Source organism: Schistocerca cancellata, chromosome 5, assembly GCF_023864275.1.
Source record: "Schistocerca cancellata isolate TAMUIC-IGC-003103 chromosome 5, iqSchCanc2.1, whole genome shotgun sequence".
NCBI lineage: Eukaryota > Metazoa > Arthropoda > Insecta > Orthoptera > Acrididae > Schistocerca > Schistocerca cancellata.
The window spans coordinates 356,189,100-356,751,130 of NC_064630.1; the positions used below are offsets into that span (position 1 = coordinate 356,189,100).

The following is a 562,031-nucleotide window of genomic DNA, read 5'->3' on the forward strand; positions in this document are numbered from 1 at the left end:
GGTGTGTGTGTGTTGTCCCTAGTGCAAGTCAGTTTAAGTTAGATTAAGTAGTGTGTGAGCTTAGGGACCGATAACCTCAGCAGTTTGGTCCCATAAGATTTTTAAAAAAAATCGTCTAGTAAAGTCATCATAAAATCAAAACGAACTACAAAAGAATGTAGACAAGATATCTGCATGGTACTAAAAGTGGCAGTTGACTCCGAGCAATAACACGAGATAGGTCCTCCACGCGAGTACCGAAAAAGTGCGTTACATTTCAATTACACGGTAATTAACTCAAATTTAATAGTCTTGGATTGAACTAAATGTCTAGTGATTACAACTGTAAACATCTTAAATTGCATACATCACACAATAAATTTTGTGGGGAAGGCGAAACAAAGACTTCTTACACTACGTTTTCTCGTTCTTGACTGCCGCGCGTGATGGGGTGGTTACTAGACAGGATTTATGGAGGACATCAAAAAGGCTCAAATGAGGGCCGATCGTCGTATGTTGTAACGATTAGGAACATGATAATTTCACGGATGTGATAAGCGAGTAGGGGTGGAAGTCATTGAAACAGAGGCGTTTTACGTTTTATCGCGACTTTTACATAAAATTACAATCAGCAACGTTCTCCTCAGAATGCCAGAATGTTTTGCTAATTCTCATCTACGAGGGGCGTTCAATAAATGCAACACTTCTTTTTTTGGCCAATTTCAGTTTAAAAAATGCAGAATTCGTTGCAGGGCATCATGGGATATTCCCATTGCAGCCTCTATAGTTTCATGATGTTCAGATAGGTGGCGATGTTGTATGCAGCCTTCAAAATGGCACTTATAACGGAGGTGCGTTCCAAGCAGAGAAATGTCATTGAGTTTCTTTTTTAGGCAAACCAGAACATCGCAGATATTCGTAGGCGCTTGCAGAATGTCTACAGAAACCTGGCAGAGAACAAAAGCACGCTGACTCGTTGTGCGAGGCGTCTATCATCTTCGCAACAAGGTCGCCCAATCCTTTTCTTTCTCAAGCTCCCCACATCCTGGCTCTTTCACCTTTCGACTTCCAAATGTTTGGCCCAATGAAAGATGAACTCCTTGGGAAGCAGTACTTGGATGATAAGGAAGTTACTGATGCAGCAAGACGTTGACTCTGAGCGTCGACCACTAGAGCAGTACCAGGCCCTCCCAGTAAGATGGCATAACGCCGTCGCTTTGGACGGAGATCATGTTGAAAAGTAGAGTTTTGTAGCCAAACGAGTGCGGAATAATACGGTGTATTGGAATCTTGAATAATACTAACCTGCTTTCAGAAAAAAAAAGTGTTGCATTGCTCATTGAATGCCCCCCGTATATTGAGAAATTCGATCGTGATAAAACCACCAGAAAAATGCTACTATCGGAGTAAAAAAAAGCTGGAATGTGTTTCTCTTTGAAAGACTCTGACAGAAAAGACGGAAACCAGCTGCCTCGATCCTCATTCTGCCTTCCTAACAAAAATTTTGGCATGGGTAGATATTCGCTCTATTTTAACACAGAACAGTTTAAATCCTTTCAAACAGTCTCTCTTTGTAGCTAAGTCTTCATATTCAGCATCTCCCTCGCAGTGTCACTGTTTATATGTGTCTCTCTCCCAATTTCTCCTTTTTCTCCCACAGGAACTTCCTACTGTTACACTGTCTTCACCACTTTCTCTCACGCTTCCCTACTCCTTCTCTGGCACTTTCACTGTCTCTCTGTGCCACTGCCTTTGTCTTTGTCCTATTCATTTTCTCTGCCATTGCCACTGTCTCTTTCTCGTTTACAGTTCACTAACTTTCTCCTCAACCATTAGTGTTGGCGTTTTGCTCCCTAGAACGGTAAATTTAACACACAGTTATAGGGTGTGGGAGAAAATTATTTAACACGTGGGTATAGGTTTTTGGAAGAAAACTGACAATAGTCGCCCTCCCCCGCCCGGCACCAACCCACTCGCCAGCAAACCGTGGACTGGTGAACAAGTAGGGTTCTCCCTTTTACTGCCACTGCTCGTACTTGATTCTTTCTCTCACAGTTTCGCTGTCTTCTCTCTAACACTGTCTCGTTTTCTTGTTCCTTTCCACTGCCACTGTCTCCACCATACCTCAGAAACTCAAAAATTCAGGGAGCTCCAACTTACTTTTTTCCCTGTACCCACATGTTTAAAATTTCGGTCCCTCCCTTACATGTTAGAGGTCGCCTGTCGGGAGAGTCCAAACCCTCTCCCTAGGCCTATGTACGGTAACCACTCACATCTCTTTTTTATTCCCATTACCTCCTCTCACTTTCGCTCCCACTACTACTATGTCCATCCGTGTGTTTTTCCTCTTTTACTGGCACTGTCTCTAACTGACTATCACTCTCTCTCCTGTTTTTGGTTCCCTCTGCTCTTGCCTTCATCCATCTCTTTCTTTGGCTTACACTTTTTCTAATCACCATCACAGTCTCGTCTCTCTTTCTCTCTCTCACTGGTACTGCCTCATCTCTCTTCCACCATCACTGTCTCTCTGCTACTCTCTTCCGCACGAAAAAGCGCGAATATTTTCTCATGACAAAATTTTTGGTGACGAAGGAGGTATGAAGATTGTGCCAGCTGATTCTCCACTTTTCTGTCAGAGTCTTCTAGAGAAAATCATGTTCATCTTTTTTGTGCTCCGAAAGGATCATATTTCAGCTGATTCCCTTCTTTTCCCTGTTACAGCGGGGTCTGCCCCTTATATAAAACGAATTCTGTAATGTTTTGATACTTTCTTTATATACTTAAACACTCTTGCATACTTTGACGCATATAAACAACAAATAAGAATGCATAGTTTTACATAATATTTGTCAGTCATTTCATGTTTTCTTCAGGCATGTTGAGACCCTTTTTACCCCATTTTTTGTCACTGTAGCACAACGATTGGTATATTTGAAATCCTGATAAATATGCTGTGACATAATATTGCTATGGGATCAAAATTTCGTGCAAAGATCGGCTTATCTACGCCCGTTATTACGGTTAAGGGCTTATCTGAAATACAAGCACACTGAAGCGCCAAAGAAACTGGTATAGATGTGCGTATTCAAATACAGAGATGAATAAACAGGCAAAATGCAGTGCTGCGGTCGGTTACGCCTATGGCATAAGACTACAAGTCAACACCGACACTGGTCTGTTGATGACTGGAAATAAGTTGCCTCGTCGGACGAGTCTCGTTTCACATTGTATAGAGCGGATGGACGTGTACGGGAATGGAGACAACCTCATGAATCTATGTACCCTGCATGTCAGCAACGAACTGTTCAGGCCGGTGGAAGCTCTGTAATGGTATGGGGCATGTGCAGTTGGAGTGATATGGGAGCCCTGATACATCTAGATACGACTCTAATAGGTGACACGTAAGTAAGCATCCTGTCTGACCACCTGCATGCATTCCTGTCCATTGTACATTCCGATGGACTTGGGCAATTCCAGCAGGACAATGCGACACCCCACACGTCCATAATTACTACAGAGTGACTCCAGGAGTACTGTTCTGAGTTTAAACACTTCCGCTGGCCACCAAACTCCCCATACATGAACATTGTTGAGCATATCTGGGATGTCTTACAACGTGCTGTTCAGAAGAGATCTCCACCCCCTCGTACTCCTACGGGTTTATGCACAGTCCTGCAGTATTCATGGTGTCAGTTCCCTCGAGCACCACTTCAGACGTTAGTGGAGTCCATGCCACGTCGTGCTGCGGCACTTTTGCGTGCTCGCGGGGGCTTTACACGATATTAGGCAGATGTAACAGTTTCTTTGGCTCTTCAGTGTATTACGTCATACCATTGGAAGTTAGGATCTGCTTTTCGTATAAGGTAGGAATATCGCTGAATAGAATGGCTCCATTACAGAACAAATTTTCCGCGGAGAAACTCGTGGAGCGCGGTGCAACCTAGGCGCCGCTGCCCGTCGCGTCATTAGTGCGGACTGCAGGCGCTTACGGTGGTAATTCCGGCGTTATGAGCGGAAGGACGGGGCCTTATTCGCTGCCGAGTGCACTGGAAACAGGCGGGAAAAAAGTTTCCGCTGTTCCTGCAAATGAAACTCGCCGGCAGGTGTTCATATTGCACTGCGCAGCGGGGTGGATGGCCCCGGACGACCCGCGCAGATCTCGCAGCCAGCTCCCGGGAAATGAGCATTCTTTTCCGAGGCGTGTCGTGCGGCGCACCCGCCTGTCCCGCCCCTCTAGCGCACGATGAATGTGTTACTACTGTGACCCACGGCAGCAGCGAGCGCGCGCTAAGTGACTGCGCACGGAACAAAATGTTAACGAAGTCCGCTTCCGCAGCTGAGCAGACCAGGTGTCTACTGCCATGCAGAGGACCCGGATAGAGTTCCCGGTACTTCCAGGGATGATAATTGGCAACCAGTGCTGTACAATCGCAATAAAGTCATGAGATGTTCAATTGACTCTTTTATTAGAAAATGTTACGAGTTTCGGGATTACACCCATCTTCAGACATCTGTTACAAAAAGTACAAAAACATAACTGAACAGCACGCTCAACAAGTCTCAGCGTTACAGAAAATGAGATCCGGTCATATGAGTTACATACCACAAACTTCAACTTCTTTCTAACCAACCAGGCGTACAGCCTTGACAACTCAAAGATACCTAGTTTAATAGTATGTATGGGAAAATTAAGTTCACAGTAGAGGTAAAAGTCGAAAATTCCCTCAGCTATCTCGACCTAAAAATTACTAAGAATAGGAATGGGCTTGAAATAGACATATTTCGGAAGCCAAAGACAACAGACATAATAATGGTGGTGGATTCATGCCACCCCCACCCCCTCCCCCGCACATAAAAGGGCGTTCTTTTCATCAATGTTCAACAGGTTATACAGATTTAATTTGAGCAAAGAAGCCACTGATAGGGAGATTGAAATGATTGTAAGGATAGGACGGGCTAACGGGTACTCGCAAAAATTTTACGAGAGTTTGGTGCTAAAAATCTTGGCAAGACGCGGTAGTCGGGCCGCGAAAAATTAAACAGTATGTTTGTGTCAATGGAATATGTTGGACCATGTTGCTAAAAAATAACTAGAGCCTTCAGGAAAGCTGGCGTTCGCGTAGGCTTCCGTGCAAGGAAGAAGTTGGGGGGAATACTACGACATAAGGGAGAAGGGAAAATAGATAAGTTTAAGCAATGCGGTGTATGCGAAATTAAGTGTGAAGGATGTGCTGAGACATACATTGACCAGACGGGTAGGGATTGTGCCATAATGTTTAGAGAACATAATTATAGTAATAATAGTGGGCTGGGGTGCCATATGAGGGAGGCTGGCCATAAGATGGCCCCGATAGAAGATAGCCTGAACCACGGGACTGCTACGGTCACAGGTTCGAATCCTGCCTCGGGCATGGGTGTGTGTGATGTCCTTAGGTTAGTTAGGTTTAAGTAGTTCTAAATTCTAGGGGACTTATGACCTAAGATGTTGAGTCCCATAGTGCTCAGAGCCATTTGAACCATTTTTGAAGATAGCCTAAGAATCCTGCATTTAGAACCAAACTGGAAGATTATAGATAACCTTGAAGAACTGAAGATCTACGCTCTTATACAGTACGCTGCCCACCTAGTCCTTAGTGAACAGGCTTCCGGTGGGAACAACTGGTTTTTTGGCTTGTTTGAACGGATACTATTTTGAACTTGGTGTCTATTATCCCGTCATAAGAAGTATGATAGTGTATTTTATAGGAGCTGGTCGTGTTCTGTGCACTTAACATTATGATAGGCTAGTTTTTTTGTGAGTAGTTGACTAGTTTAACGTCATACGGGGAAAGTTGGCATATACGGATTTGTTCACCACCGTACCCTTTGGGTGGTCCTTGGTGACGCAATGGTTTATTTTATTGATTTTAGACTTTAAAGTTTTAACACTTTTAGCGTTTTGTTTTTTAAAAATCTAGAGCTCTCCGGTATCCGGATAGCATAGGTACGACTCGGGCAATTGTCGTGCCACTAGTTTATATAAGGAATGTATCACGTATAACCCACGTGTGTGTTTTGGGATTTTTTGAAAATGCTCTTCCTCTCACCGTTAAACTTTTTCCATGTGGTAGAGGGGTGTTAGTTGTTGTTTGAAGGCTTCTATTTGGGCAGTCATGGCCCATGAATATCACTTGGCCGTAATTCGATAGACGGATGGCTGCCGCCGATGTGGTTGCGTTGGCTTTAACAGATAGCGCCTAAGACGTTTGCATACGCGAGCTGATCACAGGGTTCTAGTTTCTGACGGATAATGTTGGTTATATTTAATTTGGTGGTATTCTTTTAGTGATCTGAGAGGTTAAAAGGAACTCCCCCACTATTATTTATTTTATATTGACATATGATTTGAGTTGTGCTTAGTACCACTACTGGCTATAGGCATAGTATGGCAATGTAAAAAATATTTTGGAGCTTTTAAAATTTTTTAAAAAAATCCTTTAGTGTTAACGTGTACGGAAGTACTATCCCGATTGCTAGCCGTAATTACACCCTGTCAGATGTTATATGCTGAGTATATTATTATTAAATTACTTGTGAACGCATGGAGCACATGAAAATGCTGCGCCCCCTACCGAAGGCGCTTCGCTGCTAGTTGACTTGTTTAGCGTCAGTATACGCTCTGCTTCAAGACTGCTCGTGTGTCAGTCATATGTTAGTCGACACTTTCTTTGAGTTGTCAAGGCTGTACGCCTGGTTGGTTAGGAAGGATTTGAAGTTTGTGGTATGTAACTCATATGAACAGATCTCATTTTCTGTAACCTTGAGACGTATTGAGTGTGCTGTTAAATTACGTTTTGTACTTTTTTCTAACAGATGTCTGAAGATGGGGTGTAATCCAACAGATGTCTGAAGATCGGGTGTAATCCCGAAACGTGTAACAAGTTCTAATAGAAGAGTCAATTGAACATCTCATGACTTTATTGTGATTGTACAGCACTGGTTGCCAATTAATAACATGAAAATGTTCGCAGGCCTCAGACGGGATTTTATGTCATGTATATCACTTCCAGGGATGCCTCCTCGGTGATTGGACTAGCGCGGGGCAAACTCAGCCCCCTAAACCCGACTTACGATCTATTTATATGGCAAGTAGCGCCTTCAACGACTGTATGACTGTCCGTTTCATACCCAAAAGACACCATTACCAAAGGATATCACACGGCCGCACGGCAATGCAGAGTAGTCAAGGCCGCAGCAAGGAATTTGTGAAATGTTAACGAAACTTTTAAACTACTGATATCAGGCAACAATAAACAAACCTGTACATTCGATGGATATGCCGTTCACCTTTCCATTAGATAAAGAGAAAACAGAATCTTCGTGTTCCTACTTTAATGAGAGTTCTGTTTTATCATAGTGAAGGATTTTGCTTTGGTATCGAAATCTGGGCCTGTTATACGTGCTCTCCAATTTATCCAAAGGAAAGTTGAATTGTATATGCATCTAATATACAGCTTCTTTTCTGACTGTGAAGATGTTCGCTACGACCGAAGTCGGTGGAATATAAATGATACATTAGAACTGCTGATGGCAAACACGTAGTTCTTCATATTTCTGGCAGCTGTGTCGAGTCACCTCATTAAACTGTTAGTCCTTTTCGTCCTGATGTTGTCGGTCAAGCGTCTTGGTCTAGTCACCGCGACACTCCGACACCGCCGAGAGGGATTGGAGTCAGTGGGGACCCATACATCCTAATTGCCCACGACTCATTGAGACTGGATCGAAACCGAACACTGCAGCACAATATGTCTAATTTTCTCCGTATAGATTTTTCCACTAAGCCAACAGGGAATCTACTGTTGTACACAACACATGGACTATTTGTCTCCAGTGTTACGCAGCCTTCATGATTGAATGACACTTCTCATTTAAACTTGTGAGTTTTAATGTCATCGAGCCAGATTTCTAATTAGCTATGAATATAAGATGTCAACGTGTAGGCTACGGTGATTCCATTTACAATGATGACTCGGAGTTATACAACAGAAATATCTGTGAAAGGAGAGCACTGCAAGTGGAAGATGTTCGAAATTTTATAGAGAAGTCAGGACGTTGGAAAAAAAATCAGCAGGTGCTACATAGGAATTATCCTGAGGTTTCTACCTTGTCCTTCTACTTGTGCGATTGTGATTTGTAACTGAAGATAAGCATTTGTACGAATGTCAAAAGTTGAGTTGTCAGACCAGTACTAAGTAAAAAAAGGAAAATTTGATAGTTGGAAGGAAAATGTAGAAGACCTATAAAAAGAAAATTAACTTGAAAGCATTATTTTACAAAGGAAAGAGAAAAATAAACGAAGGAAAAAAATGTTCAGATGTGTGTGAATTCCTAAGGGACCAAACTGCTGAGCTCATCGGTCCCTAGATCAACACACTATGTAAACTAACTTATGCTAAGAACAACACACATACCCATGCGCGAGGGAGGGCTCGAACCTCCGGCGGTAGCGGCAGTGCAATCCGCGACATAACGTCTCAAACCACGCGGCCACTCCGCGCGGCAAAATGAAGATGAGAAGGTACAAATGACACAACGAGATGAATTTCATTGGGCCTTAAAGACCTAAGTCGAAACAAGGCCTCTGCAGTAGACTAAATTCCTTGTAAAATATTGAAATCCACGGTAGAGCCAGCCATGACAAAACTATTCCACTTTGTGTGCAGATATGTGACACAGATGAAATACATTCACGCTTCAAAACGAGTGTAACAACTGCAGCACTTACAAAGAGGGCAGGTTGACAGATGTGAACGCCGGCCGATGTGGCCGAGCGGCTCTAGGCGCTTCAGTCTGGAACCGCGTGACCGCTACGGTCGCAGGTTTGAATCCTGCCTCAGACATGGATGTGTGTGACGTCCTTAGGTTAGTTAGGTTTAAGTAGTTCTAAGTTCTAGGGGACTGATGACCTCAGATGTTAAGTCCCATAGTGCTCAGAGCCATTTGAACCATTTTGAACAGCTGTGAACATTACCGAAACAACATTATAATAAGTCATGGGTACAAATTGCTCCAATGAATCATTTACAGAAGAATGGAACGGTCGACGTCGGTGAAAAGCTCGGGTTCTAGAGGAATGCAGGAACACACGAGGCAATATTGACCCACCTTAGATGATAAGCTAAAAAAAGCAAACTTACGTCTGTGACATTTGTAGACTCACAGAATGCTTTTAACAATGTTGCCTGGGCTATAATCTCCGAAATTTAGATGGCAGTAGCGATAAAATGCGAGAATTGAACTTCAGGCAGACGGGGAAAAAAGTTTGTAGTAGGTAGTCTCTGACAGAGACGCCAAAAGACTTCAAAACTTAGTTAAAAGGAACGGATTATTTCTTCGGAAGTTATCAAATGAATATATGCAAAAGTAAAACAAGGATACTGGAGTGTGGTCAAATTAAATTAGGGATTGTTGAGGGGATTTGATAATGAAATGAGACATTAAAAGTAATTAACGAGATTTTCAGTTTGGGCAGCAAAAGAACTGACGATCACCAAACTAGAGGGGATATAAAATGGAAACTATCAATAGAAAGAAAAATATTTCTGAGAATGAGGGATTTATTAACATCGAGTATAAATTTAAGTGTTAAGAAATATTTTGTGAAAATATTTGTCTGATGTATAATACTGTATGGAAGCGAAACGAGCACAATAAGCAGTTCAGACTAGAACTGAATAGAAGCTTTAGAAATGCGGCGCTACAGAAGACTACTGAAAATTAGATAGGTAACTCGAATAAGTAATGAAGAAGTACTGAATCGAACTGTGACAACAACAACAAAAAATACGGCCACAGTTGCGCTCTAGAATAAATACTGTATGATCTTTTTGGTACAACATATAAATAACGTAGTAAATATTAGAAATGCCGGTGGTATTGGTACCTTTGGTAGGGAATGAAACATAAATGAGTGTGTGACAAAGAAACTGGGAGCCGACGCCTTCTCTTTGTTCTTTTGTTTGTTTAGCACATAATTTGCACCTCTCACCACTCAGTGTTAGTCCAATGTATATTAGGTATCCATACAAAATATAAATTGCACTTTATAAGTAATAAAACGTAGTTGATGGTTTAACGTTGGGCATTTATGTAATCAAAGCAATTACTTTTGATACATTTACAGTCTGCATTCACAAATACAAACAATCTGCATTATTATTGTCGTTTTTTGTACTCAATAGAACGTTCTTTACGATGAACAAATGCAAGAATTTCCTGTTATAACTGATAAGTGTGAAAGCTGCTTATGAATAACAGAAGCATGTTTTACATAAGCTCGACAAAATTTTGAAGTGATGTTCGATATATTTTTGTTTTGCCTTTTTTTAAATTTTATCGTTTTTCAGGAAACTGCGTTTACTAGTGCTATATGATAAATCTGTACTTTTTTGTATTTTTACTGCAGCAGCCCCCTGTTTCACGTTACAAATAAACAGTTTTGGAATAAACTTGAATATATACTGACAGTTTCAATTTGCCCATAAATACTGTTTATTTGTAGCTATGTACACTAAAAATGTTTCGTAGGTTATATGGCCCTTTGTATATCCTCTCTCAGTTTGTAGACAGCTCACCACTTCAGTATCTAGAAGAATCTAATAAGACACTGATCTCATACGGAAATAAAGCGCTTGAAATCTGGTAACGCCTGATAGGTATGCAATAGGCCTAACATACATGTAACGCGATTACGACCTTAACTGATTAGAGCTTCAAAAATGGCTCTGAGCACTATGCGACTTAACTTCTGAGGTCATCAGTCGCCTAGAACTTAGAACTAATTAAACCTAACTAACCTAAGGACATCACACACATCCATGCCCGAGGCAGAATTCGAACCTGCGACCGTGACGGTCGCTCGGTTCCAGACTGTAGCGCCTAGAACCGCGCGGCCACTCGGGCCGGCTGATTAGAGCTAATAGAAAAACTACCCTAATCTATGCTTACTTGAGTTAGTCTCTGCTAGTTTTGAAAGTATCCAACCCAAATAATATCCATTTATTCTGTGAAAGTATCAGTGATAAAACTGTTCTAAATTAATTATTCAGCAAACCTGCATCTGACTGCGTCTGTGAACTTGTTTCTTGCACTCCTCCATTTTGCCAGAAGTGCAACATGTATTTGACTCAGCAATCAAGTCTAAGAGAATAATGCCGTTTGTGTTAAGATGGTACTTGAAAATTAACTTTTGGCCCTGATGTTTACTTGGTTCTTTCATTGGTGGGTAACATCAGTTTACTACTCATTTTCATATTCAGCACAAGCAAAGGATGTGGATTATGATTCAGGCTGTTAGATTTAAACACAATGTTGATCTCAATATATATATTGTTAAATTTTTAAGTCATATACAAAACCTACTATTTCAAACATTTTCGTAGCACTCTTACAAAAAATTTTACAAAACGCTTACTGCGTCAAACCTTGGACATACAAATCCTAACTCTGAACATTATCTAACAAAATCCAATTTGAAATAATTATATATCTTCTCTCATTTACGTGCTAAAGGTTGGTCAGGGACAGCGACCTACCTTAACGCTGTCACCACACGTCTGCTTCCTCCGGGCACCTACCTGCGACTCCCCGGTTTTTTACTACGCGCGTCCGGCTCTCTTAACCATCAAAGATCCACCTACTCAAAGATATTGTACTTGTTCCACCTTGCGGTTGGCAACTACCGACTATTTTCTGGAGAGACCCTGATCAGACCCTAGCACATACCTTTCAGTTTTACATCTAGAATTATGGCACAGTTTGAATAAGAAAAGAGACTGGTTGACAGGAAACACCATGATGCATCAAGAAATCGTCAATTTGGCAGAGTACGGGAGTATGGGAGGTATATATTTTAGAGGGAAACCAAGTCTCGAATAGAGTAGACAGGCTCATATTGATGTGGGTTGCAGTAATTCAGGCGCCTATCGCTGGATAAACTAGCGTGGAGAGTTGCATCAAACCAGTCTTCGGACTGAATAGTAGAACAACAGCTGGGAGGTAGGCGGTCGGCCGGGAGAGGAGGGGGCGGCGTGGTGCGTCGCCTGGAACGGGCCTCTGCCTCTGCCTCTGCCGCTGCCGCTGCCGCTGCCGCTGCTGCCGCCGCCTGCAATCATTGATCGCCAGTGCGCGGACTACGGCCCACGGTCCACGGCCCGCTGCCTGCCACAGCCGCGAGTAGTCGCAGCCTCGCTGCCCACAGCGCCACACACACTTCACGGCCCGATGCCCACGCTCGCCCGAGTACAGTGGTTCACCTCTCCTACTGTTCTCACTGCGACATTCAAAAACAAATTTAGCGTTAGCTTCATACGCTGGTATGCAAGAGACAAGCACGAGCTACACTGAAGACCCAAAGAAACTGGTACACCTTGTAGGGCCCTCGCGAGGACGCGGAAGTGCCGCAATACAATGTGGCTTGGACTCGACTAATATCTGAAGTAGTGCTGGAGGGAACTGCCACCATGAATCCTGCAGAGCTGCACATAGATCGGTAAGAGTACGAGGGGGTGGAAATCCCCTCTGAACAGCACGTTGGAAGGCATCCCATTTATGCTCAATAATGTTTATGTCTGAGGAGTTTGGTGGCCAGCGGAAATGTTTAAACTCAGAATAGTATTCCTGGAGGCACTCTGTAGTAATTCTGGACGTGTGGGGTGTTGCATTGTCCTGCAGTAATTGCCCAAGCCCGTCGGAATGCACAATGGACATGAATGGATGCAGGTGATGAGACAGGATGCTTACGTACGTGTCACCTGTCAGAGTCGTATCTAGACGTATCAGGGGTCCCATATCTGTTGTCACCCGCACATCGGAGGCAACGTTTGCGATGGTGGGAGGAGCATAGGGACTGGACCAGAGAGGAGCGGGGTCGCGTGCTCCTGTCGGATGAGAGCTGATTCAGTCTGAGTAGTAATGTTAGACGTACCCTCATATGGCGGGAGATAGGAAACCCTAATGCACCCAGGAACAGTGTAGAACATTATTCTTTTGTGCTATGGCATGGGGAAGCATAATTTTGCCTGGACATGTTGAGTTCGAAATAAACTGTACACCACTGATAAACGATATTGTGACACTGTTCACCTTCCCCAACTATGCCTTTTCAGGGGTCCATTCAGCCGTCATTTGGATCACATAGCGAAATAGGGGAGAAATGATACAAGATTTGGGGTGGACATCATTAAAACAAAGGAGTTTTTCGTTGCTGCGGAATCTTCTGACGGAATCTCAATCACCGACTTTCTCTTCCGAATGTGAAAATAGTTTTTTGACGCCGACTTACATAGGGAGAAACGATCATCATAACAAAATAAGAGAAATCAGAGCTCGCATGGAAAGATATAGGTGTTCTCTTTTTCGCACGTTGTACGAGAATGGAATAATAGCCAGCTATTGTGAAGGTGATTCGATAAGCCCTCTGCCAGGCGCTTAAACGTGATTTGCGGAATATCCATGTAGATAATGTGCGACTGCATCGAACAACGCAGGTGTAGTAGCTCTTTGAACTAGAGCCAGATGTGATGTGTACAGACAATTGTTTTGACGATGCAACAACCTGTCACCACGCGTCAACAGACGGAAACTGGCTCTTTGTTGCAGTGTTAAGAGTCAATACAGAACAAAACAACGTCAGTTGCCCGTATAATCAATGTTGTTCATCCGTATCATCCTCAATGCAAAGTTAATTCACATTTAAAAAATTTCAGTAATAATGAGGATAGAACAACAACAAAGATTTAATCTTTACAAACTTCCAGAATGCTGGAGTAACTTGGGTCACCAACTTCTGTTAATCAATAGAACGAAAAACCAGTCCAGGATGCAAATACAAAGTCGAAACATAACATCTTCGGAAATGTCATTTTTCAACTTTGTTATGATGATTTTAAAATGGGTCTCGGCCCGAAACTAGTCATCGAATTGAAAATAAAACATTTGCAACTTGGATTGGTTTTCCATTCTATTGAATGAAACGTCGTTTATTACCACAATCAGCTTAAATATTCAGTAACGTCATATTCAGGAATTAAGAGAGGCTGATTGACGAGCGTTCAATAGTAATATACAATCAGGTAAATGCACTGAGCAAATATATAGCCTTGATTATAATCAGGTAAGTTAAAGATACGTACTAGGTCTTCATATTTCCGTTAAAAAACACTAATGAACGACAAATTAAGAGAAACAAGAGGAAAGTTAAAGTGTAAATATAGCTAACAACTGAATAATGATGAATGAAGTTATTTTACGATAGTCTTCCGCATATTTTCGCATACAAAAGTGTTTCACATTGCATATTTAAAGCCCTTTTAACTTGAACAGGTTTCTTCATTATGCAGATGTGACATAGCGTGTAACTGCAGAATAATAAAGGAGAATAAAATAACTGTTTAATCGCCCACGACACAGTTTAATTGTCAATAAGCAGATTTTCAAGTAGAAATCAAACCTCTACACCAAGTAGGGAATGATAGTATGAACTCAGACGTACGCATTGAAAAGTTTACATATTCATAATATGTGTCGTGAGACAAAACTTAAGCTAAGAGATGCCATGTAACAAATAGCAGGCATATAGAAATGTCAAGACAAAATAAATTAATTTTTATATACGTTTATCATTACTTAATCTGAATTGAATGAGAGTTTGCTTTTGTTTTTACATTTTATGTTGATTGTGCTCATAAGTAAATCTCGATGGACCATCGAATTCGATAAAGTATCGTCATCTTCACATATATTAATACCGTCGTGACTGATCGCAATCGACACCCTACTGATGTTTCTTGCGATCGTTGGCTGTAGAAATAGTAGTACTGGCTTCTTCTTGGATTACTCCTTCTCTATAATACGACGACGTTGACTCCGCCTTTGTCAGTTATTCAACGTCCACATCTGATCTTCAGCATTCATTTATAGCACCATATTTCAGAAGCCTCTATTCTATTCCTGTCTGGGCTTATCATCCACGATTCACTTACACATGAGAAAAGCCTTTCTAACATTTAAATCCATATCTGATATTCAAATATTTCTGTTTTTGAGGAAAGCTTCCCTTGCTACTGGCAGTCTAAATTTTATATCAACCGCCGTCGGTTACATTGCTGTAAAGTTAGCAAAACTCATCGACTGGTTTTAGTGCCTCATTTGGACAATGATTCCCTCAGTATTGCCTGATTAAGTTCAACTACAGCACATTACCCGGTGTCACTCGTCTTGAAAACTCTTTCAAAACACTGTACATATCGTTCGACTGATCTTCCGTATCCTTTGATGGCTCTGATAGAATCACGGTGCTATCTGAACATCTTGCAGTATTTTATTCGCTCTCTTTCTCTCTCTCCTTGAGCCACGTGGTTTGGGTCGTCTTGTCACGGTCCTCTGTCGGAGGTTCGAGTACTCCTTCGGGCATGCGCGTGTGTGTGTTGTCCTTAGCGTTAGTTAGTTTAAGTTACATTAAGTAGTTCGTAAGCTTAGGGACCGATGACCTCAGCAGTTTGGCAGTTTGGTCCTATTGCACCTTACCACAAATTTCAAAATTTTCCTTCCTTGAAATTTAATTCGATTCTCAAAGTTCCCCTTAATTTTCTTGACTTCTTGATTAATGTAGAGATTGAGTAAAGCAGGGGATAGGCTACAACCCTGCCTCACTCAGTTTTCAATCACTACTCCCCCCCCCCCCCACACACACACATACACTTCTCATAAGCTTCAATATGGTTTCTGTACAAGTTGTCAATATACCAAGGCGCTCTACATTAAATCGTACATGCCCGTTACACAGCGCCAGATTCATTAACGACTAAGATAATGAAGAGGCTGCTTCCTTAATTACTGTTGGCTGAAACATTCTTCAGCGGGTAGGACGCACTCGTGGCCGAGAGAGTGAGATCGCGTGTCATGAGACTAGCGGCGTGTGCTGCAGGGTAGCGGCGCTGCAGGAGATGGCCGCCCGCTGGTAGCAGCGAGGCGTGGCGGCTGCTGTGGCCATTAGTAGCACCCGGTGCCATGCTACCGTCTGCTGCCCTTCGCAGAAACCACACTCGCCCAGCCGCTCTCCAGCACGTTCTTTACACCAACAGCACTGGAGTTTAGGTCTACTACACTAAAATTCGTATTTGTGTATTTGTGAATTAAGCACACTACATCCTCAGTCCCATTAATTTCGTCAGGAGCAAAGGTATCGTTCGGCCTACCTCAACCTAGCGTTAGAAGGTGATTACTGCTTACGATATACGAGTTCATTGGTAGCTACTGGTCGGAATGCTTGCAGGGGTAAGCGCATTTTTACGTGGAGCTGCGGTGTGCTCCTTTTAATTGCAAGTTTCACAGCACAGTTTCTGGCAGACGTGCAATAAGAACGATAGTCTCACTTTAGTAATTGATTCGCTTCGGATTGATGAACGACTATGGAAGGGGACATCCAAAACACTTCCCGCGTGAAAAACTTCTGACGACTTGGTGGCTCCTTGTTGAGCTGTGCGTCATACAGTGATGTCACAGAAGTCACGGGATAGTGATATGCACATATATAGATGGCGGTAGTACGCGTACACAAGGTATAAAAGGCAGCGCATTGGCTGCGCTGTCATTCGTAATCGGGTGATGCATAGGAAAAAGTTTCTGACGTGATTATGGCCGCACAACGGGTATCAACAGACTGAAAACTGAATGATAGTTGGAGGTAGAAGCATGCGACATTCTGTTTCGGAAATCGTCAGGGAATTCAATATTTCGAAATCCACAGTGTCAAGAGAGTGCCGAGAATATCAGTTTTCAGGCTTACCTCTCACCACAGACAACGCAGTGGCCGACAGCCTTCACTTAACGACCGAGAGCAGCGGCATTTGCATAGAGTTATCAGTGCTAACAGACAAGCAACACTGCGTGAAATAACCGCTGAAATCAATGTGGAACGTATGATGAACGTATTCGTTAGGACAGTGCTGTGAAGTCTGATATTATGGGTTATGGCAACAGACGACCAATGCGAAGGCCTTTGCTAAGACCTCGCCACGCTTGAAGCGCTTCTCTTGGGCTCATGACCATATCAGTTGGACCCTACACTACTGGGAAACCGTGATATGGTCAGATGAGTCCCGATTTCATTTAGGATGGGGTAACGTTACGATCCAAATGTGGCACAGATCCTACGAAGCATGGAGCCGAGTCGTCAGCAAGTCACTGCACAGTAGACTGGTGGTGGCTCCAAAATGGTATTGGCTATGTTTACATAGAAGTGACTGGTTCCTCTGGTTCAGCTGAACGGATCTGTGAATGGAAATGGTAATGATCGGCTTTTGCAGCCATTCATGGACTTCATGTTTCCAAACAACGACATCATGTCAACGGGCCACAATTGTTCGCAATTGGTTTAAACAACATCCTGGACATTTCGAGCGAATGATATGACCACCCAGATATCCCGACATGAATCCCATCCACCATTTGTAGAACATAATCGAGAGGTCAGTTCGTGCACAACATCCTACACCGGCAACACTTTTGTAATTATGGACTGCTATAGAGGCAGCCTGGCTCAATATTTCTGTAGGGCACTTACAACGACTTGCTGAGTCCATGCCACATCGAGTTTCTGAAATACGCCGAACAAAAGGAGGTCCGACACGATATTAGGTGGTATTTCACGACTTTTTTCACGTCCGTGTATTTTCTTTACTGTGCTTCATGGACTCACACACTTCTCACCATGCGGTCCTCAAAAGTAAAATCGCAGGTATCTGCCATTCTTCATCCAACACAGAAAAGTGAACAATGAACTGGTCAATGAACAGTTGCGGGTGGAGATCGTGGCAGTCACGCGGTAGTTACGCTGCAGTCGCAGTTCACGTGTGGAGCACGGTCGCCATAGTAGTGACCAGGCTGGGAGGTTCAAATCCTATATTGCATTAAACAGCGGAAATCATGGGCTCTGAATGTCATGCGCCGACCTTACAATAATCCACCATAAATGGCGATCTTATGCACCTTGGATCCAGTTCTCAAAGTCACCCAGCTGTTGAAGGTCCTCCTGCAAATACTTCTCCCAGGGCTTCCTTGGTCTTCCAAATGGACGAGTACAATGCCCTCCTTCTTATGTGTGGCATTGCAGCGAGAAGGAAGCGACTCTGCCTTCCTTCTCTGGTTTCTTTATTACTCACCTGGTGTCTTGCTGCTTCGGTTGTCCCTCGTCGCAGTAGTGGCACTCAGGCGCCAGGTTCAATGTAGGTTTGGGCTCCTGATGAAATGGTGTGTGTCGGGATGCCATTTTTAAAGGTTAACAACGTTTTGTAATATAATCGTTTCAATGAAGACGTAATGACTGGGTGTTGTGTGATGTCCTTAGGTTAGTTAGGTTTAAGTAGTTCTAAGTTCTAGGGGACTGATGACCATAGATATTAAGTCCCATAGTGCTCAGAGCCATTTGAACCATTTAAATGAAGAAGACTTTAAAACACGCGTCGCAGACTTTCCAATATATCAGCTCTTCGCTGCGCCGTTACACTCAACACTTTACAACACGGTTATCACTTTCAATACTCGTTATAGATACTGCCTACGACATGTGGCTTTCACTGGTAATACCTTTCACTTTAACTTTATATCTTGTTTTTGTTTGTTGAGGTCAGTGGAGCATTCTGCTACTGCCACTGCCTACTCGCGACCGTCCTTTTGGAGCCGCCTCCGGTTACTCGACCGTACATTTTGAGTGGCGCCTTGCTACTAACTTCGAACCGTCTTCCCGACGCACAAGAGAGACCCCACCTTTCTCCCTCTACGCATATATATATATGCGTAGAGGGAGAAAGGTAGGGTCTCTCTTGTGCGTCGGGAAGACGGTTCGAAGTTAGTAGCAAGGCGCCACTCAAAATGTACGGTCGAGTAACCGGAGGCTATATATATATATATATATATATATCAAAACTCTCAGCCAATGGGCGTTCAGATCGTTGTTGCCAGGCGGATCCGACGTCACGTTTGTGGACAGTGTGACGAAAGTTTGTCTCGCAACACTTTCTCAAATTATAAGATCCTACTCCCGAATAGTCGGATTTTGTCCCTACTATGGCTGCACAAAGGTTCATAAATGTGCGTAATGATCAGCATAAACACGTGCAGGGAACGCACGTATGGATTACATGAGTACCCACAGAGTTTCCTGTAAGCACAGCTTTCGCCCCGCCAAGTGTCTGGCCTTCTGGAAACGTCCTCTGCCAGACTTCTCTACGCTTTAATTTTTTGTTTCTGTTTCATCAGGTCGTGTACTGCTTGGCTCATTCTACGTTTGCATTTGTTTAATTCGTGGGTTGGTCCAAAATCTTTCTCGTGATTTTCTGTTCAAGGATGAACAGCTTCTCTTCTTTTTTTTTGTGGTGCTTCAAGTTGCTGTCCCATATAGCAACACTGGTACAATCACAGTGTTATAAGCTTTAAGCTTGGTCTTAACTGACAGATTTTTTATGACATTATCTGCTTGAGACCGAAATCTCTTTCAGACCCATTGACAATATGCTGATTAATTTCTCGTTTTTGATTATTATGCCCGTTGAACCAGGTGCCTGAGTATTTAAAATTTGCCACTCTGGCTATTTTTCATATACACAGCTGTCGACAACCCCACGACGCTAACCGCAGTCCACTTCACACCTCAGCCGCCCCACACCGAACCGCTCTTTCAGGGTTATTGTGCAGTTCGGCCCCCGGTGCCCGCCCCCCCCCCCCCCACCCCTCCTCCGCAGTGAACGTCTCACACCAGACGTGTGTACTAATGGTGGTGTACGTTTACGTGGAGATCTTGGTTGCGCAGCTATCGCATAAGGTAGACCAGCCCGCATTCGCCGAGGCAGATGGAAAACCGTCTAAAAACCATCCACAGACTGGCCGGCTCACCGGACCTCGACGCAAGTCCGCCGGGATAATTCGTGCTGGGGACCAGGCGCTCCTTCACAGTCCGGAAAGCGTTAGACCGCACGGTTAACCGGGCGGGCAGAATCTGTCCACACTATCATAAGCCTTTAGAAACCCACAAATCAACTCTTAAATACCTCACCATTTTACACCATTACACTTTTTAGTTAAGCTGTAAAGCGATTTTCTGGCTTCGATGGAGCATTCCACCCGCTCCCAAACGGTCGGCAGGCACGCCTCGACAATGTATCAGTCCACACAGCTGATCAGAAGCCACCACGCGGAGCGCCCTATACCCGGAGCGAAATCGATATGTGCCGCGCAACGCGCACACAGGTAGCAGGTAGCAGCTGGCAGGGGCTGCCTTGTCATCTTGTCGGCCACACAATGCCCGGTGCGCTATCAGCCGGCTGCACGCTGGGTACGCCCGATACACACCGAACGGCAGCGGCTTTGGACTGCCTCTCACGTGGCATGTTAACCACCTCTCCGCTTCGCCGGTAACGATTCTCAGACAGGCGTCTCAGCGTACTGGCGTCTCGACATTGACCCCCACCAGTCTGCTCTCTCCTTGGGGTGGACGACAAAGTACAAATTGAAATACCATGAACTTACTAGGGATAAACGGCGTGCTGGGCTGAAGTAGTATACACTGACGTGACAAAAGCCATGCGATAGCTATTGCACATATACTACAGATGGCAGAAGTATCGCGTACACAAAGTATAAAAGGGGCTGTGATTTGCACTCAGTTGAGTCGAGTGGAAAGGTTTCCGACGACAGGAATTAACAGACTCTGAACGCGGAATGGTTGTTGGAGCTAGACGCATGGGACGTTCCATTTCTGAAATTGTTAGGGAATTCAATATTCCGAGATCCACAGTGTCAAAAGTGTGCCGAGAACATCACATTTCAGGCATTACCTCTCAACGAGGACGATGCAGCGGCCGGAGGCCTTCACTTAACGACCGACAGCAGCGACGTTTATGTAGATTTGTCAGTGCTAACAGAGAAGCAACAATATGTGAAATAACCACAGACATAAATGTGGGACGTACAACGAACGCATCCGTTAGGACAGTGCGAAGAAATTTGGCGTTATGGGTAATGGCAGCAGAAGACCAACGCAGGTGGCGTTGCTAACAATACGACATTGCCTACAGCACCACACTTTCGCTCTTGACCATATTGGTTCCACCGTAGACTACTGGAAAACAGTAGCCTGGTCAGATGATCCACGATTTCAGTAGGTAAGACCTGATCGTAGGGTTCGAGTATGGTGCAGACCCCACGAAGCCATGGGCACAAATTATCAACAAGGCACTGTGTAAGCTGGCGATGGCGCCACAGTGTTGTGGGGTGTGTTTGCATGAAATGGTCCTGGACGCTTGCGGCTACTTTGAGACCATTTGCACCCATTCATGGACTTTATACTCCCAAACAACAATAGAATATGACAATGCGCCATGACACCATGCCAGAGTTGTTCGCTATTGCTTTGAAGAATATTTTGTACAGTTTGAGCGAATGGTTTGGTCAACCAGATAGTCCGACTTGAATCCCATTGAACGTTTATGGACGTAACTGAGTGGTCATTTCGTGCATAAAATCCTGCACCGGCAACAACTTCGCAATTATGGGCGGCTATAAAGGCAGCATGGATCAATATTTCTACAGGGAACTTCCAGCGACTTGTTTAGTCCATGTGACGTCCAACTGCTGCAGTACAGCATGCAGTAGGAGGCCCGACACGATACTGGGTGGTACCCCCTGACTTTCGTCACGTCAGTGTACATGCAGGTTGCATTTTCATTACTAAGCCGAAGACAGCTTTGATTAGTAAATTTTTGCTCTGTTAATGTTTCAGGGCAAAATGGTAAACAACACCCAAACGATTTGACGTCTAGACAATTAACGACAACTGCCAATAGAAAAACAGTTTCCAAAACACAAGGTCACTTAAATATAATATCAGTTTACATGTAATACTTTGAACATGTAGCATAATAATCAAAAATTCTGTAAAATTTCTAGCTAAATAAAATTAATAAAATCTTTAAAAGCTCAAATTCTTGTAGGACTTTCAGTAATTCCAAAAATGACAGTCATGCTCTGACATCTCCATTGTGAGCTCCACGTAAACAAATATGAACAAAATCTTGTCACTGCCCATATACAGTGTACTGCCAAAGATGCTGATAAAACCTTCGACAGCGTTCTGTTTCCTTATTTGTCTGTAACAAAGGTAAAGCAGATTAACATTTATATGTCAGTCTGAAAATTAATTAGTACTTTATATTATTTTTAGTTTTCTACTTAGAATGATATACAAGTTTTCAGTTATCAGTCACTGTTTATTGACGTACGCAACACGTTTCGAAGATCTGAACCTGCATCATCATGTTGGTTTCTGTTGATTAATAAATCCTTTATCTGTTGTGAAGCGACTCTCTAGATACCTGTGACACTGTCTTCAGTAGTCACAGGCTCCTTTCCCCGTCTTGAAACTCATGATGGTGTATGTTTTATATCACGCAAGCGGTAGGAGCCTATGACCACTGGACACAGTGCCGTCTCGTAATTAATGACTGTGTTCGTGATGTATCGCGACAGTAAAAACAGTATCTGACCACTGCAGACAGTGCCACAGGCTACTCCAAGCTGTAACGCAACATTTACCTGTCATGTTAATCAACGTAAATCTACATGATGATGGAGGCCTAAACCTTAGAAATACATTGATGAAACAATTAAATAGTGTTTGGTAACAGAAACCTTCTTGTTTCCCTCGATATCAATTACTCACGGTAAAGCCTAACGAAAAGTGTTCACACATAAGGTTTTATACTTATTGTACTTGGTTAAGTCTCGGAAAAAACGGCAGTAATGACAGCCATTTACGTTTAATTATTAAATCAACGGAACGTAGCCCATTCTTTGTAACAGACAAAACATGTACAGATTAAACATACTGCCTTAGCGGAAGGTAGTGACGGAAATATTATTTATTTCAGTATCAGATCAAACAGTTGATGTAATAAGATAATCTGAATTCGTTACCTAGCAACTCGGCTAACTGTAAGTACAACTAAACAATTGCATTTTCATGAGATACCATGTATTCAAAGCCATGTGATGATGACTTGCAACGAAACCTATCGTGATACCATTTGTACGATCTGAGGCTGAAATAAAGAACAAAAAAAAGTTTTGTTTATAAAATCTGGTCTAAGTTAAGCAAGATCTGCTCATTTAGGTGAAGTTTTAAACGTTAATCTAGTGCTGTTATTTACACTACTGGACATTAAAATTGCTGCATCAACAATAAAACAATAAATGCAGATGATAAACGGGTGTTCATTGGAGAAATATATTATACTGGAAGTGACATGTGATTACTTTTTCACGCATTTCGGGTGCATAGATCCTGAGAAATCAGTACCCAGAACAACCACCTCTGGCCGTAATAACGGCCTTGATACGCCTGGGCATTGAGTCAAACAGAGCTTGGATGGCGTGTACAGGTATAGCTGCCCATGCAGCTTCAACAAGATACCACAATTCATCAAGAGTAGTGACTGGCGTATTGTGACGAGCCAGTTGCTCGGCCACCATTGACCAGAAGTTTTCAGTTGGTGAGAGATCTGGAGAATGTGCTGGCCAGGGCAGCAGTCGAACATTTGCTGTATCCAGAACGGCCCGAACAGGACCTGCAACATGCGATCGTGCGTTATCCTACTGAAATGTATGGTTTCGCAGAGATCGAATGAAGGGTAGGGCCACGGGTCGTAACACATCTGAAATGTAACGTCCACTGATCAAAGTGCTCTCAATGCGAACAAGAGGTGACCGAGACGTGTAACCAATGGCACCCCATACCATCACTCCGGGTGATACGCCAGTATGCCGATGACGAATACACGCTTCCAATGTGCATTCACCGCGATGTCGCCAAACACGGATGCGACCATCATGATGCTGTAAACAGAACCTGGACTCATCCGAAAAAATTACGTTTTGCCATTCGTGCACCCAGGTTCGTCGTTGAGTACACCATCGCAGGCGCTTCTGTCTGTGATGCAGCGTCAAGGGTAACCGCAGCCATGGTCTCCGAGCTGATAGTCCATTCTGCTGCAAACGTCGTCGAACTGTTCGTGCCGATGGTTGTTGTCTCGCAAACGTCCCCATCTGTTGACTCAGGGATCGAGACGTGGCTGCACGATCTATTACAGCCATGCGGATAAGATGCCTGTCATCTCGACTGCTAGTGGTACGAGGCAGTTGGGATCCAGCACAGAGTTCCGTATTACCATCCTAAACCCACCGATTCCATATTCTGCTAACAGTCATTGGATCTTGACCAACGGGAGCAGCAATGTCGCGATACGACAAACCGCAATCGCGATAGGCTACAATCCGACCTTTATCAAAGTCGGAAACGTGATGGTACGCATTTCTCCTCCTTACACGAGGCATCACAACAACGTTTCACCAGGCAACGTCGGTCAACTGCTGTTTGTGTATGAGAAATCGGTTGGAAACTTTCCTCATGCCAGCACGTTGTAGGTGTCGCCACCGGCGCCAACCTTGTGTGAATGCTCTGAAAAGCTAATCATTTGCATATCACAGCATCCTCTTCCAGTCGGTTAAATTTCGCATCTTTAGCACGTCATCTTCGTGGTGTAGCAATTTTAATGGCCAGTAGTGTACATTTCGTTGCATTAAAATCGTCTTTTTCGTCAATATCTCTTACTCGCACACACACACACACACACACACACACACACACACAGACAGAGAGAGAGAGAGAGAGAGAGAGAGAGAAACGCGATTTGTCTTCATCATTGTCCAAAGTTACTTAAACATGAGGGAAGAAGTCAATCGACGAGTTTAATTTCGTGGAAAAGAACAGCTCCGACCAACAAATCTATATTACTATACAGTTAAAGGGAAGTGCGGCTACCAAGGCCAGTTGCAGGTTGTCTATCTAGAGGCTTCCAGGGGTTACCAAAATGTTTGTTTTCAGTATTTGCACTCATTATTTGCTCATTAAGAGGTATAAATTTAATATAAAGGTTCAACACAATAGGAAAAGTGTTACTGTTTGAAACTGTGTTACGTCCTGAGACGGAGTAACCCACGGGCCGCAAATAACCCAGACTATATTCATCCAGTATTTGACAAAGAGGGCACTTAGCGACTTCCGACCAACTTTACCCGTAATTTCAAGCCTTCCCGAAGCGTTTGTTGGTCGACATCTTCAAATCCTCCGTTGCCCCTACACCCCTTCTACGTAGCGTACGAATGATAGAATCATTTGTTGCAAAATAATTTTTGATTTGATATCATCATCACTATTATAAAGAATGTAACAAGCGTAAAGTTATGACAGCATCAGATCTTGGCTAATATTGCAACGTTCATCTAGTGTAATAAGACTGGAGCACAAAATATCTAAGGACGCGTGAATTATGTTCGTACAATATTCAGTTATTTGACATATCAAGTCCTAACTCAGGCTAATGATGAACGTACAAATTTCTGTTTGTTGAAGTGTTCTGTAAGTAATCTTCACTTCTGTATGAAAGAAAGAGTGAATCCTTTATTGATAAGAAAAGTTATTAATGCTACAAGAGGTAACACAAATTATACAACATGGATCTAAATGCATTAAACATATTCACCCGGACCAAAAGCTGGCATCCACGGAACTAATGGAAAGGCAACAGACGGTTAGTAGCAGTTTGTCACTTTCCGCAAACTGTTTTCAATCCGGCGGCTGTGAGGTACGCTTCGGCGTGCAAGGCCGAAAATTCGTGAGCGTGGCGCACAAGAAGTTTCGCAGGTTCATTTCGTCTGTTGATTCTCCCGAGGCCAGATTTTGCCCGTCAGAGCAAATGCCTGAGCAAATGTTGACGTTCCCCTGCGGAAAACCGAGATTTTCTTGAGGCTGAGGTTTTCCTTTCGAGTTCTCATTATTTCTCTTTGCAGAGTCGTATTTCCTCTGCGGCGCCTTATTCCGCATTTAGCTGTAGAATCGGAAAAAGCCTTCGCCAGCGTAGAAGATGCAGTGGCGGGTTTCGTTGTCGATCTCGTTGCTGTCAGACGTGACTTTGGAGACCGTTAACGTGCTGAATACTTATAACAATAGCATTTTGTGTTCTGAAAAGATGTTAAGAGCAAAATTTAGAAATGTTTTTTATTATTTATACTGTACCCAAAACGTTCGCTATCAGTAACCTCCGATTGCGTAAAGAATCAAACTCCCACGAATAAAACAGCTTCAGACATCTGAGTACACCAGAAATAACTTAACGTGTTAACTATTCGACGTTAAGAATGTAAGGGAGAAGAAAGTTTCAAATTATGTTTAAGGTTTGTTGGAAGCCGCTAACTGCTCTCATTACCAAACACTTAATGAGTACGTTGTATGTAATACGCACTCCGCTTGAGCAAAAGCTAGTTTTTGACGCATCTCAGTGTTTATGACGTCATAGCTTCTATCTGTCATTAAATGATATAGTTTTACAGGCACTTCCAACTGTATATGTGGATACCGTCTGCAAAATGTGTTGCGAGTTGAATTAGTAATAAATAAAACGTTTTGCTTGATGCTGAATTTTACTGCCTGAACAGCAAAAATTTTATAAGTGATATTGTTTTTTCCTTTTGTGGGAGCTCTCAGCCATAAAATATTTCAGAATGATTTGAAATTAAGTGTAAAGTTTGTTGGATTTCGCTAAGTGCTCTCATTCTCAAATACTAGAAGAGCATAGTCTGCATAATTTGTGCACCATGATTAACGCTGCTGCAAGTCAAACACGGTACATAGTTTCTAACTTTAATACTTGACTTCTCGTGTCACAATTTTAACAGGATTATACCTCTTAAGGATTAGATTCTTACAACATTTCAAATTTTTAAGTGCGGTCAATAAGTATATGAAGTTCTGAAAATCAAATTTTGTTGCCCCTGGAAACCGTTAGATACACAACCTCTACCTGAGATCGTGTGGCTTTAGCCATTTAGTAATACACAGTAGCCTCTGGGGGACGCTCTTGGTTTCCCATCACAAATAATCCTTATTACACGTTTTTGCACTCGAAAAACTTTAGCTGCACTTCACGAGTAGCCATACAAAGTGATCCTGTATTACATTATGAAATGAAAGTCAGTGACCTATGCTACAACTTCTATTTTTGTGTAACCTATATCTGACAACACCAGCATTGCAAATAAAGATTTGTTTTGGCGCTTCAGCAGTTCTGTGCCATGCTCCTGCCAGTTGAATTTATTATCGAGCAGTAATACCAAGAATTTAACATTGTCAATCTGTCTATCTGTTTGTCGTCCTGTTTTGGGCTTGTATTGAGAGGAAACCTCTTATAAGTCCTGAACTGCGTATAGTGTTTTTCTCAAAGTTAAGCAACAAATAATAGGCTACGAACCATTTATGATTGACTGCGAAAATTTGAGTAACCGATTTTTATAAATTTATACTTGCTTCGTTCATCAGCAAATAAAACAAACTTTCCGTCTGGTAAAATACGGGCCCTAAGATGAAACCTTGTGGCACACCACATGTAATTAGTTCTCTGCCTCATAGCTTCATAAATGACTGTTTCCTACTGACACATTTTATTTCCTGCCAAAGAGATACAATTCGAACCATTTCGCAGCACTTACCTTTATACTTTAATATTGTAACATACTTAAAAGGATATTGTGATTTACACAATCAAATTCCCTTTTCAGATCGTAGAATATATCAGTAACCTACAAATTACTGTCTAATGAATTATGTACATTCTCGTTGTATGTATAAAGACCAGGTGTACAAGTATGGAAAAGGAATTTGGTTGCAATAATTACACACCTGTTGTTTGAAACTGAGAAACAATATTTTATTCAAAATAATCTCCATTGATATTTTTCCATTTCACCCACTTCTCCGACAGGCTATGAATGCCACGCCAAAAAATCAGTTCTTCTTTTGAAGCGAAGTAGTCAGCGATCCATTTTCGTACATTTTCATATGAATTGAAGCGTTGTTCGGCTAGAGCGTGTTCCAGTGATGCAAATAGATGATAATCGGATGGAGCCAAGTCTAGAAGTAACCCGCATGCCCTAGTATTTCCCAACTGAACGCCTCCATCGTTTCCCTGACCCGTTTTCCTGTGTGTGATCGGGCATTATCATGGAGCAATTTGACTTCGTGTTGCCTTTTTCCATATTCCGGTCGTTTTTCACGTGATACTCAATTTAAATCGATCATTTGCTGTTGGTAGCGATCAGTATTAACGGTTTCACCAGATTTTAATACCTCATAATAGATGACACCCTTCTGATCCCACCAAGCACAGAGCGTTGTCTTCTTTCAAAAGCGATTTGGTCTTACAGTGGATGTCGATGGTTTGCCTGGATCCACCCATGATTTACGACGCTTGGGAATCTCAAAATATATCCAGTTTTCATCACCTGTCACTATACGATGGAGAAACTACTTTCTTTTCGATCTGGCGAGCAGCATTTCACAAGTGGTCTTTCGATTTGCTTGCTGTCTTTCACTCAGTTCATGCGAAACCCATTTTCCCACTTTCTACATCTTTCCCATAGCTTTCAACCGAAGAGAAACAGCTTTCGGCGTCACAGTCAAGTGTTCCGCGAGTTTGTTTTGAGTTTGAGCATTATCCTCATCCAATAAAGCCTGCAATTCGTTAACCTCGAACGTTTTCGTTGGTTTCCGCGCAAGACGTTTCTCACGTCAAAATCACCACTTTCGAATTTTTTGAACCACTCAAAACTATTTTTTCCCAAGACCATGTTTGCCGAAAGCTTCGAGAAGCATTCGATGCGATTTAGCAGTTTTCTTAAAATGATAAGAAAAAAAACAATGCTGTCCGCAAATCGTAGTTTGTAGGCACAAAATTCGACATGTTTACGGGTTTGAAACAGATACCGATGTATGGAACTTTGGTTACTGTGTGTTGACATTCATCGTCAGCCATTACAAGAAGCAGATGGCGCTGCAGACGCGGCCTCACGGGTCCTGCACGGACGGCTAGCACCATCTATAGGGAAATTCCGGTTTCATACTTCTACTCCATACTTCTCAATATCAGAACCCTTTAGAAAGCTAAACTGTGACTTTCGCAATATATTAATTGTAATCAGATGGTTAATAAGCCAGTTGTATATTACCTTTTGTACAATTTTTGAGAATGCCACCATAATAAAAAATGGACTGAAATTTTACACTACTTCTTTTGTATCCTTTCCTATAAATACGCTTAACTTTGGCATATATTTCAGCCATTTGGGAAATGTTCCACTGATAAATGACTGTTACTAAACTCAGAAGAACACATTTAACTATAATTCTTTTACTATAAATATTTTGTGGTTTTCTACTGATGTAGTGAGGGACATATTCATATTACCGCAGGTCCATCTCTGGTTCCACCGGTTTTACTCCCTCACTACATTCCATGTTGTCCTTTTTTTTTTTTTTGGACCTGGTGTGACTATTTTCTCTCATAGTTTATTTTTTATACCTGCAGTACTATCTTTAATACATGATTTCATATTCTCCGATGAGCTACAGCATCAACATCAGAGCGGGCTGCTCGGGGTAGCCACTAGGTCTTAGGCACCTTGTCACGGTTCGCGCGGCTTATCCCCGTCAGAGATTCGAGTCCTCCCTCGGGCATTGGTGTGTGTTGTCCTTGGCGTAAGTTAGAGTAAGTAGTGAGTAAGCTTAGGGACCGATGACCTCAGCAGTTTGGTCCCAGAAGGTCTTACCACAAAATTCCAATTTCCATGAGAGCGGCGTCTGAAAGATACCGGTACCTTTTCGTCGTATAAGTTACGTTTATTGCTTGAGTAATCATTGGCACCTTATATGGGTTACTTCTGAGGCAAAATCGTTTTCAAACAAGTTAAGGACTTTACTGGTGACTTGAAATGTAGTTCCATGCAGTCGGTCGTTAGAAGTTGCAGGCGAACACACTTCGCCTGGTATGCAGGTTGCCTGTTCACCCGCCGTGCCTGGCGGGAAGTCTATCGTGTCAGGGTTGCCACCCAGAGTCACAACAACAAGGATAATTACTGTGGTACACTCGTGGCCAGATATAATCGCCGGCCGGAGTGGCCGAGCGGTTCTAGGCGCTTCAGTCTGGAACCGCGCGACTGCTACGGTCGCAGGTTCGAATCCTGCCTCGGGCATGGATGTGTGTGATGTCCTTAGGTTAGTTAGGTTTAAGTAGTTCTAAGTTCTAGGGGACTGATGACTTCCGCTGTTAAGTCCCATAGTGCTCAGAGCCATTTGAACCATTTTTGAACCAGATATAATCGAGATAACGTAAGGAACTGTGCTCTAAATAAACAATTCTTTACCAGTACATGTAAACGCGTATTGTAAATACGGTTCACTTTATTCCGAGTTGGTGGAGCTTGCTGTGACTTCACTGTGATACATGCATGAATGTATCGATAAATGATCATCACTGGTTCCTCATTATATCTGGATAATATTTCAATATGAATTTACCAAAATGGTTACCATTAGCATAACTTTTTTCAAGAAACATTATTCGCTGCAGTGATACATGTGTTTGGCAGAAGATTAAGAAAAAATCGAAAGGACAGACTTCTACTTGTCCAATTTAATTGTCTACGCCAACACCACTGCTTGACTTCTGGCGCTCTTGTAAGGTATTCAACATGCTCATAAGACAATAAACCTCGAATTCTCGAAATGCTTGAGAAACACATCATACTAGAACAGCAGAGTCGAAGACACATAGGTGTAATGCTTCCCAAGTGAACTACCGTGCCGCACTTAATAAACTGTATAAGATGGCCAAACTAAAACTGGCCTGGAAAATATTTCATACACCTTAAGACAAGTAACCCAATGTACATCACCCGCCCTGGGAGAAAATTATGTAAGTTGGGGTGCCTAATTTAAAATGTATGAAATATTTTGCACGACAGTTTTATTTTGGCCACTCTGTGTTACGAAGGTTTTCATAAAAAGTTATATTATTTGTTGTTTTAAGAGAGGAAATAATCTTTGGTGGGTGACAGCTTCGATGCATTCATAGCCTTAGCACAAATTATCATGCGCTGAATATCTTTAACAATAAACTTATCACTGTATCCACGGTATTGACCTCTCCGTATTGAAACTGCAGTCCGCGAGGGGCGTAGTTGGATGTTGGCGTATCGGAAAAGATCGCAAAGTTTTGTAATTGGCACTGACCTGATAGCTTCACTCCAAGTTGTTGCCCGCGCGTAGTGAAAGACGACGCGTTGGATCTTGAGCAGGTACTGTTGGATGAAATAAATTACTGCTTCATGTGACACGGCTCTTTAGGTACAGAATACTCTTAAAGTTGCGTAGTCGAGATTTCAAGAGGAATTGCAGTTATTTTACTTAATAAATGAATGTTGGTTAAAATAGCAATACCACAGTTAGTACAAACTAGTGTGTTTACATCGATAGGGGATCTACAGATCCACACGCAAAACAGTTCACACATGTAATAAACAGGCTTTTGATTGAAACTTCCTGGCAGATTAAAACTGTGTGCCCGACCGAGACTCGAACTCGGGACCTTTGCCTTTCGCGTGCAAGTGCTCTACCAACTGAGCTACCGATGCACACGACTCACTCCCGGTCTCACAGCTTTACTTCTGCCAGTATCTCGTCTCCTACCTTCCAAACTTTACAGAAGCTCTTCTGCGAACCTTGCAGAACTAGCACTCCTGAAAGAAAGGATATTGCGGAGACATGGCTTAGCCACAGCCTCGGGGATGTTTCCAGAATGAGATTTTCACTCTGCAGCGGAGTGTGCGCTGATATGAAACTTCCTGGCAGATTAAAACTGTGTGCCCGACCGAGACTCGAACTCGGGACCTTTGCCTTTCGCGGGCTTTCACAGTTTTAATCTGCCAGGAAGTTTCATATCAGCGCACACTCCGCTGCAGAGTGAAAATCTCATTCTGGAAACATCCCCGAGGCTGTGGCTAAGCCATGTCTCCGCAATATCCTTTCTTTCAGGAGTGCTAGTTCTGCAAGGTTCGCAGAAGAGCTTCTGTAAAGTTTGGAAGGTAGGAGACGAGATACTGGCAGAAGTAAAGCTGTGAGACCGGGCGTGAGTCGTGCATCGGTAGCTCAGTTGGTAGAGCACTTGCTCGCGAAAGGCAAAGGTCCTGAGTTCGAGTCTCGGTCGGGCACACAGTTTTAATCTGCCAGGAAGTTTCATATCAGCGCACACTCCGCTGCTGAGTGAAAATGTCATTCAGGCTTTTGATTCACTAATGAACAAAAGATTAAACCTTCCCTAGTATATAACCGCTGTGTTCTGTTACAGACTCAAGGATCCGTGTCCATCCCTATAAGTGATTTTTCCGACAGCAGGACAATACAACGTGACAGAGTTCACAGTATACGTGTGTGGTTCTAAGAGCACTAGGATGAGTTTATCGTCCCAACCTGGCGTAGATTTAAGGCCAGTGGAGAATCTGTGAGGACACCTCGATCGGGCTGCTCGTGTCAGCAGATCACGGCACTGGAGACAGCATGGCTCCACATCCCCGCCGGATCTTCACTGCCCTATCTTACTGTACATCTCGCACCGTCCCGCGCGGCAAAAGGTCTTATTCAGGCGTTTCACAGGTGGTCACATCAATGTGATTGGACAGTGTAATAAAGTAATGTGGCTGTAAGAGCAGTCAACGTTACAATATCTTGCATTTCCGTGCGAACATGATAAGCGAGAGACGACTTCGCCGAGCCGACAGGTTTTACGACCATGTACTGTAGACGCTTGTTGAGGCAGGAGAGGCCTTAGGGAAGACGACGCGGTCGGGCGCAGCCTGTGGAGGAGGCAGAGTTGCGTGCCACGCCTCCTCGCCACCGCGGCTGTCGGCGTTAATGAAGGCACCGGGGCGACGTTAACACGGCTACGCCCGGGCCAGCCCGTCTGCACAACCCCCAAAATGTGCGCACTGGGACAGAGGCAGGGAGCCGTTACAGGCTAGGCGGCCTCACTCGCCCTGTTTACTCCTCTTCAACACGTCGTCGGTTAGACTAGCTTGTTGCTTCGCTCACTTACACCCTCTTTTTATCCACATTCTCCCACAAGTTTTTAGTCCGCCGCTCGTGGTCTCGCGGTAGCGTTCTCGCTTCCCGGGCACGGGGTCCCGGGTTCGATTCCCGGCGGGGTCAGGGATTTTCACCTGCCTCGAGATGACTGGGTGTTTGTGTTGTCCTCATCATTTCATCATCATCCAGGAAAGTGGCGAAATTGGACTGAGCAAAGGTTGGGAAATTGTACGGGCGCTGATAACCACGCAGTTGAGCGCCCCACAAACCAAACATCATCATCATCATCACAAGTTTTTACTATTCCTCTCTGACTTAAGAGATAACTCTGAATCGACATCAATCACTTTCACAGACTCATACATACGCAACAGTCTCACAAGAAACATGTATAAAACTTACGTTAAAAAATGAACGACACAAAAAGACCTCTAAAAAATAAAAAGATAACATGTATTGCCTCTTTCAGTTTCATGTAGGAGTAATACACTGAAGAGCCGAGGGAACTAGTACACCTACCTAATATCGTGTAGGGCCTCCGCAAGCACGCAAAAGTGCTGCAACACGACGTGGCATGGACAAGTCGAATGTCTGAAGTAGTGCTGGATGGGACACCATGAATCCTGTAGGGCTGTCTATAAATCAGTAACAGTACGAGGGGGTGTAAATCTCTTTTGAACAGCACGTTGCAAGCCATTCCAGATGTGGTCAATAATGTTCATGTCTGAGGAAAGTGGTGGGCAGCGGAAGTGTTTAAACTCAGAAGAGTGTTCCTGGAGCCACTCTGTAGCAATTCTGGACGTGAGGGGTGTCGTATTGTCATGCTGGAATTGCCCAAGTCCACCGGAATGCACAATGGCCATGAATGGATTTAGATGGTCCGACAGGATGGTTACGTACGTGTCACAGGTCAGAGTCGTATCTACATGTATCAGCGGACCCATAGCACTTCAACTGTACACGCTCCACACCATTACAGAGCCTCCATCAGTTTGAACAGTGCTCTGTTGACATGTTGGGTCCATGGATTCATGGCGTTGTCTCCATACCCGTACACGTCCATCGGATCGATAAAGTTTGAAACGAGACTCGTCCGACCAGGCAATTGTTTCCAGTCATCAACAGTCCAATGTCGGTATTGGCGGTCCCAGGGAGGCGTAAAGCTTTGTGTCGTGCAGTATTCGAGGTAAGCAAGTGGGCCTTCGGCTCCGAAAGCCCATATCGATGGTGTTTCGTTGAATGCTTCGCACGCTCACTTGTTGATGGCCCAGCATTGAAATCTGCAGCAATTTGCGGAGGGGCTGCACTTCCGCCACGTTGATTGACTCAGTCGTCTTTGGTCCCGTTCTTGGAGGACCTTTTTCCGGCCGCAACGATGTCGGAGATCTGATTTTTTACCGGATTCCTGATATTCGTGCTACACTCGTGAAATGGTCGTACGGAAAAATCCCCATTTCATGGCTACCTCGGAGATGCTGTGTCCCATCGCTCGTGCCCCGACTATAACACCATAGTGACTTAAATCTTGATAACCTGCCATGGTAGCTGCAGTAACCGACCAGACACTTCTGGGCATATATAGGCGTTGCCGACCGTAGCGCCATATTCTGCCTGTTTACATATCTCTGTATTTGACTACGCATGTTTGTACCAGTTCCTTTGGCGCTTCAGTGTATTTTGAAGCAAGCGTCGTCGCATCGGTGACCGCTAAGTAAAGAAAAAATATAAGGAGGTAAGAACAGCTGTCCTTTCTAGAACAGCTTAGTTCCATTACAGCTGAGGATAAGCCTCCTCTGTTTGGCGTCATCTCTTCCACCTGCACTTCCCACGTGCAGACCTCAAAATATCTATTGAAGTTATAATCACTGGTTATATAAAATATGAAAACTAATCCGTCTTTAATGAGCCTATCATTGTTAAGGAACAGAGTTACCTACTTATATCCTATTCATACGTCATTACGTACCAACTTCGTTTCATGCACTAGTTTGTTTTACGAGGCTCACGTGCCGCAGTGGTTTGATGATAGCGTACTAACTCACGCCTCATTAGATTGCGAGCGTAAGTCCAGTGGCATGCGGTGCGCGGAGCCTGACCAAATGGGGCGACGTAATCCGGTTGTCGCGTGAGGGCAGGTGTCCTTGACAATTGTGTCTATATTGCAAAAATGGTTCAAATGGCTCTGAGCACTATGGGAATTAACATCTGAGATCATCAGTCCCCTAGAACTTAGAATTACTTAAACCTAACTAACCTAAGGACATCACACACATCCATACCCGAGGCAGGATTCGAACCTACTACCGTTGCAGCAGCGCGGTTCGGGACTGAACCGCCTTGAACCGCTCGACCACACCGGCCGGCGTATCGTTTTTAGATTTCTCCAGTTGTTATTTTATCTTCTTAGCGGTCCCCGACGCGACGACGCTTGGATCGAAATATTACTACTTATATCAAACCTAAAGGGGAAATACATAATTTTTTAAGGTTTTTGAGCAGTGGTAAAAATCGCTGTTTTGAATAGCGAGCCGCAGCGCGTAGTGTAAAGCAGTCGCCCTCCGTTTCTGGCGGTGGCGCCGCTGTGGCAATCGCAGCTTTGGTGTCTCCTTCTGGTGGGAAAGGGGAAAGGTAGCCTGTTCACGTGCATTTAAGGGGCACTATGAGCTCGCTAGGTGGTGAGTCTGGTGAGTTGGTCAGCCGGGTCAGTGTGAGGCAGTCAGTGTCTGTCTCTCGTCCGGAGTGCTAGTATGTGCTAGGCCGCCAGTCTGCTCGAGTTTGTTCAGGCAATGGTCATTGGCGGTTGGATCGATCGGTTGGTCGGTCGCGCACTGGGACACAAGATGACTTGTCCGTCTCGAGCGTTGGTGCATGTGAGGTCGTCACATGAGTCCAGTGGGCCGCGCCGTATAGCGAGGGGTAGTGGCTTCGCGGCCGACACGAGAGCAATAGGAGATCGGCGCGCCTTCCTGCGTCTGTTGAAGCGGCTCGCAACGGACGGTTCGGGAGAGCGTTTTGGGCGTGCTGCGTCAGGTCTTCGCCAGACATCCCAGTTTATTAAAAGTTAAGTGATTCGTGATATGTTGTTTCATTTACTTGTTAAATTCTACTTGTGTTCTTGGCCAGTCTCTCGTCCCCAGCTTGCTCGTCTGTCTCTCGTTCGCATTTGTTAGGCAGTTAGTGTCTATCTGTCTGTCTGTCGGTCTGCCGTACGTTAATAGCTGCCTTTTTCATGTTTCTCGGATTCGGTGTTAACGGATTTATTCCTTGAAGTGTAACGGCCGAATTTCTGAAATATTTTCTTATCTTATCATCTTGAGAGGCGGTATATGTGTAATGTAGAGCATGTTTGTATAATTTATGTAAGACTGCATTTCATGGGTTTTTTATTTAAATGGTCATTTTAGTATATAAAGTTGCCACCCTTCCCACCGTAAGAGTTTTTTTTAATCAAGTTGTACCTTGGGTGGCAAGTTAATTTTTTTTTTTAATGTTAGTGTTTTGTACCATTTCCACCCTCATACGGGGTGCATAGTTTATGTGCTTATGTGAGTTAAAATTTTTAGTTTAAAGTAATCTGGTGTGTTGCAGATTTGCACCAGTGTAGTCTTTCAGAGGTTGTTGTGAGCAGTCGTGACTACGGCCGTGTCAAAAGGGAGCGGCAAGGTTCTCAGCCCGAAAGCTCATACTGCCAAAATTTGTTCTTTCTGCCTCTGAATAAATTGTAACTTGATATTTAGAGGGTGCTTTCTGATTATAATTTTAAATCTGTTTCAAAAAAATGGGGGCCTTTAGGAATAAAATTTCCATTTGTTGAATGAAATTTAATTTGTTTTCATCAGTTAGCCACTGGAAACTACTTCCACGCTCACACAGTGTGATTATATGTGTTATTGTTCTTGATGAATCTAGTAAATAAAGTAAATTCATAAGAATAGTTTTGAAAGTAAATTCACGGGTCAGTTTTTGTCGGTTTTTTAAACTTTTAATTCAAATTTTTTTTCATGGTTTTTAAACTTCATGGTTTGCTAGTTAACACAGTACGATGGTCACTGTATCGCCAGAGTCACAGAAATAGTTTCCACGACGAAACACGAAATTGCGACCCAAGATCTTTTTCAAGACCTTTTTCACTTATGGGATTTACGTGTTTCTCTTTTTAGTTGGCACGTATATTCATTCACTATGTTTTAGTGTATATTTAGATAACGTAAGTAACATAAGCAGTGAACAGTGGCGATGATTCCAAATCAAGTAGGAAGAAAGCGGGCTACCATTGCTGCCACTTAAGCTATTAATACAAAATCATTTGATTTAGTAATGAACTGTAGACCTCAAAGAGAACTAAAAAATGTCTGCCAGAACATAAGTTTATTTTTTACAGTTGACTCACAATGATTCTTTTCCTGCTTTGTAGGTGTTGAAACGGGGACTACAGAAGACAAAAATCACCCTTGTTGTTCAACGGTAAAGGATAAACATATGTTCTCTCGGAGTTTTGTTTGGACGTTCATGAGTTCTGCGAAATGGTATTACGTAATTTGATGTAACTCTTATGCATTACGCAGCTTATATCAACAGATCTCGCTGGTAGGAAACATTTTTACTTTGCTTAGATGATGAAATTTAAACAGCTCAACTGACTTTCATAAGACATAACTAAGAACAATTCCGATTAAACCAGCTTTCAAATAAAAATATGTACTAAAATCGGACCTTTCGTTTGCAAGCTACAGTGCCACAGGCAGATTCACAGATACACACGTTAAACTTACAACAGCCCTCTATTTGCGTCGGGGTTTAAAAAAACGAAAACAATACTAATCATACAAAACACGTAAACACACAAAGAACGTGAGATACAGAAACATACGACGACGTTCATTAAGTAATGCAACACCTTTTTTTTCTGAAAGCAGGTTTATTTTATTTAGACTTCCAATACACCATATTATTACCTACTCTTTTGGCTGCAAAACCCTGTTTTTCAACACAATCTCCGTTCAGTAAGACGGACATACGCCACCTTACTGTGAGGGCCGGTATGCCCGCCTAATACCACTCTACTGGTCGACATCGGAGCCAACGTCTTGCTGCATCAACATCCTGCAAGTCGTCCAAATACTACTTGCCGTGCACTGCATCAATCATTGGCCCAAACAGATGGAAGTCGGAAAGGTACGAGACCCGTGCTGTGCACGTTGCAACACTGCAGGAGCCAAAGCTTTATGTGGCCGATCGGTAGGCAGGAAATCCGACAGGTTTGCGAGACCTTCTTGCCCCGCCCAAAGACTCACTGTGCTATTGTTCACTGCCATGTCTCCGTAGACATTTTGCAAGCGCCTACGAGTATCTGCTATGCTCTGCTTTTCCGCCAAAGGAAACTAAATTACAAGTCTCTTCTTATAACGCCATTTTGAAAGTTACGTATAGCGCTGCCACCTATCAGATTCTCATCAACCTATAATGTCTGAAGCGGGAATATTCCACGATGTACCACAACAAATTCTGCACTTTACCATCCAAAAGTATCCAAGAAAAAAATATATTGCTTTATTTGTCGGACGCCCCTTGTACAAAAACGCAAACCACACAAAATTACAAATACACATTAACAGAAACGCAAACACACATATACACAAAAATACATGCCTCACAAAACACACAAATATGCTAAAAACACACGTACAACCACAAACACACAACCACACAAAATATACGAAAAAGTAGGCACCGACATGCAAAAACACAAAAACAAAAACACACACACAAAGAAGATCAGCCCTCGGTCATTATTTTTAACAAATTAACCTGGTTTCGACACTGCTAGGAGTGTCTTCCTCAGAATATAAAACAAAGAATGATCTACATTCTATAACATGGTCACAGAGTTATGACTAAAATGTATGGTAGAGTATAAGTACGGAAAGACTGGCAGTACTTATATGTCATTTATAAAATAATAAATATGCCAGAAGGGCGTTGGTCACAAAGATATTTAAGATAAAGAAAACTGTGATGGCGAGCCACTAAGGGGTGCTCGTTACATGGCAAGCGATATTTTTTTAACTTGTAGACTGGACGAAATTCACCCGGAAATAAATTAAAACACCTCTGCCCCACTACCAAATTGCTGCATTTGCTGCATAACCGGCTGAAAAAAGATTTGGCTCTACAAAAGGTCACATCTCACAACTGCTCCTTGGAGTAGGAAATACAGAGTACAAGAAAAAGCAGTCTCATTTCAGGCTCCCACGACTTCATAGTCTGTAGTAATAAAGTTTAGTGGATACTAATAACCAAGTGGTTCGGCTTTTATTAACTCGTAATTGGCTATTGGCAGACTACGAGCTAAAATTTCTTTCCATACCGTGAATTCACGACAATGGTACAATAAAAATTTAAGAGTATGCAAATGTTATGTACTAACGGACAGGAACCGTCGAGTACTGTGGAGAGTGGTTGTAAAAAGTCGCCTAAAATCACCGGAAGAAACCAGTCGCGAGTTCCAAAATGTTAGTTAGCCCAATGACTGTGCGTAGAGAGTTTAAAAAAATGGGTCATTACGGTCGAGCAGCCATAGTCCTAAGCGACGCTTGAGGTGTCGTACGGAGCGACGACGCCGGACAGTGGGTAACGAGGAAAGGGTAGTAAGGAGCGATGTGTCACGCAAAGGTAAGAAACGTGGAAACCACAAAGTGCAGACGATCCTCACTGGCTTCAGCGATCTGAAAATCTCCTTCTTAGCCACCAAGAGAAATGGATTACGTATCGTCCTCTCAATTGCCTACGCCCTGTAAACAGAAGATGTAAGTCACGAATGTTGGACTGAAAAGAAGCACAGATTATCAATCACGTGCTCTTCCAGTGAAACGGGAAAGATTTACGACGGAAATGCTCTTCAAGTTTTCCGCATTTGGTCATCCATGGTTTAATCTTAAATATTCCTGTACATAGACATGTTTAATAACTGGATATGTTTACGTTATGTAACTTGTTTTTTTTTTTTAAATTATGAATTTGGCCAGCTATGGACCGCATACAACTTAAGACTTCTGGTGTTTCTTTTTCTTCCGTTCTTCCCAGTACTTCTTCATTTTCTCGCCAACTGCTCGTCTCTGCTCATCTGACCACACTCTCTTGGGTCGAGGTTTTGGCGCATCTTCTTCATAGTTTGCGTTTTCTATAAGTAGCCTAAAGTTATTCCTGTCACGTATTATTTCTTCTGTAACACCTGTTTTGTTGGCGTCTTTCTTTACTGCTTCTATCCATCCTACGGTGTTTTTCAGCTTACTAACGTAATTAAAAATTTTCTTTGTAATTCGTGTTTCTTCCATTCTTTTTAAATGTCCATAAAATTTTAGCCGTCTCTTCCTCATTGTATCTATGATCTTTTCTGTATTTTTGTATAGGTCTTCATTTCTCCTTTTAATCCACCTGTTTTCCTTGTTTTTCTCAGGACCTAGAATTTTTCTTAATATTTTTCTCTCTCTTTTTTCTAGTTCTCTTAATTCGCCTTTCTTATTCAATGTTAGGCACTCTGATCCATATGTTGCTTGTGTCCTAATAACTGAATTATAATGTTTAATCTTTGCTTGTATGGATATTGATTTCTTATTGTAGTATTTTTGTGTTAATTTATATGCAAATTCCAACTTTTTTATTCTTTCTTTATTTGTTGTGTTATCCAGTCCATTGGCTTGGATCCACTCCCCCAGGTATTTGAATCTATCAACTCTTTTAATTTTTCCATACTTTGTTTTCATAAACTTTTCTGTATTATGTTTGTGTTCTATATACTCGGTTTTTTCGTAGGATATTTTTAGCCCAGTCTTTTCAGCAATCTCGTGCAACATATCAAGCATAACTGTTGCGTCTATTCGGTTTTCAGTTATCAATGCCATATCATCCGCAAAGGCTAAACATTTTACTTCAAATTTGTTCTTTCCTTGGCCCATGCTTATACCCTTTGTGCCTCTGTTTTTAATGCGTTTTCCCATGTTTTTACTACTTTATCTAAAACCAAGTTAAAGAGAATTGGGGACAGTCCGTCACCTTGTCGAACTCCTGTTTTGATTTTGAATGGTTCAGAAATTTCGCCTTGAAACTTAATTCTTGATGTTGTATCTGTGAGCGTTTGTTCAACAAGTCTTCTGGTGTTTTCATCTATCCCTGATTCATAAAGTATCTGGAATAGTGTTTGTCTGTCAACTGAGTCGTAGGCCTTCTTGAAGTCTACGAAAGTAACTACTGTATTTTTATTTTGTATAGCTCTCACTCTCAAAATTGTTTTTAAATTAAGAATCTGTTCTGCACATGATCTACCTTTTCTAAATCCTGCTTGATAATCTCCTATATTAGGTCCTGCTTGTTCCTCTATTCTATTTAAAAGTGCTTTAGAAAGTATTTTGTATGTCACTGGTAACAAGGATATGCCCCTGTAGTTGTTGGTGTCTGTTTTATCTTCTTTTTTATGGAGAGGGCGGATCAATGCTTGTTTCCAGTCACTGGGTATGATTCCTTTTGTCCAAATGTCTTTAATTACTTTGTGAATTTTCTGACATGCGGATAAGCCCCCTAGTTTCCACATTTCTGCCACTATCCCATCCTCACCTGGTGCTTTGTTATTCTTCAATGCTTCGATAATCTTTTCTATTTCTTCTACTGCAGGTGGTTCAGACGGTGGATTTTCATGTTGTGGTTTTTGAAATTGTAACCTGTCATTAGGCTCCTCACAATTTAATAGATTTTCAAAGTATTCAGCTAAGATTTGGCAGTTCTCTTTATTGCTTAAAACCATTTTTCCATTTTTATCTTTAAAATGTAAACTTGGTGACTGGAATCCTGTTAAAACTTCTCTGAAAGTCTTATAGAAGTCTCTAGTGTTGTTCCTTTTGAAATCAGAATCCATTTCTTCTAATCTGTCTTTGTCATATTTTCTTTTCACTGATCTGATGATTTTTGCTGTCTTTTTCCTTTCTTCTTTAAACTCTTCCCAGTATTCGTGTTTCTTATTGCTCTTCCATTTTTTCCATGCCTTTAGTCGATTGTCAATTGCTTCATCACACAGCTCATTCCACCATCTGTGTTTTGGTATTCTTCGTGGCTGTCCCATTTCTTTAACTGACTCTATCATTGTTTCTTTAATTTCTTCCCAATTATCCATTTTTCTTGTGTTTAGTATATGACAGAATTTGTCCTGCTTTTGCAGGAGAAATTTAGTGTTTACTCTTGGAAATCTTCTTGGTTTTGGTTTAGGTTTGTTTGGTTGGAACATGGTCTTTATTTCTGTCAGATAATGATCTGAGTCTATGTTTAGGCCCTTCCTCACTCTGACATCCAAGATTTCCTTGTAGTTGCGAGTCGTTATTGCCACATGGTCCAACTGATATTCACCTTGATTTGGATTAGGTGATACCCACGTTTTTTTCTTTCTTGCAAGTTTCCTGAAACATGTCGACATTAATTTTAGATTAAACTGTCTACAAAAATCTATGAGTCTTTCCCCATTTCTGTTGGTTCTTGGATGTGCTGGATAATCTCCAACTACTGATTTAAATTTTATTTCTTTGCCAACTTGTGCATTAAAGTCTCCCACTAAAATTTTTATATGTTCTTTTGGTAATATGGATGTTTCGTGTTCAAGCATTTCCCAGAAATCTTCCACTTTGTCAACATTTGTTCTGTTATGTTGGTTAATAGGTGCATGTGCATTTATAATAGTGTAGCGTTTATTGCCTGACTTGAACGTCAGAAATGAAATTCGTTCTGATGGGGAGCTAAAATTAGTTATTGATTCCGTAAGTTGCTGTTTGACCATAAATGCGGTCCCTAATATAGTCGTATTATTGGAATTTTTAATGGCTGGTTTTCCTTTGTAGATCCTGTATCCACCTGATTCAAATGCATTTTCATCCAGATACCTTGTTTCTTGAAGAGCTAATATAAGTATGTTGCGTTGATTGAGAGCGTCCGTTAGTTGTTTTAGTTTTCCAACTTTCATAAGTGTGTTGATATTCAGAGTCCCCAGTAGATGTTTTTTCTTGGGTCTTATCTTTGAAGAAGTACTCGGAAGCTCCGACTCTTCCTTACATGATGTTCTAGGCTCTCCAGAATCCAAAGGCCTAGTTGCACCGCCATGAATAGCGATGGAAGATTGGTTACTTCCTGGAGTAGTTTCCATTTTGAAATTTACCATCATGTCTTAGGTTAAAGTTTGGTTTGGGGAAAGGTAGTTGAACGTTTCGATGATAAAAATTCAAGCATTTAGCTTAGAATTATAAGTGAGGCCGCCACTAACATGTGGGACAGACGCCTTTTGCAGCCGCCCACTGTGGGAACAGACGCTACAGTCTGGTGCTTTTATATAAAAGCCTGCCTCTTCCGCCAGTTCCGCCGTTCTGATGATCTTCATCGCCGCCTTCACTGCCGTTGAGGTCTTCACCGTTTCCCTGGCTAGGAACCCACACGAGGTACTATCACCCGGGCCAGGTGAACCAAGGTTTTTTAACGAGGTGTTACTCCTCCCCCTCCTCCTTTTTCAACCGGGCTTGGGACCGGCTTTGGCGGAGTTCTTGTTTTATGTATTATATATTTTTCTTTCCTTCTATTCACACTTTTAACAAGGAAAAAACTATAACAGACAGCACATACTTCTTATTGCAATGACGCAACAATCAAATGATATAACAATATCCCTTGAGACATAAAATGATGAGCAGTACAAAATAGCAACAATATTAGCAAATCAAGAAGAAAGGGTAAATAATTTTACGTAGCGTCGTTTACTTGTTTTAGGCCATGTTAGATAAACAAAAAGATAATGTTCCAATGTAAACATCAATCAGTGAAAGTCTGTAATACTAGAGTTGTACAATGAGGTGACAAAAGCCATGGGATACCTCCTAATATCGTGCAGGATCTCCTTTTACCCAGCGTCGTGCAGCAGTTCGACGTGACAGGGTCTCGACAAGTCACTTGAAGTCCCCTGCAGAAATATTGAGCCGTGCTGCCTCTGTAGCCGTCCATAATTGCGATAGGGTTATCGGTGCAGGATTTTGTGCACAAACTGATCTCTCGATTATTTCCCATTAATTTTCTATGGGATTAAAGTCTCACGACATTGTCTAGAATGTTCTTCAAACCAATCGGGAACAATTGTGGCCCAGTGACACGACGCATTGCCATCCACAAAAATTTCATTGTTGTTTGGCTGCAAATGATGTCCAAATAACCGAGCGTAACCATTTCCGGTCAATGATCGGTTCAGCTGGACCAGAGGACCCAGTCCATAACAAACAGAGTCCACACCATTATGGAGTCACCAACAGCTTACAGAGTGCATTGTTGGCAACTTGGGTCCATCGCTTCCTAGGGTCTGCGCCACACTCGAACCAACCGAAATCCGAAATCATCTGACCAGGCACTGTTTTCCACCAGTTTCCACCACAGTGTCCAAACGAATACCTTCGTCATACGCCCCGATTGATTTCTGCGGTTATGTTAGCCGGTCTTGCTTATCTCTCAGCACTGACAACTCTACACAAACGCCGCTGCGCTCGGTCGTTAAGTGAAGGCCGTCGGCCACTGCGTTGTCAGAGGTGGGAGGTGAATGCCTGAAATTTGGTATCCTATACACAATCATGACAATGTGGAGACCGGAAAACTGAATTCCCTAACGATTTCCGAAACTGAATGTCCCATCCTCTAGCTCCAATTACCATTACGCGTTCAGTGTCCGTTAATTCCCGTCGTGTGATCACAATCACGTCGGAAACCTTTTCACATGAATCACCTGAGTAAATATGATAGCTCCGCCAATGCACTGCCCTTTTATACCTTGTGTACGTGGTACCTCCGCGACTGATATGTGTACGTATCGATATCTCACGACTTTTGCTCACCTCAGTGTGCAATACTATTTATAATAACCACAGTTACGTCAATAAAACTACCAGAAGACTGAAATTAAAAAATTATTCATCGAGGTTTATTTTGTCGTATGTAGTTTACAATAAACGTTTTACTCTTGGCTACCAGAATGTAGACGTCTCCATGATGTGAATTCGCTGAAATGTTGTACATTAGTTAGCTTTCTGTTGTCTCATGTTGCTGTTCATATGTGCACCAAAATTCCCACGCTGATCATCACAAGAACCGCAAATGCTGCAACAAGTCATTCTATCAGCTTTCAAAAAATTCAAAATTGTAACATTTTCATTCGATAAAGTCTGCTTTGTTGACAGGCGGAACCAGACAGGGAGAGATGAGGAATCTTCGTGTTTACATGATTTGGATGTGGCTATTTTTCTGAGGTTTTATTTCTTCGTTTTGCGAAGTCCGGGATTGACTCTTATTCTCATTTTGTATGCCCTTACTCGTTTGACAATAGCCATATTCTTCTATTCCCCCTGTCCTCTGGAGTACATCTGTAAATATAACGTCTATCACACGTTTAAACTAATCAGTAATAATTTCATACACAATTCATTCCTGATGACTAATCTGTGACTTGTGGTGAACAACGAAGTAATTCGAGAGGGAGTAAATGCTGAAATGAAGAAAAATGATGGAGCAACCACCCACGACCTTCCTGAAGAAACACAGGAATTCAGTTTCAATGGTTTTGTTGACAGCATGGAAACTGAAATTATTATTTTGGAACATAGTTTCTCCAGAAGACGTCTTTAGACAAAAATGTTCGGTGGCAGAAGTACGTTTGCTCCTCATAGCCATCAGCATCACAAAAAATCTCACGGGGTTTGTTATATCATTCTCGACCCACTATCACCATCACCACCACCACCATTCCCAATAACATCATCAACATCACGACACTTCCTACACATTAGCCACTACTGCCTTTTCAGCTTATTTGACCCAACTTTTCAGCTTTTCCTTGATCATCTCACGCTAGTTTGTTACTCTGATGAATATCCGAGATCTGCTTCGGCAGATTGCCACCTTCCATTTTGTTTGCTCCTGCCTCCTTCACTATGGGCAATAGATGTCATTGCACAACCAGATGTTCTGTACAGGGTGGTCGGAAATTTTTACAGACTTTAGGACTTGTAGAGGGGAGTAAGTACATCGTATTATGAAGAGGAACCGGGATTCAAATCACCACCCACAACAAAAGCGAGGCGTCATAAAAACGTTGGCGGGGAGAGCAAGGAACATCTGCGAACCAGAGCTGCTTGACGTGAAATTAAAACACCTCATCAATGCATTGCTTAAGAAGGTTATTGGTCCGCTGTGATAAAAGGAGCGTTAAGGCTGCCGGGCAAAAATCATAGCGATGCACAAGCGTCTGTGAAATCGAAAGTTTTCCTGTCTTTCGTTATGGACATTACTTACGAGATAGGAAAAATTTTGGCAAAACGAAACACCGTAGTGGAAGATATAGGACCAACTACAATTGGCCAATGATCGCTCACAAACCGCTGGAAAAAAGTAGGAATTTATAGAGTTCTGCGCAGTTGTGGGGAGATGTACGTGTGTACTGCAAAAATGAACTGTCAAAAACGACTAGAATATTACGAGGGCAACTGTAGAAGGGGAGAGTTTGAGAGATCAGTTGTTGCGGGATATGCTTTGCAGCCAAGAGGCTGACGGGACTCAAGTACTAGCAGCCTCAAGCGAATACCGTGAAAGGCTACACAGAGAGGCCAAATATATTGTGAAATGAACCCATTAGTTTGAATAGGAAGGAGAAGGGTGTGAAATTCAATGACATCTGGATCCCGGTACTGAAGAATATGTGTACGTGTCTTCCACGATGGGGTGATAGCAACAGCGGACGACGGCAAACCACAACGGCCAATTGCATCCGAGTACTCAAAGCACGTGTCATCACCCCACTGCGCGGAAGCAAGCGTAAACGAAATTTTTCTGTAATCAGTATCGAGCCAGGGTGTGAATGGGACATTCAAAGAAGCTGCGATCCCCCGTTAAAATGTCCTCCGCAGATTGGGACGAAACCCTAGATGAGCCGTGACGAAATGGCGCCAGTGTTATTTTGTTCATATATCGTTGAGATCGAGTTATCTTTGCTTTTCGCGTGTCTTCTCTTCCGGGTTGGCGGGCGAAGCGAGTTGGTTGTGAGCCTTCGACGGGTAACCCTCGAGATCTCGTGACATTCGCTGGGAGACGAGTGTCAACGACTGCCGAACGAGCTTGATGACCGTTACATGTTGTGGTGTGAAATTGGTTGGGCGTTTTGCCGCCATGGGCAACTTGGAGATACAAGTTATGTGACTTCGCTGGGAACAAAATTTGAAGGGAATCACCCGCTCCCTCATATTGTGAACCTGATATGAAGTAAGTCGTCGTAATTGTGTTTGTTGGCCGACGCACTCAGAGCCATTTAAACTTTAATATTATGGTGAGACTTTCATAATCGAACCTTAAGACGGTGTGGAAGAGTTCAGTTGACCATGTTAAATGGTGGCCGTTATTTGAAAAGTTTTCTCAGACGTTTTACTAGTGCTTTGTGTCTCTTGAAATCAAATGATTTTGTGTTGCCGTTTTTAACGCCTGCACTCTACTAATACAGTTGTCCATGTGTAAGTGAGTCAAAGGCTCTGCCGAGTGTTTCTATGTTTCAGAGTTATTGGAATGTCTTTGTGATTCGGGCAGAAACTTTCGGTTGTGCCAGCGTCTTGACGGGGAGAGAAATGTCACCCGAGGTCTAGGCCTGGCAATGTCCAAGAACCTGGCCACTACCGGGAGTTGTTCGCACATCGCCTTCCAAAGTTTAGTATTTATCTTCCTTTCACCAAGGCGGTTTCAGCTGGTGGATGTATAAATACATATTGTATGTAACTTGTTCGTACATTAACTTGTTTCCTTAAATATTAGGGACTGGCAACTGGCAGAAACCTTAAACTCCATAGCATCGGCTGAGTTCCTTGTGCAGCCTTTTCTATTACTTTTTTTTATTAAGAGCACGTGAACGTTTACTTTTAAAGATCAGTGTTTCTGCTGTAGTTTTTTTTTTTATTTAAGTGGTCCAATAATGTTATGTAATTAGATCTTAGCTTGGCACTAGTGTTCAAGTATCATTGAGTCACCCTTTACTTGAAACTGTTTTATTATATGCATTTTCATGTAAATCCTACATTGGAGTTTGAATTTATGAAGTTTGACAGTAACTCTGTTTTCTTAATAAGCGACTTTTTGAGTACTGAGTACGTTGGGTTTCTAACTGTATTTGCAAAGCTACACTCCTGGAAATGGAAAAAGAACACATTGACACAGGTGTGTCAGATCCACCATACTTGCTCCGGACACTGCGAGAGGGCTGTACAAGCAATGATCACACGCACGGCACAGCGGACACGCCAGGAACCGCGGTGTTGGCCGTCGAATGGCGCTAGCTGCGCAGCATTTGTGCACCGCCGCCGTCAGTGTCAGCCAGTTTGCCGTGGCATACGGAGCTCCAGCGCAGTCTTTAACACTGGTAGCATGCCGCGACAGCGTGGACGTGAACCGTATGTGCAGTTGACGGACTTTGAGCGAGGGCGTATAGTGGGCATGCGGGAGGCCGGGTGGACGTACCGCCGAATTGCTCAACACGTGGGGCGTGAGGTCTCCACAGTACATCGATGTTGTCGCCAGTGGTCGGCGGAAGGTGCACGTGCCCGTCGACCTGGGACCGGACCGCAGCGACGCACGGATGCACGCCAAGACCGTAGGATCCTACGCAGTGCCGTAGGGGACCACACCGCCACTTCCCAGCAAATTAGGGACACTGTTGCTCCTGGGGTATCGGCGAGGACCATTCGCAACCGTCTCCATGAAGCTGGGCTACGGTCCCGCACACCGTTAGGCCGTCTTCCGCTCACGCCCCAACATCGTGCAGCCCGCCTCCAGTGGTGTCGCGACAGGCGTGAATGGAGGGACGAATGGAGACGTGTCGTCTTCAGCGATGAGAGTCGCTTCTGCCTTGGTGCCAATGATGGTCGTATGCGTGTTTGGCGCCGTGCAGGTGAGCGCCACAATCAGGACTGCATACGACCGAGGCACACAGGGCCAACACCCGGCATCATGGTGTGGGGAGCGATCTCCTACACTGGCCGTACACCACTGGTGATCGTCGAGGGGACACTGAATAGTGCACGGTACATCCAAACCGTCATCGAACCCATCGTTCTACCATTCCTAGACCGGCAAGGGAACTTGCTGTTCCAACAGGACAATGCACGTCCGCATGTATCCCGTGCCACCCAACGTGCTCTAGAAGGTGTAAGTCAACTACCCTGGCCAGCAAGATCTCCGGATCTGTCCCCCATTGAGCATGTTTGGGACTGGATGAAGCGTCGTCTCACGCGGTCTGCACGTCTAGCACGAACTCTGGTCCAACTGAGGCGCCAGGTGGAAATGGCATGGCAAGCCGTTCCACAGGACTACATCCAGCATCTCTACGATCGTCTCCATGGGAGAATAGCAGCCTGCATTGCTGCGAAAGGTGGATATACACTGTACTAGTGCCGACATTGTGCATGCTCTGTTGCCTGTGTCTATGTGCCTGTGGTTCTGTCAGTGTGATCATGTGATGTATCTGACCCCAGGAATGTGTCAATAAAGTTTCCCCTTCCTGGGACAATGAATTCACGGTGTTCTTATTTCAATTTCCAGGAGTGAATATCTAGTAGCTCGTCCACATTTTGTAATTCTCAATTTTTTAAGGCGTAATGTCAATAAATTGTCTTAATTAGGAAGTGTGACTGCCAACCATGATTCCATCCCGCTTCCTCTTTTATGGTATTTTAGATATGGTGTGTAAGTGTGGTACGATTAAGGAATCACGTATAACTGGGTTTTAATAGAAAATACATCCGACGACAGCATAATAGCCCGGAAGATTATTTTATTAATTGCGACTTTTCCAGCCGTGAAAGTTTACGTTTTACAAATTCGGAAACTTTTATCGAATGCCTCTGCAATTTTCTGTTAAAATTTTTATATTGGAACTGTCTTTGCTTTCCAAGCGATCTGATTTCTTTCTCTGCGTATCAACTGGCGAACGTTCATCAGAGCACATCGAACTAGCGTCTCGCCTGCACCTAGAAAACCCAAATCCACTCCACCAGTAGAGAGGTACGATTTTTCCAGTGTTTTGGAGGGGCACTGCAATGTTACTACAGGTGTCATGGTGTGGGGAATCATGGGGTATGACTTAAATTCACAGCTGGTAGTGATCGAGGGAACTTTGACAGCACGACGGTGCTTCACAGATATCCTGAGTTCTCATATGTTACCTCTCACGCATCAGTATCGTGGTGCCATTTTTCAACAGGACAACGCTCGTCCAAACACAGCCTGTCTCTGCGAACTGTTTGCATGACGTTGAGATATAAATGTGGCCATCAAGATCTCCAGATCTGTCCCCGATCGGACGTAGTATCCAGAATAGCAAGGACCACTTACAATTCTTGTGGGCCACCTTGCCTCACGAGAGGCTGCAACGGTTTTTTGGCATCTTTCTCAAGCGAATGAGTGTTTTCATCCACCCCAGACATGGTGCAACGTCATGTTAATGGTTCAAATGGCTCTAAGCTCTATGGGACTTAACATCTGAGGTCATCAGTCCCCTAGACTTAGTACTACTTAAAACTAACTAACCTAAGGACATCACACACATCCATACCCGAGGAAGGATTTGAACCTGCGACCGTGGCAGCAGCGCGGTTCCGGACTGAAGCGCATAGAACCGCTAGGCTACAGCGGACGGCTGTCATGTTAATAAGTGGGCTCATACTACCCAGTTCTTTGTCAGTTTGACTCGATAAATAACATCTCATACGATACCTTCTCAACTCATAAAGCTTTATTTCGTTTTCTCCTGCCCACCTGCTTTCATCACGTTTTTTGTCAGGCAGTGTACGTAAAGGGATTTAGCACAGGTCACATCGCTACAAGAAACTACGTAGCAGAACTCTGGTATTCCCCACAACTTTGCGTACTCCTAGTATGTCGTCCATCACTGTTATATTGTTAGAAACGTTAGGCTGAGTAAACACTTATAACGGGTTGAACTGTAAGCATACGAGGCATATGTTCTCACTGCCATCTTTTCAGTGCCATTACTTTCTTTCACACGACGTTATGTCTGTCTCTGTCACTCCGCACACAACTCACGTGAACCTTTCTAATGACTCCTCCGGCTGACATCCTATTCGATTTGTGGGCAGTGCTCCTCGGAGTTCTGCGTGCACCACGAGGCTCGTTATATGACCCCCGTCAAGGAAGGCAACAGGTGTCCCCTGGTTCTAAGAGTGCGCCAGCATGTCTTAGCGACGCCTCCCAATCTAAGCGTACGAACTCTGGTGGTTACCATGTGCACCTTATCAATTGTCCCTGTGACAATGTGTGTACGAAGCAGTGTTTGGCTCACTGGTAACAGAACGCATTCGTTTTAAGAGGGTCGCAGATTCGATTCCGCCCATTGGCAAATATTTTTGTGCTCCTTCTTCAAAATGCGGTAAACTGACAACAGATTTTTACAAAAAATATTTAACTGATGTGATGAAGCTCTACTTGCAAGAGAGTAAATGTCTTCTGTTGACTGACGCGTGGGGAGTGTAGTGTAACGACGTACGTTTTGTATGAATGATTTTCTTTTGACATATGACCATGTGCAGACTTCGTCACCTTCGTCAGTTACAACACACTTCAAAATTATTTAAATCGTTTTTTAAATTTGTCTCTGAATGGTTCTTGAACGAAACTGTAATTAAAACATCATCATTTGAGTTGTATGCGCAGAATTACGTCACTCAGTCCAATTGGTTTGCGCAAACTTTTTTCAAGTTAGATGTCGTTTGTTTCTCCTCAGAAATTATATTAATGCAAGTGATCTGCTTTAATAAATATTAGAACCACACTGAATAAACTTTCGAGATTCAAACTCGCGATGGACGTTGTCAAAAATTAATAATCTTGTCAAATAAAGTGCATAAATAAATTCTCGGAACACGTATTTAAACTTTAGTAGCATCCACTAGTTTATTATCTTCCTACATATAGACGTGAACCTGAGCCTTGACTAGACAGAACTGAACATTTACAACATGATTAAACTTTCTATGACGTCATTGTTGTAGAAACATTACAAATTCTTAATTTTCAATTTTTAGAAGCACGACGCAACAACTCGGTTTCAGGATCTTCTGTTGCTCTTTGGCTGTCGACCCGCGACGTATAGTGGCCAGCAATTTTCTCTCTGGTCCCGGCAGCGAAGATGCTGTCTCCGTTCGTTGCGCCGCCCTCTCCGTACATGAAACATAAAAAATAAATACAAAACTTTAGACAATTCACAAATATTACAAAAATACATAAACAAAAAACTAAATTAGACTTATATTCACCTGCAAACTGGGCTGACTCTGGTGGATGGGTGACGCTTCAATTTCGCGTCCCACTACAGGAGGACAAACAAATCCACAAATATACGACGAACTCTTCCAAGATGAAGACGGATTGCCAAAGTGCAGCATCAAAATAATTGCCCCCAAATGTACGCCACTAGTGCAACGCTGCGACGTATATTTTTATCGTCAGGAAAAAATCTGATAAAAAATGTCTAGACTGCACTTACCTCATCCAGAAAGAAGAAGAAGAAATCAATTCTCGAGAAGCTTGCATCAAACTACATTCCAATATACATCACCAGCTATCCTCGCTCATATTCAGCGACATGCTGCGTTACGCGTGGTTCGCTTCTGGACTGTGCGATGAAAGAAGCTATTTTCAGATTGTCAATCAAGTTTGTTTTTCTATGGAGACATTAAAAAAACCATGTCACTGAAAAAAGGCGGCGTTTATAACGTGCACAAGATGCGCTCAAAATTATTTCTTCCCGTTTCTTTCATGAATATCACCCCGGCACATGTAACGAAGTTTCCGTGTTCGTTAACTATAATCCCTATTTAAATGTTAGCATCCTATGCCTATATTTTTTGTGCTTGTGTAAATTAATAAAGCAACCTATATGATGTTTCGGTTAATCGAGATGTCAGTAGTGTACGCATTGCCAACGAGCACAAAAATATTTACCTCCGGGCGGAGTCGAACTTGCAACCCATATAATGCGAATCCGATCGCTTACCGCTTAGCCAAAACCCGCTTCCCAAACACACTGTCACAGGAACAACTGATAAGGTCCCCATGGTGATAGATTCGTATCAAACTTCCTTTTATTTCCTAAACGCTTGACCATCTTGAGTTCCCACTTGGGGCACTTTCTTGTCTCACAACGCCCTACATGTACCATAAATCTGGACGAATTCGGCGATGGAGCGCATACTACTAGGCATCTGACTCGAGGATGTCCTTGAAGTAAGCGACTTGTAACAGTTCGTTGAGTCACAGTGCCTTTAACAGCTGCTTCGATTGCTGCTGCAGATGCAGTACGATGCGTCAGAACATCACACCAAACACAATGGATTTCGCTCTCGACTGAGTGAGCCTCCTGACTGTTTGGAACAAGATCTTCTTGTGACCGTACAATCTCGTGACCACCGCTGCCAGCAATCATCTACAGTGGCTACATTCTTACCAAGCCTTTCTGCGGTACCGCAGGGAACATCCAGCTTCTCGTAGCTCTATTACGCAAGGTTGTTCAAACTCAGTAAGGTGTTGATAATGGCGTTTTTGTCGCCTTAAAGACATTCTTGAATAACATCAACTCACCACGTCCAAGGTAACTAACGCTCACGACCGTTACAGCGCATATTTAAATCAAACCTGATTTTCATCCTGATAGTGGCACTGCTAGCGGCACTCATGGGCGACTGGCGTGAAATTTGAGTAGACATCAGCTTACACTTGCAGAAACACGCCTACCAACTTTTGCTACTGTCGCTTAGTTCCTTCCTGGTGTTACGATTATTTCTTTCGTCAGTATATTTACTTTTGCATTTTCGTGGTAACTACAACCGAATACGATGTGTTAGCATTTCGCCTCATTAATATTAAGCCCAAAAAATTATGTTTTTAGTTTTTAATTTACAAGAATGTTAGCATTTTACCACAGTGACAAATCCTTAACCCGTCCCATGCTCTGTTATGCCAGTCCTGCCTGAGTATCCACCCCCCCCCCCCCGCCCACCACACCCCCAAATTCTGTAAGTCCCTCCAGATCATCGAGCGCCCTTTATTCCGCCTCGCCTTCCGTATACACCTCCCGTCCCCCACGCGGATCCTTTCCCCATCTGCTCCTTTCCCTCGAACATGTCCGCGTCCTCTACACCTCCCACCGACTTGATCCCCCTCGTCCCCTTGTTGCTCCTCTCCTCTCCAACTCCTGCCAACTACCACGCCTTCACCGTTGTGTCCCTCCTACCCTCTACCTCTACACCCTTCATCTCCTTCCCTGAGATGGCTTCCATCAACTCTCTCCCTCCCGGATGATGCCCTCTCTGCCTCCATTTATCCCTCCTATGACCCTCACCTCTTCCTCTCTCCCTCTGTCCTTTTCCCAGGCTCCCTCTCCTCCCCCCTTCCATCCTGTTTTTTCTCCACCTACCCACTCCGTTACTCCATTCCCTCCCCCTGAGTCCTTTTTCTTTCCCCTTCACTGTCTTCCCCACTCCTTTCTCGCGTCTGCCCTGCTCCTCCCCTTTTTCTGTGCCCTCTCCCTCCATCAGCTGCCCCCTTCCCCCCCCCCCATCCTCTGTCCGGGTCCTCCCCCCCCCCCCCATACCAATATACCCTTGTTCTCTATAGTGCAGTGTTTTCTGTGAGTGTTCAGTGTCATGCATCCCCTTTTTAGAGAGCTGCAAACAGAAACCAGACTGACACCCTGTTTTTAGTTGTGCCTGTCTATTTCCTAAGTGTTTTTAATCAGCGTCACTGACCTCTTTGTTTTTTTATGTTTTCTTCACAACTTTTTCGCCATGTATCAGTTTTAAAGTCACCGTTTTATCACATATTTTTATTGTTATGTCTCCTCATTATGTTTTTTAACTTTATATGTAGGCTGCAGAGCGGCGTACTACGCTGTTGCCCTCTGGGGGGGGGGGGGGGGGGGGGAATTGAAATACAATAAAAGAAAAAGAAAGAAAATAACACAATGACTGTCACCAGGTCACTTACAACTTCCCTTTATTTTGTTTCTATCACTGCACAATTTTAGCTGCGAAGCCCCCTTCAGATGTTTGCCTAGAATACATATCCCTGGAATATGTTTAAAACACGAAATAGCCACTGGTCCCACCCTGGAAAGAATTTGCAAACGACGAATTAACATAAGTACCACTTATCAAGATGGTCATACTTCGGCCAGAATCCAAGAACTCATCAAAGCAAACAAATGAAAATGTGAATTTAGCAAGATAGCAATAAAAGTGAACTCCTATGAAGTATAATTGTAAGAGTTGGGCTTACAGTGAAGGAGAAGGTCACATAATACGTCATACACCACCTCTAATCCATCCAACGTCGTAGGAGTTACTTTTGTGTTATAGTTTATATGAAATCCTCTTTAATTGTCCATTTGCTTGGCCACAATAATAAAAGTATTTAAAATTCCATCTATGCAAGTAGTTGTAGTATCACGGATCGTTTTTAAATACCTTTGGAAGTCTGCTTGTGCAGTGGAAAACACTTAAGTCAATATTCATACAGAATTCACTATTCACGGTTTTCCGTTGTCCGCCCCCGGTAGCTGAGTGGTCAGCGCGACGGATGGTCAATCCTAAGGGCTCGGGTTCGATTCTCGGCTGGGTCGGAGGTTTTCTCCGTTTAGGGACTGGATGTTGTGTTGTCCTCATCATCATCATTTCATCCCCATTGACGCGCAAGTCGCCGAAGTGGCGACAAATAGAAAGACTTGCACCCGGCTAACAGTCTACCCGACGGGAGGCCCCAGTCACAAGACATTTATTTTTTAGTATACATTCAGGAGACAGCGGAAGATTTTAAAGACACTTCTTCTTCTCTGGATTCATAATCACTCTGGACGCTTTCATGCAGCTTTCATGAGGAAACACAACAGATCACCACCCCACACTCAAATAAGCACTCCCTTGACACCATTGAAGTCGCAAACGGTAATGGTATGGGGTTAGCGGAATGCACGCTACAGGGCATCCGGCTCGGAGCTGTTCTTGGAGTAACGGATTTGTAACAGATAGCTGTCTCACTGTGGTGCCAACTGCTGCTCAAATTGTTGCTGTGGATGCAGTACAGCGCGCCAGAGCCGTAAGCAGAACGCAATGGTCTTCCCTAGGTAGAGCCGCGTGTCCGTCCGGTGCCCGGTGTTCTTGCGGCCGTACATTCCCTTGACTACAGTGGCTACAATCCTGTCGAGTCTTTCCGTAGTATCACAAAAGGAATATCAAGCTCCTCGTAGCCCTATTGCACGACATCGTTCAAACTCAGTGAGTTGTTGATAATGGCGTCTTTGTCGTCTAAAAGGATTCTTGACTAACATCAACTCACCACGTCAAATCTCAAACGCTACAACCGTTACAGCTTGTATTCAAGCTTGGTTTTCATTCTCACAGTGTCGCTACGAACGCCACTATTATGAGACTAGCACGAAATTTCAATAGGTGCTTATTTCGGATGTAGAAACACGCCTACCAGCCGGCCGGAGTGGCCGAGCGGTTCTAGGCGCTACAGTCTGGAGCCGCGCGACCACTACGGTCGAAGGTTCGAATCCTGCCACGGGCATGGATGTGTGTGTTGTCCTTAGGTTAGTTAGGTTTAAGTAGTTCTAAGTTCTCTGGGACTGATGATCTCAGCAGTTAAGTCCCATAGTGCTCAGAGCAATTTGAACCAACCAAACACGCCTACCAACTTTCGTTTATGTCACACAACTCCTTGGTTTTTAAATTTTTTCCGCCAGTAACAGAAACGTCAAAATACGGCAAAAATAGAATGTAAAGGAAAAGGCGTTGACAAAATAAGGTTAATTGGTACGCTATCAATTGTTCTTTGGCTCCACACGTTGTTCTCTCGTCCGCTGCCTACAACTTGGCACGGAGGCGCTGTGTCAACAACTGCGATCAACTGCAAAGTGTGGACGGTTCATTGCCATGTTCAGCCCCTTGAATCACATACATAGACGAAACGTTACTGAGATTTTTACGTAGAAATGTGACTTAAATGTCTCACAGAGTTTAGTTTAAGTTTGCATTAAGATCTTATGGGACCAAACTGCTGAGGTCATCGGTCCCTAAGCCTACACACTACTTAATCTAACGTACAGTGTGGACAACACACACACCCATTCCAGAGAGAGAACTCGAACCTCCGACGGGAGGAGCCACACTGACCGTGACAAGGCACCGCAGACCGCGCGGCTACCCCGCGCGGCTTGTCTTACACAAGCAGAAGACAGTCAGCTCTATCCACCTATTTGAAGTTCCCGTGTTTCCAGTAACACCGAAGACGTTGGGAGACTCTGCCTTCAGTGGCACGGAAATACCGCTCCATGCCTGACACCACTCGTGAAGCGCCGTTGAGGAGGCCTCGAGTGCGCAGGCAGTAAGTCGGCGGTCGGTGCGGCGAGCAACCTCCGGCAGGTGCAGGTGGTGAGCGGTGAGCGGTGAGCGGTGAGCGGGATGTCGGTCTGGCTGTTTGCCGGCTGTGCGCCGCGCGTGTTGACACAGCTCTCCGCGGCCGATGTCTCCACTGTGTGCCACACACACACACACACACACACACACACACACACACACACACAAACTCCAGCGTGCCACAGATCTACAGATACAGCCAAGCAGCGCAGACTGCGCTAACGAGGATTAACGGTGTTTGTGGGAGGTCAGTGCAACAGACTCCATTCCTATCTCGCATTCTCTTTCATCCCTAGCTGTGTGAATTGCCAGTAAAGTTATTTGTTTTACTTCTGCAGGAGATGTACTAAAAAAAATAAGTGTCGTGTGACTAGGGCCTCCCGTCGGGTAGACGGTTCGCCGGGTGCAAGTCTTTCGATTTGACGCCACTTGGGCGACTTGCACGTTGTTGGGGATGAAATGATGATGATTAGGACAACACAACACCCAGTCTCTGAGCGGAGAAAATCTCCGACCCATCCGGGAATCGAACCCGGACCCAGTGTTGACGTTCTGTTGCGCTGACCACTCAGCTATCAGGGGCGGACAGGAGAGCTACTGGTGGCTTTGTAGTAAATATACAGCATACAAATGCTGTTGGTCTCCAGTTGCAGACAGACAGGTAATGGTAATTCTGGTTGTTTCCAGACAACTATATGAGTTCAATAAGGGAGTGATGCTTCCTCATCTCTTTTTATCATGGATGATGTCAGGAATGAAGCAGAGCAACGATATGGACATCAGACGACAAGGAGAGGCTGGTCACCTGCAATGACCGTTTAGAAACACTCGGATTAACAATAAACGAAAAACGATTTCTATGTCAGTCAACGGGCAGAACAAGAAAGAAACAATACAGCTGGAAGACACACAGCTGTAAACAGAAGACCAGTACAATATCTTGGGTATGTTACTTGGCAGTTCATACCAAAACTATCAAGTAACCTATTTTTATAACGTAATATGCAGATCCCAAGAGTCAGTACATCACATTCATTAACGCTGTATGAAAATTACAGCTGAATAGTTGCCGGCACGGTAGCTCAGGTGTTCAGTCAGAGAGCTGGTTGGCATCTGTAATAAAAAAAACTGACTGGAAGGATCAGCAAAAGAACTTTAAAGGATGTCATGTGACGCCCGCAACGACCAAACACAACGATCAACAACGAACAAAATGTAAAAAAATATAAAAAATTTTAAAAAATGGTCAGCGTGACGGACTGCCGTCCTAAGGGGCCCGGGTTCGATTCCCGCCTGGGTCGGGGATTTTCTCCGCTAAGGGACTGGATGTTTTGTTGTCTTCATCATTTCATCCCCATCCGGCACGCAAGTCCCCCAATGTGACGTCGAATGTAATAAAACCTGCACCAAGGCGGCCAGACCTGCCCCGTAAGGGGCCTCCCGGCCAATGACGCCAAATGCTCATTTCCATATTTTACAGACTGTATTCATTACTGTTTATGGCTACACACGTAAGTACTTTTTCTTTTCCTTTCCCCTTAATATGGTGAGGGAGACATCCTTAGGGGCTTTTTTTTGCCGTGTCACCGCGGAAAAGTTAATTTAGAAGGAACAGAGTGCCATATGGTTGTTTGGTGCTGAAAATTGTATCCGTGCAGGTATAGAACAGGGAAATGGCAGTCTCCCATGTCTGCACAGCAGGAGCTCAGGAGAGGCCAGTCTACATCCCATAAAAGCTGCATTGTGCAAGATGCTAAAAGGAAACCTATTGGCTAGATAAGATCTGAACACCAGGTAGAAACACAGAGCTTCAGATCATAGAACCAGCCATTGGACGCTACAGTGTTGCACAGGAATATTTGTTCAAATCCATTAAACGGTTCCGTGATTGGTTCACAGTAATTATTTCGGTAGAAAGGGATATTTGCCAGAAGAGACTATGTGCAAGACATTTGGCTGGCTGTGGCCGGAAACCTGTTATGCAGATTTTCTGCCTTCTTTCCCATGCCATACCATTATTGGTTAACCAGACAAAATCCGTGAGAATAGAAAATTGTTAAATCTGTTTATAAATTATTTATTGGTCAGAATTTGTAAGGTCTCAGGTCTCCTGCAATTGACCGGCGAGATTCCATCAATGGCAGAACCTGCTAAGTTTCATAAAGTCAAAGAAGAGCTTGCTTCGGGGGTGCTGCAAAGGATGTACGTCACCTCAGAGAGAGATAGCTTAGAGCAAACTACAGAGGCTGAGCTGGATGCAGAATTTCCAGCCACTACTGCAGCCACCTTTCACACCCACATCATCGAAGAGTGATAACTGATAAGTATGTGTCCTCAGTGCATCCACCGAGGCAAGAGGAATGTGAAGCTAGTTAATTTGCACCAGAATTTCATTGCACAGATTTAACAATGACAACCAGCTACTTATACACTACATGCACTTTGGCGAATGCATTGGTGTTCATTCTTGCTTTTCTGAGGATCTTTTTTTAAATGGAAATCCATTTTCGCAGTCATTGTCCATATCCGCGATGTAGCTTCATATTATGCTTTCATATGTCATCTCACATGTGCCAAGTCCATAGTTTTTATTTGCAATATCTTGTCCACTTATTAAATATTTATATGCTATTTTTCAGTGGGTAAATCATTTTGTTTGGTGTCTTATGGCAATAATCCAAATTTTTATACTAATCGTGAGATTTCTTTTGTAGTTACATTAGGTATCGGCGTGAGGTGTTGTACGATACTTTTATGCTAAATTGGGCCAGCCCTTTTTCATTTAATAAGACATTTAATAAATTTGCATGATCTTATGGGCAGCTTCCCCTCCCCGTAGGTCACCGGGGATTGGATCAGCGCACCTTGAGGGTATGATAAACTGCTAAACTGACACCTCACAAGTACTTCATTTTAAGTGATAACAGGATACAACATGAGACCAGTAACCGTACATAAAAATCAGTTGAGCTCTACCATCAATCTAATCTGGAATCTACTCTGGAACTTACATGTCCCCTTAAGACAGTCATACTTTATCCCCGTAATAACGTATGTTCTAGAAACGGAGACGATAGTGAAACAGATCGACAACGAACTGCAAGCCCCAGAAATGAATTTCATATGAACTGTGGTCCAGAGGGTCAGGAAGCATAGGATAAGAGATGAAAAAATAAAAGAAGAAACTGGAGTGTATGCATCCTTGCAAGATAAATTGACAATGAACCCTTTGAAATGGTTTGACCATATCAAACGAATGAAAGTTGATAGGATAGCAAAACAATGGCTGCACGAAGATGCCATTTTTAAAAGATCTAGGAAGAGATGGCTGGCGTACGTGAGGGAGGATAGACCAAGAGGAGTCAGATGGAGTACAGCCCTGAGTGGAGAGCGGTACGTGGTCAGGCAGAGGTGGGCAGCGCTTGTAAACCACGCCTGGGAAACTGGAAGAAAACGATGATGATGCTGATGACAAAATTTGTGGTATAAGTATTCAGAGATAATAACCCTCATGCTGGCAACAAAACGTCAAGTATTTTTAACGATAATATATACACATAACAGAAAAATTAGGTCACTTATTTTCAGAATAAAAGTAAAGTCCATTTGACCTAATTTCTTTCCCGTCACATCCGTCGTAGTGTTATGCCCCTCCATGCCTCATTCAATGACGCCCTTGGCAGAGAACGACACAGCGGCACAAACACACAGATGCCCACACACATACCCGGTCAACGTAGTGAAATGTGAGGGATAACTAAAGATATGCTCTGTCACTGAATTCGCTGCCTAAGTCGCCCAAGGTTTTTTTCTTCCTTCTCAGTTTGGTAGCCATCAGTACTGTACAGCAACTTTTATTTGTAGTCTAAAATATTCACTGAAAATTAAACAAAAATTTTGGGATTACGAAGTAACATTACGATTATTAAAGTTTTAAATTTTGGTGCGACGAACTACAAAAATTCCGTGCATGAATAAGACATAGTTCATCATTTTTATAAGAAAAACCTCTTCTTTAATTAGATCACATACGAGACTGGCAAAATAAATCTGGCACGGGAAACACTTCATGCACCTTAAGATGGGCAACCCAAATTGCATCATCTGTTCTGGATTTGAGTAATGCAAGTAGCGCTGAATGTCTTCAGGTGCATGAAGTTTTTCCCTGCCGCCTTGCATGGGTGAAGTTGCCGGTCGTTTGTAGTACGTTCACTGTAAGTCGTCACTTCCTTAGTTCCTGTTTCTCAGCCTATCTAAAAAACGAATTAACCTGTTAATCCATCTCCCGTGTGAGACTAATCATAAATTTTTCCTATCTTTCTCTAGCAGTGGAAGACGGTTCAAATGGCTCTAAGCACTATGGGACTAAACATCTGAGGTCATCAGTCCCCTAGGCTTAGAACTACTTAAACCTAACTAACCTAAGGACATCACACACATCCATGCCCGAGGCAGGACTCAAACCTGTTCGCCAAGAACAGTTAAGTTTCGTCCTTCCCACGTTTATGATGTTGGTAGGTGAGTTTTGATATTAGGCTTTCCATTCCTTGGATAGATCTGAATTAAATTGTACACATGTAGATTATGTGGCGTTGCGATCCCATATACAATTGCCGTGAAGACCAGCCTCCGTTATCTGGTCAACCAAAGGCACTAATTGATATAATGTACTTAGGGATCTACTTCCCGGCCATTAATGTCTCCTTAAAATACAGTCATGAGCCAAAACATTATGACCACCTGTTTAACAGCTTGCTTGTCCATCTTTGGAACGAAATATTTCACTGATTCTGCGTATCAGGGATCCAACAGTTTGTTAGTAGGTTTGTGAAGGTGGGTGGCATTATATGTCTACACACGTGTCCAGTTGTTCGCGTAAATAACGGATCGCTGGTTTGTGTACGCTGTGCTGCCGGCCGACAGCGACCGTAATGGGTTCCATTCCTTTTACAGCAGGCGAATTTGGTTGACGAGAGATGAACGTGAGTTCACTATAATGCTCCTCAAACGAAAGTAGCACGGTTCTGGCTCCGAGACACGGACAAGATGAGATCGCCGTCGGGGATGCCATCAAGCATAATGGTATGCAGATGATTTGTAGCTGTAGGCGTGTCTTCGATTACTACCACAGATCCCACGCAAGCGCAGAAGAATGTCTCCCATAGCCTGACCCTCCCCCCACCAGCCTGCGTCCGTGCGCGCTGCACGTTTCGAGCCGCCGTCAATCTCCATGACGGCATTTCGACCAGCCACCTGGTGCAGCAAAAATGTGATTCACCCGAAGAGCCGATACTTTTCCATCGATCGTCGGTCGAATCCAGATGGTCCCGTTTCCACTGCAGTCGTAATTGACGATATCGTTGAGTCAACATGTGAACACGTAGTGGTGGTCTGCTGCGGAGCTCCATGTTTAACGATGAACGGTGTGCCCCGTTACACCTGTATGTCCACCAGCATTATGCTTTTCCGGCAGAGGTGTCAGAACACCATCTATCCTACTGTACAGAGCAGAAAAGCCCTGAACGCCACGTTTTCTGAAGAGTCGTGGGCGTCCACCCATTTATTGCCTAGTGGTAGTTTCACTGTCCTTCTACCTCTTTCCGTTGATGCTCACGATAGTAGACGCGAACATTCGACCAGACTCGTCTTTTTCGAGACTCGTTCATAGGCTCTGCGTAATAATAGTCTACTCTTTGTGAAAGTCGCTTATCTCAATGGTTTTCCCATTTTCAGCCCATATCTTTGCTGGGGTGATCCCTGGTCCGTGTATGCTCCGCTTGCTTACTTTTGTTACCGTGTCACGTGCCCGCGAAGCCACCACGCGGGGTAGCCGTACGCTCCGGGGCGTCTTGTAACGGTTCACGCGGATCCCCCCCCCCCCCCCCCCCCCCGTCACAGGTCGAGTCCTCCGTCGGGCATGACTGTGTGTTAAGTTAGTTTAAATTAGATGAAGTAGTGCGTAAGCCTAGGGACCGATGACCTCAGCAGTTTGGTCCCATAGTCCTTACCACAAATTTCCAATTTTTTCCACCACGCGGCATCCAACGTCTCGGTGGGCAGTGGTCATAATGTTTTGGCTTATCAGAGTATTTCCTCGCTTGCCCTCTTGAGGCTAAGTTGATCCCGTTCAGTTTTCGCAACAGGGAACATTCTCTTGTGGTATCGGCGGTGGATAGACGTCCACTAGTGCGGCGTGATACACTTAGCCTTGCTGGCAGACTTAAAGTAAGCTAGTTTCCGGTCAATATGGCAACAAATGTGGATAGATATGTCAAATTATTATGATGAATATGTTGCACCACGGAACTGTATGTTGTCTTGCATGAAAGAAGATACTAATCTTATACGTAAAGAAGATACGCAAGCTCATACGCTAATCTCCATATAACTTCCGGAAAATAAGAAGCACGCATGGCATCGATGGAAACAAAACTGTATGTCTGTAGAAGTACTACAGAAAAACACGCTTCAACAAAAGTTTGGAGTATTATAGAGTTTACTACAATGACTTCTTATAGTGCACCCATCGAGGTTTGTTCAGTACATTACTAACAAAGTAAATATAATTCCTTCATAAAATAAGAATGATTTTGGTTAGTTATAAAATATCTTAATGGGAGATTTCAATGCACAAATTGGCAGAGAGAAAGAACACCAAAAAACTGTAGGAAAATATCCAGCACACAGATTCACCAACAGAAACGGACTGAGATTTATTGAACTATGCCAACAAAATAATCTAAAAATAATGTCTACATCTTTGAGAAAAAAACCTAGAAAACAAAAGACCTGGAGGTCCCCCATACAAGAGATCGGCGAATATCAGATTGACCACATTGCCATCTCCTATTTCGTACAGAAAGAGATCCATGATGTCCAAGTCCGCAGAGGGGCGAACATTGACTCAGACCACTACTTAACACGCATTAAAGTGAAATTCACCCCAAAAAAATTATATCCGAAGAAAACACACATGATAAAATTTGACACACGAACAATCAAAGAAACCAATCTGAAGGAGGAGTGGGAAAAGGAACCAGCTGACTCTTGGGAAAAATTTCGAACAAAAATTACAAAAAAGGCAAAAGAACTGATCCCATTGAAAAAGAACACAAAACACCCCTGGTGGGACTCTGGATGTGAAAAAGCGCTGGAAGAAAGAAAGAAAGCCTTTCTGAAGTATAACAGTAAAAAATCCCCAGAAAATCTAGATCACTTCCACAACACCAGAAGACAAGTGGCAAAAACAATCAGACAAGTCAAGAGGAAGTACCTCAAGGAACAGTGTGAGTCTATTGAAGAAAATTTCCGTAACTATAATGTACGAGACTTCTATAAGACCTTTGCTGGGAGAATCAATGGATACGGCTCACGAAATCTATGTTTCAGAAAACCAGATGGAAAACTAGCGCTCACAAATCGGGAAAATTGTGAGGAGCTGGCAAGATACTTTTCCGGACTCCTCAATTGCCCTGAACCTTCTTCAAGATTCCCTCAAGAAACTGCTATCTACACAAATCCAGAATCCCCACCACCTACACTAGAGGAGATCCAAAGACATATTCATAGACTGAAAAACAACAAGGCATCCGGAGAAGATAATATCACTGCAGAACTACTTAAAAATCTTGGACCAAATTCCCTCAAAGAACTCACTCAAATCATCACAGACATTTGGCAGACAGAAAAACTACCAGAAGATTGGAAATGCGCCCTAATTCATCCACTGCAAAAAAGGGGGGACATGGCAGATATAAACAACTATCGAGGAATCTCCCTTCTCCAAGTCACTTATAAAATCCTCTCAGCTTGTCTTCTTCAACGAACACAAGAACAACTCGAACACAGTATTGGTGAATACCAAGCTGGCTTTCGCCCTCACCGATCCTGTGCAGAACAAATTTTCAATTTGAAGACAACACTAGAATACAAAGCAGTCAGAAACAGTCCGATCATTTGTTCCTTTGTTGATTTCGCAAAGGCTTATGATTCAATCGATAGGCAATCTCTCTTTATTATCCTTGACGAGCTAGGACTCGATCCGAAAACCCTAAACCTTATCAAAGAAACGCTCACAAACACAACTTCTAAGATAAAATTCCTGGGTGAAATATCAGAGCCCTTCCTGATCAAAACCGGCGTCAGACAAGGTGACGGCTTGTCTCCACTCCTCTTCAACCTTGTCTTAGACAAAGTCATCCGAGAATGGGAAAAATAACTGAAGAATCAAAATTACTGGAAGCCTATACAACTAGGAAGATCTAAAGATGGTATTAAAATTTCATGCTTGGCATTTGCAGATGACGTGGCCATTCTAGCAGAAAACGAGACCACAGCAATTAAACAGATAGACATTGTCAAAGAATGCGCCGAAAAAGTTGGGCTACAAATTTCCTTCCAAAAAACCAAATTCATCTGCTCAAAATTTGAAACTCAAAAACTGACTACAAAATATGGACAAATTGAGAGAGTTCCATTCTTTAAATACTTAGGCGAGGTCCTAGAACCCACAGGGGGAGAGAAAACTGCACAAAAAGTTCGACTGCAAAAACTGAAAAGAGCATACTGGAAAACCCACAACATCTACAATAAAAAGTGTCTCTCCATTCACTCAAAAATACGACACTACAATACAGTAATCACGCCCGAAGCACTATATGCCAGCGAAACACTCACACTCCATAGAAAAGGCGACCTGGAAGGCATCCTGAAAGAGGAACGCAAAATTATCAGAAAGATTCTTGGCCCAAAAAGAACGGAAGATGGATACAGGTTACAGTCTCGGAAAACTACAGAAAAATTATCTAACCTCGCCGCAGACATCCGGAAAAGAAGACTAAAATTTTACGGTCATATCCACAGACTCCCAACACCCAGACTCTCCCACAAAATTTTAATATACATTGAAAAATTGAAAACCATACCCTGGATACAAGAAACCAAAACAGATCTAGCAAATGCACAAATAAATTCTTCAGAAGTTATAAACAGAAATGTATACAGGCAAAAAATCAATAGTTGGAAAGTACAACCCGAGAATGAAGTTTGCAAGAGACAGGGGACAAAATGGACAGAGGAAAGAAAGAGAATTCATGGGGAAAGAATGAGAGAAGTTTGGAGAATTAAAAAATTGAATCGGAAAAGCTTTGCGTGATCCGTATGGGTCCAATCGCACATAATAATAATAATAATATCGTTACAAAAAAAAACTGGCTCTCTCCTAACTGTGCATCTTGAAAACAGAAACGGTGAAAATCTTTCTCATGAAGGTGATTATCACTCTTTAATAGCGAGTATGTCTGCCCCGCACACCGATGAGTTCTTCCACTCTGCGAGGAGTGCTCTGGATGAAACGATCAAGCTTATCTTGGGGTACGAGACCCCACGTCTCAATTGCAGATTCGGTGAGATCCTGAAGATTGTCAGGTAGACTCGGACGCTGTGCAATGACCACCTCCAACAGGTCCTATACATCCTCAGTTGCATTCATGTCTGGGGAATGTGATGGCCAACGCATTCGGTTAATGTTGCATCTTTGAAGATACCGAGACGCTTCTAGAGTACGGTGGGATCTTGCATTGTCATTGACTAGGGTGAAGTGGTCACAGAGTTGGAGGTAACGGGGACCAATCAAATTCCAGTAGGTTGGAATCAGAAGGGTCCGCCGTCCCATCGTTCTTACCGCCCAGAACATTACACTTCCACCTGCAAACTGATGGATTTCTTGAACATACCGACGTTTCTGGTGTCGTCCAGCGCTTCTCCAAATCCAAACACGGCAAGTGTCCGGTCGCAGACCAATCCTAGTCTCGTCAGCAAACGTCACATTACTCCATTCTGGAATGGTCTAATGTTGATGTGCAAGAACCCAGGTCCTTCGACTTCTCATTAGTCCTCTTGAATGAAGAACATCCGGATGCAGTTTTCTAGCACTGTTTGGTCTGTGATACGAATCCCTGTTTCCCGGGAACAGTCATTTCCAATATTTCTGGCAGCTAATGTTGGGCGAGTCGACAGTTTGGGGAAACAATACTGCATTGATGTTGTCATACGAGGACGACCGCTGAGAGGTCTATTGTTCACATTTCCCGCCTCTCTGTACTTTCTCTACACCTTAGGGGCACCACTTTGAGTGAAATGTAGTTGATCGGCAACATCTTACTTTGTATGACCTGCTGAAAGTAGAGCCATTGTCCTGACTCTTATCATAGTGTGGTATGTCTCTACGGGCATGTTGTAGCAGTGCTGAACAGAAACTGAATGAAGCTGTTGTTGATACAGAATTGCTCGCAGTGTGCCACTGTGACAGCGGTATGTTTACGTGGCTGTGAAACGGCCATGAAGCACGCCAGTAGTAAACACCGTCTAGTACATGAGCTCTAACTCAATAAGGCACGAAGTACCTAGGTCAGTCAGACCTCTAGCATCGTATGCTACGTTTTATGATAATATTCCAAATTTTGTTAGCAGTGTACATCAGCTGAACAACGGAGTTCACTGTGCGGTTGTACTGCCGACACCATGCAAGTGGTGGCCCACTTCTGCTGAAACAATTCACAAAGATACAGTCCTGTGTAAACATATTTGTAGTATTTTCACTGGAACTAAAATCAAAAGGCGTCTCTCTACATTGCACATCACATTAACGTGACATATTATCACGTACAATAATGAAAAGAATAATAAATTCGTGTGGCTCTATGGCTTGGTGCAAGTCTTTCAACCGGGCGCTGTTGTGGCCACTTGCGTGTCCGTAACCTACCCCGGTTATGCAACAGGGGATAAGGGACCTACAGTTCAACCTGGAATCCGAACCACATGTCTTTCATGACGACTCCTGACATCGTTGAGCCATGAAGGTTAAATTAAAGGCAGACTAAAAATTTTCGCGTTCTGAACAGGATTCCGTCACACGACCTCTTGGTTTCGAAGTATGCGGTCTCTTACGAGACCACCAGACATTATGACGTATGACAGGCACACACAACAATCGGAAAGACGCCCCTGTAACATCAGTTAGGTTAACGACCGTGTATAGAATCTACATGGGGTTTACCTTTCTTAATCTATCTTCTAAGATATCCTAAGACAAATAGTGTTTCATGAGTTCCTACATTTCTCCGGAACACAAACTGATCCCCCATGAGATCGATCTTTACCAAACTTTCCAGTCTTCTGTAACTAATTCCTGTCAGTTTTACAATCATGACTTACTAAACTAATTTGTTGATTTATCTCGGATACGGGACAGATATTTACGAAAAAAAATCACCAAAGAGCCGTATGTTTTCAGAAGTTGTTCTCTTATTTACACGCTCAGTTTCGGCATCTAATTAATGCCATCTTCAAGCCCCTATGCATTCCACATATAGAGAATCAGATACATCGACGCATGCATAACCGGAGCGATCAACGCCTGGATTAAGTGACTTTTCTGTGGATTATGTAGGTTCGTTGATTGGCTGATTTGAGAGGAGGGGACCAAACAACGAGGTCATCAGTCCCTTCAGATTAGGGAAGGATGAAGAAGGAAGTCGGCTGTGTCCTTTCGAAGAAGGAACCATCACGGAAAAGGTAAATCAGGATGGTCGGACGCGGGTTTGAAGCGTCGTCCTTCCGAACACAAGTCCAGTGAGTTAACCATTGGCCACCTCGCTCGATGGGGATTGTATACTTCGAAGATATGGCAACAGATGGCCTCGCAGTACCATATCTCACACAACATTTTCATCTCTCCCTCCTCCCTTTATATATTGCCTGTAAGTTCATTTCCCTTGTAGAGCTCCCTCTACATCTTCCTTCCACGTTTCAGTTTTGCTGTCGTTGCTTAGTACTGGCTTGTCATATGAGCTCTTGATATTCACAGACCGGCTTCTCTTTTCTTCAAACATTTATATAATCTTCCCACAGACGGTAGCTGTCTTTGCCCTTTCTACTTCTTGCAATTGGTTTTTTGACATTTGTATTCCCTTCCGCGTGCTTCATTTGCTGTATTTTTATATTTCCTCCTTTCACCAACTTCATCAGCTTCCGTAAATACGTCTGCATGTACATCACCCTCCTTTCACGCGATGACGAGACTGGCATTACCGAGGCAGAAGGCGGCCCTGGGCACGAGTGTTATATCCGGTTGCTGGGGCCGGCATCGGCGCTGTGTTTACGACGCAGGCGCCGTGCGACCACGCACCCCTCCTTCAGGCGCGCCACGCATTGCCGATATCGGAAACACGAACGCCGACCTGTGCCCTCCCCCGCAGGCTGCAGTGTGGCGCGCCACTACTCCCAAGTGATAACCAGCTTCTTCACTCGCTCAAAGCCACGCCTTTCATTAACACGGAACAGCAAAGAAACGTACCTATTCTGACGACGTCGCGAGAATTCCGCAGTGATTCTTTGTTAGGCTATACCGAGGAAGGACTACCATTGCCTTCCTTCGACCGTTGAATGACGTCTTATATGCGTGGCGTTCAATACATGATGCAACACTTTTTTTCCGCCAATTTCGAATGAAAAAGTGCCGAATTTGTTGCGAGACATCGCGGAATATCCCCGCTTCAGCCACTATAGTTTCATAAAGTTCCGATAGGTGGCGGGGCGCTACGTAGCCTTCAAAATGGCGTCTGTAACCGACGTGCGTTCCAAGCAGAGCCGTCAATGAGTTTCTTTTGGCGGAAAACCAGAGCACCGCAGATATTCATAGGCGATTTCAAAATGCCTACGGAGACCTGGCAGTGAACAAAAGGACGGTGAGTTGTTGAGCGAGGCTATGAAACACGGGTTAAACACTTCGAACAGTGTGTCTGCAGAGACCTGGCAGTGAACAAAAGCACGAAATACTCCTCTGTGATAGAGACAAGAGGGAGATTCACTCAATAATTAAATGGCTCTGAGCGCTATAGGACTTAACTTCTGAGGTCATCAGTCCCCTAGAACTTAGAACTACTTAAACCTAACTAACATCACACACATACATGCCCGAGGCAGGGTTCGAACCTGCGACCGTAGTGGTCACGCAGTTCCAGACTGAAGCGCCTAGAACGAAACGGCCACACCGGCCGGCAATAATTAAATCACTGAAGAATAATGACTCTCATGATTATGATGGAGTGTCTAGCAGAATATTAAAGTACTGTGCTCCAAATGTTAGACCTGTATTTAGCCATATTTGTGATTTTTCCTTTAGGAATGGTCAGTTTCCTCAGCGATTAAAGTACTCAGTAGTAAAGCCGCTTTATAAAATGGGAGAAAGGGATAATGTAGATAATTTTAGACCTGTTTCTATGCCGTCAGTGTTTGCAAAAGTTATTGAAAAGGCTGTGTATGTAAGGATAATTGATCATTTTATATCTTACGATTTTCCATAAAATGTACAGTTCGGCTTTAGAAGTCGTTTAACAACTGAAAATGCTATATTCTCTTTTCTCTGAGAGGTACTGGATGGGCTAAACAAAAAGATTCGAACGATTGGCGTATGTTTTGATTTAACTAAGGCATTTGATTGTGTTGATCACAAAATATTGCTCCAGAAGTTGGACCATTACGGAATACGGGGAGTAGCTCACAATTGGTTCACCTCTTACTTTAGCAACAGGCAGCAAAAGGTCGTTATTCACAATGTTGATAACGGCTGTGATGTGGTATCTGAGTGGGGTACTGTCAAGTGGGGAGTGCCCCAGGTAACAGTACTGGGGCCACTCCTGTTCCGTATTTATATAAATGATATGCCCTCTAATATTACGGGTAACTCTAGAATATTTCTGTTTGCTGATGACACTAGCTTGGTAGTAAAGGATGTTGTGTGCAACATTGACTCGGTTTCAAGTAGTCTTCTACATCTACATCTACATTTATACTCCGCAAGCCACCCAACGGTGTGTGGCGGAGGGCACTTTACGTGCCACTGTCATTACCTCCCTTTCCTGTTCCAGTCGCGTATGGTTCGCGGGAAGAACGACTGTCTGAAAGCCTCCGTGCGTGCACTAATCTCTCCAATTTTACATTTGTGATCTCCTCGGGAGGTATAAGTAGGGGGAAGCAATATATTCGATACCTCATCCAGAAACGCACCCCCTTGAAACCTGGCGAGCAAGCTACACCGCGATGCAGAGCGCCTCTCTTGCAGAGTCTGCCACTTGAGTTTGTTAAACATCTCCGTAACGCTATCACGGTTACCAAATAACCCTGTGACGAAACGCGCCGCTCTTCTTTGGATCTTCTCTATCTCCTCCGTCAACCCGATCTGGTACGGATCCCACACTGATGCGCAATACTCAATTATAGGTCGAACGAGTGTTTTGTAAGCCACCTCCTTTGTTGATGGACTAAATTTTCTAAGGACTCTCCCAATGAATCTCAACCTGGTACCCGCCTTACCAACAATTAATTTTATATTATCATTCCACTTCAAATCGTTCCGCACGCATACTCCCAGATATTTTACAGAAGTAACTGCTACCAGTGTTTGTTCTGCTGTCATATAATCATACAATAAAGGATCCTTCTTTCTATGTATTCGCAATACATTACATTTGTCTATGTTAAGGGTCAGTTGCCACTCCCTGCACCAAGTGCCTATCCGCTGCAGATCATCCTGCATTTCGCTACAATTTTCTAATGCTGCAACTTCTCTGTATACACTCCTGGAAATGGAAAAAAGAACACATTGACACCGGTGTGTCACACCCACCATACTTGCTCCGGACACTGCGAGAGGGCTGTACAAGCAATGATCACACGCACGGCACAGCGGACACACCAGGAACCGCGGTGTTGGCCGTCGAATGGCGCTAGCTGCGCAGCATTTGTGCACCGCCGCCGTCAGTGTCTGCCAGTTTGCCGTGGCATACGGAGCTCCATCGCAGTCTTTAACACTGGTAGCATGCCGCGACAGCGTGGACGTGAACCGTATGTGCAGTTGACGGACTTTGAGCGAGGGCGTATAGTGGGCATGCGGGAGGCCGGGTGGACGTACCGCCGAATTGCTCAACACGTGGGGCGTGAGGTCTCCACAGTACATCGATGTTGTCGCCAGTGGTCGGCGGAAGGTGCACGTGCCCGTCGACCTGGGACCGGACCGCAGCGACGCACGGATGCACGCCAAGACCGTAGGATCCTACGCAGTGCCGTAGGGGACCGCACCGCCACTTCCCAGCAAATTAGGGACACTGTTGCTCCTGGGGTATCGGCGAGGACCATTCGCAGCCGTCTCCATGAAGCTGGGCTACGGTCCCGCACACCGTTAGGCCGTCTTCCGCTCACGCCCCAACATCGTGCAGCCCACCTCCAGTGGTGTCGCGACAGACGTGAATGGAGGGACGAATGGAGACGTGTCGTCTTCAGCGATGAGAGTCGCTTCTGCCTTGGTGCCAATGATGGTCGTATGCGTGTTTGGCGCCGTGCAGGTGAGCGCCACAATCAGGACTGCATACGACCGAGGCACACAGGGCCAACACCCGGCATCATGGTGTGGGGAGCGATCTCCTACACTGGCCGTACACCACTGGTGATCGTCGAGGGGACACTGAATAGTGCACGGTACATCCAAACCGTCATCGAACCCATCGTTCTACCATTCCTAGACCGGCAAGGGAACTTGCTGTTCCAACAGGACAATGCACGTCCGCATGTATCCCGTGCCACCCAACGTGCTCTAGAAGGTGTAAGTCAACTACCCTGGCCAGCAAGATCTCCGGATCTGTCCCCCATTGAGCATGTTTGGGACTGGATGAAGCGTCGTCTCACGCGGTCTGCACGTCCAGCACGAACGCTGGTCCAACTGAGGCGCCAGGTGGAAATGGCATGGCAAGCCGTTCCACAGGACTACATCCAGCATCTCTACGATCGTCTCCATGGGAGAATAGCAGCCTGCATTGCTGCGAAAGGTGGATATACACTGTACTAGTGCCGACATTGTGCATGCTCTGTTGCCTGTGTCTATGTGCCTGTGGTTCTGTCGGTGTGATCATGTGATGTATCTGACCCCAGGAATGTGTCAATAAAGTTTCCCCTTCCTGGGACAATGAATTCACGGTGTTCTTATTTCAATTTCCAGGAGTGTATTACAGCATCATCCGCGAAAAGCCGCATTGCAGTACATGACCTCAGTTCATGGCTTGTAGAAAATAAACTAACGTTAAATCACAGTAAGACTCTGTTTTTACAGTTTCTAACACACAATTCAACAAAACCTGACGTTTTAATTTAATAGAACGGGCATATGTTTAGCGAAACTGAACAACTCTAATTTCTAGGTGTTCAGATAGACAGTAAGCTGTCGTGGAAAGCCCACGTTCAGGACCTTGTTCAAAGACTTAATACTGCCATTTTTACTATTCGAACGGTATCGGAAGTGAGTGATACTTCGACACGAAAATTAGTCTACTTTCTTATTTTCATTCGCTTATGTCGTATGGTATTATATTTTGGGGTAACTCTTCCCATTCTACAAGGATATTTTTGGCTCAGAAATGGGCAGTTCGGGCACTAAGTGGTGTGAGTTCACGAACCTCTTGTCGACTTCTGTTCACGAGTCTGGGTATTTTGACATTGGCCTCTCAATACGTATATTCCATATTGCCGTTTCTTGTTATCAATATTAGTTTATTCCCAAGAATAAGCAGCTTTCATTCGATTAATATTCGGCAGAAATCAAACCTGCAGTTGGATCGGACTTCCTTAACTCTAGTGCAAAAAGGTGTGCAGTATACTGCTGCATCCATGTTCAATAAGCTGCCACTCGAATTCAAAAACCTTAGCAGTAATCCACGCGCTTTCAAACTGATGAGTTTCCTCATTGGTCACTCCTTCTATTTTGTCGAGGAGTTCCTTGAAAAATTAAGCTGATTCTTATTGTGTTGCTGATAGCGTTTACTTAAACTTATGGACTGACTTTTTTCAGGTTCATGAACATTTATTTTTATCTGTTATTACTTTTATGTTGTAATTTCATGTACTGACACATTCCATGACCTTGGAGATTTACTCCTCAATTTGGTCCTACGGAACGTGACGTGTAAATAATAAAAATAATAAAAATAAAGGACTGAGGATGTTCTCCTTAGAATCGACTAAGAAAGGAACATTTGGAAACACTGACAAGAAGAAAGGACAGGATGACACGACATGTATCAAGACATCAATGAATACCTCCAGGGCAATAGAGGGAGCCGTGGAGGCTAAAATATCTAAAGAAAGCTACAGACTGGAATACATCCAACAAATGAATGAAATTAAATGAGCACGTAGGGTGCGCCCGCATCTCGTGGTCGTGCGGTAGCGTTCTCGCTTCCCACGCCCGGGTTCCCGGGTTCGATTCCCGGCGGGGTCAGGGATTTTCTCTGCCTCGTGATGGCTGGGTGTTGTGTGCTGTACTTAGGTTAGTTAGGTTTAAGTAGTTCTAAGTTCTAGGGGACTGATGACCATAGATGTTAAGTCCCATAGTGCTCAGAGCCATTTTTGAGCACGTAGGGTGCAATTACAACTCCGAGGTGACGGGGTTGCCACTGTGCAGGAACTCGTGTTAGGTCTCATCGAAACAGTCAGAAGATTCCTGACTCAAAATAGAAAAATTAAAAAACCTTAGGTAGATTGAATAGTTGTGAAATATGAGGAGGAGATTCGAAGAAGAGAAGCTCAGGTTGTTTTCTCTACAATTAGTGCGTGAGTGTTTGTTGTTTTCCACTAGTATAACGAAGCACTATCTGAAGAAAGCTTCACAAATACCGTTAAATCATCATACGGTTTCAAATTGAGTTAAGGATTGGCAACTAGCTTTGAATGTACAGAAATATAAAATTATGCACTTCATAAAACACAGATAATTATATATCCGTGATTATAATGTCAGTTACTCATAGTTGCAATCACCAACTCGTACAGGGGTAAAACAATTTCTATGAATGCCGACCGCGGTGGCCGTGCGGTTCTGGCGCTGCAGTCCGGAACCGTGGGACTGCTACGGTCGCAGGTTCGAATCCTGCCTCGGGCATGGATGTGTGTGATGTCCTTAGGTTAGTTAGGTTTAAGTAGTTCTAAGTTCTAGGGGACTTATGACCTAAGATGTTGAGTCCCATAGTGCTCGGAGCCATTTGAACCATTTTTTTTAATTTCTATGAATATGCAATGGAATGTTGACATGGGCTCACTCGTAGGTAAAGCAGGTAGCGGACTTCGAGTCATTGGTCGGATACAAATGAGACTGACAGCACACTGAAAGTGTTCAAGGAAGGGCAATTGTATGGCGAACGTGGGGGCTTCACGGAAAGGCTGTGAAACAAGAGTTGGCAGACAATTGAATACAGATGCCAACTATCCCGCGAAAGCCTATTTATAAAGTTTCAACAAGCAATACTGACACCCAAACCTCCACATGTCAGACACCCAAATTGTACCAGACGTTGATTGTAGATAGAGTATAAACCAAAACACCCTTTTCGTTCGTGCTATGCGCTGTCGCCCGATAGAACATGTGTAAATGGTAATTAAGAGTAACACCAAAACTACAGAGCACGAAAAAGGCGTATCTGTGAGTGGTAGTTTTGTAAATGTCGCGTGGGTGAGTTGGTAGAGCGTGAGGTAGTCGTACCAAAGGCCCCACATTCAAACCCCACTGATGGTAATCTAATTTAACTATTTATGAGAGAAAACTGTTATATGGGAGAACATTTTCCTGACATGTAAATGGAGTTTTCGGAGTTTGTAGCAGTTTTCTTTTGTAAGTCTGCTTTCACTTCGTTAGTTGAAAGTAGCAAACCTATAGAGTACATTTATTTGTACAGATAGTTGTAGTGTTCTGCCGGACATGAGCGGCAGGAGAGACACCACTAGTGACGAACAGCTAAATAAAGAAACAGTTGCGTCACCAGTGCCGAAGTATTAATAGTCCAATATAACACTTGCACGCATAATACAGTAAAAAAAATTGCCTTCATTGGGGTATGAACCCAGGACCATTGGTAGGACGAGTTAACGCTCTACCAACTTCCTCCTATTCACAGATACGCCTTTCCTGTGCTCCGTAGTTCTGGTGTTACTTTTAATTAACGTTTACGCCTGCTCTGATGAACGACAGCACACAGTAGGAACTAAATCAGTGTTTTGGTTGCTACACTGTCGACATACAACGTTTGGGACCAATCTGAGACTCTGACATATGGAGAACTGAGTGTGAGTGAAATACCTAGATGTGTTCTTCAGCCCCTAACGTATCGACCCCCTTGGGACTGTAGAAACAAGATTATATTAACTGTAGAGCGCTCACAGGCATTTAAGCAGTCGAATGCGCCTGGAGTGGGATAAAATCCTAATAAGGAGACTGGTGATAAGTAGCCTCCTGTGTGCACTTGACACGGGTACGCAGAGCATGTGTGTAAATATGTGGACATACAAGAGAGGGATAATATAACCAGCCTCGCAATATTTCACGCTCTTTAAGATAGGCAACCCAACTTACATCTTCCACCACAGGTACGCCAGTTTTACTTTGCATGCCACGTAGATTGATGGAGAAGTGTCATCGGTTCAATCAGGAGGTGAAATTAATCAGGTCGAGTTGGTAGAATCGTTGAGACGAATAGAAGGTGGCCAACGATCAACGTTAGTAACTAGATATACTGAAGTAATCCTTAAGCAGGACACTGAAACTTGTTGTTAACTGCATTACGACAGTCGATCCAGTGGACCAGAACTGGCAGGTATGCGGAAGATCTATGCTCAGATACCTGAGTTCTACGTCCAGGTCGTACAGACACTGGTTCTTGCGCGACTTGCTGCAAAGCGGCAGAAATAAAGTGTTAGTAGTACCAGCACCTTCTGTGTGCCTGTTGGAAAAGTTTTCTCGCTCCGCATCGCAGATATTCAGGGGCGGAGGTAGGCAGCCCGCGCAGCGGCTTCCCCGGGCGCAGCTGAGCCGAGCCGTGCAGGCGCAGAGCAGGCCAGGCCGGCGTGTCCGCCATTAGGAGCGAGCAAACGCGCAGCCGCCCAATTGGGCACGCAGCCCACAGCCGGGCATTAATATCGCATCGCATCGGGCTGGCCAGGCGAGGCTACTGCGCAGAATACCTTGCGTGCTGAGAAACTGCAGCGTCTACACACCCAGCCGCCGCAATGCTTCGGAGGTGCAACATAAGGTAGACGAAATAAAGGAGAAATCAGTCGACAACAGTATTGTAAGGAACACTATCGAAAATCATGTTGAACCACCTTTAGCTGCTACAGAAATGATTACCAATCATTCTCGGTAAATCTTATATCCTTTAGAATAAACATTCATGACAAGATACACTGAAGAGCCAAAGAAACTGGCACATATCGTGTAAGACCCCCGCGAGCACGCAGAAGTGCCGCAGCACGACGTGGCATGGACTCGACTAATGTATGAAATAGTCCTGGAGGGAATCGTTGCCATGAAACCTGCGCAGCTGACCACAAATTCGTAAGAGTATGAGGAGATGGACGTCTCTTCTGAACAGCACGTAGCAAGGCATCCCAGATATTCTCAATACTGTTCATGCCTGAGGTGCTTGGTGGCCATCAGGAGTGTTTAAACTCAGAAGAGCGTTCCTTTAGCCACTCTGTAACAATTCTGGACGTGTATAGTGTCGCATTGTCCTGCTGGAATTTCCCAAGTTCGTCGGAAGGCACAATGGACGTTAATAGACGCTGGTGATCAGACAGGATGCTTACGTACGTATGAACTGTCCCAGTCGTAGCTAGACGTGTCACGGGTCCCATTCACACCAACTGCACACGTCCCACACCATTACAGTGCCTCCACCAGATTCGACAGTCCCCTGTTGATATGAAGGGTCCATGGATTCATGTCTCCATTCCTGTACTGCCATCTCGATACAGTTTGAATCGAGACTCGTCCGGCCAGGCAACATGTTTCCAGTCATCAACAGTGCAATTTCGGGATTGACGGGCCCAGGGGAGGCGTAAAGCTTTGTGTCGTACAGTCATCAAAGATACACGAGTGGGCCATCGGCTCTGAAAGCCCATATCGATGAAGTTTCCTTGAATGATTCGCACCCTGATACTTGTTGATGCCCCAGCATTGAAATCTGCAGCAATTTTCGGAAGGGTTGCACATTCACGTTGATAGATTCTCTTCAGTCGTCGTTGATCCCGTTTTTGCAGGATCTTCTTCCGGCCGTAGCGATGTCGGAGGTTCGATGTTTCACTGGATTCCTGATATTTACGGTACATCCGTGAAATGATCGGACGGGAAAAACCCATTTCATCGCTACCTCGGAGATGTTGTGTCGCATCGCTCGTGCGCCGACTATAGCACCAGAGTCACTTAAATCTTGACAACCTGCCATTGTAACAGCAGCAATCGACCTAACAACTGCGCCAGACGCCTAGATAGGCGTTGTCGACCGCAGCGCCGTATTCTGCCTGTTTACGTATCTCATTATTTGAGAATGCATGCCTATACCAGTTTCTTTGCCGCTTCAGTATATTTCATCATCAGTAATAATAGAGCAGAAGAGGGGTTTGGGGGAGGGCGGGAAGTGGGAGGAACATGTAAAACTAATTGTTCGAAATTCCTATCTGTTCATATTGATCACAGATGGAATGGAATCTGACACTATGGATCGTCTCAAATGCTTGTGTTCAGCAGCATTTGCTCTATGTGAAATTGCTGATTCTGTCGATTAACGCATTAAGAATTAGCTTATTTTGCCTGTAAATCGATTAATTTCCTACAGAATAACCTTCTGAGGTCATGCCACATGCAGATACGAAACATGCCGTCTATCTTCGAATTTCATGTACTGTTTACAAAATTAGGCATGCTAACAACAGCGTGAAAAACGTTTACTGTTTTAGTCGTTGTGAAGAGGAATGTACAATTTCAAAATAATAGTAGCATTCATAAATGAAGAGGTTTGTGGCACAATGCTGTAACTCAATTTTTATTCATTTAAGTTTTATGAAAGATTACGCAGAAAAATCAGGAAAGCCGAATGGCAGTGTATATAAAAATACTGAGTCTAATAAGAGATATTATTAATGTTGGAGATTAAATTATTGGTAGAAATATTGATATATTCACCATACCATAGTTATTAAAATTCCACGAATTTCACTTTGATTTAACAACTTTACTTGGAATTAACAATACATGAGCACTATTAAGAGTCAGTAATATATTGTTTCATGGCAGTATGGTGCAAGTCAGACATATTTCAATTTTCCAGAATATGTATCATAAACACCATTTCACAGTAGAACTTGTGAAGCCATTTGTGGTGTTTTCGTATAAAGAAAGACGAAGATCACTATGCCCTGCAAGAGAGTGCAGTTTCTACTACGTAACATAGTACTTGACTCATTTTCGTCTAAATATGACTTGCATCGATGTCCCATAAACCCCTTCAAATACAGCACTAGGAACAAAGATAGGCTCCAGTATCCAAAACGAAAACTTACTGCCGTACGAAGTGACCTCGCGGTTTGAGGCGCCATATCATGGATTGCGCGGCCCCTCCCGCCGGAGGTTCGAGTCCTCCCTCTGGCATGGGTGTGTGTGTGTGTGTGTGTGCGCGTGTGTTGCTCTTAGCATAAGCAAGTTTAAGTAGTGTGTAACTCTAGAGACAGATGACCTCAACAGTTTGGTTCCTTAGGAATTCACACACATTTGAACATTTCGAAAACTTACTCTCGCACAGAAAGGAGCAGGTAATGCAACCATAAAAATGATTAATCGGCTCTCTTGTTTATTAAAGATGCTGCCACATAATGAAAGTTTTAGAACAAATTTTTATCACTGCTGTTTGACGACTGCCCCTTATCAACAGATGATCTACTGAATCAGTAGTAAATATAATTAGTTGGGTAAAATGTATCAAATTTTGTTATAAATTAAAGTTTTAAAAAACCTATATCCATGTTTTTGCAGAGAAAATGTACTGGGTGGTTATAATTAAATTGCAGCTACTCACGGAAGTCCACTGTGAGCTGTAATTATAGAAGCAAAGCTTGGTAGTTGTGCTAATGAGTTAATGCGGAACCGATATATATGGGCCACCACGTGCAAATCTGTCGCTATGATACAAGAAAGACGTATAGAAATATGTACATATGTAGTAGAGTAGGCAGAGAACACGGACAGTAAAGGTCAAACAAGTAAAAAAGGCATAGTGTTGATTTTATTATTAACTGCTGCTTACACAGTTTATTTCATACGAACACCGGAGATCTCAACGAGATGCTGCGTCCGTAAAACTACTTGATTAACAGTTTCTCGCAGCAGTTCCAGTCAAATCTGAGCAACTCGGCCCTCAGATTAGGTAGAGAACAAATGCGTCCCTGGTAAATGTGTTATTTCAGGTATTCCCAGATCCAAAAGTCAGATGGATTCAGATCCTGTGATCTTGCAGGCTATGCACGGTGGAGATAGCACGTCTGTGGAAGGTTGCATTAAGCAAATCTTTCACTGGGCGAGTGATATGAGGTGTTACCCCATTTTGCATGAAAACAGTGGTTTTCACACAGTTGCGCTCTTCGAAAGCAGGAATCACATGCTGTACAAGGAGGTCTCGGTAACATACAGAAATCAGGATGCAGCTGTCAGGCCATCCAGGTGTATTCTCTTCAAAGAAGAATGGATCAAGAGTAAATATGCTTGTGAATCCACGTTACATAGTCACGTATAGCGAGTTCAATGGCTCTTTGTAGACAACACGTGGTAACAATTCAGCAGCTCTGTGCATTCACTGCTCCCCGTAGTGTAAAATGTGTCTCGTCATTCCACATAACATTACCTGGCCAATAATAATGTTAAAACATTTAGTAACGAAATGCAAGAAATGACACTAGTTTACGGCCAATGTTTCTTATAGATACAATGCCATGAATTATCTGTTGGATAATATTGGCAGTTACTTGCGGATTAGGTACGCGGAGAGTATGCTAAGAGCCTCTAGTGATTCTGTAGGGTGTCCAGCCCTGCAATGTAGTAATTATTACTACAACAAGGGCGCAGATACTGTTCGTTTACCTGGACACGTCACTTGACTACCTTATTTGGTACCTACTTACCCTTTTCGTTAAGGTGTTTATTCTGTTCAAAACTATATCGAAAAACCGATTTTATGTCCTAAGTGTATCACCTCTTTCCTGTGTTTATGTCCCAACTGTCACTTTTCCGTCCAGCTAAAAGAAAAGTTTTCCTAGATCACATGCTTGGTGTATTGCAGCTGCGTTGGTTTACATATTTTCCTTTCAACTTTTGTGCAGATTATTTATATTTCGTGATATCATGTCCATGCCTACAGAATAAACAAAGAAAATATTAAGGCGGTACGTCAGAAACAGTACATGCAATTATATCCTCAGCGTATGACACCTACTAAGAGTTTATCTTTTTTATACTCATACATATAAAATATTAAATAAGACACACAGCTTCCTCTTTTACATGTTTTGACTAATATAACCCTTGCCTTTCAAAGCTTTAATTTGTACCAGTGTATCTACAATAATATTTATGAAATTAATACCTCTGCAAAAAATTTTAGGAGATATGAAGAATTTAAAACTATGTTTGCTTACCATATTCCATGCTGGTGAAAATTTTTAGCAAGTTATAAATTCTCTGTCGATTATCCGTTACGCGATTAGCTTTTGCAGGGGCACGAATATCTGGAACGCCGAGCAGCGAACTGAAAAATTATCGAAATTCCATTATTAATGGCGCGTAATAAAATGCCATTAATAAGTGATGAAAGTTCTGCAAACTGTTGGCGTGCTCACTGACGTAATCACCAACGCAAAACTGCGATTTTCACGCTCTAATTTGTAGGAACACTCAGCCACCAAACAAATTATTCCACTCCTTCCTGTATGTGGCAGACGTTATGGCGACCTACTCTAACGATTGCACACTTTGCATCATAAATTTTCAGTTGTCGATTCTAGACACCTACCAGTGTTCACCCTTCACCCTTCGCCTTTACGACTGCTTGAATTCTGCTGGAGGCACCTTCAGTCAGGTGTCTACATGTTTGTGGACGAATAGCAGCTGGGATCTAGAGCGAACTCGACATTCTAACTCATTCTAAAGATCCGACTCTTGATACGTCAGTCCATTTCCAGAATGTTATTATCCATAAACCACTCCCTCACAGATGCTGCTTTAAAACAGAGTGCATTGACAGGTTGATACAAACAATCATCGTCTCTGGATTGTTTCTCTAGTATGCACAGAACACTCTGCTGCCAAATCTGTTCATATACTTTCGCAGTTAGCGTTTTCTTAAGCCCGATAAGAGGACCACACCCTAACCATGACAAACAGTTCCATATCGTAACCTCACCTGCTCCATACTTCACTGTTGTCAATGTATATGATGGCAGGTAACATTCTCCATCTGTGTACTACACCCAAACTCTTCCACCAGATTACCTCATGTTATAGCGTGATTCATGACTCTCAGTCACTGGTTTTCACTGGTTTTCGGTCACCCACTGTCCAGTATTGCTTAGCTTTGGCTACAGAAATGTGTGTCTTACGAGGAGTTGCTCGAGCGTTGCAGTCCATTCTTTTTGACTCTCTCTTTCGCTCCTTTTTTTTTATTTTATTTTTTATTTTTTATTTTGTACAGTCACCTTCGACAATGCTTGATGGTCTAGTCAGCCAATGTATGAGACCTGGATGGTGTTGGTTTAGCTGTTGTTCCTTCAAGTTTCCACTTCACAATCACATCACAAACACTTGGCTTAGACAACTGTAGAATGGTTGGAATGTCCCTGATGTATTTGTTTGGTCAGGTGACATCTAATGGTTATGGCTAGCCCACACTGGAATTCTCTGTTACCGCTTCCCTATTGATAACAGAATACCTATTTATTTTTTCTGTTAGTTCATCTATCATACAAATCATATAATACACAAACCTGTACCAGTAAACAATTTTATATCCTTCCTTTCTAATCATTGTGTTTTCGATGTGGCTGATGGTGCATCCCATTTCGAAGGTAATCTTTTTGTTATGTTCCTTTTCATGTTGGCAGTAGTTTTGAAATCTGATTACTTTAGGGGTTTTCGTTATTGCTCTTACGTTTTCTTTGGGTAGTTTCTTACATACCAACAGATAATCTTCATTTGTTTTTGTTGTGCCTGTGTTGATTCAAGTGTCTACAGTCTCTATGTCAAAAGAAATGCGTGAAGCTGTTTGCGGAATCAGCACATTTTTTTTATTTGTGTTGTAAGTTCATTGCCGGCTGGAGTGGCCGAGAGGTTTTAGACGCTACAGTCTGGAGCTGCGCGACCGCTACGGTCGCAGGTTCGAATCCTGCCTCGGGCATGGATGTGTGTGATATCCTTAGGTTAGTTAGGTTTAAGTATTTCTAAGTTCTAGGGGACTGATGACCTCGGAAGTTAAGTCCCACAGTGGTCAGAGCCATTTTGTAAGTTCATTTGCGTTTTTCATTGTTCTGCTGTTCTTCATTTCATGGTGTTCTGTTATGGTTTTGTTTTATGGTTTTACACATCGCATGATAGTGCATTCATAAAATTTATGATAGGTCTCATGGAATTATTTGAAATATGGTTCAAATGGCTCTGAGGAGTATGGAACTTAACATCTGAGGTCATCAGTCCCCTAGACTTAGAATTACTTAAATCTAGCTAACCTAAGGACATCACACACATCCATGCCCGAGATAGGATTCGAACCTGCGAACGTAGCAGCAGCGCGGTTCCAGACTGAAGCGCCTAAATCCGCTCGGCTACTTCGGCCGGCGGAATTATTTAACTTGTGAAGTATATACTCTTAAATTAAAAGCTGTGGTGCTTTCTTAACAATTGTATTGGACTAATCAGCTGTGAAAGCACAACACGGTCAAGATTGTTTATTGTTGAAGCGTTGTTGGCACATCGGATGGGGACATTAAACTCAGTGGTCTGTTCGGTGCAGTTCGATGGGAATACGTTCCCCTCCAGTACTGGGTATTACCTTCTTCATTCTCTTATCATCATACAGCACAAATGTGACAATACTACACACCCATTGATTGCTGTCACGTGCTTTAAATCGATCTGCTTAAGACAGAACTCTGCACTCACCGATTAAATAAGCCATATATATGGAGGAAGAGAACTTCCCTCATTAGATAGCTAAACAGCCCCTCACGCTATAGTAGCCAATAGTTTGACAGGGCATCTTCTTACTTTTTTTCTCTCTCTCTCTCTCTCTCGAGAAGCACCAAGGTATCTTTGCCGGGAGAGTATTCCTCTAACCTGGAGGCGTGCGTAGGGGGTCCCCTTGGCGGCCAGGTGCGGTCCCAGCTGCTCAGCTCCCCGCAGTCTGAATAGAGGAGGACCAATACGGGCGGCGCGATATTGGCGCCCGCTGCCTCTGCCGGCGCTCGTATAACGTGCAGCCGGCAGGCAGATAGGCCGCCCTTTCAGAAACGCGTCGACGACGGTCCTTGAACCCTCCGTGCCCTCCAACGCCACCTGCCTCGCCTCCCCCTACCAGTGCAAACTCTCGAAATGCCGCCCGCTGCACCAAACGGAAGGATCGTGTCGTACGTGTCCTCCGGAGCAGCTCCACGGAAGTGTCCCACAGGTGGGGCAAATCTTCCAGACTAGAAGACAACTGTGTATAACTAAGCGTTTTGAGCATTTTTAAGCTCAGTGTTTATTGTTCTGTAAAGAATTTTGCGCAATACAGGATGTATCAAAAAAATCATCAGATTTGGACCGTCTATATCACAGAAAGCAATAAACATATGCAATGAATTTTATTTCTTGTTGAACTACAAACTCGAAAAGTTCTTTTCATATTCTTTTTCATACCTTTCATAGTTGTTCAATATGCGCCTCTTGAGATGCACAACATATGTCAATGCGGTATTCAAATTGCCCCACACTGCAACGAGCATGTCTCGAGTTACAGCTTCTACAGCCGCTGTTATGAGATGTCCCAGTTCGTTCATTGTTGTTGGTAACGGAGGCACATAGCCAGTCTTTTTTTTATAAACCCCCACAAGAAACAATCACATGCCGTCACGCCCGATGACCTTGGAGACCAGTAATGTAAGGCTGAATCATTTGGTCCAGTGCGACCGCTCCATCTTTCAGTAATCATTTGATTTCAAAAGTCCCACGCTTCCAGATGCCAGTGTGGTGGTGCCCCACCCTGTTGGTAAATGAAGTCGTTCGAATCTGTCTCCAATTGTGGGAAAAGAAAGTTCTCAAGCATATCGAGATATGTGCTTCCTGTAACAGTGTTCACGGCAAAGGAAAATGGACCATAGATCTTTTCCCCTCGAACTGCGTAAAACACATTAAATTTTGGAGAGTCCCCCTCATGTTGTACAACTTCACGTGGTTGTTCCGTGCCCCATATTATCACATTATGAGAGTTCACATTTCCATTTAAATGGAATTCTGACTCGTCACTAAACACTAAGCGAAAACTGACATCCTGCATCTTGCCAAAAACGAAATTACAGAACTCCACACGCTGTTTGTCACCTTCACGAAGAGCTTGTAGTAGCTGAATTTTGAATGGTTTCATGTGTCAACACCAACGCAACACACCCCATACGGATATCGGAGGCATTTCGAACCGTCGAGCTGCACGGCGAACGGATTTCTGCAGACTCCTTGTGAAACTATGACGGATGCGTTCGACGTCTGTGTCAGACACTCGGGGACGGCCGGGTGATTTGTCTTTACACAAACAACCCGTTTCTCGGAATTGTTCATGCCATCCTCTAATGCGCTGTTATGTACGAGAATACGGATCATACGTAGTACGAAAGTTACGCTGGACAGTTATTACTGACCCATACTGCCCCGACACTAGTTTTACTAGAACTGAAGTGGACGCACACTGCTGCTATCTAGCGGGAACCATGTAAAACTCAAGAGTTCGCTATTTCCAACAGTACGTTGTTCACGCACATACCTCAAATAACAAATTAGTTCTTTTTTTTTTTTAATCGGATTCTTCTTCTTGATACACATTGTATTGACTGCCTGAGAGCGGTATTGATGGTCTACGTCATATACTGAAAGAGATTCTAGAGCTTTAAAAATACTGACGCTCGCTCAGTATACTACGGAGTGTATTGTACCGCCTGCAGCCTCGTGATTTGCGGACTTGTAAACAAGTCATACAGCAACACCATATGAATATGAATACGTCAGGAAATGATAGGTGAAAGCAATCGTCTGCTGGAGTGCATTAATTGGAGAAGTTTCGTACATATTTAACACTTATTCATTTAGACAAAAATGCTTTAGTGCAGAGAAATAACACTGCAAATGCTTATTTGTTCATTTCAGAAGCTTTAATTATTTATTTTGAAGAAATACGTAACAGTACTACCTATCGGTTGTGTACAATAAAGTATTTCACTCTTTTCAGGTTTGTACGCGTAGATCACTTCCAGTACTGTGGAAAGTGAAATCCGATAAGTGTATGAACAGTATCTTTACCGTATGCATAAGGTGTAACGAGGTTCGCCAATTCGTTGAAAGATTCCTTGTCCATCCGTAAAAAATTCCGATAGTCATGTTGCTCTGCGGCAAGTTCTCTTACAACGGACCATACGAATTTTCCCTTAACGATTGTATTCATACTGACAGGATGTATAGGGCACGGTTACGACTTCAACATATGTAAACAGGTAGATGCAACTTACAACCGTTTTCGAGAAAATGGAGTTTGAAAAAAAAATGGTTCAAATGGCTCTGAGCACTATGGGACTCAACATCTTAGGTCATAAGTCCCCTAGAACTTAGAACTACTTAAACCTAACTAACCTAAGGACACCACACACACCCATGCCCGAGGCAGGATTCGAACCTGCGACCGCAGCAGTCCCGCGGTTCCGGACTGCAGCGCCAGAACCGCTAGACCACCGCGGCCGGCTGGAGTTTGAAGATTTTACACTTATTTATATGTAGCTATGGTAACTAGTACTCAAGAAGTCCGCAGCCGAGAGTGTTAAGCGGTTATATCAGGGGGCTGAGTACCAAGTGGATCGAATATCCCTGGCTGCACTTCTTTTTTTACTACCACTTAATTATTATGACTGTGCAAACTATCATTATAGAATGATTGATTTGTTATTTTCATAATTACTTAAAGACGTGGGGAGGGAAAAACATGTCGTGTGCAGAACTGCAGGGAAACAGTCTTGTGCGATCAGTGCCCAGGGAGACTGAGCAATACGACTGAACCGTGATTTATTTTCAAAGAATATTCTTAAGAATTTATTTTATTTACTAGCGATTCACCAAGAACATTAACACATTTAATCACACTATGTAAGTATGGAAGTGGTTGCCAGGGAGGGACTGATGAAATCATAACCAAATTCCTTTTAAAAAATGGGAAACTTATTCACTTTAATAGTGCCTAAAGCATTTTTTAAAAGAAAAAGATTTAAAATTATAATCAGAAAGCACCTTCTAAATATCAAAGTCACAATTTATTCAGAGGCAGAAAGAAACAAGTTTTGACTGTATGAGCTTTCGGGCAGAGAACCTTCCCGCTCCTTTTTGACACGGTGGTAGTTACGACCGCTCACAACAGCCTCTGAAAGACTACACTGGTGCAACAAATCTGCAACACACCAGATAATTTCAACTAAGAGTTTTAACAATTTACACAAGCACACAAACTATGCACACCCTCCCCCCGCGTCCCCTGTAGGAGGGATGGAAATGGTACAAAACACTAACAATTAAAATATTAACCTTGCCACCGAAGGTGCAACTTGACTTTAACTTCTAAGAAAATTCTTACTGTGAAAGGGTGGCAACTTTATCTTTATATACTAAAATTATCATTTAAATAAAAGCGTATCTCAGTGCGCGACCGACCAAGCGATCGATCTAGCCGCCAATGACCATTGCCTGAGCAAACTCGAGTAGACTGGCGGCCTAACACGCAGAAACAGGAACTAAGCCCCGACCGGGTGACCACTCGCTAAGTTCTCTTACTGGCGGAGTGGAAAGACTCTCATTTTGCCGGCTTTAAAGGTTGATCCGAACGACAGACAGACACTAACTGCCTAACAAATGCGGACGAGAGACAGACTAGCAAGCTGGGGACGAGAGATTGACCCAGACTGACCGACTGGCGAGCTCATAGCGCCCCTTAAATGCACGTGAACAGGCAACCTTTCCCCTTTCCCACCAGAGGGAGACACCAAAGCTGCGATTGTCCCTGCGACGCCACCGCCAGAAACGGAGGGCGACTGCTTCAGACTACACGCTGCGGCGCGCTCTTCAAAACAGCAATTTTTACCACGGTTCAACGACCACGATTCTTGACGTGCCTTTGTAACTTCAAATCTGCTAGTACCTCCCTGCTACAGTGCAGACCTCACAGAACCTCCCTCGCATACCTACACGCAATTTATATCTGCCAGAAAGTTTCAAACCAGGGCGCAAGTCGTTAGAGAGTGGAAGATTCGTTCTGGAAACCATCTCTAGGCTGTGGCTAGGCTAAATTCCCAAACATCCTTTCTTCCAAGAGAGGTACTCTAGGATGGTTCACAGAAGCACTTTCGTGAAGTATGGAAGGTGAGAGTTGAGCTACTGGCGGAAGTGAAAACATGAAATGAAGTGAATACAAGAAATGTATTCACAGTTGCGACTATGGACAACTATCAGATGTATAATGGATCGACGACAATGAAAATTTGTAGCGGACCGAGACTCGAACCTGGATTTGCAGCTTATCGCTAGCGGTGGCCTTACCATTTGGCTATCCGAGCTCGACTCACGCCCCCACCAAAACATCCATATGTTGTGAACCATGTGACTACAACCTGTACTCGTACATGCATTATGTATATTCCTGTACAGGGGAGATATTTTACTAAATCACTTCCCTGTGTCGGCAGATAAACACCGTACTGCAGTGCCTGTGTTATTCCGAATTCCCATGCAATGTTCCTTCGGACAAGCAGGCATTGCGGAGACTGCAGCCGTTGTGAAATATATGAAATGTATTCGCAGTTGCTAATGTGGACAACCAACAGCTGTATAATGGAATGACTACAATGAAAATTTGTGCCAAACATGCATATTGCATTGTAATTGAGAATAAGAGAGGCACTGCAATATCTTATGAACGTGTAAGACCGTGTCGCGACTGGTGCTTTCGTAGCTGAGTCGGTAAGAGCGTTTCCGGCGAAAAACTAGATTCCGCGTTCGATTCTTGGTCCGACATACAGTTTTAATCTATTAGCTTCAAAAAAAAAAACTCCATTGCACAGTGATGTATTCTATATATCAAACTAGTGGACAAAGGTTAGTATTCAGTGAACGAAGAAGCTGTAACGAAGCCTCGCAAGTCGAATGAACCAGAGTCGATGGGACAAGTTACCGTGGCCGTTCCCACTGAGTTTCAAAAAAAATAATTGTATTTTATTAACAGCAATTAAAATAACATTGAAACACACAGCAGTTCATTTTGTAACGCCAGAATGTGTGAATTGTTTTAAAAATTTTATTCATTTTGGAGGAGACTGCTTACATGTTGTGACTGTGGCGCAAGTAGCGCGGGTGGCGAGTGGCGTAGGCATATATTACTTGGCGCTTTGCCGTTAAGAAGTGTTGGCGTTCAGTCAAGTCGGAATAATTTCTTTCTTAGGAACATATGATCAAACAAAAAAAAAAGCACTGTATGTGTGAAACACGGTCCGATGTGGGAGAATGCCTGGGACGGCCATAACCAGATCAGGTTAAATAAATAGCAATGAATAAAATAAAGTGAAGTATGTCTTAACTGTGATTTCTTTTCACCCAACCACCTGTACACATTCTAGTAAATTGTGATTCAACTCAAAAACAGACACTGCAAAGTTGCAAACAACTAAACGTTGCAGCGTTCTTTACAGAGCCAAAAGTAAACAGTGACGTTTTATGTGAAGGTTCTGAAGCCAGCAGTGTCAGAAAGCGACGTACCGGCCCCTGCATCCGTTAACCAGAAAGACACCAAACGAGTTTAATGTGGGATTCGAAAAGAAATATCGATATATATTTACTAGAGTACAATTCAAAACATGTCAACGCTGCCTCAATGTCGTTTATATTTCATCGATTTTCTTTGAGAGCAGTTCCTTATTGCAAAGGAATAAGCGACTTTTTTTTTTTTTTGCTTCATTTCGTCGCTATTTAGTCTGGACAGTAATATAGCTTTCTTCATTAACCCTTGCTATATTGCACTATATTTCTTTAGCACGATATAGCAGACCGGATTTTCCGTACGTCGCTTGATGTAGTATCTACTGGCGAAATAGATGAAAGCTGCATCCCACATACTTGCATCGAGCTCTCTTTGAAGAAACTATCGGTAAAATTCCTTAGTCAGATAGCGCTCCTCTGAACCGGCTCCAGTCACAAAGCTGGGGAATTTCAATAAGGCTACCGTATTTCAGAAGGCAATTTGCAACGAAAGGAGAGCTCCTTTCTTCGCACGCTGCCGCGGCGAGGAGCAATTTGGCACCTTCCTCTCAACTACGCCTGACTTCACTGGAAGCGGAGGGAGATGCCGAACACTCTGCGAGGCCTGGCTCTATCTGAGTACCGGATTCTGGATGGAAATGCACATGAATCTCAGGGCAACAGTAGCGACATACAGGGTGACCCATAAATTTACGGCCAAAATTATATAAGTGCTAGAGGAACTTAAACTGAGCACTTCAAGGTAAGGAATTAACTCTCCCAAATAGCCCTATCTTCTGTGGCAAAATATACAGGGTGTTTTTATTTTAAAAATGTGTCCCATTTTTCCCGTGTTCTTGTTGGCGATAGTAATGGCCAAAACTAGAAAAAACACATATTTGGTAATAAATGCTTGCGATATGGGCCATTTGCTTGTTTCCAGTAACAGTCATTAGTGTAATCCGTCTTCCGGTTGACGCTCATTTCTCCTTTATTACTGTTTGTATTTGTACTTAGTCCAATGACTGTGACACTGCTGTGAGATAAAGTACTTACAGCTGCCTTCTAGGTCTTCCAGTCCGTAGGTACCGGTTTAAGGTTGTGCTCACATGGGAATAAGATTAGCGACTCTGGACAATTTAACAAGCGCTTTTTATCACAAATTTCTGACCAAAAAATTACCCGCGCTGTTGGGGAACGGGTTCAGGAAGTCAACGAATTTGGTTTACGCGCGACGGAGTACCATCCAATTTTATACACCTCATACGTCAATCAAAGCAGCCCCATGTTCAGGAAATTAGCATAGGAGAGCAGGTGCAGGAGTCCTGCATCGCTGTTCTAGCAAGGTCCTAGCGAAGGTGTTTGTCGTTGCCTTCTTCTAACCTGTTCTGAAGTGTCACGTGAGTGTCTGTGCCGTGTTGATGAAGGGAAGGGAAAGGGCGAAACCCAGTGCCGGCACATAGCCTAGTCTTCACAAAAAGCACCCCAAAGAGGCGGCCGAACTTGACGTCCCCATTCGATAGACGGATTAGATTAGATTAGATTAGATTTACTTTCATTCCAATTGATCCGCAGTGAGGAGCATAATCCCATATGACGTTTTGGAATGAAAGTAAGCATAGTACGCCAGCTTTTTCATTTTTATATCCCCTATGTCTGACACAATTCGCATTGCAGATAGAGATCTATTAAGACGCTTCGGCAGTTCTGTGGTGTGCTCCTCCCAGTTGAATTTATTATCAAGCTGTAATGCCAAGAATTTAACACTGTCCATTTCTAACTGCTTGTCATCGTATGTTAGGCATATACTCGTGGGACACCCCTTACAAGTTCTGAACTGCATGTAGTGTATTTTTTCAAAGTTTAGTGACAAAGAATTGGCTAGGAACCAGTAATTTGCCGGCCGCGGTGGTCTAGCGGTTCTAGGCGCTCAGTCCGGAACCGCGCGACTGCTACAGTCGCAGGTTCGAACCCTGCCTCGGGCATGGATATGTGTGATGTCCTTAGATTAGTTAGGTTTAAGTAGTTCTAAGTTCTAGGGTCTGATGACCACAGATGTTTAGTCCCATAGTGCTCAGAGCCATTTGAACCATTTGAACCAGTAATTAATGTCCACAAATATTTTATTAGCCGATTTTTCTAAGAGTACACTTGATTTGCTATTTATTGCCATGTTTGTATCATCGACAAACAAAACAAACTTGGCATCAAGTAATGTTACTGATGAAATGTCATTGATATACACAAGAAAAATTAAGTGCCCTAAGATGGAATCTTGTGGGGCCCCACATGTAATTAGTTGCCAGTTGGATGATGCCTGATAGCTTAATAGCGTCTCTTTCCTAATAACACCATCAACAGTGTCACGTGCTCTTATTTCATGAGACACTGCTGAGAGATTTGGCAGTGAAAAAAGCACGGTGAGTCATTGGGTGAGGCGTCCGTCACCATTGCAGCAAGGTCGTGTAGACCTGTCCGATCTCCCAAGTACCGGTGAGCCGCACACAGCTGTGACTCTTGCAGTGTTAGAAAGTGCGGATACTCTCACTCAAGTTAATCGATGGATCACGGTCTAACACCTCGCTGCACAACTGGACGTCTCTGTTGGTAGTGCAGACAATCACGGGAGAAGCTCAAAAAACTTCAGTGAACTGTTCGTCCTCATTCACCACACAGCGCGGATCTCACACCTTCCGGCTTCCATCTGTTGGGCCCAACGAAGGACGCACTTCATGGAAAACAGTACGTGGATGATGGGGAGGTCATTGATGCAGCAAGACATTGACTCCGATGTCGATCCGTAGACTATGACCATGTAGGCACACATGCCCTCACATTAAGGTGTTGTAAGGCCGTCGCATTGAACGGAGGTTATGTAAAAAAAAATTTTTAGAGCCAAAAGAGTGGTAAATAATTAGTGTTTTGGAATCCTGAATAAAACCTACCTGCTTCCAGAAAAAAATTTACTGCATTGCATATCGAACGCCCCTCGTATAATGAGCTATAAGGTATCTGGTTTTCCTGTCTGCTCTCTTTTCCCTGAATATAGTTGCAAGCGTATCCAAAGCCACATCATCTACAGCCTATTCCAGGTCTATAAAACGCATATATAGGCCTGTTCTCTTTCCAATAAACCTCTCTCCCTAAAATTCATAAGAGTCCTGTTGCATCTCGTGTGCCTGTATTCCGTCTAAAACATGATTGTTCTTCAGCTAGATTCTCTTCCCCTGCCTTTTCCACTCTTTCATTAATTATTCTTAACATAATTTTCGCTGCGTGTGAAGTGAGGCTGGCTGTCCTGTGCTCATTGCATTTCTTGGCAGTAATCATTTACGAGGGGCGTTCCATAAGTATTAGAACACATTTTTTTTTTCTCGGTCAGTTTCATTATGGGTGCTGCTTTTGTTGTGGGAAATCGTGGAATATTCCCGTTTCATCCGCTATAGTTTCGTGATGCTTCTATAGGAGGCGGCGCTAGACATGGCCTAGAAACTGGCGTCTGTAACGCAGGTTCGCTCCAAGCAGAGAGCTGTTACTTTTGGCGTTTGCAGAATTTCCGCGGACACCTGGTAGTAAGAAAAAGTACGGTGATTCGTTGGGCGAGGCGTCTGTCATCATCGGAACAGGATTGCACAAAGTTGTCCGATTTCCCGCGTGCCGACCGCATCGCAGAGCTGTGACTGCTGCAATGTTGGTACGTGTGGACGCTGTCATCGACGTGATCGACGGATCACAATCAAATGCCTCGATGGTCAAATGGACGTCTCTGTTTAGAGTGCTGACAAACTCGTCCACCAGTTAGGGTACCCAAAGGATTGCGCCCGCTGAGTTCCTCGCCGCTTACCAGAAAACTATAAAGAGCAATGAAGTACCGTCTTCGTGGAACTGCTTGCGCGTTAAGAGGCTGATGGTGACAATTTTTTGTCGAACGTCGTCACAGGTGATGAAACATGGGTTCATCACTTCAAACCGAAATGTCCGCAGTTCGTGGTGTCTGCCACTGGATCACGGGGTCCCGGGTTCGATTCCCGGCCGGGTCGGGGATTTTCTCCGCTCGGGGACTGGGTGTTTGTGTTATCCGCATCATTTCATCATCATTCATGAATTTGGTGGGTATGGACTGTGTAAAGATTGGAACTTTGTACGGACACTGATAACCGCACAGTTGAACGCCCCACAAACCAAATATGATCATCACCACCATCATCGTACCGGAAAAAACTGCAAAGCATGGCGTTCTTCCACATCCACCCTACATCCCGGATCTCGTACCTTCCGACTGCCATCTGTTTGCCCAAATGCAGAATCCCCTCCGCAGAAAGCAGTGTGTGCTGTATGTGGATGATGGAGGGGTGGTGGGGGTGGGGGTTATTGGTGCAACAAGACGCTGGCTCCTACGTCGATCAATAGAATGGTACCATGTCGTCATACAGGCCCTCCCAGTAAGGCAGCTTAAGGTCGTCCCATTGGAGATTATGTTGAAAAATAGGGTTTTCTAGCTAAAAGAGCGGGAAATAATATGATGTATTGGAATTCTGAATAAAACCAACATGATTTAGAAAATTAATGTCTTGAATTACTTACTGAATGACCCCCGCACATAACCGCCGATAGTGTGTACGTGTACGAAGTTACAATGACATCCGATCATTTCTTTTCGGCGCGTCATTATTTTTGTCAGGCAGAGTATATTGCTGGCCATTAGAACTGCAACACCAGGAAGGATAGCCAACAACGACAGTGCGTAAAATATTATATACCGTCCTTCGACCTCTGAACATCGATACGAAATGAGCTTCGATTAAAGATATGTGTACGTCATTCCATGCTGCTTCAACACTCTGTCACATTCATCAATCACTGAAGCTAGTGAATGGCGGCCTACCAGTCACTCGAAAATTCACTAGATGGTTTCAGTTCGTGAGAGGTCTGGAGAACGCGCTGGCTACATCCCTTGTACCGATACATGTCAGTCTAGCACGGGCAACATGCAGCCTTGTACTGTCTTGTGGTTATCAAAATGCCTTAGTTTGTAGTACTGTCACCAAAATGGCTCAAATGGCTCTGAGCACTATGGGACTTAACTTCTGCGGTCATCAGTCCCCTAGAACTTAGAACTACTTAAACCTAACTAACCTAAGGACATCACACACATCCATGCCCGAGGCAGGATTCGAACCTGCGACCGTAGTGGTCGCGCGGTTCCAGACTGTAGCGCCTAGAACCGCTCGGCTACTCGGACCGGCACTGTCACCAGATCTCGTAGAGTAAATAAGGATTGTGAACAGCATTAGACCAGGAATCACTGTGATCGACACAGAGACGTCATGTACTGGTATGAAACAACGTTATCAGCACCTGGCAGAGGGTGAAAGAGGCTTCACTGAAAGTCTCTATTTGGCCACCTGGTCGAGTAACGCAATATCGAGTTTTGTGTGGCATTCGGATCTGGGATGGTCCGATATTGGATTGCGTGGAAAGATATGGGTAGGCATTCTCATCGTTAAGTTTCCAGTCGACCACGTATGACCACTACAATGGAGGATCACCGTATTGTGCATCAAGCATACCACAACTGCTTCAGAACTCCACCCACCACCCGAGAAGAAGTAATGTAGTCTCTGCGACATTCTGTGTCACCTCGCACTATTTGCCGGAGACTATCATCAACTAGACTAGGGAAATACCGCCCCAGGCTTAGGCTGCCGTTAGCACCACAAACGGACGTGTTCGGAGTGATGCTGTGACCGTGAAGCATGGACTGCTGATTAATAGTATCGCATTGTGACTAGTCATAAATCGTGATTCTGCACCACTCCACACAACATCGTCGCTGAGTATTGAGGCGACCTGGATGGAGTCTCGTTCTTCCAATGGTTTGGAGAGGCATAGCGATGTTGGTCCTGCCATCATCGGCCGGCCGGTGTGGCAGAGCGGTTCTAGACCCTTCAGACTGGAACCGCGCCACCGCTACAGTCGCAGGTTCGAATCCTGCCTCGGGCATGGATGTGTGTGATGTCCTTAGGTTAGTTAGATTTAAGTAGTTCTAAGTTCTAGGAGACTGATGACCTCAGATGTTAAGTCCCACAGTGCTCAGAGGCATTTAAACCTGCCATCATCGTATGGGGATCCATTGGTTATGACTTCAGGTTAAAGGCTGGTTATGACTGAGATAAATCTGATGGTACAACGATATGTTACGGATAGCCTGCGTCCTCATTTGTTACCTCTCATCCAGCAGTATTGTGGTGCCATTTTTCAACAGGGCAATGCTCTTCCACGCATGACACTGCGCGTGATGACGAAGTAGTTCCGCGGACAGAAAGATACTCGGATCTCTTCCCGACAGAACATCTGTGAGGCCAGCCCGGACGTCAGCTCTGTACCATTACTAGTATCCAGGATATCAGGCACTAGTTACAACAGTTGCTGTCCAGTTTGCCTCAGTAGCGGATACGACGGGTTCATGACTGTCTTCCCAACCGAATCAGTTCATGCATCCAGACCAGAGAGGATGCAACGTTATACCGACAAGTGGGTTCACAATGCGAAGTTCTCTCTAAATCTATTTTGCAATCACCGAATTAATGCCACACCTCCTTTCAATTCATGTGAAGTTTCATTTCGTTTCCTCTTCCCGTTTTGGAAGTTTCATATCTTTAGGCAGTGTATATCGTAGCAGACGAGTAGCGACTCTGAATGTTTTCTTTGCCGGTGCCTCACCGCCAACACATTCCCCGCAGAGACAGGTGGCAATGTTGGGGGTTGGAGGCAGAGGAAGGGGTGGTACAGAGGATATTAGCTGCAGAGAGCCGGCAACACGTCACGGGTGGACTGCCGCTTTGGCCCGTTGGAGAGACATAGCGCGGAGCCAGCAGTTTCCCAGAGCTGCTAATGTCTGCGACTTCTTAATGTCGTCACGCTGCCGGTGGCGGATATAAGCCATTCCATTACGCCGAGCGCCGCTTCCTTATCTCTTCTGCTGCTTCGAGTTTCAGCCTTCTCATTTTCCCTTTCGCTTCTTTCCAATACCGGAGCTCGCGCGCTCGTTTCGCCGCGCATCATTAAGTTCAGCCTCCCTGCGAGAGGTCGGTCTTCCCCTCCCCCTACAAAGGCACGGCGCAATCCTCCTAATGCAGCCGACTCTTCGGCCGAGGCAGCCTTCGAAGGTCAAGACTAGTCAGGCGGAAGAAGGAAAAATAAAATAAAATAAACGCATTCAGGCTCCTCTCTTTCATTTACACCTCACTTAGTCCTCTTCTGTCCGGCAGTATAAAAGCGTAATAAAAAATGTGCTGTGTAACAGAAAACTATCATTCCATAAGCTGAACGATAAGAATGTTTCGACTAGGAGGTTGTCACGCTGTCCTCGAATGTGCTAATGTTTCATACGAACGTAGTGGCCAAGAGAAGTCTGCCAGTATCAAACATTGTTCTTAATTTCAGGAAGAAATGCACGAGAATGTACGTTTGGAACACAACATTGAATGGTGGAGAGACATGGGCTGTGGGAAAACCGTAAAAGAAGAGAATCGAAGCATTTGAGGTGTGGTTCTACAGAAGAAGGTCGAAAATTAGGAAAACTGGTACGGTTACGAATGAGGAGGCTGTCTGCAGAATCGACAAGGAAAGGAATATACGGAAAAAAACTGTCAATAGGAAGGTGCAGAATGTTAGGACATCTCTTAACCCTTCAGGAAGTAACTTCTATGGTACTAGAGGAAGTTGTACAGGTTAAAAGATGCAGCAGAAGACAGAGATTGGAATTCCATCTAGCAAATAATTGTGAACGAAGATTGTAATTGCTGCTCTGAGTTGAAAAGGTTGGCACACAAGAGGAATTCGTGGCGGGCCGCATCAAAGAAGGCTGAAAAGTGATGACTCAGAGGATTAAAAGGAAAGAAACGAACTTCAAAATAGGTTTGCTTGTGACGGGAAGATACTATAACTCAGAACAAACTACTCGAACATATTAAATCAGTCACAGATCTACATATCGTTATTTGGAATGGGCTATTTAGGGGAAGGAGTCGATGAAGACAATTGTGCTCCTATGAAAAATCACTGCATGATGTTGGAACTAAAAAATTTAAATTCATCTTTAAAATTCCTTACTTGAGATGGGTTTCGGTAAAAGCATGTGAGGGCGAATGACAGTTTGTTACGCATTAAGGTTACATTTCTCAGTTCTAACTTCCTATTATTTTTATTTTGTACTAGAGAACCTGGTAATGCTTCGCAGTTGCTAAACGTGTGTGGTAATTGTATATAAGTCCTAATCTCCTTATCCCATCTCTCTGCACACTTCCTCCTCTCCCTCTTTTTTCCATCTCCTCCTTTTCTCCCTCTCCCTCTCTTTCTCCAACTCCTCCCACTCCTCCTCTCACTGTCCATCTCCTCCCCCCCTCTAATCTCTTTCCATCTCCTCCTTACCTCTCTACCTATCCATCTCCTCCCTACCCCTCTCTCTATCCATTTTCTCCTCCTCTTTGTTCATATCTCTCCTCTTCCCATCTTCAGCATTTTTATTGTTATTGCAAAAGAAACCTCGATTGGAAAATGAAGTCACTTAAAAATGTCCAGACACTCTGTGACCAAAATGGTACTGAAACAGAGGATGACAGAGTAAAGGCCGAAATACTAAATGTCTTTTTCCAAAGCTGTTTCACAGAAGAAGACTGCACTGTAGTTCCTTCACTAGATTGTCGCACAGATGACAAAATGGTAGATATCGAAATAGACGACAGAGGGCTTGAGAAACAATTAAATTCGCTCAAAAGAGGAAAGGCCGCTGGACCTGATGGGATACCAGTTCGATTTTACACAGAGTACGCGAAGGAACTTGCCCCCCTTCTTGCAGCGGTGTACCGTAGGTCTCTAGAAGAGCGTAACGTTCCAAAGGATTGGAAAAGGGCACAGGTCATCCCCGTTTTCAAGAAGGGACGTCGAACAGATGTGCAGAACTATAAACCTATATCTCTAACGTCGATCAGTCGTAGAATTTTGGAACACGTATTGTGTTCGAGTATAATGACCTTTCTGGTGACTAGAAATCTACTCTGTAGGAATCAGCATGGGTTTCGAAAAAGACGGTCGTGTGAAACCCAGCTCGCGCTATTCGTCCACGAGACTCAGAGGACCATAGACACGGGTTCACAGGTAGATGCCGTGTTTCTTGACTTCCGCAAGGCGTTCGATACAGTTCTCCACAGTCGTTTAATGAACAAAGTAAGAGCATATGGACTATCAGACCAATTGTGTGATTGGATTGAAGAGTTCCTAGATAACAGAATGCAGCATGTCATTCTCAATGGAAAGAAGTCTTCCGAAGTAAGAGTGATTTCAGGTGTGCCGCAGGGGAGTGTCATAGGACTGTTGCTGTTCACAATATACATAAATGACCTGGTGGATGACATCGGAAGTTCACTGAGGCTTTTTGCAGATGATGCTGTGGTGTATCGAGAGGTTGTAACAATGGAAAATGTACTGAAATGCAGGAGGATCTGCAGCGAATTGACGCAAGGTGCAGGGAATGGCAACTGAATCTCAATGTAGACAAGTGTAATGTGCTGCGAATACACAGAAAGATAGATCCTTTATCATTTAGCTACAAAATAGCAGGTCAGCAACTGGAAGCAGCTAATTCCATAAATTATCTGGGAGTACGCATTAGGAGTGATTTAAAATGGAATGATCATATAAAGTTGATCGTCGGTAAAGCAGATGCCAGACTGAGATTCATTGGAAGAATCCTAAGGAAATGCAATCCGAAAACAAAGGAAGTAGGTTACAGTACGCTTGTTAGCCCACTGCTTGAATACTGCTCAGCAGTGTGGGATCCGTACCAGATAGGATTGATAGAAGAGATAGAGAAGATCCAACGGAGATGATAGATAAACTCCAGTGGAAGACTCTGCAGGAGAGACGCTCAGTAGCTCGGTACGGGCTTTTCTTAAAGTTTCGAGAACATTGCTTCAGCGAAGAGTCAAGCAGTATATTGCTCCCTCCTACGTATATCTCGCGAAGAGACCATGAGGATAAAATCAGAGAGATGAGAGCCCACACAAAAGCATACCGACAATCCTTCTTTCCACGAACAATACGAGACTGGAATAGAAGGGAGAACCGATAGAGGTACTCAGGGTACCCTCCGCCACACACCGTCAGGTGGCTTGCGGAGTATGGATGTAGATGTAGAACTACTTAAACCTAACTAACCTAAGTACATCACACACATCCATGCAAAAATTACTTTAAAAAAATTATTAATTAAAAAAATGATGGGTAAATCGGCTGGTATCATGAATAAAAAGGGAACAGGAGAGACCTTCCCAGCTGATAGGGCTGTAGGGATAGTAGCTTCAACGACAATATTTCTCACAATTTTAATGTGTGAACGAGTAGGACTGCAAAGTTTCGGATGATTCAGATTCGATACTATTAGTCTAATCGTAAGTTTATAATCCATGAATTCAACATTCCTCTTTTCCTCTTAAAACTGAAGGCGACGAAAGAACAAAACAGCACACTGTTTCGTATACAACTTTCATTTAATACTATATTCAAGGAGAAAGAGTATATTTCGAAGAAACCAGTTTGTCTAATGATGTAAGTGCCACGATATCTATGTTAATACAGACTACGAAAAAGAAAACGAAATCACATTTTCGTAGCACAGAATTTTCTCTCTCTCTGTCGGTTTTAAGAGAAAATCTGTACACTGATGTCTAAAAACATTTACAGCCTATTCCGTTTCAATGTTAGTAGAGTATCGTGTAAAATTTTAAGTAAAACAGTCAAGAACTTTTCGATATTTTTGCTAACTACGTGATCCCTTTATGTACTATACATATATTTATTCACCATACGTATATAAAAGTACGTAGCCTATATCCCTCTGAAGTTTTTCATAGTATTGTGTAACGAACAGGAAATGAATCGGTTAAGAACTACTCGATATTCGTACTGATAATTATTTCCCCGTTATGTACTGCATACATATTTATGTGCTTTATATATTAAAGAAATATGTAGCCCATATACGTCCGAACGTTCCAAGGGTCGAGTAAAAATTGGAAGTAAATCGGTCAAGAATTTTTTGAAGTTTTTACTAACAACGTTTTCGCTTTATCTGTTATATATATATATACCACATATATTGAAGAAATGTGTATCCTAAGTCCATCTGAAAGTATATTAATCACATAAAAATCTGAACTAAATCGGTCCAGAACTTCTCGAGCATTTCTTCCTTACGTATTATATACATATTTATATACCTTATATATTGAAAATATGTAGCCTGCGTCTTTCCGACCGTTTATTAGAGTGTAGTGTACGAATCTGAAGTAAATTGGTCAAGACCTTCACGAGATTTTTGGTAACAATGTTAAACTACAACTTGTCTTTTTTATTGTAATACAGATGTAGTACATACTAAAGATCCGTCCCGGTTTCGCACCGGTGCTGTAAGTATCTACGGCCGAATGACTTGTATGACGTACCGGTAATAAATTATATGCACTAACCCTTTGCGCGAATCAGTCTATTAATGACAACCGTATTAAATCGCTACAGTAGTTTCTAAAATTTGCCCTCACATAGACAGAATAATGTGGCAGGGGACTTTAATTTAAAATTGGTATAGGAGACAGAGCACAATTATCAGAAGTAAACCATTACGCTCCTTACATTTGAAAAAGTCTGAAATTAGCAGAATTTTGGAAAGTTATGATGAGTTCCTCGGAATAATTCGACAGAACGAAACTTCTTGAACCGGTTCGGCGATCATAGGTGGCAGTTCCACACAGAACTGTCTAGATCGTGCATACGTATTTATGAGTCGTTACTATTACGCGTTTCAACATCGCTCAACGTCAGATCAAAGGAAATACAAGGATGGATGCAACGTATACCATGAAATATTGTATTGTCCTGTCCCACGAATCATTGAGGTTCTTCTGCCGTGGAACAGTTGACAGAGACAACATGTTAGATGTGTTTTAGTGGAGAAAGACTGTTTAGTAAGTTTCGTTGCATTGTCCTAAACTTTAACATGTAAATAGGATAACTTTTGAGGGTCAGTATAACAGCTGTCAATGACATGATTTCGAATGTACTTTAGTGGGGGAAAAGCCTTAATGTAGTTCCGTTCCACTGAAACTGAAGATGGGAACCTGTTGTCTCGAAACACGTAGTTCGACCAGAAGAACAATACCGTACGGTTGAATGCCGTAATTCAAGACATCAGTAATGTCTAACAACCGTTACTTCATGTTTGCGAAACAGATAGTTTACGGGAAGACCTACACACAGATCAAGAACTAGATATTTATAATGTTTTGCTGCTTACAGTATTAATGGGGAAGAATGCGACGGGGTAACTTAGTCTGTTGCTATAGCATAATTACTGGAAAGAGAAAAAAAGGGCTGTATGGTTGCTTAAAAACAGTCGCTGGTTTTGTCTGAAATTGTTTATTAACTGCCATGACAAGTTTCAGGTTGAAACCATCATCTGATGACCTATTATAAACAGACAAAAGTATCAGATGTTAGTGTGCACGTTTTACAGAAACTCAAATTTCTTATAAAAGTCAGTTCTAAACAAACAATATTGAAGAACAAAATGCTTTTTGATGCAGAAATACTTACCGTTTTTATACAAACACCTGATACTTTGTTGTAGACGTCAAATACTCTCACCGCTATTCCGTAGAATAACAGGTAGCACCAGTAGTTGCACACATCGACCCTAACTGTGCTTGGAGGAGAGCTCGGTCACGCGAGTTGGCGAGACCGTGTCGATGCACGTTTAAACAATGCCACACAGATTCGAAGCCATTGTAAGTATTACACTTCAATTTTTAAGAAACAATTACCGAAAGTGGGTGTGAATATATGAAACCTTTAAAAATTGTTTGCTCACATACAGACAAAAATTCTGTCTTACTTATAAAAATTCTCGTGACATATTATTTTAATACCAGCGTACAAAATCTCTGCAAGGCTTTTTGTTTGCATGCATATGTAAAACTGTTGATATATGATCGAATGAAACATGTTGCAGTATAAATTGGCTATGTAACTTAGCACAAAAATAAATTTTCATTTGTATTACGAAGTAAAAGTTCTTGGGTCGTTGCTCATCCGACCGAGTGCAAATACGTACAACATTAGATAAAGTTAAAATTTCAAAAATGAAAGGTTACAGTTTCAATTTCACAACAGAACAAGTCAAAGTCAAATGTATTTGTACCTAAAAAAATGTATTTCTGTATCAAAAAGCGTTTTGTTCTTGAATATTGTTCGTTTGGATCTGACTTTTCCAAGAAATTTGTGTTTCTCTAAATTGTGTCACATGACAATGGCTCTGAGCACTATGGGACTTAATATCTATGGTCATCAGTCCCCTAGAACTTAGAACTACTTAAACCTAACTAACCTAAGGACATCACACAACACCCAGCCATCACGAGGCAGAGAAAATCCCTGACCCCGCCGGGAATCGAACCCGGGAACCCGGGCGTGGGAAGCGAGAACGCTACCGCACGACCACGAGATGCGGGCGTCACATGACATCTGTTACTTTCGTCTGTTTGTTTGTTTATAATAGGTCATCAAATGATAGGTTGAAACCGAAACGCGTCATGGTAGTTAATACACAAATTCACAGAAAACCAGCAACTGTTTTTAAGCAACCACACAGCCTTTTAAAAATACTTTCCAATAATTACATTCGTAATGGTTGCATGCTTCTGCAAAGACTTTCAGTCTCATTTAGGATTTGTTGCTGTTGTACCTCGGACTGCTACAACCAAAGCAGCCATAAAACATCCACACGTAACTCCGAATTCTCAATGTTGGTCGGTATAACTTACCTCGCCCCTTTGGTACGAATGCAGCTGATTAACAGAGCTTACTCGGCAGCTGTGGGTAATGCCTTCCGTACAAGCAGAGGCCCACGCGGAGGGTAAATCTGCCGGTGGCAAGTGCGCCTGCGCAGACAGTCGGCATGTACAGTAGTTCATCATAGCTTCGCCAACACGGCGACAGCGGGTGCGCAAGCCAAGGGCGGCACAGGGCAATTCGGTTAGCCACCTTGTCCCGCCTAATGGAAGCCCGCGTCCCCCGGGACCTACAGGTTCGCACGGGGTGGGGAGCGATTGGGGGGAGGGGGGGGGGAGCGAGGGTGGGATGGGTAGGGCTAATTGGGTCGAGGAGCCTACCAACGCCTTGGCGCCCTCATTACGTCATCGCTGTCGATCGATTTTCCACCCACAGATGACCCACTTTTCCACGTGGTTCACGTGACATACTGAAAGAATTTTTGTCATTTAATCTACAACGCTGCACACCGATACTGATTGTTTGTTAATCCTAGAACGCTACATACAGGTGTTGAGTGTCTGTCTGTGCGTGCGTGTTTGTGTGTGTGTGTGTGTGTGTGTGTGAGAGAGAGAGAGAGAGAGAGAGAGAGAGAGAGAGAGAGAGAGTGGATTTAGTGCGCTAAACAGAGGTGACTGGCACCATTGCTAAAATATTCCAAGATGAATGTGGTTAAGCAGCTAAAACTAAAAGCGCATAAAATTAAATTTCGCTTCAAATTGCTATTTCTGTGCCCCTCATTGTCTCTCTTATTTAGTTATCCAGTCATATCTTCTTATAAAGAATGTTAAACTGTCATCTTCGTCCATATTTAAAATAATGTGCCATTAAAATCCTGGCTGAATTATGGAGTAAAAGCTGAAAAGATAACTGAGGAAAGTGAGGCTGTCTCATCACTAACAAAAAAATAAATAAATAAAAGCTTATGCCAGCATCCCTGACAACACACGAAGACTTTCTCCCTGACAGTTTAGGGAGCAACTCAGACACTTTACAACAACTCAGAAGTCGTCCCCTTGCTGCCCATCGTTTGCTAAAAAAGACGACAGAGCAGCTGGTAACGAAATTATACCCTGTTGTCTGAATAGAAAATACATTCAGTTAATGTGCGCCATATGCACCACGCACTGGATGGTCCTCCCCCTGGAGCAGGAAGCCATGTGCCATCGGACTGTCTCCTATCCGAAATTGGATGGGGGAAGACATGCCATTGGTTAAGCATTTGGTTTCCTTAATCAAAGTTTATTCCCATTATTTTCAGCTACCCTCCCTCCCACCGACACAAGAGTCCCTACCTCAGCTGAGAGGACAACACACTGATCACCTTCCTTCGGCGCTGTTTCATCATCATCGTCTACCAGGCATTACGTTAACTGCTAACTGCATGTTTTGTATTAAAAGTTTATTGTTGAACCCATCTCATTTTGGTTTCTTCTTCCTCTCAGTCTGCATCTCAACAGTTGTCTCCTCTTCTCGCATGCTCATTCCACCTGTTTCTATTCACTGATAAGCCAAAACATTATGACTACGCCCACCGCAACGTTGGCTGCTGCTTGATGGCGCTGCGGGCGCGTGATGCCGCCTATGGGGAAATCCACTGAAATTCCAGAATGAGATTTTCACTCTGCAGCGGAGTGTGCGCTAATATGAAACTTCCTGGCAGATTAAAACTGTGTGTCCGACCGAGACTCGAACTCGGGACCTGCAGAGTGAAAATCTCATTCTAGAATCATCCGCAATATCCTTTCTTTCAGGAGTGCCAGTCCTGCAAGGTTCGCAGGAGAGCTTTTGTAAAGTTTGGAAGGTAGGAGACGAGATACATGCAGAAGTAAAGCTGTGAGGACCGGGCGTGAGTCGTGCTTCGGTAGCTCAGATGGTAGAGCACTTGCCCGCGAAAGGCAAAGGTCCCGAGTTCGAGTCTCGGTCGGGCACACAGTTTTAATCTGCCAGGAAGTTCCACTGAAATTGTTATTCCAGAGTCAAGGTAGCCCCTGAGGGCCGGCAACCCATAATACACCACAGAAGACGGGGTTGTTTATGTACAAGGCGTACCAAAAGCACCATGGTAAACACCGGCTATTTACATACAAGATAATGAAAACAGACATTCCGAGCAGTACTTCCTGCAGGGGGAGCTCGAGCCACGGCCTGCAGGATGTATCACTACGCCAAAACCAGACTGGCTGGAGACAGCTACACTACTGGCCATTAAAATTGCTACACCAAGAAGAAATGCAGATGATAAACGGGTATTCATTGAACAAACATATTATGCTACAACTGACATGTGATTGAAAGGCCCGTACAGGACCTTCAACATACGGTCGTGCATTATCCTGCTGAAATGTAGGGTTTCACAGGGATCGAATGAAGGGTAGAGCCACGGGTCGTAACACATTTGAAATGTAACGTCCACTGTTCAAAGTGCCGTCAATGTGAACAAGAGGTGACCGAGACGTGTAACCAATGGCACCCCATACCATCACGCCGGGTGATAAGCCAGTATGGCGATGACGAATACACGCTTCCAATGTGCGTTCACCGCGATGTCGCCAAACACGGATGCGACCATCATGATGCTGTAAACAGAACCTAGATTCCTCCAAAAAGAATGACGTTTTACCATTCGTGCACCCAGGTTCGTCGTTGAATACACCACAGCAGGTGCTCCTGTCTGTGATGCAGCGTCAAGGGTAACCGCAGCCATGGTCTCCGAGCTGATAGTCCATGCTGCTGCAAAAGTCGTCGACCAGTGATTGGATCTCGACCAACGCGAGCAGCAATGTCGCGATACGATAAACCACGTTAGGCTACAATCCGACCTTTATGAAAGTCGGAAACGTGATGGTACGCATTTCTCCTCATTACACGAGGCGTCACAACAACGTTTCACTAGGCAACGCCGGTCAGCTGTTGCTTGTGTATGAGAAATCGGTTGGAAACTTTCCTCATGTCAGCACGTTGTAGGTGTCGTCACCGGCGCCAACCTTGAGTGAATGCTCTGAAAAGCTAATTATTTGCCTATCACAGCATCTTCTTCCTGACGGTTAAATATCGCGTCTGTAGCACGTCATCTTCGTGGTGTAGCAATTTTAATGGCCAGTAGTGTATTTAGGGGCTAGAACCAGCCCCAAAGTGCAGTTCAGTCCGGATGCCGACCTCGTGTACTTCGATTGCTGACGACTGCGTCTTCGTCTCTGAATTGGACTTTTACTAGTGTGTGTGTGTGTGTTATCACGAACGTTTATGAAAAATTAGAAGAGAACTTTTTGTTTGGCTCAATTAGGAGACTTTTACTGGCATCGTTATTGTTACCTTTCGTTTGTTGTTCAGTCATCAACCTTGTGAACTATAATCAATAAAAGTTACGTTTGTGAAAAATTGCGAATTGTGAGTCACAACAAAAATAAGCGACGGATTATTATTACGCAGACCGTGTGGACTAGTATCTCGAAAACGGCGAAGCTGGTCGAATGTTCACGTACTACTATCGTGAACACCTACTGAAAGAGGTAAAACTACCACTAGGCGCTAAATGGTTGTTCGTCCACGAGTCTTCGCAGAACTTGGGGTTTGAAGGCTCGTCTGCTTTTTAATGTAGGGTAGATGGTGACCTGGGGAATCTCTGCTGAAAGAGCTCAATGCTGGAGCATGTACAAGTGTTTTGGAACACACCGTTCACCGTACAGCAACAACAGGAAGCTCCGCAGCTGACCACCCCTACGCGTTCGTATGTCGACCCAACGACATAGTCAGCTGCGACTGCATTGGCCACGGGACCGTCGGGATTCGACCGTGCATCAACAGAAACGTGTCGGATCTTTTTATGAGGACGCAGGCTGGTGGGATCAGTATTATGCTATGGTCGACATTCTCCTGTCCTTGCATGGGACCTGTGACAGTAATCGAAGACACACTGACATCTGCGAGCCACTTGCGTCCCTTCGTGCTTGATGTCTTCCCCGACAGCGATGTCATCTTTCAGCAGTATAATTGTCCGTGTCTCGGAGCCAGAACCGTGCTACAGTCGTTACAGAAGCACAGTGAACTCACGTTGATGTCTCAGTGAACATATTCGCCAGATATAAATCCTATGGAACCCATCTGGGTCGCTATCCGGTGGCTTCACCGCGTGCGCAAATCAGCGGACCGTTATTCATGCGTGGACATGTAATGTCACATAGCTTCAAAAAGCTGCCAAAAAACTGTCGGATTCCTGATACACAGAATCAGTGATGCACTTCGTTCCAAAGACGTACAAACAAGCTATTAAGCAGGTGGTCACAATGTTTTTCCTCATCAGTGTATATCTCTGTTGTGTTGTTTATCCCTAAAACACACATTCACGTCTTCTCCAATTTGTTTATTTCTAATCCGGTCTCGGTGTGTGCAACCTTGTATTATACTTAGACTCACACTTCAGCTGCTTGTAATTTTTTCTTATTCCTGTTTGTGAGAACCGAAGTTTCACTGCCGTACAGCACAAACGTCACAGCCATAGTTTTATAAAACTTTATTTTGACTTGCTTTCTACATTCTTTAAGATCCTATTACTAGTGCCATGTATATACAAGAATTGATGAAGGTTGTTGTTTTTATCGCTACTAGCTGTGTACCCTGTGTTGCCCAGGTATGTATCTATTCCAATCTTCTATTAGTCCATCTCCTCCTTCCTCCTTCTCCGTCCAGTTCCTCCACCCCCGCTCTCTGTCCCTCTGCCCACCTCCACAACACATAATTAATGTGATCAGCTCCTCCCCCTTTGTACATCTGCTCATTCCCCCCTCTGTCCATCTCCTCCTCTTTCCTTTCTGTGACCATACTCTTATTTTCCCTTTCTCTGTCCACCTCCTCCTTCCACCTTCTCTCTCCACGTTATACCTCAACACAAGCATACTAGTTATTACCACCACAGCCCTTCCATATAGTGTAAAATATGTTTACAAAGTTTGGCTGAAGTCAGTTTCAGGGCTTAGGAGGAGACTTTTACGTGCGTCTTTACCCACGACCACATAGGTCACATACACTCCTGGAAATTGAAATAAGAACACCGTGAATTCATTGTCCCAGGAAGGGGAAACTTTTTTGACACATTCCTGGGGTCAGATACATCACATAATCACACTGACAGAACCACAGGCACATAGACACAGGCAACAGAGCATGCACAATGTCGGCACTAGTACAGTGTATATCCACCTTTCGCAGCAATGCAGGCTGCTATTCTCCCATGGAGACGATCGTAGAGATGCTGGATGTAGTCCTGTGGAACGGCTTGCCATGCCATTTCCACCTGGCGCCTCAGTTGGACCAGCGTTCGTGCTGGACGTGCAGACCGCTTGAGACGACGCTTCATCCAGTCCCAAACATGCTCAATGGGGGACAGATCCGGAGATCTTGCTGGCCAGGGTAGTTGACTTACACCTTCTAGAGCACGTTGGGTGGCACGGGATACATGCGGACGTGCATTGTCCTGTTGGAACAGCAAGTTCCCTTGCCGGTCTAGGAATGGTAGAACGATGGGTTCGATGACGGTTTGGATGTACCGTGCACTATTCAGTGTCCCCTCGACGATCACCAGTGGTGTACGGCCAGTGTAGGAGATCGCTCCCCACACCATGATGCCGGGTGTTGGCCCTGTGTGCCTCGGTCGTATGCAGTCCTGATTGTGGCGCTCACCTGCACGGCGCCAAACACGCATACGACCATCATTGGCACCAAGGCAGAAGCGACTCTCATCGCTGAAGACGACACGTCTCCATTCGTCCCTCCATTCACGCCTGTCGCGACACCACTGGAGGCGGGCTGCACGATGTTGGGGCGTGAGCGGAAGACGGCCTAACAGTGTGCGGGACCGTAGCCCAGCTTCATGGAGACGGTTGCGAATGGTCCTCGCCGATACCCCAGGAGCAACAGTGTCCCTACTTTGCTGGGAAGTGGCGGTGCGGTCCCCTACGGCACTGCGTAGGATCCTACGGTCTTGGCGTGCATCCGTGCGTCGCTGCGGTCCGGTCCCAGGTCGACGGGCACGTGCACCTTCCGCCGACCACTGGCGACAACATCGATGTACCGTGGAGACCTCACGCCCCACGTGTTGAGCAATTCGGCGGTACGTCCACCCGGCCTCCCGCATGCCCACTATACGCCCACGCTCAAAGTCCGTCAACTGCACATACGGTTCACGTCCACGCTGTCGCGGCATGCTACCAGTGTTAAAGACTGCGATGGAGCTCCGTATGCCACGGCAAACTGGCTGACACTGACGGCGGCGGTGCACAAATGCTGCGCAGCTAGCGCCATTCGACGGCCAACACCGCGGTTCCTGGTGTGTCCGCTGTGCCGTGCGTGTGATCATTGCTTGTACAGCCCTCTCGCAGTGTCCGGAGCAAATATGGTGGGTCTGACACACCGGTGTCAATGTGTTCTTTTTTCCATTTCCAGGAGTGTATATTTAACATATTCATCGAAATAGCGAATTCCGACCTGCACTTTCGTTTTCACATAGCTCAATGTTTATGACGTCATATCTCATGAATTATGTGTCGTAAAATAATATAATTTTGAAAGCACATCCAGTGATGTGTGCGGTTATTGTTCGAAATGTGTTGCGAATGGAAACAGTAGTAAAGAAGTAATAAATTAAAACGTCATTGAATGATTCGGCAGCTTTGATCAGCGAAAATGAAGTATGCAATAACTTTTTTCCTTTCACCATTTTGTGGGGTGAGGGGGGGGGGGGGCGGGGGGGGGGGGAGGGAGAGAGAGAAAAGGGGTGTCAGGCGAAGAAGTAAAATTTTGAAATTATGTGTGAAGTCTGTGCAAGTGCTCTCATTGTCAAATATTGGACGAACATAGTCTATCTACTGGGCGTCGTGAGATACGCTTCGTTTTCATCTTCACCGGCATTCTTTTGAGAAGTACGTGTTTGTTACCCTCACAGTGATTCTTTCCAGACAGTAAGTGATATATGTACCAAATTTGGTTGGAATCGATGCAGTTGTTTCGGAGGAGATGTAGAACATACATACATATACCTGTTGGGTGTAACTAAATTCCGTTTACAGACTTTGAGGAGTTGTAGTGGAGGTGGCGTTAGGAAAAGTAAAGGGACGAGAGAGGCAATTCTGACGTTACGGCTAATAATGGAAGCAAGGCTAAAGAAAAATCAAGACACTTTCATAGGATTTGTCGACCTGGAAAAATCGTTCGACAATATAAAATGGTGCAAGCTGTTCGAGATTCTGAAAAAAGTAGGGGTAAGCTATAGGGAGAGACGGGTCATATACAATATGTACAACAACCAAGAGGGAATAATAAGAGTGGACGATCAAGAACGAAATGCTCGTATTAAGAAGGGTGTAAGACAAGGCCTTTTGCCCCTACTCTTCAACCTGTACATCGAGGAAGCAATGATGGAAATAAAAGAAAGGTTCAGGAGTGGAATTAAAATACAAGGTGAAAGGATATCAATGATACGATTCGCTGATGACATTGCTATCCTGAGTTAAAGTGAAGAAGAATTAAATGATCTGCTGAACGGAATGGACAGTCTAATGAGTACACAGTATGGTTTGAGAGTAAATCGGAGAAAGACGAAGGTAATGAGAAGTAGTAGAAATGAGAACAGCGAGAAACTTAACATCAGGATTGGTGGTCACGAAGTCAATGAAGTTAAGGAATTCTGCTACCTAGGCAGTAAAATAACCAATGACGGACGGAGCAAGGAGGACATCAAAAGCAGACTCGCTATGGCAAAAAAGGCATTTCTGGCCAAGAGAAGTCTACTAATATGAAATACCGGCCTTAATTTGAGGAAGAAATTTCTGAGGTTGTACGTCTGGAGTACAGCATTGTATGATGGTGAAACATGGACTGTGGGAAAACCGGAACAGAAGAGAATCGAAGCATATGATATGTGGTGCTATAGACGAATGTTGAAAATTAGGTGGACTGGTAAGGTAAGGAATGAGGAGGTTCTACGCAGAATCGGAGAGGAAAGGAATATGTGGAAAACATGATAAGGAGAAGGGACAGGATGATAGGACATCTGCTAAGACATGAGGGAATGACTTCCATGGTACTAGAGGGAGCTGTAGAGGGCAAAAACTGTAGAGGAAGACAGAGATTGGAATACGTCAAGCAAATAATTGAGGACGTAGGTTGCAAGTGCTACTCTGAGATGAAGAGGTTAGCACAGGAAAGGAATTCGTGGTGGGCCGCATCAAACCAGTCAGTAAACTGATGACCAAAAAAAAAAAAAAGTTGAGGTGAATATGATTAAGATTAGCATAGAAACTCATATCTGGAAACGTTCGGTTTTCACGCTACACGAAAAATACCATAAAACCCATTGCTCTCTGGCCCACGCTGCTTATCGTCTGGATGCAGTTAGAAGTAGGGCTCGATGTTTAAGTAGTTCTAAGTTCTAGGGGACTGATGTCCATAGATGTTAAGTCCCATAGTGCTCAGAGCCATTTTTTTGACTGTTCAGAGATGTCACTAAACCCGCCCAAAGATGTAAACAACCATCCATGAGAAGCGCCTATTAGACGGAGGGGGTCCGACAGCCGATCAGTTCCAGTCATTCCACCAGGAAGGAGGTACACGGCACGTGTTTTCCGAAGTTCAAGCATGCCTAGACGGTCAATATCCCGGTTCAATCGCGTCCGCTTTGTTACCTTGTGCCAGGAAGGGCTCTCAACAAGGGAAGGGTACAGGCGTTGTTCTTCGGACACGGAGTAGATACAAAAAGACAGAAATTGTCGATGATATGCCTCGCTCAGGCCGCCCAAGAACTACTACTGTAGTGGATGACCGCTACCCACGGATTGTGGCTCGGGGGAACCCTGACAGTAACGCCACCGTGTTGAATAGTGCTTTTCGTGCAGCCACAGGACGTCGTGTCGATTCAAACTGTGCGCAATAGGCTGCATGATGCGCAATTTCACTCCCGACGTCCATGGCGAGGTCCACCTTTGCAACGATGACTCCATGCAGCGTGGTACAGATGGGCCCAACAACATGCCGATGAGTGTCGCACATGCCTTAAACCAGACAATCGTCGGAGACGTGTTTGGAGGCAACCCGGTCAGGCTGAACACCTTAGACACATTGTTCAGCGAGTGCAGCAATGTGGAGGTTCCCTGATGTTTTGGGTGGCATTATGAGGGACCGACGTACGCCGCTGGTAGTCATGGAAGGCGCCGTAACGGCTGTACGATACGTTAATGCCACCCTCCGACCGACAGTGCAACAATATCGGCGGCATATTGGTGAGGCATTAATCTTCATGGACGACGTTTCGCGCCCCCATCGTGCACATCTTGTGAATGACTTGCTTCAGGATAACGACATCGCTCGACTAGAGTGGTCAGCATGTTTTCCAGACATGAACCCTATCGAACATGCCTGGGATGGATTGAAAAGGCCTGTTTATGGACGACGTGACCCACCAACCACTCTGAGGCATCTACGCCGAATCGCCGTTGAGGAGTGGGACAATCTGGACCAACAGTGCCTTGATGAACTTGTGGATAGTATGCCACGACAAATACAGGCATGTATCAATGCAAGAGGACGTGCTACTGGGTATTAGAGGTACCGGTGTGTACAGCAATCTGGACCACCATCTATGAATGTCTCGCTGTATGGTGGTACAACATCCAAGGCGTGGTTTTCATGAGCAATAAAATGGGCAAAAATGATGTTTGTGTTGATCTCTATTCCAATGTTCTGTACAGGTTCCGGAACTCTCGGAACCGTGGTGATGCAAAACTTTTTTGATGTGTGTATATGTGGCATAGCTCTTGATTGCATTGACTACAAGACTCAACTTTTTACACTGCCAATGGACCGCAGACATTTTATGTTTGACATAAAATTCCACTTGATATCTCTACCTGTTCCTGAGAAAAATGCGCTTACTAAACGTCTAGACAGGGCGGACAACAAATGACAAAAAATGTTTTTATTTGATATAATAATAAATTAACAATTTTCGGGTTGTTTCCTTTACTCGTACTGTGAAACCTTGTTCCTTCCCAAATTTAATGACTGCAGTTCAACGCCATGTGTCCCATAGGTTTTGATGAGTGAGTTCACAAGTATCAAAATATGGACATAAATGGCCTTACAATTTCTTACATGTCTAGGGACCGTAGACCTTAGTATTTGATATAAATTTCGACTGGATACTTTTAGCCATTCCGTCTTAACAGACGGACGGAAAGACAGTCGGAGTGATTCTATAAGCGTTCCGTTTTAACTGACTGAGGTACAGAACCCTAAAACTCACCAAAAAAACCGGTAGTAACAAAACTATTCCGATAAACAACATGACGCTCGGCTTACATCGGTGAGCAAGTTGCATCAGAATAACAAATGCGAAACATCGTTCATATCAACGTGCTTCACCGAGAAAGTTTCGCTTGCCCTCAGATCGCGTTCATTTTTCACAGTCTCCTCCTGGAGAGAGGCCGCGCCGATGCTGGTGGTTCCTCGGGCGGGCAGAGCCACGAGCAGCCTGCGGAACAGATGGCCACACTTGTCCCGAGCGACGGCGACCGCTTGAAGACGAAGCCGTTCGATGGCTGAGGGCGGTGGGAGGGGTCGTGAGCGATGATGTCCCGCCAGCAGCGGTGGCTTTTTCTCGCATCTGCATAGCAGCGCTGACAGGAAACACACGCCAGAAGTCACGATCGGGCACCTGTTGGCTGCAGCTGTCTGGACTGCGGCCAGCCGCCCCTTCGTTCAAACATCTGGACTCGCCTCTTTCTGCTGCTACCAGTAATCTTGCGCTACGACTCCGTTCGTGCACTGATGCACTGAAGCACCAAACAAACTTGTATAGGCATCCGAATTCAAATACAGAGATATGTAAACAGGCAGAATACGGCGCTGTGGTCGGCAACGCCTGTATAAGACAAAAATTGTCTGGCGCAGTTGTTAGATGGGTTAATGTTGCTACAAAGGCAGGTTATTATGATTTAAGTGAGTTTGAACGTGGTGTTATAGTCGTCGCACGAGCTTTGCCACACAGCGTCTCCGAGGTAGCGGTGAAGTGGTTATTTTCCTGTACGACCATTTCATGAATGAACCATGAATATCAGGGATCTGGTAAAACATCAAATCTCCGACATTGCTGCGGCCAGAGAAAGATCCTGCGAGAACGAGACCAACGATGACTGAAGAGGATCGTTCAACGTGACAGAAGTGCAAGCCTTCCGCAAATTGCTGTAGATTTCAATTCTGGGATATCCACAAGTGTCAGCGTGCGAACTATTCATCGAAACATCATCGATACGGGCTTTCGGAGACGAAGACACACTCGTGTGCCCTTGATGACTGCACGACACAAAGCTCTAGGCCTCTCCTGGGCCCGCCAACACCGACACTGGACTGTTGATGACTGGAAATATGTTGCCTGGTCGGACGAGTCTCGATTCAAATCGTATCGAGCGTATGGACGTGTACAGGTATGGAGACAACCTCATTAATCCATGGATCCTGCGTATCAGCAGAGGACTGCTCAAGCTGGTGGAGGCTCTGTAATGGTGTGAGATGTGATATGGGTGTGATACGGGACCCCTGATAAGTCTAGATACGACTCTAAGACATGATACGTACGTAAGCATCCTGTCTAATCATCTGCATCCATTCATGTCCATTGTGCATTCCGAAGGAAGTGGGCAATTCCAGCAGGCCAATGCCACACATCACACGTTCAGAATGGCTACTGAGTGTTTCCAGAAACACTCTTCTGAGTTTAAAGCTGGCTACAGAATGATTCCACTACCACCAACATAAATTTTGCGTAAGGACGACGATGATCAGATACGTGAAATTAGGGCTGATACGGAGGCATACAGAGAGTCTTTTCCCCTCGCTCTTTTCGCGGGTGGAACAGGAAAGAAAATGACTGTCAGTGGTACAGGGTACCCACTACCATGCACCGTACGCTGGTTTACAGACTATGTATGTAGATGTAGATATCCCTATTTACTTTAGTTGCGGTACGTGTATTTGTGTGTGAATTCCTACTGCTGAAGTCATGGTTCCCTAGATTTACGCATTACTTAAACTAACTTGTGCTAAGAACTACACACACATGCACGAGGGAGGACTCGAACCGCCGACGGGAGATGCCGCGCAATCCGTGATATGGCGCCTCAAACCGCGCGGTAGTTAAGGTACCTACGAATAACCAAGGGGAAGTAAACCAGATGTGTCATTTTCTAGAGGTCCACTCAGAGGCTTGCCGTAACCGATGTACAAAATTCACAGAAATATACCTGTAGCAACGAAACTACGACAGCAGTCGTTATTTACGCTTCTTTCTATACATCGTGAAATTAAAACGCAAATCGACCTATACAAAGGAAATTTTTTAATCACACTTACTGAAGTAAAACATTGACACTATGGACTATCACTCGACAACACAAATTCCACATTTTCTGTTTCATTTCTTTATTTTTATTAACTAAAATGAAAATATCAGGGATAAAATACAGGGACCGAAAGGTTATTTACAACTTGCACAAATTCCAGACTGCAGTTATAAGAGTCGAAGGATGTGAAAGGGAAGCCGTAACTGAAAAAAGAGTAAAGTGGTTGGAGCCTATCACGGATGTTATTCATATTTTTTCACTGATCAGGCTTTGAAGGAAACCAACGATATATTTGGAATCGAAATTAGTGTTCTGGGAGAAGAAATAAAAACATTCAGGTTTGTAGATCACATTGCAGTTCTGTCACAGACCGCAAAAGTCTGATGATCAGTTGAAGAGAATGGATATTTCTTTAAAAGGGATTATAAGATGAACATAAACAAAAGAAGAAGGGTAATGAAATGTAGGCGAAAGAAATCAGTCGATGCTGAGAGAACTGGATTAGGAAATGAGACGTTACAAATAGTAGATGGGCTCTGCTATTTGGAAAGCAAAATAACGGATGACTGAGGATGTAAACTGCAGAAGGGTTGTAGCATGAAAATAATTTGTGGAAAAGTGAAATTTGTTAATATCTAATATAAATTTAAGTGTTAGGAACCCTTTTTGAAGGGTTGTCTGGGTTGTAAACTTGTAAACTTATATGGCAGCGAAACGTTGACGGTAAGCAGTTAAGGCAAAAAGAAAGTGTAAGCTTTTGAAATGTAGTGCTACAGAGGAATTTTGAGGATATATGGGCAGATTAAATAAGTAGTGAGGAGGTACTGAACCGGGAAAAATGAATTTTACATCGCTACACGATTAGCATAAAGGATCGGTTGACAGGGCGTATCCTGAAGCATGAAGGATTCATCAGTTTGTAATGGAGGAAGTGTGGGGGTTTATACTGTAGGAGGAGACCAAGGTTTGAATACAGTAAGCAGCTTCAGATGGATGTAGGTTGCGGTGCTTATTCAGGTATATTCAGACTTGAACAGGAGAACTGCTTCAGACCATTCTTCGGACTGAAGATATCAACAACACAATGTGACGTCTTAAAAGGAAAGGATCTAAAATTATTACAACAGCAAATTCGAACTGATATGCGACTGAAGATTTCCTAGCAAACATAACTCAATACGTTGCAGGCACTCACCCAAACTAGGGGCGGCGGGTCGTGCGGGAGTATGCACATGGTAAATGGAGATCATAATTCCTGACCTACTCAAAACGATAAATCTTAGTAAAATCATTCAAATTTTTAGATACGAGCATATAAATTTCCTAAATTCTCAGCTGTTTCGGAGAAAAAAAGTAGCATTAAAAGTGAGATTTTCGAAAATGGTGTGTTATTCTGCAAATTGCAAGCTGTGTTTAACACAAAAAACTTTTCAGTTGCTATCCGGAGGGCTAGCCCAGATGGATGGGCTTGAGGAAAAGGCACAAATTCATAGGCCAAGTGGACCTGCTGTCAACAACAAATCCGCCGCTATTTGTGACCCTACAGGTAGGACCACTAGACTGAGTAAGGCAAGACAGAAAAGGAAGAGACCTACCACTAAGAAAAAGCAAAAACAGCTATGCTGACTTCGCAAACTTTTGTGGAAAGGACTGAAAGAAACACAATTCCACACATTTACAAGTTTGGAGATCAGTGTTTACAGTCGCAGTCCTAAGTGAAGTACTGCCAAGTTATGAACAACTTGTGTGTGAAATCTTATGGGACTTAACTGCTAAGGTCATCAGTCCCTAAGCTTACACACTACTTAACCTAAATTATCCTAAGGACAAACACACACGCCCATGCCCGAGGGAGGACTCGAACCTCCGCTGGGATCATCCGCACAGTCCATGACTGCAGCGCCTCAGACTGCTTGGCTAATCCCGCGCGGCAGTTATGAACACACACAACGATTTTATATAATACAAAAACTAACATTGCCAAAGATGTGAGACTTTGTTGCTATTAGACTTCTTAAATCAACTCATGACACACGTACGTCTCAAATTTTTGAACAAATACGCACCTTTCGATTCCGCATTTCTATAAATGGAATTTCTTCGAAATTATCATAAAGCTACGCCCAAAATACTCTTGTGAGCAAATTATTATTATTATTATTATTTTTATATTAAAACATATTACATACTATGTCGATGGCTGCGGTTGTGTAGCGAGTAGATCAACAGTCTGTTGCCATGGCGGTCCTGGGTTCGGTCCTAGATAGCGGCGACAAACTATCCCCCTTCCAGGCCCTCCAGGACGGTCCTATGTCCGCCCAGTCTGCTGTCAAATGAGTATCAACGATCTCTGTCGAGCACAAAAGGCGGCCAGTACGATGGCGTCCACCCACCCCCTCCTAGCGCTACGGCGAAGGAATGCTGCAGTCTGCCTGCAGCCCTGCCATAGGCTTTGCCTTTTATACACCGAGGTGACAATAGTCATGGGATACCTCCTAATATCGTGTCGGACATCCTTTTGCCCGGAATAGTGCAACAACTCGACGTGGCATAGATTCAACAAGTCTCTGGATTTCACCTGCAGAAATATTGAGCCATGTTGTGTCTATAGCCGTCCATAGTTTCGAAAGTGTTGCCGTCACAGGAGTTTGTACACGAACTGACCTCTCGATTATGTACGTAAATATTAAATGGGATTCATGTCAGGTGGTCTGGGAGGCCAAATCATATTCTCAAATTGTCCACATTGCTTTTCAAACCAACTGCAAACAACTGTGGCTCAGTGTAAAAATTCCACCGTTATTTGGGGATATGAAGTTCATGAATGGGTGCAAATGGTCTCGAAGTTGCCGAACACAACCATTTCCAGTCAGTGATCGGTTCACTTGGCCCAGAATCCCCAGTCCATTCCATGGAAACACAGCCCACACCACTATGGAGCCACCAGCGGTTTGCACAATGCCTTGTCGACAACTTGGTTCCTTGGCTTCGTGGAGCCTGTGCCACACTCGAACCCTACCATCACCTCTCATCAGCTGAAATCGGGACTCATCATACCAAGCCACAGTTTTCCAGTAGTCTAAGGTCGAATGGATATGGTCACGAGCCCAGCAGAGGTGCTGTTGGCGATGTCGTGCTGTTAGCAAAGGCACTCGCATGTGCGTCTGCTGCCATAGCCCATTAACGTCACATTTCTCCGCACTGTCCTAAAGGATACGTTTTCGTACGTCCAACATTGATGTATGCGGTTATTTCAAGTATTGTTGCTCTAAGAACACTAAATTCCCTAACGATTTCTTAGATGGAATCTCCCATGAGTCTAATACAATTACCATTTCGCGTTCGAAGTCTGTTAATTCCCGTCGTGCAGCCATAATCAGGTCGGACAGCTTTTCACGTGAATCAGCTGAGTAGAAACGACAGCTCCGCCAGTGTACTGTCCTTTCATACTTTGTGTACGTGATGCTACTTTCGTCTGTATATGTGCATATCGCTGTCCCCTGTTTTTTGTCACTTCAGAGTATGTGTTTTACTGTAAAAAAGCAATTTATAATCATTATATTAAAACATTTTATTTTTAATGTTAGTTAATGTAATAAATTCATAGGTACTGTGACATTGCGACATGTTTCTCTTAATTTTTGTGCAGATATTTTTATATTGTCACGCAAACATAGAAGAAACGAAGTAAATGTGGGAAATTGCTATCGGTTGGTGGTAAAATGCTCTACAGTACTTAGATGTGACTGCTTTACAAACAACGATTTTTAATTCTGAGTGCAATTTAAAGGAACAGATATTATAATAACAGCAACAGTATATTCTACAACTTCATAATGCTCTCGTTTCAGATGCACTCAGCGTAATATAAGATACTGGCGGGTCTGACTCTCGTGGCATCAGGTGGTCACTTTCACATGACACAGAGACGTCCAAATACTTCTTTGGTCAGCTAAGATCTGACCGTGTTACCCGTATGATAGGTGTATTGCATACCTATTGGGCGTTATGTCATTTCGATCCCTTTGTCTGTGTATGAGAGCAGTCTCTTACCACGTTCCCCTAGAAACAGGATGCACCGAACCCTATAGGAACTGAGTGAGTATATATAAATGACGATGTAACCCACAGAACGTTTTTGTTCTGTACAGCTATCCTTTTGCCTGTTACTTAAAAATGAACAGTATTAATAGTAAAATTGAAATTTTAAATCTTTAATTCTGGCTTTATTCGAAAATTTTTCATATGTAACGTGAAACAGAGGGACGTTGTAGTAGTAAAAATTTAAAAATACATATTTATCATATAGCGCTAGATAATGCAATTTCCTCAAAAGAAAAGACAAAATTTAAAAAAAAAACGCAAAACCAAAACTTGTCAAACATTGTTTCGATCCTTCTTCGAGTTTATATAAAAGAAGTTTGCGTCATCCATAAATAGCATTCGCACTAACAGGAAACTCTTGTCTTTGATCGTGATGAAGAACGTCCAGTTGAGTACAAAATAACAATAACAATTCTATAGACTTTTTTAAATTTGTATATGTACACTGTACTTTTATCGAAAGTAATTGCTTTGCTTACATAAGAGCTGTCAACTAACTTTTATTAGTTGCAAAATGCAAGTAATAACAATAATAACAGGAAACTCTTTCCTTTGATGATGATGATGATTGTTCAGCTGAGTACGAAATAACAATAACAGTTCTATAGACGTTTTATATTTGTGTATGTACGGTGTACTTGTATCAAAAGTAATTGCTTTGCTCACATATGAGCTATGAGCTAACTTTTATTACTTGCAAAATGCAATTGATATTTTGTGAGTATATAAAATATTCGGTGGACTAGCACTGTACGATATGCGGTTCTGTTTAAGTCCAAAACAAACAAACAAAAAACGAAGAGAAGCCGTCGGTTCCTAGTTTCTCTGCCACAGACTCATTTTTGTTTCTTTCCCTACGAATGCTACCAATTCTTCCGCTAATCCAACCATTTACTACGTCATTTATATTTTGACCATGGCTGAACAGCAGCAACGTTTACAGAACGGCAGGTGTAAAAGGCAGCTAACAAGTTGCAGTGAATGATGGTTATCAAATAATCTTTACCATGGTTTCGACGGACTTAAGCCCGTCATCTTCAGAAGGACAAACAAACTTCACATTAGCAACTGATTCAATAAAATCTGTCTCTACATGTAGTTACGAACACGGTCTGTTAGTTTAAGTGATTGGTTTTACTGATATTACAATGTCCTCTGAGGCATTGTAGTGAGAAGGAAGCGACTCTGCCTTACCTCTCTGGTTTCTGTATGAGTAACCTGGAGTCTTGCTGCTTCGGTTGTCCTTCGTCGCACAGTAGTAGCGCTCAGGCGCCAGGTTCAATGTAGGTTTGTGATCCTGCTGAAGTGCAGTGTTTCGGGATGCCAGTTGTTAAATGTCAACAACGTTTTGTACTATACTCGTTTTAATAAAGAAAATATTTTGACACACACGTCACAGAATTTGCAATATGGCGGCTCTGGGCTACGCCGTTATATTCAACCCTTTACAACACATTAACACATTTCTCACTTACCATACTCATGATATACGTTGCCCACGACACGTGGCGTTCACTGATAACCAACCTTCACTTTATATCTTGTTTAACAGCTGGAATATTTACTCGCGACCGTTCTTTCAGAGCCGCCCTGGTTACTCGACCGTGCGTTTTGAGCGGCGCCTCGCTACCAACTCGCCCTGTCTTTGCGAAGGACAAGAGACACCCTACCTTTCTCCCTCAGCCAATAAGGTCACTTCATTCGTCTATCTCCAATGGGCGTTCAGATCGCTGTTGCTAGACGGATCTGACGTCACGTTTGCGGATGTTGTGACGGAAGTTTGTCTCAGACTGTAAGATCCTACTCCAAAATAGTCGTATCTTGTCCCTGTTGTATCCACGGACCCAACCAAGCAACCAACTCGCGCACGCGCCCCCTGACCGTGACATCGCGGCCGTCGGCGTCTCAGAGCGTTACCGCCGACGGCAGAGGTCGCGCCATGGCTGAGCTCGGGTCCGCAGCGCCCTCTGCCTTTTGCATATAAGGAGGAGCGCTGGCCCTGAGACGGACAGTCTGTTGTCGATTGTCTATTACTAGCCTTTCGTGGAGTTGATAGCGGAGCCATTGCAGTGTGATATTTGCTATTGCATTCGACTAGGATCAGTACACGGATTACTCTTGGATATTACTTGGACTTGTATTGGTGGTGCACGTTTCGTCAGAAATAAATTATCTCTTCATTCTAGCTGGCGCAATTCTTGTCATTAATTATTTTTCGGCCAACAGACATAGCTACATCCTGGTCACTACCCACGCTTTATATAATTTGTGGTGGCTGCCCCAAAAGTACCGCCGAGGACCTTGGGTTAGGGAGCCGTCACAAAAGTCCCTACTAAGGTTGCACAACATTGCCTCCTATGATATTATGCATGTACGCATTACAATATGACAAGTTCTTCATTCTAGGGGCATTAATTTTTACATAAGGACATACAGACAGTTGTCCGCAGCTCGTGGTCGTGCCGTAGCGTTCTCGCTTCCCACGCCCGGGTTCCCGGGTTCGATTCCCGGCGGGGTCAGGGGTTTTCTCTGCCTCGTGATGACTGGGTGTTGTGTGCTGTCCTTAGGTTAGTTAGGTTTAAGTAGTTCTAAGTTCTAGGGGACTGATGACCATAGATGTTAAGTCTCATAGTGCTCAGAGCCATTTGAACCAAACCATACAGACAGTTGCCGATATATGTGATGTGGAGACAGCTTTTACTGAATGAATTACTAATGTGAAGTTAGTTTGTCCTTCTGAAGGAGACGGGTTAAAATCCGTTGAAACCACGTAGAGTTTATTTGAAAACCACCATTTACTGCAACTGGTTGACTGTCTTTTATACCTGCTCTACGTCATCTGTGTTCTATACCAAGACTACCGAACCGTAGTTATCGTGAAGCGGAAGTCTATATACACTACTGGCCATTAAAATTGCTACACCAAGAAGAAATGCAGATGATAAACGGGTATTCATTGGATAAATATATTATACTAGAACTGACACGTGATTACCTTTTCACGCAATTTGCGTCGATAGATCCTGAGAAATCAGTACCCAGAACAACCACCTCTGGCCGTAATAACGGTCTTGATACGCCTGGTCATTCAGTCAAACAGAGCTTTGATGGCGTGTACAGGTACAGCTGCCCATGTAGCTTCAACACGATACCACAGTTCATCAAGAGCAGTCACTGGCGTATTGTGACGAGCCAGTTGCTCGGCCACCATTGACCAGAAGTTTTCAGTTGGTGAGAGATCTGGAGAATGTGGTGGCCAGGGCAGAAGTCGAACATTTTCTGTATCCAGAAAGGCCCGTGCAAGACGTGCAACATGCGGTCGTGCATTATCCTGCTGAAATGTAGGCTTCGCAGGGATCGAATGAAGGTTAGAGCCACGGGTCGTAACACATCTGAAATGTAACGTCCACTGTTGAAAGTGCCGTCAATGCGAACAAGAAGTGACCGAGACGTGTAACCAGTGGCACCCTATACCATCACGCCGGGTGATACGCCAGTATGGCGATGAAGAATACACGCTTCCAATGTGCGTTCACCGCGATGTCGCCAAGCACGGATGCGACCATCACGATGCTGTAAACAGAACCTGGATTCATCCGAAAAAATGACGTTTTGCCATTCGTGCACCCAGGTTCGTCGTTGAGTACACCATCGGAGGCGCTCCTGTCTGTGATGCAGCGTCAAGGGTAACCGCAGCCATGGTCTCCGAACTGATAGTCCATGCTACAGCAAACGTCGTCGAACTGTTCGTGCAGATGGATGCAAACGTCCCCATCTGTTGACTCAGGGATCGAGACGTGGCTGCACGATCCGTTACAGCCATGCGAATAAGATGCCTGTCATCTCGACTGCTAGTGATACGAGGCCGTTGGGATCCAGGACGGCGTTCCGTATTACCCTCCTGAACCCAGCGTTTCCATATTCTGCTAACAGTCATTGGATCTCGACCAACGCGAGCTGCAATGTCGCGATACTTTAAACCGCAATCACGATAGGCTACAATCCGACCATTATCAAAGTCGGAAACGTGATGGTACGCATTTCTCCTCATTACACGAGGCATCACAACAACGTTTCATCAGGCAACGCCGGTCAACTGCTGTTTGTGTACGAGAAATCGGTTGGAAACTTTCCTCATGTCAGCACGTTTTAGGTGTCGCCACCGGCGCCAACCTTGTGTGAATGCTCTGAAAAGCTAATCATTTGATTATCACATCATCTTCTTCCTGTCGTTTAAATTTCGCGTTTGTAGCACGTCATCTTAGTGGTGTAGCAGTTTTAATGGCCAGTAGTGTACGTATTTTGTGGAGCGTAGCTGAGTATGCGTACTTGTAGTTTCGGGCGCATAGCTACGCCCATGTGGCTAAGCTGTACCGCGCGGACCGCAGATGATATGTGTCCGGTGGTGGTCGGTTGCAGGCGGATGGCGGCGCCCAGGTGACGGGGCGATGGGCGGCCGGGCGAGCCGGCGCCGGCGGTGTCGGCGCGCGCGGCAGCGGCTCGGGCAGGGGCACGGCCGTCGCCATGGTGACGCTGACTGAGCTGCTGCAGGGGCCCTCCACGCTGGACGCGCTCGCGCACGCCGCGCTCATCTTCACCGCCGGCGTCGCCATCATCGTCACCAACGTGCTCATCATCGCCACCTTCCTCAACCTGCGCGGTGAGTCCGCCACTCTCACAAACTTATAAAGGCCTTAAAAAAAAATAAAAAAATAAAAATAAACTGAATCAGATTATTTGACTTGTCGCTCTAACGAAGTAGGCGAGTGTCACTAATATGTCCCGTGGTCTTGTCGTGGAGTGTTTATCTTCGGCCGTTAGGTCAGACGATAGAAATGCCACTTGCACGCTTAGAGTAGCAGATTGACGGTGACCAACTTTAAACAGAACTTGATTAATTTTCACACATATTTATTAAAAATAATAACAAGTATAAAAATTACTTAACTTGGCTCTGGATGCTATTTATAATTGACAATCTGAAGTTCCTTTGGTACTGGTACGTTAATCTTATTCTCACATATATCTCTGATACTAGAATGAAATTTTCACTCTACAGCGGAGTGTGCGCTGATATGAAACTTCCTGGCAGATTAAAACTGTGTTCCGGACCGAGACTCGAACTCAGGACCTTTGCCTTTTGCGGGCAAGTGCTCTACCAACTTTTTTTTTTTTTTAATCTCATTTTTTTCGCTTGTGTTCGTTGTATCTGCTCTGAGCGGACGTCGTAAGACATCCGTTTAAGTTCGTTGTTGATCGATTAACTCAGTTTTTTTTATTACAGAGGGCGACTAACCCTCTGACCGAACACGCTGAGCTACCGTGTTGGCATCAACTGAGCTACCCAAGCACGACTCACGCCCCGTCCTCACAACATTACTTCTGCCAGTAACTCGTCTCCTACCTTCCAAACTTAACAGAAGCTCTCCTGCGAACCTGCAGAACTAGCACTCCTGAAAGAAAGGATAATGCGGAGACATGGCTTAGCCACAGCCTGGGGGATGTTTCTAGAATGAAATTTTCACTCTACTCCGGCACACAGCTTTAATCTGCCAGGAAGTTTCATATCAGCGCACACTCCGCTGTAGAGTGAAAATTTCATTCTAGAAACATCCCCCAGGCTGTGGCTAAGCCATGTCTCCACATTATCCTTTCTTTCAGGAGTGCTAGTTCTGCAGGTTCGCAGGAGAGCTTCTGTTAACTTTGGAAGGTAGGAGACGAGGTACTGGCAGAAGTAAAGCTGTGAGGACGGGGCGTGAGTCGTGCTTGGGTAGCTCAGTTGGTAGAGCACTTGCCCGTGAAAGGCAAAGGTCCCGAGTTTGGGTCTCGGTCCGGCACACAGTTTTAATCTGCCAGGAAGTTTCATATCTCTGATACTTGCCAAAAGTGTCTATACATTTATCATCATGGCTATGTACAGGAATATGGTAATCTTATTAGGTGCAGGCTGAAACTTGACTATAGACTGGTACAGACAAATGTAGAACTCGCACAGACTGGTACAGACTAATGCTGACTGGTAATCGGAGGTCTGTACACTTGTTATAATACCTCGCTCGTTCGTGTATCACTGCGCGAGTGTGATCCGCGAGGAGAGAAGGTTCTACGTAAGCAGCAATCTCATTGGATGCGTTACATATTAATACGCGGATCGCCAGAAGCAGAATTTGGTCCGTCTCTATAGCAGCGCCATCTAGTAGTGCGGAGACGGACGAGCGCTGCGCCTGCGCTGATGTGCTTAGCGGGGCGCGCTCTAGTGGGAAATTTGTGTACGCGCTGACTACGCGGAACTACGTACAAAACACTAAACAAGACATTTCTCACCCTCACGAAACATCACTCTAAAGCCTAGTTTACACATCGTCACTAGGTTGCACGCAACTGCGCTGCCGGCCACTGAGCATGTGCGCCATGTGTTTGCGCAACTCGTTGGTGAAACTAAACACTTTCGGCGTCTTCCAGCTTTGGCGACACTAGTAGCATGAGTTTTGAGGTTATATGTGTTCGTAGAGTCTAGATAAATTGAAATATGAAGTGGTGAGCGGAGAATAATGTTCGCTTTTTAAATATCTATGCTTCTATGCTTTGCATAAGTGTTTGCGGGATTTCAGTGATGCTGGTTACAAAAATAAGCAACAAATTGCTGCCGCTGAGACCGTCATGTTCGATCATAACATAGATGGTTTGACAATATCTGAGCTGCAGGGCAAAATTTATTGAGTTAGGAGCACATATACAACTGAATTAAGAAAAATACAAACAAGTGTAATTCTCACCAACTGCGACATAATCGCGTGTACAAACAGTGTTCCAATACTGTAAAATGCTTTTTTATTCCAGTCTATGATCACAAATGAATTCGTTAGGTGATGACCGGTTTCAGTTTGCAATGACCATCTTCAGAAAAGATCTGAAGATGGTCATTACAGACTGAAACCGGTCATCATCTAAAGAATTCATTTGTGATCAGAGACTGGAATAAAAAAGCATTTTAAGTGTAACTCTAGCTGTGGCAATGCTCTCGTCTGTTGTTGTTGTTGTTGTTGTGGTCTTCAGTCCTGAGACTGGTTTGATGCAGCTCTCCATGCTACTCTATCCTGTGCAAGCTTCTTCATCTCCCAGTACCTACTGCAACCTACATCCTTCAGAATCTGCTTAGTGTATTGATCTCTTGGTCTCCCTCTACGATTTTTACCCTCCACGCTGCCCTCCAATGCTAAATTTGTGATCCCTCGATGCCTCAGAACATGTCCTACCAACCGATCCCTTCTTCTGGTCAAGTTGTGCCACAAACTTCTCTTCTCCCCAATCCTATTCAATACCTCCTCATTAGTTACGTGATCTACCCACCTTATCTTCAGCATTCTTCTGTAGCACCACATTTCGAAAGCTTCTATTCTCTTCTTGTCCAAACTAGTTATCGTCCATGTCTCACTTCCATACATGGCTACACTCCATATAAATACTTTCAGAAACGACTTCCTGACACTTAAATCTATATTCGATGTTACCAAATTTCTCTTCTTGAGAAACGCTTTCCTTGCCATTGCCAGTCTACATTTTATATCCTCTCTACTTCGACCATCATCGGTTATTTTACTCCCTAAATAGCAAAACTCCTTTACTACTTTAAGTGTCTCATTTCCTAATCTAATTCCCTCAGCATCACCCGACTTAATTTGACTACATTCCATTATCCTCGTTTTGCTTTTGTTGATGTTCATCTTATATCCTCCTTTCAAGACACTGTCCATTCCATTCAACTGCTCTTCCAAGTCCTTTGCTGTCTCTGACAGAATTACAATGTCATCGGCGAACCTCAAAGTTTTTACTTCTTCTCCATGAATTTTAATACCTACTCCGAATTTTTCTTTTGTTTCCTTTACTGCTTGCTCAATATACAGATTGAATAACATCGGGGAGAGGCTACAACCCTGTCTCACTCCTTTCCCAACCACTGCCTCCCTTTCATGCCCCTCGACTCTTATAACTGCCATCTGGTTTCTGTACAAATTATAAATAGCCTTTCGCTCCCTGTATTTTACCCCTGCCACCTTCAGAATTTGAAAGAGAGTATTCCAGTCAACATTGTCAAAAGCTTTCTCTAAGTCTACAAATGCTAGAAACGTAGGTTTGCCTTTTCTTAATCTTTCTTCTAAGATAAGTCGTAAGGTCAGTATTGCCTCACGTGTTCCAACATTTCTACGGAATCCAAACTGATCTTCCCCGAGGTCGGCTTCTACCAGTTTTTCCATTCGTCTGTAAAGCATTCGCGTTAGTATTTTGCAGCTGTGACTTATTAAACTGATAGTTCGGTAACTTTCACATCTGTCAACACCTGCTTTCTTTGGGATTGGAATTATTATATTCTTCTTAAAGTCTGAAGGTATTTCGCCTGTCTCATACATCGTGCTCACCAGATGGTAGAGTTTTGTCATGACTGGCTCTCCTGAGGCCATCAGTAGTTCTAATGGAATGTTGTCTACTCCCGGGGCCTTGTTTTGACTCAGGTCTTTTAGTGCTCTGTCAAACTCTTCACGCAGTATCTTATCTCCCATTTCATCTTCATCTACATCCTCTTCCATTTCCATAATATTGTCCTCAAGTACATCGCCCTTGTATAAACCCTCTATATACTCCTTCCACCTTTCTGCTTTCCCTTCTTTGCTTAGAACTGGGTTGCCATCTGAGCTCTTGATATTCATACAAGTGGTTCTCTTCTCTCCAAAGGTCTCTTTAATTTTCCTGTAGGCAGTATCTAACTTACCCTTAGTGAGACAAGCCTCTACATCCTTACTTTTGTCCTGTAGCCATCCCTGCTTAGCCATTTTGCACTTCCTGTCGATTTCATTTTTGAGACGTTTGTATTCCTTTTTGCCTGCTTCATTTACTGCATTTTTATATTTTCTCCTTTCATCAATTAAATTCAATATTTCTTCTGTTACCCAAGGATTTCTATTAGCCCGCGTCTTTTTACCTACTTGATCGTCTGCTGCCTTCACCACTTCATCCCTCAGAGCTACCCATTCTTCTTCTACTGTATTTCTTTCCCCCATTCCTGTCAATTGTTCCCTTATGCTCTCCCTGAAACTCTCTACAACCTCTGGTTCTTTCAGTTTATCCAGGTCCCATCTCCTTAAATTCCCACCTTTTTGCAGTTTCTTCAGTTTCAATCTGCAGTTCATAACCAATAGATTGTGGTCAGAATCCACATCTGCCCCAGGAAATGTCTTACAATTTAAAACCTGGTTCCTAAATCTCTGTCTTACCATTATATAATCTATCTGATACCTACTAGTATCTCCAGGATTCTTCCAGGTATACAACCTTCTTTTATGATTCTTGAACCAAGTGTTGGCTATGATTAAGTTATGCTCTGTGCAAAATTCTACAAGGCGGCTTCCTCTTTCATTCCTTCCCCCCAATCCATATTCACCTACTATGTTTCCTTCTCTCCCTTTTCCTACTGACGAATTCCAGTCACCCATGACTATTAAATTTTCGTCTCCTTTCACTACCTGAATAATTTCTTTTATCTCGTCATACATTTCATCTATTTCTTCATCATCTGCAGAGGTAGTTGGCATATAAACTTGTACTACTGTAGTAGGCATGGGCTTTGTGTCTATCTTGGCCACAATAATGCGTTCACTATGCTGTTCGTAGTAGCTAACCCGCACTCCTATTTTTTTATTCATTATTAAACCTACTCCTGCATTACCCCTATTTGATTTTGTATTTATAACCCTGTAATCACCTGACCAAAAGTCTTGTTCTTCCTGCCACCGAACTTCACTAATTCCCACTATATCTAACTTTAACCTATCCATTTCCCTTTTTAAATTTTCTAACCTACCTGCCCGATTAAGGGATCTGACATTCCACGCTCCCCTCCGTAGAACGCCAGTTTTCTTTCTCCTGATAACGACGTCCTCCTGAGTAGTCCCCGCCCGGAGATCCGAATGGGGGACTATTTTACCTCCGGAATATTTTACCCAAGAGGACGCCATCATCATTTAATCATACAGTACAGCTGCATGTCCTCGGGAAAAATTACGGCTGTAGTTTCCCCTTGCTTTCAGCCGTTCGCAGTACCAGCACAGCAAGGCCGTTTTGGTTAATGTTACAAGGCCAGATCAGTCAATCATCCAGACTGTTGCCCCTGCAACTACTGAAAAGGCTGCTGCCCCTCTTCAGGAACCACATGTTTGTCTGGCCTCTCAACAGATACCCCTCCGTTGTGGTTGCACCTACGGTACGGCCATCTGTATCGCTGAGGCACGCAAGCCTCCCCACCAACGGCAAGGTCCATGGTTCATGGGGGGGGGGGCTCTCGTCTACAAGACTAAAATCTCATCGTTCCAGTTCGCCAACTCTTTGTTAAGGAATATTGTTGACAGGTTGGAAGGCCATACAAATTCAAGAAGCTGCATTCTTTATTAGATATTCATCTATTAAAAACGTCGCTGCAGTGTTCCCCATTCATATATGTTAGAAATTTGAAATATTGCCACTGTACAGATCTAGCTTCAAGAGAGTAGTATGCAAACCATTCTCTTCATAATGCGGCCTGCTTCGAATAATTACTGTTGTTAATGTTAATAATTATTACTGTTAATAAGTATTGGTGTTAATGTAAAAGCGTCATCACCAACTAAAACCGCATCTTATAGCATGCCGAGTGTTCACGATTGTAATGCATGCAATGTCATATGTAATTTCAGTTCTGGCGACAGTGCTTCATGCATTACAATATTTTTATTCCTTATCATATAATTAACTCTATTTAGAAGAAACGGTAACAGTTCTGGTGACGTTCTAAGACAATTAAAAGAACTTCTTGGATATACCGTTATAAATTATTTCAGCAAGGATGCTGAGCAACCGAGCTGACGTCTTTTCTTCATCCAGTCACCAATCTAAACACGTTTCTTAATGTTTTATTATACAGCGATTCCACGCAACAATCTTTAACTCCATCACAAGTCGTGTGACTTGCAGCTGCTAAAACTTTCATTTCAGACACGATTCAGGAACCACAAAACGACTAAATGAAGTGTATACTGGTTTCGCCATGTCTACAGTAAAATATGAAACCATTTGCGTGCAACTCATTCCGCGCAGCGAACGGTGCAACCCAATGTCGTCGTGTAAACTAGGCTTAATACACAGCCTCTTGCCTTGATAGTGGCCTCACTTCTAGTACAAATTGCCTCAGGTATGCCATATCTTGCTGAAGACATTCATTAGATTTAAAAAGTTGGGACTTCTCTGAAACAACAGAGTGAGACATTCCTGATTTCGCAGTTGTATGGAGGGCGATTCAGCTGCCCGTACCTATGGGTTTTACGCAACCTGCAACGTCTTCAAAAACCACACGCGAGATTTTCATATTCTTTCGCTCGCTATGCACAAACTGTTAATGCTACAGAAAAAATTAACAGGACCCTTTTGTAGGAAATGTAATGCAGTTATTTTGTACTGGGATACGTTTCTGCTACAAGCCATAGTTTTCGAATTATTCGAGAAAAATGTGCAAAAGTGATTGTCAAACGCGTTTTTCTTGAATAGCTCAGAAATCGTGGCCTCCAGAGAAAACGTACACCAGAGAAAATTTACTCCATTCGAACAGGCCTTGGAAGGGCCAACGGTACCGACCGGCCGCAGTGTCATTTTCAGCCCACAGGCGTCGCTAGATGCAGATATGGAGGAGCATGTGGCAAGCACACCGCTCTCCCGGCCGTATGCCAGTTTACGAGACCGGACCCGCCACTTCTCAATCAAGTAGCTCCTCAGTTTGCCTCTCAAGGACTGAGTGCACCCCGTTTGCCAACAGCGCTGGGCAGACCGGATGGTGACCCATCCAAGTGCTAGCCCAGATCGACAGTGCTTGGTGATCTGACGGGAACCGGTGTTACCACTGCGGCAAGGCCGATGGCAGACAAAATTCAACTGCATTAAATTTCCTACAAAAAAAAGTCACATTCATCTATTTTGAAATACTAATAGTTTGTGCTTAGGAATCATAGCAAACTAGATAATATGAAAATCATGCACATGGTTTCTGAAAGGGTTGTAGGTTGCATAAAATCGATAGGTAGGTGCAGCGACTCACGCTGTATATATCTGATAAAAGAGAAATACCAACGTAATCAACAAAAAGGTGTTGAAATAATTCAGAGGTGACAAGGGAAAATTTGTGCTTGTCAAGGACTCGAACCCATATTTCCTACTTTACACAAGGTGCCACCTTAACTGCTATGGATATCTGGGCACACTTTCCGTCCAACCCCAATACTTAATTTTACTTCCATAGTGTGTGTATACGGCTGCGGAATCATGAATGTGTGGTGTCTGTTCTTTTGCAGACACCTATAAGCACATACGTAGTAGTAATATATACGCCTTGACGACATTTCATGATATCTCAGCGCGGATGCACCCTAGGTCCGATCTCTTGCGAGAATCACGTTAAATACTGCAAGCAACGAGGAGGTGGATAGGGGGCGCTACGGATGTTGTTTGCGAAAAGTTGGAAACTTGGTGCGGACGTGGAGCATGTTCTGATAGCCAGAGAGGTTAAGGCAACTGCTGACATAAAGTGGCAATTTCGGGTTCGAATCCCGGTCTGGCCCAAATTTTCACTTGTCGCCGTTGAATTATCTCAATGTCCTCATACGGCTGACGTCGATAGCTCTCTTCCATCGTGTAAAAAGGTTTAAACTAGTGGACGTAGAAGTTTCACATAAGATTGCCCTGACTGAAGATGCCCACTTTACTGCCTCAGTAGTGACCCAAAAAATAATATCATGGCTCAATGTTACTGCTCTTCAGGAATAACACGGTACAGATACGCATACTATGTGCAACAGATATATTTTCGCATCTGAAGCGGTTCAATGCTGTTTAATGGGCAAACTTCTCATCATTGAATCAAACATTTGATTACATGAACATTTTATAGATTACACCAAATTGCAAAAAATGTACTACTATCAGGCTGTCGAATATAATACGGGGTACTCTGCCATAAAGAATTGGTAATTCGGCATTACCATACAACATTGTATGAACACATGGAGGAACAACAGCTAATCCGAAATTTACGAAACTAACTTACCTTCTCTGACCTGAAAACAATCAATGTGAATAATTCTAATGGCTTTACTCTTTCGTAACTGTTTGTGCAAAGTGAGAAATGGATCTCATAGAAGTAACTACCGTGCCAAGGGCACGAGCCTATCCTCCTTTGTCGTTGTTATACGAGACACCAATACGCGTGTAGAGGTATAAATGTATGTGTAATTTCATTTATTTTGATGGGAGAAGAAAGGGTATCTGAAGACTGAAGATTTGGTTTTAATCACTGATTATTAAAGTCGGAGAATGCAGGTGGTTCACATACAACATCAAAATTGGTGTTACATGAACCACGAGGTGCTTACGCCAGTATCAGACTAACACTTCGTTTACAAATTATTCTTGAAACGATCAAAAATCAGAAAATCCTAGACAAATGAGTTCGCTACTCATTTCGGTTACGAATCAATGTACCGTATAGAAAACCATAGACTGGCCCACATGAATCGAAAACTGAAAGATTCGCACTACGTCATCATGGCTCGCAAGAAGACAAACACATTTAAAGCATGATTCGCCAACTTAGCAAGCTGCTGTAGTATTCTCTGGTTTATGCCTCTCATCTTCGGAGAAAATACATTTCGCAACTCTCCTATTGTTATCACTGATACAAACGCTGGCTGTAGCCACACATCGCTCTGTTTCCTTCTCAGTACGTCTCATAAGAGCCTCCTACCTTACTACATCGCAGAACAGAACCAGCAAGAAGGAATAAGGAAATCATGGTCACTTCAAAATTGCAGGCAACGCTGTCTCTACAGCAGCCTTGCAATTCCATTGACTGAGCCGCGATTCGTTAACAGACCTTAGTTAAGATAACCAGCGTACTAGAACAGTAGTGACCAGACAGAAAATCGATTAGTGGGCGCGAATATAACAACAGAAGTGTGCTGACGAATAACAGACGCGTAAAACTTAAATCATGATAGCTGTCAATGTAACAAACAACTTTCAATACGTATTTTTCATCCTAAAAGATCCAAAATGGATTCTCCAATATATAGAACATCACAAAATATAAAAATACACGATAAATGTTTACAAAAAAACGTTTCTCAAAACACGTAAATGTTCAATACGCTGTGATGCACATGATAACACTTAGGTAGCTGTAACCGCGCATCGTCATATTACAATACTTCCGGTGAGGCTGCGGGAATTAGATTAGGAAATGAGATGCTTAAAGTAGTAAATGAGTTTTGCTATTTGGGGAGCAAAATAACTGATGATGGTCGAAGTAGAGAGGATATAAAATGTAGACTGGCAATGGCAAGGAAAGTGTTTCTGAAGAAGATAAATTTGTTAACATCGAGTATAGATTTAAGTGTCAGGATGCCGTTTCTGAAAGTATTTGTGTGGAGTGTAGCCATGTATGGAAGTGAAACGTGGACGATAAATAATTTAGACAAGAAGAGAATAGAAGCTTTCGAAATGTGGTGCTACAGAACAATGCTAAAGGGTAGATGGGTAGATCACATAACTAATGAGGAGGTACTGAACAGAATTGGAGAGAGGAGAAATTTGTGGCACAACTTGACTAGAAGAAGGGATCGGTTGGTAGGGAATATTCTGAGGCATCAAGGAATCATCAGTTTAGTATTGGAGGGCAGCGTGGAGGGTAAAAATCGTAGAGGGAGACCAAGAGATGAATACACTAAACAGATTCAGAAGGATGTAGGTTGCAGCAGGTACTGGGTGATGTAGAGGCTTGCACAGGATAGAGTAGCATGGAGTGCTTCATCAAATAAGTCTCTGGGCTGAAGACCACAACAACAACATACATTGATAGCAGTACTGCAACCTCCCAGGGTAGCCGAGAGCGCTAACGCGCTGCTTCCTGGACTCGGGTAGACGCGCCGACCTCTAATCGAATCTACCTGGTGGACTAACGCCGAGGGCCGGTGTGCTGGCCACCCTGGATGTGGTTTTTAGGCGGTTTTCCACATCCCACTAGGAGAATACCGGACTGGCCCCACGTTCCGCCTCAGTTACACGACTCGCGGACATTTACAGACGCTCGCACTATTTCATGGCTTACACTCTACGCACACAGCTGGGGTACACTCATTCCGTCCCGGGGGGCACGGGGTGGCGACAGGAGGGGCATCCAGCCACCCCCTCACATTAACATGCCGCGTCCGTTTAACCAAAACAGCAGACCCCGCAACGTCAGGATTAATGCTTGGAAAGAGAGATTAGTAGCAGTAATGCACTGAAGTTTTACGTAAGTCAGATTCTATATATTGCTCGCATTGTCTGATACACTGAAGTCACAGCGATTTAGATGGTCCCCTGTACATTACAATAGGCGGGATATGGTTCTTAACATAATGTGTGATCACTACATACGGCAATGCTTGCTCTGCAGCGTATTACTAAACTGGCAACAAATTTGGTGAGGGATTCTAGTGTTAGGGCGTTCAATTCCTCCATAAGCGCTGTTTACAAGGGATGGGATATCGTTTTTGTATGTGGACGTCTCCTAACCGCATCCCACACGTGCTCGATGACATTTAAGTATGGGGAACACTCGCCAAATATCCTCTCGTTCCAAGAGCTCCTCCACCTCCGCTGTTTGATGCGGCCCCTCGTTGTCATGGATAAAAATGTGTCAGGGCGTGATGCACCCGTGAAAAGACGCACATGGGCAAGGAGTACAGTGTCACTAAAACGTTGGCAAATGAGTGTATCGCGTTCAAGGATCTGGAGGTCAATACGCCCATGCAACATTATGCCTCCCCACTACATTACACATGGGCCATCAAAATGGTCGTGCTCGACAATGTTCCTGTATGCATTATGTATCCCCACCTCTCGGCGTATGAGCGCACATCCAGCATTGTCGGACATGATCTAACACCGCGATTGGGGTGGTCTGTCCTTCTCCACGACTAGCGACTTAAATCCCAAAGCGCACGCGTGGAACGCCTTGGGAGGCGTATTACAACGCTTCCACATCCACCAACGACCATCAGCAGTTGTTACCCGCGCCCCTGGAGGAATGGAACGTTTTACGAAAAGAATTCCTCAAGAACCATAAGGTCAGCATGGGAGCATTGCTATCTGTGGTGATCACGTTCTTCCTTTTTTTTTCTTCTGACTGGTTTGATGCGGCCCACCACGAATTTCTCTCATGCGCCAATCTCTTCATCTCAGAGTAGCACTTGCAACCTACGTTCTCAGTTATCTGCTGAATATATTCCAATCTAAGTCTTCCTCTACAGTTTTTGCCCGCTACAGCTCCTAGTCTCATGTAAGTAATTCCCTCATGTCTTAACAGATGTCTTATCATCCTTCTCCTTGTCAGTGTTTTCCACATATTCCTTTCCGCTCCGATTATCCACACAACCTCCTCATTCCTTACCTTGTCAGTCCACCTAATTTTCAACTTCGTCTGTAGTACCACATCTCAAATGCTTCGATTCACTTCTCTTCCGGTTTTCCCACAGTCCATGTTTCACTATCATAAAATATTGTGGTCCAGACGTATATTCTGAAAAATTTCCCGCTCAGATTAAGGCCTATGTTTGATACTTGTAGACTTCTCTTGGCCAGGAATCCCTTTTCGCCAGTACTACTCTGCTTTTGATGTCCTCCTTGCTCGGTCAGTCATTGGTTATTTTGCTGCCTAGCTTGCAGACTTCCTTAACTTCATCTTCTCCGTGACCTTCAATCCTGATGTTAACTTTCTCACTGTTCTCATTTCTGCTACTTATTATTTTCGCCTTTCTTCGATTTACTCTCAATGTATATTCTGTACTCATTAGACTGTCCATTCCATTCAGCAGATGCTTCTTCACTTTCACTCATGATAGCAATGTTATCAGCAAATCGTATCATTAATACCCATTAACGTTGAATTTTAATTCCACTCCTGAACCTTTCTTTTATTTCCATCATTGCTTCGTCAGTGTAGTGACCATCCGGTCTGCCGAGCTCTGTTAGCAATCGAGGTGCACTCAGACCTTGTGAGGCAAACTGAGGAGCTACTTTGTTGAGAAGTAGCGGCTACCGTCTCGTAACTGACATACGGTCGAGAGAGCGGCGTGCTGACCACATGCCCCCCATATCCTCATCCAGTGACGCCTGTGGGCTGAGGATGACGCGACGGCCGGTCGGTATCGTTAGCCTTCCTGGCCTTCGGGTGTAGTTTACTTCAATAGTTCCTGAACAGCAAGGAGGAAATACTACATCCCTGTCTTACCCCTTTTTAGTTCAAATGGTTCAAATGGCTCTGAGCACTATGGGACTTAACATCTGTGGTCATCAGTCCCCTAGAACTTAGAACTACTTAAACCTAACTAACCTAAGGACATCACACACATCCATGCCCGAGGCAGGATTAGAACCTTCGACCGTAGCGGTCACGCGGTGCCAGACTGAAGCGCCTAGAACCGCACGGCCACACCGGCCGGCCCCTTTTTAGTCCGAGCATTTCGTTCTTGGTTGTCCACTCTTATTACTCCCTCTTGGTTCTTGTACATAGTGTTTATTACCCGTCTCTCCCTATAGCTTACCACTATTTTTCTCATAATTTCAAATAACTTGCACCATTTTACATTGTCGACAAATCCTAAGAACGTGTCTTGATTTTTCTTTTTGTCTTGCTTCCATTATCAACTGCAACATCAGATTTGACTTTCTGGTGCCTTTACCTTTTTAAAGCCAAACTGATCGTCATCTAACACATCCTCAGTTTTCTTTTCCATTCTTCTGTATATTTGTCAGCAACTTGGATACATGAGGTGTTAAGCTGATAGTGCGATAATTCTCGCACTTTTCAGCTCTTGGAGTCTTCGGAATTGTGTGGGTGATATTTTTCCGAAATTCAGACAGCGTATTGCCAGACTCATACATTCTACACACCAGCGTGAATAGTCATTTTGTTGCCACTTCACCCAATTCTGATGGAATGTAATTCATCCCTTCTGCCGTACTTGGTCTTAAGTCCTCCAAAGCTCTCTCAAATTCTAATTCTAATACTGGCTACCCTACCTCTTCTAAATCGACTCCCGTCTCTTCTTCTATCACATCATTCAAAGCTTCCCCCTCACAGAGGCTTTCAATGTACTCTTTCCACATATCCGCTCTCTCCTCTGAATTTAACACTGGGTTTCCGGTTGCACTATTAATGTTACCGCCCTTGCTTTTAACGTCACCGAAGGCTGTTTTGACTTTATTATAAGCTGTGTCAGTCCTTCCGACTATCATTCCTTTTTCGATTTATTCACATTCTTCAAGCGGCCATTTCGTCTTAACTTCTCTGCATCTTCTATTCATTTTATTCCTCTGCGACTTGTATTTATGAATTCCTGAATTTCCCTGAACATTTTTGTTCTTCCTTCTTTCATTGATCAGCTGAAGTATTTCTTCTGTTACCCATGGTTTCTTTATAGTTACCTTCTTTGTACCTGCGTTTTTCTTTCCAGCGTGTGTGATTGCCCTGTTCCAGAGATGTCCATTCCTCTTCAACTGTACTGCTTAGTGGACTATTATTTATTGCTGCACCTACAGCCTACTTAAGCATATCTCGTCATCCCACTTCTTTGAGTATTGATCTTCCTGACTACTTCAGCCTACTCTTCATCACAACTACATTGTGATCTGAGTCTTATATCTGCTCTTGGGCACGCCATACAATCCAGAATCTGATTTCGGAATCTCTGTCTGACCATGATGTAATCTAACTGAAATCGTCCTGTATCATTCGGCCTTTCCAAGTATATCTTCTCCTCTTGTGATTCTTTAACAAAGTATTCACTGTTAGTAGCTGAAATTTATCAAAGGACTCAATTAGTCTTTCTCTGTCCCTAGCCCATATTCTCCTATAACCTTTTCTTCTACTCCGTCCCCTGCAACTGCATTCCATTTCCCCATGACATTTTAGATTTTCATCTCCCTTTGCAAATCTTATTACCCTTTCAATATACTCATATACTTTCTCTATCGCTTCATCTTCAGCTTGCGACGTCGGCATGTATACTTGAACTGTCGTTGTCGGTTTGCTGTCGATTCTGATAAGAATAACCCTGTCACTGAACTGTTCACAGTAACGCATTACCTGCCCTACCTTCCTATTCATAACGAATCCTACTACCTTTTACCACTTTCTGCTGCTGTTGATATTACCCTATAATCATCTAACCAGAAATCCTGGTCTTCTTTCCATTTTACTTCACTGACGCCTACTACACTCCTGGAAATGGAAAAAAGAACACATTGACACCGGTGTGTCAGACCCACCATACTTGCTCCGGACACTGCGAGAGGGCTGTACAAGCAATGATCACACGCACGGCACAGCGGACACACCAGGAACCGCGGTGTTGGCCGTCGAATGGCGCTAGCTGCGCAGCATTTGTGCACCGCCGCCGTCAGTGTCAGCCAGTTTGCCGTGGCATACGGAGCTCCATCGCAGTCTTTAACACTGGTAGCATGCCGCGACAGCGTGGACGTGAACCGTATGTGCAGTTGACGAACTTTGAGCGAGGGCGTATAGTGGGCATGCGGGAGGCCGGGTGGACGTACCGCCGAATTGCTCAACACGTGGGGCGTGAGGTCTCCACAGTACATCGATGTTGTCGCCAGTGGTCGGCGGAAGGTGCACGTGCCCGTCGACCTGGGACCGGACCGCAGCGACGCACGTATGCACGCCAAGACCGTAGGATCCTACGCAGTGCCGTAGGGGACCGCACCGCCACTTCCCAGCAAATTAGGGACACTGTTGCTCCTGGGGTATCGGCGAGGACCATTCGCAACCGTCTCCATGAAGCTGGGCTACGGTCCCGCACACCGTTAGGCCGTCTTCCGCTCACGCCCCAACATCGTGCAGCTCGCCTCCAGTGGTGTCGCGACAGGCGTGAATGGAGGGACGAATGGAGACGTGTCGTCTTCAGCGATGAGAGTCGCTTCTGCCTCGGTGCCAATGATGGTCGTATGCGTGTTTGGCGCCGTGCAGGTGAGCGCCACAATCAGGACTGCATACGACCGAGGCACACAGGGCCAACACCCGGCATCATGGTGTGGGGAGCGATCTCCTACACTGGCCGTACACCACTGGTGATCGTCGAGGGGACACTGAATAGTGCACGGTACATCCAAACCGTCATCGAACCCATCGTTCTACCATTCCTAGACCGGCAAGGGAACTTGCTGTTCCAACAGGACAATGCACGTCCGCATGTATCCCGTGCCACCCAACGTGCTCTAGAAGGTGTAAGTCAACTACCCTGGCCAGCAATATCTCCGGATCTGTCCCCCATTGAGCATGTTTGGGACTGGATGAAGCGTCGTCTCACGCGGTCTGCACGTCCAGCACGAACGCTGGTCCAACTGAGGCGCCAGGTGGAAATGGCATGGCAAGCCGTTCCACAGGACTACATCCAGCATCTCTACGATCGTCTCCATGGGAGAATAGCAGCCTGCATTGCTGCGAAAGGTGGATATACACTGTACTAGTGCCGACATTGTGCATGCTCTGTTGCCTGTGTCTATGTGCCTGTGGTTCTGTCAGTGTGATCATGTGATGTATCTGACCCCAGGAATGTGTCAATAAAGTTTCCCCTTCCTGGGACAATGAATTCAAGGTGTTCTTATTTCAATTTCCAGGAGTGTATATGTAGATTGAGCATTTGCATTTCCTTTTTCAGATTTTCTAGTTTCCCTACCACATTCAAGCTTCTGATATTCCACGTCTCGACTCGTAGAACGTTATCCTTTCGTTGATTATTCAATCTTTTTCTCGTGGACACCTTCCCCTCGGCAGTCCTCTCCAGTAGATCCGAATGGATGACTATTCTGGAATCTTTTGCCAATGTAGAGATCAGCATAGCACTTTTTCAATTACATGCTCATGTCCGGTCGATACACGTTGTGTCGTTAATGCAGTGGTTTCCATTGCCTTCTGCATCCTCATGCCGTTGATCATTGCCGATTCTTCCGCCTTTAGGGACAGTTTCCCACCGCAGGGACAATAGAGTGCCCTGCACCTCTGTCCGCTCTTGAAAAGGTCGTTGACAGAATGCGGCTGACTTATTACGCCGGAAGACTTCCGCTGCCAGCGCTGATTATTAATCAAAATTTGAGCGGTGGCGGGTTTCGAACCAGGGACTCAGGACGTTTCGATTTTTATTTTATTTTTTTTCATTTTGTTCGTTATTGATCGTTGTGTTTGGTCGTTGCGGACGTCGCAAGACATCCTGTTCAAGTTCGGTGGTTGATCGTTCCACTCAGTTTTTTATTACAGAGGGCTGCTAACCCTCTGACCGAACACGCTGAGCTACCGTGCCGGCAGTTATGAATCAAAGACGCTACCCATAGATCACGGGTTACATATGGGGGGGGGGTCACATACTGTGTTAAAAACGGTGTCTCGACTTTTGTAATCTCCAAGGGACTATCATAAATCGCGGTGACGTCAGATTAATTATTATCTTTGAATACGTGTCATTGCTGTGTGTCTCACATAATATTTCATTTACCTTTTGGATAGTACTGCAGAAGTTCTTTCTGTGTATGGTCCAAGTATCATCCAGCTCTGTCACTCGGCAGTGACACATCATGTGAAAGTAACTTTCGTCCTTAATTTTTGCAGACCAGCGTACAACTCTCATCGTCGCTACGTGTCCCTCCACCCTACTCATTTGATAAGCTGAATGGCGATGCAAGCAAACAACTACCTGCTATTGAACAACAGATTCATCCGATAGCTTTGTTGACAAAACCGCAAATTATAGATTGAAAACTCTCTCATAATGGAACTGATCAAGAGCTAATCTATCATACGATGTTCAGTGTAACAGCTGATCGATGATCAATAGGCATTCCTAGCAATAATGACAACCATCTCACAAATAGTCATATGCTAATAGTATTAGATGGCAGTCGTAAACCATCCCCGAGTCGTGCCTAGAAGCTCAATTCGGGTTCGAACACTGCCTAGCACATCTTATTTAATTTCTGCTGAAGAAATGGTGATAAGTTTATCTGGAGAAAGGTTCGAGTTTCGGTCTCAAAAACATAATAACACTGAACTGTGTACATTCAAAATTTCTTAATCAGTTTGTCTCATTCTCCATCATGAATTTTTCCGCCAGAGGTTCAATCAAGCAGGATGAGCACTGGCGAAAATCGAACCTCTGCTTACCAGGACCGTTCCGTGTGACGACAGCCTTGTGTAAAATATTCTCTTAGTTGATGGTGTTTCGCAGGTTTTTTACGTGCTTCAGGCGTTATATGACGTCAATTCTACGACTTGTGTAAAATGTACTCGGTTATCCTGCCTCGTTCGCTAAGGGTAGTTCGTTCCTTTTCGTGAGAATAAGTCTAGCAAAATAGGATGAGCCGTGGGAGGAGAAGACATAACATAAAGCCGATCGCTCAAGAAGATGAAAAAGATGTAGCGGCCGTTAAGGACAATCTTGTTCTCAAGGTCCACGGAGTTTGCATTCCTTGTCAATTCGGAAGCAACTATATTGGCCACTCAATCCGTACAGTTATCAAACGTTGTGCAGAACATAACAACGCATTAGGAAGTCGTGATATAGGAATCGGTGGTTGGTAAACACAGCTTCAAGAAAACACATAAAATTACGTCTTTATGAAACATAAATCATGAATATGCATCAGGCTAGTGGAGTTGCCATGAGACTGGTCGTAGAGACCATAACGTGCAATAATAAGTTTTATCGAGTCAGCAGCTTTAATTTTAATGGTACTTAGCGGGCTCTCGACGACAAGAGTTTGCAGAAAAATTCGCCGCCCTGTTCCCCGACATCGACAAGACCTCTCACAGCATGACGACAGTCGGCTATTACAGACAAAGACGATGAAGGTCGTAGGCTCGAGTGTATCTTCCGACTCGAAGCGGTAGTAATATCAGAATATGTCATGCAGCATTTTTCTCTCTTTCATATATGAGCAAGTATCAGTCTTCTTTCCTATCCTTTTAACCGTCATGCCTTCTACTTCTTATGGGCGATGTAGAACGATTCTACTCCCGCGTAGGTACATTTCACGTAAGGACAGCGAAGACAAGCAAGAATAATTAGGGCTCGTACCGAGGAGTATAGATAGTCGTTTTACCATAGCTCCGTTCCCCAGTGGAACGACCGCAGCTCGTGGTCGTGCGGTAGCGTTCTCGCTTCCCACGCCCGGGCTCCCGGGTTCGATTCCCGGCGTGGTCAGGGATTTTCTCTGCCTCGTGATGACTGGGTGTTGTGTGCTGTCCTTAGGTTAGTTAGGTTTAAGTAGTTCTAAGTTCTGGGGGACTGATGACCATAGATGTTAAGTCTCATAGTGCTCAGAGTCATTTGAACCATTTGAACCCAGTGGAACGAATGACTATGTCCCACTATGCCCACTATGGTGGCTCGCGGTGTATGTATGGAGATTTAGGTGCATAAGTAGATGTAGCTATTGATATTTGCATCTTTGCATTGTCTATTCGAGAGGGCTAGTGTCTTTCATGTAAGCAGCAGTCAAATGAAAACGAGACAGATGAAAAAGAAGTAAGTTAATTATTTATTGTTTCAAAAGCAATCGCCATAATTTTTAATACTATTAACCCACTTTGAGAGAAGACGCTCATTGCCTTCATAGAAAAATGTTTACAATTTCCTATGGAACCACAAAGCAAATCGACGGCCAGGAATGTCTTTCTCCATATGCTGCCAAGGTTGTTTCGAGTATGTTGCAGAAGTTTCACCGGGAAGCCCTTATGCACAGTCCCTATCTCCCCCCACACGATTTCCATATTTTAAGAGCTCTGAAGAATTCATGGCCGTCAGTTTCCTTCATACGAATATGTGAACGCCTGGCAACAATCATGGTTCCATAGGCAACCTCAAACATTTTTCCATGAAGCCATTGACCGTCTTGTCTCAGAGTGGAGTAAATGTATTTGCAGTTATGGCGATTACTTTTGAAATAATGAACAATTTACTTACTTTATTTCCATCAGTTTCGTTTTGATTTGGCTGCTACTTACAACAATCTGAAGTTCATTAGAAAATGTTGAGGACGAAACCCTACAGCTCTGGTTGAGATGTTTCCTATGAGCGGCCAAATCTGATACAGAGACGGCGTAATACCGCTGCCGTTCCGTCTGCTCTTAGAATGCGATCCACACGAAAATTGAAAGTTCCACAGCTGCTGCCTACCGACGCCTGCAGACTACCTCCTGACGGCCTATCGCTTACCCGTGCATCGACTGCCTCTAACTCTCCTCTGACTACCTCTGCTTCTTTTTCTCGGAGCGTCCTGCTGCGGAGTTTTTGTATCATTTTCCTCTTCGACCCCGCCGGCTATTGCCATGACGTAACGTCGAGGGCTACTTACCTTCTTATTGTCTGGCATTGTGCAGTATTCTTCAGTCTTCAGTAGTTTTTCAGAGGCTGTTTATAGGGGTAGAGACACCTCTCTTAATATGGTCATACACGGCGTCCTAAGCCCTGTATTGGATCCTCATGACGTAGTGCTGTCCTCACCAGAAGGCCATCTCTCTTTCTCCCTCTCGTCCCACGCTCTCTCTCTAACCAGAAGTGTTATAAACTTACTAACCTTAATTCCAAGCCTTATCACGGATCCTGTTGTCAACAAACACAGAGCCCTCTTTGTCTGTTAATAGCATGTCCGCCCATCTCCTGGCGTCGGTCACCCATCCCGCTTCCGGGTCTGTGACTCCTCTCGCTATGCCTACTACTTTGCTATTCTCTGTTTTACAGTTTCCTCTTTCTGTTATGAAATGCCTTGACATTTCCCTGCTTGTTATGAATAACGCAACTCAGACTTGGCTTTACTCATGGATATGACAATATGGCTTTGATGCACTGTATGTCAGAGGTTTGTATAAAGGCATGGTATCACGCTGATATGACTGAACAAACTCTTCTTGAGCTGCCATCAGTATCAAGTAACTACACGGGGTGGGAAAAATAAAACTGGCCCACAAAACACACTCCAAGACGAAAAGAAACGACGCACCACGAAGAAGAAATGGGACGGAAATCGATAGATGTGATGTACATGTACAGACAAGCACATTACAATTTCAGAAAAACTGGATAATTTACTCAAGAGAAAGATCTTCTCAAACTGAGCATGCCAATAACGCATTGGTCCACCTCTGGCTATTATGCAATCCAGTCATTCGGCTTAACATTGATTGTCAGAATTGTTTGATGTCCTCCTGAGCGATATCGTCCAATTAGCGCTTTAGATCGTCAAACGTCCGAGCTAGTTGGAGAATCCCGCTCACAATACTCCAAACGTTCTCAACTGGAGAGAAATACAGCGACCGTACATGCCAAGGTAGGGTTTTGCAATCACAGAAACAAGCAGCAGGAACTCTTGCCGTGAGCGGGTGGGCGTTACCTTGCTGAAATGCAAGGCCAAAATGGCTTGCCATGAAGGACACACAGAGAGGGGGTGCAGAATATCGTCGACGTACCGCTGTGTTGTAAGGGTGTCGCTGATGACAACCGAAGGTGTCCTGATATGAAATGAAATGGCACCTCAGGCCGTGACTCCTAGCTATTGGGCCGTATGGCGGGCGACAATCAGATTGGTATCTCACCGCTGTCTGGGGCGCCTTCAGAGACGTCTTCGCTGCTCATCTGGGCTCAGTTCGAAGCTGAACTTATCACTGAAGTCAATTCTAGTCCAGTCAAAGAGATTCCAGACGGAATGTGCCCGACACCACTGCAAACGGACTTGTTGATGTACAGAGATCAGTGATAGTCGGCGCTAGAGACGCCGTGAGCTCAGGCCCCTGTGCGCCGCCCGTTAATGGCCCTTGTGGTCTTTCCAAGTACCAGCTGCACGTCGGATCAGTGACTCCGGGGCTCTGAGTGAATTGTTCATTCCTCTCGTTCTGCCGTCTCTCTCAGTCGACCACTTCCTTCTTGACGCTGTGTTTGGCCGTGGTTTACCCATTCCTGCCAACTTTGTCTAATGGTGACATCGCTTCTAATCGAACGACGAGCGATTCGCCGATTACAACAACCGGCTTCTTTGAGCCTATCTATACGGCCTCTCGCAAATGTTGGCGTTTGCATATATTGTTCACGTGGCTGTCTGTGAGTTATAGTTACTTCAGAGTACACGGAATGGAATTCATAAACACTCTATGCCCTAGTATCGGCACGTCCTCTGTTTACTACTCTTGCTACTTACACTGTGAAATTGCACTGCACCGTCACAAATTCATCCATCGGCCGCCACAGTTTACAATTTTGCATTTTCCGCCGATATCTGTACGAATACCCTCGCTGTGCGTCTTCTTCCTTTTTTAGCACATTTCATGCACCTTGAAGTAGGCAACCGAACTTACTTCGCTGCCCCAGATGTAGATGTAAGTTGGGTTGCCTGTCTTAAGGTGCTTGAAATTTTTTGTGGGTCAGTTTTTTTTGACCAAGGTGTACATCTACGACTTTCGATTAAGTTCTCCTTGGTCATTGTCAAGTGGTATCTGATGCAGTGTGAATGAACCCCTTTTTTTTATACAGCTGTGGCACAGGCTGTAACAACGCAGATTCTCAGTCAATCGACGTTTAAGTCTTTGTTCCCGTCCCACTTCTGTCGCGCCTACTGTAGCGATGGCCGGATTACGTTCTGTGTTCAACTGCTAACCACCGCCTTTGTCGATCATACTATCAGATATTTCTGTGTCCATACCTTCTTAATTGCGCTATCTCAGGATATCCCAGGATTCATTTGACTGAGCTGTTTTTGATTACAATACATGTTCGGCTACGGCCGAATGTTCCGGATAGCGTACTCGCAGATGTGTGTCATGTTGAATCTGGTAAAGTTTTATCGTGAACACAGTCTGACAGACGTACCACTGTTGACACTCAAACGGTATTGTATAAACACCAGGACTTCTGAGGCCTGCTCTTTTGTAGACCTCATGAGGTGTCATATTTTAAGTGGGGACCCGTATACCTCAGGAGCCGACTAATTTTACCTACCGCTCGGCAGCTGAATAACATAATAGAAGGTTTCCACTCTCCTCCTGGGTGGTGTGGATATCAACTGAAATTTGGCCATCACCGCCTCACCCGGAAGTGCACTCTTCTAGGGATCTTTGTTCAACGAGTGGAAACCATCTTAGACGTCGAAAACGTGCCGTAAGAACTGAGCCATCTAAGAAACGTTTTCCACGAGAATAATTACAGTAATAGACGAACAGCGTTAGCAATTTCATGAGGTGTCCTCCTGAAGCGGATAGAAGCAATTGAATATTTCATCCGAGAGATTCTTTCTTTTTTTTCTTTTTTTTTACTTTCTTGGATCTCTTATTAGTTATATTTTTAATTCTGTCTGTACTGTGACCGTAATTTTCGATGAATAGAAAACAATGGGGTGAATAAGAGCGAAATTTCCGAAAAAGCTGTCGTTTCGGAAGAAAATAAGCATATCATTCAAAGGTTTGTTTGTATAGATTGGTACTGAGCCAATCTAACACGGACAATATGAATTGCAAAGTTGACAAACCTGACAGTTCACGTTTCCTTCACTCTGTCACAAACGTCGAATGTGATGCTGAATTTGCTTATTTCAAACTGTATTTGTAAGTATCTCTAAATTGTGTGGTTTTAATTTCAGTAAACGGTAATCAAATTTACGGCCCCTTTGCACTAACAAAATGTTCAGTTTCGGAGCACACTTTAATCTGACTTGTATTTCAGCTAGCTGAAAATGTAGGGTTGTGTTGCCGGAATTTGTGTGGTGAGTGGAAACCGAAATCTTAAGAGTTTCTTCGGAAGACAACAAAGAATCTGACTTACATGAAAAACCACTTGGCACTGATCTCAACCTAGAGTATGCTGTGATCAAATTAAGTGTAAAAAGTAAGCAAAATTTGATATAGAGAAGGCAAAGATTATGATGATTTTTAAAGAAGAAAACAAGACTACTTAATTCAACAGATGAGGAGTCATATTTTAGTGAGAAACATATTCAAATACGGCACTTTTAAACAATATGTCAGTGACTTAATGCGATTACAAACAAAGCAAGTTCATCAGTTTAATGTTAAAATAAAGTAATTAGTAATACAATAATTTTTATTTGGAAGCAGATTAAGAAACCAAAAAATATGCATTATTTTTAGTTTTTGTATTGAATAGAACCTTCTTTGAACAAGATAAATTTGTTTCTTATTTTCATAGATCCAAATCAAATCTTAATATGTCCCCGTTAGCCTCAAAGACCAATAGAAAAAAATAATAAGGTTTACACTGCTGTTATTATTCCCGCTCACTGTACGATGAGTAGAACCACCAGATCTTTATTTCTTTTTTACGTAATAAAAGCGTGAGCTAAATCCCAAACCTAATTTTAGGTTTAAAGTTTTACATATGTCCTATAATCCCATACAATTTTGATGCTCATATTTCCTTTTAAAATTATCTTTTTTTTTTCTTTTGAAGTTAAAAAATGTTTGTATTCACCCCATTTTACGGTACTTATCTTTTCTATCACTTCTTTGCTTTTTGTTTTTATTTCTTTCCGCTTATCATTCTAGCTCCCCCCTTCCTCCACGCCTTCAGTCCACCCTCTGCACGCTCATGCCTAGTTAGATGATGCTCCACTAAACGGCCTTGTCAATGCAGTATTCACTCCACCAAGGCGCCCACACGACACCGCCAGGCTTCCGCGAGTAAATTACGCCGGCCCCGTCGGCTTCCTTGCGCGGGCGACCTCGTTTCGGCCCGCAGAGAGGGTCCCCGGGCTCCAGAATGTTATCCCAGCGCCGGCGCCCTAGCCAGAGACGCGAGCGGTCGCTTTGCATAGCCGTAGTTCCCCCTGTCCCCCCTTCGTTCGCCGCTGCTCTCGTAGCGGCCATTTATCGAACAGCAACTCCACCAGCCGCGACCGGGAATTTCCCCAGCGACGTTTCCCGCCAGTGGACAGATCGCTCAATTTTCCCCAGCAGAAAATAGCCTCCAGCGCACTCCGCGGAGGCGGCTTCCGTCTTACGATGTCGGGCGACGAGCGTGGCCCAGTACCGGCGGCCCTGATGAACGTCGCGTGGCTCGGTCCCCGACACTCCCAAGAAGATTGCTTCATTCCCTTTTCTCTTGACGCCGGCATCGTCCTACTATTAGAGGTAGCTCCGGACATTATGCAGAATCGTGTACTGAAGCAAGCACCATAGCTGTCTAGCAACAGTAACACGTTAGCGGGAGAGAGACTCCAAGGTCACACCAAGTGCGCTTCTGCGCGGTTTAGAGACACGGAACGTGTGTTTCACGTCAAAAACGAGACGGCCATAAATGACCACATCCGCGCTCTAGGACACACTACAGTGATGACGCGGAATATGACGGCCCGACATGTTGCACCAATGGAAATCCACTGCCAATAAGTACACTCTTGGAAATTTAAATAAGAACACCGTGAATTCATTGTCCCAGGAAGGGGAAACTTTATTGACACATTCCTGGGGTCAGATACATCACATGATCACACTGACAGAACCACAGGCACATAGACACAGGCAACAGAGCATGCACAATGTCGGCACTAGTACAGTGTATATCCACCTTTCGCAGCAATGCAGGCTGCTATTCTCCCATGGAGACGATCGTAGAGATGCTGGATGTAGTCCTGTGGAACGACTTGCCATGCCATTTCCACCTGGCGCCTCAGTTGGACCAGCGTTCGTGCTGGACGTGCAGACCGCGTGAGACGACGCTTCGTCCAGTCCCAAACATGCTCAATGGGGGACAGATCCGGAGATCTTGCTGGCCAGGGTAGTTGACTTACACCTTCTAGAGCACGTTGGGTGGCACGGGATACATGCGGACGTGCATTGTCCTGTTGGAACAGCAAGTTCCCTTGCCGGTCTAGGAATGGTAGAACGATGGGTTCGATGACGGTTTGGATGTACCGTGCACTATTCAGTGTCCCCTCGACGATCACCAGAGACGGTTGCGAATGGTCCTCGCCGATACCCCAGGAGCAACAGTGTCCCTAATTTGCTGGGAAGTGGCGGTGCGGTCCCCTACGACACTGCGTAGGATCCTACGGTCTTGGCGTGCATCCGTGCGTCGCTGCGGTCCGGTCCCAGGTCGACGGGCACGTGCACCTTCCGCCGACCACTGGCGACAACATCGATGTACTGTGGAGACCTCACGCCCCACGTGTTGAGCAATTCGGCGGTACGTCCACCCGGCCTCCCGCATGCCCACTATACGCCCTCGCTCAAAGTCCGTCAACTGCACATACGGTTCACGTCCACGCTGTCGCGGCATGCTACCAGTGTTAAAGACTGCGATGGAGCTCCGTATGCCACGGCAAACTGGCTGACACTGACGGCGGCGGTGCACAAATGCTGCGCAGCTAGCGCCATTCGACGGCCAACACCGCGGTTCCTGGTGTGTCCGCTGTGCCGTGCGTGTGATCATTGCTTGTACAGCCCTCTCGCAGTGTCCGGAGCAAGTATGGTGGGTCTGACACACCGGTGTCAATGTGTTCTTTTTTCCATTTCCAGGAGTGTAGTATACTGCTTAGATAATCCCTGGTCTACACCCACTCCTCCACATTTTTGATCCATTCTTTAAGAATTAGAATTTAAAAAAATAAAAGTGCTTATGATGGCAACACAGATTCAGGGAAATCATTCTTGCGGAAACACAGCTTGCTTTATTCAAATCCCAAATTTTGAAAACAGTAGATGCATGAGAAAACTGACATTTCGTCCAATGTAGTCTGCACCATGCACTGTGCAGTAGCTTGCGGAGTATACGTGTGATACAGACGTCATTGCTGAAACAAGTTTGGGTATAACAAACAAAAATGTTTACATGAAGACAGACTCACAAATCCAACGTTATCTTACCTTTATCATACCCGAGCTCCAGTTCCGTTTCAAATGACCATTACGTCGACAGCACGTTAATCCTTAATCTTGCAACTTCCTTTCTAAACCCGCATTTTCACACTGTACTATAGGTACCAATCTTCTTCTCCTCTTATTCACAGCGAGCCATCACGAAAGTTCGTCCGGGCCACGTTTCACGCATTCCGGGCATTTGTGACACACGCACGAAATTGCGTCTGTGTCGCCGAAATAATAGTTTGCAGAGGCCTCGGATGCCGTCTATACGCAACTGTATTAGAATTTAAACCACGAAACAAGGTTAAAAGATCACAACTCGGACACTGCAGATCTCTGCCTTGCAACAATTTCATTTAGATGAATTTAAACGTGTAACCACGTTACTGGAAATATACAATACTAGCCATCTCCATTTGGTTTGCAACTGGCTCTTTACAACGTCTTAGTAGTCTCGGTCTTAGCAGTCTCGGTCTTAACCTGCCTCGTGATGAAACTTCAAAAATGTGGATGTCATAAGGCACTAAAATACCAAAAACCTCAGATCTCTTGGCTTTCTCAGCGTGACTGATTGATGTAGTGATCTGCCGAGTCGTTTCCATTTCGACATTCGGCCCAGCCGTCTTCTAGAGATGCTGCAAGTTTTTCTGTTACGTGTACTCTGTGACAGGACTCCAGTCAGACTGTGAGTTGTCGGTCTTGCACCACTACTTATATCTGAGTTCGGTTCCCGGCGCCCACTACACCCTACGATGCTCTTTTGTTTTATAGAGCCCGCAATTATATTACGTGAAACGCGAATTCTATCATCGTTTCTCTGCTCTGGTAGAAGTGATGGCTGGCTAGATATTAATAAATTGAGTGCCGAACAGCAAGCCTTTTTAAAGTGAAACCTTAAAGTCTCTCTATTAAGTTTTCGATTATATTTATTTAGACATACTACTTAATTGACACAAAAATTTGGCGTTCCCATCACGATACCGGTCTCATCGTATTTCATTTCAAGACTGTTTTTGAGGCATTGCATGGCGATAGCGGATTCTGGTGCTTGTTTTAGTCGGAATTTCGCTGTATTCCTAATATTTCCCTTTGACATGCCACATCCACGTGGAATGCGATAAGCACCAGACGTTCGGAGACCTGCACCGCCTTCAACGTCACAAAGAAGGATTTTCGTCTTAGGTGGAGAGAGAGAGATGCTTTGGATGCCATGTTTCGGGCACTCAGTTTATTAAGATATCGCGAGCCATCACTTCCAGCAGAGCCGTGCAGCGTTGGTAGAATTTACGTTCCACAGAATATCACTGCGGACTCTAAAAAAAACGTATGAGCATCAAAGGGCATACCGGGCGTTGAAAATCGAACTCATTTATAAATAGCGGCACAAGACCAGCGATAGTTCACAGTCTGGCTGGAGTCGCGGCGGTGCGCACACGTAGCGGCAAAATTCGCAGCATATGAAAGACACGGCAGGTTCGATTTTCGAAGTATTGTGCTTCAAATGGAAAAAAGAACTCAGTAGAACACCCGATGCCTCACTTAATCAAACACTTCAGTTTCCATAGACATAATACAGTTTATTACAATATTAATGAACCTTGTGAGATCTGATCCGTCGTCGACTACACCACCTACAACTAAACATATTAACATAATATAACACCTTGCTGCCATCGAATAAAAACCACCGTTTGGACTAAATTTCCGTAAAATTGTCGCAGCTCTCGCTCAACTATTGCTACAGTGAACTGCCACAATAAAACCACGTGGACTCTCGGGCAAAAGACAACAATCGTCTATTGCAACTCGAAATCTGCCGATAACACTCTTCGTCCTTTCCATTTCAAATATTTTCGTTCACGAGTTGCCTAGTCTTTTCATTCGGAAACGCTACGTGATTGGATATTGTTCTGAGTTGCGCTTAAGTCGTGTTTTGACTGCACGAGCGATACTGATGTCGGTCGATGCCTTTGAAGATATTTCACGTGGATCATAACTCGCAAAATTTGACAGATTACGTTGCATATTTTGTAACATAAAAGTTTCCGCGCGAAATTAAATACTCACTTACTTGAAATGTTTCTACACTTGACAGTTTCTTTCCTTGCACCTTCAACTTCTATAGTCCTGTCATATTCCTGTACATTGATAATCATCACTTTGGGACCGTCTAATCACAACTGTATAAAACACCATTTCTGTGCCATAAGTGCTTTGTCTTTGCTATTTTTAAGACATGTGCAGTGGCCTGAAATATGTAGATATTTTTGTTCTAAGACCTCTTCTTTCGTATGATGTAGTAATAATTTGAAATTCCGCGTACTTCATGGGTGGAGACCTACGTGTTTTCTTTTTCCTGTGTTGCAACTATTCTTCTGCTTACTACCACTTCAAATTTCATTTCACAGCACTAGAGACTGAACACTCGTTTTGATGTTAAGTTTTGGATGATGCTGCCAATTGTCGAATTTTGTTGCCAACTACTGTGTGTGTGTGTGTGTGTGTGTGTGTGTGTGTGTGTTTTCTTTTAATATGATTTTGTATTTTGTGTACATATGGAATTTTTTATCTACTCATTTCTGTTATTAAATTTAGAGTGTATTGATGTGTGTCTAGTCGTTTATCACTTGTCTGTTCTCAGCAATGGCTTTCGGGATATGATAGTTTTCCTACATTGTTGTTGTTGTTGTTGTTGTTGTGGTCTTCAGTCCTGAGACTGGTTTGATGCAGCTCTCCAAGCTACTCTATCCTGTGCAAGCTTCTTCATCTCCCAGTACTTACTGCAACCTACATCCTTCTGAATCTGCTTAGTGTATTCATCTCTTGGTCTCCCCCTACGATTTTTACCCTCCACGCTGCCCTCCAATACTAAATTGGTGATCCCTTGATGCCTCATAACATGTCCTACCAACCGATCCCTTCTTCTGGTCAAGTTGTGCCACAAACTTCTCTTCTCCCCAATCCTATTCAATACTTCCTCATTAGTTATGTGATCTACCCATCTAATCTTCAGCATTCTTCTGTAGCACCACATTTCGAAAGCTTCTATTCTCTTCTTGTCCAAACTATTTACCGTCCATGTTTCACTTCCATACATGGCTACACTCCATACAAATACTTTCAGAAATGACTTCCTGGCACTTAAATCTATACTCGATGTTAACAAATTTCTCTTCTTCAGAAACGCTTTCCTTGCCATTGCCAGTCTGCATTTTATATCCTCTCTACTTCGACCATCATCAGTTATTTACATTGTTACAGAGCATATATTTTAGTTGTTTTTCCCGATTACTCGTATTTTCATACATTTTTCCATGCTTGTAGCATTGTAATTGTGATTTTTGAAGTGTTCTGTAAAGGTGAAATGATTTTTTATACTTCTAACACTTTATGTGTTCTTTGTATCGAGTTTTCAAATGCCTTTATCTTATGCCTGTGTGTACTGCATCACAACTTCGACATTCAAGTGCGAATATTCATAATCGTTCAAATTGTCTCTGTTGTTTGTTGAGTGGCTCAAGCTTGTTTGGAGGGTTTGCACAGTTTTACATACAGTACGGGGGGCCTTTTTCTTTAGTATATTTGCCAGTCTGCGTGTTAGTTTATTTGTGTAAGTCATAGTGACAATATGCTTCTTTTCTGTGTGGTGTTGTCACTGTGTATGTGTGTGTATCTGTCGATTTGGAGCTTGTGAGTTTTCCTACCATCTGGATGTTTTGCATGCACTGTGTCTGTTTCGTATTTTGTTCTGGTTTTTTGACTGAGGCTATGTTGTACTCACTATACCTAACTATTTCTTTTTCATGACTTCTCTTGTTGAGTGCAATCTTGTTTATGCTATATAACATGTGTCTTAGTGCTGCTGGCTTCTGGTTGTTGGGATGATTTGATGTGGAATGTATTATTTGTCTGTGGCTATCGGATTTCTGAAAATGTTAAAGAAATTTCTGCAATTTTTTTATTATTGCTATGCCAAGGAAATTTATTTGCTCTTCTGTTTCTTTATCAAGCGTGAACTTTCTGTTCTCATGTAATTTATTGATTTCGGAGTGGAGCTCGTCTATATTTTTATTTGGCTCATCTACCAGACTAATAATGTCATCCACATATGTGTACTAATATGTGATTTTGAATCTTTCATCATTGTCTATCTATTCAAATATCTAGTTTCCTAAATTACTGATAAAATCTTGGCTAAGACTCTTGATTTTGGGATACTACAGGAAGTCCATTTCTCTGCATATAATATTCATCCTCAGACTGGAAGAAATTTTGTTTAGTATTCTGTTTGAGCATACATTTCGTTTCTGTTATTGATTCTGTAGTGAGGTTGCTGTGGGATGTGAGACTTTTTCGGGTAGATGAACCAAACAAAAATATAGATGAACTCTATTCTGTAATCAACAAAGCATATCAGAACACAAAGTTCACAATTGATGAAGAAACAGATGACCAAATAAATTTTCTTGGCATAACAATAATAAAAGAAAATGGCAAACATTCCTTTAACACTTTTAGATATCTGATGGTCACAGACACAATAATACAGTCTACATCATATCATCCACACAACAAGATGCTAGTAGCTGAGACACATGTTATATAGAATAAACAAGAAGGATCATTAAAAACAAATATGTACAATAATGCAAGTAGTAAGGCATGGTGATAATTCCACAACCCTGCGTCTACTGGTCTCTGATTGGTGATGTGGGCAGACACAGAATGTTACAGGTTTGGCAGGCACAGATGTGAAGAGGTTATGATGTGCTTGGTGCGGTCATCACTTGTGGTGATTATACATCTTCGACAGGTATGCTGACGACGAATACGTCTGCTTTGGAGTTCCTACGCAGTCCATCATTGGGCCACTGTCGGATTGGAATGTCCCTCAGGTCAGGATATTGCACGATATGACAATCTGGCCAAATGGAGACTCACAATGAGACCCTTTTCACACTCTTTGGGGGCTGATAACACTTTCTCACATCTCCATGTCTTTAACAGTAATCACTCAGCATCTGATGCTGTTCATGCCACTTATACACCCTACCATACCTGATGTATGCAAAAGTCTCCAAGCCTGTAAAATTTTTTTATTGGCTTCTTATTTACTATGTGGTATTGAAATTTCAGTTCCTGAGTTTTATATTCTAGTTCCACTCCTTCGTGTGATAAAAATAATAACTAGCAAAATCTTCCACAGGTCTACAACAGTATTGCGGCAAGGGGGTTTCTGAGCAACACTGCATTGTTGCCAGATGTATCCCAGATGGCGGCGATGACGTCATCCACGATGGTGGCGTGTAGACTTAGCAACAATGCAGAGTGGCTCAGAAACCCCCTTGCCCCAATACTCAAAATCCTTTCTTGTTCAGTATTGCCTCATACTATTTACTTCTGCTGCGTTTCCTTCCAGTTTTATGCAATCACAATGGAGGGAATGACTAAATACATCTCTTCAGTACTTCGAAGAAGAAATTTGATGGTGGTATATCACTTGATGAGTGTGGCTCAGACGCTCAAGCTACTAGTGATCTTAGGTTTATTAATTTGAAGAGAAAATCCAATATGTTTGTGTTCACTGTGGTGCAATAACTCTGAAGTTATATGACAAAGAACACACCCATTTGCGACAATTGTCATTCAGACACAGCTCTTAGAACTTCAGCCTCAAGTAACTGGAGACATGAAGGAAATTTGCGTGTATAATATGGTATAAGATGTTAAGGCATAGGCAGAAAATGCACATGCTACAACTAACGCTATGTTCACTAATAGAAATCAAGAACTTCTAAATGCTCTCCAGAAGGAAGTGGAAGAAAACTTAAAATTCTGTGCACAGCAAGCAGTGTAGATAAAAAGTGATATGAATGCAGAAGCAGGTAATGCACTGGACACTAGTTCACACAGATAAGTTAAGGCCTAATACGAGCACGTTGAACACTTTGATTCAGGTTTTCCATAACTTATATTTTAGAAACATGATGTACCTTTTCCTCGCAAGCCCCTACGTTAACCTAAATTTGGCTAGCAACCAGTCAATACTGTAGTGGAGCATTCTGTGAAAACGATTTTCATTTAATACAATAGTAATGCATTTATGTACGAGAAAATCTCTATAATTTGGTCTATTTTTTTCACAGATATTTGGAGAGGTGTAAAAGCTCAGGACAAGAGGCTATCAGAATTCTGTTCCACAGATATTTGTAATTATGGTATATTAAACATTCTACAAAGCTGCATTAATTTCGTTCTGATAGATTTTTCGTAAAAGGAATATTTCCACTTACTTTCGTAAACAAAATTCAATTGTATAACGTCAATAAACATCAAAACCTATGTGTGTATGCATTTAACACTCCTTAACAACTTTGTTAAATTCAGTTTTCTTGCGAATTTTTGACTTTTTAACGTTTTTTTTTTCAAAGTACTGCAATCTCTCATACGTCCTTAAACAAGGACAATACTAATGATCTCTGGTAACCATTCTGTCACAAAAAATTGCAACTTTATCCATTTATATACCAGCTGATGGTGTTTATGTGTACGATTCTACTTTCACATCCGACCATGTCTTTTGGGTGGTTCACATTTTTTGTCAGGCAGAGTATATCTGAGCATATTATGTAACATTGTAGAGCATCCATAATTATTTTACAATTTTTATTCAGTTCTCTTGAAGCTTTTTCGCGGTATACGTAGCGCTTCATCAACAACCAGAATTCAGTCTCCTCATTTCACGACAAAGAACATAAATTAATTTGAAGTCTATGATATTCATCTAAGTTGGGCGAACAAACAGGATCGATCATATAAATAACAAATTTATCTGTTAGCATCTGAAATGTATTGATCTCAATCTGCCTTATGAACAAGAGTAGGCAGGACTGATTTTATCCCCCTTTTTAGCAACTGCTTGCTTTCCCGTGCAAAGTATTTCCTCTTGCCCATGCCAATCGAACCCTTTGTGTTTCCGCCTCAGCTGCAGGCCTCGTCCCTCAGCTGCTGGTAAGGCATTACAGCTTTCAGGATCAGATGCGTGTCCCTGACGACTGCTGCCGTCCAATTACCGGCGGAGCAGTTTTTTTCCGGCATCGCGGTACATCAGCTGCCCCGTTTACGAGGGATCCTGACTTGGGCTGTCCGCCACAGCCCTCCGGGTTAAACACGGCGCTCCGATTGGCCGCCTGGACATCGATTGTAATCCGCTTTCACTCGACCGCGAGCCGATAGTCATTTGTTCGTCACCGGCCCCCCTAAACTCCACTGACCCCGTTCGGCATCGCGTCGGCTTCACTCACAACGTTTGGACACGCTGCACAGCGAATTGCCTTTTCCTAAATACCATTACTTAATCGTATTTACATAACATACCTTTATCAACAGTTCTGTAACGAGGCCTTCATCAACAGTTCTGTAACGAGGATAAAAGGCCGTTCGTTTACTCATTTAATGCGATGCTCATTTGTGCTTTCGATAGTAAACTACGCTCTAGCTACTATTATCCTGCAATATTACAGTTAGCCTTTCCACGGTCAGCTTCATAAGGGGTAGGATTATTCCATGCCGATATGAACTCTCCATTTTAATTCTGCGTCAATGTACGTATCTGTACCTACTGTGCTACAATGGAATCAGTGTTTCTTTTAATTACATTTGTGATGTGAGTTAATAATTTAGAGAAAAGTCTAAAATTTTCACTTTGGTTGTCTTAATCAGTGCATAATTTTACTTATACCAAGGAATTAACACCGCCAGCCATCTCTGTGTGAGATGCGGTACTATTTTCAGCTACTTTAACTTCGAGTCTTGTGTGTTTCGCACTAATAAATATTAATGACAATGTATGTGAATCCATACATCACCTTTGATTACTACAACAGAATTGTCCTTTGGAATTTTACTGACAAATCAGGTACTAAATTATATCACTTCAAGCAGTTTCAGCAAGTTTTAAAAAATAGGTAATTTTTATGCATTCATTCTTGGCTATGAATAACGATTTTTCCAGTAAGAAGAGAACCAGTTCATTCAGTATTCTCTCATATCTTGCTCTACTAAGAAAATTTGTGTTCATATAAAATTTCTGTATTTGCTCAAAGGTCTAAAGACAAATAACACTCGAGTCTCCTATGTAGAATGACCTCTTAAGGGAATAGTCTGGTAAAAAATGAAACTTTTTCTGTAACTAAGTAGTTGGTCTCAAACTTTAAACATACAGTTTCTGCATATTACTAAATGTAACTACAGAGTTACAACTCGATCTCTCCAACAGTTCTTGAGAAATTATTATATTTTATTTTCAAAGGTTTTTCGAAAATCTTACTTTACGAGGTAAAATTCCTTTAATGTGATTGAAAAACTGAAGAATGTATTTGATAATGTAGACAGTTTTGGGAAAGGTCTTTTGGATATCTCTTATGGTGACTTTAAATTAATTTTCGAAGTTACGATTCTTTTTTAAAAATAATCAGCACCTTCACAAATCAGTATTTCCTTTCCTAATATTTTTTTCAAAAAACTCAGCACTGACACTAAGATTTTCTTCTAAAAATTTCATCCAATTTAGGGAATCTTTACTATGAAAAAGTCGTACTTGAATGTTCAGTTACACAGATTAGAGATAAAAGCAATCAAAGTCACACAATAGAATCACTCCCTGGTCCTTGCTCTAAAATTCACCTGCACCTTAACTTGTTCTTTCTACTCTCTTCTGAGCTTTCTCAGCTTGTATGGCGTCAATATGCAAGCATGTCGTCTTCTTTTTTCAAAATCTAGTCACCGTTTGGCCTTTTGCTTTCTTCTTCGCTCGTCTCTAACTTTGCTTCTTCACGTCTTTGTTGTTCTTGTTGCTTCTGTCAGGTAGCACCCATGATCGAGCTGTGAAACATCTTTTCCCACAGCAACTTCTACTTTCCTTTTGGATACAAATACATCCTTTGGGCACTTTGATCAGATTATACCATGTAGACATTCATTTGCATTTTGAGTCTCTCTAGCAGTGCATCTGGAGAGAATTGTATCAGATGCCGCTGATAAAAAAAACGTAATTCTAATAACAACAGATAGTCTTACGTGATTCTCACCTTTTAGACACTTCTTGTATTGCAGTTTCTCATCAGTACTCATGTAGCGGTAAGGTGTTCCATATATTGCACTCTTCATAGCCGTAATATCTGGAGCATTGTCAACAATGGCTCTTCTATTATAATGAGACAGTTACACAGTTTCTTCTACATTCAAACTTCCATTTGCTTTCCCACCGAGAGGCAAGTTTCGTCCCAACTTTCCTTCACCACATTTCTCAATCCTGACCCAAGTTGTTTCGCAATTTGATTCATACACTCTTCCTTCACAGTTTCTGTGCTCCCACAGACAGTCAGTTGATTTTTTTTTTCTGCATTTGTCTTTCGATTTTGACAAAATTCTTTCGTATTATAACAGTGCATCATCATCATCATTTAAGACTGATTATGCCTTTCAGCGTTCAGTCTGGAGCATAGCCCCCCTTATACAGTTCCTCCATGATCCCCTATTCAGTGCTAACATTGGTGCCTCTTCTGATGTTAAACCTATTACTTCAAAATCATTCTTAACCGAATCCAGGTACCTTCTCCTCGGTCTGCCCCGACTCCTCCTACCTTCTACTGCTGAATCCATGAGTCTCTTGGGTAACCTTGCTTCTCCCATGCGTGTAACATGACCCCACCATCTAAGCCTGTTCGCCCTGACTGCTACATCTATAGAGTTCATTCCCAGTTTTTCTTTGATTTCTTCATTGTGGACACCCTCCTGCCATTGTTCCCATCTACTAGTACCTGCAATCATCCTAGCTACTTTCATATCCGTAACCTCAACCTTGTTGATAAGGTAGCCTGAATCCACCCAGCTTTCGCTCCCATACAACAAAGTTGGTCGAAAGATTGAACGGTGCACAGATAACTTAGTCTTGGTACTGACTTCCTTCTTGCAGAAGAGAGTAGATCGTAGCTGAGCGCTCACTGCATTAGCTTTGCTACACCTTGCTTCCAGTTCTTTCACTATGTTGCCATCCTGTGAGAATATGCATCCTAAGTACTTGAAACCGTCCACCTGTTCTAACTTTGTTCCTCCTATTTGGCACTCCATCCGTTTATATTTCTTTCCCACAGACATTACTTTCGTTTTGGAGATGCTAATCTTCATACCATAGTCCTTACATTTCTGATCTAGCTCTGAAATATTACTTTGCAAACTTTCAATCGAATCTGCCATCACAACTAAGTCATCCGCATATGCAAGACTGCTTATTTTGTGTTCACATATCTTAATCTCACCCCGCCAGTCTATTGTTTTCAACATATGATCCATAAATAATATGAACAACAGTGGAGACAGGTTGCAGCCTTGTCTTACCCCTGAAACTACTCTGAACCATGAACTCAATTTACCGTCAACTCTAACTGCTGCCTGACTATCCATGTAAAGACCTTTAATTGCTTGCAAAAGTTTGCCTCCTATTCCATAATCTTGTAGAACAGACAATAACTTCCTCCTAGGAACCCGGTCATATGCCTTTTCTAGATCTATAAAGCATAGATACAATTCCCTGTTCCACTCATAACACTTCTCCATTATTTGCCGTAAGCTAAAGATCTGGTCCTGACAACCTCTAAGAGGCCTAAACCCACACTGATTTTCATCCAATTGGTCCTCAACTAATACTCGCACTTTCCTTTCAACAATACCTGAGAAGATTTTACCCACAACGCTGATTAAAGAGATACCTCTGTAGTTGTTACAATCTTTTCTGTTTGCATGTTTAAAGATTGGTGTGATTACTGCTTTTGTCCAGTCTGATGGAACCTGTCCCGACTCCCAGGCCATTTCAATTATCCTGTGTAGCCATTTAAGACCTGACATTCCACTGTATTTGATGAGTTCCGACTTAATTTCATCCACCCCAGCCGCTTTATTGCACTGCAATCTATTGACCATTTTTTCCACTTCCTCAAATGTGATCCTATTTCCATCATCATTCCTATCCCATTCTACCTCGAAATCTGAAACATTACTGATCGCATTTTCACCTACATTGAGCAACTCTTCAAAATATTCCCTCCATCTTCCCAAGGCATCCACAGGATTCACCAGCAGTTTTCCTGACCTGTCCAAAATACTTGTCATTTCCTTCTTACCACCCTTTCGAAGACTGCTAATTACACTCCAGAATGGTTTTCCAGCAGCTTGACCCATAGTCTCCAACCTGTTTCCAAAGTCTTCCCACGATTTCTTCTTGGATGCTGCAATTATCTGTTTGGCTTTGTTTCTTTCTTCAACATAACTTTCTCTGTCTACCTGGGTTCTGGTATGTAGCCATTTTTGATACGCCTTCTTTTTCCTTTTACAGGCTGCCTTGACTGTATCATTCCACCAAGCTGTTTGCTTCATTCTACCTTTACACACTACTGTTCCAAGACATTCTTTAGCCACTTCTAGTACTGTGTCCCTGTACCTTGTCCATTCCTTTTCCAATGACTGTAATTGACTGCATTCAACTAACTGGTACCTTTCTGAGATCGCTGTTATGTACTTGTGCCTGATTTCCTTATCCTGAAGTTTCTCCACTCTTATCCTCCTATATATGGACCTGACCTCCTGCACTTTCGGCCTCACAATCCCAATTTCACTGCAGATTAAATAATGATCAGTGTCATCAAAGAATCCCCTGAATACACGTGTGTCCCTCACAGCCTTCCTGTGCATGGACCAAAAATCTTTTTTACAAAAATTCAGTATTTTCTTGCCACACAATCCCTTTAATATAATTCTTCTCGGACCAGAAACCAGTTTTGAAGGAGTGGCGGTTAATGGTTAGAATACTGAGTAACTGCCACTTCTCTTACTTTCTGTAATTTCCATTTGAGAGCACCAATTCAGAACGAGAATATCTTTACAATCTGTCGACAATCTGTCATTGCCATCAAAGGGATCTGTGCAATTCGCTAACCTGTTAACAAACACAAGTCCAAAGACACACACTTATTGTAGAACGGGCACTATGTGGGAAGAGTAGAGTATCATTTTCCAATAAAACAGCTCTAAATATTATTTTGCTGATATACTTTGTATTACTGGTAACTTACAGCATGAAACGAATATAGAAAGTATATCCAAAAATTAAAATTAAAGGAAGTATACTTCAACTATCGTTGATGTTTTGTAATTTGCACTAGTTGTATAATGCTGGAGGGCACAATTTCTTTCATTGATGTACCTAAACAAGAAATGAGTCATTATGTTTTCACTGTCCTCAAGCCATCAAGCGATAAAAACTGAAAATATTTGTGAAGATAGTTTAATTTGTATCTAAATCTAGGGATGAAATGTGCATATGTTTCCCTCAGTTTTATTAAAAAGAAAGAGAAAACCAAACGTATCTCTAAGCTGCCTTCTATCACTGAACGACTCGCTTGCATGCATGAGCTATGTCACCAAAGCAAAGACTGCTGAGCTACTTGTACAATGAGCATGCAGAAAAGCAAAGTAAGGAAGGTAATCAAACATTAGTAATTAACACCTGGAAAATAATTAAACTGGAACTATGGTACTTGGTGACGCTGGTAGTCCGCCTCTACATATTTTTCCCAACGTTGATTAAGTTGGAGATCTTGGTTGTAGAAGTCAGCATTTTGGCTGTTCAGGAAACCTTCTACCTCTAAAATCAGCTCGTTGTCATTCCGGAAATGACTTCCTTGCAATGGCTTCTTCATCTGAGGAAGCATGAAGAAACCATTGGTTGAGATGTCAGAAGAATAAGGAGGAGACGCAAAATTTGGTAGCCCTTAGAAACAGCATTTTTGACTGTGTTCTAAGCAAAATGAGCTAAAATTCTGTTATGCATCACAGACAGCCTCCTCGACACTTCTTTTTGCCAGCTTCCTATAACGTCTGCTAGTTATTTTAGATAACGTTTCTGCAATGTAGTGTAACGAAATTTTAAATTATGAACTATAATACGAAACCAAATTATGAAACTACACGTCCTGAATTGTATAATACGTTTAATTACTGTAAGCTACACCCTCAAACTTTCCTTGCTAGAAACTGAACCATGCTCGGTAGCCCTAATCAGTGTTCCGGGCAAGGGAATCTCTGAGTAATCTGCTATGGAACTAGACGTCTCATTCTGCAGCGAACTTATCTCTTAAGCTGGAAGAAAAAGCGTTCACATTGATTCTTGCAGCAAGCAAAAGTGGGGTTGAACACATACTTAAGTTTTTAAAAAGTTATTCATCAATTGTAATTACTATAAGCACCTAGAAAATAAAAAGAAGGTAAAATGTAAAGATGTAATCGAATTACTGTATTATTAGTTCGTACTGTGAGATATGTATATTACTACTGGTGAATCTTGTACATAGTTAGTTGACAGTTATAGTATAGCTAATTAACTACACCCCTTACTGAATATGTATTTTATTGTATAAGAGCTGTTAAGGTTTATGAATTGGTAAACACCAATTTGTCCTTTTAATTGTGCAACGATTTTAATTTGTGTTTGACCTAATTTGACAGCAAAAGGTAGTGGTACTGAAGGAGTCTGTGACATGTAATATGTATACTTCAGCAATGACTTCCACAAAACGTACGTTAAAAGTGTGTTGTGACCCTCTTCTATACTTGAACGGAGTAGTTAAGTAGTAAACTATTATTCTTGCTTTTCGGCACCAACTGCTAATATATAAACTCTCTACAATCTTCAATATTTTTCGATGTAAAGGAGAAAAATAAACTGCAGGTGCATCCGTGTCGGAAACCTTCATCCAGCACGGCAACAGTGCATTGCATTCATAGGAGACAAGGCCTTCCTATGCAGTAGCTAGCTCTGTCTTCTTCACTGTCAATCGTAGCCATCAGTCACGATCACTGAATAACAAGCAACATTGCGAGACGTTCCGCCTACAGTCCGTCGACGTACGAAGTCAGCTTTGCTGCTGAAAGGATGGCCTAGTTGCAGGTGCCTATAACTTCTGCGTTCTGTAGCGTCGTTGGATCAAGTTTACAGATACGAGTTCTAATCCTCGATTTGTTCCTCGAGACACTCTCTACAACCCTTAGAAGTTTACCGCAATGTTTCTAGAGTACCATGTATATCCTGTGGTCTGTTAAGCCATATTTGGCCCGTCGTGCACCATCTTGTCTCTTGAAACAAGTTTTCTAGCATGGAACATGTGACATTTGTACACAAAATGACTTTGCTTAGTGACTTAACAATTTTACCTGACTTAAAAATTAAAAGTTTTGTTCAGTTTTCAATAACTTCTATTTTAAAAATGTAGTTTACTTGTAACTGCTTTTCCCTAATACAGTGCCTCTACTTAATTTTATTTCTTTTATTGATTATTGGCGTGCAGAACAGTAATAACATAACAGATAAACTATTAAACATTTTCTCGGTTGAAATATATTTAATTGTCACTAGAGTACTTGTTCCGAGGTACATAATCGTGTTGTACCTACGTAACTTTTATGTATAAATTGCTAAAGCCACAGTATTTCTAGCCGGCCGGAGTGGCCGTGCGGTTCTAGGCGCTACAGTCTGGAACCGAGCGACCGCTGCGGTCGCAGGTTCGAATCCTGCCTCGGGCATGGATGTGTGTGATGTCCTTAGGTTAGTTAGGTTTAATTTGTTCTAAGTTCTAGGCGACTGATGACCTCAGAAGTTAACTCGCATAGTGCTCAGAGCCATTTGAGCCACAGTATTTCTCATTAGGTTCGGCAGTACTAAATCTGCGATTTAGTATTAACACATATATTAGCCTATCTCAATTTTCCGTCGGTACTTGAAAGAAAAGATAATAATATCAAAGGTTAAAATACTTACTAATGTTCTGCAGAATTATATGTAGTTGGTCATGAGCCGGCTTTCTCCTCCTCAGGCCATCTTCAGGTGACAACTGAATGTCGCAGTAGCAGATAAACGTGATGTGCGACTTACACAGATATTATTTGCACAGAAGATACAAAAATGACAAAATGTTTACACAGGAAAACATTAAAATAATTACATTAACTAAATAAGACGTAAACTAAGTTTTGTGTGGAGATGTATTCAACAAATGATGAGAAATAGGATGAATTTACAGTCTGAATCTATTATTTGTAAAGGAAACTTGATTTAACAAAGGGGAAAATAGAAACGGAGTCTTATCATTTAATACCTGCTTGGCATTCTGTGTCACGTGTTTGTTGATTTCCGGTATTTCCAGTAGGGTCATCTTTCTGCTTTTATTGATAAAACTTCAAACGTCACAGTCTGCGTTAAATGAATAGTTTTCTGCTAAAAGATGGTCAGCAAAAGACGAATCTTTCTTCCTTAATCGACAGCTTCTCTCATTTTGACGTAGCCTAAATGCCACATCTCTTCCTAAGTCACCAATATAAACTTTTTCACACTGCTTTCCGGTGATTTTGTATACACCATTCTTTGCCAAGGGTTCCAATTTATCTCTAGTTGTGAATAAAAATATTGATATGTTATTGGTATTGCAAAATATAGGTCTGTAGTTGGGAGACTTTAACTCTTTTGCAAGATTGTCTGAAATGTTGCCAATATATGGAATTTTGCATCCAGCCTTGTAACTTTTGAGTGACTGGTGTTGGCCAGTGTACAGGAGTGGCATAATTTTACTCGTTTCCTTTTTTCGTAGAATATTACCAATCAGGAAAGAGTTGTCGCGATTGATGCGAGCGATTTGTTTGCTGGTTTGTAGCTCTGTCTGAAAGCATTCTGTCAAGAAACTTCCTGGCAGATTAAAACTGTGTGCCCGACCGAGACGCGAACTCGGGACCTTTGCCTTTCGCGGGCAAGTGCTCTATCATCTGAGCTACCGAAGCACGACTCACGCCCGGTCCTCACAACTTTACTTCTGCCAGTATCTCGTCTCCTACCTTGGAAGGTAGAGCACTTGCCCGCGAAAGGCAAAGGTCCCGAGTTCGAGTCTCGGTCGGGCACACAGTTTTAATCTGCCAGGAAGTTTCATATCAGCGCACACTCCGCTGCAGAGTGAAAATCTCATTCTGGAAACATCCCCCAGGCTGTGGCTAAGCCATGTCTGCGCAATATCCTTTCTTTCAGAAGTGCTAGTTCTGCAAGGTTCGCAGGAGAATTTCTGTAAAGTTTGGAAGTTGGAAGGTAGGAGACGAGATACTGGCAGAAGTAAAGCTGTGAGGACCGGGCGTGAGTCGTGCTTCGGTAGCTCAGATGGTAGAGCACTTGCCCGCGAAAGGCAAAGGTCCCGAGTTCGAGTCTCGGTCGGGCACACAGTTTTAATCTGCCAGGAAGTTTAATATCAGCGCACACTCCGCTGCAGAGTGAAAATCTCATTCTGGATTCTGTCAAGAAATGCAGAAATATAACCCTACTGGAAATACTGTTAATCAATATGCACATGACACAGCATGACAGACTAGCGTTAAATGATCAGACTAAGTTTCCATTTTCCCCTTTGTTAAATTAAGTTTTCATTACAAATACTAGATTCAAATTATAAAGTCATCCTGTATCTCATCATTTGTTAAATGTATCTCCATATAAAACTTTATTTAACAATATTATGAGAAGGAAAGTTGCTGCTCACCGTACGGTGGAGACACTGAGTCACAGATAGACACAACAGTGTCTATTGTTGACGAAGGTCAACGGCTGAAAGCCTTAATTGTGAAAGTCTTTTTGTTGTGCCTATCTGCGACTCAGCATCTCAACTATATGGTGAGTAGCAACTTTCCTTCTCATAATATTGTTATATTCCATGCCGGATTTTCCATTGTTCAATTAAAACTTTACTTATACCTTTTTAATTAATGTAATTGCTGTAAACTTTTCCCGTATAAACACCATGTCATTTTTGTATAATCTGTAGAAACAATATCTGTGTAAGTTGCATACAATGTTTATCTGTGTTTCCAATATTCATTTGTCACCTGAAAAAGGCATGAGAAGCTGAAAGCCGGTTGGTGAGCAAATAAATACAATTCTACAGAATATTAGGAAATTTTTTCCTTTTCAAAACGATCACATACAATAATTTTCGTAAATGTATGAGTATTCTATAATGAATAAAATGTCTATACCCGAAATTCCAGGCGGTGGCAAGTTCAAGTCAGAATTGATTGTTGCTGCGTTGTCCTCCTGAAATGCAGATACAACTACCACATAGTATCCAGTTAGCTACATCATTTTGTCTTGACTGTTCTAATGGTGTGCTAATGTACTGCGGCTCTAGTATTTCACTGTACACCAGGACAGCAGACATGTACCTGCAAACAAAGGAAGTATCTTTTTCGATAAGGATAGAAACTGAAGGAATAAATTAAAATTTATGCCACAGCCAGAAATTGAACCAGCTCTGCTGCTTACTAGGTACATGTGCTAACTACTACACTACCGTAGTGTTGTGACTTCGACATCTGCACAGAGTACACTAGTCCAGTGCCCTAACTAACACAAACTTCACTCCACACCTTCAGTCCATTTTCCCCGTCTTAAATAGTTCAAATTGCCGATGTTCTCCGACACTGGAAGAGCACTCCAACTTTTCACGTAATGGGGAAATCTATCGTTATTGAAGTTAAAGTTCAGACTCATAAGTCACCAGGAAAAAGTAATCCCATGAGATCAACAAAATATTTGTTCTTACATAATTCCTTTTTACCAGTTGATAATTAAAAAGCCGGCCGGAGTGGCCGAGCGGTTCTAGGCGCTACAGTCTGGAACCGCGCGGCCGCTACGGTCGCAGGATCGAATCCTGCCTCGGGCATGGGTGTGTGTGATGTCCTTAGGTTAGGTTTAAGTAGTTCTAAGTTCTAGGGGACTGATGACCTCAGAAGTTAAGTCCCATAATGATCAGAGCCATTTGATAATTAAAACTTTATGATTGTCTCTTGTACAGGAAAAGAAATCGAAGAGCGAACAGAGAAAATTGAAAGAACTGATAGAGGATATTGGTTGAAGATATACAATTTATACATGTTATAGTATCTTTAATTTGGAGCCAAATTTTCCTTCCTCTCTCATTGGTTTAGATGATACGTTGTGCTCTCAATGCACTCTAAGCTACAGAACCTTTGACAAATACAACGTTTCGCTTACCAGGCTGAGAATCATTACATCTGAATGTTGTAAACTATTTTCGGAGAACTCTTTCACAATTTATTTACTACCGATCTACTTTTGTTTCCTTTGCTTTTCTCCGTTTATCCCTGTTAACATATACATCTCATTTCACAGCCAGCAGGTATTACAATTTTCGCACTGTAACAAAGTTTTCATCTCACAGATGTTCTCATCACAAAAAGTTTTACCAGTGAAGTTATGTCACAGAAGCTCGAGCATCTAATTTCAGGTTTTGTACGTTTCCCCATCCAGCACCAACTCCGTTGGAGAATTTTTTTTACGCCTGCACCTAGTCCACTGCTCGTAACTGGAGACAAGATAAATTCCAAGAGAGGCTGACGTCTGCTTTTTCAGGCAAAGTTTATGGCTCTCGGCAGCTGCAGTTAGGAAGTGCTTTAAAGTTGGTGGTTATTAGGCATCGCTCCTCAGCCTTAATCATTCTTAATCTAGAGCGTTTCGAATTGCGTCCCTTCTTATTTTACATTATTTATTCTCTCTTACAAGTACTATATTTCAGTTAATTTCTTCAATTTTCTACATAACAATAATTTTTAAATAAAGTAATTATAGGCTGTGTACTACATTAGCAGTAGAGCTCTTATTGTTAAAGTTATTATTGTACGCTCAAATCACATTTTAGTACACTACTGGCCATTAAAATTGCTACACGACGAAGATGACGTGCTACAGACGCGAAATTTGACCGACAGGAAGAAGATGCTGTGATATGCAAATGATTAGCTTTTCAGAGCATTCACACAAGATTGGCGCCGGTGGTGACACCTATAACGTGCTGACATGACGAAAGTTTCCAACCGATTTCTCATACACAAACAGCAGTTGACTGCCGTTGCCTGCTGAAACGTTGTTGTGATGCCTCGTGTAAGAAGGAGAAACGCGTATCATCACGTTTCCAAGTTTGATAAAGGTCGAATTGTAGCCTACCACGATTGCGGTTTATCGTATCGCGACATTGCTGCTCGCGTTGGTCGAGGTCCAATGACTGTTAGCAGAATATAGGATCGATGGGTTCAGAAGGGTAATACGGAACGCCATGCTGGATCCCAACGGCCTCGTATCACTAGCAGCTGAGATGACAGGCATCTTATTCGCATGGCTGTAACGGATCGTGCAGCCACGTCTCTATCCCTGAGTCAACAGATGGGGACGTTTGCAAGACAACAACCATCTGTACGAACAGCTCGAAGACGTTTGCAGCAGCATGGACTATCAGCTCGGAGACCATGGCTGCGGTTACCCTTGACGCTGCATCACAGACAGGAGCGCCTGCGATGGTGTACTCAACGACGAACCTGGGTGCACGAATGACAAAACGTGGTTCAAAATGGCTCTGAGCACTATGGGACTCAACGTCTGAGGTCATTAGCCCCCCAGAACTTAGAACTAGTTAAACCTAACTAACCTAAGGACATCACAAACATCCATGCGCGAGGCAGGATTCGAACCTGCGACCGTAGCGGTCTTGCGGTTCCAGACTACAGAGCCTTTAACCGCACGGCTACTTCGGCCGGCTGACAAAACGTCATTTTTTCGGATGAATCCAGGTTCTGTTTACAGCATCATGATGGTCGCATCCGTGTTTGGCTATATCGCGGTGAACGCACATTGGAAGCGTGTATTCGTCATCGGCATACTGGCGTATCACCCCGCGTGATGGTATGGGGTGCCATTTTTTACAGGTGAACGCACATTGGAAGCGTGTGTTCGTCATCGGCATAATGGCGTATCACCCAGCGTGATGATATGGGGTGCCATTTTTTACACTTGTCAGTCACCTCTTGTTCGCATTGACGGCACTTTGAACAGTGGACGTTACATTTCAGATGTGTTACGACCGTGGCTCTACCCTTCATTCGATCCCTGCGCAACCGTAAATTACAGCAAGATAATGCACGACCGCATGTTGCAGGTCCTGTACGGGCCTTTCTGGATACAGAAAATGTTCTACTGCCCCCCTGACCAGCACATTCTCCAGATGTCTCATCAATTGAAAACGTCTGGTCAATGGTGGCGGAGCAACTGGCTCATCGCAATATGCCAGTCACTACTCTTCATGAACTGTGGTATCGCGTTGAAGCTGCATGGGCAGTTGTACCTGTACACGCCATCCAAGCTCTGTTTGACTCAATGCCCACGCGTATCAAGGCCGTTATTACGGCCACAGGTGGTTGTTCTGGGTACTGATTTCTCAGGATCTATGCACCCATATTGCGTGAAAATGTAATCACATGTCAGTTTTAGTATAATATATTTGTCCAATGAATACTGGTTTATCATCTGCATTTCTTCTTCGTGTAGCAATTTTAATGACCAGTAGTGTAGTTGTGACTAACTGTCATTGTAGTATATGGTATTACTGAAATGAAGCTCGTTTATCGTGTTTTATTAATAGAACGTATGTTCCGTCTCGTTTAGTGAACGGCGGACCATTAAGTTCTTGCAGAAAATAAAAAAAAACTGTTTGGATTACGAAACCCTGCTTATATTGTTGAACTATACAGGGTGAATCACCTAAAACGTGCACCGCAAATATTGTGGAAATGGAAATTCTGCTGATGTGCGGTTTTCGCAGGATGAACTGGTAGTCAGGGTGTCGTATAATTAGCCAATATACAGATCGTAATAATAATTAAGAAGTGTATTTTTTGTGCCAGATACAATTTTTTAATTGAGCAAGCATATTGATGTTAAAGAAATAAAGGTAGTATAAACTAGAATGTCAGTCATGTTTGCTGCAGAAGTCCACTGCGTATCGTTTACTAGATATCGTATTTTGGAAAGTTTCAAGGCCGACACTTTTTCTGCCATTCAGCCAGCGTAGTTGCTAGGTATGATGTTGTTTTATTTCCTTACAGTTTGGTTGCTTGTTCCTTGATTGCATTGCGACTTGCTCGTCAGTTAGAGTGTGACAGTCCAAGCATTAGGTCGTGAGTGGACTATGGGATTTACCAGTGCAGAAAAAGCCGGTATGCTCATGGTGTGTGGAGAGTGTAGGAAAAAAGCTGTTTGCTCTTTTGTGGTGTAAGCGGCAAGGTACCCCAACTATCTCGGCAACTGTTCATCAGCTTTTTCAATCAGTTACGTAAAAGTTGTAGTGTCGCACCTACACAACGTAACAAGGAAACAAGTGAGGACAGAAGAGAGGCAATTAACGTTCTTACTTCTGTTGATCTCCACGTTAGCTACAGCGCACGAGGAAGTGGCATGAGCCAGGCAAGTGTCGAACGCATTCTCCTTCAACATGAGTTCCATCTCTATCACATCTCTCTCCATCAAGAGCTGCATCGAAATGATTGTGAGAATCGTGTTAACTTCTGTTCATGGGCATTACGACAGGATACTCCGAAGCTACATTTACCAATCATGGGCAGGTAAACTACCGAAACATGGACTATTGGTCTGCTGACAATCCCCGTTGGCTTCTTCAGGTGGATCGTCAGCGTCTATGGGGTGTTAACGTGTGGTGTGGGACATTGAACCATCAGTTCATAGGCCCGTTTTCACAGACGGAACACTGAACGCGCACAAATATTGCAGCCTCCTAATAGATCATCTTCCACGGATGATAGAAGACGTTCCTCTGCAGACTATGACGAACCTGTGGTACCAACATAATGTCTGTCCAGCCCATAGCGCAAGAAGTACTACCGCATGTCTTCACGAACTGTTTCCAAATCGTTGGATTGGACGCGGACCTGCACCTTGGCCGGCCCGTTCGCCGGATTTGACTCCTGTGGACCTTTTTCTGAGGGGAAGGCTGACAGACACTGTCTACAAATACACACGACGACATCCAACGACGAATTACTACAGCCTGCTAGTAGATCTCCGGTGAAATGCTAGAATCTGTGCAGCAGTCGTTCCATACCAAACTCGAAGCTTGATTTACCGCTACCGGTGTCCGTTTTGTGCACAATCTATGATGGTCAGTTCTCTCGTTAGGGGTCAAAATCCACTTAACTAGTGTATAAACTTGTATTGTTCTTTAGTGTGTGGTACCACAGTTATTATTCGTGTGTCGGTGAGGGAACTTTCCGGAATACGATATCTCGTAAACGACTCGCACTAGAATTTTGCAACAAACGCAACTAACGTTATAATTCACACTACTTTTAGTTTGTTAGTGTCAATAGTCGTTGTTCTGTTTAAAAAGTATATGTTTGCAGAAAAAATACACTTCCTAAGTATTATTACAATCTGTTGTTGTTTAACAAAATGGTTCGAATGGCACGAAGCATTATGGGACTTAACATCTGAGGTCATCAGTGCTCTAGACTTAGAACTAATTAAACCTAACTAACCTAAGGACATCACACACATCCGAACCTGCGACCGTAGCAGGCGCGCGGTTCCAAGCTGAAGCACCTAGAACCACTCGGCCACAGCGGCCGGCGATTGGTTAACAATAAGTAACCCTGGCTACAAGGCCATCCTTTGAAAACCGCACATCAGTAGCACTTTCCATTTCCGCAATATTTTCCGTTAAAGGTTTAGGTGATTCACCCTGTAAACAAACCAAGACTCTAACCTTGTATCTATCTATGTTGCAAGGGCCTGATAGGCGCTGCGTATTACTATGCAAATCTTATTGTCCACGTTCTGTGTAATGACCTGTCTACAGGAGGTGCCGGTTTATGTGAAATCGTAATAAGCAGTGTCATATCCAACAGCAATGCCATTGCAACAGCTGTAATATTCACAGTGAAACGCTCTCAAGTTCTTCACAGGTTTCTAAACGCGGTTGACTGTCGGCGAAAATGTTTTCAAAATCGTTGATAGCCCTGTGCTTTACTAGCTACTACTTTCTCCCGATACACATAAACTCAGCGTGTGAGCAATTATCTATTTAGACGAAGTACTTGACTTTTCCTTCGTATGAAGTATTTATGCGTCTTGTGTTCTCGAGCAAAGACAACATTCGCTGTATCCCACTGGACTTTGTAAACAAAGATCCAAGTATACCAAATAGATCTTGAAGTATAGCTCTAGCTAGAATACTTTTTACGTAATAGAACGTAGTACATTGTGAGTGTTCCTCAGCGAGAACAGTAAAGTCAGAAGTACACCAGCGAAGTGTCACAGAATCGCTCGTGTTACCCATTTACATAAGCTACCTTTCGGAGAGGATGGGCAGAAATGTGCTGCTGTTTACTGCTTAGTCTGTAGTGTACGGCAAAGTGTTGTCGGTAACTGTAGTGTGAATGAGATTGAGATGGACGGAATTTTTATTTAGCGCTATGAATGATAGATTACTATAAATGTAGGTTAATACAGGTGGAGGGAAGAACATTTCTGTAATTTTCGAATAAAATATGCCGTGGCGTTCAGTCACGACATTTAAATGTATGCGACGGCTGTTCGGAAATCATACCTGCCGTTTTCTCAGTGTATAACTGCAATCACAGACGCAATGAAACTCCGAACGTTTCTTGTTTCGAGACAGTAAGGCCTCGAGAGAATTTTTCCAAACAAGCGACTTTTCATTTGGCGACCAGCCCTCCCCCCTCCCTCCTTTTCCCTTGCATATTTTCACTCGTGTCGGTTGTCTCTGCTATTGCGATACGTACTGTATTCAAATATTATACTTGGGCGCCCCTGGGGGCCTCGCAGCTTGGCGCTCCAAGTGGCTGCTTCTGTCACGTGGGCCTCAAACCGGTTCTGCAAGACAGTTCCGCATAAAATACTGTTACTGCTGCTGTACATTTGTCTTATACACCAGTGCATAAGGAATTTCTGCATGTTTCAACTTCACATGAGTAAGTAAATGTGTTATTTCAGCCTGGGTTTCCATTGAAAAACCAGCTCCTGGCGAAGAAATGGGTTATTTCAGTAACATGAGAATATTGGTTACCGACAACATACTCGCAATTGTTCTTCACTTTATAAAGCCAAATTTATTTGTGAAGGACAAAAGCCAATGTACACCGATGTGATGTATCCTGCCTACTCATCAAATATGGAGTGCATAGGAAACCTGCTTTCTCGGGTCGCTAGACAACAATTCAATCAAATCCTATTAAAGAGTTTTATTACAAAATGAATAAATGGCAATACTTAACTTTGAGAAATTCATACACTCCTGGAAATTGAAATAAGAACACCGTGAATTCATTGTCCCAGGAAGGGGAAACTTTATTGACACATTCCTGGGGTCAGATACATCACATGATCACACTGACAGAACCACAGGCACATAGACACAGGCAACAGAACATGCACAATGTCGGCACTAGTACAGTGTATATCCACCTTTCACAGCAATGCAGGCTGCTATTCTCCCATGGAGACGATCGTAGAGATGCTGGATGTAGTCCTGTGGAACGGCTTGCCATGCCATTTCCACCTGGCGCCTCAGTTGGACCAGCGTTCGTGCTGGACGTGCAGACCGCGTGAGGCGACGCTTCATCCAGTCCCAAACATGCTCAATGGCGGACAGATCCGGAGATCTTGCTGGCCAGGGTAGTTGACTTACACCTTCTAGAGCACGTTGGTTGGCACGGGATACATGCGGACGTGCATTGTCCTGTTGGAACAGCAAGTTCCCTTGCCGGTCTAGGAATGGTAGAACGATGGGTTCGATGACGGTTTGGATGTACCGTGCACTATTCAGTGTCCCCTCGACGATCACCAGTGGTGTACGGCCAGTGTAGGAGATCGCTCCCCACACCATGATGCCGGGTGTTGGCCCTGTGTGCCTCGGTCGTATGCAGTCCTGATTGTGGCGCTCACCTGCACGGCGCCAAACACGCATACGACCATCATTGGCACCAAGGCAGAAGCGACTCTCATCGCTGAAGACGACACGTCTCCATTCGTCCCTCCATTCACGCCTGTCGCGACACCACTGGAGGCGGGCTGCACGATGTTGGGGCGTGAGCGGAAGACGGCCTAACGGTGTGCGGGACCGTAGCCCAGCTTCATGGAGACGGTTGCGAATGGTCCTCGCCGATACCCCAGGAGCAACAGTGTCCCTAATTTGCTGGGAAGTGGCGGTGCGGTCCCCTACGGCACTGCGTAGAATCCTACGGTCTTGGCGTGCATCCGTGCGTCGCTGCGGTCCGGTCCCAGGTCGACGGGCACGTGCACCTTCCGCCGACCACTGGCGACAACATCGATGTACTGTGGAGACCTCACGCCCCACGTGTTGAGCAATTCGGCAGTACGTCCACCCGGCCTCCCGCATGCCCACTATACGCCCTCGCTCAAAGTCCATCAACTGCACATACGGTTCACGTCCATGCTGTCGCGGCATGCTACCAGTGTTAAAGACTGCGATGGAGCTCCGTATGCCACGGCAAACTGGCTGACACTGACGGCGGCGGTGCACAAATGCTGCGCAGCTAGCGCCATTCGACGGCCAACACCGCGGTTCCTGGTGTGTCCGCTGTGCCGTGCGTGTGATCATTGCTTGTACAGCCCTCTCGCAGTGTCCGGAGCAAGTATGGTGGGTCTGACACACCGGTGTCAATGTGTTCTTTTTTCCATTTCCAGGAGTGTAGATGTGTTGCAAGCAAAGGGCAACATCCAATGTAATCAATGTCCTTCAGTATAACGATTCCAATACAAATGAAGGAATACAGTGGATGCTTCTGTCCAGGACGCTGGTCTTGACGCTTCTATAGAAGTGGGCTACAGTCAGTTGGGTGCATTGGTTATATTCTCTTCGCCTAGAGGCCGCTGCTGTCGCGTTGTTGTCCTGGAGAAGGTCAGCCATCATGCAACTGGCTGACGTTATCTCGCAGCCCTCTCTGCTCTAACGTTCCCGACTGGCCTGCCGGCGCTTGACTGTACGTCAGAGCACAATGGACGAAACATCATGACCAGCTGTTTAATAGCGTGTTGTTTCACTTCCCAAACGCAATACAAGAAAGATTCTGCTTGGCATGGATTCTACAGGTTCTTGACTGGATTCCAGAAGTACGTGGCACCACATGTCTATGAACAGGTCAAGCAGTTCCCGCAAATTACTGGATGGCGGTATACAGCTGGCGCCCGATATATGTTCCAGTGGGTACAGATCAAGCACACCTGCTAGATGAGACATCAATGTGAGTTCACCATAATGTCCCTCAACCATTGTACCAAGATTCTGATTCTGCAACACACAGTTACCTGCCCTGCGGGAAGACGTCACCAACGCAGGGAAAGACTTGAAGCAGGAAGCGATGCTGACGGTTCGCAATATATCCACGTAGTTCTCTGCTGTCACGATGCCTTCGATTACCATCACAGATCGCATGGAAGCTCAACTGAGTGTATCACATAGCGTAATTGTGCCCTCATTGACCTGCATCTGTGGTGTAGTGCATGTTTGATGCAGCCATTCGCCTGGATGACGTCGTGTAGGGACCCATCCACCGGCATGATGTAACAAGAAATGCGATTAATTCGACAGGCAACATGTTTCTATTGGTCCATGGTAAAAACTCGGTGATGCTCTGCTCAGTGCGATCGCAACTGACGCTATTGTTTGGTCGACAAAGGAATGTGCAGGGATAGCGTGATGTGGAGCTCCTTGTCCAATGGGGTTTGAACGGTGTGCTCAGAAACACTTGTGCCTGCACCAGCATTGTACTCTGTCGTCAGATCTGCCACAGATAACTGCCTGTCCTGGACTGCACAATGGGGAGTCTTCCGAACCTCTTCGTTTTGTGATGAGACGTAGTGTCCTACAATACCATAAGGCCTACTCTTTATTTCATTGTCCTTCAGCCACTTGTGCTCACGACAGTAGTACGCCAACAGCGACCAGCTTCGTCTTTTCGGAGATTCTAGTTTCTATCCGCTGCGCCACAAAACATGCCCTTTATCACAACGGTTCATATCAGTGGATTTTCGCAATTGCGGCCCGTATCTTCCTTATAATGACTGCCCATTCGTCACTCTTCCGGTTGCCGCGCGGGATTGATGCAGCTCTCCATGCTACTCTATCCTGTGCAAGCTTCTTCATCTCCCAGTACCTGCTGCAAGCCGAGCGGTCTAGGGCGCTGCAGTCATGGACTGTGCGGCTGGTCCCGGCGAAGGTTCGAGTCCTCCCTCTGGCATGGGTGTGTGTGTTTGTCCTTAGGATAATTTAGGTTAATTAGTGTGTAAGCTTAGGGACTAATGACCTTAGCAGTTAAGTCCCATAAGATTTCACACACATTTGAACATCTCTCGTTCGCTTACATTATTTTCTTACTGCGTCACTCGCCCGCAACACCACCAGGAGGCATTCAACTTGCATTGGGCAGTAGTCATAATGTTTTGGCTCATCTGTGTAAGACCATACTATGCCTCGTGACCGTGTCTTATTGTAAATGGCGCTTTACTGACCGCCTGGGCAACAGCATTTATGTGAAAGATGTTGACACCGCCGAGAGACGATTTATGTAAAGTGTTCGTGCGCTATACTCAGAGGTATTATTGTTTCTGGCTATAATTTATAAACGCTAACGGTTGATAGTTATTTCCTAATGTCCTTACAGGCTATCGTGAACCGCGCCTGTTTCTTCCTACACAAATAGGGCGGCGGGTTGTTTGGTTTGTTTCACTCTGGTCGCGGTGTTGCCTCTCTGTGGTATTTTCTTTGGTACTATCAGTAGCAGAGTGCTTCCTGAACCCAGACGGGAAGGGCAGAAGATGTTTATTTTTTACGTGAAACGCTGTTCATGAAGCATACACAATTAGCATTTGAGGAACACTAAGGAAGGATTCTTCTACCACCGATATTCATCTCACGTAAGGATCATGAATGCCTCCTACTTGTTTTTACGTATCTTGTACGACTTCGTTGTAAATGTCGTCTCTTATATAAAACCACGAAAGAAAGCTAGTGCCATCTGACAGGCAACAGACTGATATACGTAGAATTGGGAAAGATCTTCTGTAGCGCATATATGTAGAAGTAGGAAAGATCTTCTGTAGCGCAACGAGTTATTTATGGAAAAGTAGTGCAATATGGCTGTTACTAGCCTGATTTACTTAGAAGTAGGAAAGACCTTGCGTAACGCAGTGAGTGATGTAAAGGGGCACTTGAACATATATTGAAGTGAATGCAGCATTATAATCAATACACTCTAATCTCCTGATACGATCTGCAAGTACATTTGTACCGATTCTTGTAGAAAGGATATGTGCAATGAGGATGTAAAACCTCGTTTTTCATGGTCGGACACCTATCACAATGAAGAGCAAGTTCAATAGTCACTCGGAACATATCCATACTGGCAAGGATTTCACGAAGTTCTCAGCAATACATATCTGTTTTATATGTGTTGTAAAATGCTTCTATTTTTTAAAAAAAATAAGTTTCTGGTAGCAGCTTATGTGAAAAACGATGTGTCAACTGAATTTTGCTCGCATTAGCTATTAACTAAGTAAGAATACACTGATCAGCTGGGACATCACAACCACCTACCTACTGTTGATATAAACCCGTGCAGGCGATAGTAGCGTCACCTGGTGAAGAATGACTGCCAGACAGACGCATGCATGGTGTATGTGGTATCAGTGAACGTGCTGTCCACGTGTAAACCGAGAGCAAATTGTGGGTCTAAGGCGCTGCAGTCATGGACTGAGCGGCTGATCCCGGCGGAGGTTAGAGTCCTCCCTCGGGCATGGGTGTGTGTGATTGTCCTTAGGATAATTTAGGTTAAGAAGTGTGTAAGCTTAAGCACTGATGACCTTAGCAGTTAAGTCCCATAAGATTTCACACACATTTGAACATTTTTTTGGCAAATTGTGATGGCCCTGAGACTCGGCAGGAGCATTTCGTAAACTGCGGGTCTTGTCGGGTGTTTGAAGAGTGCTGTGGTGAGCGTTTTCAACGTGTTTTCAAAACCAAGGTGAAACCACGTCCTGACGTCGTCGGGTTGGGCAGCCACCCGTCGTTACAGACGTCGGACGTACAAGTGTGTCTGAACACACAGTGCACCGAACGTCCCTAACGATGGGCCTCCACAGCCGGAGACCCATGCATGTGACAATGTTAACACCACGGCATCGGCAAATACGACTGAAATGGGCACGTGACCATCGGCACTGAACGTTAGGGCAGTAGCAGACTGTTGCCTGGTCTTATGAATCCCGATACCTCCTTCTCCATGCCGATGGGAGGGCGCGAATCCGTCGTCTTCCAGGGGAACATCTCCTTGACACCTGCACCATGGGACGGAGACGAGCTGGCGGCGGCTGCATTATGCTCTGGCGAACATTCACTTGAGCGGCCATGGGTCAAGTACAGCTCTTGCAAGGCACCATGACGGCCAAGGAGTATAGTACACTGCTTGCAGATCACGTACTCCCCTTCATGACGATCATGTTTCCTGGTGGGAGTGGGATTTGTCGACAACGTAGTGCGCCGTGTCACAAGGCCAGAAGTATGATGGAGTCGTTAAAGGAACACAGCGAAGAGTTGCAATTGATGTGCTGACCCTCCAACTCGCCAGATCTGAACTCTCTCGAACACATCTGAGATGTGATTGAACGTGGCGTCAGAGGTCATCGCCTCCCCTTTCTTTCCCAGGAATTTATGGGAAGTAGATCACTTGTGTGTGAAGATGGTGCTAACTTCCTCCAGCGAATTATCAAGGCCTCATTGCTTCCATGCCACAATCCATCGCTCCAGTTATCCGTGCCAAAGTTGGACATACTGGCTATAGGTAGGTGATCATAATGTTCTGGCTAATCCGTGTATGTGAGCACATGGGAACATCCCAGAAAAATATGATAATTTTTTAGAAATGGCTATGAGATCGAAATAACTGGAAAGAAATGTAGAGCTATGATTATTGAGCAAACAAGTGACAATTTGCCGTAGCAAGTTTACATTTGCCCCCTAATGGACCACGTGGAGAACAATTCCACTAAACCTTTCAGTTAGTAAAAAAGGCAACACCATACAATCATAAATTCACGTAATGATAATGACTAACTAGGATAGCACTGTGTGAATGGACTGGATCAATAAATGAATTACCGTTATTGATTCTTGAACATGAAACTCACTTTAAAAAATGGATTTAACTTTGGTGACACAGACAGTGAAGGACGGTGAAGCTGACGGGCTTTGTCGGCTTTTACATTATTGATAAGGAAGTTATATATAGAGTGATACGTAGATCGAATTACTTGACTTACAAATAACGTATTCCTTTATTTTTATTAAAGACTATCGGTCAGTGATTGCCAATACATGAAATACTTCTAGGAGTTTTATTAATTGATAATAACGTTTGGCTGGGCTGGCAGTTTTACAGAGAGGCAGCGGATGAAAACGGGCCGAAGGGCACCATTAACTTAATGCAGGTCGTAAAAGATGGCGTCAAAGTCAAGACGGACACCGTTCGCTGAAGGTTGTTACGTGTATTGGACACGATAATAGGACACCGTCACGCGCCGACACAATGCGGACAGCAGGTGACACAACTACCGTGCGGATGACCGTAGAGGAGTCGCTGAAATTCTGTAGGAGATGACCGCCATTCCCACGTTCCTAAAGCGCTTTTCTGCGACGATAACGTCGTAAAGTACGGTAAAGGTCGTGGAAGGTAAGCAAAAATGAACCTTGGACAGAGAATGCAGAAACGACGGCGCCAGTCTGCCGACAGGGCAGCAATATCCCGGTGGTCACTATGCAGGCTCTGTACAAGGTACAGGTATTTATGCTCTTGGTAGAACACATCAGGCAAAGTGTGAGGATTCTATAAGTGTGAGACTGCAAATTCCTAGTCCCAAAAATACTTTTAGCTGTCTCCTCATATATATATAACTGATAAGAATCTTATCTTCAGATTAAAACTGAAGAAACTGCAAAAATGTGGGAATTTAAGGAGATGGGACCTGGATTATCTGACTAAACCAGAGGTTGTACAGAGATTCAGGGAGAGAATAAGGGAACAATTGACAGGAATGGGGGAAATAAATACAGTACAAGAAGAATGGGTAGCTTTCAGGGATGAAGTAGTGAAGGCAGCAGAGGATTAAGTAGATAAAAAGTCGAGGGCTCGTAGAAATCCTTGGGTAACAGAAGAAATATTGAATTTAATTGATGAGGGGAGAAAATATAAAAATGCAGTAAATGAAGCAGGCAGAAAGGAATACAAACGTCTCAAAAATGAGATCGACATGAAGTGTAAAATGGCTAAGCAGGGATGGCTAGAGGTCAAATGAAAGGATGTAGAGGCTTATCTCACTAGGAGCAAGACAGATACTGCCTACAGGAAAATTAAAGAGACCTTTGGAGAAAACAGAACCACTTGTATGAATATCAAGAGCTCAGATGGAAACCCAGTTCTAAGCAAAGAAGGGAAAGCAGAAAGGCGGAAGGAGTATATAGAGGGACTACAGAAGGGCGATGTACTTGAGGACAATATTATGGAAATGGAAGAGAATGTAGATGAAGATGAAATGGGAGACATGATACTGCGTGAAGAGTTTGACAGAGTACTGAAAGACCTAAGCCGAAACAAGGCCCGGGAATAAACGACATTCCATTAGAACTACTGATAGCCTTGGGAGAGCCAGTCCTGACAAAAAACTCTACCATCTGGTGAACAAGATGTATGAAACAGGCGAAATACCCTCAGACTTCAAGAAGAATATAATAATTCCAATCCCAAAGAAAGCAGGTGTTGACAGATGTGAAAATTACCGATCAGTTTAATAAGCCATGGCTGCAAAATACTAACACGAATTCTTTACAGATGAATGGAAAAAGTGGTAGCAGCCGACCTCGGGAGAGATCAGTTTGGATTCCGTAGAAATGTTGGAACACGTGAGGCAATATTGACCCTACGACTTATCTCAGAAAATAGATTAAGGAAAGGTAAACCTACGTTTCTAGCACTTGTACACTTAGGGAAAGCTTTTGACAATGTTGACTGGAATACTCTCTTTCAAATTCTGAATGTGGCAGGGGTAAAATACAGGGAGCGAAGGGCTATTTACGATTTGTGCAGAAACCAGATGGCAGTTATAAGAGTCGAGGGGCATGAAAGGGAAGCAGTGGTTGAGAAGGGAGTCAGACAGGGTTGTAGCCTCTCCCCGATGTTATTCAATCTGTATATTGAGCAAGCAGTGAATGAAACAAAAGAAAAATTCGGAGTAGGTGTTAAAATCCATGGAGAAAAAATAAAAACTTTGAGGTTTGCCGATGACATTGTAATACTGTCAGAGACAGCAACGGACTTGGAAGAGCAGTTGAACGGAATGGACAAGGTCTTGAAATGAGGATATAAGATGAACATCAATAAAAGCAAAACGACGATAATGGAATGTAGTCAAACTAAATCGGGCGATGCTGAGGGTATTAGATTAGGAAATGAGACACTTAAAGTAGTAAATGAGTTTTGCTATTTGGGGAGTAAGTAGAGAGGATATGTAGACTGGCGATGTCAAGGAAAGCGTTTCTGAAGAAGAGAAATTTGTTAACATCGAGAATAGATTTAAGTGTCAGAAAGTCGTTTCTGAAGGTATTTGTATGGAGTGTAGCCATGTATGGAAGTGAAACATGGACGATAAATAGTTTGGACAAGAAGAGAATAGAAGCTTTCGAAATGTGGTGTTACCGAAGAATGCTGAAGATTAGATAGGTAGATCACATAACTAATGAGGAGGTATTGAATAGAATTGGGGAGAAGAGGAGTTTGTGGCACAACGTGACTAGAAGAAGGGATCGATTGGTAGGACATGTTCGGAGGCATCAAGGGATCACCAATTTAGTATTGGAGGGCAGCGTGGAGGGTAAAAATCGTAGGGGGAGACCAAGAGATGAATACACTAAGCAGATTCAGAAGGATGTAGGTTGCAGTAGGTACTGGGAGATGAAGAAGCTTGCACAGGATAGAGTAGCATGGAGAGCTGCATCAAACCAGTCTCAGGACTGAAGACCACACAACAACAAGAATCTTAGGAGGGTCACAGAAAACAACATACTGTAACACAATAACACGATCGTTTCAGGCACTGACAGGACAAACAAAACAAATTCCTTTCTTTAGCTGTAGGCTCTGGGCGCAAAAACGTGGGAATTGCATTTGGTCAGTCTGGTGTGACGTAGTAGTTTCGGAAAATCATTGAGAAGTGGGAGGATGCTCCAAGACAATTGTCACTTGTTATTGGATGACTGCTCGTGAGAGGCTAGGATTGGCTCTCAAAGATGGGAAAAATGTTATGAGGTAAGATAGAAGGAACGACATACTTTATCCACTGCTACTGAGAGAAATACTTCGAATTCTGCTGACAGAATTTGGTGTGAGAAGTAGTCACTTCACTTTGCTGCTCCAGCTCGAGCATGACGTAAAGTTTGCGTCAAATCGCGTTTCGGGAATCACAGGCATCGTGCACAGTGAACGCCAACAACAGCACTGCCGGACAAGACAATGACGCAGTTAAAAAGAATGGTAACATCTGCAATCGGCTTCTGCGTGTATAGGTCGCAATGTACTCAGTAAATGGTAGTGTGTTAATGAGTAGAAGGAAGGCGCCCTCCTCGCATGCATTATTTTACAAACTCAAATTTTGACAGTCACTGTCATCAGATCGTGGAAATAGATCAGTGTGCTGACAGAGTATTAAAGTACCTAGCGGTTCCTTGTCTTAAATCTCCACCAACCGTAGTTACTTTTAACTGTTTCATGTTCTTACGATAATTTGTTAGTGAATAGCAAGTTATTAAACTAGTTCGTGTTATTGTTCTGTGCAACTACTGCACTCGTTTTGTTTGGGAACTTACAATTGACAATAGAACTTTCATCATATGTATCTCACCTGGCCACAAAATTAAATTACAATATCACTATTCCACCCCCTCTGGAAGTCTACAGGCCCATAATTTAGCCTTAATTAAAATCCTTGTGTAACAAACATCGGGCATCTACTTACTGATACAGGCTAATTACCTAAAAGCGTAGGTGTTGAGGTAGTATACCAGTACATCTTTTTCTTTTCCTTTTCTTTGTCATCAGTCTTCTGACTGGTTTGATGCGGTCCACCACGAATTCCTCTCCTGTGTCAACCGCTTCATCTCAGAGTACCACTTGCAGCCTACGTCCTCGATTATTTGCTGCATGTATTCCAATATCTGCTTCCTCTACAGTTTTTGCCCTCTGTAGCGTGCTCTACTACCATGGAAGTCATTCCCTGATGTCTTAACGGGTGTGCTATAACACTGTCTCTTCTCCTTGTCAGTGTTTTCCACATATTCCTTTCCTCTGCGATACTGCGCAGAACTTCCTCATTCCTTACCTTATCAGTCCACCTAATTTTCAACATTCGTCAGTAGCACTACATCTCAAATGCTTCGATTCTTTTCTGGTTTTTCCACAACCCATGTTTCACTACCGTACAATGCTGTGCTGCAGAGGTACATCTCAGAAATTGCTTCCTCAAATCAAGACCTATGTTTGCTACTAGTAGACTTGTCTTGGCCAGGAATGCCCTTTCTGCCATTGGTACTCTGCTTCTGATGTCCTCCTTGCTCCGTCCGTTACTGGTTATTTTACTGCCTAGGTTGCAGAATCCCTTCGTAACCATCAATACTGATGTTAAATTCCTCGCTGTTCTCATTTCTGCTACTTCCCATTACTTCTGTCTTTTTTCGATTTACTCTCTCTACATATTCGTACTCATTAGACTGTCCATTTCGTTCAGCAGATCATGTAATTCTTCTTCACTCTCGTCCGCAACTCGTGGTCTCGCCGTAGCGTTCTCTCTTCCCGAGCACGTGGTCCCGGGTTCGATTTAGGGCGGGGTCAGGGATTTTCACCTGCCTCGAGATGACTGGGTGTTATTGTGTCGTTTTCATCATCATCATTTATCCCCTTTACGGTCGGAGGAAGGCAATGGTACCCCACCTCCACTAGGACCTTGCCTAGTACGGCGGTGCGGGTCTCCGCATCGTTCCCCTACGCTCGGGGATGATGATGTTTGGTTTGTGGGGCGCTCAACTGCGTGGTTATCAGCGCCCGTACAATTTCCCAACCTTTGCTCAGTCCAATTTCGCCACTTTCCTGGATGATGATGAAATGATAAGGACAACACAAACACCCAATCATCTCGAGGCAGGTGAAAATCCCTGACCCCGCCGGGAATCGAACCCGGGACCCCGTGCTCGGGAAGCGAGAACGCTACCGCGAGACCACGAGCGGCGGACCCCCTACGCTCTGTGAGGGAGTATGGGACTTCATCATCATCTTCACTCTCACTCAGGATAGCAAAGACATTAGCGAATAGTATCATTCGTATCTTTCACCTTGAATTTTAAATTCCAGTCCTAAACTTTTCTTATATTTCCATCATTGCAATAGGGGTGAAAGACAAAATCCCTGTGTCACACCCTTTTTAATCCGAGCACTTCGTTCTTGGCCGTCCACTCTTATTATTCCCTCTTGGCTCTTGTACATATTGTATACTACCCGTCTCTCCCTATAGCTTACCCGTATTTTTCTCAGAATTTCGGACATATAGCACCACTTTACATTGTCGAATGCTTTTTCCATGTCGACAAATCCTATGAACGTGTCTTGATTTTTCTTTAGTCTTGAGTTCAATTATCAACCACAACGTCAGCATTGCCTCTCTGGTGCCTTTACCTTTCCTAAAGCCAAACTGATCGTCCTCTAACACACTCAATTTTCTTTTCCATTCTGTATATTATTCTTGTGAGCAACTTGGACGCATGACCTGTTAAGGTGATTGTCCGTTAATTCCCGCACTTGTCGGATCATGAAGTCTTCGGAACGGTGTGGATGATATTTTTCCGAAAGCCAGGTGGTATGTCACCAGACTCATACATTCTACTCACCAACGTGAATAGCCATTTTGTCGCCACTTTCACCAATGATTTTCCAATTCTGATGGATCTCTTCTAAATCGACTCCTGTTTCTTCTTCTATCAAATCAAACTAATCTCCCCCCCCCCCCCCCCCATACAGGCTTTCAATTTACTGTTGCCACCTACCCTGTATGCTGAGTCGGTCCTTCCGACAGCTATTTCTGTTTCGATTTCTTCACATTTTTCTTGCAGCCATTTTTTCTTAACTTCCCTGCACTTCCTGTTTACTTTGTACCTCAGCGACTTGCATTTCTGTATTCCTGAATTTCCCTTAACATTTTTGTACTTCCTTCTTTCACCTATCAACTGAAGTTTTCTTCTGTTGCTCTCTTTGTACCTATGTTTTCCTTTCCAACTACTATGATTGCCCTTTTCAATGGAAAGACATAGTTGTCCGTTCTTCCCCCGCGCTATACGAGACAATGAATAATAGAGAATTGTGAAGATGGTTCGATGAACCCTCTGCCAGGCACTTAAAGGTGATTTGCAGAGTATCCATGTAGATGTAGATGTAGATGCCGTTTGAGTGAAGACGTTCCCCTATTGCCGCCTCACCTTACAAAAACGGGTACTCATCTTACAGTTTCCTATCCTGACCGCGATAGTCCCGTACTGAGGGAGTAACCATCCTCAGCCTCGCCCTTCATCGGGGTAGTTATCATCAAATTGCTAGGAGATATTAAAAACCAAAATAGGGGAGATTAGAAACCTACGGGAATAAGAGCACGTAGACTGGTTGAAGCGAACAGATATATCGAGTAAAAATACTTCGGATACACAAGAAACCAACTTGATCAATTAATGTGATAGCACTGAAATGAGTGGCAAAGTGTGCATAAATTGTTCGGCTTTTACGTGTTACACGAAAACAGAAGATAATCACACATAATAAATGCTGAAAAATACGAGAAAAAAAGGTAAAAGACATTGTGCCAGATGATGCTATGGCGGACGTAACCTGAGTGGCTACATGGATGATCTCGGGGTTTCGTTGCGGACGTACTTTCGAGGTATCATCATCGTACCTAGCAGTCGAGATGTTGCGAGTAGCGAGCAGCAAGATGTTTATGCGGTGTGTTCGTTGACAGCCGGCATTAATTTATAAAAGACTGAATTTTCGACACTCAGCAAAATTGATTCACCATGGTTCCTAAAAGATGCAGGGGTATGACAAGCTTCATTGTCATGTTTGACACAGTCATAGTGTCCGAACCGTTCCTCTACTATTCGCAGCACACAATGTTTTCATATTCTTCCGTATTTAGAGTTTTTTTAAGCGCAAAGACTGGACCGCACCCTAACCACGAAAAACCCTCCCACATCGTAACACCGCCTCCTCCATATTTCAATGTTGGCATTACACATGATATAAGGAAGGACAGGCACATAGCAATCAGTCGCAATCTCATTGGGTTTTTTTTCTTGCATATCCAGATTTTAGCTATAAATAGCCATCTTCATTGCTAAAAAACAAGGTAATTATAGAATTAGAACTGTTAAGCAAAACACCAGGTTATCCAATTGAAATGATTCATTTTGGTCAACATACCAATTGAGTAAGCTACAATCCAACAAACTCCCAGCAGTACATGTCCCCGGCTTTATCGGCGTACACGGCTAAACTAAACCTTGCTGTTTACAAGCAGCCCCAGTTGCGTCATGTAGTGCAAGTAATGCCCTCCCAAAAACTAGATAATCCAGTTCCTTTCCGATGTTTAAAACATATTTTTTATCAATAAGATCAGCGAGTATATTTGCTTAGCACCTTTAAAATACATCAAGAAGCGCCGATTTACAGAGTGTTTATTCATACACGTATGTCAGTGGTGAGCGATCCTCCAAAGCATTAAATGTTTGATGGAACTGTCACCTACAGAATTTTTACATGACATTCGAAATAAAAAAACAAAGTTTTTTGAAGATCGTCTTGATAAAATATAGCTCCATAGCAACTGGAATTCGTCAAAAGCTAAAATCTGATGTGGTCACTAGTATCATAGTCGTTAAGTGATCAGCCAAATAATTAATTTAAAACAAATATAAATTTTATACAAATTGATTTTTGAGGATCTATTAACGTCATTGTAAAGTACTGAAGATCAACATGACAAGGCTATTTCAACTAGGTGTAATTAATAAAATCTTACTAACATCCTCCACTGACGTAAATTTCTTACGCAAGGTATGGTGCAGCCCCATTTATGATGCGCTTCTTGCAAAGAACAATATAACACATTGCCCTATACTTAGCCGCTAAGGCTAACAGTTCAGTGGTATTTTACTTGTCTGATGGTAAAACCGGTATAGCATTTGATAATACCAACAAAATGGAAGTAAAATGAAAGACAATCCGATTCACTGATGATAATCAGTTATTTTCTGACGTACTACCTTGCCTGTTGTCATATCTAAGGCTGGCCAACATTTCGGCATTTGAGACAACTTAACACCCGACATTAGAGAGGGGAGGGTGTGTCCACTGTCAACCAAGAGGGTAGTACAGTTGGACCTCTCAGCTACATACCGCCTATCCAAAGCAACATGCTCACCAAACCCGATCTCAGGTCTTCTACCTGTCTGCCCCACGTAACAGGCACGACAGTCTTGATATTCTATTCTGTACATACCTGATTCGTGGTGAACATTTCTTTTATCAATTCCAATAGCCATGGTATGCCAAGGCTGCTTTTGGTTGAAAAGGAAATCTTTATGTTTCATTTTTTGAAAACCGATCCTATAGTTGTGCTAAAGATGTCATAGCATGGCAAGCAAATGTATTTTCTTTTTCTGTCTTCAGTTCTGTCGTTAACTAAAGGTCCTTTCATATTGTGGTATTTTTTCAATCTTTTTGTAAATTGTATCTACCTAATGAGAGGGGCAGTTTTTCACTCTGGCAATGTGTTGAATGGTGCCAAATTCCTTATCCGGTTCAGCTGGAGAAAGAGAGAATTTAAGAGGATGGTTAATAGAAAAATAATAAAAGGCATTCTTATGCTGATTTGGGTGACCTGAATGCTAGTTAACAATAATACCAGTGAAAGTATTTTTTTCTGAAAATCGCAAATCCGTTTTTCCCACCATCATTTCTGATATTCAAGTCAACAAATTGATGGAACCGTTGGGTCCCATTTCGCAGGTAAATTTGATTTTTTGATGTAATCCAGTGAACTCATCCACAGTTGTATGGGCTACGTCATCATTGCCATTAACCAACACCAGAGTGTAGTCAACATACCAAAAGCATTACACTATCTCTACTGCTACATCTGGATTTTCAATGAAAAAAAACTCGTTTTCAATAAAGTTCATGAATGTGTCGTCTAAAACCTTGATATGGAGCTTCCCATGCTAAGCCCATCATTTTGATGATCCATTTCTCCGTTAAACTTAAAGTAACTATACTTCAGAATTAGTGGTACCAGATCAATGAATTTGTTTGTTTCATCGTTAGACAGCCTACTTTGACCGCACAAGTTTTTCTTAATAATTCCAATTATGCTCGTAACTGGTAATTTGTTCAAGGATACAAATTTCATACCCCTCCATGAATGATTGGTCTTATCGTCGAACAATCCTTATGGACTTTAATCTGCGTCCTAAGATTGGAGGTGTGTAGTTTCACTACCTTCAGCGGTTGTAACCCCATGGACGAAAAGATTTCTTTATATGTTTCTAACTTTTCATTTAGTTTTTTATGTGCTTCTGATGTTGAATCTCTATATCGTTCTTTGCAAGAAGCGCACTACAATTCGAGGTACGCCATGCATTACGAAAGAAATTTAATAGGGGGCGTTAGTATGCTTTCATTAATTGTACCTGGTTAAAATAGCCTTGTCATGTTGATTATCATGATTTTAACACATCTTAAAAAAACGATTTGTATGGACCTTGATATTTCTTTTAAATTAATTATTTAGTGGATCACTTAATCGCTATGATACTAGTGACTACGCTAGATTTTAGGATTTGACTAATTCCAATGTTAAACCATTATATCGGAAAGAAGCTGTGTTACCTAGCTTTTGGACTATAGAGAGCATTACTTACACTACATGACCCAAACTGAGGCTGCTGTACTTGTAACAACATCCTTAGTCTCGGCCTGCCTGTACACCAATCAAGTCGTATGGTGATACGTACTGCAGGGAGTTTGTTGGATTACAGCTCGCTCAGATGGTATGTTGACTAAAATGAATCATTTCAATAGGATAACGTCGTGTTTTACTTACTCTTTTATTAAATCAGTTTTAATCAGTTCTGACTCTGTAATTTCCTTGTATTTTAGCAGTGAAGATGGCTATTTATAGCTGAAATCTGGATATGCAAGAATAATAAGAAAACAATGGAATTGCGACTGATTGTTGCGTTCCTGTCTTTCCTGATATTAATATCCAGTCGCTGTGCACAGTGGCTCCGTATGGGGTCAAAGTTGGTGATTACATATGACAGCAGGTAACATTCTCCCTTCTATCGGATTGTCACAGGGTACAGCGTAGTTCATCACTCCCAATCACTCATTTGCAGTCATCCACTGCCCAGTGGCACCGCTCTTCAGATCACCTCAAGGATCGCTTATTATTGACTGAAGAAACGCGCGGCTTATGAGGAGCTGCTTGACCACTGCATCCCTCCTTAACTACCTTCGCACAGCCATTGTGTTTGCTAGACTGCTGGTAGCACGCACGACGGTCCCTATTCGTCAGTACATGAGGTCTGCCTGGTCTTGATTTAGCTGTGATTGTTCCTTTACGTTTCGACTGTGGCAGCTTTAGAAGGGCTGAAATGTCAGGTGAAATCCAATGATTAGTCAACGTTCGAAGACACTGAGCTCTCTTGACCAACCGATTCCGCTGTTACTTGTTCTCTACTGACGACACAGTGTTCCCCGCCTCCTTTATACTGATGATGTGGCCTCTCGTGGCACCTAGAGGTCAATTCCTTACTACGTAGCGGTGGCCGAATACTACTGATGAGACAGCATACTTATCGTAGAAGGGTGTTGTATCTCTGTTTTTTTCTGCCTGAAACATAGCAATAAATTATATCGCTATCCAAATATTAAATGAGACGCGATCAATATCTTTGGGAAGGGAGATGACGATACAAGCTTGAGTGCTTCCAAAACTGCCACAGTCCCCGCCATAAAAACAGACTCGCTGTTAAGCAGTTTGAAGGCTTTTCGGACTTAGAGCCGACGGCATAGAAAATCACATCCATTACACTATTCTTTTGAAATTTTGAAGCCATCGGTATCGGCCTAAATACACACATCAAAAAAGTTTTGCATCCCAGAACTCCTTAAGATAGACGTTGACTGTGGATATTTTTCACAGATACGGTCTCTTTGACTGTGCGAAGATGACACTAAACCCGCCCAAAAATGTAAACAAACATGCATGAGCAGCGCCGATTAGACGGAGGGGGTCCGACAGCCGATAAGTTCCAGTCATTCCACCAGGTAGGAGGTACACGGCTCGTGTTGTCTGTAGTTCAACCATGCCTAGACGATCAACACCGCTGTTCGAACGCGTTCGCATTGTTACTTTGTGTGAGGAAGGGCTCTCAACAAGGGAAAGGTCCAGGCGTCTCGGAGTGTACCAAAGCGATGTTGTTCGGACATGGAGGACATACAGAGAGACAGTAATTATCAATGACATGCCTCGCCTAGGCCGCTCAAGGGCTACTACTGCAGTGGATGACCGCTACCTACGGATGATGGCTCGGAGGAACCCTGACAGCAACGCCACCAGGTTGAATAATGCTTTTCGTGGAGCCACAGGACGTCGTGTTACGACTCAAACTATGCGCAACAGGCTGCATTATACGGAACTTCACTCCCGACGTCCATGGCAAGGTCCATCTTTTCAACCACAACACCATGCAGGGCGGTACAGATGGACCCAACAACATGCCGAATGGACCGCTCAGGATTGGCATCACGTTCTGTTCACCGATGAATGTCGCATATGCCTTCAATCAGACAATCGTCGGAGACGTGTTTGGAGGCAACCCGGTCAGGGTGAACGCCTTAGACATACTGTCCAGCAAGTGTAGCAACGTGGAGGTCGCCTGCTGTTTTGGGGCGGCATTATGTGGGGCCGACTTATGACGCTGGTGGTCATGGAAACGGCTGTACGATAAGTGAATGCCATCCTCCGACCGATAGTGCAACCATATCAGCAGCATATTGGCGAGGCATTCGTCTTCATGGACGACAATTCGCGCCCCCATCGTGCACATCTTGTGAATGACTTCCTTCAGGATAACAACATCGCTCGACTAGAGTAGCCAGCATGTTCTCCAGACATGAACCCTATCGAACAGGCCTGGGATGAATTGAAAAAGGCTGTTTATGGACGACGTGACCCACTAACCACTCTGAGGAGTCTACGCCGAATCGCCGTTGAGAAGTGGGACAATCTGGACCAAGCCTTGATACACTTGTGGATAGTATGCCACGACGAATACAGGCATGCATCAATGCAAGAGGGCGTGGTACTGGATATTAGAGGTACTAGTGTGTACAGCAATCTGGATCACCACCTCTGAAGGTCTCGCTGTATGGTGGTACAACATGCAATGTTTGGTTTTCATGAGCAATAAAGAGAGCGGAAACGATGTTTATGTTGGCCTCTATTCCAATTTTCTGTACAGGTCCCGGAACTCCTGGTACCGAGGTGCTGCAAAACTTTTTTTGATATGTGTACATGGATGATAACCAGGCCACTGAGCTGCAACTAGGCGACTAAAGCTGCAATTGACGTCAACACTGTGCGAACTGGTCGTATGAAAATAATAGACGGGAATCTGGCAGCTTAGTGTGTCGACAACAAATTAAAATAAATACAAATTTGAAGGACACCGAATAGAGCGTACGCTAGGAGACCAAGCATCAGATCTGATACAGACGGCTGGAAGTTTTTTTTTTTTCTGTAGGAGGCAGTCTATAATCGGTAAAAGCTGTCTTGACTTCTACAGACAGAACTGTCCATGAAGGCCACTCCTTGAATGTAAAATTTGTCTGACAATATCTAGCGTCTAATGCTCACGTAATCTTCCCTGCCTCCACAAGGAGGGCCGGCCGCGGTGGTCTCGCGGTTCTAGGCGCGCAGTCCGGAACCGCGCGACTGCTACGGTCGCAGGTTCGAATCCTGCCTCGGGCATGGGTGTGTGTGATGTTCTTAGGTTAGTTCGGTTTAAGTAGTTCTAAGTTCTAGGGGACTGATGACCACGGCTGTTAAGTCCCATAGTGCTCAGAGCCATTTGAACCATTTGAAACCCCAAGGAGGGTATTTTAGGGCGTCGGACGCATGGCTCCAAGACAGGTACGAATGGCCCTGTACTGAAAGGCAACTAATTTGGAGAGGTAAACATTAGGTGAATTGTGCTACAGTAGACAGCCGTAATTCAGAAGAGACCGGATAATCCTTTCGTTACATGGTGACTAAGGCACTCTGATGCGCTCCCCACCAAACAAGGATGAGTGAGCGAATTACTTTTAAACCTTCTTCACACAGTCTCAGTAGACTGAATGTGAGGCGCCCAGTTTAACCAAGAGTCAAATATCATTCCTAGGAATGGAGCATAAGATTTTATCTGGTCAATTTTTGACAGTGTGCAAAATGCCGAATTGCATCGTGGTTTGAAGTCCAAATCGAACTAACGGTCTGCGAACAAGTGGGTAAAGGAAGGCAAGGGCAGACTACCTCCAACACGACCGTGTCTAGTAAAGCCCTTGGTGTTCAATCCAACATTCAGGTGGATGAGAGCTTCATCTTATCCTTCACCTAAGTGTCATCATTACACCACTTGACTAACAGAAGTGAGACAGCCAGAGCGAGAGGAGGAAATGGGCTAAAACGTCACGGTATGAGAATGTATGGATGTTATTTTACTGATTACAAACTCGAATCAAATTTACAAAGAACATAGCAGTAAGCACCCACTTATCAGAATGGCGTTGCACCCCGTCTGCACCGGATGCATGGACTGATTCTGTTGGGAAAGGTATCATAAGGCCGCCGTATCCTTTCAAGAATCATAAAAGAAGGTTGTATACCTGGAAGAATCCTGGAGATACTAGTAGGTATCAGATAGATTATATAATGGTAAGACAGAGATTTAGGAACCAGGTTTTAAATTGTAAGACATTTCCTGGGGCAGATGTGGATTCTGACCACAATCTATTGGTTATGAACTGCAGATTGAAACTGAAGAAACTGCAAAAAGGTGGGAATTTAAGGAGATGGGACCTGGATAAACTGAAAGAACCAGAGGTTTTAGAGAGTTTCAGGGAGAGCATAAGGGAACAATTGACAGGAATGGGGGAAATAAATACAGTACAAGAAGAATGGGTAGCTCTGAGGGATGAAGTAGTGAAGGCAGCAGAGGATCAAGTAGGTAAAAAGACAAGGGCTAATAGAAATCCTTGGGTAACAGAAGAAATATTGAATTTAATTGATGAAAGGAGAAAATACAAAAATGCAGTAAATGAAGCAGGCAAAAAGGAATACAGACGTCTCAAAAATGATATCGACAGGAAGTGCAAAATGGCTAAGCAGGGATGGCTAGAGGACAAATGTAAGGATGTAGAGGCTTGTCTCACTAGGGGTAAGATAGATACTGCCTACAGGAAAATTAAAGAGACCTTTGGAGAGAAGAGAACCACTTGTATGAATATCAAGAGCTCAGATGGCAACCCAGTTCTAAGCAAAGAAGGGAAGGCAGAAAGGTGGAAGGAGTATATAGAGGGTTTATACAAGGGCGATGTACTGGAGGACAATATTATGGAAATGGAAGAGGATGTAGATGAAGACGAAATGGGAGATAAGATACTGCGTGAAGAGTTTGACAGAGCACTGAAAGACCTGAGTCGAAACAAGGCCCCGGGAGTAGACAACATTCCATTTGAACTACTGATGGCCTCGGGAGAGCCAGTCATGACAAAACTCTACCATCTGGTGAGCACGATGTATGAGACAGGCGAAATACCCTCAGACTTCAAGAAGAATATAATAATTCCAATCCCAAAGAAAGCAGGTGTTGACAGATGTGAAAATTACCGAACTATCAGTTTAATAAGTCACAGCTGCAAAATACTAACGCGAATTCTTTACAGACGAATGGAAAAACTGGTAGAAGCCGACCTCGGGGAAAATCAGTTTGGATTCCGTAGAAATGTTGGAACACGTGAGGCAATACTGACCTTACGACTTATCTTAGAAGAAAGATTAAGAAAAGGCAAACCTACGTTTCTAGCATTTGTAGACTTAGAGAAAGCTTTTGACAATGTTAACTGGAATACTCTCTTTCAAATTCTGAAGGTGGCAGGGGTAAAATACAGGGAGCGAAAGGCTATTTACAGTTTGTACAGAAACCAGATGGCAGTTATAAGAGTCGAGGGGCATGAAAGGGAAGCAGTGGTTGGGAAAGGAGTAAGACAGGGTTGTAGCCTCTCCCCGATGTTATTCAATCTGTATATTGAGCAAGCAGTAAAGGAAACAAAAGAAAATTTCGGAGTAGGTATTAAAATTCATGGAGAAAAAATAAAAACTTTGAGGTTTGCCGATGACATTGTAATTCTGTCAGAGACAGCAAAGGACTTGGAAGAGCAGTTGAACGGAATGGACAGTGCCTTGAAAGGAGGATATAAGATGAACATCAACAAAAGCAAAACGAGTATAATGGAATGTAGTCAAATTAAGTCGGGTGATGCTGAGGGAATTAGATTAGGAAATGAGACACTTAAAGTAGTAAAGGAGTTTTGCTATTTAGGGAGTAAAATAACCGATGATGGTCGAAGTAGAGAGGATATAAAATGTAGACTGGCAATGGCAAGGAAAGCGTTTCTCAAGAAGAGGAATTTGTTAACATCGAGTATAGATTTAAGTGTCAGGAAGTCGTTTCTGAAAGTATTTGTATGGAGTGTAGCCATGTATGGAAGTGAAACATGGACGATAACTAGTTTGGACAAGAAGAGAATAGAAGCTTTCGAAATGTGGTGCTACAGAGGAATGCTGAAGATAAGGTGGGTAGATCACGTAACTAATGAGGAGGTATTGAATAGAATTGGGGAGAAGAGAAGTTTGTGGCACAACTTGACTAGAAGAAGGGATCGGTTGGTAGGACATGTTTTGAGGCATCAAGGGATCACAAATTTAGCATTGGAGGGCAGTGTGGAGGGTAAAAATCGTAGAGGGAGACCAAGAGATGAATACACTAAGCAGATTCAGAAGGATGTAGGTTGCAGTAGATACTGGGAGATGAAGAAGCTTGCACAGGATAGAGTAGCATGGAGAGCTGCATCAAACCAGTCTCAGGACTGAAGACCACAACAACAACAACATCCTTTCTCGGGTAAAATGTCCCAAAATTGGATACCTTTGTACTTGGAATCACGAATACTGGCACTGGGACGGAGTTGGAGTCCCAACTGTTCCGAAACATGTTGTATTGGGGACCCATCTTGGTATCTTGCTGACCAATGGAGGACTGAACATGAAACAAGACAGTTCATGTAGATACCTACCGTGTGTAGACGTCATTATCATGTTGAAAAATAGCCCCATGGTACTGTCAAATGAGAGGTAACACAAGAGAATGCAGGAGGTCGTGATGTCACAGTTCCTTCAATAACTACCAGCCGTGATGTGAAGTCATTGCCGACGGCTCCCCACGCCTCGACGATAGAAGTAACATCTCTGAGCCCCTCAAAAGCAATTAAATAATAAGAACTCTCCCAAGGTCGCGGCCAAATTAGCGAATGATTGTCGTCCGGGATTGTGCAGAACCGTGATTCAAAGATGAACACAATCCGCTGTCACTGATCAGATGTCCAGGCTCTCTGGTCACTGACCGAGCAAGGTAGCGCAGTGGTTAGCAAACTAAACTCGCATTTGGCAGGACGACGGTTCAAATTCCCGTGCGATTGGGATGGTTTCTTTGAAGATGGCATGATCGGATTCCGCTCCCATATTTTCGTAATTGGAATTTGTGCTCCGTCTCTATTGACGGCGCTGTTGACAGATCCTTAAACACGTATCTTCCTTCTTTTTTTCCCCGGTCATATCACCATTCCAAACGCTGCCGTTTGTAAGACGGTGCATGGAACGGTAATTCCCCAGCCTGATAGCTGCTGTCCTCCAACCACTGGTGCGTAATGACACAGAATGTCGCAGGGAGTCCATTACTTGTCCTCGGACGGCAGACGGAGATGCGAAATGGTTGTCACGTGCTTGATGCACAATACGGCGATCCTCCTCTGTGGTGGGCTCACTCGGTCAACCCGAACGTTGACGACGAGCATGCCTGTTCTCAAATTCCCATGCTGTCCAACATCAGGCTACTGTCACATCCACATGACCCACAAATCCGGATATTTGATGAGTCGACCAGCCGGTCAAATGGAGACCCTAAATGAGGCTCCTTTCATGCTCCGTCAGGTTCTGATAACGCTGTTCACACGAGTAAGTGCCATTTCCGTGTCGTTCACAGTGATTGCTCAATATCTGACGCTCCTTATATACCGTACCAGGCCTGGTAACAACAATAATGCAGTCCGGTGACCATTCTACCTGTAACATAGAAATGGAACTCTGCACAAACAAGCCAATGATGCGTACGTTTTTTATTGACATTGGACTACATCTTCTCGGTGCTTCACTATCTTTTATCGGGGATGTACATTTATCATCCGTCTGCCGCCTTCGCAGCTCACATAAAATTTGTCCACCCATTAATCTGAACACACCACGCACCACGAATGAAGTACCTGAATGGAACGAAAATCTGTAGAAGTCATGTACTTGTACAGACAAACAAAATACTAGAATTTCATAAATATTGGATGAATTATTCAAGACAATGGGCTTCAAAAATTGAGCAAGTCGATAACGCCTTGGTCCGCCTCTCGCCCTTATGCAAGCAGTTATTCGGGTTGGCATTTACAGAGTTGGTAGATATCCTCCAGTACAAGAGGGAGAGTCTTCTTCCTTTCTGCTCGCTTCCTCCTCAGCTCGGTAACAAAAACACATTTACATTTTAGATTCCCCCACATTCGCAAAAGCCAATCACGAGCTGGAGCCTGGCATTCTTAGCTGGGAGAGCGGCCTTTGTTCTGCAAACACCGATTTGATCAATCAGAGACTTTAAAGTTAATTGCAAGAAAAAGGAAAAAAGATTGAGCTTTGCAGCACCTTTCCCACGTGTTTCTCGTGTCTTTTTGCTAACAAAATGCTCCGGATGGAAGCACAGCCCTCCATAAACAGCTTGTTATCTCCCCTGTTGCGTCCATTTCAAAGTTTCCAAAGAACGGCCATAAACTCGCTAAAGGCCTCGTGCTTTCACGAATATGTTTTGAAACAGAGTCTGAACGTCTGGGCGGCAGTCGCCCTGACCCACGGAAATTCGCAGAACGTTCACAGTTCTTTCGTCGGCTTCCTCCCTAACAAGGGCCCATCCTCTGCTTTATTGCTGGTCTATAATGCGCTGGCCAGTACAGTGGCGACTTCTCGGTGCTAGTCTGTATACCTGGACGCGCCTGCCTCCCGTCTGGCGCCAACTATTCTTCACAATGAGACTGCGGAACTCGGCAGTCCGGAAATGTCTCCACGCGCTCCGCAGAAAAAACGCGCTTTGCTGGGTCCACCATTACCGTAGCTTTTACTGCAGACGTTTAAATCGGAACCCTATTCCTTTGAACGCAGGTAAAGCTTATCGTCATTCCTTACCTAGAGCACGCCAACAAGACCGTTAACTACTGCCCACCATTTCATCATAATGTATGAAGTCAAATCACAGTGAAGATCATATTCCGTAAGAACATGAAGCGGCATAAGACTGCATCAGAAGTGAGAGTGGCCTGCAATCTCTCAGCTCATCACTCAAGATAATTCTACTCCAGTCAATGAAATTCTAGGCCGAAGACGGTTCTGGAGGCGCCCCAAACAGCAATGGGATACCAGCATAACTGTCGTCCACCACACGGCACAACAACCAGAGGTGCCATTTCTTATCATAGCGCGATCCCTTTGATTGTCATCCGAGGCACCCTCACAGCACAGCGGTACGTCGACCATATTCCAAGTCCCGTTTTGTCGCCCATCGTGGCAAGCCTTCCTGGGCTTACACTTCAGCAAGATAATGCCCGCCCGCACACGGCGAGAGTTTCTTTTTATCCTCTTCGTTCTTGCTAAAGCTTCCCTTGGCCAGCAAGGTCGCTGGCTCTCTCTCCAACTGAGAACTTTTGGAGCATTATGGGCAGCCCCCTCTAACTAGCTCGGAATTCTGATGACCTAACACGGCATTTGGGCAGAATTTGGCACGATATCCCTCAGGAGGACGTCAAAAACACTATCAATACCAAGCCGAATAACTGCTTGCGTAAGGGCTGCAATGTGTTATTGTCTTTGTGAAACTCTTTCTCTGGAATAAACTATGCAGTATCTCTGAAATTCTAATCAGCCGCCTGCCTGTATCTGCTCATCGCATTTACCGATTTCCGTTCCATTCGGCTATTACCTTCGTGGTGGGTTGGCCGTTTTTTTCTTAGAGTGTTATAGCAACATGTTATCACAATACATTCCAATTTTTTTTTTTTAAAGAAAATTCCGCACTGGCTGTATGAATGATTTTTGTTGAATCTGCGACCAGTTACGCACCACTAATCGGTGCATCCTCAGGCAATCTGTACAAAAAATAATATAATAAGAGCTCATATAAACTATTCGATCCCACAATTCTGAGGAGTAAATTAAACTTTTAAATAGCCAGTTTTTTTAATGAAACAAGAAAGTACTCATATACACTATTTATAACATAGTGACGTTGAACATTGCGCTGTAGCCACTCCCCACCATTCACGTCCAATATACCGTCATCTGGTGAAAGCGGTAGTTAAAATTTAAAAATCTGCCCCTATAGATTACTTGTTAGTAGGTTCTGTTCAATATATTTTTATGCGTACTCCGGGCCTTGCGCATTCAGAACCACCACATTTATTATTGTTGTGCCCATTTTTTAGATTGACCACCTAGTACGGTATTAGACTTTTTTTTTAAAAAACAGACATAAGCAATTGTTTATCAAATGTTCAGCACCCCACAATCGTCACACCTTGTACACGTCATCCGGCCTCTGGCGATTCTGGCGCCACTGCGTGAGAGCTTTCCAGGTTTCGGCCGATCAGTCAGGCCGTGTCCGCTGCCGCGCGGCTCCTCTCAACTTGCACGGTATGTTCTGATATGTTTACATGGCCCTAATTCCGCCGTTTGTTCATGCTAATGCACCGCTCTTTGTCGTTCGTGTTTTATTTTTTAGGTCATTGCCGCTCCTATCACTTTCAGAAAATTTTTTTGAAAAAGAATTTTAAATTTTAACTACTGCTTTCACCAGATGACGGTACATTGGACGTGAATGGTGGAGAGTGGCTACAGGGCAATGTTCGACGTTACTATGTTATATATAGCGTGAGTACTTTGTTGTCGCGAAGACGTGGGCGTCGGAATCTGTCGTAGCGTCGATGTGCTTGCTACGTCTGCCCTGGTCGCCAGTTAGTACTTTTTGCTTTGAGTCTTCTTAATACATTCAATGCCGGGTCTCAAGCCTTACTGAGATTCTGAGGCGCGGGCGCGGACGGCGAAGAGAGCGGCCCGCAGTGTGAGGGAATTGAAATCGGGCGCCCGCCCTCAGGAGCTCAGTGCGTCAGCGCACCTGACGATGACGACATGTCTGATCGCCGAAACATTGTGCCCGTTGGACACTATGAACCGGCAGTAAACCCGTGGACTGTTCGATCTTATTATATTATTTTTTGTACATATTGCCTGAGGATGCACCGATAAGTGGTGCGTAACCGGTCGCAGATTTAATAAAAATCGCCGGCCGGGTGGCCGAGCGGTTCTACGCGCTACAGTCTGGAACCGCGCGACCGCTACGGTCGCAGATTCGAATCCTGCTTCGGGCATGGACGTTTGTGATGTCCTTAGGTTATTTAGGTTTAAGTAGTTCTAGGTTCTAGGGGACTGATGACCTCAGAAGTTAAGTCCAACAGTGCTCAGAGCCATTTTTTTTAAATAAAAATCATTCATACAGCCAGCGCAAATTTTTCTTTGAAAAAATGTCGAAGTTTGACTGTGGTTGCCCGTCCTACAAAACAACATCTCAATGTGACATCTGATACAGTGAGATACAGATCGTGCAGCACGTTCACATACGTCATACCAGTCTGGATTGGCCCAGTCTCTCACGGGTGTAGCAGTGCTCACAAACTTCAACATACGCAGACGTGGCTGACAAACTATAGCCTGTAGCGTGCTCGACCCAGACACATTGCCATTCTCACGGAGGAAGAGGGCGCAGAGCCTGGCAGTGACCAGAGAGCGGCCGAGGTAATTAGTGCCAGACGTGGGCCGCTGACGCTAAATGTTGCGCGCTGCGCGCCGGGTCGCCATTACGCTGCGGCCCGAGCCACGGCGGGCCGGCCGCTGTGATTCGCGCCAGAAATTGCATCGGGCGGCCTAATTAGCACAATTCAAGGCGCCATTCCCCGCCCCCCCACCGGTGGACTTAATTACGAGAGCCGCCCGCCGCTTCGCCGCTTGTTAGCTAATTGAGCGATTGGTGACGCCTAATCAACGGCGCGGCGATGACAGGCGGCGGCCAGGCGGCGGCGCTGTCCGCCAGGTAATTGCCTACAACTCTGCTCTGCCTGTGGGGGCGGCGTGACCGACAGGTGGCACTCGCCGGGGTCCGCCGCCTCCCACCACCCATCACAGTTCGGCAGCACGCCGTCACCAGGACGTTGTCTCCCTCCTCAACTCCGCAGGTCTGAACTACAGATGGAAAACTACCGTAGGCTATGATAGACTACCATACGTAAGCGGAGACTAAGGTACGAGGGTCACTCCAAAAGAAATGCACACTATTTTTGTAAAAATGTGTGAAAGTTTTACAGTGTGTAGATACATCCTTCCCCCTTGTTTTCAAACTTAGTTCAACCTGTTCCCGTGAGTGGCGACGTCACAGCATGTCTTCTAGATAGCTGCTACACTTGACGTTCGTCAGAAACAACGTGCTGTCGTAGAATTACTGCGCTGTGAAAACGAGACAGTGGGAAACATCCACAAGAGGTTCAAAAAGGTGAATGGAGATGCTGCTGTCGATTGCAGTACAGTTAGTCGGTGGGCAAGCAGGTTACGTGATGAAAGTGGGCACGGCAATATTGAGGATTGTCCTCTCAGCGGCAGGCCTCGTACTGCACACACTTCAGACAATGCTGCAGAGAGTTAACGAATTGGTGACTGCTGACAGACGCATCACAGTGAACGAATTGTCACGCCACGTTGGGATAGGGGAGGGAAGTGTTTGCAGACTACTGAAAGTGTTGGCGTTAAAAAGGTTTTGTGCCAGGTGGGTTCCCAGGATGCTGACAGTGGCTCACAAAGAAACAAGAAAAACGGTATGCTGCGAACTTTTGGAACTGTACGAGAATGGTGGATATGAATTTCTTGGAAGAATTGTGACAGGTTATGAAACACGGCTCCATCATTTTTCACCAGAGACGAAGAGGCAATCAGTGGAGAGGCATCATGCAAATTCACCCAAGAAAAAAAAAATTCAAAACCACACCCTCTGCTGGAAAAGTTATGCCTACGGTGTTTTTCGATTCTGAAGGATCTTGCTTGTGGACATCGTGCCAAGTGGAACCACCATAAATTCTGATGCATATGTGACGATACTGAAGAAACTTCAAGCTCGACTAAGTCGTGTTCGACCACATCGGCAAAAGCAGGATGTTTTGCTGTTGCACGACAATGCACGGCCACATGTCAGTGAAAAAAATCATAGAAGCGATCACAAAACTCGGATGGGCAACACTGAAACACCCACCTTACAGCACTGACTTGGCTCCATGTGACTATCATCTCTTTGGGAAACTGGAAGACTTCGTGGAACAAGGTTTGAAGATGATGACTACCTTGTGCAAGCTGCCAAACAGTGGCTCCAACAGGTTGGTCCAGAATTTTACCGTGCGGGTATACAAGCGCTGGTTCCAAGATGGCGTAAGGCAGTTGAGAGGGATGGAAATTATGTGGAGAAATGAAAATATTGTTCCTAAAGGATGTATCTACACATTGTAAAACTTTCAAACATGTACAATAAAAGATGTGTTTAAAAAAAAATAGTGTGCATTTCTTTTGGAGTGACCCTCGTAGATTTCCCAGTAGCTTCGATCAGTTAAGGTTGTACCCTCGTTATCTGTACTTTGTGTCTGTTGCATATCTGTCGGACGTTCCCTAAAAATGATCGCTTTCTTTGCGTATGCGGTCAGGACTTACTAGACACCCCTAAAAACTGGAAGCAGTGAACCTTCTAGGAACTGAGGGTGGATATACACTGGTGGGAAAAAATGTTAACATCTAAAAATAAATAATGCACTGAAATGAAATTTCGAGAATATGTATGTCTAGGTAACTCATTTAACTGATTAACATTGCAAGATCACACGTTAATGTAAGTGCGGGATAAGCCACTGCAAATGTGAAATGCTTATACATTAATAACCGATGTCACCGCCAAAATATTGAATATAAGTATGCAAACGTGCATGCATTGTGTCGTGTAGGTGCCGGATGTCAGTTTGTGGGATGGAGTTCCATGCCCATTTCACTTGTTTGGTCAATACAGGGACGGTTAATGCTCTTTGTGGATGACGCTGGAGTTGTCGTCCGATGATGACCCCTAGGTGCGCGACTACACATCTGGTGATCGAGTAGGCCAAGGCAACATGTCGACACTCTGTAGAGCGTACTGGGCTGCAATAGCGATAGATGTGCGGTCGTTATCCCGTTGGAAAACACCCCCTGGAATACAGTTCATTAATTGCAGCTTAACTGGTCGAATCACTAGATCGGCATATAAACTTGTGGAGTCAGGGTGCTTGGGATAAGCACCAGAGCCCTCCGGCTGTCATACGAAATCGCACCCCAGATCATAGCTTCAGGTGCAGATCCAGTGTGTCTAGCACGCAGACAGGTTCCAGAATGAGATTTTCACTCTGCAGCGGAGTTTGCGCTGATATTAAACTTCCTGGCAGATTAAAACTGTGTGCCGGACCGAGACTCGAACTCGGGACCTCTGCCTTTCGCGGGCAAGTGCTCTACCATCTGAGCTACCCAAGCACGACTCACGCCCCGTCCTCACAGCTTTACTTCTGCCAGTACATCGTCTCCTACCTTCCAAACTTTGCAGAAGCTCTCCTGCGAACCTTTCTTTCAGGAGTGCTATTCCTACAAGGTTCGCAGGATTCTGCAAAGTTTGGAAGGTAGGAGACGATGTACTGGCAGAAGTAAAGCTGTGAGGACGGGGCGTGAGTCGTGCTTGGGTAGCTCAGATGGTAGAGCACTTGCCCGCGAAAGGCAGAGGTCCCGAGTTCGAGTCTCGGTCCGGCACACAGTTTTAATCTGCCAGGAAGTTTCACGCAGACAGGTTGCCTGCAGCCTCTCCAACTGGCCTTCTTCTAACCAACCGAGACAGAACGAGTTTTCATCAGAAAACAGAGCAGACCTCCACCCTGTCCTCCACTCAACTCATGCTTGACACCACTGAAGTCACGAATGGCGTTGGTTTGAGGCCAGTGGAAAGCACGCCACGGGGCGTCTGGTTCGGATTTGTCCTTGAAGTAAGCAATTTTTAACACTTCTTTGGGTGACTGTGGTTCCAACTGCTGCTCAAATTCCTGCTTCAGATGCAGTACATTCTTGCCAAGTCTTTCTGCAATATCACAGAAGGAACACTGAGCTTCTTGTAGCTCTATTACATGGCCTCGTTCAAACTCAGTGGAATGTTGATAATGGCGTCTTTGTCACCTTAAAGACATTCAACTCATCATGTCCAATCTCAAACCTACCAAACCCTCACGACCGTTACAGCGTGTATTTAAAGCGAGCTTGATTTGCGTCCTCATAGTAGCGCCACTCTTACGCTACTGGCGCGGAACTGGGACAGACATCATCTTTCAGATATAGAAACACGCCTAGTAACTGTGGTATAACTCCTTCTTGGTGTTGCGAATTTTTTTCCGTTGTCGATAAAGGGCCAGGTAACCTAATGAACACTTTTATTTATTTATAGCAAAAAAGAAATTGTCAATGTTTATTTCGGGTTTTATTCGAAAATTGTTGATTTGTAACTTGAAACAGTGTGATGTTGTGGTAAAAATAAACAAAACAATACAGATTTATCATATAAAGATAGAAAACACAATTTCCTCAAGAAAAAGGTAAAATAAAAGAAACACAAAACAAAAATGTGTCATACATCGCTTCAGTACTTCATCTAACTTATATAAAGCATGCTTCTATTATTCATATATAATTACGTGACAAAACAAACAACCAAAGAAACAAAACAAAAAAAAGAAGAGAACTGGTCGGCTACCAGTTCGTCTCTTTCACATTCATTTATGTTTCTTTCCCTACCAATTCTTCCAGCACTACCGATAAGCCTATCATTTATCACGTCATTTATCTATTCTACCAAAACTACCGAATCGTAGTTTTGGTAGATCGCAACTCAAATCTGAACATAAGAGCGGGCAACGCTTGTGCTGGGGGAGTGATATTTTCCAGAAGAATATTGCAATGAAGGTGATATCGTAACGTGTGGCCATGGAAGCATGTGACTATTCTATTTCCAGGAGTGAATCAAGCAGGCACTTGGGATGTTGACGGGAACGTATGTGAACAGGAAGGGCAGTACCACAATTATAACAATGGAAAGAGCCCAAATTCGGCTCCATACTTGAGATCAGGGAGTGGACAGCAATATGGAAACGCCAAAAGCACAAGATATTACCATGCCCAATACGAGGGAGGAAACCCATGGGTATTCATTAGACTTGGAATGCATAAATACAAGTCCTGTATGGTTTTGAAGGGAATATTACGCCACTCTTCCTGCAAAATAGTGGGAAGTTCACGTAACGATGGCGGAGAAAGTTAGAGATCATGCACACTTCTCTCAAGGTAGACCACATTGGCTCGGCAATATTGATATTCGGTGACAGTGGAGGCCAGGACAGATGTTGAGGTTCAACTACGAGCTCAAAAAATCAGTCGTGGACGATGCGAGGTTTGTGAACAGCAGCTCCTATCGTCTTCAAACTCAGTATCACCAATGAGGAACAAATTATAATGGGATTGGTTAGATCGCCCAAATTGGTCACATAATCCTTAGCAGTAGTGCGAGTTTGCAGAGTAAACGTGCTGCGCATGGAATATCACGATGTGGCTGTCCAAATCATCATCGAGCATCCAGTAAGTGTCACTCCTGGCAGCAAGCAGTCTGCGTCGTAGGCTTGGTACGGCGTACGTCAGACAAACTCGACCAGAGGTTGGAAACAGTCTTAAGCAGGAGTCATCCGACCAAACGACTTTTTTTCATTTGTGCATCGCCAACGTTTCATGGCTTGGGCACTTCATTTTCCTGTTACGGGTATTTGCATCACTGACGACAGATTTTGGAATTCGAGCACGCCCTGCAATTCCCAGATTACGGACCTCGCTTCATATTGTTTTGGTGCTGATATGGTTCCATAGTGCGGCATTCAGTTCTGCAGTGAATTTTTCAACTGTCGTCCACTTATTTTGGCGACTGTCCTCTTCAACGACCGTCTGTCACGATCCCTAAACACACACTTTCGTCGGCATTGTGACTTAGCGGATTACGTTTTCCCGCTTTCCCTGTATGCGATATACACGTTGTCGCCCTTGGTTGTGGAAGCGCCCACTATACGAGCACCAACAAGTTGTTCACGTTCGAATTCACTCAGCTCCGGCATAATGCGCTCACAACGACATAGAACACTGCTCTGACCACGATTGACGTTTGCAACGTACTGAGGGCATTGCGCAGGCGTCTTTCACATCATATGCAACTGCGCAACCTGCAGGTTTGGCTAGCACCCGCATTCACGTTCAAGCAAGCGTTTCTCACAGTGTTTACATACTTTTCTTCAACCTCTGCACATTTTGCATTTCCGATTTAGAGAGTAACGTAAAACGAATATTAACAATTGAAATCTGGAGGAAACCATCTTTAAAATCAACAAGTGTTTAATATCACGCTGACAGGTTGTGGAGCAGCAATTAGAATAAAAGAAACAAAATTGAAATCAATGAAGCCGCTATAAGGTTGAGACAAGCAAAAGAGAGAAATGCCAGTAATGAGGAGCAACAGTAGAATATGACGGCGCACTACCAAGCGTGTAGGCTGTAGCATCTCGCCCTGTAGTGCGAACGGCGGCTTGGGAGTCAGCTACGAGGTCTAAGTGATGGAGCCAGACGCTTCGTGTTGTCTGCACAAGGACACAGACAAAAGTGAGGATGAGGGACGCTGCTGGGTCCTGCTTAAGAACTCGGTCCTAGCAACCGGACAGCAGACTGTCAGGGTAGGCTCTATTCTTGTTCCTAACAGCCAATTCAAATGGTTCAAATGCTTCAAATGGTTTTAAGCACTATGAGACTTAACATCTGAGGTCATCAGTCCCCTAGACTCAGAACTACTTAAATCTATCTAACAATAAAATTAAGATTTAAAACAGTCTTGATCGCAGTCTTGTTAAAATAATTATTTTTTTTGGAGCGAGTGACCGGTTTCGACTCTATGAAAGAGTCATCTTCAGACTCCATAGCAGTGCATAGACACTGCTCTGGAGTCTGAAGATGACTCTTTCATAGAGTCGAAACACGTCGCTCACTCCAATAAAAAAAATATTTTAACAAGACCGCGATCAAGACTGTTTTAAATTTTAGTTTTAACAAATTTTAAGATCGCTGCTATGTTTTCAAAAATTTCAAAAAATTTAAACCTAACTAACCTAAGGACATCACAGACATCCATGCCCTAGGCAGGATTCGAACCTGCAACCGTAGCAGCAGCGTGGTTCCAGACTGGAGCGCCTAGAACAGGTCGGCCACAGTGGCCGGCAATTTCAAATGGTTCAAATGGCTCTAAGCACTATGGAACTCAACATCTGAGGTCATCAGTTCCTTGACATAGAACTACTTAATCCTAACCAAGCTAAGGACATCACACACATCCATGCCCGAGGCAGGATTCGAACCTGCGACCGTAGCAGCAGCGCGGTTCCAGACTGGAGCGCCTAGAACCCCTCGGCCACAGCTGCCGACCAGCCAATTTCATCCCAGGAATGTGTCCCTACGATCCTGGCGTCCTTCTTAAAAACCAAGAATCGCCTATGACGGTCAACATCTTTGTCGGCACTATAGTTTCAAAGGCGTTGCCTTGAAACTAAACTGTCCCAAATTGACTCCTATATAGAAGTAATAATGTTAAGTATTATCCGTCTCTTTCTCGCTTGGAGGACACACACAAAATCGCGAAGTAAGGTTTTGTTGCCCTTCATCTACTATCTTAATTGGCTAATAAAACAGTCTCAGAAACTGCGTTAAGGAAGTAACTGTGCGATTATAGCGATCTACCTGCGCTTTTTTTATTTTCTCGTTTAAAATAATAATGCTAGGTGGATACCGTAAACATGTTTGCTGAGTAATGAAACTAGCGCTGCAAATTAGGGATAATCATTTTATTAAATGTTTTGGAAATCTGTTTCATGTTAAGGAAGAAATCTCCACGCAGTATTTCAACCCACAAGGAGATGGAGTACGTGGTCAGAGGATTTGTGAGCCGCGAGGTATTGCAGTAATGACTTGGGCAGTGCAGAACTAGCAGCAGCCCGCAGCTCGTGGTCGTGCGGTAGCATTCTCGCTTCCCACGCCCGGATTCCCGGGTTCGATTCCCGGCGGGGTCAGGGATTTTCTCTGCCTCGTGATGGCTGGGTGTTGTGTGATGTCCTTAGGTTAGTTCGGTTTAAGTAGTTCTAAGTTCTAGGGGACTGATGAGCATAGATGTTAAGTCCCATAGTGCTCAGAGCCATTTGAACCATTTGAACTAGCAGCAGCTATCGACGAGTTAACCATGATCTGCATTACAAACCGGCTAACACAGTTCATGGTTGATGATGCACAGTCCAAGTTACAGACTGCTAATGGCTTCCAGCGGCAACAACAATTTGATATTCAGTAATTCATATAATTATTGACTTAATTTAAAGTGCCGTCATAATATAGTCACTGAGAGGTATAATCTTACGTTAACGGTTTAACGCAGTAAAACAAGTATTAAGGCAAGAAGCTGGGCTTGAAGCAGCGTAAATCAGGTCGCATAAATTACCTAGACTATATTCAGCCAGTGTTTCAGAATTAGATCACTTGACGACTTAACACATAATATCAAACGTTTTAGAAACTCTTTCACGCTGACACTCCCTAAAAAAATGACGAAAGAAAAAAAAGTAAATCGGTTGCTGCATTTTCGTTGTTCATGCAGCGAAGTTTTAGCATCAGGCATGACGTGTTCTTTAATATCAACTCTATTCACAGCACATTTTCAGAAAGTATCGAGATGTAACTCTGAATATGCTTCCAAAGTATAACGTTGTGCGGCACATATTTCAGGAGACACTGTTGTAAACACTGAGGTGCTTTTGCTTAAAATGGAGCGAAAATTACGCAGACTATATTCACCCAATGTTTGATAGTGATAGGACATAGTTATTTCCAGTTAACTTTAAACGTAATTTCAGACCTTTTGTAAACTTTTTCTCCCTTACATGCTTAACCTCAAATATTTACCACATTCATTTGTAAAGTATTCAGACGTCTAAAGCTATTTTATACATGGGAGTTAGATTCTTTAAAGGATCGGGGGTGGAGTTACTAGTTCTCTAATAATTTGCAACTCGATGTTTGTTTCACTTCCGTAAAGGATAACTGGGTATGCCGAGGCGCAGTACGTGCAAATCTTTTTCTTTTTCTTTTCTTTCAAATTATAGTCTAGATGAGTTTATTTAGCAACTCACTGTTTTTATTTTGTATCATGATGAGAGTATTTGAGTGACAATGTGGTAACTTCCCGTTCTATTTAATATGTTACAGTGCAACTTAAAGCTTCATGTGATTTAAACCTTAATGTGTGTTGTAGGGAGAGATAATTATTTGACTTGTTATTGGTCTCAAACGGCGGAAATTTGGCTGTTGCAGGAATTACGAGTGTTCAGGCAGTCAGATGCGTGTTTAGGGCCCCAAGAAGACTTTAAGTACTTATACTTTCGAGTAATCGGAGATATTTGTGTTAGGCCCCGTTTTATGGATGTTTTAGACGAACCACATTAGCGTAATTCGTATTTAGCTGGAAGTAACTACTCGGGAGCTGGTGGGTGGATAGACATGAATGCAACCAATCCTTCGGGCCATTAAATACGAGAATCTTTGCAAGTATACGACAAAATTTTGTACCGTCTGTAATCGATACTGTCGAGGCACAGAACCATTACGAAATTACTCGTTGCTTTCGCTACCGAAAGCCATTAGGGATAAATCCTTCTTTTTGGCTTGTTGTGGATATTTTGACTGTCGACACAAATCACAATTTTATTTCTTTTCTGGCTCAAACTAGCAAAATAACACTTACTTCTTTTTCGCTACATGACAGTTACTTTAAATTCATTTGAATTTAGTCTACGTAAAACACAACTAATCTCTCCATTCAGCTCATAGCACAATTGGATTTTGCAACAGAACCGAGCACTTTTCAAGAAACGTAGAGAGGTCAAACTACACCGCTAGACAAATAAAGTTGAGTACCCAAAAGTGGAGGAGGACATGAAGTGAAACTTAACCGGTCGAGAGAGTGAGTGATGTTATTTAAGTGACTAACATCGTGTTCTAAGCAAACAAGGGGAAGCAGAAAGGTGGAAAGAGTATATAGAGGGTCTATACAAGGGCGATGTACTTGAGGACAATATTGTGGAAATGGAAGAGGATGTAGATGAAGATGAAATGGGAGATATGATACTGCGTGAAGAGTTTGACAGAGTACTGAAAGACCTGAGTCGAAACAAGGCGCCCGGAGTAGACAACATCCCAATAGAACTACTGACAGCCTTGGGAGAATCAGTCCTGACAAAACTCTACCATCTGGTGAGCAAGATGTATGAGACAGGCGAAATACACTCAGACTTCAAGAAGAATATAATAATTCCAATCCCAAAGACAGCAGGTGTTGACAGATGTGAAAATTACCGAACTATCAGTTTAATAAGTCACAGCTGCAAAATGCTAAAAAATCGTTCAAATGGCTCTGAGCACTATGGGACTTAACATCTGTGGTCATCAGTCCCCTAGAACTTAGAACTACTTAAACCTAACTAATCTAAGAACATCACACACATCCATGCCCGAGGCAGGATTCGAACCTGCGACCGTAGCGGTCACGCGGTTCCAGACTGAAGCGACTAGAACCGCACAGCCACACCGGCCGGCTGCAAAATACTAACGCGAATTCTTTACAGACGAATGGAAAAACTAATAGAAGCCGACCTCTGGGAAGATCAGTTTGGATTCCGTAGAAATGTTGGAACACGTGAGGCAATACTGACCCTACGACTTATCTTAGAAGAAAGATTAAGGAAAGACAAACCTACGATTCTAGCATTTGTAAACTTAGAGAAAGCTTTTGACAATGTTGATTCAAATACTTCCTTTCAAATTCTGAGAGTGGCAGGGGTAAAATAAAGGGAGCGAAAGGCTATTTACAATTTGTACAGAAAGCAGATGGCAGTTATAAGAGTCGAGGGGTATGAAAGGGAAGCAGTGGTTGGGAAGGGAGTGAGACAGGGTTGTAGCCTATCCCCGATGTTATTCAATCTGTATATTGAGCAAGCAATAAAGGAGACAAAAGATAAGTTCGGAGTAGGTATTAAAATCCATGGAGAAGAAATAAAAACTTCGAGGTTCGCCGATGACATTGTAATTCTGTCAGAGACAGCAAAGGACTTGGAAGAGGACCTGAAAGGAATGGACAGTGTCTTGAAAGGAGGGTATAAGATGAACATCAACAAAAGCAAAACGAGGATAATGGAATGTAGTCGAATTAAGTTGGGTGATGCTGAGGGAATTAGATTAGGAAATGAGGCACCTAAAGTAGTAAAGGAATTTTGCTATTTGGGGAGCAAAATAACTTATGATGGTCGAAGCAGAGAGGATATAAAATGTAGACTGGCAATGGCAAGGAAAGCGCTTCTGAAGAAGAAAAATTTGTTAACATCGAGTATAGATTTAAATATCAGGAAGTCGCTTCTGAAAGTATTTGTATGGAGTGTAGCCATGTATGGAAGTGAAACGTGGACGATCAGCAGTTTAGACAAGAAGAGAATAGAAGCCTTCGAAATGTGGTGCTACAGAAGAACGCTGAAGATTAGATGGGTAGATCACATAACTAATGAGGAGGTATTGAATAGAATTGGGGAGAAGAGTAGCTTATGGCACAACTTGACTAGAAGAAGGGATCGGTTGGTAGGACATGTTCTGAGACATCGAGGGATCACAGTTTAGTATTGGAGGGCAGAGAGGAGGGTAAAAATCGTAGAGGGAGACCAAGAGATGAATACACTAAGCAGATTCAGAAGGATGTAGGCTGCAGTAGGTACTGGGAGATGAAGAAGCTTGTACAGGATAGAGTAGCATGGAGAAGTGCATCAAACCAATCTCAGGACTGAAGACCACAACAACAACAAATATCGACTCAGTTTTACAAAGTAATTGGCAATTTGAGCCCACTTATCAGTAGGGGGCTACCTCTAGCCTGGACTCATGCACTGATACGGTTGGGAAGTGTGCCATAAAGTCGTTGTATCCTTTCTTGAGGCGAGCTGGCCAGAGCTGTTGTAACGGATCCTTCATATCCTAGGGCGGCGCTACACTGGTCCCAGACATCTCCTACCGGAAACAGAACTGTGGATTCTGCTGGACACTTGTTTAACTTAACATTACGCAGATACTTCACAGAGACAGGTGCTAAGTGTGGATGAGCATTGTCCTCTTGAAAAGTGGCACGACGATAAAATCGCATGAAAGATGACACTCGGGGATATACGACGTCAGATTTCACTCAGTCACTGTTAGCCTTACCTGAAGTCATACCCGATGGCTCCTCACACAATAACGTTAGGAGTAACATCAAAGCATTGGAAGAATGACATATTTCCGAGGTTGCTCCCATACTAGCCCAAGCTGGTCGTCCGGGAAAGGACAGAATAACAACCCACCACTGAACACAATGCTGCGCCAGTCATCAGGAGTCCGTGTTTTCCGGACACGGCACCACCCCAGACGCAGCCGTTACCTGTTCACTCTTAAATATACAAACAGTCTGAATCCACCATAGCTAAGGTTTTTTTATCTCGGCATCGTATTCTTCATCCCAGAGCGTTCAAAAAGTAAGGAAACCTTACGGAAAAGTGAATACCAATGAGATGCCAGACAGTGTGACTCATCGATTTCGCCCAACACCCTAGACGCAGCCCACTTAAAGTAACTCCAGGGAAAATATTTACACCACCACATCTGCATCTACATACATATTCCACAAGTCACCGTATGGTACGTGGTGGAGGGCACCCTGAACCATTCTACTTATTTCCTTTCCTTTTCCACTCGCAAATAGGAAAAACCGACTATCTATACGTTTCCGTACGAGCCCTAATCTCTCCAATATTATCATCTTTGGCGATAATAGAATCGTTCTGTTCTCAGCCCCAAAAGCCGGTTCCTTAAATTTGCCCAATAGCTCTCCTCGAAAAAACCGTCGCCTTCCCTCCATTGATTCCCCGAAGCATCTCCGTAACACTTGCGTGTTGTTCGAACCTATAGGTAGCAAACCTAGCAGCCCGCCTCTGAATTGCTTCGATGCCTTCCTTTAATCCGACCTGGTGCGGATCTCAAACACTCGAGCAGTACTCAACAAGGGGTCACACTATTGCCGTATATGTGGTCTTTTTTACAGATGAAGCACACTTTGCCTAAATTCTCCCAAGAAATCGCATAGATGCTCCTTCCATTTCATGTCGCTTTGCAACGTTATGCCTAAATATTTAACAGTCGTGACTGCGTTAGACAACTCACTATTGATGCTGTATTCGAACATTATGGGTTTGCTTTTCTTACTTATCTGCTCTGACTTACATTTTTCTACATTTGGAGCTAGCTGCTATTCATCACACAAACTAGAAATTTTGACTAAGTCGCCTTGTATCCTCCTACAGTCACTCAGTACGGACACCTTCCCGTACACCATAGCATCATCAGCAAAAAATCGCAGATTGTTGCTCACTCTTCCCGCCTGATCATTTATGTACACAGAAAACATCAGTGGTTCTATCACACTTCCCTAGGGCAATCCTCACGATACCCTTCTCTCTGATTAACAAAAAGGTTCAAATGGCTCTGAGCACTATGGGACTCAACATCTGAGTTCATCAGTCCCCTAGAACTTAGAATTATATCTACATCTACATGATTACTCTGCAATTTACATTTAAGTGCTTGGCAGAGGGTTGATCGAACCACAATCATACTATCTCTCTACCATTCCACTCCCGAACAGCGCGCGGGAAAAACGAACACCTAAACCTTTCTGTTCGAGCTCTGATTTCTCTTATTTTCTTTTGATGATCATTCCTACCTATGTAGGTTGGGTTCAACAAAATATTTTCGCATTCGGAAGAGAAAGTTGGAGACTGAAATTTCGTAAATAGATCTCGCCGCGCCGAAAAACGTCTTTGCTTTAATGACTTCCATCCCAACTCGCGTATCATATCTGCCACACTCTGTCCCCTATTACGTGATAATACAAAACGAGCTGCCCTTTTTTTGCACCCTTTCGATGTCCTCCGTCAGTCCCACCTGGTAAGGATCCCACACCACGCAGCAATATTCTAACAGAGGACGAACGAGTGTAGTGTAAGCTGTCTCTTTAGTGGACTTGTTGCATCTTCTAAGTGTCCTGCCAATGAAACGCAACCTTTGGCTCGCCTTCCTCACAATATTATCTATGTGGACTTTCCAACTGAAGTGGTTCGTGATTTTAACACCCAGGTACTTAGTTGAATTGACAGCCTTGAGAATTGTACTATTTATCGAGTAATCGAATTCCAACGGATTTCTTTTGGAACTCACACTTTTCGTTATTTAGCGTCAACTTCCACCTGCCACACCATACAGCAATCTTTTCTAAATCGCTTTGGAACAGATACTGGTCTTCGGATGACCTTACTAGACGGTAAATTACAGCATCATCTGCGAACAACCTAAGAGAACTGCTCAGATTGTCACCCATGTCATTTATATAGATCAGGAACAGCAGAGGTCCCAGGACGCTTCCCTGGGGAACACCTGATATCACTTCAATTTTACTCGATGATTTGCCGTCTATTACTACGAACTGCAACCTTCCTGACAGGAAATCACGAATCCAGTCGCACAACTGAGACGATACCCCATAGGCTCGCAGCTTGATTAGAGGTCGCTTGTGAGGAACGGTGTCAAAAGCTATCCGGAAATCTAGAAATACGGAATCAACTTGAGATCCCCTGTCGATAGCGGCCATCACTTCGTGCGAATAAAGAGCTAGCTGCGTTGCACAAGAACGATGTTTTCTGAAACCATGCTGATTACGTATCAATAGATCGTTCCCTTCGAGGTGATTCATAATGTTTGAATACAGTATATACTCCAAAACCCTACTGCAATCCGACGTCAATGATGTGTAGTTAGATGGATTACTCCTACTACCCTTCCTAAGCACTGGTGCGACCTGCACAATTTTCCAATCTGTAGGTACAGATTTATCGGTGAGCGAGCGGTTGTATATGATTGATAAGTAGGGAGCTGATGTATCAGCATAATCTGAAAGGAACCTAATCGGAATACAATCTGGACCTGAAGACTTGCCCGAATCAAGCGATTTGAGTTGCTTCGTAACCCCTAAGGTATCTACTTCCAAGAAACTACTAACTAACTAACACACATCCATGCCTGAGGCAGGATTCGAACCTGCGACCGTAGCAGTCGCGCGGTTCCGGACTGAAGTGCCTAGTACCGCTCGACCACGGCGGCCGGCTCTGATTAACACTTGCCGTCGAGGACAATATACTGGGTTCTGTTACTTAAGAAGTCTTTGAGCCACTCACATACATGGGAACCTATTGCGTATGCTTGCAGCTTCGTTAACAGTCGGCAATGTCAAATGCTATACGGAAATATATGAATATGGGATTCGCAAGATATTATGTGAGAAAAGGGCAAGCTGAGTTTCGCTTAAGCAATGCTTTCTAAAACCGAGCCGATTTTTGGACAGAGGCTTGTCCCTCTCAAGCAAATTTATTGCATTCAAACCGAGAATATGTTCAAGGATTCTGCAGCAAACCAGTGTTAAGGATATGCCTGTAACTATGTGGTCGTTCTTTTATCCTGAATCTTCCATGCTTCTTCCAGTCGCTTAGTGCTGGGTGAGAGAATTTTCGAAAAAGTGAAATCAAGGCTCATGAGGCAGTATCCGCTTCTGACTTGATGAAATCATTACAACACGTGTAGATAAGGAAATCTGATTACACACCCCATGCCCACAAACTAATGCTTAGCGAGAACTAAAGGAATTTGTGATTTCCATCGGTTGTATATATATATATTTAGCGCGCTAGAAATTTTGCGACCAACGTCGGGGTTGTAGATAGATTCTTGAGGAACAAATTGAGGGTAGGAACCCGTGTCCGGAAACGTCATCCACTGAGACGACAGAACATCGCATTCATAGGAGACAAGGCCTTTCTACGCAGCAACTAGCTCCATCTTCTTCACTGGCGATCGTGGAAATCAGTTGCGATTACTGAATAACAAACAGCATTGCGAGGAAGTCCGTCAGCGTACGAAGTCACGTTTGCTGACGAAGGGGTGATCTAGTAGTAGGTGCTGGCACCCATAATTTCGATGCTCTGTAGTGTCGTTGGATGATGTTCCCAGACAAGGGTTCCTACCCTTGATTTGTTCCTCAAGACATGCTCCAGAACCCCTAGACTTTTGTCGCAACATTTCTGGTACAACCTTCCCCCTCATACAGGGGGTTAGAGGTGTAAGTGCAGATTTTTTTATTGCTGACTGAGGAAACTGCACTGTACAACGTTACATCAGTATTTATTTTATTTGCAGGCTAATAATTATAACTGCAGGTGTAGTATTTTTTTTAAGTTGGTTAGTACATCCAAATACATATATAGTGCAGAGAAGATAAGTTTTATAAGAGGACTAATTTGCTCACAAGTTTTGAGCCTTATTTCGGCCTCTTCCAAGCCTGTTATCGTGCTGTTATTCATGTTAATGGTGTCACGCAATCTGTGATATAACATTTGCACACTTTCTGTTTAATTTCCGTCTACACTTAATCATAGCAGATCATCCGTTTTGTTTCACGGTAATAATCCCACATAACTTGTTTCATTCTACGACAAAAGCTCAATTTTCATTGTCAAATTCTTCCCAGGAATTAGCCAGGTAATTTTCATGGCAGGTTCTTTGCTGGTATAAACTTAGAAACAAACCCGTAATTTTCAATATGCAGAGTTATAAAAATGAAATAAATTTTCATTTTTTGAAGTCACTTGTAGAGGACGTGATCATGCAGCGTTAGTTGTGTGAGGAGAAGTTGTATGAGGAGAAGTTGTGTGATGCTTATGTGAACTATATACGTGAATGTTCCCAGCCCTCTAGCTAGTATGGCAAAGCATTTTATTTTCGTTACACGTTAAGTATGTTGATCCATGGGTATGGACCACATTTTATTTTATACTTGTTTTAAAATATATCCCTTACATTCATTATACGGTCAAATGGTTCAAATGGGTCTGAGCACTATGGGACATAATTTCTGAGGTCATCAGTCCCCTAGAACTTAGAACTACTTAAACCTAACTAACCTAAGGACATCACACACATCCATGCCCGAGGCAGGATTCGAACCTGCGACCGTAGCAGTCGCGCGTTTTCCAGACTGTAGCGCCTAGAACCGCTCGGCCACTCCGGCCGGCTTACATGGTCAAACAGAAGCGATACGTTTCTGAAATTTTGTGTTTCTGATTTGGTTTTTATGTTTTCCTTTGTATTTCTGAAGGCCCAGTCACAAGCATAAAATCTCTGATTGTGTCAGACAAAAATTAAATAAATTATGATCACTTCCCATTGTCAAAATTTTGGGATTGCTGTTCTTGTACGATCATCTCCAATCCTCTTCTTCAGTACAAGACGTAAATGCTGAAGACTCTTCTACCTGCCGGGCAAGTAATGGAATTCGGACAGGGGGTTTCGTGGAATTTTCCTCGACTTGTCCTGGGTGCAAATTTAACGGGGTGCAAATTTCATTGGGCACAGTTCACGGGACACCGACACTGAGATCCAGGCAATAATGGTTCAAGTTAGGATGGGCCAGATGACGAATTTATAGGTGAGAATAAAGACTGCCGTATGGTTGCTGCCCTCGATTTTATATGGCAGTGGTACTGTCAGTTACGTAACCAGTGTTCTTGTCAGTCCATCACCATATAAAGCAACGTTTCTAAACCTTACCTCACGTGCCCGCTTTAATTTGACATTGACCAGATTCCAGGCTACTCTCAAATGCAAGATACCGTCTTTATTTGTGGTGTTATCAGTTATTTTTATCTGTATAGCTTCTTCTATTAGGCTACAGTTTCCATGTCTTAGGTACATCACTAAAACTACAGTAAGTTCCCTTGAAAATTCCACTAGGGAATTACTTACAGTGCCCGACGTGAGCCAGGAAGAAACGTTCCACCTCTGGCATCACCGATACCGATGCGACGCAAAAAAGACGCGACGCCGCAATGTCGCTTGTCTTGGGCTGTTAAGGAAAATCACTGCGGCAAACAGGATCGGGTAGCCCGCTAAGAGTGTCCGGGAGAGGTCACGTGGCCGCCGTACGGCTTCCCCTCCGGCTTAGCGGAAGCCCCGGATTAGGGAGCGCCTGTTGTCGTTCAGGAACTTGGCCCCTGACTCGCTAACCACTAAGCGGTTGACCCCGCACCGGATCCGCTCGCGCTACAGCCCGCATGTGGGGGCCGACACAGCACGGAGGAACTGCGTCTCCGTCCTTTCTCCCGTCTGTTGACGATCCAACAGCAACGAGAACATTAGTTTAGCGGCTGATCTCCTTGGATGTGGCTTAAATTCCTTCAAGAAGTGCAGCAACCAGCCACTTCACTACGTATTATAAACTAGCATAGCGCCCACTACTTCGCTCGCTTGTATTACCTTGTGCAAACCAATTAACCTACTGTCTACAGTATAGTTAGTGGCCGTTTATATGCGGCTTAACTTTACTTCGTATAGCGAGAGGTAATAATAAGAGTGGAAGACCATGAATGAAGTCGTCGGATTAAAAAGTGTTTTAGACAGTGATGTAGTCTTCCGTCCTTACTGTTCAGTCTCTACAGGAGTGGAACTGAAGTTCAAGGTGAAAAGATATCAGTGATAAGATTCGATGACGACATTTCTAGCCTCAGTGAAAGTGAAGAAGAATTACGGGATCTCCTGAATGGAATGAACAGTCTAATGAATACAGAGTACGGACTGAGAGTAAATCGACGAAAGATGAAAGTAGTGCGAAACAGCAGAAATGAGAACAGCGAGAAACTTAACGTCAGGATTGATGGTCACAAAGTAGATGAAGTTAAGGAATTCTACCCATGATGGACGGAGCAAGGAGGGCATCAAAAGCAGACTAGCACTGGCAGAAAGGGCATTCCTGACCAAGAAAAGTCTACTAGTAGCAAACACAAGCCTTAATTTGAGGAAGCAACTTCTGAGGACGTACGTTTGAAGCACAGCATTATATGCTAGTGAGACTTGGACTGCGGGAAAACTAGGGCAAAACAGAATCGAAGGATTTGAAACGTGGGGCTATAGACGAATGTTAAAAATTATGTAGACTGATAAGGTAAGGAATGAGGAGGTTCTGCGCAGAATGAGAGAGACGAGGAATATATGGAAAACACTGACAAAAAGGAGCGACAGGATGATATGTCATCTGTTAAGATATCAGCGAATAACTTTCATGGTACTAGAGGGAGCTGTAGAGGGTAAAAACTGAAGAGGAAGGCAGAGATCGGAAAACATCCAGCAGATAACTGAGGATGTAATTTGTAAGTGATACTCTGAGATGAGGATGGTGCAGGAGAGGAATTCATGGCGGGGCGCATCAAGCCAGCAGAAGACTGACGCCTCAAAAAAAAGGTCGAGCGAAAAATAAAAAGATGCAAATAGGGTAATTGTTTCTGCTGTTATCAGCGACAGTCTTACAAGCAGTATTGAACTCTCATCTCAAATTGATATTCTCGTACATGGAATCACATTTGCCCGTGGTTTCTATTTTGTCACCAATAATGACTAGTTTTCGCAGAAATCAAAACGAAAATAATTTTATGAACATATGTCAGGCCTACTGAAAAATTTCTACTCAGTTCTGACCCAGTCTTTTTGTCGTAGTGACTTAGACAGCTTTTTTTGATTTAGTTCACGAACTGCAATACCTTCTAAACTTTTCAAGTTAATTAAGTCCATAGCAGCACGGTCTTTTCCGAATGTACTTCAGACCAAAAGGGATTCTGGTATCTGTAGTCGGAGGTTTGTGTTGAGTTCTTGTGGTGGTATTTCCATAAAAATTTCCATCTGCTGACACATATTTCTTTATTTCTAGCAAAGAAGTCGAATAACAGTTTTCATAGATTTAGCTTTAAAAAAGTTTTCAAGTAACGAAATATTTTCATAATAACTTCCATCGTCTATTGCACCTCCTTAGGGGTGAATTTCCAAAAAAACTGAAACACCTAGTTTATTATTTCCAACCGAGAAACCGACACAAATTTTCATATATTTAGTTTTAAAATGCTTTGCTTTTTATATACAGGCCTAGGGAAGAATAAAGTCTATTGCCGCGTTTTTCAATCTGTATGTGAAGGGCTATCTCAGGAACTGCTGTAGGGAGTTTGATACCGTTTTGACTAAAAGACTGACTTAAGTGGAAGGTTTGCGAACATGTAATTTATTACCAGTTCGATAGACAAATTGTCCGGCCATAGACATTTAACGCTACCCGTGCAAAGCTGGGGCGGTTCGCGAGGTTTATATAACTTTATTTATTCCAAGACACGATACGGACTTGCATATTTCGTCTGGGATTATGTTACGTCAACAAATTTGCTTCCACCGTTTTTTCTCGAGGTTCGAGGTTTTACTGTGAAAACCTGAAAAAATTACGATTCATAGTATTGTCCATCGCTGGCCGCTACTTTCTCCAATCTTTCGGGCATCATACGAATGCCGCGTCGTTTTTTGAAGAGATCCATTTACACCTCATCATATGATCGCAGGTGCTGGTCAGCCAGGCAGTGTGCCACTGATCGAGAAAGGTGGCAGTCAGATGGAGCAATGTCTGGAGAGTACGTTTCCAACTATGTTTTGATGGGTACTGTGCTCTGAGGTCGAGCCCTGTCATTCTCCAAAATCATCTTTTCATGTCTGTCACTGTGTTGTGGCCGTTTGTCTTTCAGTGCTCGGCTCAAACGCATCAGCTGGTTCTCATGACGACCAGCTGCGATTGTTTCCGTCTGTTTCAGTGGCTTCGAGAACCTCTCTTCCACCGCCATGCCGTTCTTCTAAGTCAAAACCAGCTTCCTTGAAGCGTTGAAACCATTATCTGCGCGTTCTTCACTAATAGGTGCCTCACCATAGGTCTTACCCAGCGTTTTATGAGTCTTAGGCGCAGATTTCTTCATATTAAATCAGAAAATTAAAACTTCCCGCAAACGACGAGAACTGGTCTCGTAAGTTGATATAGTCAATCGAGAATAACCTTATGATCGACTTATATTTCGATGGCGTCATGTTTATAAATTCCTCAGTTTATTGTATGACACTAACTACCACCCTCACCACTATTTTCTGCTACTGTCGTCTATTGTAAAACGGCTGAAGAGGAGTTGTACATGTCAGACACTTATATTTTCATCAATACACCGTTTTTCTTGACTACTTTTAGAGCGCTGTAGTTGCCGTTTAATGTGTAGCTCTTAGGTCCTCATTTTCCATTTATGCCGATGAACAAAGGCATTATGACGACTGGCCGCCACGAGGCTGATGAACGTCACCTGGGGGCGTAGCGGGCATGTGACGCGGTGAGGAAAGTATGCAGGGTGATCCTGTGATGATGTTACAAACTTTGGAGAATGGTAAATGTATCAGTTGGAGGCAAGGCACAACGGTCCGGAAACAACCGAGTCGAAAGCTATAAGAGAAAATCTTTCTGATATCTCTATTGATGGAGTACAATTACTGGCACTGTTGTTGCTAAGATTCTAGGTTGGGCAATCCTGACGAGCACTTGTTATTTGTCAGCGGATGAACTTCCAACATGACGGAGCCCCACATCACACTGGATTGAGGGATCGTGAACACCTGCGTCAGACATTCATTGAAAGTGGATAGGGAGAGGAGGTTCTGTTTCGTGGCCAACACATTCACCTGATCTCGCCACGATTGGTTTCTTCCTCTGGGCCACATGAAATTTTTATAACTAGGTGCCTGTCGAGACTGAACAGAGGCATGGTTCAGTTGACACTGTAGATGTTAGAACGGGTACGACAGGACTTCGTGCGACGATGCCACGCCTGCGTTAACATTGGGGACACGAATTTAACCAACTTTTGTAAATGGAGCAGCTTATGAAACTTATGTAGGTAAATTTATTCATAGTTACTGTACCATAGACTTAGGATTTTCAGTCTCTCCGACATCATGTTACTTGCTCGTTAGTAGTCAATCAACAGCGGTCGTTTCCAGACTAGACTCCCTTACCTCGGAGTGATACATTTACCCTTCTTCATCATCCCTAAAAGTTTCAAATATCGTCGCAGAATAACTCTGTATAAGCGGAGCAGAGACGAATGTGGCTCATCCTGCTGACGAAACGATCCGCAAATAGTGCCTGGGAAACGGAGAAGCTTCCTCAGAGAACGTGCAGGTCAACGGCTTGTCCGCTCTGTAGCACGATATGCGGCGATCTGTGGCAGAGTGAACTGGTAGTGCAGGAACAGGTTTTTCGGAGCACGCCGTTCAGATGGCATTGTTGAACAAGGGGCTCTGGAGCAAACTATTTCTAAGTGTTCCCACGTCATCGTCGGTAACAATTGCAGTGAGCACAGGGTCATCGAGACTGTATCGTGAATAAATGAAAACGTCTCTCCTAGTCTGATGAAGCACGTTTCTTGTTACACCAGATTTAAGGGCGTGTCCGGAAAGAACGTCTTCCAGGAGAAAGGTCGCACATCGTCATGGACGCAGGCCATTGGGGGCAGTATTAAACAATGGGGACCGTTCTCCAGCCCTTGCGTGGGACCTCCGCTAGTAATGGAAGACACAATGGCAGCTTAGAATCAAGTGAACATTATTGTGAACTACCTCCATTCTTTCAAGCTTAATATATTGCCCGATGCTGATCACATCGTACAATAGGACAACTGTTCGTGTCACAAGTCCAGAATCTTTCTACTGCGGTTTCAAAGGGCCTGATAGTGAACTTCACGTTAATACTTTGGCGACCAAATGCGCCTTATCTGAACCCGACGGAGTACATTTGGGACACTACTGGTGAGAGTCGGGTCAAAAATATTGGCCTGATGAAGTATCGCTGTGAAAATCTAGAGAACACGCTCACAGTCTGTAAGTAAAGGGATTCCTCAGCGACTGCATGTCGGGTGTGTATCCCGATAAACGTGTCTTTTGCGAGTTCACGTTCCTTGAGAAGTGCAACCACGCTTCATCACTGGTTAACACGTACTACAATATTCCTGGCCTTTCAGCGATAATTCGCTGAAGCTAATGGCTGTACGTTAGGCATTTATCATGATCAGTCTGTGTCCTTGAATAACATTGTAAACTTGTCTGCTTCCTTAGCAGCTCTTTACCACATGCTACGCGATTGTCCAGATTCCTGTGTTAAACGGCGAAGAGGCTTTGTGGGCGACGCTAGTCACTGTGTCCTTACGTCAGACACACGTTGTTCGTATAACTGCGGGCGTCGCCTGACGTACACATCTAACGAAGTTCGCTTCGTCTCCAACTTCGTCACTAAGCCTTGAATGTGGTATTTAGAGATTTACGTCGACCACCAAAACGTTCTAAACCAGTCACTGATATGTCTGAAAGGAACTACTTAGCCAATGCTACTGCGCAAGAAACACACGCTCTTCCACAGAGTATTCGTACCCCTTTAGAAACAAACAGCACCGGAAGAAGCAAGTCGCACGGAACGCCACAAACAGTAAGACACGCTACACTGAAACACGGTGCCCACACACAGATCGTGGAACCTCATTGTTGCCTTATCTCACAGATGCTACAACACCGTCGAGTTACATGAGAACATCCTCATGAAATACAATACTCTGGCAATAATATTCACGAACATGCAGCGCCATGTTGAACGTGTATGGAGGGAGTCACTTTTAGCACCTCTTCTAACGTACCTTCATTTTTCAACTATGAAGGTATGTCAAATACAAATTTGGTTTCATATCCTCTTTCATTAAGATTTTTTGCAACACTTTCAGCAGGGACCCTTACGAATGAGACATCCGTTATTATTTTGTTGTTATTATTATCCTAGTCGAACCTGTACTACAACCATGTATGGGGGAAATTCTTCGTGATGCACTAGATGGTTTTAGGTGAGACAGATGAACAGGTGATCACAGTTTCATTTTATGAACTCTAATTGAAAATAAATATGAATATGGTCAGGAAGTGCACATGTATTTCAGACACTTCAAGAAAGTATTCGATAACATTAACAGGAAGTATCTATGACTGATGATAAAAATATTTTGAATCCCAAAGAAATGAATACAGCTTGTAAAAACGTATATTCGATACGTCAGTTTTAGAATTAAGGAACAAAAGAATCACACAGAAATGTTCTTTACTACTACCGACGTCAAACGAAGGAGGTACTAGGCCACCTTCACTTTCCTACCTTGTTGTGGAAGAGGTAACCAGGACAACATAATCATCAACCCTTGGAACGGAATCTGAACACAGGTTTCACATACTGGAACATGCAGATGATACAGGAATCTCAGGAAAAAAATGAGCAATAATATTACACAATAGCTTACTTGGATGAGGGACAAAAATTGATACTGATCAGGGGCCAGCCGCGGTGGCCGAGCGGTTCTAGGCACTTCAGTCCGGAACCGCGCGACTGCTACGGTCGCAGGTTCGAATACTGCCTCGGGCATGGATGTGTGTGATATCCTTAGGTTAGTTAGGTTTAAGTAGTTCTAAGTTCTAGGGGACTGATGACCTCAGATGTTAAGTCCCATAGTGCTCAGAGCCATTTGAACCATTTGAACTAATCAGGGTGTGAACGGTTAAAAGCTTGTTGAGGGGGTGGGGAGACGGGGAGTTTTACCTTTTCATTATAACGTACAATCGTTTGGAAAATTGCAAGTACATATGGTTTTTGAATGCATGCAATCCAAACAATGACATTTTCAAAGAAACGTAGATGTTAAAATATGTCAAACAAAAGTACGCCTACCTTAAAGAAAAATTTTGCTCCTTCCTCTTTTCCTTCAACGAGTAACAATGATCTGCAGAATGACGTCCGAAAGTGACCCATCGATCTGCGACAGTAAAGGCATCCATCTAATTCAGTGACAGCCCATTAAGTTTAATTGCCATTAGAGGCTGTAAAGTTTTCACGAACAAACGATTTCTTTCCGCAGTTTTGATGCTATGAACGACGCTGAGTCCCCGTTCACAGGCGGCAATTGACAGAGGCACCGAACGGACTTTCCGTATTAATTCTTCCAGAACAGGCAAATCATTTCAGATTAGTGAGCCTGACCTGTCCTCTCTCCATTGTGACACAGAGGTATCACATTCTAAACGAAGCAACTCAGCTGCCTTACACACGTCAGAATACCGTACAATTCACTTGTACCACGCATTTTATTTTCTTCAAAAACTGAGAAACACCATCACTTCACTTGAAAGAAATCTTCTTTCAAGTTTATCTACTAAACCTTGAATTATTTTCCCTCTTATTTTGCCGAAGTCTCTGTTTTCAACTTCCTCTTCAAGTTGAGGTTCACAAGACGTTAGATAATTTCCTTAACACGCTTTATTGCGGAATTAATTTTATTTTCTATTTCACTGTAAGAAACACACTCCTTATCCATTGTAGTAGTAGTTACAGACAGAACATGTGCTGTATCTAATAAGAAACCCAGCAATATAACTTTTTCTTCTCAGTGAAAGCTTGTTATAAAGCTATTGCGATGCACAAGTTTCTCTACTTACCAATTCACGACTTTCAGATTCTAAGTTTAGGAACCGCATGATACAACGAAAATCTTTGAGTACTATCAACAAAGCACCCTTTTCATGAGGTTAATATGAAACAGCTTTTCAACTTCCAGATAACCCGGGACGCCAATAGCCGACGAAATGTTTTCAAGTTCTGAAGATGCATGTAGTTTACTGTGCATTTTATAAAGTTCATATAAAGTTATGAACAGCATTTACGTCACTAAAAACTTGCTCAGAAATAAGGTCCATCCTGTGAGCCGTACAATGTACACTAAATAGATATGGAGATATGTTTCGCCCACGTCTAGCTGCATTACCGGTAAACACTGCAGCTCCGCCTGAATCAAATCCAAAAAGCTTTCTTTCAGCGTTTCCACACCTATGCCGCCTCCTGAAAAAGCTTGGTAATTTTTTCTTCAAGGGTGTTCGCGTCATTTTCTACTGGTACTACACTCCTGGAAATTGAAATAAGAACACCGTGAATTCATTGTCCCAGGAAGGGGAAACTTTATTGACACATTCCTGGGGTCAGATACATCACATGATCACACTGACAGAACCACAGGCACATAGACACAGGCAACAGAGCATGCACAATGTCGGCACTAGTACAGTGTATATCCACCTTTCGCAGCAATGCAGGCTGCTATTCTCCCATGGAGACGATCGTAGAGATGCTGGATGTAGTCCTGTGGAACGGCTTGCCATGCCATTTCCACCTGGCGCCTCAGTTGGACCAGCGTTCGTGCTGGACGTGCAGACCACGTGAGACGACGCTTCATCCAGTCCCAAACATGCTCAATGGGGGACAGATCCGGAGATCTTGCTGGCCAGGGTAGTTGACTTACAGCTTCTAGAGCACGTTGGGTGGCACGGGATACATGCGGACGTGCATTGTCCTGTTGGAACAGCAAGTTCCCTTGCCGGTCTAGAACGATGGGTTCGATGACGGTTTGGATGTACCGTGCACTATTCAGTGTCCCCTCGACGATCACCAGTGGTGTACGGCCAGTGTAGAAGATCGCTCCCCACACCATGATGCCGGGTGTTGGCCCTTTGTGCCTCGGTCGTATGCAGTCCTGATTGTGGCGCTCACCTGCACGGCGCCAAACACGCATACGACCATCATTGGCACCAAGGCAGAAGCGACTCTCATCGCTGAAGACGACACGTCTCCATTCGTCCCTCCATTCACGCCTGTCGCGACACCACTGGAGGCGGGCTGCACGATGTTGGGGCGTGAGCGGAAGACGGCCTAACGGTGTGCGGGACCGTAGCCCAGCTTCATGGAGACGGTTGCGAATGGTCCTCGCCGATACCCCAGGAGCAACAGTGTCCCTAATTTGCTAGGAAGTGGCGGTGCGGTCCCCTACGGCACTGCGTAGGATCCTACGGTCTTGGCGTGCATCCGTGCGTCGCTGCGGTCCGGTCCCAGGTCGACGGGCACGTGCACCTTCCGCCGATCACTGGCGACAACATCGATGTACTGTGGAGACCTCACGCCCCACGTGTTGAGCAATTCGGCGATACGTCCACCCGGCCTCCCGCATGCCCACTATACGCCCTCGCTCAAAGTCCGTCAACTGCACATACGGTTCACGTCCACGCTGTCGCGGCATGCTACCAGTATTAAAGACTGCGATGGAGCTCCGTATGCCACGGCAAACTGGCTGACACTGACGGCGGTGGTGCACAAATGCTGCGCAGCTAGCGCCATTCGACAGCCAACACCGCGGTTCCTGGTGTGTCCGCTGTGCCATGCGTGTGATCATTGCTTGTACAACCCTCTCGCAGTGTCCGGAGCAAATATGGTGGGTCTGACACACCGGTGTCAATGTGTTCTTTTTTCCATTTCCAGGAGTGTAGTATATAGAAGCAGCGGCATGCGTTATTTTTTCGTTCACATACGCAATATATAAAATCAAGTGTTTTTCAGAAAAGCTATCGGCCGACTTACCCACAGAACTGGAAAAATTCAGCGAATTTTAAAAAAATTAACTAATATTAGAAGTAATTTGTCTTGTAGTAAAATTAGTTATTGTTGCTGCGGTCTTGTCTATATGAAGATCTGTTCCCATATTCAAACCATTTGTAATTTGTAGCTCTATAAGTTCTGGATTGTCACGAAAACTCCACTTTCTTTTTGTGGCCACATAAATTGATCTAACACCTTAACGGTTGCACATAATTTGTCCTCCCGATTTTTTAAATATAGCTCACGAGTGTTTACTGCACGTGTTTCTAGGATCTGCTTCTTGTATACTTTTTGCTGTTACACAGAGTCTGAATGAATAATTCTTTTTCTCATGTTCATATATAATGTCAATGTTATTTCCCGTATTCTTCTTCGCTATATCGTCCCTTGAGCAAGATAAATCACTAGGTTAAGTCCTAATTGTCTTACACACTTGTTGAGAATGTTTAACGTAAGCACTGCACAACATCGTTAAACCATCTACTTCATTAGTACTACTAAACATTAACCATGGTCGATTTTTCTGCCAGGATGCTGAAAGGCTATTTGCTGTCGCTCTGTCACTCGTTGATAATGTAAGCTCATTTCCACTTACCGAAACTTCTGATATCACCGAATTTACAGACGATATCTTACTATTAACATTATCATGTATAAATAACTCGTTAATTAATACACTTTTTGAGCGTTTCATTGTGTCCGTTTTCAGCTTTCGCTCCTCTGTTTCAATAGATAAATTGACAACAATTATTTATAATTTCTACCGCTGCTCAGTGTCGAGTTGCCAAGCGCGTAATCTCAACCACCACTCTGTATAACATTATCAGACGGAATTCAATATTTCCAATCGAATGTTGCTGATATTTTAAAAGTTTAGTTCAATGACTTATTATTAGTTGTGTAATGAAACATCATTTTTGAAATGGGAAAATTTTAGTAGTGTAGTTTTATTGCTTCCCTCGTCGTCGTAATCAACTGCTCACTCTCCCCTGTGCTGGACGTAATGGAAGCAATAAGAAGAACATTTATCTCAAGAAATTGAAAGGTCGTACATATCTACATCTACATCTATACTCCGCGAGCCACCTTACGGTGTGTGGCGGAGGGTACTTATTGTACCACTATCTGATCCCCCCTTCCCTGTTCCATTCACGAATTGTGCGTGGGAAGAACGACTGCTTGTAAGTCTCCGTATTTGCTCTAATTTCTCGGATCTTTTCGTTGTGATCATTACGCGAGATATATGTGGGCGGTAGTAATATGTTGCCCATCTCTTCCCGGAATGTGCTCTCTCGTAATTTCGATAATAAACCTCTCCGTATTGCGTAACGCCTTTCTTGAAGCGTCCGCCACTGGAGCTTGTTCAGCATCTCCGTAACGCTCTCGCGCTGACTAAATGTCCCCATGACGAATCGCGCTGCTTTTCGCTGGATCATGTCTATCTCTTCTATTAATCCAACCTGGTAAGGGTCCCATACTGATGAGCAATACTCAAGAATCGGACGAACAAGCGTTTTGTAAGCTACTTCTTTCGTCGATGAGTCACATTTTCTTAGAATTCTTCCTATGAATCTCAACCTGGCGCCTGCTTTTCCCACTATTTGTTTTATGTGATCATTCCACTTCAGATCGCTCCGGATAGTAACTCCTAAGTATTTTACGGTCGTTACCGCTTCCAATGATTTACCACCTATGGCATAATCGTACTGGAATGGATTTCTGCCCCTATGTATGCGCATTATATTACATTTATCTACGTTTAGGGAAAGCTGCCAGCTGTCGCACCATGCATTAATCCTCTGCAGGTCTTCCTGGAGTACGTACGAGTCTTCTGATGTTGCTACTTTCTTGTAGACAACCGTGTCATCTGCAAATAGCCTCACGGAGCTACCGATGTTGTCAACTAAGTCATTTATGTATATTGTAAACAATAAAGGTCCTATCACGCTTCCTTGCGGTACTCCCGAAATTACCTCTACATCTGCAGATTTTGAACCGTTAAGAATGACATGTTGTGTTCTTTCTTCTAGGAAATCCTGAATCCAATCACAAACCTGGTCCGATATTCCGTAAGCTCGTATTTTTTTCACTAAACGTAAGTGCGGAACCGTATCAAATGCCTTCCTGAAGTCCAGGAATACGGCATCAATCTGCTCGCCAGTGTCTACGGCACTGTGAATTTCTTGGGCAAATAGGGCGAGCTGAGTTTCACATGATCTCTGTTTGCGGAATCCATGTTGGTTATGATGAAGGAGATTTGTATTATCTAAGAACGTCATAATACGAGAACACAAAACATGTTCCATTATTCTACAACAGATTGACGTAAGCGAAATAGGCCTATAATTATTCGCATCTGATTTATGACCCTTCTTGAAAATGGGAACGACCTGCGCTTTCTTCCAGTCGCTAGGTACTTTACGTTCTTCCAGCGATCTACGATAAATTGCTGATAGAAATGGGGCAAGTTCTTTAGCATAATCACTGTAGAATCTTAAGGGTATCTCGTCTGGTCCGGATGCTTTTCCGCTACTAAGTGATAGCAGTTGTTTTTCAATTCCGATATCGTTTATTTCAATATTTTCCATTTTGGCGTCCGTGTGACGGCTGAAGTCAGGGACCGTGTTACGATTTTCCGCAGTGAAACAGTTTCGGAACACTGAATTCAGTATTTCTGCCTTTCTTCGGTCGTCCTCTGTTTCGGTGCCATCGTGGTCAACGAGTGACTGAATAGGGGATTTAGATCCGCTTACCGATTTTACATATGACCAAAACTTTTTAGGGTTCTTGTTTAGATTGTTTGCCAATGTTTTATGTTCGAATTCGTTGAATGCTTCTCTCATTGCTCTCTTTACGCTCTTTTTCGCTTCGTTCAGCTTTTCCTTATCAGCTATGATTCGACTACTCTTAAACCTATGATGAAGCTTTCTTTGTTTCCGTAGTACCTTTCGTACATGATTGTTATACCACGGTGGATCTTTCCCCTCGCTTTGGACCTTAGTCGGTACGAACTTATCTAAGGCGTACTGGACGATGTTTCTGAATTTTTTCCATTTTTGTTCCACATCCTCTTCCTCCGAAATGAACGTTTGATGGTGGTCACTCAGATATTCTGCGATTTGTGCCCTATCACTCTTGTTAAGCAAATATATTTTCCTTCCTTTCTTGGCATTTCTTATTACACTTGTAGTCATTGATGCAACCACTGACTTATGATCACTGATACCCTCTTCTACATTCACGGAGTCGAAAAGTTCCGGTCTATTTGTTGCTATGAGGTCTAAAACGTTAGCTTCACGAGTTGGTTCTCTAACTATCTGCTCGAAGTAATTCTCGGACAAGGCAGTCAGGATAATGTCACAAGAGTCTCTGTCCCTGGCTCCAGTTCTGATTGTGTGACTATCCCATTCTATACCTGGTAGATTGAAGTCTCCCCCTATTACAATAGTATGATCACGAAACTTCTTCACGACGTTGTGCAGGTTCTCTCTGAGGCGCTCAACTACTACGGTTGCTGATGCAGGTGGTCTATAGAAGCATCCGACTATCATATCTGACCCACCTTTGATACTTAGCTTAACCCAGATTATTTCACATTCGCATTCGCTAATAACTTCACTGGATATTATTGAATTCTTTACTGCTATAAATACTCCTCCACCATTGGCGTTTATCCTATCCTTGCGGTATATATTCCATTCTGTGTCTAGGATTTCGTTACTGTTCACTTCCGGTTTTAACCAACTTTCCGTTCCTAATACTATATGCGCACTATTTCCTTCAATAAGAGATACTAATTCAGGAACCTTGCCCTGGATACTCCTGCAGTTTACCAATATTACGTTAACTTTTCCTGTTTTTGGTCTCTGAGGACGGACGTTCTTTATCAACGATGATAATGTCCTCTCTGGTAAGCCGTCAGGTATTTTATCGTTTCGCCCAAGGGGGGGTCCCTCTAACCTAAAAAACCCCCGTGTGCACGCCACACGTACTCTGCTACCCTAGTAGCTGCTTCCGGTGTGTAGTGTGCACGCCTGACCTGTCTAGGGGCGCCCTACAGTTCTCCACCCAATAACGGAGGTCGATGAATTTGCAACCATTATAGTCGCAGAGTCGTCTGAGCCTCTGGTTTAGACCCTCCACACGGCTCCAAACCAGAGGACCGCGATCGACTCTGGGCACTATGCTGCAGATATTAAGCTCAGCTTGCACTCCGCGTGCGATGCTGGTTGTCTTCACCAAATCAGCCAGCCGCCGGAAGGAACCAAGGATGGCCTCAGAACCCAAGCGGCAGGCGTCATTCGTTCCGACATGTGTTACTATCTGCAGCCGGTCACACCCAGTGCGTTCAATAGCTGCCGGAAGGGCCTCCTCCACATTACGGACGAGACCCCCCGGCAAGCACACCGAGTGCACACTGGCATTCTTCCCCGACCTACCCGCTATTTTCCTGAGGGGCTCCATAACCCGCCTAACGTTGGAGCTCCCTATAACTAATAGGCCCGCCCTCTGTGACTGTCGGGACCTTGCCGGAGAATCGGCCACTGGCCCAACAGGCGAGGCATCCTGTGGTGGCTCGGAAACGATGTCATCACCACTAGGAAGCACCCCGTACCTGTTGGAAAGGGGTAAGGCAGCTGCCACGCGGCCAGATCCCACCTTCGCCTTTCGGCCAGGCACGCGCGAGCCCACCACTGTCCGCCATTCACCCTGGAGTGATGGCTGACCGGTAAGATGCTCACTGCCGGAAGACGCAGCGACATCAGGGGTTCCATGTGATTCCAAGACCACCGAAGTAGGCATAGGTCTCACCACAGTTGTCCCAACGCCACTACGAACCGACGCCTGCGCCTCGAGCTCGATGAGCCTAACAGACAAAGCCTCCACCTGCCCCCGAAGAGTGGCCAATTCTCCTTGCGTCCGCTCACAACAACCACAGTCCCTACACATGACTATGTTTACCCTACCCTATACGGTGACAAATTCCCAAGATAATCTTCTGATGAGCTACTCTGATAATCAAGAAACACTCACTGAAATACGAGACGCGAAAACTACGCTAGGTTTTCCCAGAAAAACTATTTAAAAGCTAAGCGCAGCAAATAAGTACAAAAACGCTTTATACAAACAGTACTCGCTGCTGCTGGTGCTCTCGCTCTGGCTGTCACAAGACAACTGCTGATTCAAGTGACTAGTGGCTAACGGCCGCGAAACAAACAAAAGACGGTTTTAGGGCGCTTTCTGTTCTAAACGATCTGTTCTACATACGTAAAACTCTTATCATATTTGTTCTTACATACGCTTACGAGGCAATAATAATATAAAAAGAGATTAAACTAAAAATCTTTGAATTGAAATTTCGAGGGAGGTATCTAAAGTAACCAAAATAAAACCACAGCAGAATTTACATTATTAACAACCATAGAAGCATTCATATGTAAGATTTATATGAAGAACTACCACGCAAGCGGCTCGTAGTAAAATTGCGTGCTTATGGAATATCGTCTCAGTTGTGTATCTGGATTTGCGATTTCCTGTCAGAGAGGTCACAGTTCGTAGTAATTAACGGAAAGTCATCGAGTAAAACAGAAGTGATTTTAGGCGTTTCCCAATGTAGTGTTATAAGCTCTTTGCTGTTCCTTATCTATATAAACGATTTGGGAGACAATCTGAGCAGCCGTCTTCGGTTGTTTGCAGATGATGCTGTCGTTTATCGACTAATAAAGTCATCAGAAGATCAAAACAATCTGCAAAACGATTTAGAAAAAATATCTGAATGGTGCGAAAAGTGGCAGTTGATCCTAAATAACGAAAAGTGTGAGGTCATCCACATGAGTACTAAAAGGAACTCGTTAAAGTTCGGTTAAACGATAAATCAGTCAAATCTAAAAGCCGCAAATTCAACTAAATACCTAGATATTACAATTACGAACAACTTAAATTGGAAAGAACACATAGAAAAATTGTGGGGAAGGCTAACCAAAGGCTGCGTTTTATTGCCAGGACACAGAAAATGTAACAAACCTACTAAGGAGACTGCCTACATTACGGTTGTCCGTCCTCTTTTAGAATACTGCTGCGCGGTGTGGGATCCTTACCAGGTAGGACTGACTGAGTACATCGAAAAAGTTCAAAGAAAGGCAGCACGTTTTGTATTATCTCGAAATATGGGAGAGAGTGTCACAGAAATGATACAGGATTTGGGCTGGAAGTCATTAAAAGAAAGGCGTTTTTCGTTGCGACGGAATGTTCTCACGAAATTCCAATCACCAATTTTCTCCTCCGAATGCGAAAATATTTTGTTGATACCGACCTACATAGGGCGAAACGATCACCACGATAAAATAAAGGAAATCAGAACTCGTACGGAAAGATATAGGAGTTCATTCTTTCCGGTCGCTATACGAGATTGGAATAATAGAGAATTGTGAAGGTGGTTCGATGAACCCTCCGCCAGGCACTTAAATGTGATTTACAGAGTATCCATGTAGATGTAGATGTAGATGAAGATGAAGAGCCAGACATCGTACCCCAAATTAATACCGTCTTACACATTGAATTGAATCAAACACTCGAGCTTCGATATACTTAGAACACAGTGCCAGAAAAGACATTGAAAAGCCTAGGTGTGCGTGACTGAGGAATTAAATTCTAAGACAGACCTAGTTGGCGAAACAGTGTGAAATCACCAGCTAAGAACATTCATGGCTTGTGAAACTTCTTATTACAATTAAATTGTATGAAGGCGCGCTTTTTCGTTATTAGAATAGAAGAACTGGTTTAATTCAATTTTGTCATATGATGGTTTAATTTCCCATAGAGGACAAGGTCGTTATATATGAAGCACCCCGACATCCTCGTTAATGTCTCAACCATTGTTTCAACCGCTGCAGCACTTCGTTCAGATTTTCTGGCATATATTCCCTCGTTGCAATGTGTTCAGAAATTATCCGCATGCCGTTCCATAGTTAAACCGCAATTAACTATTTTCGTTTTAATTTCCGACGGCTTCACGACGGTACTTGGAAATAACTTCACGCTTTGTTGTTGCCCCTAATTAAGCTCTAGAGAATAAAGGGAAAATTAATAATTTCTATCTATGTGGGATGCCGTTGTTTCCGATCAATTTGCAGTTTGTTGCTGACTTAACACGTGTTCACTAGTGAAGATTGCTACTTTATTTCTTCTTACCTGAACACCACTCTGCTAGCACAAAAATGATCTCTGACGGTGACGACCACTTCCCTTACTGCAACTTGAAAGGTTTTACCGAAAGTAGCTCCTTTTACGTCGCAAGGACCTCTAGTGGTTGGAAGAGATACGCCCCGTACATCTGACATTCCTGTCGATACCGCTTCGGTGCTTCTTTCCACAAACCGCAGCCGGCAATCTCCCGCCAGAACGCAGCAGCGAAATATTTACCCAGTCCGACCCTGCCTTGGCTCTCTGCGCGCTGCCGCCGTATCTGCCCTCCGACCTGAAAACAAAGATACGTGTGTCTTCTGTCTCGGAAAACTCGACGAACCACTTCTGAGAGCTGTTTCTACTATCCGGATCTTTCTGTGTCCCATCGTGGAGGAGACGTATGAAAACAATGTAACATATACGCACTTATCAGAAGATCTTTAGTACATTGGACTTTCAACAATGTTTTCGTAAAGGCTTATTCTTTCGCAACATATAATAGGATGTTCAATTTACGTTGTCAGATATTATCATACAAGCAATACGATAGAGAAACAAGCTTCTGAAAGCTGTTATAGGAGCTATTTTTGGTTTATTTCATTGTCGACAGTGCACCCTACCAGTTATGGGTGGTAGCCATCGAGAAGATATGTCTAGCATTTTTTTTTTCTTATCGGGAAAATAAATATATATCCACAGATAAAAATACACGACCGAATATGACACTTACAATTTCTTACCTCTTGTTGCGATCTGACCACTTTCTATCAGAGAAATTGTTTGCGATTTAAATTTTTAGTTTACTTCATTGTCGACAGCGCACCCTACCAGTTATGGATGATAGCCATCGAGATATGTCTAACATTAGAATGAGATTTTCACTCTGTAGCGGAGTGTGCGCTGGTATGAAACTTCCTGGCAGATTAAACTGTGTGCCGGACCGAGACTCGAACTCGGGACCTTAGCTTTTCGCGGGCAAGTGTTCCGAGTTCTAACATTGTTTTTTTTATCGGGAAAATAAGTATAGATCCACAGATAAAAATATACGATCGAACATGACACATTTCTTACCTCTTGTTGTGATCTGACCACTTTCCATCAGAGAAATTATTTGCGATTTATATCTTATTTTATTTTTATGTATTTGTGAGGTTCCGTGGAACCATGCAAGCCAAAGCTGCGTGGTCATGATGATAAGGAAATTTATAGATAAAATAACCAACAAACAATGAATAAAAAGTGAGAGAGTATAATACACTACAGAGACTAGTTCTCTGGTAATGCCAGGAATTCTTGTATAGAATAGAAGGAGTGTGTTATGAGTTTATCTTCTAACTTGTATCTGAAGACCTGAATTTTATCACTCATTTCTTTTAGTTCTGCTGGAATCCTATCGAAAATTTAACCTGCTGAATATGTACATCTTTCTCTACAATGACTAAAGAATTGTTATCCATATGTTGATCGCTTTTCCGTGTAGTGTTCACTTAATAAATGTTGGAGTTTGTTCTGAATTAGTTAATGTTGTCAATAAGAAAGCCCATGATTGAGTACATATACAAGGATGGCTGTGTTGGTTTCTCGTCTGAACAACAGCTTACACGAAGATCGCGAACTGACACTGCACATCCGTCTGATCGTCCTTTTCTAGGTTAAGTCGAACAATGGGAAATCCAGGATGCAATGTAACAATGTTATGAAAAGGATAGTTGCTACTAACCATGTAGCGGAGATGCCGAGTCGCAGACGGGCGCAACAAAAATACTGTCAGGACTGAGCTTTCGGCCAACAAGGCTTTCATCGGAAATAGACAACACACACACACAAACATACGCACACACACACACACACACACACACACACACACACACACACACACAAACGCTACTCACACACCTATGACCACAGTCTCTAGCTGTTGAGGCTAGACTCAGGCCAGACTGAATCTGACCTCTGTGTGTGTGTGTGTGTGTGTGTGTGTGTGTGTTTGTGTGTGTGTATGTGTGTTATCTGATGATAGACATGCTGGCCGAAAGCTCACTCTCCGACAGTATATTTGTTATGCCTACCTGCGGGTCAGCATCTGCAGTTTATGGTGAGTAGCAACTACCATAATATTGTTTTCAGCCTAAGAATAGTCCTGGCGACTACACAGAGTTGTCTGAAAATATGATATCACAACAGCTAAATATAAGTAGCGTAAACAAGCCCTCGCGTGTCAGTGTCAGAGACAATGGAGATCATCCTAGTACTGAAGAGAGAATTTTTCAGTTTTTCCACAATATATTCAATTTTATACCAATCATTCATGTTCCAAAGACATCCCACCGCAGTTACTTGTTTATAATTGAACAGTAGCACCAATATCAACGGACCGCGAAACTCAAGCATTTACTTTATCAATCAGTTTTACAGTTTCACAAATTCACAAACACCTGTACAAACGGGTTTACACTGTTTGACCTTTAATAACTGAGGAAGTATTGCCGGCCGGAGTGGCCGAGCGGTTCTAGGCGCTACGGTCTGGAACCGCGCAACCGCTACGGTCGCAGGTTCGAATCCTGCCTCGGGCATGGATGTGTGTGATGTCCTTACGTTAGTTAGGTTTAAGCAGTTCTAAGTTCTAGGGGACTGATGACCTCAGCAGTTAAGTCCCATAGTGCTCAGAGCCATTTGAACCATTTGAGGAGGTATTTATGATAACCTCATCCAGTTGTGATCATATAGTGCTCTTATGACTAGTGTATGCAGCCGGTCGTTTTTCTTTTGTTTATTTTCTGTTGCCACTAACTACGCGCAAATAACAAGATGGCTGGAAATTTCTTCTTGGAACAAAGGAAGTGAATTTTAAAGTGTTATTGGAAATGTGAAAACACGAAAGAAGTGCAGAGACGATGGCGGGCAGAGTTTGATTCTCTGATACAGTCACGTGTAGCAATAACGAAACTATGCGACAAATTTGAGAGGCAATGAAGAGTGCTTGATCTGAAGAAGTGACGGTGTGGCAAGAAGACATCAGCAGCAAACAAAAGAGGGGTGAACGCAGTCGATACACGCTTTTACAAGATCTCCAAAGAAGTCCATACGGCAAGCTGAACATGAATCAGGTGTAAACAAATCAAGTGCTCATCGCATTTTGAGGCAAGCAAACTGAAAACCCCACATCGGTCCACGCGATGAATGAGGACGAGGCGGAGAGGCGCAACTAATTTTGTAAATGAATTTGCGATAATGAACAGCTGACTTGTGCCATTGTTTGGTCTGACGAGGTGGCGTTTAATTGAATGGAACCATCAGTCGCCCTAACTTTATGTTCTGGGAAAGAAATAATCCCCATGTTATGAAAGAACAAGTTTTTAACCTTCGTGGGTTTTCAGTGTGGTGTGACATATCTGTCTCGGACCCTGTAGGGCCATTCTTTTTTAGAAAGAACAGTGAGAGGTGTAAAGTACCTTACCATGTTGCAGAAATTAATTGTACTTGTTGTTCATCAAGTGCACCGTAATGAAGACAGTCTTCTTCAACAAGACTTAACACCGCCACATTACCATCGTGACATGCGAAAACTCCCGTCTGAAACATCTGTTGAAGGACGGATAGGCCGATGAGGAAATGTTGAGTTTCCTTCCATATCCACGATCTAACGCAGCTAGATTTCTTTTTGGGGGAACTCCAAAGGATACCGTCTACGCCAAAAAGCCATGTACGCTAATGAGGAGGGTGAGTTTGACTGCCTGTGAATCCATTCCAGTGGCAACCGTATCTCATGTGTGTCCATCTGTTCCATAGCATTTTGAATATCTTCAACAGTAAAAAATCATCAGTAATGTCGTGGCCACCTATCTGGCTAAAAAATCCTTAGTTTTTGTTAGATGCGTTCGAGTTACTAAAGTTCAAACAGTGTAAACCCCTTTGTGTGGACACCTTATATTTTATAAATAACTGAGCATATTTCCGGCTAAACTTATTATCAGAACGGAAAGAAATTCATGATAATCACTCAATTTATTGCTGAAGTCTAAGACATTACTCGAGTGCTAAATACTTAGATGGCAATGTGAAGAGTTAACAGTGTCTAAACACAGACCTCATGGTGCAAGTACTTTTGAATTGGTTCTTCAGGTTTCCTCGGCGTGTTTTAAGGTGTTCAGCCAATTTGTTGATCCCATTTTTACGCATAATATTTCGACGACCGACCCAGTCATATTGTCCAATTGGTGTGGTCTGTATTCTTATGCGTACTCGCTGCCTAGAGTCAAAGCGGACTGTAAACGCCGTTATTTGTAATCAAGTTCGACTCCCGCCGTCCGCTATCCCCTTTGATACTCATCTGTTCCTCCCCTGAACACCAACACCTTTGATGCTCATTTGTTTCTCCCCCTGAACACAATAGTACTTCACAGCCTGGATGAAGTCCGGGCAGCTAGTTAGTAACACAGCTGGCAGCACCTGAAGAAGATTGGCTCGGGGGTCGGAATATTGTGCTTAATAATGGAATCAATAAGTCTGAAACTGAGAGGGCAGCTTACCTGCCATGCGTAGGAGCCCAGTTCAGTCCCTGGTGCTGTCAGTGGCTTTTCCTTGGTGGGACGAGGGATGCATTCAGTCTCGTGATGTTAACTGTAGGAGCTATAAGCATGAGAAATAGCGGCTCCAAGGTCTGGAAAGCTTACGATGGCCGAGAGGGCTATCCCTTCATACCGTATCCAAACGACGCCATATGCATAAGTGAGAAGCGGTATCGCGCGGTCCTATGAGCCTTATAGTGGAGTTCAGTTTGTTTTGAGCTGTACTGTAGTAAGGTAATTAAGTAAAAGGTGCACCAGAAATAACTTCGGTTTACAGCTGTTTGTAAGGTCCAGAGTGTTAGAGATACTGATACATTAAAAGATGGCAGCTGTCAAATTGGTCATCCTGGTAGCGTCGTCTTTATTTAATGCTCCTAAAGTAAGCGTGCGCAGTATAGCTTCTATGTGCTTGCTACTTGATTTGCTCACTGCACCCTATGGTCGATTCATTTAGTCAGTGATGTGGACGATTATGTTGTTATGAACTTCATTTCTAAGGCTGCGTCAATGGAACTCTCCCCCCTAGTCTACCCTCTGCAGGCCTCTTCACCACTGCATACCACTGCATAGCCCGCATCTCGTGGTCGTGCGGTAGCGTTCTCGCTTCCCACGCCCGGGTTCCCGGGTTCGATTCCCGGCGGGGTCAGGGATTTTCTCTGCCTCGTGATGGCTGGGTGTTGTGTGCTGTCCTTAGGTTAGTTAGGTTTAAGTAGTTCTAAGTTCTAGGGGACTTATGACCACAGCAGTTGAGTCCTATAGTGCTGAGAGCCATTTGAACCATTTTTTGAACCACTGCATAACCAACCCATATGACCCTGTTTACTGGAGCCAAGCTTTGGTCTCTCTCTTTACAATTCTTACCACACACTTCCCTTCATTACCAAATTGAGGATTCATTCATGCCTCAGGATGTTTCCTACTAATCGATTCCTTCCTTTGGACTCACTGTACCGTGAATTTATTTTCGCTTCAGACAGGTTTAGTATCTCTTCATTACTCATCCGATCTACCCATCTAATGGAGTTACTAATGTCCTCCACCTTAAAATATACTAAACATCATCAAAGATTCAAAATGTCTTCGCTAACTTTATTTCTCGGCACGAAGTGGTTCGGGTCAATTTTCTTCACGTTCTTAAACAACTGGAGAACTAAGTTGGCAGATTAGAAATAGCTTATCATTTCCAATATGAACATTGAAAATAATTACTTCGATTTATCTTGTTTCTCGACGTTTAATACATTTTCTTCACGTTGTCGTGATAGCAGTCTTGAGGTACTTAAAATTCCTGGTAGAATGCACAAATATATTTTATTCGTGTACTGCTGAGTTTTAATACTCATAATAAAAGTCGCAGATGGTCATATTCAGTGTTAATACATTTATTACATACTTTACAAATTACTGTCCTTCAAAGAAACGATTACACACACAACGCAACATGTCTGTAAAAGAGCCAACATTCATACCTCACATCTTTCCAACTTCATATAACAGCAACTTCTCACAAACAACTGAGAAGAACAAAGATAATACAACTATTATTGAGTTTGTTAACGATAGTCTTTTCTTTGAAGTTCTTTTAAAATCGGTCATTAACAAATTTAGTGTCACTAATTTTAATTGGAAACAAAACTGAATAGCTAAGTTTTGAAATAAATTCACAAAATGAAAAATAATTAATTTTTTAAAAATAATAAAGTAAGTATTATGTATGTTAGATTCAACATTTGAACACACATTCTGATTGTAATTGTACAGAATTATTTTATTGATGCCATTATAGCTTCATGTAATACGAAATTACAACTTCAAACTTATCTGTACCCCATTAGGGTATCGTATAATCTTCTTTAGTATATCTACAAGTAGTATTCGTAGTGAAAGATGAGCTATCGACCTGCTCCATTACAAGTTATCTCACCTCCATCCTTATCTTAAGCACGCATTACGCTTTGCCTGTTACGCCAATATGTGGAGATCAACCCCAATCCTTTCACCTGGTTTTGCATCTTCCTTTATCTTTGTCCATTTGGTTTGTATGTATATAGCATTTTGGATAGGAGTCATCCTATGTTCTGCTCTTATGTTGCTTCCGTTTCGGTCTTTACCTTTTTTCATTTATAAACATTAGCCGTAATTCTATTATTTCTGTATTTCGCTTTCAGCCTTGTCTTGTCTACTCCGCTACATGACTGAAAAATTAAATTTCCACACTGGGGCTCTTATTGTATCCTTTTATGTTTCGGTTACAACCAAGAGCAACTGTGGTTCGTAAAATTTCAGAAGTGTCTCTTTCCTTGTTTTCGTTTGTAAGCTTCACCTAATACTACCAGTCATTAAATTAAATTAATCTGTATTGTGTTGGAAGTCAGTTTCGTGTTCATGTGATACATTATATTGTATCCGAAATATTTCAAATTTCTTATTCGCTCTAATATATTACTTTTGCCGCACCATGCCCTTGGGTTCGATATCAGAAATGTGCTGGTTGTATGAAGCACAGATTCCTTGTAATTGATGTGCTGCTTTTTGAAGGTTATTCACTGCAACTGTATAACTACGAAAGCTGTAACATATTGCACATATCAACATCATAAATAAATAAAGCGGCCTGGGATATTTATAACATATATTGCAAGTAAATACAGCTGCACGCTCAATAATCTCACTTGACAGAATGGATCTCACCATATACAAATGTTTAGGCCAAAGGAACAGAACTGGGTAAACAAAACTGAAAGCAGAGCAGCGCAAGACTGGACAGCAGTATGAAATCAGGCGCTTCTGTTTAGCTGTGAAAGGGAAATATATCAACATAAGAGAACGGCTCAAAAGCAGAGAAATTAGATCGTTTATCTGACATGGCCCTATATGATGACTGAGACCGCGTTCGGTTCATTTTACTTTCTTCCCCCGTTGCTGATGTTCCGCATTTATACAACAAGACAGTCGCCATCGCTGAAAAGGAAACGGAACAACTCGATAGTCACGATAGGAACCGAACTGCGGAAATGCGAAAGAACAGAGGGAAAGAGAAAGGCAAAGTGCGTGGAGGACAGACACTCCATCTTCCTTTCTAATCCTCTTCCCTCCCAACACCTCCGTCAATTCTCCGCACGCAGCATCCCGCAGAGGAGCGGTGAGAAAATTACGCGCAGGGTGAAGCGCGAATAGCCCGAGGCGGGATTGAAAGCGAGGGCGGTGTAGTCCCGAAGCGCGGGGGCTGGAGAGGGTGGCAGTGGGTGGTGGTGGGGAAACGCGGGGAGGGGAAGTGGGGCAGGAGGAGAGAATGCTGACTGGGCTTTGCGCGGTGCAGCCTTTGACGGCTGCGCCAACTATTTGCGCCTTCGCCCTTAGCAGGTACCGCGCGTGCACGGCGCGCTGCCGGTCTGCACAAAGGACCTTACGGCGCCCGCTGGAGGGCTCTTTAATTAAGAGATAAGCAGTCGGTCGCGTGTTTCCCCGACCTCTCCCTCTGTTGTTTTTCTTTTCGCGCTCCTTCCGACTGCTGCCACTACACATACTTTATCTTGAGAGGTCGATCTGTAAGCTGAAAGAGAAAAGAAAGGCTAGCCACTCCAATCGAAAGCCGGACCCTGACGGCCTCCGTTAATTGTCGTCCACTACTTAAAAGATTGCTCCTTGACGCCTGGCTGTAGGAAAAAGAGGAACGAAACTGACGTCCGGCGAAGGCGAGAACAAGTTCTCGGGTCTTGCACTCTCCCTTCCTCCCCCCCACCCTCACTCACCATACCCCCCCCTCCCCCGTCCCAGCCCACCCTGCACCAGATCTTCAATCTGAAAATGGTCTGTTGTCCCTCGCGCTGATTAGCACATCCGAAAGTTCGTCACTGCTGAGGGATAGTTGTGAAAATGCTCTCAAAACCAGAAATGAATTTACACACCTCGTGGGGGAGAGGGGAGTACTAGGTAATACAATCGGTACCGTTCATAATGACATCGCTTTTAACGACGTATTGGCTACATCTACATCTACATACATACTCCGCAATCCACCATACGGTGCGTGGTGGAGGGTACCTCTTACCACAAGTAGCATCTTCTCTCCACTCTCAAACAGAACGAGGGAAAAATGACTGCCTATATGCCTCTGTACGAGCCCTAATCTCTTATCTTTGTGGTCTTCCGCGAAATGTAAGTTGGCGGCAGTAAAATTTTACTGCAGTCAGCCTCAAATGCTGGTTCCTCAGTAGCGATTCACGAAAAGAACGCCTCCTTTCCTCTAGAGACTCCCACCCGAGTTCCTGAAGCGTTTCCGTAACACTCGCGTGATGATCAAACGTGCCAGTAACAAATCTAGCAGCCCGCCTCTGAATTGCTTCTATGTCCTCCCTCAATCCGACCTGATAGGGATCCCAAACGCTCGAGCAGTACTCAAGAATAGGTCGCACCAGCGTTCTATAAGCGGTCTCCTTTACAGATGAACCACATCTTAACAAAATTCTACCAATGAACCGAGGACGACCATCCGCCTTCCCCACAACTGCCATTACATGCTTGTCCCACTTCATATCGCTCTGCAATGTTACGCCCAAATATTTAATCGACGTGACTGTGTTAAGCGCTACACTACTAATGGAGTATTCAAACATTACAGTATTCTTTTGCCTATTCATCTGTATTAATTTACATTTATCTATATTTAGAGTTAGCTGCCATTCTTTACACCAATCAAAGTCATCTTGTATCCTCCTACAGTCACTCAACGACGACACCTTTCCGTACACCACAGCATCATCAGCAAACAGCCGCACATTGCTATCCACCCTATCCAAAAGATCATTTATGTAGATAGAAAACAATAGCGGACCTACCACACTTCCCTGGGGCACTCCAGATGATACCCTCACCTCCAGTGAAAGCTACTATAGCGAAACCTAACGGTCCCGTCTAAACCCCTTAAACGCGATATTTAAAACATAGCTTAGAATGACATCGCTTATTGCGATCCTATAACACGACGTATTTTCCATTACGTTTTGGAAGAAATACATCGACTACTGCGTGTAATTTTCATTTTGTTTCTTTTATATTTGAGGATTACTAACAACAATGTAACGCTTATTTTCAAACTGAGGTTTTCTGCAGATTATTGGTTTCAAATGACGCATCGACAAATGCAAAATGCATACGCGTATCTTAAATGCAAAAAGCGAACAATGATAACTGTTTACCTTAAGTGAGATATATGTTACTGTATTTAATTCATTTATTAACTGGTTAAAAAACTAAACAACACTTTCTTTGCCGTGACTGTAGAAAACTAGAAAATTATGTTCCAACATGTATCATGTTTTCAAAGTACAGAAGAGGAATAATATTCATCGGTCGATTTTTTGTGCCCGGCCGCTGAGGCCGAGCGGTTCTAGGCGCTTCAGTCCGGAACCACGCGGCAGCTACAGTCGCAGGTTCGAGTCCTGCCTCGGGCATGGATGTGTGTGATGTCCTTAGGTTAGTTAGGTATAAGTAGTTCTAAGTCTAGGGGACTGATGACCTCAGATGTTAAGTCCCATAGTGCTCAGAGCCATTTTTTTATGTTTTCTGGTAAAGTGTGCTGGATGTTTTACCTGTTAGGCACAGTACAGAACATTTGTACAACATCAGCATGGTTTCAGAAAACATCGTTCTTGTGCAACGCAGCTAGCTCTTTATTCGCACGAAGTAATGGCCGCTATCGATAGGGGATCTCAAGTTGATTCCGTATTTCAAGATTTCCGGAAAGCTTTTGACTCCGTTCCTCACAAGCGACTTCTAATCAAGCTGCGGGCCTATGGGGTATCGTCTCAGTTGTCCGACTGGATTCGTGATTTCCTGTCAGTTCGTAGTAATAGACGGCAAATCATCGAGTAAAACTGAAGTGATATCAGGTGATCCCCAGGGAAGCGTCCTGGGACCTCTGCTGTTCCTGATCTATATAAATGACCTGGGCAACAATCTGAGCAGTTCTCTTAGGTTGTTCGCAGATGATGCTCCAATTTACCGTCTAGTAAGGTCATCCGAAGACCATTAATTGTTGCAAAGCGATTTAGAAAAGATTGCTGTATGGTGTGGCAGGTGGCAGTTGACGCTAAATAACGAAAGGTGTGAGGTGATCCACATGAGTTCCAAAAGAGATCCGTTGGAATTCGATTACTCGATAAATAGTACAATTCTCAAGGCTGTCAATTCAACTAAGTACCTGGGTGTTAAAATTACTGAAACGTCCCCTTAGAAAAATTGTACAAGACTGTGCTTAAATTGACACACAATATTTTTGGCGCATCGCAATCTGACTTTCAAAAATCCCTACTAAAGAATGGCCCTGACTAACATTAACCTATACGTTTCACGAATCACTTACCTCACAAAAAATCTTCGTTACTCGAACTACTGCAATACAGCGAACGCCACTACTGCCAGCTAAATAAAATATTCAAACTACTGAAGGCACTAACTACTTATAGGCATAGTTAGCAAATGAAAGATTTTGATAGAGAACAAACAAAGTATTTACCTTAATAGTGTTCAAAAGTCATAATATATATAGCAGTTCATGACATCCATTCTTACAAATGTACTGTTTCTGATGGACACACGTCCAGATCATCCGCTCTCAAAAAATCCGACATCTCACTTCCCCACATCCACCACTGCTGACGGCTCACCTCCAACTGCGCAACGCTACGCGCTGTTAACAGCCAACAGCCCAACACTACAATAGCCAACATCAATGCAAACCAGCCACAGACTGCACACAGCACAGCCAGTGATTTTCATACAGAGCGTTACGTGGCGTTACCAATATAAAAACCTAAACAGCCTACTTACATTACGAACAACTTCAGTGGGAAAGACCACATAGATAATATTGTGGGGAAGGCGAGCCAAAGGTTGCGTTTATTGGCAGGACACTTAGAAGATTCAACAAGTCCACTAAAGAGACAGCTTACACTACACTCGTTCGTCCTCTGTTAGAATATTGCTGCGCGGTGTGGGATCCTTACCAGGTGGGATTGACGGAGGACATCGAAAGGGTGCAAAAAAGGGCAGCTCGTTTTGTATTATCACGTAATAGGGGAGAGAGTGTGGCAGATATGATACGCGAGTTGAGATGGAAGACATTGAAGCAAAGACGTTTTTCGTCGCGGCGAGATCTATTTACGAAATTTCAGTCTCCAACTTTCTCTTCCGAATGCGAAAATATTTTGTTGAGCCCAACCTACATAGGTAGGAATGATCATCAAAATAAAATAAGAGAAATCAGAGCTCGAACAGAAAGGTTTAGGTGTTCGTTTTTCCCTCGCGCTGTTCGGGAGTGGAATGGTAGAGAGATAGTATGATTGTGGTTCGATGAACCCTCTGCCAAGCACTTAAATGTGAATTGTAGAGTAATCATGTAGATGTAGATGTAGATATTAAAGAGGAAGATAGGAGACAGTGTAGGCCTTCGTGTAGTTTATGGATACAAAAATACTGTCTTTTCATTTCGCTACTGTCGATTTATTTTTGAAATACGGTAACTGGAACGTGGTTGTCGTTCATGGCTATTAAACTATACAGGACTTACAGTAAGTTTTAAACATGTTCAATGTTTTGTGTCATTCATTATCCAAGACCATGTTCGACATTGTTGAACAATTTACATTGTTGCTACTTCTTTCTTCACTAATTAAAGGTTTTCACATTTTTCTGGTATTTTATTGTTGCAAGTACTGAGTGAAGTACAAGGAAAATGTCTCTTCAGTCCCTCTCTACAAATACTGTAGGTGTACTGCATTTCTAGTAATTTCCGAAGTGTTAGCTCTGTGACAACCTAAAATTTACAGATATGAGATTTTTATCGAAAAACGAAACAAAAGCCTGGTTTGTGTGGCTATCGGCTATGACGACCGTAAACCGTTGTTCCCTTCGACGTTTTCATTACTGGTTTCGACCGTATTTTGTTATACTAATGTTGTTGTTGTTGTTGCTGCTGCTGCTGCTGTTGTTGTTGTTGTTGTAGTATACAGTCCGACGAGTGGTGCGATGCAGCTTTCCATGCAAATCGCTTTATCTTTGCACAACTACAGGATGACGTAATAGTCCGCTAACATTTGCAGATGCTCTAATTCACGGATTAACGTAGGTATAAAAGTAAAAGATGACACAGATGCTTGTAAAGTCATAGTGTTTTACTGAAACTAAAAATGAGTGCAGAAGCTGGCTAACAGATGGCACTGGACAGCAACACGTTTGTGATGCCGCACGAGAATCGTGTATAAAATGAGCTACAGTTAGAGACCTCAGTCCGTGTGATTACTGCTTGTGGGTCTACCTGGAGTAGTAAGTCTACCGCGATCGTCCAGCCTCATTAGGGAGTCAGATCACCCCTAACCGGACTGATAAACACCTGCTGGTAGGTGCGACTTTTACGCTGAATGTCGTTGCACCTTACATTGCTACACGTGTGAAAGATCTCTTGGGCACATCGTTTGATGTGAATCGCGTGCTGAGGCGCCGCATGTGTCATGCTTGGCCTCCCAGGTTTGGAGACCTCAGTCCGTGTGATTATTGCTTGTGGGTCTACCTGGAGTAGTAAGTCTACCGCGATCGTCCAGCCTCATTAGGGATGCTAAAAGACAACATCCGACGGCAATTTCTCACCATACCTACTGAAATGCTGTACAGTGCTGTTCACAACATTGCTCCTCGACTACAAGTATTATTGACCAATGACGGACGACATGTTGAGCAAGCCGGCCGGTGTGGCCGTGCGGTTAAAGGCGCTTCAGTCTGGAACCGCGTGACCGCTACGGTCGCAGGTTCGAATTCTGCCTCGGGCATGGATGTGTGTGATGTCCTTAGGTTAGTTAGGTTTAATTAGTTCTAAGTTCTAGGCGACTGATGACCTCAGAAGTTAAATCGCATAGTGCTCAGAGCCATTTGAACCATGTTGAGCATTTGTTATAAAGAACATCGCCTTCGCAAAAACACGATTATTATGTTAATTATTGTGTAAGGTGGCTATAATTTCGGACCTTACAAGCACACATCCACCTACTTTGCCGTGAACTACAACCACAATTAGACATCATTTGATAGGTTGTACATAATATGTATGAATATTTATTGTCACGTATGCCTTGTAAATAATTGTTAACGCTTATTGCATGAAGGTGACGGAGTGTCATTATTATAAAAACGGCTTAATGAACGATTGCCTATAGTAGTGGAGGTTGGAACGCCAGTGATGATGAAACGGCAGGCAGAACTCAAGCTCTGGGTGGAAGGTCCGCACAGGTGTTGGTCCTGCTTAAACACAGGAAGTGGCCAGACGAACGTCGTGGCACCTGAGCTCTGGAGCACAGTAGGGTGACAGGCGGTCACTGTTGCAGTAGGGCCGGAAGGATAACCGGATAATACACTCCTGGAAATGGAAAAAAGAACACATTGACACCGGTGTGTCAGACCCACCATACTTGCTCCGGACACTGCGAGAGGGCTGTACAAGCAATGATCACACGCACGGCACAGCGGACACACCAGAAACCGCGGTGTTGGCCGTCGAATGGCGCTAGCTGCGCAGCATTTGTGCACCGCCGCCGTCAGTGTCAGCCAGTTTGCCGTGGCATACGGAGCTCCATCGCAGTCTTTAACACTGGTAGCATGCCGCGACAGCGTGGACGTGACCCGTATGTGCAGTTGCCGGACTTTGAGCGAGGGCGTATAGTGGGCATGCGGGAGGCCGGGTGGACGTACCGCCGAATTGCTCAACACGTGGGGCGTGAGGTCTCCACAGTACATCGATGTTGTCGCCAGTGGTCGGCGGAAGGTGCACGTGCCCGTCGACCTGGGACCGGACCGCAGCGACGCACGGATGCACGCCAAGACCGTAGGATCCTACGCAGTGCCGTAGGGGACCGCACCGCCACTTCCCAGCAAATTAGGGACACTGTTGCTCCTGGGGTATCGGCGAGGACCATTCGCAACCGTCTCCATGAAGCTGGGCTACGGTCCCGCACACCGTTAGGCCGTCTTCCGCTCACGCCCCAACATCGTGCAGCCCGCCTCCAGTGGTGTCGCGACAGGCGTGAATGGAGGGACGAATGGAGACGTGTCGTCTTCAGCGATGAGAGTCGCTTCTGCCTTGGTGCCAATAATGGTCGTATGCGTGTTTGGCGCCGTGCAGGTGAGCGCCACAATCAGGACTGCATACGACCGAGGCACACAGGGCCAACACCCGGCATCATGGTGTGGGGAGCGATCTCCTACACTGGCCGTACACCACTGGTGATCGTCGAGGGGACACTGAATAGTGCACGGTACATCCAAACCGTCATCGAACCCATCGTTCTACCATCCCTAGACCGGCAAGGGAACTTGCTGTTCCTACAGGACAATGCACGTCCGCATGTATCCCGTGCCGCCCAACGTGCTCTAGAAGGTGTAAGTCAACTACCCTGGCCAGCAAGATCTCCGGATCTGTTCCCCATTGAGCATGTTTGGGACTGGATGAAGCGTCGTCTCACGCGGTCTGCACGTCCAGCACGAACGCTGGTCCAACTGAGGCGCCAGGTGGAAATGGCATGGCAAGCCGTTCCACAGGACTACATCCAGCATCTCTACGATCGTCTCCATGGGAGAATAGCAGCCTGCATTGCTGCGAAAGGTGGATATACACTGTACTAGTGCCGACATTGTGCATGCTCTGTTGCCTGTGTCTATGTGCCTGTGGTTCTGTCAGTGTGATCATGTGATGTATCTGACCCCAGGAATGTGTCAATAAAGTTTCCCCTTCCTGGGACAATGAATTCACGGTGTTCTTATTTCAATTTCCAGGGGTGTACTTCCGAACTGTGCAAATTTTGGACGCAGGTGAGAGGAACGAAGAAACGGCACCTCGGAAACCATGCAGGCTGGGTTATTCCCAAGGATTTTTACTCAGAAGCTTACCATTGTACGAGTATAGGTTTTTCCTCGCAAACTTTCCGCGCTGGACGGCAAAAGACTAAAATATGGTTCGTTGGCGTTCTGGAGAATATGTAGAGAGGGAGAATATTCCGTGGTTTCGGGAATATAATTCGTTTTCGGAATTACGAGGGTGGGGAGCCGAGCCTTGCTGGGAGGCCAGCGGTGGAGAGACGAGGTCGTCCGTTGTAAGCGCCCATGTGCGACGATCGCTCGATATAAGCTTTTATTGGTACAGACGGACTTGCTGTCTTTGCTCTCAGGAGAGTTTATATCTAGAACAGTTAGGCACTGTACTGTTGTGAACCTATACGATTCTGGATTTCACCTCCTGGTTGGAAGACGTCATGGAGTACGCAGCATTCAGAAATTAAGAGCACTTCCTCTGCCTAAACTTCTGTTGAGACGTTATCTGAACTCCGTCCTTGTGGCTGGGAGTTCGCGTTTCTCGTCTGTAGAACACAGAGAAGAAGAGACAGTATATTAGTCAGAGGACCGTCTTCTGCCGTCCTAGTATTTGAAAGAGTTTATTTGTGGCTGGAGTCCTTCCATCGTCGCAGACGACTACGAGAACCATCACTTCGACGCACCGGACGCAGTACATAGGGTGATATCGCAAACTGCTTCGGCCTATTAGGGCTATAAAAGCTAAACAGCTGTGATCACATTAGTTTGTTTCCACTGAGGTTCCACACCACCGTAGATCATCTTTGAAAGTAGTGTCTTCTAGTGTTTGGTACGTGGATGAAGTCAGTCATTTCGCGTTATTGATACTAGATCGAGCAGTCATAATAAGGGGCAGAGTTGGGCAATTGATTAGTAATTTTACTTAGGAAATGTAAACTTGGTAATATAAAGTTTGTTTTTAATCTACAATAAATACATAAGCAGGAACAACGTTTATCGTTTAGTGGTATTAGTTGCCTTAATCATTCATTTACGTTTAAGTTGTAATTTATATGATAAAGTCCATTAAGAGATCCTAAGATTTGCTTCAGTGGTTAGTCAGACAGGGCCAAATCTTCATTTTAGCGTTTATTATTTTCCGTTGCGCACATTTATTTTTACACCCGCATGGAGTAGCATCTTGGAATTGGGTTGGGTTGTTTTGGGAAGGAGACCAGACAGCGAGGTCATCGGTCTCATCGGATTAGGGAAGGAAGTCGGCCGTGCCCTTTCAAAGGAACCATGCATTTGCCTGAAGCGATTTAGGGAAATCACGGAAAACCTAAATTAGGATGGCCGGACGCTGGATTGAACCGTCGTCCTCCCGAATACGAGTCCAGTGTGCTAGCCACTGCGCCATCTCGCTCGATATCTTGGAATTGCTTTGCTTTTATATCATTTGAAGAGCCATCTTTTACTAATTTTCTGCTCTTCTTTTTGGTTTCAGTAAAGCCCCATGTCATTTTAAGCATGTGTGTAAATTTTTACATCTTCACCTACATTATTCCGAAAACGTAATGAATTTTCAAATGTTAACAGAGTTTTGGGTCACCCTACACATCTATTTTAGCTTACTTACTGTACTCAAGCTTAGGGCTATAACACCAATCCTTCATGACACTCGTGCTTTTCACTTGTTTATAAATAATTTTTTATCTGTGTTTTGTGTAAACTTAGTTAATATTTACGTTATCTTGTAATTTTGTGTTGAATGTGGACTTTTCTGTACATGTTTTCTTAACTGTAAATTATTCCGCATGATGATTTCGTGATGATGTTACAAACTTTCAGGGATGATGGAGAAGGTAAATGAATCAATTTGACATAAGGGACCATCGCCCAGAAACAGCCGAGTCGAAAGCTGTATGGAAGAATCGTTCTGATACCTCTGACAGTGGGGCTCTTCTATTGCAACTTCTTTGCTTTCCATATTTTGGAAGGAGGTACTATGGACCAAATCAAGGAAAAGTAGACCCGTATACATCGGCTCTAAAGCGCAAAACTTAAGAGCTATGAGTACTTTTTCATTTTTGCTACTGTGGAAAACATCTCCTCAACTGAACAGGTGCTGATAGGTCTGAAGGGTTGAATTTTAGAGCTCATGTTTACTTGACAACTCCTTCTTTTGGCCCATACTGACCCTAAAATATGGAGAGCAAAGCGCTTGTACTAGAAGAGTTCAGTGTCAGAGCTACCTGGTAACCTACAGAAACCTAAAAAATGTTAACTATGACGCTCTTCAAAAGGATTGCTCAGACATCCCTTGGCATGATATAAGCAATGAATCGACTTTAGACGGAAAAATTCGGGAATTATGTAGCAAAATTATTGCACTGTATGACAAACATGCTCCTCAACGCACCGTCAAGGTAAAGAGAGCTCCTGCTCCGTGGTTCACTACTGAATTACGCCAGTTAATGAATAAACGTCATGCTGCACATAGGGCCTTTAAGCGTAACCCAACTCCCGAGGCGTACGAAGCTTACAGGAAACTCAGAAACAGAACCAAGCAAAGCGTGAGGAATGCCAAAATCAGACATGCCCGCTCTGTCGTATGCGGCATATCGAAACCTGCTGCACTGTGGAAAAAGCTGCGCTGTTTCGGTATAGGGAAGCGAAGATCTGACGCTGTTTATCAAACGTCTGCAGAAGAATTAAACGGTTTCTTCTCAACAGCTGTAAACTGCTACGCAGCGACAAATTACCAGCCCCAAGATATCAATGTCTCGAGAGACAAGTTTTTCCTAAAACATGTCACTACAGGCACAGTACACAAGGCAATTATGAGAATCTCTTCCGAGGCAGTAGGAAATGATGGAGTGAGCATTGGCATGATTAAGAACGTCGTAGACACTATTATTCCAGTTATCACAGACATCTTCAACCTGTCTCTTGTCAGTAGTACATATCCTACTGAGTGGAAGCAAAGTTTAATTCAACTTATACCCAAGACTGACAACCCTAAGTCACCAGGTGACTACAGGCCGATCAGCACACTACCTGCAATATCTAAAGCCCTAGAGTACATCGTCCATGAACAGCTGACGGATTACCTCAAAACTCTTAACACCCATGATAAATATCAGTCAGGCTTTCGAAAGCACCATAGTACAGCAACTGCATTAATCAAAGTAACTGATGACATTAAACATGCTATGGACAGACGTGAAGCTACCATCCTAACACTGCTTGACTTTAGCAAGGCTTTTGATACAGTTGACTTTGATATATTACTAATTAAAATTAAACAGCTGAATTCCTCAAACAGCGCAATACACTGGCTCGACAGCTACCTCAAAAACAGAAGTCAGCAAGTCATTTGTGGGTCGAACTCATCATGGAAAAACGTGCGCTCTGGAGTTCCCCAAGACTCCGTCCTTGGTCCATTACCCTTCTCACTGTACATTAATGATATTTCTTCAGTCATTCACTCCTGCAACTACCATCTATATGCCGACGACATCCAACTGTACATAAGTGCAAGCCTCAAGAACATTGCTGACGCAGTAGCGAGTATGAACGCAGATCTTTGCTCTGTTTCTCGACGGGCACAGAACCTAGGTCTGAAACTAAACCCCAAGAAATCCCAGGTCATTCTTATATCTCATCCAAAGTTAATCAGCCGGTACTTTCGCGAAACAGTTCCTCAAATATTCCTCAATGGTACCCAGCTACCATACCAAAAAACTGTAAAAGAACTTGGTATAATCTTGGATGAACACCTAAACTGGGAAGAACAAACAGTCACAGCTTGCCGGAAATCGCTCTCCTCCCTACATGCAATCCAAAAATTTCGAAAAATATTTCCAACCCATGTTAAACAAAAATTATTCCAAACACTAGTCTTGCCTAATCTTTACTACTGTGATGTAGTTCAACACGGCACAAATAGTGAAAATTCGAGATGCCTCGAGCTAATGATGAATGCTTGCGTTAGATACGTGTGCAATATACGGTTGTATGATCATATCAGTCCTTCATACTCCCAGCTAGGTTAGATACGCCCACATAAGGCACGCGATCTCCATACATTGTGCTTATTTCATCGATTTCTTAGCCACTGGTGCCCCCAATACTTATCTTCTCACATTAAACACCTTATTCCATAACCGCAATACCAGATCGGATACGTCTAGCATCTTGTCTGTACCTTTACATAACACAAAATCTTTCTCCGTGTCATTCTCCATCTCAGCCATACGACTATGGAACGCGCTCCCCTGTGATCTGCGTCTTATCCAGAACCACTCAACATTCAAGAGGGAACTCAAAACTTACATATTAGGGACGGTATAGCCACCATTGTTGTGCCCCTCTCACCTCTTTCTTTCTCCTCTCCATCATAGCTTCGAATTTTACCATTCTACTTCTCTTCCTCTAACCTAGCTACCTCTTCTATATCTCTTTCACCCCATTCTATCGTCTTATGTCTCTCCTCGATGAGAATAACTCACAAGCTGCAAGAACATAACGAGAAAATTCTCAACTAGCAATAGGACTGACATTCATAAAAGAAAAATATGTTTACTTTCATATACATAGTCATTACTATTATTATTATTATTATTATTTATTATTATTTATTTTATGGCCTTCATTGGACCACTGTAGTCAAAAATACAAAGTTCTAAACAAGTTGTTACAAATGGATACAATTTGGTTCGACAATAACTTAATATATTTAGGTAATATAATTATTAGAGGCTATTCTTATATGAAAGGTGTTTTGCTCTTCTGTCTGCCCAATATTTCTTCATTCTTTCAGATATTTTCTTTCTTTCTTCATCTGAGACAACTCTTCCTGTACTCCTTTTATTGATTTTCATTTGTAATGTGGTTTGCGGGTCTTGCAGTATTCTGGTTTTCTCTGTCTTGTTTTTTAGGTCATCTACTGTAATTTGAAGTTCTTTTATATCTTCCTTAATTTCTGTGATCCATTTAATGTCGCTCTTGCTATTCCACAATTTTTGTATTATTTTTTTACTAATTCTGTTTTCTGGAGTTCTCATCAGATGTCCAAAGAATGAGACGCGTTTCTTCGTGATTGTGCTCATGGCTGGTTCTATTTTCTTATATACTGTTTCATTTGATGCTATTCTCCAATGTCCATTTATTTTATACTGTTTATTTATACATGTCCTAATTGTTCTTCTTTCTATTTTTAGTATTCTGTCAATTTCTGCTGTATTAGTTGTTTTGAAGATAGTTTCAGCTGCATACGTTATTTCTGGTTGTGTAACTGTTTTATAGTGTTTTAATTTTGCATCTATAGATAGGCTTTTTTTGTTGTATGTAGTTTTGGTAATGTAATTTGCATAGTTCAGTTTTTTTATTCTATTTTGCCATGATGGCTTCTCATTTAGATTGTATGTTATTATTTTGCCTAAATACTTAAATTTATCAACAATTTTGATTTCCTGTTCTCCTATTGTAATTTTGTTTGCAAGTGGTGGATCAGTTAGCATAATCTCCGTTTTTTCAAATGATATTCTAAGGCCTACTTTCTCTGCTATTTCTTGTAGTGATTTCACTTGTTGCCTGGCTTCTTGAACGGTGTTGGCTAGGAGAGCAAGATCATCAGCGAATCCCAAGCAGTTTAAGCTAATATCATCTTTTGCACTTCCAATTCTTATCCTCTTTGGATTGTACCATTCTCTCATTATGTATTCCAGTGCACAGTTGAAAAGTAATGGTGACAGGCAGTCACCTTGTCTTAAGCCTGTTTTTATGAGGAATGGTTCCGAAATTTCTCCTCTAAACTTCACTTTTGATTTGGTGTTGGTTAGAGTGAGTTGTATTATTTTAATTAATTTTGGATGGAGTCCTAGATTTCTTAAAATTTTTAATACTGAAGGTCTGTGGAGACAGTCATATGCCTTCTTAAAATCTACAAATGTTATTGCCAGAGGTTTGTTCCGTTTCTTGTAGTATGCCATAATCAATTTTAAACTAATTATCTGCTCTGCACAGCTTCTCCATGGTCTGAAACCTCCCTGATATTCCCCTAACTCCTGTTCTAATTGCTCCTTGATTCTTTCATATAGGATCTTGGATAGAATTTTATATGTGCAATCTAGGAGAGAGATTCCTCTGTAGTTATCTGGGTTGCTCTTATCTCCCTTTTTGTGTAGTGGGTGGATGATAGCTGTGGTCCAATGTTCGGGAAATTGTTCTGTTACCCAAATTTTTGTTAGAGCCATGTGTAAGGAGGTCTTGACTGTGTCACTTGCATATTTCCACATTTCAACAAAAACCTGATCTTCTCATCATGACTTATAATTTTTTTGTTCTTTAAGAATTTCTTCTACTTCTTGGAAAGTTGGAGGGTCTAGTTTGTTTATTATTATTATTATTATTATTATTATTGATTATTATAATTATTTTTTGATTGTTATAATTATCATTGTACTACTGTAATAATCTCTATTTTTATCTTCTTTAACACGTTATATGTCCTTAATGTTCTGTACAAACTGAAATTCGTTCAATTTGAGTATGCCTGGTTAGGTGTAAGAGAGGGCCTGAAGGCCCTAATCTTGCCAGGTAAAATAAATGCATAAATAAATATAAGAACGATTTTCGCCTGCAACTTCCGACTCGGTCGTTGCCGGCATATGGTCCTTAACATCAAATTGATACATTTACACTTCGCCATCATCCGTGAAAGTTTTTAATATCATCACGCAGGCACCCAGTATAGTTTACTGTCCACGCGCAGGGTCGATAGATTTATAATACTATAGAAAACCGGGTGGATATCCCACAGTGTTAGCGGGAAAAAGTGTGGCAAATGAAAAGGTAGAGGTTACGAAACGAGCTCGCCAACTGAGAATAGAGTACCAGTCGTTGGTTAGCCATCAGACCAGCCACGTCCCAGTGTGGATGCAAGGCAAAAGTACCTCCCGCTCCAAAGAATTAGAGACTCGGATGGATGTCGATTCTACATTTAAAATTGTGAAATGCTAATTTTAGACCTGTGCTTCATGGTAACTGGTAATTAAAAGAAAAGCCATGTACGATTTATGTAAATGTTGTGACTATTCTGTAAGTTGTCTTTTTGGCGAAGATTTTTGCTTGTATTTTAAAAGGCAGCACTTGGTGATGACTGAGTCCCGCTTAAAGGCTGCCTTTGCTACAAAATAAGCACCAGTTAACGTAATGCAATCTGATTACTCCCAGATGTGGTCTTCAGACACTCATAATTAACGCAACGTACGTCATATTTGATACCTGAAATGATTTAATGTTGCCTACTGGTTGACTTCGTGTATTATTGGCATATTTCTGAATATTCGTTACGAGTGAAAGTGATGTTGAATTAAATTTAAATAAAATTGGCAACGAAAATACCGGGTGATCAAAAAGTCAGTATAAATTTGAAAACTCAATAAACCACAGAATAATGTAGATAGAGAGGTAAAAATTGACACACATGCTTGGAATGACGTGGGGTTTTATTAGAACAAAAAAAAAAATAGTTCAAAAAATGTCCAACAGATGGCGCTGGACAGCAAAACGTCAGTAACTGCTACCGTGACGGGTGAGAGGTACGCCGATATGTTACAGAATCGCATCATCCCCAGCCTGGCTGATAAAAACCTGCTGGAACGTGCGATGTTTATGCAGGATGGCGCTCCACCCCATATTGCTAGACGCGTGAAAGATCTCTTGCGCGCGTCGTTTGGTGATGATCGTGTGCTCAGCCGCCACTTTCGTCATGCTTGGCCTCCCAGGTCCCCAGACCTCAGTCCGTGCGATTATTGGCTTTGGGGTTACCTGAAGTCGCAAGTGTATCGTGATCGACCGACATCTCTAGGGATGCTGAAAGACAACATCCGACGCCAATGCCTCACCATAACTCCGGACATGCTTTACGGTGCTGTTCACAACATTATTCCTCGACTACAGCTATTGTTGAGGAATGATGGTGCAGATATTGAACAGTTCCTGTAAAGAACATCATCTTTGCTTTATCTTACTTTGTTATGCTAATTATTGCTATTCTGATCAGATGAAGCACCATTTGTCGGACATTTTGGAGCTTTTGTATTTTTTTGGTTCTAATAAAACCCCATGTCATTCCAAGCATGTGTGTCAATTCGTATCTCTCTATCTACATTATTCCGTGATTTATTCAGTTTTCAAACTTATACTGACTTTTTGATCACCCGGTATGTAGTTTGGTACTTCTACACAAAGCATTAGTATAAGGCCTTATGCACAGTCTAGTCACGTTAACTGACCAACGCCTATATTCGACGTCGACGTGCAATAACCACTCTCAGACAGCAGGCGGCGGCACTAGAGTGGTGGTGAGGGGTATAAAGCGGAAAGCGTGTCGGGGGACGCGGAAACAGTACAGTCATTGTGGTAATGCGGGTAACTAGAGCAATTTATCTGACGCGCAAAAGGGCATGATCATTGTCTTTCGGGTCAATGGTGGAATCTCCGAAACGGCTAAGTTTGTAAACTGCTCACGTATCACTGTGATCAAAGCACAATGTGCATGGCAAAACTGCACTGTCCATAACCGGAGCTAAAGCAGGTGTGGTGAACCCGCGTCACAGATGACTGGCGTGAGCGACGGCTGCAGAGATGTATAAATGGGGACAGACGTGCAGTTGCTGGGCAGCTGACCCCCAGATGAACCATGGGGCCACCAGCAGTGTGTCCTCAACGACCGTTCAGCGAACGTTGCCGCATATGGGCTCCGCAGCAGGCGCCTGCTTCATGCACATATGCTGACTATTGTTCATCGTCGACGAAGACTGGAATTTGCATACCATTACCGCAATTGGACGTCCGCCGAGGCGCCACAGGTTCCCTTTTCAGATGTATCACGTTTTATGCTCTATCGGACAGATGTCCGATACCCTGTATTCCCTGGGTGATGTCGTCATTCTGGAAGGCACAATGATTTCAAATGGTTCTAAGCACAATGGGACTTAACATCTGAGGGCATCAGTCCCCTAGACTTAGAACTACTTAAACCTAATGTAAGGTGGCTACACTGAGCCACAGCGCCAGAGATCGCGCCAGAGAGTATTGTTCCGCCGCCTCCACTGGCAGTGTTTATTGAGAAGTAGCGGCAGGCAGTTCTTGCCGAGAAGTTGTGGTGGACACTGCTTGTCGTGAAGTTGGAGTGAGATGTGGTAGTGGAGAGTGTTGTTCCATGTTTATGCAGTTATTTGATGGGAGAGATAGCAGATGTTATTCCAATGGAGATATTGTAATGATCTGAGTGCCTTTCGTCAATATATATGAAGGTAATACAACACTATGTTCTTTAATTCTTTCTGTGTCCTGAATAATGTGTCATTACAGGTTCAGTCAACAAAGCATCTGGCTTGTGTTCTTGTATTAGAGTGTAATTTTGGTTTTCTTGCACAATTATAGTATTTCTAATTTTCTTTTATCACGTCAGTATAATTGGTATTTAAAAATTCTTGTCTTGTTGAAGAAGAACCGTGCCAGATGTGCGTTGAGTCATACTACCACATACAGAACAGCTACACTTGTGCTTGTTGTGGCGTTGGTTTTATAGTTGCTGGGGACTTAATTAATTAATTGTATTAACTGAAATTTTCATTTCATTGTTTGTTGTTGTTTCATGCAGTCAGATTGCGTAATAATACTAGTCAGGGCCAGCCGTTTACGACACAGCGTAATCGGACTTACAGCTACTAAAAATATTTGCATTTTATTTTAATTAAGCCCCCATGCACTAACTAACCTAAGGACATCACACACATCCACGCCTGAAGCAAGATTCGAACCTGCGACCGTAGTGGTTCCGGACTGAAGCGCCTAGAACCGCTCGGCCACCGCGGCCGGCACAATGATTTAAGTCAAGTATGCATGGTGTCGGAAGCGTCCAGATCGGAGGGAGCAGCGTTATGGTCTGAGGAGTATTTTCGTGTCATTCCCTGGGTGATGTCGTCATTCTGGAAGGCACAATGATTTAACCTAAGTATGCGTCTATCGTTGGGAACCGTGTCCACCCCGACATCCAGTTTGTTTTTTCTCGGGGCGATGTAGCGTGTCACACAGCTCACGGCGTACGTGCGTGGTTCGAAGAGAACCAGCTGTGGGACTACCTTGATCGAGCTGTCTGTGCCGTGGATCCTCAACAGAGAAACCTAGTGCAGCTGGCCACTCCCCTGGAGTCGGCATGGCTTCACATCCCCTGTCGCCACCTTCCAGAAGCTCACTGACTTCTCCCTGCACGTCTCACAGCGAAAAAAATATACAGAATGAGCAAAACAAAATAAGGCTTCAAATGATACTGAATAAAAATACTGAAGTAATACCGAATAAATTTGAAGTTCATTAAAAACAAGCATTAACTGAAAAATAACTTGATTCTAACAGTACTATGTAAAAAATTTAAGATAAGTCTATAATTTAGTTTGGTATTCGTTTGTTTTATGTACGACAAGAAGGTATTCATGGATGGATGGATGGACTGATTTAAAATTGTTGGGTGCTAAACAGCGTGGTCATTAACGCCCTTTCTTAGGATCGAGTCTAAGTGATGAGTTATTTCTGAAAAATTTGGAGTAGCTAGTTCTCTGAATATTACTATCCGTGTATCGTGATTTAATATTAACAAGGAACTCTGGTCTGAATTACGCGCAATGGAAACGCTCCCTTTGATCGAACTGCGTGGCTTAATTTGTCTGAACATAAGACCACCTTGCAACTACATTATTGCCTTCCACAATCTTTTCCGTTACTCTTTTCATCAGAAGCTACTGTTCGAAGGAAGGGAGGAAGTGACTTGGAATGGAATTATTCTTGACAAACGGATTTTATAAATTCACGAGATTTATTGTTGGACACAACAGCTCACTTTGACTGAAGAGTTACGAAATCGGTGTAATACACACATCACATATCAGTTCTGGTCGTTTATAAGTCCACCTTTCACGCGCCGCCACGGTATCTTTCCAAGTGTTTTGTCGGAGAAGAAAGCGAGTAATGACCCACAAATTCATTCATCGTTCCTGAAATTTTTTTTTAATTTCTACCAGGGGAATCAATCTAAACCTTAATACTTGCGATAGTCTGTTCCAAACGAGCATCAGCGTTATACGATATAATTATGAAGGACGCTGTCGCTCTCCGTCGGTAAAAGTATTTTCCTCCCCCTTAGTAAATTTTTGCTTTTGCAGAGAAGGTACCATTTTGTGAATAACTAAATGGAACAATATTTCTGGTGTACGCCAAATCACTGCTACGTCAAACCAATAAATTCCTTTACACTGAGATGACGAAAGTCACGGGATACCTCCTAATATGGGCTCGGAATTCCTTTTGCCCCTCGTACTACAGCATCTCGACGGGGCATGGACTCAAAAGTTGTTAGAAGTCTCCTGCAGAAATATTGAGTCATGCTGCCTGTACAGCCGTTCATAATTGCGGAAGTTTTACAGGTCCAGGATTTTGTGCATGAACTGACCTCTCGATTATGTCCCATAAGTGTTCGATGGGTGGCCAAGTCATTTGCTCGAACTGTCCAGAATGTTATTCAAACCAATCGCGAACCATTGTGGCCGCAAAAAACGTGTGCTGTCATCCATTAAAATTCTGTCGTTGTTTGGGAAAATGGGAAGTCCATGAATGGCTGCAAATGGTCTCAAAGTAGCCGAATATAACAATTTCCAGTCAATGGTCGGTTCAGTTGCGCCAAAGGAATCAGCCCTTTCCATATAAACACACTCCACACTGCTATGGAGCCACCACCAGCTTGTACAATGCCTTGTTGCCAACTTTGCTCCATGACTTCGTGACGTGTGCGCCACACTCTAAGCTTTCCGTCAACTCATGCCAACTGAAATCGGGACTCATTTGACCAGGCCACGATTTTCCAGTTATATAGGGACCAAACGATATGGTCACGAGTCCAGAGAGGCGCTGCAGGCGATGTCGTGCAGTTAGCAAAGGCACTCGCGTCGGTCATCTGCTGCCATAGTCAATTCACGCCAAAGTTCGCCACGCTGTCCGAACGGATACGTTCGTCGTACGCCCCCTAGTCCGCCGCTCGTGGTCTCGCGGTAGCGTTCTAGCTTCCCGAGCACGGGGTCCCGGATTCGATTCCCGGCGGGGTCAGGGATTTTCACCTGCCTCGAGATGACTGGGTGTTTGTGTTGTCCTCATCATTTCATCATCATCCAGGAAAGTGGCGAAATTGGACTGAGCAAAGATTGGATAATTGTACGGACGCTGATAACCACGCAGTTGAGCGCCCCACAAACCAAACATCATCATCATCGTACGTCCCGCATTGATTTCTATGTTTATTTCACGCAGTGTTGCTTGTCTGTTAGCACTGTCATTCTATGCAAACGCCGCTACTCTCGGCCGTGCCGCGCGGGTTAGCCGCGCGGTCTTGGGCGCCTTACCCGGTACGCGCGGCTCCCCCCGTCGCAGGTACGAGTCCTCCCTCGGGCATGCGTGTGTGTGTGTGTTGTCCTTAGTGTAAGTTAGTTTAAGATACATTACGTAGTGTGTAATCCTAGCGGCCGATGACCTCAGCAGTTTGGTCCCATAGGAACTAACCACAAATTCTAACTCTCGGTCGTTAAGTGAAGGCCGTCGGCTACTGCGTTGTCCGAGGTAATGCCTGAAATTTGGTACTCTCGATACACTCTTGACACTGTATATAATGGAATATTGAATTCTCTGAATGAATGTCCCCTGCGTCTACCTGCAACAACCTTTCCGTGTTCAAAGTCTTAATTAATGTCGTGCGGTCATAACCACGTTGGAAACCTTTTCACGTGAATCACTTGAGTGTAAATGACAGTTCCACTAATACACTGCCTTATACCTTGTGTAGCCGATACTGCCGACGACTATATACGTGCATATCGCTACCACACGACCGCTGTCGCCTCACTGTATAATCCCAAGGGCGTGTAATGATTGTTTCCGGCGGAACTTCACCACCTTACCAAACAGATGTCATTGACACCTTTATTGTTTCATCTATCGTGGGGAGGAGATAAGTGGGGAACAGGGACTGATCTGAGTATAAAATGTGTTATTCTTTTTCAGGTGCACACGTTTCGCCAAAACGTTTTATTTACATTCAACGGGGATTTATTTTCAGGAATAGAAAATAATTGCGTGTACAAGTTATAAGTTGTTTAAATCGTATATATTGTGGATGTTATCTTAAATTACTATGTTTTATTTATTTCTATATAACACTTCAGAGATATTGTTCTACATTTTTTCATACTGCCAGTATCGCCAGAATCATTTTTTAGTTCTATGTTTAAAGTATCATTTATATCCCTCACTGAATTTTTTATCTGTATTTTTATATTTGACAGTGGGAGCCTGTAGCAAAAACTATCCTAGCATGCTTATACTTAGATTAGATTACATTGGATTTACTTTCATTCCAATTGATCCGTAGTGAGGAGGTCCTCCAGGATGTGGAATATGTAAAAAAAACAATAATACATGAGAAATATTTACAAATTAAACAAATAAGCTAATGTACCTTCCACAGGTCCCAAGTGGAATGATCGTCATTTCTTAATGAACACTATATGAAAGAATCATTTTATAAACACTTATTTACTAGGATAGCATTAATGCACTGAATTTAAAATTTAAAAAAAAATGTTTCTTTTATTTATAAGATAATAAACATATAATAGAACTCTTACAATAATTATTTACAATGAGCACATTACTGCACTGAAATGGTGCAGAAGTTAGATTATATACAAATCAGTTGGTTCTACTGAGAAATTCATCAATGGAGTAGAAGGAGTTAGGCATCAATAAATCCTTTAGGCTTCTCTTAAACAGTTTCATTGGTTGTTAAGCCTTTTATGGCTGCTGGCAAGTTATTGAAAATTTGTGTTCCTGAATAATACACGTCTTTTTGTACAAGAGTAAGTGACCTTAAATCCTTGTGAAGATTATTCTTATTTCTAGTACTGATTCCATGAATTGAGCTGTTGGTTTGAAAAAGTGATATTTTTAATGACAAATTTCATTATGGAATAAATATATCGGGAAGCATTAGCTAGTATCCCTAGTTCCTTAAACAGACTTCTGCAGGATGTTCTTGAGTTCACACCACATATAACTCTTATTGCACGCTTTTGCGCCCGAAAAACTTAAGCTTGGCTTGATGAAAAAATAATCCCATATGACATTATGGAATGAAAGTAAGCATAGTATGCCAGCTTTTTCATTTTTATATCCACTATGTCGGACACAATTCGCATTGCAAACAGAGATTTGTTAAGACGCTTCAGCAGTTCTGTGGTGTGCTCCTCACAGTTGAATTTATTATCAAGCTGTAATCCCAAGAATTTAACACTGTCCACTTCTTCTAACTGCTTGTCATTGTATGTTAGAAATATACTCGTGGGACACCTCTTACAAGTTCTGAATTGCATGTAGTGTGTTTCTTCAAAGTTTAGTGACGAAGAATTGGCTAGGAACCAGTGATTAATGTCCACAAATATTTTACTAGCCGATCTTTCTAAGACTACACTTGATTTGCTATTTATTACAATGTTTGTATCATCAGCAAACAAAACAAACTTGGCATCTGGTAATGTTACTAATGAAAGGTCATTGATATACCCAAGAAAAAGTATGGGCCGTAAGATGGAACCTTGTGGGACCCTACATGTAATAGAGCATCTAAACATGTTAGGCAGGTGTAGAAATTACAGCTCAAATCTGGAGAATAATACAAGCCTCCAGCGTGATACAAAATCAAAAGAGATATAAACAGAGATCACAGTCATATGTAGTACTTTAATTTAACGGGGTTCTCAAAGAAACCTGCCAATAAATTTATTTTCCCTTATAAATTTTTGCATACAACGTGTTTAGGCCTATAAACGAATTACACAATCATAAAAAAATGCATGTGTTTCAAAAACCATTTTGTACATAGTGATTGCATGACAGAAAATAATTTGTGCAGGGTGGGCAAAATATAACCAGCGTGGAAAATAAGGGCTTGAAACATTTGCCACGCTGGTTACATTTTGCCTACCCTGTATGTGATCGCCATAGTAGTTTCATGTGAAAGCTGTTTTGAAATCTATACTGTACATTTCATTTTTTTTTTCTTATTGCTAGAAACAGAATTGTTCTGAGGACCACCATCGGCAGCAATTTGACATTCACAGCTTGATGAATGTCTCCATATATTTCAGTGTGCAGTTATACGGGTCCATGTTGCCCCTGCATTTTTTGTGATGTCTTCAGGATGCCTCTATTAGGTTCTGGTCTCGGTCTTTCCTAATCTCTTGAAATCAAGGAATGAATTTCCTCAGTCCGCCTATCATTTCATTGCCGCCCATTTCTATTTCATTCCCACGACAGTCTCCAATCTTCCACCATCGTCTCCTTGCTGGTCCTTTCCTCTCTTTTCCTGTCTCTCCTAGAAATTCCCAGCGTATATGTCTCTATCGCTTGCTAAACGGCCCTCAGTTTTTAAATGGCTGCCGCATTTGAAGCCCACGTTTCACTTCCGTAAGTAAAAACGGTAAATCACACTGTCTGAAATTTTTCGGGCAGGAAAAGAGAAATAAAACGGTGATTTGCATTTAAAGATGGCTCGCATTCTACATACTATGAAAATGATCATCAAGCGTATTTTAGAATTGGTTGCCGGTTGGAGCACAATGACTGATATATCCTCCTCAGATCTGAGCTTAGAACTTATGAATGAAAAGTTCGTATTGGCAGTCAATGCGTTGTTCTGAGACAACATATAATTAAAATGCTAATTTTTTAAAAAAATAGGTGATTTACTAAAATTTTATAAAAGGTTCAAATTGAATGTTGCTCATGTTAGAAAATGAAAAAACAGTCACTTATTCGATAGTGTAGGTTATATTACGATATTTCAGCTTGTACTACACATATTCTAGTCCAAAATTACTAAAAACAAGACATACTGACATTACAATATACAGCTTTCTTTAAGCAGACGCTGCCATCTGCTGGAAATATACAGAAACGAAAACAAGTGATGCACTAAAATCACACGGTGCCTAAAGTATATTCTATAACCAGGCACAACTAATTTATTCCATGAGCCAGAAAAAATAAATAAGAACTTCTCAGTTTCTGTTTTCCATTTCCATGAGCAAAAGCAAGCAGCTTCTCTAAACGCACCGCTAAGCTCCGTTCTTAGTAGCACTATACCGCTGCCGAAGGAACACGTTTTCCTACATCACTGCCCGACGCCTTTCTGCAGGCGAGCATAAATTGAAACCACAATTTCTCCCCGAATACCGGGCTGCGTCTGAATGCTTTCGGCTGATTTTGTTGGGAACTCGTGATTTCTCCTCTGTCCGACTTGGCCAACAAGAAAACTTTCCTGCATTTCTTAAAAACTTTCTTGACCGTGACGGCCCCCGTCTCTGCTCCGTTGTTCGCTGCTTTCGCTTTCGCCAAAATGTCACATCGACCAACGGTAAATAGACAGATATCTTTTAGTCGCGATTGAGCGTTTTAAAATGTCGTACCAGGCAGTCACTTGGAAAACTTGCGCCCAAGATAGATAACGCACGTCTGTGTGGTGGCGCCTTATCGAATCCTAGTGGTGGAAGAAATTTCCACAGCCAGAATTTGGCCGCCAATAAGTGGAGAGGTGATTATTAAGTTCCTGATCAACAGACTTTCGCCATTGTCCACGCAATGTCTCATGGAATGAGGGCCTATAACAATGGATGAGAGAAGAAGATCATGTGCCGCAAAGGCTTTCACACCCTTCCTTCTCTTATCATCTCATACTTTCAACTCCCATACGGTACACACATCTCTATATATAAAAGTCCACGTACTGAACGACTGACTGACTCATCGTAGCCCAGCCCAAACCGCTAAGGATCGGAGCTTGAAATCTGGAGAAGGTGTGGAACTCAATCTGCAGGCGTCGTTGAAGAATGGATTTTTCTAAATTCCAACCCTGAGGGGATGAAATAGGGGATGAAGGAATTTTTTGAAAAATGTCGCTTGTAGGCTAATTTATTTTGGAAAAAGGATTTGGAGAGGATCAGGATAATATTATTTAATAGGGGCAAATAATTTTTTGAGATTATTCTGGAATACATTATCGGACAAAGGAGGCGTTTCGGCTATCCGAACAGTCACCATAGTAAAGGAAGAAAAAGTTGAATAATAATATTTCGTTCAGAATACATGGATATAAAAATTAAAAACGGTCTTGAAATAATTTTCTTTTTATACCTCTTCAACGCTGTGGTGGCATGTCGGTGTGTCCCTCCATTATCACTGGTGTCCTTGCAGGTCCTAACGATCGTCCAAAATTGTTACGGTGGATTTTGGCAGATTGACGGGCGTACACATGCGTCTAGTCTCCTGGGAATCTCAAAAAAGACAGACAGCTACTCATTAATTAGTGGTCGCTGGATTGGTCATTAATAATCATATCTGGCCTCGCTATCTTTCATCGTTGTCACAGACGGTATCGCTATCTAGTGGACAGAGAGTGCCTCTTTCAATCGATTTAAAAATTACCACCACGCGCCTTTAAGGCAATTTTGAAGCCAGACATCTATGGACATTGGTATTTGACTTCTCGGTTAAAAATTAAAAAAATACGTGTTTCAATGTTTTTGGAAATTGAACCACTAATGAGGTGAAATACGGGATGAGACGTTCTAAAATATTTTATTATAAAAGCATTTTTGAAACTAAATGTATGAAAATTTAAATTCGGCTTCTCACTTACAAATAAAACATACACATGTCACTGTTTTTGAAAATTCTACTCCTAAGGTAGGCGGTGAAATGTTTTATGAAAATATTTCATAGCGAAAGCATTTTTAAAGCTAAATATTTGAAAAATTTGTCTTTGGCTTCTCGGTTACAGATGAAAAAGTATGCGTTTCACTGTTTTTGGAAATTCAACCCCTAAGTGGGTGAAATAAGTTCATTTCCCAGCCCAAACCGTTACGGACAGAAATTTGAAATTCGGAGAGGGTGTAGATCTTATACCGTTGGCTTCGTTCAAGAAGGGATTGTCAGAAATTCCACTCCTATGGGGGTGAAACCGGGGTAAAAGGTTTTTTGAAAGTACGTAGCTATTAAGGGAAAATTGTAGCTAGAACTACAGAAACTGTTATTTGGTTTCTCAGTCAGAAAGAAAAAAATAAGTGCTTAAGCATTCTTGGAAATTCAACCACTCGGGGGGTAAAATAGTAAAATAGGGGGTGCAAAAATTTTTTAAATAAATAATTACTAAAGAACTACTAAAGTATTTTTAAGGCTACATCTATGATAACTGGTTAGAAATAAAGAAATACTTGTTTCAGTGTTTCTGGAAATTCAGCCCCTAAGGGAGTGCAGTAGGGGATGAAAGTTTTTAAGTAAATATTTCGTTAGATTAAAAAAAGATTTTAAAGCTAATTTTATAAAAAATGGTACTTCACTTCTCGGTTAGTTACATACAAATATTTGTTACGTGATGAAAGTTGCTATGGAAATATCTCCAAAAGAACGCAAAAGGCATATTAACAGAAACTTTGGACTCCAGCTACCAGAATCGCTTTTTGGTAAGAAGTTTCGTTCGGTAAAGACCATGGTTATATGGTCTTAATTAGCGCGAAAAGTTTAGAAGGTGTTGCAGTTTGTAAGTAACATAAAAATTCCATTAAATAGAAACAAAAAAAATTCTTGCAAGCCATACATTCTACATGAGAGAAGCAGCGGGCGGCATGCTAGTCCATTATAGTCACGTAATTTAACAGATAATCTTAAAGATGCAACAGTCGCATATCACAAGGAAAATGGTCATTGCGGGTGGAGAATTAAAGTCCTTACCGATTAGCCTCCCCCCCCCCTTTTCTCTCCCCCCATTCGTGTTTTCTCAACCGGCAGTTTCATACGACGCTTTCTTTCTTTTCGAATGTTATACAAGGCGAGTCTAAATAGCCTGCTGGCTGGTCCGATATCTAAAGTATAAAACTTATTAACCTTTTAATTGAATTGGTAAACATAATCACGACTATTAAACAACTGGAATTCTTCTTCATCATCCTCCTCTCCGTACCCTTGTGCCTCTATCCCGTATCGGCACATGGTCGTAATGGTTGTGATCGGCTTTGGCACGGATAGTTTAAGAGGTGGCCGAGTGTCTCTCCTGTCGCTACATCGTTTTCCCGCGGGACGGAGTACGTGTACCCCAACTGTCTGAAAGTAGTATTAGTCAGGTGAAAGCGAGAGAATTTTTTTTAAATATTTGCAAATCGTGTAACCCAAGAGGCACGTGGGTACCAGCCCGGTATTCATCTAGTGGGATGTGGGAAACCGCCCAAAAACCGCAAACGGGCTGGATGGCATACCGTCGCGCGAGGATCCGGGGCCGGCGAACTCCAGCATTCCGGAAGTGGCGCCATAACAAGGATGGGTACCTTGCCGGACTACTACAAAAAAAGTCTGGCATTACTCTGTATAATAATTGTTCCCCTAATTCATTACTATAAGTATTTACCACCCCATACCTCAAGACAGATTTAAAAACACGCAATAAATTGAGCAAGTTTGTTCATTGATATTGCCAATGAGCAAATACCAACATGTTTTCTTTTTCATGCTGGGAAAAAACTTTCGTCATTCAATGAAGGGTAAAAACAACGTCAATGCATATGTGAATGGAGGGCTATCTTTAAAAGTGGTACATAGTACATACTGTCTAAAACTAAATTGAAACCAAATTTTTACAACGCTTTCGAGGAGAGTTGAATGCTCGAAAGTGTAAAGTCAGGTAATGTCGATGATATGCGACAGGTGCTGGCACATAGATTCGATTGCATTGCATTCCTCGTTCCGTAGTCCCTTTGCCAGGAGTTCACCGGGGATGTAAAGCGTACCATTAACACAATACAAAATATCTGTTTCCTACGATAATTAATTATGTTAAATATACTGTTTGATTTTCCTAAATGAGGCCATCTGCCAGAAATTATCCCTGAGACGATAACGAGCAGAAAAGGTCATATGGACCGTGTGCTTTCAATCATTATAGCAATAATTTCGTGTGGCTCAGTGGCCTAGTGCAAATTTTTAAATCGAACGCAGCAGCGGTACCTTGCGTGTCCATAACCTACCACGGTTACCCAATCGGGGAAACGGAACCTAAAGTTAACGACATGTGGTTTCTAGCGAGGTGAAGACTAGGTTAAAAGGCAGAATGAAAAATCGGGGTCCGACTGACAGAACAGGCAGCTTGCAGCCATTGAACCTACACTGTCAAAGATCTCTAATCTCCACCTTCAGGTGCGTGTATCTTCCTTGGAACGTATTTCCGATCGTATCTCCATGTGACCGCACTTGCTCCTTATCCTCTCAGGCATCGTTTCCTGCAGTTTGTCCCCATTTAGCTAAACCGCCCTGTATATTTCTTTCACAAATCCTTAGTAAAGTGGTCATCGAAGACATGGAACAAGTTAAAAAGTCAAGAATCCTTTTTCTTGTATGCATTAATGCAATAGTTATCTCGTTAGTTATGTCAATATACCGATTGTTAAGTTCTAAAACAGTCAATAAGCTAACGAAGTTGTGGCTTCTCATATTTAAAAAATGAAACTTTCTATAAAAGATTAAAACGAATGTCAGATTGGAATTCGAACCCAGAACAGTGCAAGGCAGACAGTTTCAGTTCGCCAGGAAATTTCGAAACAGCGCACACCGCACTGCATAGTGAATGTCTGGAAAGAGTTTAGGTTGCTAATGCAGATCGCATTATTGTACCACGCTTAAATAGTATTTTTATAGAAATTGGCTAATGTCTCTGAAACTAATAGAGAAAGCTGTGGGACTAGAAAGAACGCGTCACCACTCACAAAGATTTGTGTAAGCAGTAGATGTGTTTCCGAATTCTACAGCTCAAATTAACTTAGGAGCGGAAGGAAACTGCGGAGGATACTAAACGAAGATTTTATTGTTGCTTATGACTGATATCCATGGTTGTTCCAATCAATAAATAACAAAGTGAGGAACCATCATTGTCACAGCTGTTTTCCCGTTTCGATGGACTTTGAAACGTGTGACATTCATTTTCGGTAGCATCGGATGGAATTTTTCCTTGACGATTTCCTAAAGGCTCATAAAGTCTGTAACTGTGTGTTGCAGCCAACGTAGATTACTTTTAAGGTAAATATAGGTACTTTAATCTTATCTTTCGCATTATTTTCCATTTATAAATAACTCATCTGTTACCAGTCACGATTTTCTTTATTTTTCGTACGACGCGTTTCGAAAAATGATTCCCATTTTCAAGTGCGTTTTTTGTGTTTGTTATGCCATTTATATTAAACAAACCTATGTTTTCACAGTCGCAGGCTTTCAGAACCATTTATAATGGATCAAATCAGATATTTCGCATTATTGTCTCGCGATATCTTTCGCCTTACTTTTAGATACTTCTAGTAGGCTACATTAACAAACATTAGCGTAGTGCTTGAGGAGATTTTCAGTGAGATCATGGTTTCGAAAACACTGCTTCATGGGTGTGGTAAATAATCCTCTTCGTTCAATATAATCCTGGCGCTTAAATCTAACAAGTTGTCGTCTGTCTGCTTAACTGTCAAAATAAAGATACCTTTTTCTCAGCACAAATGTGGACGCAGCTTCGTTGGCCTACCCGTTCGTCCAGGTGGTTGCTGAGTGGACATGTATGCAACATAGTCACATGACAACAGTCCAGTCAGTTCTAGTGATATGTGAACTCCAGCCGAAACAACCAGTGTGGATAGGGCTCAGAGACACGTCAAACAACTTCTCTGAACAACAGAAACGTAGCTCTATACTTCAGCTTCTCAAAAAACATTGTTATTGAGCACATTTTAACGTATTTGTATCGTACTTCAATATTTCGTTCATACGACTCCACAGATTTCTAAATGATTCATTTTTTGTGTGTAGAAGTGGACGTAGTAGTGTTCTACCAGTGCTAATACTGTTTGTGGCCTCATGAAATGGAAATTGTTGTTAGGATTCCTGGGCCTGTACAAGAAATGATACGGGAAATGTGAAACGTGCTCCCCGTAGTTAATATGACTTGCTTAAGATAAATGCCAGGATCTCTCTTTAAGGAAACGTTTCAAACAAGGACACTCTTTTTAAAAACATCACGCAATTCCTCTGTCCAAGTGGTTCCAAATAAACCCGCTTTGCCCACCAGAAAATGCTCCGATAGGAAGTGGTTTGTAGTTGCCTTCCTCCATCCTATTATGAAGTGTTAAATGTGTACTCGTTTCGTGTAGATGACAGAGAGGAAAGGGAGGAAGATTGGCGATTAACGTCCTATCGACACCGAGGTCATTAGAGATGGAGCAAAAGCTTTGCCTCAAGGAACGGAAAAGAAATATCCAGTTGGAGGGGAACCCCGTGGAATTTGCCTGGAGCGATTAAGGAAAGCACGTAAAACTTAAACCTGAGTGGCCGAACAGGGGTTAAACAATCGTCCACCCGAATGTGAATTTACATCTTCGTCCACATCGATACTCAACAATCTACCTTACGGCGCGTGTCGGAGGGTACCCCGCACCACTGCTAGTCACTTCCTTTCCTGTTCCACTCGCAAATAGAACGAAGGAAAATAACTGTTTACATGCCTCCGTATGAACCCTAATTTCTCTATCTTACCTTCGTGCTCCTTACGCGCGATGTTCGATGGACGCAACAGAATCGTTCTACAGTCAGGTTCAAACAGCAGTTCTCTAAATTTTCCTCAATAGTGTTTCTCGAAAAGAATGTCGCCTTTCCTCCAGGGATCCCCATTTGACTTCCCGAAGCATCTTCGTAACACTTGCGTGTTGTTCGAACCTTCCAGTAGTAAATCTAGTCCAGTGTGCTAACCACTGCACTACCTCGATCGGTATGTAGATGAACGTGATAAGTGCTTGTAGACTGTGGTGTTGTGTGCGTGTGTGTTGTTTTGGATGAAAGGAATCGTCTGGCCCCAAGAGGACTGACGAGCTTACCGTTCCCTTCTGAACGACGGATCACCATCAACAGTATCACACGCCCTCACTTCCTGAGTCATGCGAAGAGGTTGATATTTAACCCAGTACAGTGACGCCAAGTCTGGTGACCACGAACTGTAATCGCTACATCTCCTCCCCTTGCTGGTCAAATACAGGTGCTGGACAAAAATATGGAAACACCGCGAGAAATGCATGTCTGAACATACGAGGGTGAGCCAAATGAAAATCTTACATTTGTAATAACAAATCGAAATTTCACGCCGTTATCCTGTAAGTTGGTAAGCGTGCTACAAACAGCGTGTAGAATGGCCTGTAGGTGCCAGCATAGTGCAGATGCACAGATACCATCGCAGTACCAGTAGAAAGATGGCCGCCCCACTTGCGACTTGCACCAGGAGAGAACAGCGTTCTGTTATTCGGTTTTTTCATAGTGAAGGTATGAAACCTATTGAAATTCATCGACGAATGGAGGTTCAGTACGGTGACGCATGTTTGTCACGAATGGAGTAGGAAGTTCGCAAATTGTGTGACTTCAGTGGAAGATGCTCCTCGTCCATGTCAGGCACAACGAGTCGTGACTCCACAGAACATTGCAGCAATTGAAGCCGTAGTGAAGGAAAACCGCCGAGTGACACTGAATGACATTGCAGCATGTTTACACATTAGTCATGGGTCAGCACACCACATTGTGCATGATGTGCCCCAGTTTCACAAAGTGTCTGCAAGATGAGTGCCACGGCAGCTGACTCTTGAAATGAGAGAACGACGTGTTGATGCTTGTGAAGAACTTCTTCGGCGCTTTGAACGAGAAGGTGATGGCTTCCTTGCAAGAATCGTTACTGGCGACGAAACCTGGGTTCACTTCAAAAATGGTTCAAATAGCTCTGAGCACTATGGGACTTAACATCTGTGGTCATCAGTCCCCTAGAACTTAGAACTACTTAAACCTAACTAACCTAAGGACATCACACACATCCATGCCCAAGGCAGGATTCGAACCTGCGACCGGAGCGGTCACGCGGTTCCAGACTGAAGCGCCTTTAACCGCACGGCCACACCGGCCAGCGGGTTCACTTCCAGCAACCGGAAACCAAGAGAGCGAGCAAGGAATAGCGCCATTCCTCATCACCGAAACCAAAGAGTTTCGAACAGAACCATCAGCAGGGAAGGTTATGCTGACTCTTTTTCGGGACGAAAAAGGTGTCATTTTGGAGCATTACATGCCTAGAGGGACCACTGTCACCAGTACATCATGCACAGATCTCCTAAAAAATCATCTGCGGCCTGCAATCAAATCAAAGCGACGTGGGTTGTTGTCAGCACGTGTCCTTTTGCAACATGGCAACTCAAGGCCCCACACTGCCTGTGCAACAGTTGCAACAACCACAGACCTGCATTTTGACTGTCTTCCTCATCCACCATATTCACCAGACCTTGCCCAAGTGATTTCCATATGTTCGGACCACTCAAAGACGCAATGGGAGGAAAGAAGTTCCGTTCTGATAAAGAGGTACGCCACGCGGTGCATGAGTGGTTGCGCGGACTACCAAAAGAATTTTTTTCTAAAAAAATTTATGCACTTTGTAGGCGCTGGAGGACTTGCATTGAGCGTGGGGGAGATTATGTTGTACCACTTATGCACAATAAATAAAATTTTAAAAAATATTTAAAGTTTTCATTTGTCTCATCTTCGTAAATACAGATGCTAGCCAGGTCTGCAGACTGCACTGTTATATTTGGCCACGAACGGTACCAGCGCCATACCGTCAATACGTTGTGTCAATCTTGCTCGGGGCGGTTTTCTGTGTAGTTGTGAGTGGATTATGTTGGAGCTAAGTGAAATCGAACGTGGATGATTGTTGGCGCTCGTGTGGTGGATGCTTCCGTAACCAAGGCAGCAGAAGTGTTTGCTGTGTCGAGAGGCACCGTATCGGAAGCGGAGTAACGTCGTCTATTACGTCGCAACGCGGGCAAAAGTGTTTGTTGAGTGATAGTGACGGTCGTTGAAGAGGACTGCGACGAACAATAAGGAGACGCCGCCATAGAAATGAATGTGGCACTCGCGAATCCTGTAAATACCAAAGCAACACAGAAGGAGCTCCAAAAACAGCAACTGCATGGAGAGCTGAAATTCCAGAACAACACATCACTGATGTAAATGCCCGTAACGGGGAAACGTATTGCGGAAGCCACAAAACCTGGACGATGGAACAATGGGAGGACGTCATTTGGTCGGTTGAGTCGTGTATCACACTGTTTCCAACTTTCGGCCGAATTTGCATCCCAAGGGTGAAACATGCAGGGGTTCAGGGGTTGTTTGGGTACCCATATTATGGTATTGCATGGGCCTCGTGGTAACTCTGCCAAGGATTATGTGACCATATTGGCTGATCAGGTCCATGCCACGGTACATGGGACTTAACATCTGTGGTCATCAGTCCCCTAGAACTTAGAACTACTTAAACCTAACTAACCTAACGACATCACACACATCCATGCCCAAGGCAGGATTCGAACCTGCGACCGGAGCGGTCACGCGGTTCCAGACTTTCCCCAATGGCGATGCTGTATTCCAAGATAACAGGGCCACTGTTCACATAGCTCGCATCGTCCAGGACTGTTTTTCTGTGCTCGAGGGTGGACTGTGGCACTTCCCCTGGCCACCACAGTCACCCGGTCTCAACATTATTGAGCCTTTGAGGTCTACTTGTGAAAGAAGGCCCCCATCACTGTTACCTGAACTCTCCACTTTTTGCAGGGATTGTGGTATATTTGAAACCATACAGCACCAGTATGTATCAATTCCGAGACTAATGGACGCTGGTTTGAGCGCCAATGGTTTTCCTGCACTGTATTAGGCATAGTATTATGTTGTGTTTATAGTTTTTTGTCATATTTTTGTCCAGCCCCTGTACTTGTGCTGAAAATATTTTTTCAAGAAATTTTAATCACCAACTTTCTCTTGTGAATGCCAAAATATTTTGTTCGCTCCCACTTGCATAGGGAGACGTGACCATCGTAATAAAATAAATCAAAGCTCTCACTAACTATTTGGGTTTTCATTTTTCCCACGTGCTATTCGAAAGTGGAACGGCCAAGAAACTACCGAACTGGTTCTTTGTGAGCTCCAGAATAATCATGTAGATTTAGTAGATGTAAAAGTAGATGCAACCTCAGCGTCGAATGACAATGCCCAAGCGTGTGTTAGTGACCTCGGCTACGAAATCGGGTGATTTCTGTGTAGTCGTTTTTACAAAAAAAAAATAATAATCTGCAACGATACGCTTCCACCTTGTTGGAAATACGTCTATAACGTCTATAACGAACTGTATACCGAAGGGAGTTCCAACGATTTCTATTAACGTCGCCCAACTTTTGCTTCATATTTCGAAACATACAGCAAATTTCTCTCCGTACCAATATTTGACGACGATGAAGCAATAAAATCCCATAACTCTACTCTTTATGTAACAAATGGTTATTTGAAAGTCTCAGATCATGTTACTAATGGTTTCAAACGAAAAAAAAATTATTCCCGTAGCACTTTATTTCTTTCTGTGATGGACGACGCGTTGCATTCCCATTTGCAACCGGATTTATTCGCTTAAATTAGCGCAGATATGACACGCGCCTGTGAGCTGTCGGGGAATTCGCGTACTCTTTCATTTCCTCACAGTAACAGAAAAATACATGTGTGTATACGTATAGAGAAATTTATTGTGATAGTTATGAATGCGGAAATACGCAGTAGCTCATAGCATTTCAAGCAGACAGTCCAGTTTCTCACGCACCTGACATAACACCTAGAAAGGCAACACACTTACACAATGTGAGCAAGGTATCAGTTTTCATCGTAATTAGCCAAATGATATGATGACGATGATGATATGATGATGGCGTTGATGATGTCAACATTGGGACCATTTCACACAGAATACTAGATTAGAAAATTCATTCGCCTTCTTGTCCGTGAAACATTTGCCTAAGTGATTTGCGGAAACTACGAAATACCTAATTTAGAATGATCTAACTGGAGTTTGAAAGCCGCTCATTACCTTGATGTTTCAAAAACGGTTGTAACCATTACAGTTCCTTGAGAGGTGTGAATATAGTTTAATGGAAATGTTAACTCGTCGACTACCAATCAGCAAATTTCCTAGATCGCTTCCATCTGTATCTCTGCAGTAAATTCGTCTGCGAGTTTATGGGCTGCAGTTTCACCACACAACAAACAGCAATCACAAATGACGGCTCTTCTGTTCCCCCTTTTTATTTTATTCGTTAGACTACTCTAACATTATGACGTCATCATGCAACATGTGACTACAGTAGATACACAATAAAATTCTCAAGACGCAATAATAACAATGCTAATAATAACAACGTGATGGTATAACGTATGTTCCAGATTAGTTGTAACAAACAAAAGATAACGGCAGTAGCTTGCCGTCGGGAATCATTTTAGCTTTCGCCCGGAATTTTTTAGTACAATCGTGGAAAATCTAAATCAAGAAAGCACCCTTTGGTATCGATCAGACGCAGCGGTCACTCCTACAACGTTTAGTACGGACAGATAGCGATACACGTCACTGGTCTTCTACGAACTTTCATACAGTCCAGTAGCACGGATGTTCTATCACAGGGTAAGAGCGTTAGCCTAATTATTGTACATGGCGGTCAGAAACAGTCTGGGTGCTGCAGGGTAAGTTATACTGAGAAACGATTGTTAAGAAAAAAATCGGTACGTTGCGCCGCTACCGATGTAATTAGCGTTGAAGTTAGCCAACCAGGTCGTTGAGCGCGAAAATTCAAACGGCCCGCCAGATAAAATGAGTGTCAGTTGTTCTCATAGAGTTCTCAATTTTTGCATCGCTCTCTTGTTCGGACTCAGGAAACCAAACGAAGAACATGTTTGGCGACACCGTCTCTGGCGGGACGCTTGAATTTGCGCCCGTAACGGCCTCATTGGCTAACTTCAATGCTAATTAACTTGGGAACGGTGCAATGTATCGACTTCTTTTTTTCTTGACAAAATCTACCCTGCTACACCCTTACAAATTTTTCAGACTATTTCTGACTACCCTGTACATGTCATGCTCTTGATTGAATGTCATCTAAGTATTTTACTTTTGCGTTATTTAGTTGCTCTACCTGTCACAAAGCTATTTTACGGAAACTTTTCTCTTCAGAACAAAGCTACAGTGCTCTAAAGTGGATAAACAAGTGTCCAAGTAATCCTTTTGTTAGGAAGTGGAGTATCACGTTCAACAAAGGAATGGCAAGCGTGCTTAACGAAGACTTTTCAACCAGTCGCCATCCAAAGAACATGACAAATCGAAGGTGAAATGTGGGTTGTTAGGCCGTCTCAGTTTCTTCGTATACAATCGACATTCCGACCCCTTCTGGTGCTACGGTTAGTTGAGCACTGTCAATGATTAGTGTCGCATTCACTTATAAACGGGAGCTTTCCCACGTATGTTCTGAAGAAGAGGGGTTATTAGATGAAATTCTTCCGGCAAAGAAGTGGCATCACACGACCTCTCATTCAGAAAACGAACAACACACTCCAAACTTGAACATCAACAATGTAACCTGTCTAATGGGGCCTCGTAAAACTTACTCGCAGTAAAATTCATGCTACGAATGGAGATAATTTCAGCAGGGTGCTAGAAAATACGAAATATCGTCAAAGAAGTCATCTTGGGAGGTGTTATGGGATCATGACAATCTTTATCCTGAAGCAATTACATCAGAACAACTAATTAACGCTGCACTTTTGAGCATTGTCTTGCTGCCCCATTTTGATACCTAGCTGTTCTGAAAAAGTCGTCTGTGTCCTACTGTCCCATTTTGATATCTAGTTATTCTGAAAAGTCGTCAGTGGAGATGTTACTGTATCATGTCAATGCTTGGCCTGAAGCAGTTACAAAATCATAAAAAAATTAATTAACGCTCTAACTTTTGAACATTGTCTCTCATGCTACGAACGGGAGATAACATCAGCACGCTACTAGCACACATCTACGTGACACGTCCGCAGCTCGTGGTCTAGTGGCTAGCGTTCCTGCATCTGGTTCACGGGGTCCTGGGTTCAATTCCCGCCCGGGTTGGGGATTTTCTCTGCCCGCGGACTGAGTGTTTGTGTTGTCCTCATCATTTCATTCTCATTATTCGTGACAGTGGCTTGCTTGAACTGTGTAAGAAAAATAGGACTGTGTAAATATTGGGACTTTGTACAGGCGCTGTTGATCGCCACACAAACGAAACATCATCATCTATGTGATACATATGGAAGATCATTGAAACAAATCGTCTGCGGAGGCGTTATCGTATCATGACAATGCTTAGCTTGAAGCAATTACAACATCAAATAACTAATTAACGCTTAACTTTTGAACATTGTCTCACCGTCCCATCTTGATACCTAGCTATTCTGAAATGATGAAATGTTCAAAGAAGTGGCAATTTCATGACTTTAGCATCTGGAGGCATATAATTAAAACGTCGACGTTGAGAAACTTAGGCCTCATTCGCCGAAGTGCCTCAGCGGTAATGGAGATCATGTGAGAAAATAGGGATGATATTAATGAACAGAAGGGCCCGCCTTCTAACAGAACACATGTTTTGTGTTTTCCCAATGTTTCAGCACATTTGTGGCTTTTCAGTGGGTCTTCATTGTCACGCTCATCCGACAAGGCTCAGAACACGTCGACTGCAACCGTAAATACCGGAGTTAGCTCAACCTAACGTTCCTTTCCCCAGTATGTGTTCCTCTGAAGTCACAATTTTGTGCCTAATTTTCCGAAACAAATGTTGCAGGTGATGTGCTAATTATAAATCTATGGCTGGAATACGTAGACAGTTAGAAAAACGATATGTAATCTGAAAGGAAGCTACAAACTGAAAGGCAAAAGTAGCAAACACACGGCATTTGTAATATCAGAAAAAAATTGTTAAGGGTGCTGCATTGTGGTGATACGTGTTTGGGAAAACACAAAGATGAAACTGTGTTTTGCTAGAGAGCAGACCCTCCTAAAAATGTCTCTTGCAAGTACGGGCACAGAGTTTGATGATTCTAGATTGAATCTCGTATTTTTTAGAACAAGTTTGCTCTAACTGGTACATTGTTCAGTCACATAAATGTTACCACTTCTCAAAACCCTAAATAACCATCTTCCGCAGCGCGGACCGCTGTGAAACGTGCAGGCAGAGAGTCAATGAAGTTCGGGAAGCTACCGACAGGGAAGTGGAGCTATGACGACACCAGTGTCGGGCCAGTTGTGCCAGGTTTCTCGGTTCAGGTTCCATGGCGTGAACAGCCTGATCGAGGTTATTCCACAGATTCTCGATTAGGTTTAAATCCTTGGAAGTTTGGTGTCATGGGAGTACGGTGAACTCATCCTGGTGCTCTTCGAACCCTACGAGCTGTGTGACACGTTGCATTGTTCTACTGGTAGATGCCATCGTGCTGACGAAAACCAGACGGCATGTAGGGGTGGACATGGTCCCCATGGACAGATGCATACCTGTGTTGGTCCATTGTGCCTTCCAGAATCCCCTCCTCCAGCCTGGATCCTTCTGACAATTGTTGCAGGGTGTATGCTTTCAGGCGTTTCACGTCGCAAAGGCCAATGGCCATCTGTTCGATGGAGCATAAAACGTGATTCATCCGATAAGGCCACAAGTCGCCACTCTGTGGACATACAGTTGCCATCGTTACTTATGGACAGCAGTCAGCATGGGTGCATCAACCAGTCGCCTCTTGCGGAATGCAGTACACAGCAACGTTCCCTGAGCGGTCGTTGAGGAATCACTATAAGTGGCACCTTGGTTCATATGAACGCGCAGTTGCGCAACAGTTGCACGTCTATTTCTCAGCACGCATTTCCGCAGCTGTCATCTACGGCCCGTGGTGCACCACAACTGCCTCAGCGCCGGTTTTGGATAGCACCATTTCGCCATCTACATCTACATCTACATGACTACTCTGCAATTCACATTTAATTGCTTGGCAGAGGGTTCATCGAACCACAATCATACTATTTCTCTACCATTCCACTCCCGAACAGCGCACGGGAGAAACGAACACCTAAACCTTTCTGTACGAGCTCTGATTTCTCTTATTTTATTTTGATGGTCATTCCTACCTATGTAGGTTGGGCTCAACAAAATATTTTCGCATTCGGAAGAGAAAGTTGGTGACTGAAATTTCGTAAATAGATCTCGCCGCGACGAAAAACATCTTTGCTTCAATGTCTTCCATTCCAACTCGCGTATCATATCTGCCACGCTCTCTCCCCTATTACGTGATAATACAAAACGAGCTGCCCTTTTTTGCACCCTTTCGATGTCCTCCGTCAATCCCACCCGGTAAGGATCCCACACCGCGCAGCAATATTCTAACAGAGGACGAACGAGTGTAGTGTAAGCTGTCTCTTTAGTGGACTTGTTGCATCTTCTAAGGGTCCTGCCAATAAACTCAACCTTTGGCTCGCCTTCCCCACAATATTATCTATGTGGTCTTTCCCACTGAAGTTGTTCGTAATGTAAGTAGGCTGTTTAGGTTTTTATATTGGTAACGCCACGTAGCGCTCTGTATGAAGATCACTGGCTGTGCTGTGTGCAGTCTGTGGCTGGCTTGCATTGATGTTGGCTATTGTAGTGTTGGGCTGTTGGCTGTTAACAGCGCGTAGCGTTGCGCAGTTGGAGGTGAGCCGCCAGCAGTGGTGGATGTGGGGAAGTGAGATGGCGGATTTTTTGTGAGCGGATGATCTGGACGTGTGTCCACCAGAAACAGTACATTTGTAAGAATGGATGTCATGAACTGCTATATATATTATGACTTTTGAACACTATTAAGGTAAATACATCTTCTAAGTGTCCCGCCAATGAAACGCAACCTTTGGTTCGCTTCCCCACAATATTATCTATGTGGTCTTTCCAACTGAAGTTGTTCGTAATTTTAACACCCAGGTACTTAGTTGAATTGACAGCCTTGAGAATTGTGCTATTTATCGATTAATCGAATTCCAACGGATTTCTTTTGGAACTCATGTGGATCACCTCACACTTTTCGTTATTTAGCGTCAACTGCCACCTGCCACACCATACAGCAATCTTTTCTAAATCGCTTTGCAACTGATACTGGTCTTCGGATGACCTTACTAGGCGGTAAATTACAGCATCATCTGCGAACAGCCTAAGAGAACTGCTCCGATAGTCACCCAGGTCATTTATATAGATCAGGAACAGCAGAGGTCCCAGGACGCTTCCCTGGGGAACACCTGATATCACTTCAGTTTTACTCGATGATTTGCCGTCTATTACTACGAACCTTGCTGGCAGGAAATCACGAATCCAGTCGCACAACTGAGACGATACAATGCAGAATATACTTTCACGAGTGTGGTACGGAAACGCCAGCCGTTGTGGCCGAGCAGTTCTAGGCGCTTCGGTGCGGAACCACACTGCTGCTACGGTCGCAGGTTCGAATCCTGCCTCGGGCATGGATGTGTGTGATGGCCTTAGGTTAGTTAGTTTTAAGTAGTTCTAAGTCTAGGGGACTGATGACCTCAGATGTTAAGTCCCATAGTGCTCAGAGCCATTTGAACCATACGGTACGCGAACAGTTTACAAAATTAGTCGTTTCGGAAATGCTTCCAACCCTGGCCCGGAGTAAATGATCATGCCCTTTTGGACGTCAGATAAACCGCTCTGCTTCCGCATTGCGACAACGACTGCAGTGTTTTTCGCATCCTCCGACACCCTCCACTGCTATTACTGCCACCTGCCGGTACACAGGTGGTGGCCACATTAAAGTGACTATGTCGTGTATGTCTCATGCTCTTGATTGAATGTCATCAAAGTATTCTAGTTTTGCATTATTTAGTTGTTCTATCTATCACGAAGCTCTTTTCTGGAAGCTTTTCTGTACAGAACAAGAGTTACGGTGCTCTAAAGTAGACAAAAAAGTGTTCAGTGAAAACTAGTAATCATTTTCCGAGGAAATGGAGTATCACGTTCAACAAAGGAATGATAGGCGTACTTAAGGAAGATTGTTACCGACCAGTGGACATCCAAAAACATGAAAACTCGAAGTTAAAATGTCCAGAGTTGTTTCGCCGTCTTTAGTCCCTCTTCAGTTCCTTTTTAGACAATCGATGTTCCGGCCCCTTCCGGTGTCACAGTTTACTTGAACACTGTCAAAGACCAGTTTTGAGTTGACTTATAGAAGGGAGCTTTGTCACGCTAGTTCTGAAGAGGTGGGGGTTACTGGTTAAAATTCTCCTGGTAATGAAGTGACGTCACACAAACTCTCATTCTGAATATGAACAACGCACTCCAAACTTGAACATCAAGGCGGTGAGCTGTCTAATGGTGCCTCCAAGAACTTACTCACAGTAGCATTCACACCACGAATGGAGTTATCTTCAGCAGCCTACTATTACACCGTTTAACAAATGTAGAAGACCTTCGAAGCAAATGGCTTGAGAAGATGTCTGCTGATTTTATTGATTCACGACAGTGCTTGGCCTGGTGCCCAACACCAGAACAATTAATTAACGATTAAATTAGTATGTTTTTGAACATCGTCTTACTGGCCCATCTTGACACTTAGCAGTTTCTGACTGTTCCTAAATATGAAAGAGTTTATAAAGGGAAAAAGAGTCTAAAAATGATGAAATGTTCAAAGAAGTAGCAATTTCGTGGCTTTAGTAATTGGTGGCATATGACTGCAACAGCGATGATGAGGAATTTACGCATCATTAGCGTAACTGCCTCAACGGCAATGGAGACATAGTGAGAAAATACCGATGATATTTGTATTGTTGCAAAACAAGTTATCTTTTGATACGATTTATGTTTGTTGACATATGATATATTGTAATCACTTCTGGGCGATTCTCGTACTATGAATACAAGGATACACCCCCGAAGAAGACACAGTTACATGTTCGTGTTTGACCAAACATGTTTCAGCACGTGTTTGGCATCCTCAGTGAGCCTCTAATTTGAGACTCATCCCACAAGGCTCAGAAAAAGTCTATTCCAACAGTAAACACAGAGTTGGCGTAAACTAACGTTTCTTTTCCCATCCCCAATATGTGTTCTTCTGATATCACAAATTTGAGCCTAATTTTTCGCAAGAAGTGCACTTAGAAGTTACAGATGGCATGTTCCATTAGCCATAAATATTTTGATTGAATAAGTAGGCAGTCGCCGGCATATGTGACCGAGCGGTTCTAGGCGCTACAGTCCAGAATCGTACTGCTGCTACGGTCTCAGGTTTTTATCTTGCCTCGGGCATGGATGTGTGTGATGTCCTTAGGTTAGTTGGGTTTAACGAGTTCTAAGTCTAGGGGACTGATGATCTCAGATGTTAAGTCCCATAGTGCCCAGAGCCATTTGAACCATTTTTGGAAGTAGGCAGTCAGAAAAAAACGAGTTGTAGTTTAAAAGCAAGCTACAATTAGATGCCAACGTAATGAAAACCGTAGAAATCACACCGTGTTTGTATCATATATATTATCAGAGAAAGTAAATAACACCCGTTGAGGGTGCCGCAACTGTGGTGATACGAGTCTGGACAAATACAAACCAGTAACTGTGATTAACATAGGCCAGGCCCTCTTAAATATCTTATGCAAGTACGGACACAGAGTTTAATAATCCCAAAGTGAACCTCATATATTTTAGAAAAAGGTTACTCTAACGTGTATTTATTTACATTTTTCTGCATAATGAAAGCAATGTCAAAATACTTTTGGTATTTCTTACAATGTATGTGTCTGATTGCGTATGTGTGTGTGTGTGTGTGTGTGTGTGTGTGTGTGTGTGTGGGTGAAAGATAGAGAGACAAAGAGAGAGGGTGGGGGCTGCGTGCTGCCTTGTATGCAAAAGTACACAGTGCGGCTTTTAAGAGTGGAAAGTGGCAACCGGGCAGCGACAAGGTGTCGGCTATGAAAGCAAAGATGTTTGAGGAGTTACATAAAAAATGGGTCAAAGTTCTTATAATCCTACGAAAATCGGAATTTGCTCTGAAGTGTCAGCTCAGAGGGCGGAGAAGGAGACGGTGTCCTTACCCTTTGTAGCCTCTCCTACTGACACTGAGTAATCGCGTTAGAGGTAACGAGGGAAGAACTGCGAGATAATGGGAACAATCTCAAATAATTAATTGAGGCAATCTGCAGCTGAAGGCCCATTAATTACACCATTAGGAGTTTGTAATAGTCTCCGCGCGCCGGACCGGACGGGAGGTGACGGGGACTACCCGTTAAGCAAGTTCTTCCTGCCCCCCTCCACTAATGTCAGCTCCGTTTGCCACTAAGGGAACTGGATCCCGGGTCACTGTCTTTGGCGGAAGCTAATCTCGTGCCTTTAAAAGCTCAAAGAGAAGGCGTTAAGTCGGATGCTGCCACGGCTAGCTCCTTCAAGCAAGTTCCACACTAGCGGACAGCATCACGATATTTTTGTAAAATAAATGCCAAAACCCTACTAAAACTGATACTTTTGGTAGGGGCTAGGGGATTCGAGGGTGCAGAGAGAGAGAAAGGGGAAGAGAGAGAGAGAGAGAGGAGCAGGAGGAGAAAGAAGCGATCAACCCATTGCAGTTCCCGTTAAATTTTCGACTTTTATTAATTAGTAGGCCTTGATTTTAAATTTAAAAATCTGTTGTCTGCTTAAATCAGTAACGTCAGGCTATTAGAGGAGAACTACCGCATTATAATGCAATAGAAAATATGTAACTATATTGCAAACAGAGTGAATTATACCTTCGAATCCGCTTGTTAAGCACACACTGGGCAAGATGCATTTAATACACAAAATCTTGTTAAGGAGTTCACTGCACACACAAACTTTTCCTGCTTCTGAACCAAGTCACTCACTACACAACGCAAAAATCGCAGAGCAGCAATAATGTTACGTCGTCCATGGTTATAACACAGTACCACAAAATACATTGTCTACCACAGCATTCGTACTTGACATACACTAGAGGAGAAAAGACTAATCTCTACTTCTAACGACGTCACGTATAAATACAGGGTGTTCAATAAAAGTGTAGAATACTTTGAGAGGTGGTACCACTCATCGAAAGTCCAATAAACATGGGTGTGGAAACACATACTTCCCGAGATAACACGTGTTTACAGGAAGGGCTGTGCGACGCTTGGTTGCACAGTCGTCACACTGGAGCTCCGTCACATGTGTCGCCAGGGTATTATGATATCTTGCTCACAGTACTCCACCTACACTATGTGGTCAAAAGTGATCGGACACCTGGCTGAATATGTCTTATAAGTTCGTGGCGCCCTTCGTCGGTAATACTGGAATTCAGTATGGTGTTGGCCCACCCTTAGCCTTGATGACAGCTTCCACTCTCGCAGGCGTACGTTCAATCAGGTGCTGGAAGGTTTCTTGGAGAATGGCAGCCCATTCTTCACGGAGTGCTGCACTGAGGAGAGGTATCGATGTCGGTAGGTAAGGCCTGGCACGAAGTAGGCTTTCCAAAACATCCCAAAGGTGCTCTGTAGGATTCAGGTCAGGACTCTGTGCAGGCCAGTCCATTACAGGGATGTTATTCTCGTGTAACCACTCCGCCACAGGCCGTGAATTACAAATAGGTGCTCGATAGTATTGAAAGATGCAATCGCCATCCCCAAATTGCTCTTCAACACTGGGAAGCAAGAAGGTGCTTAAAATATCAATGTAGGTCTGTGCTTTGACAGTGCCACGCAAAACAACAAGGGGTGCAAGCCCCCTCCATGAAAAACACGACCACACCATAACAACACCGCCTCCGAATTTTACTGTTGGCACTACACACACTGGCAGAGCGTTCGCCGGGAATTCACCATACCCTCTCCCTGCCATCGAATCGACACATCGTGTACCGTGATTCGTAACTCCACACAAGGTTTTCCAATGTTCAATCGTCCAACGTTTACGCTCCTTACACCAAGCGAGGCGTCGTTTGGCGTTTACCGGCGTGATGTGTGGCTTATGAGCAGCCGCTCGACCATGAAATCCAAGTTTTCTCACCTCCCGCCTAGCTGTCATAGTACTTGCAGTGGATCCTAATGCAGTTTTGAGTTGGTCTGGATAGATGTCCGCCTATTACACATTATGACCCTCTTCATCTGTCGGCGGTCTCCGTCAGTCAACAGACGAGGTCGCGGCCTGCACGCATTTCTGCTGTACATGTCCCTTCACGTTTCCACTTCACTATCACATCGGAAACAGTGGACCTAGGGATGTTTAGGAGTGTGGAAATCTCGCTTACAGACAAATAACACAAGTGACACCCAATCACCTGACCATGTTCGAAGTCCGTGAGTTCCGCGGAGCTCCCCATTCTGCTCTCTCACGTTGTGTAATGACTACTGAGGTCGTTGATATGGAGTACCTGGCAGTAGGTGGCAGCACAATGCACCTAATATGAAAAACGTACGTTTTTGTTGTGGCCGTATACTTTTGATCACATAGTGTATCTGCGAAAGCCCCATGAAAATTCCTCTAGTAGCTCTGTAGATTAGAGTCTTCAAAGAAGACAGACAGACAGGACAGTTCTACAGATCTGTTATTAATATAGACATAGATTAGTTTCAGATGTGTAAATCGTCATCAAATATCATGCAATATTCATCCAGTATACTTAACACAAATAATACAATGTCGTCAACAACAAAATATAACCTGCGTTCTTCTGTAATAGAACTCTGTTTCTTTGCTGAAAGAGTTACCTCTTTTGAAGCATCATGCAGGATCATTAAACAAAGCAGACACGTAAAGAAAGCATCGACAAACACAGTGGCAGCGTACGACGTATACTATGGGTGAATAAAACTTCATTCATGTGAGACGATTGCTACAAGGTATCTTTTTTCCATTTTCCGCTACTGTATAACGTGATTGCAGATCCGAGCTAATATCGTGGTCGTGTGGGAAAGATACGTAACAAACACAAAGCATTCTCGCCCCCTCCACCTTCCACTTGAAACTGTAGCAATTTACATTACAAAGTAAGAATCACAACCAGTAAAATTTGCAATATTTCTGCTCTTGTTCCCAAAGCAAAATGTACGCATTGCTGAGCGACGTAATGGCTGTCCAATAAAGAAGTAGCAACGTTACGGATTTAATACACCAGTCACAAAATGCCTTGCCCCACGTAGCATTTACACATTCCCTCACTTTGCACAACAACAGAACGAGCAACATAAATGTAAAGGAAACAGTACTTTGAAAAGTCATTTAAAAGTAATATAGCTGTTCACGTGCAATTACATGCTCTGGTTGTTGTTGCCATCTCCAGTCTTGAAGACTGGTTTAATACAGCTCTCCACAATGGTGTAACCTGTGCAGTCCTCTTTCTACAGAACCGTGGCACCATACATTCACTTGAATCTGCATATTGTCTGCTCTTCCTCTACAGTATTTGCCTCTCATACTTCCCCCCCCCCCCCCCCCCATTACAAAATTAACCAATTAACCTGAAGATGGACTAAGAAGCCGATAGGTAGTTCGTGAGGAAGTAAATATAATTTTGTAGGACATTGAGAGTGTTTCCTGCTTAATGTTAAATTAACTATTCCTTTACGGTAAGTGAGCAATTCTCAGTTTTTTTAGTATTGCGGTCAATGAGAGATAGATTTTCCACGATTTCAGTTTGAAGTCACAGGCTGGGTTGTGTTACCTATAGCTCATCATAACTCTGTCTATCACTTACCGAGAAATTTACATTTTAGCTAAAACAAAACAGCGTGAACCATCGCAAAGCGGGTCTTTGCTTCACATTTGAGATAAACATGGATAAAAATGGATGGCTGCCTAATAAAAACACTTGAAATAACTCTTTGTAACAGTGCTGCATTGTATCTGTCAACATAATACTGAACTGCAGTATCAAGTACATATGACATAATGCTTAAAAATACTTTCACAAAAAATACTTTCTTTACCACGAAAGGAGGGTTTGTAGCGCAACCTCAAAGAGTTCTCTTACTGAGTCTAAGCTGTGTGGATACCGACTAAATAGTGCACTTTGTTAGGTTCTCTTACTCTTCCTTCAAGTCCCAGGCTCTTCTTCTTCGGATGCTTCTTCGCCAAATAGTAAATCCATATCTACAGTGTATTTCCGTAAGAGCAATCAGAAATGTAACAGGAGAAATAGAATGCTCCACTGAACGATTTCAGGCGGGAAACCTGAGGTCGGAGAACCCAGCTAACGGATATATCTGAGTAAAACTGTCTACAGCTTTGTCTAGCATTACTGTTTTCCAGCTTATTTACAACTAAGATGTACACAAGTTTACAAGTACATTATTTCCCGGTGGATGTTCGAGTCCTCCCTTGGGCATGGGTGTGTGTGTTTGTCCTTAGGATAATTTAGGTTAAGTAGTGTGTAAGCTTAGGGACCGATGACCTTAGAAGTTAAGTCCCATAATATTTCACACACATTTGAACATTTTGAACATTATTTCCTGTAAGGAAACAAGGAGGACGAGCCTGATTACTAGGAAGTTATGATGCGGGTTTTGTTTACTTTACTTGTCCGTAAGGTGGCTCTGTTGTATCGTATTTATATTATCTCACGACAAATCGTGCTATGAATATTCATTACTCAGTGCTATTCAGATACGTATATTACAAAACGATAGAGTAGTACCGTAGTACAGTTTCGCAGAATTCACTGAAATGTGCCTTGTGTGTGAGGAAGTACGTTGCAGTGCTCTCGCTGGTGAAAGGAATTATTTCCTAACAGGCATCATCCGCCGCGACGAGTGTTTACCCCCCCCAAATTCTGTAAGTCCCTCCAGATCCTTGAGCGTCATGCCCTCCGCCTCGCCTTCCGTATCCGCCTCCCGTCCCCCACGCGGATCCTCTATGATCTCCTTCCTTTCCCCCATCTGCTCCTATTCCTCGAACATATCCGCATCCTCTACACCTCCCGCCGTCTTGAACCCCCTCACCCCCTGGTTGCTCCTCTCCTCTCCCATCCCCGCCCCCTGCCACGTGTTCACCATTGTGTCCCCCCTACCCTCCATCTCTATACCCTACATCTCCTTTCCCAAGGTGGCTTCCATCAACTCCCCCTCCCGGACGATGCCCTCTCTCCCTCCATTTATCCTTCCTATCAACTCTGATCCTCACTCCCCCTCCTTTCCTCTGTCCTTTCCCTGGGCTCCCTCTTCCCCCCCCCTTCCGTTCTGTTTTCTCCCCACTCAACCTCTCCCTCCCTCCCTTCTCCCCCCCAAGTTCCTTTGTATTCCCCTCCTCTGCCTACCCCACTCCCTGTCGCGTCTGCGCCCCACCCCTCTTATGGGTCCTCATCCTCCATCAGCTCCTTTCCCGGTTCCCCCCTTCGCTTTTACTCTCCTTTCCCCCCTTTTTTGTTCTCCCATCTTCTGTCCAGTTTCCCCCCACCTGCTCTCGACTGTGGTACGTCACATTTGCCAACTTTTTAGTGCAGTGTTCCAGTGACTATTCAGTGTTGTTTGTCTTTCTCGTGTTGCGAACAGAAACCATGCTGTCGCTAGGTGTGAATTTTATGTCTTTTGCGAACAGAATCCAGACTGTCGCCGTGTTTTTTAATTGTCTGTCTATTGTTTTCCCTGTCTGCTTCGTATGTATTTTATTAGCATCATCATCCCTCTGTTCTTTGTTTTAAGTTCCACGATTTCTTTACGCCATGTTACTCTTTAAGTCTCCGATTTTATCGCCTGTTTTTTATTATTTATTCTCTTGATCTTTCTCACACAAAGTCTGTAGGCTGAAGAGCGGCATACTAAGCTGCTGCCAGCCCGCCCCCTTCGGGGGAAAAAAAATGAGTGTTTATTTCTCTCGATTGACGAATGCGGGAGATGGGTTCATTGGAAAGAAGAAACGAGGGACCTGGCAACATGAGGATGACTCGCAAACTCGATTTTGAAGAGAAGCTGCTGGTACGTGTTGCAGCGAAGCCCACTACAAGTCTAGGCGCTATAGTCTGGAACCGCGCGACCGCTAGGGTAGCAGGTTCGAATCCTGCCTCGGGCATGGATGAGTGTGACGTCCTTAGGTTTAAGTAGTTCTAAGTTCTAGGAGACTGATGACCTCTGGAGTTAAGTCCCATAGTGCTCAGAGCCATTTGAACCATTTGAACCCACTACAAGTACTCATCGTATTTCACGTTAGATGGGCGCTGCACATTCTGGTGTGTGGCGAGTGCTTCACGAGCAACAATTATACCCGTATTATCCACAACGAGTCCATGCTATGCTTATGATTATTGTGTCAGTGGTTGCTCCAACACTGGATTGATCGACCATATTTCCTCCAAATCGTGCTGTTTACTGATGTGACCTCATTTGATAGTGATGATATTTCGAACAGCAGGAATAGTCACGTGAAGATGAGGGAAACCCTCATTCTGTAGTAGAGTCACACAATCAAGTACGTTCTGCTGTGAATATCTGGGCCAGCGTTGTAGGCAACAGTCTCATTGGGCCATATCTTCTACCTGGCCATCTGAATGGCCACCTGTACTTGAGGCTCGTGCAAAGAGTCCTACCTGAGGTGTTGGAGGAAGTAACCTAGGCTGTTCGTTGGAGAATGTGGAGAAAACGTGACTGCCCACCGCCTCACTTCAATGCGGATGTCCACATCCATCTCAATACTATATTTCCTGGTCGCTGAACTGGAAGTGGAGGGCCTATTCCATGACCTGCGAGGTCACTTGGCCTGAATCCCCTTGATTATTTCCTATGGGTGTTTCCAAAGTCACTTGTGTATGAGACCGCAGTGGATACGGAGATGGGATTAGTTGCTCTTAGACTACATAACTCAAAATTGAAAATAATGCAGCGGTTTCAAATAACAAAATAAGGATTACAGTATACATCTACTTTTTGGTAACCATTCGTGTAGCACATGGTAGCATCAGTGTCCTTTTTATGTTGTAGAAACATTAGAGGGCCACAATCGTCTATTTTCAGGCTAATGTTTGGTGAGTTTAGAATGGGGTCCAGAGGATAGTGGGGCTATTTGGTTTGTGTTTGTATTGTATTCTGCAGATTCTGTCGAGTGTGGATACAGATATTTTAACTGATACGTCGCAATATTGAGATCTTAACAGAATATGAATTTGAGGGGGAAGGTACAGGATTTCTCACAGAGTGTTTTCTGGTTTCTTCTTTAAGCCATAGATGGGCAGTTAGCCAAAAATATATGTTGTATTGCAGCAATTCTTAGCTTTTTAAGCTGATTATGTGTCGTCAAGGACATATCTCAAACCCATTAAGTCATTAAATAATTGCAAGTATAACCATTTCGTGAGTTATTACAACTGGTCTTTTGTTGGCCTTTCAGCATGTTTGATTAATTTCTTCACGTGTGAGTCTACAGTCTCGACGTAATTTAAAAACCACCGTAGGTTGTCAGTTCTGTTATACAAGATGACCATGTACATACGTTGCCAACCAGTTTCGACCTGGGTTGATGATGTGCGTATCAGATTTAAAGCCTATTTAGTGCTATGTTCCCACACACATGCACACACACACACACACACACACACACACACACACACACACACACACACACATACATACATACATACGTACCCATGTACACACACGTCAAAAAATATTTATATCGTCTTGCACAGCTAGAGACAGGCCTTGTAATACTGATGTAAACGGGTGAAACAATGAAATATGATCGTCCAGAATGTTACCTGTCATTACAACTCACCTCTTATTTAAGACGTACTGGAACTCACTCGAATGAGCACCTTCTCCGTCAGATATAAGACAAAAGCGAGGTCTCTCGTCGCTCGTGAAAAGGTAGAAAATGTGATTTGGCTGAGCAGATAACACCTTTCCAATAATCTACAGTCCACTAGCGGTGTCTCTTCGCCTGCCAACATTTGAGACAGGGGCTATCAATAAGACGTTCGCAACGCTGCTCCAGATGTCCATGTGATAGTCCTACGATCTAAAGCATATAATTAGAGCCCGGGTTTTATGTAATTATGTATTCTGTTTCTTTATATGTAGTAATAAGAAAAAGTAAAATGTCGACGTATTACACTTAAAAGAACCTTATTTTAAAGTTTTAAATTACATATTCTGAGTTATAATACATATTTCACATGATACTGCATAATTTTAATATATTAATATTATTGCGGAATTATTATAAATTTTTGTAAGTCTCATACATTTTAATTACATAGCAATAAAGGAAACATTTTAAGTTTCATTATTGTGTTTCACATACTGTCGTCAATCTCGTTACATTCAAAACTAAATTACACAAGTTAGATGCCGACAACAATGACTCGTTTTAAACGCTCTCCTTTCTTGTTCTCAAAGGCTTTACACTGTGTAATAGTCAATTGCATTTAAGTTACCCGTGACACCGGATGCATCGTCGTTGTCATCAAAGCTGAACACTTGGATTTCTACTGACAGTGTTTTAACCAATGATGGTAAAGGAGTCCTCTGTCAAATTTGTGATAAACGTATAGGATGTACGATGAAATCTCAAACTGAACAACATTTATGAAGCAATCTCTATATGTTAGAAATAAAGAACGGATTTCTTCAGGCAAACAGGTTCTACTTACAAACTTGCAGGAACAGCCTACATCATCTAACAGAAAATTTTCCAAAGAACTGTTTTGAATTGATTGCAGGAAACATACACTGGGACAAATTTCAGGTACCTGAATTTAAACGTTTCTTACAGAAGTACTGCAACCACAGCATTCCCTATGAGTGCACTCTCAGGAAGATTGACTTAGATTCTTGCTATGCTGACATGTAAGAAAAAAAGGGGGGTGATATTGGCAGATCACCCACATGGATCTCTGCTGATTAGACGACGCATACTGTAAGCCGATTCATCTGAAATCTAATGATGGACAAGTTGGACTAAGATTGCATCTAAACCCTATATACCTTATTGTAAACCTTTGGAAGCCACAAATAGTTCAACAGTTGCTAGAGTCATTAACAATGGTACTGTGCCCAGATGACATTGCAACAGGTGGCAGTGAAAGTTTGACATCAATTGCCAGAAATAAATACAATGATATCAACAATGAAGAAGCTTTTCTTGTAATGACCTTATCATATACAACTATACAAGCAGTAGCTGTTGTACCTCTGGAGCCAGTGGTAACAAGGTGGGCAACATGAACTGGAGCTGTGATTTTCTACAGTAAGCACATTGAAGCTGCGAAGTCAGTGATGGAAGAATTTCCTTCTGATCTTGCGGTGTCTGTGAATGAATCCTTGCCGACATTCGACAGTTCTAAAGTGCCCAGTTCAGTTTCGTGCATCGCAAGTCACTTCAGCTGGCCTTCCACGAGTATAGTGAAACCGGAGGCTTCAGGAATGCCTGTCCAAGAGACTGTGGGGTTAATGGAAGATGCCGTTCGGGGGGTCAGTGTTGTACCAGGTGAAGCGGATGGTGTGGTTTCCAGTAAACTGCAATCTGTGCTGAATAAGAACCCTGGATACTGAAATTCTGTTATTTTGTCACGCTAATTTAACGGTCAAATTGTAGAACCACTTGAGAATATTATTCCTAGCACAATCCGTCTGTGTAAATATCCACCGGTGTCTGCGACGCTGAGCGATCTTTCCCTATTTATAAAAACCATATCGTCGGACAGTAGACCGTGCATGGCAACAGAACATTTGGATAAGTATATTACCACAGTGACTTAAATGCTTGAATAGGAGACACTTCTACTTCAAAACGTCATAGCAGAAGTAAACTGATAAAAAATTAACAGAAAAATTTTACTAGGCAACCTATGAACTTACATTTTCTAGAAAAAAAATTTGGGTTTTACATATAATAGCTTCATTACACATTTATTTATATATTCGCCAGTTTTGGTTACATATTTTTGTATATATTTCTTAATTTGACATTACATAAAATCCGGACTCTACATATAATAATCAACACCCATCTGGATAGTCAGCTTACCTACAGTGACATAACGTCAGGCCCATTGCCTACTCTGGTACTCAGTGTCACCTGGTGGCACTGAGAGGACGTGACGCGGTAAGGTAAGTAGAGATGGGGGATCCGCTCTTGAACTAATTCATAGAGTTGAATCTTTCAAAGGAGTGAACAATCAGTGATTCAGAAGAAAAGAATGGTAGCTCCAAACGTTTCCCACGGCAGAGAGAGAGAGAGAGAGAGAGAGAGAGAGAGAGAGAGATGGAGCATATCAGCAGCGCCTCTGCTGGTCAGAGCACAGTGCACGCCACACAACACAGCCAGCGCCGGCCTCTGCCCTGCTTCTACCTTGGCTGCCTGCATTGTGCAGTGCCCCATTGGATTTTGTGTTTCACATATGCCGTGCCGTCCCTGTGCTTCCTCTGCCGCGTGCAGTCAAGGTTGCTACATCGTGCAGTGTCTGGCGCAGCTTAACTTAGCATCGCACTCTGTCGGCGATCGTTTCAGTCGCACGTCCTGCCCTCTGGGCAGTTGATGCGAGCAACAGGACAGAGAGCCACCTAGCGGATAACATAGGAACTACTTGCAACAACCTGCTCGCAAGGGAACGGACGATTTGTCTCGGAGCGGGTGAGTTCACTGCTCCCCCCACCCTCGGAACTCGCCCGCTCAACGCTCACCCACTGTCTCGACTCTAGCCAGAGCATTGAGCAAAGCGACTCAGGTGTCACTCTGGTCTCTGCGGTCTCAGCTCATGCAGTAATACAGCTTGCGGCTCAACCTGCTCGACTCAGCGCCTCTGCATCGGAGTTCGTCCCTACTGGATATTGTTCTTCGTAGTAATACCGCTATGTATATTACATTATTATGTTATGTATACATCAATTGTTTTTATTTTATTTTTATTTGTTTAAACTGATTAGATTAGGTTCCTGATGACTCCTCTTACTATAGGATTTTTATAATGGACACTCGAATTTACACTTTAATTACGAGCGAACCGATAAACGTATCGCAAAATGTGATACACCAATATTTTCCTTGTTTTATTCTGCGTAAGGCTATATGTAGCACTTTCGTTTTACAGTCAAATTTATATTTTTTTTCTTATTCTGGTACGGATTTTGCGATTTTAGGCGTCTTCGGAAGGAAACGTTCACTTTAAAAATATATGGCTTGCGATGAATTTGTATGAGGTTAATGAAATTTTAATACATTATAGCCAAATATATTGTTAATGTAAATCTCAAGTTACAACATTTTCCGATCACCCAAAAAACCACGATAGTGCAAAATAAATCAATAATCAAAAACTTTGTCATATCGTGGAAATTTCAATAAACAATACAAAATTCTTACTCATTATCTGTGTTACTTCAAAATAGGATCAAATAAGATCAAAATACAGGTATAGTACTGGAATAAACCAAGTTTAAAGGGCAATGTGCCTTCCATTTATTTTTTATTGTAAATGAGTGGTGAGTCATGAAAAAGAGCTAATTCATTTCAGGGAGTGAACAGTTCTGATCCAATCTCTGAAAAGAACAGTTTTGCCCATCTCTAAAGGTAAGTATGTAAATGGAGCAGGGATGAATGGAGGACCATTCTAGTCCTCGTACAGGCCACACGTGGGAAAATCCACTGAGTAAGCGATTTTTGGCAAAGGGCAGATTCTTATGCCCCGTGATATGAGAACGAGAATTTCAGAAACAGTGAGTGGTCGTCAGCTGTTCGCATGCTGCTGTCGTGAGCATCTGCAAACAGTTCTTGAAGGACAGTGAAACCAATAGTAGGTGAGAAGGCGGTAATCATTTACACTTCGTGATAGAAAGTGGCTTGCCAAATCCGTAAAGCAGGCTAGGCGACAATTTCTGGCAGATTTGACAACACAACAACGTTGTTGTACAAGTGTTTCGGAGAACACTGTTCAGCGCTCATTGTTGAACATGCGGCTCTGCAACAGACGCCGGCCGGTGTGGCCGAGCGGTTCTAGGCGCTGCAGTCTAGAAGCGCGCGACCGCTACGGTCGTAGGTTCGATTCCTGCCTCGGGCATGGATGTGGGTGATGTCCTTAGGTTGGTTGGGTTTAAGTAGTTCTAAGTTCTAGCGGACTGATGACCTCACACCCCAGCCACACCTCGCCGCCCCGCCCCATTCCCCTCGCCCTCGTGTTCACACAACGACATTGTCAGTTACGATTATAGAGGACACAGGAACATGGAGACCGGACCGCGAATCAATGGAAGCGTGTCACCTGATCGGATAAATCGCGTTTCTTGTTGCACCAGATCGACTATCACGTCTAGAAATGTCACCATCCAGATGAAAGGCTACTCAAAACATACACCGCTCCACCACCGCAAGCCGGTAGAAAAAGTATTGCGCTATGGGGGACATTCACCTGAGCTTCGTTAAGTTTGCTGTAGTAATCAAAGGCACCATGACAGGTGCGCACTACGTGAACGTTATTGCCAAATAACTGCGTCCCATCGTTTCGATTTCTTCCGCAATGGCGAAACCATCCTGCAGCAGGATAATTGTTAACGCCACAGGGCCTTATTCGTGCTACAATGGTTTGAGGAGCATGTTTGTAAACCCACTTTAACACAAATTCGCCTTATTTCATCCTGATGGAACACATCTGGGACGCAGTGGGGCTCCAGCACCGCGCCCACTAATCGGCGATCAGCAGTTTTCGAAAACTACGTGACTTCTGGTGCCACGTGTCTCCGAAAACCTACCAAAAGGCTTGTCGAATCCTGGCCATGAAGAATCGCTGCTATGTTGCGTTCCAAAGATGATCCAACACGTTGTCAAGCAGGTATTCATAATTTTTTCGACCATCTGTGTATACACTTTGAAAGATTACCGTCAAACCTCCTTGCCTAGAGACGCCAGATGAAAGTTGATGTCATCAAGCCCTGAATGAAAATTGCGCAACGGATAACTGGGGAGTGGAGCTTGAGAGCGCTACCTAGAGAGCGTGCCCTTTCTGTACCATACTAGGCAAGGGGCTGGAGGGCTCACAAGCTGTGTGGGGTCCCTGCATTCTATATCTTTTATTTTAAATGAATTCCTCTAACTTGACTTCTTTGTGATTTTTAAGGTACGTTAAAGATTGATGACAATTGATTACCTATTTATTTTAAACATTATCACTCGACTTTACAGCGATTGCAGCAATTGATCCAGTTTACAGATATTACAATTTTACAGCTTATAGCTCGGGTATATTGTATACTAATATGCACGCACATTTCTACGGGCAAGACGGAATTGCGTTGGCCAAATGTATACCACCAAATTCTCCCAATATTTTACATAGGAGATCCACTATGTGAGGAGAATAACGGGCAAACTGGGGACCAGACACATTAACACAGGGGTCAAATTTCCGAAATTAAACGAGAACATTCATTTCCTTACACAATCCGAAGCTGGAAATAAAATAATTAGTACAAATATTCAAATACCTCTCTTCCATGCGTGAACATTGAGACAGGCGCATTGAGGGCACGTCTGCTCACTTACCCGTCTTCTGTAACACTCCCCGAATATGGCGGGCACCCGGAGGTCTTCCTGGGTCCCGGTGGAGGGGATGGTCGAACAACTTGGCCGTGACCAACATCTCCACCCCAAATCTTGTGACACTGGAAAGTCTTTGACTTTTACCTGCCTGTGCTGTCTCTCTGATCCCCTACCCAGGAGTGAGGTTGGCACTACTATACTACAGAACTACTTCCCAACTAAGATTTGGCCACGCTTTACGGAAAGGTTTGAGGAGGATTGGGAAAGTTCATGTGCAGATTCACATTCTCGTACAAGAAATGCATAATACACGACACATATAAATACGTATTATGAAGCCTGACACATTTTTTTCCACCTGTCCACATGGGTTCAATTGGCCCGCGGCCGGCCGCGTCGTGCGATAAAATTGGCGGTGGAGCCGCCTCTGTTTCTATTTCCCCGTGCGAGCGAGCAACAAAACCTGCTGCTTATAGAGCGGAAACTACTGTACCGTTTCAACTTGATAGACACCACGTCATGTACTGAATAATTCAGGAGTTGTAGTCCAGACGAGAAATAATATTCTGGGGGGTTCCGGCAGCTACTCAGATCTATCGCCAGTCATTAGTAACACATAGCGGTGAGGAGTTTCAATTGATCACTCAGAGATGTTCCATAGAAATCTAGGTAATGTTTTTGAGTTACTGGTCAGTCATGTCTGTTGGTGGATTCCGTGACGGCGTCTATCTTCTAAACGCAAAACGGCAGCGATCCTACGTGGCACAGATTTGACAAGCCTTTAGTAGGTTTCCGAAGGTGTTTGGCTCCATATATCACGCGATATCCGTAAATTACTGGCCGATGGCTTGTGGGCGCGATGCTGTCGCACAATATCGTCTCAGATGGGTTCCATATGGATGATATCAGGCGAATTTGGTGGCCAAGACTTCATTATCATGGTCCCCAAACCACAGTAGCACGATTCTGCTCTTGTAACAAGGACAATTACCTTGCTGGGAGATGCCATTGCCATCAGGAAAGATATCAAGCATGAAGCCATACACTTGATCTGTGATAATGTTCACGTAGCACACAGCTTTGTGGCTTGGATTAGTACCACAGATCCCATGGAAGCCCAGGTGAATGTCCCCCACAGCATAACAGTTCTCCCACCGTCGCACATGACGCGGCGCATGGAGCGGTGCACAGTTTTAGCAACCATTCGTCTGGATGACAGCATATCTGGACTCATTCATCAACGTGCTGTAGCCAGAAACATGATTCATCCGCCCAGGCAATACGTTTCCATTGATCCGTGGGCTAATCTCGATGGTCCTACGTCCACTGCAATTGTAATTAACTACGTCGTTGGGTGAAAATGTGAACGCCTTGGGGTCTGCTTCCATGAAGGCCCAATTTGAACAACATGTGCTGAACGGCGTGCTCAGAAACATTTGTGGCTGCACCAGAATCGTGCTTTGTCGTCAGATCGGCCACAGATCGCTGTCCTTCTAATCCGCGCTCTGTGATAAACGTCTAACACACTGTCGCCCACTCGTGGTTTCTCCATCTTTCAACCCCTTCCCATAGAGCCTCACAACAGCAGCGTATCGCCCACAGAATGATTCTCCCCATTTGTCTGTCCTCCAATTATCTTCTATCCCAACCTCCTCACGTTCGTACTACCCCACCTGTCTGTATTCGATCTCTCAATGGGCAGTGGTTATAATGTTTTGGCTTTTTAATGTGTAATATATGCGATGTTTCTTAAATAATCGTTAAAATACTAATCGGAAGAGAGCAGTCTTGAGGCCTTGTATAAAATGTAACCTACAGCAAACAAGCGATTTTAATCTTCGACACAGGACATGCGTTGGTAATCCTTACATACCTTGCTCGTGCATTATGTTTGCCATTGGCGGTAAATTATACCTATGAAACCCATCAGTGCTTCACGTGATGCCCCAATGCCATCGCTGCCTTTTGTATTCCATTTCTTAGACTCTACGTTAATCAATAGCGATTGCAACTAGGTATGTTATTTACCACCATTCATGGACGTGAAGAGTCTGTAGAGTGAATGTTGGGCTGGTGGGCCCCCAGCGGAAACACTATTGACAGTTAAGAATGAATTTAATTGACTCAATACATGATGTAGTGAGGCGACCCCTGGCCGGTGCTGATACATGGGCAGCGGCTTCACCCTGGCTGCCGAGCCATAACGCGGCGCTGCTGACAGCGTGACTGGGGTCAGCAGGTGGCCTCTAGAGGCCACAGCTATTGACGTGAGCAGCGCACGACTTTCCCAGAGTCGTGAAGTACTCGGAGCCCTCGCTCCACTTGCGTCACCGTGATGGCGCGTGAAGACAGATGTGCGTGGACTGCGACTCGCTGCCAACTTGTAGTCCCAGTAACGACTCAATGTTGGAGCCGGCAGATCCAGATGGCAAGTCGGCGGGGCTGTGACACCATGTCCTGGCATCTAGTCATGTCGACCGAAACAAGAGACTTGCCCTTGTGTGGTGACATCGACCCGCTTGCAGCAGGGTTACTGTTGTGCGGTACTGTTTACCTCTGCATTCGGCTATCCAAGTTTCTCAAGTCCATTGTGTGACCCACATGTCGCCACACTGGTTGCTACCGACTTGTGGCTGTTAACACAGTGATCCCTGGCGGCTTTCCACACTATTTATGATTACTTTTGCTAAAGACTTATAATTTGACTAAAATACCAGGTAGCGCAACTACAGTCTGAACATAAATCAGTACTTCCCAACAAATACCTAAGCTGTAATACCGCTAACAAAGTCAGTATGGACTATCTCGTTGTTTCTAGGAGACGAAACGCTAGGCATTTAAATGCACTTGAGATCTAGGGCTGATACCAATATAACTGAAAACATCAAAAATGTTTATTTTCTTTTTACTCCACCAAAACTTCAGAGTTGATCGCAACTACACGTGGATAAATAACCATGGAACTGTACCATTTCTACAGAAAACATTTTTTCATCTATTACTGACAATGACTGTAATTGGTTGAAATCAGTCACGAATGAATACAGTATATGCAGCAAATGTTGATTCGTGTTTACTAGTAGTTTAACTCATAGTGCACTCAGTTCCATTCTAAACACGCCTCTGGTTGGTAAAAAGTGAATCCTATGTTTGCGTTGTGTCCACGATTCTAGTTAGCGCACATAACGCAGTTTGAACCCGACCTGTAGGGAAACGTGCTATTACTCACCAAGGGTTTAGACTTCAGAATATCTGCCATCAACGTTCCTAAAATATTCCAATCAGATAGGAAGGGGCCTCTATCTTAGAACAGACAACAACTATTAACTATAAATCTATTTATTGGAATCAATTTTGCACATGTTGGGTCATTACAATACACAAGAGCAATCTAAGGTATCGCCTGTTCAGACAAGGGGATACTGGCATTAAATTTTTCAAATAAAATAAAATATAAAAGATCAAGAACATCACAGAATTCAGGATAGTTACTTATTTTAACTTACAGAAAGACTCTGTGGTGAAAGACTATACCAATGTCGAGTTGAACAATGTTACCGGCTCTAACAAATTTTATTCCTTCCCCACAAAAATTAACCAGATGTGACCATCGCGTGCGCAAAGGAAATAAGCTAATTCTTGGGCCTAGGTCGGCCTTAACACAAAACTTCCATCCGGTTTGTCCCCTAGTTCGTTGCCTGTGAGTTAGCCAATGCGCGGGACCTTGGATAGCGGTTCGCTCATTCGTTTATGCTCACTCATCTGTTGTCCCATGTTTATTTCCGTTACCCAAAACAGCTTTTTCTTTTTCTGTCAGACTGGTCAGCTGGAAGTACAGCAGAAACTCCTGCTTCTTCCACCCTCGATTTCACAATGCAACAGTGTGGTTGGTCCGCCCATTGAAATCATTGTTAGCTATAAACACACACTCTTCCCTCCCTCTCTACTCCCTCGCCTTATTCATGCCAGGAAACTGCTTATCACCCTTGCTGCAATGCTCGATGCGTCCCCATTTCCAGTGGCACGTCGTCGTCATCTTGGTGATGCGTTACAATGAAGCTTCTACAGATTATGGTCATGACCTCATCTACACAATCCACCTCCTTTACTTTACAGCCAGGCTTACATTATTTTTAAGATTATCCAGGTTTCCTCAGTTTCAAAACAGGACAGTCTGATTGGAAACTACACTACTGGCCATTAAAATTGCTGCACCCAGAAGAAATGCAGATGATAAACGGGTATTCATTGGACAAATATATTATACTAGAACTAACAAGTGATTACATTTTCACGCAATTTGGGTGAATAGAACCCGATAAATCAAACCCAGAACAACAACCTCTGGCCGTAATAACGGCCTTGATACACCTGGGCATTGAGTCAAACAGAGTTTGGATGGGCTGTACAGGTACAGCTGCCCATGCATCTTCAACACGATACCACAGTTCATCAAGAGTAGTGACGCGTATTGTGAAGAGCCAGTTGCTCGACCACCATTGACCAGACGTTTTCAATTGGTGAGAGATCTGGAGAATATGCTGGCCAGGGCAGCAGTCGAACATTTCCTGTATCCAGAAAGGCGCGTGCAGGACTTGCAACATGCGGTCGTGCATTATCCTGCTGAAATGTAGGGTTTCGCAGGGATCGAATGAAGGGTAGAGCCACGGGTCGTAATACACCTGAAATGTAACGTACACTGTTCAAAGTGCCGTCAATGCGAATAAGAGGTGACCGAGACGTCTAACCAATGGCACCCCATACCATCACGCCGGGTGATACGCCAGTATGGCGATGACGAACATACGCTTCCAATGTGCGTTCACCGCGATGTCGCCAAACACGGTTGCGACCATCATGATGCTGTAAACAGGACCTGGATTCATCCGAGAAAATGATGTTTTGCCATTCGTGCACCCAGGTTCGTCGTTGAGTACACCATCGCAGGAGATCCTGTCTGTGATGCAGCGTCTAGGGTAACCGCACTCCAAGCTGATAGTCCATGCTGCTGCAAACGTCGTCGAACTGTTCGTGCAGATGGTTGTTGTCTTGCAAACGTCCCCATCTGTTGACTCAGGGATCGAGATGTGGCTCCATGATCCGTTACAGCCATGCGGATAAGATGCCTGTCATCTCGACAGCTAGTGATACGAGGCCGTTGAGATCCAGCACGGCGTTCCGTATTACCCTCCTGAAACCACCGATTCCATATTCTGCTAACAGTCATTGGATCTCGACCAACGCAAACAGCAATGTCGCGATAGGACAAACCGCAATCGCGATGGGCTATAATCCGACCTTTATCAAAGTCGGAACCGTGATTATACGCATTTCTCCTCCTTACACGAGGCATCACCAAACAACGTTTCACCAGGCAACGCCAGTCAGCTGCTGTTTGTTTATGAGAAATCGGTTGGAAACTTTCCTCATGTCAGCACGTTATAGGTGTCGCCACCGGCGCCAACCTTGTGTGAATGCTCTGAAAAGCTAATCATTTGCGTATCACAGCATCTCCTTCCTGTCGGTTAAATTTCGCGTCTGTAGCACGTCATGTTCGTGGTGTAGCAATTTTAATGGCCAGTAGTGTATGTTGATGTCCAGTGAGTGATTCTGTCTCATTTTGTCCATGCAGTTAGTAGTTTACCTTCCCTACACCATGTTGAACTTACGGTTTAGGTCAGTGTTAAAAATTCATTTTTGGACTCCCTTGCTTTTCTACCATTTTCCTGTTGTTGCTTTCGTCTCCTCCTCTCTCTGTACTTTTGTCTGAAATAAAAACTCTTCTAATACTTTATGGATGTTCATTGAACTGATCGACATCATATCTCTTTCTTGACTCTTAATAACTTCATGAAACGTTTATTTTATCCTTCCCTTTATTATAAACAGCTTTCCGTAAACTCATCAGCTCTAAACTTTATACCTTCGCCATTATTGAGTCTGACATGAATCTCTTTCTCTAAATCTCCCTAACATTTTTTCTCTAAGCTGTGTACTGCCACGCCTGTATGTTCTTACAACACCTCACATGCTCTTTTGCATTGAGTGCGTAAGATAAACCCATTATAAAGACGTGATCTGTCGCTTTCTGCAATCAGAAACACCAGTAAAACATATATAAATAACTGACGGTGCCTCTACGGTTCACCATCTAAATATCTCTCTTCATATCCTAACTAATGAATAGTCTCCCATGTTACCAACATTAACGAGATGGGGTATAACTGTTTACAGTTACTCACATGTGTTTATATTCTTATGGCATCCTCATATTTCTTACACTGCCTTATATATATGATTCTTTTGAAGTACACAAATACAAGAACTTCAAGATGAATTATATATTAAGTTATTAAATTTAGCATCATATGTTAATATTTAAAAATATTTAGAACGTAAACTTCGTAAATTAGGTGACAATACGCTTTTACAGAAAAACTGATACAAAACATTTCTGAACCTAATCATAGTATTCCTTTGGGTGACTCACACAGCCGGCCGGAGTGGCCGCGCGGTTCTAGGCGCTACAGTCTGGAGCCGAGCGACCGCTCCGGTCGCAGGTTCGAATCCTGCCTCGGGCATGGATGTGTGTGATGTCCTTAGGTTAGTTAGGTTTACTTAGTTCTAAGTTCTAGGCGACTGATGACCTCAGAAGTTAAGTCGCATAGTGCTCAGAGCCATTTGAACCATTTTTTGACTCACACGGTATCTGCCTAATGATTTTCCTGTTCTGTGATGTACTGTCTCCACGGCATTTTTATGGATAATCTTACTAATTTCCAGAAGTCCCTTATATGCTGCAAAGAAATTGTGGCAATGCTCTTTAGGTTTGCATGAAGGACGATGCGTTTTCACCAACACCTTCTGCCCAATTGCATTTCATGCTATTAATACGTTTAGTAACAAGGTCGTCTTCTGTTGGGATTGGACAGTCATCCGAACAGTTCACGTCTCCGTCTCCTAGTCAGTTCTTCGACTTCCCTGGATTAGAACCTCGAATTTCTATAACATCTTGGTGTTCGCCAGCATCATCTGCCTTCTGTATTCCTTGGTTGGCGCCTGTCGAACTACTTGGTCTTGAAAAAGTCTTGTTCCTCTGCTGAAATCCTCCTGATCTACTACTATTTCCGTCATTTGACCAATTCCGTTTTCTTCTGTTAAATACCATTTGAAAAGATCTTTATTGTTGTTGCCAAAATTATGCTGTGGTAGGTACTTTCTATTTGAATTGAAAAATCGACTCATATTGTTATTCCCCTCGCCATTTTCATTCCCATTATTAAATTTCTTCCCGTTCCTTGGCCTATTATTCCCATTACTGTCGCCCATCTTTCTGTTTTTTTTCGTCGCCTTCACTGAAAATAAATTCCAACTCATGAAGTATGCCTTTAAACACTTGTATATTATCACCGCCCCAGCCTACTAATGATTGTTAATATCGGAGTGTCAATTTGATTATGCTCATCCTAATTAGATCTCTGTCCCTGTACGGATTATCCAAATATTGGTTCCATTTCGCCATTTCATCGAAGAACTTAATTGGACTCTTTTCTCCCGAACTTTCGAATGATTTCTTCTGCAAAAGTTCATATTTTATCCGGTATGAGCCTCTGCAGACCAGTACCTTGTCAGAAATGCTGAATTAAATTCCTCATATGAATTGCACGTTGTCGCTATCTTCTGCATGGTTTCTGCAATCGCTCCATCCATATTTCCACAGATGACGTCTAATTTATGTCTGATGGTGAATGTTGTGGAAGACCTACTTCAAATTGATTAATAAATGTTCTTGGGTATAGACTATTCCCATTTTCTTTGTAATGTTGAAATTCACATACTGTTAGAAATTTATCATCGTCAAATTGATTTCCCGCATTCTTTTGTACCGAATTCTTGTATGATAAGTACGAAATATTCTGTTGGTGGGTGTTGGATCTTTGCGGTGCCGTAAAATTACCTATTTCAGACTGTGAAGTAGATTGTGGCATATTTTGCCTGTCCAGTAACGTTTGCTGTACTGGCGGCAAATGCTGTGTTGTAGCATAACTCGTATCGGCTTGTATTGAGGGCAGAGGTGTAAAAAATGGCATCTTCTGAACATCGTCCTCGTGCATAAAATTCCTGTGTTGGGCGCGTTGGTTTCCTATATGCTTCCAGCGTCTCACGGTTGTTTTGTGTCGTGGGCGGAGCTGGTACTAATGATATTTTGTTCGGCGGAAGCTCCTGTGCCGAACTCTCATTTTCTTGTAAATTATTTACATGCACCTGTAATTGTTCTGTGTTCTGAGACGGTCCTTCACTTTCTTAAGTACGTCCGTTTCGCGTCCTACCAGCAAGTCTACAGACACAATGGATCCTGAAATATCACTACCACTGTCCATATGTGCTTCTATTGCTTGATTCAGTTCGCTACTAAGTTGCGTGAACTGTTGTTCGTTTTTCTCAGTTATTTTGCCAATATCACTCCCACGCCTTTTGTCACTCTTTTCTGGATCTGATTGTCTACTACTATGTGGCGTATATTGCTCGTAGCTTTCCATGCTAATGAATCAACACCTTCTACCTCTATTTGTGTTTCTGAGCGCAACGTATTGAACTCCGTACGTATGTGCTTTCATTCCGTCATTAGCGACCTGATTTCTTCTCAAGATTCTTTGGCCTCTTTACGAATCATGTCTTATTGTTCACCAATATGAATACACGTATTTTAGATTTCTCTGCCTATACCTTCAATCCGTGGCTCTGTCTTTGCACTCGATACAGGAATTGATGAAGCTTGTTGTTTTTATCGCTACTAGCTGTGTACCCTGTGTTGCCCAGGTATGTATCTATTCCAGTCTTCTATTAGTTAATATCGCCATTTCTCTGTCCAGCTCCTCCTTCCTCCTTCTCCGACCAGTTCCTCCACCCCCGCTCTCTGTCCCTCGGCCCACCTCCACAACACATAATTCATGAGATCAGCTCCTCCCCCTTTGTACATCTGCTCATTCCCCCCCTCTGTCCATCTCCTCCCCCTCTCTCTGTCTATCTCCTCCTCTTTCCTTTCTGTGACCATCCCCTCATTTTCCCTTTGTCTGTCCACCTCCTCCTCCTTCCACCTTCTCTCTCCACGTTATACCTCAACACAAGCATGCTAGTTATTACCACCACAGCCCTTCCATATAGTGTAAAATATGTTTACAAAGTTTGGCTGAAGTCAGTTTCAGGGCTTAGGAGGAGACTTTTACGTGCGTCTTTACCCACGACCACATAGGTCACATATACACTCCTGGAAATTGAAATAAGAACACCGTGAATTCATTGTCCCAGGAAGGGGAAACTTTATTGACACATTCCTGAGGGCAGATACATCACATGATCACACTGACAGAACCACAGGCACATAGACACAGGCAACAGAGCATGCACAATGTCGGCACTAGTACAGTGTATATCCACCTTTCGCAGCAATGCAGGCTGCTATTCTCCCATGGAGACGATCGTAGAGATGCTGGATGTAGTCCTGTGGAACGGCTTGCCATGCCATTTCCACCTGGCGCCTCAGTTGGACCAGCGTTCGTGCTGGACGTGCAGACCGCGTGAGACGACGCTTCATCCAGTCCCAAACATGCTCAATGGGGGACAGATCCGGAGATTTTGCTGGCCAGGGTAGTTGACTTACACCTTCTAGAGCACGTTGGGTGGCACGGGATACATGCGGACGTGCATTGTCCTGTTGGAACAGCAAGTTCCCTTGCCCGTCTAGGAATGGTAGAACGATGGGTTCGATGACGGTTTGGATGTACCGTGCACTATTCAGTATCCCCTCGACGATCACCAGTGGTGTACGGCCAGTGTAGGAGATCGCTCCCCACACCATGATGCCGGGTGTTGGCCCTGTGTGCCTCGGTCGTATGCAGTCCTGATTGTGGCGCTCACCTGCACGGCGCCAAACACGCATACGACCATCATTGGCACCAAGGCAGAAGCGACTCTCATCGCTGAAGACGACACGTCTCCATTCGTCCCTCCATTCACGCCTGTCGCGACACCACTGGAGGCGGGCTGCACGATGTTGGGGCGTGAGCGGAAGACGGCCTAACGGTGTGCGGGACCGTAGCCCAGCTTCATGGAGACGGTTGCGAATGGTCCTCGCCGATACCCCAGGAGCAACAGTGTCCCTAATTTGCTGGGAAGTGGCGGTGCGGTCCCCTACGGCACTGCGTAGGATCCTACGGTCTTGGCGTGCATCCGTGCGTCGCTGCGGTCCGGTCCCAGGTCGACGGGCACGTGCACCTTCCGCCGACCACTGGCGACAACATCGATGTACTGTGGAGACCTCACGCCCCACGTGTTGAGCAATTCGGCGGTACGTCCACCCGGCCTCCCGCTTGCCCACTATACGCCCTCGCTCAAAGTCCGTCAACTGCACATACGGTTCACGTCCACGCTGTCGCGGCATGCTACCAGTGTTAAAGACTGCGATGGAGCTCCGTATGCCACGGCAAACTGGCTGACACTGACGGCGGCGGTGCACAAATGCTGCGCAGCTAGCGCCATTCGACGGCCAACACCGCGGTTCCTGGTGTGTCCACTGTGCCGTGCGTGTGATCATTGCTTGTACAGCCCTCTCACAGGGTCCGGAGCAAGTATGGTGGGTCTGACACACCGGTGTCAATGTGTTCTTTTTTCCATTTCCAGGAGTGTAGATCGTGGAGCGAGCGCCAGCCGCACTAGAATCACTACTGCTCAACTACACAAAAGTGTTCAATATCGTGAAATTCTCTTAATTCAACTAAATTAATCCAGTTAATTCAATGCAGTCTATTAGTGTGTCACACATGTACTTTAAATTATACTCCTACTGATATATACAAGCTCGAAGTATGACTTCTGTATTCAATGAAATCCAGTGCTTTCTTAACAATTGCTATGTTAATTAATTCAATAATTAACCATCCTGGCAGGGTCGCCATTATCTAAACACGCCTCTGGTTGGTAATAAGTGAATGCCATGTTTTCATTGTATCCACGATTCCAGTTATCGCGCATAACGCAGTTTGACCCCGATCTGTAAGGAAACGTGCTATTACTCACCAAGGGTTTAGTCTGTAATACAGTATAGTTTGATTATTTATTGTGCTTCATTGCGTAAACTATAATCTGAAAGTTAAGAAACAAGTTTGATCCATAATACTCACGCAAGTGGATTGTATCTTTGATTATCATGTTTCGTTACCTAATTAAATAGTGACCCTATCGGACGCTAGTCAGTTGTATCCTAAATAGCAGTCAATACGCCGAAAACAAATCTGTAATCAATAAAAATCAATAGAACAAAAACAGTACTTGTTATTCAGCCTTAAATATGGAAGTAACGAAAGAATCCATAAATCATTTTCGTGGTGTATTGTTAATTCTTAAGCGTGTCCAGACACTTTGGCTGACTGAAGTAAGCATTCAAGTTGTTTTACTTAGTTAATACGAATACTAGTTGTTTTTGTTAATTTAGATTTAGGGATTCTCGGTATGGGGTAAGGCCCACAAACTTAATCATGCAGACATTTCTTTGTCCAACAGGATTTCACAGCACAGGTTAGATTCTATTTGTATAATGAATCAAGTTTTGCTGCCTGTGGTTCATTTCTTTAAACTGTAGAACTCTCATCTAGTGATTTACATAAACATAACAATTTTCTTGACTTAATTACTGTATCATATACGTTTGTTAGAAAATATCTGAAATTCTACGCCATCGCAATTTCATTCAATAACGAATTAATTAGTGGAATTTTTATCAAAGCAACTACAGTGAAGGTAAAAAACAGATAATAGGATTATTTTAGTGGGATCGAACAGGTGATCTTTGTATCAACGTCGACAGTTTCTAGAAATTACTCACGATTCTTCTGATAGATAACAAAAGAGAGGATGAAAGTATCTTCAGTATCCAGCATAGTAGATGGTGGGAACGCAACTGCATACAATAATATTAATAATAACAATAAAATAGCCTCAGGCAGCAGCAGCAGCAATTGTAAGTTATTTCATTATTTGTTTCGAGACTTCACATCTCATTTTGTGATATATCTGTGCATATAGTAAGAATATTTTTTTCAAAATTACATATGTCAATACATATACAGCATAACACTGCTTCTTATAAAGTATACATTACATGCCAACCAGTCTACCTGTCGTAAGATTATGTTAGAGGTCTAGTGCTAATATGATAATATGTAGAAATCACGATTAGTCATAGCAAATGTCAATACTACGTCAATAACATTTTCTGTCTTTCGATGTCGATGTCATTACAAATCATTATTACGCAATTTCCATGTGAAGTGAACCTAGATGCGATTGTATGACCACTCATCAACATAAAAACGTTTAGGGCTGGTACACCCTCGTAGTGTAAGGTTATCTGGCAGTAGAAGGACCAGGCAAAATAAGGATTGAACATCATTCCTATCAATACTTTAACACTCCTCAACCAAAATAACAAATTAGGTCAACGGAACCTCGATATATTACGACAAAAATACGTAACTGGACGAAAGCATTTAGGAACAATTACTGATAAACGATCAACAATGTTAGATATTTCATTGAGATGACATGACAAAAGGTTACAATATTAATTCAAATACTTGCTATCAACTCGTCAAAAAATTCATGGAAACATGAAGTCTCAAAATTTAAATTTACAACAAATGCTATTCTCTTTTCGAAACATACAATTTGTGTGCCACTAGTTACTATTGCTGAAATATTTACAGCCAATTTCAGCAAGACAATATCTCACAAATTGAAATTACATAACAATCCCTTGAAAGGTTCTAAGAAAACAGTCTTTAAAACAGGCGAGTTACAAACAACTATAGAGTGTGTCAGAATAAAATACAAGAAATGACTCAAGATTACCAACGAAAGGAGTTCATTAAAAGGAAACAAAAAACAGTTAAAGCTCTTGATATGAAACCATCACATGTCAGGCAGTGAGGTCCGACGAACGGACCAGAAATTACTTAGAGCACGCCCGATACGTTGCTCACCACACTCATTTTCTAAGCAGCCAGAGGGAGCACACGTCAAGGCACAAATGTACAATGAAGCCTTATGAAAAGTAATCTTTAAGTGAAACAAGCAAAAACTTAAGTCATAGGATTACACGCTGGCGCTATAGACAAAACATTGTGAAGAGTCGCTAAAAGGTACCCATTCAAAATTAAATTACCTATATGAGAAAATATCACAAATTGCGATCGATACGCTAAAACTGGTTAGATAACATGACACAATAAAACACTATTCTGCGCCTCCTCGGCTGTTTAATCATAACTTCGGAGGTATACGATTGTAATAACGTCAAATGTATACCACGAATTAAGCCACCATGAACACTTAATACTATAGGATATAGATAATTTATGTGATTATTTAATCCGAATTCATGTGGATGGATTTCTATTTAGATGTCTTTATGTCATAAAAGATCCCATTACATTACACCGCCGATGAATCGAACTAATAGGCTGATCTACTCGATGTAAAGGACAGTATAATACCTTAATCGTTTTCATGTTAGTGAGTGGTCATGCACTCTCATATACACTGACCAGTCGGGATGTTATGACAACCTACCTAATAAACTGTGTCTCCACCTTTGGCATTGATCCGATGTCTCCACTTTTGGCATTGATAACAGCGGCGACGCGGGGAGGGAGGTGGGGGCAGCACATCAACTGGAGCTCACCACTGTGTTCCTCGGACCACTCCAACATACTCCTGGCCATGTGATATGTCGCATTATCTAGCTGAAAAGTGCCACTGCCCTCGGGAAACCTGATCGTCACGTAGGGGTGTACGTGGTCTTCAACCAGGGTACGGTATTCCTTGGTCATCATGGTGCCTTACACGAGCTCCACTGGACCCACAGATGTCCACGTGAATGTTCCCCAGAGCATAAAGGAGCCGCAACCAGCTTGTCTCCGTTCCACAGTATAGGTGACAAGGAGCTGTTCCCCTGGAAGACGACGGATTCGCGACCTCCCATTGGCATAATGAAGAAGGTATCGGTATTCATCAGAGCATGCAACGCTCTGCCAATGCGCCAACGTCCATTGCGAATGGCCATGTGCGCGTTTCAATCGTAGTTGCCGATGTTGTGGTGTTACCATTCGTAGATGCATGGGTCGTCGGCTGCAGAGGCACATCGGTAGGAGTGTTTGGTGCACTTTGCTGAGACATATTTGTACTCTTTCCAGCATTAGAGTCTGATGTTAGTTCTGCCACATTTCACCCCCTGTCCTGCTTTACTAGTCTGACGGGTGGCTGCCCAACCCCATGACGCCTGGACGTGGTTTCACCTTGGTTTCGCTACGTGATGAAGACACTCACCACAGCGTTCCTCGACCACCCTAAAAGTCGTGCACTTCCCGAAATGCTCGTACCGAGCCTTCGGGGCCTTCACAATTTGCCCTCCATCAAACTGAAATAGATCGCGCGCTTTCCCTATTCTACATACGGACAGCACGCTCATTGATACAACTTGCACCGTTCTTGTGTCTATTAGCAGTCGCTCCTCGTCAGGTGGCGCTGAAATCGCCTCGACGGGTTTATATCGATAGTACGTCGGTGGTCATAACGTTCTGGCTGATCAGGATAGATACCTTTATCTGAGAATTTAATAATAATAGTGTATATTGACAAAGGTGTAAAAACAGATAATATTTTCGACTTAGTATTGGTACTATTAACTTAGTATGGATAATCATAATTCCTATATATTATGATTTTAGCGGAAGACCTCTAACTTAACCTTACGACAGGTAGATTGGTTAGCTTGCAACGCGTAATTTAGAAAAAATAATGTTATTTTGTTTATACATTGACGTATGTAATCTCGAAAAATGTTTTTGCTGTGTGTACAGGTACATCTAAAGACGAAATGTAATGTCTTGGAATTGGTCATGAAATAAAACTTATAAAACTATAGCTGCAAGTGAGGCTATTTTGTTACTGTTATGAAGATGGGGACCCTTACCAGGTTGGATTAATAGAAGAGATAGACATGATCCAGCGAAAAGCAGCGCGATTCGTCATGGGGACATTTAGTCAGCGCGAGAGCGTTACGGAGATGCTGAACAAGCTCCAGTGGCGGACACTTCAAGAAATGCGTTACGCAATACGGAGAGGTTTATTATCGAAATTACGAGAGAGCACATTCCGGGAAGAGATGGGCAACATATTACTACCGCCCACATATATCTCGCGTAATGATCACAACGAAAAGATCCGAGAAATTAGAGCAAATACGGAGACTTACAAGCAGTCGTTCTTCCCACGCACAATTCGTGAATGGAACAGGGAAGTGGGGATCAGATAGTGGTACAATAAGTACCCTCCGCCACACACCGTAAGGTGGCTCGCGGAGTATAGATGTAGATGTAGATGTAGAAGATAAAACTTTAAAAAGTAAGACTTGTTCTGTTGGACAGAAGAAAACTGAGTTTCAAAGCTTTATTTCATGATATACAGCTATATTAATAATCTTATTGTGGAAATTATTGCTAATGAATTTGTGCGTCATACACTTCAAAACATACATTTACGCTGTTGTAAATCACCTACAAAAACATTCAAAAAAATTTCAGATTTATATTTACCGAGTGAACATACGCTCCTTATCAGAGAGGGTTGTGATTCTTTCCTGAGTATCTTAGTTTACAAAAGAAAAGGTGGAGTTATGACTTCCAGCCCAGTTCTGACACACTTTTTAATCAGCCAGTTCTTAGCTGCCGCCTTTGTAAATACCACAAAAATCTTTTGACTGTACTTCTCTAGATTTATTTGAAACTGGCCATACAGCACCCCAAACTAGACTTTATTGGGCTTAAACATTATTCAACAAGTTTCAGCATTTTATATTGCCTGCAGGATGTCAGAAAACCGACTGATACGTTAATGCTCATTCTTCGGATGCAAAAGAAAGTAAATAAACAAATACTGAAAAAATAAGTTTTGTTATTTTACTTTCTCTTCTACCCGAGAATATCCATACAGACAAAATTTCAATTACCTAATACATTTTGCGTATTTCTCATGTTAGACGCATAGATCGAACAATGTTGGACGCATAGATCTAACATGTGAGAACATGCAGAGAGAGAACCGTCAGAGAGTTGGACCTTTAGACATATGGAAAGCGAGACAGTGGTCCTCCAACAGACCTTAATTCAGTGCAATTTTTACTCCACTCCCTTGCATATTACTTCCGGCAAGTGCTTAAAAAAATAATATTTTCCGTAAAGCTAAAATACAGAAGCTCAGCCGTTCACTCCCTCGGAAATTAGGTATTGGCTACAGATCATCATAACAAGCGGTTTACATCAACTACATTTGACGGACAGAGTAATTTAGTCCCACATTCACTAAGGTAACTGTAACGTAAATAACTCATGCCACACAGAGAGCTTCCGAGTTTAATCCAGCTCTGCTGAGCTTTCTTGCTCCGAGAAAACAAGCTGTTTATCTCCGGGACTGCGAGTAATCTGGTCCATCGTGTACTATCGCTGTCACCGACACGAATTTGCCTCTGAGCCTTTACGCTCACATGGCCATGTACCGGCTACTGTTGTGTTAGAACCTTTAATCTCCTGCAGCAGTGTTTTCCTCCCTGTACCAAAATCCACGGGAGTATCTGCGGCTACGTTCGCCAATAAGCGTACAGACACGCGGTACTCAACTACTCCACGTTAACACACCAGAGTGAAACAAGATAATCACATTTGCATAATTACTTTTGCTTCACCTAAGCTACGAGTATGTACTAATGACGCAATGAGTAACACGCTCCCGACACTGCTTATGTGGTAGGCAGACTGTACACAAAATAATAGAAATGGCCCCCTGTTAGAAAGTTTTCTTCGAATGAAAAAGCAAGTTTACTGTTACCAGCCACTGATTTATTTATATCTACAACGCGAATCGAAAATTTACACTTCCATCATCAGGTGGATTTATATATGTTAGAATGACATATGTGTGTGTTGTGATACGATTTTGGGATAACTTGTGGCACTGTCTAGTGGAGGAGCAGAAACAATATTTCTGAACATGGTTTTGAGGAGGTTTTTGACGAGACTAAATGTATTTCTAAATGTGAAAATAAACAAGTAAAATAAAATACCTCCAGTGCTCACGTCACATGTAAACTCCCATATTTCTTAAACAAATATGATGTCTGGAAACTACTACATGCAAAGTATATACAACAAAACAGAAACATTATCTGAAAGTACAAAGAATGTATATCATAACACTATATTTGGATGAAGTTTTAAAGGATTGTGGAGTACTTTGTTTAGGTTGCTGAATATTTCAAGGGGTATGCAAATCCATTTCTGTCAAGTGTATATAGCATGAATTTCATACTCGTTTATACAATCAGGTGACATATTGCAAACTTTGAGTACAGTAATTATGTTGCCAGCAGTGGTAAGATTATACATAAATAACAATTTTGCCTGGGATTTAGAAATAGGGATGAAAGGACGCAGAGAGAGAGATAGAGATTCAGATACACGGTGAAAACAGTGACTGCGGGGGAGATACTCTTCTGTAGTAGGGGGTTCTTTAGATTATATCTGACTAAGTAAAGATTCGAATAACACATTGGTTAAAGCTTTAAAAATATTCAGGTGGATATAAAATGTATACTTTCAGTTGATGTACATATAGTTTCAAGCTGACAGCAGGTACAAGTTATTGGTGTGATTGTACATTTCTAAATGAGTCCATTCCATTGTTTGTTTGGGAATGTGAAGGTAACATAACTAATTATGTGTTACGATAGAGAAAGGAACAGGTGACCACTGGAGGTATTTTATTTTACTTGTTTATTTTCACATTTAGAAATACGTTTAGTTTTTAGGCAAAAACCTCCTCAAAACCATGCTCTGTAATATTGTTTTTGTTTCTCCAGTAGACAGTGCCTCAAGTTACACCAAAATCGTAACACAACACACACATATGTCATACTAACACTTGTAAATCCACCTGATGATGGAGGTGTAAACCTTCGATTCACGTTGTAGATATAAATAAATCAGTGCCTGGTAACAGAAAACTCACTGTTTCATTCGATATTAAAAATAGTCACGGTAAAGCTTAAGCTTAAATGTTCTCATTTAAAGTTTTCTTCGCGTTTGAGAAGGCGAACGACAGTTGCTAAAACGATGTCACTGCATATCATGCAGTGCAAATTTGTAAATTAAAATAAATATGGCCCATCAGCAGTCCATCCTGACAGTTGCCATTTTTTTACAATGAATTTATGCACACAAGTACTGAATCAAATGCACATGAGTTCTCTACCATCCGTATAACACTTACACCATCCACTCACATTAATGTGAGCACCTGTCAAAAGCCTGAATATGGTCCCCAAGGATAGATTCATAATTTCGTTGATCCATTTTGCATTTCAAAATGAGGAGACCGCTCTGGGAATGCCATGAAAACATTCCCTGCTTGAGCAGTTGACAGCATCTGGAAACTTCTATAGTTCCTTCTCCTGCAGTTCCTACTCCGTGGTAAGTCGTATCACAATACTGTAGCAAAATGTGGAGCTATAAGATAGTTCTCTACTTCCTCTTGTGGTAGGAAGAAGGTTGGTTACGGACAGACGAAACCATTTTAAAAATGAAATATAAGACGACCTATGGAGGATTGTGGATTGTGCTTGATATTGGGACTAGTACTTGAGCCTAAGCATAACAAAACGTATTCAGATATTGAAATTATATATATTGAAATTTACATTAATATTCGAATACGCTATTGGCGATAAATTAGTGGGAACAGTAACAATCGCAAAATATCTAGGAGAATCCATTCTCAACTACCTAAAGTATAGCGACCACGTAAAACAAGTTGTAACGTTAGATGTCAACTGAGACACGCTTTAAGAATAGAAGAGAACTATAGCTAACTCTCGGAACAAGTATTTAACACCTGTTCAATTGATTTCTTCAATTCTGATTGTCATTCAGGGACTCTCATCAGGTTGGATTAGTAAAGAATATAAAGAAGATCTGAAAAAGAGTGGGCTTGTCATCACAGAGTTCTTTTTTTTATAAACACGAAACTTGGTCTTTAAACTTAATGTGACAGACACTTCAAGGAAGATTCATGTGTCAAGAAGAAAGTTAATTGCTAAGTTTCCTAGAGGATACATTCTAAGGAGACTCATGCTACCTTCAACATACATAACTTGAAACTCAGAAAAACTCTAGTTGATGTGGGAGATTACCGACAGTATTTGGTCCACCGCAATAATCACCAATGAAGTAATACAAAGAAAATGAAAACAGTATTATAAGTACTTACCGCCACATACCGTAAAATTGTTTGTGAAGTCTGTATGCAGATATGAGAGATTAGCCCCCGATCCAAAAACGTGATCGATTCTTTTTTGAGGCAGTTTCTGGGCCACATGGTCCAACGTCAAATAACATATTACTTCCTCATTGTATCAGTCTTGTAACAGCCTACATAGTTGTGTTTTGCACACGTTTACGGTTTTTGAAGAACCATAAGCAAGTTCCAATGTTTTCAGTGCGCTTCTACAGCTATATCAGAAAAAAATCTTGTTTACCTGCAATATGGCACCATACTCATTACCTAACTGTACACATTCCACAACTATGTCCGTTTGTTTAGCATGTTGTTTAAACTGTTCAGGTATATTGACTTCATTAATATAATTAACAGTGTGTAATTAAATCATGAGTTTGGTGTATATTGTTAATTTGCGTTCCTCAGATACCAATAAAAGCGCGATACGAATTTCAAACAGCGCGCAGAGAATTTCCACATCAGCTAATTCGTTTTACTTTCAATTTCATTAAAATTAAATCTTTCTCATACAGTTAGGAATGAGCCAGTGGCGTAACACCATAGGTGCTACACATGAGAAAGTCACACTTCATAGAAATTTAATTTTTAATCGAATCAGTTTCAAGGGTCATTGCTCTTTACTAACCTCGAAACAAAATTTTTTTCTGTTTGATTAAATATATCATTGACATTAATCTTACTCAGATGTTGTTGCTATCGTTGTTGTTGTTGTTGTTGTGTATTTCTAGTCTTTTGCTAACTGCACCACGCATACTGTTACTTACATCGTATTGATGGCTTCATTTTAGCCAGTCGTTCATTTCATTTGTTTGAACCAGTCCTCTTAATGATACTTTTTAGTCATATTATTCTTCTCCAGCGTGAATCCGTTAACTCCTTACTACGAAAATCACATCAAGGCTATTATTTCCTTCCCCAACCAGACTGCTGAACAGATAAAAAAACTTTTTTCACGCCACATTTCCACCACACAAACGCGTCTGTACGTACGTGCCGAAACTTCTAAAGTATCTCTTTCGATATACGTGACGCCACTCTCCACCAGTTTCAATACGTTATTTTTCTGTTGTTGAGGTCAGTCCAGTGACTGGTTTGATGCAGCTCTCCATGCTACTCTATCCTGTGCAAACTCCTTCATCTCCAAGTAACTACTGCAACCTACATCCTTCTGAATTTGCTTAGTGTATTCATCTCTTGGTCTCCCTCTACGATTGTTACCCTCTACGCTGCCCTCCAGTACTAAGTTGGTGATCCCTTGATGCCTCAGAATACGTCCTACTGACCGATCCCTTCTTCTACTCAGATTGTACCACAAATTTCCCTCCCCCCCCCCCCCCCCATTTCTGTTAAGTACTTCTTCATTAGTTACGTGATCTACCTATCTAATCTTCACCAGAGTAGAATTGTCTTCAGTGATCAGCGCCACTTCGAATTGAACCCCAATGACCAGCGTGTGATGAGACGCCAGAACAATGATGGTATGTCAACCTGACTGTATAAGGGGCAGCCAACGAAAACGAGGTAGATAGAAAAAAATTAAGTAAACTGTTTATTACTTCAAAAGTAATGTTCACAACTGTTAATACATTTATCCCACGGTGAGTGAACACCGCCATTGCCTTCATGGAAAACGTTTTCGGTTGCCTACGGAACCATAACTGTATCCAGGCGTGCATCTCTTCGTCCAGAGCAAATCGATGGCGCGAATGTCTTTATTAAGGGCTCCAAAAAATATGTAAATCTCTTGCCGCAGGATCGGGAATTTGTGGGGGACATGTAAGGGCTCCCAGCGAAACATCTGCATCGTCATGGAAACAGCCTTGGCTACATGTGGACAGACTTTGCCCTGCAACAAAATAATGCCATGCGTCAGCCTACCCCTCATTGACGTTCTAGAGCACGATGCCACAATTACTGTGCTACTTGGACGCTTCGAAATAATTGAAGCACCGGCAAGTCTAAACACCGAAATGAGATGACCCCAGACGGAAAAATTCAGAAGATTAGGGTTGAGTGATCTTGGAGGTCTCGCTCGACTTACCCATCTTGGACTCTATTGGTACGTTAGATGTATTACATTACATTATATGACGAGGCCCATCATACATAAAACAAAATCGCCTAAAATGTAGGGCGAATCATCCAAAATTTGCGCCGCAAATATTACGGAAAGGAAAGTGCTGTTTATGCGCGATTCCCACAGAATGGGTTGGTAGTCAGGGGCTCGTATTGTTAGCCTATCAACAGATTGAAATAATACTTAGAAAGTGTAATTTCGTGTACATCTTTTTTTAAATGGAACAATGCCTATTGACATTAACATACTAAAACCACGGAAATTAGAATGTCAGTGGTGTTTGTTGCAGGACTCTAGTGCGAGAGGCTTACGACACATTTTGAAATGTTTCCACACCGATACTTGTTTGAACCAGCCAACCTGCATAGTTGCCAGGCACGATGTTCTTGCGTATTGCTTGGGTGCACTGCCATTTGTTAGTCAGTTAGAGTGTGACAGTCCAAGCATTAGATAGTGAGTGGACGATGGGATTTACCAATACAGGAAAATCCGATACGTTCATTGTGTGTTAAGAAGAATGCAGTTCGTTCTTGTACGGTGTATGTGGCAAGATATCCCAATAAACGTCCCAATAGACCATCGGGGCAATTATTTATCAGTCTCTTTAAACAGTTACGTGGAAGCGGTACTGTAACATCTAGACAAGGTATCAGAAGGTAACAAGTGACGAAGAAGAGGGGAAAATTAATTTTCTTGTAGATGTTACAGTTGATCCGCAGTTAGCTCCAGCGCAATGGCACGAGGAAGTGGCTGGCAAAGGAAGTGCCTGACTCTCCATCGTTATAGGATCCGTCCCTACCACATCTCTCTCTATGAAGTGCTGAATGGAAATGATCATCAGAATCGTATTAACTTCTGTACATGGGCACTAAGACAGGATACTCCATGTATCTTGTTTAGTGATGGAGCCAAATTACCGATCATGGCTTGGTAGGCAACCAAAACATGCACTATTGGTCTGTTGACAATCCAGTCTGGCTTCGCAGGTGGAACGTCAGCATCCAAGGAGTGTAAACATATAGTGTAGCATAGTGAACCATCAGCTCATAGTCCCGTTTTTCATAGACGGGACACTGTACGCGCAAAAATATTGCAGCCTCCTGACGACCATCTTCCACGGATGCTAGAGGATATTCCTCTGCAGACTAGGAGGAACGTGTGGTACCAGTATGATGGGTGTCCAGCCCATAGAGCACGAAGTACTTCAGCCTGTTTTCAGGAAATGGTTCAAAATCGTTGGTTTGGACACAGAGGACTTCTACCTGGTCCGCCCATTTCGACGAATTTGACGGCTGTATACTTTTTTGTGGGGAAAGCTGAAAATACTGTCCACAATGACATACCAACTATATCCGATGACATGCAACAATGTATTACTGCAGCCTGCTCGCGAGTCTTCGCTGAAATGGCAGCACACGTGCTACAGTCGTTCCATACCAAACAAAAAGAGTGTTTTGATGCTGCCTGGGGTCGTGTTGAACACAATCTGTGATGGTTAGTTGTCTCGTTACTGGTCAGAATCCATATAACTAGTGTATGCATTTGTGTTCTTCTTTAGTATGTGCTACCACAGGTATTGTACAAGTGTCGGTGTAGGAACTTCCAAAGTACGATGTCTCGTAAACGACTCGCAATAGAATCTTTAACACGAAGTACTGACATTCTTATTTACCATACTTTCAGTTTGTTCATTTAAATAGGCACTGTTCCATTTACAAAAGAGTATGTTTGCACCAAAAAACTTTTTCTAAGTATTATTACAACCTGCTGATGGGCTAACAATACGTGCCCCTGACTAACAATCCATTCTATGGAAAATAACACTTCCCATTTCCACAATATTTGCGGTGCAATTTTAGGTGATTTACTCTGTATAGGCCACGGGTGGAATTCGAGCTCGATTAGATGGGGACTTCACCGAAAATTTACGCTTAAAACACGAAGATACTACCTAAGGCAATATTTCACAATGAAGTCAGTGGCACTCCTAGCCACACGCAAACTTTTGATGGTGAGCCAATGTTTACTGAAACGTTTTTGCCCCAGCTGCCGTAGACTTCGATGTTTGTCAGTTTTCCCTAGTAATTATGGTGCATACTGCTTACTGGTTGAATACCCGAGACTGTAGACAAATTGAAATTTTATATATCTTCACACAGTTATGTAAAATGATACGTCGTTTCCTATTTTCAGGTAAGGGTCCTAATGAATTCCATTCGGAAATATAGTAAATGAATTTGAAGTTTCTCGGAACAAATGACACTAAATCAAGTTTTAGTTTAAAAATTTCATACCGTTTCAGAGAATTTCCTGAAAAAATGAACAACAACGCATTCCCAATTATTATCTCGGAAACTGCTCGTTTGCGGACTATGTTAGCTAGTGCGTTTTTGTTTCTACAGCGGATATTTTCACCCGCTCCAGTTTTCGCTTTTTTTTACGATACACCCCTTAGTCCCATTGCACATACTTCGAATGCTGCGCCTGTCCAAACAAAGCTTTTCCTGTGACACGTAAGCGCCGCTCGAATTTCAGAATGTGCGCCACCTCCCAGCGTGCAATATGACGGCACAGATATTCCCCCCGAAGCGCCGGCTGGATTCCAATCGAATACCAGGAGAATCAGCGCCACTACCGGGAGGCTGTGGAACGAGGAGCGGCTATGACGTCATCCTATTGACGTCAGGAGTGACGTCACGGCAGACGTCACACCGGGCAGGTGGAAATGCCGGGGTTCTGTGCCCCAGTTGTTAGTGCGCTCCAGCGTACAGCACTGAAAAAAAAAAAAAATTCGATGAGGCTCGGCTGAAACTGTTCCGTATGCGGAGAATCCGAGAATCTGCTGACGTTCTCGATATGCTCTAAGACATAATGCTTTGTTTTTTACTCACTCCACCTTAATCAGAACAAAACTGAAAAAGAATAATCCTGATTTTTATGTTATATGGTTAATATAAGTAGAATGTATCGCTGACTGTTTGCGGTATAATATCGATTTTTTTTACGTGTATTTTATTTATAGCTACACACTCATGATATTTGTCATTAACATTCTTTAGATTCCTTCCGTACCAAATGGAGGAATGAGACTATTTTACAATTCAGTGTGTTTCACGTGTGAGTGTTTGAGAAATATAATTCAAATATGAACGTACAAGCGGAAAAACGCTCCAATCGGAGCACAAAAGTGGCGAAATATGCTCCCGTTTCAAAGATTGACTGAAAAGTGGGGTGCAAAGTGGCCCATTCTACTTTCCTCAGCATCTTTAAAAGCCTTCCTAAAAATTTTGCCATGTGAACATATTCGCGCTCTTTTTGACAAGCAACTCACGGCTCTCTCCCACAAGCTCCCCTAACTGTGTCTCGCCCACAACCTCTAGGACTTCGCTGTAAGTTGCTCCTACCTATCCACTCCCTCATGACCATTCTCACTCATTTATTTATTGAGCTGATCTCATTTTCACCTTCGTCCTGTCCTACTATTACTATCTCCACTCAGTGTCACTGTCTTCATCTTGCTCTCTCTTACTGCTACTATCGCATTCACCTCCCCCCCCCCCCCCCCCCACTGTCGTGTCTCTTCTCACTGTCAATACATCTGTCTTCCTCGTTGCCATTATCATAGACACTATCACTCATTATCACTGACTCTCATCCACTTCCACTTTCTCCTTCCCTTTATTCTTTCCCCACTGGTAATGTCTCCTTCACACTTTTCCTAGCTCATTTCTGTCACTGTCAGTTATGTTTCACTGCCATTGCCATTGCCTTCGCTATATACCACAACCACTGTCTACCGTCGGCTAGCATTTATTATTTTTCTCTTTCCCAGCACCACTGTCACCTACTCTCTCAGCATAAGAAACGCGATTATGTTCGCATGCCAAAATTCTTGGGAAAAATTTTAAAGGTGCTGAGGAAGGTGGAATGAGGCAGATGGTACCCACTTTTAAGTCAGTCTTTTAAATAGAAGCGTTTTCGCCTCTTTCGTTCTCCGATAGGAACATTGTACCTCTGGTTTCATTCTTTTCCTACCACAGGAGGATATGTCACTCATATGAAAAGAATTTTTATGGATCAGTAAAATTTTTGATTGTTCACTTATGTGAAAACGAAATAACGCAAAACTAATTGTCCATCTCAGACCGGATTTTACGTGCAGAAATATTATGCATGTGCTTCAGTACTACGACATGTAGTACATCATCAGAACCTTTCTGATGATAACAGCCGGCCGGAGTGGCCGAGCGGTTCTAGGCGCTACAGTCTGGAACCGCGCGACCGCTGCAGTCGCAGGTTCGAATCCTGCCTCGGGCATGGATGTGTGTGATGTCCTTAGGTTAGTTAGGTTTAAGTAGTTCTAAGTTCTAGGGGACTGATGACCTCAGACGTTAAGTCCCATAGCGCTCAGAGCTATTTGAGCCATTTGATGATAACAGAGACACTTCACAGAAATGTCTCGGTGATGCGTCAATTTATAAGCTACGTTTCCGCTTTAAACCGGATTTTACGTGCGTGTATACATAGGGTAACTTTGAACTTCTGTATCTCTAAGGTAAATAAAGATATCTAGAAAATTTTCAAGGCTTTTAGGAATCTTAGGAACATATCTTAAAAATTTCAGCCATTCGCTATACACAACCGTCTTGGATCCGCGGCTCGCTTTTGGTACCAATGACTGATAAAAAACATTTGTTGGGGTTTTCTATGGAACCGCCCATGAACTGCTGGTGCTTCCACAAGTCCCTTAAAGCCAATTGTAGATCATATTAAATATAAAAAGAACGAACCGATTTGCTCCATTTTCCTATGGAGAAGGAAGTGTGTTATATTCATAGTTTGAGCACATACTTCTGGATAATGACACTAACACGATCCTCCTGTTGGGCATACAAATGGTCCCTAGTCCAAGGGCTATCCAAAACACTTACCCCACATTTCTGACACCAACAGAACACGAGATATGAACCTCCGGAAGAATCCCTTTTCTATACGCGGCGTTTGGGAACATATTAGGTCGTCCATGCTGTCCTATGCGTACCGATAAATAGCACTAAAATATCGCTGCGGAAGATTTTGATACATCTGCTTAGAAATGTGGCCTATGAGTGGGTCATAAAGAACCTCCACTGTGCATATCTGGTAGTTATCTCGCTTAAATTCTTTCCGCGTCAACTGCCAAATATTTCGCTTGCACAAAAATTTAGTCCAGTATCATAGTGAATATCATACGTTGATGCATAAATTCATAGCGTTTTTGTTTTGCGTCTTGGTATTATGGTTGATATGGGTTTATTTATCGATTGTCATTTTTCATTTGCAGTTCAATGTTGCTATTTGACTTCACATATTGTCCTTTTTTCATTTGGAGATAATGAGTGGAGCTAGAGATAAGTGGACAAATGGAACCTTTCCGATATATTCTTTTCTTTTTTTTTAGTTCAGTAGAGGGGTGACAGCAGCGGAGGCAACCAGAAACATTTGCTCCTTGTATAGGCATAATCCCAACGGACAGAGCAGGAAAATGGTTTTCTCGTTTTTAAGGAGGATCGTTTTGGCATCAGCGAATCTCCACGTTGAGAAAGACTTTCGAGATTTGATGAAGATCATTTAAACGGATTAATCCACAATGAGCCACATCAGTACACTCCGGAACTGATAAATGTGATGAACTGTGGGACATTTACGCAGTGGGGAAGACTCAGAAATCGGATGTATCGGTATCGCATACTCGAAGCCAAAATCACAAAAATTACCAGGTGGCCTTATGTGCATCTCTGCTTGCTCGTCATCAATTGGCTCGTGAACAACACCGACCATTCCTATCCTGTATCATTAGTGGACACGAGAAATCATATCTTTACGTCAACGTAGGGAAAAGAAAGAGATGGTTGAGCCCAAACGTAGCAGCAACATCCCGTACAAAGACCTGCACGCAATCACGATTGATAATGTTAAGCATCTGGTGGAAAAGGACGGTGTGGTGTAACCATCAATGCTGACATTTATTGTTGACAGCAACGCAATCCAAAAACAACGATCAGGAGGATTGCGTGAAGTGATGCTACTCCACGTTTACGCCCGCCCACATTCAGCTTGACACAAAAATACACCACACGGGAGCTGGGTTGAGAAGTCCTTGCGCAACAACGTTATCAACCTGATCTTGCGCCCTCAGATTTTTCACCTTTTCCGCTCTTTATCGAACAACCTACAAGGAACTTCCGTTCCGGATGAAAATGTGCTCCGAACAAGACTTCACCACAAAACTATGTGATTTCTACAAGCGCGGAATCTAAAAGTTACGAGAAGACTATATTATTGATGACTAAAGTGTCTGTTTTGTGTATCTGTTGTGTTTATTGATTTTATGGGAAAACACAACTAACTTATGCACCAACTCAATATTTTACACAATTTATTTTATGTATTGGTTTGCAAAGTGTCTCTTTCCAGGAGCTTCGCTTTATCGGTGACGAATCTAACAATGTCATTCACTTGCTATTTTAAACTCCACTCCTAGAGTTTATCCAGTCATATGAGGTCTGCTGTTTTTCGTGATGCTAAAAATTTATTTTATGTTAAACTATGACGGGATGTGTCCAAGGCTCTCGGGTGTCCAGCCGGATCCGATCGTCGAAGTTCCACGATATTTCGGCGAATAACCGTTCCGCCATCATCAGGTGGTGCTGATGGACATCATCACCACCTGATGATGGCGGAACGGTTATTCGCCGAAATATCGTGGAACTTCGACGATCGGATCCGGCTGGACACCCGAGAACCTTGGATACAGCACATTCGTCGAGAAAGCCTCAGATCACATATGACGGGATGTCCTTGCAGTCACAATCGTATGTTAACCTCGCCGTATATGCCATCTATCTGTAAACTATGTAAACGTTGTTCTGTGTATTATCTTATTTTAGCTATTTATGCATTATATTTTCTGAGGCAGAGATTGAGAACCTGACTTTTGGCTAAACGAGCGCGGAAAACAATGTAAAAACCTTCTTTAGGGTTTCCATTGTACCAGACGTGCTACCGGTAATCCACCGTGCAGGTTACATTCGGGTCTGGACCACCTCCCTGTGTCGCAAACCATAGTTCTGCTCATATGGTCTAACAGGTCTTTCACTTACAGTTTTCAATACATAAGAACTACATCAGCTTCTACTCTTGATTGTGGCTTTGCTATATTGTCAATTAAACCGCACAACTGAGCTTGTCGATGTGGTAGTCACACCATTAGACCCGCATTCGGAATGACAACAGTTCAAATCCGTGAACAGCCATTCTGGTTTACGTTTTCTATGGTTTCCTTCAATTGACAATCATAACGATTCGTTAGGAAGAGACACTACAGATTTCTTACCCCATCATGGTCCCGTACGAACTTTTACTTCGTTTTTAATGATTTCCTTGGTCATAGGGACGTTACACTTTAACCTTACTCTCCGTTTTTCTTTTACATTGCAGGGGTGTACTGTCCCTGATAGTGGTGACTATCGTCGCATGTAACACAATACCACGCGGCATCATGTATACTGTTGCGTTGCGTTATTTCACTGTGGAAAACTTCAGAACTGTGTGAAGCAACGGAAAATTAGTTGATTCCTTGCTCAGGTTGTGCTCCGATCGAATTAGCTATGCTGGTGCGTGACACCATTCTCACTTATCCTTTTAACTTCACTAAGGAGCGGTCTGTCGATGTCTGCAGTTTATGCTCGCACATTTGCTTTTCGATTATGGTGGTGGCATCCCTGCCTCTGCCACCGGTGATGAACTGCATCCCCCTATTCCAATTCCTTTGTCACTTTCACATAATTTATCATTGACACTGTAGTCTACATACACTAATTAGCCAAACATCACGATGTACTGCCGAGACTATCAATAAATGTCGTGTGACGAGGACCCTGCCGTCGGGTAGACCGTTCGCCGGGTGCAAGTCTTTCGAGTTGACGCCACTTCGGCGACTTGCGTGTCGATGGGGATGAAATGAAGATGATTAGGACAGCACAGCAGCCAGTCCCTGAGCGGAGAAAATCTCCGACCCAGCCTGGAATCGAACCCGGGCCCTTAGGATTGATATTCTGTCGCGCTGACCACTCAGCTACCAGGGGGCGGACATTTTTATGGATGACAATGCACTACCGTATTGGCAAGTGCAGATAGAGGAACTTTTGGAACGAGAGCATATTCGGCGAATGGACTGGCCTGCCCGTTCTCCTACTTTACATCTCATCGAGCACATGTAGAAAGCGTTGGGGAGGCGTACTGCAGCACGCCCGCATGCATCAACGAACATCCACCAGTTGATAACAGCGCTAGTCGAGGTATGGAACGTCTTAGCATGACAACTCCTTATCAAGTTCGTAGCTAGCATGGGAGTACGTTGCAGAGAACGCACTGCTGTCCGTGGTGGTCTCACACATCCTATTAAAATTCATGTCTCGCCTTTTGTAAGGTCCAGGGGACAAGATATGGGGAAGGCTAACCAAAGACCGCGTTTTATTGGCAGGACACTTAGAAAATGTAACAGACCTACTAAGGAGACTGCCTACACTACGCTTGTCCGTCCTCTTTTAGAATACTGCTGCGCGGTGTGGGATCCTTACCAGATAGGACTGACAGAGTACATCGAAAAAGTTCAAAGAAAGGCAGCACGTTTTGTATTATCGCGAAATATGGGAGAGAGTGTCTCAGAAATGATACAGGATTTGGGCTGGAAATCATTGAAAGAAAGGCGTTTTTCGTTGCGACGGAATCTTCTCACGAAATTCCAATCACCAACTTTTTCCTCTGAATGCCCAGACTGAAAAGGGGCCACATATGGAAAAATCCACTCACGTAAGCGACGTTGACAAAGGGCGGATTGTTTTGTCCCGGTGCCTGGGAATTAGCGAAGCTGCTCAACTGTTCCCGTGCTTCTCCGAAAACTTGTTGAAGGACGGTGAAATCACGAACTGGAGGTAAGGTGGTGGGCGCACATGCCTCGTCACTAGAGCAGAGTAGTGGCAATGTATGGCAGATCTGATGGCTGAGTAGAGTGCTGGTGGAGGCAAAGGTGGTTCGGAACATATCGCTCACCACACATTGTTTAACATGGGGCTTCCCACCAGTGCCGCTGAAGGAATTTTCGAGTCGTTTTAGACACTTCGATAACTCGAGGTCATTGTGGGGAGTGTACACCGCCCATTAGTCATCGTAGTCCTGGTGTGATCGGCATGTGATGTCACTGTGACACAATTATGTCATTATTTGAGAAATTTATAGGGGGAACCGTATCAGCTCTTCGCCGAGACCTCGAGTTTTCACAGCAAGTATCTAAAACGACTCTAAGAATCCTTATATGGTACGTATTTGGCGTTTGTTCGACGTGTAGTGACAATTTTAACACATCAATTTTTAAAGAAGCAATTAACTACTTTTGATCGCGAAATGTTCCATTAATTTCGTATCTCGTATCGGCTAACGCTATTACCTGATCAATTTTTTTACTTCTTAAAGACTTTTTCAAGTTATTTCAAAGTGATGCCAAGGGTGAATGTCTAGTCTTCGTGTCCGTTTGTCGTCGTGGTTTTGCTGTATTTTTGTGACCCTCAATTTTTTCATTCAAGCAAGAGTCAGTGAGCAACAATAACAGGTGAATGAAATTACAGTTAGTGTTGCCCACTGAGTCTGATTTGGCCGGAAGAACCATAGTATTTAACGTAGCAGTATGTTCTAGTAATTACACCTCGACACTTCTCAGGTGGATGTTGTGGTAGCCTAGAGGCGACGTTAGACCGAAACAAACAGGAGCTACATTACGAGCAAAATGCGGCAACTGCAAGTAGCTGCACAGAAAATAAGTCTCTCACCCGGATGAACCTCTTCCTGTTACTTTGTCTGTCTTAACTCATCTGAAAATTGAAAACTACATTCATTGCTTTTATTGACAAAGCACCAGCTGCAGTTATATTGTAATCATTACAAGACGTTGACACTTCCTTTGGTAGTTTGAAGACTGAATGACAGTTTTACTTAAGGATACATATTCGAGACCTTACTGTCAGCATTTTGTGTTCTTTCTTCCATGTCCTGATCGGTAATGTTTTTCCTTTCGTGTTAGCAGAAGCTGGAATTGAGCTTGCGTGCACTCATTGGCATGTTTCTTTTTCTTCACGATTTTTGTATAGCTGCAGTCATTCCATAGTTTTCTTTCTTGATTTGAAACTTTATGTTACTTACGCTTATTATTTTTTTAATGTTAGTATTCTGTAATCAGTACTATGTTGTCTTTTCATTTGTGCTCTTCTGTATTACAGCTGCCACCACCAAAAACATTCTTAGGGAAAACTGGGGTTTTCAGTCTATAATATTCAAAAGTCTCTGGTGATGCTGGAAAAGCGAACGACTTTCAGTGAATGAGCTTTTAGTTCGCAGTACGCTTCAGACAGAAAAATAAAAATAGTTACGATAGCTACTGAAAAGGAGGGCTGCCCCAAAATTCCCCCTGCTCACTACTTATGATTCTGCAGTCAGTGCACCTTGATATTATTCGTAACTACTCTTTAGACACCAACACTCACTATAGAAATGGGAATAAAACTCATTGGTTTACACCGTAGGTCCTTCAGTCACCATTCCTTGTTGTCACTGGCATCACCACGGTTGCTATATCTTTGAAGTGTGAGCTTCCTATGTGTGGGTCAGCTCAATAAACATATCAGCTGGAAGAACGTATTCTTCTTGCCGTTGGTGTAGATGAGAGTTGGTAACACTGTCGAATACATTTGGAATCTGTGAGATCGTCGTCTTACTTCCTGGAGTGGCACAGAATTATCCTGCAGAATTCAGTTCATATTTTCTTATCGTTCCCATCATGTAATCTGAATTACTCTCAGTGTTTGACACTGCATTATCAAATTACTGATTCCTTCCTCCAAGAAGGTCGTTTGCGAAGAATCTATCACTCACTAATTTCACATTTTACATTACAAATTATCTTTTTTATCAATTACTATGGCAATGAGAGTTGTGTACAGGCAATACTAGCTCAATAGCTAAGTGCTAAAGTGCTCGCTTTGTGAAGCAAAACTGCCTTTTCCTGTGTTCCCACACATCTGGAGGTTTAAGTGGTTTTTCAGAAATTTATCTCTTCTCTTGCCGGCCTACAAGCTGCCACAACGAAAAACAGGAGGAAATCTTAACTTCTGCACCTCAGTTATTATCACGAACTTGATCTGATACCCCCCGGATCTACAGCTGAAAAATATTAAATTATTTCGACGTTGCGCCCTTGTTAAAACTTCCATTTTCCCCTTATTCCGACATGATTTTAGTTTTTGAGAATACACAGTGTGATTTCAGTGTGGCTCGGCTTAATTTACTAACTGAGTTTCTTTATGTGTGCTTCCACTGCCGCATTCTCACATATGTGGCAGTCCTATAATGCTGACTGAGTATGACGCCGGACTGCACAGACTTCCTGATTCGTGACGATCTGAACACGCTCATGTTACGAGTACTTTATTTTTAATTAAGACAGTATTTTGGCGTAAGGCTATCACGATGAGTTGCAGTTCATTTGTTTCAGCACAGTTCACATTTTATAGCGTTTGTCTACTGAACAAGGCAGATAAAAATGAGAGATAAATTAACCATATATTTTGTGGACTGACACTGCCCTTTGTTTAAGATATGTTTCTTTCTAGGGCTCAGCCCTTATTTTCTTTCAATGGGGTTAACTTACGGTGGTTGAAATTCCCGCCTGGACATCCTGACTTAAGCTTTCGGTGATTTCCCTAAATCGAATAAGGAAAGAATTGAAATCTTTCTTTCAATAGGGCGCAGCGCATTTCCTTACACATTCTTCCCAATTCAAGTTGCTGCTTTGTCTGTAATGACGTCTTCAAGGGCACGCTTAACCCTAATCATTACTTCTTTCTTTTTCCCCAACATTGGTCACTGAACGCAAGTGTCGCACAAAGTTTGAATGCTCACAGTTCATCACATTTGACAATTCTCGGATACACTGTTACGGACGATAGTCGTAAACTGTATAAACGTTTCGTCGAAGCCTGTTGGACCTATTGAATATCACGAATAATTCATGTTATTCATTTTATGAGCTAACAGTCACAAAAGATCACAGGAAATTTCTTTCTTATTTTATTTGAACCTGAGATCTTGAAAATATTAGTGCTGCACTGTAATTCGATCTCAGATCTCTCCTTTTGCGAGATTTGAGCCTTTCGGGAAAATACAGTTCCATCATTTCATTGTTTCCCTAAGATTCTGAACACCTCAAGGACTTGACAAAATGCGTGTCTCTGACTTCGAATCCCCGTACTGCACTAAAATTTTCATCGTGTCATTTTAAGCTGTAATACGTGCACACCTAATTATTGGTGAAGAATAACTTTATTTTTTTACCATCCCTTTGTGAGTTGTCATTAAAAACGATAGGAAATGGTTTCGACTTCCAATAGGACACACAAACTTTTCGTTACGTTACTTCTAGTTGAAACATGCACAGATCTCGCTGCTGGCGAAAGAAACGGACATTTAACATCAAATCTTGACTAGAATATAATTGTAATAGTATTCGAATTCGAACTCTGGTAAGGTATAAAAATTTTCATGCCGTCTTTTCAAGTTCAAACATCTCACTACTGGTAAAAAATTTTGATATTTAACATTTGACTGTGCTTTGTTAACAATTCGATTAGGTACTGCATTCGAAATCATGTCCTTCACTAAACCTTACCTCACGTCTTTTCGAGTCCAAACATGACCACCCATTCTTGCTTGTAGATAAATCCATGTTTAGCATCTTTCGTCGTTAGTGATAGGGACAGTAGTTAAAGAATAATGAGAGCACTTAGCGACTTTCAAAAAATCTTTAAACGCAATTTCAAACCTTTCAATAAGCTATTTCTCGCTTACATACTTAACGTCAAATACTTAACGCATTATCTCACGTTTCAAGTAATCAGACGTTTTAAGCAGCTTTATATACGGACGTTCCATTAGTTAAAGTATCGGGGTGGGGTATTTACTCGTAATTGCAGAAGCATGTTGCCTGAAATACTGACTCAATTCTAACACCACTTACGCCCCTCCATCCAAAGTGTATTAGTAATAATCCATCGAAATGAAACCTGTGATTTTAGAATTACAAAATCAGTGACTTCTGACAGCCTCCAGTTAGAATCTCGAGTAGGAATTATGTATTTACCCGTTTGTTTTCACTATACCTGTGATACGGTCCTCATTCCGGTAGAAACATAGATCTGCGTTTTATAGAAGACAACTTGAAATATACGTGACGGATATAGATCTCGGTGGATCGGAAAAGAAGAGCAACTGTGTTGAAATATTCCAGAATTCATTTCTTCTGTTCGAAAACGTTATTAGGACGTTAATTCATTTTAAAGGGCGGACTGTAGATGATTGCTTAAATGCTTCGAATATGAGATTAAAATCATTCTGAGTTCTGTGCTGTTAGCTTTGTGTGCACACTTAAGGACGAAAGTAACTTTCGCATGATGCGTCACTGCCAAGTAATACAGTTCTATGAAACTTGGTCCATACATAGAAAGAACTGCTGCAATAAGTACAGAAATCAACTGTAGAAACACACAATGTGCAAAACAGAAATGACAAAATGGTTCAAATGGCTCTGAGCACTATGGGACTTAACATCTGAGGTCATCAGTCCCCTAGAACTTAGAACTACTTAAACCTAATTAACCTAAGGACATCACACACATCCATGAACGAGGCAGGATTCGAACCTGCGACCGTAGCAGTCACACGGTCCCGGGCTGCAGCGCCTGGAACCGCTCGGCCACCGCGGCCGGCAGAAATGATACTTTTATTCAAAGTAAATAAATACAATGAAGTCACCGCGATTTATGATGGACTACATCTACATCTACATGGATACTCTGCAAATGACATTTAAGTGTCTGGCAGAGGGTTCATCGAACCACCTTCACAATTCTCTATTATTCCAATCTCGTACAGCGCGCGGAAAGAATGAACACCTATATCTTTCCGTACGAGCTCTGATTTCCCTTATTTTATCGTGGTGATCGTTCCTTCCTATGTAGATCTGTAAATAAAATATTTTCGCATTCGTAGAAGAATGTTGGTGATTGGAATTTCGTGAGAAGATTCCGTCGCAACGAAAAACGCTTTTCTTTTAATGATTTACAGCCCAAATCCTGTATCATTTCAGAGACACTCTCTCCCATATTTCGCGATAATACAAAACGTGCTGCCTTTCTTTGAACTTTTTCGATATACTCCGTCAGTCCTATCTGCTAAGGATCCCACGATGCGCAGCAGTATTCTAAAAGAGGACGGACAAGAGTAGTGTAGGCAGTCTCCTTAGTAGGTCTGTTACATTTTCTAAGTGTCCTGCCAATAAAACGCGGTCTTTGGTTAGCCTTCCCCATATCTTGTCCCCTGGACCTTACAAAAGGCGAGACATGAATTTTAATAGGATGTGTGAGACCACCACGGATAGTAGCGCGTGCTCTGCAACGTACTCCCATACTAACTACAGACTTGATAAGGAGTTGTCGTGCTAAGACGTTCAATACCTCCACTAGCGCTGTTATCAACTGGTGGACGCTCGGTGATGCATGCGGGGGTGCAGCAGTACGCCTCCCCAAACTTCCCACACGTGCTCGATGACATGCAAGGTACGAGAACGGGCAGGCCAGTCCATTCGTCGAATATGCTCTCGTTCCAAAAGTTCCTCTATCTGCACTTGTCGATACGGTCGTGCATTGTCATTCATAAAAATGTCCGCCCCTGGTAGCTGAGTGGTCAGCACGACAGAGTGTCAATCCTAAGGGCCCAGGTTCGATTCCCGACTGGGTCGGAGTTTCTACGCTCAGGAACTGGGTGTTGTGTTGTTTCATGCCCATGGAGGCGCAAGTCGCCGAAGTGGCGTGAAATCGAAAGGCCTGCACCCGGCGAACGGTCTACCTGATGGGAGGCCATAATCACATGACATTTACATTTTTATCCATAAAAATGAAGTCAGGGCAGAATACACCCCTGAAAAGATGCACTTGGAGAAGGAGTATAGTGCCACAATAACACTGACCGGTGAGTGTACTGTGTTCAAAATTTCAGTGTCAATACGCCCATGCAACATTACGCCTCTCTATACCATAACACCTGGATCATCAAAACGATCATGTTCGACAATGTTCCTGGGTACATTACATGCTTCCACCTCTCATCATACAAGGATATGTCTATAATGTCTATGCAGACTGAATCTGGTCTCATTCTAGAATAACCCGCGATTACACTCCCCGATGGCCCAGTTCCTATGCTCTTGAAATCATTGCAAATCCTTGAGCACTGTAGACCCACCGGTCAGTGTTAGTGTCACACTGTAAACCTTCCCCACGTGTGTCTTTTCATGTACGCGTTCAGGTCGGACACCATTTCTATGGATGACAATACTTGACCGCATCAAAGAACGCAGATGGACGAGTTGTTGGAAAGAGAAGATACTCAGCGAATGAAATGGCCTACTCGTTGTCCCAACGAATATCATCGAACACATGTGGGATGAGTGGGGGAAAGTATTTCAGCTCGTCCTCTTGCAAGAAAGAGCATCCAACATTTGTCAACCGCGCTGGTGAGGGAATGGTATGCGCTACTACAAGAATTCCTTACCAACCTCATGGCCAGTATGGGAGCGTGTGCGTTGCGGTCCATAGTGATCACACACCCTATTAAGAACCATGTCCCGCCTTTTTTTAATGTGTAAGGGACCATCATTAATCGCAGTGACTTCAGTGTAATTATTGTCATTGAATAATAGTGTAATTTCTGGTTGCTCGAACAGTCTACTGGTGTACTGCCGGTCAATAGTGTCCAACGGACACAATATTTCGGCATCAGACATGTCGCTATCGTCAGGTGCGCTGACGAACTGAGCTGCAGTCTGGAACCGCGCGACCGCTACAGTCGCAGGTTCGAATCCTGCCTCGGGCATGGATGTGTGTGATGTCCTTAGGTTAGTTAGGTTTAAGTAGTTCTAAGTTCTAGGGGACTGATGACCTCAGAAGTTAAGTCCCATAGCGCTCAGAGCCATTTGAACCATTTTTGAAATGAGCTGCTGAGGGCGGGCGGCCGTCCTAAATGCCCTTCCCACGCGAGGCGTTCTCTCCGCGGTCCGCGCCCACGGCCGCGCGTCGGCGGTCGCTGAGAGGCTGGCGTCGGCGTCTGTGGCGGCGTCAGTGTTACTTCCTCGTCCGCCCTGGTCGCTCGTCCGTTTTCTTTGCTGAGCCTCTTTTTAGTTAGACTCAGTGCTGGTTCCCATGTCTTGCTGAGGTTATAGCCGCAATATCTGTTGATGAGTCCGTCCCTGGTACGAATTTCGATAGCCTCTCTAACGACGCTGTCCCAGTATTTAGATGTCTGTGCCAAGACCCCGGTATGTTGGTAGTCCATTTCGTGATTTTCGGACGAACAGTGCTCTGTGACTGCCGACTTGTTGGGGTACATAAGTCGAGTGTGCCTCTGATGTTCTCGGTAACGATCTTCGATGGTGCGCACTGTCTGTCCAATGTAACACCTGGATCTCTTTACATTGGACAGACGGTTTCTGCTCGATGCACAAAGGCCCTCGGAACAGAACTTTTCTGCGACGGATGGGTTAGCGTGCAGATACCGGTCTGTGCGGGTGGGGTTCTAGTAAACGCTGTACGTGAGACACCCATTTCATTTGCGGCGGACGAGGGCATCAAGGAACGGCAAGGAACCTTTTGTCTCTACCTCCACCGTGAACTTGATGTTGTCGTGGATGGTGTTGATGTGATCCAAGAATTCTCACAGCTTTTCACGTCCATGAAACCAGAAAACGAACGTATCGTCGACGTAACGGCAAAAGCGACTAGGCTTTTCAGGAGTCGTGTCCAGAGCGATGTTTTCAAAGTACTCCTTGAACAGACTGACCGGAATTGGAGCTAATGGGCTTCCCGTAGCAACACCGTCCATCTTGTTGAAATATTCTCCATCATATAAGAAATACCATGACGTCAGAGTTTCGGAGTTCACGAAGACCATTACGATCAGCTCTTGTCATATTCGAAGTCGGCGGCTTGGATTTAGAAAAGATGCAGCTCGTTTCTCGGCGAATTTCTTCTGCAGTTTCACTGGACATCTTGTGAACTGATTGTTCCACGCCACTTATTATGTCAGCAAAAGGGATACTCTGCGGCGATGGTGCATAATTAAGTCCCTTCTTGAGAGCCGACATGGCACCCGCGTCCATGTTTCTTGTTGTCATGTTGATAACGGCGCGTTCTGTTGTTTTCCGCTCTGCTCCATGCTGTTACTGTGAAAGCCAGCAGAATTTCCCTTTCTGCCTTTCCGTGGTTGTGCTCTGTGGTGACATTTGTCGTGTAACTGTGGCTGCATCAATCCATGCCCAATCCAAGGCCGAGAGTGGCTCCGACAATCCCAAGTGGACGGCCATTAACTCGCGTCCATTTGTATCCAACTGCTTTCTACTATGATGTATCCTCTCTCGCAACAGGGCGAAGCTGGCATGACGAAAAATTCTCTTGGCAGCAGCAGTGTTGATATGGCGGTTCACGTAAGCAAAACGTGGAATAGTCTTCTCTTCACGGCAACGCAAACATTACCATATGTGGCGCCGGAGCGGGTACCGGCGACGTCACGGAAGGCAGCGCGGCTATACAGGGTGTTACGAAAAGGTACGGCCAAACTTTCAGGAAACATTACTCACACACAAAGAAAGAAAATATGTTATGTGGACATGTTTCCGGAAACGCTTACTTTCGATGTTAGAGCTCATTTTATTACTTCTCTTCAAATCACATTAATCATGGAATGGAAACACACAGCAACAGAACGTACCAGCGTGACTTCAAACACTTTGTTACAGGAAATGTTCAAAATGTCCTCCGTTAGCGAGGATACATGCATCCACCCTCCGTCGCATGGAATCCCTGATGCGCTGATGCACCCCTCGAGAATGGCGTATTGTATCACAGCCGTCCACAACACGAGCACGAAGAGTCTCTACATTTGGTACCGGGGTTGCGTAGACAAGAGCTTTCAAATGCCCCCATAAATGAAAGTCAAGAGGGTTGAGGTCAGGAGAGCGTGGAGACCATGGAATTGGTCCGCCTCTACCAATCCGTCGGTCACCGAATCTGTTATTGAGAAGCGTACCAACACTTCGACTGAAATGTGCAGGAGCTCCATCGTGCATGAACCACATGTTGTGTCGTACTTGTAAAGGCACATGTTCTAGCAGCACAGGTAGAGTATCCCGTATGAAATCATGATAACGTGCTCCATTGAGCGTAGGTGGAAGAACATGGGGCCCAATCAAGACATCATCAACAATGCCTGCCCAAACGTTCACAGAAAATCTGTGTTGATGACGTGATTGCACAATTGCGTGCGAATTCTCGTCAGCCCACACATGTTGATCGTGAAAATTTACAATTTGATCACGTTGGAATGAAGCCTCATCCGTAAAGAGAAAATTTGCACTGAAATGAGGATTGACACATTGTTGGATGATCCATTCGCAGAAGTGTACCCGTGGAGGCCAATCAGCTGCTGATAGTGCCTGCACACGCTGTACATGGTACGGAAACATCTGGTTCCCTGGAGCAGTCTCCTTACAGTGACGTGGTCAACCTTACGTTGTACAGCAGCAACTTCTCTGACGCTGTCATTAGGGTTATCGTCAACTGCACCAAGAATTGCCTCGTCCATTGCAGGTGTCCTCGTAGTTCTAGGTCTTCACCAGTCGCGAGTCATAGGCTGGAATGTTCCGTGCTCCCTAAGACGCCGATCAATTGCTTCGAACGTCTTCCTGTCGGGACACCTTCGTTCTGGAAATCTGTCTCGATACAAACGTACCGCGCCACGGCTATTGCCCCGTGCTAATCCATACATCAAATGAGCATCTGCCAACTCCGCATTTGTAAACATTGCACTGACTGCAAAACCACGTTCGTGATGAACACTTACCTGTTGATGCTACGTACTGATGTGCTTGATGCTAGTACTGTAGAGCAATGAGTCGTATGTCAACACAAGCACCAATTGGACACATAGCGGTGAATCGAGGAAGTACAGTACATACTGACGAAACTAAAATGAGCTCTAACATGGAAATTAAGCGTTTCCGGACACATGTCCACATAACATCTTTTCTTTATTTGTGTGTGAGGAATGTTTCCCGAAAGTTTTGCCGTACCTTTTTGTAACACCCTGTATAAGGACGGCAGCAGCAACTAGAAGACAGTCACCACTTGACAATGGCCGAAGAGTACTCGGCCGAAAGCTCGTGGATTTTAAGCCACTTGACGCGGCTGGAAGCCCGAGAAACCTTTATTAGACTTGTATTTTGACTGTAGAAAATGATATATTAAAATTCAGACAGTTGTGAACACTCAGGATACTCCTGTGGAAATGGAATGTACAAAGTTAAGTAATTCATCTTACCTATGTTGTAGTACAGGGAACTAATGTGTCATGTGCTATAGTATCCACACGTTCTCTTCTTGGAGTAAACCAAAACACCCACCGTTGTGCCGACGAATATATGCCACACAGTTCTAAAATATTTCCATAGAAAAAACCGTTGAAGAGATACACACTGAGCTAGATGGCGTGGAGGAAAAAATTTGAACGGTGAAAAGATACACACTGAGCAAGATGTCGTGGCGGAATAAAATTGTTCATCCTCACTCCTCTCTCCCAGCAAGTAGAGCCGTTCGAGAGATTCATAGCTCCACCTAACCATTCAGGTTTTGGTTTTCTGTGGTTTCCCTAAATCACGTAAAGAAAATTCCGCGATTGTCTATTAGAAACAGCACGACTCACTTATTTACCCCATCCTTTCGTTGAACCCTGTCTGTAATGACCACGTCGTCGACTTTATCTTCTAAAGTGACACATGTGTTTGTTTTACTAGGGGCAGAACATTGCCCTCTTCTTTAAAAAAGTCATTATTTTCCTACTGTTGTAGCATCTCCGTTACATGCAAATAATGATTTTTCGGAAAAAAATTCAACGTTTGTTCCTCGACTCCCTCTAGAAACACGTGTGCTTCTGGCTAATGAAAGACCACTTTTAGCGCGAAATAGTCCGCTCCGTATCGTTCGCTGAACGCGTGTTTGCGCCCAGTTACCGTTCGAAAATTCCCAAAATTATACCTTAATGAGACGGCATGATTGTGATCGTCGGTCGGAATTGGATGTCCATTACGGCACACGCTTTTTTAATGCTCCAACTGCCCCGTCCCGGTCGTCGCACCCCATTTATATCCATTACAGGGGAACGAGCGCCGAATCTGGGTGGCGGCAATTTCGCTTCCATCTCCCGCCGCGGTGAAATATTGCGCTGCCCGTCGCATATGAATTGCTGATTGGCCACTGTAAATATCAACGAGGCAGGAATTGCAACACGAATATACCGCTGGCTCCTATTTTTGTATTTATTTATAGGGGCCCTAAGTGTTAGCCGCGGTAGGAGCGCTGGGTAGGCGCTTTGTAATTGGTAACGCTTGGAGGCGTCAAATTTCCACTCGGTATAGTGCGAGGCCTAGCATTTCACGTCAAGCAAGAAGCGCGCCAGAATACTGTAGCCTTTTAATTAACAGTATAATCCAGTTCCCAATATGTTATCAACGGTGACCTCGTAATGTGCCCCTTCAATGCTGCACATTCAGTGACTTGTCTTCGCGTCGGCACGGTAGCTCAGCGTGTTCGGTCAGAGGGCTGCGTGCTCTCTGTAATTAAAAAAAAAAACTGAGTCAAGGAGTCAACGATCAACTTGAACAGATGTCTTGTGACGTCCACCCAAACCAAACGCAACGAACTATATCGAAAAAAAAGCGGTTCTAGGCTGCTGCTACGGTCGCAGGTTCGAATCCTGCCTCGGGCATGTGATATCCATAGGTTAGTTAGGTTTAAGTCGTTCTACGTCTAGGGGACTGATGACATCAGATGTTAAGTCCCATAGTGTTTAGAGCCATTTGAACCATTCCTGACTTGTCCTCAGACGAGACATTACTCATTATTTTAAAGTGAGCTGTGTCGAAGGATATAATTACATATGATAATATGAAGTTTTAGTTAGCTGATGATCTAATATTAGCTTCGTTGTTTTCTTAAGAGACATGATAACGTCCGCAAGTGTCGTTCTAGTATGGAAAGAACAAACTGATGAAAGGAATGTGAAAGCTGAGTAATCTAGTAGTATAAAGGAAATTCAAAGTTATTGTTCAGACAAAAAAGAGACAATCTAGAGATCTGTCGCTCCAACCTTAAAAATGAATGGGAATCACGGGAGGGAAGGATGAGAATTCTCCATGTCTAGTATGCAGTCGCAGGTACGATTAATTTACTTTGGAATGGTAGTACACACCATGCAAAAAATTCAAAGATTTAGTTGAAAATTACAAGTCAAGCTGAGTGACAAAAAACTGCAAAATGGTCTTTGTCTGTTTGCCGAAAGTTAGTGCTAAATATGAATTTTATTATTTTTTCTGTACACCAAAAATATTTAAATAATACTGAATTTTTTTTTCATCATTTTGATTTGCGGCTCCTTGTATTACCCGTGTTAGCAGTTAAAATTGTTGGATGTGAGGTCCACCTGTTATGCAAAACAGTGTTTTTTCTCAGTACCTAAACATGTTTCGGCACCACTGTGCCATCATCATTGGGTATTCGCTTTTATTTATTCTGCAATGTAAACATTTTTGCTAAATGATTATAAAATTCTGTGCATCTTTAGTTAAAACAACAGATCGTTTCTTTTTGTAAATACCTTTACATTTAGTGTGCAGGAATTTCCTGGATCACTTGTGTGTTAATTACTACAGGTAGCTCGACATCTGCAACCAAATGATGTTGATGAGGAACTTTCTTGCTGGGAGTTAACCTATATTGTAGAATGTAATTTAGTTTGTCGCGATGTTTTCGCGCCTATATTCGTTTTCACTTACGTTTTCGTGTGGCAAGCACTTCCATTCTCCGCATCATGTTGAGGTTTTGTGATGCACACGCAACTATAACAAGTATTTTCCACAAATAACGTAGTAAAACACTTTCCACTTCACCAAACCACAGTGTGATTGTGGTTTGTTGTGTGTCCCAGCCCAGTTAGTGCTCATTTGTTCACCAGCCACAGCCTATACAGCAAAATGACCATTGAGGAAAACTTCCATATACAGAAGGCAATAGCAGAAGGAAAACAGGTCTGAAACGAACACACTACATTCTGCAAGGGCACACTATTTAACACATTAAAGGAACTTTATAAATAAAAACAGCAGAAAAAGATAAAGTCTACTTTTTCTTCAAATCGATAAATGTGTTTTCCTACATGCTTTATAATTAGCCTATGTTCTTCCTCAGCGTTCAAGCCACACTATGTTATCAATAGTATCCTGGAACCTGGCTGAAAACGACTTAAAACTTCGTGGCGCCCTCCATCGGTAAAGCTGGAATTCAGTATGGTGTTGGCCCACCCTTAGTGTTGATGACAGCTTCCACTCTCACAGGCATAGGTTCAGTCAGGTGCTGGAAGGTTTCTTGGTGAACGGCAGCCCATTCTTCACTGAGTGCTGCACTGTGGAGAGGTATCGATGTCGGTCGGTGAGGCCTGGCACGGCATTCCAACGATGTCTGTAGGATTCAGGTCAGGACTCTGTGTAGGCCAGTCCATTACAGAGATGTTATCGTCGCGTAACCACTCCGCCACAGGCCATGAATTATGAACAGGTACTCGATCGTGTTGAAAGATCAATCGCCACCCCCGAATTGCTCTTGAACAGTGGGAAGCAAGAAGGTGCTTAAAACATCAATGTAGGCCTGTGCTGTGATAGTGCCACGCAAAACAACAAGGGGTGCAAGCCCCCTCCATGAAAAACATGATCACACCATAACACCACCGCCTCCGAATTTTTAGTGTTGGCATTACACACGCTGGCAGATGACGCCAGACCCACACTCTGGCATCGGATCGCCACATTGTGTACCGTGATTCGTCACTCCACACAACGTTGTTCCAATGTTCAGTCGTCCAATGTTTACGTCCTTACACCAAGCGAGGCGTCGTTTGGCATTTACTGGCGAGATGTGTGGCTTATGAGCAGCCGCTCGACCATGAAATCCAAGTTTTCTCACCTCCTGCCTCACTGTCATAATGCTTGCAGTAGATCCTGATGCAGTTTGGAATTCCTGTGCGATGGTCTGGATAAATGTCTGCTTATTACACATTACGACCCTCTTCAATTGTCGGCTGTCTCTGTTTGTCAACAGACGAGATCGGCCTGTATGCTTTTGTGTTGTACGTGTCCCTTCACGTTTCCACTTCACTATCACATCGGCAACAGTGGACCTAGGGATGTTTAGGAGTGTGGAAATCTCACGTACAGATGTGTTTCACAAGTGACATCCAATCACCTGACCACGTTCGAATTCCATGAGTTCCGCGGGGCGCCCCATTCTACTGTCTCATGGTGTCTAATGACCACTGAGGTCGCTGATATGACAGCACAACGCACCTAATATGAAAAACGTATGTTTTTGGGGATGTCCGGATACTTTTGATCACATAGAGTATCTGCACACCAAATTTAATGGAAAAGAGTTCAGCGGTTTAATCGTGAAATCGTAACAGACAGGGTTACTTTCGCATTTGTAATATTAGTATGGATATGTTTGAAAATCTTAAGACGTCTGTGAAATGAAAATCTGATACTGCGGAACATTCAACATCGTTCTACTCCACCCTTTGCCTTATAGCATGCTTCTGTCCTCATTGGCATGCTGCCCACAAGCTGTCCTAGACACCGCTGGTGAAGCTTGTACTAATCCCTGAGTTCAGTGTGTGTGTGTTTAGGTTGCCCGTAACGACACACTCAACTTCCTACCTTGCCCACGGCACGTTCAACAGAGTTCATTATGGCAGCGCATTTCATTCGGTTGACTCCCGCTTACTGGAGGTAGGTTTTCGTTGGGAGGACGCGGCGTGCTTATTTGTTATCGTCTTAAAAGACGAACCTATCGCCGACGTTTTACTATAGGGATGGGCAATATGTTGGCGGCTCTTATACCGACACTGCACAGCTCTCAAAGTTGTCTCGATAACAATGGGAGGCGTCTGACACTCGTATACGACAGACACAATGTGTGATCTATATCCATGCTGGCTATGTGGTACTGCGTGGTTCACATTTACGACATTCGTCAACCGTCAGACGAATCACGTATTCTTATGTCAAGACAACATGACACCACTGATACACGTCAAATTCCAGATATTTCTCTCCTCGTCTCCTTCGCGCATCAATATTCTTGGGAACTTCGTACCGTTGCAGATCGAGCACAGTTTGATCGTTTAGGTACACAGTGCCTGACAAAAACGTGAAGCGCCCAGAAGGGGAGGACGAAATGAAACTTGACGGGTAGTGAGGGTATGTGCTGTTATTTCAGTTATTACAAAATCGACTCAAGTTTGCAAAGAAGTTGACGGTATGAGCCGCTTATCAGTATGGCGATGCATCGCCTCTGGGATGGATGCTTGCACTCTGATTCGTTGGGAAAGGATGTCGAATATCCTCTCCTGACGCAAGCTGGTGGACAACTGTTGTAACTGGTCATTGATAGCCCTGGTATTGGCACTGGGTGGAGCTGGTGCAGGAACCGGTCCTCCCAAAGCTCCATCCATGACAGATCTGGGGATCTTGCTGGCCATGAAGGTACCGCAGTATAACGTAGATCGTTCACAGAGACCCGAGACAAGTGTGGACGTGTATTGCCGGGTTACAAAATGGTACCATGATACTGTCATTGCGAGGTAGCTCATGAGGACGAAATATGTCCGTGACACATATCACTATGCCGTCAGAATTCCCTCAGTCACTACTAACCGTGACCTGAAGTATTACCGGACAGCTACCCACTCCACTACACCAGGAATCACGTCGCTGTGCCTCTCCAAAACATATGAAGAATGGAATCTCTCCCCAGGTCGCCACAATACTCGACGACGACGGTCATCCGGGATAGGGCAGAACCACGATTCATGGCTAAATACAGTGTGACGTCATTCGTTAACAGTCCCCGCTTCCCGGTCACGACACTGCTCCAAAGGCAGCCGTTTGTGTTTTGGTGTTAACGGCTTGTATTGTATTGTACTGTAGCGGGGACCTAGAAACGACTGAGAGGCTTCGTCCTGCTGTAACCCTCAGTGATTCACAACTCCACAACAAGCCACAAGAGACCACCCAACCCACCGCTGTCCCACACCCAAACCAGGGTTATTGTGCAGTTCGGCCCCCAGTGGACCTCCCCCTCCCACCCACCCCCCTCCCACCCCCGCGAACGCCTCATACCAGACAAGTGTAGCCCCAAATGTTTGGGTGGTAGAGTAATTATGGTATACGCGTGTGTGGCAAGTGCTTGCGCAGCAATTGTCGACATAGTGTACCTGAGGTAGAATAAGGGGAACCAGCCCGCACTCGCCGAGGCAGATGGAAAACTGCCTTAAAAACCATCCACAGGCTGGCCGGCACATCGGACCTCGACACTAATCCGCTAGGCGGATTCGTGCTGGGGACCGGCACGCCTTCCCTCTCGGGAAGCAGCGCGTTAGACCGCGCGGCTAGCCGGGCGGGCGGTGTTAATGACTTACTAAGCATGGGAAGGTAATACGCAACTCCACTTGCTGGTAGTGCCCGAGCAGTGGTGCAGATTGACACATACTGTTGCTCTCGGATGGCAGGCGATGATGTGACGGCATCCTCCCTTGTGTTGGTCACACGTGGTCGACCGGAATCTTTACGACGAGTGTGCCTGCCTTCATATTTCCACCATGTCCCAAATCTGGCTACTGCCACATCCAAATGCCCCACAGATCTGGATACTGCACGATTCAACCAGCCGGCCAAATGTAGATCCATAATGAGGCCTCTTTTAAACTCTGACAAGTACTAGTAACGCTGTCACACACTAGCCCGTGCCATTTCCATGTCCTTCACAGTGGTCACGCAACATCTGACGCGGTCCACCCCACTTATATATCCATCATGCCTGGTAACAACGTTAAACACGAATAACACTAATGCACTCTGCTGGCACTTCTGTCTCTGAGAATTGCAATGCTAATCATTTACATACCCGCCGATGGTGTGTACACACAACGAATTTCTTTGGTCATTCGGGCATGCCTTCTGTGAGTTTTACTTTTTTTATCAGGCAGTGTACTTTGGCACTATCTGGGTTAATAAAAGCCTCCCAGTTGCCTCACTGGAGGCCGCACACAGCTCTTTTGTATTCTTCTCGTGTTGTCTACGAGCTATACAGTCATCAGCTGTCGCTGTTCACAGCTGGTAATCACTACGAAGGAGATGTTCAGTGTTTTGTGTTTCCTGAGTGGGATTTAATATTCGAATGGCGCCAATACAGCGAGTAATTTCCTATACTGGTAATCCTTTTTCCCAGATACAAACAATATACACATGATTAACTTTCATTTATTCATTACACTGTAGGCTGTTACTCATAATTTGGGCATAGGCTGAATTCATTCTTAGATACATTATTACAGTCAGCAGCTGTTTTTTTTCCCTATAGATCGGTAACTAATAACACAATATGCATTATTATGTCCAGTACAATATTACTTCTCATCACTTTAACTACATCTACTATCAATAAACACTACACATACTAAGCTAATACTATCACTGTCATTGCCATACAGATAGTTTCTCTCCTATCTGTCATTCACTGGTGTACACTATAACAGGATCGGCCACAGCATGAAACCTTCACACAGGCATGATGTGGTGCACATCTGCGGTATTATGCTCGGGCTGTCTCGGCATGTCTCGGCTTTGATCGGTTCTTCTCGGAACTAGTCGGTACAGCGCGTCATTTCATTCAGCAGTGCGATGTGACAATGTTTCCTCCGGCATTTAGTGCGCATTTTGGGATCGACACGACATTCTTCAGTTCTGCAGAATTGCGGAGTCAGCGTTCTTTGGTCCTCGTTATTTATTCGTGGTATAAAGCAAATTCAAAGTGATTGTTCAGACAAAAAAGAGGCTATGTAGCGATTTGTCGCTCTAACCTTAAAAATGAATGAGAATCACCGGAGGGAAGGATGAGAATTCTCCATATCTAGTATGCAGTCGCAGAATCGACAGGTACCATAAATTTACTATGGAATGGCATTACACACCATACAAATAATTCAGACATTTAGTTGACAAATACATGTCAACCTGAGTGACAAAAAAACTGCAAAATGGTCTTTGTCTGTCTGTTTGCCGAAAGTTAGTGCTAGATACGAGTTTTATTATATTTTCAGTGCACCAAAAATATTTAAATAATACTGAATTTTTTCATCTGTGTTGCCATGAAATTTAAACCAAGCCACGTGCAAGTTTTTAAGGGTTCCTAGCGTTACTGCATTATCATCCAAATACGGGCACATTCGCAATTTTCCCCTCTTCCCATTGAGATTGTGGCACGATTGTGGGTGGAATGTGCAGCCAGTGGCAGTACTCCGCACACGAGCGAGAGCACGGCATGCCTGCACAATTCTTGGCTGTCCCTGCACTACAACTCATTGAATCGGATTATAAACAGTGATAACAGGAAGAATTTGGTAGATAAAACTGGTGTTATTACTGTTTATTACAATATCTAAAGTCCAGATGTTCCCTAAAACCACGTTGAGATGCTGAAACCTCACTGTTCCGTTCACAACTGGAGAATGGTGAGTTGTTCTGACCTGCACTAATAATGCCCCACAAGTTTACCTCCGTTACACAGGCGGCTGTATGTAGTGGTTTCCTGCGGTACTGAGAGAGACGTTTACAATCTGAAAACCACAAACTATGCAAATCATGAATATGGAGCCAAATTCGTTTGAGTTCTTTATGTTGCCAAACACGGAAAAATCTGTATCAGCAATGTGCTGTAGTCCATCAGTACGATGTAGAGGTGTTTTATTGAGACTGAAGTGGCTCGCTGTTATGCAGCCCCTCTACGTACTCGTACTAATTAAAAGTGTGGACATGTTTGCATCAAGTTCTCTCTGCAGCTGTCTCTGACAAACAGTGGCGCCCTGGGGAGGGGTGGCGGGTTCCGGAGTTCAGACGGCAGCCTTGTGGGAATTTCTGCCGGCTGTGAACTGTGCGGTTTTATGACCGTTGGGGATCACGGACGCGAACAAACGAGGAAGGCAGTGTTTTCTCCAAGACAGAAGACAAAGGACCTCGAAGTTCCGAGAGGGTGAAACATCGGTACCACCTGGTTGCAGATCCTCTATAAGAAATGTCGTTATTGTCAACATACACGTCATAAACATTGTGTGTAACGACAAAGGGTGTTTGGGAAGATCTGCCACTACCATGAAATCCAGTTACCTGCAGTAACAAGCAAACATGTGCAGAATATCACCATTTTTAGAATGGAACATTACATAGTACGGTAATATTTACTCTCACAGTATTGTATGGCATGAGAGAATGGCAGTTTGGTTTTCGCAGATGCGGAGGTACAATGATGCAATAAACCACGCAGCTGGGCTGATATACATGTCGTTATACAGGCTGTTTCACTATCATAGATACAGACGAAAGTGGCGAGTAGAGGTCAATAAAACAAGCAAAACGCTACTTCCATGTATGTATGTTCCATATGTATATGTGCCCCACATCTCCTCATAAACCACTGAACCGATTTGAGCTAAACTTGTTACACATATCGCTTACTTTCTGTAAAGATTCGCTATGAGGGTAAGAACCATCTATGTATCAAAGCGGTTGGCATTGAAGCTCACGACGCGGGAATACCAAATGTTTGAGGTTGAGAGCACTTAGTCATGTTCAAGGAACTTTACACATTATTTCACAGCCCGCCTCTATGGCAGAGTTGTCAGCGCGTTTGACTGCCTTGCAGCGGGCCTCGGTACGAATTCCGGCCGGATCGGAGAATTCCTCCGCTCAGTGATCTTGTGTTGTCATCATCATCGACACGTAAGTCACCTAATGTGTGAAAAGACTTGCAACCCGGCGGCCGAACTTCCACAGGCGGGTACTCCCATCCATCAATGCAATATGCTCATTTCGTAACTTCAAACCTTTACGAAACTTTTACTCGCTGACAACCCCCATAAAATGACGAAAAAAGAAAAAAGTTTAGCGCTTTCTATATTTTCGCTGTTCACACTACAATAAAACTGCCGCATCATGCGTCACGTTTTAATTTATTACTTCTTTATTACTGGCTGTAGTAGTGACACACTTTGCAGACAGTGTTCAAATAAACCACAGAATGTACACGCAAAATTATATAGTCGCACGATCCATAGTTCAGGAAATATGACGTCATAACCACTAGGATCCGGGAAAAACTGTCGCATCATACATGACGTTTAAATTTATTACTTCTTTGCTACTAACTCTATTCGCAGGAGATTTAGCAGGGAGTATCTACATATGCCACTGAGTGTATCTACAGAATTATATAATTCAGGATATATGGCGTCATAAACACTGAGCTGCGTGAAAACGAAACTGCAGGATGAAGTTCGCTAGATATAAAGTGAAATATATGTAGAAATATATGTGAAATATGTTAAATAATTGTGAAATTTATGTGACATGTGCGTATCCGGGCAGAGCAGTGGATAAAACATTCCTCTTAAACCGATGATCGATTTGAACCAATCTTGGCACACATACCACTTACTTTGTGGAAATAAATGTTGTTGTAGGAGTAAGAACAGCAATCTCCCATTGGAGTGGAGGTGATAACATGGAGAAAGAATGGGTGAAACAAGAGATGGAGAGAGAGAGAGAGGGAAGGTGAAGGGCACAGATACAGGTCGAAGAGCAGATCGACAGAGAAGGGGGAGAGGTGGAGGAAATTGACAGAAGAAGGAAAGAGGCGGCGATGGACAGAGAGAGGTGGGAGAAGGGATGTGGCGGTGAGAGGGGGGGGGGAGGAGGGGAAGTGCTGAGAGGGGGGGGAGGAGGAGACGGACAGAGAGGGAGGTGGGAGAGAGAGATAGTGGGGAGTAGGAGCTGGGTTAATAGAACTGGAATCAATACACACCCAAGCAGCGCCGTGTGCTTAGCTAGTAATCCCAGTGAACACAGAGCAGGGAACGAATGGTTTCCCGCATACGAAATTTGCTCGAGTGCAGTCATGCCATGTTAAACATTGTTGATGTCTAGCGCTAAATTTACTTCCAAGCACCGAAAGTGTGGTCTAAATTGCACTTTGATAAAACGCTCTCGTTTGATTTTTATCACCATTTCCGATTCCTAAATATTGGTAAGCAGCGTTTCGACAAGATGTGTACCGGTCGTGGCTTACCAGTACCATGACCTTCCAGATTCCCTGAATTGCACCTATTGGATTTTTTTTCTGTGTGAAGATACTTAAATACTTTTGTATATTCCAGATCTTGCTGGTGGTGTTGATTAACTAAGGGAACGCAAAATAGATAACTTTTAGTGTATTCGGAATATGTCTGGGATTTTTGAACGATTGATTTCTGGTCGATTGTGTTTTATGACTATTTGATGAGTGTTTCCTTGTCCTCTACTTGCCCCTTTAGTTGGCACTTGTAATACTCAAACGTTCCGTAGATTGTTGCAATCATGGCAGAAAAGCGACGATTTATGGTGAATAAATGTATGTTGCGGATAATGCAGACTCTAGAGCTCTCAGCTGAACAGAAATTGCCTGAACAGCAGGAGCTTCTCCGGACCAGTTATCTTTTCCCCATTGCAACAGGAAACACGCTGATGAACACTAACTGCTGTTTAACAGGGATACTTCCATACGACCAAGAACATAAGATGAACCATTATTTCGAAACTCCTCTTTCTCTGATACTCACATGGTACAACAGCCATCTACTCACCAATGCCAAAAAAACGAACATAACGATATCTTCACGACACCGTGCAAATACTGACGTGAATCTACGAGCATATGCAGTCTGTACGCCACTGTCAGGTGAATGGCAGAATGTACTTTCCATTGTACCACGTTTTATCTGTTTCTTCTTCATTTGTGTCTGGATGGCCGGAGGAATTTATGCTTAAATGTGTCAGTGCACACTCTAATTAATCCACCCTTGTCTTCGCGGTCCTCACGTAGGCTGTCGTAGGCACGGTGCCCACATGAAACCTCCCTGATTTCCAAATGGAATTAAAAAGAACTATAAGACATAGATACTTGCGGTTTGTACGCATGATCTCTGGGGTGATGGAGGCTATTGCATCCACAAGTCTTCGATGGAGATCACCAATGTTATGTACAGACGAGGCTAAATAAAGTCTTTCCCATAATCCCACTGGACGAAAGCCAGAGGGGTTATTTCCGGAGATTGTGGTGACCACTTGGGTCGGCCATCACATCCTATGGAAATGTTCGGTTCAGAAAGTCATAAACATGTAAACTCAAGTCTGTGATCTACCAGCCTGCTGAAAGACCACATGTGGCTGAAGATAGTAGAGGCTGAGGGACAGCAAATTGCTCAAACATGTCCAGATAAATAGGTTTTGTCACTGTTTGCTCGACGAAAAAAAATATGGTCTAAGTACGATTTCTTCCATCAGTGCACACCGCAAATTCACCTTTCGGCAATGTCTCTCATACTCCCGAAAACAGTGGGAGTTTTCCGAACCCCAGATGCAAATGTTGTGCCGCTCAGCCTTCCCGCATGTTTGGTAAGTTACTTCGTCAGAGAAAACTATGTGTCCTAGATATTTAGTGTTTTGCCCGAGTCAGTCCAGCATCTCAATAGCAAATTCGTGGCAAAACTGCAAGTCGTTTCACTTCAATGTTTACACAATTTGAACTTTGTAAGAGCCAAGTGAAGTCGTTTATGCAGCACCTTGTGAACTGTTGAGTAAAGGATATTTAGCTCTTGTGATGCTCAACGAACTGACTTTGATGGATTTCTTGACGGTCTCTTTGATCTCGTTTACCACTTAAACAAATGTTCGTTTTCTGCTAGAACACGATTGTCTGTTTACCCTCTCGGTAGCGAAGAAATTGTCATACAAAGCCTTAGTGGTTCATGGTGTGGGTTCCTGTAGTCATGTCCTAGTTCATGAACCACGGGCAAAGTATGAGTGGCCAAGTAAGTGGTGCCGACAGTCGGGATACCAGTTACTTTGGAATAAGGCTGGGCATCTCGGACATATTCTGAGTCGTGGTCACCTTTGTGCTCATACGGCAAAGACTACCAAATCCACCGGTTAGTCCCTCAGCCGTTAGGGGTAAAACCCAATGGGACTCGGGGCAAGTAAAGCTAGCAACCTGCTTCCCTGGTACTTTAAATATGATGCTGGCAATAATCTGAGCAAAATGCCTCGGACCTTTGGAGGTGACGGAGTCCCACCTCTAACTGACAAACCAGGGACTCCTAAGATACGACTTGGCAAACAAATGGTAATGAGATGGGGAGCTATTAATATCAATGGGGGCTACTCTGGGAAGAAGGTAGAGCTGGCAGAGGCTGCAAGTAAGATGGGACTGGACATTTTAGCTGTTAGTGACATTCGGGTAAGGGGTGAGAAAGAAGAGGAAGTGGGAGAATACAAGGTCTACCTGTCAGGAGTCAAAGCAGGAATAGCTCAATGGGGTGTAGGGCTTTACATCAGGAAAGAAATGGAACCCAGCGTAGTTGCAATAAGGTATGTAAACGAACGACTGATGTGGATAGATTTGACAGTGTCTAGCAAGAAAATTAGGATTGTGTCAGTATATTCGCATTGTGAAGGGACAGATCAAGATAAGATGGATAGTTTTTATGAGGCACTCAGTGATGTAGTTGTTAGAGTAAAGGACAAGGACAGTGTTCTGCTCATGGGTGATTTTAACGCCAGGATTGGAAATCGAACAGAAGGGTATGAAAAGGTTATGGGTAAATTTGGAGAGGATATGGAGGCCAACAGGAACGGGAAACAACTCTTGGATTTCTGTGCCAGTATGGGCTTAGTAATCACAAACTCCTTTTTTAAACATAAGAACATTCACCGGTATACTTGGGAAGGCAGGGGAACCAGATCTATCATTGACTATATAATAACAGATCAGGAATTCAGGAAGGCTGTGAGGGACACACGTGTATTCAGGGGATTCTTTGATGACACTGATCATTATTTAATCTGCAGTGAAATTGGGATTGTGAGGCCGAAAGTGCAGGAGGTCAGGTCCATATGTAGGAGGATAAGAGTGGAGAAACTTCAGGATAAGGAAATCAGGCACAAGTACATAACAGCGATCTCAGAAAGGTACCAGTTAGTTGAATGTAGTCAATTACAGCCATTGCAAAAGGAATGGACAAGGTACAGGGACACAGTACTAGAAGTGGCTAAAGAATGTCTTGGAACAGTAGTGTGTAAAAGTAGGATGAAGCAAACAGCTTGGTGGAATGATACAGTCAAGGCAGCCTGTAAAAGGAAAAAGAAGGCGTATCAAAAATGGCTACATACCAGAACCCAGGTAGACAGAGAAAGTTATGTTGAAGAAAGAAACAAAGCCAAACAGATAATTGCAGCATCGAAGAAGAAATCGTGGGAAGGCTTTGGAAACAGGTTGGAGACTATGGGTCAAGCTGCTGGAAAACCATTCTGGAGTGTAATTAGCAGTCTTCAAAAGGGAGGTAAGAAGGAAATGACAAGTATTTTGGACAGGTCAGGAAAACTGCTGGTGAATCCTGTGGATGCCTTGGGCAGATGGAGGGAATATTTTGAAGAGTTGCTCAATGTAGGTGAAAATGCGATCAGTAATGTTTCAGATTTCGAGGTAGAATGGGATAGGAATGATGATGGAAATAGGATCACATTTGAGGAAGTGGAAAAAATGGTCAATAGATTGCAGTGCAATAAAGCGGCTGGGGTGGATGAAATTAAGTCGGAACTCATCAAATACAGTGGAATGTCAGGTCTTAAATGGCTACACAGGATAATTGAAATGGCCTGGGAGTCGGGACAGGTTCCATCAGACTGGACAAAAGCAGTAATCACACCAATCTTTAAACATGGAAACAGAAAAGATTGTAACAACTATAGAGGTATCTCTTTAATCAGCGTTGTGGGTAAAATCTTCGCAGGTATTGTTGAAAGGAAAGTGCGAGTATTAGTTGAGGACCAATTGGATGAAAATCAGTGTGGGTTTAGGCCTCTTAGAGGTTGTCAGGACCAGATCTTTAGCTTACGGCAAATAATGGAGAAGTGTTATGAGTGGAACAGGGAATTGTATCTATGCTTTATAGATCTAGAAAAGGCATATGACCGGGTTCCTAGGAGGAAGTTATTGTCTGTTCTACAAGATTACGGAATAGGAGGCAAACTTTTGCAAGCAATTAAATGTCTTTACATGGATAGTCAGGCAGCAGTGAGAGTTGACGGTAAATTGAGTACATGGTTCAGAGTAGTTTCAGGGGTAAGACAAGACTGCAACCTGTCTCCACTGTTGTTCATATTATTTATGGATCATATGTTGAAAACAATAGACTGGCTGCGTGAGATTAAGATATGTGAACACAAAATAAGCAGTCTTGCATATGCGGATGACTTAGTTGTGATGGCAGATTCGATTGAAAGTTTGCAAAGTAATATTTCAGAGCTAGATCAGAAATGTAAGGACTATGGTATGAAGATTAGCATCTCCAAAACGAAAGTAATGTCAGTGGGAAAGAAATATAAAAGGATTGAGTGCCAAATAGGAGGAACAAAGTTAGAACAGGTGGACGGTTTCAAGTACTTAGGATGCATATTCTCACAGGATGGCAACATGGTGAAAGAACTGGAAGCGAGGTGTAGCAAAGCTAATGCAGAGAGCGCTCAGCTACGATCTACTCTCTTCTGCAAGAAGGAAGTCAGTACCAAGACTAAGTTATCTGTGCACCGTTCAATCTTTCGACCAACTTTGTTGTATGGGAGCGAAAGCTGGGTGGATTCAGGTTACCTTATCAACAAGGTTGAGGTTACGGATATGAAAGTAGCTAGGATGATTGCAGGTACTAGTAGATGGGAACAATGGCAGGAGGGTGTCCACAATGAGGAAATCAAAGAAAAACTGGGAATGAACTCTATAGATGTAGCAGTCAGGGCGAACAGGCTTAGATGGTGGGGTCATGTTACACGCATGGGAGAAGCAAGGTTACCCAAGAGACTCAGGATTCAGCAGTAGAGGGTAGGAGGAGTCGGGGCAGACCGAGGAGAAGGTACCTGGACTCGGTTGGGAATGATTTTGAAGTAATAGGTTTAACATCAGAAGCACCAATGTTAGCACTGAATAGGGGATCATGGAGGAACTGTATAAGGGGGGCTATGCTCCAGACTGAACGCTGAGAGGCATAATCAGTCTTAAATGATGATGATGACGATGATGAGCCTTAGATCTGGTAGATCCCTTCGAAATTAACGTCGGAAATTTCTTTGCACAGCAGTGGGTGACTTCGTATCCGCATACCACGCCATGCATGTAGGTGTAGTCATTTCTGGTAATTATTTAGCACCTGAAACAAACAAAAAATGAATTGTTTAGAAAAACCCTACACAAAACTTTTTGAGTTGCTTTATATGATGCAGCATTCCACAAATATCTGTCTCATAGTTTGTTTAAATGCATTTGGAAATCAGGGTGATTTCATTTGGACACCCTACACATTTCCAGATTCCCCAATACTGGTTCTTGATACATTGCATCCTCTCACTGAATATTTGAAGTCTGTCTTGAATCGTCTGGCGTATTCGTTTTGTTTAAGGCATTGGTGCTATGGAATTCGGAGAAATTTATATACAGCTCTAGCTCATTCATCGAACGCAATAAATTTATATGTTGACGTTATTGTTTCATCGTTTTTCTCGGGTGTTGGGATAGGATACCTAACGAGTTCAGTCCAAGTGAAGTGAAGAACTAAAAATCCTGCCCCTTTACCGCTGCCTAAACAGTAATCACGGGCATGTTTTGAGGGTGCATGTTTGGCCATTTCGCTTGACCGTCAGCCAAAAGAAAGTGCAACTCACAAGAAGAAGTAGGAATAAAAAAATTAAAAAAAGGGTCAAATCTCTTGTGAAAAGAGTAGTATAAAAGAAAGAAATAAAATAGGATAAAGAAACCTTTGACTGATATTCGATCATGTACAAAGTGAGATGCTCATACACTGTGATATAAGATCCAGAGTGAGATTCCACCAGACAAATATTCTCTAGTGCACTTTAAAATTCTCAGATACTAATTTAAACACTAAACTCCAAGTTCTCAGTCGTCACCTTATTTGCTGTACACGAGTTAGACCATCATTCCAAGGTGCCTCAAATATTTTTCCAATTTGTTTTATTTCTTACTCTTAGACAAATCCTTTCACATAACGTTTGACACTTTTTTATCAATTTTTTGTAAGATTTTTCAGAAGGAATGAAATATAATATATTTAAATACCGATTGGTATTCTGTTATTATTAAGAGTGTATCGATCAAGAGAAGACAGCGAAGTTTAATTTTATCTTATGATTTCATATTGGTTGACACATCATTTACATAGCCATCAGCAGCTGTTTGTGAAATATTTCCATTTTTCTTCAAACGCACTAATTAAGTTTTCCTTGATTACCCTGATTAATTCCAAGCAATACATCTTTTTTTTATCAAAACTAGACCTCATGCTGGACAATTTTATACTCCATTTGTCCACTTCCCATTCTTCGTTTGCCTACGAAAATTCGGACAACAACCGATTGTGTAATTTCTAGGGAGTCCAAAAAATAAATGATCAACCACACGTTGCTAGAGTTTCCTTTATTCCCGACGTCCAAGCAAGACTATCATACCATCATCCTTATAACGAAATACCGCGCGACGAATATTTAGAGGAAATATTGCAGCGTGGAATGTGCGTCAAGGAAACCTAATAGGACCCCTAATGATTTCGTTATACATAAACGGTTTATTAAATTGGATCAGCAGCGCTATTACACGTTAACTTACGATCCTCGCTTCCATATGCAGTTATCATCGGAGGAATCGTAACGGAATGCAGAAATACTTGGACAACATTTTCACTAGGTATAACGAATGGCAGATATCTTTCATTGCCGGTAACTGCAAGATAATGTCTTTAACAGAGGGGAAATAACCCCACAGTATCCGATTCAAAGTTTGGTCAAGAACATCTTTACATATTTAAATATGTAAAGTTAATACTAAAACGCAACAAGAAATGACATGAATACGTGGAATCAGTATTACGTAAAGTGCATAGAAAACTAATAATTGTTAGAAGGGTTCTTGGAAAGCGCAATCCACATGTATTTATGCCGAATATTTTGTACAGATGTAAAACAATTGTAGCGTATCTGTAAAGGAAATTTCATACAAAATGCTATTGTGGAGTCGTCATCAAGCATGTACAACAGAAGAAGTCGGACGAATTCGGAGAGATCTCTTGCATCGATCGTAACAGGTCGGTATAGCCCTCTAAGAGGCCCGGTGGGTTAAAAATACCGTTTACTCACACAGCTAATGTTACGTAATACAGGCATGTGGATCGCAATATTTAATGACCGTGTGCCTCCATCGCACGTCACTGTTTCCCGTAAGCGTTTATCTTCTCTTTGCTGCAATCACCAACCAGCAATCGCGTCCTGTAATTACCATGTTTAATTATCTGCGTGTCAGGGAAGCCTGCAGGTAATCAGGACCACAAATACCTCGCCAAAATCCACGTATATTCTAGCGGTAAAACCATTGAAGTGGCCTACAATGTTAATACATGAGTTAGGTCACACAGTAACGTAAAACGCGATTAGTACTTCAGCCACAGTGGTCTATTTGCATTACATTGAAACTTCTAGTGCTGTTCAGTGGCACTGTTCGTTAACTATCACCTCAACCACATAAAAATCACATTTCAGGTAATTAATTGTGGTTTTGATAGTCAGCAGAGTTTCTTGTAATTAATAACAATGACATTATTCCACCAGGATGTTTTCTAAAATACTTTATTCTGCACTACTAGTTCCAGTTACAGCCCAGTCTTAAGTGCACCTACAGTGTCGGATACATCTTCCCGTGATGCCCACCCAATTATTACTTATTTATTGGAGTCAAATATCTTGAGAACCTAATCCGTGTGCTCCGACCTCCGTTCAGGCTACCCGCAATTTGTTTCTATAACTAATTCGAGCTCGTCGAAGTGACACTCGGTTTGAGCCGCCTCCGCCACTTCGCAGTACAACAAGTACACTGAAGAGCCAAAGTAACTGGTACACCTGCCTAATATCTTGTAGGACCCCGGGGGCACGCGAAAGTGCCGCAACACGACATAGCATGGACTCGACTAATGTCTGAAGTAGTGCTGGAGGGAACTGACACCACGAATCCTGCAGGGCTGTCTATAAATCAGTAAGAGTAGCAGGTAGTGGATGTCTCTTCTGAACAGCACGTTGCAAGACAACAGATATATGCTCAATAATGTTCATGTCTGGGGAGTTTGGTCGTCAGCGGAAGTGTTTAAACTCAGAAGAGTGTTCCTGGAGCCACCCTGCAGCAATTCTGTATGTGTGGGGTGTCACTGGAATTGCCCAAGTCCGCCGGAATGCAGAACGGACACGAATGGATGCAGCTGATCAGACAGGATGCCTACTTGCATGTCACCTGTCAGAGTCGTTTCTAGACGTATCAGGGGTCCCATATCATTCCAACTGCATATGCCCCACACGATTACGGAGCCTCCACCAGCTTCAGTAGTCCCCTGCTGACATGCGTGGTCCGATTCATGAGGTTGTCTCCATACCCGTACATGTCCATCCTCTCGATACAATTTGAAACGAGACTCATCCCACCAGGCAACATGTCTCCAGTCATCAAGAGTCCAATGTCGCTGTTGACGGGCCCAGGCGAGGCGCAAAGCTTTGTATCGTGCAGTCATCAAGGGTACGCAAGTGGGCCTTCGGCTCCGAAAACCCATATCGATGATGTTTCATTGAATGGTTAACACGCTGATGGCCCAGCACTGAAATCTGCAGCAATTTGCGCAAGGGTTGCACTTCTGTCACGTTGAACGATTCTGTTCAGTAGTCGTTGGTCCCGTTCTTGCAGGATCTTTTTCCGGTCGCAGCGATGTCGGAGATTTGATCTTTTACCGGATTGCTGATATTCACGGCACACTCGTTAAATGGTCGTACGGGAAAATCGCCACTTCATCGTCTCCGCGGAGGTGCTATGTTCCACCGCTCGTGCGCCGACTATAACACCACGTTCAAAGTCACTTAAATTTTGATAACCTGTCACTGTAGCAGCACTAACCAACCTAACAACTGAACCAGACACTTGTTGCCTTATATAGGCGCTGGCGACTGCAGCGATGTATTCTGCCCGTTTACATATCTCTGTTTTTGCATGCGCATGCCTATACCAGGTTCTTTAGCACTTCAGTGTAAATTGCTACTATAGTGCGCGTCAGTTCAGCGACGTAACGCGACAGTGTTTCGCCCCCGCGTTGGCTGTGCGTCGCCTGGAGAAGCAGGTCAGCCGCGGAAGCGAGCAGCGCAGCCGAGACCGGAGAGGCCTGGCGCAGAGGCCCGCTCGCAGCTGATGGCGTATAACTCAGCCGTTACGGCGCACCCGGTTATCGCCGCTCGCCGCTCGCCGCTGGCCACGGCGTTGATGTGCGCCACCATCTCCCCTCCCCCCCACACACCCTTTACCGGAAACGCGCTCTTTGACCCCATTGCGGTGGACTTCCGCAACGACGCTCTTGGATATGATATCCATTGGACGCAGAATTTCGCTACGATTAACTCCCTTGTTACATCCTGCAATCTAGTTGAACTTATATGCAGTTAAAAAAAATGTGTCTGTAAGGTAGCGGTGAATCTCTTTTCTTTCCCGCCGAAATAGATGTTGCAGTGCTTAAGTCTCACGAACTTTTTAATAACAAATATACCTTCAAATGATACTTTCTACTCCGTCCTTTGTATTCAAAACTGCCATTTCCGACAAGATTATTCGGCTATCTTCGCGTGGAAAACACGTCTGATTGTCTTACAAAACCTATGAAGAGTAACTAATAATCATAACAAGAAAAAATGACAGTCACTTCTACAGACGAGAAGTAGCAGCATAAAATTCCTTTAGTCCCTTTTACATTCACGCTCATAAATTAAGGATAATGCTGATACATTACGAAACAAAGCTCTGGTGGGCGGTTTGTGGGTTTAAATCACCTCGGGGTATGACCATTCGGTGCATTTGACCTGCGGTCGTTGCACGGTGGCGCGGGCAGCAGTCCACATACGCAGTGTGGTATGTCAGAGTACGGTGCAGCGAGTAAGTGTGCAGACGTTTCCAGACGTGCTAATGGTGACTGTGTGTTGAAAATGGCTCAGAGAACACATATTGATGACGTTGTCAGGGGTAGAATACTAGGGTGCTGGAGGCTGGTCAAACACAGCAGGTCGTAGAACAGGCCGTCTGTGTGCCTCAAAGTGTAATCTCAAGATTATTGCAACGATTCCAGCAGACAGGAAACAAGTCCAGGCGCTACAGTACGGAACGTCCATAGTGTACAACATCACAAGAAGACCGATATCTCACCAACATTGCCCGTAGACGGCAACGGAGTACTGCAGGTGGCCTTGCTCGGGACCTTACCGCAGCCACTGGAACAGTTGTCTCCAGACACACAGCCTACAGACGACTGAACAGACATGGTTTATTCGTCCGTAGACCTGCAAGCTGCATTCCACTGACCCCTGGTCACAGGAGAGCCAGTAAAGCCTGGCGTCAAGAACCCAGTACATGGTCATTGGAACAGTGGTCCCACGTTATGTTTACGGACGAGTCCAGGTATAGGCCTAGTCTGAACATTGCTCCAGCCGGGTTTTCATCTGGCGTGAACCAGGAACCAGATACCAACTCCTTAATGTCCTTGAAAGGGACCTGTAAGGAGGTCGTGGTTTCATGGTGTGGGGTTGGATTATGTTTGGTGCATGTACACCCCTGCATGTCTTTGTCAGAGGTACTGTAACAGGTCAGGTGTATCGGGACGTCATTTTGCACCAGTATGTCCGCCTTTCCAGGGGTGCAGTGGGTCCCACCTTCCTCCTGGTGGATGATAACGCATTGCCCCACCGAACTGCCATCGTGGAGGAGTACCTTGAAACAGTAGATACCAGATGAATGAAGTGGCCTGCCTGATCTCCAGACCTAAACCCCATCGAGCACGTCTGGGATGCTCTCGGTGGACGCATCGCTGCTCTTCTTCAAACCCCTAGGACACTTCAGAAGCTTCGACAGGCACTGGTGCAAGAATGGGAGGCTACACCCCAGCAGCTGCTCGACCACCTGACCCAGAGTACGCCAACCCGTTGTGCGGCCTGTGCACGTGTGCATGGTGATCATAACCCATATTGATATCGCGTTTTGTAGCACACGTGTTTCGCGACTGTTTTCTCAACTTATCACAAATACCGTGGACTTACAGATCTGTTTCGTTTGTGTTCCCTATGTGCCTGTGCTATTAGCGCCAGTTTTGTGTAGTGCCACGTTATGTGGCTCCACATTCTGCAATTATCCTTAATTTATGAGCATGAGTGTAGAAACTTAAGCTGCATTCTTTACACTAAGATGACAGAAGTCATTGGATACCTCCTAATATGGCATCGAACCTCCTTTTGCCCGACGTAGAGCAGTAGATCGACCTGGTCCTCTGCAGGAATATTCAGCCCTGCTGAATCTATAGCCGTCCACAAGTGAGGAAGCGTTGCCGCTTGAACCGCTCGGCCACCCCGGCCGGCTTTGGAATAAAGATTTCCCATAAAAAAGCAAAAAAGTTGTACATAGAAGTTACTAAATCCGGTACTGACCTATGCATCTGGAACATGGATAATGAAGGGAAAAAAATGTAAGCAGATTACAGGCATGTGAAATGAAATTAGGATAGAAGTAACAAGGAGAGAGAGGATGAGGAATGAAAGGGTAAGAAATATAGTAAAAGAGGAAGCCTTACAGAGCAGAAAAGGAACATCAACGCTAAGATTGTACGGGCAGTTAAAAAGAATGGAAAGCAAGAAGATTCCCAAGAAGATACATGAAATGGAGATGCGAAGGAAACGACGAAGAGGAAGACCAAAAGACAGAGGGCTGCAAGACGTGGAGGAGTCTGTCGAAAAGGCGGCCGGAGTGGCCGTGCGGTTCTAGGCGCTACAGTCTGGAGCCGCGTGACCGCTACAGTCGCAGGTTCGAATCCTGCCTCGGGCATGGATGTGTGTGATGTCCTTAGGTTAGTTAGGTTTAAGTAGTTCTAAGTTCTAGGGGACTGATGACCACAGCAGTTAAGTCCCATAGTGCTCAGAGCCATTTGAACCATTTTTAGTCTGTCGAAAAAACAAGCGAGGACTGCAACAGAGTGAACACAAAAAAGTGGTGGGTAAACAGGACTAGATGGTGAGGTAAATGTCCAAACAGGTCCAGCCAAGAGCTGGAAAATGTTCAAAATGATGATGACGATTATGACTATTGTCATACCACATTTTACGCGTTTTAATCCCATTTACAGCTAGTGGCTTCTGCTTTCATTTAGTGTCTGCTTAACAATGGCATCGCAGTCCCAATTGCGCTATAGGCCCTACTTATCACCTTGTGGCGTACTTAATAACCGATGGCTAGGAACACTTTGCCACAGCACCTTATAAATAAGCCGGCACGGTAGCTCAGCGTGTTCGGTCAGAGAGCAGGTTGGCCTCTGTAATAAAAAAACTGAGTGGAAGGATCAACCACCGAACTTGAACAGGATGTCTTGAGACGTCCGCAACAAACAAACACAACGGTCAATAAAGAACAAAATAAAATATATATATATACACTCCTGGAAATTGAAATAAGAACACCGTGAATTCATTGTCCCAGGAAGGGGAAACTTTATTGACACATTCCTGGGGTCAGATACATCACATGATCGCACTGACAGAACCACAGGCACATAGACACAGGCAACAGAGCATGCACAATGTCGGCACTAGTACAGTGTATATCCACCTTTCGCAGCAATGCAGGCTGCTATTCTCCCATGGAGACGATCGTAGAGATGCTGGATGTAGTCCTGTGGAACGGCTTGCCATGCCATTTCCACCTGGCGCCTCAGTTGGACCAGCGTTCGTGCTGGACGTGCAGACCGCGTGAGACGACGCTTCATCCAGTCCCAAACATGCTCAATGGGGGACAGATCCGGAGATCTTGCTGCCAGGGTAGTTGACTTACACCTTCTAGAGCACGTTGGGTGGCACGGGATACATGCGGACGTGCATTGTCCTGTTGGAACAGCAAGTTCCCTTGCCGGTCTAGGAATGGTAGAACGATGGGTTCGATGACGGTTTGGATGTACCGTGCACTATTCAGTGTCCCCTCGACGATCACCAGTGGTGTACGGCCAGTGTAGGAGATCGCTCCCCACACCATGATGCCGGGTGTTGGCCCTGTGTGCCTCGGTCGTATGCAGTCCTGATTGTGGCGCTCACCTGCACGGCGCCAAACACGCATACGACCATCATTGGCACCAAGGCAGAAGCGACTCTCATCGCTGAAGACGACACGTCTCCATTCGTCCCTCCATTCACGCCTGTCGCGACACCACTGGAGGCGGGCTGCACGATGTTGGGGCGTGAGCGGAAGACGGCCTAACGGTGTGCGGGACCGTAGCCCAGCTTCATGGAGACGGTTGCGAATGGTCCTCGCCGATACCCCAGGAGCAACAGTGTCCCTAACTTGCTGGGAAGTGGCGGTGCGGTCCCCTACGGCACTGCGTAGGATCCTACGGTCTTGGCGTGCATCCGTGCGTCGCTGCGGTCCGGTCCCAGGCACGTGCACCTTCCGCCGACCACTGGCGACAACATCGATGTACTGTGGAGACCTCACGCCCCACGTGTTGAGCAATTCGGCGGTACGTCCACCCGGCCTCCCGCATGCCCACTATACGCCCTCGCTCAAAGTCCGTCAACTGCACATACGGTTCACGTCCACGCTGTCGCAGCATGCTACCAGTGTTAAAGACTGCGATGGAGCTCCGTATGCCACGGCAAACTGGCTGACACTGACGGCGGCGGTGCACAAATGCTGCGCAGCTAGCGCCATTCGACGGCCAACACCGCGGTTCCTGGTGTGTCCGCTGTGCCGTGCGTGTGATCATTGCTTGTACAGCCCTCTCGCAGTGTCCGGAGCAAGTATGGTGGGTCTGACACACCGGTGTCAATGTGTTCTTTTTTCCATTTCCAGGAGTATATATATATATATATATATATACGCTCGTCGGAAGCAAACTCGACCTGCGGTGAGCTGTAACCTGTTAAAAACCGATATATTAGGTTGGAGCGTAAGTTCGTAGCGATTTTGCTATACACGTTGGTATTCTTATTGCAGTGGGTTTATTTGTCAAATGTTGCTTTTATTTGTAGTCGTTATTTGAGTTTACGCATTGCCATTTTGTCATTTGAAGATAGTAACAGGATCTGTGGACGCTAGAAGAACGGGGTGCCAAGTGAAGAAATCGAAATATTTCTGACATTTTCTGTTTGAGTTCAGTGAAGGGATGACAGCAGCGGTGTGGCAGCCAGAAACATTTGCGCCAGAAAATGGTATTCCCGTTTTAAGGAGGATCGTTTTGATGTTAGTGACTCTTCACGTTCGGGACGACATTTGGGATTTGTTGAAGAACGTGTAAACGCATTTATCCATAATGATCCACTGCAGTGTACTCAAGAACTGACAAATGTGAAAAACTGCGGGCGTTCCACCATCGTGTGACATTTGCATTCAGGTATTGAAATCGAGTGTATGGGTATGCCTGCTCTAAGCCAAAATCACGAAAATCAGTGGGTGGTCATATGTGCATCCCTGATTTCTCGTCATCAATTTGCTCGTGAACAACACCGACCATTCTTATCCTCTATCGTTACTGGTGACGATAAATAATGTGTTTATGCTAACGTAAGGAAAAGAAAGGAAAAGACCCAAATAAAGCAGCAACTGCCCGTACAAAGACCTGCTCGCATCCACAAAAGATAATGTCATGCATCTGGTGGAGCAGCGACAGTGTGTTGCACTACAGAATGCTTTCTCAAGATGTAACCGTCACTGCTGGCACTTACTGTCAACAACTGAGATGCCTCGCAGACGCAGTCCAAGACCAACGACCAGGAACAAAGCGCGAAGTGATACCACTCCACAACACCGCCACCTGCATTCTGCTAGATCATCAAATAACACTATACGGAGCTGGGCTGGGAAATCATTCCTCACTCACCTGATCTTCAGCCTTAAATATTCACTCTTTCTATCGAACAACCTTCAAGAAACTACCTTTCCGGATGAAAATGCACTCCGTACGTGACTGGACGAGTGATTTCTACAGTTGCGGAATCGAAAAGTTATCCCATCGTTGTCAGCTGTTGTAAATAGTGAAGGAAAATGTATCATTGATGACTAAAGTCTCTGTTATTTCTCTCTGTAGTGTTTATTAAACTTATCGAAGAACGCTTTGACTTACGCACCAACCCAATAATTCCTTAAGTTGCATGGTCAGTGGCCATCAAAGCTGGTCAAGCCATGTAGGAAACAGCACTTTACAGAAAACTATTACCAATGAGGGAAGGGCTCGACTAAAGATCTCGTCTGCAATTGAGTAAAAAGCCATTCATTTTGTGTATCAAACCTTTCAACCTGAATGGCCTAAATTTTAAACATTTTTCAGAATGACTTGGAGCTCACTAAATCTGGAGTCAGTCAACATAGCAGAAATGCTTAGGCCGTATGGGTGGTAAGTGCAATTTGACAACATAATTAGATTCCACTAGTTTATCATCTGCGCTCTCGATATTCTGCTCTTTTCTGCAAAGGTCTCTTTGATTTTTTGTAGCGCCATCTATCTTCCCCCTAGTTATTCTTGCTTCTATATACCCTTGCATTTCTCATCCAGCCGTTGCTGCTTTGCGAATTTGCACTTTTTATCAATTTCATTCCTTTAAATCTGTTGTCACTATTCCCTGCTCCATTTGCTGCGTTTTTACACATTCTCCTATAGTCAGTTAGGTTCAATATCTCGTGCCTTATCCAAGGTTTTCTAGTGTGCTTTGCCATTTTGCCTATTTGATCTGCTGCCTTCACTATTTCATCTCTCGAGGCTCTCCGTTCGTCTTACATGAAAAACTAAGTTCAGTTGTATCTAATAAAATAAAGCTCCATGACCTACGGCTCATGCTATATGAAAACATTAAGTCAAGCAAAATTTAGTACCCCTTAGTACCTTTTTGGGCTAGTTTGCTATCATATACGTAATAATATTGTGGTTTGGATCTCTAATTATATAATCACGTTGTAAAATACAACAAAAAACGCAAGTGTGACGAGTACTGCAGAATATTATTCGAAATAACGTGGAACCATGAGACACTCGTACATGACTCCACCGTTACACTGCAATATTCTTAATAGTGCTGGGAGAGAGTCTTAGTTTTCAAGTCCTAATATTTGCAACATGTATGTGCAAAAGTGATCAGATACCAGTTGCAGAAATACAACCCGCTCGAATACCAACGTCGTCCGACTCAGTTGCCCCACCACAAAGACATTCCTTGCGTTGGCGATGAGGTCGTAACGGAGGAAATAAAAAAAGAAACGAAGAAAAAAACAGAGGCAGCAGGAAAGCGCGCAGACAATGGCGGCACGCCCCTCGCCTTTTCCCTCCAACGACTGCCATTACTTCTGTGACGTCAAAAACAAAGGAACATCAATATCGGCGGAACATTTACCCGCCGCCTTGAAAATAACGTCCCCAGTGACTCTTGCTGTACCACTGCACAATGCTTTTCTTCAGATATAACACCAGGCATGTAGTTATGTCGGCTGGTTTTCGACTGGGACCCCGCTGAGAGAAGTCACAGCTGCTTAAGGAATCTTTACTTCTCAGTGTTTGTGGTTCACTTGTTACAAAACACATCGTTTTCAACGTCTTGTGATAGCTATTGGCAAATGTAAACAAATTTTAATTACGTGCTTTATATGTTGTTGTTGTTGTGGTCTTCAGTCCAGAGACTGGTTTGATGCAGCTCTCCATGCTACCCTATCCTGTGCAAGCTTCTTCATCTTCCCATACTTACTGCAACCTACATCCTTCTCAACCTGTTTAGTGTATTCATCTTTTGGTCTCCCTCTACGATTTTTACCCTCTGCGCTGCCCTCCAATACTAAATTGGTGATACCTTGATGCCTCAGAATATGTCCTACCAACCGATCCTTTCTTCTAGTCAAGTTGTGCCACAAATTTCTTTTCTCCCCAATTCTACTCAATACCTCCTCATTAGTTATGTGATCTACCCGTCTAATCTTCAGCATTCTTCTGTAGCACCACATTTCGAAAGCTTCTATTCTCTTTTTGTCTAAACTATTTATCGTCCACGTTTCGCTTCCATACAGGGTTACACTCCACACAAATACATTCAAAAAAGACTTCCTGACACTTAAATCTATATGTTCTCTTCTTCAGAATCGCTTTCCTTGCCATTGCCAGTCTACATTTTATATCCTCTCTACTTCGACCATCATCAGTTATTTTGCTCCCCAAATAGCAAAACACATTTACTACTTTAAGCGTCTCATTTCCTAATCTAATACCCTCAGCATCACCCGCCTTAATTCGAGTACATTCCATTATCCTCGTTTTGCTTTTGTAGATGTTCATCTTATATCCTCCTTTCCAGGCACTGCCCATTCCGTTCAGCTGCTCTTCTAGGTCCTTTGCTGTCTCTGACAGAATTACAATGTCATCGGCGAACCTCAAAGTTTTTATTTCTTCTCCATGGATTTTAATTGCAACTCCGAATTGTTCTTTCGTTTCCTTTACTGTTTGCTCAATATACAGATTGAATAACATCGGAGATAGGCTACAACCCTGTCTCACTCCCTTCCCAACCACTGCTTCCGTTTCATGCACCTCGACTCTTATAACTGCCATCTGGTTTCTATACAAATTGTAAATAGCCTTTCGTTCCCTGTATTTTACCTCTGCCACCTTCAGAATTTGAGAGAGAGTATTCCAGTCAACAATGTCAAAAGCTTTCTCTAAGTCTACAAATGCTAGAAACGTAGGTTTGCCTCTTCTTAATCTATTTTCTAAGATGAGTCGTAAGGTCAGTATTGCCTCACGTGTTCCAACATTTCTACGGAATCCAAACTGATCTTCCCTCAGGTTGGCTTATACCAGTTTTTCCTTTCGTCTGTAAAGAATTCGTGTTAGTATTTTGCAGCCGTGGCTTATTAAACTGATAGTTCGGTAATTGTCACATCTGTCAACCCCTGCTTTCTTTGAGATTGGAATTATTATATTACTGTTGAAGTCTGAGGATATTTCGCCTGTCTCATACATCTTGAGCAAGATGTATGAGACAGGTAGAGTTTTGACAGAGCTGGCTCTCCCAAGGCAATCAGTAGTTCTAATGGAATGTTGTCTACTCCTGGGGCCTTGTTTCGACTTAGGTCTTTCAGTGCTCTGTCAAACTCTTCACGCAGTATCGTATCTCCCATTTCATCTTCATCTACATCCTCTTCCATTTCCATGATATTGTCCTCAAGAACATCGCCCTTGTATAGACCCTCTAAATACTCCTTCCACGTTTCTGCTTTGCCTTCTTTGCTGTTAGGGATATAGATGCAGATACTGTGATGATTGGTACCTTAATATGTACACACTTCACGGTGTCAAGTGTTTTTTGTGAACGGCTTCTAAGAGTATTGCTGGATAGATTGTGCTGGGAAATAACTGTGAAGAATAAAATTCGATACGCTACACTGTTTCCGAGTTAATTAGCGTTTGAACTTAGCCAGTATGGCCGTTAACGCGCAAAAATTCAAGCGGCCTGCCAGATACAATGTGTCAGTGGTTCCCAAAGCGTTAACGATTTAACACGAGACTGTTCAGTCTTTGGCTCGCGTTCGATCGTTGCTAACGTCCCATGTCTAGTTTCTGTGTCACTCTGTTTTTTGGTTTTAAGGAACCAAACGAAGCACACGTTTGACAACACTGTCCCTGGCGCACCGCTTGAACGGCCTGATTGTCTAACTTCAATACTAATTAACCCGGAAACGGCACACCGTATCGAATTTTTTCCTCAACAATTACTTCTGAACATAGCCTACCCCGCAACACCTTACAAGCTTTTCAGACTGTTTCTGATCACCCTGTACATATAATTTTTTTTCGCGATTGTTTCGTATTCGATACTGTGACTGTGACAATGTCCATCCATCAGAGTTGGTTGATGCATTTGATAGCATTACAGGATTCTCAGTCATAAGTGTTAACATAAATCGTGATGTGATTTCTGTTGATGAAATAATCTTTGTTTGCCTGCCAGCAGACAATGAAGATAATGATGATGAATCACCTGGCGAAGTTGTGCTCAATCTGAAGGCATTATGACACATACAGAGGCAACAATAGAATGCTTTATTCGAAACGAGGGAACCAATGTCCATCCATCAGAGTTGGTTGATGCATTTGATAGCATTACAGGATTCTCAGCCATAAGTGTTAACATAAATCGTGATGTGATTTCTGTTGATGAAATAATCTTTGTTTGCCTGCCAGCAGACAATGAAGATAATGATGATGAATCACCTGGCGAAGTTGTGCTCAATCTGAAGGCATTATGACACATACAGAGGCAACAATAGAATGCTTTATTCGAAACGAGGGAACCGTTCCTGGTGAAATATCTGCGTGATCGTACTGCTCATACACGAAATCCTAATCCAGTCACAAGAAAGTTATTATTTCCAGGTACTAAACTCACTGTGTTTTTCAGTATTCAGTCACAATATGTGAAAAATACGTGTAATTTCCGTGTTAATGCGAAATAAATACAACGCACATGAGTGTGGCTTTAAGTAATGTTAGTCTAATTTTTTCTTCTGAATTTTCAGGTTACCCTGAGTTTCGGTAATCCGGATTATCTACTATCTCACTTAGTACAGATTACCATTAGCGATATTTTAAGTGGATAAAATGAAGCGCGTATCGTCGGAAAATATATTTCAGTAGTTGAATGTACAGCACTTGTATTAATAAACTATTGATAACAGCAGCTACTTATACCACGTTTGGTATCGCCGCCACAGGCAGGCACGTGAGACGAGGAGTTCTGAGTGGTCGAAAGTCGGAATGATACGCGACTCCGCCGTATGCAGCGCGAGTGTCGCATACGTTGGGCATTGCCTCTGGAATCTTAACCATCCTGATGTGCCACGCATAGCCTGGAGATAGTCGCATGCTAGCCGTTAGCTCGGATTCTTGTTTCTAGGCTTACGTTCGTTTGCACTTTGGTAGTGATTTCTTCGCGCTGTTGCACTTCGATAACTCTTTACCCCTGACTGCGCTTTTGGAATATCCGCTCACCGGTTAGGTTGACACTCGGTGTTTATATCGAGCACGACGCATTGTGCCCGCCGCGCTCATTCGGAGCATTTTCCAGAACGCAGTCATCTCACTATGCGAGATACATAAACGACCGATATAAGCCCTGGAGCGTAAGTGCACTGAAGAGTAGAGACAGTTTTATGTAATTACCTCACTCGAACCTCATCCAGTCAGACACAGTTACATTGTTAAGGTAATCATATTCGAGAATATGTTTTTTTTAAGAGAGTATACTATTCTGCTCTAGACTACATCACAGTGTAATTCCCTAGCGCGTTGCCGTCCGGCGTCTTCTTTTCAGCAGTACACGATACGAATCCATTACCTGTTCTGACTTTCTTCAGAGATAAACAACGCCGGTACATCTGTACCAGAACAGGATACGCGTTCGGTTTAAGATCTTGTAGGGGGAGTGGCTTCTGCTCTCTTGTGACCTTCGGTGCATACACCTTTACTGAAGTGAGCACCACCTACTGAGATGCGACTAGTTATTCACATCTACTTTACACTCAGTAACAAAGCTAAACAACGCATAGTGAATTGTGATCTTACGGTCTAATAAATTAGGCGTGGGCAAGTTAAGCGAATTAATTAATAATGATAACTCGTATTTAAGAACAATGATCATGAATGATAAAATTGGGAAATATTTATAAATTAATGTAGATGTTACCACGATTTTAAAGTTGGACAGATTTAATAGTTTATTCAGAAAGAAAGCAACGTTATTCAGAAATAGTGTTCCTTCAACATGTACTTAAACAAAAGTTATAGAATAATAAATATTAAACAGCAGCTGATATTTATAAACATAGGCTTCCGCGGCCATTGTCACAAAAAGTGGTTCAAATGGCTGTAAGCCACAGAAGTCGGCGAAGATTAGATGGATAGATCACGTAACTACGAAGAAGGTACTGAATAGGATAGGGGAGAAGAGGAATTTGTGGCACAACTTCACTAGAAGAAGGAATAGGTTGGCTGGACACGTTCTGAGGTTTCAAGGGATCACTAATTTAGTATTGGAAGGAAGCGTGGCGGGTAAAAGTCGTAGAGGGAGACCAAGAGATGAATACAGCAAGCAAATTCAGAAGGATGTAGTTTGCAGTAGTTATTCAGAGATGAAGAGGCTTGCACAGGACAGAATGGAATGGAGAGCTGCATCAAACCAGTCTCTGGACTAAGACCACAACAACAACATCAGAAGGATTCCTGAATTTGTAAAACTACAGTGTGCCAAACAACGTGTGAAGATACACGACGTTATTTCATTATCAAACTTCACTCTCTGATTTGCAACCTATTTTCTGCACCAAATGTTGCAGTGACATTGGCACACCCATACCATCATCTGAAAATGTAATTAGTGTGGATTTTGGTACTGAACTGCTTGAATGCGATAGTGATTTTCAATGTAAAATCGTGGCTTTAGTGAGCTGAGCATATTCTTTTCTTCCACTTTGTTTCAATCACTTCATCAAAATCCCGCATTTGCTCTAGGAGTACTAATACAAACACTACCAGTAATGCTGGATGTCTGTGTTTCGTGCTCTTATAATTACTTTATGCAGAGGGTTCTTGGTATTGTTGATTGAAAATGTAATGTACACTAACGTCATTGAATTATATACAATTTCCCTCCTATGATATTGATATCTTGTTACATATGGTAGAATGCAACGTTTTGCACGGAAATGAACGAGTATTGTTCTAAACATGGTTTCGTGCGGTCCAGAGCGTTCGAGGTCAAAGGTGTCCCCTGTTAGTGGTGCAGTATCGACAGTGCAGAAATTATGTGACGTGTTTGTGGTAAGACAGTTCGACGCAGAGAAAAAGCAACAAATACACTGTTGTGTATGCATATTTTGAAACCAAATATAAAATATCTGCACTTATATCCGTTACACCCTGTATTTGTACGCAGGCCTGAGCTGAACAACGCACTGCAGGAGCACAGTAACGCAGACTGCAGTGGCACCGGAGACTGGGTTGGGGAAATCCCAGGACGGTTCCCGCCGAGTTGGGGGAACGGCGCGAATTACGGCGGATTCCGCACAATACGCTAATCCTGCGGCGCGCAATCGAACTTGAATAAAACCGTTCGCCTCCTTTCTTCCGGGGCTGACAATGAGCCACCTTCAGCCGTTCGCAATTAACTGCGCTTTAGAGACGGGCGAACAAAGAGTATTGATACCGCGAATCCCTCGTTACAGAACTACTTAAAGCTCTTTGGGCAGTGCGTCTCGAGGGCCATAATCAACTTGTTTCCTGAGAACTACTAGACGCTGAATTTCCAGTCCGAGGATTTCGCTAACATTAAGGGGAACTTCGTTATAAAAAAAGATTTTTTTGTTTCAGAAGATAATTAGGCTGTGAGTAACTATCATACGTTCTTTATGAGAATCTCACACTCACAGTGTCGTAAATATTTATCAATCAACTTGACTGCTACCAGCAGTGAAAATTGTTTTATTAACTTATATAAGCACTATGCATTAGGAGCTCTTGGAAAATATAAGGAACCTATAAAACCCTAACCTAAGTATTTCAGCAAAATTCATAAACTTACTATTAAAATATTTACCATAGCGTTTGAAAATACTGCTGTCTATTACTATGAAAATCCTCCCCATCTATGCCGAAAGAACTGTAAACGTTTTATTTTCTTCAGAGTCAGTTTTGCTGTTGAAATAGTGGTCACACATGACTTCGTTGTTATGACTCCATGCTTTTTATGATGTTGATCAATCTCTCAATGAAGCCATGGATCAGATAGTGTAAGCATTCTCTTCATGTTACGTGTTCGGAAGACATATAGTACTGCCCACAAGGCAATGTGGCATAACGTAAACAACACTCAATATCAATTCTCTGCTGCTGATATCGAGAAATCGACATGTCTCGAATCCATAGTTTGAGGGGTTTCTAGGCTGACGGCTACAGTCCCACCTATAGGTGTGGGGATGACGATGTGTAGGGGTGGAATGTAAAACGTAACTCTGGAGCGGCAGGATCAATTTGAACCATACTTAACGGACATATACCTTACTCTCTCGGAAAAAATACTGCGGGATTAACACATCCTTATCACCTCTTGGGGTGAAGGCGGGTATGGGACGGAAGTGACTTACAAAAGTAATCGAGAGTGACCGAAATTTATGGAGATTTTATTATTTTAGGTGCTTCTAGGCTGACTGGTGACAGGCCAGATTACATTTCACCTTTAGGGGTATCGTGGAAATGGAAATGTCATGAGCTTTACGTGAAAGTAATCAGAAACTATGAATATTAATGTTGAATCTTAGTACTCGGATTTGTTAGGCTGATTGGTGACAGTCGTGATAAACAGTGACCCATAGGTTTGATAATGAGGGTGAAGATAAGAAAGAGGAATGACATGTAAATCGTGCAGTTCGTGGAGCAGTTTCACCCAAACTTTCTCGCATACCACTAACTGCCTTGAAATAAAACTTTAGGGTAAAAAAGGAAAAAAACTGAGTTTGAGGTAACGTTATAGAGGGCGAAGAACAACAACTTGATGGTTTTTTTTTTCAAGAAGTTTTGAAACATTGATATAGATGATAAACGATGTTTTTATTTGTATATACAAACAAGGCTGGTTGTTTCATATATATAAATATATATTTGTGGTGTTCAATAAGTAATGTAACACATTTTTTTCTGAAAGTATGTTGGTTTTATTCAGGATCCCAATACACCATATTATTCTCCACTCTTATGGCTACAAAATCCTCTTTTTTTCAGCTTAATCTCTATTCAATGCAACAGGATTATGCCACCTTATTGTCAGGTCATGTATGCTCTCATGGTACCACTCTACTGGTCGATGTCAGAGCCAACGTCCTGCTGCCTCAATAACCTCCTCTTCATTTCATACACGAACTGCTTCTGCTTCCCACAAAGTGCACCCTTCATTGGACCAAAGGGATGGAAGTCGGAAAATATGATATCCGGGTTGTAGGATAGATGAGTCCAATGAAGTTTTGTGAGCTCCTCTCGGGTTGGCAGAGTTATATGAAGCCTAGCGTTCTCATGGAGAAGGACAAATTCGTTTGCATTTTTGTGATGACGAACGCACTGCAGGGTTGCAGCTGTGTGCCGGCCGTTGTGGCAGAGCGGTTCTTGGCGCTTCAGTCCGGATCGGCGCTGCTGCTACAGTCGCAGGTTCGAATCCTGTCTTAGGCATGGATGTGTGTGATGACCTCAGATGTTGTCCCGTAGTGTTTAGAGCCATTTTGAACAGGTGTGTGGACGCCCGGCACTCTGGAAATGGGACAGGTTTGCGCGATCGTTGCGATGATTAAAAATGCCTCGCCCAACGACTCGCCGTGCTTGTGTTCACTGCCACCTCTCCGTAGACATTCTGCAAGCGCCTGTGAATATCTGGGATGCTCTAGTTTTTCGCCAAAAGAAACTGAATGAAAGCTCTCTGCTTGGAACGCACCTCCGTTACAGACGCCATTTGGAAGCTACATACAGTGCCGCTGCCTATCGGAACTTAACCGAAATTGGCTGAGGAAAAAAAAATGTGTTACGTTACTTAATGAAAGCACCTGATATATGTAGACCGGTGTCGAGTACATCCTACTGAATATAATACAAATAGTACGTAATACATGCTATAGGCTTTTTGCTATGGAACTTGGAATGTCCTCCCACCGGAGGTTCGAGCCCTCCCTCGGGCATGTGTGTGTGCTGTTCTTAGTATAGGTTAATTTAAGTTAGTTTAAGTAGTGTGTCAGCCTAGGGACCGATGACCTCTGCAGTTTGGTCCCTTAAGAACTCACATACATTTGAACATTGACTAGTTGGAATGTGTTTGTGTGTTAGACTGTTTAGTACCTACTAATATCTTACTTTTAAGTTATCGTACATCATAAAAGTATTTGCAGATGGTCTGTTAATCTTATATAATTTCTAGACCGTTCTTGTATTGCTATAAATGAAGTACTATAATTCCAATGCCATGTTTTGTTCTCAAATGTCAAATATATCGCTTCTCATGCATTTTTTCTTTGGTTTAGATATGTGCGCGACGTTTACGTTTCTTTCGTTTATTGCTAATAAATAAACACTGATCAGCCAGAACGTTATGAGCACCGACCTGCTATCGATATAAACCTGTCCAGGCGATGCAGCGTACCTGGCGAATAATAACTGGTATTCAAACACACGCACTGTGCATGTACTGAGCGTGTTGTTCGTGGGTAGAATGCCCGACCGCAGTGCCATTTTTCAACAAGATAGTGCACTATGTAACAAGGCCAGCAGTGCGATGGAGTGGTTCGAGAAAGCAGAGTTCCAGTTGATGTTCTGGCTCCCAACTCGCCAGATCTGAACCTGACTGAATACATCTGGGGCGTGGTCGTGTGATCGAATGTGACGTCAGAGCTCGTCGCCCCTCTCCCCAGAATTTACGGGAATTGGGTGACTTGCGTGTGAAGATGTTGTGCCAGCTCTCTCTCTCTCTTAAGCGACTTACCAAGGCCTCATTTCTTCCATTTCATGACGCTTCGCAGCTGTTATCACTGCCAAAGGTGCACATACTGGCTATTAGGTAGGTGGTCATAATGTTCTGACTGATCCATATATAAGACATAATTAATATAAAACTAAAACGTCTTTGTACAAACAGTATATAATTTGTTACATTTAGTTTAAAACGTTGCTTCATCTTTGGACGAGGATACTTTTGAAATTTTCCATAAAATTGTCTGATACTTCCAGTCGGTTTGTTCGTTCAGAAAACCACTCTGATCTTTTTTCATGTGCGTAAAAATTTCTAGTTCCTCAACAATGTTTCGCTGTATGTCTTTACGACCCATGTGTAGAACTGACATGCTTTGTGCTATGTCTGTCGTTTCGAAATTTTGCTCTCTCAAACGTGTACTGAACACTGACGGATTGTTTTCGCTGCTGTTCCTATATTCTTGGACCGATGTTTACCGATATATATTCCTTCCACATTCTTTACATTTTAGTTTTGTAAACTCCAGATCTTGAATATTTTGCTGATTGTTCTAGTAAATGGTATCGTTACGTAACCGTTTTTCCCAGACTGTCCTGTAACCAATATAAAACCCTAATTAAAAAGACAAATCGAATGGGAATAATTAACCCCAGCCAATAAATGAAATGCTTATCAGTAGAATGACTGACAGTACTTAACTAACGTAAATTACAATTTCAAATTGAACTGCATGTTCAGCTAAAGGAGAGATCTCTGTGAAAGCACCTTGCTATGATGTGTGAGCGTAGTGGGTCATAACAGCCAGCAGGTGACCGCCCCAGGAGTACTCACGGAAGGGCCTCCCACAGGCCTGCAAATGCCGAATGCCAGATGCTCAGACTGGCGCGTTCTTTGAGAAAGCTGCCTCTTAGCGCTGGACGCTGAAAGTTACAAAACAGATTGTATTTCCTGTGGTGCCAGGACACCGGAGTCTATTTTTACGAACTGCGTGGGCCATGGCGTTTGTACCGTTTAGGGCAGAGACCCAAAAGAACGCTTTTGTGGACAGAACGGTAGAATGCAGGACTTCTTCGAAATACACACACCGGTGTAGCTGACATCTGTCAGTGGGATGGGGAACAGCGCAGTTTATGGTGCTTCTGAAGTTGTAGGACACCATCGCTGAGCTCAGGCCTTGCAAGACAAAATGTTTAACGCAATCTAAAAACCACTACGACTGGGTAACATAAATAATAAATGGGAGAGAGAAGCACGGCTTACCCGGTTTTTTCAACATCTGGCGTTATGAAACTTATTACTGGTTAACCAACTGAAATGAGAGTAAGGGAAGGAGGCCATCACGTTTTAAGTCAACTTTCCACTGACCAGCGGTCGTAATACGAGGGCTATCCACAATGTACATTACGTTTTGGAATTAAAAATAAATAAAGTATTGGAAATTTTTTTATTGTATACAGATGAAAGCCACACTTAAATACTACTTTTCTACATAGTTGCCATTTAAATTAAGGCACTTATCGTAGCGATGGACGAGCTTGGAAATTCCTTCGTCGTAAAATTCGGCCGTCTGCGCCTTCAACCACGTGGTTACCTCTTCTTGAAGCTGTGCGACGTCATCAAAACGCTGCATAGCCAACCACTTCTTCATTGCTGGGAATAAGTGGAAGTCGCTCGGTGCCAGGTCGGGACTGTACGGCGGATGAGGAAACAACACCCACTTAAAAGATTCGAGAACTTCACGAGTGGCATTTGCCGTGTGGGCCCGAGCGTTGTCGTGAATCAGCAAGATCTTTGAGCCCAACTTTCCCCTGCGCTTGTTTTGTATTGCTCTTCTGGGGTTGTGCAGAGTTTGGCAATACCTTTGAGAGTTTATTGTAGTGCCTCTTTCCAGGAAATCCACAAAAATCGCACCTTTTAGGTCCCAAAAGAAGAGGTAACCACGTGGTTGAAGGCGCAGGCGGCCGAATTTTACGACGAAGGAATTTCCAAGCTCGTCCATCGCTACGATAAGTGCCTTAATTTAAATGGCAACTATGTAGAAAAGTAGTATTTAAGTGTGGCTTTCATCTGTATATAATTAAAAAAAATTCCAATACTTTATTTATTTTTAATTCCAAAACGTAATGTACTTTGTGGATAGCCCTCGTAGTGTCATTCAGCTACTCAAAGTGACGTGACGATGGAAAGACTCAGAGACACGAGTCTCTTTGTAGGAAACAGATGGCAGCCAGGCGTCTCTACAGCCGAGAGTCTTCCCAGCCATAGCCTCTTCGAGCACACTTGATGGTCTGACGAGTTAGGCATTTTTCTGGTTTATTTGAACTTAGACACAGATGCAAGTTGTTGGTACCAAACCAATGACAGATTTTGCAGTTACTTCGGCTTCCACTCGCAGATTAACATGATGAAAACTAATCGCAACAGCGAGACGAACTATAGAGAAAGCTAAGCTATTTTTACCGAGGTTCAGTAATTTCAAGCTTCATTCAGAAGACTTGTCTGCAGCTATAGACTCAAAATGCTTTCAGCTCCGGCCATAGATGCAAATGCATGTCTTTCTGTTGCGCTATTTGTCTTTCAACGTTATCCCTTCGGCAGTCACGGTAGGACTTCCACGAATACAGCTGTTCAGCCTGACGCGCGTTTATTTGAATCATATTTCAGATCCGAAGGCACTGTCTTATCACTATCAATCTTTGTCAAACCATTCATGATGCATTTTAGTGAAATAGACTGAATTAATTGAGATACTTATTCAATTTCGTAGATAATGAATTTCTTGATTCTTATTTTCGAGGGAAACGATTTATTTATCTCAGATAAACAGGGACACTTCGCGTACATCTAATTAACGTAGCAATCACGCAACACCACGATCACTTGTAGCATGTTTGTGTTCTCACTGCTTTCTCTGATCTGAACACAATTTTTAGATTTGTTTTTTATAGGGCGTGTTGAATTTTTCCTGGCATTTCCACACGTAGTTGATAAAGGCAAATTTCTAAACATTATTGAGACACTAGAGACTTTTAGACACATTACAATAGATCCGGGTGGTATTCTAAACGAACCACCATACCAAATATCAGAAAAATGTATCGAAAAATTTGCAAGTACCCTCGTCTAAAGATGAAGCAATCTTTTAAACTAAATGTAACAGACTTTATAATATCATTTTATACATTTTATATATCAGTTATATTTTGTATATCTGTTAGCAACAGACGAAAGAAACTCAGAGATCAGATATATTAGCTAAACCAAAGAAAAAAGCACAATAACCGACGTGTTTGGCAACAAAATATGTCACTGCAATTGTGAAGCACGATTAGCCTCATTTATACTAATATGAAAACGTGGTAGAAACCAAATAAAATTACCGAGCGAAGTGGCGCAGTGGTTAGCACACTGGACTCGTATTCGGGAGGACGACGGTTCAGATCTGCGTCCGGTCATCCTGATTTAGGTTTTCCGTGATTTCCCTAAAATCACGTCAGCCGAATGTGGGGATGATTCCTTTTAAAGCCATGGCAGATTTCCTTTCCATGCTTCCCTAACAGAGCTTGTACTCCGTCTTTAATGACCTAGTTGTCCACGGGACGTTAAACACTAATCTCTACCTCGTCCTCGTCCTCCTCCTCCTCCTCCTCTATCACCACCATATAAAATTAATAAAACATCTGAAAAAACTTCAATGAAGACCTAAAAGTCAAATGAAAGTAAGTACTAAACAGTCTGGCACAAAAGACACAAAATTATAGACGTATTACACTTCCCATATCATACAGCCTGTAGCACGTATTATGTATAGCTTTGATGTGTCTTCTACAGGATCGCTAGCGATGAGCATGTGCTCGATACCGGTGACGTAAATTAAATATATGTGAAACAAGCAATTTTGTCTTTGTATACAGATAGAAATGCTTAACAACCTGAAAAAGGTTAGAGCAGGGTAGGAGACACCGAGACGCTCAAAATTATACAGTTAACCATAAGTCCTACATGCAGTGTGTGATTCTACGGCCATAAAACGACAGCCAATAAGCGAGGAGCACCCAGAAGTGTGTACAATTGAACTAACTTGTCCGAGATAAAAACGGTCATGTCAAAAAGTGCGGTAACTAGTCAATCAACTGAAAATACGGTTCCAGTTGAAAAATCAAGCCGGCCGGGGTGGCCGAGCGGTTCTTGGCGCTACAGTCTGGAACCGCGCGACCGCTACGGTCGCAGGTTCGAATCCTGCCTCGGGTATGGATGTGTGTGATGTCCTTAGGTTAGTTAGGTTTAAGTAGTTCTAAGTTCTAGGGGAACCCATAGTGCTCAGAGCCATTTGAACCATTTGAAAAATCAAAGTTAGACGAACCTTAAATTCATACCGTTGCTGGTTGCACTGGACACGAATTGCTTTGTTATTAGACCAACTATGTTAACGAAATCACACTGTCACAAAATTTATTAAAATTATAAGCTGTGCCGAAAAAATACAAATAACACTCCATTGAGATAGCAAACATGTGGTACAGCAAGAAGCTGTGTTATTAATTCTGAAGTCTAAAGGCTTTACGTTTTAACTTTTGCTTATGTATAGGGTGTATTGATGATCTTCTACAGTAACAAGTAGAGGTGTTCAGTGAGTGTGGACCAAGCAGCTTAGTCCGACAAAGCCTCCGGCTGGACACACCCGAACACGTTCGCTGCCCAGATAAACTTCCAAGTGCTCGTCACTGATTAGCTCTCATTTTATGGCCGAAGCTCCACAACTGTGTTTTTGCCACCTATAGTTATTTGGAAAATTGTACTCTATTTGGGGGCCGCTATTCTGCTCTGGATATTATCAGGTTGTTTTTCTCTATCCTGTATAAAGAGTTCGTTTCTTTTCTTTGTATAAGATTCGGATGAATAAGAAACTGGATATCGCCGCGTAATCATCTTGTATACTACAGGGGTGGATAAAGATACGGGAAACCGCGAGAAATGCATGCCTGAACATAAATGCGGATGCTAACCAAGCCTGCAGATCGCACTGCTGTATTTGATCACGAACGGTACCGTTTCAACATCCTCAGTACGTTGCAAAATGGTTCAAATGGCTCTGAGCACTATGGGACTCAACTGCTGAGGTCATCAGTCCCCTACAACTTAGAACTACTTAAACCTAACTAACCTAAGGACATCACACACATCCATGCCCGAGGCAGGGTTCGAACCTGCGACCGTAGCGGTCGCGCAGTTCCAGACTGTAGCGCCTAGAACCGCTCGGCCACGCCGGCCGGCAGTACGTTGCAAGTGACAGTGCTGCACAGAAGTGTTCTGTGCAGTTTTGAGTGCATTATGACTGAGGTCAGTGCATTCGAACGTGGCCAAATCGTTGGTGTTCGGATCGTGGGTGCTTCCGTAACCAAGGTGACCGAAGTGTTTCGTGTTTCAAGAGGCACTACATCGAAGATTTGTACCGCACCGGCTATACACCCTTGCCTCGCAACGGAAGTTAAAGAAGGGCCTTCGCATACTGTCGCTGTTTGAGGTTCTGTACCTCAATCGGTATAAACGGAACATTTATAGGAACATTTTGTCAATAAATTCGCTTTTCTCAGACAAGATCTCAGATAAAAATAAAACATCTCGAAAGAAGTAAAGCACCTTCGTCAAGTTTCTAGTACACAAAGTGAAATCTGTAAATCCGTGTATCCTAGCCATGCAAATTCAATGTTATTTCGGCGCTTAGTTCTGTCACTGACGCAAACTTCCGAAAGTACTTCTGTCACTGACGTAAAACCAACAGGGCCATCTATCGGTGCATCGGGCATCGCGCCGTCACTAAAGTAAACATCCGAGCTACTAAGCAGAGCACACACCTGAAACTCTAAATTACGAAGTCTCTTTTTGTGATCGGATTTTGATGAAATAAAGCTTATATGTTGCCGCAAGCTACGATCAAGTTGCTTATGGAAACCCCACGAACATTCGTTTAATTATCTTCGGGATCAGTGTGTTCAGAGAGGCATACACGTTAGGTTTAGATAAGACTTTAAATTACGGTACCTCTTTTTTTCGTGATCCGATTTTGATTAAATAAACTATATAGGTTGGCCCAAACGACACTCACATGACCTCTCCAAACCCCATGAAAATTCATCTAGTACTTCTAGAAATTAGCATGTTCAAACAAACGGATATAATAGTTTTACAGCTTATTATTAACTAGCTGACAAACCCGGTATTGCCCGATATTTATTTTGTCAATTTTCCATCAGAAAGGACAACATAAATGACCTGTGTCTTGTTATGAAGTATCGAAAACATTTCATCTCCATGTATTGGTGAAAACAACTTTTAAATTGTGAAACAGTCACATAAAAAATCTGCATAATGTACAAATGTACAAGTACAGTATCCGAATTAAGAAACTTGATACTCGACAGTTGCTGTAAGCTGGATGCAGCTTCTTCGTGCGTCTACAGCTCGATTATGTAAATAGCAACGCTTGTTCATAGCTCTGAAGAGCTATCGTTTTCGCCCACAGCCGTTTGCGCTTCGCAGTTGGAAGCTGTCAAAAGCTTGCTAGGTGTCAGGGAATTCCTTAAGGTGACTCAGTTGCAGGAGTGTCTTAGTCGTAAACAATAAATGTATTAAAACTTCATGCATTTTTCACGTACCTGTCTTTATGACGTCATATGACTTGAATTACGTGTTATACAATTATATACACACATCAAAAAACTTCTGCATCAAAAAACTTTTGCATCACGCCTGTTCCCAGAACTTCTGAAGATAGATGTTGACTGTGGATATTGTATCACAGACACAGTCCCTTTGACTGTTCAGAGATGTCACTAAACCCACCCAAAGATGTAAACAACCAAGCATGAGCGGCGCCTATTAGACGGAGGGGGTCCGACAGCCGATCAGTTCCAGTCATTCCACCGGGAAGGAGGTACACGGCTCGTGTTGTCTGTAGTTCAACCATGCCTCGAGCATCAATACCGCGGTTCGATCACGTCCGCATTGTTACTTTGTGCCAGGAAGGGCTCTCAGCAAGAGAAGTGTTCAGGCGTCTCGGAGTGAACCAAAGCGATGTTGTTCGGACATGGAGGAGATGCAGAGACACAGAAACTGTCGATGACATGCCTCGCTCAGGCCGCCCAAGGGCTACTATTGCAGTGGATGACCGCTACCTATGGATTATGGCTCGGAGGAAGTCTGACACCAACGTTACCGTATTGAATAATGCTTTTCGTGCAGCCACAGGACGTCGTGTTACGACTCAAGCTGTGCGCAATAGACCGCATGATGCGCACCTTCACTCCCGACACCCTCGGCGAGGTCCATCTTTGCAACCACGACAGCATGCAGGGCGTTGCAGATGGGCCCAACAACATGCCGAATGGACCGCTCAGGACTGGCATCACGTTCTCTTCACCGATGAGTGTCACATATGCCTTCAACCAGACAATCGTCGGAGACGTGTTTGGAGGCAACTTGGTCAGGCCGAACGCCTTAGATATACTGTCCAGCGAATGCAGCAAGGTGGAAGTTCCCTGCTCTTTTGGGGTGGTATTATGTGGGGCAGACGTACGCCGCTGGTGGTCATGGAAGGCGCCGTAACGGCTGTACAGCACGTGAATGCCATCCTCCGACCGATAGTGCAACATATCGGCAGCATATTGGTGAGGCATTCGTCTTTATGGACGACAATTCGCACCCCCATCGTGCGCATCTTGTGAATGACTTCCATCAGGATAACGACATCGCTCGACTAGAGTGGCCAGCATGTTCTCCAGACATGAACCCTATCGAATATGGCTGGGATAGATTGAAAAGGAATGTTTATGCACGATGTGACCCACCAACCACTATGAGGGATTTACGCCGAATCACCGTTGAGGAGTGGGACAATCTCGACCAACAGTGCCATTTTGAACTTGCGGATAGTGTGCCACGACGAATACAGGCATGCATCAACGCAAGAGGACGTGCTACTAGGTATAACAGGTACCGGTGTGTACAGCAGTCTGGACCACTACCTCTGAAGGTCTCGCTATATGGTGGTACAACATGCAATGTGTGGTTTTCATGAGCAATAAAATGGGCAGAAATGATGCTTATGTTGATCTATATTCCAGTTTTCTGTACAGGTTCCCGAACTCTCCATCCGAGGTGAAATAAAACTTTTTTTGATGTGTGAGTGTGTGTAAGTTCATTCAGCGACGTACGAGTATGTGGTTGCCATCAGCAAAATAGGATACGCATAGAGTTAGTGGCAAAGAATAAAATTAAACTGCATGCATGATGCGTCAATTTTTAACGCTTATCATTGTTTATCACGTCAGTTCTCCTAACTGTGATGTGGAACACACACATTCATTTCTGTAATATGAATGGATATAGACACAGATAACCAAAAGCGAAAGAACTTCATCCGCTAAGTCACAATGCTGAAGAAAGTGTATTTTGAGTGGTCATGAAAGACGGCTATTGAAGAGAATTGTGACGTAAAATAGGACGACTACAGCTGCTGCAGTTAGCGCAAAACTGACTGTCGCACTCGCGAACCCCGTCACCTCCAAAACAACACGCAGGAACTCCATAAGCAGGGAATTGCAAGGCGAGTTGCAGTACCAAAACCACTGATCAGTGATGTAAACATACGTTAACAGGAAAACTTGGCGCAGAGTAGACAGAACCTAGACTATGGGCACTGGAAGAATGTCACTCGGTCGAATGAGTCTCGTTTCACACTGTTTTCAACTTCTGGCCGAGTTTACGTCTCAAGAAGGAAACATGGCGGGAGTCCGGTAATGATTTGGACAGCCATATCGTGCTATTCTAAGGGCTCTAAGGATACTCTGCAAAGCTGCAGTACAGCCAAGGGTTTGTGATTGCATTGTTTGTTCCCCAGTGGTGATACTTTCTTCCAAGATTGCAAGACACATGTTTACAAAGCTCGCATCGAAAAAAAAGGTTCAAATGGCTCTGAGCACTATGGGACTCAACTTCTGAGATCATTAGTCCCCTAGAACTTAGAACTAGTTAAACCTAACTAACCTAAGGACATCACACACATCCATGCCCGAGACAGGATTCGAACCTACGACCGTAGCGGTCACGCGGTTACAGACTGCAGCGCCTAGAACCGCACGGCCACTTCGGCCGGCGCTCGCATCGTCCAGGTCTGGTTTTGTGAGCACGAGGATGAATTGTCTCATCTCCCCCGGCCATCACCGTCACTAGATCTCAATGCTATTGAGCTTTTGCGGTCTTCTTTGGAGAAAATAGTGCCTGATCGCTATCCGGCTACCTCAGTGTGCCTGAACTTACCACTATTTCGCATACATGACCTGTGTTTATCCACTCTGAGACAACTGGAAGCTGTTCTGAATGCCAACGATTTTCTTAAAACGTGTTATGCATGGTAATGTTTTGCGTTTGCTTAAATCTTCGATGGGATCCATGGCGGGCGTTCTGGGTGCCCAGATCAGTCGCTCGAATTGTTTAGAATGTTCTTCAAATCGGTTGCGAACAACTGTGGCCCAGTAACACAACATCGTTGTTTGCGAAGATGAAGTCCACGATTGGCTGCAGAGGGTCTCCAAGTAGCCACACATAACCATTTCCAGTCAATGATCGGTTCGGTTGAACCAGAGGACCCAACCCAATGCATTTAAATACAGCGCACAGTATTATGGAGCTTACACATTGGTTTGTTGACAACTTGGGTCCATGGCTTCGTGAGGTCTGCACCAAACGCGAATCCCATCATCAACTCTTACCAACTGAAATCGGGAGTCATCTGACCAGGCCACGGTTTTCCAGTCGTCTAAGGTCCAACAGATATGACCAGCATCCCAGAAAAGGCGCTGCAAGCAATGTCGTGCTGTAAGCAGGGCACTCGCATCGGACGTCTGCTGCCACAGCCTATTTATTTCTTTGCACTCTCCTAAGGGATACGTTCGTCGTACGTCACTTAACGCAGTGTTGCTTGTCTGCTAGCACTGACAACACTATGGAAGCGCCGATCCTCTAGGTCGTTTGGCAAAGACCGTCAGCCACTGCGTTGTGCGTGGCGAGAGGTAATGTTTGAAATTTGGTATTCTCGGCACACTCTTGACACTGCGTATTCGGAAATTGAATTACGTAATAGTTTCCGAAATGTAATGTCTCACGCGTCTAGCACCAACTACCGTTCCGCGTTCAAAATGTGCTAATTCCCATCGTGCGGCCATAACCACCTCGGAAACCTTTTTCAAATGCCTCTGAGCACTATGGGACTTGACATCAGAGGTGATCAGTGCCCTAGAACTTAGAACTACTTAAGGACATCACACACATCCATGCCCGAGGCAGGATTCGAACATGCGACCGTAGCAGTCGCGCGGTTCCGGACTGAAGCGTCTAGAACCGCTATGTCATAAAGGCCGACCGAAACCTTTTTACACGAATCACTAGAATATGCAGGGTGATTCACGAAGATATGCAAATAGTTTAATATGCTATTCCACAAGTAAAACGAAAGAAAAAGGTTCATATAAACACAGGTCTTGAGTTTTGGATAATAAAAGATTTTGCCTGAAGTTTAGCAACTTCGCTAATATGAAGCCATCGTAAAACTGTACGAGATTAAAGTAAAACATGATTTCCATTTATTTTCTTGTTATTGATCTGGTGAATCTAATAAAACATGTCCCATACGTGTATATGCAGTAGTTTTTGTAGACCATCCAGAGAAGTAAAGACGTAATTTCGTAAAAATTTTAATTTATCAACTACGTGGCCCACTTTGTTTTTTAAATTCCAGATAATTACACAAAGTTTTCAACAGAAGTTGTAGAGAATTTAATTTTGGACAAATGCTGGTAATAACGTTAACTGAAACTGTACGAATGTGTCAGGAAATCTGCTTTTATTAATACCACAGCACACGTGAATTCACGTTAAACCGAAAAAAAACAAAGCTCAGTGTTAAGGAAATTGTACAGCGTACATACAATTTCACAATACATTCACAATAAATGTTCAAAAATGTCTCCACCGAGTTCCATGCATTTAGCTGTACGACTGAAACAACTCACTAACGGTTGCCAACAATGATATAAACGTTTCTACATTCTTAATGGAAAGCAAACAAGTTTACTTTTATAATAATCTTTGCTTCTCTGGATGTTCTAGAAAACTACTGCAAATACACGTCTGGCACATGATTTATTAGATTCACCACACCAATAAGAACAAAATAAATGGAAATCGTGCTTTACTTTAACTCGTACAGTTTTGCGATGGCTTCATTTCAGCAAAGTTGCTAAATTTCAGGCAAAATCTTTTATTACCCGTAACTCCATAACTAAACATTTGAGGACTTATGTTTATATGACCTTTTTTTTAGTTTTACTTGTAGAATAACAAATTAAAATATTTGCATATCTTCGTGAATCACCCTGTAAATGACAGCTCCGTCCATGCACTGTCCTTTTATACCTTGTGTACGCGATACGACCGCCGTCTATATGGTGCATATCGCTATCCCACGACTTTCGGCACCTTAGTGTATAAGAGTCTATACTGTCAGAGACAGTCGAACTAATTTTCAGAGTCTAAAAACTCTATATCCACTGTGCATTCACCTTCTGCTCGTACTTTAACTGTTCAGCTATACAGATGACCATAGGAATGATGCTGTGAGTGGCACGAGAACTAGATTGTTCAGGGATAGGAATGTTATCCGCCTGCAGGAGCAAAAGCCTACAAGCACTAGAATGCCTGCCGAGGGCAGTCCTGGCCGCCATTAATCACCCAGAGGCCTCCGACGGAGATGGGGCGCCGCTTAATTCCGGACGGCGCACCCCTTGCCCCGTGCGCGCCGACCTTATCGATGAGGGGACTGGGGGAGGGGACGCGATGGCCTGGACGTCTCCTGTCAGCCGCCAAAGACAATAATGGCGCCCACTTGTGCCTTCTAGAAACTAATTCTCCGCGCACGAGCATTTAGAGCAAGGGTCCTCATCCTTTACAGGCTAGAGATCTACTACATGCACTTTAGTCCATTTAGAAATCTACTGTCATAAAAATTCATAAATGTTTAAGCAAAAAACAACATAGTAGCCAAAATTAAACATTTTAATTACACAAAATACATAGAAGATATAGACCCACTATTCATTTTTCAAGATATTACAAATGTGAGTAGTAACGTCATCATGCAGAAGGAAAGAATTGTTAGGCGCGAGTGTTAAAGGCGGTGAAATGCAGATGGGGACGAAAGAGGCGGAGGCAGTGTTGTCAGATTCACCACCTACAAATACCGAGCGAAACACTCATTGTCAACAAACTGGTATTTTACAAACACTTCTCATCTGAACAGATTTCGGACAAAGATTTTGAAAGACCGACTCATAAAGCCATGGTGATTGACCGGTCGATCGCAATCGAGGATTGAGCATGCCTGATTTAAAGTAATTAGGCACCAAAGTCTACTCTTTCACAATAACTCAGCTGTCCATGGGGCTTCGTACTACTTTTTATTGAAGACAGACTATCTCACAATCGAGGATCTACTGTACGACTAAACGCTTCACCTGGTTCATGGTCATGGTGTAGAGCCTCAGTTGCAGGTTGCCTATCGAACGGCTTGAGGGACAAAAAAATTCGATTTTCAGTATATCACACAAACAGTGATGTACAACTTTATGTTAAGAGTTTAGCACAGTAAGACAAGTATTACAGTTATAAATGGTGTAATATGTCCCGAGGCGATGTAACTGACTGCGTGCAAATTGCCCAGTCTGTATTCACCCATTAAGACACAAAGGAATTACAGGCACCGTGTGCGAGTGGGCGCTGATTTACATCCATTGGAAAACTTGAAATTGATGCTGGGCCGGGATACGAACCTAGGTCTCCTGCTTAGTAAGCCGACGCTCTGACTACTACTCAATCCGGACGCAGTCGTACGGACTATCCTAGCACGGCTCCCGCCAGAAACAAATCCTCTGCTTATACCACACACTACTGATGTAGCGCCGTTGCTCATTTGCCTCATTACGCCCTTGTCCAAAAGCACAGACACCTATAATTAATGCGAGACGGCCTCTGATCTCTTTAGTGCAGGTGCACATCAGAATCGAACTCTTACGAGAATCGCCAAAATGCAGCGGGTAATGAGAGTGATGGTCAAGGGGCACTACATTAGTAGTGTGTGGATAAGTTGAGGATTTTGACCTGGCGGGAGGTGTGCTAGGGTATTCTGTGCAGATGCAGTTAGTATTGTGTCCGGATATCCTAGTGGACGCCGACACTGTAGTTCAACATTTTCGATAAGAAGGTTAGATGCCTTCTGTACTAAAAAAGCCGAGTGAATAGATCAACGAATAACTTGAACGGGTGTCGTAGGACATACGCCCTGAACAAATGCAACGAACGATTACAAACAAAATGAGATATTATTTTAAAAATTTAAAATAAAAAATGTGGTCAGAGAACTAGCTCAGTAAACAGGAGATCCGCGTTAGAATATCGGTCCGGCATAAGTTCTCAACTTTCCCCATTGGTTTAAATCACTGCTCATTCGCAGTATATATATATATATATATATATATATATATATATATATATATATATATATATATATATGAGTGAAAATTACGGGCAAGGGCTGCGAATGGGCAGTGATTTAAACCCTATATATATATATATATATATATATATATATATATATATATATATAGGGTGGTCCATTCATAGTGACCGGGCCAAATATCTCACGAAATAAGCATCAAACGAAGAAACTACAAAGAACGAAAGTCGTCTAGCTTGAAGGGGGAAACCAGATGGCGCTATGGCGCTATGGTTGGCCCGCTAGATGGCGCTGCCATAGGTCAAACGCATATCAACTGCGTTTTTTTTTCTAAATAGAAACCCCCATTTTTATTACATATTCGTGTAGTACGTAAGGAAATATGAACGTTTTAGTTGGACCACTTTTTTTGCTTTGTGATAAACGGCGCTTAAATAGTCACAAACGTATAAGTGCGTCGTATCACGTAACATCCCACCAGTGCGGACGGTATTTGCTTCGTGATACATTACCCGTGTTAAAATAGACCGTTTACCAATTGCGGAAGAGGTCCATATCGTGTTGATGTATGGCTATTGTGATCAAAATGCCCAACGGGCGTGTGCTATGTATGCTGCTCGGTGTCCTGGACGACATCATCCAAGTGTCCGGACCGCTCGCCGGATAGTTACGTTATTTAAGGAAACAGGAAGTGTTCAGCCACATGTGAAACGTCAACCACGACCTGCAACAAATGATGATACCCAAGTAGGTGTTTTAGCTGCTCTCGCTACTAATCCGCTCATCAGTAGCAGACAAATTGCGCGAGAATCCTACATCAACATCGATTGCACCCATGCCATATTTCTATGCACCAGGAATTGCATGGCGACGACTTTGAACGTCGTGTACAGTTCTGCCACTGGGCACAAGAGAAATTACTTGGATGATGACAGATATTTTGCACGCGTTCTATTTAGCGACGAAGCGTCATTCGCCAACAGCGGAAACATAAACCGGCATAATATGCACTATTGGGCAACGGAAAATCCACGATGGCTGCGACAAGTGGAACATCAGCGACCTTGGCGGCTTAATGTATGGTGCGGCATAATGGGAGGAAGGATAATTGGCCCCCATTTTATCGATGGCAATCTAAATGGTGCAATGGATGATGATTTCCTACGTAATGTTCTACCGATGTTACTACAAGATGTTTCACTGCATGACAGAATGGCGATGTACTTCCAACATGATGGCTGTCCGGCACATAGCTCGCGTGCGGTTGAAGCGATAGTGAATAGCATATTTCATGACAGGTGGATTGGTCGTCGAAGAACCATACCATGGCCCACATGTTCACCGGATCTGACGTCCTCGGATTTCTTTCTGTGGGAAAAGTTGAAGGATATTTGCTATCGTGATCCACCGACAACGCCTGACAACATGCGTCAGTGCATTGTCAATCCATGTGCGAACGTTACGGAAGGCGAACTACTCGCTGTTGAGAGGCACGTCGTTACACGTATTGCCAAATGCATTGAGGTTGACGAACATCATTTTGAGCATTTGTTGCATTAATGTGGTATTTACAGCTAATCACGCTGTAACAGCATGCGTCCTCAGAAATGATAAGTTCACGAATGTACATGTATCACAACGGAAATAAAATGTTCAAACGTACCCACGTTCTGTATTTTAATTTAAAAAACCTACATGTTACCAACTATTCGTCTAAAATTGTGAGCCATATGTTTGTGACTATGACAGTGCCATCTATCACAAAGCGAAAAAAGTGGTCCAACTAAAACGTAGATAGTTCTTTACGTACTAAACGAATATGTAATAAAAAATGGGGGTTCCTATTTTAAAAAACGCAGTTGATATCTGTTTGACCTATGGCAGCGCCATCTAGCAGGCCAAGCATAGCGCCATCTGGTTTCCCCCTTCAAGCTAGACGAGTTTCGTTCTTTGTAGTTTTTGCGTTTGATTCTTATTTCGTGAGATATTTGGCCTGGTCACTATCATTGGACCACCCTGTATAAGACGAACTTAGGTTAAAAGCAAGTGTCAACTCAGTGTGAATATGCAACTGAGAATATCAGCGAAAATTATAAAAGCTGTTTGTAGCGATTTAGTGATTTCCCGTGTCCATTGCCTAAACGATGAGAGTATTTACGCAGTCTTTAATGAAAACACATAGAAACAAGATTGTACGAGGTAATGAGACAGAAGAAGAGTGATAAATCCGAAAAGACTCAGAGCAGAAATATTATATTATCAACGAATGAGAACAAGTGACAAATAGGCACGCCTTTTTCGGTATTGGCAGCTAATGTGCATCTTCCGACATAAAAGATGGTGCGATCTGGCTAACGTATCCCGTTGCTCACTTCACATAGGACACTAAAAGCGAAGAGATATTCGAAAATAAAGAAAGGACGAAGCGAGTCAACATCAGTTAGCTTAATAATAAACGTGAAAACTTTGTATCCTTCCGCTTTGAGTAGAGGGAACAAGGTTCGAAGAGAGAGCGATTTGATGTCGAACAGCTCTTGATTTAGTTAAAGGACAAAAGGTGCTTTCATCCGTATATTTAGAGCTAATGCGAACTGTGTACGTGTTTGTCACTGAGTGTGTTTCATTATAAAGAATAACAGCTCGTCAAAGGTTTTTGATTGTATAGAAAGTTTGAACAGTTCATCAGTGGTAAATAAATTACGTGGGGACAGGGGAAAATATCAAACGTGAAAGCGAGGACGACAACAAATGAACATCGCTGCCGTGTTTACATCTCTTGTAGCGCACAAACGGGAGGATACATCTAAAGCTGCAATCAAAATTGTGGCCTCTGTCGCTGATTCAGTGTAAATTTCAACGATAGCTGCCGCCCTTTCGTCGTTGTTTACGAGGGGAACCGTTTCTGTATTATTCCATTACTGCTCTGGACTTGGCCATGTAAATACAGCTACTAACTTCAGACTCTCCTGAAAACTCATTGGTCCAGTTAGCTTTGTCTGGCAGATATAGGCAGACTATAAGTTTTTCTGAATATTTATATTTAGTCACTTCTAGTAAGAAAAGAGCAACAGCTTATAAAATACTACGGATAGCGATAATGTCAACAAGTACATTGCGTATATTTGTAGGAATAAGTTAAATACAAAAAACACGAGAAGGAAAATTCTTCATGCTTAAACATAGAAACCAGATAAATACATTTAGTAAAGGTAATTCTGCCTCGAGAAAACAAAAATTTCTTCTTTTTCAACCAGGCACATTCCTGTGAAGTTTCACCAATATCGGGTCCGTCCATCTAGATGGGGGTTTCCCGTGATATCTGAAACTTTTGGCAAACGGCGGCATGGTTTCTTTGAACAGGACAAGGCATCTTCTTCCCTATAACTAAAGAATCCGAACTTGTGTTCTGTCTGTAATGGTCTTATCGACGCAGGGAAATCAAACCTCAATATTCCTTCCTTCTCTCCTTCACATTTGTGAGGTAGTTAAATGGAATATTCGCAGGAGACGGGCGATCGGTTCCGTCATATATAATACCATCGAAATAGCCTTTCATGCCAGCCTTCTTTTCGGGGAAAATACTTTAAGCACAAAATGGAAGGGAAGTTAGATTTAAACTTCCTGTTTTCTTCGACGTCGTTAAGAATCCAAGAATAACAAAAATGAAGAATGGATTTTCCTTGGTGTTTGTGCCAGGTTCTCTAGGTGATACGAATGGTATTGGAAATTCATAAATGGTGTGAAGCTTATGGTCGACGCTACTTGCCCAGGTTAAGCAAGTCGCGTTGTGTTGTTACCAGAAAACTCCGCAGCCGATGAAGTCATATAGAAAACCACTGAATGACTCCACAGACATAGTAACATATTCAAAAATATCTCATGGTTCCTGACGCTAAATTATGCACCAATTTCACAAAGTCTATCGAAATAAAATTTAAGGAGATGGGACCTGGATAAACTGAAAGAACCAGAGGTTGTACAGAGTTTCAAGGAGAGCATAAAGGAACAATTGACAGGAATGGGGTAAAGAAGTACAGTAGAAGAAGAATGGGTAGCTCTGAGGGATGAAATAGTGAAGGCAGCAGAGGATCAAGCAGGTAAAAAGACGAGGGCTAGTGGAACTCCTTGGGTAACAGAACAAATATTGAACTTAATTCACGAAAGGAGAAAATATAAAAATGTAGTAAATGAAGCAGGCAAAAAGGAATACAAACGTCTCAAAAATGAGATTGACAGGAAGTGCAAAATGGCTAAGCAGGGATGGCTAGAGGACAAATGTAAGGATGTAGAGGCTTATCTCAATAGGGTTAAGATAGATATTGCCTACAGGAAAATTAAAGAGACCTTTGGAGAAAAGAGAACCACTTGTTTGAATATCAAGAGCTCAGATGGAATCCCAGTTCTAAGCAAAGAAGGGAAAGCAGAAAGGTGGAAGGAGTATATAGAGGGTCTATACAAGGGCGATGTACTTGAGGACAATATTATGGACATGGAAGAGCATGTAGATGAAGATGAAATGGGAGATACGATACTGCGTGAAGAGTTTGACAGTGCACTGAAAGACCTGAGTCGAAACAAGGCCCGGGGAGTAGACAACATTCCATTAGAACTACTGATGGCCTTGGGAGAGCCAGTCCTGACAAAACTCTATCATCTGGTGAGCAAGATGTATTAGACAGGCGAAATATCCTCAGACTTCAAGAAGAATATAATAATTCCAATCCCAAAGAAAGCAGGGGTTGACAGATGTGACAATTACCGAACTATCAGTTTAATAAGTCACATCTGCAAAATACTAACGCGAATTCTTTACAGACGAATGGAAAAACTAGTAGAAGCCGACCTTGTGGAAGATCAGTTTGGATTCCGTAGAAATATTGGAACACGTGAGGCAATACTGACCTTACGACTTATCTTAGAAGAAAGATTAAGGAAAGGCAAACCTACGTTTCTAGCATTTGTAGACTTTGAGAAAGCTTTTGACAATGTTGACTGGAATACTCTCTTTCAAATTCTGATGGTGGCAGGGGTAAAATACAGGGAGCGAAAGGCTATTTACAATTTTTACAGAAACCAGATGGCAGTTATAAGAGGCGAGGGGCATGAAAGGGAAGCTGTGGTTGGGAAGGGAGTGAGACAGGGTTGTAGCCTCTCCCCGATGTTATTCAATCTGTATATTGAGCAAGCAGTAAGGGAAACAAAAGAAAAATTCGGAGTAGGTATTAAAATCCATGGAGAAGAAATAAAAACTTTGAGGTTCGCCGATGACGTTGTTATTCTATCAGAGACAGCAAAGGACTTGGAAGAGCAGTTGAACGGAATGGACAGTATCTTGAAAGGAGGATATAAGATGAACATCAACAAAAGCAAAACGAGGATAATGGAATGTAATCGAATTAAGTCAGGTGATGCTGAGGGAATTAGATTAGGAAATGAGGCACTTAAATTAGTAAAGGAGTTTTGCTGTTTGGGGAGCAAAATAACTGATGATGGTCGAAGTAGAGAAGATATAAAATGTAGACTGGCAATGGCAAGGAAAGCGTTTCTGAAGAAGAGAAATTTGTTAAACATCGGGTATAGATTTAAGTGTCGGGAAGTCGTTTCTGAAAGTATTTGTATGGAGTGTAGCCATGTATGGAAGTGAGACATGGACGATAAATAGTTTGGACAAGAAGAGAATAGAAGCTTTCGAAATGTGGTGCTACAGAAGAATGCTGAAGATTAGATGGGAAGATCACATAACTAATGATGAAGTATTGAATAGAATTGGGGAGAAGAGGAGTATGTGGCACAACTTGACAAAAAGAAGGGACCGGTTAGTAGGACATGTTCTGAGGCATCAAGGGATCACAAATTTACCATTGGAGTGCAGCGTGGAGGGTAAAAATCATAGAGGGAGACCAAGAGATGAATACACTAAGCAGCTTCAGAAGGATGTGGGTTGCAGTAAGTACTGGGAGATGAAGAAGCTTGCACAGGATAGGGTAGTATGGAGAGCTGCATCAAACCAGTCTCAGGACTGAAGGCCACAACAACAACAACATCGAAATAAGTGTTACCTTAGTAGACACCTAAATTTAAACTGTGATATTTTGATGAGTGTGCACAATTTGTGTGTCGCGTTGAACAAGAAGGTTGCAACAATCATCAGTAGGGACGAAACCCGGGCCCACTACCATCAACCAAATGCGAAGAGCGCGACCTATAAATGGCCTTATTTCTTAACAACCAGACGAAAGTAGTTACATAGGGTAATTCAAAAAAAAAAGTTCATAGACTGACATGGCACATGGGGCATACAACAAGGATCAGTAATCACATAGGAATCGGGGGTCGCAAACGCCACGAGATGGCGTTACGGTCACGAGGCCGAAGCTTCACAGCGAGTTTCACCTGAGGGCGTGCTAATGTTCAAAACCTGCATACGTGGTCGGATGTAAACCTACATGCTACACGTACGCATGCGTCACAACGCAAACTTACTGATAACCTGTGGGCTGTCATCGTCAGAGACTGTTTAACTGAGCCGTACATTCTTCAAAAAATGGTTCAAATGGTTCTGAGCACTATGACACTTAACGTCTGAGGTCATCAGTCCCCTAGACCTAGAGCTAACTAACCTAAGGACATCACACACATCCATGCCCGAGGCAGGATTCGAACCTGCGACCGCAGCGATCGCGCGGTTCCAGACTGAAGCGCCTAGAACCGCTCGCCCACACCGGCCGGCGTACATTCTTCCGGAGCGACTTGACGGTCGCACGTACCTCGTATTCCAGCGAGAGGTTTTGCTGGACATAGAGAATGGTTTTTGCCAAGCCTGTTCGTCGCGGCATTCGGTTTCAGCACGACGAAGTTTCTGTGCATTTCAGCAGACAACTGAGGGCACATCTACAGGCAACCTTTCTCGACTGCTGGATTCGTTGCGGTGGGCCAGTCGCATGGCCACCACTATCACCTGGTCTACCCCAATAGGTTTTTTCCTGAGGCACTATTTGCAGGGCCTTGTGTCTGAAACACCTGTTACATCGCCGGAGGACCTAGTGGGCAGATTTGTTGCGGCAGCAGAAAGTCTTCGAGATACACCAGGTATCTTCGAGGGGGTGCGCCGTTCAATGCAGCTTCGATGTCAGGCGTGTCTTGATCTACATCTACATCTACATCTACATGGATACTCTGCAAATCATATTTAAGTGCCTGGCAGACAGTTCATCGAACCACCTTCACAATTCTCAATTATTCCAATCTCGTATAGCGCGTGGAAAGAACGAAAGCCTACACCTTTCCGTACGAGCTCTTATTTCTCTTATTTTATAATGGTGATTGTTTCTGCCTATGTAGGCCGGCGTCTGCAAAATATTTTCGCATTCGGAGGAGAAAGTTGGTGATTGGAATTTCGTGAGAAGATTCCGTCGCAATGAAAAAGGCCTTTGTTTTAATTACGTCCATCCCAAATCCTGTAGCCTTTCAGTGACACGCTCTCCCCTACTTCGCAACAATACAAAACGTGCTGCCCTTCTTTGAACTTTTTCGATATACTCCGTCAATCCTATCTCGTAAGGATGCCACATCGCGCAGCAGTATTCCAAAAGAGGACGGACAATGTAGTGTAGGCGGTCTCCTTAGAACATCTGTTACATTGCCGAATCGTCCTGCCAATAAAACGCAGCCTTTGGTTAGCCTTCCCCACAACATTTTCCGTGTGTTCCCTACAATATAAGTTGTTCGTAATTGTAATTCCTAGGCATTTAGCTGAATTTTCGGCCTTTAGATCTGACTGATTTATCGTGTAACCTAAGTTTAACGGATTCCTTATAGCACTCATGTGGTTGACCTCACAATTTTCGCTTTTTAGGGTCAATTGCCAGTTTTCGCACCGTACATATATCTTTTCAGAATCGTTTTGCGATTTGTTTTGATCTCCTGATGACTTTACTAGTCGACAAGCGACAGCGTCATCTGCATACAACCTAAGACGACTGGTCAGATTGTCTCCCGAATCGTTTATATAGACGAGGAACAGCAAAGGTCCTATAACACTATCTTGGATATCGCCAGGAATCACTTCTGTTTTACCCGATGACTCTCCGTCAATTACTATGAATTGCGACTTCTCTGACAGGAAATCACGAATCCAGTCATATAACTGAGACGATATTCCATAAGCACACAATTTCACTACAAGCCGCTTGTCTGGTACAGTGTCAAAAGCCTTCTGTAAATCTAGAAATTCGGAATCAATTTGAAATCCTTTGTTGATAGCTTTCAACACTTCGTGTGAGAAAAGAGCTAGTTGCATTTCACAAGAACGATGTTTCGTAAATCCGTATTGACTGTGTGTCAACAGACCGTTTTCTTCGAGGTAATTCATAATGTTCGAACACAATATATGTTCCAGATCCTGCTGCATATCGACGTTAATGATATGGGCCTGAAATTCAGTGGATTGTTCGCACTACTTTTCTTGAATATTGGTGTGACATGTGCAACTTTCCAGTCTTTGGTTATTGATCTTTCGTCGAACGAATGGTTTTTATGATTGTTAAGTACAGAGCTATTGCATCAGCATACTCTGAAAGGAACCTAATCGGTATACAGTCTGGAGCAGAAGACTTGCTTTTATTGTTTTAAGTTGCTTCACTACTCAGAGGATTTCTACTTCTACGTTACTCATGTTAGCAGCTGTTCTTGATTCCAATTTTGGAATATTTACTTTGTCTTCTTTAGTGAAGGCATTTCGGAAGGCTGTGTTTAGTAACTACTTTGGCATCACTGTCTTCGATACTATCTATCGAGGAGAGAAGACATTGATTGTGTCTTGTCGCTAGAAAGACCTAGAGGATGGATCTGTACAAAACTTTGAGCATCTCCTGTAGTGAGAATCCATTTAGTAGTCACGGATGGTCTTTGGGACCCCCAGTTCCATGCGATTAATGGTCCTTGTTGCATCCCAATGTACTACTTGAACCGCTAGGCCACCGCGTCCGGCCTTGACATGACACCTATTGACTTCTTCCTCGTTTTTCAGAAGAAGAAACCCTGGCGTGCCAGGCATTTCCAGAATGATGACGAGGTGATTTTTGAGAAGGAACATATCCTGAACTGGCACATTTAAAATTTATGATGGTCATACATTCTTTTATTGCCAACTAGCGGCTATAGTCTGCGCCACAGATCATCTTTGGGGTTTAGTTGAAACAGGAAAAAGAGGCAAAAAGAATAAAAATTACAAAATGGTGATATTGCATACATTACCATAGGAGGCTGCACAATTAACAACAAAGACATATTATGAAACCTGAGCCATAGAGTGCAGTTTTTCTAGTAATGTAAAATACAACGGTCGAGGATAGCATAAAATTGGTTTGAATAGTCACGTTACGTGTGCATGTCATTGGCTAGCACATTAAAACTACGTCAAAGAGATTCCTCCATCAAAAAATAAAATAAAATAAATAATAAAATCAAGAATTAAAAGACGTGATAATGAGATACATTTCTGTATGTATGATGCGTAATACAATATAAGATAAAATACAAATGTACACAGTGCAGTGTGTATCGTACGTTTTCGTTCTTGTTTTTATATTTTAAAAGAGAGTGCAAGTTAACAACTATATCTAATCAGTATGGCATAGACGTAAAAAAAAGTCTCTAATAAACTTAAGCATTCGGGTTTATCGGTATTCCTTCGTAGTTTCTACTTCATTTCTCTGCAGTGTACATGTATTTTCCACTGACTTCCACCAACTCACAGTCTATGTGGGACATTCAGTTACCCCAGTTTTTATTAATATGAAATTAATAACTGTGACATCAGATATTACAGATTTGTGAAACACAAGCCGATTTACCGAAATTATTGGACACGCACGCAACAAATATTTAGATTTATTAGCGAACGTTTGCGGAAAATGCGATATCGCCATTATTCAATTAATGATTTTGACACGGCGCTGTAACTGCGAGTAATTATCGGGGAACGCTACTAACGTTGGCTCTTGTTGAAACAGATTCAGTTTTCTATTACTGTTTTCACATGCGCGCGTGTTTCACTTTGCAGCGAATCGTGCGGGAAAACTGTTTTAAATTACTGGTATTTTAAGGAAACGTGTTTCTAAAACTTGTATCTGTGTACTGACTGTGCAGTTTCTTTGTTTTCGCTGGGTAAACGTGACAGTCTACTGGTAACGATGTATGAATTCCTACGGCGTCGCGTATATTAGACAGACAAACAAGGGTATGAATTAAATAAGCTGTGCTATCGACGGCTCACTAATGTAAAATTTTGATAACACTTAAATACCCTACTGAAGTCATGCGTCGGATCCTAGAGGAAGACATTATTACGTTATAGTTAATAGCTCTATTGATAGCTCTATTTCTAAACTAATCTTCGTGAAACCTACAACACCCGTAAAGAAAAGCTCAAATGAATCAAGTCTCGCCGATGTGTAGAGCAGTTACGACGTATCTGGTGATTTAAGACGAATAAGTCTCCTTTTCTCTAGAAATATCGTCACACGACGTCTGCCCCTGTGAACGCAAAACCGTTACACAGCAGCAACGAACGGAAATCAGGCAGTCATTTCATTATTTTATTTCAGCGGACAATAATCATCATCGAAATTCGTTTTCACTTATTTTCTGGGTAGGCACAGTATAAATTTCATTGAGTGGCTATGCGTCCTTATACGTCTACCGTGTTTGAGACAAACTGAACTGCCGTGTTTTCTGGTATAAAAGGTATCAGTTAGTACTCCACCTAGAAGGATACTGACACACATCGATATTCGATACTCAGTCGTTATTTCAAATCGCAGTAATGTTTTCAAAACGAAAGTATATAAAATTTCTAGGGGCTGTGGCATATTAGCTGATACTTTTTACCGCAGAAAACATGGTAGTTCATCTTGCCTTAAACATGACAGACATATAGCCGCTGTATGAAATTTAAACTCTTTGATCTGTCAATAGCGTTGGAGATGGTCCACCCGTCATCAACGAACCTAGCACACATGAAAAGTTAGTCACCAACATTTGTATACAGAATGTCGTAGGAGGAATGGTCAGTACTCAACAACTTGATAGGAGCGCTCATTTGAAACAAAAAATATTTATATAGACATATCCGAATGGTTTTCGAGACAGAACACATTTAATATAGGCCTACGTTTGTTGTTTGCGCGAGCACATATTTGTCTTGCTACCCACCTCTTTGAAGTTTCATTCTAGCCCACCAACCTCGTTGCTCTTAATCTGTTTGCTCGGGATGACTTTCTGCCATTAATCTAGCGCAGTTGTTCATTGTGTGTTGTGAATGAAATAGTGCCAGGGATTGAGTGTGTATCAAAGAGAAGCATCTGTGTCTGACGCGCTATGACTGTCACGCATCTACACTAATAAAGAATATGCAGTTATGGTGTATATTTATGGCTTCTGCGACGGTCGAAGAATACCATCGGAGCTTCCCGACACGTCGAATTCCTGAGAGTTTTCACCGGAGTTACCAGCAGAATGTGTAAAAATACTTATTTTGCAAATGATACCTTATAAAATACATGTTTAATGTTTACTAATTGATGTTCATTTATAAACCTGACAATGTATTGAACAACACAGAAAATAAACGACAACGTACATTGAATGCGTTCTGCTCGGAAACCGCACGAAGTTTGTTGCTTCAAATAACCGTTCCGGTCATATCCCTGAATTTTGACCATTCCTCCTGGCACACTCTGTATTTCCTTAATCATACGTTGAATAATAGGAAGAGAGGATCGTGTACAGAAGCAAACTGTCTATCACCATTAATTTTTTTTCTAACAACAATGACGTGACGATAAGTATACAGCCAAGGTCCAATGAATTAAAACGTGTTCATTACACATTCGGAGAGGATATCAGTTCTTTCATAAATTTTAGTCTCTTGAACACGACAAATCGTAGAAGTTAGCACTATGAGAACTCTTTCTCTTTCTATAAACAAGGATTCTTTACAGAATGAGATTTTTACTCTGCAGCGGAGTGTGCGCTAATATGAAACTTCTTCGCAGATTAAAACTGTGTGCCGGACCGAGATTCGAACTCAGGACCTTTGCCTTTCGCGGACAAGTGCCCAAGCAGTTCAGTTGGTAGAGCACTTGCCCGCGAAAGACAGAGGTCCCGAGTTCGAGTCTCGGTCAGGACCACAGTTTTAATCTGCCAGTAAATTTCACGGATTCATTAATTAGACTATACAACTACCGTCCACTCTTACGAAACCTGTTTGTATGAAACAGATAAGTCACTCAACAACAAAACAGAATTTATCAAACCCACGGGATGGAAGCCAAAAGTCATGTACTAAAACTATTTTAAGTATATGAAATTAGTCCATCAGTGTAACCGAAAGTGTTATGGGGTACGTGGTAAATTTTTGTCGAGATGTTCATAAGAAAAATGTCCGTGATATATACTGCCTGCCAAAAAAAGAAAGAAAGAAAGAAAGAAACACTCAGAAGGCATGGTCGAATTTCAGTGTAGCTTTGTACACGTACATACCATCGGTGGTTGTGTGAAAGATGAGAGCAGCAGCCCTGTGTGATAGATAGAATGGTTGGCAGAGTGCGTCAGTGTTATTATCAGACATGGTGGGATATATAATGTATGCGAACAGTGTCAAACGTTGAGTGATCACTGTAAGGGATGTGGATGTGCGACATACTCTTGTGAGACACAGTTTGAAAAGGGCTTCGTTATGGATATCTATTTGGTTGGCTTGTCCAATCGTGCAGTATCCAGATTAGTAGGGCTTTCGGATGTGGCCCGATGTTGTTCAGCATGTGAGGGCAGGGGTACTCGCTGTCAAGGCAATGACCGATCACCTCTGACCACCACAACGGAAGATCACCGTACTGTACACCAAACACATGGCAGTCTCTTCACATATGCGCCTCCCATCCGAGAACAAGTAATCTACTCCCTGCAACGGTCATCACATGCCAATGGCTGGAGACTAATAGCAGTCGGACTAAAAAATTGTTGTCCCACGGGTAAAAAGAATTGTTCAAATGGCTCTAAGTGTTGTGGGTTGGCAGGAGAGCCAACACCGGGTATGAGAGGAAGCCAAAAGGCACGCGTTTTAGCTCACGCAAGCTGGCGTGTGGTCTGGAACAGGACAAGGAAATTAGGCTTTAGAAAAACGGACGTAGCAGGTGGAATACTTAACTTTAATCCATTAATGATGATGAGCGTCGCTCTTGACGGTACATGATTACAGTATCAATAGTAACTGGTAATGGCGCCTTGCTAGGTCGTAGCAAATGACGTAGCTGAAGGCTATGCTAACTATCGTCTCGGCAAATGAGAGCGTATTTTGTCAGTGAACCATCGCTAGCAAAGTCGATTGTACAACTGGGGCGAGTGCTAGAAAGTCTCTCTAGACCTGCCGTATGGCGGCGCTCGGTCTGCAATCACTGATAGTGGCGACACGCGGGTCCGACGTATACTAACGGACCGCGGCCGATTTAAAGGCTACCACCTCGCAAGTGTGGTGTCTGATGACACCACACTAAGCACTATGGAACTTAACATCTGAGGTCATCAGTGCCCTAGACTTAGAAGTACTTAAACCTAACTAAGCTAAGGACATCACACACATCCATGCCCAAGGCAAGATTCGAACCTGCAACCGTAGCAGGCTTGTGGTTCCGGATTGAAGCGCCTAGAACCGCTTTTTTTTCCCTTCGATATAGTTCGTTGGGTTTGGTCGGGGCGGACGTCACAAGATATCCGTTCAAGTTGATCGTTGATTCCTTGACTCAGTTTTTTTTATTACAGAGAGCACGCAGCCCTCTGGCCGAACACGCTGAGCTACTGTGCCGGCTGCTCGGCCACAGCGGCCGGCGTCCCACGCGTACACTGCCATTAACACCACAAGACAAACGACTACGTCTGGAATGGTGCCGTGATCAGTAACCATGAACTGCTGACGAATGGTGTCGTCTTCTGTTCATCGATGAATGGTGGTTCTGCACTACCCCGTATGAGCATCGTTGACGAGTATGGCGGCGACTTGGGGAGAAGTCGTATTCTTCCATTGTTTTGAAGAGACACAGCAGTATTACTCCTGGCGTCGTGGTGTGGGAAGCCATAGGGTACGACTTCAGGTCACGGCTGGTAGTGACTAAAGAAACTCTGGCGGCACAACGGTACGTCACGAACATCCTACGTCCTCAATGTGTTACCTTTCATGTGACAGTATCGTGGTGCCATATTTCAACATGACAATGCTCGTCCACACATGGCACTTGCCTCCATGAATTGTGCGCATGATGCAGTGGTCAGCAAGATCTCTAGATCTGTCCCCCATAAAACATGTGTGGCACTGCTAGGACATCAGTTCTGTCCCAATGCTAGTATCCAAGATGTCAAGGGCAACCAGTTGCGTACCCTTGGTGACTGCACGACACAAAGCTTTACGTCTCGCCTGAGCCCATCAATACCGACGTTGGACTGTTGATGACTGAAGACATGTTGCCTGATCGGACGAGTCTCTTTTCAAATTGTATCGAGCGGATGGACGTGTACGGGTATGGAGACAACGTCATGAATCCATGGACCCTGCATGTCAATAGGGGACCGTTCAAGTAGGTGAAGGCTCTGCAATGGTGTAGGGCGTGTGCAGTTGGAGGGATATGGGACCCCTGATAAGTCTATATACGACTCTGCAGGTGACACGTACGTAAGCATCCTGTCTGATCAGCTGCATCCATTCATGTCCATTGTGCATTCCGACGGACAATGCAACATGCCACACGTCCAGAATAGCTACGGAGAGCCTCCAGGAGCACTTTTCTGAGTTTAAACACTTCCGCTGGCTACCAAACTCACCAGACATGAACATTATTGAGGATATCTTGGTTGCCTTGCAACGAGCTGTTCAGAAGAGACATCCACTACGTCCTATTCTTACGGATTTGTGGACAGCCCTGCAGGATTCATGGTGTCCGTTCCCTCCAGCACTACCTCAGACAGTCGAGTTCAGGCCACGTCACGTTGTGGCACTTCTGCGTCCTCTCGGGGGCCCTATACGATATTAGGCAGGTGTACCAGGTTCTTTGACTCTTTAGTGTATATGCATATGAGAGTCGACGTGCCAAACTATAAAAAAAGTGAGGTTAGTAGTTCTATCGGCTGCTTGTTTCCAGCAACAGATAGCTACATATTGCGAAAAAAATATCTCTGACATAACTGTGGCACATAATTACTTCAAAATTTTTGTTTATTAATTATGTATGAGTGTGGGCCATCAGTTAGTTTCTAACAACCAGGTAATTGTGAATAAACGTTTCTGAAGTGTTTGAGAAAAAGGAAAGAATTATTCATTGAGCAGAGATGTTGTTAGTCATTCAACTAAAGGAGTTATAGATGTTTTCATTCAACTACAGGAGTTATAGATGTTTAAGAGACGCTGATTTTCCCAACGTTCTCTCAGCTACGTTACGAAATATAAAACTCCCAGAAGAAGATAAACAGATACGAGAAACTGACAAAAACAAGGAGCTAGAGAAATTAATCATAAGTTTATTGTGAAATACGACAAGGTCAGTTGCTAAAGAACATCAAGACCATCCTTTCGCGCTCAATCCGAGGACTGGTTGGCAGCAGTCTCGTTGTTAGTAGATCCCCAATCTTCGCAATTTTCTGCGTTCTTATTCATTTCTTTGTAGAAGTTACATCTGCCTTTCTATTACAAATATACGTATTTCAGTCATTGCCTTCCTCTAGTTCTTCTTCCCATTGATACAAGCCTCTGTTTTTTGCTTTTAGGGGTTTCAAAAAATGGTTCAAATGGCTCCGAGCACTATGGGACTTAACTTCTAAGGTCATCAGTCCCCTAGAACTTAGAACTACTTAAACCTAACTAACCTAAGGACATCACACACATCCATGCCCGAGGCAGGATTCGAACCTGCGACCGTAGCGGCCGCGCGGTTCCAGTCTGTAGCGCCTTTAACCGCTTGGCCACCACGGCCGGCTTTTAGGGATTTCAAATGTCTCAACACATGACTAATAATCTGAAATTTTCTATTTTCGAAAGTGTTCCATAAACTAACTTCTCTCCGAAATTTGAAGAGCTTTGTCGTTTATAAACTTATATCTGATTTTCAGGATGTGACTGCAATACACGGCTCAAAATAATGTATAGTCTCTTCGTTTCCTCTGGTCCACAGTTAAGGTCTCACGGCTATAAAATGACAAATACTAAACATTTATATTTAGAAACATAGTCCTGATTTGTGGGTAGTTACTTTTAACTGTCATGCGTGATATCAAACTGCGGCAATGATGCAGGAACTTTGAAGCAGGATGCACAGACGTCCATGATGCAGGCTGTCAGGGAAGGAAGCGAGTGTCATCCGATCTTGTCAGCGAGTGGATCAGGAGATTCGACAAAATCGTCTACTACGGGCTATTCAGAACAAGCAAAGCGGAATGTTGTCATCGGACACTGTCCTTCATAATAATGTGCAGCGACATACTGCGGCTGCAACAAAGACGCTATTGCAGCGTTTCCGATGGGAAGTGTTTGATCACCCGCCATACAGCCCATACTTAGCTCCCTTAGTGTTTCATCTCTCTGCTTGCATGAACCGCTAGTTATGGGGCCAGCAATTTGTCACAGACAACTAACTGCAGACCAGCGCAGAGAACTGGCGGAAAGCACAGGCAGCTGATCCCTATGAAGAAGTCATTGGGAAGTTGGCACAACGCTGTAACAAATGTCTAACTAGGAGCGGAGACTATGTGCAGAAGTATCTGGAAGGCGTAGCTAAATGTTGTTAAATAAAACATTTTCATCGTAGTTTCCATTTCCCAACCGACTGGACTTTAATAAAAAAAAAAGCCCTCGTACATAGTTAAAAATATCGACTGCAATTTGGGTGCTGCAACTGTCATTCTATTCTTCTTGTTGTTGCTCCTGTTTTCCGCATCTATAAGCGTGGCAGCCGGCCGGTGTGGCCAAACGGTTCTAGGCGCTTCAGCTGGAACCGCGTGACCGCTACGGTCGCAGGTTCGAATCCTGCCTCGGGCATGGATGTGTGTGATGTCCTTAGGCTAGCTAGGTTTAAGTAGTTCTAAGTCCTAGGGGACTGATGACCACAGACGTTAAGTCCCATAGTGCTCAGAGCCATTTTTTTTTTATAAGCGTGGCACAGATACTTTTTCCTTGTGTGATACATAAAACCAGAGCAGCACCCGCCATATCGCGGACTCTGTAGTCTATTCTTACTTACTTCAGTGCCTCAAACGTTTCCTTTCCCCACTTCACATTATCAAACGTTTTCTGTAGCTCTACAAAAGTTTGTATGTTGTTAAATGCCTTTCAATTCATATCTCTGTCACTAATTTTAAAGCTAACATTCCTTCTCAGGTTCCACTTTTTTTCGGAACCCTAACTGATCTTTTTAGAGTGTGGCTCCAACTTTTTGAGGGCGGTGTTGGTTACTGTTTTCGATGCATGCAAAACTAGGCTAAGCGCTCGGTAATATTCACATTTTAGTTTTACAAATGAGAATTGTTCAAATGTGTGTGAATGTCTAAGGGACCAAACTACTGAGGTCATCGATCCCTAGACTTACACACTACTTAATCTAACTTATGCTAAGAACAATACACACACCCATACCCGAGGTAGGACTCGAACCTCCGGCGGGAGGAGCCGCGCAATTCGTGACATGGCGTCTCAAACCGCATGACCACTCCGCGCGGCAGTGGGAATTGTACCGTTTATCTCAAAATCCGTGAAAAAATTTCTCTTTTCATGTCTGCTATACGTAATAGTATTTAACAGGTCTTCGATTTCCATCCCTCCCACTTTGATATATTGTGCAGAAATATTGGCTATAACCTCTAGATAAAATCGTGCAGGTAAGTTTCAGTAGCAACAGCTATCAGCATCTTGAAAAGAAAGTGTTTAGAATTTATTGGCACAAACAATAGTGTCACTCGGTAACCCACTAAGCAAGTGGTGAAAATCCGGTGACTTGATTTCAGTTATCTGAGAAGACGAAATCACATCATGTATAAAGCCGGCCACCCAAAGATTGTTACCATGTATTGACAACCTACAAATATTCACTCGACAGTATCAAAATGATCGAACATTGTCGTGATTTAGGATGCTACTAGAAGCCATTCTCCAGTCCACTTGACACACATGATGGCTTGTCTGAAGTCAGTTATCAATCCTAGCCGCTTCTAGTGTCTTTGGAAAGCATATTTTTGCTGACGGGCAGCAGGAGAGACATCTCATTGCGCCAGCGTGGTCGCCCAGGACGGGACCAGAGTTCCAACTTGAAAGATGGATGGGCTCCCTTATCCAGTCGCTCACACGACGCTTCGTCACCCTGCAGCTGCAGGCAACGAATGGCTGCCACCTGACGCTCCCACACGCCTCCCTTCCTCGAGAGCAAATTTACGTCTCCCCTACCTTCAGAAACCGAAGGAGAATTCCTTTTCTCCTTTTTTTGTAGTTATACGTCTTTCAACACCTATGACGTATTCCTATCAGTTGCTACACGGTCATCACCTCATGGACTGGTACCTGTCACAGTGGAAGTCTTCTTTTCAATTCCACTGCGCTTATTCAATTCTCCCAATACATTCTTCCCTGTGGTACTACCTCCTTTAGCAAATTAGCCCTGTAATTCCGACTTTATAACATTTTCCCTCCAACGTCTCTTTTGCCTGCATCTGTTATTTCATCCCCCTCCCCTCGCCCCACGTGGGAGGGGGTGAGATGTCAACAGTAAAACATTCCGCACTTCAGCCAAGAGCTTTCAAACAAATATAACAGAGACGAAAAAATAAAAAGTTTACAGATGGTTTCAGAAAAAAAATAAAGAGGATGAATTTTGTTGGCGTCTACATAAAAAACATTAAACTGTTCAGTCATTTATTACAAATTAAAACCAAAGAATTAAAACCTAAAAAACAAAAATATATACATTTTAAAACACAACCCAGAAAGATGACAGTCTTCTAAGAAAAAGCAATGCAGATGAGCGTAAAAGCTGAAGGACCTGCCCTAGGAGAAGAGGATTTGAGATGGAGAGAATATATTCTACACAGTTGTAGGGTGTGGGCAGAAAATACAGGGGTCCGTTAGATAGGAAAACTATGGAGATGAAGGTTGGTGACAGAGTGGACCGTATGAAGGCAGAAGGTGAGGAGGAGACTGGTGTTTGGGCAAGGCAGTGGTATTAAGAGGGGGTATGTAGAAGATGGAGAAAGAAAGGAGAGGGACTCCTGATATGGGGTGGAATAGGTGAGTAACTGTTATAGTTGACAAGACACATAAATATCAGGGCGAATAATCGTCGTCTGGGAGAGGGATTCGGTGGAAGTTGCATTGGGATAGGATATGGAGCGTGTCGCCGAAGTGGCGTGCAATTTTAAGGCTTGTACCAGGCCACTGAGCGACATTACATTGTTATTACCTGATAGACAGAGGTTTGACGACGACGGCTGTTTTGATAGAGAAAGCCTAATAATACAAAACACCTTTCTCCATTCACTGGTTTCCCATTTGTTGTTGTGTTTGATGCACCTCTCCTCGCTAATCTATCCTATGCACGGTTTCTCGTCACTGCATGATTACTGCAACCTACATCCGTTTGAACGAGCTCGCTGTAGTCAAGTCTTTGTCTCCTACTATAATTTTTAATGCCCTCTGCCCGCTACCCTCCATTACTAAACTGATGGTTCGTTGATGCCGCTGGATGTATCATATCAACCAATTCCTTTTTTCAGCCAAGTTGTTCCACAAATTTCTTTTGTTCCAAATTCGGTTCAGTACCTCTTCATGAGTCATGGACTGTGCGGCTGGTCCGGCAGAGGTTCTAGTCCTCCCTCGGGCATGGGTGTGTGTCTTTGTCCTTACGATAATTTAGGTTAAGTAGTGTGAAAGCTTAGGGACTGATGACCTTAGCAGTTAAGTCCCATGAGATTTCACACACATTTGAACATTTTGAACCTCTTCATGAGTAATCACATCTACCCATTTCATCTTCAGCACTCTTCTGTAGCACATTCGTCTGTATAGCCGAGCGCGTTAACGCGTCGTTTCCTGGATTCGGGTAGTCCCCGCCTGCCTCGTATGGAATCCGCCACGCCGAGTAACGATGAGAGTAGGTAGACTGGCCAGCCTGTATGTGGTTTTTAGGCGGTTTCTCACATCCCAGTAGGTGAATGCCGGGTTGGTACCTCAAGTTCTGCCTCAGAAACACGCTACGCAGACTTTTAGAAAACGTTCCCACACTTGAACGTGAGATTCACTCCAGACACAAACAGATGGGGTGCACAGATTCCGTCCTAGGGGAGAGCTGTGCCATCAGGAAGGGCACCCGGCCATCAATTTTCGCTAACATTGCCAAAACTAGTATAACAGTACCAAACCCGTAGGAAAACGGGACTAGTCAAGGAAAAATAAAATTATGCTTCTGCTTTTCTTGCTATTGCCAATCTGCATTTTATATACTTCCTACTTCGGCCGTCGTCAGTTATTTTGCAACCACATAGCAAAACTCGTCTAATACTTTTAGTGTCTCGTTTCCTAATCTAATTCCCTCAGCATCGAATTATCTAATTCGACTACATTCCGATGACCTTGATTTACCTTTACTGATGCTCATCTCATAACCAGTTTTGAAGACGCTATCTCTTCCGCTCAACTGTTCTTCCAAGTCTTCTGCCCACTCTGACAGAATTACAGTGTCTTTGGTAAAGCTCCTATCTTTTTCCTTGCCTTTGAACTTAATTCCTTTTTTGGAATTCTCCTTGGCTTCCTTTAGTGCTTTTTCTGTGAACATACCGAACAACATCGGCGACAAACTACAACCAGTCTCACTTCCTTTCTTTCCTTACTGCTTCCCTTTCAAGACAATCGATTCGTATTATTGCGCACTAGTTTTCGTACGCGTTGATGATAACATTTCGCTCCCTGTATATTATCTCGGATACCTTCATAATGCCAGGGAGTTTATTCTGGTCAATGTAGTCAAAAGCTTTCTCTAAATCTATAAGTGCTACAGATATAGGTTTACTTCTTCAGTCTATCTTCTAAGATAAGTCGCAAGGTCAGCGCTGGTTTGCTTGTTCCTACATGTCGCCTAAAGCCCAAACTGATCTTCCCCAGCATCAGCTTCTAGCAGCTTATCAGCGTTCTAAGCGATGCATTATTTTACAAGTGTCATTATTTAATCAACAGCATCCTACACACTGAATAATGATACACATAAAAAGAAGTGCAACATTTTTTAAGATTTTTTTGTTCATAGCGTGTTCTTCTACATGAAGTGAAGTAAGGGATAATGCATTATAGTATCTCGTACACCTGGTTTCAATAAAGTAAAAACAGTATATGGTCAAAAAATCGAAACTGAAAGTCTAAAGAAATTTTTTGTAAATTGTCAACGATGCAGAGATGAAGAGGCATTCACAGGATAGACTAGCGTGGAGAGTTGCCAGTCTTCGGACTCATGATTACTACGAAGCGTACTGAAAAGTAACGCCTCTGAACACTTTACGTGAAAATTCGTAATGCTTTTTAAATGGAACAAACGTTATTAACATTCTACAGCTTTATTCTTCACGTCTATATGTCTACATCTACATTTATACTCCGCAAGCCACCCAACGGTGTGTGGCGGAGGGCACTTTACGTGCCACTGTCATTACCTCCCTTTCCTGTTCCAGTCGCGTATGGTTCGCGGGAAGAACGACTGTCTGAAAGCCTCTGTGCGCGCTCTAATCTCTCTAATTTTACATTCGTGATCTCCTCGGGAGGTATAAGTAGGGGGAAGCAATATATTCGATACCTCATCCAGAAACGCACCCTCTCGAAACCTGGCGAGCAAGCTACACCGCGAAGCAGAGCGCCTCTCTTGCAGAGTCCGCCACTTGAGTTTGTTAAACATCTGCGTAACGCTATCACGGTTACCAAATAACCCTGTGACGAAACGCGCCGCTCTTCTTTGAATCTTCTCTATCTCCTCCGTCAACCCGATCTGGTACGGATCCCACACTGATGAGCAATACTCAAGTATAGGTCGAACGAGTGTTTTGTAAGCCACCTCCTTTGTTGATGGACTACATTTTCTAAGGACTCTCCCAATGAATCTCAACCTGGTACCCGCCTTACCAACAATTAATTTTATATGATCATTCCACTTCAAATCGTTCCGCACGCATACTCCCAGATATTTTACAGAAGTAACTGCTACCAGTGTTTGTTCCGCTATCATATAATCATACAATAAAGGATCCTTCTTTCTATGTATTCGCAATACATTACATTTGTCTATGTTAAGGGTCAGTTGCCACTCCCTGCACCAAGTGCCTATCCGCTGCAGATCTTCCTGCATTTCGCTACAATTTTCTAATGCTGCAACTTCTCTGTATACTACAGCATCATCCGCGAAAAGCCGCATGGAACTTCCGACACTATCTACTAGGTCATTTATATATATTGTGAAAAGCAATGGTCCCATAACACTCCCCTGTGGCACACCAGAGGTTACTTTAACGTCTGTAGACGTCTCTCCGTTGATAACAACATGCTGCGTTCTGTTTGCTAAAAACTCTTCAATCCAGCCACACAGCTGGTCTGATATTCCGTAGGCTCTTACTTTGTTTATCAGGCGACAGTGCGGAACTGTATCGAACGCCTTCCGGAAGTCAAGAAAAATAGCATCTACCTGGGAGCCTGTATCTAATATTTTCTGGGTCTCATGAACAAATAAAGCGAGTTGGGTCTCACACGATCGCTGTTTCCGGAATCCATGTTGATTCCTACATAGAAGATTCTGAGTTTCCAAAAACGACATGATATTCGAGCAAAAAACATGTTCTAAAATTCTACAACAGATCGACGTCAGAGATATAGGTCTATAGTTTTGCGCATCTGCTCGACGACCCTTCTTGAAGACTGGGACTACCTGTGCTCTTTTCCAATCATTTGGAACCTTCCGTTCCTCTAGAGACTTGCGGTACACGGCTGTTAGAAGGGGGGCAAGTTCTTTCGCGTACTCTGTGTAGAATCGAATTGGTATCCCGTCAGGTCCAGTGGACTTTCCTCTGTTGAGTGATTCCAGTTGCTTTTCTATTCCTTGGACATTTATTTCGATGTCAGCCATTTTTTCGTTTGTGCGAGGATTTAGAGAAGGAACTGCAGTGCGGTCTTCCTCTGTGAAACAGCTTTGGAAAAAGGTGTTTAGTATTTCAGCTTTACGCTTGTCATCCTCTGTTTCAATGCCATCATCATCCCGGAGTGTCTGGATATGCTGTTTCGAGCCACTTACTAATTTAACGTAAGACCAGAACTTCCTAGGATTTTCTGTCAAGTCGGTACATAGAATTTTACTTTCGAATTCACCGAACGCTTCACGCATAGCCCTCCTTACGCTAACTTTGACATCGTTTAGCTTCTGTTTGTCTGAGAGGTTTTGGCTGCGTTTAAACTTGCAGTGAAGCTCTCTTTGCTTTCGCAGTAGTTTCCTAACTTTGTTGTTGTACCACGGTGGGTTTTCCCCGTCCCTCACAGTTTTACTCGGCACGTACCTGTCTAAAACGCATTTTACGATTGCCTTGAACTTTTTCCATAAACACTCAACATTGTCAGTGTCGGAACAGAAATTTTCGTTTTGATCTGTTAGGTAGTCTGAAATCTGCCTTCTATTACTCTTGCTAAACAGATAAACCTTCCGCCCTTTTTTTATATTCCTATTAACTTCCAAATTCAGGGATGCTGCAACGGCCTTATGATCACTGATTCCCTGTTCTGCACTTACAGAGTCGAAAAGTTCGGGTCTGTTTGTTACCAGTAGGTCCAAGATGTTATCTCCACGAGTCGGTTCTCTGTTTAATTGCTCGAGGTAATTTTCGGATAGTGCACTCAGTATAATGTCACTCGATGCTCTGTCCCTACCACCCGTCCTAAACATCTGAGTGTCCCAGTCTATATCTGGTAAATTGAAATCTCCACCTAAGACTATAACATGCTGAGAAAATTTATGTGAAATGTATTCCAAATTTTCTCTCAGTTGTTCTGCCACTAATGCTGCTGAGTCGGGGGGTCGGTAAAAGGAGCCAATTATTAACCTAGCTCGGTTGTTGAGTGTAACCTCCACCCATAATAATTCACAGGAACTATCCACTTCTACTTCACTACAGGATAAACTACTACTAACAGCGACGAACACTCCACCACCGGTTGCATGCAATCTATCCTTTCTAAACACCGTCTGTACCTTTGTAAAAATTTCGGCAGAATTTATCTCTGGCTTCAGCCAGCTTTCTGTACCTATAACGATTTCAGCTTCAGTGCTTTCTATCAGCGCTTGAAGTTCCGGTACTTTACCAACGCAGCTTCGACAGTTTACAACTACAATACCGATTGCTGCTTGGTCCCCGCATGTTCTGACTTTGCCCCGCACCCGTTGAGGCTGTTGCCCTTTCTGTACTTGCCCGAGGCTGCTGCTAGAGAGATCCGAATTGTAGCATGCAACATGGTGGTGTGTAACGTAACTACGTCGCTGCCTGAGAAATCGCGTGCTGTAATCGAGTTACGAATTCGAAGAGTTCGTCCACACATGGAGCATGCTTTTCTTCAGTATGACAATGCCGAAGTACACAGGAGCGCTGCAACACCTGAAACGATTCGACGGCTTGGGTTCACCGTCATCTATCATCCTCCATGCAGTCCCGACTTGCCCCATCCGATTTTCATCTGTTTCCAAAACTTAAAGAACACCTTCCAGGACTTCACTTTGATGGTGATGTAGCGGAGGTGAGGCTGTGGCTCCGTCAACAACGTCAAACATTCTACAGTGGCAGTGTGAACAAACTGGCCTCTCGTTGGGAGAAATATGTTCGTCACCAAGGTGGCTAAGTTGACAAATAAATATGTAGATCTGAAGGATAGAGATGTAGAATGTTAATAACGTTTGTTTCGTTTAAAAATATTTAAGAGTTTGAACATAAGAGAATTGGAGGCATTACTTTTCAGCACATCCTCGTACAACAAGTTGCTACCAGTGAAGTCATTTTACAATAAAAAGGAAATTTGCGCAACTCCTATTAATAGCGAACAGAGTTCATCGGTTTAGATTTCTTGTATGTGAAAACGAAGGCGTACAGCAAACAGACCTTCCCACTAAATGAAAATAAGGAAATTGTCTTGCTTGATATACTGACAAAAATAAAAATTGTTACACCATGAAGCACTATTTTAATATTTTTCGAACTTTTTGGAGATGTTCATCACGTAACGAGTATTAAAAGTCCGAACTGTCATTCCATTCGGAATTAATATTCATTTCTAATATCAATACGAGGTGTGATCCTCACAGGCTGGAACATATTCTTGTATTCTTTTGGCATGGAAACAGACAGGCTACAAATGACATCTTGAGGATTTTCTTGCCATCCTTGAAACACACGCAGTAACTTCACGACGATTCCTGGTTGGAATCTGGTATGGAAGCACACGTCTTCAAATCACATATCGGAGATGCTCTATAGGTGATAAATAAAGGGACAGGGAAGTCAGTCACGAACATTTCTCAAGCAGTCCACAATAACCAGATCCGTCCCATTGCTCCCCACAACTTGGTTCCAGGAGTGAGGGAGGTACGGAGTCTGGAGAATCTCTGCTCCTGTGACCATCTACCAGGTCGGATATGGGCATCTTGGCGTATCCAACTGCTACAAATAGAAGTGAGATTATCGCTGAACACCACAGATGCCACTCAAGGTCCCAGTTGATCCTGGCTCTACACCATGAAAGGCTCTGTTGTCTTTGGTAAGATGGCAGCACAAACGGCTGTTGGCAGCTCGAGATCTGAACTCAGAATAATCCCGAACGAAGGTCCGTGGTGACACTCCGCCTGTGACCTCTCTCTCCAGATTTCAGCTGTTATCATCCGTCTATTCGCCAAAGCCAGTTGAACAATATTTAGATCTTTTCATGGTGTCGTCCTTCTAGAAGAATGTGTGCCAAAAACTTTTGCACACAGTTTTTCTGAGTCCAGTCGTTCTGCAGCCATTGTACTACAGCCAGATGCCTGTGCGATCTGTCAGTGGTGACGCTACTACCCGCCATGCCACTGATTTTATCTCTCTCGAAGTCCGAAAGATAACGATAAGCTGTACGTGCACGTTCTCTGGGCATGTAGTGTCGCAGTGCCCACCTGAAATGTTCCAGTGACGTTAGTTAAACACACTCAGACACATTCAGCTGCAGGAATGGTTTCTTTACTGCGCGGAAAATAATCTCGAATAATAACGAAACTTTAATGAAGCTATCCCAAAAGGATAGAAACATTGCAGCATCAGTTTGGTAGGTTCTACACGCATATATATTTACACTGTCAACGTTATTTCACGGATTCTTAAGCGATATAAATTGGTATTTCTTAATTCTTCTTATTTAATTAGGGTAAAGCCATAATCACTTTCCCGATGGTCATTAGCTTGTGATTGTGTAGTTAGCTTTGTTGACTCTCGATCAAGGGGCCCCGGATTCAATTCCCAACAGGGTCAGGAATTTTCTCCGCTCGAGACTGTGTGTGTGTGTGTGTGTGTGTGTGTGTGCTCTGTACGCATTACATTTCATCATCATCGTCTAATAAAAAGACCCGCACCAGGCGGCCGAACACCCCGAACAAAGTCTCCCGGCCACAGATGCCATTTGGACATTCCATTTTTATCTTCCCTATGTCCTGGACAGTTCTAAAGCTGACTTTAACAACGTACATTGCACCTCAGAATTTTCATCCTGCTTTTCTATACTATGTGATCAAAAGTACCCAGACGCCACCCAAACATACGTTTTTCATATTAGGTGCATTGTGCTGCCGCCTACTGTCAGGTACTCCATATCAGCGACCTCAGTAGTCATTAGACATTGTGAGAGAGCAGAATGGGGTGCTCCACGGAACACACGGACTTCAAACGTGGTCAGCTGATTGAGTGTCACTTGTGTGATACGTCTGTACGCGAGATTTCCACATTCCTAAACATCCCGAGGTCCACTGTTTCATATGTGATAGTGAAGTGGAAACGTGAAGGGACACGTACAGCACAAAACCGTACAGGCCAACATCGTCTGTTGACTGACAGAGACCGCCGACAGTTGAAGAGGGTCCTAATGTGTAATAGACAGACATCTATCCAGACCATCACACAGGAATTCCAAACTGCATCAGAATCCACTGCAAGTACTATGACAGTTAGGCGGGAAGTGAGAAAACTTGGATTTCATGGTCGAGTGGTTGCTCTTAAGCCACACATCACGCCAGTAAATGCCAAACGACGCCTCGCTTGGTGTAGGGAACGTAAACATTGGATGATTGAACAGTGGAAAAACTTTGTGTGGAGTGACGAATCACGGTACACAATGTGGCGATCCGATGACACGGTGTGGGTATGGCGAATGCCCGGTGAACGTCATCTGCCAGCGTGTGTAGCGCCAAACAGTAAAATTCGGAGGCGCTGGTGTTATGGTGTGGTCGTGCTTTTCATGGAGGGGTCTTGCACCCCTTGTTGTTTTGCGTGGCACTATCACAGCACAGGCCTACATTGATGTTTTAAGCACCTTCTTCCTTCCCACTGTTGAATAGCCATTCAGGGATGGTGATTGAATCTTTCAACACGATCGAGCACCTTTTCATAATGCACGGCCTGTGGCGGAGTGTTTACATACAATAACATCTCTGTAATGGGCTGGCCCGCACAGAGTCCTGATCTGAGTCCCATAGAACACCTTGGGGATGTTTTGGAACGCCGACTTCGTGCCAGCCCTAATCGACCGACATCGATACCTCTCTTCAGTGCAGTGCTCCGTGAAGAATGGGCTGCCATTCCCCAAGAAACCTTCCAGCACGTGATTGAACGTATGCCTACGAGAATGTAAGCTGTCATCAAGGCTCAGCGTGGGCCAATGTCATATCGAATTTCAGCATTACCGATGGAGGGCGCCACGAACTTGAAAGTCATTTTCAGCCAGGTGTCCGGATACTTTTGGTCACATAGTGTATATTACTCCCCTCAGTAATTCAGAAGAGTGAAATTTCTACATCACAATAAAAAAAAACCTGTAAATGATCAGTTTGGACCTAAGGTAAACGACTTGATCATCCCCACTATCGTGCCCTAGGAAGCAGTAACAATGAGTGAATTCAGTTTGCCTTCCTTTCCCTAAATCACTTGCGGTGAAGTCTGAGATGATTCCTTTGAGAAATGCCTTGCGCTATATCTCTAATTACTGAGTCGTCAACGGAACGATAAAGTTCTAACCTCTCTCTTAATAAGGTATACTTCCACTCGAGCGACAGCGTCCCCAACGACGTGCGAGTGAATAAAAAAAAGTAATCATCAATCCATCTACGAATGTCAGACCCAACAAACTGCAAGATAGACGCTGCCAACTCTTCAGAACGTAAACAATAGAAGAATGTCGTTATTGTGATGTCGCATATCTTCAAATTACAATTGGTCTCTATTGAACACGTACAGCGATATTGGTCTTTGAGATTTTGCGCATAAGACGCCACCACCATTTATGAAGAGCTCGAGGAACTTTCAAACAGAAAGGAGTCCTATTTGCCGCCACGCCTCTTGCGTCACTATTTCGGGTCCCCAGTGGCTAGTACACGGCTCCTGAACTCGGGTGTGTATCCTGTTCCCGCAGTGCCAATACAAAAGACGAAGCAGAAGACGCCTTTATTGTGGCTTTCAGTTCAAGATTGAGAACGGCGTGGACCGCATTACGTCTAAGGCGGCCCTTAATCTTCCGAATAGAAACCAGCATTCTGGAACTCACTAGACCAGCAAGATAAGTCGATGAGGGAAGCAGCTGGAAAGAATTACGGCAACGTACTGCAGTCGCTCCACTGGGCCTGAATTCCGCGCACTGCCATACGACGCTCTACTCCGAACTCCTCTACTATAGCAGTGTACCACCCCGTAATCATTCCAGTGAATAAAACGCGATGCCTCAAAACCCTCTACTTCCTGTAACTCTGCGGTTAATATGGGCGGAAACATTACGTACTTTATGGGGCGGCGGGTAAAAGTTAATCATTTGTTTGTTCGCCGTTTTATTCACGCGAGCCTGGCAACTAATTTTGTGGTCAGCCAGAAAGCGAAGGGAAACATACTGACCTCAGTTTCCAGTCTGCACGGCCACATTCTGGTCCAACCCACTAAAAGAAAAGTTTCTGTCCTCCTATTTCTTTGCGGGTCAGGACTTTGATTTTAAATAAAAGTATAAGTTCCAATCAGAATTATATTGCATAAAGCTTCTCCCATACAACACCTGGAAATTCACTATTTTCAATTGAACGCAAGTCTTTCTAGTCTAACAGCACATTTAGCAGTTCAGAGGCGACCTCTACGGTACGTTCCTACCAGATTGTCTTTCGCCCTGACTAAAATTACTCAATGAAAGTTTGCAATAAATGTTCAAAATTAATGCTCGCCATAAAAGTAGAAATAAAGTCACCACTTGCCACGCGGAATTGTAATTCACACGGACGGCACACTAACAGTTACTCTGGCGAATTGTAAGCGATCAGGATGGTGTACAGTCCTTGCGAGTTCACTATCCGTTTTTACCTCAAAATACCCGCTTTGACACAGTTCTGCTCTGACGTCATCCGAGGCAGAGCGCCATCCGACGTTTAACACAAATGGATCCTACAGTAGCTGCTTTTAAAGGATGGGGCCCCTTCACGCCCAAACCGACGTGGTGACCAAACCAAAAGTTCTACTGTCACCTCCGTAAAACATGTTAGTTTTCGAATCAGGAGTCGAAGGATGCGGGCTGTGAAGTTGTCCATGCGTCTGAGTAGGATTACTCATTTACATTGTCCATCAGGAGACAGAAAGTGGGAAAAAGCGATCGAAGGGTAGCGGTTTGTAAGGGCAGAGGGAAAAAAGTGCCAAGGCAAGCGCCAAGGGAAAAAAAAACCTCTGCGACAGTAGGACGGGTAGTAAGATCAGTAGCGGCTTGCTATCCGCGACAGTGCATGCAAGGTGAGGTTATGTTAGTGCGAGGTATCGTGCATCGTTACCTTTGTCGCTGCGTGCTCGTTGTAGATGGGCCAGTCCGGGTGCTGCAGCTGGGCTCCTGTGGATTCTCTTGGGCCTGCTGCAGTGGCTTCGTCCCTGTGACAAAGGAGTTCAGTGAGGCAACGCGTGCGTTGCCTTACGCCCTCAGCTGTGCCGTGTCGTCAGTGACTTGGCACAGCTTCATCAGTCGTGCTGAACGGCTGCAGCCCGCCGCCGTTAGGTATCCCCTGTTAAGGCCTGTCCACACGCAACGATCTGTCTGCGCAAATGTCTGCGCACATCACATCTGCGCAGATAGATCGTTGCGTGTGGACAGAAGATTTGCACCAACCTAAGGTGTGTGCAAACCTGGAAGTTGGAGTTGGAGGTTTGAGCGAAACCTCTCAAATCTGTGGGTTCAAACCACATCTGCACAGACAAGTTGGAGCGTGTGTACAGGAGATCGCCGCAAATCTGGCGCGAAACAGCTGTTTACTCAGTCTAGTGTTTGTATTTGTGCGTACAGGGCATTAAAATGGCTGATACTCGTTAGTGTTCTCGAGAGTTTGTAAGTGAATTCATTGAAATATGTAGAAACCACCCATGTTTGTGGAAGATTAAAAGTAAAGAATATAGTGACCGAGACAAAAAGACAGCAGCATACAATGCTCTAATTGAAATATTGCGGGCAGTTGACGCCTCGGCAAACAGAGAAACGGTAATTAAAAAAAAAATTCGTTGCGAACTGGCGAGATTATTTGCGGATGGATGTCGAAACTTATAATTATCTCTTAAAGCTTGTAACCCCTCATATTATGAGAAAAAATACTTGTATGAGAAGGGCAATTTCTTCTCATGAACGGCTGGCGGTAACATTAAGATTCCTAGCAACAGGAAGGAGCTACAAGGATTTGGAATTTTCAACAGCAATATCGAAACAAGCGTCGAATAAAATAATACCCAACACATTTGAAGCTATTTACGCTCTCCTGAAGGATGATTCATGAAGGCAAGTCAAGTAAATTAAGTCTGTCAGCGAACTGTTTACCGAAAAGAGTTATCCAAAGTTCAGAAATCTAGAATATCTGGTGTAAGAGTAGATCAAGTATACCAGCCAGTGTTATGATATTTTGATCTGCTTGGCTTTCTTAGTGATCAAGAAACGCCAAGACCAAGCAGGAGTACAATTGAAGATGAAATTGGAGTGTCAATGTGCCAGGAAATGGAACACGAAGTAATGTAAAACAAAACAGGTTCGCCCTGCAACTCTCGCACTAAATGTACGTGAGAAAACTGCTTTCGCTTTAGCAGCCACTGTCTACACCATTTTGACCACTTTCTCTATTTCCTGCGGTTGGTCTGAATGTTTTTTGCAACACAAGCTGTGAACACAGACCACAATAGAACTTCCTACATTTCTATATTTCAAAATAACTGAATTAAATTTTTGACGTTTACGGTGAGCGTAATCGTTTGCCACTGATATTTCTTTTCTACACCGACAGATGGCGGGCGAGTAGTAGATTGGAGTTTGTGTCGCGTGAACACACCACATTTGCAGCGATCTTTTGCATGTACAGACATCTGCGCCGATGTCTGCGCAGACTGATCGTTGCGTGTGGACCGGGCTTTACTGCATGCCGCAGCTGAGCCTCCAGCAGCTCTGCTTGATCGACGATCTGCGCCGCAGCAACATCGGAGTACTGCAGGCCGTTCGCTCGCGCTTGCGCGGTGATGGCTGCCTTTTTGGCTTCTCGGTCCCTTGCGGGGGCCGCCCCCACGGCGGTCGGCGTCTCCGCCGATACCGTTGGGGCGGCGGTTGTCTTCTTTGCACCTTTCACCTGCGGCGCTGCTGGGGCGGCCGCTGGGGCAGGTACCCGAACGTCCTTCTGCGAGGTCGCAGGAGTGTTCGCATGGGTTCGAACCCCTTCTGCTGCACGATGGCCTTGGACGAGGACTGCACGCAGTTGCCTTGAGTCGTCTTCCTTCTCTGCAGCCACGGCGGCTTTGAGGGCTGCTGTGGCTTCCTCCACGGCGGTGCCGAGGCCGAGGCCACAGCTCCTCTCTGGGGCGCTCACGGCAGGTGGAGCCGCTTCTGCGCCGTCCCTCAGCTGGGCCGGGCTGGTCTGCGCCCGACGTCGTTGACGACGTCGCCTTCTCTTGCGCAGGGTTGGTGCGGCCGCGGCCGCCTCGCCGCCCCCGGCACGACTGTGGCTTGAGAAAACCCAAAGAGATTCTGGTCATACATAAACCACACCAGTGGCAAGACGCACTCAATACCTTCACTGCGCGATAACAACGGTGAAGTCACTGCTGACAGTGCCACTAAAGCAGAGTTATTAAACACGATTTTCCGAAACTCCTTCACCAAAGAAGACGAAGTAAATTTTCCTGAATTCCAATCAAGAACAACTGCCAAGATGATAAACATAGAATCAGATATTCTCGGTGTAACGAAGCAGCTTAAATCACTTAATAAAGGCAAGGCATCTGGTCCAGATTGTATACCAGTCGGGTTCTTCTCAGAGTATGCTGATAAAATAGGTCTACTCGCTCACAGAAAGATCTATACCTAAAGACTGGAAAATTGCTCAGGTTACACCAATACCCAAAAATGGAAATAGGAGTAATCCGCTGAATTACAGGCCTATGTCACTAACGTCGATTTGCAGTAGGGTTTTAGAACATATACTGTATTCGAACATTATGAAGTACCTCGAAGAAAACGACTTATTTACATATAGTCAACACGGATTCAAAAAATATCGTTCTTGTGAAACACAACTAGCTCTTTATACTCTTGAAGTAATAAGTGCTATCGACAGGGGACGCCATATTTTTAGATTTTTAGATTTCCAGAAGGCTTTCGACACCGTTCCTCACAAGCGTTTTCTAACCAAACTGCGTGCCTACGGCGTATCGCCTCAGATGTGCGACTGGATTCGTGATTTCCAGTCAGAAAGGTCACAGTTCGTAGTAATAGACAGAAAGTCATCGAGTAAAACAGAAGTAATATCCGGCGTTCCACAAGGAAGTGTTATAGGCCGTCTATTGTTCCTGATCTATATTAACGACATAAGAGACAATCTGAGTAGCCGTGTTACCTTGTTTGCTGATGATGCTGTCATTTACCGTCTTGTAAAGTCATCAGATGATCAAAACGACTTGCAAAATGATTTAGATAAGATGTCTGTATGGTGGGAAAAGTGGCAATTGACCCTGAATAAAGAAAAGAGCGAAGTTATTCACATGAGTACTAAAAGAAATCAGCTAAATTTTGATTATGCGATAAGTCACACAAATCTGAGGGTTGTAAATTCAACTAAATACTTAGGGATTGCAATTACAAATAACCTAAATTGGAACGATCACATAGATAATATTGTGGGTAGAGCAAACCAAAGACTGCGATTTATTGGCAGAACACTTAGAAGGTTCGATAGGTCTACCAAAGAGACTGCTTACACCACGTTTGTCCGCTCTATTCTGGAGTGTTGCTGTACGGTATGGAGTCCGCATCAGGTGGGACTGACGGATGACATCGAAAAAGTACAGCCGGCCGCGGTGGCCGTGCGGTTCTGGCGCTGCAGTCCGGAACCGCGGGGCTGCTACGGTCGCAGGTTCGAATCCTGCCTCGGGCATGGGTGTGTATGATGTCCTTAGGTTAGTTAGGTTTAAGTAGTTCTAAGTTCTAGGGGACTTATGACCTAAAATGTTGAGTCCCATAGTGCTCAGAGCCATTTAAACCATTTTGAAAAAGTACAAAGAAGGGCAGCTCGTTTTGCGTTATCGCGAAATAGGGGAGATAGTGTCACAGACATGATACGTGAATTGGAGTGGCAATCATTAAAAAAAATGCGATTTTCGTTGAGACAGGATCTTCTCATGAAATTTCAATCACCAGTTTTCTCCTCCGATTGCGAAAACATTCTGTTGGCACCCACCTACATAGGGAGAAATGATCATCACGATAAAATAAGAGAAATCAGGGCTCGCACAGAAAAATATAAGTGCTCGTTTTTCCCGCGTGTCATTCGAGAGTGGAATGGTAGAGAGACAGCATGAAGGTGGTTCATTGTGAATAGCAGAGTAATCACGTAGACGTGGATGTAGAAAGACGGGCAGCCGCACCAGCTGGCGACGTGCGGGCCACCGCACCGGACGCAAGTCGGCTAAACTTTACCGCCGCGGTCGCAGGCGCAGCTGTCGTGCTCACCGGAGCACTTGACGCACCGCGCCGCGTTGCGGCAATACTTAGCAACATGGCCCTCGCCCTGGCACCTGAAGCACTTGGGCTAGGGGGGTCCATGGCGGTCGGGAGAGCTTCTGTCGTAACCGGGAAGCCCAGCAACTTCCGCAAGTCGAAGATGTCGCTCTCGCTGTCGGCCGTTTGCACGGTCACGGCAAAGAGCGGCGGTCTCTTCTTGTTGGTTCGGTTGCGTAACCTTGTGGTTGCATTACCCAACCCGGCTCGCAGCAGCCCTTTCCGGACCGCTGCCTCGTCACAGCACCAAGGTAACCACCTTAGGAGTACCTTGGTCGTCTTCTTCCTTCCAGCGGAAGGTGCCTTCTCGCGCGCTGGCGGTGCCTCGACAATGTGGGCGGCCACGGCGACCTTGATCGCCCTGTTGTCAGTCGCGTTCGCTGCCACAACGCAGACCACCTCGTTCTCGGCATAATTCGTCATTAAGTCGAACAGCGCTGTCCACCCGCCTTTGCACTTGACGTACAAAGGGGGGACAGGCTGCGACTCGTCTTCTCGGGTCTTCGTTGCATGGTCGGCAGACTCAGTGAGTCGCACAACCGAAGGACCTCTCGAAGCAGCAGGTTTCCTCTGCGCGTACTTCCTTCCCATGCTGTGGGGCGCAGAACACGACAATCTGCTGCAATTGTGAAAAAAACACACGACAACTTGCTTCCCGCGGCGCCCACAGCACAGAACTTCCTCACGAGCTCACCCCGGCCGAGTAAGCGCAGCGCGCAGCAGCAGCGGTGCGCACATCTCGCTAGCTCAGGCTGCTCTGGTGCGGTGCCGGTGCCCCTTTCTACTGCTTCCGCCTGCCGTGACTTCTGTTAGGCTTCTTGCCTAGTTGATACATAGGTTAAGCAGCCTACACTGTTGTTCCTACAGCTTCCTATGTGTTCTTCTTCCATCTCTTTCTTGAATTGTCGTCTGGTTGTCACTAGTCTTCTTCTTCTTTTGCTGCTGGTGCGTGGTCGCTACTCGCGCAGCAGGTCCGGCCAGCGTGTGGTCGGTCGCCAGTGGACTTGATTTCCAAGTCCCCTGACGAGTTGGTTGTCGGCTTCACTCGTTGCCGCGTAAAAACTTGCCGCTGCTTGCCGGAAGCGCTGTTTGAGCGGCGGTATTCCGGCAAGTTCGTGCAATTCTCTCGTTGGGAAATCGCGTGGCAGGTGCAGTGCGAGCCTGAGGGCTTTGTTCCGCACGGTCTGGAGCATCTTCACTGATGTGTCGGCTGCGTTTCCCCAGACAACGGCAGCGTACTCCAACACTGGCCTGATTAGTGTTAGAGTGTTCTGCCGCACTCTGGAGGTACTGTCGACTCTGGGTTCAGCAGCGGGTACAGCAGGCGCATCCTGGAAACGACGAGATATCGACCAGCACGTGTCCACGGTACGGGGCCACCCATGATCTGCTCCGGCCTGACGTCCGCTGGCACCTTCTTCCGCGTGAAAATCAGCGCCTGGCTCTTGCCTGGGTTGAATTTCAGTTGCCATTTGGTGGACCATGCTCCGAGCTCGTCGCAGGCGAGCTGCAGGCGGCGACGCAGCAGTTGCGTGTTCATACTCCTCGCGAACAGCGCGGTGTCGTCCGCGTAAAGTGCCAGGTGAACCCTCGGCGTTTTCGGGACGTCTGCAGTGAAGAGGCAGTACATTAGGGGGCCGAGGACGGACCCCTGTGGTACTCCCACTCTGATGGGACGTGCTGTGGACTTCTCATCGTCGGCTCGCACATGGAAGGTGCGTTCTTCGAGGCACGATTGGAGTAGGCGGACGTGCGACACTGGCACCCCCTGCACAAGTAACTTGTACAGGAGGCTGTTGTGCCACGCGCAGTCGAAGGCGCCAGCGACGTCCAGTAGCACCGCCCCTGGGTACTCACGACGCTCCAGCGCCCCCATCGCCTGCTCCACGAGTCACAGCAGCTGTTGTTGTGTCGAGTGAACTGCTCGTCGGGAAGCAGGCCTTCTTCCCTGACGTGGCGGCGCAACCTTCTCGCGTACAGGCGTTGAAACACCTTTGAGGTGGAAGGCAGGAGGTTGATTGGCCTGTAGTTCTGGGCCAGCCTGTTGTCTTTCCCTGCTTTTGGAATGGTCACCACCTCAGCGTCTTCCCACGCCGATGGGTATCTGCAGCTCTTCAAGATGATGCTAAAAATAGCCGTCAGGACGCGGACCGCGTCAGGCGGCAATTTCCTCAGCAGCGCGTTGGTTACATCGTCGCAACCACCCGCCTTCCTGGTTGGCAGGAGGGCGAGCTGCTGTTGCATCTATTCTTCGACTATTTCTTCTATGACGTCATCGTCCGCTCTGGTGGCCAAGTAGGCGGGCAGCCGCTCTTCCACCAGACGGACGTGTTCTTCGTCGACGACGTCTTCCAGCGGCGTGAATTTTGCCGCAAACGTGTCGGCTAGTATGCTGCCTTTGGCGTCTGGTTCCGCGAAGACGTCACTCCCCACCTGCAGCGTGGAATGCGTTGGCGGCGCAGCAGGAACCTCTTGGTGTTTTTCCATGCGCTGCCGTCATCGATCCTGAGCGTTGAAATCAGGCCCACCCAGTCTCGGTTTCGGTGGTCTGCTACTGCGGCCGCAATGTGGCGGCGGCGCCGATTCAACTCTCGCCCCGCGGCGGGGTCTCTTGTGACCTGCCAGTCACGAAAGAGCCTATTCTCCTGCCTGATAGCGTCTATGATGTCAGGAGGCAGCTGGCGGGAGTAGTCCCGTCGTTTCCTCGGGCCTTGCGGTGTGGCTGCAGCTGCTGCATCCAGCGTGAGACGCGTGAATGCCGCGATGGCCGCGTCTGCTCCCATTACGCCCGGGTCGGGCGTGGCGGCGACTGTCTGTGCCCCCAGTCGGTGTTGTGCAGCGGCATGCGGCTCTCCGGTGGTGCTACCCCATCTGTGTCCATGTCGAATATCACTGGCAAGTCATCTGACAACAGGGCACAGCGGATAGACACGACTGTGTTGTAGGCGGCCCCCTTGATGATGGCGACGTCGAGGACGTCGGGGAGGCCGCGTCGTGGGTATATGATAGGGTCGTAAGGCCCGACCACAATCACATCGTGGTTCCTGGCTGCTCGGGCTGCATTTATATAGGTGCCGGAGCGGACGGCCGAGGGAACATCTGTTGTCTACGGCTATATGCATACTGCAGCAGCCTCCAAACGACCGCTTTCTCAGGCACATAAACTTTAATAATATAGTTACAAATTATTTCAGAAATCTCTTAATTTTTACTTGTGTACAGTTAATAAGTTTCAGCTCGCTAGACTGAAAACTTTGCCTTCTAGAATTTTTATAGTGTAACTAACGGTAGATCGTTACCTCTGAACCATACCTTTACTAACACTTATATCGGCTGTTATTAATACTACAACACTCAAATTTGGTATAGCTTTATCATTTGGTATATTTTACCATACACTTTAACCAAAATTCTCTTATAATTAAAATTACAGGTACTTAATCTTCTACGATTGGGTATACAAAATTGGTTTTTACTTAATTACTCTAAAACTATAAGAGGTAGCTTAACGTGGTCCCTCAGTTATTATTTTTGGGGTGAAACGAAGCATAAAACAAATTTTCTTGTTTCTAAGTCCATTATTGAGCGCTTTTGATTTTTCCTAAAAACTAGATGCTACAGTTAAGTGAGACGCCCTATATACGCTGATTAACAAAATAGTTAATTGGTAGTATGAGCATACTGCTGGTCCCTTGTCAGTAAGATATTGCACTCCCTTGGGTCAGGATGTCTGATTTATTTGGGATTTTGGCAGTCAATAGCCCGGATATTACCCCTTGAATGAACTTCAAGTCCGAGCTGGTCCCACACAAGTTCTATCGGAAACACATCAGGGAACCATGCTTACCAGGCTAGCGCCTCAGATCGCAAAGGCAATTTATAGAAATATATTCCGTATGTGGACGAGCGTTGTCCTGTTGAAAGATGGTATCAGAATATTGTCTCGTGAGAAAAAATACACGAGTACGCAAGACGTCTGTGACGTACCTCTGTGCCGTCAAAAAATCCTAAATAACTATTGGAAGTGACCTCCAGCGTACCCGATTGCTTCTCGCGCAGTGACGCTGATAATACCAGTATAAATCCCAGAAACATTAGCGTTGCCGTACTCGTAGAAGATGACCATTTGAGGTACCGCAGAACCGAGATTCATCGCTGAAAATGATGAGGCGCCACGAGCCGGTAGTCTGTGTTTCCCAAGTAAGGCACTACTTTAGAAGGAACCATTGTGTTGTCATGTTGACGGCGACACCGCTGACTTAATCACGGTTCAGTAACCCAGTTTCGCCCAGCCCCAGCCAATGGTGCAGGATGACAGAACGTGCTGAAGTGAGCCCATTACTTGTGTCCAAATGGAAGGCGCAAATGTCAAATGGTTACCGTGTGCTTGGTGCACAAATGAAAACTCTGACACGTGGTTTCTCGTATATTACCGTTCTGTCCATTCTCTACCAAGTGCTCCAGGCGCTTGAATACTGCGCAATTCGAGCAGCTGGTCACATGTGACTCACAGTGATACGCCTTTCAAAATCTGTTAAGAGCTGGCAGCGTTGTGTCTTGCGAGTGTGGGCCACACGGAATTATCTGCGGTCCTTCCCAGCGTTCACTAGCTATCTGACGCTTAATAAGTCCATTACATATGCTGTCAGACCCGATGACATGTTCACACGGTGACAATACAACACCAACACACTTTGGTGACTGTTCTAGACGTCACAGTTGATGACAACTCCATTCATTTACATACTTGTTGATGGTATATTCAGGGTGTCCAAAGTGCCAGTTTCGAAGCGCTGTAGAAAGAGAACCACTGCTCAGAATGACGTCAAATCTGGTTAGCATATTGACACTGGGGGAAACGTCATGGAACAAAAAAAATTAACGTGATTTATTCCAGTAGATGGCGCTGTAAACGTCTTAACGTAATAGGATCGGCTACTAATAACAGATGAACTGCAATACCACGGTTATGGTTTGAGTTAAACAGTTGACTGCACAAGTTCGGCAGTCAACAGTTGTGGCTCTATTAGTTAGGTAAACGCATCGTATCACATCGGATGGGAAAAATGGGTTTTTAATTTTTCTGAGACAAAAAACTGCATAAAAGTAAAATTAGATCGGTTTATAACTGCCGTAAGACTAGCGCAACACATGTTGAATATGCTGTCCACCCGTTTGTGCCACAAGCTGAAATCGAAAACAGCATGTTTACAACGGTTCGGTGTCTCGGGAGTCACGTTCAGAATGGGTTGCATAATGCATGCCTTCAATTCAGATACGTTCGTAATAGGAGCACTGGACACAACATCTTTCAGATAACCCAACAGCTAGAAGTCACTTTGATTAAGGTCAGATAATCTGGACGGCCAGTCTATAGGGAAACGACCGCTGATAATACTGGCATTTTCGAAATGCCTGAACAGCAACTGCTACTTTGGCTGCGCAATGTGCGTTAGGAGCGCCATCTTGCACAAAAAATAATCCTACCCACACCTACACGCTGTTGAAGGTTTAAAATTACATTGGTGCGCAAAAGACTCTCATAGCGTTTACAGGTAAACAGGACCCGCAGGATTCCTCTCTACGAAAAAATATGGCTCTATGATAAATGATGCCATCAACCCACACCACACTCAACTTTGTAGAATGAAGTGATACCCGGTTGATGTGTGTGTGAATTTTCTGTTGCCCATATTCTGCGGTTCTGTGTGTTGACATGTTCTTGGAGATAGAAATGGGCTTCTTCTGTCCACAGAATGTTTCAGTGTTCCATGGCCATTCATTGCCACTTCCATGCAAGCAAGAAATACCAGAGCAAAGATTTGTGAACTTGGATGATTTTGCGTGAATAGCAATGTAGAATGTTTCTTAGGATTTTACGAACCGTGCTCGAACCCAAGTCCAACGTTCGGGGCATTCCCCGTGCACTCCATATTTGCACACCGCCATCCGACTCCTCATGTAATGCTGTGGCCTAATCTTCCACAGACACTGGGTCAACTACTTCCCTCCCTCTGTCATACCGCACTGTCTCTTCGAATTTTGTAATCATTTCCTCCAGACCCTTAGAAGACGTCGGACAAGTGCCTTTTTTTATACCCTTCAGTGTCTGTAACTTCTGCAGGGCTACCGGCGCACAGTCACCGTTATTGTAAAGTAGCTTTACCAGCAGCGCGCGATCCTTCTAAAGAGACGGTCATTCTGGTCGTCTCGGACGCAAACTGAGGATCAGCCGTATCTTGTGCGACTGCTGGTGTGAATATTCTGACGCTTACGCCATCATCTATTGGTCAAATATTCGTTACTTTATTTTTTCCCATGACGTTTCCCCCCTGCACAAAAAATACACTCCTGGAAATTGAAATAAGAATACCGTGAATTCATTGTCCCAGGAAGGGGAAACTTTATTGACACATTCCTGGGGTCAGATACATCACATGATCACACTGACAGAACCACATGCACATAGACACAGGCAACAGAGCATGCACAATGTCGGCACTAGTACAGTGTATATCCACCTTTCGCAGCAATGCAGGCTGCTATTCTCCCATGGAGACGATCGTAGAGATGCTGGATGTAGTCCTGTGGAACGGCTTGCCATGCCATTTCCACCTGGCGCCTCAGTTGGACCAGCGTCTTGCTGGACGTGCAGACCGCGTGAGACGACGCTTCATCCAGTCCCAAACATGCTCAATGGGGGACAGATCCGGAGATCTTGCTGGCAAGGGTAGTTGACTTACACCTTCTAAAGCACGTTGGGTGGCACGGGATACATGCGGACGTGCATTGTCCTGTTGGAACAGCAAGTTCCCTTGCCGGTCTAGGAATGGTAGAACGATGGGTTCGATGACGGTTTGGATGTACCGTGCACTATTCAGTGTCCCCTCGACGATCACCAGTGGTGTACAGCCAGTGTAGGAGATCGCTCCCCACACCATGATGCCGGGTGTTGGCCCTGTGTGCCTCGGTCGTATGCAGTCCTGATTTTGGCGCTCACCTGCACGGCGCCAAACACGCATACGACCATCATTGGCACCAAGGCAGAAGCGACTCTCATCGCTGAAGACGACACGTCTCCATTCGTCCCTCCATTCACGCCTGTCGCGACACCACTGGAGGCGGGCTGCACGATGTTGGGGCGTGAGCGGAAGACGGCCTAACGGTGTGCGGGACCGTAGCCCAGCTTCATGGAGACGGTTGCGAATGGTCCTCGCCGATACCCCAGGAGCAACAGTGTCCCTAATTTGCTGGGAAGTGGCGGTGCGGTCCCCTACGGCACTGCGTAGGATCCTACGGTCTTGGCGTGCATCCGTGCGTCGCTGCGGTCCGGTCCCAGGTCGACGGGCACGTGCACCTTCCGCCGACCACTGGCGACAACATCGATGTACTGTGGAGACCTCACGCCCCATGTGTTGAGCAATTCGGCGGTACGTCCACCCGGCCTCCCGCATGCCCACTATACTCCACGCTGTCGCGGCATGCTACCAGTGTTAAAGACTGCGATGGAGCTCCGTATGCCACGGCAAACTGGCTGACACTGACGGCGGCGGTGCACAAATGCTGCGCAGCTAGCGCCATTCGACGGCCAACACCGCGGTTCCTGGTGTGTCCGCTGTGCCGTGCGCCATTCGACGGCCAACACCGCGGTTCCTGGTGTGTCCGCTGTGCCGTGCGGGCGATCATTGCTTGTACAGCCCTCTCGCAGTGTCCGGAGCAAGTATGGTGGGTCTGACACACCGGTGTCAATGTGTTCTTTTTTCCATTTCCAGGAGTGTATTCTGTTGAAATTTGACGGCATCCTCAGCAGTGGATTTTATAGCGGTTTTAAATTGGAACTTTAATTATGGACAGCCTATATCAGCACAGAACTGCATCTGAATCAGACCATTCCTTCTAAGCGCTTAACTTATTTTATCAGCCGTATGAGTACACTATGTGATCAAAAGTATCCGGACCCCCCCCCCCCCCCAAAAAAAAATCCCGTTTTCATATTAGCTGCATTGTGCTGCTACTTACTGCCAGGTACTCCATATCAACGCCCTCAGTAGTCATTAGACATCGTGAGAGAGCAGAATGGGGCGCTCGACGGAACTCACAGACTTCGAACGTGGTCAGGTGATTGGGTGTCATTTGTCTCATACGTCTGTACACGAGATTTCCACACTACTAAACATCCTGAGGTCCACTGTTTCCGTTGAGATAGTGAACTGGAAACGTGAAGGGACACGTACAGTACAAAAGCGTACAGGCCGACCTCCTCTGTTGACTGACAGAGACTGCCGACAGTTGAAGAGGGTCGTAATGTGTAATAGACAGACATCTATACATCTATCCAGACCATCACACAGGAATTCCAAACTGCATCAGGATTCACTGCAAGTACTATGACAGTTAGGCGGGAGATGAGAAAACTTGAATTTAATGGTCGAGTGGCTTCTCATAAGCCACACATCACGCCGGTAAATGCCAAACGACGCCTCGCTTGGTGTAAGGAGCGTAAACATTGGACGATTTAACTGTGGAAAAACGTTGTGTGGAGTGACGAATCACGGTACACAATGTGGCGATCCGATGGCAGGGTGTGGGTATGGCGAATGCCCGGTGAACGTCATCTGTCTGCGTGTGTAGTGCCAACAGTAAAATTCGGAGGTGATGGTGTTATGATGTGGTCGTGTTTTTCATGGAGAGGGCTTGCACCCCTTGTTGTTTTGCTTGGCATTATCACAGCACAGGCCTTCATTGATGTTTTAAGCAGATTCTTGCTTCCCACTGTTGAAGAGAAATTCGGGGATGGAGATTACATCTTCCAACACGATCGAGCACCTGTTCATAATGCACAGCTTGTGGCGGAGTGGTTACACGACAATAACATCTCTGTAATGGACTGGCCTGCACAGAGTCCTGACCTGAATCCTATAAAACACCTTTGGAATGTTTTAGAACGCCGACTTCTTGTCAGGCCTCACCGACCGACATCGATACCTCTCATCAGTGCAGCACCCCGTGGAGAATGGGCTGCCATACCCCCAGAAACCCTCCAGCAACTGATTGAAAGTATGTCTCCGAGACTGGAAGCTGTCAAGGCTAAGGGTGGGCTAATACCATACTGAATTCCAGCATAACCGATGGACGGCGCCACGAATTTGTAAGACATTTTCAGCCAGTTGTTCGGATACTTTTGAGCGCATAGTGTATATAAGTACCGTATCTAAACTATTTTATTGGAGGCAACTGAACATCACAGGGAAGTGTTTGCACTGGACCACTGGTATACGTCTAAATATTCTACATTGAGTAGCTCTAAACAGGATACTTTTTCCAATAAAATTTATAAAAACACCAAGAAGTGGATCACACTAGACGAACAATCTCAAACTAAACCTCTCGACGTGAGTCACAGTAGCTGCCACTTTGTGTGTGAGTTTTCTTGCATTTTGCTTTCCAGCAGAGGATTGTACTCCCATGGAATGCTGCAGCACTACATACGCAAAACAGGTGGATATCGCGATAACGAATCATGTCTAACGTTTCTGAATGCTTAAAACCAATTCCATAGGATGAATAGGAGGCCATTGCAACGTATTGGACCTGTGGAAAATTATTGGCTGCTTAAAATCATCAGAAGAGGGTGAACAGGAGGACATCGTGATGAATGATACTTAAATCCAACGCGAATAGATGACTTATATGTATTATCTGGAACAGTATCAGTTTCAAAGAATATCCCGGATCGTCCCAAGGTATATTTAGAAGCTAAACAGCAAAACGGTTTTCAGTCTGTCAGTGCTCATACTGTTTGCCAGTAATCAGGTCTGTATGGCACCCAGTAGCAGGTCCACACTTCGCCCCAGGAACTAACTTGTAAAAATGACCATACCGAAGGGCTAGTTCTTATGAAAACCATGGTTTTCGTATTAGAGTACTCGAGTTCTGGAGGTTCATCCTCCAACATTTAAACTGGAGCCTCTAGCGCAACTTTCTACCGTTTGTCAGGCTAGTTACCCTTAAGAACGGACTGGGTAGTAAAGAGACAATTTTATATGTAAACGTTATTTGATCTGTCCAGATTGGCGCTCTAAAGAAGAGACATCGGACTCTCATAGGTAGCGACATTTTAAACCGCTGCCTCAAAATTTAGCTTGAGCACCGCTGGCGGGACTGTATCGTGCCGCCGCCGAGGACGTTTGCCCGTCACCTCTAGCGTATACTTCTGTTGTCAGCGTGTTCTCGTTACTCAAGTGCATTAGACTGGGTAGACCATAGACAACTTTGGGCGTGATCACCGTTTAGTCTGTTCAGGGGTCTCATCGTTGCCCCGGAGGTTTCCTGGTTTCCGCTAAATCACTCAATGTGTGAAACCCGACACCTTAAACTATTGCATCAGACCCTATCAGTGGAAAGGGAGACCAACAGAATCAACCACAGTGTACTCACCAGTGCATTTACACACTGGGAAGTTGTATAATCAACTTGAGGTTGAGTTTGAAAGCATTAGAGAATCAAGAAACGCATTTCAAGCATCACAGTCTTCTACGGCAGTGATTCTCAGCCTGGGGGGTGCTACTTAACCCTGACAGGTAAAACGAAATTTCGCTAAGAATAAAAACGAAAGGCATCAATTGTGTTTCAGCTGCGAAACTAAATTACTTTTAAAATATCGTTACTCTCATCATTGTTTTATAAGACTGTAATATTTACTACAAAAGTTACAAATAATCATATATTTTTTTTAAATAATACCATTAGCACCTGACACAATGTGGTGGAGGTTACAGCTTCTCCGTGTTGGTTATTCCCACCATAGACCAGAAATTGCTTCATTATTCTCATCGCAACAATGAACGAACAACCTGACAGCACATCCCAACAATAACCATGGCTAGTCTATACAATATTATTATTATTGTCATTATTATTGTTAGTAGTAACAATAGTAATAACAGTGGTACACACAAAGCATAGGTAGCCATAAGTATTAAAATTTCCGCCAATTCTGAAGTCAGGAGTCCAGCAATCAAGTGATTTACAAATAGTATGTATAGTGCACACACCTACACTTGGTTGATTTTTAATGGGAGTGTAGGGCGTGTAAAGCAAGTGTCGCTAGGGAGAGAAATGGTGCGGAGAAAGCATATTCTGTTACAAGAGTCTACCTCCAATGTGGATAGTTAGCATTCTTTTCGGAGAAGAAGTTGTAGGTAGCAGTCTCGGTGCACTGAAAATTGCTTCGTCACTTTACGAAAATGTTTTATAGAAATACGAATATTAGTTGCCCCATTGACTCATTAGTTCGCAGTTTAATAAACACCTGCAAAAAATAAATTTCATTTAAACTTCGGTCATTTCAAAAATAAATTTATTCAAAGAAAATACTTTTTCGTTCTGAAGTTTAGGTAGGTGCTAAAGTCGATGACGGTGGGAGTTACTAGCTAATATCTGATTGCACTCAGCGATAATGGTCTCAGAGAGGTTGAGAACCATTGTTCTAGAGTATAAGAACATCCTACAATGTTGTATGATTTTTTTAAGAGCGACAGCTATCTCAAGAAGAACGCCGAACATGAACTCAGTCTTCGCGTACATCGTGCACGTTCTCTGTATGACAGAGATGATTTCCAAGACAAGGCTTTATTATTTTTCAGCACAGTCACCCCCAGATACATTTATCCCACCAACTTTTCAGCTTTCTCAAGACCTTAACAAAATAAGATTTGTCCAAGCGTGCGAAAAAAAGGTCTATCAAACCTTCAGCCTCAAAATTTGATGTGAAGCTTTTTCCAGCCAAACATTTTCTCTTCCGGTCTGGAAGTCAACCAGTCTGTGTACCTCCACGACATAACCAGTTGAAAATAGCCTTGGTGGCTAAAACTGGTCGAGGTATTTGAAAAAATAAATTGTAGCTGGTGTTACTTGTTTCCAAACGAAACAAATATGACGCACTTCTGGAGCAACTGTCCGAGACAATGAAGATGCGTCTTCGTGATACAAAAGAAATTTTTTCTATGCAAGATGTGGAAGGTTAGCGTTAACAGCATCCTTCAGTCTGTCCCGTACTGAAGCGGTGATGCTACTACTGTTGTGGATGCGATCTGTGAGATGTCCAGAAAACGTTAGCCCTGAGTCTTCCTGCATATGTATTCATTTCTGTTTTTTGAGGGCACGTTTTCCTTTTGTCGTATAATGAAGACATCATATTTAATCCACTGTTACGAAACGTTAGTGAAATTCGCTAGAACAGTCTTCAAATAAGTCTAAGTACTCCTGACAAAAGTTCGCTGGAAGACGTTTTTGGTCAACGATTAACAGACGCGGCAGCCCTTGAGCAGAAACTTTCTCCTTCCAAAAATTTCAAATAAAGTATTGTGGTTACAACTTATCAAGATTTTATCGTATTGACGAGCCTGAATACCTTCATTTGGTGAACGCTGAGTACGAGTTTATGAATTATTGCCACTGTCTGCTCAGTCATGTAAGTTTTTGGATATCCTGACTGTTCTCCATCTTTAGTATAAACACGCTAGATAGCTATTGGGTTACTGCATAAGTTCGTAAAGTCTTTCCTTAAGTTTGATAAACACGACAGGTACACGGAACAGAGACCTAAGTCATTAATAATATATTCTCCTTTACTATTTACAACGGTCTGCCAGCGATGGGCAAATTTTTCGATTCCGTGACTGTAAGAACGACGTGGTTTTGAACCGAAGAACTCGTCGAGCTATGTTCGGAGAGTATTTTCATCCAGAAAAGTGTTTTTTGCTGGTCTATCAAAATGTGGACGGGCGTAATCGTGGAGTAGCATCACTTCATGCAGACTTACTGGTCGTTGTTCTTGGATTGCGTCTGCGGTACGTCCCAGTTGTTAACAGTAAATATCAGCAGTGATGGTTACACCTCTGGAAGCAACTCATGGTACACCAGACCGTCGCTGTTCGACCAGACGGGCACATAACATTATCTTTTGTAAATGCGCGCAAGCCTTTGTACGGGGAGTTGCTGCATTGTTTGGACCCAACCATTCCTTACTTTTCCTTGCGTTAACCAAGAGACACCATTTATGGTCACCAGCTACGATAGAGGACAGGAATGGTCGGTGTTGTTCACGAGCCAATTGATAATGAGCAAGCAGAGATACACATATGGCTACCTGCTAATTTTTGTGATTCTGGCATGCGGTACCCTTCACCCGATTTGCAAATGTCGCACGATGGTAGAGTGCTCACAGTTTATCACATATGCCAGTTCTAGAGTGCACTGATGAGGATCATTGTGGATTAAAGCGTTTAAACGATCTTCATCAAACCCCAAAGTTCTTCTTGAACGTGGAAAACCACCAATGTCAAAACGATCCTCCTTAAAATGAGAAAACAATTTTTTTGCCGTGTTCTGTTGAATGATATTCCCCATACACGGCGTAAATGTTTCTGGCTGCGTCCGCTGCTGTCACCCCTCTATCGAACTCAGACAGAAGAATATGTCGGAAATGCTCCGCTTGGCATTCCATTTTCTAGCGTGCACAGCTCCACTCACTATCTCCAAATGACAAAATGACACCGGCCATTGTGACCGAACGGTTCTAGGCGCTTCAGTCTGGAAGATTCGAATCCTGCCTCGGGCATGGATCTGTGTGATGTCCTTGGGTTAGTTAGGTTTAAGTAGTTCTAAGTTCTAGGGGACTGATGACCTCAGATGTTAATTCCCATAGTACTCAGAGCCATTTGAACCATTTTTTGACAAAAAGACAATATGTAATTTCAGATAGCAACAGTGAATTACAAATTAAAAATGACTATCGATAAATAAACCATTAGCAACCGGAATATCAACATACAACACAAAACGCTACGAAATTATGCACAGTCTAATAGTTCGACATTTCGTAGAACATATTCACGTTATGTTGTGTGTGTTACGTTGAACAAAAGAGTGCAAAAACTATTATAAAATGATGTACACTGATGAGATGAAACATTAAGACCAAATTTTTAATAGTGTGCTTATCCACCACTGGAGCGCAATACAGCAGCGATTCTGCGTGGTATGGATTCATCAAGTACTTAGTATGTTTCCTAGGGTAGTGGCACCAGACGTCTAAGCACAGTTCTCATAATTCATTGACCGGTGTTTCGTGGAGCCGCAGCTGAGACCCGATTAGCGAACCAGATATGTTCAGGCGAATTTAATGGCAAATAAATCAGCGGGGGTTCATTACTAGGCTCCTCAGACCACAGTAGAACGGTTGGGGCTTGTCACACGGACAGTTATCCTGCTAGAAGATGCCATCACTATCTCGGATTGCATCAAGCATGAAGGGATCCAGATGGTCAGCAACAGCAGTCCAGCTCTGGCGTGGTGCCTTCGATTACTAACATAGGTCCCATGGAAGCCCAGGTGAATGTCACCCATAGCATAATACTGCCTCCACTGGCCTGTCTCTTTCACAAGGTGCGTAGTTGCTTGGTTTGTTTAGGGGAGGGGACCAAACAGAGAAGTCGTCCGTCCCATCGGATAAGGGGGAGAGGGGGGGGGTAAGAAATCGGCCGTGCCCTATCAAAGGAACCATCCCGGCATTTGCCTAAAGCGATTTAGCAAAGTCACGGAACATCTTAGTCAGGATGGCCCGATTCGGATTTGAACCGCCGTCCTCCCAGTTGCTGATGATGATGACGATGATGATGATGATGATGTTTGGTTTGTGGGGCGCTCAACTGCGTGGTTATCAGCGCCCGTACAATTACCCAATCTTTGCTCAGTCCAATTTCGCCACTTTCCTGGATGATGATGAAATGATGAGGACAACACAAACACCCAGTCATCTCGAGGCAGGTGAAAATCCCTGACCCCGCCGGGAATCGAACCCGGGACCCCGTGCTCGGGAAGCGAGAACGCCACCGCGAGACCACGAGCGGCGGACTCCTCCCAGTTGTGAGTCCAGTGTGCTAACCGTTCGCGAGGTGCACATTTCGAGCAGTTGTTAGCCTGGATGATGCCGTATCCGGATGGAACAAACCTCCTGCTGTAACAAGACACGCGAATCATCTAATCGGGCGACATGTTTCCGTTGTGCCACTGTCAAGTCATGGGTCTGCGGAAACCCATGTTCAACCATCTGCAATGAGGGGGGTGGGGTCGGGTCTCCGACCTCCACATTTTGCAATGAGGCGGTGGACCCTGTCGCCTAACCGTGGTTTCATCGTTCTTCATTCATTTTCCATAGATGTTCACCAACACATGCGACAGCCGACCAGCTTCGGCGTTTCCGAGATATTCGTTGTCTGGCGCTGTGGCAATACAATCTGCCCTTTGTCGGAGTCGCTTATGTCAGTGTATTTCTCCACTTGCGGCCCGTATCGTCGCTAGAATGATTCACCGTTCATTTTTTACACTTTTCACTCTCCTCATGCATCTCTGCTCCATTTCTATACCATCCTTACCACGACAGATGCCTGCAGCGTCACCAGGCGGCGTTTAATATAGACTATGTGATCAAAAGTATCCGGACACCTGGCTGAAAATGAAAGTTCGTGGTGCTCTGCATCGGTAATGCTGGAATTCAATATGGTGTTGGCCCACCCTTAGCCTTGATGACAGCTTCCACTCTCGCAAGCATACCTTCAGTCAGGTGCTGGAAGGTTTCTTGGGGAATGGCAGCCCATTCTTTATGGAGTGCTGCACCGAGGAGAGGTACAGATATCTCATTCAGGTACAGATATCGTTCGGTGAGGCCTGGCACGAAGACGGCGTTCCAAAACATCCCCATGGTGTTCTGTGGGATTCAAGTCAGGACTCTGCGCAGGTCAGTCCATTACAGGGATGTTACTGTCGTGCAACCATTCCGCCACAGGCCGTGCATTATGAACAGCTGCTCGATCGTGTTGAGAGATGCAATCGCCGTCCCCGAATTGCTCTTCAACAGTGGGAAGCAAGAAGGTGCTTAAAACATCAGTGTAGGCCTGTGCTGTAATAGTGCCACGCTAAACAACAAGGGGTGCAAGCCCCCTCCTTGAAAAACACGACCACACCATAACAACACTGCCTCCGAATTTTACTGTTGGCACTACACACGCTGGCAGATGACGTTCACGGAGCATTCGCCATACCCGCCCCCTGCCATCGGATCGCCACTTTGTGTACCGTAATTCGTCACTCCACATAACGTTTTTCCACAGTTCAATCATCCCATGTTTACGCTCCTTACACCAAGCGAGGCGTCGTTGGGCATTTACTGGCGAGATGTGTGGCTTATGAATAGCCACTTGATCATGAAATCCAAGTCATCTCGCCTCCCGCCTAACTGTCGTAGCACTTGCAGTGGATCCTGATGCAGTCTGAAATTCCTGTGTGATGGTGTGGATATATTACTGCCTATTACATATTACGAACATCTTCAGCTGTCGGCGGTCTCAGCCAGTCAACAGACGACGTCGGCCTGTATGCGTATGTGCTTGTACGTGTCCTTTCACGTTTCCACTTCACTATCACATCGGAAACAGTGGACCTAAGGATGTTTAGTAGTGTGGAAATCTCGCGTACAGACGTAGGAGACAAGTGACACGCAATCACCAGATAACGTTCGAAGTCCGTGAGTTCCGGAGAGCGTCCGATTCTGCTCTCACGTTCTCTAATGACTATTGAGGTCGCTGATATGGAGTACCTGGCAGTAAGTAGCAGCACAATGCAGCTAATATGAAAAGCGTATGTTTTTGGGGGTCTCCCGATACTTTTGATCACATAGTGTAGTACTGGGCGGTGGTCAATAATGTTTCGTATACGTATAAACCAACAGGATGGAAAGAAAAATACATAAAATAGGATTCGAAAATGACGTAATCAAAGAAGTATCCATGTGTTTCCTTGAAGTCTTATGCCAAGATTTTAAAAACACTCCCCAACTGTTGATTTGGTATGGCAGTGATTTGCTGGTGAAAGGACCTTTACATTCGTCCAGTGTATTTGGTTTATTCATGTACACCCTTGATTTAGGTTATCCCTGCAAAATATCACACATGCCGAAACCTGAGGAACGTGAAAGCTAAGTAATGTCAACATGACGATAAAATGGGCGACCATGGAATTTAGCGTCATCTTGTTGGAGCCACATTCAGATGTGATTTAGGTGTCTCCTATTTCATGTACCAGGAAATTTTGAAGCACTGGCTATAACGCTGACCAGCCATTGTTTGTAGTTCCATGTCACTTCTCTCTGAGGAGGGGGGGGGGGGGGGGAGACGTTCATGCACGTCCTTAAGTTTCCGAGTTACGTGGAAAGAGCTTCACCGCTCAACACCAAGAACTAAGTCATTAGTCACCGCTTCAAACATTAGAAACTGTTACGCATTCTGCGTAATCGTGAACCTTTGGTTCCTGAACCACAGCCTTTTTGTGAGAGTGAAGACGTAAATTATATTGAAGTATTCGCCTTATGTCGCATGTCACAGTCAGAGAGGTGTTTAGCAGAAACATATTTACAAACTGGTTGATACAGACTAGTCTCCACAACATGTCTCCTGTTTCCGTTTTTTCTGGTGTTCTGACACAATGGGCGATCTGCTAATTTTCGTTCTAGAGCTGAACCCGTTTCTCTGAACTTTTTCACCCTTAACAATACTGTGGCAAGGGATGTAACACATTCTGTTAGACCCACTCTGAAACTAAGACGAAATTGACGCTGAGCTGCGAGCATAGCTCCATAGTCACTGGAATGGCGTCGCATAGGCAACAATGTGTCGCAATTCGACAATGAAACTGTTGTGTAGTATGTGTGTTGTTATTAAAAACCGTCACATCCTCTGTAAATGTGTGTAAGTGATTAGACGCATAGGGAAGAGGGGACACTTGCCCTCTTTCGCCAAGATCTGGGGTACAGACTTCTAAAATAAGCTGATAATGGAAATAGTGCCTTTTTTCGGCACGATGATGGTTTTTGCGTTGTCCTGCATTCGAAGCAGATGTGCGGAGATCAGATCATTGCCAAAATACAGTCTACAAACAACTCGCTGTCCCTGCAGGAAGGGATCATTGTAACACGTTCTAGAGCCCATTCTCAACATAAATTAAAAATGGCTGCAAAATAACTGCCCAACATCCATTCCTAATTCCCACATGGTCGCTCTCTCCTCCTACTGCATAGCTTAATAGCAGCAGTAGTTCACCATTTATTTGTGGTCAAAGAAGGTATGGCACGGTATGCTGAGACCATATTCAGTTTAACAGTCGATTTACTGAAGAATACCGTTTCGTTATAACATAGATGTGTTCGTCTCATCTATAGACCAGAATCCATCAATTGACATTCAAAAAATTAATTTTCTGCGCTACAAGAGAGAGGGAAAGAGTATGACAAATCAAAGACAAAAAGATCTCCACTTCGAGAAATGTGATTTTCTCAAACCCATAGGTGAATTTAGCAGTCCAGTTGGCATGGCTGTACAATAATTTGTCAGCTCAGTGGAAGGGAAGGGGCAACACTCATCTTGGTTCAATCCTAGGCTGTTAAGAGTCGATTGGACGGTGCAGTTTGTGATTTTCTTGAAGATTTCTAACACTCAACTGGTCTAGGTCAAATTTTACTCAAAGAACTTAAAAATTATATTGCTTTCAAAACACTTTTTTATAAATCTTTAATTATGACAGTCAGATTTTAAAATAATTACTATAAAATCCATTAACATTGTCAAATGTGCAATTTTGTAACCAAACATTGTTGTAGGTTAATGGATGAAAGGTCGCTCCAGTTCTTTTTTTTTTAGCTTTATTACGTTCACACGACCGGTTTCCAGATGCACTCGATAATGACATAATTTCGTCATCATTTAACAGTTCCAGTTTCCCGGGTACTCGTAATGAGCCTCCTCCACTTCGTTCTGTCCAAATACACGTGGTCACAGAGAACATCACCCACTGTCCATCCTCTGGCCACTAGATAAGCCTTAATCAATTCCATCCATCAGGTTCGTGGTCTTCCTTGAGGTCTTTTCCCACCCACCTGTGTTTCCAAATTTATTTTGGTTCTTCTAGTTGGCTCTATTCTCGACGCATGCCAGTACCACCAAAGTCGAGATTCGATCTAATAGGGATGTCTTTATTCCGGTTTCTTTCCTCACCTCCTCATTCCTTACCTTGTCCATCTTGGTCTTCTGGATGGTGGATCTAAGAAATTTCATCTCTGATGCTTGCAGCCTTGATGATTCTCTTTTTGTGAGGCTACATGTTTCAGTACCATAGGTCAATATTGGAATGAAACAGCTGTTAAACAACGTCAGTTTGGCCGGTTTTGGAATCAAGTTATCTCATAAAAGTGATCTTACTTGTTGGCAGAATTCAGATCCTTTTTGCACTCTGTTGGTGATTTCATTTCTGACCAAATTATCACTGGAGATTACACTTCCAAGATAAGGAAAACTGTCCACACACTCTCGTTGGTGGTCTCCTAGTTTTACACTTGCTGGTTGTCCATCTCTGTTGACTGCCATCACCACTGTCTTGGTATTGCTGATGTTGAGGTTATATTTCTGGAACTAAGATTTACATTCATCGAGTCTGATCTGTACTTCCTCTTCAGTTTCACCCCATATCATGATGTCATCAGCAAAGGCAAATGCATTCAGTTCACCTGACTTCTCCTTGACATTCTTCATTATAGTATACATAACAGTGATGAACAGTAGTGGGGACATACCACTTCCTTGCTGAACTCCACTCTTGGTCTCAAACTATGATGATCGTCCTTCCCCAATTTGTACGCAGCTAGTACAGTCTTTGTACAACATCTGAATTTTTCTTATTACGCCTTCAGGCACATTCTTTTTCTTCAGGCATTCCCAGATCTGAACTCTTATAAAACTATCATAGACTTTTTCTATATCCAGGAATACAATGACCAGGTTCTTACCTTTCTCCCAATAGTTTTCCATCAACATACAAGTACAAAAAATTAGCTCCATTGTTGATCTGTTACTTCTGAAGTCATATTGTTCCTTCTTCAGCTTTGGTTCTATGATAGTTCTCAATCTCTTTTCTATGATCTTCTCAAGTATTTTCAGCCCATGAGACAATAGCGTTATTCCTCTATAGTTGGTAGTTTTCTGCCTGCTACGTTTCTTAAACAGTGGTATTATTACACCCTTGCTCCAGTCCGCAGGTATTTTGTTATCTGCCCAGCCACTGTATGCCTTGGACACCTGCTGCCTTTAACATGTCTCCGTTCACTTCATCTGCATCTGAAGATTTTTGTTGAGGTATATATTTTGGGGCTCCGTCTGTTTCTGTCCAGGTGATGGGACTTTCCTCGTTGAAAGTGTGGATTTCCAGTTTTGTACTTGATTTTTCAACTGTTTCTGTCCAGATTGTAATGTCCCTAACTGATGTAATATGATAATTAGATCTATTGTTGATCTGTTACTTCTAAAGCCATACTGTTCCTCCTTCGCCTGTGGTTCTATGATAGTTCTCAATATCTTTTCTATGATCTTCTCAAGTATTTTCAGTCCATGAGACAATAGGGTTATTCCTCTATAGTAAGTAGTTTTCCGCCTGCTACCTTCCTGCAACAGGGGTAGTATTATACCCTTGTTCCAATCCGCAGGTATTTTGTTACCTGTCCATATGGCATTGAGTTCTCGGTGCAGCCATTGTATGCCTTGGACACCTGCTGCCTTTAACATGCCTGCGTTCACTTCATCTGCATCTGAAGATTTTTGTTGAGGCATATAATTTGGGGCTCCGTCTGTTCCTGGCCAGGTAATGGGGCTTTCCTTGTTGAAACTGTGGATTTCCAGTTTTGTATTTGATTCTTCAACTGTTTCTGTCCAGATTGTAATGTCCCTACCTAATGTAATATGATAATTAGATCTATTGTTGATCTGTTACTTCTAAAGCCATATTGTTCCTCCTTCACCTGTGGTTCTATGATAGTTCTCAATATCGCTGCCTTTAACATGTCTGTGTTCACTTCATCTGCATCTAAAGATTTTTGTTGAGGCATATAATTTGGGGCTCTGTCTGTTTCTGGCCAGGTAATGGGTATTTGTGTGTACCTTAGTCTGGTGCATTCTGCCTCTCCATTTTTCCTTTCATCTCTTGGTAACAGGGATTTTATCTGGTTCTGATATTCAGCTCTCTTCTCTGTCTTCTGGAATTCCCATACTTTGATTTTTTTCTTGTTCTGTACTTTGGGCACATGGAAGTATCTCAGGTCCGCTACTAATAGACGGTGATCACTGTCAAGGCTCTCGCTAGGAATTACTCTGACATCAGTTACCATTCTACCATAGCCTAATTTAAAGGCCGAAACCGGTCACGTGAACATAATAACGTTCTAAAACAAGGCAATTGGAACAGCTTTTCATTAACTGAACATCAGCTGTGGAATCAGCAGTTTATTTCCTGTTTTTTTCACGTTGAGGAAGATTAACCAGTGGTATTTTTGCTGGTTATTTTTGTTAATAATCAACAGGAACTTCTCAAGTATTCTGATGTCAAAAATGGCAATTTTTTGAATGTTTCCTCCTGCTGCATTAGTTTCTGCGGACGTCCAAGTTTACACGTATAGAGATTCTGCACTATGTACTCTGCATGTCCTTAGACAAACTTTTTCTGAATCATCAAATGTACCTCTTATGAAGTATGATGCTTGCGGGAGAATATCACCAAAAGCAATTTTAAAGAAACAGAAGCTCTTTCTGAAGGGAATGAAGCGGCATCAACGGCAAGTTAACGATAGGACGGTAGCACCACGAAGTTTTCTAGTACTTTCCTTCCTGACACCGACGAGGGTTAAATTCTAATCTGCCTTCCTTTTTTCTAGTTCTTGATCCTGTAGTCTTTCTTTTGCGTAGTACTATTTTACAAGTGAAGCGAAATCTAAAAAAGAATGCCCCAACTCTAATTTAATCTGCAGTTCCACTCCGCTACTAGACCCACAGTTAGCTGAAACAACCATTTCAGTGGCGTGGCATTTTATAGTTCAATTGAACTACCTCACGCACCTGCAATTTTCCTGCACTCGTACTCGCAGTCAGAGCAATGCCGCAAACGCAGCACCCTTGTAGAGCCAACGTACCTTTGAATTTTTAACTCCTCTGTCTCGTGAGCTCTATTTGCGGCGGGGAATGCTAACTGCTGTGTTCGCATACGCCGTGTGGCCTGTATTTCGTTTAGAACCTAGCACTCGGAACATTCAGTGTCCGCAGAGCACTAGAGGTACTACATTGCAGCGGACTGAATACAAAGGAAGACGTCATTGAAAGTGCCATGGAACCTTGAAAAACGTGTCTAGCCACTCTCATGTATCATTCTTGGGATACGCATTTGATTAATTTTTTATAGTTTGGTAAATACTAAGAGAGCGTGCTGAATTTTTTGTGTGAAACGTCTTAAGGCTTTTTAAATGAAACAAACGTTATTAGTCTTCTACATCTTTATTCTTCATGTCAAAAATATTTATTTCTCAGCGTAGTCACCCTGGCGATGAACACATTCCTTCCAACGAGGGACTAGTTCGTTAATACTGTCACTGTAAAATGTTTGACTTCGTTGGCGGAACCACAACCTCACCTCTGCTTGCACCGCTTCATCACTATTGCGGTGTAACCGCAGTTTGTTGATGTTGATAATAATGTTTTCTTACTAAATGTGATTTCCGAGAGAGTGATTAGGTACATTGTGAGTTAATAGAACAGCTTAAAGCCGTGATAATGGATTAGGATAATCTGAGTCTAGGTTAGGTTGAAATGTAATATTTTGGTTCTGAGTTGGCAAATTCAAAGACTTTGGAACCAAACTAGTAGGTTATGCTGACAGACTGACCTGTGCTTAGCCTGAGGGCTAGGTTAGGTTAAAATGTGACCATCTGGTTTTAAGTTGGCGAAGCCAACGAATGTGAAAGCAAATAAACTTTGCTGTGGTGACAGAGTGACCTGTAGGTCTAGGTTAGGTTGGAACATGACAGTTTGGTTGTGAGTTGGCGAGCCCAAGGAGTATACAACAGAGCTAGTTCTGGTAACAGATCAATCTGTGGCTTAGCTCGCAGTCTAATTTAGGTTGGAATATGACAGTTGCGTCGTGAATGCAAAGAAAAATAGTTTTGCTGGGACGTTGACCTGTAGCGCAGCCCCAAATCTATGTCAGTCGGAGTTTTAAAATTTCGTTGTGGGTTGACAAGAGTAACGAGTGTTAACATAGAAATATGACTGCCATAATATCTTGACCTGTAGCATATACTATCGAGATATATGTTACTCATTGCAATAACCTACTTGTATTTCTTATTTCTAAATTTTGCAAAAAAGGTTCAATTACGTCTTAATAGAACAAAGTACTATCTGAAACTATTTACGAAAGAATATTGCCATTGGCTAAAGACAACCTACCAACGATTCATTGTACCGGTATTCATTTTGTTGGTTGAGAATCTTATTTATCTATATTTCTGAATATGTCACAATTTACGACGCTATTGTCAGAAAAATTTCGCAGCTATTCCCGAATAAAATGTAGCCTATCCTTAATTGTGAAGCAAAGGCCATTTCGAAGGAGACTCTATTTGGCTATGTTATATGACATGATTTTTCATGTTAAATTCCTATCATTCATCGCACGAGCCATAAACTCACTAACACCGTAAATGGAGTACTAGTCTAATATTTATTATGATTGTTTTGAGCTGTTTTGTTTAGTAGCATGTTTTTCTTTTAATTTCATAGGGTGTATTTTCCACCATTTCCTTCGATTTCTTTGCGACAAATGTTTACTTTTTAATGTGATACTGAATGTCATTTTCAGCAGATGTCAGTAATGTTTCGATTTACTGTAGAACTAATGATGTATAGTGTTCTTAGGTGAAAATTATATATATTGAAGTTCCAAAGAAACTGGCACCCCCGGCCTAACATCGTGTAGGGCCCCCACGAGCACGCGGAAGTGTCGCAAAGTAACGTGGCATTGAATCGACTAATGTCTCAAGTAGTACTGAAGGGAAATGACGCCATGAATACTCCAGGGCTGTCCACAAATCCGTATGAGAACATCCTCAATAATGTTCATGTCTAGGGAGTTTGGTGGCCGTGGAAGTGTTTAAATTCAGAAGTGTTCCTGGAGCCACTCTGTAGTAATTCGTGTGGGGTGTCGCAGTGTCCTGTTGGAATTGCCCAAGTCTGTCGGAATGCACAATGGGCATGAATGGATGCAGGTGATCAGACAGGATGCTTACATACGTGTCACCTGTCAGAGTCGTATCTAGACGTATCAGGGGCCCCTTATCACTCCAACTGCACACGCCCCACACCATTACAGAGCCTCCACCAGATTGAACAGTCCCCTGCTGACATGCAGGGTCCATGGATTCATGAGGTTGTCTCCATAGCCATACACGTCCATCCGCTCAATACAATTTGAAACGAGACTCGTCCAACCAGGTAACGTGTTTCCAGTCATCAACAGGCCAATGTTGGTGTTGACGGGCGAAGGTAAAGATAGGTGTCGAGCAGTCATCAAGGGTACACGAGTGGGCCTTCGACTCCAAAAACCCGTGTCGATGGCGTTTTGTTGAAAGGTTCGCGCGCTGACTCTTGTTGATGGCCTAGCATTGAAATCTGCAGCAATTTACGGAAGGGTTGCACTTCTCTCACGCTGAACAATTCTCTTCAATCGTCACTGGTCCCGTTCTTGCAGGATCTCTCTCTGGCCGCAGCGATGTCAGAGATTTGATGTTTTAGCGGATTCCTGATATTCACGGTAGACTCGTGAAATGGTCGTACAGGAAAATCCCCACTTCATCGCTACCTCGGAGATGGTGTGTCCCATCGCTCGTGTGCCGACTACAACACCATGTTCAAACTCCCTTAAATCTTGATAACCTGCCACTGTAGTATCAGTAACCAATCTAACAACTACGCCAGACACATATTGCCTTCTATAGGTGCTGCCGACCACAGAGCTGTCTTCTGCATCAATTACAACAGAAGAGTGTGTTTTTACGATGTTCCTTTTCTTTCTAATAATTATTTTTTGATTGTATTGGGTTGGTGCATAAGTTTGTAGTATTTTTCCGTACGTTTTATAAACATAACAGACACGTATAAGAGAGACTTTAGTCATGAATAATATATTCCCCTTCACTATTTATAATAGTCTGCCAACGATGGGGTAATTTTTCGATTCCGCGACTGCATAAATGACGTGGTTTTGAGGAAAAGAATTCTTCATGTTCGGAGTGCATTTTCACCCAGAAAGTAAGTTCCTTCAAGGTTGTTCGATAGAGAGCGGAGAAGCTGAAAATCTGAGGGCGCAAGATCAGCTGAATATGGTGGGCGGAATGACTTCCCAACGCAACTCCTGTACAGCATTTTTTTGTCAGCGCAGCAGAATGCGGTTGAGTGTTATCGTGGAATAGCATCACTTCATGCGATCTTCTTGGTCGTTCGCTGTTCGTGGACTGTCTCTGCAATACGTCTCAGTTGTTGACAATAAATATCAGCAGTTATGGTTACATGTCGGGGAAGCAATTTGTAGTACATGACACCGTCGCTGTTCCACCCGATGGATAACTATCTTTCGTGGATGCGCTAAGGTCTTTGTACGGGGAGTAGCTGCTTTATTTGAACTCAGCCATTCCTTACTTTTCCTTACATTAGCATAAAGACGCCGTTTCTGGTTACCAGTAACGATATAGGATAAGAATGGTCGGTTTTGTTCACGAGTCAACTGATGAACAATGGAAGTTGCACATGTAGCCACCACCTAATTTTTGTGATTTTGGCTTAGAGCATATGGTACCTACACACTGTAATGGTCGCCTAGTCGTAGATATTGCTAATTGCTATAATCGCACTATTTCACTCCCATTTACGGAGCTTGTTAGCACTTGATGTTAGGTTGGCGCCATTAAACTGCATTGTGTTTTGGTAATCGCTGCTACTTGCTGGATCGCTGCCGTGTCTCAATGCTGATGCTGGCTCTAAATCTTTGTTGTCTAGGGTTAAAAACATGAGGTCCCGTGTTTTTTATGTGCTTTTGATGATAGAGAACGAGCGAAACCAACAAATATGTAAACTTCTTACTCTGGTGGCCATCTTAATTCCACTGTCCACCAAAGACCATGACACAACACAAAGTAGTACTTCCTTTACATGTTCTTTGCATTGTTTATCCACCTCAAACAATAACACACAAACACACTTTACCAAAGTGACATTCCGACTGCCTTCCGACCCTTCTTGCTGCTTGTATTTATAACATTGTCAAAGAACTACTAAAGAGAGATATAGTTTATAAGTCACATGTATATCTGTTATCATAATTTGTGCAGAAAAGTTATTAATTTGCATCGAGTGACATAATTTAACATGTTATTAAAATGACAGATAGATTTATTGACTTGACAGAATAATTCTTTGTTACAAAAAGGCCGTTTTTTAGAAGTTTGTCAATTGACTTCTCTAATTTGCATAAATAAGTAAATAACATGAATTATTAGGAATTACATTGGTTTTCGTCTAAAATAGGATTGATTTCGTGAATACTGAGTGAAACCGCTCCTAGTGAACAAATAGGTTTCACTGGGTGATTTTTATTTAAGGAGATCCAAAATACCTAAGTTGGCCACTATTTTTCGTACTTCATATTAATTATTTAAGATGAACTTAGTGTTTTTCATGATGACATTTGCTGTATCAGTGATCAAGTGATATTAACTTTTGTGTGGGTCAGTTATTCAGTATAATTTAATGGGTTGACTGTTTACGGAGACATGTTATGCAATCATTGTTAACATACACAATAACTTTTCTATACACATAAATACTCGTTAAACTGGTTGAATTTGGAGGGTATCGCATACTGCGGTACAGTAAAGCCTTTAATATGTTCCATTACAATACCCCCCTCGGGTAATATCATTTACAGAACGTTAATGATATTAGCTGACTAGGACAAACGTGTCAAATGGTTAAAATTTGGGAAAGTACTACTTTAATAATTTTTTTTTGTTTTACTGTGCATAATGTGTATGTATACAATGACCGTTACACCGTTTCAAAATGACTTTTTCCTGCAAATATTTTAGTTGTGTTGTTTCAAATGCACTTTGTGTTATGGCTCTCAGTATGACAGCATAATAAAAATATTTAGTAATATATGAAAGTAAAAAAAATGTTAATCTTTGCTCCCAGTGAGCCACACGGAAAATGATCAAAAACAGACACAAATATATCACATGCGATTTTAAGATATATAAAAAATATATGTAAATTATTTCAAAGTCAGTTCTCATTGAGTCACAGATTAATCAAGATAATAGAAGGAACATAAATATATTACATAGATGGACAGGTCATATGTCCATAGGAAAATATTGCAACTGTCTGCTCTTTTTGAGCCACATAAAAGAAATGAAAACAAAGAACATAATTATAAGTATGGACATGATATATAAACACAAACACTAGAGAAGTCACATGTATGAATATAATATGCATTTGCAAAAAAGGAAGAGTTTTTTAAATATTGTCTCCCATTGAAACACAGTCAAGATAGTACAAGAACATATGAATACCAAAATTGGACACTTAAATTGGTCACAACATAACACAAACATGTTGTAGGAATGTCAGATAACATAAAAATTAAGTTAGTAATACGGTTTCTAGAAGGGGAGGCCCTATCCTGGGCAAATGAGAATAATGATTCTTGGAATACTTTTGAAGAGTTTGAAGCTAAGTTTATTTGCAAATTTTGGTCACAATCCATACAAGCCAGATTAAAGTCAGAATTTCTAAATGGACCAGTGTATAGAGGGAAAGTAGGGGGAATGCAAAAATTTTGCAGAGATCAATTGGAAAAACTTGCTCACTTGAATAACTCTTTTGATATTATGACACAAATTGATGTTTTAAAAAGAAGGTTACCAGAGAGACTGCAGTGGGAATTGGTCCATGGACCAGACGATTCAATAGAAGAGTTCCTGAAATTTGTAGATAGATTAGATAGGGCCTTGGAAAGAGAAAATAACCAAAGTTTTGGCTCTGGCAACAACCAGTATGGGGGGTGGAACAGGAATGTAAATAGAGATTATTATGGGAGGAGAGACTTTGAAAATTCTGGAAATAATGCTCCAAATAGGGGAGATAGGAGATATGAAAATGATTTCAGAAACAATACACAGGAGGGAGGATGGAGGAGAGATAACAGGAATGATAGAAATAGGTATTGGGGAAGAGAACAAGATAGAAGGGGGTTTGTTGAATCTAGTGAACAAAACGACAACTACAAGTGGACAGACCGAGGGAACCAGCTGGGAAACGGTGGACAGTCCCACTAGATGTCCGTAGTTTTGGGGCTAGACAATATTATGACAGGACAACACATAACCGAAACTGGGAAAGGAGAAGATACAATGTAAAGACTAAGTACCATGAAAATACTGATGTTGTTAGAATGAATAAATTAGAATTTAATAAAAGGTTTTGGGATACTATGAGTAAAAGTGATACAGTTAATAAAAACAGTGTTCAAGCACAGGTAGTTAGTGAAAGTGCAGAAGTTGAAGGTATTGCAGAGTTCCATAGTTGGGCTGAAAAAGATACTCGTGTTAATAACAAGTCAGACACACCACAAATAGAATCTATTTTGGGAGGTTTATTTGATAAGAAGGGGGATGACGAAGTGTTTAATGGAGCCAAAGACTCAATTGCTGAGATTCAGATACATAAGGAGGAAACTGAAGATGGGGTTGTTGTGGAGGAGGAGGAAGAAGTAATAGAGGGACATTTAAATAATGATCCTAAATCAAGTGATGTTGATGAGAGTGTGGAGGAAGAAATAAAAGTATTTGTAGAATTGAAAAGTGATTATGTGATAAAGGTAAGTGATGTGACAAACATGGGTAATAATGAGGTTAATTTAAGTGAAATGCATTGGTGAATAAAGTCAATAGGGTGCAGATTTTCACCAGGAAATCATTTCACTTGGATGTGCCCGTACATTGTATTTTGATTGTAAATCGTTTGTTTGGACATCAATGCGTCCTCCAGTTGTGTATATTTAGTGTGTATATTTCCTACTTTTGTATCTACATTAGTGGTATACAGGTAGTATTCTTGTTTAAGGTTTTCTGATGTTTTGTCTATTCTCTGATCTAATCTTTCAACTTCAGTATCTACTCTGTTGTAGAGGACAGCAATGCTGTCTGTGTTAGCTTGTATGTTTTCATTTAAACTTTCAACTTTAACTTGAAATTCTTTTCTGAAGTGTATCAACTGTTCTCTAGTGTTCTTACTGAGGGTAGTTTTAATTTCCTCACACTTCTCATTGAGATGAGTACTTAATAGATCAAAATTCAAACTTAACTTATCCAGTCTATCTGTGTTTTCTTTAAGTTTCAAACTTACTTGTTCACTCGGTTGTTTAAGTTGCGAGCTTATTTGAGTTGCAAACTCTGCCAGCCACTCTGTTAAGTTTAATTGTTCACCATCCCCTGGTTCAATTTTTACATTTCCTACGATCTCATCCCTCTCAGGTAGAGACATGTTAACTATTAATTAGTTTAAATGACAACAACAAAATACCTTGCTTTATGTAGCTATGCTATGATGTCATGGTCGGTGTTCTTCTTGGCTTTCTTCACTTCTATTCGGTTTTATCGAAGCTGAAGTCTTGATTGATGAATTCCATTGACATCATCCAGACGTTAATCTTCCGAGCGTTGTGATGATAGTCTTTCGTAATCGCACATACACACGTTTTTTTTTGTTTTTCACTATGACATATTTTCACTGTTGCCACACTGCACAAATAAACTTTTTTGGAGTGCTAAGCACATACGAAATTTATCGCTGCACTATTATCATTGATTCACTTAAAGATCCCGCCTGAGCCCCCACTTTTGTAATGGTCGCCTAGTCGTAGATATTGCTAACTGCTATAATCGCACTATTTCACTCTCATTTACGGAGCTTGTTAGCACTTGATGTTAGGTTGGCGCCATTAAACTGCATTGTGTTGTGGTAATCGCTGCTACTTGCTGGATCGCTGCCGTGTCTCGATGCTGATGCTGGCTCTAAATCTTTGTTGTCTAGGGTTAAAAACATGAGGTCCAGTGTTTTTTATGTGCTTTTGATGATAGAGAACGAGCGAAACCAACAAATATGTAAACTTCTTACTCTGGTGGCCATCTTAATTCCACTGTCCACCAAAGACCATGACACAACACAAAGTAGTACTTCCTTTACATGTTCTTTGCATTGTTTATCCACCTCAAACAATAACACACAAACACACTTTACCAAAGTGACATTCCGACTGCCTTCCGACCCTTCTTGCTGCTTGTATTTATAACATTGTCAAAGAACTACTAAAGAGAGATATAGTTTATAAGTCACATGTACATCTGTTATCATAATTTGTGCAGAAAAGTTATTAATTTGCATCGAGTGACATAATTTAACATGTTATTAAAATGACAGATAGATTTATTGACTTGACAGAATAATTCTTTGTTACAAAAAGGCCGTTTTTTAGAAGTTTGTCAATTGACTTCTCTAATTTGCATAAATAAGTAAATAACATGAATTATTAGGAATTACATTGGTTTTCGTCTAAAATAGGATTGTTTTCGTGAATACTGAGTGAAACCGCTCCTAGTGAACAAATAGGTTTCACTGGGTGATTTTTATTTAAGGAGATCCAAAATACCTAAGTTGGCCACTATTTTTCGTACTTCATATTAATTATTTAAGATGAACTTAGTGTTTTTCATGATGACATTTGCTGTATCAGTGATCAAGTGATATTAACTTTTGTGTGGGTCAGTTATTCAGTATAATTTAATGGGTTGACTGTTTACGGAGACATGTTATGCAATCATTGTTAACATACACAATAACTTTTCTATACTCATAAATACTCGTTAAACTGGTTGAATTTGGAGGGTATCGCATACTTCAGTACAGTAAAGCCTTTAATATGTTCCGTTACAACATCCCATTCAAATGTCACGCAATGGTGGAATGATTATAGTTTATGACATTTGCCAGTTCTCGGGCACAATGACGCGAATCATTGTGGATTTATGCCCTTAAACGATCTTCATCAATCCTCGAAAGTCTTCCTGAACATAGAGAGTCACTAATGTCAAAACTATTGTCGTTAAAACTAGAAAAATTTTCACAGCCATGTTCCATGCGATAGCATTATGCCCATACACGGTTTCTGGCTGCCTCCACTGCAATCCACTCACTCCATTTTCTAGCACCCACAGGTCCATTCACTATTTCCAAATAACAATATGTAAACTCAAATAGCAAATGGTGAACTACAAATGTAAAAGAACAATCGATAAATAAACACATGTCATCCAGAATAGCAACATGCAAAACAAACACGACCAACTTATGCACCAACTTAATAATAGTGGTAATTTGGAGGAATGGTTGTGGATCGAGCGCGCGAGCCCCGAACAATATATATCGAACGTGCAACTCTATTGTTAATAAACACTGATCCACCTATTTTCTTTCATGTTTTAATTAAAAAACATTGATCTACTTACTCAGTGGATCAAATTTTTTTAATTAAATCATGGGAGAATGTAGGTGGATCAATGTTTATTAATAATAGAGTCGTAGTTCTATATATATCGCAAGCAGTGAGGTCCTGATATCAATTCCCCACGATTCTTCCAAATTACCATAATATTCGTAATTCGATGTAGCCACAGTCTAACATATTAGACTGCGATGTAGCGCTATCTGTTCTGTGATGTATCAGTAGTAAATTTTCGTGCTCAAAACTGCCTCTCTTTATTACGTCCTACAAGAGCAACACTGATATGACGTGACAGTCACTACAGTATTTACGATGTTCGTCGAACATTCCTTCGTCGCTGGTGAAAGGCGACGACTCGTATGTAATGTTCACCTTTATCTCATAATGGTCGCATACCTAGGAATAATTATTCTATTGAATTTAAAAGTTTTTCAGTCGAGAAAATCTTATCAATACCATATTTAATTGGCCATCTTTTATGGTACATTATTACTCCATTACCCAGTAACAGTCAGTGACACAATATTACGTAGACGTATTATCAAAACGCATTTACAAGTTAAATACATTTTGAAATAGGAACTATGGAAATTAACATAAATTTTTAATTGGCCATCTTTTATGGTACATTATTACTCCATTACCCAGTAACAGTCAGTGACACAATATTATGTAGACGTATTATCAAAACGCATTTACAAGTTAAATACATTTTGAAATAGGAACTATGGAAATTAACATAAACTTTGATCTTCAAGAGAGGTAAAATTGTTAAGAGATTAATGAAATTCAGTTCGTTTGCCAATATCAAATGTTCCATGGTAAAAGACATTCCGTTTCAAGGTATAAGATGGTGCATGAGCAACGAAGTATGGCTTCACTTTCAACACTTCATTTAACTAGGTTTATAAACCTGTATAATTTTACTTGCCACAAAATTCTGTTCTGAAGAATTAACTTGTAATTAGCTAGTGCATAGCAGCTTCAGTGGAACATAGCTATGTACAGCGTAAAGTTTTAACAATGTGCGTTTGTATGATTCACTACTAAACGGTATGTTTGTCTTCCCAAGTAATCTTCAGCCAACAGAACTGCTACCGGTAAATATTTCTTGATACAAACAATTCAAGTGTCTGATTCAGCTAGATCTGCAATAAAATTTAGATTGATACACGACTGTGCACTGTGTTCATCCATATTTATTACCAATATCTCCTGTATAGTTTCAAAATATTAAACATTACTGAAATGTCTAGAACTCAATATATTTACAAATGCTGCACAATAACAGACACATGCATCACAAGAAGAAGAAAAGCAGGACATGCTGGAAACTTGTAGGGGCGGTTTCTAACACATATTTCTTTGTGTGATCCTTAAATAGTCAGTAAATTGAAACACTGACCATGAAACATCGAGGTGCTCTATCCTCAAGGTACAGCTCTCTCCCCTATCCCGTATTCCTGGGGGATGAGGGAGGGGCAAGTAGCCCCCGCCCTTCCAGACGCTTGTGGCCATACTCATCATATTCTAGCAAAGTCAACATTGTCTACCTTTCCACTACCACTACCACGTGTAATTTCCTGTACCTTATGTGAATGTTAAGTGGGAATTTCTTACAGGTTCTGAACTGTATACATTGAGTCTTTTCAGACTTAAATTCTTTTTCAATGCTCTCTGTGGTACCAAAGTTTTCTCTAACGGATGTTGCAATTCTCTAAGTCTGAGCGCATAATGAAGTTTTTGAATGATAAACATCACCAGTTAGAATCTTCTAAAGCTTTAGAAAGGTTGATTGTGTCAGTCATATTATACTATTGGAGAAGACACTTTTTGTGGAAGGAATGGTTCAGTCGTAGCATAGCTTAGTTCATACTTCAGAAATGTGATTCAGAAAGTTACACTTACGGTATATATTCAAGTCAATCAAAGAAGTATATTTCATAATCGGTCTTGTAAGAAATTATAATAGATGTCCCACTGGATTCAATCATCATACCATTGCCTTTCTTGCTCTGTGTTAATGATCAATCTTATTTCAGTGATCAGATAGAGTTAGTCCTTAATACAGGTGGTAAAAGTCAGGGTATCAAGTCAGTCAAAGAAACATCAACAGGGGGAAGAGTGGATGATGATTCTGTTAAAGTTACTAACTGCTTTTGCACAAAACAGGTAGCTTGAAACTTGGCATAAACATGGCTCATCCAGGTTAAGGAATTCTGCTATCTCGAAAGCAAAATAAACCTTGACAGATGGAGCAAGGAGGGCACAAAAAGCAGATTACCACTGGCAATAAGGGCATTCCTAGCCAAGAGAAGTCTACTACTATCAAACAAAGGTCTTACTTTGAGGAAAAAATTTCTGAGTAGGCATAAGTACGTTTGGAACACAGGACTGTTTCGCAGTGAGACATGTGTGGGAAAACAGAATGTGGTGTTACAGAAAAATGTTTAAAACTTGGTTGTCTGATGAGAATGAGGAGGTTCTCCACAGGATCAGCGAAGAAAGGGACATTTGGAAAACACTGGCAAAAAGGTGGAACAGGATGATCAGATAATGTATTACAACGCCAGTACCTCTGAGGTACTAGAAAGAGCTGTTCAGGGCAAAAACTGTTGGGGGAGACAGAGATTGGAATACACCCAACAAATGATTGAGAACATAGGGAGCAAGTGCTACTCTGAGATAAAGCAGTTAACACAGGAGAGGAATACGTAATGGGCCGCATCACACTAGTCAGAAGGGTGATGACTCGAAAAGAAAAAAGCAGGATGGTTTTGGGTAACAGGTTGAAAGTGTTGGTCCATTTCTGGGATTGCTGTTCGATGTCTGGCTTACTTGGCTTCCACATATTCGTCAGCTCAAGCGTCAGTGCTGGCAGCATCTGAATGCCCTCCGCTGCCTCAGCAACACAACTTGGGGTGCAGATCGTAACACGCTGCTGCAGCTTTACAAAGCCCTTCTGCTGTCCCGACTGGATTATGGGAGTGTGGCGTATGGCTCAGCGTCGCCCTCAGCGTTGCAACTGCTGGACCCCGTTCACCACTGTGGGGTTCGACAGGCGACAGGAGCATTCCGCACCAGTCCTGTTAATAGCCTACTTGCTGAGGCTGGGGTTCCTCCGCTCCACATTCGGCGTCTACAACTCTTAGCCAACTATGCTGCCCACGTTTGTTGTTCGCCTCGTCACCCTAACTACCGTCTCCTTTTCGCCAATGCGGCAGTCCATACCCCACACCAGCGGCATCGATCGGGCCATACCATTGGGATCCGTGTTCGGTCACTCCTTAGTGACCTCGAGTCTTTGCCTCTTCCACCTGCTTTTCAGGTCCACCAACATACACCACCTTTGTGTATTCGTCGGCTGCAGCTTCAGCTGGACCTCTCACAATGGCAAAAGGATTCAGTTCCTCCTGCAGTCTTGCGCCGCCAATTTCTCGCTCTCCTCGACGCATCCCGCGACTCGGAGGCTATCTATACAGATGACTCGATGATTGATGGCCGTGTGGGGTACGCTTATGCTCATGCGGACTATGTAGACCAGCGCTCCTTGCCGGACGGCTGCAGTGTTTACACCGCAGAGCTAACAGCCATTTTTCTTGCCCTTGAGCGTGTTCGTACCAGCACTTTTGCCATTTGCAGTGACTCTCTCAGTAGTCTGCAGGCTCTTGACCAGTGCTACCCACGCCATCCCATTGTTGTTGCCATCCAGGAGTCCGTTCATGCTCTTGACCAGTGTGGACGTTCAGTGGTGTTCATATGGACCCCGGGACACGTTGGGATAGCGGGAAACGAACACGCCGACAAGTTAGCTAAAGAAGCCACCCACAAACTGCCATTGGAGATCGGCCTCCCAGCCACTGATCTCCGATCGGTGTTACGCCGTCGGGTCTTTGGGATGTGGGCAGACGAATGGCGCACTCTGTCTGTACCCAACAAGCTGCGGCGTGTAAAGAAGACCACGACTGTGTGGGGTTCCTCCATGCGGGCCTCTCGCAGGGATTCTGTTATTCTCTGTAGGCTCCGCATTGGTCACTCTTGGCTGACGCATGGTCATCTGCTGCGTCGAGAGGACCCTCCTCATTGTCGCTGCGGTGCAACCATGACGGTGGCCCATCTGTTGTTGGAATGTCCTCTTTTAACCGCTCTCAGGCGTGCTTTTAATCTCCAGGGTGATTTCTCATCTCTTTTAGGTGACAATGTCTCTGTGGCAGATCGGGTTTTAAGTTTTATTCGCGCAACCGGCTTTTATAGGTCCATTTAATTACATCACCCTCTTTTGAGCTGTATCTTTTACTTAGTTTTGTGTTTTAATTCGACTCCCTCCTATTCTTTTAGGCTGGAGGTTTTAACATGTTGCAGAGTGGCTGGCTCATCCTATTATTTTCGTGATCAGCCAGCCACGATCCTCTGCTGTACAGTTTTAATTCTTTCTGCCTTTCTTCTCTTTGTTGTGCTGTGCTCCATTTTCCATGTTTCTTTATTATTGACCTTGGGGATTTTCTTCCCCTGGAATTTTTATCTTGTGCTTCGAATGACTAATGGATGGTTTCACTGTGCTCTATGTGTTTATGAAACACGGGACCAATGACCTATGCAGTTTGGTCCCTTTAATTCTCAAACCAACCAACCAACCATAAGGTCAAATATTCTTTCTGTGTGGGCACAGTAACCAACTACAATGAGGTGTCCTGAGTAGTGGTGTTTGTGATCTTTAGAGGGTAGAAGGTCAGAGTGGACCGGGTGAGAAGAGAGACTCAGAAGAGAGGCCCTGGGATGGTCTTAAGGATTTGAGCAGGGACTGGAGTTCCTGCTGGATTTGGAATGGGATCACTGTGGTGGGATTTGTAGCTGTACGTACCTGACAGCTGACTGAGTCACTGCACCAGGTAATCTCTGCAGTTCATAACCACAATGGTGGAACCTTTTGTCAGCAGTTAGAATTGTGGAATCAGGATCAGTTTTTATGTGATGTATTGCAGTTCTTTCTGGGGATGTTAGACTGGTTTCTATGTTGGCAGATAGTGAAGTAAGGTTTGAGGTTAGGAAATTCTTGGGGCAGTGGGGATGGATCACAGATGGACAGAGGAGTGAATCGAGTCAGGAAGGGTTCAGTATAGGCATTATATGGATTCTGATTGGTAGAATTGTTGGTGAAAAAGTGTTTCCACTGTAGGCCTAAGGCTGGGAGAAGGAGAGAAGGTCTTTAACAAGCCAAGCATCACTGAATTTGGGAGTACGACAGAAGTGATACTTGTTTGGGTCTGAGGTTTTTGGAGGAAAGGTTCATGACAATCTTTCGGGTTTGTTTAGGTTCTAGGCAGCCGCTGTGGTTGAGCAGTTCTAGGCGCTTCCTTCCAGAACGGCACAACTGCTACGGTCGCAGGTTCGAATCCTGCCTCAGGCATGGATGTGTGTAATGTTGTTAGGTTTAAGTAGTTCTAAGTTCTAGGGGACTTATGACCTCCGATGTTAAGTCCCATAGTGCTCAGAGCCATTTGAACCATTTCTTTTAGGTGCTGATGGTGAGGTAGGTCTGTGAGGCAGAGTTTGTCTGCTGTGAGAGGATTATTAAATAATGTAATGCCACACTGTTCACCCATATGGAGTCAGCCATCGTACAATTCACAAAAGTTGTACTTGATGCTCTTGATAAAGATGAGTGTGTCACAGGCATATTTTGGATCTTTCTAAGGTGTTTGATACAGTCGCCCACAAGATTCTATTATATAAATTAGAAGCATTAGGAATAAGAGGTGTAGCTAATGACTGGTTTCGATCATACCTAACAGATAGGGTACAAAGAATAGAGATAACACATACTTCAAATAGATCTAAACATTTAGTAAAACACTTAACAGAACCAAAATACATTAATATAGGGGTTCCGCAAGGTAGCATATTAGGAGCAATACTGTTTTCTGATATATATCAATGACTTTCCCAGTATTGCTACTCATGGTGAAAAAATTCTCTTCGCTGATGACAGCAATATTACAGTCACTGAGAAAACAAGAGAACATACAAAGGTGCTTGCAAACAGAATGTCATCAGCATGTTATGCCCTTAGAATCCCATTATCAGTGTGTAACATGCAGTGTCTTTTAGTTACATATTATTCATATGTACTCTCAATTCTTAGCTATGGCATTCTTTTTTGGGGAACAAATGCGCAAAATATGAACAGAATTTTCAAACACCAGAAAAGAGCCACAAGAATAATAACCAAAAATGTTAGTCGAGCTCATTGTAAAGATCTGTTCAGAACACTGGGGATTTTAACTGCTTCATGTGAATACATTTACCAGTCAGTTGTACACATCAAAAATCGCATTGGTATTTACTGTGCAAACAGCTCTGTCCATGACCATGCAACAAGATATAGACTCAATTTACAAGAAAAAATAAACATAAACCTCAAAACAGCATTTTCTACCAAGGAATAAAACTGTACAATAAATTACCAAAAGAGATTAAAGAAATTAGAAAAATACACTTATTTAAAAAGGCAGCTAAAAAGTACCTGTTATGCAATACATTTTATACACTGAAGGATTACTTAGGTAAAACAGAGTAGGGGTTTGATAAAAAATGTTATACAAATAATAATAATAATAATAATAATAATAATAATAATAATGATTATAAAATATCCAGCATTCCACATAACACCTTCACTTTATGTTTTTTCGTTCTTTCTTTCCATTTTAGAAATACTTACCCCCAAGCTAAGCATAGCACAATACTAGCATCTCTTCCTCTTTCTGAGCCCAACATCCCACTCATTGTGGAGGGATGCTGACTCCGTTTTTCAGTATAGCGAATGGGAGGTTACGGTACAGAAAATGGCCCAGATATCATCAGTAGGTGTGTGTGTGTGTGTGTGTGTGTGTGTGTGTGTGTGTGTGAAGTGTTATGAAACAATTGAATAGTGTGTGCAGTGACTGATAGTGAGATATGAGTGAACGATGTGGCAACACATTATTTAATAAGTTATTTGTAAAAAAAAGTGTTGTATACCAGGAGTAAATCTAATGATTATCTCTAACTAGAAGTCTGTAAATATATGTGTATACGAATTAGCTTATTTTAAATTGATCTAAATTTGTAAATATGGTTATAATAGAAGGAAACATTCCACGTAGGAAAAATATACCTAAAAACAAAGATGATGTGACTTACCAAATGAAAGTGCTGGCAGGTCGACAGACACACAAACGAACACAAACATACACACAAAATTCAAGCTTTTGCAACAAACTGTTGCCTCATCAGAAAAGAGGGAAGGAGAGGGAAAGACGAAAGGATGTGGGTTTTAAGGGAGAGGGTAAGGAGTCATTCCAGTCCCGGGAGTGGAAAGACTTACCTTAGGGGGAAGAAAGGACGGGTATACACTCGCACACACACACATATCCATCCACACATATACAGACACAAGCAGACATATTTAAAGACAAAGAGTTTGGGGGCTTTGTCTTTAAATATGTCTGCTTGTGTCTGTATATGTGTGGATGGATATGTGTGTGTGTGCGAGTGTATACCCGTCCTTTCTTCCCCCTAAGGTAAGTCTTTCCGCTCCCGGGACTGGAATGACTCCTTACCCTCTCCCTTAAAACCCACATCCTTTCGTCTTTCCCTCTCCTTCCCTCTTTCCTGATGAGGCAACAGTTTGTTGCGAAAGCTTGAATTTTGTGTGTATGTTTGTGTTCGTTTGTGTGTCTGTCGACCTGCCAGCACTTTCATTTGGTAAGTCACATCATCTTTGTTTTTAGGTATAAATTTGTAAATACTTTGACATGTCCTACATCCTTGTAAAAAGAGATCTACAGATGAATAACGCTGCTGCTACTACTACTACTACTACTACTACTATCACCACCATCCAACCACGAAGGAGCACTGCTCTCATGACTGAGTACTACCCAGAACTGGAGAAACTGAATCACATTCTTCATCAGAGTTTGGACTACCTCTTATTCTGCCCTGAAATGAGCAATTTTGTCGCCACTGTCTTCTCCATTCTTCCTGCAGCTCTGTTCCACCACCTGTGACTTTCGCCTACTTTATTTCTTCATTGATCGTCCTTAGTGTCAATGTGCTGCGCTGTTCTACTGGGTGAAAAAGGGGGGGTGCTAGTTCAACACTGATTACGGTAAATGATGTAGCTGACAGTTGTGTTTCACAGTTCTTTACTTTCACTCTTCACAACCCCCCAATATTACACTGTTATATGGCCAGTTAACTACTGGCAAATTCATTAATAGCTTGCAGGAAAATATCAGCGTACTGCTACAATTGTTTACTGTTGAAAATCTATGAGCAGTAAAAACCTAACCACACAGTTCACAGTTCTTGCAAAATAATACCTAGGTACTGAACAGACACTGTCATTGTTTTAACACACTGCCTAATTGTGTTACACTTATTCCTCTGTTAAGTTGATGCATTGTTGTTGTTCTAACCAGCACAGATTCCTCGTCTGAAAATTGGCCATGCACTGACTGTCTCGGGAACAAAAATTGGGCCTTTATATATCATCACAATAATAGGCACTGAAATTATACATTGTTTGATGTTTAATTCACAGAAATTACAATTGAAACATAACTCATTAAATTAACTGAATACATCAAAAAAATTGGTTCTTTTTAACGGTTTCTTGTACCACGAGCGTTAAACCAAATTATTTGTTTAAAGCACAAAATTAATAGACATAGTTACCAAACAATACTTTTGACAAAACTGGTAATTACTTTGGAATTAAGTGCTGGCTTTGCTAACATGTCTTCAAATAGAGCCAAATAAATACCTAAAGAATGCCAGATTTTTGCCTTCCAAATGTTTATAGGTAGTACAGAATTTATATTTGTTTGTAAGGCAGCAATAGAATTTAAGTTATGAAACAATTACTGTTTTCACCCTATAACAAAAGTATAACTAGTAATAGTCAAAATAAATTAGGAAACTGATGACATACACAAAACTAAGCACAAAATTGATCTGGTGCTATATTCTATACAACTGAGGGCCAACCTTTCTCTTTTATGAAAATGCAGATTATACTTACATATGTGAATGGTAATAAGTTAAAAGTGAAAAAACAAATTTAAGGAGGCAGATGGCAAAACAAGAGAGGAAATAAAAAGATTCCAGCTTGCTTCATCACACACCCACCATACCAACACAATATTCTTCTTGTCCGTCCCTGCTCCACCTGTATTCCCACCCCTTTGGCCCAAGGTTCACATCCCTGCGACAGACATAGATGCAAGACATATTACATACACCCACCATTAACACCGGCTCCAGTCCTGTCTCAGGCATGTCCTACTGCCATTGAAGGCAGAACCACTTGTGAAAGCAGCTGTGTGAACTACAAACCAAGTTGCAACTATCATGCTACTTTCTACATGTGCATGACAACTAACAAGCTGTCTTTCCACATAAATGACCACCACCAAACTGTGGCCAAAAGACTGCTGCATTACCCAGTCACTGAACATGCTACCCAATATGATGCGCTTCACTTTAATGACTGCTTGACAACCTGCGCATGACTCCCGCTCTCCACTCGTCACACCATTATGACAACATTAAAAGTTTGATATTAAACCTTTTCGAAGTTCCTTGTTGGTATTATGGATTCTACAATTCTGTATGTATTGTCCCTTGACTGATATTTAACAGCATGTAATTAATTTTTATAAGAATGACATAATTAACACAGTTTTTAAAAATTTAAATCTACAATTTAAAGTAAACAAGAATATCATAGTTGGTGTTTTAGATATAACCCATAGGAATGATGTGAAACACATATGATAAGATGGATGTCATTACAAACAGAAACTTGTAAGCTTATTAAGACTGTTCTGTTCATATTTACAGGGCCCACAGAAGTTATCAACATATATCTTCTCTCACTGGCTGTGGCTGACCTGTTATGTGGCTTGCTGATTGTGCCATTATCTGTATATCCAGCTGTTGTACAGCAGTGGGTGTATGGAGACATTGTCTGCCGGCTTGTTGGCTATCTTGAGGTAATAGTGTAGGTTTAAGTTTTTATTATTCTGAATTGTTAGCACACACACAATTTAAGCATAGGAAAATGGGCATTTGTACCTTTTTGAGTGTTAACTGTGTGGAAAATATATATTTCACAAAGTAGAAAAATTTAGGAACAGAAACAAGTGTGAGTTCCTAGTTTACAAATCTAAAAGGCGGGGCAGAACCTCTTCTTTTGGCATCTCTGTGTGGAGTTATTGTACTGCTCTAAGATAATCACGAAGAAAGATCACATATAAATTTGCTAAAAAGATATGAAGTTGCTTTCATTACAAAACGTTATATGTTGCTTAAAATGTAAAACACTATGACAAATATAAATAGTTTCTAATCAACTATGGTAGACACAACCACAATTCAAAACACAAAAATTATTTCCCTGAAGGCCCTTACAATTCTCTCTTTGGTCTAGTGCAAAGACTGTTATGAAATGACACAAGAAAGATAGAGAATATCAACAAATTATTAAACATGTTTAAAGATTACCTTATTATTCACTACTCCTCTAAAATTAGATGCTGTATTCATGAACAAAAAATGAAACTCTGTTCCAAGTAAAACATTCTTCTTATATAAAGTGAAAAAATGTATAACTAAAGGTGACACCTTCTAAGCAGACTTTAGTACACAAAACTGCAATAAAAGACACAAATTCTTTCAATATGGGCTCTCAATTCCTTGCGAGGGGACAACACACAGTTCTTCAGTCTATTACAAAGATTTGAAACTAAATGCTCTCACACCTAATGTGATAAACAGAGAACATCATGCAAATTCAGAAGCTAATTTAAAGGGTATTTTATTAAGCACTCCTGCTATCTGGATACTTACATTCTGGGTTTTCAGATTCCCACTAGCAATATGGGTAATGACATTACACAAAAGAATACTTTATTATTACAGTGTGTAGTAACCATTCCCCTTTATTTGATATCAGTGTCTTCGTATAGTTGTTAAATACGTAATAAAACGACAGAAAATTGTGCGTAAAGTAGTATCAGTAATATAGATTGACACATGCCACTCCCTTCAATCAAAATACTAATGTGCCATGATTTTCCAGGGTTTTAGTGTAATGGAGAAGGGCCAGTGACATTTGTATTTAACATTAGTTACTGCTCACCATATAGTGGAGATGCTGAGTCCCTATAGGAACAAGAAAAAGATTCACACAATTGCAGCTTTCAGCCATTAAGGCCTTTAGGCCTTTGTCAGCAATAGACACACACACACACACACACACACACACACACACACACACACACACACACAACTAACTTGCACAAACATCTGCTGTCTCAGACAATTGTTTCAACAACTGGTTTCATTTGTCTGAGACAGCAGACGTGTGAAAATTATGTGTGTGTGTGTGTGTGTGTTTGTGTGTGTGTGTGTGTGTGTGTGTGTGTGTGTGCGGAATCATTTTGTCGTGCCTATTGGGACTCAGCATCTATTGTCCATCCTGGATTTTCCATTGTTTGATTTAACATTAGTTATTCATTGTTAACAATATTTAGTAGTTACTGTAGAAGCAATGTGTAATTGCTCTACAGGGTAATACATATCATGACTTATTCCATATCTATTAGGGGTCACTTCTGTGATGAGATATACAAAATATATTACATGAATTAATGAGGGTACAAGCACATACGATAACTATGCATTCATCATCATCATTTTGTACAGTTTCCAACCACTGGCTGGGTTTATTTGGAACATAAGCCTCTCCCTTGTTTTCTCCTTTCTTTTGCTCAAATTCCTTCAATCCTTTCAGCCACCTGTCTCTTGGACCTCCCCTTGGTCTGTTTGTCTTCCCTTTCATCTTGGGTGTCTCTCTAAGTAGAATCTTCTTCTCCATTCTCTTAACATATCCATATCATTTAAGCCATAATTTCTCTATCCTGTCCTGTAATGGTTCACTAATTCACTGATCCTCTTATTCCTTAACCTGTCCATCATTGTCACTCCAGTACTATTTCTCAAGAATTCCATCTCTCTAAGCTTGTATTTTGCTTTTCTCTCTGCCTTTCATTACCCAGGTCTCTAAGGAATAAGTCATGATCATGATATAGGATGTCCAATACATAACCCTTTTGCTGTTTTGAGGGACATTCTTGCTCCATATTGTGATTCTAACACTGGGAATGATTCTGTTTGTCTCCATTGCTTGTTTATTTCTCTATTGTTTCTGCCGTACTCCTCTATTAAGCTTTCCAGGAACTCAAAACTCTCCATCCTCCCCAGTCATTCCCCACCAATTGTTATTCCTGTTGTGATTCTCTCCTTCTTATTTGTGATCATTGTTTCATACTTACTTATGCTAAATTTCATGACATATCCTTGTATTATTTGTTTCCATATGTCCAAATGCTCCAGTAGTTCTTCCTTGTTTCTCCAAATTATAAAATTGTCTGCAAACACCAGTTACTTGTGTCACTCTGGCTACACCCTCATACATCACCACAATGAAGAGCATAAGAGAAAGTGCACTTCTCTACCTCAAGGGATTCTTCTATTCCAGCCAGTCTGATCTCTGTCCTCCCACTTTCACACAGCTCACACCGCCACTGTACATTTCTCTTATCCTCCATAATAGTCTGCTTTCCTATTCCTCTTTTCTCCAGGGACTCCTATACCTATATCCATGTACGCTGTCACAGTGGTGTTCCCATTATTGTTGTACAGCAAAAATTAGATTTCCTGTGGACCATCCTACACTGGAATCATATTGTTCTTCTCTCATCCTACCTTTTATTTTTGCCTGAATTTATATTCCCAAAACTTTCTCAAAGATATTTGCACATTAGCTCTCGATCTCTAATGACCTTGATGTTGGCAGAATGTTAAACTCTAATCTTCCTTTTCACTGTAGCTCATCAATGTGGTTTCCGAGTAGCTTCTGGACTCTTTCCTCTTACCTCTCTTGAAGATTGGGACAGTTATTCTCTTCTTCCAGTCTTCTGGAATCCTCCTCATTTTCCGTACAATTTTCAATGCTAATAGCTAATTGCATTTCAAAGAAAAATCAATAATGTGCCTTGTCTCTGCACACGCATTCACTTTCTTCTTTATCTAAACTGTACAAGATACAAAAAATGATAATTTGCATGTATATGCTACATTTTGCAGTAATTTTGTTATTGTTCAAGCAGTACAATAGGAAGTAGTGGACACTTTTAGGTTTTTTTCCCATCATAATTTCCATAGATCTTCAATATCTGTTTTGAAATAAATGCATCAGCTACATCTACATCTATGCTCTACAAACCACTGTGAAGTTCCTAGCAGAGGGTACCTCCCATTTTACTAGTTATTAGGGTTTCTTCCCAGAGGATGGAAAGAATGATTGTTTTGTGCATGCTGTGATTATTGTAATCTTATCCTCAAGATCGCTATGTGAGCTAGATAAAGAGGGTTGCTGTGCATTTCTAGAGTCGTCCTTTAAAGCTGCTGGGTAACTGGCTCACCCAGGTTTTAGGTAAGAGATCCGCCAGTCATGATTACCTACTTGTTTCACTTCGATTTCCATTCTCTTTTCCTTGTGTTTCCTTTCCTTTTTCAGTGCGTCTCTTCTCCTCTTGTTTTGCCTCTGTATGTGAGGATTTGGAACTGCGTCAGGTTTGTGTCTTTTAGCCGTTCTCCTTGTTCGCTGTCTGTCTTCGTCCCTTCACCGCATGTGTTCATGTTTCTATGCGTTTGGGCGCTGATGACCACGCTGTTTAGCGCCCGAAAACCTCAAACCACACACCCACACACACACAAAGCTGGTTCATGAAACTTTGTTAGTAGATTTTCTCTGGATGGCTTATGTCTAACTTCAAGAGCCTGCCAGTTCAGTTTCTTCAGTATCTTTGTGACACTCTCCCATGGATCAGACAAATCTGTGACCAATGTGCTGGTCTTTTCTGTATATGCTCAATATCCCCTGTTAGTCCTATCTGGTAGGGGTCTCACATACTTGAGCAATATTCTAGAACTGGTTGCACAAGTGATCTGAAAGCAATCTCCTTTGTAAACTGATCACACTTACCCTGTACTCTACCAATAAACTGAAGTCTACGACATGCTTTACCCATGACTAAGCCTAAGCTATCATCTCATTTCATATTCCTACAAAGTGTTACACTGAGTTATTTGTATGAGTTGGCGGATTCCAGCAGTGACTACTTGACGTTCTAGTTAATTTTTTTTTTTTTTTCTGAATGAATATTTATGCAACTTCTTTCAGACAATACTTCATTATAGATAACTGCATCATCTGCAAAAGTTGGAGGTTACTATTAATATTGCCTGCAAAGTCATTAATATACAAAATGAACAACAAGGATCCCAACACATTTCCCTGGTGCATGCCTGAAGTTTTTTCTACATTTGATAATGACTCTCCATCTGAAATAACATCCTATGTCCTTCCTACTGAAAGTCCTCAATCCCATCACAAATTTCACTTAATACCACATATGACCGTACCTTTGACAATAAGCGTAGGAGTGGTACTGAGTCAAATGCTTTTCAGCAATCAATAAACATTGCATCTACCTGGCTGCCTTGATCCAAAGCTTTCAGTATGTCATGTGAGTAAAGTGTGAGTTAGGTTTCAAATGATTGATGGTTTTGTAATCCATGCTGGTTGGCATTGAGGTGATCATTCTGTTCATGATACCTCATTATGTTTGAGCTCAGAATATGTTCTAAGATTCGACAGCAAATCAGTGTCAAGGATACTGGATGGTAGTTTTGTGAATCACTTCTACTACCCTTCTTGTATATGGGTTTGACCTGTACTTTTTCCCAAGAACTGTGGATGGTTTTTTGTTTGAGATATCTGTTATAGATTATAGAAGAGGGGCTAACTCGGTGGCAAATACAGAATAAAATCGGCCAGGGATTCCATTGGATCCTGGAGCTTCATACAATTTTATCAGTTTCAGCTGTTTCTCAACACCACTAACATTACTACTTATTTTGTTCATCTTTTCACTGGTATGAGGATTAAATTGGGGCAATTCTCCTGGGTTTTCCTTTGTAAAGGAACGTCTGAATATGGACAAGCATTTCAGCTTTTGCTTTGCTACCCTCAGTTTTAGTTTTACACCTATTATGCAGTAAGCTCTGTTTCTTTAGAAGTTCCTTTACATTGTCTGTATATCATGGAGGTTCCTTCCCATCATGAACTGTTCTATTGGGTATGTATCTATTCAGTGCATAGTAAACTTTTCTTTTAAACTTGAGCCATAGTTCCCTTACATATTCCTCCCCTGTGCTGAAAGTTTCAAGTTCCTCATTGAGATATAACACAACTGATTTTTTATTCAGTCTACTGAATATGTATATATCTTTCTGGTTGTTTTAGTTGCCCTTTGTTCTTTGGTAATCATTGTTGTGGCAACCGTGTCATGGTCACTGGTACTAGTTTCGACATGGACATCCTCAAAGAGGTCAGGTCTGTCTGATGCCATTAGATCCAATATATTTCCATCATGAGTGTGGTTCCAAACTACCTGTTCTAGGTATTTTTCAGAGAAGGTATGTAATTATATTTCACAGGATGTCTTATCACACCCACCACTAACAAAACTATAATTTTGCAATTGATAGTTGATGATTAAAGCCTCTATCAATGATTACAGTGTGATTGGGGACTTACATAAAAGTAAACTGAAGTTTTCTCTAAAGTTTTCAGTTGCATCAAGAGATGAGTCTGGTGTATGATAGAAGGATCTAGTTATCATTTTATGGCCACTCATGATACTGAGTGTATTTTAATGTTACAAATTTTCTATCTCATCAGATGCATTACCAGGGTTGTTGACCATCATGTCATGTTCCAAGTTTTATCAAAACCTATTCCTCAAAACTTTTTACCTGATGGTTTTTGTTCCTGTAGTTAAACTGTTGTAGGCATTAATTTTTATATTATGCATATATGAAAACTATACTTAATTATTCTTTTTCATGAGTGGTTTTTCCCTCCAAAACAAAAAGACCAAAATTCTCTTTCCGTCTTCACCATGCATTGGGTCTCTTTCTTCTGATATGTTTATTATGCTAAAATTTTCTCAGAATTTATTTATGAAGTTACTTTTGCACCTGTATTAGAAACAAACAAAGAACTGATGCCACACTTTAAGATAAAACAGTATCAAGCCCTTAATCCACATACACTGAAGCACCAAAGAAATGGGTACATCTGTCTAATATCAGCTTGGGCCCCCACGATCACGCAGAAGTACCACAACAAGATGTGGCATGGACTCGACTAATGTCTGAAGTAGTGCTGGAGGGAACTGACACCATGAATCGTCCAGGGCTGTCCACAAATCCGTAAAAGTACGAGTGGGTGAAGATTTCTTCTCAACAGCACATTGCAAGGCATCCCAGATATCCTCAATAATGTTCATGTCTGAGGAGTTTCGTGGCCGTGTTCCTGGAGCCACTCTGTAGCAATTCTGGACATGTGGGATGTCACATTGTCCTGCTGGAATTGCCCAAGTCCGTCGGAATGCACAATGGGCATTAATGGATGCAGTTGATCAGACAGGATGCTTACATACATGTCACCTGTCAGAGTCATATCTAGTCGTATCAAGTATCCCATATCAGTCCAACTGCACATGCCTCACACCATTAGAGAGCGTCCACCAGCTTGAACAGTTCCATGCAGGGTCTGTGGATTCATGAGGTTGTCTGGATGCCTGTACACATCCATTCACTTGATACAATTTGAAACGAGACTTGTTCGACCATGCAACAAGTTTCTAGTCATCAACAGTCCAAAGTCAATGTTGACAGGCCCAGGTGAGGCATAAAGCTTTGTGTCATTCAGTCATCAAGGGTACACAAGTGGCCTTCGGCTCAAAAAGCCCATATCGATGATGTTTCATGGAACGGTTTGCACACTGACATTTGTTGGTGGACTGGCATTGAAATCTGCAGCAATTTGTGCAAGCGTTGCACTTATGTCACATTGAATGATTCTGGTCCCGTTCTTGCAGGATCTTTTTTGGGACACAGTGATGTTGGAGATTTGATGTCTTAGCGGATTCCTGATATTCACGGTACACTTGTGAAATAGTCATATGAGAAAATCCCCAGTTCATCGATACCTCGGAGATGTTGTGTCCCGTTGCTCGTGCACCAACTATAATACTATGTTCAAACTCACTTAAATCTTGATTGTAGCATCAGTAAACGTTCTATCAAGTGCACCAGACACTTGTTGTCTTATATAGACATTGCTGACTGCAGCGCTGTATTCTGCCTGTTTACATTTCTCTGTATTTGAATACACATGCCTATAACAATTTCTTTGGTGCTTCAGTGTAATTTATTCATATTTGAAAACAGCTACCTAAGTAACTGCCTTCATAGTGATTACTCCATCTGATTGAGTACATAAAGGCATTCAGGTACATTACTTCAAAGCTGACTGAAGTGACAGTATGCATATGAACAGCGCATCCTGCATTACGTTTCAGTGATAGGCAGAACCGTTAACAGGTTATATTGTCTGTCATACGAGAGAAATCAAGGAAACTGAAACATAACATCATTAAGCTAAAAGACACAAATGACTAATTCCCTATCTAGTTTTTGCTATTTGTGTGTTCAATTGTTTCTGTTTCAGCAGTTCATAAATCAGTGCTCCACTTTGTATCTCACAATGTGTCTTCTGCTTAACATATTGTATAAACATATTAACGATTCCAACTATTGCTTGTGATCTTTAGAAAACATTTAAACCAATTCACCAGAATTTCAGTACAACTACATCCACCGGTTTACAAGAGATTAGAGACAAGCTGCTCAAAGATTTATTTATTTTAAGTTATAACATGTATTATTACATGCATGGACAATGTCAGGATGTTTACATAGATGGTATTTGTACACAAAAGTTGTACATTCTGTATTACATGCAAAGGTAAAGCTCTATACTACATTTAAGGAAGTTTATCACTACATTTCATGTCAGTACCATCTTATATACACATCTCAGTAGAAGCCATGCTTTATGCTTCTTTTTAACCCTTAACTTATATCATACGATTTTGTAACATAACTAGTATCATGGTGTTTGTCAGACTCTAGAAGTTTACTACTGAATTATACAGTATTGTCTTAACTTATTATTTGTTTACTGATCTCAACTAGTTATAACACATATTTTCAGTCATATGAAAGTGAAACACAGCAAAACATTGATAATCAAGAAGGAAATCCAGAAAATACACATCTGATGTTCCGAAAAAGGTGGACTGTCCTATGTTTCTCAAACATCTAAAAATAACACTTTTAATTATTATTTCTGTGATATGCCTGACTTCATAAACAAACGGTTTCTGGAGAATTTTGAGGATAAATTCACATTTTGATGTTAACTTTCACATTTTTTACAGGTCATAATGTAGGCATTAAGTAAATACAGCTTCCTGGTTTCTATCATAGGCACTATTGTTAATGCATATTTCACCTGCTTCCTCCCCCCCCCCCCCCCCCCCCCCCCCCCCTCTGCCCAATAGAGAAAAGTTTACCTGTGTATTCATTGCCAGATTTGGAGATTGCTGTGAAGCCTGCAAAAGCTTTCAGTTCACAAACATCAAATATCGTGTACAAAAGCTATGAGAGTACTTTTCTTTTACTGGATTTATTGTTTGACCAATGTAGAATCTTATCTAAAATGTCTTGTATAAAATGTAGACCCCCATACTTGTTCAACATCTGGATTCTTTGTGAAGGCATTAGCCCTGAGTTGTAGGGTATGAATCTGCAACATAATGTTAATTTGTCTTGTACTGACATTAGTTGGTGCTTGTGTTCATCTCCATGTGAAGCAGTTTCCCATACTACATTTCCCACACCACAAAAATAGAAATTACAGCGATATTACTGTCTTCTACTTAGACAATCTTCACTGTTTGTATATCCTAGGTTCCATCATCTTCTTCATCATCATCCATTTCCTGTTTTGATTTCTTATAATCACTTTCTATCACAAATCACTGTCATCCAAAACTTCAGTCATCATTTCTTCCAGATACATTTCAAAGTTTGGTTCATTTACTTTCAGAACTCGGTGAGAATAACCAGTCTGTTCCAGCTGTTTTGAATGGTGAGATGGACCTGCTAGAGACTCCATATTGTGGAAATCAATTTCAAGACTGTGTCAATAATAACCATAATACATTAAACTACAATTGTCACAATAAACACAAAATATGGATATAAACATGTACGACAAAAAATAATCATGTGGCTCATACAATACTTCTGCCAGATGCCTTGGTGACTTTACTGTGGATTTACTGAAGGTCAAATAATATGAATGCCTCCCCATATTCATAGCAAGAATGCAGCACTCCAGCTCAAAGGCACACTGAGGTAAAAGGTGAAATGCCCCTGGAAAGTAAAGGGATGACCACCAGGATGTTTGACAGCTGTCTGAAAGATATATGATAGCAGTTAAGGGTTTAAGTGTATGCCAGACAATGGTTTTGATTCATTTGGCAATGAATTACAAAGCACTGTCATCTCAAGATATGGGCTATTTACTGCCAATATCAGCCTTCAGCTGACCATAAGGAAGTCTGTTCTGAATTGTATTATAATTATGATTTTGCATATTCCTCTCTGGAACTTTAGAGTCTTCTTTCACTAACATTATTGTTTCTATCATATAGACAGCATCAGTAGTCAGAATGTTAGAACTAGTAACATTTTACAACAATAATCAAAATTCCTGGATGGAGCAATACATAAAATAAGGGAAAGACAACCATTCACCTATAGCAAATTGATGCAGGGAGCATAGAGCACAGAAACACTAACTTTCGAGCACTAGCTCTTTTTGTAGCAAAAGTGCACACAATCATACACAAAGCCACAGAGACAACCAAATACACACTGCTCTGGCTGCGTGAAGACTGATCATTGATACTGAAAGCAGTTGCTGATATTGAAAGCAGTTGCCTGAACTGATGGAAGTAGGGACAGGGTAGAGGAAAAGAGGCAGGTCTTTGGACAGATGACTCTGTGACTGCACAGCAAGACAAAAAGAATGGGGGAGAGGAGAGGGTGCAGGGGAGAGAGGGGGAAAGAGAGAGAGAGAATGTTCTCATGGGGGGAAGGAGAAGAGTCGTAGGAGAAGGCAGTGCATGATCTGGATGGGGAGGAATGGTGTGGATAGAAGAAAAATAGGAAAAAGTATGGTGAGACAATGGGAACAGGTTAGTGGAGTTTACAGCCAGTGGGAAGAGATAATTCCCATCTCCATAGTTCAGAGAGACTTGTGCTAGAAAGGATATGCAGGTGGCCCATGTAGTGAAGAGCTGTTGAACTCATTTGTGTTGTGGTGTGCAACAGGTCGAGCTACTGGATGGTCAAGTTTAATTCTCCACTGTTCAGCAGTGACCATTCATTGAAATAGACTGTTTGTTACTTGTCTTGCCTCCTAGAATGCTTACAGTAATTGTGGCATAGCTGATATATGACACTGGTGTGTTCAGACACAGCTCTACCTTTTATTGGATAGGAAATGCATGTGACTTGACTGCAATAGGAGTTGGTGGATGGGCTGACCACAAGAAAATGACCCATGGATCGCAGGATTGGGAGTACACTTGGAATAGGGATGGACAAGAATATTCTATAGGTATGGTGGATGATGAGATTCTAGTTTGGGGAATGCGGGTAGAATTTGGGGTAGGATAATTCTCATATCAGAACAAGATGAGAGGTAGGTAGTCAAAGCCCTGGTGGAGAATGTGGTTGAGCATTTCAAGGTCAGGATGAGATTGGATAATTGGAGGAGTGCTGGTTGGTGGCTGGTTAACAGGTTTACGGGTGTAAGAGGAGCAGATGGCATGGGAGATTTGTTTATGGATAAGGTACTGTCTGTCAGTAAGGCTCTGTTGATATTATCAGTATATTTAAACAACTCCTGCTTTCCATTGCTGATGCAGCATCCAAAGATGGCAAGGTTGTCAGAAAGAGACAGGTGACACCTGTCAGAATGGGAGTATTGTTGGTGTTTGGTGTGCATGATATTGACAGTTGTTTTTATGACCATTTGAGAGGTGGAGATCGACATCTAGGAAGATGACTGAGAGAAGGATCAGATTAAGTGGATTTTAGAACAGGTGTTGAGACTGTGGAGGAAAGAGGGAAGGTTGTCCTTGCTGTGGGCACAGATCATGAAAATGTCATCTGAAAACAAGAGGCTTTAAGTGTTGACTGAAGAGCAAGGGTTCCTCTAGATGGCCCATAAATAAGTTGGCATACAATGCAAGTACTCATGGCAGTACCACAGATTTGTATGTAGATTTGGTATTTAAAAGTGAAATAATTGTGGGTCAGGATATGGTTGGCTAGGAAGATAAGGAAAGAGTGGTATGTCTGTTAACAGGGAATGTTGGGAAGGATGGTGGCCGTGGGCTTATGAGTGTTGGTATACAAAGATGTTGCATCCACAGCAACTAACAAGGAGTTTGGTGTAATGAGACAGGAGCCATAGAGAGCCAATGATGGTAATGAGCAGTCTTGAATGTAAATTTATTTGTGGAGTTTGAGGAGTAGCTAAAAGGCAGAAGAGCAGGAGATTGTTGGTGTGAGATGATTAAAGTGTCAGGTTTTGGGATGGACCTAAGGCCTTTAGGAGCTGCTTGAGGTCATGTTGGACCTCTGGGATGGTATCATGGTTGTGTGGTTTGTATGCAAAGATGTCAGAAAGTTGGTCGAGACCCTCAGTCACATAGAATTATGACGGGTAACTGGATAGAATGGGAGAAAGTTGGGGAGAAGTTGTAACTGTTTTAAATAAGGTATTATGTGATGTTTTGGTTGGCTATTGTCAATATTTGCCTACTACTGGCACTATTGACTCCTGCTGCTTATAAATTTTGTTGGCAATTAGTGCACACAACGAGATATATACATTATAAACAATTAAAAGGCTAATGGACATTATAACAAGACAGCTTCTCACCCCTGACTCTGGTGGAATATCATTGGTGATTATAACTGGCAGTTTTTCGGGGAGAGAGGAAGGGGCTGTTAGCTGCCTGTAGACAGAATGTGGGCACTGTGTGAGCAGTAGTGGCTGAGATAAATGCCTGTACTGGATGAGCGGCTAGTTGGCTGCACTGAGTACACACTGAAAAGAGAATCAAATGGAAAGGGACAGCATATTCAGGGGTATAATCAGCCATTAAACGATATCTAACAATTTAATCAGTCTGCTACATCATTCTCTTCCAAAGTCAGATGGGTGCATTTTGTCAGAACACTCTTTCCTATAGGTTCCTGGCAGTTTGTGGGCACTCTAGTCATCCAGGTACTGACTTTACATGACTGATCATGCCAGAGTGGGAACACAGATATATACTGGCTCAAAATAACTTCACTGTGAAGCAAAGCCTTTATTGCTTGTCCTTCCAAACTCACTTCCAGATAAAAACTCTATTACAACCATGCAATCTGGCTGATTCACATGAGCTGTTATGGAAGAAGGGGTTCGACAGTGATGCAGTCTAATGCTGCAGACTTATTCATTCCAAGACTAATAAAACAGTACAGACTTGCAGAGAAGTTACATGCTGGTAGCACAAGGGTGACCATTTTTGTGCCCATAATGTAAAAATATTATTTTCCTTAAACATATAAAATAATTTTGGAATAATAGTTCCCCATGATTATTATAAGATGATGCATGAAAAATGATATGAGTTAATTCTTGTGCAGAATGTTTCAAAGAGAATCAGACACATACACAGAATTTTAGCATTATTGTTATCTCTTTGGCACCTTTGGTTGTAGATTGTAAATGCTGCAGTTTAATAGAATATAGCGGTAGCTTTCCTCTTATCAAAGATGCTGGTCATTATAATATAATGTATTTATAGTTTATGCATAATAACATATATATTTTATTTTATGTACCACATTCAATGAAATTTTTTGCAGCTCATTTCTCACATGATACATGGTGTGTGTGTGTGTGTGTGTGTGTGTGTGTGTGTGTGTGTGTGTGTGTGTGTGTGTGTGTGTGTGTGTGTGTTTGTCAAAACTGTGAGATGTATTATTGCACTAATACATTTATTTCTCTTGCAAGGTAACATTGTGGAGTGTGAGCGTGTTCACCTTCATGTGGATCAGCGTTGACCGTTACCTGGCTGTGAGAAAACCTCTTCGGTATGAAACAGTGCAGACAAAAACACGCTGTCGTTGCTGGATGGTCTTCACTTGGGTATCAGCCGCTATGCTGTGTTGTCCGCCATTGCTTGGTGTCAACAAACCAACGTTTGATAAGGATGCTTACATATGTGTGCTTGACTGGAGTAATATGGCAGCTTATTCTGTTACAGTTGCCATTCTGGTACTTGGCCCCAGTCTCATAACTATCATTTACACATATTCTTACATATTCTCCACCATGCGTAAATTACGTAGTGGTGTTCCCATCCATGATAAAGAGTACGCAAGTGCACTATCTGAGAATCTTGCTAACCCAAGCCACATTGTGTCATTTGTGCTTGTGATAGTATTCTGGTTATCATGGGCACCGTATGCAGGAATTAAATTGTATGAACATTTTACAGGAAACAGAATTCAGATACCATATTTACATTTTGGAATTGTTTGGCTTGGAATACTTAATTCTTTTTGGAAATCTCTTATACTAGTGGCACTAAGTCCCCAGTTCCGACTAGCAGCACGTCTTCTTTGTGTGACAGTATGCTGTCGTTACAAAGGGCGGCTGCAAGGAGACCTGATGGGCATTGATCTAGATGAATGACACAGCCAATTGTACTTCTAAAACAGGGAGTTTTATTTCATGTCCTACATGGTGCCACTGTGACATAAACGCATCTTTCTACACCAGTTTGCATTATTAAGTATTATTCACAATTGTTCATAATGTTAATATTTAATCTCCTACAAGACTACAAGAAGTGACAAGCAGCTGAGTAACCACTTGAGACTGTATGACATGTATTAAAACGAGCTATTTCAGAATTAGTTTGAGTAAAGCAGTATGAACAGTGTTCTGTGGCAGTGTATAGAAGAATCCGTGACTTCTGATATGTGCTTCAGGTAATTCATCCAGTGTAGCATTTTATTAATGGCAAATGTTAAATTAAAGACTTCGGGATGAGCTTTAAAATACCTATGACTGAACCTAAAAGAACTGTTCATTTATTCTGTGTGTAGTGCATCTAGTGAAGAAGAAAACTTGAGCATTGCTTGTTACAGTATGAGGTATCAAAGCTAATGTTCTGAGTAAAGTGAATAGTGCCCTTAGATTGCTGTTGTGATGTCATTGTACAAAATATTTTGTGTATAGCTAAAATAATGTACTTTTGGAAAAGCTTACTCCAAGAACAATTCAATTCCTACTTATGACATTACTGTGTTTATTGTTGTCCTAACTAACTAGTTAAAATGTTTCATAATATGCAGCTGTACATAAAAAATGGATGTTCCTATTTTCTAATATTTAGAGCTGAATGGATATTTATGTGTACTAAAAGTGTTTCATTTATGTCAGATGAAGTTTGTTATAATGTTATTCTGTCATTTATCGACTAATATGTAAAGTGTTTCACTGTACATTCTTTATCTAGGGCTTTGGCTCATTATTTAATTATTGCTAAGGATAATGAATGTTTAAACTCAAAATAGAAGGCCACAGACAGGGTTTCACTATTGTTAATTAAATTTTAATACAGCTGAGTGTAGTAAGAGAAATGTTAAGCGAAGTTGATATGCCACAATACAACTGTTGTGTCATATTTAGTTGAGGTAACTGTATAAAGTCAAGAGCTCAGATTTTTCATTTTACTTTGAAAATATTATGGCCGTTGATTATTAAATTCATTCAAGGATATCTTAAAACAAATTTATTGACAGTGCATGTACTTCATTATTTTAGAACAGTTAATGCTTTTTTTAACATCAATCCATTACAGCATTCACATCAGAGTCAGTTTCTGGTACTCATCTTACAATGTAAATTAATTTGTTACTTTCCTATAGCAATGAACTGAGTCACAAATTTAAACGAAGAACACTGTGCTCATATTAAAGAACCTCATGCTTCTACTCTTTTGATTAGTGTGAAGCTATATAAAAACCCATGCTTAGTATTAACTTTCCTCTGTTCTCAATCAAAATAAAGGTGAGTTCTACACATAAACATTTACCTGTAACATATATAAACTGCATGAATTACTGACATTTTGCAAATGCAAAATCTGTATGGCTGACAATATATGTGATGTGAAAGTGGATTGTAGTGTAGAATGATGATAAATACACCTATTTATGGAAGATGATATATAAATACATTTATATTCTTGGAATAAGAGAGATGTATTGTATTTAGTATAGATTACAGGTAATTTTTGTAACTAAAGTTGAATAACCATTTTTATGTGTGAAATGAAAATATATTATTTGCAAAAAGTTTTAGTGAATTTTAGAAAAAGAATCACTGTAATGCACCTGAAAAAACACACTTGCAAAGAACATCCAAACCAAGGAATGATTCATTTATACTGTGTAACAGGCAAAGAAACAGGTAACACGCCTGTTCAATATGCCAAAAACAACTTGGGCAGTTGACATGTCTCGTTTTATGCTGTTAGTCAGATTTTTTTCACACAGGTAATTTCAGTTCAAATGGTCAGTAAAGCAGTCTAGTCCAAAAACACATTGTCAGACTTTTTGAATTCACCTAAGGTGTATGAGTCAGAATTCAATGAGGAAAAAATAAAAATACATAACTATAACAGAAAGTTTGTGAATATCATATATTGGGAAAAAATTTAATTATTTATATAAATGCTACTGTCAATGACATTTGGCACAACAGTTATGAAGACAACTCATTTATCACCAAGTCCCAATCTGTATAATGAATAATGTCTTGAGAAACACACTATAAATTTTACAAAAATTACACAGAAAAAAATTAACTTTTAAACAATTCACAATTTTTAAATTTTATGCTGTCCTGCAAATCAGGATGAATTCAAGCTTTCTGACCATTATAACTGGCCAATGTACAGACATCTTATGCACTAATTTTTATGATTAATTAATTTTGCATGTATAGAAATAAGGTTTATAGTGACCGTATTGGTACATTTTTGGGAGTATAAGAGATATCTGTGAATTACTAATTAAGTTTCCTTATGTCACACATTTTATTTCTGTACTTGTTTCTTACTTGTTGATGTCACTTACCTGTCTCATGTTACTGCCTTTCATATGAAATAAAATGTGATTAACACAGTGTTCTTTTTTTATATATTAATGCTATGGGGAATTCTATGTTTGTTACAAGATAGAGAGCATGTTTTAGAGCCGTCGAGGCCGTGTGTTTCCATTAAGGCCTATACAATATTACTATCTTAATATTACACTGTGCAGACGTAATCAGTCCAGCAGAGTGAAGTTTGCCTAAAATTAATATTAATTCTTTCAATGATACTGGCAGCTGTAATATTAATCTCCGTCACTTCCTTGCAATACTACATAATATATTCATTGTAGAAAATTCACCTTCCTGTTATATAGCAACTCAGAATCATAACTGCAAGCATCACAGTGGCATTGTACAAAGTATCTGAGTATGATTTTGTAGTTTTTGGTGTGTGTACTGATGACAGAAAAGATCTAAAATTTAATCTAAAGATGTGGACTAATATTCTCTAACGAAAAACTTTTTAGCAATCTTATTGCTTTGTAGCAAATACGTGGATAAATATATTCCAAAATATCTTAGTAGGCCAATTTTGTAACAAATATTGTCCTTATTTTGTTACAGTTGGTCACCTGTATATTTATTATGATTTGTCATAAGTTCTGCAAGAGGGCTACATACGAATAGAAATATATTCACAAATTCCAAAATGACCCATGGCTCAATGAAGAAGACTGCTACAGCAATTTACTTATAACAAAAAAAACTGAAAAGTGTTGCTTCTAAAGTTATCATTTAAAGCAAATATAACAACAGGAACAGTACTATGAACACCACAATCAACTTTATGCCAAAAAACACACTACTCAAGAATATCCACACAGTATGGATCTGAATTTGTTCTGTTTGTTTCAAATAATTACCAAAGTAACAGAAATGTGGATAAACATTAGTAGTACACTGAAAACCTTATGTGCACTTTTTTTTAAGCCTGTAAGGTACAACATTCTCAATTAGCAAAAATTTGCATGTAAGCAATATTCCTATATAGACAACTACCAACTGTTGCAGGCAACAGTACTTTGGCACAGAAACAGCAGTACACACGTGGATATTTTAACAGCATCAAGGCTATCTCGATTTCAGTTGAATGGAACAGTTTATGTTCATAGCTGCCACTTTTTTCAGCAACTGTGTTACATATTTTTTCAAAATAAATTTATGTTGTCACCTGCACAGTTGGATTAATTGATTGTACTTGACCAGTTTTGACAGATTAATGTGTCATCTTTGGATGTTGAATATTGGCTTATTGTGAACACACACACACACACACACACACACACACACACACACACACACACACACACACATTAGTGGGGATGAATTGGTTCTCATAATTAGCCTTGGGGAATTACAGTTAATAAGAGTGCCTGTGTTGTACATAAGGCTTTAGGCTTTCTGTGGTGGAGACTGATGGTTCTCCACGCCTGAAATAAGCTGCTTCGGTCCTCAGAACGTTTCTGTAGTAATTGCTTGCACAGACTCTGTAACTGTGGGTCAAAGAAAATCATACAGAGTGAAGTGTACTTTTTTGTTGACTAATGTTGGACTTTGGTGCAAGTTCCTTGTCACCTGACCACTTTCCCTGTAAGTAATTTGTCCTCTACAGACAAAATGATCTAGGAAAATCAATATTCGGTTGTCACCTTACATAGTTTTATTTATCTTGCAAGCATCGATCCATCCAAAGATCAAATGTTGTTGACAGTAACCTCAACTATTAAACTCTATATTGTGAGTTAATAACTCTCAAATTATGTTCTTTGATCACTAATTCAAGAAAATGAGAATATGTCTACTCTTTTCCATCTCACACCCTCAACCATAATAATTCTTTCTTTATTTCCACCAAAAAGCACGAAGTAAGGAATGGAAACCAAGGAATGCTGAGCACAGTGCATTCCCCAGAATAATTCATTATGCATATTATCTTTGTTGCACCATGCACATGGAATTTCCATAAAGATATAGTACAATGCCCCCAATAGAAGCAGAAATCTTAAAAGCATTAACAATCATGCTTACAGTCCCATTCAATGACTCTTAGGTTTCCAAAATTACAAATGGGGGAGGCATAGCAATCCAGTTGTTTAATATTTGCATTAAAAGTGACTAGAATAAGCTAATTGTTTGTTGTAAAGTGCTTGTTGGATAAAAAATGTTCTTAATTCTTTGCATTTCGAGTTAAAATTTTCATAAAGCATAGTATGTTTGAAGCTAGTTACATATATCTGAGGTTTAGCAAAATGGTTATTAATGTTGGTCCAGAGAGTTAAATCAAAAGTTATAGGCTCAATATTTAATAACTGCTGCTCAATATTATAATTAATGTTGAATAGTTAAGCACCTCTGAAAACAAACACTTTGCAAATATATATATATTTGCAAAGTGTTTGTTTTCAGAGGTGCTTAACTATTCAACATTTCAGGACCTTGTGTAATATAATATAAATAATTCATTTACTTGCTGTTTAGTGATTATCTTAGATGAAGAAATAGATACCACCATCTTAGAAACATGGCCAATTCTGGTAAAGAACGCCTGTAAAACCATTTTGAAAATAATTCATTGGTGTCTTCAAAACATCTGCCAAGATGACTGAAGGGCAAGCATTGGAGGACTTGAGAGGGTGGGCACTGAAGTCCTCCTTGTTGTCTACCCAGGTTGGGATGGCCAGAATACGGGATGCCTCTCAAGATGCAAGTAGAACAGGGGCATTAGCACATCATACCAGAATCCATGATATGTGAACATGAAACACATTCAAATCCAAATAAGCAAAAAAACTGCATGGTTAAAGATCCCTGGAAGTAATTGGATTAGTATACAGCAGTTATAAGGCAGCAAATGGCTTTCTGATTATATCAACAATTAACTACTCTGAAGTCAGCTGATGTGAGAGTAATATTCACATGAGTACATTTGGACTTATTTGATAAAAATTGTTAGCACTTCTATATTGTCTTCATTGGGTAAAAATTTTACTATGAATCAGTGAATGCTATAAAAATCACTGTCCAATTTTGAGCACCACACACCTCTGCATCATCAAAACTCATCAGGGAATGAACAAACTTTGCCTCAGCGACAATAATTCTATCTCTCCGGAAGCAGTGTCAATCTGCATTTTTGACTCAACTATTCATTCTAATTCACTCCACATGCTTTATTCCATTTTTTGGAATGACTTGTGTTCATGTTTCCTTCAACTTCCATGTTTAACAATCACCACCTTCACATCTTTATGTTCACCAGAAGCACTGATTATGGTAAACCACGGCATACATCAGCAGATGAATGCAGCTCTTAATTTGTTTTTGATGACATTTCATAAGGCTTTAGTACTACATAAAATGAAATACTAGTACCCCTGAATCAGCTGCACATTTCAGCTCAATAGCAAGAATTCAGAAGTATAACTCAATAATGCAGAACACCTTATGTCCATTATGAAAAACTAGTGTTGCTTGTATCAAGCTTGGTATAGTTTAGATAACAAACTTAACTCAATGCTTTAAAACATTGTAATTAATTTGCAAAACAAAGGTACTATTCTCATACTTGATGGAATGACAAGTGAACTACAAACATTACCATTAACATACAGAAATAACCTCAATGTATTTAAATAAATTTCAACAATTATTCAACTTAAATCTCGAAAGCCAGTAATTTTTTCCTGTATACTTTACAAGATAAAATCTTATTCCTGACACATAGTAAAGAACAATGAAACACAAGATATACAAAGACATAACCACATAAATCTTACTAACTCAGTACAAAAGATTATGCTGAACACAAAAAGACATCTTATTTTGTAACAATATTAATCATAATTACTTGTAAATTGTCAACTGAATTCCCATTTATACCTCCCCCACTGGCTCAGTTAATAAATTTCAGGATAATATTTTCTTATATCTTACTATGGATAGGGACCATTGATTTTGTAATTTCCCAGTTACCCCAACAACTAAGCACCTGAATTTGGGATCCTCAGGATGACAAATGGACCTGTGTATGAAAGTTGCCCTTTCTTCCTGAGAAGTGACAAACAAGGACAGATTTTAACACCTTCTACTCCACTCTATACTTCTGTACCTTGATCAACTTCTTATCAAAATTCATTTTCCTTTTCATTGCTTTGTCAGTTAGATTGACAAAAGCTTTCCTGACTTTTTCCTGTAAGTGTTCTTCCATCCTTGAAACTTGTGGTATCTCATTAATCAACAGATTCCTTCCCTCCTTCTGATACATCAACTCAGTTGGAGTATAATTAGTTGAAGAATCAGGCAAATTATTGATTATTTTCTCAAATGGATTAATGTAGTCAATCCATAGCATCTGTCTGTGATGAAAAAAGGCCCTAATAAATTTTACTTAGTTCCCAGGACATTCCTCTTCATGGGATTGGCTTCCAGATGGTACCTTGATGTTAATAATTGCTGGATTTGTTATCATTCTAACATGACTCTCCAATGATGTCTTGTAAAACTCGCTCCATTATCTGTAAACAATGCAAGTGGCTTGTATTTGAGGATATAATCATCAAGTAATTTCTTGTTGATTGGTAGTAAAATATGTTGTGAACAGGTTATACTGTTCCCATATGCAAGTGGTAATGGACCACTGAGGTCCAAGGACACAGTCTTTAAAAACTTGTCAGACACTATGGTATGTAGAACTCGCCTACTCCCTTTATTCGATGGCATGGCTTTCTGATATACTGTACATATATTAACTTGTGTTGGATCTTCCTGCATAGATCAGGAAAGTAGCAACTGATGCCAGTTTTGTTCACACACTTCACAACCTAAAATTGACCCCATGTGTAATATGTGTACCATATAAGCTTGCTCTCACAATCTGAAGGTATACACACACACAAATTCTCAGAATCTTGACAGTTCTGATAAAACAATACACCAGTTACTACTTCTTAGTATTGTTTAATCGTTGCCTCTCCACCCTGCTGCATTTGTTTGTCCTACATCTTGTTCAGCATCTTGTAATTTGGCTATATTCTTTCATAAGTCCAAATAACAGCACTGGCAGACATCATATTTCATAAGTAGGTCTGAGAACTCTGTTGTCTGTTCCATATCTGGCCCTAATACTTCTGAAACATGAGAGAATGCATCTGCAACAATATTATTTTTGCCATCTATATGGACTGCTTGGAAGTCATATTCCTGTAGCACTAGCCTAGCATGCAGTAGTTTGCATGTCAGCAAGAAGGTTAATGCCTGATGATCACAGTATAGAGTGTTATGGGTTACATACAAATAGTAGTGTAATTTATCAAATGCCCTTATGAATGCCGGAGCTTCCAATTCAATGTGGCACAGACGCCTCACAGTTGGACAATAAGCTGCCCATGAATGCAGTTGGGCATAATGTCTGTTCCCATATATTTTTCTAATTTGGAACAAACTAGCATCCAATCCAATTGATGATGTATCAGTAGTTAGACAAAATCTGATGGCCATATCCAGATGGTATACTAATGCTATTGACTAATGCTATCTTAATGTTTTCAAATGCTGACTGGCGTTCAGAAGACCAATACCATGGTATGTTCTTTATAAATAACCTTTACTAGAGCTCTGCATTCACAGATTGGTCTGCTATGATCTTCTCAAAAATGATCCCATGCTTAGGAAACCCTTCAGCTCTTTCCTCAGTTTGGAACAGTTACAGTCTAAATCACTCTTTATCTTCTCATTATCCAGTAAGATTCCTCTGGAATTAATGAGGTGACCTAAACATTTTCTCATCTCATGCCTAAAATGATATTCTATGGATTGGCTGTGATATCTGCTTGCAAAAATGTTTTTAAAACTCACTCTAATATAAAAACATGTTCTTTCCACATGGATGTCTTGATTAATAAATCATCCATAACTAGTCAGTTGATTACTTAACTCAGGACCAAGTACTGTATTGAATGCTGCTGTGGAAACTCCTGAACTCACATGCAACCCAAAAGGCAATACTTTGAATGAATAGCTCCTCCCAGCATAAAGGAACACAGTATATTTCGTTGGTTCAGCCACTAAGGGAACTTGCAGATATGAATTTAAACTGATGCTTGTGAGATACTTCACACCATAGAACTTCTGTATCAGTTCATCAGTATTCTCTAAATGAGTTTCCACAGGCAGCATAATTTCATTAACATTCCTAGCATTGAGAACTGACCTCGCTTTTTGTCCTGACTTGGATATAACTACTAGTGGACCGCAATATAGGCTGCTCAAAGGTTTTATCAAGTTCTAGTCTAACATATTGCTGATTTCTGCATCCACTGCTTCCCTCTGTGCCCATGGGATGAGATAAAAATTACGGCAAAATATCTTACGTGGAAATGTGGTAAATTGACAGGTGTAACCTCTAATTATTCCCAGATTCCCCTCAAACACATGTATGTACTCACTCAAGAGATCAAACAGTTGATTTCTTTGACGTCCTAATAAATTTTCTGGCTCTTCTACTTTAACTTGGATTTTTACTCCAAGGAGTTAATTAGGTTTTCTCAGCTGTGCTGTAGTCTTATTGGTATCTCTAGCCCTCCAATTAATCCAAAAGCCTTGACAATATTTATCATGCTTACCCTCCTTCCATAACAGACTGACTTGAACCTCTGCATCTTCAATCAAAGAGTGATAACTTGCCCATAGAAAAGTCAGTCTTCAAGTCCCCTTCTTGGATGAAATTAAAGCCCATGATACATTCAGCGATTAACCCTTCTACTACTAGGATGTCCATACTATCAATACTTTCTCAAGTTTTACTTCCAGTCATGTTTGTATCCTTACATTCTTTGACCTGGGGCTAATGGCTCCAAGTATATTGCAGTTGTACAACAGAAAGGTAGGTACATTAGTTCAATTGGATAGCTTCTAAAAAAGCAGTTCAAAATTACATTCACAGCAGTACCTGAGTCCAGTACAATAATAACATGTATATCTGCTATAGTCACTCTTATAGCCAACTGCAATACCGAAGGGTACTCCTTATCAAGATTGTAACATCAGAGCACAGATCTCTCACATCTATACTGCTGTTATATCTTAACGTCTGCACACTCCTGTCATAGTCACCCTGCAACCAACATTCCAGTGCTAGATGTGTTTAGGCTTAGTTTACTGGCCACTAGCAATTGGACAATCAGTATTGTAACAACATCTGTGGTTATGTGTGGTTCGGATCTCCATCTTACTATGTGACAGTTGCTGCTATGAGTTATTTTACAAATAGTTATTCTGATTTGAGGTACAATTGGAATTATGTCTCTTTTGTTTATTCTGGTTATAGTGAAATTTGTTATTCCTGTTCCCATTTCCTTGGCTCTGGTTCGGATATTCATTTTGGTGATAATTATATTTGTTGAGATGTGTGGCACTTGAATCACATAACCTCCTCAATAAATTGCTTGCCATTCTCTTGGCGTCAGGTCTTCCTGGATCAGATCAATAGAGTCTAATATGCTAAAAGGTCATCCAAATTCAACTCTTATGTCGCTTGGCAATTTTGCCCTCAGAATTCTAAGTAAACCTTTATGAAGTATGGGCTCATTCAAATACATGGTTTCATTAAGGTATTTTTCAAAATATTACCTGAAACTGCCATTGTGGAAATAGAAATGCTCTGGAGTGTACTTGTTCTCCAGAGACTTTCTTGCACTGTCTGATGTTTAGAAAGTAATGCCTTTTCAAGTTCACTATATAGGTTTGGCATGTTTCACCAGTCTCACCAGCCCATAGGGCTCCATCTCTATGTATGTATCCTGCAACGTAGTTTATCTTTTGGGCATCAGTCCATGACTCCAATAGTATGCTTCTAAAACCTCTTACGACTGCTACCAAGTGAATCATTTTTCTTATCCAGCAAATACAGTAGGAACTGACAATGCTTCAAAAGCTTCTTCTCCATAAGCATTGTTGCATAGCTGGTTGTTGCATGGCAATGCACATGCACAAATTGCGACAAATTCCTTTTCAGTTCTGATGCATCATGCTGTTGCCATTCTGAGAGGGAACTAAATGAAGACACCCTCGCAGAACCATGCAATTAATTTCAATCATCTTCCACTGCCCCCTGTACATCAGTCAAACCTTGCTTAATCAATGCAAACCTTTCCCTCAATTAGACCAGTTCCTGTTTAAGGCTATTTCTATTCAGATCTGATTCCACTGACAAGACAGTAATTGCAGTTTGCACTTGTTTGGTTAGCACTGTACAATTTCTTCCATTTTGCTTTCATCCAAGCAGCTAACTTAAGAGAGGACTTTTCTTCCTTTATCAAAAACTGCTCTTGTATCTCCTGGTCCTGCTCTAAGGAAAAATTTGTCATGCATTCCAACAGTTTTGATACAGTATTGGCTACTGCTTCGTGACTTTCTTTAATTGTATTGGCTTCACTTGTAAGAGTGTGAGTAGCATCTGGGGTCATCTTGTGAGACTTCCTCAACTCGTAAATCACCTTTGTTAATTCATTAGCTATATATTAGTCTGTTGCTCTTCTAATTTCTTGCCCATGTTTTCCAATTACCTTGTGATCTCAGCTAATAGATCCTGTCCTAGTGGAGCTGATGCAACCTGCGCTACTACCTCCTTAATTGGCTGAACATTCTCTACATTTTCTTGTTGCATTTTAAGCTGTCATCAAGTCTTTACCATAACCCTGTATTACAATCAGGTAAAAACCCTAATCCTCTATCAATGTTTCAAATCCAAACACACATACACAACTGTGCAAATAAATGTTTAAGCTCATAAATAATAAACAATTAAGATTCACTCATGTTATAGCTATGCTAAGTCCTACTGTTATCTTTCACCATAAACTCTACTACATGCATGGATAACTATTAGAATTTTGTTACTATGTTCTGCCACAAGTAAATTCTTCAGACAAGTGATTCTAGTTCTGATAATTAGAATAAACTGTTCTGACTTTTGTTTCTGCTGCAGTGTAAAATTCTTATGTGATGGAATTGGACTCTGTGTGATGGCTGTATACATTCACCAACAGTACTCACATGAAAAAAATTACAATACAAATATTAAAATACGGTAATCTGCTTACAGTACACTGTGCTGAACAAGGGAGTCACTTTTATTCTACACCCATTGTAAATGTAAGATGATGTGACTTACCAAAAGAAAGCGCTGGCAGGTCGATAGACACACAAACAAACACAAACATACACACAAAATTCTAGCTTTCGCAACCAACAGCTGCTTCGTCAATAAAGAGGGAAGGAGAGGGAAAGACGAAAGGATGTGGGTTTTAAGGGAGAGGGTAAGGAGTCATTCCAATCCCGGGAGCGGAAAGACTTACGTTAGGGGGAAAAAAGGACGGGTATACACTCGCACACACACACATATCCATCCACACATATACAGACACAAGCAGACATATTTAAAGACAAAGCTGCTTGTGTCTGTATATGTGTGGATGGATATGTGTGTGTGTGCGAGTGTATACCCGTCCCTTTTTCCCCCTAAGGTAAGTCTCTCCGCTCTCGGGACTGGAATGACTCCTTACCCTCTCCCGTAAAACCCACATCCTTTCGTCTTTCCCTCTCCTTCCCTCTTTCCTGATGAGGCAACAGTTTGTTGCGAAAACTTGAATTTTGTGTGTATGTTTGTGTTCGTTTGTGTGTCTGTCGACCTGCCAGCACTTTCATTTGGTAAGTCACATCATCTTTGTTTTTAGGTATATTTTTCCTACGTGGAATGTTTCCTTCTATTATAACTATATATATATATATATACCCTCTCCCTTAAAACCCACATCCTTTCGTCTTTCCCTCTCCTTCCCTCTTTCCTGATGAGGCAACAGTTTGTTGCGAAAGCTTGAATTTTGTGTGTATGTTTGTGTTCGTTTGTGTGTCTGTCGACCTGCCAGCACTTTCATTTGGTAAGTCACATTATCTTTGTTTTTAAGTATATTTTTCCTTCGTGGAATGTTTCCTTCTATTATAACTATATATATATATATATATATATATATATATATATATATATATATATATATATATATATATATATATATTAATGGAGATGAATTGGCTCTCTTAATTCTTGGGGAAGTACAATTAATAAGAGTGTCAGTGTTGTTAATCATCAGTAACTACTGTACTGTAATTAAAATCAGACTCTGGTACAGATTCTTAGTCTCTTGACCACTTTCCAACAATTTGTCCTCCCTGTGAGTTATCTGTCCTCTTTAACATCATGAAATGATCTAGGGAAATCAATATTCAGTTCTCACTTAGTTTTATTTATCTTGCAAGCACCTATCCATGCAAAGATCAAATGTTGTTGAAACCATCAACATACATTCTTAAATCATTAATTCAAGAAAACAAAAAGTCTACTCTTTCCTGCTTCACAGCCTCACCAGAATAATTCCTTCTTTCTTTCCCCCAAAAGCCATGGAGTAAGGACTGCAAACCAAGGACTGCTGAGCAAAATGCACTTTTTGGAATTTTTCATTATGCGTATTATCTTTAGTGCACAATGCATACAGGATTCCCCAACACCATATGTAGTACAATGCCAGTACTGAACTTTTGAAGATTACAGACCAATCTTTCAAAATTGGTAAAGTGCAGTAAAATATTCTTATTGTGCAGCTGACAGCTGAATTTTATTTTGGTAAAAATGTAGTTCAGCATTTTCAGCTCTGTATTTGTCAGCCTCAACTTTTAAAACTGCTCTGCACTAAGTAAAATTTGTGAACTTCCATTTCCTTGCCAGTATTGGATGAGGAACAAACAGGAGTTGTAAACCTAAGCTACAATCTCATTATGCTGCTATAAGGGTGGGGCAGAAATTACCACTCTTCACTTCCAGCAATACCTCTGAAAGTGGCAAAGAAAAAGTGCTCAGACAGTAGAGATAAAGTTAGTAGAGACAGTAGACAGTAGACAGTAGAGATAAAGTTATTTTACAAGAAAAAATTACAATTATTTCTACTACAGGTTACTGTAATAAGGGTTTCTTTTTATTTCTGTAATTTGTCTTTCTTTATTACTAATATTCTTCCCAAGCAAATTTCTTGAATATCTCATGCTTCTTGTCACCTGTTCCTCAAAATTTACAAGAATAAAAATATAAGAAACATTATCAAGTGCAAATATATCAATCAAAGTAATCAATTTTTGAAAATACAATATAACTGGATGAATAAAAAAATCTATGATCCAAGCAGTGGAGACCCATATAGAACACATACAGAGGAAACATATACAGAGGAAAAACATATAGAAGTATCCTTACGTTTTCAGAGCCAGTGGCTCTTTTTTCTGGCATAAGGGTTGAAGTGGAAGGAAAAAGTATGAAAGAAAAGGACTGGTGAGGTTTAGGAAATGAGGAGAGCTATAGAAAGGTTGTCCAGAATCCCCTGTCAGGGGAGACTTCCTAGATGGGATGAGAAGGAAAGACTCCCAACAATCAGTTTTTCAAACTTTTTGGAAGGTAGGAGCCGAGGTACTGGCAGAAGTAAAGCTGTGAGGATGGGGCTTGAGTCGTGCTTGGGTAGCTCAGTTGGCGGAGCAATTGCCCGCAAAAGACAAAGGTCCTGAGTTCGAGTCTCGGTCCGGCACACAGTTTTAATCTGCCAGGAAGTTTCATATCAGTGCACACTCCGCTGCAGAGTGAAAATCTCATTCTGGAATCAGTCTTTCAGTTCTCATCCCATCCAGTAAGTCTTCTGTGATCCACAGTTTTGGGCAACTTTTCCATAACTATCTCCATTTCTTAAAGCTTGCCAGTCTTTTTCCTCCATCATTTTCCTTCCCCTTCAACCCTTCTGCCAGAAAAGGAGCCAGTAGCTCTGAAAGCTTGCATATTTCCTTAACTTTTATATGAGTTTTCTCCTGTTGCCACTTGGTGACAATATTTTTTTACCTGTCCAATTATATTATATTAACAGGTGTAAGTAACACAGGAAGACCTAATGGGATGTAAAAACCCCAAATAAAATTATATTTGCATTTCTGTTGTGAAATGATGGACTTTTTTCACACTATGTGGAATTTGGCACTGAGTTATAATATTTTAAATATTTTAGGCAAGCTAGTAGAATAAAAGCAATTTCTGTTCTAATTTTATTGGAATAGAGCTTTAAATGGCATAAATTTTGCTAGTGTGTCATACATGACAATTTCAAATGAGGAAACTATCTAGGGGCCAGAAAGAATCTACCTGGGATTGAAGTAGCATCTCACCACAATGGTTGAAACAGTGAGATAATTAATTCTGAGAACCTCATATCTAGGAATCTGTTTATTTCTTCTGTTCAGATCACTGGCTATTTGGTTCTTTGACTTAGTGAGAAATACGTATCTCTCAGGTGAAAGTAAATTAATACAGTTCCATAAGTACATCTGTTAGGTAAAGTGTTTATTTTACATCAAGCTATGAAATGTTTACAGAAATAGAATGTATATAAGCAGCAATGGAAAAACGCCAACATCAGTTGTCAATGGTAGGCATACCATTGTTTCGCATGAAACAACAAACTCAAAGTGTTATTCAGAATAAGTACAAAAGAAGAGTATCTCCTATTTAATATTTAAGATTATGCAAAAGCTCCCTGTCTCCCTTGTAGTCAGAGATGATGCACTGGGGTGTCTTTAAGACTAAATGTAGGAATTATAATTGTTAATAATTATACAGTCCTCATGGAAAATAAAACATTCCCTTCACACATGTGACATCTCTCTACTAATATTACCTTTTTCTTGTGGCTCATCTCTTGATAATGATTCTTTGGATAACTATTAATACAGAAAGTCTATTGCTACTTACTGTAGAAAGACAGTATTATTAATAGAAAACAATCACGAACAATTTTTTCTTTACTTTACATTTTCTTATTGTTACTATTCAATACCAGAGGTATAGATATATTTACAGTATAGCATTTTATATGTTCCTGGATTCACATTGGCACAGCTGACTGATATTGCTAGATTCTTATGGTCATATGTTATTGGTGTTAGGGCAGTAACAGTTAACAGAAATGACACAAAAACTAAAAAAAGTCCCGTATTATGAGACACTGTATTGCAAACCCTTAACTAACTTTGCTAATGTCTACTAAGTTATGGGAGGTACTTCAGCTGAAACATTAAATGTAGTTTAATTTCTTTTAATGAGCATTATAAACATATGTGTGAGTAATAATTTTATAAAACATGGAATCAGTCAATCCAAAACTATGAGCATCACTGGATATCATTTCACTCCATCTTGATGTCTCATTGTTCCTAACATCTTTGGTTTAAAATCTCCTGATAGTTTCCTGATAGTCTGATTAAAACTTAAATGTAGTATTTTATGGAAATCTCATAAGCAAAATACTAAAAAGACTAAAACAGGAGTGGTCTCACCTCAAGAAATTTCCAAGTTCTCTGTCACTTTCTGCACCTCTTATGTTAAAAACCCAAAAATAGTGTCAGCATTTTTTAAAGTAATCAATTTCATGAGGTAGTTGCATAATTTTAAAAATGCATGCTTAACTTGAGAACATCTTCTGTTTCAGTTCATGTTAGTAGGATACAGGTATAAAGAACATTGAAATTTATTTATTGTCTAAGAGCATTTTTACCCATCCTGTTCTGTGTAGTTTATATGTAATGTCTTTACCACTCAGTTAACCTACAGTGACACACTAAACTATTTGCTTGGTTAAATGTAAATGTTGGCTTCCGCAGCCATTGTCAGAGTCGATAAAATTCTTCTGGGTTTCAGGTCGCATTGTCATCTGTAAAATTCCGATGTTTCAGTGACTGTTACAAGGGGCCTTCCTCAGGGTATATTGCTAACTGCTGAATGAGCACTAGTTTGGATACTTATATACTATGGAGGAGTGCTGTCATTGGATGTGAGGGTGAGGAGGAAGGGTATTAGGAGTTCATTTTATTGGTCTTTACATTGCATGTTGTCATTGGTGGAAAAGGGTGTTTTCCATTGGAGTTTCCTTTACTGCTTTCCATTGGTGGAAATCAGCGAATAGGTGCTCATTCAGCAGTTAGCAATATACCCTGAGGAAGGCGCCTTGCAACAGTTGCCAGAATTTTACAGATGACAATGCGGCCTCAAACCCAGAAGAATTTTATTGACTATTTGCTTAGTTTTCAAAAACTTGAATGTCAGTAAAGTCTTTGATTTTTCTGTTTTGCTACAGATGTTTCCTTTCTGTGCTTCTACATGTATTTTTATGAACACATAAAGGCACTACAGCTTTTTTTACCCTCAGTGATTTCTCTTAATTCTCCTATACATGAATAATATGTGAACTGTAATTTCTTAATCCGGTAACATACATTTATTCCATTCAATTTCAGGATCACAGCTGGGTGATGTGAATTTCTTGCAAGAATATTTCAGCTGACAACCAGATACCCACATTCAGCTGAGTTTTAAGTTGGAGTTTTCTGAGGCACAAAGCTACATTTACAAATGAACAAAAAATGATGTGTTGCATACACATTTAGCACCCTCTTCTGAATATTGTTGCACCTGAAATTTACAGTTGAAGGTGTCAAATTGCAGGCAAGCAGAATTAAAATTCAGTGACCAAACATAAAATTGTCTCTGGATACAGCAATAGGCATAAAAATTCATCTATGTGGAGAAATTAAAGAAATGACCACGTCCAATGCCTCATGAAGTTGAAAGCTACAATTGTGATTAATATGTCTTCCACCAAATGTACTTCCACAGATTAACAGTTGAAGCCCAGAAGGATCTCTTTGTAGCTAAGATTTTCGTGGGAGAATATGAGGGCTATCCACAAAGTACATTACGTTTTGGAATTAAAAATAAATAAAGTATTGGAAATTTTTTTTCTTATATACAGATGAAAGCCCCACTTAAATACTACTTTTCTACATAGTTGCCATTTAAATTAAGGCACTTATCGTAGCGATGGACGAGCTTGGAAATTCCTTCATCGTAAAATTCGGCCGCCTGCGCATTCAACCACGTGGTTACCTCTTCTTGAAGCTGTGCATCGTCATCAAAACGCTGCATAGCCAACCACTTCTTCATTGCTGGGAATAAGTGGAAGTGGCTCGGTGCCAGGTCGGGACTGTATGGCGGATGAGGAAACAACTCCCACTTAAAAGATTCGAGAACTTCACGAGTGGCATTTGCCATGTGGGCCCGGGTGTTGTGAATCAGCAAGATCTTTGAGCCCAACTTTCCCCTGCGCTTGTTTTGTATTGCTCTTCTGAGGTTGTGCAGAGTTTGGCAATACCTTTGAGAGTTTATTGTAGTGCCTCTTTCCAGGAAATACACAAAAATCACACCTTTTCTGTCCCAAAAGAAGAGGTAACCACGTGGTTGAAGGCGCAGGCGGCCGAATTTTACGACGAAGGAATTTCCAAGCTCGTCCATCGCTACGATAAGTGCCTTAATTTAAATGGCAACTATGTAGAAAAGTAGTATTTAAGTGTGGCTTTCATCTGTATATAATAAAAAAAATTTCTAATACTTTATTTATTTTTAATTCCAAAACGTAATGTACTTTGTGGATAGCCCTTGTAATTCATGGAATGTCCCATGGTGGTACAGTGCTCAGTTATGGCTGACTTACTGCACTGTGAAAGGTGAGTGTGGCAATCCAAACATCTCTCTTGTATTGTTCATGTGGACTGGCCAGTGCTGGATTTGTCACATACCAGCCCTCTACAAACTCAGATCATCCATTATTAAGTTGAGAAGAGCACGGGCCTTTGTAGGTAGCTCGCAAATTACTTTAATGTAATGGTACTTTATAAGGATGTCAAATGTAGATGAAATGTTGCTCACAAATGGGAGGAACATCCTGGACTTGAACAGTTCCCTATCCTCTCTGTCTAGTGACTAGTCACATTTACTCATCACTAAAGGTGTGCAAAACTGACATGAAGAGCATCCATTTTCCTTGAACACAATTGTAGTTGTTCCAACTCATTTTCAAGACTATCCCTATCAGACAAGACATGTGCTCGGTATACCAGCATTCAAAGAACACCCAACTCACTAAGATATCTAGAAATGGTAGAGAACCATCTCTTTCACTGCCATCATAAATTGAGTATTCTTTTGGATAGAATTTAGATGTTGTAAAAACTGTGATAGTTGTTCCTCACTGTAGCCTCACACTGCAAAAGTTTCATCTACATATCACCAGAAGATTTTTCATTAAGTTCTGCTAACTTCATCTACAGTTATACTCTGTAAACCATGAGTAGTAGTTTGCTACCAGAGGTGACAGGGAAGTACCCTTGTCGATTTGTTCAAAATATTCACTGTTCATGAAAATTAATTTGAGGATAAGTCAAGATGGAACAAATCTTCTATATTGGATTTAAACTTACTGATTATGGAGACAATGAAATCATAAGAGTAATTCTAGTGAAGAGTGAAACAACATCAAAGTTTACTATTATGCACAATCTGAGTCATAGGGACTTCAGTCAATTAATAGTCAATAGAACTATGTGTATGATACAGGTATTTGCCAACAGAAAGGTCTCGGTCATGAAGCAAGCTATTTTGCTAAGTCATAAGTTGATATGCCAATAGGCTGTAATGGTAAACATTTGGAGAAAGAGCTGTTACAATTTCTGCAATCCACATGAATATTCAGTTCATAATAGAAGTAGAAAACACTGGCTTTTTAGCATTTATAGGCATATATCAGAAAGTGGATGCATTAGTAGAGAATTGCATTTATTATTATCCCAAATGGATGAATCTTTATTTGCAGGTGCACAGCTGTCACCATTCTCAACAAACTATTGGCATACTTTTAACACTGGTGCACTGGGTGCATGTTGTATCTGATAGGAAGAGCCTTTTAAAGGAGTTAGAACATCTAAAATCTGTGTTCAAGTAAAATGGGTATTCTTCAGGTAAGAATGGCACAGATTTAGTCGGGAGTACATATGACCACTACAAGACAAAAGGTTTAAGGACTGGGTCACATCCAAGGCTTCCCTCCATATGTGGGCAACATTTATTCCAAATTAAGCACAATTCTAAAACAAAAACAAAAAAGAGGATTAGATTAAAATACTGACTATTCACCTAAAAAGACTCATGCTTGTATCATCTCAGTAAAGTGTAATCTGGGTTTTGTAGAAGACTTGCGACTAAAGTACTGTGTCAATATGGGAAAGCCTGCAATGGCAAGATGCCACAAACAATACATGAAAGCTACATGGAACATGATCATCCCAGTGAATCAGTCATAGCAGAGCATTCTGTCTCCACAGGACATTAAATGGCTTAGTTTGCCATGAACATCCTAACTATGCCAAACTCCATCTCATATTTAATTATTAAGGAATATGTGGAAATACAATTGGTGGTAGATCTTACTAATCTTGATGGAGGCTTTCAACTGGATAAAGCATGAAACCCAGTCTGTTCTTCAATTTCTTCATGAATACCAATTTTACACCTAATTCCATGTCCAGCAACACTTAATTTTATCATTTCAGTCATTGAATTTCAACTATGTGAGCCTGCAATTCAACAGGGAGCATGCATACAATAATACATACACGTGCACCTGGGCACCTCAAAAGGAGCTCTATTTAAAAAAGAGTGCTGAATACAAAAGATGGCCACCATTCAGCCATGACCTGTATTGCATATGCCACTGAGCCAATTTCTTTTCTATTAACCTGCAATGTACACTGGCAGTCTCCAGCTGTAAAACTAACCTGAAGATGACAGTCTGATGCCATGTGAAACAAAATGAAGCCATACATTTTATATTATTGCAATGTTACCGACAAGCACTTACAGTTCACTTTTAATAATCTTCTACAGTCATAAATCAACAAATGTAACTAATATAAAAACATTTCATTAAAAAAAATTCATGATCTTGTTAGCATATATACGCAGTGTTTCGCTACAGATACAGTTTCATCAATAGTTTGCTCAGGCTACAGATATGTGTCATCCTTTGTTCTCCAGTCGGCCTAATTGACAAGTCTGCTTAACAGTGCATTCAGTGGTTTTCCTCCTATGATATAAAGTTCTTGTTTTTATTGCGTCTTCTTCCTGTCCTCATGTGTAGCTGAGGCAACAATGCTGGAAGTCATTCTGTCTTCTAATAATTTTATAATTTTCTCAACTGAATTTCATTTTTTATACAGTTTTTAATGTAACTATTCATTATATTGGTACTGATATGTTTCTTCTGGTAAGTACATTCTTTTATCCATCCCTTTTTTAAATACTGAATATGTTAATTGATTCGCTAAGAATAATTTTAAATTTACCAATTTAGTATCTTCTTATTGTGTTGGGAAGTTTTGCCATTCAGGGGCTTAGAAAAAAAAAACATTCAAATGGTAATATAGTATTTCAGTTCCAACAAAATTTTACAGAAATTCTTTTCACAAAACACATCCAGTGTTCCAACTGCAGTATGAGAAAAAACTACCTGCTTTTCAAATCGCAAATGCCAGCTCGTACATTATAAGTATTTCCTTTTGTCTTTGTAACTAACCAACATAATGAACAGCAATGAAATGATAGAAAAAAACAGTATACAACTGATGCTTTCCTTCATTTTAGGAATGTTGGTAAAATTTATTGCAACTAAAGCTTTCCTTCATTGTGGGTGTGCTAATAACGGGCCATGCACATTCTATAGACTGTGTTATAAATATTAAAGGCAAAATACACTAATTCAATCATTTAAAGTACCATGATAAATTTTCTTATAAAACAAACATCTACAAACATGACAAACTTCATAGACCTACATTTCCAATGAACAGATTCATCACTTTGCACTTTCTGATGAAGCTGATTTCTGCACAAAATTAACTCAGCTGCCAGTGGCATGTGGTTTACAATAAACTGTCAAAATAAAGATACTATTAATGATGATAATCCTAATCCAATTAAATACACAAAACCTAAAAAGGTAGATTTTAACAACAAAAGTGTTGTTCTGTGCTTCCTTTCTATCTGAATTGTTCAATCATTGTAAGTCATTTTGAGTATATGTTATTGTACTGTAATCATCTGTACTGTACTGTAATCGTATTCTTCCAGCACATAAGAAAAAAGCTGAGATCAAAGAGCTCAAGCCTTTTTTTAGCATTTGTGTATAATCAAAATGATAAGAACTTGTTCTCATGTTTGTATAACTGTACAAGATGTAATATATACACATGTATATTTGTATATATTTAAGATGTATATTAGCATTTTGTTAAATATGGAGGCTGCATAGTATTTGACAAAGAAAACCATCCATTCAGAAAAAATGTATCTAATAGTGTGTGAAATGTAATGTTGTTAATGTAATATAAATAAATGTATTCCTGTGTCACTTTGTAAGAGTTGAAAATGATTTTTGAATGCATGAAAAAGTGTACATCTGAATCTTGGACACAACTGACTTCAATTCCCTTACCATAAACTGCAAAATTTTCTGTCAGTATAATTAATTTTTAGAAATTATATTTCTGGGAGCTATTGTAAGAAAAGTAAACTTTTCTACTTTCACATTACAAGAAATCTGAAATTTGTACAATTCCACAAATATTGTACAATGAAGAGTGAATATCACAGAAACAAATAGTAGGACTGTGTGTGGGTCAAGAAGGTTACAAGCTTTTCATGTGTGCAGATAGCAGTATACACTGAGGAGCCAATACATTATGACCACCTGCTTAACAATGTGTTGGTCCACCTTCAGAATGCAATACATCAACAGTTCTGAGTGGTGTTGATCCGAGAAGCCCTTGGTAGGTTGTCAGAGGTAATTTGTAGCAGATTTCAAACATAGGTCATGCAATTCCTAGAAAGTATGAGCCAGTAGTTGTGGGCATGGAACTGGCAATCAGTATCCCACGTATTCAATTGGGTTCACAGATGGTGAATTTAAAATTTGGAGGCTATTTAATCAATGTGTATTCACTATCATATTGCTCAAATCATTATAGTATGATTTTGGCATTGCCCTGCTGGAAGATGCCATTGCCATTGGGGAAGACATCAAGCATGAAGAGGTAAAGGTGGCCCACAATAATGTTCATATAGTCCACAGCTGTCACGGCATCTTTGATTATTACCACAGGGTCCATGGAAGCCCAGGTTCATGTTCCCCAAATCATAATAATGTCCCCATTGGCCTGTGTCTGTGGCACAGAGCATGTTTCAAGCTGCTATTCGACTGGATGCTGCCTACCAAGAAACGACCACTGAGTTGGTGTAACAAAAAATATGAATCATCCAACAAGCAGACAAGTTTACATTGATCCATGTGCCAATCTCAATGATCCTGTGCCCACTGCAGTCATAACTGGCAATGTAATTGGGTCAACATAGGAACAAGTAATGGTCACTCACTGTAGACCCCCATGTGTAACAGTGTGAGCTGAACAGTGAGCTCCAGTGTTAGGAACATCTTCCGTAGATTAATACAATCAGTCTTTTATTGGAATCATGTGGAACAAGTAAATTTACAGTATATGTATATGTGATTAGCACTGACATTAATGAATATATAATTTGAAAAATAAGGAAAAGGCAACCACTCACCTATGGTGAATCAATGCATGGAGCACAGAAACACATAACAGAAAATACATTCACACTAGCTTTCAAGCACTAACTCTTTTTCTGGTAAAAGTACACACATTCTCGCACACACATAGACACCCAAAAGCACACTATCATAGCCATAGCGAGACTGCAGTGGCCATGAGAGTGCACATTTGGGTGTTGGTGCACTTGTTTGTGAATGTGTGTGCTTTTGCTAAAAAAAGAATCAGTGTCCAGTACTTACCAATAGGAGGTGAAATAATTAGTGCTACTTGTAGAGATATATAAAATCTTCCTCTTCCCTTATCCTCACAACATTGCCCCCTGTGACCTAGTTACATTTTAGCAATTTATGCTGGCACTAATATCTATATCACATACCTTAGCAGTGGTGTGAGAATTAAACTAGATCAGTACTCTCACAATTTTCCTCTGTAAAGGAAACTTCAAAAGTGGAGTTCAGGATTTCTACTTTTTCTTTGCTATTCTCAATTTCAGTGCCTGGTGATCCATGTGTGTTGTGACCATAATGTTGGCACCACTGACAGGTTTTACATATGACCCAAATTTCTTTTGGATTTTTGAGAGGTTATTTGATAAGATACTGTTATCAGTCATCATTGTAGGTTTCACTGATCGCGTTTTGCCAGCTAAAAATGTTTCATTTAGCATCTGAAAATCTATACTCCGCTCCATTTTATACCTATTGTGCAGTCTACATCTACATCTGTATTCTGCAAACCACCATAAGGTGCATGGCAGAAGGTGCGTCCCATTGTACAAGTTATTAGGATTTCTTCCTGTTTCATTCATGCATGGAGCACAAAAAGAATGATTGTTTGATTGCCTCTGTGTGTACAGTAATTATTCTAATCTTATCATCATGATCCTTATATAAGCGCTAAGTAGGGGGTTGTAGTATATCCCTAGAGTAATCATTTAAAGCTATTCACTGAAACTTTGTTAATAGACTTTCCCGGTATAGTGTACATCTATCTTAAAGAGTCTGCCAGTTCAGTCCCTTCACTATCTCTGTGACACTCTCTCATGGATTAAACAAACTTGTGACATTCATTCTGCCCTTCTCTGTATATGTTCATATCACCTGTTAGTCCTATCTGGTATGGGTCCCACACACTTGAGCAGTATTCTAGAACTGGTCTCATGAGTGATTTGTAAGCAATCTCTTTTGTAAACTGATTGCACTTCTCCGGTATTTTACCAATACCACCTGCTTCACCCACAGCTGAACCTATGTGATCATCCCATTTCATATCCCTACAAAGTGTTACACCCAGGTATTTGTATGAGTTAGCCGATTTCAGCAGCGACTCATTCATATTATAGTCACAGGTGCTACATTTATGAAGTGCAAAATTTTACATTTCTGATCAGAGCAAGTTGCCAATCTCTACATCACACTGAAATCTTATCCAGATCTGACTGATTATTTATGCAGTTTCTCTCAGATAGTACTTCATTATAGATAACTGAATCATCTGCAAAAAGCCTGATTTTACTATTACTATTGTCTGCAAGGTCATTAACACACAACATGAAGAGCAAGGGTCCCAGCACATTTCCCTGGGGCACACACAAAGTTACTTCTATATCTGAAAATGACTCTTCATCCAAGATAACATGTTGTACCCTCCTCACCAAAAAGTTCTCAATCCAGTCACAAACTTCACTTGATACCCCACATGATCATGCATTTGACAATAAGCACAGGTGTGGTTTTGAGCCAAATGCTTTTCACAAATTCAGAAACACTGCATCTATCTGGCTGCCTTGAGCTAAAGCTTCCAGTATGTCATGTGAGAAAAGTGAGAGTTGAGTTTCACATGATCAAAGTTTTCAAAATCCATGCTGGTTGGCATTGAAGAGGTCATTCTGTTCAAGATACATCATATGTTCTAAGATTCTATGACAAATTGATGTCAGAGGCATTGGTTAGTAGTTTTGTAAATCACTTCTACTACCCTTCTTGCAGATGTGTGTGACCTGTGCTTTTCTGCAAGAATTGGACATGGACCGGGCATGGTTTTTTGTTTGAGGAATCTACAATAGATTATACTACTATAATCTATTATAGATTCCTCAAACAAAAAGAGGAGCTAACTCAGCCACAAATTCATTACAGAATCTGACAGGGATTCCATCGGGGCCTGGAGCTTTGATTGATTTTAAAGATTTCAGCTGTTTCTCAACAGCACCATCTTTTCAGTGGTATGAGGATTAAATTAGGGCAATTCTCCTGGTTTCCCTTGGTAAAGGAACATTTGAAAATGAAGATAAAAATTTCAGACTTTGCTTTGCTACCCTCAATTTCAGTTCCTGTCTCATTCGCTAGGGACTGAACACTAACTTTGGTGCCACTAACAGCCTGTACGTATGATCATAATTTCTTTGGATTTTGTGAAATGTGATTTGACAATATTCTGCTACAGTAGTCACTGAAGGCATCACACATTACTCTGTTTACAGCCAAACACCTTTCATTCAGCATCTCTCTATCTATAGCCCTATGCTTTGTTTTACACCTATTATACAGTACCGGTAATCTCTGTTTCTTTAGGAGTTCCTTTACAGTGACTGTATACTCTGGAGGTTCCCTCCCATTATGAATTGTTCTACTGTGTACATATCTATCCGGTGCATAGTCAACTATTCTTTTACACCAGAGTCGGAGTTCCTCTACATGCTCCTGACCTATGCTAAAGTTTCAAGTTCCTTGCTGAGATACAACAATACTGATTTTTTATCTAGTTTACTGAACAACATATACATTATTCTGCTTGGTTTAGTTGTTCTTTGTACTTTCATAATTATTGTTGTCACAACCATATCATGGTCATTGATATCAGTTTCGACGTGGACATCCTCAAAGATGCCAGGACTATTTATTGCCGTTGGATCCAATATATTTCCATCATGACTGGGGTTCCTAACTGTCTGTTCCAGATAGTTTTCAGAGAAGGCATTTAGTAAAGTTTCACAGGATGTCTCATCATGTCCACCAACAACAAACCTGTAATTTTCCCAATTAAATGTTGGATGGTGAATGTTCCACCAATGATTACAGAAAGATTGGAGAACTTACATACAAGTGAACTGAGGTTTTCTCTAAAGTTTCGGTTATATCAGGAGAAGAGTCTGGTGGGCAACAGAAGGAGCTAATTATCGTTTTATATGCACCCCTGACACTGAGACTTACCCGGACAATCTCACATGAAGCTTCGATTTCTATCTCAATGGATCTGAGTTTCTTGTCTACTGTGACAAATACACCACTTCCATCTTCCATTTGCTTATTCTTTCGATACACACTTAAATTTTCCCCAAAAATCTCACTGTTATCAATTTCAGGTTTCAACCCACTTTCCGTACCTAGCATTATGTGAGCTTCACTGCTTTTCATGAGTGCTTCAAACTCTGGCAATTTGTTGTGAATGCTTTGGCAGTTTATCTTTAGGATTTTAATACTCTCACCTGGGAGAGGCATTTCTTTCGGTCTTTCACTGACACTTCTAGGTTTCCTACAGCTGTATTATCTGGATTGAATGGAGAGTTGCCTAACCTAAAAAACACATGTTTGCACCACACACTGTCAGCTACCTGAGTAGTAGCCTCTGATGTGTAGCGCACACCTGACCCTAGTTTTCAACCCTATGACACTAGTCCAGGAAGTCACAGCCTAGCTTGTCCCAGAACCTTTGAAGTCTGGTTCAGTCATTCCACATGACTCAGAACCAAAGGGTCATGGTCAGTTATGGGAACAATGCTGCAAATTGCAAGCTTCGTTGAAACTCCACTTGCAATGCTGGTTTTCTCAACCTTCTCTGCCAGTTGCTGGGATGACTCAAGAATTACCTCAGAGTACAAACAACAGACATTATTTGTACTAATTACAGCCAAAATCTGCAGATGGTTGCACCATGTTCCCTCAATGGCTGCCAGAACACACTCTTCAACATGTTGAATGAGGGCCCCAGGCATACATACTGAGTACACCTGGTTTTCTTTCCTGACCCTTGCTGCCATTTCCTTGAGGAGTACCATCATTCACCACATGTTTGAATTGCCAATGATTAATTTAATTTATTGTATTTTATTTATTTATTTATTAATCCATCTGTAGACAACAAACACTGTATGGATGTAGTCCAAAAGTACGTGTAAATTTATGGGAAACAATTTGTGCAAAAGGAACATATAAAAATTTACATTAAGTAGTACAAAGAATAATACATACAAAATTGTACCAAAAAATGTACAAAGCATAATACTTGATCGTACAAGACACAGTATTACAATTTTTATACATGTATACTAACAGTATTGTAACTGCATAATCTGTTTACCCTAAGGCTTTACTTTTGTCTTCCATAAACAGGAAGCCCTTATATTCACTACAATAATTCAATAAAGATTTTATCACACTCAGCAGCTGTCCATCAGATATACAAAATTAACAGAAACTTTAGCGGATGAAATAGAAACATTATCAGAATTATTTATTGGCCTAAACAGTCATTTACCAAGTAAAAACATTGTTCAAGTAGAAATTCTTTATATTCTACTTTAAATCTGTTTTCATCTTCTAACTTTCTGATGTTGGCTGGCAGTATGTTGTAGAGTTTTGTACCAATATGGCTCACATCCCTTTGTGTGTGTGTTCTTTTTGTTTGCTGAGTATGGAATGCTGCACTATGTTGAGTATTGTAGTTATGCAAGTTGGCATTTGTCTGAAAATCTGCAAGGTGGGCTAACATATAAAACACATTTGTATATATATAAGGAAGGTATTGTTAGAACTTTAAGCTTGTTGAATAAGGGTTTGCATTGTGTCTGTGGATGACTGTGTGTTATTATTTGGATAGCCCTCTTCTGTAACAGAAAGATTTGTTTTAGATGGCAAGTGGTGAAACCCCAAAATATTATTCTGTATGTTTCAAGAGACTGAAAATAGCCAAAATATGCCATCCTGGCACCCTGTGCAGTACAGACATTTGCAATAATTCTAAGAGGAAAACAGTCTGAGTTAAGTTTCTGCACCAGTTTCACTGCATGGTCATTAAAATTACGATTTTCATCTACAAGAATCCCCAGAAATTTTGTTGATGCCACTCTGTCTATGGCCTTGTCCCACAACAACAGATCAAGATTTACATTCTGACATATTTTCCCAAACTACATATAATTCGTTTTATTTGCGTTTAATGTCAACCAGTTTGCATTGAACCAAGAGTCGACATTCTTTATTACTTGATCAGTAGTTGTTTGCAGCATTTGTTTTGGTGCACCTATTATCACACTAGTGTTATCTGCGAATAGTATGGCCTTTGCTGCTCTAAATGAGGTGTGGAAGCCATGTATGTAGACAAGGAACAATAAGGGACCTAGAATACTGCCTTTCGGCACTCCTATTTCCACTTTTTTTGCAGTTGATACTAAATTTATTTTGTGGTTGGAGTAACCTGACATCAGTTCAAATGGTTCAAATGGCTCTGAGCACTATGGGACTTAACTTCTAAGGTCATTAGTCCCCTAGAACTTAGAACTACTTAAACCTAACTAACCTAAGGACATCACACACATCCATGCCCAAGGCAGGATTCGAACCTGAGACTGCAGCTGTCGCGCGGTTCCAGACTGTAGCGCCTAGAACTGCTCGGCCACCCTGGCCGGCCTGACATCAGTCCTACAATCTGTGTTCTGTTTTGTAGGTATGATTCAAACCACTGTTTCCCTGTCCCATGAATACCTAATGCTTCCAGTTTTTCTAAAAGAATACCACGACTGACAGTGTCAAATGCTTTGGAGAAATTTAAATTTATTTCTGCTAAGCTGTTGTCTTTTCCTAGATTTTTGATTATTTGTTCAGTGTAGCACATTAATGCTGTTTCTGTATTTTTACCTGCCTGGAAGCCGTGCTGATTTCTATTTAGTAACTTATGGTCATTTAGATAATTCTTGATTCTGTGATTCATTAATTTTTCTATTATTCTGGAAAATGCTGGAAGGAGGGATATTGGCCGACAGTTTTCTGCCTTATGCTTGTCACTGTTTTTGAATAACGACTGCACTTTTGACATTTTCATCCTTTCTGGAAACACTCCTTGACTAAATGATTAATTGGCTATGTACGGCAAGGGCCTTACGATTTGGCAGCTGTCATTGTTATGATATAAACGGGCACCTCATCTACTCCTGCTGACATTTTAGTTTCAAACTTTTTATTACTTTGAACATTTCATGTTCATCTATTGGATCTATCCTTAGACTCCTACCCTTTTGTGTCTGCCTCCTCCTGACTCCAGACAAAACAGGTTTCCCCAAAACAGGTGAAGTAAGTCCCACTGGCTCAGTTTCAATTTCAGTGAAAGACAACATCTCAAACTTGTTGTTTAGGGCGGATCAGTACTACACCCTGAGTCCTCCCTGGTCCCCGTCCACCCTATACAGGATGCCAAGATCTACCAGTGACACACCACTCACAGTCAAGTGGATGGGTAATAACAGATCTTGTACTTTCTGCAGAGGAGGATACTACTGATCTGCAGATCTGCTGATCTGCAGAAGAGGATAGTACTTTAGGTACCTTTGGCACAGGTAACACAGGTACACAACTCTTGGGAGCTCTTCCAACACATTGATACACTGCAGCTGCCAATAGTTTGACAGTAGTCAGTGTGATTTTCAGCTGCTTACGAATGTCAACCAACTCATCCCATATTTGAGAACAGCATTCACAGCGAAGCTGCAATTTTGGCTGGTGCAATATGTTACAAGGCAGTGAACAAATAACATTAAATTAAAACTGCTGATTATCTCTTAATCTGATGAGCTAAGATGATACTAATTCCCTATAAGAATTGAAGCACATACACAGAACGAGATTTATTTTACGTCAACACAAAAACCTGTGGTAAGGATTACTAGTGTCCTAAAACGTTTTGATGTTCATTATTGTTGTTAGCAAACTCGAAAATAGAGTTCATTTATGAAAAATTCAGATAACATGTAGGGCTACTCCTCTTTAAGGGAAAACTAGATGTAACACCATATGTTAGTTAGAAAATCTCCAACAGTAACTAAATCAAAAATGCCGATTTGTTACAGACTGCTCATAGATTATTTAAACCACAATGATAGTTTCCGAAAAATCTCAAAAACTCACATTTATTTGCATTGATTCACAACAAAATTCAGGGATGATGTATAGTTTGGCTGAACTTAGAACCACAAATGCTGATTTGCTATGAATTAAATTACATACTCATAACGCTTGTACTGCTAACTTACAAAAATATTGCTTCGTAAGCATCTGAAAATTCTGAAACTAATGTATTTCTTATGTGATTGTACAGTGAAATTAGAGAAAGATTGTTTTGAATGAGGATATACCTACTGTCCTCATGAATTTTAAAAGAGCACAGTTTAGTTTAAGCCTACAGCTGACAATAACAGTACTAACTTATTGCGGCACTCACGAATGTTTGAAATTTCACAGTACATCACAATACAAATGGGTATTGATACAATCAATGAAAGATTACACAGGAGAAGCTATGCAAACAGTAAAATATGGGAATATATAACTTTAAATCAACACACGATCTTGTACAAGTGGTGTCAAACAAGGTTAAATGCCTAAGTCAGATTTTATATATGAATATTGCACGGATTTTTCACTTAGCTGATCCTGCGCATACTTCTACACTGGCATGCTGAAGAAATTGGTAAAATGTGCAGCATCAACAAAGCATGTCTTCTGCCTGTTGCAACTAACAATTCGGTAGTCACTGTTTCTTTAGAGCTTTCTTTGTGGTGACTGTATACCATGGAGGTCTCTCACAACATGAACTGCTCTACTTGGTACGTATCTGACCAATACTTGGTTAATTATCCTTCTAAACTAAGGATCATAGTTCTGCTACATGTTCCTTGCCTGAGCTAAATGTTTTGAATTATTCATTGAGATGTGACACAACAATTTTTTTTTTTTTTTTTTTTTTTTTTTTTTTTTGTCAAATGTCTAATGTCTGCTTGTGTCTGTGTATATGCGGATGGACGGATGGATATGTGTGTGTGTGCGAGTATATACCTGTCCTTTTTTCCCCCTAAGGTAAGTCTTTCCGCTCCCGGGATTGGAATGACTCCTTACCCTCTCCCTTAAAACCCAAATCCTTTCGTCTTTCCCTCTCCTTCCCTCTTTCCTGATGAGGCAACCGTTGGTTGCGAAAGCTTGAATTTTGTGTGTATGTTTGTGTTTGTTTGTGTGTCTATCGACCTGCCAGCGCTTTTGTTGGTAAGTCTCATCATCTTTCTTTTAGATATATTTTTCCCAAGTGGAATGTTTCCCTCTATTATTTTTATATATATGGTTATAATAGAAGAAAACATTCCACGTAGGAAAAATATACCTAAAAACAAAGATGATGTGACTTACCAAATGAAAACGCTGGCCGGTCGACAGACACACAAACGAACACAAACATACACACAAAATTCAAGCTTTCGCAACAAACTGTTGCCTCATCAGGAAAGAGGGAAGGAGAGGGAAAGACGAAAGGATGTGGGTTTTAAGGGAGAGGGTAAGGAGTCATTCCAGTCCCGGGAGTGGAAAGACTTACCTTAGGGGGGGAAAAGGAGGGGTATACACTCCCACACACACACATATCCATCCACACATATACAGACACAAGCATCATGTCTGCTTGTGTCTGTATATGTGTGGATGGATATGTGTGTGTGTGCGAGTGTATACCCCTCCTTTTTCCCCCCTAAGGTAAGTCTTTCCGCTACCGGGACTGGAATGACTCCTTACCCTCTCCCTTAAAACCCACATCCTTTCGTCTTTCCCTCTCCTTCCCTCTTTCCTGATGAGGCAACAGTTTATTGCGAAAGCTTGAATTTTGTGTGTATGTTTGTGTTTGTTTGTGTGTCTGTCGACCGGCCAGCGTTTTCATGTGGTAAGTCACATCATCTTTGTTTTTAGGTATAATTTATTTTAGTTTAATATTAATATTCACTTAAAGAATATAAACACTTGTCAATCAAGAAATATTTCGGTTTCACTTTGAATAAGTTCCCTTTGTGGCACCTTATAGAGCTCGGTAATCTGTTGTACCATATTTGACCACTAATGCATGGACTATGGTCTGTTGTTTTTAATTTTGTTCTTTGTCTGTAGTAGCAGTCTTTATTTCTTGTCTTATAGGCATGCATATCAGAGCACTTTGTTGCTTTGTTTTGATGTGTCACAAAAAATATAATTAATTTGTAAAGATACAGTGAGTAGACTGTGAGGTATTTATGATGAACAAAGATTTCCCTGCATTAATCTCTATACCCTAATCCATGGATAATTCTGGTTGCTCTTTTCTGTAGGGTTAATATTCTGTTCATATGTATGTCGGCAGCACAACCCCATATCTCTATCCCGTAATTAATCTGTGCAAAAATGGTTCCATAATAAATTGTTTTTAATGTCTGATGTGGGACTACTTTTGATAACCGGCTGATTAGATGTAATGAACTGCTGATTTTATTGCATAAAAATTTGATTTGGTTTACCCATCTTAGATTTTCATCTAGGTGAATACCTAGAAATCTGCAGCCTTCTATGTCCACTACTTCAATTCCACCTATGTTACTGATAGAGGTTTGGTGTGAGTTTGTAAGTTTAAATGGCAATAACTGAGATTTACTGATATTAACTTTCAAACCTTGATCTTGGATATAAGTAGTTATTTGACGTAGGCCCTCAGTTGCTACCAACATTAACTCATCGTTTTGTTTACCAAGAAATAACAGTGAGGTATCGTCTGCATAGGTTACCAATTGGGAGTTGAAAGGTTGCTCTATATCATTTATGCACACTAGGAAAAGAAAAGGGCCCAAAATTGAGCCCTGGGGTACACCTTGCGTGACTGTCTCATATTTGGACTGGAAATTAATGATCTGATTATTGATTTTGTAAGTCAGTTTTGTACACTGCTTGTGGTTAAATAAATATTTAGCCAGCAATTGCATGGATGCAGCATTTACATTATATGACTCAAGTTTACTTAAAAGTAACTCATGGTTTACCGAGTCAAAGGCTTTAGTGAGGTCTAAAAATATGCCAGCTGTTTGCATTCCTTGATCAAGGGCACCATACGTTTTGTGAAGAAATTCCGTAATTGCTGTGATAGTACTATGATCCTTTCGGAATCCATGTTGGGTGTCTGTTAGGAACTTATTTTTCAAGAAATAGTCACTAAGTTGTGTCAGCAGCACAACTTCAAATACTTTGCTGAAGACAGGTATTATTGATATGGGCCTGAAATTTGAAACCTCTTCCTTGGATCCTTTTTTATGCACTGGTTTAACTGTGCTCCATTTCAGTACATTTGGAAATGTATGTTCTCTAATACTGCAGTTTACCAGGTGGGTGATTATTTTAACTAATTCCTTATTACATTTTTTAATCACGATACTACTCAAAGCATCCCATCCAGATGAGTACTTATTCTTTAGGTTATTTATTATCCTGCCTATTTCTTTTTCACTTACTTGTTTGAATTCAAAAGGTGGCTCTTCAAAGGGGCAGAGCTTTACCTCACTACTCACAATTGTGTTATTAACTGGACTACCAGCTGCAGATATAAAGTATTTATTGAAAACATTGCAGACTTTATTAGGATCTTTAATTGTGTTTCCTTCATGTCTTATATTTACAATTTCAGTTTCTGGCTTCGGTGTGGCTTTGCGAAATTGATTTACAATTCTCGATGAGGTCTTGGCTATATTGTCTGACTGAGTTATTTCACTGCTGTATATCTGTTTTCTTAGATTTGAAAGCTCTTTCTTAAAGATTTTCTTGGCTTCATTGTGCTTGGCCTTAAAAACCTGCAGGTTTGTTGACTAGTGTAACACATCCAGGTCCTGGATGTTTTGCCTGAGTTTTATCATATTTGCTGGAAGTATCAGTCTGTTGGTTTTTGCACTTTGGTTATGGGTCAACACTCTTTGTATTTTTTTAACAGGGCAGCATCTGTCAAAGTATCATAGAATTTGGCCCATTTGTTTTCAGATCCTTCAGTCTGGTAAACCAGATCCCAGTCCTCTATAGCTAATTTATTTCTTAGGGCAAAGATGTTACCCTCTTTTAGGATTCTTTTATTTGCGGTAACTTTTGTCATTTTTGGGATGCTTGTGTTTACATACTCTACAAGCTGGCATTTGTGGTCAGAGTAGTGAAAATCCATATTCCAGCACCTAACACTGTCTTTAATATGTTTACATAGTATAACGTAATCAATTCTGCTAGATGTGGACTTTGTTACCCTGGTATCACTATTTACTACATTTACGAGATTATATGGGTTAAGAGTATCTATTAACCTCATATTACACAAACTGGAAGATTTTGCCTCAATATTCAGATCACCAAGTATAGTTAGGTCACTGGGACCACAACGTCCCGCTACTCTACTAAATATGTCTATGAAGCTAACTACGTCAGCCTTTGGTGGATGATAAATCCCAATAACTTTATGTTTTCTCATAACCTCTTTACACTCTTTGGTGTGGACTTCGATGCCTGTCACTTCAATCAAGCCTTCTTTGTTGTACTGGTCTAGATAGTTTAATTTCTTGTACTCAAGATTCTCACTAATGTAAACTGCCACACACCACCACCCTTATGTTGCTGTCTACAATAACTATTTGCTAAGGAGTAGGCCTCTAGTTTACAGTAAATAATTTCATCAGATTTTAATCCATGCTCAGTTAGCACTACTATATGAGGTGACTGTTCATTTACAAAAACCTGTAATATATTAAGCTTATTTCTAAGGTACTGTATGTTTATAATAGAAGGAAACATTCCGCGTGGGAAAAAATATATCTAAAAACAAAGATGGTTTGACTTACCAAACGAAAGCGCTGGCACGTCGATAGACACACAAACAAACACAAACATACACACAAAATTCTAGATTTTGCAACCAATGGTTGCCTCATCAGGAAAGAGGGAAGGAGAGGGAAAGACGAAAGGATTTGGGTTTTAAGGGAGAGGGTAAGGAGTCATTCCAATCCCAGGAGCGGAAAGACTTACCTTAGGGGGAAAAAGGGACGGGTATACACTCGCACACACACACATATCCATCCACACATATACAGGCACAAGCAGACATATACAGAGGCAAAGAGTTTGGGCAGAGATGTCAGTCGAGGTGGAAGTGCAGAGGCAAAGATGTTGTTGAATGACAGGTGAGGTACGAGTGGCGGCAACTTGAAATTAGCGGAGATTGAGGCCTGGTGGATAATGGGAAGAGAGGATATATTGAAAAGCAAGTTCCCATCTCTGGAGTTCGGATAGGTTGGTGTTAGTGGGAAGTATCCAGATAACCCGGACGGTGTAACACTGTGCCAAGATGTGCTGGCTGTGCACCAAGGCATGTTTAGCCACAGGGTGATCCTCATTACCAACAAACACTGTCTGCCTGTGTCCATTCATGCGAATGGACAGTTTGTTGCTGGTCATTCCCACATAGAATGCGTCACAGTGTAGGCAGGTCAGTTGGTAGATCACGTGGGTGCTTTCACACGTGGCTCTGTCTTTGATCGTGTACACCTTCTGGGTTACAGGACTGGAGTAGGTGGTGGTGGGAGGGTGCATGGGACAGGTTTTACACCGGGGGCGGTTACAATGGTAGGAGCCAGAGGGTAGGGAAGGTGGTCTGGGGATTTCATAGGGACGAACTAATAGGTTACGAAGGTTAGGTGGACGGCGGAAAGACACTCTTGGTGGAGTGGGGAGGATTTCATGAAAGATGGATCTCATTTCAGGGCAGGATTTGAGGAAGTCGTATCCCTGCTGGAGAGCCACATTCAAAGTCTGATCCAGTCCCGGAAAGTATCCTGTCACAAGTGGGGCACTTTTGTGGTTCTTCTGTGGGAGGTTCTGGGTTTGAGAGGATGAGGAAGTGGCTCTGGTTATTTGCTTTTGTACCAGGTCGGGAGGGTAGTTGCGGGATGCGAAAGCTGTTGTCAGGTTGTTGGTGTAATGGTTTAGGGATTCCGGACTGGAGCAGATTCGTTTGCCACGAAGACCTAGGCTGTAGGGAAGGGACCATTTGATGTGGAATGGGTGGCATCTGTCATAATGGAGGTACTGTTGCTTGTTGGTGGGTTTGATGTGGACGGACGTGTGAAGCTGGCCACTGGACAGGTGGAGATCAACATCAAGGAAAGTGGCATGGGATTTGGAGTAGGACAAGGTGAATCTGATGGAATCAAAGGAGTTGAGGTCGGAGAAGAAATTCTGGAGTTCTTCTTCACTGTGAGTCCAGATCATGAAGATGTCATCAATAAATCTGTACCAAACTTTGGGTTGGCAGGCCTGGGTAACCAAGAAGTCTTCCTCTAAGCGACCCATGAATAGGTTGGCGTACGAAGGGGCCATCCTGGTACCCATGGCTGTTCCCTTTAATTGTTGGTATGTCTGGTCTTCAAAAGTGAAGAAGTTGTGGGTCAGGATGAAGCTGGCTAAGGTAATGAGGAAAGAGGTTTTAGGTAGGGTGGCAGGTGATCGGCATGAAAGGAAGTGCTCCATCGCAGCGAGGCCCTGGACGTGCGGGATATTTGTGTATGCTGTTTGTGTATTTGTGTATGCTGTGGCTCCTGTGCTCCCCGACTTGGTGACTGCCCTTCTTTGTTAGCTGCTGCGGCTAAATGCACTGAGTTGGTTCACTAACAGTTGGCTTTAAATGTAATAGTTCCCCTTCCTGTAATATACTTAGCACTTCACTTGCTCCCTTTGCTTCTGGTACTATGCAGTGATTTTTTTCAGTTTGTGTCATTAAACCTGGATCGTATCTTTGTCCGGTGTTTATATTCTTCTCACTATTGTCACACTGGTATTTAAGATGGACAGTTTTACTTACATCTTTTTCCATGTTCTCTTTCTGCTTACTCGGTACCATAAAAAATCCTCAGTTAGTGTAGCAGGTCTCCTAGTCCTCAGGCATCTGTCTTGATTGGAAGCTGCTTCTGCTGTTGATCTCCCAGGCCTCAGGTACCTCTTCTGTGTGGTTGCTGTTGCTGGTGGCTCCTGTGCTCCCCGACTTGGTGACTGCCCTTCTTTGTTAGCTGCTGCGGCTAATGACCTTTGTATATTTTCCTCACATGCATTTTCATTGCCTTGAGGTAGTATTATGGGGTCTGCTGTTCTGGATGCTGTTGCTGATGACGACAGCTCTGCTGATGATTGTGGTGATTCTGCTGCTATTGGTTTATCTGACACTGCTGCTGAGAATATCTGAGCCTTTGCTGCTGCAACTGGTGTTAGTTGTAGCTCTACTGCAGATAATGATGGTTCCACTGTTACAGACAACTCTTGTTTTGGCGGAATTGGGATTGGAGACACTTCCATTACAGATGACTCATTAATAAATTTAAGTATTTCAGCACTAATAATCTTTTTCCCTTTTATGTTCATGTGGAGACCATGTCTTGTGAAGTGCTCTCTGTGAACACTGTTTATCTCTACGAAAGTCGTATTCTGGAAACCTCGACATATTTTCTCAAATAGCCTGTTTGCTGTAACAATCTCGATGTTTACGCACGAGTTTTCCATCAGATTGTGTCTCCTGGGGATGTTAACAATGTAGAAATGCACTCGAGGCATCCTTTTGATTGTTTCCTTTAGGATTCTCGTTGCACGCCAAGTTTCATTACAGTAAACATCATTTGCGCCTCCTATTATGATGCAGCTGTTACCCGTCGTTAATATGTTGTCACTGTTTTTCAGAATTTCACGTAATGGCGCGCCTGGTTTGATGATGCCTGTTACATTAAGGTCTGGGTGATTTCTTCTCATAATTTCCGTAACTCCTCTCCCATGACTATCTGCAAAAATATATGTCTGTTGCTTGTATCCTTGCTTATGCATAACGTGGTTGTTTACTTTTTTTTCTTTACGAATATTTACCTTGTGTTTTTCTCTGTTTAATCCACTTGTATATTTTTGTGTGGATAGTTTGTTCATATTTTTATCCATAGATGCACTATTAACACTTTCTTTTCTTGCGTTTAATTCACTTGTGTCTTTTTGAGTGATCAGTTCGTTCATATTTCTAGTTACAGTCGTACTGTTTACACTTTGTACATTTGGTTGTGCAGACCTACAAAGCTCAGCTTACTCTGTTTCCCCATGAGACCAAGAGTGCCATAGGCCATGTTGTCCTTGACTCCTAGAATACAAATATGAACTTACTAATCTTGAGGACAGATTTTTGGTTGGATTCAGCACTTCCTTGCAGATATAATGTGACACATTATTCTTAATGAAACTAAATCGACAGAAGTAAAGGTAATTTCAGGAATTCCCCAAAAGAGATTTATAGGGCCATTACTGTTTACAGTTTATATTGATGATCTAGTGGATAATGTTGGAAACTCCATGAGGCAACACATGGATTATAGTGTTGTCTGTAGGAAGGCTGTGACTCTAGAGGCCTGCAGGGAATGCAGGAAGACTTGCAAAGGATCAGTGACTGGTGCAGGGACTGGCTACTGACCCAAAATTTAAATAAATGTAACTTATTGTTCATAAACAGTTGAAGAGACCCATTACTGCTTGACTACACTATAAGTGACAAATAATTAGAAACAGTAATTATCGTACACAGCCAATGAGTAAGCATCCATAATGACATAAAGTGGAATGACTACATAAAATAAATAATAAGAGAAGCAAATGCTAGGCTGAGATTAACTGGGAAAGTCTAAAGGAAATGTAATTTATCCATGAAAAAAGTATTTATAAAACATTTGTTTGACTGATTCTTGAGTATTGTTCATCAGTCTGGGATGCCTACCAAGTAGAAGTAATAGAGAGACAGGGAACAGTCAATGAAGAGCAGCCCCTTTCATCACAAGATCATTTGCTCAATATGAGAGTGTTATGAAGATGCTCAACAAAATTTGGTCATGGATGCTACAAAAGAGGCATTCTGAAACAGGGAGTGGTTCACTATTGAAATTTTGACAGCATATATTCCAAGAAGAGTCAAGCAAGATATTATTTCCCCACACATACATCTTGCAAAATGACCAGGATAAGAAGATCAGAGGAATTACATCTCATAAAGAGCTTTACCAACAATCACTCTTCTTATGTGCAATTCTAAATGGAACAGGGAAGGGGGCAAAGACAGAGGCGCAATAGTACACTATGCCACAGATTGCAAGATAGCTTGAGGAGTATAAATGTATATGTAGATATAGTTTTCTAGCCATATATTTTTTTCTACTTGTTTAAGTTGCCCTTCATATTTTGATAACCATTGCTGCTACAACTGGTTCATGGTCACTGACATCATTTTCAAAGTGGAAATTGTCAAAGAGGTCAAGTTTATTTTTTGCTATTAGATCTTATATACATGAAGAACCTTAATAAAACCAACAAACTGCAGGGACAGATTCCTGACAAGAAAAGGAGGAAAAAGGGGCTTGAACATGTGTCCAGAAATGTATCATTGCCACAGTAGATGGTGCTGATGAATGAAAGTTCCTCTGACCACGTGCAATGTGTTCCTTGTATGTTTCAGGCTGTGTGACTCACAGTGTATTGTAACCAGCAGAATGGTCTGCTATTCATGTCAAGAGCAAGCCAGGATTGTGTTTGTGTATGGCCCAGCAGATGGAACTGGTCAAGAGGCAGCAAGACTATACCACTACAAGTAGCCTCATAGGCACCAACCACATCACACAATACTTTAGGTCCTTTTTGGGTGTTTGTGTGATTATGGGTCCTTTCAGACAGACTCTGCATATACCAGATTTGAAGTACCAGGTTCTGTAGTGCATTGAGATTAACCCTAGTACTAACTCCAAGCAAGTGGCCAGCCAACATGGTGCATCCTGCATGACCACCAATACTACCCCTATCACCTGCAGTGAGTGCAAGGATTATTAGAAGAAGATTTCCCTCTACAGGACGGATTTTGTCAATGGCTTTTGCACCAGACCATTACAATTATGGGATTTCTGCCATCAGTCGTCTTTACCGACATAGCAACCTTTACCAGAACTGGCATCATCAATCTGTGTAATCATTATCTGTAGGCTACAGACATGACACATGGTCATAGGAACTTTCATTCATCAATGCCATCTACTGTGGCAGCGTAACAGTTCCAGGCATATGTTCATAGGACCTTTTTCCTCCATTACCAGTCAGGAATCCATCCCAGCTGTTTGTTGGCCTTATTAATGTTCAACCTGTGTTTCTGTCATGACAGTGCTTTCATACTACATGCTGTTAGAAGCTTTGAGAGTGAGCATTTGGTATTAGTTCTCATTCATGCTCACCACTTATAAATCCATGATTATACCACCATTTGTTGGATGATAGAAGTTTTCACCAATAATGACAGTGTTATCGGGAAACATATGTAGTAGTGGGTTGGTGTTCCCTCTAAAATTTTTGGTTACACCTGAGTCTGGTGGATAATAGGAAGACCCTATAATAATAAGTTTATGCCCACTCTTAATTACTGAGTTTTGCCCAAATCACCACACATACAGCTTCAGTTTCTTTCTAGGTAGATTTGAGTTTATTGTCTACAGCAATGAACAAACCACCTCCATATCTCACAAACCTAATCTTTCGATTTACATTTAGGTTTACTCAAAAATCTACTTCCTATCAATTTGGGGTGTGATCAGCTTTCTGTATCTAGTATTATGTGAGATTCCCTCCCATTTTGCAGAAGTGCTCCGGCGCCTTGTGATCACTAGATTTTAATAGTCTCACATGTGATGGGCATTTCTTTTGGACTTATGCTAATACTCTGAGGTTTCCTACTGTTATCATTATTTACAGTAGATGGGAAGACACACAACCTAAGATAAACCTTGTTGTTTGCCCTGCACATTGACAGCTACCTGGGTAGCAGCCTTTGATATGTAGTGCACCTCTCCTTTTAGAAGGATCCAAGAGTTTTAACCCTATGGTGCAGAGTCTAGGAAGTGCATGGTTAAGCTGTCACAGTACCTTTGATGTCCCCGACTGAAACCATCCACTTGATTTCGAAGCAGGGAGTTACAGTCAGTTCTAGTGATAAGACTACAGACTGTGAGCTTCACCAAAATTATGTGAAGAATGCTGATCTCAACTTTCTTTTGCTGTCACTGGAATGATCCAAGTTTGACCTCAGAGCCCAGATGATGGGCATCATTAGTTCCAATGTGCACAACAATCTGCATCCAGTTGCACCCTGCTTTCTCAATGACTACTGGAACATGGTCTTCAAAATGGTGAATGAAGCCCCCTGGGCATACACACTGGGTGCACAACGTGATGCTTGCTGCAATTTTGCTAATGGATAACCTCAATCACAATTTGTTTTAACTCTTGGTGTTTCACAGACCCCTACCTTTTTGGGTTTACTTCCTCCTGATAAAGCTGGTTCCCATGCTAGTGAAGGGTGCCACACTGACTTAGTTTCAGTTCAGTGGGAGACGACAATTCAAACCTATTGGTTACAAGGTGAGTGCAGTACCCTGTTACCAATGACTTGCTTGTGACGTTGAGTAGTAACAGACCCCATTGAGATGCATCTGGAGTAATAAACATAGCACACTTCACTGGTATTTTGTTGATCCTCTTGTTGTGGGTCGTGTAACTCAGCATTTAAGCAAGACTTTTTGACAAAATTTGCCTGTGGTCATTACCAGCAATTTTGAGACAATTCTACCTACAATCAGATAGTCTACGCAGTAATTAGGTTTAACTTCTTCATATATTCACATACAATATTTACAGAGGAACAACATACACAAGAGTAAATTTCTTTTATTTCACATCTCAGACAATGATGGAGGACCTACAAGTTTGTGACCATAGGTGTGAAATAAAAGAAATTTATTCTACATTTTTGGGTCACTGTTCCATTCATGACCATGTCGCAGTTTGTGAAAATGCACAAGAGTAACTTTCAAAAGTTTGTACGACACTGACTTGGCAGAGCTTCAGCCATGTCCCGTTGTGACTGGCGTATGAACTCAGCTGACGTTTTGCAATCAGGTGATTGCTAATTGTCAGGCACGAGCCAACAGCAACCTCTCGCAGTCTCTATAAAGCCCCCCCCCCCCCCCCCCCCCCCCCCTGTGGGAGAGCAGAGTGTCTGTGTTGTCCTAGGTGTTTTCTGTGTACTTTGTCAGGAAGTGCACACTAGGATCAGAGTGTATCTTGCAGGCATTGTCGTTGAGGGTCCTGGAGCTGGCTTCTCTGCAACAGTCAAGGGATGTGGCTTGGTAGGGCAGGGATGGATATCAGCAGATTCTTCTGTGACAAACACAGGCTTGACACGATCAATAGACATGGTATTTTGTTTTACATCAACCATTATATCAAATATTTTGTTGCCTCTAGTGATAATTCAGTGTAGGCCTGTATGTGGAGGTGTTAATGCTGGCTTATCTCAATCTGTGCAACAGTCCACAATATCCAGGTCTGAAATGTGCCAGATGTCCATAGAAAAATGTGAGGTTATCTGTTGCTGGTTATACTGTCATGGAGAACAGTTATCGTTATTCTGCTGGAATACAAATGTTAGAGGTTTATAGCTGTATATATTGTAAATATTCTGGCCTAGAGCTGCATATTGAAGTATTTTGTAGAGATGTGGATGGCTAACAATTCTGTATCACGTACACTGCATTATTGCTGCACTGAAGTCAGCTTCTGGGAGAAAATGGCAAGTGGCTGTCAAACATCATTTACATATTGGTGCAGTGCGGTGCTGATGGCTGATTGGCTAACTTCAATAACGAGTGAGAGAGAGGCATCCAAAACAGGATGTGCTAGTAGTGCTGCCTCAGCTATGCTTCATTTGGTCATCTCAAAAGCATATAACATTGCTTGGATCCACTGCTCGGGCACTTTGCCTTTAGTTTTGGGACCTGATAGTGCTGCTGTTAGCGGTTCTTGGAGCTCTGCTACAAGGGATAAGCGGCAACGATAAAAGTTGAGGACGCCTAAGAACTGATGCAATTCCTTGACCGTTTATGGTCAAGGTATGCTGAGAATAGCCTTGTTGCTTTTTGGGCAGTGGACATAATGCCTCGGACGAAATAAGGTGCCCCAAACATGCAATTTCTGCCTTGCTGAACACACACTTGGCTGTATTTAAATGATTACAAAATCATTGAGTCATGTATTGCAATTCTAACAGGCAACATTCATGCTCTTCCAGACTGACTAAAAAGATGAGGATGTCATCAAAGTAGGCAGAGCAGCAGCAATGCAATCCTCTCAACACAGAGTCCATAAATAGCTGCAATGTCCGTGCAGCGTTTCTAAGTCCAAGGGTCATATACAAGCTCCTGAGTAAGCCAAAGGTTATAATGGTGGTTGTTTTCTTATTTGCTGCCAACAAGTGAAATGTGGTTGTTAGTCAATATTTATATTGCTTATCTCGTAGCAAAATACTGAGGTCCAAGCTGGTGTTGACAAGAAATTTGCACCTGGTCTTCTGGACATTTACGAAAAGGGGTGCAGATGATGCCCAGGAGCACCTACCTCTGACTCATACTTCTGGCTGACATATGCACATGGTAGACTGCATTCGTGTGTTTGCTCACCAAACTGCTGGTGGTACAAGCACATTCCTGTCAGCTCTTTTTTTGAGGAGCAGTTTGAGGATGACTGACTGCGTGATCTGTGGCGGAATCTCTCCCTTGCATCACATTCAGAAAACAGATCATTCATCTGTCTGGCCAGGGAGCCTACCTTGTCCATGAGATTCTTGTCCAATCACTTGTTCAGGGATTCAGTTTTGCTCAATAGCCTAGTAATATGGCTTGGCTTGCATTATAGCACTGCTGCACATTGGGGCTGTGTCCGGACAGGAGTCAGACACTATCATGTCTTGTATGGGATCCATTAAATCTGTGACAGTGTTGAGAGACACCTCCATATTGGATTCCACAATAGTCTTCATTTGTGCTGGTAGTCTGTTACACCATAACATGCAGAGAAACATGTCAGGTACAGTGTGTGGCTTCTCAGATGTCAGAGATACTGTGAGGGCTTGCAGTCCTTTATATCCTGTTGCGCGAAGACTTGCCGCACAGCACACACTCTTCTTGAAATTCAGTAATTCAATGAATTAGGCCAGCTTTGAGTCTCTAGTATGATTCTGATTTGGGTGGGGATGCAATGATGTCCTACACCTCAACAGTGTATTTATGGTCAAGCTGGCTAACCACCAATGCAAACATTGTTGGATTCATCATTACTCCAGCACACAGAAAGGTCACTTTTACTTGAGCAGACCAAAGTGCCGGATTACGCAGCCAAAACAGTAGGAGGGAGATATACTGGTAGTCTGGAGATCACAGGTGCTTCTGCCGCTACCATATTTGTGCTTCCAAAATATTCAGTCTTGAACCATGGAGGGTATTTAAAAGTCTCCTTGGCCTTATCATGTCAGGGACATCAATGTTGCTGGTATCAGTTTGAAGTGCAAGACCAGCAAATCTATATCATGTTCATATACAGAAGAAGACTGTGTGCGTAATTAATCTCAACACTTTATTTCTAAAGGCACACAGTGTAGTGTCCATCTAAGATAGTGAAAAAAGTTCAATTAACCACAATCAGTATTAACCATACAGTCTCCATAACAACCAACCAAAAGTAAAAAAGTAAATTTCAGAGCACAAAACATCTGCACCTCAGTAAAGAGAAGTCAATTTCAAGTGCTTCTTGAGGCCAGTGCATAAACTCAGCTAACATTTTGTAATCAGCTGATTACTATCTGTCAGGTGAGAGCCAACTGTGGACACCCACAGTCTGCACAACCTCATAATCTGCAGAAACGTTCTGAAATTGCTCTTCTGTCTCTGGCACAGATCAAAGTTGATGACATCTAGTCAGGCAAAATTCCTTGAAGTAACAAGTAACAGTTCAGGGTGTAATGAATACTCAGGACTGCCAAATTTGGTTTACCGTTAAACTGCATGTTGTGCACGAAGAGCCACTGCACTTGTTGTATGTGACTGTGGATTCACAACCACCTTTATTCTTGGTCTGTACTTCTTCGAAGAGTATACAGCCACAGGGCCTGTCAGGTGTACCATGATGTCTCCATGTACAGAATCTGATTCGTGCTTTGGAAGAGCACAACTGTGTGGAAACCACTGTTTTCATGCAAGATGGGGCAACACTTCATGACACTCACCCAGTGAAAAAATATGCTTATTGCAACCTTCCATGAACACGTTATCTCCAGAGATTTCCTATATGCGTGGCATTCAAGATCACCTGCAGTAGAGAAGCACCAGGTTTCTATTGCTTGAATAAAAAAAATTGATTACCACCACCGGAAGCACCTCTGTAGGAATTTTTACAATACATGGCTGGAAAAACTCCAGAATCAAAACCTTTTCTTCTAAATATAAGGGCGTATAATGCCAGCTTCCAAATGAGTTCTTTCAGTGTCACTTCAATCAACACTAATAGAGATGAAATCAATTATGTTTTTTCCATCAAAGGACAAATCTATCACAACATGGGATACTTACTACCACTACCCAATGAAGACCATAAATTTCTTCAAGTATATTTCATTGGAAATGAAGAAACAGAAATTTGTCAGTGGAGTAGCACAAGGAGTAGTCCAAGATGTGCAGAGGATCTTACACAAATATAATCAACTGGTTCATATATTCCAAAACAGCACTAGACCGAATGATTTCTGATAATTACAAAGTTATAATTTTGGCCAAAAAAAGACCAACTGGAGAACATAAGCATCAATTTAATGTGCCTCAGATAGATGAAGTCGCCATCATAACTGTAAACAGTGAAAACACAACTCGTGACATAACTGTACGATTGAACAATCAAGAAGAGGAGGACTACAAGCATTGCAGAGACACGCCATTCATGTGATGCTCTCCAATAGACATTAATATTTCTGCACAGAGAGAATGGATATCACTTTAATGTGAAACAAATCCAATCTGAAGCAGGCATAGACACAAACAAAAAAGGCACTTCCGAGTTCTATGCTTATTGCTTAATGAACAGCGTCAATGAAACATACAGTCACATTCTCAACACTCACCATATATTCCAGCAATTCCTGGTAGATGTGTAGGCAAAAATATATGCACAATAGGTGCTTTATATAAGACTAAATCAGATGAAACTACACACGGAAGAATACACCCACCTTCAAGATGCGATCATAAATGACACAAACATTGATGACATTGGAACAATGGTAATCTTACTCACATCATACATAGGAAGTCCAAGACACATATACAAATACACTCAAGATGCCATGACCTACATAGAAACATATGGACATCCTGACTTCATAACATCCACACACAACTTGTCATGGCCAGAAATCAAAGAGCAACTAAGATATGAACAAGCCCTCAAGCATCGATACAACATAATAGCCCAAGTTTTCCAACAAAAGCAAATGAGATTTATTGAAGTCATCACAAAATATCATCCCTTTGGAGCCGGTAGATGTATAAAATCAAATAGCAAAAACAAGGACTGCCTTATTCACACAATCTCATAAGGCTACATGTCAGAATTCAACCCACAGATATCGACAAAAATCATTTAAGCTGAATTTTCCAATCCACAAGAAGATCCCCAACTATACAACATAGCAGTGAAAAACATGATTCATAGACTAAATGCCAATTTGCCATGTATGTGTGATGAAAAAGGTACAAAAAGGAGAAAAAAAGAAAAAAAGTACATGTACAGCACACAAACCAGAGATGGTGGCTATTGGAAATATAGAAGACAAACACCCAAAAACAGCGGCTTCACAGCAGAAGTACAAATATGAGGCAGCAACAAACTGGAAATAGGTAATCAATGGATAGTACCATATAACACATCGCATTCCAGAATGTTCCAGGCACACTTAAACATAGCATACTACAATTCAGTGAAATCCAGGCAGTGACAGGGCAGAATTTCAAACAGCCAAAGACAGCGAACAACAAAACAGAAATGACAAGATCCTCATGTAACAAATGGGAAAGTACACCAACAGTAACGAATCAGCATGACGGATTTCCAGTTTTCCAACACACAAACGTGAACCAACTGTGCAACATCTAGCAGTACATTTGGATAATGGACAGACAGTTTACTTCACAAAAGACACTACCAGAGAAATTGCAAGCAAACCACCTCAGAATACAACATTAATAGCTTTTTACCAACTATGCCAAATGGATTCATTCGTGAAAGCATTACTATATGTCAATGTCCCCATGTATAATACTTGGAACACAACAAGAAAAATCCTTCAATGATGAGAACAAGGAATTCCAATAAAATATCATCCAGGAATCATGAAAACTGGTGCACTAGGCCGAGTATACACCATACATCCAAACAATGCTGAATGTTTCTATCTCAGGATAGAGTACCAACAAGTTTCACAGATCTCAAGACCAGTGATGGTTACCTATGGCAAACGTACAGAAAAGGATGCCAGTGCTCAGGACTACTGGAAAACGGTAACCACTGGGAATTAACACTACAAGAACTTCAAAAAGAGAATGAGTGATGACATACTGTATCTAATTTGACAAGCTCATCCTGAATCGACCATTGAATTCAATGACAACATCTTCAATGAAACATTCATTTGCTAGAAGATAAATGTTTAGCAATAGACAACCAGACTTTAATGCAACTTGGGATGCAAGCACCACGAAAAGATTGTATCAGTGTGCTACACTTCAAAATTACAACAGAAAAAATGCTATAACATCAATGAACTACTTCAATACATTGCTCACAACAAACCACACTCTACAATGACAACCAAACAGAAATTTACAATGTTATCATGAATTGGACTGTCAACAACACTGTCAGAATTATTTACTTGGATGCACCAGGCAGCACTCGGAAAAATTTTCTAATAAATCTATTGGTGGTGGAAATACATGCTAAACAACACATCACACTTGCTCTACCATCATCCAGCATTGCTGCTAACTTATGAAAGGAAGACAAACTGCCCATTCCACCCTACAACTTCAATTGAATATAGCCAAAGAAAAATTCCTGGTATGTAAAATTTCAAGAGAATCTGGAAGGGCTTAACTTCTCAAGCAAGGTAAAATTACCTTCTGGAATGAATGCAAATGGAACATAAAAAATCACTCATGAACAGAACATTAAAAGACTTGCATGGAAAATCTGAAGTACTAAGAGGAAATCTACTCATAACCTCAGGAGATCTTGAACAAACACTTCCAGTTAACCTCATGTCAACACCAGCAGACGAGATCAATGCGCGCTTAAAAAAAATCATATCTCCAGCTACACATACAAATGCTGCGACCGGCAAGAAATATGAGAGTTCAACTATCAAAAGGCAAAACAACAGCACATTTTCCTCAACAACTTTTACAAACAGACGAAAGCACATATCCTACTGACCATACAACAGGCCTCATTAAACTCAACAGTGACTTTTGCAACATAGTCACAGCTGGAAATGAACTCAATGACCAAATTTATCCAAACATTGTTCACCACTATACCAATCTGTATTGGCCAATTGAAATGGGAATTTTGGCAACTAAAAATAATATTGTTGACAATATCAACTTCAATATTCAAAAGAACATTTCTGGTGAAGAGAGAACATACAAAATGATTGACCCAATGGTAAACATTGAAGAAAGTGTGGACTCCTTTACAGAATATCTAAACTCTTTGCAAGAACCAGGAATATCATTACACTGCCTTCGACTTAAAATAAGATTTCCAATCATACTACTCAGAAATCTCAAATCACCAAAACTATGTAATGGAACAAGGATGATCAACAAACAGCTATCGAATAACACCATCAAAGCCAAACTTGTGACTGGAAAGTACTAAGGACACATGCTATTTATCCCTAGAATACCACTGACCTCTATTGAACTGCCATTCCAATTTAAAAGACTGCAATTTCCAACCAAATTAGCCTACAGTTTTACAATTAAAAAAGCACAAGGAGAAACTTAAAATGTTGTGGCATCCACTTCAAAGACTCCTGCTTCTCTCACGATCAACTATAAGTAGTTTGCTCTCAAGTAGGAAATTCAAAAAATTTGTATATACAGGGTGTTACAAAAAGATACGACCAAACTTTCAGGAAACATTTCTCACACACAAAGAAAGAAAATATGTTATGTGGACATGTGTCCGGAAATGCTTACTTTCCATGTTACAGCTCATTTTATTATTTCTCTTCAAATCACATTAATCATGGAATGGAAACACACAGCAACAGAACGTACCAGCGTGACTTCAAACACTTTGTTACAGGAAATGTTAAAAATGTCCTCCGTTACTGAGGTTACATGCATCCATCCTCCGTCGCATGGAATCCCTGATGAGCTGATGCAGCCCTGGAGAATGGTGTATTGTATCACAGCCGTCCACAATACGAGCACAAAGAGTCTCTACATTTGGTACCGGGGTAGCGTAGACAAGAACTTTCAAATGCCCCCATAAATGAAAGTCAAGAGGGTTGAGGTCAGGAGAGTGTGGAGGCCATGGAATTGGTCCGCCTCTACCAATCCATCGGTCACCGAATCTGTTGTTGAGAAGCGTACCAACACTTCGACTGAAATGTGCATGAGCTCCATCGTGCATGAACCACATGTTGTGTCGTACTTGTAAAGGCATATGTTTTAGCAGCACAGGTAGAGTATCCCGTATGAAATCATGATAACATGCTCCATTGAGCGTAGGTGGAAGAACGTGGGGCCCAATCAAGACATCATCAACAATGCCTGCACAAATGTTCACAGAAAATCTGTGTTTATGACGTGATTGCACAATTGCGTGCAGATTTTCGTCAGCCCACACATGTTGATTGTGAAAATTTACAATTTGATCACGTTGGAATGAAGCCTCATCCGTAAAGAGAACATTTGCACTGAAATGAGGATTGACACATTGTTGGATGAACCATTCGCAGAAGTGTACCCGTGGAGGCCAATCAGCTGCTGATAGTGCCTGCACACGCTGTACATGGTACGGAAACAACTGGTTCTCCCGTAGCACTCTCCATACAGTGACGTGGTCAACGTTACCTTGTACAGCAACAACTTCTCTAACACTGACATTATCATCAACTGCACGAAGAATTGCCTCGTCGATTGCAGGTGTCCTCATCGTTCTAGGTCTTCCCCAGTCGTGAGTTATAGGCTGGAATGTTCCATGCTCCCTAAGACGCAGATCAATTGCTTCGAACGTGTTCCTGTTGGGACACCTTCGTTCTGGAAATCTGTCTCGATACAAACGTACCGCGCCACGGCTATTGCCCCATGTTAATCCATACATCAAATGGGCATCTGCCAACTCTGCATTTGTAAACATTGCAATGATTGCAAAACCACGTTCGTGATGAACACTAACCTGTTGATGCTATGTACTGATGTGCTTGATGCTCGTACTGTAGAGCAATGAGTCGCATGTCAACACAAGCACCGAAGTCAACATTACCTTCCTTCAATTGGGCCAACTGGCGGTGTGTCAAAGTAGTACAGTACATACTGACGAAACTAAAATGAGCTCTAACACGGAAATTAAGCGTTTCAGGACACATGTCTACATAACATCTTTTCTTTATTTGTGTGTGAGGAATGTTTCCTGAAAGTTTGGCCTTACGTTTTTGTAACACCCTGTATATACCCTGGATAACAAAGAGAAAAATGTTGTTTATAAACAAGTATTGTAAATAGTTAGGATATGCCGTCAATAATTTTTTTTTACTTCTGATATGTTAAAGTTTATTCTTTTATTCCAACTACCACACAATCTCACATAACTCCCCAAGTGAAGCTGGGTACCGCATCTAGTTCCTACACAATCACTTCCTTATTATTTGTGCCACTGAAGATTAATTTGCAATCTCCTCCCAGTTACCTGGCCCCTTCCATCACATCTCCCATATGCTTGGTATGTTGGTCGTCTTCACCCCCCCCCCTCCCACACACACACACACACACACACACACACACACACACACATTCACACATCCAATCACCTCACTCACCTCTCTCTTCCTCTTCCTGTTATTGATTTGATCTTAAGCTTCCCCATTTTAATGAAACAATCCCATCAGCATATCTGTTTCATATACTGTTTCAGCTCTTAGCTCACTAGGTATTAAATGACAGATTTTGGGATGGCACAAGTTGGCGGTTTCCAAACACAACCATATAATTCCAGATTATCAGAAAGGGACAGATGAACAAAAAATTAGCTGAAAAGTGTGATACTGTGTGAAAGATGTAAGTAAAAGCTGCTTACTTTTTCTTTATGCATTCAAATGCAAACAAAATGCAGTAGAGTTTGCTATGAACAACAATGGAGCACTTAAATCCAGCACAATAACAGAACATCAGACTAGGTCAAAATATAGTTTTAACAAAACCACATTTGAAAGTGTATTTTGAGCAGTTGCCTCAGAAGTCAGGGGTTCAAAGAAACTTTTTAGAACATTTCAAACTGTGAATCAGTAGAGAAAACAGCCTAATAAAAAGTAACAAGACAAGAGGCAACACATGATATAAAGTGCTCTACTGCCCCACAATCTCAACATCCTTTTTTAGATAACATATGACATTTCACGTAAAATATATATTAACAATGCTGCCACTAGTCTGGTACTGATTAGTTATTACATTAAATGCTGAAACTGGAAGGTGGGCATATTAATGTTGAAAACAATTGTTTATTAAAAGAATTCCATTGAATGAAATGCACAGGAAAAAAAACTGATTAATTTGTTGGATGGGCAAACAATTAAAAAAAGCTTTGGCATGTCATAATTACACAAATCTCCATGTGATGGTGAAAAAGTATACACTATGGGGCTTTTCTCACACACCACATTTTTCAAGTACTAATGTCAAGTGGACATATTTTTGAAATATTTGCACCATTTCTGGTGAGCAAATAATACTTTAATTTTTTAAAGGGAAAAAAGTAAAAAATGTTTCAAAGAAAATTCTCCAACCCAGAAAATAGAAATTACAACAAATTAATGGGCCACTTCTCTGAAAAACACAATTTAGTACCAGCTCCTTTATTGAAAAAGCAATATATTATCACGTTAAAACCACAATTAAATACAAATCTGATGGCACGGTCACCAGTAAAGTGTAGTACTTCACAATGAAAGCACATTTATTACCAGTGTACAGCCAGAAAAGGACTGAATTCCTTTATGGAGAGTGCTGCTATTTATATAAACAACAAATATTCATAAATTACAAACATGAGGGATTTTGAGAACCCTCTAGAAACCACAGCCAGCAATGCAGACTGCTGCACCACATTGCATGCAGCACAGCTCGTGGTATTTCTCCATCTCCTGAAGACACAGTGACCTGCTGTTTTAGAAGTTCTCATAGGAGGCAAATACAACACTCGGAATCTAGATTTTGTCTTTGATCCTCTGTATGGCAGCACTAGTGGATCCTCGAATTCTGGTCACGTTATCACATCCTCTTCACTATGATGAGTGCTGAAGGTGCCTATTTCCTCTGAAGCTTTGCAGTCACTTAGGTCTTCAGTTTCCTTGAACAAGAAGTCCCCATCATCAATCTATGCTTCAGGATTGCAGCAGAATATTGTGCACATGATATGGATGATGTATCTGTGCTTTTGTCTTCTTGATGAAGGGTCATAATCTTCAACTTTGTATGTGACATCCAAAAAAATAACAAAAGATACAAAATGACCCAAAGTAACACTTTTCTGATACTCCCTCTTTCTGCATAGGTGGAATAATCCATACCAAGTCTCCCAGGACATATCTCAGTGACCTGTGCTTTGTGTTATAGTGCTCTCTGTCAATGTCCTGGGTGTTCTGGGTCCATAAGGAAGCCAACTGTCTTACTTTTCTGGTCCTGCTGATGAGATGTTTCATGCAGTCACCCTGAGTATCACCTGGTTGAAATGGGAACAGTGTATCATTTGTCATTACAGCCCCACAATCACTGAGCAGAAAGCTGTAGAGTCTTGCTTCACTGTATTATATTTAAATGTCACAGTGGGCACCATTTTACCCCAATCTCTCTACTCAGGATGAACGTATATCAAGAGCATATTTGCCAAAGTCTTATCAAAACGTTTTGTGTGGCTATTCGCCTGTGGGTGGTGGCCAGTTCTCATCCTGTGGGTGATGTTGCAACATGAAATTACCTTATATACTAGTCTTGACAGAAATACTTTTTCATTATCGGAGGTGACCACATGGAGTGCACCATTCTTTAGAATGAAACACTTTATGAAAAGGATAGTTGCTACTCACCATATAGAGGAGATGCTTCTGTAAAGTTTGGAAGATAGGAGACGAGATACTGGCAGAAGTAAAGCTGTGAGGGCCGGGTGTGAGTCGTGCTTCGGTAGCTCAGATGGTAGAGCACTTGCCCACGAAAGGCAAAGTTCCCGAGTTCGAGTCTCGGTCGGCGCACACAGTTTTAATCTGCCAGGAAGTTTCAGTATGGCTTTAGGTTTCCCTATGCTCTTGAAGTAATCTCTCTCAATCTTTGTAATGATCTCTTTACTTGTAGCTTTTCGAACAGGATAAAGTTTAATTAGTTTGGAAAATACATCAGCCATGACGAATATAAAACAATGGCGACCTTTGCTCTTAGGTAAAGGACCATGAAAGTCTACAGGTACTAAATCTAATGGCTTATCTGCATTTCTCCCTGACATGTTCTGTTGCTTACTTTTACTCTTTGACATTTGTCGCATGTTGATATTTTGTTCCTCACCTTCTTTACCATGTTATAAAAGTATATATTTTCTTGTAACTTCTTTACACATTTCTGTATTCCACAGTGACCGTAACTCTCATGGGTGTACTTTATTAACTTGTCTGAATCACACTCTGGCGAACATAGCTTCCAACTGTCAGAGTCCACATCTGTTCTTCTAAAGAGTGTTCCCTAAAAGACCTTATAGTATTTGTCAAGTTTATCATACCCTCTTTTGCCTAAACAGTCCTTAACCAATTTCCAATTCGGATCGTTATTTTGTCCCCTCCTGATGTTATTGCAAAGTGTCCTTATGAGCTTTTCATCTTGGATTCCCTTCATGTATTTTATTTAAATTCCTTTTCTTCCTCTTGATCAAACATTTCCTGATCCCCTCCTACTGGTAACCTGGATAAAGCATCAGCATCACCATTTTCTGACCCCTTAATATACACAATTTCGTAGTCAAACTGTTGCATGAACATTGCCCACTTAGTTAATCTACTGTGATATACTCTACACTCCTGCAAGTAACTTAAAGCTTTGTGGTCTGAATACACTTTTATCTTGTGTCCTAACAGGTATGTTTTAAATTTTGTAAACGCCCAGTGTACTGCGAGTAATTCTTTTTCTGTGACTGTGTAAGTTCTCTCATGTTTAAGTAACATTCTGCTGGCAAATGCAATAGTACAATGAAGTTTTTTTTTCCATTCACAACTTTCTCCTGAAATAGTTCTGCTCCTAGTCCATAATCACTACTGTCAGTGTGAAGACAAAATGGCAAACTAAAATCTGGTCTGTGTAAAAGATTGTTCTTACAAAATTCATTCTTAATTCTATCAAATGCTTTCTGACACTCTTCAGACCAATTCTATGTAGCATTTTTTCTAAGTAAGTTGCTTAAACATGTTACATTAAGGCATTTATATATTTTCGATAGAATCCACAGAGTCCGTAGAAAGATTTTAATTGTTTTCGGTTTCTAGGAGATGGAAAGCTTACGATAGATTTTATTTTCTCAGGATCTGCACTTATCCCTTCCTTAGTAATGACATGACCTAAGAATTTGAGTTCTGACACACCAAATTTACATTATCCTCCCAACTTTGATTTGACACTAATATATGATTTACATAAATTGTTAATTCTGACACAACTTCTTGGCCAAGTACGTAGTCTAGTGCCCTTATATATTCGGCGACTGATGAGTTTAATCCGAAAGGCACTACACAATACTGGTAACATCTCCCATTGTATAAGAAAGCAGTGTACTTTCTAGAACTAATTGCAAGAGGTATTTGATGAAAACCTGAAGTTAGGTCAAGGCTTGACATAATTTGGATATTTTAAAATTTGTATAACAACTCATCGATGTTCTCTGGGTGGTCAGTTTCTCTGTATAAACATTTGTTTAACTGTCTGGAATCTAGTACTAATCTGACTTGCCCATTAGGTTTATTTACAATGACTAAGGGATTATTATAAAGGCTTATACTCCTCTCAATGATTTCACACACTTCCATCTTTTGTAATTCTTTCTTGACTGCTACCCTTTTCGAGACTGGAATACTGTACAGTTTTGTAAAGAAAGGTTCATGTGGCTTCAACTGTAAAGTACATTGGTATCCAATTACTTTACCTGGTATATTGCTAAATACATCACTATATTCCCACAAAAATAATTTCAAATCTTGTTTTTGGTTTTCTGTTAGTTCTCTAGCTTCGGCTACTATTTCATTTACCAACTTTTCAAACTCTATCTCATCTGTATCAAAATCTGTGACATGGCTTTCAATGTACTTACCTTCTTTTGTAAATTCAATACTGTTCACAGTCTTATTCATACACAACACATTTGATGTAAGAAGTTTCGTAACGATGACTTCACCACTTGGTAGAGTCATCATTAATTTCTGTCCTGCCCAAGATTCTGCCATAACGAAAATCACCTTTGTTTTAATGATGTCCATCCCAAATACTGTATCATTTCAGTGACACTCTCCTCCTATTTCTCGTTAATACAAAATCTGCTGCCCTTCTTTGAACTTTCTCAATGTAATCCATCAATCCTATCCGGTAAGGATCCCACACCGTGCAACAGTTTTCTAAAAGAGGATGGAGAAGCATAGAGTAGGCAGTCTGTTTAGTAGATGACTTACATTCTCTAAGTGTCCAACCAATAAAATGCAGTCTTTAGTTATCCTTTTCCACAACATTATCTGTGTGTTCCTTCCAATTTAAGTTGCTCGTAATTGTAATTCCTAGGTATTAAGTTGAATTTACGTCCTTTAGAGATGACTCATTTATCATGTAACCTAAGTTTAACGGATTCCTTTTAGCACTCATGTGGATGGCATCACATTTTTTGTTATTTACGGTCAATTGCCAATTTTTGCACCATACACACATCGTTTCTAAATAATTTTGCAATTTGTTTTGATCTTCTGATGACTTTACTAGATGATAAACAAAAGCATCATCTGCAAACAACTGAAGATGGCTGCTCCGTTTCTCTCTTAAATCATTTATACATATAGTGAACTGCAGAGGGCAATGTCAGAAATCACTTCTGTTTTACCCAATGACTTGCCATCAGTTACTACGACTGTGACCTCTCTGACAGAAAATCATGTGGATTATAAGCCACTTGTGAGATACAGCACCAAAAGCCTTCTGGAAATCTAGAAATATGGAATCAGTTTGAAATCCCTTGTTGATAGCACTCAACAGCTCATGATAGTAAAGGGCTACTTGTTTCAAAAGAACCATGTTTTCTAAATCCTTGTTGACTATGTGTCACTAGTCCACTCTCTTCAAGGTAATTCATAATGTTTGAACACAATATATGTTCCAAAATCCTGCTGCATATCGACGTTAATGATATGGGCCTGTAATTTAGAGGATTACTCCTACTATCTTCCTTGAATATTGGTGTGACCTGTGTAACTTTCCAGTCTTCGAGTATGGATCTTTCATCGATCGAACGGTTGTATATGATTGATAAGTATGCAGCTATTGTATCAGCATACTCTGAAAGGAACCTAAATGGTATACCGTCTAGAATGGGAGACTGGCATTTGTTAAGTGATTTAAGTTGCTTCACTACTCCGAGGATATATACTTTTAAGCTACTCACGTTGGTAGCTGTTTTTGATTTGAATTCTAGAATATTTACTTCACCTTCTTCAGTGAAGGAATTTCAGAAGGTTGTGTTTAGTAACTCTGCTTTGGCAGCACAGTCATCAATAGTATTTCAATTGGTATTGCGCAGAGAAGGCATTGATTGTGCCTTGCCACTAGCATACTTCACATACAACCAGAATCTCTTTGGATTTTCGGCTAGGTTTCAAGACAAAGTTTCGTTGTGGAAACTGTTATAAGCATCTCACATTGAAGTCCGCACTAAATTTTGAACTTCTGTAAAAGATTGCCAATCTTGGAGAGTTTGCATCTGTTTAAATTCGGCATGTTTTTTTTTTTTTTTTTTTTCATTGTTTCTGCAACAGTGTTCTGACCCATTTTGTGTAACAAAGAGGATCAGCTCTGTCATTTGTTAACTTATTTGGTATAAATCTCTCAATTGGTGCTGATGTATTATTTCTTTGAATTCAAGGCACATTTGGGCTACACAGACATTGTTAATTTGGAAGGAGTGGAGATTGTCTCTCAGGAAGACGTTAAGTAATTTTTTTCTACTTTCTTGAATAGGTATATTTTTCATTTATGTGTGGAGGATTTGGGGGTTACAATATTCAGTTTCATGGCAACAACCCTGTGTTCACTTATCCTGTATCTGTTTTGATGCTCGTTATTAGCTCAGGATTATTTGTTGCTAAGAGGTAAAGTGTGTTTTCACAACCATTTACCATTCGCGTGGACTCAAGAACCAAATGCTCAAAATAATTTTCAGATAATGCATTTAGCACAATTTTGAATGATGTTTTATGCATACCTCCAGAATTAAACATGTATTTATGCCAACAAACCGAGAACAAATTAAAGTCTCTACCAACTGTAACTGCATGAGTCAAACTCAAGTTTTCTTTGAACCTATCAGCAATTGTATCGTCTGAATTGGGAGGTTGTTAAAAGGATCCAGTTATTATTTTATCCCAGTTGCCAAGAATGACCTCTGCCCATACTAACTCACAGACACTATCTACTTCAATTTTGCGACACGCTAAACTACCCCTAACAGCAACAAACACGCCACCACCAACTCGGTTTACTCTATTCGTTCGGAACACCATTAGGTCCTTGCAAAAATTTCGGCTGGACTTATCTCCAGCTTTAGCCATCTTTCAGTGCCTATAACAATTTGAGCATCAGGGCTTTCTATCAGTGCTTGGAGTTCTGGTACTTTCCCAACACAGTTAAGACAATTTACAACTGTTATATCAATGGTTCCTGTATCTATGTTCTTCCTGTATTTGGTGCTCACCCTTTGTGACTGGAGCCCTTTTTGTGTTTTCCCGAGGCCCTCTAAGCTAAAAAATTGCCCACTCCACACCACACAGCCCCTGCTACCTGTGTAGCCACCTCCTGCGTATAGTGGTCTCCTGACCTATTCAGTGGAACTCACAATCCAACCACCCCATTGTGAGTGTCAAGGAATCTGCAGCATACACAGTCACAGAACCATCTGAGCCTCTGATTCAGACCCTCCGCTTGACTCTGTACCAGAGGTCCACAATCGGTCCTGTCAACTATGCTGCAAATGGTGAGCTGTGCTTTCATCTCACAAGCAAGACTGGCAGCCTATACCACTTCTGTTAGCCACTCAAAACCAGAGAGAATCTCTTCCAATCCAAAGTGACACACACCATTGGTACCGACATGAGCCACCACCTACAGTTGGCTGCAACCTGTGCTCAGAGGACCCTGACGTGCTGGACGTCCATTGGATCCTCATGGCTGGCCCACAATAGTGGTGCCCACCCACTGCAGCTTCAAGCTGTGTAACCAAAGCCATCAGAGCCTGGAGCTGAGAGTGAAGTGGCACTAACTTGGCTCACATCCACACACAACAATCACAGTCCATATCCATGCTAAGGACTGTGGAAAACTACACTACCCAGGCAAACGGACTATCGACACATGCTGTGGAACTCTACTATAGACCCTGATGAAAATGCAAGAACTGCATCTACTAAATGAGATTAATATGCAGAGATTCAAAAACTGAACTACTGAAGCACTCAGGTGAGACTACATAATCCACCCTTTATTAAGAACTTGGAATATGTCACAAAATCAGTTTACTTTCTGACACAAACAAAAATGTGAGAACTGTGTCTATTGGGTATTAAATTAACACACAGAAGCTCAAGGAACTAAACTATCAAAGAACATGGATGAAATTATACAATTCACTCCTGGTTAGGAACTCGTAAAAGTCACAAAATTGGTTACTTACCTGTTGCTGCTTCTGTCTTGGCCAGTTGCAGCTATCTGACTGGCTGACTACCACCAACCATTGGTCACTAGCTTTCAAAACAAATGAATAAATGACTATCGATTCATACTATGGAACTCTACTGTAGACTATGACCAAAATGCAAGAACGGTGTCTAATAAATTAGACTAATACACAGAGATTCAAAGACTAAACAATCGAAGCACTCAGGTGACACTAAATGATTCTCCCCTGATTAGGAACTTGTAATATGTCACAAAATTACTTTACTTTCTGATGCAAATGAAAACATAAGAACTGTGTCTATTAGGCATTAAATTAACACACAGAAACTCAAAAAACTAAACTATCAAAGCCTGCAGATGAAATTATACAATTTGCTCCTGGTTAGAAATTCAGTCACAAAATCAGTTACTTCCTTGTTGCTGCTTCTGTTCACTGTTGGCTTAGAAACTTATAAAAGTCACAAAATCTGTTACTTCCCTGTATCTGCTTCTGTTTGCTATTGGCTGTTCGATAACAGTTTCCACCCTGCGTTGCCTGTAATGACAGCAGAGCACAATTCTTGATGGTAGTAAGCTGCTCATCGTGGACTAGTTTAGCTGACGCTCTGTGCATACCTTTAGAGATGAGTTGAGGCTGCTCATTATATTTAGTGATCCAAAATTCTCCTTGAGCACCTACAATGCTTATGATAATCACTGGCATACAGATTTCTTTTGTGACTGTGAGTGGGTTTTTGAAACTGGCAAGAGCTCCTCAGTTTAACTGTGCACCTTTGGACCTCATCTCACTGATGATGGAGGTATAAAATATTCAATGGCACACAACTGCGTGGTGCAATCTTTGTTCCGTATGCTTGTTGTAATAGGTTCGTCAATTTAGAGTTCTGATCTTCCACAATCTATGACTGCTTCTGATGTCTGCAAGAAGTCCCATCTGAGAAGAACCTTATGACTACAGTCTGCTAAAACGACAAATTCAAGGGACTGTATTCTCTCATTGATAGTTATTGTTGCAATACATGTTCCTGTCAGCTAGACATGTTTCCCATTGGTACTTTTAGTACCATTGTTTTGTCCGCAGCTCATGGTCAAGTGGCTAGCATTGTTATCTGTGGCTCACGAGGTCCTGGGTTTGATTCCCGGACGCATTAGTTATTTTCTCTGCCTGGGGTCTGGGTGTTTGTGTTTCCTCATCATTTCATCATCATTCAGGACAGTGGATAGATTGGATTGTGTAAAAATTGGACTGTGTACAAATTAGGACTTTGTAGGGCCACTGATTACTGCGCAGCTGAGCACCACACAAACCAAACATCACCACCACCATTGTTTTCATATCACAGAACATAACCTTTTGTAGTTGAAAATGACAGGCATTCAGAATTACAGAAAATAAAGTCCCTGAATTGATTAGCACCCAGACAAATGGGTCATCAATGATGACCTCAATGATACTTCCTGACTTCTTGGTGACTGTTGTGCACAAAAGATTTTCACCTGATGTGGCTTCACCTGTGTAGATGGTTGCCTCACTTAGTTTTCCTGAATTCAGCAGTAGGTGAGTGGGTGGTACCTCTGTACAGTAACGAGGTGTGACTACGGTGTGTCAAAGCATGTCTTCATCCAGAGTATGGCTGTAGGGTTCATCCCACAGGTCAATAAAATTGTCTGCAGTTGACTCACATGAATAGGACTGTTGCGATGGTTTATGTCTTGTGGTGTAACAGTTATTGAACATGTGTCTTCTTTTTTCTGCAGTAGCATACAATGTGTCCAGGGCATCCACAATGAAAACATACTGGCATATTTATATACAGAGGCAGTCTTGATTCCAAAGTTGTTTTTATTACAAATAAGGTGTTTCACCTGGTTCATGTTTCCTCAAATGGCTCTAAAAGAAAAGGAAAAGGAAGGTTGTAATTATATAAAATTAAAAGACAAGGAGCACAGTTCTCAGCTGCATTGAATTTTTAAAAAATATGGAATAAAATGAATTAGCACACATGAAAGGCTATCAAAACAATGCATATCACAGCTGGTAGGGCAGTTAGCAGAGCAACTGTATAAAGGAAGAACTGTCACACAAGATACTCTGGGACAAAACAAAGTGTATGAACATGCTTGGTACATGTCCTGTGAAGTGTGAAGTACTGTGAGCTTCTTTCATATTTTAGTTCACAATATGGCCTATGGCCAAACCAATCTGTATATACGATTGTGTCATTTTCCCCTCATGTTGGACACTGTTCTTCAATTATTTTTCTGTAAAGTGGACTTGCAGCTGATCGTAACTAAATGTTTTCATCTGTTTGGCCTGGAATTGCTACCAGCTATTGAAGTTCTTTTCATTGCTCTCAAACCACTGTTGGTCTTTGCTATCCAAGTAAAATTACACATTTGCCAAAAACATCATGACATCCATCCCACCTATTCTATTAGCCAACCAATACCCTTTCAGTCAGTTCTTTGGGTCTTGACCAGTGTTTCTGGAGAACACTGATGAATGCCTGATGTGCAGCTGACCTACTGCTGTTTCTGAATCCATTGGTCTCCTGAATAAACAAAACTTGAGAACAATCTATTGCTTGTCCTGTCCATAAAGGCAATGGCTTTCACATTGCCTAATTGGTGCCAATGTGATGCAGATATTTTGAAGTACTTTGCCCTCCCCAGCAGCAATGTTGCATCAAAACCACAATCAAATCCAAATCATAAGGCACATTTATAACTGATACCAACATACAGCCAAAACAGAACTAACTACAGTACAGAGAGTGCTGGCATTTATAAAACAATGAAAATTCCAGAATAGATAAACATTACAAACAAGAGATTTCAAGAATCCTCTACAAATGACAAATACTAAAGAACAAATAATTCCTGGTGGTTGGCTTTGAACTAGCAGCCCACAGCATGTCAGCCAGTGACACAAAGTAGTACACCAAACTGCAAGCAGCACAGCTCATGACATAATTATCTCACAAACAAAATACTAAAAGAATTAAAGCAAACAAAAATTACCCATTAGATATTTCCTCTGATTTTGCCAAAGTCTTTGATTGTACAGATAAAAATATTCTCCTAGGGCAACTAAAATATTGTAGTGTTCAAAGTATTCTCCTTGCATGGATTAACTAACTGCAGTTGGTAACAAGAATAAATTTTGAATGACCTGTGTGATTCACAACCACAATACTGGAAATAAAAATAATTTCCATGTAGACAACACATCCCTGTCTAATGTTCAAAATCGGTGTTTCATATATTGATGCAGTAGTCCATAACAGGTTTCTAGTGGGCACTAGGCAGGAAAGTGAAAATCTGGAGATATTTAGAGCAGCATAAAGCAGTACTTTTTTAGCCACTCCTATGATCTGCTAGAATACTTGAACTCATGGATGTAAATTTCACTTAACTCTTTATAATAATAATAATAATTATTATTATTATTATTATCAAAATACTAAAAGTAAACCTCCAGCTAGGACAAGACGGCACACAAATTACAAATCCAGAAGCTTCTCAAATATTAGTGAACAATTACTGTGTGGTTTTATACCATGGAGTAATTGTTCACTAACATTTGAGAATTCCACTACTTCACCAAATAGAAATCCTGATTCCCTAATTTTTCCTCCATCCAACTCTAAACAAACTGTGCTCCCAACCAGTAAATTAAAAATTTTCAACAATTCCAAATCATGTCTTTAAAAATGTAGGTGACCTCATCACAGTACTATTAACACACTTTTTCAACAGTTCAGTCAGAGCTGTAATCTTTCATCCTTGTTTAAAGGTAGTGAAACTCAAGCCACTGTTCAAAAATGGTAAGAAAGAAGAGATAGCCCATTACAGACCTACTGCTTTGCTATCTGTGTTAGAAAAAGTTTCATAAGAGGTTGCTAGATCTTCCAGAAAAGTGCAACATATTATCCACAGCCCAACATGGTTTCCAGAAAGGCCAATCAACAGAAACATCAATATTTGAATTTCTGAGGGAAGTGCTACAAAACCTAGATAGTGGAGAAAAAAATAACTGGCATATGCCTTGATCTGTCTGAGGCCTTAGATATCATAGATCATAACCTACTGCTGCCAAAACTTGATAGTATTGTATCAGAGGTACATCTAACAACTGGCTTAGATCATATCTTACTGGCTAAAGCAAGTAATAAAAATGCAATTTCAAGAAGACGACAAATCAACCAGGCACTATTCTAAATACAAATAAGAACAGTAAGGCATACCACAGTGCTCGATACTGGGTTCCATCCTATTTTTGATATATATAAATGACTTAGTATTAACCAAACAGTGTCATAGCACTATCCAGTTTGCAGATGACACATGCATTTTAGTCAGTCAGAAGACTGCACAAATGTTACAGACAACACTATCTGAGATACTAACTAGGTTGTAAATTGGTTCAGCCAAAACAAACTAATAAAAAAATACAGGTAAAAAGTAGCATTAAATTTTCGTGTCAAGAGGAACAGTGAAGAGGATATAACAATTCAGATATTGGACACATACATTGCAAGTGTAGCTAATACAAAATTTCTGGAGATCTGAATCCAAAATAAACTTAGGCGGGATACTCACATTGATTTCATATTTAAGAGATTAAGTACCATGTGCTATTTAATGGGAGTGATTGAAAACCTTTGTCATAAGGACTGTCTAATGACTGCTTACTATCCCAATACATATTCTGTTCTGAGGTATGGGATCACTTTCTGAGATAGCTCGTTCATGTCTAAAACTCTTCAGGATACAAAGGATAAAGTGAGTCTGATGTCCAGAATATAAAGGAACAAACCCTGCAGACCATTATTGAAAAGGAAGGGGATTCTTCCTCTTCCATGTATTTACCTCTTTGAAAGTGCAATGTTTATTATGACACACGCAATAACAAATTCTACTGCCCTCCTCAAAAATTAAAATCTTCATCACCATAACACAAGACAGAAAATTGACTTTCATACACTCCAAATAAAGACCAGTTGGTACAAAAAGGAACATTACATTGCAGTAAAATATTTATAATTAGTTCCCAAAAGAAATGAAAGTAATAAATGATCAAAAAATGTAAAGCAGTATTAAAAGAATATCTATTAATACATTGCTTCTATAGTCTGGAAGAGTTCCTCCAAAATCTTTGAGAGCCTAAGAAAGTTAATGTTAAGTTTGTAAGCCACATTCTTTATCACTTACAAAAATATTGTGTAAATGTATCTGCTTGCAACATGTAAAGACTTTAACCATTTGCATTAATTTACTCATCTTTTCAGTCATAATTTTCTAGTTAAAGTGGTTTAATTATAAGACAGAGCTAAAAAAAACTGATGTGCTTTTCTGTAGATTGAGATTTACTGAACCAAATAAAAAATACAAATACAAATACAAGTTTTACATTCTTAGTTCTTATTAATTCCACTATAAGCAATAAAAATGTACTGAAGGACATTTTCAGTTGTCTCTCCTTTCTTAGCATCTCAATTTCAGTAAATAAAAACAAGACAGTTTACAGTTTGTTCCAGTTACCTTCAACAAACTACTCAACTCAGCCTTCCTGATGACAATTCCTCTACCCAGTTTCAACTCTATGAATCGTAGATGCATAATTATTTAACTTTCAGTCATTAATGTGATTCATGCCAAATTACTTCATTACAGTGAGGTATTCACCCATTGTTTTCATTAAAAATAGCTTCAGTCTAATGTTTAAAAACTTCTGCTAACTTTGCAATGGATAACTTATAAATTCTGTCGTATATGTTGGGCAATTATATTGTCCAAAAGTAAAAACATACCCTGAAATTACATGTATTAGAGGACTGTCATTCCTTGGTCCTCTTAAGATGAAAATCGTTCTCTCTTAAAGGTAACTAACGATGTTTTGTGACTGTCTCCTCACATTCATTCACACATAAAAATATTGAAAATTTCATTTTGAAACTATTTTATACATGTAAATAACTGCGCAAATGTAAGGCTTTTTCTGGAATCTATAGTTAAAACAGCAGCCACAACTTATGTAAAGATATTATGACAATACCTTATCTACTTAAGTATGGTTTACAATTATATTGTGTAATACAAAATTACAATATTTAGTTTTGATTTTAAAACAATATTATACACAACAATGTACATGACATCAGAAAGTAAAATTACTTTCAGTATTTATTTGCATACAACCTCCATTCAACCCTACATGCTTGCTCACAGGCAAGAATGCACGTGCACATTGTCTCACCCCCCCCCCCCACCCCCCCCCCCCCACCCCCCCGCCAAAACACACACACACACACACACACACACATCGTACGACCACTGGCATCCTACTGTTCACATTAAGTTATAAGATACACATTTACACTTCAAGTCTTACGTACCTATGAAAAACTTGAAAGGCTTTTAAGTTTTTCATTTTTAATTTTAATTTGACATGGAAAAATCCATAGCCTCATTAATTGCATGATCAGAATGATCAGCTTCTGTCTGTTGTGTTATTATCATCTTTTCATTACTTGTTGAAGTTCCACCAGACAAGGTTGAGTGTGTTGATGTTGCTTCCTATATAAGATATGAAAATACACTATGAAAAAACATGTACATCATGACACTGAATTCACCCTATGTACCAGAGAATCACAAAGTAGCTGTATTTGAAATGACTATTACTGATTCATTTCCAAAAAGTTGACAAGTGAGAAACTTCAGTGTAGAATCAAATAAACATACTTTTAATTTACTAACATCCATAGAGGATTTTAGGTTAAGCCAGCAAATGGTAAAAATTAAATGAGAAATACACTAGTTGCCAAAGTTATTTATTTTTATTCTATAGCCTACTTGAGATTTTTACAATCTTGTTTTCAGGTAGATGTCATGGATCAAATAAAAACTAATGGTGACTGTATGCAGTGCATTTTGTGATTTAATGAACATGTTTTTCAATCAATTTTTAATCAGTTAAATAGGCATAGCCATTTACACGTATTCATTTCTTTGTGTATTGTTAAGCTGAAGTTTCATTTTTATAAATTATTAGGCAAGAGGCAGATAAGCTTGTGTAACTCACAACTTTACTTTTCAAGCCTTTTTTGAACATTATTCAAATGATGCTTCTCTTTTTTTCCTCATCTCTTTGATTGAGTGAAATGAGCACCAAGCCACTGTTAGATCTCACAAGGGGTCTTGACAGACTAGCCTCCCTTCAATTTTCTTCACTGATATAGGATTTTAAGACCAGTGTCCAGACATTAATTTCCTAATGCAAGTAGTCATACAATGAAGCTTTCTGAGCACTGTTAATTACAAAACATTTAGAATATCTTACAATAGCCACCTGTAGCTCAGTGCATAGCTTCTGGTTATTTTAAACATGAAGTCACTCATTCAGTTCTTGAAAGCAGTAAATTAAAAAAAAAAATTATTTACATTGTATGTCCATTATCAGACTGAAATGTTAATTAACACATATTGAATCATGTTTTTTTTTTAAAAAATGTCTAAATGTCTTACTGTTAAGTGAAAAGAATTGTATTTATATCAATAAAATTGTTCAATCTCTAGAAATTAAAGAATTATATTTTTTATTTGATGTTGATTTTTAGGTATCAAATTTAAATTTATGAATACTCACATTTTCATGTGTTTAGTAGTATTCAAAAGTGTTGTTTTATTAAGAAATTATAATTCAGTATTTTCTCATTAAAATTTCCATTTGATAATAGTTACAGAATTCAAATAAAAGCAAAAAAAAGTTGTTACTGGCAAGAATTGAACCAGCAATTTTGAAATCACAAGAGTTACATGCTACACATTCATCTACAGGCAACAGTGTTGAAATATTTTACACCTTGGAGCACTTGAAACTCTTCAGCTCTTTGTAGGTGATTTTTTGTAAAGCCGTCCTGGCACAGTCCTTCATATTCTACAAGTATGAAGAAAATTAGAGGGCCAATCCATAAGCTCCCCTTTTTAGATCAAGTAGTGCATGTTTACAAAGAAGAGGGTAGATGAGAAGGCTTCCAGAGGAAACAAGGATAAATGTGGAAGTTTATAGTATTAAATGTAATTAATAAAACAGACGATAGAGCTATACTATAATTTTTGCTTTGACATTTCTTATTCCACTAGAGTAATCCTCTAGTATTGCCAAAGCACACCAATTGCAGAAATTGTACTAGAAAATTATGTGACAGAATTCCGGGCTAGTAATTACCCTCCAAAGGCAATTCTTATCTGCCAACACACACACACACACACACACACACACACACACACACACACACACACAAAAGTACAAGAAAACTACCATGTGTTTTGGAAATATTAGCTCCTTTCTTGGGGACAAGAGAGGGATAGAATGGTGAAGGTTTAAAAGGGAAAGGTAGGTCACTCAATTTCCATGATGAGAGTGTGTGTATTGTGCTTTCAATTATGGTTTCACTTAGTGTTAATCAAATCCTACTGTTATGCAAGAAATTTATGTAGTCTTGAAAAATAATCCAGTAACTCCAAACAAAATCTGTGCTAATCAAAACCCAAAACTACAGAACGCTAATTTTTAATAATTAAATTAAGTAACATCCCTTTATAGTTTTCATAATTTTCTACTAAAGGCTAAGTATGAAAAAAAAAACGAAAACAATTAGAATCCAGTCACTCAATCTGAAAATGTAGCTATATTCCATTGATTAAGCAAATTTTCTTCGATTCCAATCTACCTGCTGCAAAGACCTTACAGGAAAATCTTCTGTTACAAGTCACGATGAAACCCCATAAAATGTACTTCCCCCTTGTATTCTATTTCAAAATCGAATTTATTAGAAATAAAAACTTGAGGCATAAAAATCACTTTTACACAATTCTTTTTAAAGAAAAAAAGGTAACATGTGGACAATTTAACATAACAGTTTTAGGTGGGGATATTCTGAAGTATGGTTATGTAAGATACCAGAAGATGTTGGGCCTGAACTACCTCCACAACACTGTCAACCCAAGCAAGAAACTGCATGTTAGGTGTTACCAAATGCTTTATATACTCTGCTTTGCTCTGTGTTGTGCATTGTACATTGTTCTGTTTTCTTAATTTTAAATGAGTGATGAGATTAATACTGCTTCATCCTAGAGTTCAGGTATGACTCCTCTCACACCAGAAGGCATTGGCGATCCCTATGACCACGTGTTAGACCTACTCTCACACATGCACTGATTAACGGATGCAGACTGCCAGCCCTGTGATAGAGAGACAGGGCCTCTCCCCAACACCACTCCTCTTTCCTCTAATGTGTAGGCTCTCATTTGTTTATACTTGCAGCAGATTGCTGTCTTAAAGTGGCAAATCTATAGTCTGGTACTTTCTTTCCAAACATACCTGTGAAAGTGATTCTGGCTCTGAAGGCTGCTTCAAATGGTCAAGCTGAAGTGAGGTCATCAATACAGACAATTCTTTGTCATCCTCATCAATAACAGTACCAAACAGTTTCACTTCCGCTTCACTGCAAAAGACATTTTTAAAATCCAGTTGTTATAACAAATATTTTGCTCATGAGTTTGATCAGGCTATACATAAAGGTAAAGCCCCCTCCCACATATGCACGCATGAGTGCGCATGTGCATGTCTGAGCACACACGCACGTGCACGTGCACATGCATACCAGCACCCACTCAGCCACCCAATTACCCAACCAACCAACCAAACACCCAACCACCCCCCCCTTCCCCCCCTCCCCCCACACACACGCAAAATAATGGGGATGGAGAGAGACAAGAGTGTTACATGACTATTAATATACAGGATAACTATCATCCCTTTACCAAGGATGCAAAATGAATTTGTACGGACTTTAAAAGATAATATCTATGTAGATGTACGAACTACTATAAATAAATATGTAGCATGACACTTTTTTAAGGATTTCACTAGTGTTGCTGTTGGAGTTGTAAGGCAATAAATAAAAGTTATGATTATTGCTAGAAAAAAGAAACAAAATTTTAAATTAATGTTACAAAACACAAAATGTTGTCAAATTTTAAATAAAATGGAGATGTAGCTGTGGAGCAGGCTACCAAACTAACTAACAATTTCACGCACTCTTTGTAAGTTCAAAATTCATGGTGCACATGACATAACATCTGGCAGACTTCACAAAGCAACAAACCCAGCTTCCTCAACTAGAATGTTGAAAAACTGTGCATATATAACACCAAATATTACCTAAAAAATCCACTGAGGCAGTTCAGTAGAATCGTCACACACAGCATTCTTAAAACAGCATAATTTTGATATTTTTGCAGGCATTTAATGAGACATCAATAGAACGGTGAACTGTTTCCGAGCATGGTGCAAGAAGATGAGGACTTTACAGAAAAAATATGTGGTTTGATACACTGTATTTTATGCAGATACAAACACATTTGAATGTGTAATGCCAACAATGTATGAAAGGATGGATGCTACTTACCATAAAGATGACATGTCAAGTTGCAGGTAGCCACCTGTTTATGAGCCATCTAGAGGAACCCTCCTAGCCTCGCAAAATGTCAAACCCCTAGTCTAGTTCAGGTTCACTGATGAGATCTTCATGATTTCGACTCAGGGCCAAGACACCCTATCTTCATTCCATCATAATCTCAATATCTTCTTTTCCACTTAATTCATCTGATCCTCCTCAACCCAGCGGGAATCTTCCTAGACATTGACCTCCCCCTCTCTGATGGCTCCATTCACACCTCTGCCCACATTAAACCCAACAGCTACCAACAGTACCTGCATTTCATCAGCTGTCCTTCCTTTCACACCAACAAATCCCTTCCACACAGCCTGGCCACCCAAAGCTGCCATATCTGTAATGACAAGTACTCTCTTGCCCAGTACGCTGAGGGTCTCACCAATACCTTCACAAACAGGCACTATAAGCCAGACCTAGTTCACAAACAGATCTCCTATGCCATTCCCCCTCACATCTCTGATCCTCCTGCCATCCCCAAGAAAAAGCCACAATGGAGTGCCCCCTTCGTCACCCAATACCACCCTGGACTGGAACAACTGAAACACATCCTTCACCAGGGCTTTCATTACCTATCATCATGCCCTAAAACACGTGACATCCTACCAGAGATCCTTTCATTGCCTCCTAAAGTGGTGTTCTGTCATCCATCCAACCTCCACAACATCCTAGTCCATCCCTATGATACTATGCCACTCTCAATCCCATCCCCTCGCCACAAGGATCATATCCCCTGTGGAAGATCCTGGTGCAAGACCACACCCCATCAGAGGCTGGGTCACCTGTGAAAGCAGCCATGTCATATACCAGCTCTGCTGCAATTAAAGCACAGCTTTTTATATTGATACGACTACCAACCAGCTGTCCATCAGGAGGAATGACCACTGCCAAACTGCAAAGAGCTTTGCCAAGAGCAAAGTTGTGGTACAACATGCAGCTGAACAAAGCATGTTTTATTTCAATGGCTGCTTCACTGCCCGAGCCAACTGGATCCTCCCCTCCACCACCAGCTTTTCTGAACTGTGCAGATAGGAGATATCCTTATGACACATTCTCTGCTCCCCTAATTACCCTGGCCCCAACTCACAGTAACATGCTGCCCCACTCCCTCTATGCAACAGTTTCCAACCCCACTGTCCTATCATCTCCTACTCATTCTCTTCTCCTATCCCTCATTGTGTGCCACCCTCTGTCAAAGCACCCCCCCCCCCCCTTCTCATCTTTCTCCATGCCTCTCCTTTCTCACTCCGTTTTCCCTGCTTCCATGCCCCACCGTCTCCTGATGTTGTGACTGTTGGCAGTCTAGTCCCTGCACACTCTGCCAGTGTTCCTCTCTCCCTCCACCTGTACATTGCTATCTCTTCCCTTCCCCATCCCTCCTAGATTGCTGCTTGTGTGAATGAATGGTGTGTGTTTCTTTTTCTTTTTCCTGGCGAAGGCAGTGGATGAACACTTATGTGTCTTTTACTTGTTCCTGTTAGCAACTTAACATGTCATCTTTACATTAAATACCAATTTACATTTTCCTGCATTGTTGATATTACAACCTGGATTTCCATTGTTTGAACATGTAATATATTTGTCTTATTCACCATTTTTAGATGCAATAGAAATTATGAATTTTACTTTCAACTAAAAGTGTCACTGAGTCCTACGAGCTTACATTCTTGACAAATTTCCAAATCAGTGGGTGGAACAATGAGACATGATTCAGTTTTCTCCAGATTTATCACCACTGGATTTCGCCTATGCCAAACAACATACAAAAATAAACTACACTGGCAGAGTTTCTGGTGTGAAATGACATACAGGGAGTGGGCAAAAATATGAAATAATCATGAGAATGCGTGGCTGAACATAAATGCAGGTGCTAACCAAACCTGGAGGTTGCACTGTTGTACTCAATTATGAACAGCATCTGTGCAATGTACTCAATACATAGCAAGTGCCAGTCATGGTCTGAACAGTGTTCTGTGTGGTTGTAAGAGCTAAGTGAGTTCAAACATGGGTAAATTGCTGGTGCTCATATGGTGGGTGCTTCCATAATCAAGGTAGTTGAAATGTTTCAAGAGGCACCATATCGAAGATTCATACCATGTATCAGGGAAAACAGAAAAACATCATGACACACTTTCAGCTCCAAAATAACACAAACAGAGCTCCATAAGCTGGGAACTGCAGGCCAAGCTGGAATTTCAAAAGCACACATCAGTGATGCAAATGCCTGAAACAAAAAAATGTGGTGCCAAAGCCATAAAACCTGAACTATGAAGCAATGGAAGAATGTTACTTAGTCAGATGAATCTCATTTCACACTGATTCCAACTTCTGGTCAATTTTACATCCCAAGAATGAAACATGGAGGGGGTTCCATGATGATTTGGGCAACCACAGTGTTTTATTCCATGGGCCCTATAGTTACTCCACAATGTCACATTACTGCCAAGTATTATGTGACCATTTTGGCTGATCAGGTCCATGCCATGGTACAAACTTTGTTACCAATGATGATGCTATGTTCCAAGACAACACAGCCCCCGTTCACACATCTTGCATCATCCAGGACTGATTTTGTGAGCATGAGGATGAAATGCCGCATCTCCCCTGCCTCCAGAATTGACAGATCTCAGTATTATTCAGCCTTCGTGGTCCACTTTGGAGAGAAGAGTGCATGATCGCTATCCACTTTCATCATCGTTAACTGAACTTCACACTATTTTGCAGGAAGAATGGTATAAGATTCCTCTGATGATACAAGACCTGTATTTATCCATTTCAAGATGACTGGTAGCTATTTTGATGTCAATGGTTTTCCTACACCCTATTAGGCATAGAGGAAATGTGGTCGACACAGCAACTCAATATACAGGGTGATTCAAAAAGAATACCACAACTTTAGGAATTTAAAACTCTGCAACGACAAAAGGCAGAGCTAAGCACTATCTGTCGGCGAATTAAGGGAGCTATAAAGTTTCATTTAGTTGTACGTGACTCGCCTAAGGTGAACGTTTTCTGTGCCATTTCAGCCAATAAAGTTTTTGGTCCCTTTTTCTTCGAAGGTGCTACTGTAACTGGACTACAGTATCTGGAGATGTTAGAGAATTGGCTGTTCCCTCAGCTCGAACAAGCAACAATTCATATTTCAGCAGGATGGAGCGCCACCACATTGGCACTTATCTGTCCGTAACTACCTGAACGTCAACTACCCGAGGCGATGGATCGGCCGCCAGGCAGCCCGTGACAGAGCACTTCATCACTGGCCACCAAGAAGCCCTGATCTTACACCCTGCGATTTTTTCTTATGGGGGTATGTTAAGGATATGGTGTTTTGGCCACCTCTCCCAGCCACCATTGATGATTTGAAACAAGAAATAACAGCAGCTATCCAAACTGTTACGCCTGATATGCTACAGAGAGTGTGGAACGAGTTGGAGTATCGGGTTGATATTGCTCGAGTGTCTGGAGGGGGCCATATTGAACATCTCTGAACTTGTTTTTGAGTGAAAAAAAAACCTTTTTAAATACTCTTTGTAGTGATGTATAGCAGAAGGTTATATTATGTTTCTTTCATTAAATACACATTTTTAAAGTTGTGGTATTCTTTTTGAATCACCCTGTATAAAACTTGTAGAATACGTGTAAAACAGCGTTTGATTGCAAAACATTTTCATTAATTTTATGACCAGTTTCAATCTATCAATCGTCACCAAATATGTCTATCACTCCAAACTAATCTATAATCCATACAAAACTTGTACCTTGGTGCCATGAATAGGTGTAAAAATACAATGAAACTATGATAAACAATACTGTAAGGACCATCAGCAGTACCCTGATGGTGATCTTATACTATGAGTCATTTGTGTTTATTTATAATGCATCTAAACCAGAAAACCACCAAGTACAAGTTCTATACCATTTGTTGCAATGCAAAGTGACAAGTGTGCTCTTTTAAAGCAGTCACCAATATCTTATCCAGTGAATCTAGTCATACTGCTGAAACAGGAGTACATAGAGCATGGATAATAGATGTTTGTTATATGTCTTACTACAAACAGCAAAATTATAAGAAGACAGAATGATTAGCCAGTACATACTTCAGTGAGGTTGAATTCCAGGATTCCCAATACACATATTAACAGTAGGTGAAAGCTTTTCCTAGCTTTTGGAAAGTCAATTCCTTTCTTATGGAGGGAAGTGATATAGAACTGGGAAGGTTGGAGAGAAGGGACAGGTCACTCAGATCAAATGCAAGAGTGGCCCTACCCTTTTTTTATGCTTTTGATGGACTTGAAGAATATAAAGTAATCTTTGACTGCAATTTTTTTTTATTTTATGGCTGGTTTCAAACTATACTGATAGAAAAAAATAACAACACCAAGAAGAAGTTGTGTAACATAAAAAAATGTTGGTATTATGCAGACAGTATATCATGGCAGCCAGCCATGACTGTAAACAAACAAGATCTTAGACTGCATGAGGGCAGAGGAGTGGTGTTGGGGAAGAAGCCCTGTCTCCATCTTGACGGGCTACCATCCTACGTTCTGGGCTTAAACAAAAGCAGAACTGATATAATGGTTCTTAAGGATTTTTGTTTCCTTTTGTTGTGGTGAGAGTCGTATTTGAATCCCTTTATATACCAAGAGTAGTCTCTTTGCTCATTTCAAAATAAGAAGGGAAAAAAAACAAGCAATACACAACACAAAGCAAATTGGAGCACACAAATCATTTTGCAGTAGCTACAGCTCAACTTTTTGCTGTGGTTGGCACCTCTACTGGTGTCTTACGCAACCATAGTTCAAAACACTCCCCACCTAAAACTGCCATGATATAGCGTCCACATAATAGGTGTGTTTCCACATCTGAAAGATGTCTATTCAAATTTCACATGGGTCACATAAGAGTGGCACTAATAGTACCACTATGATAATGCAAACCAGGTTTACTTTAAATACACACTGTAATGGTCGTGAGCATTAGTTACCTTTGAGACTGGTTGCAGTAAGCTGGTGTTAGTCAAGAATGCCTTCAACGGAACAACACTATTATCAACACTTCACTGTATTTGAACAAGGTTATGTAATATGGCAATGAGAAGCTGGATGTTTCTTCTGCAATACTGTAGAAAGACTTGGCAGGAATTTAGACTTGGCAGCAGTCATCATGAGAATGGACAGTCACAAGAAGACCAGACTCTGGACCGCCACGTTGCACTACTGAGAAGGAAGACCACTGCATTCAGCATATGGCTCTAGTGCATCATACTGCATCTGGAGCAGCAATTTTATAACAGCAGCTGACACCACAATGACACAATAAATTGTAACAAATTGGTTACTTCAAGGACAGTTCCAAGCCTGAAACCCTGTAGCATGCATTTCACTGACCCCAAACCACCACCATCTGTGACTTGAGTGGTGTCAAGTGAGAGCTCATTGGACGGCAGGGTGGAGGTTTGTTGTGTTTTGTGATGAAAGCTGGTTCTGCCTCAAAGCCAGTGATGGCTGTGTGTTGGTTAGAAGCAAATCAGTTGAGGACCTGCAACCAACCTGTCTGCATGCTATACACACTGGACCTACACCTGGAGTTATCGTCCAGAGTGCGATTTTGTATTACAGCAGGAGCACTCTCAGGTTTATCCCCTGCACACTGACTGCAAATTTTTATGTCAACCTGGTGATTTGACCTCTTGTGCTGCCATTCAAGAACAGCATTCTAGATGATGTTTCCCAACAGGATAACACTCACCCACCTACCGCTGTTGTAACCCAACATTCTCTACAATGTATAGACATGCTGCCCTGGACTTCTCGATCACCAGATCAATTCAGCATATATAGGATATCAACAGATTACAACTGCACTGTTGTCCACAAACAGCATTAACTGTCCCTGTACTGACCAAACAAACACAAAAAGCATGGAACTCCATTCCACAAACTGGTATCCCAGCATTTGTACAACACAATGCAAGCACATTTGCATGCTTGTGTTCAACATTCTGGTGGTTGCACCAGCATTCAACATTTGCAATGGTTTACCTCTTGCTTACATTACCTGGTGATCTTGTAATGTTAATCACTTCAATAAGTTACCTAGACAAATGTAGTCCCAAAATTTCGTTAATCTACAATTTTTTATTTTTTTTATTTTTTATTTTTTTTATTTTTTTATTTTTATTTTTTTGTGCTGTGATTTATTTTTCGTTCAGTGTATTAGATCATTGTCAGATATGTCAGTCACTCTAAACTAGAATACAAACAATAAAAGAACTTGTAGCCAAAATAGGTGCCATCTACAGATGTAAAAATATAATAAAACTGTGATAAACATCACAACTGGTCCTTACTGTAATGACTATCAGCAGTATGCTGTTTGGTTATTTTAGTTTTGTTGTGTTTTTCCACCTACTGATGCTGCCTGCCTTGGCTAATGAATTTTTATGGTTTACATGCAACTTTTTTAATGGTTTATAAACTTATTAAAGTGATAGACAGGTTTTATGATGATTGAATAGATTGACCTTGTCATAAAATTAATGAAAAAATTTGCGATCAAAGGCCTTTTTATTCATATTCTGCAAGTTTTATATATCGAGTGACACTGTCTTTCACTCTTATTATTCCACATTTCATTAATTTAATGTGTATATCAGCAGTATTGGAATTTATGCTCATGAAGATAAGTACTGTGAAATGAGGTGAATTTGATCATTTACCTATTTTTCAACATTTTGATACCTGAGCATGGCATCTTAACAAGAATGCTGCAGCTGACCATTGTCATGAATTTTTTACTCCTTTGCCTCTAACAATGGTTTGTTGAAGTATGTGGTACCAACAAATAGCACTGTCCATAAATGTAATTCATGTGCTGCACTCTTTGAAGTAAATACATCAGTTAGAAAACATTGGCTAACATCTTGTACTTCTGGTGTGTAATTAATAAGTTGTAATATTTTTACTTTCATATGAACATCTCAAGTGCTACTGTTTTTGTTCATTGTGACTACCAAATAGACGCCATACATGCCTAAAAGCGAAATTGCAATTCCGAAGGGTGAATCACATCATGCAAGCATACAAGAACATTCTAGGACCAACCCATAAATCTAACTACAACTGTGAATTTCTTCTAAAAGCTGGGACGATTGTCAGGATCATTAAGCATTTGCAAAGCTTCAGCATGATACACACTTCCTTATACAACATTAAATGACATACAAACTTAAGAACAGATATAAATATAAGATAAAGATACAAAGGAACTGAAGACATCAGCTGCCAGTGGGCACTGATTTATGTCAATGGTGAAAGTTGAAAATCTGTGCCAGACTGGGATTTAAATCTGGGTCTCCTGTTCACTTGGCAGATGTGCTGACCACTACGCCATATGGACACTGTGGTCACCATAAGAACATAGACTACCTTAGCACGTCTCCTGTCAGACCCAAATTATCAACTTATACCACACACTGCTGTTGTAGTGCCCCTGCTCATTACCTCACCGATTCCTGTAAGAGTTCAAGCTTGGTGTGCATCTGCACTGAAGGGATCATTGGCTGTCATTGCCTTAATGTCTTTGTGTCTTGATTTGTAGAGGCAGCAGAATCAATAGTGTCTATTCTTTTGGATAAATATAAAATAGGTGGCCAACCAGCATGACCCAATAGTGAATAAAACAAAACCAGTTGCATGAATATTGTGTTGTGCGAAATAGAGGTTTCCTCTAATGAATAATGATGTTAGGGACATCATAAAGGTATCTCTTAATCGAACAATGCAGATCTAAAAAATATTGTGTGACAATCCACCTAGTCAGGAGTAGGTAAAATTGATTTCTGAAAAGAAAGAAGGAACTAACCATTAGAATAAGTAAAAACGTAAAGAGGGCAAGGGCAACAGTTACCTGAGAAACAGGTAGTGTCCTTGAATAGTGTTCCTCACTCCAGAACTATAAGCCATGATGAGACCAACTTGTTGACGATCCTGGACCAGTGAAAGTAGTAGTGAAGCCAGATACAAGGCATCCTGGAAGAACTGTTCATAGTTCAAGTGTCACTGTAATGATAGCAGTGGGAAAAGCATCTCTTCTATTTTTGGACCGAAGGAGGTTTAACTTGAGCAGGTTATAATAGGAATGTAAGTGGCTGATTTGACCTAACAATGTGTGAATCATGATTAATTGCCTTGCCTTATAACTGGCATTTAGATGAACTGAAAGTGATTATAGGTGACTTTTTCTCAAACCATCTGTCACTTAACATTATAACACAGGGCCAAGAACATGATATTCAGCCTGTGCTTCTACCACCTAGCTCTATTCATTTATGTCGGCCACCTGACCTCTAAAACTTGCCTGGAGATATGTGCTAGATGACTGGAAAAGGACAAATAGAGGGGTGACAGAAACATTGGAATTTCCTAGGTTGTTGAAAGGGGCCTTCGAAAAGATATCATTCACTTCTAAATCTAATGTTCTACCTTGTTTCAGAAAAGCAGGAAATTTTTCCCTTCTGTCTTGATTAAGTCATTTTACAGATTCTCTGGCACACCAGAGGTTTTCTGGACAGCAGCCATCAAAATAGGTTTGAAATGGATTCACTCTAACATACACAGAAAGAATGCCAAGCTGAGCCAAGCACGTAGCATTAACTCCAAGAAAAGGTATCATTGCCAGGGACTTAAATGAAAGTGATAATGGCAGTGCTGAAAGCATGAGAAACTATCCTATGATTCTGATTCTATCTCTATATCACTGAATAGTGATATAAAACAGCACAAGTCAAATGAAAATGAAGGAATGAACAAGGGAAAAGATAAAGATGGGCAAGAATTCAATAAATATGATTTAACAACAGTGAAATTTCCTATGAAAAGAACATTCAGGTTTTCTTTTGGTAAAATTGATAAAATCTATCATTACACTTATGAAATGACATTTCTGAGAAAGACAGTTTTTGATGGATGGTAATGTTTATTTTGTCTTTCTGGAAACTGAAGATGCAACTATGGTAGAATGAGTACAAATTATTACAAAAAAGTTGTACAAGAACACAGGAGGAGATGTAAACATAAACCTCAGTTCCGTGAAAAAGATTCGCAGTGATCCAGAATTCTTAAATTTCTATTATAGACACAAAAAGATCTATAGGAAGGGGCTGATTGCTGCAAAAAAGTCATTTAATGACAAAATAATATGTAATGCAGAGAATAAAAGCAAAGCAGTCTGGGATGATATAAAAAAGGAAGCAGGGAGAGGCAAACAAACGCAGAATAACATACTGCTAAGGGAGGGGGATAAAGTAATAAATGATCCACAGCACTTAGCAAACTATGTAAATGAGCATTTTTCAACTATTGCAGGGAAGTTACAGCAAAAATTCCCCCAAACAAATATAACACCTGTAAATAATGTTTCACTAAATACAATAATGTTACTTCCGACCACAGAGAATGAAGTCAGTAAAACAATTCAAAAACTAAAAAATAGAAAGTCAGTAGGCTCAGATGAAATGCCAATGTCTGTACCGAAATAATGCATAGGGATTATACAAGGCCCCTTAACAAATATAATAAATGAATCCTTCACATCAGGGACATTTCCAGAGCAGTTAAAACAGGCAAGAGTTGTACCTTTGCTTAAGAAAGGTAATGCAGAAGACATAGGAAATTACCGGCCCATTTCCCTGCTGTCAGCATTCTCAAAAATAATAGAAGCAATTATGAAATACAGATTAAGGAGTTACCTGAATAATACAATCATTTAAGCGAATCACAGTTTGGTTTCCGAAGTGGCAAAAATATGGAGTCAGCCATAGTAGAATTCACAAAAGTTGTACTTGATGCTCTTGATAAAGATTAGTGTGTCACAGGCATATTTTTGGATCTTCCTAAGGCATTTGATACAGTTGACCACAAGATTCTATTAAATAAATTAGAAGCATTAGGAATAAGAGGGGTAGTTAACAACTGGTTTCGATCATACCTAACAGATAGGGTACGAAGAGTAGAGATAACATATACTTCAAA

The 562,031-nt window shown here is 42.4% G+C and overlaps 2 protein-coding genes across 2 annotated transcripts in view; one reads left to right on the top strand and one right to left on the bottom strand.

The window, feature by feature from the left end:
* The first annotated feature begins 125,380 nt into the window (after positions 1-125,380).
* LOC126187643 (G-protein coupled receptor 52-like) lies at positions 125,381-484,656 on the top strand. The gene is made up of 3 exons (XM_049928844.1): positions 125,381-125,521; positions 468,183-468,334; positions 481,471-484,656. Exons 1-3 carry the CDS (start codon positions 125,386-125,388, stop codon positions 482,152-482,154), a joined length of 972 nt encoding a protein of 323 aa, XP_049784801.1. The 5' UTR covers positions 125,381-125,385; the 3' UTR covers positions 482,155-484,656.
* A 63,125-nt stretch (positions 484,657-547,781) lies between these two features.
* Positions 547,782-562,031, bottom strand: part of LOC126187642 (tyrosine-protein phosphatase non-receptor type 23-like) — a 137,305-nt gene continuing 123,055 nt past the window's right edge. Inside the window, exons 8-9 of the mRNA XM_049928843.1 lie at positions 550,866-550,989; positions 547,782-548,056 (exon numbers count right to left, since the gene is read on the bottom strand). Coding sequence (XP_049784800.1) covers positions 547,919-548,056; positions 550,866-550,989 — 262 coding nt within the window. The 3' untranslated portion in view covers positions 547,782-547,918. The remainder of the gene's footprint in view (positions 548,057-550,865; positions 550,990-562,031) is intronic.

Excerpts from the sequence above, each read along its gene's own strand:
- LOC126187643 (XM_049928844.1), top strand. The coding sequence starts at position 125,386 with ATGGTGACGCTGACTGAGCTGCTGCAGGGGCCCTCCACGCTGGACGCG. Across the intron at positions 125,522-468,182 it reads CACCTTCCTCAACCTGCGCG|GGCCCACAGAAGTTATCAAC; the intron begins GTGAGTCCGCCA and ends TCATATTTACAG. Across the intron at positions 468,335-481,470 it reads GGCTTGTTGGCTATCTTGAG|GTAACATTGTGGAGTGTGAG; the intron begins GTAATAGTGTAG and ends TTCTCTTGCAAG.